Here is a 570,154-nt window from a genome sequence, read left to right as displayed (position 1 = left end):
TGTGGTAGAGAGAGTTTCCCAGGCTGAGAGTACAACATAAGCAAAGGCATGGTGTCAAACCGATGGGCTTACCTATCATGTCAGAGAACAGTGACTTGCTAGAGAAGTACCTGTAATAATAAAAAAAGTATATTAAAATGTTTGAAGGTTTGGAATGATGTTGCCAAGCTGGAGAATGAATGGAATTCACTCAACCATTTTTTTCATTTCTTCAGCTAATATTGAGAACCTACTCCTTGCCAAGCACTTGTATAGGCACTGGGAAAATAGCAGTGGACAAAAGAGGGAGAAAACTTTGTCACCAATGAGCTTACATTGATGGTGCTCTTGAAAGGGAGATAAAGAAGCATAAATAGAAAAATATAGTATGTAGAAGGTGGCCAAATACATGCAAAAATCATGGTAAGAGTCTTGGGGAAGACATAGGTGGGGTACAGTTGTAAATAGGGGGTTCAGGGCAGGTATCCCTAAGACATTGAAATGTGAACATGGACTAGAGGGAGAAGAGAGAGTAAACCACATGGATAACTGAGGGAGAGCATTCCGGACAGAAAGTGCACGTGTCTGGAGGCTGGGGCATGCTAGGTCTATTCCAAGGAGCAAGGACAATGAGCCTGAAGCAGAATAATCAAGGGATAAAATACTAGAGGGTGAGGTCAGAACAGTGAGGGGGCAGATGAGGTAAGGCCTAGAAGGTTGTAGTGAAGACATTGACTCTGAGTAAATGGGGGAGCTATCAGAGGATCTTCTTAGATCTGATTTATATTTTAAAAGGGTCACTTAGACTGAGGTGCTAATAGAGGGTTGGGGCCATGGACTTGGGTAGAAGCAGTGAGATTCTTTACGAGGTTACTCCAGTCATGGTAGCAGCAGAGGAGACTGAAAGTATTTAGACACTGTTTTCTCTCTGAAGGTAGACAGAACAGGATTTACTGATAGATCAGATGTGGACAGCTAGAGAAACAAATGTCAAGGTTGACACCAATGTTTTTGGCTTAAACAACTGGCAAGACGGAGTTGCCACTAACTGTGGTGACAAATACTGTAGTTGGAGTAAGGCAGCAATTTTCAACTGGTGTGCTGAGGCGGGTACACTGGTGTACTGCAAAATGTTAAAACATGTAATACCTGACTTTTTATAGGCAGGGGCACTGATCTCTTCTCCCTTAGATTGTCAAATTAAAAAATGACAACAGCCAACACAATAGCTCTTCAGTTTGAATGAATCAAAATTATACCTATTTTTTGTCAGATCAGCAAGAAATATATTTTTTTGGTGTACCACAGAATTTTAGTAATTAGTTTATGTGTGCCATGAGATGAAAAACATTGAAAATTGCTGGAGATGTGTGTGATCTCCAGGCGTGTGGGGGGGGGGGCTGGGTAATGAGGAGTTCAGTTTTGTATAGTTAGAGATGGATATTGGACATTCAAGTGTACATGCTGATTAGACAATTTGGGTATGTGACCCTGGAGTTCAGGGAAGGGCCCAGGCTTTAGGCAGGCAGGCAGCCAGCCAGATAAATAGATATACATAGGTGATGATAGAAAGATGGATAAATAGATGATAAATGATAGATAGATAGATAGATAGATATAAAACCACGAACCATGAGACTGGACTGGGGAGGCAGATCAATTACTACATCAGCGTGATGAGCGCTATGGCGTGTGGGGTCCTGCCACAGGAGGAAGTACTCAGCTGATGAGGAGAACCCTAGGGTCACGTAAAGCGGTTGTAATAAAAATGATCTTAAAAAATAAAAATAAAATAAAAACGACCTTAAGAGGCACCATGCATTCAACTGTTAAAATATTTGAGTGCTGATTATGTTCCAGGACCTATTCCAGACACTGCAGTCACCGAGACATGGGCCGTGCCTCCATGGAGATCATCACCTCACGGGGCAGACAGTCTCACGTGCCCAAATTGTCTAACATATAATTGTCAGAATATACACTTGTACATCCAACAGTCATCTCAAAAGTGAATTCCTGACTCCCTGCACCCCACCACCACCACCCAAATCTGTTCTCACCGTAGTATTTCCCACGTAGGTTATGGCACCTCTCTCTCTTGCCAGTTGTTCAGGCCAAAACCACGTTTCTTTTGTTTCTAACAGTCCACTTCCAATCCATCAGTAAAGTCCTGTTGCCTCAAAACAAATGCAGAACATGACCACTTCTCACCTCCTCTGCTGCTATGATTACTGCAAACAGTATCACCACTAATCTCCCAACTTCCTCCTGACACCCCATCTCCTACAGTCTGTCCTCAATACAGAACCCTGATGGTCCTCAGGAAGGGTCTTGGCTACAGTTGATTGGTTGGTTGATTAACTGATTGACTGATGTATATAAAACCATGAGACCAGATAAGGTCACAAAAGGAATGAGTATAAATGAAGGACCAAGGCATGGGAAGTGCTGTCATTTCCTTATGACATGGTGGGGGGACTGTGGGATGCCCTTGCCTCAATGATTCCTAAGGAAATCCAGGATGACTCAACATTCCATCAGATGAGGAGGAGGTGGTGGCAGGACTCCCCTCCTCTGATAGGACCCCACTTGGCACAGTGTGTTCATTGCTAGCAGATACAGAAAAGCCAGGATGAGAAGAAGCAGGAATGTGTCCTCCTCTGAATGGTGGTGTTGTGCCCAAGGGATGGTGCCTAGCCCCTAGTGTGGCCCCCAGGATGAGGAGGCACAAGGCCCAGGCCTGCTGAGCCAGCACCCTCCAGGTGTTTTCCTAAAGCCTCCCCAAAGATCACTGGAGGTCTTGTGACAGGTGCATCCTCCCTGCCTGGAGCGAGTTGGGCAGAGAGTCATGTGAAAGGATGCCCAGGAGAAGGAAAGTGACGCAGGTCGGTCACCAGAGCACCAGGTGGGAAGCCAAGGTTAATGTGCACACATCCTGTCTTAGGCAGAGCAGGTCTTTCCCATGGCCCTCACAGGCTTCTACCTGCCCCAGCAGATTTCTATCTTGGGATTTCAGACAACTGACCGCCACCAGTTGCCTGAGTTTTGTACCTGTTCAGTCCACCCTAGCGGGAAGTCATAGAATATGCCAGGCAAGTGAGTGTGTGAGACCATCTCCTTGCTCTTGCTCAATCCTGTCATGCCAGCCTCTTGCCAGCAGGGGACCCAGATTCTCTGAGCCTGAACTGAAACTCCCTGCCCTGCTAGAGTTCCCAGCCTATTCAAAAGCTCCTACTCAAGGGCTCAGTTATCTCTGCTTGTCCACTCAAATTCTAGTCCCTTTTCTCTGTGGGTCTTTGAATACAACATCCCCTACCCCTAAATTCCCACATCCTCTGAATCTTAACCTCCTTCCACAGGTTCATCTTATTTTGGCTAAGCTTTCCATTGCCACCCTATACTTGCCCCATCCAGGCTGAATCCCTAGGAAGATGTTAGTAATGTATGAATACAAGGTCTGCCCAGATGGTATTCAGCTGTGTAATATGAAAAATAGAGACATTTATTGAAGAAGATACAAGATACAAGAAACATTGTATATAGGACAATGATGCTTCAGTCCTCTTCAAAGTAGGCACCTTGGGACCTCACACAGTTCTCCCAATTGCCATCAGCTACCCTGCCATATTATCCTAAATCTCACCGACAGTCTGAAATCTCATCCCTTTCAAAGGTGATTTTAATTTTGGGAAAAGCCAGAGGTTTCAGGGCACCACGTCTGGGCTGTAAGGGGCTGAGTCACCTGGGTGATTTGATGTCACGAAGAAACTCTGCATGAGACTTGATGCATGAGCGGGTACATTGTTGTGATGAAGCTGACAATCACCAGGTGCCCATAGTTGCAGCCTTCTGAATCATGTGAATAGTTCCTGTGGAGCAATGTTCAAGCTTAATGAAAAATTTGATGCAGATTCATTGCTCTACTTGCTTAGTCATTGTGAATGCAACACCACACAGTACACATGCTCACTCAACAGCATCTACCGCCCCCACTGACTAGTACAGTGAAGTCATTGTTGTTCACACATGTGCATTTCCATCCACTTTCCTTGGCTGCCAGGTTACATCGATGTTGCACAAACCATTCTTGTTATATTAAAAATGGCTGAACTTTTTCCAGACAGACTTCGTATAGTGAAAAAGCAAGTTACAAAAATATTTATATTATAGTATAATGTTTGAAATAGTAAGAATGTTTTTAGAGCAGCTTTAGGTTTGCAGAAATATTGAACGGCGAGTACAGAGCGTTTCCATATACCCGTTTCCTGCCATTAGCCACATACAGTTTCCTGTATTATTAATATCTTGCATTTAGCGTGGTACATTTGTTACTATTGCTGAGCTAATACTCATACATTATTATTACTAGAGATCATAGTTTACAGTAGGGCTCACTTTTGTGTTACACATGCTATGGCTTTTGGCCAATGTATAGTGACATGCATCTACCATTATGATGTCACAGAGAATAGTTTCACTGCCCTAAAAATACCCTGTGTCCCACCTCTTCATCCCTTTATCCCTTCACTCAATCCCTGGAACCCACTGATTGTTTTTTAATTGTGGAAAAATATACACAACATGAAGTTTACCATTTTAACAATTTTAAGTGTTCAATTCAGTAGCATTAAGTACATTCCCAATGTTGTATATACCACAGTCTCCAAAATGTTTCATTAACCCAAGCAATTTAAACAATAACTCCCCATTTCCCCACCCTCCCCCAGGACCTATTAACTTCTATTTTACTTTTTGTCTCTATTAATTTCCCTATTTTAGGTACTTCATATAAGTGGAATCATGCAATACTTGTCCTTTTGTGTCTGGCTTATGTCTCTTAACACAATGTGTTCAAGGTAGATCCATGTTATAGCATGTATCAGAACTTAATTTATTTTTATGGCTAAATAATATTCCATTATATGGATATATCACATTTTGTTTATCCATTCATCTGTTGATGGACACTTTGGTTGTTTCAACCTTTGGCTATTGTGAAAAATACTTCTATAAACATGGTGTGTAAATATGTTTTGAGTCCCTACTTTCCACTCCTTTGGGTATATACCTAGGAGTGGAATTGCTGGATCATATGGTAATTCTATGTTCAATTCTCAGGGGAATCACTACCAAATTGTTTCCCACAGCAGCTGCAACATTTTATTCCCAGCAGCAATGCATAAGGGTTCCAATTTTTCCAGATCTTTGCTCTTGAGAGCAAACACTTGTTCTTTCTCTTTTTTAAGAATAATAGCCGTGCTAATGGGTATGAAATGTTATCTCATTGTGGTTTTGATTTGAATTTCTTTAATGACTAATTATGTTGAGCATTTGTTCATGTGTTTAGTGGCCATTTATACATCTTCTCTGAAGAAATGTCTACTTAAGTCCATTGCCCATTTTTAATTTTTTTGTTTGTTTTTATTTTGTTAGTCTTTGTTTGGTGTTGACCACTGATCTTTCTATTGTCTTCATAGTTTTGCCTATTCCAGGACATTTTAGAATTGGAATCATATAGTACACAGTCTTTTCAGATTGGCTTTTTTCACTTAGCAATATGTATTTCTTCCGTGTCTTAAAGAGATTGCTAGCTTATTTCTTCTTAATGCTGAATAATATTTAATATTAATGATGAATAATATTCAGCATTATAGATTTACCACAATTTTATGTTCATTCACCCATTGAAGGATATATTGGTTGCTTCTAAGGTTTGGCAATGACAAGTAAAGCTGCTGTAAACATTTGAGTGCAGGGTATTTTTGTGCACATGTTTTCAGTAAATTTGCGTAATAGAAAGGAGCACAAATGCCAGATAGTGTGGTAAGAGTATTTTAGTTTTGTAGGAAATTGCCGAACTGTTTTCCAAAAGGGCAATACCATTTTGCATTCCCATCAGCAATGTGTGAGAGTTCTTGTTGCTCCATGCCCTCACCGACATTTGGTGCTGTCAGGGTTCTAGATTTTGGCCATTGTAATAGGTGTGCATTGATCTCTCATAGTTGCTTTAACTTTCCGTTCTCTAATGACATGTGATGTTGCCTGTCTTTTGATATGCTTACTTGCCATTTGTAAATATTTGGTGAATATTCAGGTCTTATGACCATTTTTAAATTGGGTTGTTTATTTTCTTATCGTTGAGTTTTAAGAGTTCTTTGTTTATTTTCTTCTTGTTGAGTTTAAGAGTTCTTTAACAGTCCTTTATCAGGTAGGTGTTTTGCAAAGATTCTAAGTGTGGATTGTCTTTTCATTTTCTAAACAGTGTCTTTTGGAGAGCAGAAGTTTTTTTAACTTTAATGAAGTTCAACTTAACAATTTTTTTGTGGAGTGTGCTTTTGGTCATGTATGTAAAAAGTCATCACCAACCCCAATATAAATTTTTCTCATAATCTCATTCTCGAAAGAAAAAAAGGTATGTATGGCTTTATTTTTCATCCATTGTTAATCTGCACTGTCTAATTTTCTTACATTAAAAATTAATTATACATTTTATTGTATAGTAAACCCCCCCCCAGGGTTGTCAACATAGTAGGTTATTTTAGTTTTATATGTAAAACTCTGTGACCCAGAAAACAGCTTTACTGGTCTGGCTTTTGTTTTCTCTATTGGTGAGCATTGGAACACAGCATCAGAGTTCCCTTTCTGTCATAAGCTTCTAGAATGTTCATGGGTTTTTTAAAAATTTATTTTAATGGGCCTAATTAGAGCATCCTACCAAGGGATATGTAACCACAGGGCAGGGGAGGAGTGTGTGTGTGTGTGTGTAAGCTTTCTTAAGGCTATTCATTTAGAAGTTTCTTTTTTTTTTTAACCACTCAGACTGTATTCCCCCACCTAGAAGTTTCTTGAAATGAGAGGTGGGCCTATGGTCCTCAGACATGGTCCCCATGGCTCACACCTCAAAGACACAGCTATGCTGTGTGGTTGGGTGGGAAAGCAAGTCCCTGACTTGCAGTGAGAGGAACAGGCCCACCACACCAAGAAGGGGAACGCAAAACTGACTCACACCCTTCACTGTGGACCTTCCTCATGATCAATTATTATAGCCAAGGCCACAGTATGTTCCTCAGAAAACTTTTATGGTTTAGCTTTCAAATTTCTTACTGTGACCCATAATAAAAAATATAGTTTACAACGTGACCCTCTACATATATGGTTATGAACACATGTTCATAGATTTGTAACTGTACTCAAAGTCTTGTGAAACCATCCTACTTTTAGTAGATATGATGCTCCCTGAGATTATTTAGTCTCCCTATTCTATTTCATGAAAATGACCCTGACAGTGACTGTCTAAAATAATTTCATGACTTCCTGATGGGTCTGGACCTGTAATTTGAAACACATAGCCTGAGGATTATTTTACATTTTTTAAATTTTATTTTTTAATTTTTTACTGTATTGTATTTTATTGATTTATTTATTATTTATTAATTTATTCTATATTTGTTGAATATTTTATTGATTATGCTATTACACTTATCCTATTGTTTTCTCCCCTTTGTTTTCCTCTGCCCTGTAACCCCCCTCCCACCATCATTCCCACCTTAGTTCGTGTCCATGAGTCATACATATAAGTTCTCTGGCTTCTTCATTTCCCATGCTATTCTTAACCTCCCCATGTCTATTTTATACCTACCATTTATGCTTCTTATTCCCTGTACCTTTTCTTCCATTCTCTCCCCTCTCCTTCCCCACTGATAACTCTCCTTGTGATCTCTATTTTTGTGAATCTATTCCTGTTCTAGTTGTTTGCTTAGTTCATTTTTGTTTTTGTTTTTTAGGCTTGGTTGTTGATAGTTGTGAGTTTGCTATCATTTTAATGTTTGTATTTTTTATCTTCTTTTTCTTAGATAAGTATCTTTAACATTTCATATAATAAGGGGTTGGTGATGATGAACTCCTTTAACTTGACCTTATCTGGGAAGCACTTTATCTGCCCTTCCATTCTAAATGATAGCTTTGCTGGATAGAGTCATCTTGGATGTAGGTCTTTGCCTTTCATGATTTGGAATACTTCTTTCCAGCCCCTTCTTGCCTGTAAGTTTTTTTTTGAGAAATCAGCTGATAGTCTTATAGGAACTCTTTTATAGGTAACTGTCTCCTTTTCTCTTGCTACTTTTAAGATTCTCTCCTTATCTTTAATCTTGGCTAATGTAATTATGATGTGCCTTGGCGTGTGCTTCCTTGAATACAACTTCTTTGGACTCTCTGAGCTTCCTGGACTTCCTAGAAGACTTCTATTCCTAGAAGTCTTCCCTTTGCCAGATTAGGGAAGTTCTTTATTATGTTCTCAAATAAGTGTTCAATTTCTTGCTCTTCCTCTTTTCCTTGTGGCACCCCTATGATTTGGATGTTGGAATGTTTAAAGTTGTCCTGGAGGTTCCTAAGCCTCTCCTCTTTTTTTTTTTTTAATTCTTGTTTCTTCATTCTGTTCTGGTTAAACGTTTATTTCTTCCTTCTGATCCAAACCATTGATTTGAGTCCAGGTTTCCTTCCTTTCACTGTTGGTTCCCTGAGCATTTTCCTTTATTTCACTTTTCATAGCCTTTACTTTTTCCTCTATTTTGCAACCATCCTCAACCAATTCTGGGAGCATCCTGATTACCAATGTTTTTTTTTTTCCTTTTATGTGTGATGTTCCACACAAAATGTGAGTAGCTCTAAAATTATGGCAAGCAGCTGTGCTGTTTGATAATTATCAGGACAAATCGTACTGTTTTTGTTAGGTCCAACTATATTACCCTTCTCACATTTGTCTTCTGAAGTATTTGTTAAAAGTGGTGCCATGAGGACATGCATACAATGGTTGTAGAAGAAATTCAGAAATTTACTTTTTTCAGTTTTATCATCACTCTGCTGGGCTTCTTGCATGACAAATTCTCGGACAATGGATGGACTAAATACTACTAAATAAAAAAATATGTTTGTAGCAGCTGATCTGAGTTGCAAATCATCCATGGCCATTACAATTTCAAGAGCAGGAAGAATTCCCAATTTTGCTAAAGTTTTGAAAAACGCATCCCTGTTTTGAAGTTGTAATGTCTGAGAAAATGCACAAAATTCCTTGAAAAAATTAACCACTTCACACCATTTATCGTCATCTGTGGCCTCATCTGTTAATTATGCAAAAACTTCAGACAAAAATTTCTCACCTTCCTGCAACATTCTGACTATTTCAACTTTGTTGAAGAAAATAAAAGAAACAAAAACAGATGGCATAGGCAAAATGATGTCCTGAATGTACTGTACCCTGTAAGTCTGGTGTATTTTTTGCCTTAGCTCAGAGTCTGTTATTGGTATAACTTCCTTAAACTTTGCAGTTTTGGTCAGGAATTCTCTATGCCTTTTTGGCTGAACCAAAGCAGGGTCATTCAAGGGATATCCCACAACATCCATGATACACTCATCAGAAAACATGACTTCAAACAGAGTTGCCCTATTTAGAAATAGGATTCCTCTAATAATTTCATACAAATGGTATAAGCCTTCAGTGGTTTCTAGGTTCTCACAGCCTGGAATAGCTGCAGTAGTTTTTTAATATAGCCTTCATTTTCCAAGGCCAGAGCCAGCTTTTCCCTACGGATAGGTGAGGAGAGCACTGAGGTAACTAAGTCAGCAAGCTCTTCAAGTTTATTGAGTTCACATGTGGGCAGGTCACTCGATGACTGGTTTTAGGCATTTCTTCACACCATTCTTCTACTATTCATCAGTGAGGTCCCATGTGACTTCCACTGACGGATCCTTACCTTGAACCTGACAAATTTTTTCCTAGATCTCATCATGGCCAGCTTTTTCCTGAAAACTTAGAGCCAAATCATAGTTTTCAGCTTCTAACAAAACAATTAATGTACCCTATTGTTTCTGATATGCAGTGTTTGGATTTATCTTTGATTCCAAGAGTAGGGATCTGTGGGACTCCGCCTGAACCAGCAGCAACTTCTCCTTAAGCTCCCCCCACAAGTGAGAGACGTGCCTGGTGCCTCGGTCATCCCATTGCCGATCTTCATTCAGAGTACAGACCTTCACTCGCCGCTGTGTGTCCAACATTGTGGCTGCTGCTCCCACAGCTCTGGCCACCACCTCCACTTTCACTTTGTCCACGCCTCTCACTCTTGAGAGATGGTAGCAGCAGCGGTGGCAGCTCCAGTTCCACTTGGCCCAAGTTCACCATGGCTCCCACGGTTCAGCCACACAAAGGGGCAACAAAAACCACCAAGACCTCTACGACCAGAGTTCTGGTTACCTCACTTTACCCCTCCACACACCAACCCTTCCCTTTGCTTCCCCCTAGAGCCCACTTGCTCTCCTGCCCCTGCAGTAACTACTACACATTTGCTATCTTGTAACCTAATTCTCCCTGCCTTTTTCTTCCTCCTCCAGCAGGTTTGCATGGGCTGTCTGAGCAAGGGCTACAGTGGTAGATGAGGCCAACTCTGATCACCAGTGTTTTGAACTCTGTATCTGATAGGCTGGCTATCTCTTCATCGCTTAGTTGAATTTTTTCTGGTGCTTTGATCTATTCTTTCATTTGGGCCATATTTTTTGTCTTGTGCTTTTTATATAGTAAGGGGCAGATCTGAGGAATTTGCCAGGTCGGAGCAACCTACCTCCATGCATTGTGGCGCTGTATGTGGGGGAGGGGTCTGAGAGGAAACAATGCCTCTTGCTCAGCTCTCTGCTGGCTTTCAGTCACTTCTCTGGTCATTTACCCACAAGCAAATTGAGCCCTTCTAGTGCTGATACCCAGGTGGGTGGGTTTGTGTACATTCTAGGACCCTATGGGTCTCTCCAACGGAATCTCCTGTGAGGCTGGGAGTTTCTCCTGCTGCCTCAACCCCCACAGGGTTTTTCAGTCAGAGGTTTTGAGGCTTTATTTCCCCCCCCCCCCCCCCGAGCTGGAACCCTCAGTTGTGTGGTCTGCCTTGCTCTCCAGTTGTTCTCAGTTTATTTGCATGCAAGTATGGGACCACCTGCTTCACCAGCCACCACCTCACCCGCCCTGGTCCTCCAGCTTCAGCCTTGCTGCACCTCCTTTCCACCCCAGCTGCCCATCTCCATCCCTCCTACCAGTCTGGGCGAGTGTTTCTTCTTTAACTCCTTGGTTGTTGGACTTCCGAATAGTTTGATTTTCTGTCACCTCTGGTTATTTTTTTGTTTTTAAATGTGTTGCTGTCCTTCTTTTGGTTGTGCAAGGAGGCAAAGTGTATCTACCGGTATACCTCCATCTTGGCTGGAACTTCGGATCTCTCTCATTTTACATTTTTCATTAGAGAACCACACTTGTCCTTTTCTTTAAAAATTTTTCAATTACAGTTGATATCCAGTATTACTTTAGATTATTCAATCTAAGGTAATCTAAAGTAATGATTATAGTGGTTAGACACATATAATTTATAAAGTTATCCTCCCTAATAAGTCTAGTACCCACCTGGCACTATACATAGTTATTATAATATTATTGACTATTTTCTCTATGCTGTACCTTACATCCCCATGCCTAGTTTGTAACTTTTAATCCCTTCATCTTTTTCACCTAGCCCCCAAACCCCCTCCCATCTGGCAATCATCAGAGTGTTCTCTGCATTCACAAATCTATTTCTGTGTTGTTTGTTCATTTATTTTGTTCTTTAGGTTCCACATATAAGTGAAATCATATACTATTTGTCTTTCTCTGACTTATTTCACTTAGGATAAAAACCTATAGGTCCATCCATGTTGTTGAAAATGGTATACACTTTTGTCTTTTGATTTAAAGATAGTTACCTATGAAAGACAAGGACAACACTGTGGAGTATAAGGTAACATTTCCCTTGGCTGGAGTGATGTAAGAATAGAATTCTCAAGCTTGTCTTAAAAGTCTGTGTGGTTGAAAGGTCTGGCAGAGATGGACAGCTACTAATGTACCTATGACTGAAGAAAACCCTACTTACTCTATTTGAGAGGCTGATTCTCTGACCTGTGGACATATTTAGAAGAACATTTTCTGGAGCCTTGTTTAGTGATTTAAAGGTGGGAACAACCTCAAAAAAAGTCTGAGCAATGATTTTTAATGGTGAACTGGCTGGATTAACAATTATAATATGAGCCCTGGCTGGCGTAGCTCAGTGGATTGAGCGCGGGCTGGGAACCAAAGTGTCCCAGGTTCGATTCCCAGCCAGGGTACATTCCTGGGTTGCAGGCCATAACCCCCAGCAACTGGACATTGATGTTTCTCTCTCTCTCTCCCTCTCTTTCCTCTCTAAAAATAAATAAATAAAATATTTTTTAAAATTTAAAAAAACAATTATAATATGCATATTTATATTTGAAAAATGAATATTATAAGCCATTACCCTTTTTTTTTGTAACACAGACTGCAAAACATCAGAGGTTTATTCAGTATCTCCTTGGTTCTCAGTGATACACAGAAGGCACCAGCTCTTCAAACAGTTTGGGGGAGCCTCTGCCAGATGTTGTATCAGAAGTTTAGAACAGTCATAAGATTTTTACATTTAAAAAAATGGAGAAACACTGTTTGAAGACCTGATATAAACATACTTGTAAAATTAACTTTCCAAAAATGATTCCTTGGAGGAAAATTAATACTATGAATTTGGTTCTTTTTGGCTTTTTTGGACAACACAACAATTACTGAACAAAGACTAAATAATTAGGAAGATTACTCTGTAAGTGAACAGACTCATGAATAGTGTATCAGCAAACTTACCTCAGGCACCTTCTAATACGCTGTAGTCCTGCTACAATCACTATTCTCCATAAGGGTATCAATCTCAACTGTTAATCTTGTCATTGTAGTGGTTTTGGGAGTCTGTCTTTAAAGGAACTTTAATGAACTGAAGCTGACATCCATCAGTGGAGCAAATAAACAAACAAAACAACTTGCTTCTGCAGCACCACCCGCCCTGCCACTGCCCCCAAATCCCAACACATTCCAAGCCTGACCACAGGCTCTGAGAGCACTTCTGTTCTCGTTACCTGAGATGGCTCCATTTTCTAGGCCACTTTTTTCCCTCAAAGGGCAAACAGTGTAAAATAGAACCTTAAAACGAAAACATCAAAAATCCCAACAAAATCCCAAGTCATTTTGAATTGATGTGGCTTTGATTTTGAGGGTCAAGTGTGAGGACACAGCAGAATTCAGTTTAGTGAATGAGGCCAAAACCTTTAGTGGCTAAGGAGGAAAGGATCAAATCTATATACAAAAGATACCTTGGTTAAAAGTGAGTGTTCTCAAATATCTAACATCTGCCCGTGGAATGCTTGAGAACCTAACAAAATCAGCTCTCATTTCCAGAAAAACAAGCGGTATTTTTCAATAACAAGTAAAAACAAATGGCTGGGGAAGTCCTGGCAAATGTAATAGGACACTAAAAGGTATATTCACTGGGAAGGAAGAAATTAAACTCTCTTTGTTTACAAATGACAAAAATACCCCAAATAGCCAACTCAACTCTGAAGGAGATGAACAAAGTCAGGAGGACCAAAAGGGGCATCTGGCCACATGAACTAGAGAAAATGAAAGCAGATGACAGCCTGAATCTTTCCCTAGTACTGTTGCAGCAAAAAGGCTGTCTAGATGTGTTTGTAAGGTAGTAAGATATATGTGGCAACTCAGGTTTTGTGTATACATGTGCCCTATTTCTCTGCAGAGAACTTGCTTATTTATAAGGGCAAAGGAGGAGCTGCTGTGCAGGGGGAGAGTGAACAGAGGAAATCAGAAGACACAAAGATAAATAATTTAGAAAGCCTAAGGAGCAGCCTCCTAATTGGCTGCCAGCCGAGATGTCTCATCATGTTAGGTTATATACAAATAAAAAGATGAGCTTTTGCTTTCACTTGATTGTCAATGTGAGAGTGAAAACTGTTTAGAAAAGACTCTAAGATAAATAACAGCAATCTCCTGAGAAGTGAGAGGGCGTCATTAGGGAAAAAACAAAGCAAAAAAAACCTCTGAAAGGGAGAATGGGTAGAAGCAACCAAAGAGGGTTCAAAAGGTGGAAAAGGAAACCCTAACTTTTCATTGAGATTAGGAGAGAGGAAAACATATCTAGATGGTTATCACTGCCTTCCACAGAGCATGTGTTCTATGTGTCTTTGTTGAATGAATACTGCATCAATGACTGGGCAACAGAAAATGTTTGAGATTATAGTATTAGTACCATTTCTTTTCCTCAAAATGTTCCAGAAAGACTTATGACAACAAATCTTTAAAACTTAGTTCTAGAAAATATGCAATCACCAGCTCATCCATCACCTTGCATGTACTCTACTTCCCCAGAGGTAGAGCCTGACTGGTGTGCCAGGGCCAGCAGGAATGACAACAGCGACACATACAGTAGGAGGCAAAAACACACACAAAGGCAGGCACATAGATCTACAGGAACCCTACTGTGGCTCAGATAGCATGAGACCAGATTGGGTGCTGGGTAGAAATAGGCAAGGAAACCTGCATGCACACAGAATTATCATTAGCCCAAAGAATTGATTGGCATAATATAAAGTAATGAGAAGAAAATATGTCTTTAAATTTCAGGAATTAAAAATAAACTGACCCAGAGAACTTGATTTTTCTGAGGCCAGTGTAGTAAACAGCCTCTCACATGGCTCCCATTGAGCCTTGCCTCCTGACATTTGAGGCATTGTATAATCCCCTCCCCTTGAGAATCTTGCTTGTGGCCAATAGATTATGGCAACATTGAGAGGTATCACCTTCTGACATTGAGTTACAAAAGATTATTATCAATACCTCCATCTTTCTAGCCAAATCCTTCCAATGCCTTCTTGGTATACACACTTTTATGGCATAAGCTGCCGTGTTGGAGGGGCTCACATGACAAGGCCCTGAGGGTGCCCTGGAGCAAATAGCCAGTGAGAAACTGAAGCTCTCAGTCCAAAAGAACCTGAGGAATTAAATTCTGCCAACAACCACTGAGTGAGCTTGGAAGCAGATCCCCAGTTGAAACTTAGGATGAGACTGCAGACCCTGGGCTGATACCTCAATTTTGGCCTTATGAGAGACCATGAGGGTAGAGAGGATCCAGCTAAGCTCTGTCTGGATTCTTAACCCACAGACACCATAAGATAATAAATATGTGCTGTTATAATAAGCTACATTTGAGGTAATTTGTTATACAGCAATAGTAATAGAAACAGAAGTGGGGAAGCCGTGATTAGTTCCAGGGCTCTCAATACGTGTGCACTGCAGTCATGGCAAAGGCCTTGGGTTACAACATTCTTGTGCCTCACCAGTTCTCTGGTGAAGTGTGCATTCAAATCCTTTCTTCTTTTTATGTATGTGCTGTTTCCTTTCTTACTGTTGAGTCTTGAGTGTTCTTTATAGATTCTGTATTTGAGTCTTTTAGCAGATATATGATATGCAAATATTTTCTCCCACTGTGTCACTTGCATTCCTAGGATAGCCTCATTATTCATGACATATTGTTATCCTTCTCATATATTTTTGTTTCAGTTTGCTTAAGTTTTGTTTTGAAGTACTGTATCTGTGCTGATGAGGAATAATTGTCTTTACTTCTCTTGTAAAGTTATTGTCTGGTTTTGGCATCAAACTAGAGTTGACCTTATGGAACAAATTGGGAAATGTTCCCTCTTCTGCAATTTTACAAAAGAGTTTGTAGAGAATTGGTATTATTTCTTCCTTAAATGTTTGGTAGAATTAACCAATGGAGACACCTGGGCCTGGAGTTTTTTTTTTGTGGGAAGGTTTTTGACTAAAAATTCAATTTCCATTTTAGAGCCACTACATTTGTCTATGTTTTCTTGAGTGAGCCTTGGTACTTTGTGTTTTTCAAGCAAGTTGTTATTTTCATTTAAGTTGTTGAATTCATTAATATAAAGCTGTTCATAACAGTCTCTTATTATTATTTTATTATCTGTTGGGTTAGTAGCTCTCCCCTTCCTCATTCTTTGTATTGATAATTTCTATCCTCTTTTTTTTTCCTGGTCAGTCTGGCTAAAGTTTATCAATTTTATTAATCACTTCAAAGAAATAGGAATTATGAATTTTCTCTATTGTGTTTTCATTTTCTATTTCATAGATTTCTGTTCTCATATTATTTCCTTCCTCCTGCTTACTTTAATTTTATTTGCTCTTCTTTTCCTTTTTTTCAAGGTGAACACAGAAGTTGTTTGAGATCTCTCTTATTTTTTAATATACCTGGTTTGTACTGTAGATTTCTCCCTGAATCCCACAAATTTTATCCTAATTTTTGATCAAACTATATCTTAAAACTCCGTTTAAAATATTTTTTAATTTCCCTTTTGATTTTTCCTTTCACCAATAATTCTTTATTTTACCTTTCCACTAACATTTAATCCATCCATAGATGTGCTTCCAAAATATATCCTAAATTGCCCAACTTCTTACCAAGTCCAATCTTAAAAACCCAGTCTAAGCCCCAACTATCACTAGCTTGAGCTAGGTAAGCATTCTAATAGTCTTAAGCTAGACAATGGCATCTTAATAGTTTCTTTTCTCTTCTTGCTTCCCTAAATTCTACCCCCATAAAGCAACTGAAGTGATCTTTCTAAAAAGTAAAACCAAAAAGTAAAACTCCCTTGATGTCCATAATAGCTAATTTTTCCCTCATGCATTGTATTTAGTTGTTTTATTGATGGAATAATACAGGCCAGATTTCTCTATTTGCCCAGTGTTTCTTCATAATTAGATTCAAGTTATACAGTTTCTACAGTTATACAACCAAAGTGATATTGTGTTCTTCTCAGTGCCTTACATCAGGAGGCATATGATTCAATTTGTTACAATACTAATGATGTTAAGGTGGTGCCTTAATTTGCTAGAAGATACTCTGAGTCTATGAAAATATTCTGTTCCTCATCAGACTTTCATTCACTAGTTGTAAGCAAACATTATACACTTCCTAACGTCATCATTCCTTCTATAGTTATAAGTTGGCATTCTTCTATAAGGAAGAGCTTTCCCTCCTTTCATATTTATTTATATCAGTATGGACTGATTCTTATTAATTCAGTATGTTGTAACCCATCATTATCATTATTTATTTCAATGCTCAGATTGTCCCATACTTGGCTGGTGGTACCCCTTTAAGTTGGCTGCTGTGTCCTTTTGATATGCCTTTATGATTTTTTTAACATTCTTGTACTTTATGGCATAAGAATATGTTCTAGGATAATTTATTTTTAATAGAAAAAATAAAATACATAGGAATAAGCCTAATTAAAATAAAGCAGGAAACATAGAAAGGAACCATTAAACTCTGCTTTGGCTTCCACTTTCAGTCAAGATGGAGTAACAGGGCCCAAATATACCTACTATCTGTAACAACACTACAGAACTAGACAAAATATACAATGACTTTTAAGGCATTAGACATCAAGCAACAAATGACAGTTATCACTGAGAGACTGAAAACCAATGAGGTGAGCCCTACAATGGTAGCTGCTTATAGCCTGGACAAAGTTCCCAGATTATGGTGCAGGGAAGAGGAACCCAGGTAGAACCTAGCAGTCTATGAGTTGAGAAGATTAAAGCTGAGAGTCAGAGAAGGCCAATGCAGCTAGAATATGCAGGTCAGAGTATCTGAGAAGAGAGGGCTGGACATAGAACTCTTCCAATCTGAAGAGGGTTTCTCTGTAGTGTTTAGCAGAAGACTGGCTGCTACATGTATGTAGGAAAAGCACCTCAGGTGTGACTTTATAAAAACACCTGAAAAGATATAATAGCATCATATTCAAAGATCACACACAGAGGTAGACAGAGTGCCTAGCTAATAGACAAAGTACACAACGTCATAATAAGTGGGACATTGGATAGAGTACCAAGAAAGGTCTTGCCTCAGGAGTGAGTAAAAATTAATCCTGGAGGAAATGTTGGTAGGATCTGAAGTCAGAAGTGGCTGTAATAGTGATTGAAGTAACATAATATACTAATCAGGTGGTAATTATAGAATAGGCTGTAGTAATGAACTCACAGAAGATTCATGCATATGCAATTTCTGCTTAACTGAGGAATGACCCTGACCATGAGAAATTGGGCAAGCATCAGCAACTCATATCGGAACCAGCAGAAACACTGCCTCCATGTCCTGTTCCCAGATATTAGCAGCGAAACCTGTGGATAGAATCATGAAACTACATGATGACACACACAGAAAATAACATTGAAACCACTCAAGAGCGGAGCTGAGGAGCCACACATGGTCAGAAATTCCTTAGCTGCCCTCTTCCCACGGTTCCCCTACATGAACTAACCAGGATGCCTGGGATGCTAAGATGGGCTATGAGACAAGAGTCCTCCATCTTCCAGATTGCCAGCACCTGAATAAAACCACTTTCCCTTACATCAGCACCTGCCTCTCGAGTAATGCCTTTCAAAGATGCAGGCAGCCGGACCTGACTTGGTGAGCCAGATAGGACAACGTGGACCCTGGTAAGGCACTGCTGGCCTGCCTGAGCTGGGGTCCCAGCTGCTGGTGGCAGGCTGACCTGATGGCAGGGATTGCAGGAATTTCCCAGCAGCTGCTGAGAGTTCTTTATTTGGGGGACTTTCCTTGCTCTCCCTCTCAAGACATCAACTGCCTTTTAACACTTTGCTGGTGAAAGGAAGCAGGGAATGAGCCCAAACTGGGTAAAGTCATTGTTGTGTACAAGTAGTAGCCCCCAGGCTCACCATCTCAGTACTTTGAACTATCTGGGATTCTGTGGGAATCAATAGATGCTATATAGCACTAAGCATGGCTCAGCAACTAAGAAAAATGCCAGTCCCCTGCTGTGGGATTAGGAGCATGCTTTTGGTGTTCTGGTTTTTGGATTATTGGGTTTTGAATACTTGTTCCATTTGAAAGTTCTCATCTGTCTCTTCTGTTTGGAAACTCTGTTATAGCTCTTGCCTGCCTGAAATGAAACTTTGCTATGGTTGTTCTTTGCTGGCTTTCTTATTTTTTTAAAGGAATTGGTTTGCTCTTTGCTGTTTTGTCACAAAGGGAATCCTCTGTCTTTGTCATCTGGGCATTGTGCCATTTAAAACTTGTGAAGGTCATTCACACTAATGTCCCATTCCCTCTTTAAGATGATTTAATTGAAGAGTACTCATTTGTTTGAGGTTTGTTTTTACTTTAGGTATTGTTTTGGTTCTGCTTTTTTGTTTGTTTGTTTTCATATTTTAGTATCATTTATTTTATTTTTAAGTATATTTTATTGATTATACTATTACAGTTTTCCCAATTTTTCCCTCTTAATTCCCCTCCACTCTGCACCCCCCAGCCCTCCAGCATTCTCCCCGCCTTGGTTCATGTCCATGGGTTGTATATATAACTTCTTTGAGTTCTCTGTTTCCTATACCATTTTTGACCTCTCCCCATCTATTTAATGCCAACCAATTACACTTCTCCCTCCCTGTGCCTTTTCCCCCCTATTCCTCCCTTCCCACTCCCCACTGAAAACCCTCCAGATGATGTCCATTTCTCTGATTCTGTTCCTGTTCTAGTTGTTTGCTTAGTTTTTGTTTTCATTGTTTTTCTTTTATTTTTTTATGTTCGTTTGTTGATAGTTGTGAGTTTGTTGTCATTTTAATGTTCATAGTTTTGATCTTCTTTTTCTTAGATAAGTCCCTTTAACATTTCATATAATAAGGCCTTGGTGATGATAAACTCCTTTAACTTGATTTTATCTGGGAAGTACATTATTTGCCCTTCCATTCTAAATGATAGCTTTGCTAGATAGAGTAATCTTGGATGTAGGTCCTTGCCTTTCATGACTTGGAATACTTCTTTCCAGCCCCTTCTTGCCTATCAGGTGTCTTTGAGAAATTAGCTGATAGCCTTATGGGCACTCCTTTGTAGGTAACTCTTTCCTTTCCTCTTGCTGCTTTTAAGATTCTCTCTTTGTCTTTAATATTGGGTAACTTAATGATGATGTGCCTTGGTGTGTTCTTTGGGTCCAACTTGTTTGGGACTCTCTGGGCTTCCTGGACTTCTTGGAAGTCTATTTCCTTCACCAGATTGGGGAAGCTTTCCTTCATTATTTGTTCAAATAAATTTCCAATTTCTTGCTGTTGTTCTTTTCCTTCTGACACCCCTATAATTCGGATATTGGAATGTTTCAAGTTGTCCCAGAGGTTCAAAAGTCTCTCTTCATTTTTTTGAATTCCTGTTTCTTCATTCTGTTCCAGTTGGATATTTATTTCTTCCTTTTGTTCCAAATCGTTAATGTGAGTCCTGATTTCCTTCCTGTCACTGTTGGTTCCCTGAATATTTTGCTTTATTTCATTTGGGGTATCTTTCATTTGTTCTTCCACTTATCAACCAAGCTCAATCAGTTCTGTGAGCATTTTGATTACCAGGGCTTTAAATTCTCCATCAGATAGGTTGGCTATCTCCTCATCACTTAGCTCTCTTTCTGAAGTTTTGCTCTGTTCTTTCATTGTGGCCCTATTTCTTTGCTCAGAGCACCTGTTAAGTGCTAAGGGGATGGGGCCTTAGGTATTCAGCAGGGTAGGGCAACCCTCCTTGCTATGCTGCAGCACTGCTAGTGGGGGAGGGGCCAGAGAGGGAACAATGCAGCTGGCCTGCTTGTCTCTAGCCCACTTTCCAACCAACTCTCTTGTGAGACTGGGAGTTTTCTCTCACGGTGGCATCTGCCATAGTCCACAGCCAGCTCTGAGTCTCAGTTTCCCCTTAAGTCAGCCCCTCCCACACAGCCTGCTGCCTCACCACAGCCAGCCCCGTCCACATGGTCTGCCACCTCACTGTGGTTTCTCTCTGTCCACTGCCTTACCAGTCTGGTTGTTCTGTTTGACTGTTTCTTTAATTCCCTGGTTGTCGAAGTTCCATGCAATTTGATTTTCTGGCACTTCTGGTTGTTTATTGATTCTAGATTGGCTGTTATACTCCTTTTGGTTGTGCGAGGAAGCAAAGGGTTTCTACCTGTGCCTCCATCTTGGCTGGAATTCCATGTTTTAGTCTGTTTTGGTTTTGTTGTGAAATGGGCGGCTTGGTTTCATTTCCATTAGAGAATGCATTAGGTTGCATTTTAGCTGAATGGTCAACTTACAGCTTTAAGTTCGTGACTAATTAGAATTATTTTGACAAAGGTCTTGTCAATGGAATAAGATCTTTTATGTGCAAATTTTCATGTTGCTACATCATAAAGATTCTACTCAGAAATGATTTATATACATCGTTCAAAGAGGGGTAAAAGGTCTCATGCCCTTTCCAGACTGTAAATGCAGAAAGAAGAAAAATGAGGAGATAAGTCCTTTAAGTACTCCTCCTGGAGGTACAGGACCTATGGTGGCCCCAGAAACAATGGAGGATGTAATGTCACCCCTAAATCCTGTGGAAACAACAGGGGTAACTGTCCCACCTCAATATGAAGGGAAAAAAATGGGCATTTTTAAAATCAAGTGGCTAAAGCCAGCCAAGCCTGGTACCTGCCCCACCTCTCCTCCAACCTCCTTAAGGTTGTCAAGGACAAAAAAAAATCTTGCATTCTGTACAATTATTAATAACACTATTTATGTATATCGTAAGAATATAAATAAGAACTACATCAAATGTTTTATTTCAGGATCATGTGGTCTGGAAAAATAGTTGGTATTGAGGCTGGTTTAAGTTTAGTTGATATCTTTTAAAGTTATTAACATTATATATATATATATATATATATATATATATTTGTTTTGCCTGGGTTTGCAGGAATAAGTTCATGTTATCTCTGTTACAGAATTTGTCAAAAAATTACTTGCATAATATATGATTTAAAGTCTTATAAAGTGGCATGCAAAGAAATAGAGACTTCCGGCAAGATGGAGGAATAGGTGGACGCACCGTACCTCCTCGCACAACCAAGAACAGAACAACAATAATTTACAACAATGATTTGCAGTCATAATATCAGAACTGTCAGAGGATTTATCTAAATGGAAGTTGGACAGCCAACAAGTTGAAGTAGACCGTACATCCAGACTGGTAGGGGATGACGAGCCGAGTGGGCGTGGGGCTGGCGTGGGTCGTAGGTGCGCATAGGTCGGGGAAAATTTGGCGCAAAATCGGCGCGACAGCCATCCGGGGCGCAGGAGCGCAGCGGGGCAGCGGTGATCCCTGAGTACGTGAGCAGCGGCTGGGGGAATCAGTGGGGCAGCGATTGTGGACCAGGGCAGAGCTCACGGCCCAGAAGCCCAGGGAAGTGTCTGACTCCAGGAGAACGGAAGGGTCACCATTGATCCCTCCCATCCCCGCTCCCACCCCTGCCCCCACATATAATGTCACAATCTAGCGACTGGGGTGCCCAGCCCCGGTGAACACCTAAGGCTCCTCCCCCCACCATAACAAGAGTGACCAGACCGGAGAAAAAATAAATAAATAAATAAATAAAATAATAGGAGAGACAGGGAAAGACAGAAGATATGTTTCCAGCAGAACAGATCAGTCCCCCAGGACTCATCCTTTTGAGTGACTAAGAAATAGCCAATCTATCAGATGCACAGTTCAAAACACTGGTGATCAGGAAGCTCACGGAACTGGCTGATTTTGGATGCAAATTACATGAAAAAATGCAGATTACCATAAAAGAGATGCAGGAAGATATACGGAGGAGAGCCAATAGTGAAAGGAAGGAATCTGAGTCTCAAAACAACACAGTGGACCAGAAGGAAGATAGAATCAACCAAGCAGGAAAGCATGATGAAATAAGAATTCAAAAAATCGAGGAAAATCGAGGAAGCTTAAGAGCATCCAGGACACCTTTAAATGTTCCAACATCCGAATTATAGGGGTACCAGAAGGGGAGGACCAACAAGTGGAAAAGTTATTTGAACAAATAATAAAGGAGAACTTCCCCAAACTGGCAAAGGGAACAGTCTTCCAAGAAATCCAAGGAGCGCAGAGAGCCCCAAAGAAGTTGGACCCAAGAAGAAACACACCAAGGCACATCCATTAGCCAAGATAAAAACGAAGGAGAGAATCCTAGAAGCAGCAAGAGATAAGGGGACAGTAACCTACAAAGGAGTTCCCATCAGACTGTCAGCTGATTTCTCAAAAGAGACCTTACAGGCAAGAAGGGGCTGGAAAGAAATATTCCAAGTCATGAAAGGCAAAGACCTACATCCAAGATGACTCTATCCAGCAAAGCTCTCATTTAGAATGGAAGAGAAGATAAAGTGCTTTTCAGATAAGGTCAAATTAAAGGAGTTCATCATCACCAAGCCCTTACTTTATGAAATGCTAAAGGGACTTATCTAAGAAAAGAAGATAAAGAAAAGACATGTATAGTAAAAGGACAGCAAACTCACAGTTATTAACAACCACACCTAAAGCAAAACCAAAAGAAACTAAGCAAACAACTAGAATAGGAACAGAACCACAGAAATGGAGGGCACATGGGGGGCTAGCAGTAGGGGTGGGAGGAGGAAAGAGGGGGAAAAGGTATAGAGAATAAGTAGCATAGAATGTAGGTTGAAAATAGATAGGGGGAGGGCAAGAATAGTACGGGAAATGTAGAAGCTAAAGAACTCATAAGTATGACACATGGACATGGACTAAAGGGGGGGAACGTGGGTGGGAGAGGGGGTACAGGGTGGAGGGGAGTGAAGGGGGAAATGGGACAACTGTAATAGCATAATCAATAAAATATATTTTAAAAAGTCTTATAAAGTTGTTAATAACCAATAAATAGATGTAACTAAAATGAAAAGCTTTTGATAAACTTTTTGATATTGATTATAATTATGCCTAAACATAGTTTTCCAAAGTCTTGGGTGACTTGGGTCATTGGGTTTTTGCTGGGTTATCTGGTGAAAATTATTAAATATATAGGTATTTTGAAATAACAGGATACTAAAATTATTAATTGATCTCAGTTTGCCTACTTTGATTTTTTATTGCAGAAAATGGACTTGGATCTGTTCATGAATATATCTTATAATTTATTTGAAGTATGTCCCATGAAAATGTGAATATGTTTGCCAATGGAAAAAACCTGTTTCTAGAAGTTATGAAATATATTCATAAAAGAATCAATCTAAAGAATTCTAATTAAGTTAAAAAATAGAAGGTATAAAATATGAAGACTCTTGTTAAAGGAAAAGGAGAAAATAATCTGTTCTAAAGTTGGTTATTTCTAAATGGGTTAAGAAGAAGCACACTAAAAGGTACTATGTAAATTGTAGAAAGATTGTTTTCATTGCAGAGTCTGTGCAAATTTGAAGAAGGTTTATGAAGAGAGATCTAGAGAGGATATGGCTTACTTTTCCCATGCCAGAAAAATTGTATCTATTCAACAGGTACCTCTAAAAAAATGTATCTGCTTCTAACTCACAAAATTTTGCTTTACAACAGGCTCAAGTTTTTCATTCCCCCAGAAAACTAAGAGGACGTCAATAGTTCCAAAGATATGAAGGAGGAATTGACAGTGGAGAATTGTAGCAGTGATTGAAGTTAATGTAACATACTAATCAGGTGGTAATTATAGAATACCTTATACAAAGAAACATAGAAGATTCACATACATCAAAAGTCTCTTTATAAGTATTTATAAGCCCTGGCTGGTGTAGCTCAGTGGATTGAGCGCGGGCTGCGAACCAAAGTGTCGCAGGTTCGATTCCCAGTCAGGGTACATGTCTGGGTTGCAGGCCATGACCCCCAGCAACCGCATATTGATGTTTCTCTCTCTCTTTCTCCCTCCCTTCCCTCTCCAAAAATAAATAAATAAAATCTTTTTTTAAAAAAGTATTTATAGACATCAGTAGTTGCAGCTCCTGTTTAACCAAGGAATGACCCTGACCGCAAGAAATTGGGCAAGCGTCAGCAACACATATCAGAACCAGCACAAACACTACTTGCATGTCTTGTTCAAGATATCAGCAGTGAAACTGCAAATGAAGTGATGAAACTACATGATGACTCACACATGAGATATAACATTGAAACTACCCAAGAGCGGAGCTAAGAAACTGCACATTACCAGAAATTCCTTAATTCCCCTCTTCCCACAGTTCTCCCATATAAACTAGCCATGTGCCTGAGATGCTAAGATGGGCTTTGAAACGAGAGTCCCTCATCTTCCAGGTTGCTGGCACCTGAATAAAACCACTTTCCTTTACATCAGCACCTGCCTCTTAAGTAATGGCTTTTGAAGTGATAGGCAGCAGGGTCAGCATTTACTGTGTTTTTCAGACTATAAGATGTACTCCCCCCAAATTTTGGAGGAAAAGAATGGTGCGTCTTATAGTCCAAATGTAGCTTACCTGGCTCACGGGTGGGGGGGGGGGGCTGGGGGCGGCAGCGTGGAGCAGGGTCACAGGTTATTAAATATTTTACCACATTTTTTTGCTTCAAAATTTTTTCCTATTTTCCTCTAAAACCTAGATGCATCTTATAGTCCTAAAAACACAGTAGTTACATGGCCACTAACCCATCTCTGTAGATAGTCATCTCCATGAACAGATAGAGTTCTGTAACATGGTAAAAAAAATACGCTCTAGAAAATCAACTATTAAAATAACTCCATTTGTGAGTCTCATTAGTGTATCTCCATGGAAGATAGTGTTTACAATCTCTTCCCATACCTCTGCAAGTTAAGGCCACATAGACTGAGAGGTACTCCTTCCTGCTTCTCACAAGGCATTTAGAGATACTACCACTTTGGCCTTTCCCAGCCACATCAGCCATGGTCCTGTTCAAGTACTTCCAATTCCCTATCAACATTGCTTGGAACATCAAAGCTCTCCATTAACCAGACTCTGCCCTCCCTAAGCTTGTGTGCACTCCTCAGATACATTTTCAGTATAGGTGGGGGTGTTGGTGAAGATTCCTTTGTCCCTCTTTCTTAATAGATGTCCTGTGTCCCTAAACACTCAGTTTTCTGGGAGTGGGTGACCAGAAATTGTCATGAAGGAAAGAGCCAAGCCATCAGACTGGTGTAGGGTGTGAAGAGTGAAGACAAAGATGGAGCATAGACGCTACCTGTGAGTGAGCACCTTTAGTCTCTGGCTCTATAAACCTTAAAGAAAACAAGTCACCCTCATCAACAGACTGAATCACAACACAAACTTAAGACATAAAGGTCTCGAACACTACCCCTACCTTGTAAAACAGAAGGGCTTTGTGATGCAGTCTGGTGACCTGGTTCCATTGTTTGTGAGGTGGAGATGACAAGGCAGAGCATTAGGAATCATTAGGTACTAGGATCCTAACCACCTAGATGTACGGATGGTTGGTCTCCTCATGCTTATGAGGTTTAGATTATGATGAGCCCTGCTTTTGTTCTGTGGGATTTGATGCATCCCTTATATACCTATGGCTCCATCTTCATTATTATCTTAATTATCTGGCAAGTGAAAAACAGTTACCAAGGATTAGGGTTAGAACCTAAAAGGAGCTGCTGCCAGGTAGGGAAACACTATGACTATAAAGGAACTAATTAAGCTTCAGATAAGAAGTTTTAAGACTTCAGAACCTCTCTTTTATCCTCCCTGCAATTTTTATACCATGCATTTAGTTACTCTGACGTGGTACTTTTCTTCTCAAAGTGAGAAACAATTCCTTACTGAGCTATCCCTGCAATGTATTCTAACTGAAAAAATCAAGAACTTCTCTTTCAACCTTGGGTAGAAACCTAGATGAAATGGAATCTACATCACTGGATCTCAGAAGACCTCCAAATGCCCTGGCTGGTATAGCTCAGTGGATTGAGCACAGGCCTGTGATCCAAAGGACTACCAGTTCGATTTCCAGTCTAGGGCACATGTCTGGGTTGCAGGCCAGGTTCCCAGTAGGGGGCACTGAGAGGCAACCACACACTGATGTTTCTTTCCCTCTTTCTCCTTCCCTTCCCCTCTCCCTAAAATAAATAAGTAAAATATTTTTAAAATAGAAGAAGAAGAAGACCTCCCAATAAGGAAGATTCTTCTGGTTAGTGGTCCATTAAGGTATTTGTTACCAGAGGTCCTTTAGATGTTAGACCTAGATACCCTTTAATTTGTTTTACTCTTTCTCCTGTTTCATCATAAACCTCACACAGAATTTCTCCTGAAAATAACTGGAAGATATAGAGTATGGAAGAGCCTTGAAATGAAACAGAAGTAAGCAGAGAAGGGAAATGTAGGGGTGGAAAAAGATGGAGTATGGGAATAAAAGTAAATAAAAATACAGACAGATAATTAGAAAGGTATTAAAAATGTATATTAGACTCATTTGGGATATAAAGATGAAAACAGTGTCCCACCTTCACACTTTAACTTTTTTGTCTTTCAGCGTCACCGAACACTCAGACACAAAGCTAAAGATGCAGTATCTAGAGGTAAAGTCCCAATCTTGTCTCTGACTCCCCTCCACTGTGGGTGAGGTCTCATGAATTTTGTCCCTCTTTGACCTCTGGTGCCTGGAACAGGTACTCTAACCACAAAAGGTTCCAATTCCCCAAGTTGACAAATTCTCCCTGAAGACTTTCTAGGGTCTGAACCTGGGAATGTTCAAAAATCCTGCACCTTACACCAGGGATGAACAATGAGGAAGTAGGGCAAAGTGCTTAACTGTGTCATTTACCTGTTATTAAACCCTGTGGTAGTCACTCCAGCTCTGAGTCTTTTATCCATGAAATGGGCATCTGAAGACCTCGCCTCACTCACATGTGGCTGTGAAGACCTAATGGGATAGATCCAGGACAACACTCTGTAACTGGTTGAGTTGTACCCAGACGTGCCTTAGGGCATCGACTGTTGGGGTTTTCAGTCTCTTCTCATTCAGAGGCCTTTAGCTTCTATAGGATGTCCCAAATCCTCTCTCATTCCATGTAACACTGTCTCCTGGTTTCTCAGCTAGGAGACTTTCCTGGAGAGAAGCTGAGAAGCCATGGGAGCTGCTGTCTGTCATGAAAAGGTGATCAGTTGTTCTTTGTGGTATCCTAGCTCCAGCCAGCACTGGAGGAGTAAACACGGGGGGGTGTGGGGAAGGCCCCAAGGCATGTAGGACTGTGGAGGGCACGGCCAATCTCCAGACCACAATCTCCAGACCACAAAGAGGCAGATGTCACTCTATCACTATTATCGCCATGTTTTCTCTTCCAGCCAGAGCTGGCTTCCCCAGGAGGGACGTGTGCGGAGGCTACTATGTGCAGATACCTGCTGCCAAGTCTGCAATACCATGGCTCTGGAGATCCAGCAGCTGCTGGAGAGTGAGAACACCCTGATATCTCCCACTTCACTGGGGCCATCACAGAGTTCCTCTTCCCTGGAGATTTTACCCAAGTCCAATTTATTTTTTGAGCACAGTCTGGAGCATCATTCCACACACACTCAAGAACTTTCACTTCCACCTGCAACCCCTTCAGCATCACAATTAATGGATCAGAAATGCTTAACCTTGCCAGCTGCCCAGTCACCCAATTCAGTTTGCATCCATGATTACTGGGCTCACCACCTACAGCTACGTCAGGCATTTCAAGTGCCAGAAATTCCCAGGGCCCCAGTGACTATGTCTTCTTCAAAGTCTGAGGAATCTAGGATTCCAGTGAACCAGCAGAACATATTAAAGAGCAACCTTGACCTTGTGTGTGGGAACCAAGATCAGCAGCGCTTGTATCCCCAGGTCCCTCTGCTGACCATGAACCAAGTGATCACTACCATGACACATCCTGTAGCCTTACCTATGCTCACTGTCCTCCCTACCCACCTGCCATTCCCCAGTCCTGAAGTCCTGAGGCTTCTGGAGGTACATGTCAAAAAATGGATGCATTTCCAGAGGTGGGGGCTGCCCAGACGTGTAGAGGAGTCCCTGAAGCAGCTTATGCCAAGCCCACCATTGTTTTACCAACCTCTGAATAACCAACCAGTTTCTTTCATTCAAGACGATACTTATGAATTCTCTGCTGAGAAACTTGCAGCTACTTCCTACCAGACCTGGGGTTCATGTATGGCTGGCCAGGCAACCCAGGCATTCTGGGTTTCTCAATGGTCTCTTACAGACCCAATACAAAGACACCACTACCACCAAAACCCAAACCACATGGCTCTGGCCTTGCCCTCTGCAGCCCTTAAAGATTTCAGTGGCTTCTACCCACTTCCTGGGCAACAGGCTGAGGACTCTGTGGGCCATTTGCAGCAGAAATACAGCCAGCTATTCTGTGGCCTCCCTTCTCTGCACAGTGAGTCCCTGGCTGACACCTTCTTGGGCTCTCAAGGTCACTCCACAAACAACAGCCTGCCCAGGCTCCCCTTGAAGGATCCTTTTCTCCTCAAGGACCTCTCCTTCCTCCCTCTGTTGCCTAAAACACCACCCCAGTCACACCCACCCTCACCCCCATCATCCCCAAATTGGGTCATGCCCTGTGACCATCCACCAGCTCAGGCCAATGTCCCATTTCTGACTCTGGCCCAGTGTGAAGCCTTAGAGTGGCACCTACTGCAGAGGCAGCTCCAGCGGCAGTGCAGTTTGCCAGCTGTTTTCCAGAGAGCTCAGCATACCCAGAGCCCTGTGACATATAAGTGTGGTGACACAGCCCAGTCTCCAGAAACTGTGAAAACTTCCTGGCCAGGAAAGCCCATCTCCATCCTCACAAGAGAACTCCTCTTGCCAGACCATACCCGGAGGCTGCTGAAATTCCACCTCCAGAGGCAGTTGATTCACCATCGCTGGGGCCTGCCCCCAAAGATCCAGCAGTCCTTCAAGTTGCTCCTGTCCCCCACTCACCAGCAGACTCCATCCTGGAGCAGCACAACCCTAGCCAGTGTGAGTGGTCCCCACCCCTCAGCCCTAGAAGCCATTGGTGGGGCTGGTGACACTTTGGCAACACTTGAGGACCGAGTCCTCATGCCACACTTATTTGACCAAGTCAAGGCAATACTGAAGAGCCACATCAACTCCAAATGTGAGCAGATTCACCAGGGCAAGGTCCCTGACCATGTATATAGGTCTTGTGAGTGCATCATTCCTGGGGGTCTCGAAGTAGCTACCTTCACCTGCATCCCAGAAAGCAAGCCCCTGGAGTTACAGGCAGCAATGGACACGGACCTACAGCAGGAAATTATGTCCAGGATGCCGACATCCCTAGATCAGCAGCAACAGACCTCACCAGTAGCTGTCACTGAACATCCAAAGCTACCTCGAACCCTGTCCAAGGAAGCCATTGAGAAACTGAAGACAACTTTACGGCACAAGTATCTGGCCTTCTTGTCAGGGCTGCCTCCTCCTTATTATGTGGCTCCTTCCAAGGCCATTACCCCAGCAATAACTACTGAAGCTATAGTCACAGAGGTGGTACCTGAACCTGTTGAAATCTTAACAGGACCTCTGACTGCATTTCCAGAGGTGGGGGCTGCCTCTGACACTGAAGAGAAGTGTTGTCTAAGCCCTGGGCCATGCCTTCAAGGTGCCAATGACACTTGTGCAGAAACTGCAGATGATACTCAGCCTGAAGTGCCTGTGGAAGGAATGATTGAGACACAGCCTCTAGAAAGCCAGACAGAGTCTGCCAAGCCCTACCTCCTCAAGAAATCCATCCTGGCCAAACTAAATTTCCATCTGAGAAGGAAAATGCTAGAGATACAATGGGGAATTCCCACAAAGGCTAGGGAGTCCAGGAAACAAACTGCAGTAATCCCAAAGACCACATCCACACAGGCGTCTCTTGGGAGTCTAAACAACCGAGGAGATGCATCACTCCAGGATCTCCCCATCCCACCAAACATTCCCCGTGCCCCAGATCCAAAATGGCTCTGCCTTAAAGGACAGCTGGCCCTCGAGTTAAAGGCAGTGCAGCAGAACCAGAAGCAACCTAGTTCCAGAGCAGCACCCCATGCCTCTGCCTACAAGTTCTCCAAGATGTCACAACCCAGTGGAGACATGACAGAGGGCCAGGTGCTTTGTGTTCAGGTGGAGACCAGTGTGAACAAGCCCAGCCTGGAGGAGCCCTGGAGCCCTGAGTCCCAAAGCCCTGGCAAGAGCAAGTATTCAGCCCAAGTGCCCAAGCTGGCTAAAAAGGAAAAGGAGCCAGGGAAACCCAAATCAGCAGGAGACCACGGAGAAGGAGATGCAGGGTTAGTGCTCTCCTCAGCAAGAGAAAAAAGCCACTCTGCTGAAGCCCAGAGGCCAGAAGGGATGCTGCTGAACAGGACACCCCAAAGCCCCCGGAGACGGAGACACAGCTTGCACCTTGATGCTCCCTGTCAACACAGTTCCCAGCATCACCCTCAGCTCAAACCCCCAGAGCCACCTCCAGGAATCTCTGGAGGGGAGAAATCGAAGAAAAATGGCCTGCAAGACAGTCAAACCAGGCTCAATGTCAGCCTCAACCCAGCAAGGATCCCTCAGAATGTCCAGCCTGTGGGGTTCCAGGTGTCACAGGGCCATCCTTTCCCAGGCCATCTCATTCAGCATAAGCCATCACAGGGACAAATTTTGCAAGGTCGGGTTTTGCAGAGGCAGGTGGTGCCAGTCCATTGTCACATGGGGCCCACCCTTCCAGAATCGGGCTTGAGAAATACGATGAAGTCCTTTCTGCAGTGTCTAAACCCCAAGGCAAAAGGCAAAGGGCACAAGGAACCCATGTCTTTGGCAGCTGAGAAAATGGCCCACACCAGAAAAGAAAAGGTACAAAAGAAGCTGGCTCCAGCCAGAAGCTCCATGGACAGAACTAAGACAGAGAAGAAGGCAAGAGGGAACCTCAAGGCCCAGTCTCCCCCTACTGAGAAGCAGGTGGGCCTGTACTTCTCAGGTGGCTCCCATTCCCCAGATAGTAAGCTCCGGCACCGCTCCTGCTTCAATCCACTCCACTCTGCCTCAGGCTTGGGCCCACCCCGCCACTGCCCTCGGCACTGTCCTCTACTGGCTTGTGCCACCCAACCAGGGAACCCACCCTAACTCTCAATTCTCACCTCAGAAGGAAATACTGGCCTGCTCAAGAGGACCCAGCACAATCCAAAGGTGGTGTAGGCTCTTCAATGTCTGTGTCCCTTGAAGAACACTGCTACTGTCATATTCATTCATGTGCAGGTGGGACAGAGTGCCACTCAAAATACAGCTATTTGTCTAAGCAAAGACTCGTCTGTCTGCTCCTTCTCTGCACTGTGGTGTGTTAAGGGAAAGCATGAGGGAGGCTAATGTGCCCTTCCTATCTAGGGAAGGAGCTTTGACCCACACTTACACAGTCAGCATTTCACACCAAGTCCTCCCAGCCTGTCTCTGAACAGTGGATAAAGGGACTTGAGCAGAGAAGGAAGGCCCTTGTCTAAGGCCCTTATGCATTGAAGGGAAACATCAGACTTGAATTCAATCTGGGCTTTCCATGGTATCATTGGGCCCAGAGGAGCAACGTGGTCATGAGGATAGTACTGACAAGAAGGAGTGGCCAGGAATCCACAGGGAAAATTCAGTGATGACTTCTATATATGGCCACATCTAGAGGGGAGCTTTTTAGAAAAGTGCCACAGTCGTCCAGTCTTGAGGAAGTGCTTTGCGTTTATCAAAAGCGCATAGCTAATGGGATGGTAGGTCAAAGCAAATGATGGAATCTCCCCCTCTTTTCTCTCTCTTGGCTATTGGTTAAATCTCTCTGGAGGACTCATTTTGGAGGATGCAGCAGCTCTCCTGCCTCTATGCCACCTATCATCTGCATAGAATGAATGAGTCCTGGAAAGATCACAGCAGCGAACGGAGAGGGGCATGTTTCCCACCCCCAAGGGCAGGCAGCAAATGGTGCTTACAGACAGAGGTCTGAGTATTTGGGACAGATACTGGCATGTCCTGAGCAGGCATGTAAGGGAACAAAGCAAATTTTATTTGTACTCAAAAGAACCTAGAGCCAGGAAGCCAACCCAAGGCCCACATGCTTTGGGGGGAATTAATTAAATCTGAGCTTCAGTGTGCTTGTCTATAGTTGATAAAGGGAAATGAGTTCTGGGAAAGAAACACAGACAGAAGGGGTTTTCTAAATGATCTGGGCTTATCAAGTTACCATCAGCAGCTTGTACCTGGCCCTATTGCTGTGTCTCATTTCTATACCACCTACACCTGGGATCCTTCTCCACTCCTTTTCCATCAGCCATACCTCCCTGAATATTTATACACATAGATATTTTTAGTGCATATCATGCATATTATATGGTATTGAGCTTAATCCTCTGTATCCCCTCCCAGGATCAACCTGGTGCCTTCCCCTCTGAGGATGACTTTTGTCCTCTCCCCAACCAAAGACTGCATCATATAAGCCTACCAGCTCCAGTCCTTGGTTCCTGTCATCCTTTCTCATGTCTTCATTAATGTCCTGCCACATTTCAGAAAGCACCAGAACTATTCACCTTGACTGTCAAAAGAAAACTTTAAAGGCTTTTAAAACATGTCTTGTTCCATTAACCAGACACAGAAAGTGGCCAAGAATCTAGACTTTAATGGTACACATGAGCCTGTAACAAGATCAGCTGCTCAGAACAAAAGTGGGACTGTGGCCCCTTTGCCTCTCTCTCTCTCTCAGAATGTTCAAATTTCCTTTTTCAGAGAAATGTTTATCATTAATGGACTATAATGTGAAATTCTCTGAAACCCTTGATATGAAATGGTAAAACTTAAGAGAAAGGCTAAGAGGCAAGCTGAAATCTATAAGCAGCTTTTAAGAAATGTAAGCCCCTCCCAAAACTATATCTTGTCTACACACTGCCTCACACACAGACTCAATGAAGTTCCTCATTCAGACCTGTTTTATAAGGCCTCTCAAATAACCTGTCACACTGAGACGAAGCTAGAGCTCTTTCCTACTTTCTGTTCAATAGGCCTACACTCCCACCCCCAACCTCCAGAACCATCACCAAATAGGTAATCTGCCACCACCAGTTGCCTCAATAGCTCTGGCTGCAGAGTGGATCTCTCTCTCTTTTATTTTTTTACCTTGCTGATTTTATTTTATTTTTTAAAATATATTTTATTGACTATGCTTTACAGTTGTCCCATTCCCCTCCCTTCATTCCCCTTTACCCTGCACACCCTCTCCCACCCACATTCCCCCCTTTAGTTCATGACCATGTGTGATAAGTTCTTTAGCTTCTACATTTCCCATACTATTCTTGCCCACCCCCCGTCTATTTTCTACCTACCACCTATGCTACTTATTCTCTGTACCCTTTCCCCTTCTCTCCTCCTCCCACTCCCCTGTTGCTAACCCTCCATGTGATCTCCATTTCTGTGGTTCTGTTCCTGTTCTAGTTGATTGCTTAGATCGTTTTTGTTTTTGTTTTAGGTGCGATTGTTAACAATTGTGAGTTTGCTGTCATTTTACTATGCATGTTTTTTATCTTCTTTTTCTTGGATGAGTCCCTTTAACATTTCATAAAATAAGGACTTGGTGATGATGAACTCCTTTAACTTGACCTTATCTGAGAAGCACTTTGTCTGCCCTTCCATTCTAAATGAAAGCTTTGCTGGATAGAGTAATCTGGGATATAGGTCCTTGTCTTTCATGACTTTGAATACTTCTTTCAAGCCCCTTCTTGCCTGTAAGGTCTCTTTTGAGCAATCAGCTGACAGTCTGATGGGAACTCCTTCATAGGTTACTATCCCCTTATCTCTTGCTGCTTCTAGGATTCTCTCCTTCATTTTTACCTTGGCTAATGTAGTTATGATGTGCCTTGGTGTGTTTCTTCTTGGGTCCAACTTCTTTGGGGCTCTCTGAGCTTCCTGGATTTCCTGGAAGTTTATTTCCTTTGCCAGATTGGGGAAGTTCTTCTTTGTTATTTGTTCAAATAACTTTTCCACTTGTTGTTCTTCCTCTTCCCCTTCTAGTACCCCTATAATTCGGATGTTGGAACGTTTAAAGATGTCCTGGAGGTTCCTAAGCCTCTCCTCATTTTTCTGAATTCTTATTTTTTCATTCTTTTCTGTTTGGTTGTTTCTTTCTTCCTTCTGGTCCACTCTATTGATTTGAGTCCCAGTTTCCTTCCCATCACTGTTGGTTCCCTGTGCATTTTCCTTCATTTCACTTATGGTAGCCTTCATTTTTTCATCTAATTTGTGACCAAAATCAACCAGTTCTGTGAGCATCCTGATCACCAGTGCTTTGAACTGTGCATCTGGTAGGTTGATTATCTCTTAGTCGCTTAGTTGTATTTGCTGTGGAGCTTTGATCTGTTCACTGGTTCAGGCCTTTTTTTTTTTTTCTTCTAGTTGCACCTGTTACATATGAGGGGCGGAGCCTTACGTGTTCTCCAGGGTGGAGCAACCCAGTCACTGGGTTGTGACATTGTATGTGGGGGCGGGGTATGAGAGGGAACAATGGTGCTTGCTCCTCTCTCCATGGGATTTTAGTCCCTTCCGCTGCCTCTCCCAAGCTAACTGGGCCCTTCTGGTACTGATTCCTGTGTGGGTGGGCTTGTGTACATTCTAGGACCCTGTGGATCTCTCCAACTCACTCTCCTATGAGGCTGGGAGTCTCTCCCTATGCCTCAACTCCCACAGGTGTTTTAAATCAGTGTCCCAAGGTTCTATTTCCCAGTGCTGGGACCCTGGGTTGTGCAGTTTGTCTCAATGCCTGATTTTGCCTGGTTTATCTGCGCATGAATGTGGGATTGCCCAGACAGCCAGGCGCCTTGCATGCAGTGCCTTGCTTCACAGTCCCAGCCTCACTGTGTCTGCCAGCTGCCTGCACGCCCAGGGTCCACCCATTGCAGTCTTCCACTCGGGATGCCTTATGGGTCTGGGATGCCTTATGTTCCCGGTGCCACCGCTTTTTGTGCTACGACCCCTCTCCACCCTCCACCCCTCCTACCAGTCTGGATGAATGTGTATATTTTAACTTCTTGGTTGTCTGACTTCCATAAAGTTCAATTTTCTGTCATATCTGGTTGTTATCTTGTTTCTAAATTGTTGCTGACCTTATTTTGGTTGTGTGAGGAGGCACAGTGTGTCTACATATGCCTCCATCTTGGCTGGAAGTCCCAGAGTGGATCTCTTAATGGTAAACATTGTATTCATATTCCTTTGACCTCCTGAAGAACCATGAAGTGGACCCTGTCCTATCTTCAATGGGACTGGAGCAGGTATTAGTCTCCCTGGAAGGAATACTGGAACCCTGGACCCTTAAGGAGGCCACAGCAGAACAGCAGAGCTCAAGACTGTGCTTATTCTACTCAATGTAAGCTTAAGTATGAGTAAAAGATTTGGGTACTCTTTAGAAGGAAACTTCTGGCTAAAGTGGCCAGAGAATGATTTCAGAGAAAGATGATAAACATGAACACAGGGCAGCAAAACTACAGTACAAGAAAAACATTACAAAATCCTTGAACCTGTATTTTTATGATTTTCAAGTCAAATGTGTGACCCTTGGAGAGAATGCAGATTTTAAAGTCAAAGTCACAAAATGAAATATGGAAAAAATCATCAGAGTTAGAATCCTAACCCTGACATTTGACAAGTTACTTAACATTTCTGAGCCCTAATTTCTTCATCTGGGGAAGGAGGATAACTGAACATTCATACCCCAAACCTCAATTACTATTAATGTACTGGTGATTCCCAAAGTCACTTCTCACTGCCAGTCTTTCTTCTGAGTTCCACCTGTAGAGCCAATAACGAGAGGGGAAGCTCCATCTTGTTCCAAAGACAATGTAAATTAATTCAAAATTTCCAAACACCCTCCACTCCATCAAACCATTTTCCAATGTCAGGGAATGGTATCACTATACATCCACTGTTTTGCTCAGACCATACATCAAGTCAGTCACTAGCTTCCAATTCTGGTATATCTCAAGTTGTCCCCTTCCCTCTACTTTTAATGCCTCTGCTTATACTTTATTTTCTAATCCTTTCTTTCTAGAATAATTACTGTAATGCTTGTATACCCAGGGGTTAAAATAGGCTGCATATAGTAATATCATAATAGTACTTGAGTCCAAAGTCTGGACTGAGGAGGCAGATCAATTACTACATCAGCATGATGAGCACTATGGCGTGTGGGGTCCTGCCACAGGAGGAAGTACTCAGCTGATGAGAAGAACCCTAGGGTCACATAAAGCAGTCACAAAAATAATGACCTTCAGAGGCATCTTGCATTCAATTATTAAAATATCTGAGTATTCGCTATGTGCCAGGAACTATGCCAGATATAGCAGTCACCAAGACACAGGCCTTGCCTCTATGGAGATCCTTGTTTTGTGGGGTAAACAGTCTCACGTGCCCAAATTGTCTAATTCAACATAAACACTTGGAGGTCTGGGATGTCATCTCAAAAGTGAAGCCCTGATTTCCTGTGTCTTTCCCCACCACCCAATCGCACATACCAAACCTGTTCCCATTGTTGATTTCCCACATCCATTAACAGTACTTCTCTCTTGCCAGCTGTTCAGGCCCAAAATGTCTCTGATGTATTATCAGAGACATTTATACATTATAAATGTCTCTGTATTATCTCTAACAGTCCATGTTCAACTCACCAGAAAATCCTATTGTCTCTACCTTCAAAATGAATTCAGAACATGACCATTTCTTACTTCCTCTGCTGCTACAATTATTGCAATAATTGTATAAATAAGATTCCTGCTTTTTCCAGAGCCTATGTCACCACAGAATCCTAATGGTCCTCTGGAGGGTCCTGGCTATAGATAATTGGTTGATAGATTGATTAATGTATATAAAACCATAAGACCAGATTAGATCACCTAGGGAATGAGTGTAAATGAAGGAGAGCTAAGGACTGGGCTCTGGGACAGTCCAGTGTTAAGAAACTAGGAGAAAAAATGGGGGAGAGATAAGCAAAGGAGACTGAGAAGCCAGGGAGGAAGGAGGAAAACTAGAATAATGTAAAATACTGGAAGCTAATACAGCAAGGTATTGCGAGGAGAACGCATGAAAAGTTATGAACTAACCAACTAATTAGACTTAGCAACATGGAGATCACTCATGGCATTGAAAAAAAACAGATTCAGGTGAATGAGGGAGGTGTAAGTGTGACTGGAATAAATTCAAAGGGAATGGAAGGACAGTGATTGGTGATAAAAAAGTATAATCAATTCTTTCAAGGAGGTTGGTTCCACAGAGGTGCAGAAAAATGAGAGAACAGCTATAGGAGAAAGTGAGACCCAGAGAAGGTTTTTTAAGGGGACAGGCATAGAACATTGAATGTTGCTGAAAATTATGTAGACCAGGGGAATAAACTGGTGATGCAGGAAGGCAAGGTAAGAACTGCTAGAGCAATGTGGTGTAGAGATAAGAGTTGGGAGGGAAGGCCCAGTTCAGGGATGGCCTTGGCTAAAAGCACAGACACTTTGCTGCTGGTAAGTAGAAAGAGAGTGTGGACAAAAACAAAAATGGGTGAGAGGAAATCTGGGAAGGGACCATGGCTGTGGGTGAAGGGAGAGAAATGGAGAACAAAAACCAAAAGCCAGAGGTGGAAATGGATTCTGGAAGTCACCACAGCAGACTACTGTTAGGCTTAAGGAGTGTATGTCAAACTGAGAGTCCAGGTAGGCATAAAAAAATGGTTGAAGTTGATCACAAACGTGATGCAGGTGCTCTTGGAAGACTGGAGCCTCAGGACAGATTGCAGAGAAGTTCTAGATTCAAGGAGCATAGAAACACAGAAAGAGGGCAGGTGTGGCATCCTACTGTTCAGCAAGGGACAATGTAGTTTTGGGGGGAAAAAACTGGGAAGCAGAAAGACAAAGTGGCTGCCCTGAGTGAATGGGATGGACCTCTGTTTTGGACACCTCATATCTCTCAGAAGGTGGCACCGCTGCATTCCCGACATCTGATCCACCACAGAGGAGTCAAAAGTTGAGGAAGCATGGGAAGTGCTGTCACTTCCTTATGACATGGTGGGGGGACTGTAGGATGCCCCTGCCTCACTGATTCCTAAGGAAATCCAGGATGACTCAACATTCCATCAGATGAGGAGGAGGTGGTGGCAGGGCTCTCTTCCTCTGATAGGACCCCACTTGGCACAGTGTGTTCATTGCTAGCAGATGCAGAAAAGCCAGGATGGGAAGAAGCAGGAATGTGTCCTCCTCTGAATGGTGGTGATTCTGTGCCCAAGGGATGGGGCCTAGCCCCTAGTGTGGCCTCTACAAGAAGTCACAGGTGTTTTCTCCTAAAGTATCCCCAAAGATCATAGAAGGTCTTGTGACAGGCATATCCTCCCTGTCTGGTGGGAGCTGGGCAGAGGGCCACAGAACAAAGACATGACATGGAGGCCCAGAATGAAGGGAATGACCCAGAAGGTCACAGCAGCATCAGGGGGGAAGGAGAGGTTAATGTGCACACATCCTAACTTAGGATACAGAAAAACCTACATGCCACATGTCAGTACTGGCTCCTGCTGCTAAGTCCAGTAACAAACAGCCAGGAGCAGGAAGATGAGGTAGAATCAAGACCTTCAGGATTCTCAATTCTCAGCAAAGTCAAGAGCTGAGAGAAGACATGATCAGAGTCTGTGACTCACATAGGCTCCTGAGGAATGAAGTTTTGATCATCCCATCCCAAACTCTAGCACGAACCCTGCTCACTAGGTCACCTAGGCTCAAAAGAGATAAAAACAAAAACCTGAAGGAGGGCCAAAACTCGAATTTACTACTGCAGAATGGGTGGCAGGTGCTAGGAATACATCCATGCTTGCTTGGAAACACTGGAGTTTGCCCCTGGCCCTCTGAGGTATTATCATGGTGAATGGCTCTGCCCTTCTGAAGCCCTTCCCTTGACTTCTGCAAAGGGCACTACAGAATTCTACAGAGAGAACTACAGGCAACTGACCACCTGCAGTGGAGGACAGTGGTTTCTCCACTAAATTACTCCTTCTGTTAAACACTGAGGATAGAGGATAGAGATCACATCTGATTCCTTTTTGTATCTGCTCACCATCACCCATGCTGGGAGACCAACAAACACAGGGTGAGCACAGGGATAAACCCCATGGAGACACTGCTTTCTGCACCATGTGAGAGGGGCTGGGCCTCGGCTCCTTACCAGCTGTCCAAAGCCTAGTGTTCTACCTGGGCTCAGGGGCCCATGGCATAGGCCAGAGCTGTCAGGGAATGAAGCACAAGAATGGTTCCTATGTCCCCTGCAGGGAGAGGAAAGAAGGGAGAACAACCTCGAGTCCAAGTGGGGATGGAGGAATGAGCACAATATGAGATGCTGGGGAACATAATGCCCCAGATCCCCAGAGACAGTGAGGCCAAGACCCTGAATACTTGGTCTGGATGAGAGAGCATGGGGAAGCAATGGGGGGCCTGGGAATGGGCCAGATGCAGACTTCTTTCCAGAAGGAGGGTGGGTGTTGCCAACTGGCCGCCTTTCCCGCCTTGTTCCTCTCCTGCACTGTAACTTCTCTGGGTCCGTGGCCAAGCAAGGAGCATATTGGGGGCTTTCCACAGGGGCAAGGCCTTAAGCAGACAGCAAGACCCATGGGAATCCAGACGGGAAGCTATCCGTTGTGTAAATAGCACTCACAGCTGGGGTGCATCAGGGGAAAGGGCAGGGGAAAGTGAGAGGCCAGGCTGAATCTCAGACTCAGAGACACTTGGACACAGACCCCCAGCCACGCAGATAACATAAACAGAAAGACCCAAGTTCAACAATGCCACACAGAAACCAGTTTAGAGTTACAAGAGACATGTCCAGGAAACACACCTACACAGACGCAGGAACGCCCTGAGGTGGATGCGCTTGAGCAGGCACCAGCACACATGCAGACACTGAGACAGCCTTGCACACATGCCAACTGCACAGCCCATCTTGCAGACCCACAAATACAAACACAGTCCAAATCCATCCTTCAAAGCCGCTGTCTGCTCTAAATCCTCCTCAGCCACCTCAGACCAGGACTCTTGATCCTTCCTCTAAACTCCAGTTTCTCATTTCTGCCCCATTGCCTGCCCTTTAATTTAAAGGGTAGTCTGGGATTCACATGCATACACTTGGTCTCAACAACTTGGCTGTGTGCTTTTAAAAAAATGTCAAGGTCAGCAAGTGAGTCTCTGTCCTCTCCAGCAGCCCCATCCTTAACCTACACATCCATCTTCATCCCCAAGTGTCCCCAGTTTACTGCAGAGCCCTGATCCCCCAGCCCTTCTGACACAGCAGACACAGCCTCTAAGGAAAGAGTGAGCCAGATAGACACACCCTGTCAAGGTAATGCTGGTGGGTGTTACCCCGATAATCTTTACACAGCCCTATGCTTACCACCTCCCACTGTAACCACTGTGTCAATGCTGATCTAAGGAGAACCCTAACCCTAACCCTAACCCCAGATGGCTACGCGATGGCTAGTATCTTCAACCTCACTAGGCACACAAATGTCACACACTTAGGAAGGTATGGGTCATTTGTGCTCCAGGAATTCAGAGGCTCCTTCAGCAACAGATGCACAGTATCAGAGTAGCCTGTCCCTGGAGTGTTCAAGGCTCATCTGGGAACCAAGGAGCACCAAGGCACCCAGGCCTTTGACCTTTGTTAGCCTGCAGTGGTCCAGCCCACCCCAAGCCCTGTTCCGGGACTAGCCCAGCTCTGGGCCAAAATTCCTGCCATAACCCTCCCCAGCTCCTGCCTGCCAAGCTGGGAGCATCTGTTGCCCTGGAAGCCCCCCACCTGGCCAAGCAAATGGGCCTGAGGTCTGGCGCCAAAGGGAAAGTGACCACTTCCCAATGTGGGCTTTTCCAGACTCTTGCAACACTGCTCCTAGGGTTGCTCTCCCAGAGCCTGGCCCTGGTGCCTGTCCTAAGAGGTAGTGGGCCTTCAGACACTGGGAGTGAGTAGGGGTAAATTAGCACACCTGCTCTCCCTACCTTCAGGATCTCAGCCTGTGATAGGTGTGTTCATTCTGCACTCACTGCAGAGGTAAGTCAGCCGCATGTACCTCCCTCACCCCTCACCTCTCACCCCAGGCACCAGGCCCTCCAGTGCAGCACTCCTCTGTTACCCCAGAGACTCGAATACTTCCTAGGCTCTCTCAAGAGCTCACCAAGCCATACCTCCACCCACAATACTGGGTGGACATTCACACCTCAGAGGTGCAGCCACTGAGTCTCTGTGTCCTGTTCCCCAAAGTCTGCATTTAGCTTGACCGTAGCATCAAGGCAGGGGCTTGGTTCAGGGCTCCAAGATATACACGTGAGGTGCTATAAAAATGAATAAAATCAGCTTTAACTTCTAGAAAAACAAGTGATAGTAATTGTCAAGAACTCTGTAGGGTCTGCTATTTTACTCTATTATAAGTTAACAAGTTATCTTGTTATTGTTTCATGAATGCTGGCAGACTCCTGGGTCAAATATAAAGGACTTTATTGTAGCATGGCCTTAGCAAAAGCCTTGGTATGACTTTTTACATCAGTTCCCCGTGTGTACCAAGTGCCATGAGGGTGGCACAGGATCTATGAGAGATGCCTGCACAGGCAGCGGGCTGTTACAGGTCAGGAATGCTGAGGTTTGGGGGTTCACTGCTCTTATAGGAAGAAGCAAGCCTGATCTTTGTCTAGGGGGATGTACTACATTATCTGTCAAGGTTGCCTGTTGCAAATACAATTCTGAGAAACGGACTGGGAAACATTTGCGACCTTACATTTTTGGCATACTAGTAAGAACATATAGGAATGCACGAGACCCATGGTGGGTTGCCTCTTCCAACAGTAATTAGCAATGGGTAAAAATAGATGGCTGGTGAGAAGAAAACAGGCTCTCCCCGTGCTGAAAGAAATTTAGGAGAGACACTCAAGTTAAAAAGGAAATCGATGAATAAAAACGTGAATTATACTTCACGTTTACTCTTTAATTGGCAGGTAGAACTGGGTGTTCTGTTTCCTTATCAAGGAGGAAAACAGAGAAGATAGCATCCTAGGGACGATGTGAATGCTGGCGAGTCTATGGTAACTTGAGAAGGGCGTGGAGAAGACTTCGGGGAGCAGGTGGTGGTGAATAAGAGTGGGAACAAGAAAGAAGAACAGGCCCACTTGGCTGACTGAAATGGAAGAAATGAGAAGAGATGACAACCTCAACTCTCCCTTTGTACTGTCTGTGGAGACGGTCTCTCCCCCATGATTTCTACCTCCTGTCGTTCTTGTTTTGTGTAACCCCCATCCTCCTGAGTGTAGGCAGGCCTGAGGTTTCATGCTAATCAACAAAACGAGGCAAAAGTGATGGGGTGTCACTCCCATGCATACATTACATCATTACATTACATTACATTACATTACATTACATTACATTACATTACAGTCCGCTAGTATAATCACCCTAAAGACTCTCCTCTCTGGCTTGACAAAGCAGCCATGGTGGAAAAGCAGATGTGGCAAAGAGCTGCAATTGGCCTCTAGAAACTGTGGGTAGCCTTTAGATGCTGAGGGTTGCCTCTAGCTGATATTCAGCAAGAGGACAGGACCCTTGGTCCTGCAAAGAAATGAATTCTGCCAGTAACCTGAGTGAGTTTGGAAGATTCTTCCTCAGTCAAGCCTCCACATGAGAACACAACCCAGCCAAGACCTTGATTCAGCCTGTGAGGCCATAATAAGCAGAGGACCAAGCTGGTCTCATGCCCCACAGAGACTATGAGATAATAAATTGTGTGTTGTTTTAAAAATCACTGTGACATTGGTGGTCATTTGTTACACAGTAACAGAAAATTAATACACTGCTGTAGCCATAAAGATAAGAGAAGTGTGTCAGGTAATAAGGCATATGTGGGCAGAATGGACTTTCTGAGTGTGCACGACACACTCAGAAAGTGTGTCCTCTTATCGTCCTCTGCAGAGCACCTGCTAAAAATGCAGGGGGATGGTTTACAAGGGCGAGTGCAGGCCGTTCCACAGTATGAGCCAGGGAAGGAAAAGGCACCCAGGGAACTCCTCTCTTCAGCTCAGTCCATAGAGACACACAGCTGTGGAGAATCTGCAGCCCTCCTAATTAGCTAGAACCACCTTATCCTTCATGTTAAATATAAATTTACCCTTATATGCTTTCATTTGATTCTTGATGTGGGAGTGACAGATATTTGTAAAAGGCCCAAAAATGTAACTTAACAGTGATCTTGTAGAACATGGCAGTAATAAAACAAAAGAAACCTCTGAAAAGGGAAAGGGGAAAGCGGCCCAAGTCAGTGGGTTTCACAGGGAGAGAAAGGAGCTCCAGCTATTCTTTGAGTTCAGGAAGGAGAAACAATCAGGATAATTCCCACTGCTTTACACAAGGCAAGTGTTCAATAAGTCTTCCTTAAGGAAATGTTGCAAAGATGACTGGGGAAACAAAGGGTATGGAGATCATGGTGTCAATACCCTCTCTCTAGTTCAAAGTGGGTTGGAGAGGGCTGAGAAGACCTGTTCTTCAGAATGTGCCTCTACACACTATGTAGTAATGAGCTCGTCATATCCGCTGTGCTTCCTCAGGGGCAGAGCCTCAGTGGTACGTTGAGGTTAGCAGGCGTGATGACAGGTAACCAATGTAACAGATATGGAGGACTTCTCCGACCACACAAGAGACCTACCAAAGTTTGGAATTTAGCCTGCTTCCATGCCACATCACATTTCTTTTGAATATGTACCTCAGAGTAGAATTGCTAGGTCATACAGAAATTCTTTTTAATTTTGAGGAACCACAAAACATTTTCCACGGTAGCTACACCATTTTACCTTTCCACCAGCACCACACTAGGGTTCTAATCAATTTCTCCTCGCAAACATTACTTTCTTTCTTTCTTTTTTTTTTTTACAATGGCCATCTATGGGTGTGCAATAATATTTTGAATCACATTTTGATATCGATTTGCATTTCCCTAGTGGTGCTGAGCATCTTCTCATGTGCTGGTTGGCCATGTGTATGTCTTTTTAAATTAATTGTCTGTTCACATCCTTTCCCCATTTTTTAATCAGGTGTTTTTCATTGTAGGAGTTCTTTATAAATACTGAGTATTAATCCCTTATCAGATATATGATTTGCAAATATTTTCTTCATTCCATCGGTTGTCTTTTCACTCTCTAGATAGTGTCCTTTGACACACAAAAGTCTTACACTTTGATGAAATCCAATTTATTTATTCATTTATTTTGTTGTCTGCACTTCTGGTGTCATACTTAAGAAACTATTACCAAATCTAAGGTCATGAAGATTTTCCCCTGTTTTCTTCGAAGAGTTTTATGGTTCTAGCTCTTAAACTTAGGCAAATGTACATTCTTCCTTCTGCCTGTCTTTGATATTTCTTCCCAAATAAAATCTGAAAAAATGGATTTCATGATTCAAACTGTAGCCTTTTCAAGTTGTTTAGTCTGAATCTCAGTTTAATTATCCCTCAGAAGATAATTTCACAAGGTTATGGCAAGATTTTTATGTTTAAACATAGCTAGTCTAGTGCTAAGCACATCGGTGCCCAATAAACCTACATTTCTTCTCTTCCTTCCTTCAAAGGAATTTCTCTTCCAGGACCTGCCAGCATCAATTATCCCACCTTACCCTGCTGCTCCCTCTGCATGGTCAGGCCCAGAGACCTCAGCTGCTGTCTTTGCTTCAGAGGCCTCACTGGTCCTCCCCTTCCTTGCGCCCTATGGTTTTGTAGAAGTTCCTGCCTCCACTGAAATCCAGCTTGCAGCCAGCTGGGCTACCAGTCACAATAAAAATCCTAATGGGGGCAATGGACAAAAACATCAGTCCCACGATGTCCCTCCTTCCCCCGACTTTGACCACATTGGAGGGACATGAATTAGGGCCCAGTGAGTCTGAAGGGAGGCCAGCATATTGGAAGTTATTGCTGCTCTGGGTCTCAGGGCAGGATCCCCACCTCCCAGCAGAGGTTCCTTCCAGACAGTTCTAGGGCACCTTCTAAGGTCCTCCTTTATATAGGGGTCCTCTGTGGGGGTCCACCCCCACCACGCAGGTTCCTGGGGCTCCCCTGTGTTCCCAAATGGTCTTTCCACGAAGGCAATTCCAATCGTAGTTACACAGACATCACACTCTAGGATGGTCCCCTCCACACTGGGCCACCCTCCCCATGGCAGCAAACGCAGAGCGGGCCCTGCGAATCTCTCTCGATGCACAGGCACCCCTTTGGGGGCAGCTTCCACCTGTTCGAGGCCCGCAGACCCGACCCATTGGTTGCTTGCGGGGGTCCCTGCCCCCCCAGAGCCCCCCCCACCTGTTTACCCAGGCTGTTAGGGTGCTACACCCTGAGCCCCCTTGCTGCCCATGGCTGCTGATAGACTGCATATTGGGCCCCGTGAAGGAAGCTGACTTCAAGAGGTGAGCAGCAGGCTGAGGTGTCAGAGGGGTGTGCCCTGAGCACGCCAACCCTCCCAGGGCCCCTCCACGCCATCGCAGGACCACCTTCCAGGCCTGTGGGCGCACCCCGCACTGCCATGACCCCCGCGTCTCCTGGCCCTGCCCTCTTGGCTCAGCTGGTGACTTCGCATGGGAATGAGGCGCCAAGGAACCACAGGAAGAAAAGCCAGTGACAGCTGGTTCAAATGTACAAAAGATTTAATTTCCCTCCAGTCTTGGATCTAATTTCCTCTCTGTGACTCTTTTCACTGACAGAGTCACTCCTTTACCAAACTTCAGTCAGGCTCCTCTGAACTCTCTTTCCAACTAAGCCCTGATTTTTGGGCTCTTGTGTTCATCCCGGCATTGTCCAAGTTTAGCAAGAATCCTGCTGAGTCACCTTAACCAGACTCCCCCACCCTTGATATCTGATCACCCTCAGTATTTGATCAGATTCCTCCTTTTCCAGTATTCCCCCCACGTGATGTCCAATCTTAGCGTGCCTTCAACCAGGGTCCTGTTTGGTTAGTTTAGCCAGAATCCTCCTGCCCCTCTTTTTTACTGATGTTTCCCCTTAATATTTCCTTACCCACTGTCCTCCACCCCACCGTCCACCTTGACTATAAAAACATACTTTTCCATGTTGTATTCAGAGTTGAGCCCAATCTCCCTCCCCTATTGCAAAACTCCACTGTAGTGATAGTGATATCACTATTGTGATAGTCCCCCTGAATAAAGTCTGACCTTCCATTCCTTAATAATTATCATGAGTAATTTCTTTTCCTTTAACATCACTCCTAGTTTGGGTTTTGCCAAGTTGGGAGGGTAGGGACATAGCTGCAGACAGTTTCAGGAATATGTCATCTCAGTTTATCAGCCCCAGAGGAAAGACAGAACATCTCTCAGCATCTGTATTTTTAAAAAACATATCTAAGAGATTTCTCACAGCAGCTATGTGAAGGATGTGCTTTCTAAGTTTAGGAGAATTTCATCAAGAGAATGACGACAGCTCTGGCTGGTGTAGTTCAGTGGATCAAGCACGGGCCTGTGAACCAAAGGGTTGCCAGTTTGATTCCCAATCAGGGCACATGCCTGGGTTGTGGGCCAGGTCCCCAGTGGAGGGTATACAAGAGGCAACCACACATTGAGTTTTTCTCCTTCTCTTTCTGCTTCCCCTCTCTCTAAAAATAAATAAATAAAATCTTTTAAAGCAAGAGAGAGTGCCTACAAATGCCATATATTATTGCTTTGGACTTGCACATAATGTTCTTCCCCGTCACTAAATCGTGTATCTTGTTTTAGTGCTTAAAGCAGTCTGTTACAGGCCAGACTGGTGTGACTCCATGGATGGGGCATCGTTCTGCAAACCAGAGGGTCACCAGTTTGATTTCCAGTGGGGCACATGCTGGGGTTGAGGACAGGTCCCTCCCTGGCTGGGGGCATACAGGACCAATCAATGTTTCTCTCCCTCTCTTTCTTCCTCTCTCCCCCTCTCTCTAAAAATAAATAAAATCTTTTTTTAAAAAAAGCCTACTACAGCACTGAAATGGACATCTTCTTTTAGCACTTAAAAGGGTCTAATAGAAGGAGTCAATCCTTACTAACCAAGGAGGAGTGGAAAGGGCACTTATTTCAACTGAGAATAACATTCTAGCTATCTCTTCCATCCTAAAGCAGTTCTCTAAGGAAGGCTCTTAGAATATTAGACAATCTGATGAGATTGTTGACGCTGCTTGTTGAAATATTACAGTAGAATTATGGCACCATTCATACCGCACACTACCGCACTGCTGAATTCCAAAGGAAACAGATCCTGGCCTCGTCTTCCACCTCTGCCTTCACATTCCATGTCTCTCACCACTGTGCATTTCTCTGACTTCAGTGACATCTTAGCAGACTCCGAATCTGCTGAGTGCAGGATGCTGGTGGACAGCTGCTTCTTAAGTTTTTTTATTTTATTTTATTTCAATAGCTTTATTTTTTTAGAGCAGTTTTAGGTTCACAGCATAACTGAGTGGAAAGTACAGAGATTTCTCATGTTCCTATCTCCCTTCCTCACACACACAGCCTCCCCCATTATCAACACGCCCCCCAACCGCCAGAGTGGTACACTTGTTACAATTGATGAACTTACTTTGACTCATCATAACCCAGAGTTTGTCGCTTGCAAAGGGTTCACTGTTGGTGTGGTACATTCTATGGGTTTGAACGAACGTATAATGATGTGTCTACCATTATAGTATCACACAGAGCATTTTTGCTGCCATAAAAATCCCCTTTGCTGCCTATTGATTGCTCCCTCCCCAAAACCCCTGACAACCACTGATCTTTTTGTTTACGTAGTTTTACCTTTTCTAGAATGTCTGTAGTTGGAATCACACAGTATGTACCCTTTCAGGCTGACTTCTTTCATGCATTTGTTTCCAATATGTTTTTCCCTTTTGGAATTCAGTAAGGTATGGTTTCCCCATTGAAGAAGTTGCACTTTGATTCAATATATCTTGGTATATCAAAAAGGTATGCATCTGGAGTACACTAAGTGTTCTAAGAAGATTGCTCTATACTCCAATTTTCCCTAGGGCACTTTTGGCAAGGACAAAGGAGACCCTCCTGAGTTGATGCTAATCTTTGTCAGCACCTGGAATGTAGTTCTTGATTGACAAGCTATACATACTCCAAATGTCCTAGAGGCCTTCTTTTGTAGGCTGGTTTATGCTTGAAAAATAGGTAATGCTTTTATTTTATTTTTTAAAGATGTTACTTATTTTTAGAGAGAGGGGAAGGGAGGGAGAAAGAGAAGGACAGAAACATCAATCTGTTGCCTCTCACATGCCCCCAACTGGGGACCTGGCCCACAACCCAGGCAGGTGCCCTGACTGGGAATCAAACCTGTGGCCTCTTGGTTTGCAGGCTGGTGCTCAATCCAATGAACCACACCAGCCAGGGCTGAAAAATAGGTAATGTTTTTAGATGGCTCACTGCTAGGTGTGGGATGTACGTGTCCTCTAAGACACACTGTGAAGAAAGCTCACCAAGAGAGTAGGTGAGAGACAGGATTTGTTTGTATCAAATCGTGGACCTATTAGAATTCTCATAGCAGGACGTCTACAGAGGGCCATTTGAGAAAAAGGACTTCTGGATGAAGTCAGTAAAGGTCAAAGTGAAACAGAAAAGCAAACTTACTCTCAGGACGGTAAGTTTGTTTCAAGTCAAAGTTTGAGGTTTTCTAGTTCACAGCCAAATCAGAGGGTCCAGAGAAGCCTTCTTAGCATTTGAGACAGTACTGAGACAGGAAGATCTGATTAAGATAACTCAGATCACTGGGAAGAAGGAGGAAAAGGCCATAGGAGGAGTTTGTGGAGGCAGTTATGGGCAGTCTATGACGGGATTGCCTGAGAAGCTGAATTCCTCCAGAGCCAGTGGAAATAAAAAGAGAGATGGTTCTCTCTCTGGCTGGTGTGGGGAGCTCTCTGGCTCCTGAGCTGGCCCTCTCTTGCTCAGGCTCAGGCTTGCCCTCAGGCTCTTCTTCCTGAAGGACACCTGAATGATCGTGCTGCAGCTGCCTGCATTTCCCAAAGGACCAGTTAGGAAGGAACCCCAGGCACAGCCTAGGATCAGGCTGGCCTGGCAGAGGGTGGCAGGTTTATTCTTTGGGTGTTCTAGAGGGAACAGGCTCTGAGACAGAAGCCTGCCCCATTCTCCCAAAATTGTGTTGTTTTTATATATTATGTTGCTTCAGTTTGTAAAACTAACCTATAGAAGTAAAATAACTAGAAACAGGGAAAAAGATAGAACTCCGGTGTTAGAATTTAGCCTTAATTGATAGGCTTAAGTGATTAAAGCTGTGACTTGATAGGCTTAAGTAACTGTTTGAATAAAGACTCCGTTCCTTTATCACCAAACCTTTGCCTCAGGAATTTTTGCCTAGAGGGTGGTGGCGGGCAGTAGGACCCCAAGTGCTGCTCAGTAACAGCAATGACGACCATGAAGGGACCCTAGCTGCCTGTGGCTGGTGGACCCCAAGAGTGAGACTGTGAGTTTCCCAGTCTCTGGGTGTTCCTCTGCATGCCCACTCGAGGTGCCGACCACCTAAACATGCCTGGCTGGTGAAAAGGAAATGGAGTCCAGGTGAGGACTATTCTGGGAAAACCATGGTGTGGGAATGACAGTTTGGCAGATTGGCTTGTGAGTACTCTTTGGAATAGTGGACTCATGGATACCAGTTTTGTTTGTACGTTCTCAGGTGTTTTGGATCTCTGATTATAGCTTTTAGCCTGCATGCCAGGCCAATAAGGGCAGTTCTGTACTGACCCCTAGAGGGAGCCCAGTGGGTAAAATTTTGGCAGACCGGGGCATGTACTGTTATTATCCAATGACTAAGGAGGTGCTAATTAATTGTAATACTGTGTGGCCCATGTATGTTTTCGATTGTGAGGAAAGGTGGCCCGTGCATGGCTCCCTAAGTTACTGCACCATCATGCCATTGAAACAGTATTGCCAACAGTTAGACAGATGGGATGAAATCCATCATATCAATGCATTTATGTCACTGCATAATAGGGTTTTGCCAGGGACAGAGAGAAAGAAAATTGAGGTTTCCCAGGGACAGTTAAAACTTCACATCAAGTGGAAAGCAAACAATGAAAGGTATGCAGGGGTGTCCAGCTCACAGCCTGAGGGACACACACAGCCCAGGATGCCTATGAATGTAGCCCCACACAAAGTTATACATTTACTTAAAAACTTTTGCTCATCAGTTTTTATTAGGGTTTGTGTATTTAATGTGTAGCCCAAGATAACTCTTCTTCTTCCAGTGTGGCTTGTAGATACCAAAAGGTTGGATATCCCTAGAAGGCATGGAAATGCAATTTTGGGGGGATATGACAAGGATAAAGATTTCCCTTCACACTTTGTGTTTTTCTCTCTACTTGATCCCTCCAGAATTTGGCATTCTGAAGGAGTAAGTGACACCATAAGGTTTTTGTGGGTTTTTTTGCACAAAACCAACAAAACCAGTTGCCATTAGTGATTTTGCTTATCAAAACTTTGACTGGAATGTCATGCCTGAAGGGGACATGACCGGACTCCGGTTGTTACCAGAAAGCCTTGAGGAACTGAGAATGACTTTGAAAGTGAACAAAAGCCCACCATAAAAATGGCCCGGTGCCTTGTCTGGTGGTGTGGTTCATGGCAGTCTTTCCAGGGAAAGAATGAAGGTTGCTTTCCCGAAAGATAGCAAAAAGGAAACTTAAAACAGGACAGGAACCTCAAAGACTTGAGGAAAACAGAAACTACAGGAAAAGCGAGATGGCAGCATTGTGGCTTGGCTTCTGTGCCCTGAAGGGATGACTAAAGGGTCAACCTCAACATTCCTTGTGGGAGTTTCAGCAGAGCAGACTTAAAAACCATATGTGTAATCAATTGTTGCTCTTGTTGTGTTTATGCAAACAAGCAGGAAAAATTAAAACTGGACTAAATACAGTCCCTTTGAGGACGAGGGTGGTCTTAAAGAGAAAAATTGTGATTCAAGGAAAATCCCAATGCTCAGTGAGGGACATTGATCCAAAGCAGCTAGCTATCTTCAAAGTTTTGTTTTCACTTTGGAAGTTAAACTGGGTTTGTGACATCATCAGAGATGTTCAGTTTTCAGGCAGAACGATTTTGTCAGATTGCCACTGTTTAATATCATGCTAGCAAAAGCCTTGCAACTGAATGTCTTCTCAAAAGGTAGCCTCATGGACTCAGAGACTGGTTTGTGGATTGTTGTGTGAATTAACCTGTGTGCCCTTCTGTTTTCATAGGGTGTTTGCCTGTGCTGTCATTACCTGGCTGGTTGTTTATGCAATTTAAGAAAATGGGGACAGATTCATAGATGGAGAACAGGATGGCGGCTAGTGGTGGAGGCAGTTACAGGGTGGATGGAAAGACTGAGCAAAAGGGAAAAAGGACTCATGGACCTGGACAACAGTGTGGTGATTACTGGGGGGAGAGAGGTAGAAGGGCACTAAATGGTAATGTAAAAAAATACAATCAAGATTAAATTTTAAAAAAAATAGAAAAAAGAGATTGTCAGTTTCCCCTCTCCTTACCAAAAGAGTGTGTTGTCAAACTTTGGGTTTTGTCAATCTGCTGTGATTTTGTACTTATCTTACTATGAGTAAGTTTGAACATCTTGTAACATTTTAAAAATTCATCGGTATTTCTTTCTCTAAGGACTATCTGCTTATGTCCTGTTTGAATATTTCTACTTTGTTATTTAGTACTCTTTATATATAAGGGAGATTAGCTTTTGTCTATAATAAGATTTGCAACTTTTTTCATATTGTAATTCATCTTTTGACTTTCTTTATGGTGCATTTGCCACTCAGAAGTTACTGTATGCAATGGCGTGAGTTTTATCAGAAATAGATCATGTTTTTAGATGACTTAATTAGGAAGGCTTTCTTCTCCCCAAGGTTCTAAAAGAATTATTCCACACATTCCTCTAGTACTTTTGTGTGAGAACATTTTAAAATAGGGTTTGTAAATATTTTATCTTCTATTGATTTGAAGCTTATCCAAATGTATGGTATAAAGTACAAATTCATGTATCCTTTTTGAGAGGCTATTCAGTTATCCTAAAACCATTTATTAAAAAGATACATGTTTATTCTGCTGATTTGAGATGCCACCTCTATTATATACCAATATGTATTTGTTTTATTTCTGGACATTTTCAGTTCAATTTATGTCAGTCTATTCATACACAAGTACCATACTGTTTTGGTAATTTAGGCTATATGGTCCTTTTTTGTAATCTGATAGCATGAATCTCTGTACTGTTATAGCTCTTCCTTTTGAGAATTTTACTATTTTAGCTTACTCTCCACCATAAATTTAGAATTGACTTGTCTAATTGACCTCCCAAATCTATTGTTTTTTTATTGAGATCATATTAATTTATAAATTAACTTAGAGAGAATTTTTTTAGTGTACCTATTCCTAAGAATATGGTATATTTTCTATTTATTCAAGATTGCATTTATGTCTTTGAAAATGTTTTAACATTTTTCTCAAAAAACGTTTTCATATTTTATTTCTAGGTACTTATTTCTTTGTGTTGCTATTATAAAAAAGATTTTCTTCTCCAATATAGCTTTGTTTTTAAGATTTTATTTATTTATTTTTAGAGAGATGGAAAGGGAGGGAGAAAGAGAGAGAAGCATATGTGTGAGAAACATTGGTTGTTGCCTCTCCCACGCACCCCAACTGGGAATTGAACCCTCTACCTAGGCATGTGCCCTGAAGGGAATCAAACCCATGACCTTTCAGTTTAAAAGACCAACTGAGTCACACTTCCCAGACCCCTCATTGCAGTTTTAATTTGCATCTCTCTGATGATTAGTTATGTTGAACATTTTTTCATTTGTCTATTGGCTATCTGTATGTCCTCTTTGGAGAAGTGTCTATTCAGATGCTTTGCCCATTTTTAAATTGGATTGTTTGTGTTCCTGCTGTTGAGTTGTATAAGTACTTTATATATTTTGGAGATTGACACACTATCAGATGTTTCACTGGCAAATATGTTCTTCCATACAGTGGGTTCCCTTGTCATTTTGTTGATTGTTTCTTTTGTTGTATAGAAGCTTTTTAGTTTGATGTAGCCTCATTTGTTTATTTTTACCTTTGTTTCCCTTGCCCTAGGAGATATATTGGCAAAAATATTGCTGCACAAGATGTCTGAGATTTTACTATATATTATGTTTTAGGATTTTTATGGTTTCATGACTTACATTTAAGTCTTTAATCTATTTTTAGTTTATTCATGTGTATGGTATAAGTTGGTGGTCTAGTTTCATTTTTTTTGGCATGTACCAGTCCAATTTTCAAAACACTGTTTATTGGAGAGACTGTTTTTACTTCATTGTATGTTCTTGCCTCCTTTGTCAAATATTAATTGACCATAAAGTCATGGGTTGATTTCTGGGCTCTCTGTTCTGTTCCATTGATCTATATGCCTGTTCTTCTGCCAGTACCAGGCTGTTTTGATTATGATGGCTTTGTAATATAGTTTGATATTTGGTATTGTGATCCCTCCACCTCTGTTCTTCTTTCTCAAGATTGCTGTTGCTATTCAGGGCCTTTTCTGGTTCCACATAAATTTTTTGAATATTTTTTCTAGATCTATGAAATATGTCATTGGTATTTTATTTTTATTTATTTATTTTTATTTCAATCATTGTTCAAGTACAGTTTTCTCCCCCCTACTCCCGTTCCAGCCCCTCCACCCAACCCTCCCTCCTTCCCCCCATTACCCCCCACCCTTAGTTTTTGTCCATGTGTCCTCCAAATTTGTTCCTGTAATCCCTACCCATTCCCCCCTGAAATTCCCTCTTCTCTCCCCTCTGGCCACTGTCAGACTATCCCCTATTTCAGTGTCTTTGGTTATATTTTGCTAGTTTTTTGTTTTGTTTTGTTTTGTTGTTTAGATTCCTGTTAAAGGTGATATCATGTGGTATTTGTCTTTCACTGCCTGGCTTGTTTCACTTAGCATAATGTTTTCCAGCTCCATCCATGCTGTTGCAAAGGGTATGAGCTCCTTCTTTCTTTCTGCTGCATAGAATTCCATTGTGTAAATGTACCATAGTTTTTTGATCCATTCATTTACTGATGGGCATCTAGGTTGCTTCCAGCACCTAGCTATTGTAAATTGTGCTGCTATGAACATCGGGGTGCAAAGGTTCTTTTGTATTGGTGTTTTAGTGTTCTTAGGATAGAGTCCCAGCAATGGAATTGCTGGGTCAAAAGGCAGATCCATTTTTAGTTTTCTGAGGAAGTTCCAAACTGCTTTCCATAATGGTTGTACCAGTCTGCAGTCCCACCAACAGTGCACTAGGGACCCCGTTTCTCCACATCCTCTCCAACACTTGTTGTTTGTTGCTTTGTTTATGATGGCCATTCTGACTGGTGTGAAGTGGTATCTCATTGTGGTTTTAATCTGCATCTCTCTGATGGCTAGCAATATTGAACATCGCTTCATGTGTCTTTGGATTTTCTGTATGTCCTCCTTGGAGAATTGTCTGTTCAGGTCCTTTGCCCATTTTTTAATTGAGTTACTTGTCTTCTTAGAGTGGAGTCGCGTAAGTTCTTTATATATTTTGGAGATTAAACCCTTGTCTGAGGTATCATTAGCAAATATGTTTTCCCATACAGTTGGTTCTCTTTTTATTTTGATACTGTTTTCCTTAGCTGTGCAAAAGCTTTTAATTTTGATGAGGTCCCATTTGTTTATTCTTTCCTTTATGTCCCTTGCTCTAGGAGACAAGTCAGTAAAAAAGTTTCTGCGTGAAATATCTGAGATTTTCCTACCTACGTTCTCTTCTAGGACTTTAATGGTGTCACGCTTTATATTTAAGTCTTTTATCCACCTTGAATCTATTTTTGTATAAGGTGTAAGTTGGTGCTCGAGTTTCATTTTTTTGCACGTAGCTGTCCAGTTCTCCCAACACCATTTGTTGAAGAGGCTATTTTTATTCCATTTTATGTTGCTGCTTCCTTTGTCAAATATTAATTGACCATAGAGGCTTGGGTTTATTTCTGGGCTCTCTGTTCTGTTCCATTGGTCCATGTGCCTGTTTTTATGCCAGTACCAGGCTGTTTTGATTACAGTGGCCTTGTAGTATAGTTTAATGTCAGGTATTGTGATTCCTCCTACTTTACTCTTCTTTCTCAAAATTGCAGCAGCTATTCAGGGTCGTTTATGGTTCCATATAAATTGTTGAAGTGTTTGTTCTATGTCTGTGAAATATGCCATTGGTACTTTAATCGGTATTGCATTGAATGTGTAGATTGCTTTTGGTAGTATGGACATTTTAATGATATTAATTCTTCCAATCCATGAACACGGTATATGTTTCCATTTGTTTGTGTCCTCCTTGATTTCTCTCCTCAGTGTTATGTAGTTTTCTGAATACAGGTCTTTTACCTCTTTGGTTAGGTTTATTCCTAGATATTTTATTTTCCTTTTTGCTATTTCAAATGGGATTTTTTTCTTGATTTCTGCTTCTGCTGTTTCATTGTTGGTGTACAGAAATGCCTTTGATTTCTGGATATTGACTTTGTATCCCGCTGTTTTACCAAATTCATTTATTAGGTCAAGCAGTTTTTTGGTGGAGTCTATAGGATTTTCTATGTACACTATCATGTCATCTGCAAACAGTGACAGTTTTGTTTCCTCCTTTCTGATTTGGATTCCTTTTATTTCTTTTTCTTGTCTGATTGCTGTGGCTAGAACCTCCAGTACTATATTGAATAGAAGTGGTGAAAGTGGACATCCTTGTCTTGTTCCTGTTCTTAGTGGAAAAGATTTTAATTTTTGCCCATTGAGTATAATGTTGGCTGTAGGTTTCTCATATATGGCCTTTATTATGTTGAGGAATGCTCCCTCTATTCCCACTTTACTGAGTGTTTTTATCATAAATGGGTGCTGTACCTTATCAAATGCTTTTTCTGCATCTATCGATATGATCATGTGGTTTTTGTCTTTGCTTTTGTTTATGTGATGTATTACATTTACTGATTTGCATATATTGTACCATCCTTGCATACCTGGAATGAATCCAACTTGGTCATGGTGTATGATCTTCTTAATGTACTGTTGGATGCGGTTTGCCAGTATCTTGTTGAGGATTTTAGCGTCAATGTTCATCAGCGATATTGGCCTGTAGTTTTCTTTCTTTGTTGTGTCTTTATCTGGTTTTGGGATTAAGATGATGTTGGCCTCATAAAAAGAGTTTGGTAGTCTTCCATCTTTTTGGATTTTTTGAAATAGTCTGTGAAGGATAGGTGTTAGTTCTTCCTTAAATGCTTTGTAGAATTCTCCTGTGAAACCATCTGGTCCAGGGCTTTTGTGTGTTGGGAGTTTTTGGATTACTGCTTCGATTTCTTTTGCTGTTATTGGTTTGTTGAGGCTTTCTGCTTCCATTTTATTGAGTTTTGGAAGGTTATATTTTTCTAGAAATTTGTCCATTTCATCTAGGTTTTCAAATTTCTTGGCATACAGCTCTTTGTAGTAATTTGTTACAGTCCTTTGTATTTCTGTGGTATCTGTTGTAATCTCTCCTCTTTCATTTCTGATTGTGTTTATTTGGGTTTTCTCTCTTTTTTTCTTGATGAGTCTGCTTAAAGGCTTGTCGATTTTGTTTATCTTTTCAAAGAACCAACTCTTGGATTCATTGATCTTTAGAATTGTGCTTTTAGTCTCTATGTCATTTAATTCTGCTCTGATCTTGGTTATTTCCTTCCTTCTGCTTGCTCTGGGCTGTCTTTGTTGTTGTTCCTCGAGTTCTTGTAGACATAGGGTTAGGTTGTTTGTTTGAAATGTTTCTAACTTTTTTAGGTGGGCCTGTATCGCTATGATCTTCCCTCTCAGGACTGCCTTGGCTGGTATTTTATTTTTTTAATAAAGCTTTTATTTATTTATTTTTTTAGATAGAGGGAAAGGGAGGGAAAAAGAGGGAAAGAAACATCAATGTGTGGTTGCCTTTCATGTGCCCCATACTTGACACCTGGCCTGCAACCCAGGCACGTGCCCTGACTGGGAATCGAACCAGCAGCCCTTTGGTTTGCAGACCAGAGTTCAATCCATTGAGCCACACCAGCCAGGGCACCACTGGTATTTTAATAGAAATTGTGTTAAATCTATAGATTGCTTTGGGTAGTATGAACATTTTAAGGATGTTAATTTTTCCAATCCATGAACATGGTATATACTTCCACTTTTTTGTATCTCCTTCTATGTCTTTCTTCAATGTTTTATAGTTTTCTGAGTACAAGTTTTTTGACCTCCTTGGTTAAGTTTATTCTTAGGTACCTTATTTTTGTTGTTGTTGCAATAGTGAATGGGATTATTTTCTTGGCCTATACTTTTCTTTCTTTGTAGTGTCTTTATCTGGCTTTAGAAGCAGACGACCTTTTAAAGTTCCTTTCTCTAAGTGTCCTCGGGACTAGGAGCATAGGGGTGGTCAGGTGCTGCCCTCTAGTGCCTCTGGCTGCTTTCTAGTGATACTACATCTCTACATAATGTAGCAACCTGCTGTGTGAGCACTGGTGGCCTTGAGAGCCACACCAGCTAGGGCTGAATGGGAAAAAATATTTTCAAATCATATACAGATGCTCCTCGACTTGCTATGGGGTTATATTTCAATAAACCTATCCTAATTTGAAAACATCATCAGTCAAAAGTGCATTTAATACACCTAGCCTACCAAATACATCATAGTTCAGCATAGCCTACCTTAAACATGCTCAGAACACTTACATTAGCCTACAGTTGGGCAAAATTATCTAATCCAATGAATATACTGTAGACTATTGTTTACATTTGTGATCACTTGGCTGACTGGGAAATGTGGCTTTCTACTTCTGCCCAGCATCACAGGAAAGTATTGTATTTTGCTAAAAGCATAGTGTTCTGAGTGCATATCACTTTCATATTGTCATAAAATTAAAAAAAAACATAAGACAAACCATTGTAAGTCAGGGAATTTCTGTATCTGATAAAGGGTTAATATCCAAAATATATAAAGAACTCATACAAGTCAATAACATAAAAACAATTGGATTAAAAATGGGCAGAGAATCTGAATAGACATTTTTCCAAAGAACACACACAGATAATAGGCACATGAAAAGATGCTCAACATCACAGTCATCAGGAAAACGCAAATCAAAACTACAGTGAGGCATCACCTCATGACAGCTAGAATAACTATAATCAAAAAAGGGAAGAAATAACAAGTGTTGGCAAGGATGTGAAGAAAAGGGAACCCTAGTGTACCATTGGGTTACATTGGTACAGCCATTAAGAAAAGTAGTATGAACTTTCCCAGAAAAGTTAAAAATAGAACTACCATATGATAGAGCAATTTTACTTCTGGACATTTGTCTGAAGCAAATGAAAACACTAATTTGAAAAGATACGTGCACCCCCATGTTTATTACAGCATTATGTACAATAGCCAAGATATGGAAACAACCTAAGTGTCCATCAGTTGGTGAATGGATAAGGAAGATGTGATACACACACACACACACACACACACACACGAATATTATTCAGCCATAAAGTAATGAAATCTTGCCAGTTGCGACAATATGGATGGACCTTGGGGACACTATGCTAAGTAAAATAAGTCAGACAGAGAAAGACAAATACCATATGATATCACTTAGATGTGGAATTTAAAACAACAGCAATAGCAACAAACCAAGCTCATACAGAGAACAGATTGGCGTATGCCAGAGGTGGGGGATGGGGTCATCATCCTGTGTGGTAAGGCTAGTGGGGGAACAAGATTGGCATACCTCATAGTGTCCCTTGCAAGGTGACCAGCTGCTGTTGCTCTGTACTAGTTCTGTGCCTCATCCCCACCCCCAGAGACACTGGCATCGTCTCAGCCTGTGTGCCCAAGAAGCTGTTGATGTTGGCTGGTATTGACCACTGCTACACCTCAGCCAGAGGCTGCACTGCCACCCTAGGTAATTTTGTCAAGGCCACCTTTGATGTCATCTCCAAGACCTACAGCTATCTCACCCCCAAATTCTGGAAGGAGGCAGTGTGCACCAAATCTCCCTATCAGGAATTCACTGCCACCTTGGGTTTCTGTGCAGAGGACCCAGATTCTTGCTGTGGCAACCATATAATTTTATACAAGAAAATAAAATTAGTTACACCTGTTTTAAAAAATCAATTGATCTATATTGATGGTACCTGAGGGTCATTTCTAGATTCTCAACTCTATTCCATTGATATATATGTCTATCTTTATGCCAGTATATTGTCTTTTTCTTTTATTGTTGTTCAGTTACAGTTGTCCCCATTTTCTCCCATTACTCTCCCCTGCCCTACCTACGCAGACCTCCCACCTTCAATCCTCCCACCCCACACACATCCCCCCCCCCATTGTCTTTGTTCATGGGTCTTCTATACATGTTCCTTGACAACCCTTCCCCTTCTTTCCCCTGTTATTCCCCCTCCCCTCTGGCTACTGTCAGTTTGTTCTTTATTTCCAGGTCTCTGATTCTATTTTGCTTCTTTGTTTTGTTGATTAGATTCCACTTATAGGTGAGATCATACAGCATTTGTCTTGATTACTGTAGATTTGTAGTGTTTTGAAAACAGAAAGTATGAATCCTCTTCTCCATATATTTTTTTCAAGATTCTTTTGACTATTCTGGATACCTTGAATTTCCATATGGATTTTAGGATTAGCTTGTGAATCTGCAAAGAATCATCTAAGATTTTGGTAGAGATTATTTTGAATCAATTTAGGGAATATTGCCATTTTAGTAAAATTAACTCTTCAAACCCATAAACATAGGAAGGCATTCCATTTATTTAGAGTTTTAAAATTTTATTTGAAAAATATTATAGATTTATTTCAGAGCATAAATTTTGTATTTAATTTGTAACATTATCCCTAAGCATTTTATTCTTATTATGCTAGTGCATATGGAATTCTTTTCTTAATCTCAATTTTGGATTATTATGGTTACCCCTTTAAAGTGCCATTGAAGTATAACATACATACAGAAAAATACACAAATACTAAGTATACACCTCAATAAATAAGCACAAAGTAAACACATCTAAATGTTCACCTCCATCAGAACCTTACTGGCACCTCAGAAACCCTATCATATTCCTTCCTAATCACTTGCTACCCACCTTCCCTTCTCCCTAAAAGTAACTTCCATCCTGATTTCTAACATCTCTATTTTTGAACTTTATTTAAGTGGAATCATACAATGTGTATTATTTTATTCAACATTATGTTCATGAGTTTTTATATTGTTTCATGTGGGAGTGATTTATTTATTTTCATTGTTGTATAGCATTCTGTGTATGAATATACCACAATTTGTCCATTCTACTGTTGATGAACAAAAATTTTATTGCTTCTATTTTGAGATTATTTTAAATAATGCTGCTTTGAACATTCAAATACATGACTTTTGGTGAACATATATGTGCATTTCTCTCAGATATAAATCTAGGAGTGCAATTGCTGGGTCATAGGAAAATGCATTTGGCAAGCTTTAATAGATCCTGACAAATAGTTTCCCATAGTGATTGTACCAATTTACATTCACACCAGGTGTGCATGGGAGTTTCAGTTGCTCCAGAACCTTGTCATCTCTTGGCATTGTCAACATTTTAAATTTATCTTTTCTGGTAGGCCTGTAGTGGTATCTCATTGTGGTTTTGATTATTTGTATTTCTATGATTTCTAATGAGATTGAGAACCTTTTCATTTGTTTACTGGTAATTTAGATATTTTTTATGTGAAGTGTCTATTCAAGTCTACTGGGTTGTCTGCTTTTTTCTTATTGATTTGTAGAACTTCTTTAGATATTCCGAACACAATCGACTTACTGGCTAATTATTTTATGTACATATATAAAATTATGTATACACATCTTTTCCTCTTCTATGACCTGCCTTTCCACTCTCTTAATGCTAGCTTTTGATTAATAAAAGATCTTGATTTTAATGTAGTCTGATGCATCAATCTTCCCTTTATAATTCTTCCCTTTATAATTATTGGTTTTTGTGTCCTTTTAAAGAAAGTCTTCCTAGTCTCAAGGTCATGAAGATACTCTTCTATGTTATATTCTAGAAACTTTCTGATTTGTTGTGACCACCCTAAAATGGCAGGATGGGGCCTCACCCAAAATTTGGCTCAAATTCTACGACTGACAATGCCACAGACACACATCAAGAGGACATGAGAAGGTTTATTACCTACATAATTGAGGTCTCTGAGGAGAGCAGGGCAAATTCTGAGGAAGTAAAGAATGGAAATGGTCCCATTCTCTCTCTCTTCCTCTTCTGGGATGCCAGTTGCACATATGTTAGAGTGATTTATGCCACAGCTCTCAGGTGCTCTTTTCTGTTGGTGCCCCCCACCCCCACCTTTTCCTTTGTGCTTCGGTTTGTAAAATGTCTATTGAATTATCTTCAGGTTCACTGATTCTTTCCTCCTCTGTCTCAAAACACTGATGAGCCAGACAAAAGAAATCTTTAGCTGTGTTACCATGTTTTTTATTTCTAGAATTTCCATTTGATTCTTTGAGTTTCCATCACTGCTGAAATTACCCACCTGATCATGAAGGCTATCCACCTTTTCTAATATTGGGTTGGCCAAAAAGCCCATATGGTTTTTTCCTCAATATAAAAGGCAGTTTTTAATTTTCACCGATAACTTTATTGATTTAAACATTTTGAATATGTCAGCTACCTCCCACTATTGGCTTCTAGTGAGTAGAGGACAGGGGTTCTGCTAAACACCTTCCAATGCATGAGGCAGCCCCAAAACAAAGAACTATTTGGCTAAAATGTCAATAGTACAAGAAACTTTGCAAACCACTTTTGACATGTTTAATCAATCACAGCATCTTCTCTATATACTGCACAAATCTTTTTTTTTGCATGTCAGTTGCAATTTTACCTTTCTTGAAATAATAAAGCACAATACACTGGAAATGTTACATATCATCTTCCATCTTCAATGTTAAAATGGATACATAAAAATTCACCAATTTTGATGTTTTTAAATGCATGCTGATATGACAGCTGTCATAATACAATCTAACAAAATCATTTCAAATTAAGTTAAAGACAACTAAGTACTACTAGGGCCATCATACTGAAAAAACTAAACAAACTTCTTGGCCAACCCAATAAATCTTTAATATATTAATTATAGTTCCTTTAATTCCAATATCTGTATCATTTCTGAGCCTAGTTCTGTTCATTGCTTTGTTTTTTAATAATGTGTCAATTTTCTCTTCCTTCTTTCTATGCCTTATAATAATATTTTGTTGAAAGCTGGACATCTATTGTAAGGCAGTAAAGACTTAGATAAATAGTTTTTATACCTGGAAATGGGCAACCATTTCCTTCTGCTAGGATTTGAATATAAGAGATTGAGTCGATCTACTCAGGAGATGACTTGTGTTTAGGTTTTTTTATGCTACAAATACTGTCAGTACACAACAGTCTTCAAGTTTCTCAAACATTACCTGTGTTTGTGGTTGAGGCTGGTTTACAAGAGATTTTATCAATGTCTGCTCCATCCTCAGCTTTATATCTTCCCTTTGTGCCTACTACTCAGAAACTGTCTCCCTCTGTGCTCTTGATTCTATTTCAGCAGTAGACTACTGTTATTTGTTATTCAGTGGCCGATTGGTGGTTAGGGGTAGGGCTCTCTGATTTTCTGACTCAGAATCAGTTTTAGCTGGGCACTGTACCCCTGGGGCTTAAGAGTGGGGCCTTCTCCATCATCCTACCCCACCCTCTGCTGGAAGATCTCTAATGCACAAGGGAAACTTTCTAAGGACTCACACACTACACCCGGTCTTTCTTGTGAACACACAGTAAAATCCATGGAAAACAGCCTGCAAGTGAATGTGAATTGCCTTTATAATTGTGGCTCCCAGAGTTTCTGTATTCTCATGCTGGCCTGACTTTGGCCTTCAGCAATTCCTTAAAACTTATGACTGAATTCTTACCAGCTTGATGGTATCCAGGAAGGTAGTCATCCCCAACTATACAGGTGACCTTCCACAATATCTCCTTAGAGGTGACTGTCTAGTCTTTCATTAAGATTAATTAGGCTGGCTCTGACTGGTATGGCTCAGTTGGTTGGATGTCAGCCTACAAAGAGAAACATCATCAGTTTAATTCCTGGTCAGGGCACATGCCTGGGTTGCAGGACAGGTCCCCAGTCGGGGTGCATTGAAGAGGCAACTGCTTGATGTTTCTCTCTCACATTAATGTTTCTCTCCCTCTCTTTCTCCCTCTCTTTCTCCCTCTTTCTCCCTCCTTTTCCCTCACTCTACAAGAAATAAATAAACAAATAATCTTTTTTTAAAAAAAGCACTTATAAATCAATAAGTAAAAGTTCAATAATCTGTGGTTAAAGAATAGGAACATATATTTAACAAAAAAAGGAAATGAATATACAAAAAGGTGATTAGCCTACCTTAAAACAAATTTGTAAATATACAAGATACAACTTATCACTTCCTAGGTTGATAAAGATAAAGAATTTGATAATATTGAATCAGCAAGTATGGGAAGAGAGTCACCCTTACACAGTTTGGGTGAGAGTGAAAATTCATTCAATTGGTGGGGAAATAGGCAGTATCAACATTTAAAATTGTCACACCTTTTTATCCATCAATTAAATGCTTAGGAATTTTATAGATGCTTATTCCTGTGTATGAGGATTTATATACATGGAGTTTGTATCAACATTATTATTCAGAGCAAAAGATTGTAAATAAATATCCATGAATGTGGGATTAAGATAAACTATGTTGAAGTTCTATCAAAGAAGACCTTATAAGTCTCAAAGAAAATTATATATATAAGATATATTCATATATCTTAAATAAAACAAGAGAAAACAGATCTGTCACATCTTTTCATTTGTACAGAAAATATATCAGTTTATTTACATTTCTCATGCTAAACTAATTTTGAAAAATACATAGACGAGAGTGGGAAAGAGACATAACACATACCTTTTTTTTTTGCCTTTTGAATTCTGTACCATTATAAAACTAATTAATTTCAGTTACTGAAATCAATTAAATGCACTGGCCTATCATGAAAAGGCCTCATGTCTCTACCTCCAATCTTTCTCATAAGTCCTCTCTAATCTACCCACTTAAATGTCTGCTAAAAATGAACTGCATTTCCTACTGCCAAATGTTGATAAGTGTTCTGCATGTTGATAAATTTTTCTGCCACCTGAAACATGCTTTTTTGCTCCACAACCTATACATTGAGACCCAAATCCAATGTCACTCTACCCAAGAGCCTTCTCTGACCACCCTGATCCTCACTATGCTTTCTCTTCTCTGAAATGAGTGTTTGCAACCTAGGCCTCACAAATGAATATATAATTCTATTTTTTCTAGGCGGTTGGCTCTTGCTTTGTGTGAATTGGTCTTATGTTGGAAATTTAAGAGTTAAGTGTTTTGAGAGCAGGAAGGCGACAGGATTCAGATGTCTTTGTACCCTTGACATGGCCCAGCTCAGGGCCAGCTGGGTGAGGGTCTGGATGCTGGAAGAACCAAATAACTTCTTAAAAGAATCTGAGTCTAAGAATTTGGGCTGTTAGACCATTGTCACCAAAGCAAAACACTCTCAAGGAAACTCAGGAATCTGGGATATTAGAGTCATAACATAAAATCCACAGAAGCCAAGCAAGTAACACAATGTCTAAATTAGTAGTCAGGTTATAGGAATGATATGTCCTGGGGCTGACTGGAAAAAAAAGAGAGTCCTGCCTAAAAGTTACCAAAGTCAGGTTTAAAAAAAAAAAAGAAACAACTCCTCAAGTAAACAGCACATATGCAGAGAAGATATGTAAGTCCACAAGCAGCAATTAGGTTGTGGTTACTTATGTCCATAGGGAAATCATCATCCTGACCAAACAGAATGCTGTCATATGAGTAGAAGCAGCTCTAGGACAAAAATGAATAAGAAGAGAAGAGAAGAGAAGAGAAGAGAAGAGAAGAGAAGAGAAGAGAAGAGAAGAGAAGAGAAGAGAAGAGAAGAGGAAAAAGAAAAAAGAAAAAAGAAAAAAGAAAAGAAAAGAACTCCAGAAATGAGCCAAGTTCATTTGCCTCATTAAAAGTAGTGTTTAAAAATCTCTTCCCACCACAATGATGGCTTCCTTCCCCCACGTATATAAATTTAAAGATACTACCACCTTGGCCTTTCCCTGCCACATCAGCCATGGTCCCCTTCATGCACCTCTAATTTCCAATCACCATTGCCTATTACATCAAGACTCTCCATTTCCAAGCCATAACCAGACTCTGCCCTCCTTAAGCTCGTGTGTACTTCTCAGATACATTTCCAGTACAAGCAGGGGAGTTGGTGGAGTTTCCTCTGTCCCTCTTCCTCAGGAGGTGCTCTAAACACTCAATTTTCTGTGGATGGGTGACCAGACAGTTGTTATGAAGAAGAGAACTGAGTCATCAGTCTGGTGTAGGGTGTAGAGGGTGAAGGCAAAGTGGGAGCAAGACACTGCCTGTGAGCAGGCACATTTAGTCTCTGGTTCTGTACCTTTACAGACAACCAGACACCCTAATCTACAAACTGAATCACCACACACTCTTCCCTAAAATAGATCAAACTCTTTGACACAACACCTGCCTTGTGAAACAGAAGGGCTCTGTGATGCAGTCTGGTGACCTGGTTCCATCCTCTGTGAGGTAAGAGGATGAGTCATTAGGCACTAGGATCCTGACTGCCTGGATAAAGGACCGGCTGGTCTCCTTGTGCTCATGTGGTTTAGATCATGCTTAGCTTTACTTTCATTCTTTGGAATGTTGGATATTTCTTATATGTATACGGCATCATCTTCATTATTATCCTAATTATCTGGCAAGTGAAAAGGAGTTACCAAGGATTAAAGGTGGAACCTAAAACAAGTTGCTGTCTGGTAGGGAAACATTAACTCTACAATTGAACTAATTAAATATCAGATAAGAAGCTTTTTAAGATCCTAGAGTCTGTTTTTACCTTCCTTGCCAATTTTTATACCATACATTCATTTACTCTAATATGGTACTGTTCTCAGAACCTAGAAATATCTTACTGAGCCATCCCTGCAGTGTATTCTAATTGAAAAATCCAGAACCTCTCTGTCTACCTTGGGTTGCAACCTGGATGAAATGGGATCTACCTCACTGGATCTCAAAAGACATCCCAATATGGGGGCTTCTTCTAGTTGGTGGATTTAGTAAGCAAAAGTCCTAAGGCTGATAGAACTGATTACCATCACCATTGAATCTATTCCACAATCCCTCCTGTGTCATGGTTAGCCCCCTGGAGGACTAGTCCTGGGAAAGGGAACAGGAAGTAAGGAATAAACAGAGCCTTGAAGTAAATGAGAAAGAACTAGAAAATGAAATGTTGGGGTGAAAAGGGTAGAGTAGAGGAAGGAAATGTAGGTGAGTGTATTAAGTAGAGACATGCACAGAAAGGAATTTGGAAATTTATATTAGTTTTGCCTTATTATGAACATGAAAAGAACATGGTATTCCACCTTCACACTTTAACTTTTTTGTCTTTAAGCATCATCAGACACTCAGGCAAAAGGCTAGAGATGCAGCATTAAGAGGTAAAGTACCAATGCCTTCTCTGACTCCCCTCCACTGTGGGTGAGGTTCCATGAATTTTGTCCCCCTTTGACCTCTGTTGCTTGGAATAAGTACTCTAACCACAAAAGGTTCCAATTCCCCAAGTTGACAAATTCTGCCAGAACACTTTCTAGGGTGGGAAATCAGAGCCTAGGAATGTTCCAAATTTGCCACCTCAGCCCAGGAAATGAAGAATAAAGAAGTAGAAGAGAAGCCCTTAGCTGTGCCATTTACTAGTTTCATGGCCCTGTGGAAGTCACTCCAGCTCTGAGTCTTTTCTCCATGAAATGGGCATCTGAAGACCCCACCTCACTCGCAGTGTGGCTGTGAAGACCTAATGGGATTGGTCCAGACCAGCACACTGTAACTCGTTGAGTTGTACACAGATGTGCCTTAGGGCATCGACTGTTGGGGTTTTCAGTCTCTTCTCATTCAGAGGCCTTTAACTTCTATAGGATGTCCCAAATCCTCTCTCATTCCGTGTAACACTGTCTCCTGGTTTCTCAGCTAGGAGACATTCCCGGAAAGAAGCTGAGAAGCCATGGGAACTGCTGGCTGTCATGAAAAGGTGATCAGTTGCTCTTTGTGGTGTCCCAGCTCCAGCCTGGATCATGATGGTTCCTCTGCTTGGCCTGGGAAAGGGATGAGGAGAGGGATAATGGCTGGGAGGGAGTTGGACACAGTGGGGGCTGCAGCATGGTTGAGAGGGTTGCCAGGGCAAAGGGGACTCAGACAACTCAGGAGGGAGGCGTTTCCCAGTTCTGCTCTGGGCTAGGCTCGCAATGCTCCAGAATTCAGAATTTGACTAGTGCTTAATTCATAAAACCTACATGGGTTTGTACTCAGCCATAAGACCAGTTAGCCAGCTAAGAGAATGGGTGAATAGTGCATAAATAAGTCATCATTGTCATAGTCTCTTTACAGCCACACCCTTTCAAGGGAAGACCCCTGGGCCCTGCTGACATTACCTCCCCTGGTGCTGTCTCCAGGGAGCTCAGTTTCTAGGACAGCCCTCAGCCAGGAGCTTGACGTCTCATCCTCCTCTTAAGAACTCTAGAGAATGAGATTGACTCTCCAGAGACGTTGTGTATACCTCACAGTCCCCGGGAAGCAGAGTTCCCACAAGGACCTCATTTTCCACAGCTTGGAAATACTTAGTACCATGCTGTGGCCTTCTTAGCCCCAAATGAGGCTGAGTCCAGGTTCTGCCTAGTGATGGCCCTGGTGAAGCCCTATCAGCAAACCATTGGTACCCCATCTCCCATCTCCTGGTTAAGCTTCTTAACACAGGGCAGCCGGCAACTCATCCACCTCCCAGTCACTCATCGTCCTGTGTTCCCATGTGTTGCCTGACACCATCAGTAACAGCTGCCATGTTTTCTCTTCCAGCCAGAGCTGGCTTCCCCAGGAGGGTAGTGTGCGGAGGGTACTATGTACAGATACCTGCTGCCAAGTCTGCAATACCATGGCTCTGGAGATCCAGCAGCTGCTGGTGGGTGAGAACATCCTGATCTATCCCACTTCACTGGGGCCATCACAGGGCTCCTCTTGCCTAGAGATATTTCCCAAGTCTAATGTGTCTTTTGAACACAGTCTGGAGCATCACCCCACACACTTTCAAGAGCTTCCGCTTCCAAATGCAACCCTTTCGGCATCACAACTGATGGATCAGAAATGTTTAACCCAGCCAGTTACTTGGCCAGCTGTCCAATCTGCTGGCACAGTTGCTATGCAAGAACACAGGGCTGAAAATATCCAACTAGGACAAGGGTTTCAAGTGCAAGATATGCCCCAACACCAAGAGACTATGTCTTCTTCAAGGTTTGAGGAATGTAGGATTCCTGTGAACCAGCAGGAGATTATACAGCAAAACCTCAACCTTGTGTATGGGAACCAAGATCAGGAGCCCTTGCATCCCCAGGTCCCTCTGCTGACCATGAACCAAGTGATCACTACCATGACACATCCTGTAGCCTTACCTATGCTCACTGTCCTCCCTACCCACCTGCCATTCCCCAGTCCTGAAGTCCTGAGGCTCCTGGAGGTACATGTCAAAAAATGGATGCATTTCCAGAGGTGGGGGCTTCCCAGACGTGTAGAGGAGTCCCTGAAGCAGCTTATGCCAAACCCACCATTGTTTTACCAACCCCTGAATAACCAACCAATTTCTTTCATTCAAGACGATACTTATGAATTCTCTGCTGAGAAACTTGCAGCTACTTCCTACCAGACCTGGGGTTCATGTATGGCTGGCCAGGCAACCCAGGCATTCTGGGTTTCTCAATGGTCTCTTACAGACCCAATACAAAGACACCACTACCACCAAAACCCAAACCACATGGCTCTGGCCTTGCCTTCTGCAGCTCTTAAAGACTTCAGTGGCTTCTATCCACTTCCTGGGCAACAGGCTGAGGACTCTGTGGGCCATTTGCAGCAGAAATACAGCCAGCTATTCTGTGGCCTCTCTTCTCTGCACAGTGAGTCCCTGGCTGACACCTTCTTGGGCTCTCAAGGTCACTCCACAAACAACAGCCTGCCCAGGCTCCCCTTGAAGGATCCTTTTCTCCTCAAGGACCTCTCCTTCCTCCCTCTGTTGCCTAAAACACCACCCCAGTCACGCCCACCCTCGCCCCCATCATCCCCAAATTGGGTCATGCCCTGTGACCATCCACCAGCTCAGGCCAATGTCCCATTTCTGACTCTGGCCCAGTGTGAAGCCTTAGAGTGGCACCTACTGCAGAGGCAGCTCCAGCAGCAGTGCAGTTTGCCAGCTGTTTTCCAGAGAGCTCAGCATACCCAGAGCCCTGTGACATATAAGTGTGGTGACACAGCCCAGTCTCCAGAAACTGTGAAAACTTCCTGGCCAGGAAAGCCCATCTCCATCCTCACAAGAGAACTCCTCTTGCCAGACCATACCCGGAGGCTGCTGAAATTCCACCTCCAGAGGCAGTTGATTCACCATCGCTGGGGCCTGCCCCCAAAGATCCAGCAGTCCTTCAAGTTGCTCCTGTCCCCCACTCACCAGCAGACTCCATCCTGGAGCAGCACAACCCTAGCCAGTGTGAGTGGTCCCCACCCCTCAGCCCTAGAAGCCATTGGTGGGGCTGGTGACACTTTGGCAACACTTGAGGACCGAGTCCTCATGCCACACTTATTTGACCAAGTCAAGGCAATACTGAAGAGCCACATCAACTCCAAATGTGAGCAGATTCACCAGGGCAAGGTCCCTGACCATGTATATAGGTCTTGTGAGTGCATCATTCCTGGGGGTCTCGAAGTAGCTACCTTCACCTGCATACCAGAAAGCAAGCCCCTGGAGTTACAGGCAGCAATGGACACGGACCTACAGCAGGAAATTATGTCCAGGATGCCGACATCCCTAGATCAGCAGCAACAGACCTCACCAGTAGCTGTCACTGAACATCCAAAGCTACCTCGAACCCTGTCCAAGGAAGCCATTGAGAAACTGGAGACAACTTTCTGGCACAAGTATCTGGCCTTCTTGTCAGGGCTGCCTCCTCTTTATTACGTGGCTCTCTCCAAGGCCATTACTCCAGCAATAACTACTGAAGCTATAGTCACAGAGGTGGTACCTGAACCTGTTGAAATCTTAACAGAACCTCTGACTGCATTTCCAGAGGTGGGGGCTGCCTCTGACACTGAAGAGAAGTGTTGTCTAAGCCCTGGGCCATGCCTTCAAGGTGCCAATGACACTTGTGCAGAAACTGCAGATGATACTCAGCCTGAAGTGCCTGTGGAAGGAATGATTGAGACACAGCCTCTAGAAAGCCAGACAGAGTGTGCCAAGCCCTACCTCCTCAAGAAATCCATCCTGGCCAAACTAAATTTCCATCTGAGAAGGAAAACGCTAGAGATACAATGGGGAATTCCCACAAAGGCTAGGGAGTCCAGGAAACAAACTGCAGTAATCCCAAAGACCACATCCACACAGGCGTCTCTTGGGAGTCTAAACAACCGAGGAGATGCATCACTCCAGGATCTCCCCATCCCACCAAACATTCCCCGTGCCCCAGATCCAAAATGGCTCTGCCTTAAAGGACAGCTGGCCCTCGAGTTAAAGGCAGTGCAGCAGAACCAGAAGCAACCTAGTTCCAGAGCAGCACCCCATGCCTCTGCCTACAAGTCCTCCAAGATGTCACAACCCAGTGGAGACATGACAGAGGGCCAGGTGCTTTGTGTTCAGTTGGAGAGCAGTGTAAACAAGCACAGCCTGGAGGAGCCCTGGAGCCCTGAGTCCCAAAGCCCTGGCAAGAGCAAGTATTTAGCCCAAGTGCCCAAGCTGGCTAAAAAGGAAAAGGAGCCAGGGAAACCCAAATCAGCAGGAGACCACGGAGAAGGAGATGCAGGGTTTGTGCTCTCCTCAGCAAGAGAAAAAAGCCACTCTGCTGAAGCCCAGAGGCCAGAAGGGATGCTGCTGAACAGGACACCCCAAAGCCCCCGGAGACGGAGACATAGCTTGCACCTTGATGCTCCCTGTCAACACAGTTCCCAGCATCGCCCTCAGCTCAAACCCCCAGAGCCACCTCCAGGAGTCCCTGGAGGGGAGAAATCGAAGAAGAATGGCCTGCAAGACAGTCAAACCAGGCTCAATGTCAGCCTCAACCCAGCAAGGATCCCTCAGAATGTCCAGCCTGTGGGGTTCCAGGTGTCACAGGGCCATCCTTTCCCAGGCCATCTCATTCAGCATAAGCCATCACAGGGACAAATTTTGCAAGGTCGGGTTTTGCAGAGGCAGGTGGTGCCAGTCCATTGTCACATGAGGCCCACCCTTCCAGAATCGGGCTTGAGAAATACGATGAAGTCCTTTCTGCAGTGTCTAAACCCCAAGGCAAAAGGCAAAGGGCACAAGGAACCCATGTCTTTGGCAGCTGAGAAAATGGCCCACACCAGAAAAGAAAAGGTACAAAAGAAGGTGGCTCCAGCCAGAAGCTCCATGGACAGAACTAAGACAGAGAAGAAGGCAAGAGGGAACCTCAAGGCCCAGTCTCCCCCTACTGAGAAGCAGGTGGGCCTGTACTTCTCAGGTGGCTCCCATTCCCCAGATAGTAAGCTCCGGCACCGCTCCTGCTTCAATCCACTCCACTCTGCCTCAGGCTTGGGCCCACCCCGCCACTGCCCTCGGCACTGTCCTCTACTGGCTTGTGCCACCCAACCAGGGAACCCACCCTAATTCTCAATTCTCACCCCAGAAGGAAATACTGGCCTGCTCAAGAGGACCCAGCACAATCCAAAGACAGTGTAGGCTCTTCAATGTCTTTGTCCCTTGAAGAACACTGCTACTGTCATTTTCATTCATGTGCAGGTGGGACAGAGTGCCACCCAAAATACAGCTGTTTGTCTAAGCAAGACTCGTCTGTCTGCTCCTTCTCTGCACTGTGGTGTGTTAAGGGAAAGCATGAGGGAGGCTAATGTGCCCTTCCTATCTAGGGAAGGAGCTTTGACCCACACTTACACACAGTCAGCATTTCACACCAAGTCCTCCCAGCCTGTCTCTGAACAGTGGATAAAGGGACTTGAGCAGAGAAGGAAGGCCCTTGTCTAAGGCCCTTGTGCATTGAAGGGAAACATCAGACTTGAATTCTATCTGGGCTTTCCATGGTATCTTTGGGCCCAGAGGAGCAACATGGTCATGAGGATAGTACTGACAAGAAGGAGTGGCCAGGAATCCACAGGGAAAATTCATTGATGACTTCTACATATGGCCACATCTGGAGGGGAGCTTTTTAGAAAAGTGCCACAGTCGTCCAGTCCTGAGGAAGTGCTTTGTGTTTTTCAAAAGCACATAGCTAATGGGATGGTAGGTCAAAGCAAATTATAGAATCTCTTCCTCTGTGCTCTTTCTCAATTATTTGTTAGATCTCTCTGGAGGACTCATCTGGGAGGCTCCTGTAACTCTCTTGCCTCAATCCCACCTCAACTGCCCATCATCTGTATGGAATAAGTGAGTCCTAGAATGAAGATCACAGTAGGATATGAATAGGGGCTTGTCCTTTGCCCCTAATGACAAGCTGGGAGGGAGGCACGCAAGGTAGCATACAGACAAACAGAGGTCTGAGTATTTGGGACAGAAACTGGCTTGTTTTTGACCAGGGCATGTTAGGGAACAAAGCAAATCTGATTTGTACTCAAAAGAACCTAGAGCCAGGAAGACAACCCAAGGCCCAAGTGATTTAGGAGACGGACCTGAATAAGCGCTGATAATAGGTCATTTGCCCATCATATGATGAAGAGCAGTGAGTTCAGCCTTGTTGTCCAAAGGTAATGCAAATTAATTCAAAATCTGAACACTCAGCCTCCATTCCACCAACATCAGGAAATTGCCTAACTATAAATCCACGTTTTTGTTTACCCCAAACATGAAGTCAGCCACTGGGTTCTAGTCTTCGTATCTCTCAAACCTGCCCCTTTCCTTTATTTTTACTACCTCTCCTTATGTTCAATTTCTCATTCATTCTTGTCTGAATAATTACAATAATATCCCATATACCCAGGGCTTAGGCTAATGGCTGGCACATAGTAGTGCCTTAATATTCCTTGAATCCAAAATCTGGACTGGGGAGGGGCAGACAAATTATTACATTAATATGATAAGCACTATGAATGGGGGAACCTGCCATAGGAGGAAGTTTTCTGCTAATAAACACCTCAGAAGGATCACAATAGAAATGACCTGGATAAGCATATTATGTTCAACAATTAAAATATTTGAGTACTTACTATATGCAAGGTACTATAGCAAACACACAATGAACATGACACAGAACTTGCACAATGAAGTTCATGATCTCATGGGATAGCCAGTGTCACGTGCCCAAATTATCTAATCGACATATATACTTGGACGTCCAATATTCATCTCAAAATAAAAAACTGAACTCCTGATTCTCCACCCACCATCATCACCCAATCACTCATATAAAACATGCTTCAATCATAGTATTCACCATTTCAGTTAGAGGCTACTCCATCCTTCTATTTCTTTTTTTTTCATGTTTTTATTTTTTTTCAATTTCCATGTTTCAGTTTCTTTAGGACAAAATATTGGTGTCATCCTTGACATTTTTTTCCTAGCAATCCACATCCAATCCATCAGTAAATCCTGTTGTCTCTGCCTTCAAAATGAGTTCATAACATGACCACTTCTCACTCCCTCTGCTGCTATGATTACTGCAGTAACATCATAACTAATCTCCCAGCTTCTTCCTGAGACCATGCCTTCAACAGTCCATTCTCAACACAAAAGACAGATGGTCCTCAGGGAGGGTCCTCACTATAGATGATTGATGGAAGGAAGGAAGGAAGGAAGGAAGGAAGGAAGGAAGGAAGGAAGGAAGGAAGGAAGGAAGAAGGAAGGAAAGAAGGAAGGAAAGAAGAAGAAAGAAAGGAAAGAAAGGAAAGAAAGAAAAAGAAAGAAAGAAAGAAGAAAGAAAGAAAGAAAGAAAGAAAGAAAGAAAGAAAGAAAAGAGAGAGAGAAAGAGAGAAGAAACCATAGATGGATAAGACCACAAGGGAATACATGTAAATGAAGGAGAAACTAAGGACCAGGCTCCAGGACGTCCAACATTAAGAAATTTGGGGCAGGGGAAGTGGTGAGGAATAGGAAAAATAAGCAGAGACTGAGTGCAGCAGCCAGTGAGGTGGGAGAAAAACAGGAGAGTGTGGTATAATGGAAGCCAATAGAGGAAGTCATTGCAATGAAAAAGTGAGCAACTGCATGAAAAGTTGCTAATCAGCCAAGTAAGGACTTGGGATTTATTATTAGATTTAACAACATAGAGATTAATCGTGACCTTGAGAAGTGTAGACTCAGGTGAATGACTGGAGTAGATTTGAGATGGAATGAAAGAACATTGGTGACAGCAAGTATAATTAACTGCTTCAAAGAATTTTGCGCCACAGAAGTGCAAAAAAATGAAAACACCAAAAATTTTTGAAATGGAGAAGATATAGCATGTTGGATATTGATGAAAAACATACAATCAAGAAATATAAATTCATGTTGCATGACAGCAAGGGAAGAAGTGCTGGAGCCAAGTCATGGTACAGAAATACAGAATAGGAGTGGTTCCTCAAGTCGAGCAGTTGGCCTCAGCTAAAAGCACAGACACTTCATTGGAGGAATTAGGTGACATTAATGAGGGAGAGCTTTGGCCCTGGCTGATGTAGCTCAGTGGATTGGGCGCGGGCTGTAAACCAGAGGGTTGCCAGTACAATTTCCAGTCAGGGCACATGCCTGGGTTGCAGGCCAGGTCCCCAGTGGGGGCGCATGAGAGGCAATTGATGATTCACAACACACATTGATGTTTCTCTTCCTCTCTTTCTCCTTCTCTTCCCCTCTCTCTAAAAATAAATAAAAATTAAAAAATAAATGTAGTTTTAAAAAATAAGGGAGAACTTTATATATCAAGAGAAGGGAGTTTTCCGCAAAATTAAGAGTGGGGGGTGGAGAAAAACTTGGAGGGGTAAATGAGGAGCTAAGAAAAGATCATGGGAGAGGGGAGAGGGGAAATATAGAGAGCCAAGGCCAGAGGTGGAGAAAAATTCTGGAAGTTACTATGCCAAGTTTTGTTTTGTTTTTATTTTTTATTTAATTTTATTGTTTATGTGATTACAATTGTCTCAGTTTTCCCCGTTTTCCCCCTCCCACCCAGCACCCCCTCACGCAATCCCCACACCATTGTTCATGTCCGTGAGTCATGCGTATATGTTCTTCGGCTACTCCATTTCCTATACTGTACTTTATATCCCCATGGCTATTCTGTAACTACCTACTTGTACTTCTTAATCCCCTCACCTCTTCACCCATGCCCTGACACACCCCTCCCACCTGTCAACCATAGAAACCCCCTCCATATCCATGATTCTGTCTCTGTTCTTCTTGTTTGCTTAGTTTGTGTTTTAGATTAAATTGTTGACAGGTATGTACTCATTGCCATTTTATTATTCATGTTTTGATCTTCTTTTTCTTAAACAAGTCCCTTTAACATTTTTATATAATAATGGTTTGGTGATGGTGAACTCCTTTAGTTTTTTCTTGTCTGGAAAGCTTTTTATCTGCCCTTCAATTCTAAATGATAGCTTTGCTGGATAGAGCAATCTTGGTTGTGTGTCCCTGCTTTTCATGACTGAATATTTCTTGCCAGTCCCTTCTAGCCTGCAAAGTTTCTTCTGAGAAATCAGCTGATGAAAAGACCCTTGTGGGTAGATAACTGATTTTTTTCTTGCTGTTTTTAACTTTCTCTCTTCATCTTTAACCTTTGGAATTCTAATTATGATGTGTTTTAGAGTGGGCCTCTTTGCATTCATCTTGTTTGGGACTCTGTGCTTCCTGGACTTGCATGTCTATTTCCTTCACTAAATGAGGGAAGTTTTCTTTCATCATGTTTTTCAAATAGATTTCCAATTTCATGTTCTTTCTCTTCTCCTTCTGGCACCCTTATGATGTGAATGTTGAACCTCTTGAAGTTGTCCCAGAGGCTGCTTACAATATCCTCTTTTTTGGGGGTGGGGGGGGATTCTTTTTTCTTTCTGTTGTTCAGATTGGTTGTGTTTGGTTCCTTATGTTCCAAATCATTGATTTGATTCTTGGCTTCATCCACTTTACTGTTGTTTCCCTGTAAATTGTTCTTTATTTCAATTAGTGTATCCTTTGTTTCTGATTGGATCTTTTCTATGCTGTTGAAGTCCTCACTAAGTTCCTTGAGTATTCTTACAACCAGTGTTTTGAACTCCATATCTGATGGATTGCTTGCCTCCACTTTGTTTAATTATTTTTCTGGAGTTTTGATCTGTTCTTTCATTTGGACCATGTTTTGTTTTGTTTTTCTCTCCATTTTGGCAGCCTCCCTGTTTGTTTATATGTGTTAGATAGAGCTGCTATCACAACTTGACTTGTTAGCATGGTCCAATGTATGGGGTATCCTGTAGGGTCCAATGGAACAGCCTCTCCTATCACCTAAGCTGGGTACTTGAGGTACTCTCTTCATGTTGGCTGAGTACATCCTCCTCTTGTAGTTGAGCCTTGGTCGCTGTTGGCAGATCAATGGGAGGGATTTATCCAGGCTAGTAAGTTGCAAGGATTTGCTGTGACCACTGACCACCAACTTCCACCCTCCGTAGATAATCAGCTGTGCAGTGGCAGTGTGGTGGTGTTCCAGCATGGTATGTACCTGTCCTCTGGGTACACAGGCCCTGGGGTTTCCTGGGTTATGCTGGCCAAGGTGAGCCCTCACCTGTGTTTTGCCCCAGGGCCACCTTGCCTGAGCTACAGAGCAATCTGAGGTGGCTGCTATTTGCTATACTTGGAGATTCCCAGGCGCAGTCAAGCTGTGGATCTAGGCTAGCTGCTGTTGGTGCTGTGCCTGAGGCCACTTAGCAAGAATTTTGGGGCTGGAGGCTCACTGAGGCCAGCTGTTGCTTGTTTGAGAGGATTTAGGAGGTCGTGAAGCAGGAGCCAAGACTACTTTTCCATTCATAGTGAAAAGCTACTGTTAACAGCTGTAAATTGGGTGGGACAGAGCCTCAGGGAATCTCTAGGGTACAGTAAATAGTGTTGGCCAGGTTGATGGAGTCTCAGATGTAGCATCCGCCTACTGGTTCTGTGGCTCTGCCCACCTTTCTGTCTGGGAGAACCCTGTGTCCCAACTCTCACTTGATGCCTGACACTTCAGTTCTTCCCCATGTGCCACTGGTGCCTTTCAAGCAGCTATCCCAGTGCTCAAGCTCAGAGAAAGTGAGTCTGAGTAAGTTCATGTGTGGGTTCTTTAAGAGAAAGTGCTTGGGACTCCAGAAATTTCTTCTACTGACTTAATCCCCTCTAGGTTTTACAGCCAGAAGTTATGGGGACCTATCTTTCTGGCACTGGTACCCTGGGCTGGGGGACCTGGTGTGGATCTGAGACTCCTCTCTCAAGATATCCCTCCCAAATTTTTATCACCACATGTGGATGTAGGACCAGCCCATTTTGCACGTCTGCCCTTCCTCCTAGTCTGGCTCAATGTGGTTTCTTTAATTCCATAATTGTCAGACTTCCATTCAACTCAATTTCTGCCTGTTCTGAGTGACGGTGGTTCTGTAATTCAGTTGTAATTTCTGATGTGGTTGTGCAAAGGAGGTGAGCTGTGTTTACCTATGCTGCCTTCTTGACCAGAAGTGTCCTGTTTTGCTTTTAGGGCCTAAGAATTTGGTAGCAGTGTGTGAGCCTGAGCCCTGGGTTGGTGAGTGCAGAAGTGGTTGAACTTGGTGATCATATGTGTAAAGTAGGTGCTCTTGAAACACAGTGGGAAAAACAGCAGAGAAATCCAAGTCTAGATGCATAGAGCATAAGGAAGAAGATGGGGCTTGAAACAGAGAAAGAGAGCAGATGTTGCACCCTAGTGTTTAGCCAGGGACCAGGGGTATATACAAGTGGGAGGAGAGAACTGAGAAACAGACAACTGGCACCCTGAGAGTATAGACGGACCTCTGTTTTGGATACCTCATATATCTCTCAGAAGGTGGCACTTCTGTATTCCCATATTTTGACCCACTGCAGAGGAGCCAAGAGCTGGAGGAAGCATAGGAAGTGCTATCACTCCCTTATAATGTGGTGAGGGGACTGTGGGATGCCCCTGCCTCACTGATTCATAAGGAAATCCAGAACTCCCTTTCTCCAACAGGACCCCAGCATTTAACACAATGTGTTCAGTGTTTGCTGGATGTAGAAATGCCAGAATGAGAAGAAGCAAGAATGTGTCCTCCTCTGAATGGTGATGTTGTGCCCAACAGACGGGGGCCTAGCCCCTAGTGTGGCCTCTAGGATGAGGAGGCACAAGGCCCAGGCCTGCTGAGCCAACACTCTCCAGGTGTTTTCCTAACGCCTCCCCAAAGATCACTGGAGGTCTTGTGACAGGCGCATCCTCCCTGCCTGGAGCGAGTTGGGCAGAGAGCTACAGAGAAAGGGAGATTATAGGGAAGCCCATAATGAAGGCAATGGCCCAGAAAGGTCACAGCAGCATCAGGTGGGAAGACAAGGTTAATGTGCACACATCCTAGATTACAGGAAGTAGGCCCTCCCCATAGTCCCCTAGAGGCTCCTACCTGCCCTGGAGCAGCATGAGTTCACAGTGCTGACCAAAGTCCAGTAACAAAGGGTTGGGGACAAAGAGATGAACTGGAACTGAGACTTTCAGGATTCTCAATTCTCGGCAAAGTGAAGAACTGAGAAAAGATAGGGTCAAAGCCTGTGATTTCATGCAGGATGTTGTTGAGTGATGAAGTCTTGCTCATAACATCCCATAACCCTGGTACAGCCCCTGGGCTCATGAGTGGTGAAATCTGAATTAAAAGCCTCATGGAGCGCAAAACTCAAAAATTTACTACTGCAGAATGGGTGGCAGGTGCTAGGAATACATCCATGCTTGCTTAGAAACACTGGAGTTTGCCCCTGGCCCTCTGAGGTATCATCATAGTGAATGGCTCTGCCCTTCTGAAGCCCTTCCCTTGACTTCTGCAAAGGGCACTACAGAATTCTACAGAGAGAACTACAGGCAACTGACCACCTGCAGTGGAGGACAGTGGTTTCTCCACTAAATTACTCCTTCTGTTAAACACTGAGGATAGAGGATAGAGACCACATCTAATTCCCTTTTGTATCTGCTCACCATCACCCATGCTGGGAGGCCAACAAACACAGGGTGAGCACAGGGATAAACCCCATGGAGACACTGCCTTCTGCACCATGTGAGAGGGGCTGGGCCTCAGCTTCTTAACCAGCCGTCCAAAGCCTAGTGTTCTACCTGGGCTCAGGGGCCCATGGCATAGGCCAGGGCTGTCAGGGAATGAAGCACAAGAATGGTTCCTATGTCCCCTGCAGGGAGAGGAAAGAAGGGAGAACAACCTTGAGTCCAAGTGGGGATGGAGGAATGAGCACAATATGAGATGCTGGGGAACATAATGCCCCAGATCCCCAGAGACAGTGAGGCCAGGACCCTGAATACTTGGTCTGGATGAGAGAGCATGGGGAAGCAATGGGGGGCCTGGGAATGGGCCAGATGCAGACTTCTTTCCAGAAGGAGGGTGGGTGTTGCCAACTGGCCGCCTTTCCCGCCTTGTTCCTCTCCTGCACTGTAACTTCTCTGGGTTCATGGCCAAACAAAAAGCATATTGGGGGCTTTCCACAGGGTATCACAAGGTCAAGCCTGCCAGAGGCCTCAGAGTCAAGGCCCTGGGCAGGCAGCTAGACCCTTGGGAATCCAGACGGCGGGAAGGAAATGGATGCCATTTCTCATGTAAATAGTGCTAGCAGTCCTGGCTGGTGTTGTTCAGTTCACTGGACTGTAATCTTGTCAGCTGAAAGGTCACGGGTTTGATTCCTGCTCAGAGAACATGCTTGGGTTGCGGGTCCGGTCCCTGTTTGGGTTGTATACATGCCAACTACACAACCCATCTTGCAGACCCACAAACCCAAACACGGTCCAAATCCATCCTTCAAAGTTACTCTCTACTCTAAATCCTCCTTAGCCACCTCAGACCAGGATAGTTTATCCTTCCTCTAAACTCCAGTTTCTCATTTCTGCCCCATTGCCTGCCCCTTATAAGGACAGTCTGGGATTCACACGCATACCCCTGGTCTCAACAACTTGGCTGTGTGGTTTTAAAAAAATTCAAGGTCAGCAAGTGAGTCTGTCCTCTCCAGCAGCCCCATCTTTCACCTATACATCCATCTTCATCCCCAAGTGTCCCCAGTTTACTGCAGAGCCCTGATCCCCCAGCCCCTCTGACACAGCAGACACAGCCTCTAAGGAAAGAGTGAGCCAGATAGACACACCCTGTCAAGGTAATGCTGGTGGGTGTTACCCCGATAATCTTTACATGGTCCTATGCTTACCACCTCCCACTGTAACCACCGCATCAATGCTAATCTAAGGAGAACTCTAACCCTAACCAGAGAAGGATAACAATCCCTTTCGTAATTTCAACCCCTCTCCTGGTAACTGTGTCTATACCTGAATTCCAGTCCCTTCCAGACTCCCTCAGTGCCTTCCTCTGATACCCCCACCTCCATTACATAGGTTCAGACACCTACAGCCCAGCATGTGCCAAGACTTGCTGTTACCCTCCTGCTCTGAGTGCAGCTCTTTCCAGCCCTGGCTTTCTGCCCAGAGAGGTACCTATCCCAACAAGGCTCCCACATTTTCTCTCCCCTCCTTCAGTGCCCCTAACTTAGGTTCTCAGCCCCAGGAGCAAGCAGGGAAGCCCAAATACCTCCAGAATAAAACATCTCCCTTAAGCTGGTCCACTATTACAGGCTCAAGTTCAGAAGTAAGGACTTATGGTAGACACTAGCAAAAGCTTCTTGAATCAAAGAAAGGCAGTCAAGGATGGCATTAAGGGGACTGTGGACACCATCTGACAAATAAGAAGTCTCCACTCCTATGATGGCATAGTCAGAGGAAGGAGGCAGGATGTCTTGGGACAGAGGGGGAACCTGGGATTTTAGCAAAAGAAGCAGGACAGTCCCCAACTCTTCCCTGCCATGTTTCCTGTTTTCCCACATGCTGTGCCAGGCCAGAAAGTTCCTCCCTCAGGAAGGTTGGGGGGTATATCACCCAGCTTCCTTTTCCCATAGGTCACTTTTATTCCCATCCAGAGTTTGGGATGGGAGCAAGATTGGCCCAGGTGGGTATTCCCAGCCCCATCCCATCAAATGCTTCAAAGTACCTGGAGAATTTCGTAAAATTACACATCCTTTGGCTTTATTCAAAGGTTCTTTTTAAGATGGTCTGGGGTGGTGCCTCTAATTCTGTATCTTTAATAACCTCCTGACCTAGGAGGAGGAAAAAGAAGAGGAGATAACCTCCCTCTTTCCCATCTGCACAAGAGGATCCTCTTCACAGATCAAGAATGTTGGAAGCAACAAAAACTGTCTAGGTTTGCTGGCTGCAGGAACAGCACTCCTATCCTCCACATTTCACTCACCTGTCAGTCTCCAGTTCAAATTCCCCCTAAACCAAACAGGAAACTGACCACCACCCCCAATCATGCTAAAAAGAAAGAGAAGAACTTGAAATTGCAGCTTTCAACTTTGAACAGTGCTAGACCCACAGACCTCCGTCCAACAATTGTTAATGGAATTGAGGATACAGCAGTGAAGGAAGCCCTGTATAAGATCTCAGTCTGTTTTGAAACCTCAGACTCAAGAGGTCAATTTATCTCTCTCCTAATCCACTGAGATTCCAGCCACTCTCTGTGTGCCTTTGGATAAAATAACATATCCTCACCTCCATCCCAACAACATCCCCACCTCTGATCCCCACCTCCTCTGCATCCCATCAGTCTCTGCTGCACATTCCTATCATGGGAACAATCCTTCTGTCACTACCTGGTGTCTGGTCCCCACTGTCCTGACTGCATCCCTTCTAATCCTTGTCCTCTCCACATCTCTCTATGGTCTCCTTATCCTCATACAAGCTGTCCTTTAGAAAGCTGAGATGAGTCTTGGGGTTAGGGCATGCTATTGAGTTTAGCACTCTGGGAACCAGATGGTGATCATGACTCTGAAGTCCCAATCTTGCTTTAAGCATAGATTCAAAATCATGACCCAATAATCCTCACACACCATGCACAAGCATAAATTCCAAATGGATAAAAGATTTAAAAGGTTAAAAAATTAAATAATAGGAATGACAGTATGCAAAATGACCAAGTAGGAAGCTCAAAGGGTTGGTCCCTCCACCAAGGCAACCACTGAGCTGAAAAGAGCAACTGGAATTATCTATTTCAGAACCATGAGTTTGAACCTGACTGGACAATTACAACATCTTTTGTAAGAGAGCATCATATATGAACTAGCTACTAACCAGCACTGTAGGGATTTGGTTAGTTTGTTTGTTCTCTAAGGAACAGGTGAAGATCTTTGCCTTGGTTCCAGTTTCCTTGGGCTGCAGCAGCTTCTAAAATGGCATATATCAAAATATTTAAAGGAACAAAGTCCTTTTTGTAGGAGAAAGAAGATAAATCTTTGTCAAGCCACTGGGTGGCTGCAGATGAAACAGGAAACTCAAGGACAACACACAGTAAAGAGTACACATTTGGAAAAGTCAAAATGGATGGATGCAAACTTTAACAAGTAAATACCTGAAACCACTTAGGAGTAAAAGGATCAGATTTCCAGAGATATCACATTATATTGCTCAGAATGTCCAGTTCTCAATAAAAAATTACTGTACGAAGCACACAAAGAAATAGGAAAGGATACCCACTCACAGGAAAAAAATACAATTTGACAGGAACAATCCCTAGGGAAGCCCACATATTGGACATACTAAATGAAGACTTTAAATTAACTGTTTTAAATATGCACAAAGAGCTAAAGGAAACCATGGGCAATGAACTACGGAAAATCTGGAAACTCTTGTATGAACAAAATGAGATTAACAATGAAGAGATACAAACTATTTTTAAAAGGACCCAAACAAAAAATACTGGAGCCACAAAATATAATCACTGAAATAAACAAACAAACAAAATCACTGAGGGAGTTCATCAACAAATTTGAGAAGGTAGAAGAAAGGATCAGCATTCTTGAAGACAAGCATACATTGAAATTATTGAGTCTAAGGAGCAGGGAAAAAAAGATAAATGAAAATGAACACAGTCAAAGAGATATGTGCTATTACATCAAACATACATCATCATAAGTCCCACAAGAAGAAAAGAGATAGAACAAGGCACAAGAAATTTTTAAAGAAATAATGGCTGAAAACATCACAAATCTGATGAAGGCACAAAATATACATATTCAAGGAGTTCACAAATTTCTAGCAAGATAAACTCAAAGATATCCACACCAAAACATATTCAAGTCAAATTGTTCAAATTCTGAATTTTGAAATTTTGAAAGCAGCAAGAAGAAATATTATTCATTATGTACATAGGATTCTCAATAAGACTAATAACTGATTTCTTCTCAGAACCCATAGAAACAAAAAGACAGTGGGCTGAAATATTTAAAATCTTGAAAGAGAAAACTGTCAACCCAAAATTGTATATCTAGACAAATGATTCTAGAAGAATAGAGAAGAAATCAAGATATGTCTAGATAAACAAAACAGAAGAAGTTCATCACCAATAGACCTTCCCTATGAGAAATGCTAAAACGAGTCCTTCAGCCTGAAATGAAATAACAACAAATAGTAACTCAAAGGCATACAAAGAAATAAAGATCTCTGGTAAAAACTACTATATAGGTAAATACAAAAGCTAGCATATTATACTTTTGGTTGTAACCTCTTTTTTTTTTTCTATGTGATTTAAAAGGCAAATGTACCCCTGGCCAGTATGGCTCAGTTGGTTGAAGTTTCATCCCATAAACCAAAATGTTGTGGGCCCAATTCCCAGTCAGGGCACATGCCTGGGTTGCAGGCCATGACCCCCAGCAACCGCACATTGATGTTTCTCTTTCTCTCTCTCTTTCTCCCTCCATTCCCTCTCTAAAAATAAATAAAAATTATAAAAATTATTTTTTAAAAAAATACAGAGGACCCAGAGAAATACAAAAGGATGCTCAGCATCACTAGCCATCAGAGAGACGCAAATTAAAACCACAATTAGATACCACTTCACACCAGTCAGAATGGCCATCATAAACAAATCAACAAACAACAAGTGCTGGAGAGGTTGTGGAGAAAAGGGAACCCTGGTACACTGTTGATGGGAATGCAGACTGGTACAGGCACTGTGGAAAACATTATGAAATTGTCTCAGAAAACTAAAAATGGAACTGCCTTTTGACCTGGCAATTCCACTGCTGGGACTATACCTTAACAATCCTGAAACACCAATTCAAAAGAATCTATGCACCCCAATGTTCATTGCAGCACAATTTACAATAGCCAAGTGCTGGAAGTGAAGTAACCTAATTGCCCATTGGTAAATGAGCAGATCAAAAAACAATGGTACATTTACACAATGGAATACTATGCAGCAGAATAAAAGAAGAAGCTCCTACCCTTTGTGATAGCTTGGATGGATCTGAAGAGCATTATGCTAAGTGAAATAAGACAGGCAGTGAAAGACAAATATCACATGATCTCACCTAAAGTGGAACCTAATCAACAAAACAAATAAGCAAGCAAAACATAACCAGAGACAATGAAATTAAGAACAACCTGAGAGTCACCAGAGGGGAGGTAGGAAGGGATAATGGGGGAAAACGGGGAAGGATTGTCAAGGAACATGTATAAAGGACACCTGAACAAAGACAAAGTGGGATAGGACCAAGGGAGGGAGGTGGGGATGGGTGGGGTGGGGGGGTAGTGGTGGGGGGAAAATGGAGACAACTGTAGTTGGACAACAATAAAATAAAAATAATAATACTATTGAATGCCAGCTGCAATTGATGAATAAACTATTAATAAATATAAACTTGAAAAGTTTTGATGACTAAAAGGAAAGAGGAGGTAATACAATTGATATCACAAAAATATAAAGGCTCATAAGAGACCAATACGAACAAGCATGTGCCGACAAATTGGATAACCTGGAAGATATGGATAAACTCCTAGAAACATATAACCTACCAGGACTAAATCATGAAGAAATAGGAAATTTAAACAGACATACTGTAAGGATATTTAATCAGTAATCAGAAATCTCTCTGCACTGGCTTATATGGCTCAGTGGATTGAGCACTGGTCTGTGCTGGTCAAAGCACATACCTGGGTTGCAGGCCAATTCCCTAGCTGGGGGCATGCAAGAGGCAAGCAATCAATGTTTCTCTTGCTCATCAATGTTTCTCTCCCTCTCTTTCTCCCTTCCTCCCCTCTCTCTGAAAATAAATAAATAAAATATTTTTTTTAAATCTCCCAACAGAGAAAAGCCTAGGACAGATGGCTTTGCTAGTAAATTCTATCCAGCACTTAAGAAGTAATGTCAGTTCTTATTCAACTCTTCTAAAAATTGAAAAGGTAAGAACATTCCCAAACTCATTTTATGAGAACAGCATTACCCTGCTACCAAACCCAGACAAGAATACTACAAGAAAAAGAAAGTTATAGGCCAATATCCTCAGTGGACATAGATACAATAATCCTTAACAAATTACTAGCAAACCAAATTCAACACACATTAAAACAGTCATACACCCATGCTCAAGAGAAATTTATCCTTGGGATGCAAAGGTGATTCATATGCCCAAATCAATGCATGTGAACACCACATTAACAGAATGAAAGATAAAAATTATATGATCATCTCAATAGATGCACAAAAACAATTTGACAAAATTCAACATCCTTTCCCAGTAAAAACTATCAACAAATTAGGTATAGAAGGAATGTACCTCAATATAATAAAGGCCATATATGAGAAGCCTTCAACCAACATCATACTCAACAGCAAAAAGTTGAAAGCTTTTCCTATTAGAATAGGAAAAAAACAAGGGTGCCTACTATCACCACTTCTATTCAACTTTGTACTGGAAGTCCTAGCCAGAGCAATTAGGCAGGAAAAAATAAAAGGATCCAGATCAATAAGGAGGAAGTCAAATTGTCTCTCTTTATAGATGCCATGATCTTAAATACAGAAAATTCTAAAACCTCCACCAAAAGCCTGTTAAAATTAATAAACAAATTCAGTAAAGTTGTAGGATACAAAACAAACATACAGTTGTGTTTTTATAGACTAACAAAAATCAGTTGTATTTTTATATACTAACAATAAACTATCTGAAGAGAAATAAAAAATAATCCCATTTACAATAGCATCAAAAACAATAAAATAGGAATAAATGTAACTAAGGTGAAAGACCCATACACTGAAACCATAAAACATGGATGACAGAAGTTGAAGAAGACACAAATAAATGGATATCCCATGTTCGTAGATTAAAATATAAATAGTGCTAAACATCCATACTACCAAGGTGATCTATAGATTCAGTATAATCCCTAACACAATTCCAATGACATCTTTTTCACATAAATAGATAAAACAATCCCAAAATTCATACAGAACCACAAAGACCTAATAGCCAAAACAATCACGAGAAAGAAAAACAAAAGTGGAGTTACAATATTCTTGATTTCAAGCTATATTACAAAGCTATTGAAATCAAAATGGTATATACTGGCATGAAGACTGACACATAAACCAATGGGACAGAATAGAAAATCCGGAAATCATGCAAGCCCATGCATATATGGCCAACTAATCTTTGACAAGGCACCAAGAATACAATGTAGGGAAAGGATAGTCTCTTTAGTAAGTGGTGTTGGTAAAACTGGATAGCTACATGTGCAAGAATGAAACTGGACCCCTATCTTATATCACATGTAAAAATTAACTCAAAATGGATTAAAGACTTAAATGTAAGACCTGAAACTGTGAAACTTCTAGAAGAAAACACTAGAGAAAAACTCCTTGACATTGGTCTTGGCAATAACTTCTTTTTAATATGACACCAAAAGCAAAGGTAACAAATGCAAACTAAACAACCTGGACTGCATCAAACTAAAGAGCTTCTGCACAGCAAGGGAAACCACCAACAAAATGAAAAGACAACCCAGGAAAGGGAAGAAAATAATTATAATTTATATACCTTATAGGGGATTAATACCTAAAATATTTTTAAAACACATACAACAACAAAAAAGGCAAAATAAGATCTGATTAAAAAATGTGGAAAGGGCAACCCTACAACCAGCAGTGACAGTAGCAACCAATGGAATAGCAAAAGCAACAACAATCAAAGAAGTCCTAGCCCGACAGAAAGAGAAAAACAGTCAGAAGCCATCTGAAGCCAAGGGATAAAGCTTTATGCCCAAATTCCCCCCATAGAGAAGATGGATGCATCCTTGTCCATGCCAGCTAATTGCCAAAAGCTTTCGCTCTTTACAAATTGCATTGAAAAAAAAAAAGCCACCTGAATGGTTTAAGTGATCCACAATAATAGATGGTTCATGGGTTTTCTTGTTATTGGAATAAACATTCCAAAATCCCAGAAGCTGGAACCTGTTTTAACCACAGTAACTGTCAGGTAACAGAGAAAATATATAAATCACCTGTTTTAAGTTTGATTATCCAAAGAAAATTACAGATATATGAGACCTGAACATTTTAAAAATATTTTAAAGCTCTTATGGAGTTAGAATTGAAATGTCAAATAGAGAATCAGATTTTTTATAATTAAGAAAATAGGCAAAGGACCTGAATAAGCAGTTTTCCAAAGAAGATACACAAATGGCCAATAGATATATAAAAACATGCTCAACATGACTAATCATCAGGAAAATGCAAATCAAAACCACAATGAAATATCAGTTTCACACCTGTTAGGATGACTGTTAGCAAAAAGTCAAGAGATAAAAAAAGTTGTAGAGGGTGTGGAGAAAAGGTGTGCATTGTTGATGAGAATGTAAATTGATAAGCCATTATGGAAAACAGGATGGAATGTTCTCGAAAAAATTAAATATAGAAATTCCATATGGTCCAGCAATCCCAACATCTAGGTATATGAGTATATCCAAAAGAAATAAAATCACTACCTTGAAGTCATATATTTACTTCCTGTCTATTGTACCATTACTCACAATAGCTAACATATGGAAACAAACTAAGTGTCTATCAACAGATGAATAGATTAAAAATGTAATATATGTACAATGGGATGTTATTCAACCTTTAAAAAGAAGGAAATTTTTTTAAAATATACTTTATTGATTATGCTATTACAGCTATCCCATTTTCCCCCTTTTATTTCCCTCCAACCTGCACACCCCCCTCCCACCTGCATCCCCTACCTTCCTTACTTCAATGTCCATGTGTCATACATGTAAGTTCTTTGGTTTCTACATTTCCTATACTATTCTTAACCTCCTCCTGTCTATTTTGTACCTACAATTTTTGCTTCTTATTCCCTGTACCTTTTCCCCAATTCACTCCTCCCCTTCCCCACCAATAATCCTCCATGTGACCTCCATTTCTGTGATTTTGTTCCTGTTCTAGTTGTTTGCTTAGTTCATTTTTGTTTTTGTTTTTGTTTTTTAGGTTCAGTTCTTGATAGTTGTGAGTTTGTTGTCATTTTCCTGTTCATGTTTTTTATCTTCTTCTTTTTCTTAGATAAGTATCTTTAACATTTCATATAATAAGGCCCTGGTGATGATGAACTCCTTTAACTTGACCTTATCTGGGAAACACTTTATCTGCTCTTCCATTTTAAATGATAGCTTTGCTGGGTAGAGTAATCTTGGGTGTAGGTCCTTGCCTTTCATGACTTGAAATACTTCTTTCCAGTCCCTTCTTGCCTGCAAGGTTTCTTCTGAGAAATCAGCTGATAGTCTTATGGGAACTCCTTTGTAGGTAACTGTCTCCTTTTCTCTTGCTGTTTTTACGACTCTCTCCTTATCGTTAATCTTGGCTAATGTAATTATGATGTGCCTTGGTGTGTGCTTTCTTGGGTCCAACTTCTTTGGGACTCTCTGAGCTTCTGGAACTTCCTGGAAGTCTATTTCCTTTGCCAGATTGAGGAAGTTCTCCTTCATTATTTTTTCGAATAAGTTTTCAATTTCTTGCTCTTCCTCTTCTCCTTCTGGCATCCCTATGATTCAGATGTTGGAACGTTTAAAGTTGTCCTGGAGGTTCCTAAGCCTCTCCTCATTTTTTTTTTTTAATTCTTGTTTCTTCATTCTGTTCTGGTTAAATGTTTATTTCTTCCTTCTGGTCCAAACTATTGATTGAAGTCTGGGTTTCTTTTCCTTCACTGTTTGTTCCCTGTGTATTTTCCTTTATTTCACTTTTCATAGCTTTCACTTTTTCCTCTATTTTGCAACCATACTCAACCAATTCTGTGAGCATCCTAATTACCAGTGTTTTTGAACTCTGCATCTAATAGATTGGCTATCTCTTTATCACGTAGTTGTATTTTCTCTGGAGCTTTGATCTGTCCTTTCATTTGGGTCTTTTTGGGGGGGAGTCTAAGCGCACCTGTTACATATAAGGGGCAGAGCCTGATCTTCACCAGGGCAGGGCAACCCAATTCACTGTGTTGTGGTACTGTATGTGGGGCAGGGGTCCAAGAGAAAACCACTTGTTTGGTGAGCTTTCAGTCACTTCCTCTGCTACCCACAAGGAAATTGGGCCCTTCTGGTGCTGATTCCCAGGTGGGTGGGTTTGTGTACATTCCCAATGAACTCTCTCCAATGAACTCTCCTGTGAGACTGGGAGTTTCTCCCACTACCTCAACCTCCATAGGCTTTTTCAGTCAGCGGTTTTGAGGCTTTATTTTCCTGCGCTGGAACCCTGGGTTGTGCAGTCTGTCTTGCTCCCCACTTGTTCCTCCCAGTTTATCCACATGCAGATGTGGGATCACCCGCTATGCCAGCTGCTGCTTCACCCAGTCCACCAGCCACCACCTTGCTGTGAGTCCTCTCTGCCCCGGCTACCCATCTCTGCCCCTCCTACCAGTCTGGATGAATGTTTCTTCTTTAGCTCTTTGGTTGTCAGACTTCCATACAGTTTGATTTTCTGTCAGTTCTGGTTGTTTTTTGTTTTCAAATTTGTTTTTTCCTTCTTTTGGTTGTGTGAGGATGCACAGTATATCTACCTAAGCCTCCATCTTGGCCAGAAGTAAAAAAGAAAAGAAGGAAATTCTGTCATTTGCAACAACATGTATAAAACTGGAAAGCATTATGCTAAGTAAAATAAGCCAGATAGAGAAATACAAACACTGTATGGTATCACTTATATGTGGAATTTTTTTTTAAGTCAAACACATGAAAACAGTAGAATGGTGGTTGCCAGGGGCTATAAGGTGGGGAAAATGGGGATATGTTAGACAAAGCATACAAATTCTCAGTATGCTTTGACTTCTGAGGACTGAATGTGCAGCACGGTGACTATAGTTAATCATACTGTATTGTATACCTGAAATTTACTAAAAAAGTAGATCATAAGCATTCTCACTGCACACACATGCACACTCACACAAAAGAAAAAGGTAACTATGTGAAGTAATGGGGGAGTTAATTATCTTGATTGTGGTAATTATTTCACAATGTACACATGTATCAAATCACCATGTACACTTAAATTATATACAATTTCATTCATCAATTATACCTCAATAAAACTGGAGGAAAAACAGGAAATCTTCATGGCCTTGGATTTGGCAATGGTTTCTTAAATATGACACTTAAACCACAGGCAACAAAAGAAAAAAACAGATAAACTGGACTTCAAAATGTTTAAATTTTGAGCATCAACAGACCCTATCTAAAAAGTGAATAAACAAAACATAGAATGAGAGGAAGTGCAGAGAAAAGGAAATCTCAGTGTCCCTGCACTAAAATGTGGATCACCGCCTGTCAACTGTCCAGAACAGACTTAATGGTGTTTCAGAGTAGGAAAGTCAGAGAATATGAACAGCTGCTTGTGCGTTCAGTGTCAAAGACCTATGAACTCAGGACTCGGTAGTTCTGCCAAATTCAAACGGAAAAGGACGATCCCTATCTTTTGATAGGGGGAGTGAAAATATCCGCCTGCATAAATAAGCAGCTGACCAGTCCCAGCCCACACACTCCAGGACCCCCAATTTGCAGCTGTCCACCTTACACATAGCTCTGGCCTCATACTTACCCTCTATAATAGCCATGGCTCGGTCACTGGCTTTAAGCATCTTTGTCCTGATCCTGGCCTTCTGCATCCCCTGGACCGAAGGTATTAAGGAGGAACCTGCCTAGGATGAGGGGGAAAGGCGCTGGAGGGGTCTGGTTGAGAGCCTATAAGTAGCCCCTGACTCCCTGTGAACCCCCGCCCTGCAGGCAGTAATGGAGGGGCACAGGACTGTTGCCTCAAGGTCAGCACAAGGAAGATTCCCAGTCAGCTCGTCCGCAGCTACCGGAAGCAGGAGCCAAGCTTGGACTGCCCCATCCCAGCTATTCTGTGAGTGAGTGCAAGGGGGTGGGTGCAGCTCTGTGGATTGGGCATGGTGGGCAAGACTAGGACAGGCTTGTTAATGCCCATTCCCAGGTTCTCACTTCAGAAGCCCTCTCAGCCAGACCTATGTGCAGACCCTAAGGAGGCCTGGGTGCAGCAGCTGATGAAGCATCTGGACACATCACCAGCCCCACAGAAATCAGCCCAGCGCAGTAAGAAGGGTAAGAAGGACAAGCCTAGGAAGAAGAAAAAGGGCTCCAAAGGCCGTAAGAGGTGAGAAAACTGAAGGGATGGGGGAGGGAAGTAAAGAAGAGCCTCTATCAGTCCTTCAAACCCCTCTTCTCCCCTCCCAGGACTGAACAGACGCAGATCCCTAAAAAGCCATAGCCCTGTGACCAGTCTGGAGCCCAGGAGGCCCTCATCAGCCTCGCCAGGGTTTGGAGCCCCAATCCAAGGGGAAAGAAGCAGTCTAGGAGAAAGAGAGGACCCAGGGGCCCCAGAGCAGTCCCTCTACCCCCATACTGGCCTTGCCTCACCACTTCTCTTGCTTCAGCCTTCTGTATTTGCCGCCCCACCCGCATGGCTGAGTTGCCCACACCAGGCCAGGCCTAGAGAAGCAGAGGAGGGAATATGAGAGGAGGCAGCAGGACTGTCGCCTCTGAGGAAAGTCCCCCAGGACCCTGGACCTGACCCTGTTCCCTGCAGCACCCCGCCTCTTCTTTATAAATATGATTTATACATAACTGAATAAAAAGCTGTTCTGGCCTCCTACCCAAGTATCTGTTCTTGTGTGTTTGTGTCCATGGGGAAGCCAGTACCACTAAGGGGCAGGGTCAAGAGCTCAAGCTGACAGATTCTATGTTCTTACCTACCCCAAGAATTTCCTCCCATCCCAAGTGCCCAGGCCTATGGACAGTAGAAGGGAAGTTGACAGGTAGGGTGGAAACTTGGCTGTTCCTGGTCTCTGAGAAATTTCTGCCAATAAAGAGATGGTGGACCCAGGGCACATCACCCCCCACATCACCCCCACAATGGCTCTGCAGGCCTCTGAGACACTGAAGAGATCCCTTCCCTCACTATGTGCAGCATTCTCTCACTCCTGTACCAGAGACTGCCTCCCCCTTTCATTGGGGCCCACCAAATGCAAACCTCCAAGTACTTTTTTGGGAAGGTCCCCAGGAAGGAGGCTGGAGCCCGGGCCTACCTGTAACACAGGAAAACACAAGCCTACTGAAACCTACCCTATGCAGAGTTCCAGCCCTGGGAGCCCCTCAGAGCCTACATTCCCTCCCCAAACCCCCCAAAACCCAAGAGGACTTCCTTCTGTCCCAATCAATAAAGTGGGGTCCCTATCCTCTCCTCTTTGTTTATTGTAGCTGTGTACTCTCCATTCCGATCTGGGCTTCTTGACTTCCTCAGCTTCCTTCCAGTTGGGAAGGTGTCTTCCCCTTCCCTCCTTTTCTCCTCTTTCCCCTGGCTGGGGCCCAGGGTACTTAAATCTCCTGACATCAAAGACTAAGTCTCCTGTAGCAGGTATTTGGAACCCCAGAACTCAGTACATCAGGCTCCTCTCCTCTCCAAGAAGATGTCTGCCTGGCTCTCTTCCTCCTTTCCTCCCCAGAGAAGAGATTCTCCTATTCCCGCTTCACCCTTAGGTAGGGAGAGGGAGAACTCTCAGATGGGGCCAGGCCCTGTGGGAAAGAAGGAAACAGGCCCTGAGATGGGGGCCAGAAGCTGGAGGTGGCTGCCCCACCACCTTTTCCTTCCCCAGGAGACTGAGCATGCCACAGCACTCACCACTTATGAAGCCTTTAAAGTGTTTGTTGTCTGCTCCTCCTGAGGCTGGTGAAGACAGGGGTTCCTCCATACCTATCCTCGTACAGGAGGTGTGATCTTAGTCTACAAACATAGATGGACAAGAATTTTAAAATGTTCTTTCAATGAACTTGATTCCTACTCCAAACCCCTGCACCAGAGTGCTGATGAGAAATTCAGCATCAGGCACTCCTGGGGTCCCATCTGCCAAGGGCTATGCAAATGCCATAGAAACACCAAGGCATAAGGGAGCCTTCTCACATGCCCCTTACCCATCCTATCACTGGACATCAATCTCACCAGTAAATGCCGTGGCCCCTGTGATTCCAGCGGGTAAGACTCTCCAGGTCCCGGACTCTCAAACACTTAGCTCTTTTTTTTTTTTCCTGAGACATGAAAATTCAGTTATGAAAAACCTCTGGGCTCAGAACTGGTTTCCCCAGATACCCCCTAGAGCCCTCAGATACTCAGGCCCTGCAATTTGCTTCATTACAGCCAAGGACTAGAGCCCATTGCCCATGCTGACTGGACCTACATACCAATTCCCTCCACTATCTTAAAAAACCTCTCTCCAAAACACTCCTTGTGCCCAGCCCCTTCAGGGAGTAACCTCTTTCCAGATTTTCTTTCAACTTTTAAGAAGGCAGAAGGGCCTTCGACATCGAGATGCCTCTACTGTCAGCCCTGTCAAAACCCCTGCTTGCTCTCAGTCAGGGGTGTTCAGTCTTTTGGCTTCTCTGGGCCACACTGGAAGAAGAGTTGTCTTGGCCCACACATTAACACTAACACTAACGAACACACGCTAACAAAAACAAACACTAACAAAAACAAAAACATCTCATAACGTCTTAAGTTAATTTATGATTTTGTGTTGGGCTTCATTCATCGCCATCCTGGGCCACATGTGACTTGTAAGCTGCAGGTTGCAAACCCTTGCTCTAAATAGAAAAGAAAAAGATAAGCAGAACAAACAAAACTTGTATTTCACTAAATTATCCTGCTACACTTGCATGTCTGGTATTTGCCTCAAGCCCTGACCTGGGTAAGCATGTAGTATGTTATTTACTCCATCAGAGAATAAATAGTCCCTCTCCTTATCTGCCTTCGTCTTTGACAATGTTGTCCTGTTCTTTTGTTCTTCTTTCTGTAAGATGCGTGATTTTTTAAAAAATCGAATAATACATACTCATAGTTTAAAAATTCCAAAAGGTTTATTTTGCCCTGGCTGGTATGGCTTAGTGGACTGAGTGCCAGCCTGTGAACCAAAGGGTCGCCTATTGGATTCCCAGTCAGGGCACATGCCTGGGTTGCAGGCCAGGTCAGGTCCCCAGTAGGGGGTGCACAAGAGACAACCACACATTGATGTTTCTCTCCCTCTTTTTCTCCCTCCCTTCCCCTCTGTCTAAAATAAATAAATGAAACCTTTTTTTTTAAATCTTATTCTGAATAGTATCCATTTACTGCAACTTTTAACACTTAAACTACTTCTTTGAGGAGTTAGTGCCATGAGAGAAACACCGATTTGTTGTTCTACTTTTTTATGCATTCATTGGTTGATCCTTGTAAGTGCCCTCATCAGAGAACCCACAACCTTGGCATATGTGGAGACACTCTAGCCAACTAAGCTACCAGACAGGGCTTATACCTCTGTTTCTTGATTTATCTACTTGAAACATTATCAACCGACTACGTAGCATTAAAAAAATGGAGACTTAGCTCTTTTACCAATTCTCCTCTCCTGTCACTCTGTCCTCTAAATATAGTTATACTACTATATTTGGATCATGATCAGAATTTACATTATTATGACCATGCAAATGTTGTTCACTGCAGAACAAAGTAGTGTACTACACTTACTTCCCTTTGTCACTCAGCTTTTTGTTTTTCTGAAAAGTTGTAACTGTTCTTCCTTTTTTAAAAAATAAAAACTCTACCATTATCAAAGCCTCAATATCTTTCAAATGCTTTATTATATTAGGATTAAAGACTCAATGTTTAAAATATATGCAATAAAAGAAAATATAGGTGTGTTTATAGCCTTTGAGGTAGAAAAGAACTTCTTAAACAAGACATAAAACCATAAAACATAAATCATAAGGGAAAAGATCAATGCCATTAAATTCAAAGACAAGTGGGAGTTCAGGGTAAATATGGCAAATTAAACACATACATTTATATTTACTCCTCCCTGATCCCCAGTTAAAACTACAGTAATTGTTCTGATGTGTGTTTGTGTGTATAGACATAAAACCCACACGGACCTAAATGTGAAACAAGATAAAGTTAACCTTACAGAAGACTGATACTTAGACAAGTAAATATTTAAGTAAAAATAGGTATAAAGGAAAGCAAAAAACAAAACTATAAATTTGGAAGACTTCCAATGTCTTTTCACTGTATGCTTTGAAAACATTTTACTATATACCAAGACAGTAGTGTTCAACGGGAATACAATTAATGGCTTCTACTAGAAATATAAAGACAAAAAAGAAAAAATTCTAAGGATTAACCATCCCTCAAATTTACAAAATCTTCATCTCCCAAACGTGAAAATTCATTGTAATCCTCGAATCCTGAGTTTTCCTTTAACACTGAAGCATTTCATAGCTTTAAAACTAAGTCATCACTATCTTCTAAAAAATAAGTTACCCTGAGGGCCATCCACATCCCTTTAGTCTTTTAGTCTTTAAATTATTTTGCCAGTATCTCTTCCATGAAATAACACACATATACTTATGAAACGGTGGGCCAGCTCCTTACCAGTATGCCCCAGAATCTGAAGACTCCTGCTTCCCCTGGCTCACTCCTTCCTCATGAATCCTTTAAAGTTTAAAGGCCTCTTTGAGATAAATGTAAAGAATGACTCAGGCTAAGATCTCTCCAAATTACAGATCACAGAAACATCTTAACCTGAGTCCTATGAACCTGAAACTAATTCTAAAGTAAGCAACCAGATTTCTTAACACTTCGCCCACCCCACCCCCTGTGATATTTGTGCCACTAGCCAGTATTTCATTCTTTACTCATCAATCCAGCCCTTTAGAGTGACATGATCACCAAGGATAGTTAGGTATCTTCCTTTAAAAAAGTCAAAATGGGTACAGTATGGGACTTCCAGAACAACACCACTGACACACTCGGCATCTTCTGCCTTGTTTTATGGCACAGGGAGGTCAGAGGGATACAGTCTATACTTGTTATTTATGAAAGTGAGGCAGGAGATAGGAAGGAGGAAACTCTGGAGGTGCCCCAGGGCTCAGATAAAGGATGTCCACACAGGACAGAGACCCTCCCTGTTCTAAGACCCGTTGTTCCTGCTTTCTGGAAAGGCACTGAATCATGGTGACTCATGAATGCCTCTGTGCAGAAGATGCCACATGACCCCTGCTTCATTATAACAGCATTATAATAAATCAACATTATGCAACCCTCTTCTCGGATGGCCAATCAAGGATAATCATGGGAGACCACATGTGCAGTAGCTTTAAAGTAATGCAACTACTTGTACATGCGCAATAAAAGCCCGCCAAAACTAGCCAGGAAACATCTGCCCTATAAGAATAGAATCCCTCCAGCCCCAGAGGTCAATCTCTCTGCTCAGAGTTGACCTGCTCCCATGTTCTGTAGAGTGTACTATCCTTAATAAATCTGCTCTCTCTTTCTGCTATAAACTCTGTGTGTTCGGTTCAACTCTTTGTCCATGATTACCAAGAACTTGGTCACCTGTGCCCACTTTGACAAAAGATCAAATTAATTTGTTTCCTAGCTTCAATCGTGTGCCTATGAAACATGTTCTCAGCTTGAGCTGACCTCTTTTGTGAAGCTCTTTTTCTTCCCCAAACATCCAGGTGTTGTTTCTCCTTGTATTTTGGGACAAAGGGATGCTGTTTTGTTAAAAATCATCAATGCTTCTGTCCTTTAGCTTCAATCTTGACCAATGAATTACCATTTTTGTGGCTGCTGAAATTGCCCACTTTCTTCTTCTGATGCCTATGTTTGCAATCCTTCTAGTACTGTCTGCCCTAGAATTCCCCTACACAGACTATGTTATCTATGCCAAGAACCTGAAAACTTCATTTTCTTCAAGACACTCATTTCTCAGATAGTGGCAAACCAAAACACCTGCGGGAAACCCTGCTGCCATGTTCTTGAAGACTTTTGCTTTAGAGCCATGGATTGTGCTAATAATAATTTTTAATCCAATATTAAGAGAATAACCAAACTCCTTTTCTGAGCACCTGAACAGCCAGCGCCAAGTTCGGTTCAGAATACACCAACCCCCACCCCACTCCGCCGCACGCTGTAACAGGCTCCACTTAGCTAAAATCCTCATTGTCCTGTTCCGCCACCAGGAGGCAGCATCGTCCCTGCGGTCTTCTGTGGGCTAAAGGCAAACAGCACGATTGTGGGTTGAATTTTCTGTTAAGTCCTTCATCTTTCTGGAATCATTTTTTTGTTTGTTTATGTTTGTCTCCATTTTATTTTTTAAATATTTTTGTAGGATTTTATTTTTATTTTGTCCTCAAATGTGCCCCATGCTAGACCACAGGTCTAGTATTTTCCTGTGTCCATTGATGAGCAGGACCAACTCGTTTTCTGCCTCTGTCCACTTGATCCTCCTGCGCCGAGCATCGCACCCAAGCACAGTCAGGCTCTCAATAAACCTCGGTTGAATAAAGAAAGCTTTCTTAGAGTTAACACTGCACTTAAGTGCTTTTAAGCAACAATTGGGTGCGAGTTATGTATGCTGCGAAGGAAGTGCCAGAGGTGATGTGAACTTCCTTTAGTCTTTAAGGCAAACATTAGTGCATGTCTTCAATGTTGAGTGCCCTGGACTCGGGGTAACTTGGCGATACTGAGGATGGGGAGGTAAATATTCGCGCCACCCCATGAAGCTCTGCTCACCCAGTTCAGAGGCTTAAGTGGCAGGGATTTGGCTGCAGGGCAGCTGAGCTAAGTCTGAGGAAACAGCCGCGCGGGAGTACGGTCACAGGCACAGACCGAGTCTCCAGTCCGCACGTGGGGCTGGACCCTCGGCCTTGGTACTCGAAGAGGGAAGACCAGGGACTTTAGGCCAATGTCCTTCCCAGCCTCTGTGAGTAGCCCGCAGGGTCAGGGACACACCTAGTTCCTGCTGGAGCAGGCCACCTACTCTGCCCACAGAGTGCCCACTTCCACACACACACCGCTGAGCCTGAGCAGCAAACGCCCTTCTTCAGAGCCTCCCTTCATAGGCTGGAGAGCCTTCTACAGGCCTAGGTTTCCTTCTATGTCTTTATAATGTTGATGAGGAAAAAAGAACTCAGCTGCTGCTGGGCCACTGTCTGTGTGGAATTTGCACATTCTCCCCATGTCTGCGTGGATTTTCTCAGGGTAATAGGGTTTCTACTTCCCATATCCCAACGAAGAGCAGGTGAGGTGAATTGACTAGTCTAAATTGACCCAGTCTCGGTGAATATGGATGTGAGTGCACCCCATCCAGAATGGGTTCCCGCCTTGCACCCTGAGCTATCAGAGAGGCTCTGGACTGCTGCCACCCTGAACTGGAATAAGCGGGTTGGAAAATCATTATCATACTTGTTTTTATTATCCTTTCTTAAATATACATACAGCTCACATTTATTTCAGTGTTTAATATTAGAAGTGTTTGGGGGTCTTTCTTTAGAAGTTTGGTGATGTTTTTGTGACTAGAATATGCCCTGGGAACTTAACTCTTGTTTAATCTCAATTAGCCTATGGTAAAAATTGGTTTTGTTATATATTGTTCCACTTAGGTCAGTTTCCAAGAACCTATGGACAATGTTAAGACTTACTGTACATGTCACACACACATGCACACATACACAAACACACACACAGCAGTGATGGGCACACATCAGGCACAGCCCCATAGACACAATTCAGGATGCACACAGGACACATATACTGAGCATCTAGTCTAGGTCCTCTCCCCACAATCATTCACTTCCCTGGACCCCCAGCACCACTGCGGACTGGGTTGATTTCCAGGCCCAGCAGCTCCCTCTCCTTCCCCAGTGGCTAAAGTGCCCTCCCTCCACAAGATCTCCAGGGAACTTGAAGTTAGGCTGGCTCCTGAAGGAGGATGGGAAGAGATTTGTTCAGGGCTCATACTGAACCAGGACCACCACAGAGGCCACTTGGCTGGTAAGAAGGTAAACTAGGTGACATATGTAGCACACTGAGGGCTTTGTATATGTGGCCAGAAACTGTTTCAAACCTACCTTCTTGGTCTCCAACCCTCCCACCACCATTGTACTGTTCAAACCGATGGCTAGGGAGTGGGTGCCTTAAACCACCCACCCATGAGACCTGTGTCACTTCTCTTTTTGCCATGGGAGTGGGTACCATCAAAACACCCTGATGGATGGACTTCTGGTCAAGATGGTGTTATAGGTAAACACAACTCACCCCCTCGCACAATCATATCAGAATTAAACTAAATTATAGAACAACCATCACTCAGAACAGGCAGAAATTGAGTTGAATGGAAGTCTGACAACTACAGAATTAAAGAAACCACATCAATCCAGATTGGTAGGAGGGAAGGAAGCTCAGAACAGGCTGGTTCCATATACACATGCGGTGGATAAAAATTTCGGAGGGATACCTGGGGAGCGAGGAATCCCAGCCCCACAGCAGGCCCTCCAGCTCAGAGTACCAGTGGCAGGACAATAAGTCACCATAACTTCTGGCTGCAAAAACCAGCAGGGATTGAATCTGTGGAAGAAACTGCTGTTGTCTTAAGCAATTCTTCTTAAAGAACTCACATATGATCTCATTCAGACTCACTCTGAGCTCCAGCACTGGGGAAGCAGCTTGAAAGGCACCAATGGCATTCAGGGGAGAACTGAAGTGTCTGGCATCAAGGCAAGAGCTGAGAGACAGCTTTCTCCCAGACAGAAAGGCAAGCAAAGCCACAGAGCCGGCAGGCAGGTGCCATATCGGAGGCTCCGTTAACCTGACTAACACGGTTTGCCCCACCCTGGAGATCCACTGAGGCTCTGTCCCACCCAACTTAGAGTTGTTAACAGTAGCTTTTCCCTATGAACAGTTGGTCTCGGCTCATGCTTTACAACTTCCTAAATCCTCTCAAACTAGCAAAAGCTGGCCTCAGTGACCCCTAACCCCAGTACTTCTTGCTAAGTGACCCCAGGCTCAGCACTAGCAGCAGCCAGCTTAGATCTACAGCTTGGCTCTGCCTGGGAATCTCCAAGCCCAGCATAAGTAGCAGCCATCTCAGATTGCTCTGTAGCTCAGGTAGGGTGGCCCCGGGGCAAAGTGCAGGTGAGGGCTGTTAAAGGAACTTGTTTAAGAAAAGAAGGTCAAAACTATGAGAAATAAAAATGGCAATAAATAAACAAAGCAAACAGGGAGAACAGAGACAGAATCATGGATAGAAGAGGGTTTCGATGGTTGCCAGATGGTGAGGCATGTAAGGGAATGGGTGAAGAGGTGAGAGGATTAAGAAGTACAAATAGGTAGTTACAGAATAGCCATGGGGATGCAAACTACAGGAAATGGAGTAGCCAAAGAATTTATACACATGACCCATGGACAGGAACGATGGTGTGGGGATTGCCAGAGGGAGCGGGAGGTGCTGGGTGGAAAGGGGCAAAAGGGGAAAAATTGGGACAACTGTAATAGCATAATCAATAAAATATAGTATTTTTTAAAGATTAAAAAACACCCTAATGGCCCCCTTCTTCCCTGACTCATTTTCATCTTTCTGATCTATCAATGTTGGGGTGCTGCGGGACTTGGAACTTGGACTGCTTCTGTCTATATTCATTCCTTTGGAGATATCATTACCTTATGACTTTTAAATACCATCCAAATTTGTATTTTCAGCTAGAATCTCTCCGGAACTCTAGACTCTCTTTAACATCTCCACTTGTACTTCCAAAATGGAGTTTCATTTAAAAAAAAAAAAAAAAACAAAATGAAGCTCCTGACCTTCCTACAAACCCACTCCTTTGCAGTCACTAGCATCCTGATAACTATAACTCCATCCATCACGTCACTCAAGTCAAAAATGTTGTCATATTCTTGCCTCATCTTTCTTTCACATTTCATGCTGAATCCCTTAGCAATGCCCATTGGCTCTATCTTCAACATACTCCTAAAACTGACCACTTCTCACCAACTCTCAGCAACCTCACATCCTCTGTGAATTGTTGTCCCAGACCTGGTCTTCAGGTTTCCGTTCTTATACCGCTTTGGTCTATTCTCCACATGACAGCCAGAGTGAGCCTTAGGAACATGTCAGATCATGTTACAACTCTGTTGAAAACATGTCCCCCATGTTACTTAGAGTAAAACAGAAAGCCTACAAAACTCTACACTATCTGGCACCTATTATTGTCGGATAACATTGACCCCCTTTCTGTTCCTCAGACACACCCTTGCCTCAAGAGGGTGTGTCTTTACACTCACTGTTTTCTCTACCTAGATTTAGAGAACCTCTTCCCCAGATCTCTGCATGGCTCTCTCCTTCACCTTCTTCAGATCACCTCTCTGCTCAAACGCTATCTAAAAAGTCTTCCCTGACCACCTTCCGACATTCCCCGTCCATCTAGCCTTTTTTATTTTTCTAATAGCACTTACTGTCATTTGACATACTGTATATTTTTCTTGTTTGCTTATTACCCGTATTTAATTTGAGTAAAACATCTGCAAAAGCAAAAATGTCTGTTGTCTTCTTTTGCTAACTGCTGTGTCCCAGTGCCAAGAACAGTGTCTGGAACACAGAAGGGCCTAAATAAATATTTGTTGAATCAATGTGGTACAAATTCCTTTTTTATTATTTTGTTATTTCCATTCTCTCACTCTGTTTTGATGGTTCTCAGGATCTTTCAAAATAAGTTTCCCAGGCAGATAATACTAAATTTTAATAGAAACCTCTCCAGTTATGCACTATATTCTTTTTTTTTTAATCCTCACCCAAGAACATTCTTTCACTGTTTTAGAGAGAGAGAGAGAAGAAGAGGAAGAAAGAGAGACATCAATGTGGGAGAGAAGCATCAACTGGTTGCCTCCCATTCGCGCCCAGACTGGGGAAGGAACCTGCAACCTAGGTATGTGTCCTGACCAGGAACTGAACTTGCAACCCTTCAGTTATGGGTCAGTGCTCCAATCAAGTGAGCCACACTGGCCGGTTCTTGCACTATATTCTTGTATTATTCAGGATCTTAGTGGGAAACAGGGGGCATGCTCAAAAAGGTTTAATGGAAATGAATTTAGAGAAGGGACCATTCACAGAAGTGAGGACAGGTTTTGTTGTAGGCAGCCACTGCACATGACTAACATAGAAACACACCTCAGGCTCTCTCCTTCCTGACAAAGTGTTCATTAAATATACTGCCTGAAATTCTGCCCACTCAGAAGACTTCCCTTCACCACTGGCTTTCAGGGCCATGCCTCAATGCAAGCAACTATCTACTTCTGACCAATGCCAGCATACGTTAGCAACCCATCTGAAAATCAAGACCATGATTTTCTCCCTCTGTTAACTGTATAAAACTTCTCCACGAAGTCATAAGTATGATCAAAAGAAGAAGAAAACAATACAAGTAAGAATCTGAGCCCTGGCTGGCATAGCTCAGTGGATTGAGCTCAGGCTGCGAACCAGGCATCGCAGATTCGATTCCCAGTCAGGGCACATGCCTAGGTTGCAGGCCATGGCCCCCAGCAACTGCACATTGATGTTTCTCTCTCTCTCTCTCTCTCTCTCTCTCTCTCTCCCCTTTCCCTCTCTAAAAATAAAAATAAAATAAAATCTTTAAAAAAAAAAGAATCTGAGCCACTGGTTCATGTTTTTACTCACACCTTCTGAAACTCCAAAGGCCTGCCTCATGTGCACAATGCCCATTTAATAATGGAATGCTCCTCTGCACATCCAGCTATATAATTTGCTATAGATAACACCCTTAGCTGCATTGTCACTGGGTGATCACTAGTCTGAGTTTTAGACCAGGGCCCCATGGCAAATCAGGAGCTGTTTTTCAAGCAGGAAATAATCATTAGAAGAACAGCTGTGGCCTTACTCCAACACCCTAAGGGACTTTGCTATAATTCTCCTATTAGGACTCCTACAGCAAGCACCCTTCTCTGCCACAAACAATCTGAAGTTCACTGGACTTATAATGCATAAGGTTCAAGCAGCAGGGCAACTTTTCCTAGAGCCTAGACCTGCTCAAAACAATCAGCTTTATGCCATATCCAGTGAGTATTTTGCAGCAATAAACCTAAATACGGTATATGTTGCTTCCAAAATCCCTGTGCCTTCTTCTCCATAGTGAAGATGCAACATGCCCCCCGCCCCCCACTGTTCTTCAGCTCCTTCCTACCTCTAGTAGCCTAGACATTTTACCCATGTGGCAGGATCCTCAATTTTTGTAGGATTTCTTTCTCTCCCTCTGGCATACATGGGTCTGTCTGAGGCATTTAGGGTTCTTGCTATTTCATGCACCAGTAAACATAATGTCCTCAGTGTAAAGGACCAGTTTGATATTCTGTGGGATATCAAGATTATGTTATGATACTCAGAGCAGGAAAGTTGCCACATCCCTGAGGTAAAACAGTGAAGGTGTACTGCTGTCATTCCAGCTGAGAAGGAACTGATATTGGTGGTCTTGAATTAATGGTATAGGAAGAAGGCACATGCTAGGTTGGTTGTCATGCACTGTAACAAGGGCTGCAGCATCTTTTAAGTCTTTGAAGGTGCTCTAATCCCTGCAACTTCTCTCGCAATGCAGCACTGCTTTAAATTTAGTATCACAGGCAGGAATGTGGTGGGGCAAGCACTGTTCAAAGGACTTCCACCTGGCCTTTCCTACCATAATTTCCCCCACCCAATGGTTGAGAAATCAGTGTGGAGATGTTGTTAATTATGAGATACACCCATTCCCACATGCACTCTGAAACTAGAAAAATAACCACTGGATAGGTCTTACAGACTCACTTTGAGATGGATCTGGACCAAGATCTTTCTATCACTCGACTACCATGAACCCTCCTTCTGACTGGTAGACCACAATGGGGTTTAGGGTCCCCAAGACTATCATTTATCACAATACAGTATCCAACAATCCTCCCCCAAAATTCCCTGTTCCCCATTCACAGTCACCCTGGCAAATGGCTACAGATGTCTCTGGGGAAGGCCTAGACCACTGATTCTCAAAGTTAAGCACATGTCATAATTACTAGGAAGGAAGATTCCCAGGCCAATACCAGAGTTTCTGATTCAGCAGAGTTTGAGCAGATCCCAAGAATTTGTATTTCTGGCAAGTTCCCAGGTGATGTTAATGCAGCCGATCCAGGGACCACGCTTTGAGAACCACTGACTAAGAGAAAGATTGATACAATCTGCCTGTGAAAGAAACTCAGACTTCCCACCATACTCCCCGACCTGATTAAGGGATTCAGGTCTGGGGAACTGACTTAAGGAAATGGGTAAAAGCTTATCAGTCCCCAATAGAATTTGAATAAAGTTTCTCCCCACCAGACATAGAAATGTTCCACTTATGCACGTCAGGTAGCACATCAGTAAACTGTCCATCTACTTTATTCCTATGAATGCTGCAATCAATTAGCTACCACCAGAGATCCCTGTGAGCAAAGCATGTTGATTACCACTTGTCCCTGTAGCTTATATAGTAATTTCACTCACCTTAGTGCTCATGGTTAGGTGCCAACATCTGGTCTCTGCCACTCAAGGATTCCATATTCCTCTTGAAATAAGATTGTCCAGTCTCATCTTCCACCCTCATGTTCTGCCTACTAAAGAATCCACTATAGAGCTTTTCAAAGAAGTTAATGTTCCCCTCAGCAATGTGTTCTTATTGTCTTGGAGAAGGAAGCATTTTCCTGGGCCCTTAGGAGGTGTCCAAGTAGTAGTTACACAGAATAGGTGTATGCCAACATTTCCATGTCTCTAACCCTTGTTCTTCATCTAATGCAGCATCAGCATCACTTAGAAGTTTGCTAGAAATGTAACAACTTAGGCTTTACCCCAGACCTGTGAATCAGAATCTACAGTTTATCAAGACTCCAGAATGAATCATCTGCGCCTCAAAGTTTAAGGAGCACTGTTCCACGATATGTATGTCAGTGATGTTCTAGCATCTCAGCCTCATTGGTCATATTGAGTCCGGGCTTCTGGTAACCAATCCAACAGACTATGAACACCACTCCCAGGTGCTCAGCTAATACAATAATACACAAATCCTGGGTGAAGGCACCCATATCAATACATGTGTGAATGTGTCCTCACAGGTCCCCAGGATCATCCCAATACAGTTGGCAACTTCCTGCAGCTTCTCAATGTATGTGCTCTTGTGCTTGGAGTGCACCTCACACACTCCTGTCTAGGCTGAGTTAGAATCAAACCCTCACTGTGGCTGTGGCGACTATGAGGAGGAGTCAGGGTGAGTCCTGAAGAGAAAATGCATGCCCTTGGCCAGGGACTTATTAAAAACATGTCTAATGCAACGGAAGTCTGTGACATTCATAGTTTACAGAGGAACAGAGCGGGGGGGGGGGGGGGCGTTCTGCCAAAAAAGAAGATTCAAAGGGGTTTGAGAGTCCAAATTCCCAGCTTTGTTCATAAATGTCCAAATGTCCCCATACTAACTCTCAGAGTCCTACTCCTTCCCAGCAGTACCCTTATTCTAGTACAAGGGATATGGTGGGATTGGGTATTTACCTGGTGCTGCAACTCCACAGCATCATACAATAAGGTCATGGGCTTGATCCTTAGCCATATTTGCCATGTGGTCTTAACCACATCTTTCTCATGTGTAATTTTGCTAGCACAGGCAGAAACAGGCTGCCCACCCAACAATATGTAATCACCACTTGTGGCCACAGCAGTTAAGTGCATCAGGTGTTTTATCTCCTAATGTCTTTCCCTCCACCAACATTCCGCCCTAGACTATCACTGGCAATAGTCCAACTGATTATGATGCCTCTCATGCTCCAGATTACTGCTGCCCTCTTTTCCTATGCAAGAAAATGATCTGTGTACTTGTCAAACACATGAGCAAACTGATGCTAAGATCCCACTTTGGGGAATGTATTTCCTGGGATCTCACTGGGACCTTTACTGTGTCTGTCAGGATCATAGCTGAAGACATATGGCACACTCAAAATAGTTTAACCAGAAAGATTTTAATAACGGGACTACTTAAGAGGTGGGGCCAAGGATTAAGGAACCAACAGGGAACGGTGAAACACTCAGGGTTTAACAAGAGTGGCAAACTGTTACCATACCAAGACCTGAAGGAGGAAGAGGAAGGAACAGTGTTTCAGGAGCCATAGAGACAAGCCAGTGGAGAGGAGGCAGCCCGAAAGGATCTGTAATGGCCCCTCAGTGGTTCTCAAACTGCAGCAGGTACCCCAGTCCCTGGAGGCTATGTTCAAATACAGATCACTCCAGTAGGTCTGGAATAGGACCTGAAAATTTGCATTTCTCACAAGTCCCCAGGTGATGCTGCTGCTGTCCAAAGGCCACTCTTTTGAGAACAACTGCCAGAGGGCAATTAATTCCCTTGAAGAATTGCAGCAAGATGAAGGATTTGAGAGATTCATACTCCAACCTTTCTCTCCTACCACCCACTGATATCCCGCTGCTGCCTCCTGCGGGCCAGATACAAAGAGAAGCCAGAGGGCAAGGGATCCTGAGCAACGCTGTCTGTAAAGACCAGTCTCCCAGAGAGCAGGGCAGGGCAGAGAAGAGGGGAGAATGGGTGGGGTGGGACACCAGAGAAAAATCAGAACCACCGTAAGAAGAATAGATAAAATCGATGGAAAGATGGCTAGATGAGTTAATTGACACATATTTTAATGAAAGGATAGCATAATAATGATGGTTAATATTAACACTTCATGAATATTTATTATATGCCAGCCTAAACTAATGCCTTTACTGAGATTACCTCATTTAATCCTAAGAAGTAGGTCTACTACCATTCCTACTTTACAGATAAGAATACTAAGATACAGAAACTGGAGTATTCGCACACATGATCATGCAGTTAACTTAACAAGTGGTAGGACCTGAATCCCAGCCTAGGCATGCTATCCATGGAGCCTTACTCCTCCGCACAGATCTATGGTGGATGGACAGATGGCAGATAGGCAGGATGGGACAGTAGCAGAGCGTAAATTTTACAACAAAAGACACCTGGATTCAAGACACTTGCTTGCTGTGTGGCCTCGTGCTCTGAGCCTCATTTTTCTTATGTTTAAAACAGAGATAGTAATATGATGATAATAAAAATGACTTTATAATTTTCTTGGGAAAGTTAAGCAAGATAATAGTGGCAAAGTCCTTGATACAGAGCCTAGAACATAGTATAACAACCACAAATGCTATTACTACTAGTATTATCATTAATGAATGGAAAAAAAGATAACTTAAAAACTTATGAGGGACTCACCACCCCATCTAAAAGAGGGTCCAGAGCTTAGGTGGGATGGTTGAATGCATGTCCCACATATTAATCTCTCTTTTGAGGCTTTCTCTTCTGGCCTATCTCTAGTCTTTCTTGGAAGGATGGGAAATCACTTGTGCCCCTTCCACATCTGTCGATTCCTTGAAATTTGGAAATCTGTCTGAATATGAACTGGCCAGCCTTTCCCCTTAGAAATCCCCTCTTGGTTCCCAGGATTGAGAGAAGGAGAAAGATGAAGAGGGCTGTTCCAGGCCAGAGCCCCCCAGATGTGCCTGACCCAGGTATTGGACATATGTAAATAGTACATAGAGAAAGGGGCAGAGCTCATCAAGCCAGGAAGCTGAACCTCAGAGGCCTGCGATGGGGGATGGGGGTGCTGGGCCTCCTTCCAAGGAACATTCCCTTTCTGCTCCACTTGTCTCAAGGGAGGGCCTGATTCCCAGATGATGATGGGCAGCCACTGTGATGACTGGGGGGGCTACCCCAGGCTCCATACTTGTTCTGGGGGCACCAGAGAGCCTTCTTTTCCACCTGCGCCAGAAGGAAGAACCACAGAGAACAGAGTGAGGATGAGGGATAAACCTAGGAAGGGGGCACAACTCCTCATTTTGATCCCCCCCAATTCTGACCACCACCCCTGAAGGACAGCCCTGTGGTTGATAATGCAAATGCCACCAATGAGATGATAGCACAGGCCCTCTCAAAGGAGCTAGCAGCACAAGGTTCCCTGCTCTTGGCTAGAACGCAGACTGCTTAGGCTCTCAGAGCTGAAGCCAAGGAAAGCAGAAGAGTGGGAGGCTGCTTGAGGTGGGAAAAGGGAGGGCAGAGTCATGTTCCCAGAAAGAGGCAAGGGGAAAGGGGGAATCCAAACAAGGAGCAGGAAGGGGGATTTCTGAGCAGAAATAGTGAAAGTTCCTCCTGCTATAAATAGATGGTCAAGAGTCCACCCTTACGCAGACATCCACACTCACATTCCCAGACCCTCATATACCCTACAAGAAATCTGTGACATTTCCACTATCAGCCAAGCCACTCCCAGCCTCACACAGCCTGCAGCACAGCTCACAGGCACTCACACACACACATTCTCACGGTCAGTCAGCCTGAGTTCATCCTCCATGGCATCCCGTGCAGCCGCACTACTGGCCATCAGCCTGCTGATCCTGTGGACCTCCCATGGTAAGGCTAAGGGAAGGCTTGGGGGAAGGGGGGGCGCGCGGAGAGAAAATGTCTAGATCTCAGCCTGCTTGGCACTGGACATGAGGGACACTGAGGGGTCTGTACAGTTCAGTGAACCTGGGGGTAATGTGTGTCCTGTGGTACGCCAGTGAGCGTGAGTATATCTGAGCCCCTGAATTCCAACGCATGTCTGTCTCTTGGTGTATCTCAGGGCCTGTGGCTGCCCCTCTCTCTGCAGGTTCTATTTCTTCCTGCCACAGTTTCCCAGGCAGAAGAAAAGAACAATATATATTTTCTTAAGGTGGGGAGAATAAGAGACACTGAGGCAGGGCTAATGGTCAAAATATTTAACTATTTGTAAGTCCTCTAACCCAGCCTCCTGCTGCCTCACACCCGCCTCTCCCCCATCAGTTCAATGCTGTGACCAGCATTAACTCTTTTAATTGAATTTATTGGGGTGGCATTGGTTCACCAAACCATACAGGTTTCAAGTGTGCAATTGTATGAAATATAATCTGCACACTGCACCAGGTGCCCACCGCCCCAAGCAAAGTCTCTTTCTGACCCCATTTTCCATTCCTTTGCCCACCTCTGCCAATCCCCTCCCCTCTTTCCTTCTGGCTATCACCACACAGCATGGAGAGATCATTATGCTAAGTGAAATAAGCCATCCAGAGAAAGACAAATACCATATGACCTCACTTACATGTGGAATCTAATGAACAAAAGAAGCTGACAAACAACAACAGAAACAGAGGCATGGATGCAGGGAACAGGCTGACAGCTGTCAGAGGTGGGGGACTGGGGGCTGAATGAAAGAAGGTGAAGGGATTAACAAACGAAACATGTACACATCACACATAGCATTAACTCTTCATTTGTGGAAGAGAGGCTGGGGTGATGGGGCACCTGGAAGGCACTTGTGGGGCTCAAAACAGCGGTTGTTTAACAAACAGCTTAGAAGTATTTCAATATATTTAGCCACCAGGAGGGCCATGTTGGTGCATACTGGCTAAGTATCAGGTTTGCTGCCTTCACACACACACACAGGTGTCCTAAATCCCAAATAGGGCTGTGACCTCCCCTCCTCAAGGTCTCTTTATTCTAACACTACCTTCTTTCACCTATTGCCTATCGGCCACCCCAGCTCAGAGTGGTGCCAACGATGCAGAAGACTGCTGCCTGTCTGTGAGCAAACGCCCTATCCCTGCGCACAGGGTGCGATCCTTTCGATACGCCCTCCTCCAGCATGGCTGCCCGGTGCCGGCCATCGTGTAAGTTATGGGGAGGAGTGCATCTAGCCTCATCTCCCCAGTCTACCCCCACTTTCTTATTTCTCTTCTTGCCAAGCCCAACCTCTTCAAGGAGCCCCTGAAACAGGTTTTCAGAGGTGACCCTCAGCCTCTGCCCCCACCCCATACCGAGTGCCCACCAGGAAGCTGGGTTCCAGAGTTCCAACCTCTCTGACCTCTGACTCCAGGTTCACCACACTGAGAGGTTACCATCTCTGCGCACCGCCAGAGCCGCTCTGGGTGCAGCGCCTCATCTGGAAACTGGAGAGGAACGCTGCCAAGGCAAGCCTGCCCTCCCCAGCCCTGCCTTCTCCCTCTGAGCAACTGCCCAAGACCCCAGCCAGTGACTTTCTCTCTCCTCCCTCCTCCAGAGCATGCTAAGTTAGCCCATGGCCGCCCCCAAGAGAGCCCTGTGTCCGAGTGAAGGATGTGAATCGCTGCCGCCCTGGAGAGCTGAGACCTAGGAGAGAGAACCAGACCGTCAGCTCCTGTACAACAAGACCTGAGCAGGGCCTAGAGTGTCAATGTGAGTGTGAGTGTGTGTGTGAATGTGAGCAAGAGGGTGAGTGAGAGTGTACACGTAGCAAGAGCACAGCTTCTCCATGCCCAGACTGCAATATTTCCAATAAAGCCCACTGGCACCCACAGATTTGTCTGTTTGCTGTCTCTCCAGGAAGACCGGGATGGGAAGGGGAAATGGAATGGCAGGGTCTGTTTTACAGTGTGCAGCCTGAGCAAACTTCTCATCAACCTCCACCCAGCACCCTGTATTCTCAGGATAAGGTCTCACAATCAGGGCTTCCCCTCCTGTCTCCTCAAAACCCTGCCACACTGCATGGTTCAGCAGCACTCAACCTGTGTCAGTTTCCCGAACAGGCCAAACCCCCCATGCCTCCCAGCCTCCGCTCTCTAAGGCAGGTGTTCCAGCACACAGGTGTGTCAAGGATCAGGTGTCACTGGGGGAAGAGAGTTGCCAGGAACCAACTCTCATGGGTAAAGGAGAAACAGGGGGTCCAGCTCTACTGCCTGGGTGGGGAGTACCCATCTACCCATGCCATTCCCTCATCTAGAACACTCTTCTCTCTCTCCTGCCCACTTAGCTTACCTCTGGCTCTGGATGACTCTTGCCCCAGAAAGCATTTGCTGACCCCAGGCTGAGTTAGGTAGCCTCCCTCCCTCCTAACCTCTCAGGAACCCCCGTCCCTATCCCCTTACAGCACCCATCACACTGAGTTATAATGGCTAGTTTGTCAGCTTTCCTGGACAGGGGTCCTGTCTGTTTGGTTTCCACAGTCTCCCTCGTGTCCAGACACTGCCTGGCATAAGGTAGTCACTCAAACATTTCTCTAGAAAGTTAATAACTATGTGAAGAAAGGATTGGCAGCCAGGGGTGAGGGCTCGTCTGTCCATATAGACTATGACCTCCCGGCCAGCCCTTCTTTCTCACCCAGTCAGTCTGGGCCAGGTCCAGCACCCTCTGGGACCACACTCCTCAGGACACTGACAGACAGACCTGGGGGCCACAGGTCAGAGATGGGACAGGACCAAGAGGGTAGAAGAAGGAGCAGCCAGGAAAGCTAGAGTAATTCTGCCTGAAGGAAGCCCACCACACCTCTGAAGCCCACAACACTGAGACCGGGGCCTTCACGGGGAAGGAATATCAGCTCCAGGAGACTTTTAGAGCAGCCCAGGGCACCTCTTGCGCTTGGAAAGTTCTCTGGGGAAACCGGGTGGCTACCCAGCTATGGCCTCCAAGGTCCAGCCGGGAGCAGCAAATCTGTGCCACTGGGGTTGAATGGCAGCGAAATGACAGACTGGGCATCCTCACTTGGCAAGAGTAGCCAACGCTATACCAGACATATTACATCTGGTAACAAAACCAGGCCCGTGCAGGTCTGGCAGCCTGGGAAGGGGAGAGATGGTTAGGGGGCTATGCCAGCCCCTCCTCACAGAGCTGAGAGCATAACAGCTTCTTCCTCCCTCTGCTCCCAGAAGCAGGTGTTTAAAACCTCAGATTTCCCAGGTCCTAGAGTTACACGGAGTGGGAGGGATGGGGATAGTTTGCAAGAACAACTGTAATGGCTGGGAGGTTTGGCTCTGCTGCGTGTGAGAAATTACCCATCCATTCATGCATCCATGCATCCATCCATCTAATGTCCCTGCATCCATTAGACTTACATCCATCATCCTCCTACCCACCCATACATTCATCCATTAATCCATCCATCAAGTCAGCCAGCCATGGGATTCTAAAGGTCCCAACTATGCATACCATTTGATTCTGTGCCCTGAACCCCAGTAGGCAGAGAACAAACACAGATGTGAGGGGGCACATTGCCTCAACTCCCTCTCAGTTCCCAGTGAAGCCAAGTAGAGACTGGCCTACCAAAGAGGAAGACACAAACCATCCCTCTGGACACCCAGGGAAATACCAGCAGGGGTTTGAGGATGGAAGCCATGAAGAAGGTGCTACCAGGACAAAGGTCCCTGGACACTACTTTCCTGCCACTGCGTGTTACAGGAACAGGCCTTGAGCTCAGTGCACATCTGCCAACCCCACAATCTCATTTCTGCCCCTCACTCTTAAATTCTAGGCAAGATCTTTCCTCACTACCTCCCAGGGCCTTAGTGCCTCCATCTGTCAGTTTGGGGGTAGCCTAATTTTTAAGAGTCCCTCCAAACAAAGATTTGACTCACAAATATTTGGGTGTCAGGCTAAACACAGGCTTCCCCAAAGTCACACATGTTAAGAAATGGAACACCCTCAGGGAACAGAGGAGAAGCTGGGACTCAGGAAGAGAAAAAATAATCCAAAAGCTAGTGAGGCAAATGAAGAACTCTGAGGAAGTCTGGGAGCAGACACCAAAGTCCCGTAGTGAGCAGGTAGGCAGTCCTCCCCACCTTTTCTCCACCCACTGCCTTTCCTTCTGGCGTGCTCTCTCCCTCTTTTCCCCATCTCCAGCCACCAATCCCTCATGGGCACTGGGTTTTATCTCCTTATCTCCCTGTCCAAAACATGAGAGCCCAGCAGTTTGGGACTTGGTCCTGATTCACTCAAACATTCTCAGCACTGAATCTTCATCTAATTAACATCTGCTCCAATTCACTATAATTCACTAAATGTGACATCTCTATTTGTCCTGAGTTCTGGTGGACCAGAAGCCAACCTGCCTCCCTGACAATGAAGCTGCCAGTTCTCTGAGGGATGGTGTCAACTCCTAGCTCCCCAGCTAGGGTATGAGGACCTTGCTGCCTGTCTATAGGTAGATACCTTCCTCCCTAGGGCACATTGCACCTGCTACAGCTTTAAGGTCAGCAGCTGAGTGATACCTCCCTACCCAGAAGCCAGCATCTCCCTAAAGGGATCTGACATCCCTGCTCAGGGAGCTCCTAGTTTTGTAGGTGGACAACAGCTCCCTATCCTGTCCATTAATAGAGTTCCTAGCAGAAGAGATCGGGCCTGTCCACCTCAATTACCAACATTGCTCTGCACAGGAGGTAGCATAGAGCAAGTTGCAGTACACATCTGATAAACAGAAAATGGAATTGAACATGGTTCTTTCCCAGACACCCTCCACAACTCTTACCGGGAGAACATCCAGTTCTCAAGACAGGGGGGCCATCTCTGTTGCATGGGTGTTTGTCCACAGCCAGCCCCATGCAGTTTTGATCATAGTTTCATCATCTCATGTTCATTTTTTGGTAAGCCCCCACCCTTGTGCCTGCCTTTTCTGGCCTCTGGGAAACTGAGAAACAGCCAGAAAACTTTGGAAATGGTCTCACAAAGGGGCAGGACTCTCAAATAGGGAGTTTCCTTCAAGAGATCCTCTGTAAGAATAAGCAGACACCTCTCTGGTCAGAGAAGGCCCCTAAGACTTTACCCACATGGAAGGACATGGCTCTGTAGTACCAGCTAATTCACCACTATTCTTAACAGGTGCTGGGTACAGCTTTCAGTGCTCTCATCAGTCTCATGCTGCAGCTGAGGAAACTGAGGTGCAGAGGTTTAGTAACTTGTCCAGTTTAGTAACTGGACATCTAGTAAAGTGGCAGAGCTGAGGGTTGTAACTGAGCCATTTGGCTGCAGAATCTGCACTATACATATAGCCTCTTTTAGTTGACCTATCTCCTAAGTAAAAATGGGGAGCAATACAGCAGAGCCAGGTCTGAGAAAGTGGCCCTCAGGAAGTAGGGAAAGCTATTTTTTGTGGGTACTGATCATATGCTGGCCTCCAAGCTGAATCCTTTATGTCATGATATATTGCATCCTCACACAATCGTATAAGGTGGGGATCACTAGTCTCATTCCATGTGTGAAGAAATTGAGGCACAGAGAGGTAGAGTGACTTCCTAAGTCCACTCAACTGGTGAGTGGCAAAGCTGAGACTGCAGCCCAAGTCAGTCTGATGCATAGCACTTTGACTGAGGGCTAGGGGCTGGATGTCCAACTGGGGTGGAAAGGCTCAGCTTGCTAGAAAGAGCTGAGGAAAAGAGAAGAAGGAGGAAGCAGAAAGAAGAAGATGGCTTCAAGCAGGACCCCAGTGCTTGAGACTAGACACAGAGATGTTCCCTGTAGGGCCTCCAGCCCCCTAGGCCTCTCCAGCAGAAAGGGTACTGGCATCCCCAGAGCCTCCAGGAAGAAGTAGGCACAGGTTCTTGAGGTTTGCCCAGACCTCAGTTTTCCCAACTGAGCAGTAGAGAAGGGATCAGTCTACAACTATGCCAATCTTCTAATCTCCATTCTCAGGGAATAACCGAGGCCAGGACCTGATGATGTTGTAATAAAAATAGGAATGAAGGGATGGGCAGGACTGGGATCCAGAGGGTAGGACTATGGGTCCTGTGGGCAGGACTTCTGAAAGGGGAAGGCCTCACAGGGGGGGCTCTGAGCCAGCCTGGCAGGACATCTATAGAGGAGGGCATCTGATGACCACAGGGGCAGGATCAGACTCTTGAAGGACCCAGTTTTTGAGGGCTACTTTGGTCTCCTGAGGGGTCAGAAACAGGCAGGACAAGGGAGGAAGATAAGGGGTAGGGCAGAAGCTCTGAGGATCAGAGTAGATGAGGGAGTCAGGCCTCAGCCCCACTTCTATTCCTAGGACAAATCAAATCCTCCCCATGGCTCCTGTGGGAGGCAGAAGACATGAGCTGCCCTGAGCTCCAACCCACCAAAGGAGGATGGCTTTAACCCCAGAACCTTTGACACTGCCCTGCTGAGACAACCAGATACCCCAGTGTTCTGGATATCAGAACTATAGTCCCTAGAAATCTGAACCCAGCACCATCAAAATCCCAATCACCTTGCTGACCCCATACCTGTCAGACCACCAGGGGCACAACACTCAAGCCCTCCATCAATTCAGGAAGGTGATTGCTCCTGGTAGGACCTACCAATATCAATTGGTGTCCCCATTGCTGACAGGACCTCATTAATGTCAAGGTCCCCCCATTATAATCAGACCACCACTCCTCTTGGGAAATTCTAGCACTGTCAGGAACACCCATGCCTGTCAGGCAGGACAGCATCATTGCACAACTCCAGGGGCATCATTTTCCCTGCAGTCTATGTAAATGGCACCTCCTGGCATAGCAACCCTAAGTATCACAGTATCCGTTAGCATGGGGCCCTCAGAATCTCAAAACAACCCCAGGTTGACATGGCATAAGGTCAACTCCTCCAAAAAAGAGATTAATTGAGATTCTTACTTAAGCCACTGAAACTCACTAGCTGATTTAAACAGAAAAATGAATTACTGAACAGACCCCAGGAAGGTGCAGAAAATGAAATAATAAGGGAGCCTGAGTAACCAGACCACTCACAAAGCAGGCAGTAGAGCCAGGACAACCCAGACAGCCCTCCAGGACAGCATGGTGATACCTCCAGAAGGGGATGCCAAATGCCAGTGCCACCTTTACATCCAGATATCTGAGGCCCCTGTCCTGAATTTCACATCTTAGAGGACCCTGCTCTGGCCCTCCTCCAGTCATATCTCTGGTACACAAAGCTAAGGGGGCATGCCCACCAGGAGCTCATGCTTCTCCTTCTAGATCACATTTCAGGAACTGAAGACTAGAGCATTCCCTGCCCAAGTGGTCCCAAACAACTACCAGAAGCATGCAGATCTCTTCCTCAGATCTGTCCTTCCTAGGGTAGACTGTGTTATTGATATGCACACTACTTTGTAGCCAACACTACAGACAATAGCCAACAGGTAGCTGTCGCCAGGTAATGTGGAAAGAGCTTGTATGTATGTGGCTGGAGTGTCTACACCAGGCACATGAGGCCCTCTATGGTGCAAGATGGAACTGAGCATAGTAAGAGGAAGGTTGGGGACAGAAGGTGGACAAGTTGAGCACTGAAGCTTGGCTGTCCCCTTACCACCTCATTCCATCATGGAACTCCAAAGATTTCAAGAATTATAAACTTGAACCTGGCTTTCAAGTTGTTTTGAAAGTATATTTTTTGAAGTAGTAAGAGAGACGTTTTTATTTGACAATTTGTTAACTTGATTTATAACTTTTAAATATTTTTTAAAGATTTTATTTATTTTTTAGAGAGGGGAAGGGATGGAGAAAGAAAGGGAGAGAAACATCAATGTGAGAGAAACATCCACTGACTCTCATGCATGCCCCAACTGGGGACCGAACTCACAACCCAGACATGTGTTGTGACCCTAACCAGGATTCAAACTGGTGACTTGTTGCTTTGCAGAGCAATACCCAACCAACTGAGCCACATTGATCAAGGCTATACCTTTTTTTTTAAGATTTTACTTATTTATTTTTAGAGAGGGAAGGGAGGGAGATAGAGAGAAACATCAATGTGCGGTTGCTGGGGGTCATGGCCTGCAACCCAGGCATGTACCCTGACTGGGAATTGAACCTGCAACACTTTGGTTCGCAGCCCACTCTCAATCCACTGAGCTATGCCTGCCAGGGCTAGGGCTATAACTTTTAAATATTTAGATACATTAGTACTTGTTGCTGCAAGCCCTTCAAATGTTAGGTGGTCAGCCTGCCAGATTCCACCTCTGGAATCGCAACTCAGCTGCCCCTAGAAGACAGGCATCACTTCTGCCACCACTCCAACCACCACCAAAGTAGATTTTCTACTAACCCTGCTCCTGTGCATCACTACTAACTCCCTATTCAAAGTCCTTGAAAGGTGCTTTTGATTGGATCAGCCTTCATCATGTGACCAAGTCCTAGCTTCAAAGACAGCTAGGAAAATTAGCATGTGATCCTTGGTGGGGAGTTATATGATGGAAGGCAAGTTCTATTGGTAACTAAAATTCATATCATAGGAAATTCCTCAAATCATAGAAAGGGGTTAAGGTTGAAGGTAGTGAAAAAAAAATATCTCTGTAATCCACCCTATAGCTATGCTACATCAACATGCATCCTTCTTCCCAAACTCTAGACTTATTAAAAATTTAAGGATATCACCCAAAAAATATCATTCTTGCTTATATAATCAAAAATTTTACCACTCCCGAAAAACAGACTAATCAAATCCTTTAGCAAGTAAAACATCTGTCTTAGTTGGCCTGGACTACCATAATAAAATACCATAGAATGGATGGTTTAAACAACAGAAATTGATTTTCTCACAGTTCTGGAGGTTAGAGGTTCAAGATAAATGTGCCAATATAGTTGCCTTCTGGTAATAGCCCTCTTCCTGTCATGCAGATGGATGCCTTCTCACTGTGTCCTCATATGGCAGAGAAATCTCTCTCTCTTTCTCTCTCTCTCTCCCTATTCTTATAAGGCCACAGTCCTATCAGATTAGGACCCTACCCTTATGACCTCATTTAACCTAAATTACTTCCCAAGGAGTGTATCTCCAGATATAGTCACATTGAAGTTTACGTCTTCAACTTATGAATTCTGGAAGGATAAACTTTAGCCCACAGCAAAATCCAATTCCAAATCCAAGATCGCAGGCTTTTCTAGTTTTGTAATCTCATCTCTCTATTCTACAACACCTGAAAACTACCACCAACACATCTGATTAGTCAGAATAGGCTGGGTTACGTCACGGTATTAAATGACACCTAAGTCTGAGTGGCTTAACACAACAAAATTCTATTTCCCATGTATACCAAACCTGCTGTGGGTCTAGGCATGTCTTTAGCACAACTGCACTCCATGTGGTGGTTCAACATTGCGTGCCACCTTGATTTTTGGCATGCTCCTTTATCTCAACACATGTTTCCATGATTGCTTCAGCCAGGGAAAACAGCAAGGAAGGACAGCTAGTACTCAAATGCTTCTCTCCACAAGTGATACATGCAATTTCTGCACATAGTTACTTGGCCAAAGTAGGTTACACAGCCATGCCCAATTTCAAGTGGGTGACTTCCAGGAGGAAAAGCAAACCAAAATCTTGCTGAATGGTAGTAATCCCACCACAAGAACTTATCCTCGAAACATATCCTCAAGGGTATTATTCAATATCCTCGGAGGAGAATGAAAGAAAAGGGGATTCAGCCCTGGCTGGTATAGTTCATTTGGCCTGAGAAACAAAGGGTTGCCAATTAGGGCACATGCCTGGGTTGCAGGCCAGGTCCCCAGTTTGGGGCACGTGACAGGCAACCACACATTGATGTTTCTCTCCCACTCTTTTTCCCTCCCTTCCCCTCGCTCTAAAAAAAGTTAATAAAATCTAAAAACAAAGAAAAGGGATTCATTTAAAGAAATAGCGACATCTCACAAAAAGTAAGGAAATACAAATAAAAACCATAGTCAGTATGTTACCAAACAGCAAGCGGGGTCCTGCTGCCTGCCACCACTGTCTAGGCAAAATTCCAGAGCAAAGCTCTGGTGATAAAGGAAAGGAGGTTTTATTCTGAAGCTACACAATTTTGGAATAACGGTTTTCCACAAGCATTAGTCACTTAAGCCTATCAATTAAGGCTAAATTCTAACTCTTTGGTTACAGCTTTAATCCCTTAAGCTTATCAATTAAGGCTAAAATAAGACTTCTGATCAAGATGGATATGTAAGTAAACACGCTCTGCCTCCTTGCACAACTACATCTAGACTACAAAACAAATATCATCCAGAAAATTGAGCTGTATGGAAGTCCAACAACCAAGGATTTAAGATGCCATATTCATCCAGACATTTAGGAGGGGTGGAGATGTGGAGAGAGGTAGAGAGGTGGGGAGAGGCACAGAGCCCCAGGAGTGGTGTGGAGCTGCAGGATTAGAATGGAGAAAATGGCAGAACAGGCATCCCACATTCACGTGTGGTGGATAAAAATCAGAAGGGATACCTCAGGAGTGAAGGATCCCAGCCCCAAACCCAACCACCCAACAGCCCAGGGTTCCAGTGCCAGGAAAGATAAATTCCCATAACTTCTGGCTATAAAAACCAGTGGGGTTTAGGGTGGCAGAAGAAACTTCTTGATTATCAAGAGACTCATTTTAAAGAGCCCACATAGGGCCCTTAGACTTAGGGCTCACACAGACCCACTCCCTCTCAGATTGAGCACCAGGGCAACAACTATAAGGGCACAAATGACACACATGGAGAAAGTGAGAAGATGGAAACAGGGTGAGTGCTGGGAGACAGCTTCCTCCCAGGAAAACCTCCAGAAGCCAGGAAGCAGTATTGTCCCTTCTCTGAGCCCTCCTGCCTTACAGAGCCACAGAGTGATTAAACAGGTTGCCTCACTCTGGTGATCACCTAAGGCACCACCCTACAAAATTTACAGGTCTGCTCTTCTACAACAGGCCATGTTACTAAGACGAGGAGTCAAAGAAGCTCTACCTAATATACAGAAACAAAAAATTGGGAGGTTGGCAAATTGAGGAAACAAAGAAATATGGTCCAATTGAAAGAACAGAACAAAACTCCAGAAAAAAATAAATAAAACAAAAGGGAGATAACCAACCTATCAGACACAGAGTTCAAAACACTGGTTATCAGGATGCTCAAAGGACTTACTGATTATGGCAACAGCATAAAAATGACCCAGGCAGAAATTAAGATTATTTTAAGTGAAATAAAGAAAAATCTATAGGGAACCAACAGTGAAGGGATGAAAATGAGTATTAAATGAATGATTTGGAACATAAGGAAGAAAAAAGCGTATCAGAACAGCAAGAAGAAAAAAGAATTAAAGAAATCAGGACAGGATAAGAAGCCTCAGGGACATCATCAAACATATCAACATCTGAATCATAGGGATGCCAGAAGGAGAAGAGGAAGAGCAAGAAATTGAAAACTTATTTGAAAAAGTAATGAAGGAAAACTTCCCTAATCTGGCATAGGAAATAGACATACAAGTGCAGGAAACACAGAGAGTCACCAAAAAAGCTGGACCCAAGGAGGGTCCACCAAGACACATCATAATTAAATTACAAAAAATTAAAGATAAGGAGAGAATCTTAAAAGCAGCAAGAGAAAAGGAGACAGTTACCTACAAAGGAGTTCCCATTAGTTATCAGATGATTTCTCAAAATGAACCTTACAGACAAGAAGGGGATAGAAAGAAATATTCAAAGTCATGAAAGGCAAGGACCTACATCCAAGATGACTCTATCCAGCAAAGCTCTCATTTAGCATGGAAGGGCAGATAAAGTGCTTTCCAGGTAAGGTCAAGTTAAAGAAGTTCATCATCACCAAACCCTTATTATATGAAATGTTTAAGGGACTTATCGAAGAAAAAGAAGATAAAAAATATGAACAGTAAAATGACAACAAACTCACAGCTATCAACAACCGAACCTAAACAAAAACAAAAATGAACTAAGCAAACTAGAACAGGAACAGATTCACAGAACAGAGATCACATGGAGGGTTATCAGCAGGGAGAGGATGGGAGGGAATGGGGGGAAAAGGTACAGGGAAAAGAAGCATAATTTGGCCCTGGCTGGTGTGGCTCAGTGGATTGAGTGCTGGCCTGTGAACCAAAGGGTCACTGCTTCGATTCCCAGTCAGGGCACATGCCTGGGTTTCAGGCTGAGTCCCCAGTGGGGTGCACTTGAGAGGCAACCACACAGTGATGTTTCTCTTCCTCTCCTTCTCCCTCCCTTCCCCTCTCTCTAAAAATTAGTTAATTAATTAATTAATTAAATATATTTGAAAAAAGAATCTATTTGAAGCAACATAATTGGTAGGTACAAAATAAACAGGGGGAGGTTAAGAATAGTATAGGAAATGGAAAAGCCAAAGAGGTTTTATGTACAACCCATGGACATGAACTAAGTGAGGAGGGATGGAATGCTGGAGGGAGGAGGGGTGCAGGGCAGAGGAGGATAAAGGGGAGAACAAAATGTGACGACTGTAATAGCACAATCAATAAAATATACTTAAAAAACTTAATAAATAAATAAATAAATAAATTCTTGGTTGTCGGACTTCCATAGAGCCCGATTTTCTGACAGTTCTGGTTATTTGTTTTGAGAAATAGTTGTGATTCTCCCCGTGGTTGCATAAGGAGATGAAGTGTATCCACCTACGCCTCCATCTTGACTGGAAGCCACCTGTTTTTGTTTTTAATTTTTTAAAGGCTAAAATCTTTAACTTGTGAGTTCCCCTATCATTTCTCCTGTTAGTTTTTAATTATCTTGTTTCTATAAGATTAGTTTACAAACCAGAACAACATAAGATACAAAAGCTACACAATATTGAAAGAATGGCAGGCTTCTGCCTCAGAGCTCATCCCTTCCAGATCACCCAAAGAATAACCCTGCCACCCTCTGCCAGGCCAGCCTGATCCTAGGCTACACCTGGAGTTTCTTCTCCCATCAAAACACCATCCTTTGGGAAATGCAGGCAGCTGCAGCATGATCACCCAGGCATCCTCAAGGCAGGGAGCCTAAGAGCCAGCCTCTGCCCTCCTTTTATTTTACATCATCTGGTCCATAATTCCATGCACTCCAGAGGAGTTCAGCTTCTCAGCCAATCCTATCCTAGGCTGTACACTATTGCCTCTGGCAACCTCCTCCTACGGCCCCTCTCTGCTCCTCCCCAGTGATCTGATCGGATCTCTCTGTGTCAAGTAGTTCTGAAAGTGATCCTGGGACTTAAGTATAAGCATTTACTACTTCACTCTTATATTAATTTTCTATTGCTGTGTAACAAATTTCCACAAATTTAGCAGCTTCAATAATCCAGGTTTATCAACTCCCAGTTTCTGTGGGTGAAGAGTCCAGGTGCATGTTGACAGGGTCCTCTGTTGAGGGTCTCACCAGGCTGAGGGTCTCACTCAGGCATCAGCCAGGGCTGCAATCTCATCTCAGGCTTGGAGCCCTCTTCCAGACTCACTGGGTGTTGGCAGTTGTGGTTGTAGGACTGAGGCCTTAAGGTCCTAGAGCTACCTGTCACTACTTGCTACATGGCCCTCTCTCTCCACAACATGGCGTTTGCTTTTTCAAGGCCAAATGAGAGCATCTTCTACTGCTTCTTATTTGGTATCTCTAGACATTTTTTTATTTTAATTGCTGTTCAAGTACAGTTTTCTGCCTTTTTACCCCCAGCCCAGCTCAGCCCTCCCCACCTCCCTCTCGTTTCCACCCCTGCAACTGCAACCTTTGTTACTGTCCATGTGTCTAGACATTTTTTTTAAAGGCTCACCTTTAAAAAAGGTCAGGCCTTTTTTTAAAGCCTGAGTAATCTCCCTTTTGACTAACTCAAAGTCAACTGATTAGACCTTAAATCCATTCGCAAAATCCCTTCATTTTGCCATAATAACTTAATCCCCTCATATTCACAGGTCAAAGGGGAAAAATCCCTTCAAAGCTTGCATACCAGGGGGCAGGAATCTCAGAATTGTGTTTACCACACTTTCTCTATAGCTCATTCCTCTTACTGCCAACTAGCACTTCAGCTGGCTGACATTCTAGGAGTGCTAAGGAACCAAACTTTCACAACCAAAGGATACTAGCCCCTGGTGGTCCTGCCTGATTCAGGTTCCAGGGGCCTTCCATTAACTTTGACCACTGAGCATGACATCACCAGGAAGTGCCCCAGATACCCCAGGGATCACCCCCATACATAGCCTCTTTCACCAGTTACCCTTCTGCTGCCTCACCCACACTGGGATTAATTACAAAACCCTGTCCTTCCTCTGAGCCTTTGCTTGATGTTCATTCCACCGAGTGTGTCTCCCCTCCTGCCTCACCCGTCTTCAAGGCTCTGCAGAGCTCCCTCCTCCATGAAGCTTCCCCTGCCCTCTCTCTGAGCCCGCAGGGCTCCTCACCGTCAGCCACATAGGTCACCTTCTGCTTCAGGTTCAAGGGCTCCTGTCTCCTGCACTTTCCCCAAACAAGGTCAGCCCAGACCCAGAAACCCTAAAATCCAGAGAGATCCAAACTACAGGAAGTAAAGGAGGGGGTTGTTCAGGAAACCCTGGCAGTGACTTTACTTCAAGCTCCAGGGGGCAGGAGGCAGAGAAGGGGGGCACTGTTGCTCAAGACTTTCCCCTATTCCAATGTCCCATCACCTCCGGAAGTCCTGTGTCATGTTTTATGCACACTCTGGGACTGAAGGGCTAGCTCTGCCCCTTCGGCTGGGCCAGGAACCTCTGGATACAGAGAAAGGGTTTGGAGAAGGATGGAGTGTAGAGAGAACTCCTCCTTCCCAAGATGAGGGACTTTCAAGGACTGATTCATCTGGTGTCTTGCTCATTTCCAGCTCCTTTCTGGCCCCAAGACCTCTTTACCAGATAAAACTGCATGTGTGGGGGGGGAGTTCTTTAAGAGAGCCAGCTATCCTGAGGGAAACTTCAGAGGAAACCAGCTACTACAAGGTTTGATTAGTCTTTCGCCCCTATACCCAGGTGGGATGACCAATTTGCGCGTCAGGACTGCTACAGACCCCCACCAGAGTTCCCTCGGGCTTTGCCCTGCCCAGGCAGAGTTCACCATCTTTCGGGTCCCACCCGGCTCCTTTAAGGGAACAAGACAACCCAGCCTCCTCAGGCCAGAGCACCATTCCACAGGCCAAGAGCCACACATCCCCTTTTCTTTATACACTAGACGCCCTCTGCAGGCGAGGAAGTTGGGGGAGCCCCATATCCTCTTTTCTTTTCCCTATGCACTGGATGCCCCCTGCAGGCCTTGTGGGGTTGAGACACAAAGTGATGGATTGAACAAGCAGAACACACACCGACACATATACAAGCACCAACACCCTCACCCACCTACATATGTCCATACTCACACACACGTACACAGTCATATAATCAACCACACAGTCAAGGACACAGCATAGATATTTAAGCATATGATCACAATACAGACATGAGGCACATGCAGACATACATGATTACACGGAGACATGGGCACATACTCACACTTGGACACGGTCTTTTCTCCCAGAGAGGAGTATTTATTTGGGAGAAATAGGTTGCAAAGCCACCTGAGGGACAGGGTGATATACTGAGATACTGAGTGGCGCACTTAATAAAAGGGTGGCTAAACTGCTTCTAGGTCTAATGGGGCTTGTTGACTAGACAGCCCTTTCTTTTGCTGGGCACTCGACTAGCAAAAACAGTGGTTATCTAGTGCAGATAAGAGCTGGGGTAGGCCTATTAAAAAGAAAAATTTGGGGTTTTCAAGAGCTTAATCTCTATAACTTGAAAGCTCATGCTTAGAAGCCAAACTCCTGAGCTCAGCAAGCCAGACTCAACTGCCCTCACTGCATCCCAGGACAACCTCCGAAGAAAGAGGCCTCCTGACAGTGGTAACACACGCAAGGTGGTGATGAGAAACGGGGAGGGACCTAACCTTCACTACGTGCCCATCGTGAGTCAGGCACATACACAATTTCACAAAATATCCATCGTTCCCATTTTACAGATGAGGAAACTGTCATTTGTTCCCTCGTCCGTCCAAGGTCATAAAGCCAGATTCAAACATAAGAGTTTGAGTATAAAAATCATGTTGTGTCCACTGAATTAGTAATGGGAAATTCAAGGCATACATGTTCCCACTCCCTCCTCATGTTCCCAACAGTAACACTAATCCAGACCAGGGACTGGCAAACTATGGCCCACGGGCCAAATTCAGCCTGCCTGCTACCTATTCTATAAGTAAAGTTTTATTAGAATGCAGCCATGGCTGTTCATTTACATATTGTCTATGGCTGCTTTGGAGCTATGACAGTAAAGCTGAGTAGTCTCTACAGAGACAGCGTGGCCCAGAAAACCTTATATATTTACTATCTGCACCTTTACAGAAACAGTTTGCCAACCCATGATTCAAACCTAGCCTCAGAATTAGAGTTGGCAAGTGAGACAAAGCTTATTTCCTTTGGTGTCTTAGCATTAATGGATGGATGGATGGATGGATGGATGAATGGATGGGTGTATGGATGAACACATGGGCAGACATACAGTTGTTCCCCCTTACCTACCGGGGATATATTCCAAGACCCCCAGTGGATGCTTGAAACTGGATAGTACTAAACCCTACACATACAGTTTATTCCTATATATACACACCTATCATAAAGTTTAATTTATAAATTGGGTACAGTAAGAGATTAACAGCAATAACAATATACTCTAATAAAAGTTATATAAGTATTCTCTCTCTCAGCAAACTAGCACAAATTCTTTTCCTTCTTCACAATTACTCTGGTAGATTTGTTTTTACCGTACATTGTAGCAACTTCAGCATACAATTTTTTTCTTTCCTTATTGAGAACTTTCACCTTTCCACTTAAAGGAAGCACATTATGGTTTCTTGTTAGCATATTCAAATTGCCAGTGTTACTGCTGTTATGCTTTGGGGTCATTACTTGAACAAATTCTGTGATACTGCCACAGTCAATCTGATACCCAAGATGGCTACTAAGTGACTCATGAGTGGGTAGCATACACAGTGCAAACACACAGGACAAACCGACGATTCACATCCTAGATGGGATGGAGTATGATGGGTGAGAGATTTCCTCACACTTTTCAGGACAGCAGGCAATTTCATACCTATGAGTTGTTTATTTCTGTTATCTTCCATATGATATTTTTGGGTTGGGGAAAGTGAATCCACAGATAAGGAGGACCACTGTATATAGTAGATCAAGGGTTTGCTTCAAATGCCAGTGTTCTGCCATTTATAAGCTGGGAAACCTTAGGAAAACTAAACTTTACAGGTTTCAGTTTCCTCATCTGGAAAATGGGGATAATAATACAGTAATTATTATTCAGGGCTCCTTCCATTGCAAATTACAAAAACCCAACTTAGACTAGCTTAAGCATAAACTTAAATGTGTCACAACATGTAAGTAGATCCATTAAGAATATTGAGTATACTTCGGCTCTGGTTGGATCTAAGGTTCAGATGACATCACCATCTCTTAAATAGACTTCTAATTCTTTTTATGTGAGGGCCTCATTCCTCTAGCAGCAGGAAATGTGGCCCCTGAACCCTGAAGTCTAAATGTGACAGTGAGTAATCTAAAACAGAGGTCCTCCCCCTGACTGGTGTGGCTCAGTTGGTTGGGGGTCATCCCACAAAGTGAAAGGTCGCTGGTTCAATTTCTGGTCAGGGAACATGCCTGGGTTGCAGGTTCAGTCCCTGGTTGGGGTGCATTCTCGAGGCGACAGATCAATGTTTCTCTCACACAGATGTTTCCCTCCCCGTCTTTCTCCCTCCTTTCCCCTCTCTGTAAAAAATAAATAAATAAAATCTTTTTTAAAAAAAGAAAACAGAGGCCCTCTTTCTCCTAATATCAACTCTCAAGAAAAGCTCTGATTAACTGTGTTTATAACATACACTCAGATCTTCACTATGTCACAGTGGCCAGGGAATGGGGTACTCTGATCTGTCAACAACACTGTGGTTGACAGACTCACCAAGAGCACATACAGTAGGAAAGGAGTTCCCTAAAGGAATCATAAAGAGCATAAAAAAGTGTTGGCATGGACAAAAACATAGCTCATAGCACTGTACTTCATAGCTTTGTTACAATACAATAAACTTAAAGCATTTAGCATGGTGCTTGACACTTAAGTATCAACAAATGTTAATTATTACCATAACTGGTAAATAGATGAATGGATGCATTAATAGATGGATGATTAAACATATGGATCAGTAAATGGAGATGAAAACAAACAGATGAAAGAATGGACTGATGAAGAGTCAAAGATGGGTAAACATACAGACACAGGATGGACAGATACATGGACAGATGGATGCATGAGAGGCAAATCAGGTAGAAAAACTGGGCCACAGTTAGGTCTGTCACATCATATGCTATAGGAGGGGGAAACAGAATAGCACTCCACAACTGGTATTTCGGCAGAGGTCTCCTCTTCTGGCCTGTCTCTTGCATCTCTCTCGTCAGGTGAAGAATGCACTTGCTCCCCCCTCAATTCTAGTTTCCTTGCCTTGCTCTGAGCTAACCAGCCCTCTCCTCAGAAATCCCCTCTCCAGGTCTGGCCAGGTAGCTCAGCTGATTTGAGTGCTGTCCCCATACACCAAGGTTGTGGGTTCAATCCCTGGTCAGGACACATACAAATATCAACTAGTGAGTACATAAATAAGTAGAAACAGCAAATCAATAGCTGTCTGTCTGTTTCTCTTTCTCTCAAAACAATAATTTTTTAAATTTAAAATAAAAGGAAAAAAAAAAGAAATCCCTTCTCAATTCCCAGGGTAGGGAAAGCATGGTAAGAGGGGGTGTTCTAAGCCAGGTTCCCCTCAAGCTGCTCCTCTGACTCAGCTTTGGGCATAGGAAAATGGGTTGACAGGGAAGAGGGACAGTGCTGGCTGGGCCAGGAGGGTGAAGCCCCAGAGTCTAAGATGTGAGATAGGGGAAGTGGACCTTCCTCCAAAGAACTTTCCCTTTAGCTCTGCTTGTCCAAGGGAGGAGCAGGTCTCAGATGATGGGTGCACAGACACTGTGATGGGCCCTAGGAAGATCTGGGGAACCTGGGAGGGAACCTTCTCCAGACTTACACTGCTACTTATGATTGTCCTCAGGGAATTTGGGGGACCAACTGGTTCCCATCTTTCCCACTCCTCCCACCCCAGGCATCTTAGGACCAGAGAAGAGTTGAGGGGTGAGGAGAAACCTGGGAAAGAGGTAGGTATTCCTTACAGTAACCTCTAATCCTGAACCAAGCCCTGACCCCTAGCCTTGATACTGATGGTTCAAACGCCTCCAAGGAGACAACACTGTAAACCATCCCCTAAGAGTAACAGGCAACTCCCCTGCACACACCCTTCCCCCTTCCAAACAAGGGAGGAGTTATAAAAGGGAGAAAAGGTTTTTCCAGATAGAGGGAGACAGAGGGGGACATATCCAGCAGAAAGGTATTCTGCTACCTTCTCAGGTACTGCAGTTCAGTTCAGACACTAACCACGCAGTTAGTGTCAGACTCCACTGGTTTAAGAACATGGTCTTCCCTGTACTCTGAAAACTACACTGCACTGAAGAAAGAAATTAAGGAAGATACAAACAAATGCAAGCATATACCATGCTCATGGATTGGAAGAATTAATATCATCAAAATGTCTATACTACCCAAAGCAATTTATAGATTCAACGCAATCCCTATTAAAATATGAATGCCATATTCCACAGATATAGAACAAACATTTCAAAAATTTATATGGAACCATAAATGACCCCAAATAGCCACAGCAATTTTGAGAAAGGAGAGATCACAGTACCTGATATCAAACTATATTACAAGGCCACTGTAATCAAAACAGTCTGGTACTGGCATAAGAACAGACACGTAGATCAACGGAACAGAACAGAGAGCCCAGAAATAAACCCCTGTCTGTATGGTTAATTAATATTTGACAAAGGGGGCAGGAGCATAAAATGGAGGGAAAATAGCCTCTTCAACAAATGGTGTTGGGAGAGCTGGACAGCTACATGCAAAAAGATGAAACTCAACCACCAACTTACACCATACACAAAAATAAACTCAAGATGGATAAAAGACTTAAATATAAATTGTGACACCATAAATGTCCTAGAGGAGAATATAGGCAGGAAAATCCCAGATAGTCCACACAGCAATATTTTTCACCGATATGTCCCCTAGAACAAGGGACATAAAGGAAAGAATAAGCAAACGGGACTTCATCAAAAGAAAAAGCTTCTGCATGGATAAAAAAAAAATCAGCAAAATGAAAAGGGAATCAAATGTATGAGAAGACATTTTTGCAAATGATACCTTGGACAAGGGTTTGGTCTCTAAAATATATAAAGAACTCACATGACCCCCCCTCCAGGAAGACAAACTGCCACACCCTCTTCCAACCATGTTTTTTGACAAGGTCCGAATGTGGAAAGAGGGAATTCAAGGAATCCATCTTCCTAGAAGACAGCATGGCATACAAAGGGGGGTGGCAATTTTCCTGGGGATTGCTCTTAATAATTTCCTTGCTAATATTGATCATGGTCTTACTTTGTACCCTGATTCCCATAAGAACTGACCATCAGGAGAAAAAGTCTCAAAGTGAGTCAACGATTAACTTTGAGGGAAATTCTGAAGGGACAACTAGTTCTCCCTAGACTATTGAATCATGCCCAAATTGTTTTAAGCAAGGTGTTTATAAACCTGAGTAAGAAATTATCCCCGATTGTTCCCATAAAAGAATTCATGAATCAGTTACAACAGGCTGAATTATTGGCGGACTTTCCCACACCTGTTCCTTACCCATAGATACAAAGAGTCTTTCAAGAAAACAAGAAAAAAATTATATAGACCCCTACCCACAGCCCAGGGATACCCCTGGGTAGCACATTGGATTATTGGCAAATTATGGTATCCCCCAAGAGGAGCTAATAGTCTCCGGAGGGTTCCAGATCCCCCATTGCCTTATACAGGAGCATATAATGAGGATGGCATTAGAATGGTCAATAAGGATGGAGTCCAAGTACCTTATAATGGTCTAAATTTCATGGAAAGGCTAGCTCAAAGCAGACCTCCCTGGTGTTTATTAATTAAGGAACAAAAAAGGTTTATTGTAGCTGGATTTTCTATTTATCTCTCCTCATATGTTTGTTTTGGTGATCAAAAGGTGGTGGGATTGTTAGACATTTGTATTTCAGGTTTATTAATTCACATAATTCCAATGAAGTTGTATAAAATAATCTCTTGACCAGAGAACAAAATCCCCTCTAATAAAATAGCCCCTGAGTGTCTAAAAGTTGTTGGAGTAACAGCCCTGCCTTTACCTTGAATAGGAATATATATCAAGTAGAATTAGACAGGCAAAGAAATAAGAAAAGCTGGTTAGCTATTACAAACTAAGCACATAGAAACAGTTACCAGGGAGTCAGAGTCCATGGTGCATAGAGAAACATTTTAGACAGAAAAGGTAAATAGCTAAGTTAGACATCACAAAGGCCTTATAATAAATTTCCTATAACTTCTATTCAATCTAGCGTATCCTTTTGCCCCATGACAAATTCTGAGAACTTTAATAAACAATAAGACATTCAAACTCTGTACATACAGCTATTTCTGATTGTCTGATTTATGGCTCTCCTGGTCAAAACAATCTTTGTTTAATATAACTGAATCTATGGAAACTTTCATACTTTTCCTGGTTATCTTTGTATTAATTTTTTTCTGCTTCACCTAATCGCAAATGTTAATCACTACCAAAAATGAAAGTATAAAAACCTGCTTGTACTTGCAATAAACGGAACAGAGCATCACATCCTCTGAGGTGTGTTGTCGTCTGTCTCCCATTGCTGACACCTTACCCACCTTTCAGGAACCCCTGGACCTAGCTGCGGCTGGACCACGGCAACAAACAATCCAATTTAAAAAATGGGCAAAGGACCTGAATAGGTACTTCTCCAAGGAGGACAGAGGGCCCAGAGACATATGAAAGGATGCTCAGCATCACTAGCCATCAAAGAGATGCGAATTAAAACCACAATGAGATACCACTTCACACCAGTCAGAATGGCCATCATAAACAAATGAACAAACAACAGGTGCTAGAGAGGCTGTGAGAAAAAGGAACCCTAGTGCACTGTTGGTGGGAATGCAGACTGGTACAGCCACTGTTGGAAACAGTATGGACCTTCCTCAGAAAACTAAAAATGGAACTGCCTTTTGACTTGGCAATTTCACTGCTGGGACTATACCCTAACAATCTTGAAACACCAATTCAAAAGAATCTATGCACCCCAATGTTCACAGCAGTACAATTTACAATAGCCAAGTGCTGGAAGAAACCTAAGTGCCCATCAGTAAAAGAATGGATCAAAAAACAATGGTACATTTACACAATGGAATACTATGCAGCAGAAAGAAAAAAGTAACTTCTACCCTTTGTGACAGCTTTCATGGATCTGGAGAGCATTATGCTAAATGAAATAAGCCAGGCAGTGAAAGATAAATACCATATGATCTCACCTATAAGTGGAACCTAATCAACAAAACAAACAAGCAAGCTACATATAACCAGAGACATTGAAATTAAGAACAATCTGAGAGTCACCAGAGGGGAAATGAGAAGGGATAATGGAAGGAAAAGGGGGAAGGGTTGTCAAGGTATATGTGTAAAGGACACATGGACAAAACCAAAGGAGGGTAGGATCGAGGGTGGGAGGTGGGAATAGCTGGGATGCGGGGAGTAATGGGGGGCAAACGGAGACAACTGTACTTGAACAACAACAACAAAAAACACAATCTTCAATATGCCTGCCCCAACTTGAGATGCCATCCACAAGTGGCATCCCCAGGCCACCACCTGCATTTCTGACCAACTGGCTACAAATCCAGAGGGCTCCCAGAACCCTTCTCAGATTTCAAAATTCACTAGAATAACTCACAAAACTCAGCAGTGCTGTACTTACAATTTGTTTTTTCATAAAGAGTATAAATCAGGAACAGCCAAATGAAGAGACACACAGGATGGACTGTGGGAGGTCTTAAATGCTCTCTCCCCATGGAGACACACAAAGCACATCGCCCTCCCAGCACAGTGACGTGTTCACCAAACATGAAGTTCCATGAGCTTTGGGGTCCAGAGTTTTTATTCAGACTTCATTACATAGACATCACTGAATTGTTAGCCACATGACTGAACTCAATCTCTAGCCCCCCTCCTCAGAGGCTGGGCTGGCTCACAGCCCCAACTATCCAATGACATAGTGGGTCTTTCTAGTGACCAGCCCCCATCCTGAGTCACCTCATCTCTTAGTATAAACTCAGGTGAGACTCAAGGGGCTCATAAATAGCATAGACACTCCTATTACTTGGGAAATTCCAAAGATTTAGATTCTCCCTCTTGGAAACCAGGGACAAGAGCCAGTCAAATTCTTTGTTATATAACAGAAGGGAAGAAATTTCTGGACATAAAGAATGAAAGCTTCAGGGGGCCATAAAGAGGCAAGAGCTGCAGTCCCACACAGGCTCACATACACCCTCACCCTCACTTTCACTCTTGTACTCGCTCTCCCCCATCCAGCCTCAGTCTCACACAGGCTCCACACAAGCAGAAACTCTCCTACAATCCATATGCTGCTGCTTCCACAGGTTCTGCACCTTCGTCCCTCTCTATCTGTCCTCCATGGCCTCCTGCACAGCACCACTCCTCTTCTCAGCACACTGATTTCTTAGTCTCCCATGGACAAGATGGGGGGTAAAATGGTAAGATGAGGGGCACAGCAGGGACCTGGGGGTCTGAGGGTACTGTGAGTTCAAGTCAACACCCAAGTCCAAGTGTGTCCATGAACCTGAGAGTATACATGTTCCAAATGGGTGTGCTCTTGTGATTGTGTGCCTCTATGTATGGTGGGTCTATCTGGGCATCCTGTGTATTCCTATACAATTTATACATGGGCTTGTGTGGTGTGAGCATGTCTATATCCTGTGTGTGTACCCGTGTGATACAGATGTGCCTGTGCCCCAGATGTGCCTCTATGTGTCAGTGCCTGGTTGGGTTCAGGGATCTCTGGCTGTCCTTCTCACTAAAGGCTCTGTCTCCTCTAGCCTGGTTTCTGGAAGAAGAGAGGACAGTGCTCACAGGTGGGGGAGAAAGGAACCATAACGCTATGGCACCAGACACAGGTATCCTGAATATAGTCAGGGCTGTGAGTTTCCCACCTTACAGTCCCTCAAGCCCTACACTACCACCCACCCACCCCCAGCTCTGAGTGATGCCAACAACCCTGAGGACTCTGTCTCATAGTGAACCAACACCCAATTCCTAGAACATTTTTGGTGGCTTTTGTTCGTATCTCCTCCTCAAGGATGGCTGCAGGGCATCGTTGTCCTGTGAGTTGGGGGTGGAGAGTTGTCTCCTCTTCTAATCACCTCCTTTATCACTGCAGCCTATGCTCACCAGCTTACTTCCCTTCTCCTTATTGAGCCCCTACCCACAAGGAAGCCCCTGAAATAGGTTCCTAGATGTGGTCCTCAGTTTCTATGCTACACACCAAGGCCTTCCAGGAAACTGAGTTCCAGAGCTGCTCAGTTCTCTCTGACCTCTGACTCTTAGTTCACCAAGCTGAGGGCTCACCAGCTCTGCATACCCTGGGTGGACTGCATTATCTGGAGATTGCAGAAGAACTCTGCCAAAGCAAGCCCTCCCTCCCCAACTCTGCTTTCTCCCCCTGAGTCCCTGTCCAAGATCCCAGATCATGACCTTGAGTCTCCTTCCTCCCTGAGAACAAGTGCCACAGAAGTTAGCCCATGACAGCTCCAGAAGGAGCCTTGTGCCTAAGTGAAGGGACATGAATCACAGCTGGGGAACCAAGGACTAGAAGAGAGAAGCAGACCATCACTTCCACTGCACAGAACTGACCCAGCCTGGGCAGGGCCTGGAGTATCAGTGGAAGTGGGAGCAAGGGTGAGCACAGCTTCTCCTCCACACCCAGACTGCAATGCTTCAAGTAAAGCCCAACTGGCACCCACAGACCTGTAATTTGTCTGTTTGTGGCCCAGGCAGGACAAGACAGGTATGAGAGGAAGAAAGAGTGGGATGGAGAGAGAGAGTAGATGTATCCATTCTGCACACTTCAGCCTGAGGGAACTTTCACTTCACTCACTTCTGGTCACTCTCTCTCCTACAGTCCAGCCACAAAGCTCCCTTCCTCCCTACAAAGACCAAATGGAGCAGTTAGTTCCAACTTCCCACACTGGGCTAATTGCTCTTTCTGAACTTTATTACAGCACCATATACTGCTTCTAGCCGGTCTTCCACATTTATCCTAATGACCTGATTGTCTTTCAACCCCTCCATCTCCAACTCAGATGATAAGCCCTCTGAGGGTTGAGTCTGTGCCTGTTTTCTTTACTGCTGTGTCCCCACACCCAGCATAGTGCCTTAGTGTAGAAGACACTCAATAAATATTTGTTGATTGAATGACTGTAGGAACAAAAGTCGCGGGAAGGGAGGTCTCAGCTCAGAGAGGGAGGACTGTAACACTCTGGCCTAAGGGACTTGGCCAAGGCCACTCAGCTAAGTATCTTCATAGTATGGCCTGTCTAGACTGGGCCCTCTTCCTTCGCAGTTCAGGGTCGTACATGTAGAATGGGGCAGACAAGAAAGGCAATCGTCAGGACAGAAGCTAAGGAGATTTAAAGGAGAAAGAATTGGGGAAAACAACCCTGCATAGCGTCCCAGAGCTCTTTTCTTGCTGCCTATTACTGAGGTCTCCGTCTCCCAGGGTGGAACTCCAAAATATGACTCCATCCTTATAAAAAACAGTCCAGTGCCTCGCATCTCGGTAATAAATCCCAATTTTACCCTTTAGTGATAGCCCATGCCTCCACCTCCTAGTGACATTTTCACCCCGCCCCCTCTGAAGAAATGCTCTAACCCCGCCCCTTCCGGGTAATAGGCAAGCTCCACCTCTAGTCCGCGACGGAGTCCCTGTGACGTAACGATAAGGGTCTGTTTCCGGGGTGGAGCCAGGGAAGGCGGAGTTTAGGCTGCGCCGACCCCTCAGCCCCCCTCCAGGTGACACCAGCCCCCGAAAATCCTCGCCCGGGGCCCCAAATATCCCAGCCCCATGACCGCAAGGCCTTTCGCCCTGACCCCCTAAATCCCTCAGGCCCTTGCGGTGACCGACCTCCTAATTTCTTAACGCCTAACGACTCCAAAACCTTCAATCCCACTCCGCCCCGATGTGGCAATTTAGTCTTCCGGGGGACACCTGCCTCAAATTACGTGAGAACAAGTCAGACTGATCCTGAGAATAACACAGAAGGGGAACGGAGGTTGGGAAGTCCTTGATCCCATCATTCCGCTCCCCAGGAGACGTTCGGAGCCCGGGACATGTCGGGATTGAGGAGATACGAGGTGGCGCTGGAGGCGGAGGAGGAGTGAGTGGAGGCGGGGTTGTGCGGAGGAGGAATTTAGGCGCTCCGGGGTGGGGGCGGGGCGCGACTTGTCTGGTAGCGGGAGGAGTGGGAGGGGTGGTGCCCTAAAGGGGCGTGGGCTGTAAAGGGGACCGCCTCCAAGGGGCGGGGCGGGGCCTTGGAGCGACGTCCGAGGAGTCTACCGGGTCAGCCTTGCCCCGCCCGGCCCGGCTCTGCCTTCTCTCTGCAGGATCTACTGGGGCTGCTTCTACTTTTTCCCTTGGCTACGCATGTGGCGGAGGGAGCGGAGGTGAGGGGGCTGCGATACCGCGGACCCTCCTGGGGCATGGACGAGGCTCACAGTCTCGGAGAACAGATGGGGGGTGGAATCCGGGAGACCCCGCCCAGCCTCATGCTCGTGTCGGGTCGCCCCACAGCTCGGCACACCCCCGGGAGCAGAAGCTGGAGCCCCTGCGGGGTCTGATGAGCTGTCTGTCAAGTGGCCTGGGCCCTGTTCCCCAACGCTCGGGTCGCGGCCTTCCCCGCCGCACACCCGCCACCACTGCCCAACCAGCCGGTACATTAAAGATTTAAACTGAAGTCACCGTGCTTCCCTCCTGACTCTGCCGCCGCTGCTGCCGTTTGAGCTGGGAGCCCCTCTCCATGCTGGCTGTATCCTTAACTGACAGGGCTTCTCTTCTCAATAGGGTGCCTTTCCATATCCAGGTTCCTGTACCCCCTGTTCCAGGAACCTAAGGGATCCTCATCCGTGTCACGCCCTCGTTACTATCATTGACTGTCCTTCACCCCCTACACCCGTTCCTCCGCCTGCACCCCCAACATACACACTCATCACTGTGAGTAGCCTATATGGAGGGAACTAAATAGTCCTGGGTTCCTCTTACTACCAACCTGATTCCCACATTGTTGTGTTCTCACAACCCCAGTTCTCTGCTACCACCTTCCTCCTAGCCAAGACTTTGCCAGACCCTTTTTTCCTGGGAGTTGATCTAAAATATCTTAAGCCCAGAGTTGTGGAAGTAGGCTGTGGGAGGAGGGGAAGAGTCCTTGAAGCTGCATCTCCCTATAGTTAATAGCCCATCTTCCAGCTCCTCTAGTCGGTTTGTTTGTTTAGATTTTATATATTTATTTTTAGAGAGAGGGGGAAGGAGGGAGGGAGAGAAACATCAATGTGTGGTTGCCCCTCGTGCACCTTCCATTAGGGACCCAGCCCACAACCCAAGGATGCACCCTGACTGGGAATCAAACCCACAACCCTTTAGTTCGCAGGCTGGCACTCAGTCCACTGAGCCACACCAGCCAGGGCTGATCCCAAGTTTAATGACAGTATCAACCCACTCAGCAGTTCTTGCTACCTCCCTAGAAATCAAGACCACTGTTCCCTATCATCCCTTTCTGTCTTGTCACCCAGTCAGCCCACTATCTGCTAAACTCAGGGCCAGGGACTCCAGTGAGCCTTTCAGTTAGGGACTTACACCAGAACCAAAAAGAGCACCAAAGGATTAACTTAAAGAGACAGGGCCAGTTTGTCGGAGCAAATCTAACTAACCACAGCAGGTTGTGGTTGAGGAGACTTAGCCCTATCTGTGGAGAAGCCAAAGGGGAGAGATGGGTGCACACCTGGAAGAATTCATTTCTTGCCTTCTCAGGTCTCTGGACGGACTGGTCTAGGAGAGACCACAAAGTGTGTGGCAGACAGACAGCTGATGGAGATCTGTGACAAGACGATGGCACCTCAATTTCTGCACCCAAGCTCTGGAGCACAAGTCCAGACTGGAGGGTGGGAGAGAGACCCTAAGGGCTCTGGTACTAGAAGTTCAAGATGTCTCGGGGTTGTGGCCACCTTCAAAAATGGATCCAGGGTCTTGAGCCATTTATCACAATGTCTACATCAAGAACCTATCAAAAGTGGATTACCATGACCAGCCCTGGGCCTATATACCTCACCAGGAAACTGTCAGAATTCTTGAGTATCCCCAAGTGAAACTCCAGGGAAGGGCCTTCAAGCCTCACCCTGGACAGGAGGGAGAAGCTCCAGTGGTTCAGCCTGAGAGGTGGAGAGGTAGATTAGTTTTTACTCTTGGAACTGATGGTCCCTCCTGATTGTTATAGCATTCCTGCTGTAGAACAAGATGCCCTGCAAAGGTGTGAGGCCCTATCTCAAGAGAAGTCCTGACCCATAGAAGGTAGCACAGTGGAAAAGGCTGCAGAAGGCACCCCTGCAACCAGATAAGAATTTAATTACTGGGTTATGACTCAGTTTACATTTCAAACACATAGCAAGACCTGGGGGATGAAGTCCCCAGACCGGGAGTGGGAAATTCTTCAAGGTGTAGGGGGACACTAAATTAAGCAGTTTGCCCCGGCCCTAGGCAGTCCCTAGCTTCCTGAAAAGAACAGGAGGAGCTTTGCGTTGGGGCTGGGTATGGGATTAGGAGAGAAGGGACAGGAAGTAGGTGGGAGGTTGGGGCTTTAGCAAGCAGATGGAATACAGAGGGTGTAGGTGTTGTTAATGTGTATCACTGAACCTGAATGGGGAAAGGGAGTGTTCCTTCAGGCCCACAGTGGAGAGAGGCTGTAATTTGAATAGAAGAGAGAAGTAATTGAGCTCTTGAGTCCGTCTCAAAAAGCCAGGGCCTGAGCCTGAAAACTCCAGGCCCCTTTTAGCAAGAAGCTGGCAAAGATAAGATTTGTTGGTTCTTTTATCTGTTTGATAACAGCAACCTGGCACCAAAGAACTTTTATCTTCTTTCATCTGCCCTCGCTACCCACCCCACCCTTCCTCCCTGTCTCAGCTTCCCAGGGAGAGCAGCCCCCACCTCAAGCATCTCTAAGCTACCCACAATACCAGCAAAAAGGGCCTTCCTCAGCTTCTCTGAATGTGACTGGCCCCAGGCAAGACTGCCTCAGCCAGAAGTGCCTGCTTTAGGGACCCATTCCCATCATTTTCTTTAAAGATTTTTTATTTATTTTTAGAGAGGGAAGGGAGGGAGAGAGAGAGAAACATTAATGTGCAGTTGCTGGGGGCCATGGCCTGCAACCCAGGCATGTGCCCTGACTGGGAATCAAACCTACGATACCTGGTTCGCAGCCCGCACTCAATCCACTGAGCTACGCCAGCCAGAATCAATTTTTCCTGATAAGACAAGCAGACTAGGGTAGGAAGTGGGGAGGGGAAAATGAAAGCAGGTTGGTGCTAGCTTGCGCTCTGCTCCACCCCAGCCACAACACCCCCACCAGAATTTGTGTGTGCTAGCACGACTGGAATATTGTGGAAACAACTGTGCAGGAGTGAGGCTTGAGCATAACCAGGGCTGTATGATTCTGCCTGTGGTTGTCTGACCATGTGAAGGTGATCAAGTGATTGAAGTATGACTGTGAATGTGTAGCTATGGGTACATGAGTATGCATGTCCATCACTGGATACCACGGAGGATCCTTGGCTGCCCTTATTCAGTCACTGTACCTTCAGGCCCCATGTCATGCACTACCCCTCCCCCCAGCTTCTCTGCCCAGGGCTTAGGAGTCCATGGGAAATGGCAATCCCAAAAGAGAAAGGGGTCTATCGCACAGGTATGGTGGCAACTAGGGCCCAGGAGTATCACAGGATAAGCAATACATCTTCACCTGCCTCTGACTCACCTGGTGCCCCAGGTAAAAGGCACCCAGATAAAAGGTAGAGAGGAGAAAGAAGGAACTATCCAGGCTGAGCAGCAGGAAGGGGCCCTTACCCATCATCAGCCTCCTGCTGCTACTGTTGCTTCTGACCCCAGACCCTGCAGCAGGTTCTGCAGGGGGGTCTAGAAGGCCAGGGATCTGGGTTCATGGGACAGAGGGAAAGGCGGCCCAGGAAAGCCAACTGCCAGCTGTCTGATGGAGGGGTTTTGGGTCTGGAGCCATTTGAACATGTGGCCCCATTATTCACTAGCAGCGCTACTGCCATCCAGCACTACCTGCTGTACTCAGCTCTACCGACAACCACTTTCAAACACACTACTGAGGAAGGTCACAGGGTGTAACTGCAGGAGGCTGATGGAGACTGTCACCTTCAGGTTTACATGTGAACTCTGCCCCCACCCCTGATACAGACCTATGACTCTGGCCTCAGCCCCAATCCCTGATGCAGATCCCACCTCCAGCCCCAACTGATAATTCTGATGCCAACTCAGGTTGTCCTCTAGCCTCTGGCCCTAATTCCTGGACCCTAACCTAATATCCAAACTCTACCGTGGCTGTGGACCTTTCCTTCCCCAGGCTTCACTTGTCTCGACGCAGCACCTGCACTCACCCCCAGAACCGCAGCCTGGCTCCCTGGTTTGAGCGCCAAGGGAGGAAGCTCCAGGGCACTCTGCCCAACCTGAATTCTGGGCTGGTAGGAAAAGTGGGCCAGGACCCCCAATAGCCAAAATAATAAAGCAGCATTGAACAACGGTCTCTGGTTGTGCTCTCCAAATTCTATGCATCCTCCTGTGAGCCCTGAGTCTGAAGCTGGGAGACACGTCAATAAACAGAAGAACTTCCTCATTCTCTTTATTCACACCTTCACAACCCCCACCAGGGGCAAGGCTAAGAACCAAAGACGCACACACACCCCCAGGTACCTACATACATACATACATGCAGAGAACACATGCTCCCTGCCTCACATACACACATCCACACACAATCCGCTGGTAAACTGGCAAGTTTGGAACAGTCTCACAGAAATGGGCTCCAAAAAAACTTCAGCCGAGACACCTGCCCTCATGAGGCTCCACTGTCCTGTCTGGGTTCTATCTGTGCATCCATCCACACCAGCAAGACAAAGTCACAGGTGAAATTAGCTGAAGCCTTCCTGGGTCCTCTACAGATTTGAGGCTCCTAGAAAAAGCAGAAGGCAAATCAAGCAGAAGGAGATAGTAGGACTGGATCTTGGCCTAGATACCCTGAGTATGTGGGAGGAGACCTAGCTCTGACACCCAATACCCTTAGGATGACTGGGGTCTTTGGCCCCTAACCCAGGCACCTAAGATGAGAGCGCACATCTCCGAATTCAAACCTCCTGGAAGTCCTACTCACCTGGAAGCCTGTCCACTGGAATCACCGGGGCCAAGAACCCAGGCTTTTGGGGTCCATCCTTCCCATCTGGTCTCAATCTCAGCCTGGAGCAAAAAGGTAGCTGTTTTCCTGACAATGAGGGGCATCCCAGTCCCCCCAAAAACATTTATTAGTAAAGGGTCAAAAGAGGAATCAGTGAGAATCATGAAGTTGAGCAGAAGAAGGGAAAGTAGTTCCAGAAGCAGATGTGTTCAGTGGGAAGTCATGATGGGTGAAAAAGGATCTGCTGTATGGTTATCAGTGTCTGTGTGGGGCCAGAGGCTGCGACACCAATGACAGTAACTTACCAGAGGCCCAGTGCCAGGGCCCCAGCTGCCAGTCCCAGGAGAGAGAAGATTCCCAAAGATGCTATCACAGCTACCTGCTCCAAGGGGTCCCTGTGGACTGAGGGGGGATCACATGTCACTGTGAGAGTGAGCCTGACCAACTCAGTGCCCCCTTCTCTCTGAGACTTTCCCATCCTCTACCACCTTTGCCCATCTACCCCAGCTCACCAAGTGGCTGTGGGTCTGGCAAGAGGGAGGGCCTTGGGGGAGCAGGGCTGTCTGCCGGAGACTCTTCCACCAACTGCGTGTGTGGCTGACTCTCAGCTGTTATCTCCTTTGGTAGAGGCCCTGAAGAGAGGCAAGACATGAGGAGAATTGTCCACATGGGGTAGGGGCAGAGGCCGGGGCCTGGCTTACACACAAGGCACCTAGGAAGTGGAGCCTGAAAAGGCAGGGCCAGTTTCTGGGGATGTAGCAGGGGTGGAGGCTGAAGGGCAAGGCTTAAGCTAGGACAGAGCTGCAGGCATCCAAGGCTAAAGCCTGGGACAGCAGTTGCCACGCCTGTGTGGGTGTGGCATGTGCCACGCAGCCCTGTTGGTGCTGATCTGTCCAGCTGAGGGATGGGGCCTCTGCTCTTTCCCTTGGTTTTGTCTCTCACCAGTGCTCGGAGTCCCCCAGGCCTCGGGGCTCCAGGCGCTCCAGGTGCCAGCATCCAGAAAGTCCCGGGCACTGACCCGCACGGCATGGGGCAGCCCAGCCACAGCATCTGTGATCACCTCCTCCAACCCAGCTGGCTCCACCTGGCAGGGAAGATGGTTCATCACCATCACTGAGTTATCCAAGTTGTAACTGCCAAACTTACCTGTCCCCCAGCCCCAGTGTGCAAATAGCACCCCTTCCTCCCTATCCTGTCTCTGTCAGCCTGACAGAGTCACCTGGGCCTCAGGTAGGTGACTAGTGTCAGGTCTACACCTAGTGTTTGGAGGACAAAAGTACAGAGTGGTTACACAGAGAGGCTGTGCTGTCAGACTGCCTGCGTTCAGATCTTACTGGGTGACCTTGGGCTTCTCTGTGCTTCAGTTTCTTCATTGGTAAAACAGAGGTGAAAACACCTAAACAGAATAATGCACGTACAGTGTGTAGCTCAGTGCCTGGTATGCAGACAGCACTTGGAAAATACTGATTATTATCTGAGGCAGCCACTCCTGAGTCATGACAGAGCCCATCTCTGAATCTCCAGAGGTGGGAATTCACTAATATCTTTATCTGGGTATGAGTGTTTTGTGTCTGGGTATATGCGGATGTGCCTCTGGGTAAAAGACGCTTCTTTTCCAATTTTAGTATGTGTGCTGCCGAAGCAGGCATGACGTTTCTTTTCCTAGAAAAGTCATTTGTAGAAAACCACTGCTGCCTTCCCAGAGATAGGCTTACATCAGAGTTACACAGCCCCATAGGGCAGAGGCTTGGTCTGTTGGTCCCTGCTGCAGTCCCAGCACCCATGGAGAAGCCTCTCTATGGGGAGGTGACAAGGCTTCAGAGATCTGCCAGTGCCAGAAATCCATGCAGAACACCCAGGGAGAGGGAAACCAAAGACAGAACCCCAGCCCCAAATTGGGACACACTCCAGGCCTCACCGTGGACCAGGCAGGATGCTGCACTGGACGGTACTGCAGCCGGAACTTGAGCAGGAAGTGGGGCTGACGAGGCCAGGAGGCAGGGTACATCCAGCTGGCACGCAGGCGGCGGGGGTAGCCAGGTACTGACTCTACCCGTAACCCCTGGGGCGGGTCAGGACGCACTGAGGGTGGTAGAAACACAAAATCAACACTCAAGACCTGTCTATCATCCTTATAGAATAAGCTGAGATCTGGGGACAGGTTTTTGAAAGGTTTATTGAGTGGGTTAATGAGTGATTCTGCTTTCTATCCAAGGAAGAAGATGAGTTAGCCCAAATTGGAGCCATAGTTTTAGAGCCTCATCCCATGCACAGATCAAGAGGAAGGAGGGACCAATAAGGGCTTCCTTCCATTGGACAGGGAGGACTTGAGATATAGCTGCCTTCAGCACAGGGCTTCTAAGCAGAGAGGCAGCTCTGGGACTGGAAGCCAGGATGGACTTATGGGGAGAGGGTAGTAGCAGCAGCCTCTAGAGGCTGACATAACCCTGCCTCCTGGGCTCTGATCTCTTTGGCTTCTTAGTCTCCACAGGGGCCATCTGTGTGCCGAAATGGGGATCTATGTTGGGAGAAAACTGTTTGGAAGCTCTGGGGAGTTCTGTGTTGGGACAGCTATACTCTGGAGTCTGTGTGGAGTCTCCGTGATGGGGATTTGGGGGAACTCTAGGGGTGGGTACTCACAGATGCTCTGCAAGCTCACATCCAGCAGGCGTGTGCTGGCCCCCAGGGGGTTCACCTCAGTCACGTTGATCCGGTACTGGCTCCAGAACTCTGCCCCGCGGACCACACAGCATGCAGCCCCTGGGGGCTCCTGTAGGCATGGCCAGGGCCCTGTAGATGGGCTCATCCTAGGAGAGAGGGTGTGGTCTTGGGCTTTGGAAATACTCATTGTGGCATCCAGCTGGAGCCCTTAGGCTCTCCTTCATGCCCTACCTCTGGCCATCAGCTCCTGGCACTGTCTTCTTCCTGGTAGGGAGAGAGTCATCTGAGGTCAGAAAGGAAAAAAGGGTCCTCCCTCTCTTTAAGGACTTCCTCAGGACCTTCCTCCCAGCCTCTGACCCCACACTGTGCCAGCACACCCAAATGTATAGACCTACACAGCCTATCATGCACACACCTGTAGGAAGTGAGGTAGCGGGTGGGTAAACCGCTGACCTGGCTGGGACTCCAAGTGCAAGAGAAGTTTTCATAGTCAGCTGCTTGGCAGGAGACAACAGGGCGGGCTGGGGGGTCTAGAAGCAGAGGGTACAGCTGGAGACTGAGAAGCCCCCAGTCTTCCCATTTCAGAGGGCTTACTCAGGACCTTAATTCCCTCAAGAGCCCCATGTCTCAGCGTTGCCAACCAATACTCCCTCCCCAACTCACAGCCCAGCTTCAGGGTCACCATGCCAACGGCACCATCCAGGGTCCGGCAGATGTAGGTACCCTCATCAGTGCTGTCTGCCCGGGCTAGGACCAGTTCATGCCCCAGCCCAGAGTCAGGTCCTTGGAGCAGCCTTGTCTCCCCATCCCGAAACCAAGACACGGGGGCCCTGGATGAGACAAAGTGATGATAGATACAGGGGAGGTTTAAAGTGTAAGTCAGACCATGCCACAGCTCTCCACTGGCTTCTCACTGCACTTGCAATTAAACCCAAACTCCTTTTGATGACTCACAAAGCCCCTAGTGATTTCGCCCTTGCCTTCCATTCCTTCTCAGCTCCTCCCTCTCCCCTCTCACCTACTGTACTCCTGTCCTGTCCAGTTAGTCTTCTTTCTGTTTAAGAGTGTTGAGGTCATTTCCACTGAGGGCATTTGCACTGGCCTTTGTCAGGAATGCTTCTGCCTCAAGCTGTGCTTGCCTGCCTCCTCCCTGACCTTCATGAATCAAAGAGGTCCTCCCTGATTACCAGTAAAAAGGAACCACTCAGTTATCCTCTCCCGAGGCGCTCTCTTTTGATTTTCTGCCCTGCAAGTATTACTACCTGGAAAGATTCTTATTTGCTTATTGTCTGTCTGCCCCATCAGGATATAAGCTCCTTGAGGCCTGACATCTTGCCTGGCTCGTACACTGCTTGCTGTACGCCAGGGCCTAGAACAGACCAGGCACTTAGCAGTTGTTCAATAGATGTTGGTTGAGATTTTCTGTTGAATAAAGATGGTTTGAAGAGTAGGACAGATAGAGAGGTGAGGATTACAGGCACAGGGAACAAGGACAGGAGGGGTATGAGGACCAGGCAGGGTCAAGAAAGGGTCATGAGTGTCATCCCAACAGGCAGGTGGGGCACTTACCCAGCAGTCACTCCAGGGCAACAGAGTGTCACGGGCCTTCCAGGCTGCCCATACTGGACCCCTGTAGAGGGCATTTCTGAGGGCAGGCTCTTCCTTTCCCTCTCCCCAAAACCCCACTTTGTAAGAGTGACGGGGTAAGAAGTAGACTTTTAAGCCCTGGGTAAGATCATTGGGTCAGAGTATTATGTTATAATTTGGAGACAGAGATCAAAGGACAGGGTAGAGGGGATGTCGCTAGGTTGAATTCAGAGGTAGGGAGGGGGCTGGTGTCACAGTTAGTTATGGTGTGGGGGCCACAGTGAGGGTGGCAAGTCCCAAGTTAGAGTTGGGGTCATACATCAGGGTTCTCACCTGGGGGGCCCCAGGCCTGGGGACAGGAGGAAGAGGCAGACACCAGGGCTGTAGCCACAGCCACCAGGACCCTGCTCAGCCCTGAACAGCTGCTGCTCATCTGTGGGGAGAGAGGCATTTTTAGCAGTTCCCCATCCCCAAGATGGGAGGCTAAAGCCTGCTTCCTCCTAAACTGGGGCTTTCTGGAAGGAAAAGAGGTAACAAGTAGGGTAAGAATATCAGAATTCACTGGGGGATCTTATCTAAGTTCCCCCTTTCCACTACACACCCCCATGCCGTGTGCACACATGCACACACATACACAGAGTGCTGTGCACACACATCCACATAAACACACACACCCTCACACTCCCCATCTCAGCCCTGGGCTTAGGGCCCAGAACAAAAGCCGGAGACGACAGACTGTGCCAGCACCACCCCCCTGCACCACCCTTGGCGCCCACCCCTGGCACCAAGTGCCAGCACCAGCTCAGTCATTCCCATTAACTCCTCCAATCCAGCTGTTGGGAATCCTCGTGTCCACCTGGCCCAGAGCTAATCATTGCCTCTGACCGCCCTGAGGCAGCCCTCATCACCCTGGAGCTGTCATGGTGGGTCTAAGCCCACGCTGTACTCCTGCCATGGGGCCTAGCTCTGCTCTGGCTGCCAAGCCTCTTCTCGCCTGGGCCTGCCTGGCTCCTTGCTCTGGCTCCTTGCTCTGGCTCCTTGGGCCACACATCTGGGCCGACGGTGGAGTCTTGTTGGTCTCAAGCCTATGAGGCTGGATGGGACTAGGGTGCAGGCTGAGGCTGTAGAGTTAAGCAGATCCAGATGCCCTGGCTGCTGCCAGAGGCTAGGGGCAGGCGGGGAGCCAGCAGATGGAGACAGGGTGGCGGAGAAGGGAGAGGAGGGTGAGAGGAACTGGGAGTCTGCAGGGACAGGGGCCTGGGTTGGGGTCCACAGGACCAGGAGATACTCAGAGATCAAGACTGGGAGGAAGTGGGGGCTCTGTGAGGTGAAGGCTGAGCTGGGGCAGCAGGAACTCAGGAAGGCAGAGGAAGTAACCAACCATGTGTGGATGGGGTTTGGAGAGGACTAGGAGAGTGGTAGGAGAGCGGGGTTCTGGATGGTGGAAAGCAGAAGGAAGGAGTGGGGAAGTGACACGGGGACAGGAGAAGGGGCAGATGGAGACAGGGCCCTGCTGGGTGAAGGCTTCAGAAGAGGAAGAGGAAGTACAGACCCCTACCCAGTAGAGGAGAACAGGGGCCTCCAAGTATCTGTGCGTCTGTTGAGTATCTAGCTCTCCCCTGGCCCCCCAGCCACGTTTACCCTGCTCAGCCCCACCCTACCTCGGTGATCCCAGTGGCTAAGTGTCCATGGCCTCCAAGACTTCCTCCCACCAGCTACAGCACCCGTCTCAGCTCCACAGTTCTGAGACCCCAGCATCATCCCATCCTCCCCCTTCCCTGCCCCCGCCCCTCTGAGCCCTGGAGCTCAGCCACTCATAGCCAAGCCCCCTCTCCCCTCCTTCTTCCTCCCCCCCTCCATTCTCCTCCCTCCTCCCCTCCCACCCTCCTCCCACCCAAGGCTCTGGGAAGGGAAGAGGCCTCCCCCCCAGTCTGGAAAGGAAGCCACAGGCACAGCCAGGGCCAGCGAGAGGGAAAGGAGTGCTGCTTATTTCCCTATCAGTGATAGACTCCGTGTTTTCCACACAGCCAAACACAGCCAGTCACGGGTGGACTCACTAGCCACGGTCAACAAAAAGATACTCTCCTTGAACAAACCTGGACACAATCAAGTGAAAAAGTCAGAAACATACTCATGCTCCCACTGTTTTCACTCCCCAGCAAAGATTTCCTTAGGGCACAGCTGGCTCTGTTCTGAGGGGAAGGGAGGCCCCAGGTTGGGGGATGTAAAGAAAACCCAAAGAGTCCAGTTTCCCCTCCCCTGGATGTTCCAGCCATTTCTCACCTCCCCCTCCACTCTTTGGGCCCCAGCACCAGGAAATGCCTTCAGTCCCTTGGTGCCAGATACACAAGACCCACACTTACCCTTAGACACACACTCCCAGATACAGCCACTCACAGTCACACCGACATCCTCAGATATCCTCACTCGGACTCAGACACTTATATTTACACATACCTGTACACTCACACAGTCACACACACACTTAGCATGCCACCTCTGGGATGGGGTCATAACACTTCCTAAAAGCAACTCCTTGTGGTGGTTTAAGCCCCATCTTCCAGGGAGCTCTTATCGTGGCAGGTCCCACATGTCATCACTGTCACAGGGCGACAGGTAGCCACAAAGACAAAGGGGAAGAGGGGAGTCAGGCAAAGCAGTACAGACAGAGACAGAGACGCAGTGAACCTGAGAGCAGATACGCATACACCTGGGGAGACAGAACCGTGAAGAGACACAGAGCCACAGCTGTAGGAAGATGGTAGTAGGGAGAGAAAAAGAAATATAAGGAAACTGAGTCAGACAGGAAAACAAAATAAGAAGCAGTACACTAGGGGCAGGGGCTCTTGAACACAGAAAGGTGCTGGGTCAGTCCCATTGGCTATTGAAGTGGGACCCGCAGATTTAAACACAGCTCCACTCCCACACCATCTCACAGTTAGAACACAGGACACACACGTAGTACAAGTCTCACTCTTGCTCTACTACTAAAGTCACACATTGGTGTACACAAACCCAGCCACCCACTCTCACACTGACAGAAGCGATCTTAAACCCCACAGAGACCTTCCCAAAACATTCCCTGATGTGGTCACGCGCCCTCTCACACACACAAACACACCAACACAATCTCTCACCAAAAACTAAACATGACAGATACACACATAATCCCTTGCACAGCCGCATGCAGTGACACAGTTAGCACATTGGCTAACAGTTGCAACAAGTGACACCGTTGCAGAGATTCACACAGACATCATCACACACTCGGCCTCACAGCCACACTCACACTCACACTGACAGTCCATCAGTCACTGAGCCCTGCCCCGTTCACTACCCTGCCCGGCCCTCTCCTGGCAAGGTTACCGCGTGCACACCCACAGGCCCAGGTCTCACCTTCCGCGGCCTCCGCCGCCAGCGCCCTCCGCCCTCGCCCTCTGCCCCGGCCTCTACTCCCTCCTGCCCTGGGGCCCCGACGTGGGGGTGGCTCCGCCCAGGCACCAATGGAAGGAGAGGGGTGAAATGGGGGGGGGAGGGGGAGGCCCATTGGAGCCTTCAACTGCCAATCACCTCCTCCCCCACCTCTGCCGGACACTTCCTGTCCTGTCCGGGACTGAGGAGGCTGTTAGGGGACAGAGCCCGGGGCTGGATTCCTGAGTACTTGCCTGAAGGCCAGTCCTCCTGGAACTGCAGGACTGGAATCCCTCAGGCCCCTCCCCCAACATATTGTCCACAACAAAGCCTTCAGTTCAGTGGCTCAGGAGCCAATGGACAGGTGACTGGACAAGCAGAAGATGCCTGAGTCCAAATAAGGAAGAATGGTGTAGGACAGTGGTTCTCAAACTTGGCTGGACATTGGGGTTTTAAAACTGCCAGGCCACACTCCAAAACAATTAAATCAGAAGTTCTGGAGGCTAGACCTAAGCATCAATCAGTATTGTTTAAAATTCCCCAGATGATTCCAAAGTGCAGCCGAATCAAAGGTGTAGGGTTAGGCATGTGTGTGCGTGTGCCCTAAGAAACAACCACCCATCCAGGATTCTCACCCATTCTCCAGTCACTGGGGGCTTAAGGAAGACCCGTGTACCATGTCTGTGTGAGCTCCTTCCAGACCAGGGTAATACTCCAAGTCCCAGGTTCTTTTCCCCCAGGGTCTCAAGAAAGAAAGAACCCTGGACTGCAAGGCAGGCAGCCAGCCAAGGTTCTCCTGGGCCAGGTCACCACTGTCTGGCCCTGGTATGATTTCCCTCCAGGAGACTCAATTCCCTTAAGAGAAGAATGGAAACAAGCAGCATTCTGGTCATCCTCCCATTGTTCCCCAGCCCTGTCCTCATCTAATAAAGTCTGGAGGACACTAGGTGGCGTCGTCTCCTGGGTTGCAAGGCCAGTTGTTCCCACACAGTCAGTCTTACCAAGGAAACAGGTCCAGAGGGGTGAGGGTAGACCAGGGGTCACTCCAAGAACCATCCCATCCTCCGGGCCCTGGGGCTCCTCGCTCTGGCAGCCCCTTTCCTGTCAGAGCTGGGTTTTGCCTGGTGCAATGACTGAGACACAGGGGCAGCAGGGGTGTGCAGAGCCTGCACACACATGCTCGGTCGTCTGGAGGAGGCAAGGACACAAAGCCATGCACGCGTTCCCTACCCACTCCTTCGGCCCCTGTGGGATGGCGCAGAGCCAGGCTGTAGCCACTCACAAAGCCAGGGTTCTGGCCAGCGGCCCGGGTTCTGGCCACTGACCACTGGGACCAGGATCCTGTTCACCCGCTCCCCACCAAACCTTCAGGCCCAGGCTTGGTGAGCGGACACTCTAGGGGTGGTGGTGAGGCGGCCTCTGGCCTTCTCCAAAGCCTCAGCCACAAACAAGAACCCAGGATTTTTATCATTTTCTTCAACTGAGATGCCTTTGTTACTCTAGGAGAAAGAGATTCCATGGACAAGACATAATGCTGAGTATTAATTTTGTTCAGAGATTTAGAGAGAAAGATTTTCATCCTCAAGTTTTTGCACATCTATAGGCAAAGAAAAGTTGTGGCTGGAGTTGTGCCTTCAGCTTTTAACCCGACTTCCGAGGGTTAGAGTTCACACTCCTCTGGCATTCCAATATGGGATTAAAGTTTGAGAAGCAGTTTTATTGATTCCCCATCTGCCCAAACCCTACACCCTGGTTCTCTCAGGCAGAAGGCCTTGGGGTCAGTCGGGTCAGGCGGTGGCTGCTGTCTCCCTGTCCTTCTGTCCCAGCCGGTAATGAACCTCGGGAAGTGCTCTCAGTCTCTCTGCAGCCTGAAAGGGAATAGGGAAGGTAAGAGCTGCCCAGAATGGTGGTATAGAGTTCTGAGTGCCTAGGAGACCCTGAGGAAGGGCTTATGGGACCAGGAGGCTGGTGATAAGAACCGCTGGACTAACCAGAGGATGAAGGACTTGAGCAGCACCTGAGTCCTTAGGAATGCCCGGGGTATGGGGGTTCTCAGGGTCATGATTGTTGGGATCCTTTGAGAAAATGGGACCTAGAGTGCTCTGGGTCCTGACCTGCTCAGGGGTGAGGTCCCTCTGAGCCTGGGCAAGCATTTCGTAGCCAACCATGAATTTCCGAACAGTGGCAGAGCGCAGGAGAGGAGGGTAGTAATGAGCATGCAGCTGCCAGTGGTCCCAGTTGGCTCCGGCCTCTGATCCTGTGGGAGCCCCTGACAAGAAGAAGGCAGAGGAATGGCTGGAGATGACTCTTTCTTAGTTCTGCAGCCCAGCCCCTACCCCCCAGCCAGACTAGATACCTGAAAACTACATTTCCCAGCATTCTCTGCCAGAGAGCAGACCGGGAAAAGGAAAGCACAGCAGGAGTATTTTCACTGAGTCCCCGCTCCACCTTCAGTCCCAGCATCCCTGCTCTGGACACTTCCCCCAGCAAGAGTTCAAAGGCCTGCCACAGGAGCCCAAAAATGATGTTAGGGCTAGATATGGTGCTCAAAAAGCCTCACCGTGCCAGCCCATGGAGTAGGGAAAGGATGTCTCAAACAGGTTGTCGTACTTGGTCAAGAGCTTCTTCATGATGAGGGCTAGATCTAGAATCAAAGCCTGACTCTCAGCCTGGGGCCTACATATTGGCCCTACCAGAGTAACCCCCATCCAGACAGAGCTTGGCCCCAAAGTCCCAGCTGGGAGACTCACCATCACGCTCCGCAGGGGTCAGCTCAGGCAGCCGCAGTACATGCCGACGAGGCAACAGCAGCGTTTGGAAAGGCCACACTGCCCAGAAGGGGACCAGCACTAACCAGTGCTCACTGGTTAGGACCAGACGTTCCTGAGCAGACCAAATGGAGATAAGGCCATCAAGGCAGGTGTTCGGGGTCAGCAAATAAGCAAGGGAAGCAGAAGAAAAAAAAATGGCTTCTCACCACCTTCATCATTATCACCCAGTATAAGTCACCATCACTATTCCTTTAGATTACTGCTGTAGCCTCTTAACAAGTCTCTCTACTATCTTCCTTCCACCCTTCTTCACACACCTCTCTCTTTTGGGGTGAGATTAGGGATTCCTTGGGGATAGGACCTAGTTTTCTCCCACCTTCCTGAGTAGCTCCTGGTGGCCATATTCCATTAACAGGGGCTCTCTGTGCCGACTCTGATAGGCCCGCTGAGATTTCTCCTCACGCTGAGCAATATCTGGCAGGAAACTGCTGGCCCACACCTGTCAAGGAGTAGGAGAGGAGAAAAAAAGGCAGGTCATTCACCTCCAAGCCTCCACATCACTAGTACATTTCCTCTGTCCGATCTCTTCTTACTCCAGTTCCCCTCTCACAGTGCTGGCTTAGACTCAACCTAGAGATGCACCGGAGCCCCTGACACACCTACCTGGCAGTGAGGGTGGGGGTTGGAACAGCCCATCATGGCTCCTTTGTTTTCAAAGATCTATCAGGTAGAAGGGAGGAGGAGGGAGGTTTCGTAGCCAAAAAGACACCAAGTCAACCCTTCCAAACCACACCCTGTGGAAACAGAAATGCCAATTCCCAGAACCAACTGCTGCACCACCCCCCATCCAGGGGAGTGGGCAACATCACAGACCTGCACCCAAGGGTACTGGGCACCCAGGTCCTCTGTGACTGAGGCCCACACATCGATGACAGCACGGATCTCAGGGACTGACATGAGTGGCAGCGTCACATCCGACCAGGGGTGGAAGCACAAGACCTTACTAAGTAGTGAGGGAGGGAGGAATGACAGAAACACAGGGCTTGGATGTGCTAGGGGCAGGGCCCAACCCCAGTGCTTGGTCTAGGCCCTGGGCTGAAGGTTACAAGAGAGGAAATCCATAGTTACCAAACACCTCGGGCAGCCTCTGCTTGGAAAAGAGGGTGATCACTGGGTCCTGAAATAAAGGGATATCTCTCTCTGCAACAGAAGTCCCGATAGGAGGTCCAGCCTCCCTTCTCCCAAACAGCAGCTAGGGCCAGATTACCTGGACTGGGAGCATCAGGCTGCAGAGCCGGGAAGTCATTGTCAAACAGGAAAGTGCCGTCATAGTGAGGATTCACCTACAGACAAGGATGGGCTAGAAGCATTTGCTGCCCCATACCACCAGGCATCTGGTGGGCTTCAGTGGCTGGATAGCCCACAAGAGGGTGAGGATGGCCCACTCATGGGGTCAAAAAGTCTTGATGAGATATGACCCAGAAGGAGGTCCACTACCCTGTGGGTGAGGGGCCGCTCTAAGAGGGGGCTACTTCCCCTGGGCCATCCTGTAATGTAGGCTCTAAAGGCTTACCTCTCCATTGGCCCGTGTGGCCCCAGGGCACAGAGGGTTGTGGGGGTCATGGCGGGGCACTGTCTCCAGGAGCGAGGGCTCTACTTGCCCCTGCCAGGGCCGCTTCATGCGGTGAGCTGACACCAGCACCCACTCATCCTGCAGCGGGTTGTAGCGGATATGCTGATGCTCTGGGGGCAGAGTCAAGATCAGTCAGCAAAGTTCTCTGTCCACCTCTCCAGTGGGTCTCATCCACCAGCAGGCCCAAGCTCGGAGGCACCCCCTAGGCCCCGTCTGTCTCAGGAGCTAAGGGACCCGGCTTGGGCGTTCCCAGCGCAAATTAGCCTGCAACCCATGACGGGTGTTTCTCTTCGGGGCTCCGGCCTGACCGGGTGGGCGCGCAAGAGCTGGGAATACGGACGACAACGTCCTAAGGAAGGAGGGCTCTGCTCCGAGTCCCAGCGAGTCCCGGCCACCCTAAAGTTACCGCTCGCTTGGAAAGTCCTGGCGGCGGCGTCTGCCTCTGAGGCCTGCTGGCGCTGCTCAGAACCCGTCCCACTGCGCGACATGAGGCCACCTTAAGGGATCTTCTGGAGCTTCAACCTCGGGGCCTCTGCCCAACAGGGCATATCCAGCCCCGCCTAAACCCGCAATGATTGGCTAACCGCCAACACGTGACTGTCTGAGGGGCCTACCGGACACCTGGGGGCGGGGCTCAGGGCGACAGCATTATAGGGGGCGACTTTGGTGATTCCAGTACCAAAGCCAGTACCCTGGAAAAAAGTATCTGTGGAGGCTGCCTACTGCAGATTCCTTGAGTCCAGAAAGGTCGCAAGATTTCTTTACTGCTTTCAAGACCTTATAGGCAAGGAGGGGCTAGAAAGGAGTATTTGAAGTCATAAAAGGCAAGGACTTACATCCAAGATTACTGTGGCCAGCAAAGCTATCATTTAGAATGAAAGGGCAAATAAAGTGCTTCCCAGATAAGGTCAAATTAAAGGAGTTTATCATCACCAAGCCTTTATTATATGAAATGTTAAAGGGACTTACCTAAGAAATAGAAGATCAAAAACTATGAACAGTAAAATGACAACAAACTCACGACTATCAACGACTGAGCCTAAAAAACAAAACAAAGCAAACAGCTAGAACAGGAACAGAATCACAGAAATGGATATCACATGGAGGGTTATCTGGGGAGGGGAGAAAGGTACAGGGAATAAGAAGCATAACTGGTAGGCATAAAGTAGAGAGGGGAGGTTAAGAATAGTATAGGAAACAGAGAAGCCAAAGAACTTATATGTACAACCCATGGACATGAACTAAGGCAGAGGGCATGCTGGAGTGTGAGGAGGTGCAGGATGGAGGGGGAATAAAAGGGAGAAAAAATTGGGACAACTCTAATAGTGTAATCAATAAAATATACTTTAAAAAAGATTACTGCTGTCATTCACTTGGTCATTTATTCAGCAAATATTTACTGATTTTTCTACCCTGTGCCAGGCACCTAGGCTCCACATGATGCAAAGGGATGCCCCTGTATGCACAAGTCAGGCATGGGGCATGACTTGTCCTGGAGCTCACGTTTTGGGGCAAAGTAAGACTATATAACCCTGGATCCACAATCACCTCACTTACCTGTTCAGTGGTCACGGTGGAGAAGAGGCAAACTTGGGGGCGAGGGGTGATCTGCTTTGGCTGAACCCTGGCCTCAAGTATTACTTGGAGGAGTGGGTACTACACTGTAACTATCACCACCAGTCAGCAGAAACAGGTTTGGGAAAATAGGGCTAAGTAACTGTGAATGAAAAGGAAGCCAGGTAATAAACCTGGCAGGTCTGTGGTTGAGGGCGGGAGTAGATGGCACATGGCAGTGACTGGAAGTAACTACATGGGATGGTCTGATCACAAGTTCCTAACTGGATGGCTCACAGAGGGCAGTCCTATCCCAGACCTATAAGTAGCCAAAGGTCAATCTTTACCTTAAGTGTGCTCTGTCCATTGTCCTTATGCATCTATGATAACAAACCTTTGAAATGTCAGGGTAATTTTCTTTTCTAACCCCCTTGAAAGCACAACCACAGGCACTGGAGCACAAGACCAACAAACCCTTTATTTCTGTCTTGTTCCTGGATACTATCTCTATGTACTGCAAATGTTAATTATTAACTATTCTGTGCTCACCAATGTAGAAGAAGTATGTGTTTCTCCATTTTGCTTTTTATCCAGTCCTAGAGATTTCCCCACTTTGTTTTCTTCTGCCACCTTAAACTACCACCAGTGGAGTTAATGTGGCTTCCTTACATTTCCTCCTTGGATTCTAAATGCGCAAAAGGAACCACAAAACTGCCATTCTCTGGAGCATTTCTCAATCCATTGAGATCTTGCTTCCAGGCATATCCTCAAAATTTGGCTCTAATAAATTCTTATAAAAATTTTCTAAAGATTTGGACATTCTTTCATTGACAGAACCATATTTCTCTTTCTCTCTCTGTCTCTCATTTGCACACACCAAAAGCACAAGAAATGGGTGGAGTAAGAGGGCTGTAAGAACTCTGAAAATGTGGGAAAGACAGGACCCTCAGTAGCTCTAGCCACCATCTTGTGGAATCAGGGGTGTTTACACACCCCCTTCCCTTCTCCAACATTTCCTTGGGTCAAACCAATTGGCTAACGTTAAAATAAAGTTCAAATTAATTCCTCCCCTGGCACTTTTAAAGACATCTAAATATTGTGTCTGAACATCTTCCCCATTCACAGTGGGAAACAGAGGCCTCAAGTTCACCCAAGGGAAATAGAGGACAAGTGGCCAAGCTAGGATTTGAACTCAAATTTCCAGTCTCTTCCCATGGTTCTGAAATGCCTCTGAGACTTCGATGACACTCAAGAAAAATGTTGAACTAGAAGTTGGGCAGTAGCAGGGAGGCCCCTGCCCCCAAGCCAGACCAGGCCAAGCCAGGTGTTTTGCAGCTCAGATGCAAAAACTGGCCCTGGCCAGGTAGCCCAGTTAGAGCATCATCCCAGTACATCAAAGTTGCAGGTTCTATCCCCAGTCAGGGCACAAGAATCAGCCAATGAATGCATAAATGAGTACAACAACAAATTGATCAATCTCTCTCTCTCTCTCTCTCTCCTTCCCTCCCTCCCTCTAATCAATTAAAAAAAAAAAAAAAACTGGGTCATCAGTCATTTACCTAATCTCTGCCCTAGAGCTCTGTGATTGGAATCTGAAGAGGCCACCAGATAGGGGGCAGGGGTTACCAGTTCGCTGGTGGCTCATGGCTGGGGGAGAAGGGAGGACAGAAGGTCTCTTTTCTACCCTCTCCCCTGTCTTTGCTGTTACAGTGGCTGCATTTTGGAGGCAGCCCCATTTTCTCAAGAACACCAGTGCTCGCCGTGTCATTCCCAGTATCATGTCAACTAAGTCCTGACCCCTCCACAAACATCTCTTCTGGACTGTCACCAAAACTCTCCTTTTCCTGTGTCTCCCCAAGGTCACTTTCTGGGGGAAGAAGACAATGGCTGAGACAGGGCCTACCCAGCCCTTTCCCTCAAAGATCCCAGAGGTGTGATTTCTTCTCTGATATCTGGGGAAGGTGTCTGTGACCCCAATACCTTAATCCCTGGCCTTAGACCCTCTTACGGCTGTGGAGAGGAAGAAATTTTCCTCTGCCCTTCTAGGTTCTTCAGGTCAATTTAATAAGCAAGTCAACAAGAGACAGATTAACAAGAGAAAATAACCAAATTTAATTACATAAGGACATATGACATGAAAGAGTCAGACAACCCCATATACAAGAGAGGTTCAGAGGCCATTACCATGAGGTATATATGGCATTTTGAACTAAGGGTGAGGTAAGTTACCTGGGGGCTTCAGAGGGGAGGAAGGTCATTTGCAGGATCAGCGCAGATGTTCAGGAATTAGAAGTTTGCCCTGCCATATAGCTAGGTCATGAAAAGTTATTTGTGGTAATAAGTCTTATTATGGGCAAGGCCCTGAATTTAAATTCTTTCAGGAAGAGGTCAAAGTTTTTTCATGAGCCCACAGGGTCTTGATTACTTTCAGTTCAAAATAATTCACAGACCAGAGTGGCATATCTTGGGAAGTCCTGTTCTGAACCCTTTCAAGGCCAAAGGACAATTTGGGTTTTGTTTGTTTTTAAATAGTGTGTGCTGAAGAAACTTTCTAAAAGACCAAATAGGGAAACTACAGGTCTACACACCAGAGGGCTCTGCCTGGACCAGAGGGGCAGAGACCAGATTTGGGGGCTATTTCTTGCTATTTGGGGTTCTTAGAGAATGGTCAGCTCAGGAGTGTCACAGGAGCCAGAGACAAAAAAAAAGTTCCCTCAATTCTGAATTCTCCTCTAGGTAATCCTTTCTTTATGTTTCCCCACATGGCCAAGTTTTTCAAAAAATAGTCCAACTACCCAGCCTCTATACTTAGTACACAGGACACAGGACACAGTACACAGGAATGTGTCTTTTGCCCTGTGTTAGTCAGTGTAAATAATCTGAGTTGCTGTAACAACTCCCAAACTCAGTAGTTTAGCACCCCAGTCCACTGTGGGAGAGAGGGAGGGCTCTATCCCATGCAGCATTCAGAATTCTCCACTATCTGCTTATGATGATAGATCAGGGAAGAGAAAGTAAAAAATGTCACAGAAGATCTTAGGAGCCAGACCTGGAAATGGCGTACATCATTTCTGCCTATACTTCATTAGCCAGAACATAATCCCACAGCCTTATCCAATTACAGAGTAGAATATGGAATGTAATTTTGACTGCATGCCCCTACCAAGGAAGCTAGTGACCAGCTCCCATCATCTTACTGAATGGACTGCTCAATTATATTTGACTGTGTTGACCCTTTATCTCATCACTCTCATGTGTGAAGCCATGCTCTTCCAATTTTCTTCTCCTTTGTGTTTTATTTATGTAACTAACATGTATGACACCACATGCCAGGTACTAATTGCTTTATAAACATTAACTCATTTAATCTTCAATACAATGAAGGTATGTACTATGAGGCAGGTACTTTTTTATTCAACCCATTTTATGGATGGGGAAAACTGAGTCACAAAGACTTTAAGTAATTTGCCCAAGATCACCCAACTAGTAGGTGGCAGGAGCCAGACTTTTAATCCAGTCAATCCAGCTCCACTGCAGTATGCTGCTTCTTTTCTCTCTTTTGTTTCTCTTCCTTTATCAGTCCTCTGCCATAACCTTCATTTGGTTTACAGGGGCTTACTATCATATTTTGTGCTTCAGAAGGAAGAACGAATTGTAGGCCTACGCTGTCTCTCTCCTTGGTGCCTTTGCTCTTGGAGTAGGTCTCAAGGGTTGGAATGCCCTTCCCATCTCTCGAAAAGACACTGCTCAGATGTCACCGCCTCCAGAAAACCGTCCCTAACACTCCACTTTGAAGAACGCCCCCCTTCCATCTTCTGTGCTCGCAAAGGCGGGCCTTAAGAATCACAAGTCCAGGAAGGCTCTGCTTCCGGGCTCGCCTGTTTCACTAGTCAGTGAGCCCAGGGGAGAGTTCTTTCTGGGTCTCACCGCCACCATCCCCTAGCCCCAAGTGGGCTGGCGGTTGGAGAGGCCCTACCGGGGGTCCTAATATGAGTAGCTGGGAGGGCTTGGCCCCACCCCATTTACCTTTAGCGCACTGCGCCGCCCTACTCCCTTCCAGCTCTCTGCTCCCAGGAAGGGAATGGTACAGCCCGAGGGGCGGTGCCTGGATGCTCCGACACTTCCAATTGGCCTAGGGGAGCCGGACCACAGCGGTGGCGGGTGGCGGGGGAACGGGTCCTGAACGGCGGCGCAGCTGGCTAGGGGGCAGTGAGAAGCGTAGCCTCAGGCCCCATCTCCTTTCAGTGCTGCGTGGTACTGGGTTGCCCTCGGGGATGCAGTGGGCCGTGGGTCGGCGGTGGGCGTGGGCTGCGCTGCTTCTGGCTGCCGCAGCTATACTGGCCCAGATGGTCTGGCTCTGGCTGGGCACACAGAGCTTCGTCTTCCAGCACGAAGAGATCGCGCAGCTGGCGCGGCAGTACGCGGGTGAGCGAACGAACGAACGGATGGAGGGCTGGGAAGACCCGGGCCGAGCTGGGGGATCCTGGGGCGCCGTTCCCTAGTCCTGGACCGGTGCTGGCCCTAATACTCCTCTGCCCCTGCCAGGGCTGGACCACGAGCTTGCCTTCTCTCGGCTCATCGTCGAGCTGCGGCGGCTGCACCCAGGCCACGTGCTGCCCGACGAAGAACTGCAGTGGGTGTTCGTGAACGCGGGCGGCTGGATGGGCGCCATGTGCCTTCTGCATGCCTCACTGTCCGAGTACGTGCTGCTCTTCGGCACCGCCCTCGGCTCTGGCGGCCACTCTGGTCAGTGCTGGCGGCGGGCCGGACTGGGAGGCTGGGGCTGTGCAAGGGCTCATGCCGCCGTTTCTGTTTGGCCAGGCCATGTGATGACGCCGATACCCTGATATTCGGTGTCCATCTGATTGTCCCGCAGGACGCTATTGGGCTGAGATCTCCGACACCATAATCTCTGGCACCTTCCACCAGTGGAGAGAGGGCACTACCAAAAGTGAGGTCTTCTACCCAGGTGGGTAGGGAGGTTCTGTCAGAGAAGTGAGTTCCTTCGTTTTGGGATGCCCATAGTTGGGGGAGAGAGCCATGGCATGCGAAGGGGGTGCGTGAGGGGCCCTCCCCCTGGTTCCCCTATTCCAGAGGTACGCTACAGGTGGTTTTTTTTACTAATCCATATTCCATCAATTTTGGGGGAGAGAGTTGGGTAATCAGAAATGCTCTCATATCCCTAAAGGGAAGGCAGACTGTTGTCTTCCTTTTTTATATGGTGAAATATTTTACAGAAAAATAGAGGTTTGGAATTTAAACTAAGTTTGAAGTTGAGTGTCACAAGCAGGCAAGCATTGTCATTGAGTGGAAGTCAGTCAGAAAGCCTCAGAAGTCTATCCCCTTTGTATCTAAGGGGCCCAGCCCAAATTTAGCCAAATTTCTGCTTGACTGAGGCTTGGGAATGTAAATTTCCATGACTTCTGTACAGTAGCCCATGGTCAGGTGAGATGCTCCTCCTTGGCTTTCCCCCAACAGAGGACGTGAGCCAGGTGATGCCACAGAGGAAAATTTAGGAGTTGCCATCTTGGCCTCTTACCCCTCCAGATTGGTGACCTGGCCAGTGAGGTCAGGCCTTTTCTTTAAGCTCTCTCCATTCCCTACTACTAGACAGCCCATGGGCCAGAGAGGTTGAAGCAGTGGAAGGGCAGGGCTAGGCTCCTCATGTGGGTGCTTCCTGTCCCCCAGGGGAGACAGTGGTGCACGGGCCTGGTGAGGCAACAGCTGTGGAGTGGGGGCCAAACACATGGATGGTGGAGTACGGCCGGGGTGTCATCCCGTCTACCCTGGCCTTCGCACTGGCTGACACAGTCTTCAGCACCCAGGACTTCCTCACCCTCTTCTACACTCTTCGAGCCTATGCTAGGGCCCTCCGGCTTGAGCTCACTACCTACCTCTTCGGCCAGGACCCCTGACCCACCGGGCCTGGAGGAGGACCTGTGGGTGGACAGGAGCGGGCAGGCCCGCATACATCCATTTGCTGGAGCCCATGTGAAAAGATGGACATACAACATGCAGATACTGAGTTCCTGCTATACAAGCAGGGACATACATGCTTATACCACCAAACACAGAGACATATGGGAACATACGGGGCACACATTCAGATACTGGATCCCATGTGTGTGGCAAAATCTTGCCTTCACACCCATTCAGAGAAGGAGCCCCATGTGTATCAAAGAGGTCCAGTCATGTTCAAACATACAACATAAGCTTGACTCATTAACTCAGGCCTTTCCAGAGCTTCCCTACCCCCAGTCAGGGCTCTGGAGTTAGGGATGGAGGTGGATATTACACTTTGCCTAGGTCTGACCCCCCCCCACCCCAGCAGCAATTGGGGAAGGGGTGAGGAAGAAGAAGAGTTGCCTCTGGAGGCCCCCTTCACCTGCAGCTATGATGCCCTTTCTCTGTCCTCACCATACGCCTTACCCCTGTTCTGTTCGCTGCTATGCAAGTGCCCTCATGGCCTATCCCGCACCCTCTCAGCGAGCAAGTCAACTGGGGAACCAGAAGAATGTGGAGAATGCTGAGTTCAGGGTCCCTCCTATCCTGAAAGCCCCCCCTCCATTTCTCTCTCAGGGGTATGGAGGGGAGGCTGGCCTCAGCCCAGGATCCACCTCTGAGGAGGGGGCCTGCAGAGGTGGGCTTAGATCCAAGGGGCCATTCCTGGCCTAGAGAGAAGGCTGTTTTAGTGCACACACACCCATTACAGCTTTCAGACACTGCCTGCATTTTCTGTCCATTTGTCTCTCTGTTAATAAAGACCTGTTGAACAGTTCCATTTCTTTGTGTATCTGAGCAGTAGGAAAACGTGCTAACTCATGGGAGGCCCCAGGAAGGCCTCTCTCTCCCTTACTGTGTGATTTTTGACAGTGGCTATATACTTTTAGTGTGCCCAAGAATCACTTAGTAGGCTCATTGGCCATACAGATTACTGTGCCTAGTCCCCAGAGTTCAGTTCCGGGTTGAGCCCTTGAGATCAACTGTTTAATAAGGTCTTCACACGTCTTGAAAGTGTCAGTTTAAGAAATTCAGGGCTGGGTGAAGTGTTCATCTCTCTATCTTGCCCCTACTACTGCTGGTCTGGAAATAGTCCTGCGAGTCTTACCATTGATGGCCACAAGATGGCGGTGTGCACCCACATTTGAACTGAAAGAGGCCTCGTTAGTCTCCATCTGCATTTTTCTGGTTTTTAGGGTATCTTGTCCACCCCGACCCAGACAGGAGTTTTTCTCCGGGACCCCTCCGTTCTGTGGAGGCTCCCGGGGGTGGGGAGCAGGCACACTATCTGGTGATGTCTGAGGTCGATGGGGCTGGAACTAGTATGAGGCACGCGACGTGCCAAAGGTGCACCCCAGGGACCCTGCACTTGCCCTCTTCAGTTTTGTGCTCTGGTCACATCGCTAGTCTCATCCTCCTCCGAGCCCTTCTCGGACTCCGAAGAGGGCCCAGACCACTCTGAGGAGTTTTGGTGTATTCCAAATGAACATCATTATAAAAATTGCATATTCTAAAAAGTTGATGTTCTAATTAACAAAGATGCAAGAGACAACAGGTATAACCATTCGTAAGCAACATCAGAGGTTTGAATTTGTGGCTCTGAGTGAGTATGAGGCCCAGGCAAGATGGCCGTCCTAACACCACCACCACCACTATGTTGGCCATGACAGGTCCTGGCTGGTGTCTCCCCTCCATGAATTGTGGGTTGCAAAATCAAGCCTCCAAGGACTTCTCCCACCCTATAGCCCAGCTCTGCCTCTAGGCTCACCACACATCTATCAGGGATGCCTCAGCTTCCCTGTCGTCCCTGCCTTCCACATAGGACTCAGCACCTGGGGTCCTCCCCATCTCTGGTGCTCAGCCCGGGACTATTCTCAACTTTCATTTGATACAATCACTCTTTTTGCATCCTTAAATGGGGACCAGCTTGCAATGACTGGGAATTGAACTGGTGACCCTTTGGTTCACAGGCCAACACCCAATCCACTGAGCCACACTAGCCAGGGATGATACAGTCACTCTTAAAACACTTGGTTTCCAGTGCACTACTCCTTTGCCTCCTTTGCTAGATCTTACCTGTTAAACCTCTGTTCACTTGCCAGGACCTAATCCTCAAACTTCTGTCTACACCACTCCCAGGTGATCTCAATCACTTCAAGACTTTGAGTACCATCTAGTGTATATGTCTCCCCTGCGCCCAGTTTTGAGATAAAATTGACATATAACATCTTAGTTTAAGGTGTACAACAGTGATACATGTGTATGATGAAGTGATAACCACAGTAAGTTTAGTTAACATCTAGCACCTCACATAGTTAAAAAAAAATTATGGGAACTTTCAGGATCTACACTCTTAGCAACTTTCAAATATGTAATGTAGTATTGTTAGTTAATAGTTACATTACACCCCCAGGACCTATTTTTCTTATAACTGGAAGTCTGTGCTTTTTGACCACCTTTACCCATATCACCCACCTTAGGCCTCTGGCATCCACCAGTCTTCTGTTTCTAAGAGTTTGGATTTTTGATGCTCCACATACAAGTGAGAACATAGAGTATTTGCCTTCCTGACTTATTATTTTTAAGACTTTTATTTTGAGAGAGAGAGGAAGGGAGGCAGAAAGGGATGGAGAGAAACATCAATGTGTGGTTGCCTTTTGTGCACCCCCTACTGGGAGCCTGGATTGCAACCCAGGCATGTGCCCTAGACAGGGAATCGAACTGGTGACCCTTTGGTTCGCAGGCCAGCGCTCAATCCACTGAGCCACACCAGCCAGGGTGCCTTTCTGACTTATTTTGCTCAGCATAATGCCTTCAAGGCTGAATAAATGTGATGGAATATTATTCAGCCATAAAAAAGACAAGCCTGCTATTTGCAACAATATGGATGGATGTTAAGGACCATCTGTATGTGTTGACTCCTAATTTCTTGTCACAGCCATATATGAAGCTCCAGATATCAGCTTCATATATTTAACTGCCAGCAGCTCCACCTGGTTGTCTAATTGGCATCTCAAACTAGAAATGTCCAACATAAACTGATTTCTCTCAGCCCTGTATCTCCTGCAGTCTTTTACTGTCTCAGGGAAGGATACCTCTGCTCACCCATGTGCCCAGACCAACAGCCATGGAGTCATCTTGGGTAGCTCTTACTCTCTCATCCCATATTCAAAGCATCAACAGATCCTGTCAGCTTTATCTTTGAAACATATCCAGGCTCTAATCACTTCTTGTCACTTCCATGGCTACCACACTCGTCCAAGCCATCATCATCTCTTGCCTGGATTACTGCAATGGCCTCTTAATTGGTCCTCATCCTTGCCTGCAGTGTGGAGAGGTTAGCACACAACAACCAGACTCAGCCTTTCACTCACTGCTTGGGCATTTCTATCAGCTTTCCATGTCATTCAGTCTTTTCACTGCCTCCAGGAACCCACTCCAGGGCCCATGTTACCTCTGACCAAATATCCGACTGTTCACCTCAGCAATCCTGTTCTAGCCCAGTGGCCGCCCTGCTTTTCTTCCAACATGTCAAGCAAACTTCCACCTTAGGACATTTGTATCTGCTATTCTGCCTGTAATTTTCTTTAGGTACCTCCACGACTCTCTCCCTGCTCTCCACCCCCTTCAATTCCTGCTCAGAGACCTTCCCTTAACATTTGTCTATTAGGAGCCCTTTTGCGGTGGTTTTAAAATACCTCCATAAAGTTTTTGATATTTTAAGAGATGGAGCCTAATTCCTTTACCCTTGACTATGAGCTAGAGAATATATATATATATTCCTCACCCAAGGGCATGCCAACTGGTTTTAGAGAGACAGAAACATCACTGTGAGAGAAAACATTGACTGGTCGCCTTCCACACACACCCCACCTGGAGATGGAACCCAAAACTTAGGTATGTGCCCTGACTGGGGATCGAAACTGCAAGCTTTTTGTGTAAGAGACAACACTCCAACCAACTGAGCCACCTAGCCAGGCCTTAGTGATATATTTTTAACAAATAATATATGGCAGAAGTGACAGTGTGACTTCCAAGCCTACGCCATAAAAAGCATTGCCGCCTCTTTAGTCTGGTCACTTTCCCGGGCAAACCAGCTGCCGTGGTCGGAGGACACTCAGGCCTGAGGCCCACCTGCGGAGAACAGCCTCGTGCCAGCAGCCATGTGAGTGAGCCATCCTGGAGGTGGATCCTCCCATGCCAGTCAAGATGATTATGACCTTTGCCAAAATTTTTACTACAGCCTCACAAGAGAGAGTGAGCCAGACCCATCCTGCTCAGCCACTCTCAGATCCCTGATCAACAGAATTGTGAGAAAGTAAATGTTGTCTTAAGCTGCTACTTTTTCATGTAATTTGTTACACAGTAATAGGTCACAAATATGCCCTTCCCTCTCTATTCTCCCAACCCAGATTTATGTCTCTTCGTTTCATTCATTTATTTTGTTCATTTATGTTTCTTCCTTTCATCTGACAACATTCGCCACTGAAATTATACCCTTGTAACCGGGACTTTATTTACACCTGTGTCCAGCAGTGCCCAGCTGAAAGTGGCTGCTAGTTAACACGGAGGTCTGGGTCTGTGTGTCTCTCTCCATCTTTGTCTCTGTGAGGTATAGGATCAGATGGGGGTTATGTATGGGTGTGAGAGACAGCCTTTTCGCAGAGGAGAAGAGATAAACCAGGTCCCAGTTAGGCTTACTCCTTCCCCTCAGCCCTTTCCAGTTGTACCACTCGTGGCTCAGACCCCAAAGGAGGGTTTACTATGTTTGATGGGTTCTTTTTCCTTTGGAAGTAGCTGCCCGGTCCCTTGCTCCTCTCCTCCCCCTCAACCTCCTGCAAAGCAATCTCCAAACTCTCAGAACTGGAATGCCCCAAGCCAGTTTCCACCTTTCCAAGAGGAATCTTACCATCAGTCTCTCTGGATACCTGCTCTTCGAGCAGCCAGGGGAAGCTGTGTGGGGAAAGAGAAGCAAGCTGGGTACAGGAGTTCCACAAATCCCTGCCCCCTGCCCTCTAGTCCCCCAGGAGAGCCCCAGGGCAAGTTTGTCTGCCTCTGCACATTTAATGATTCTCCCCTCTGTGGCCCCAGCCTTAGAATGGGCCGGGGAGAGGAAGGGGCTTGACTGGCCACACAAAGCTACATGCTCTGCGGTAGGGGACATCGTACTGAAGGTGGTTGGATCAACAAGGCTTGTTAGTGGGAAAAGAGGCTGACGCTTAGGTCTGAAATGTGAGTGGGAGGGCACTGGAGTGAGCCAGAGGTGGGCGCAGGACTGAGCCTCAGTGTGGCCAAGGATGGGCCGAAGAGAACACAGACCTAGTGCCCCAGTGGGAGCTGGGCTGGGGACAACAGTGGAGGCTAGAGACAAGGAGAGCAGGTGGGGGTGTCATCCCGGTGAGAAGAGCTGGTGGCTCAGGCCAGGGCAAGCTGGGTCTGAGAGGAGGAGACTGATTGGGGTGAGGGTGGAGCGAGAGGAAGAAAGCAAAAGTCACGCCTGAATTTCTACCTCCTGGGAAAATGTACCTGAGAGGAACCTTGCCCCACTGGGTGTAAGGTCAGGGGATATACTTCCAGTGCTGGATTGACACAGCAGTTCCACAGCCATGCCAGGTGTTACCCCCACAGACACATGTTCTCACCTGCAGGCAGCCCTCCTGCTTTGGTAGGTTGATTTCCCCGCATTCATGAAGAAACTGGGGGACATATGAGGGTGCTAGGGAGGAGCGGGGTCCAGGATGCTCAGAACTGTGACCTGCCTTCAGGACCCCCAAATAAGGAGCGGTATCTGGAGTATAACTGGGGGTGGGGTAGCCCTGCATCAGTTGGCTGAAGCGGTGGAGATACAGACCGGGGAGTCATGCACACATGTGGAGGATGTGTGTGAAGATGGGCAAAATGCTGATCACTGCTGAAATGTGCAATGAGTACCAGGGATTCATTATACTTTTCACTCTTTTTGTTCATATGTTCGAAGATGTCGGTAACAGAGCATCGAAAGAGCTTTTTAAAAAGGCTGTGCAGGCCCTGGCTGGTGTGGCTCAGTGAATTGAGAGCGAACCTGTGGACCAAAGGTTGCTCGTTCAATTCCCAGTCAGGGCACATGCCTGGGTTGAGGGCCCGGTCCCCAGTAAGGTGCGCAAGAGGAAACCACATATTGACTTTTTTCTCCCTCTCTCCCTTCCTTCTCTCTAAAAATAAATAAATAAAATCTTGAAAAAAAAAAGACCCTGTGTGGTTGTGTATCTCCGTGTAGCACGTGTACCCTGCTGCAGGTGTGGAATCAGTGCAGAGACCTCTGTGTGTGCATAGGCGTGAGTCCGCCACCATGCGCATCTAGTGTGCAAACTGCAGCGTGCATGCACTTGGGGACAACACCTGGGTAGGGCATGGGGAGAAGTTTCCGTCTGTCCACACTCACCCCAGCATCTTGCAGGCTGATTCACCTCATGATCACCGGCCCTTGGCTCTGTAGTGGCCATGAAACTCATATGTGAAACGGGGCAGCTGTGTGCTTGAACTTGTGACAGGGTATGTTGGTGTGTGAACACATTTTTGTGTGAATGCGGGCACTCACTGAGTGTGGGTTTAGGGGGCACGACTTGTAAGGTTGGGCGGGGCCCTGGTCCTGAGTCCAGTAGCGGTAGGTAGACTCCTCACTCCTTTGCACGATTCCCCACAGCTCTCCAGCGCCCCCTCCCCACGAATCTGGCGGTGTGGAGGGTGGGAGACACCTGTTGGGGGGCTGGGAGCCACAGAGCCCACCCAGGCCTTTCTCCCTGTGTCCCCGCCCGCCCTGCCCCTCTCGGGTCCCGCCCCCGCGGCCGCGGCTAGCAAAGCGGCGTGAGCGCACCGCGGTCAGAGGAGCGCACGGCGGCAGGAGCGCACAGCGGGGAATCCCGCGCAGGGAACCGAGCGGAGGCTGGGGCCGCCGGAGAGGCGGGCATCGCATAGGGAGAGCCGTGGAGACGCCGGGGGCAGCGGGCCGCGCCAGGCAGGTGAGTGAGGCCGCGGGGTGCCAGGCGCCAGAGAGTGGGCGTCGAGCCCCTGCTGCCCCTGCCCACCTGGTTCGGTGCCCGTCCTGGGCTCCGCTCCCGCCGCCTTCTATCCCTGCGCGTCCTTGGTTCTAGTTCTCTGCGTCTCTGTCGGGTCTCTCGGACTGTTTCCCCTGTGTCTCCGTCTCTCCCCTTCTATCTACTGTCTCACCCCATCTCTTTCTAGTCTCTCTCTTCTGTCTCCGTCTCCTGCCGCGTCGGTCTGTCTCCTTCTCTCTCAGTCCCTGTCTCACTAATTGTCTCTCCATCTGCGTCTCTCTCTTTGGACTGCCTGCCACTCAGGTCTTTGATATTTATCTCTCGCTCCCCACCCTCTCTTACCTCCCGCGTCTCTCGGCCCAGTGTCTCTACCAGTCTCACCTCTCCCCGTCTCCGTCTCTCCATCCTCGTCTCTGGCTGAGATCTCTGCCTCTCCCCATCGCGGTCCCTCTCAGTCTCTGTGTCTCCCCACCTCTGCGTCTCCTTGTCTCCCCGTCCCACCAACCTTTCTGTCTCCACAGTTGCTTGTCATCCCCCCCGCCCGCCCCCCGTCAGATCGCGCTCTCTCACTCTCCCCGTCTCTGCTTCTTGGTCCTTGTCACCCTCTTTGATCTGCTCGGTCTCTACCTGTCCTCCGTCAATGCCCATTTCTGTCTCTTTGGCGCTCGCTCTCTCTTTTTTACCTCCCTACCAATCTCGGGAAAAGCTATCTTTCTTTCTCCTCATGACCCCCTGCGCTTCCCTGAATCCATGACCACCTCCCCTTGCGTTGGGGGTTGTGGGAGCAGCGGGGCCCAACACCCATAGTGCCCTCCCTCCCCCACAGACGGCCCTTTCCTCGGGGCCCCGCCTGGTGCCAGCCACCCCACCCGCGGGCGGACTGCGCCTGGAAGCCGTCATGGAAGCCCTGCAGAGGCAGCAGGCAGCCCGCCTGGCCCAGGGGGTGGGGCCATTGGCCCCTCCACGCCCATCGCCACCACGGCCTCCCTTGCCTGGCCTCCGGATTCTGCAGGCCCCAGAGAGGGCCTTGGGGGAGGTTGGGGCTGAGGAAGAGGAGGATACTGAAGAGGATGAGGAGGGGGAGGAAGCCCGGGCCGAGGAAGAGGCAGCTGAGGAGAGTCGTCCAGGAACCCGGGGCCCCAGCTCACCTTCTGGCCAGCCCCCTGGACCTCAGCCCCATGAGTGGACCTACGAGGAACAGTTCAAGCAGGTAGGACCCCCTCAATGTCAGACCCTCTGGTCTGCCTTGTCTCTGGGCAAAAACAGAGCCTGGTGATTAGTAGTCTGCCCTCTACAAAGTGGAAAGACAGAGACCAGAGACTTAGAGAGAGTGAAGGCTAGACAGTGAGAGACGCAGAAAGAAGTACACAGGCAGACACTGAGAGGTGCTGAAGACACCCAGAAACATGGAGGCTGACAGATTGGAGGCTCTTGGTGAGGCTGGAAGAGAAAGTGGGAAGGGTGTAGGAGCCTTTAAGAATTCTTTTGAGGGAGGGGAATCTCATGACTAAGGATTACAATGCCAGCACCATCCTACCCTACCTTCTCACACACCAAGTGACAAGGTCATATTTCAGCGACCAGTGGGGGTGTCTTGGGCTGCCTTCTTCTGTCTTTGGAAGCAGAATGGAGGTTGCCACCCCTTTGGCAAGCTGATACCCCCCCCTCTTGTCTTCCTGTCAGATTCCCCTCATTCACACCCTCTCCCTGGCCTGAGTTCTGTGAGTGACGGTTCCCAGCCTGTGAGGGCCACGGCAGCCGCAGAGCGATATCGAGCCCCTGTGCAGCTGGAAATGACTAGATCTGACTCACAGGGCAATATTTGAGTTCTTCCTTCCGCAGAACCCATCTGGACGTTATTCTAAAACACTACTCCAGCTGTCACTGTGAAAGCATTCTGCAGGGCTGTGACTCTAGGGGTGGCACCTGTAGGGTGTTGGCCTTGGGTGTTTTCCAGAACTGCTCATCTGCAGTTAGCAGTATGTGGTGTTGGTGTAAAAAGGAGTGTTACTCAGGGCTGTAATATTCTGAAGAAATGGCTGTAGCAACTTTCTCCTAGGTATAAGTCTGGGAATTATTACTTGGAGAGTGTGTTATTTGTGGGCATCCATCTAAGACATAGGGCTCAGTTCTTGTGGGAGCATAGCTCTAAAGGTGAATCTCTGAGGTGTGTTATGAGGGTTTGTTTGTTTGTTTGTTTGTTTGTTTTACTGAGAGTTCTTATTGGGGGATGGAGTGTTACCTGTAGGTGTTACTCAGGGACTCTTACTCTTGGGTAAATGACTGTTACTCTAGGGATTGTCCTTCCTGGGGGGTATTTGGGAGATGATACGGGAGGTGGGGCTCCAGGTGACTGGGAATGTGTGGGATCACCCCCTGGGCCCTTCAAGTCCTGACCCCACAGATCCTGGGTAATGCAGGGCCATTGCCTCTGTGGCAGCTTCTACAGTGGGCAGGTCACTGTCCCCAGAAGGAGATCAGACCAGAAGGTGGGCTGAGGGGCTCCAGGTTTCAATCCAGAAGCTTCTGAGCATATATCCTGTCTGAGGGATGGGTTAGAGTCATCATCCCCAGCCCTGACATGCAGAGATGCGAACAGCTAAAAGCCTTTGCAGGAATGAAGGAGAGTGAATGAGTGCCTGCCAGGCAGATAAGCCTGTCAGTCTCCTCAGTGTGGAGCACAGCTCCAGCCTGACTTCCTCCCTGCACTCCGTGCATGCCGGGGAGGGCAAGCTTAGCCTCCATGGCTTCCTCTCTTCTCTCACACCTGAGATGGGTGGTTTGACCCACACAGGACACCACTAGCCAGTAGAGGGTCTCTGTGTGTACTAGAAAAAAGTGCCCCTACCTGCACCCAGGGGGAGAGAGCCTAATGTCTGGGAGTCCACATTTCAGACCCAAGCTACCCCTTTGGCTGGGGACCCTTATTCAGGGTACAAACTGAGTTGGGGTCCCAGGGGGTGGGGGGTGAGTGGAACTGGAAAATGACCTCGGTCCTTCCCCAGCTGTACGAGCTCGATGCAGACCCCAAGAGGAAGGAATTTCTGGATGACCTGTTTAGCTTCATGCAGAAGAGGGGTGAGTGGGGTGATGAAGGGAAGGGCCCCCCACTTACCAAGTTGGGTCTTCTCTGCAGAGGCCTGAGCTTGGCAGCACCTATCCTTTGGGCCCTCAATAACATCTTTAACCTCTGACCCTGCCCTTCTCCTCCACCCAGCAATTAATTAGTGGCCAGCCCACTGGCAGGTTAATGAGTGTAGGATCAATTGGGAGGGTAGGATGGGGAACTGGTGGGAGGCTGGTCTGGTGGGTGGGGGGAGCTTCCCAAGAATAGAGGACTGGGAATACCTTTGGTCCTCTTTCGCTGACCCTTCCTCCAGCCTTGTCACTCCTCAGTTTCCCCTTGCAACAGGCAGGGGACACCCAATGTGCTCTACAACAAGAAGGACTGGGATTAGACTGAAGGAAGGACTTCTCAAGGGGTAGGCCGGGGACCATGTGAGTTGGGGCTATGGAGGAAGAGAAAATCCTTCCCAGAAATCTTGGAGCTGAAAGAGAATGCAAGAAGGGTCCATCCAGCTGGGGGTCAGGACGGGTGGCAGTCCATCTCTTAGGCTTCTCCCCAGATTTGTGTGTCCAAAGACTGACTCATTATCTCTCTCTACAAAGCTAATTAACTCACTCAGAGCGAGGCCTGATAAGCTGCTAATTAACTGGCTGCATTGCCCCCCCACCCCCCTCCCCCCGCCCCTTCAGTGCAGAAGCTGTCCAAAGTCCCTCCGGAACCTCATCCCAGACCCAGTACCCCTTACAGGGCCATTCCTAAGCAGGGATCCTCAGTGGGGCCCCAGATCCCTTTGCTCCTTAGGGAGACCTAGTCATTCTCGTCCCACTGCACCTTCCCTGCTCTTTCCTTGAGGTCTTCCCTCCACTGGAGGTTGGCTAGGGAGGTGTGAGCGGGTCCTAGCACTTCCCCCACCAGGCCCAGAGCTCTGCCTCCCCTGAGTCTGCCTCCCTCAGCTCCCTCTGCAGGGGGAGGGGGGTCTCGCGGGGCCGATAATTTTCCCCCATTAATCAGGCCGCAGCTAATTGTTCGGGTCCAAAGGCGGCAGCGGAAGGGGACGGGATCGGTAAGGAATTAACTGGGGCCCATCGCTCAGCGCAGACAGGCCCCTTTGTCAGGCTTGGCCGGCGGGGGCGGTGCGGGCTGTGGAGTTGGCGAGCCGAGGCAGGGGCTTCTTCTTTTCCCATCCACCGTCCTCGGGCTTCCTGCAGCCACAGGGGTCGCTGCTCAGGGGAGCTGGGCCCTTCAGCACTGTCGGGAAGTCCTTCCTACGGTCTGCCCCAGGCATGGGCAAACTGAAGCTTACAAACCAAATCTACCCACCTGCAAGTTAAGAATGGTTATTATGCTTTTACATAATGTAAAAAAACTAAAAGACAAATAACATTCCAGACGTGTGAAATTCGAATTTCAGGGTCTGTAAATAAAGTTTTATTGGAACACAGCTGCACAGCTGCTTTCAGGCTAGAGTGCCAGACTGGGGTTCAGAAGGGACCCTTTGGACTGTAAAGCCTAAAACATTAAACTTCTGGCCCTTTACAGAAGTTTGCCTACACCTAGTCTAGCCTCCTGTCCTTCCTTGGGCGCCGTGGGCTCTGCCTGGCATACCACCACCTCCCTGCCCCTCCCTCTCCCCCTCCTTTCGCCAGGCCCCTCCCTGTATCCCGGTCTCGTCCAGCAGCTGACTTCTTCAGTCGTTGAGGATGCCCGAAGACTGGGTCTTAGTCTTCCAGTCTTGACTTTCTGCCCAACCCCCATCAGGGACACCAGTGAACCGCGTGCCCATTATGGCGAAGCAGGTGCTGGACCTGTACGCGCTGTTTCGCCTGGTGACAGCCAAAGGCGGCCTGGTGGAAGTCATCAATCGCAAGGTGTGGCGGGAGGTCACACGCGGCCTCAGCCTGCCCACCACCATCACGTCGGCCGCCTTCACTCTACGCACTCAGTGAGGCCTGGCGCGCGGGCTCCAGGCGGAGGGGGGAGGAGAGGGAGGGATGGGAGGGGGCAAGGCGCGAGTGGCGGGACTTCGGGGCGAGGCGGGCCCCTGGGCGGGCGTTCGGGTGTGGGCCCTGATCAGCGGGATCCAGCTTTCCCCGTGCACAGATCCCGTTGGCCCCTAGGTACATGAAGTACCTGTACCCATACGAGTGCGAAACTCGGGCGCTCAGCTCCCCCGGGGAGCTCCAGGCCGCCATCGACAGCAACCGGCGCGAAGGCCGTCGTCAAGCTTACACAGCCGCTCCGATCTTCGGCTTGGGCCGCCCGCCCCTTCGGAGCACCGCTGGCCCCGCCTCAGGTCCTGGCTCCGCCCTGCTCGCGCCCACGCCGGGTGCCCGCCCAGCCCAGGGCTCCGCCTCCGGTCTGCCGGCGCACGCCTGCGCGCAGCTGAGCCCAAGCCCTATTAAGAAAGGTGTGAAGGGGGAGGGGCTGAGGTTTAGAGGTCGCTGAGACCGAGGGTTATACTGAGACACAGAGAATATTAAAATATGGGGACTCTGAAATGCGGGAGGCATTGAGGTATGGGGCAGTAAGGACTGATGGGGCTCTGAAATTTAATGCATCCTAAAGTTTAGGGCTCCCGAGGTTTGGTGTCAATGAAGCCTTGGAAGCTCTGGAGTAAGGGTTACTGTGGCACGGGACGAAGGTCCTTTATTCAAAAGCCATTTCATTCCACACCTGTCCACTCATGGTTCCTATCTGCATGTGGTTTGTGCCTCCTGTGATCTGGTTTACTTAACAACTGAGAACAAGGAAATCCTCTAAATTGATTTGGACCAACCTAGACATTTACATTGGTCTTTTGGTCCCTCCAGTTCAGAGGCTATAGGCTGAGACTTTGGATGCGAGTGGAGATTGAACTTGGTGCTTCAGCTTGGATGACCGATCTCCTTTGGTCCCAGGCCTGGAGGGAGAACCAAACGCAAAGATTGAGTTGGTTGGGCCAGGGGAGCTGAATGACCTGTTCTTCCAGAGGAGAGTGGAATTCCAACCCCTCGACTGGCACTGCCTGTGGGCCTGGCCTTGGGACCTGCGCGGGAGAAATTGGCACCAGAGGAGCCTCCAGAGAAGAGGGCTGTGCTGATGGGGCCCATGGACTCACCTCGATCTGGTGCACACCACGGTTTCCTGCCCCATGGCAAGGTTCCCTTAAGCGGTGAGGAGGGGCTTGCTGCTGATAGGTCTTTGGGCCTGTGTACCGTGGGAGGACAGATGCATCACCTAATAAGCATTGGAGGTGGGGCAGATAGACCCCTCAATAGACAACTGTGTGATTACCAGTGCGGGGTGGAAGTAGAATGAGATGGAGGATGTTTATAGAGATGGAGGGGGAGCTTGAAAATCTGAAGTCTGATTCCCAAAAATGTGACTCCCCTGCCCTCTCCTGGACAGAAGAGCGGCTGGATGGGCCTCTCAATCTGGCAGGCAGTGGTATCAGCAGTATCAACATGGCACTAGAGATCAACGGGGTGGTCTACACTGGTATGGGCACCACAGACTGTCTACATTGGCATGAGGTCAGGGGTATTTACATTGGCATGGGGACTTTAGACTTTTTCTTCTAGCATGAGATTCAGAGTTATCCACACTTGCATGGGTAATATGAGGTTCAGGGGATCACTCCACTGGCATGGGTTGGAGGGACTGTCTATATGGCATGGGGTCCAAGGCATGACCTCTCTAGCATGGGTACCATGGGATGTCTACCTTGTCAATGGTCTGTGTATCAGTGTAAATATTTATTGTTTACCTGTTCGAGGGTATCTATATTGGCATATGAGTCTCTAACTGACCAAAGGGTTTGGTCTTCATTGGATTGGTTTGTGGCAGAGGTTTGTGTGCAGTGTTCTAGCAATCAGGTCACTAACTTTTGTTTCCTTCTGTTCCCCCGCCCTATCCTCTCCTGCTTGTATTCACCCTCTATTATCTCCTCACCCCTTTGTCAGGCATCCTCTTTGCCCGCCGTCAGCCTGTGCCAGCTTCCCAGAGCCCAACTAACCCTGCACCCCCAACCCCTACAGGACCCGCTTCCAACACCTCACCCTGAGAGCTCTCACTTGGAATTAAGAGTCCCAGCCCATTGCTGGGGGGAGGGGTGGGAGACACCCTCTCCACCTTTATTCTTCCAGGGGGCCCACCCTAGGACCCAACCCTGGGAGGTGACCACTACACCCCTCATGGACTTGAAGCCAAAGAATTTTCTTTTGATGTTACATCTACCTCATTGTAAAGGGAGGGCACTTCCTCTCTGACCAACTCCAGCATCTACCAAGGAGCCCTGCCTCCAATGCCCCGTGTGTCAATGTCATCTCTAGGACCCTACCTCTTGGAGTCAGACCTGCTTCTTCTCTTCAGGAGCCAGATGAAGGGTTGGGTTGGGGACTTGTGAAGGAGGTGTCCCTCAGGTCATGTCTGGGTAATAAAGCTGCATTTCCTCCCTCTCCAGTGCCTCTTTTACTTGTTTGGATCTGGGGGATGGGAAGGAATGGTGTGGTATACACAGGCTGCGTTAAGCCAGGAGTTCTCACAGGGAAGACAAAATAACAGAGGTCCGTGAGAGTAGAAGAGTTTGGTCTCATGAATCAGACTGCCCGAGTTCAAATTCTGATTCTGCCACTATAGTACTGAGATGCCCTCGGCAAGACACTTAATCGCTTGAACCTCATTAGACTCTAAAAGATTATGGTATTTCACAGGGCCTCTTATTGATCTATGGGAATGGACCAGCCGTGGATTAATGGGTGTATTTATATGCGCAACCTCGGGGAATGAGGTGGGGAAACCTCTTTGGTATCCTAAAATTAGAAGAAGAAATGCAAAGGTGGTCTTGACAAACAGGAGCTGGGATAGCGCAGAGCCTGACAGTTAGCCGTTGCCTAGGTAACCAGACAGCTTTAGACAACTTTCGCCGGCCCAGCCCGTCGCTTCCGGCACATAAGGCCTCAGTCGTAGCGTCACTTCCCGTATTGCGGGGCGCCCGTGCACTCGGATTGGCCAGACTTCATTATTTGGACGGACGTCCCGCCCCTGGCTATTCCCCAACTGAGACGGGGCGGTAGCTATGGCGGCTGTGACTGACGTGCAGCGGCTACAGGCCCGGGTGGAGGAGCTGGAACGCTGGGTGTACGGACCGGGCGGGTCGCGCGGCTCGCGGAAGGTGAGCGATCTTGGGTCCAGTGGTCTCCTTCTGGGGCAAAGCTAGGGCGGTCTCCCGGCGTGAGCCTCGGGATCGATGACTTTCCAATCCCATCGTCCGCATTCCGGCCTTTAAAATTACAATGGCCCGAGACCTTCGGAGCACATTGGACTCTCGGGGTCCATACCTATGTAGGGAACTGCTGGTTATTAATCCCGCTCGAAATGGGCTTAGTGTGAACTGTGACTAGGACTCCGCCTCTACCCTTTCGGGACAGTTGGGAAGACTTAACACCCTGGGAAAGCTGACTAATGAAAGTTCCAATAAAAGCCCAAGTCCACAATGAAGGGCTGTCATGGAGCCCTATGTAATTAATTGCTAAATGAATTGTACAGAAAGAGGTCTGTGGGACTTAGAGGAGACAGAGCAGAGAGGTGCTTAAGGAAGTCCCTGAGGAATGAGAGGTAAGGTCTGAGAGGCCCAAGATTAGGATACTGGGTGTTCCAACATAGACCAGCACTCCTTCACACCACGTACTGAATTTTGACAACTCCGATGATCAGTTGCCGTTTTTACTATGGGAAGACCTTTCACTGTCAGGAATGTCAGTGAACAGAGTGTCAGGAATACCTTGGAATTAAGTGCATCGGAGGTAATGATGTCTGTTTGTACACATACACGCTTGTGGAATTGGTTGTCACTAGCAGTTTGTGTCCCATTTGAGTGAGACTGACTTCTTAAAGCATTCTCTCCCTTTGACATATACGACGCTAACCCTCTGGTTTTCCTCCTACCTCTCTAGCTGCTGCTTCTCAGTCTTATTTGCCTCGCCATATTTTTGACCCTTGAATTTTGGCATTCCTCACCCTCTGTCCTAAAACCTGGGTGAGATCATTCACTTCCATTGCTTCTCCATCTTTTCAGCCCTTTGATGTTGGAATTCTTCATCCTCTCTCCTTAAAGCCTAGGTAGGTTCAATCAGAGAGGTAGGAACCAGGGAATATATAGTATCTGGTAGAGACCCATAAACTCTAAAATCGTTCATTACCTTCCCCAGACTTGAGACTCCCCAAGAACATGATTATCTCCCTCTTCCCACTGAGGATTCACAGAAGGTGGGGTTGCATCTCCTTTAATACAAGAGAAAGCGACCAACCTAGATTTCTGAGGCAAAAGGGTTTGGGAATCTGAGGAAATGAGGATTCTTTACCTCTTCAGATCCTTGAGACAGGTGGTGAATCTCGGAAATAACTTTTACTACCCTTACAGGTGGCTGATGGCCTGCTCAAGGTGCAGTTAGCTTTGGGGAATATCGCCAGCAAGAGAGAGAGGGTAAAGATTCTCTACAAAAAGAGTAAGTGTTTGTATGGGGTGCCTGCCTGTCTTCTTTTCAATGCCTATACTTCTTGAGACCTTCACCCTTCTTCACTGGAGTTGCCCTTTGGGGATATAGAATGTGAAGATATTTCCCTGCTGAAATGGTGAATTGGGGTGTGCATTCTATTTTGTGGTTAGACTTCAAGCCCATGACAGTGACCTAAGTTATGGGATAAGAGCTCTGTTTGAAAGATCCCTCTGGTGAAGGAGGGAGAAGGGGTGTGGGATTTCCACAGGCAAGGTTCAGAGGCAGGAATTTAATTAGGCACTGAGAGCCCTGGCCTTGGCTCAGCCATGCCTTTTTGATTGTATCAAAGCTAGCAACCTGCTCAGTCACTAGAAATCAGATAAAGCTCTGGATTGTCTTGGTGGCACTGAGGGGCACAGGGCCTTCTACCCTTGATGAACATAGGTCATTGGGAATACTGAGGGCCCCAGGGTGGTAGAGGCCCTTAAGCTTCCAGCTTTAAAGTTTGAAGTCAGCCAGCAGGTGAACAGGGGGGAGAAACAGGGAAGTGGGGAAAGGGGTCCTGGTAAAGGCCTGTTAATAGACACTGTGGGTGTTAGCTCCTCACTCAAGGCTCTCCCCAAGGTAGACCATTCCCCCAATATCCTTCATAAAACAGATTCCTGTTATTCAACCCTATTCCATTTTCCATCATCCTACTTTTCTAGTTGAAGACCTGATCAAATACCTGGATCCTGAGTACATTGACCGCATTGCCATACCTGATGCCTCTAAGCTGCAGTTCATCTTAGCAGGTGTGCACATGCATCTGGGGATATGGATTGTGGGGGAATTTGGGCACAGAGATGGCCTTCCTGCCAGTCCTAATGGATAAAGCCCTGGAAACTGCTGTCTGGAATTCCGGCTTTCATCTGGGCTGAGGCCAGAGGTCATCCCGTGGTTCTCTAGTAGGTATTGGGTGTGGTATACTTCTGAGCCAGCTGTAGTCCATAGTGCTAGTCACAGTGGAAGATGTTCCAATGTTCTATCAATGGCCTACCTCTAGGATTTTCCTTTGGAACCTTCCTCACTTCTGCTCACTAGATCAAGGAACTTCTAGGAAAGGGTGGGAGCAGACAGTATTGCATTTAGGAGAGGAGAACATTGGCATGAGTTTCAACATCTTTTTTCCATGTGAAAAAGCTCTGGGATGTCAGAGGTCTAGGTGATGTCTGCTCATTAGTCAACTACTCCATGAGGTAGGGTTTTCCAAGCACCTGTGTTTGTTCATACATTGAAAAGATGTTTGATGATCATTTACTATAACCCAACTATCCTATGTATGAAGTATACCATGGTGAACCAGAACATCCCTGAGCCATTGCTATGGCTCAAGCATCAAGTTCAGATCTTCTCCAGGACTGACTCTAGTCCAGCCTCTCCATCCCTCCCTGTAGCTACTGCCTCAGTGTCCATCCCCTCACACATGAACTGTTGCAGTCTCCTAAGTCCTCTTCTTGACCCTTGTCCTACTGATCCTGCATGTGGTCCAATATCTTCTCTCCAAAACACATTTTCAACATGCCACTTGGTCTACTTTGGAAACTCAGAGTGTGTATGTGTCTCTCTCTCCTTGCTAGGATAAAGTTCTAAATCATTAGCCTGCCATTCAAAACCTTCTACAGTCTGCTGGATCTACCCTCCCACACAGCTCAGTTTCCTGTGCTCTCCCTGCTCCAGTTTGGCAAATTGAATTATTTTTCCTCTACTAATTAACAAGTATTCTTGCCTCCAAACACCTGACATAACAGTCCCCCCTTCTTTAGTTCTCTTCCCTTTCTTTGCAACCATTGAAATCCCCTGTGCACGGTCACGCTCTCCTTACTGGACTCTTCTCTTACTGTCCCAGTTCTCCAGAGCCACTGAGTAGAACCTGCCTGGCAGTCTGCCTTGTCTCCTCTTGCAGACCTTCCGTTCCCAGGAGCCCTTGGTTGTGGGGACCTAAGTCTGAATTTATTTGTCTCCTGTGGCCTAGGAGAGGCTCAATGAATTTGTTGCTAGGAGGCTAGAGGACGAGGCCTTAGAATTAAAATTTGGAGGAAGGTGGGATTTGGAGAAACTTAGAGGCTCCTTGGACTCAAGATGGGTCTGACCAGAGGCATTCAGGAGAGGTGGGGGCCCAATGGGGGAATGCGCCCTTAGAGAAGGGGCCAGTGGGCAGAATAGCTACCCCAAGCTCCAGGACGCAGCCATCTCCCCTGCCAGGTTCTCAGTCTCTTGCACTGGAGTAGCAGTGCCCAGGCTCCCCTCACTGTAACCATCCTGTCTGTTTATACCTCAGAGGAGCAGTTTATCCTCTCCCAGATTGCACTCCTGGAGCAGGTGGAGGCTTTGGTGCCCTTGCTGGACAGCGCTCATATCAAAGGTACCTTTCCGCTACTCTGCCCGAGAGGTGGGTGGATGGGCAGGACTTCTTGCACCTCAGGTTCCCTGGGCTCATGCTAGTTCTGCCCCTTGTCTTTACCTCTACCCTGGGGGTAGCTGCCCCTGCACTGGGACTAAAATTGCCAGGGCAGAGAGCTCAGTTTCAGAACCCCAGATAATTTGGGCTTAAGGACAGTAGTATAATTCCAGCAGCCCCACCTCTGGAGATTCCTTCTGTCTTTTACCCCACCTCCCAGCATCTGTCCTCAGGGTGCTGCAGAGCCCAGATCTTACTGTAAGAGTCTTTGCCAGGTGTATGAATATGTGTGAATTCTACCTGCCACACTGCTAAGAGTAGTCTCTATGCTTGGGTTTTGACAAGCAGACAGTGACTTTAATTGAATTCAGATATCCATCTTGTCTGTCTCTGGAGGTATTTTTCCCAGCTCCCCCTCCCTACTCCTAATCAGCTACCTGCTAAGCAACTGACAGCCTTAAGCTCTGGGCCTAGCATGGTGACCAAGGCTTCGGGTGTTGGATTGCAGGTGGCCAGCTTAGGGACCTGGCATTTATCCTCAGCCTACCTGCAGGCTCTCTGTTCCCTAGGACAGACAGACCTGGTCCCACTGGGCCAAGTGCAAAGGGACAGATCCTGTGATGGGCAAAGCTCTTTTTACCTTTTCCTACTTACGGTACTAGAGTAGGGGTATGGGTTAACTCTGGGGACCCCAAGGTTTTGTCTTCTAGGGGCCTGTATCTTCCCTTCCTTTTTGGGTCCTAGAGGAAGACTGGGGTGAGCAGGGAGCCCCACCACCACCTCTAGCTGCAGCGGTCGATGAAGCCTGGCGTTTGTTTAGTTTCTCCACTCAATACTCTAATCCTGCCAAAGACCTAATAGACTATTGAGCAGTCCCAGGGGAGGGCACAAGCATCATCGGGCAGTGTGCGTTGTGTTTTACAGCCGTTCCTGAGCATGCCGCCTGCCTGCAGCGCTTGGCCCAGGTCCACATCCAGCAGCAGGTATGGGAGGGGAGAGGACTGGAAGTGGAGGTGGTGAGGCTCCTAGCCCCCACCCCTGCTGCTTGGGGAAGTAGCCTCAGGCTCCTCTGATATCAGCTGTAGTTGGGGGTTTATGCTTTATCTCCCATCTGCCTTAGAGAGGGAAGGGACTTACCTAGAGCCACATCCAGATCTCCTGCCTCCCAGAGTAGGGCTACTCTGAGACACCAAAAGGTTGATGTTGGGAGGTATCCAAGAATTCCTGGGGATAGTGTGTCCTTGACTGTGGGTGGAGGAGCTTCTTTGATTGATTGATTGATTAACTATTCCCAGGGTCTACTATAAATTAAAAAAGGGTTCAAAAATAGGGGACAGGCAAGGAGACATACATTAGCAGTAATGTTTCCTTAAACATGTGGTCTGCTACCCCTTCCATCAGCGTTAAGACTGCCGTTAGTGTGCCCATCTTGGAGCCTCAAAGTACCCCTTTAGAAATTTGTTCCTTTTGGCTCTGGTGTTAACATCACCTTCACTAGGCTGTGTGGGGGGTGAGGGCCCTGATGAGGCATGAAGGTTAGTGGCAAGTGGGGGCTTTGTCTGACTCCTTTCTCTTACACCCCACAGGACCAGTGTGTGGAGATCACTGAGGAGTCCAGGGCCCTCCTGGAGGAATACAACAAAACTGTATCCTTTCTGCTCAGCCAGGCCCCCAAGGAGTGCTGCCCGAAACCCTGTGTTTTTATTTCATCTGATCCCGTCCCGTCCAGCCTGTTCCCCTGCCCTTTTGGCAAATGCAAAATATCTGCACTAGCTTACTCAGACTCCTGTTTTCACCTTGACCTGTAACTAGACATTGCTTCTCTCCAAGCAGTTCGTGCAGTGGGATGAGCTACTTTGTCAGCTGGAAACCGCCAAGCAAGTGAAACCAGCAGAGGAGTAATGGCTGCTCCTCATCCCGGGGTGAGCCAGAGCAGCCAGACTCTGGGGCCCTGTGCCAACCTGCCCTTGTAGCAGGGCAGAAGCAGCTTTGTATTTATTGGATTCACAGACTACCTGTCCTTACTCAGGTGGGGCCCTGAGGTCACAGGTCTGGCCATGTGAGATTTCCTCTTTGCATTCCCTCCCTCCCCTCATCAGTGTCCTACTCCAGTGACAATAAACTGTAGAGATCACTAAAGAAGTGTGCCTGCTTCTTGGTCTAGGGTGGGGAGGAAGGTGAGGATGGAGGCGGTGGAGGGAAGAGTTGTCAGTCTTCCTCGTGATTGAACCAGCAGCTACACTCATCCTGGTCTGGCTGTCCAGGAGGTGCAGGGCTCTCAGGATGAATGTCCTCATTTGGTCGATGTAAGTGGAACATTCACTTATGTTTCCCTCTTCATGTCAGATTCCATGCCAGGTAGGGAGGACACAGGATCCACCTGATCCCTGCCCTGTACAGGTTGCTGTGAGAGAATCAAGGAAATGGGCAGTCGTGCCAGGTGGGCACAGGGTCCTTTGGAACACAGAAGAAACGGATGGAGGAGGCAGCACAGGGGTTTGAGAGCCCAGGGAGCAGCGTTTGCAAAGGCAGAGAGGATCCTGGAAGTTTCTCAATTGGTAGCCTTGTTAGTGCTATTGGCCAAGAAGGGAAGACCAGAGAGGTTTAGATACAGGGGTCTGGCCAGGGTGGAGGTGGTGGCCGCAAGGTGGGAGGACTAGCTGGGAAATGAGAAGGAGGAAGCCTGATGAGAAAGCCAGCTTCAGCTTGCCACCGCACTCCACCAAGTGTTTGCTGCCCCCTTGTGGTGTCAGGGAGTGGCGGCTCTCCAGACCCCTTTTCAACTTCCGGCCCCATCACCCAACCCACACGGTCTCACAGGCATCTAAAATTCAGAGAATTAAGCCTAAAATTGGGTGTCATCCTAGGCTCTTCTCTCCTCTGTCCAAACAGTCACCAGCTCCTCACCTCACCTACCTACTAATATCTCCCAAGTTAATCTACGTTTCTTCATTCCCACTGCCATTTCTCTGGTTTATTCTTTCAACAAATCAACAAATATTTGAGTGCCTATTAATACGCTGGGCACCTGATGGGTCTCCTTGGCTACACCTCTGGGAACTAGCGGCCAGGAGTCACCAGCGATTGTGGCCCGATTTCCCCATCCCACCCCCTCCTTCACTGTGGCCAGAGTGAGCCGTGCATATGAATTATTTTGACTGACCCCTGATGAAAATCCCCCTTGGCCCACCAGTGTCTACTGGATGAGGTCAAAGTTCAGAACTCAGTGACCAAGGTACTCGCCCGCGCAGCAGCAGTCACTCCAAATGCAACCTCTCGTCCATGTCCAAAGTGAAACCCGCAGCTTCGCCTTTGCTATTGTAGTGTGCTCAACTAGTAATGTCATCACTGCCATCTTCTAAAAGCCAAATCCTTCCCATCCTTCGGACGTGGGACTCCTCAGATGGCCGCTCCTCTCCTCCGCAGGGTTCTCTCCACCCCAATAGGAGTGCTCCTTCCGGAGGGTAGCACAGCACAGACTGAGCGTGTTTTTACCTCCAAGCCTCAGTTCTTCCGCGGAGACCCTGCGCCTCCTGCGCCCAGGTCCCGCCCCCAGGTCCCGCCTCCAGGTCCCGCCCCCGCGCCCGCCCCTCCCACCCAGCAGGCGCGGCCTTACCAGCGCGCTCCCGCCCTGCGCGCCATCTTGGCTCCGGCTCGAGCTTGAGGCGAGTGCCCCCGTGGCGGTGGGAGTCGGAACCTAGTGGAGTTGCGGGGCGCCTGGGCGGGGGGAGGAGGGCGTGGGGCAGGAGAGGACAACTCCTTGGCCGTGCGGGGAGGGGCACTGGGGGTGGCCCGCGGTTGTGCAGATGGCCGAGGCCGGCGGGCCCGTCAGGAGTAGCCTAAGCAACCCTCCGCGTCAAGCCTGTGTTCTGAGTTTCTCAAGTGACCTGGGTTGTGGGGGATGACCCTGGGAATCTCTCAGAGTGAGGGGTGCTCGACCCTGTCCTGGGGATTTCGGAGCGAGGGAGGAGTCAGCTCTGTCTTTGAGGAGCATTTTGATGAGGGCTCTTGTCTCGTGCATTGGGGAGCTTGGGGTGTAGAGGCTTAGCCCTGTCCCCTGGAAGCACGAGGTGAGGGAGCCTTGTCCCTGTCATTGGTAAGCCTGGGGTGAGCACCCCTCAGTCTTGTTCTCGGGGAGTCTGGGGTGAGGGCCTGGACCCTGTCCCAAGGAACCCAAGATGAGGGCGGCCTGGTCTCAATACTAGGGAGCTTGGGATGCCCCTGCTGTGAGGGGCCTTGGACCTGTCTTAAAGGGCCCAGGGTTTGGGGAATTTGGTTCTGTCTCCGTCTTGTGGGGAGAGAGGGTTATTGGCCCTGTCCCGGGTAATGGGGGTTTATGGGTTATAGACCTTCCCAAAGTGAGGCAGGCATAACTCCTGTCCTGAGAAGCTGGCAGTGAGGGGCTCTGGTCTTGTTCTTGGTGAATCTGGCCTGAGGAGCAGGGCTTTGTCCTGGAGAGCCCGAATGGCGGGATGGCCTGGGGCACATTGCTGAGCATTCTTCTGATATTTCCCTGCAGTGGGCAGCCAGATTCCCTGAACCAACAGCTAGCAGGATGGAGCACTACCGGAAAGCTGGCTCTGTGGAACTCCCAGCACCTTCCCCAATACCCCAGCTACCTCCTGATACCCTGGAGATGCGGGTCCGAGATGGCAGCAAAATCCGCAACTTGCTGGGTCTGGCGCTGGGTCGGTTGGAGGGCGGCAGCGCAAGACATGTGGTGTTCTCAGGTTCTGGCCGGGCCGCAGGGAAGGCTGTCAGCTGTGCTGAGATCGTCAAACGGCGGGTACCAGGCCTGCACCAGCTTACCAAGCTGCGTTTCCTGCAGACTGAGGACAGCTGGGTACCAACCTCACCGGACACAGGCCTAGATCCCCTCACAGTGCGCAGACATGTGCCTGCAGTTTGGGTACTGCTCAGCCGGGACCCCCTGGACCCCAATGAGTGTGGCTACCAGCCCCCAGGGGCACCCCCCGGCCTGGGCCCCACACCTAGCTCCAGCTATGGCCCCCGGCCCCGAAGAAGGGCCCGAGATACCCGGTCCTGAAGACCTGCTGAGCAAGCTGTTATCCAGGCCTGAATGTCTAGGATGGCTGTGCCTTCTCTGAGAAGCCTCTGTTACTGCTCAACACCCCCAACAAGACTTGAATCCACAGAAGTAGGCCTCTTTGTTCTGATTCCCCTTCCCTCTGGCGTATTGAAAGGGGTCTCAGCCTGGGTTCTGGATGCCTAAGAAGGGCTTACTCTGCCTTCTGTCTACAGTGCCTCTGATCTGCCTTCTGACAGAGGTCCAGGGAGTGGGTTAGGGAATAAAGGTTCTGCTGGTTTATCTCATGAGCCTCTCTCTGCTTGGCCTCTGTGTGGAGGTGGGATTAAGAGGGTAGGAGTCTCTGTCCTTGTCCCCCAGGAGCTCACAGGCTGGAGACAGGAATAGTAGGCTCAGGCTAGTGCTGGGAGGATCTAGAAGCATTAATAAGCCTCAAGCCGTAACCTGACTATATCTAGACCTTTGGGTGGTCTACCATGTGCTTTTGGCTGGTTTAGGGACTCTGCCAGGTCAGACATTTTTCTGTCTTTGGCATATATTACAGTGTTTATGATTATAGTGTCAGACACCAGACTGTCTGGATTTGAATCTTGGTTCTGCCTCTAGCTTATTAGCAAGTCACTGCTTTGTGCCTTAGTGATCTCATCCGTAAAACAGGATATAGTGCTTACCTCATAGGGTTTTTATGAGGATAGAAGGTAGAAATGCAGACATATAACTCTTAGATACCACCTGGGCATATAGTGCTGTGTACATATTAATTGCCTAATTATTAATGACTTCAGCTTACAAACATGCTTTTTCTTATCTTAAAAACATACCTCAGCCCTGGCTGGTGTGGCTCAGTGGGTCAGCCTGGAAACTTAAAGGTCGTTGGCTCAATTCCTGGTTGGGGCACATGTCTGGGTTGTGGGCCTGGTTCCTGGTTGGGGCACATCAATGTTTTTCTCACATATCACATTAGTGTTTCCCTTCCAAAATAAGTAAAATCTTTTTTTCAAGATGTTATTTATTTTCAGAGAGGGAAGGGAGGGAGAAAGAAAGAAACATCAATGTGGGGTTGCTGGGGGTCATGGCCTGCAACCCAGGCATCTACCCTGACTGGGAATTGAACCTGCGACACTTTGGTTTATGGCCCACGCTCAATCCACTGAGCTACGCCAGCCAGGGCTATAAGTAAAATCTTTAAAAAAAGAAAACACCTCAATCCTATATCTCCCCTCCAGGTCTCCCTTGCTTGTTTACCTCTTGGTGCTCTATTCTATCTCACTGTGGACTTAGTCTCTTAGATTTATCACAGGTCAGGGTCACAAGGAGAGAGGTAAAGATTGTAATGATAGCCAGGGAGCTGCCAGTACCAGAGCAGGGTTGTAGGCAGTGGCAGACTGAAGAGTTGAGCCAACTGAGGCTCCCACTGGATTTTTCTTAAATTACAGTTGATGTTCAATACACTGTTTTAGGTGCACAGCCTAGTGGTTGGACATGTATAGGTAACTTACAAAGTGATTCCCCTGATAAGTCTTCCCACTGGATTTTGAGGTTTTCAATGTGTCTAGTCGCCTGGGTGTCTAGTCACCAGGAAAGCACAGAATTAGGGCTCTTCTAAGCTCACACTGTAGCAGGATGGGCTAAGTAATTTGAGTGCTGAAGTGATGTTTGGCTGAGTGTGGGCAGGAGGGGTTGAGATGTTGGGGAAGATGGAGTTGGGGCACTTCAGGCCTCAATAAGGTCTTAGAGCAGGGATGAGGGGACCAGGGCCAGCAGGTGGTGATCAAAACTTGGAACACTGCATCATCCTCTGCTTTCAAAGGTAGGTTGCCCAGAGTGATGTGGAAGACCCTGAGGGAAAGGAAGGTGAGGGAGATTCAGGGGATATTAGGAAAGACAAGACACTCAGCAGCTGCTCAGCCATGTCAGAAACGCAGAGGGTCATGGAGCATCCAGTAAGCCCCTAGAGGCGGTGGTGGTGACGCAGGTGTCTTGCTACCAGCAACTGCCTGACTTCTCCCTAATCTCTTTGTGGCTAATTCAGGGTTTTCCCTCCCTCCCAGTTTCTACATACTGCCTTTTCTCTGAGCATCTTCACTGGTGTGTCTTCTACCATCAACATCTCTTTGAGTATCATTGGTCCCCAGAGTTTTGGGACCAGGCTACATGCAGACAATTGCTCTTTGGCTCAGCATCCCATCCTGATCCAGCCTACTGTGGCTAGGGTGGAATGATCATGTGTAATAAGCATGGTGCCCTGTGCTGAAGGAATGATTCCATAAGGTGGCATCACAAGCTCTGAGAGTCCTAAGAGGGGCTCCCAAATGGGCAGCTCACCATTTGGACACCATCTGGGATCTCCAGGATGACAGGGATAGTGTGGAGAGAAACAGCTGGGGTCAAAATCCCTTGGGAAGAACAGAGTCTGCAAGTCAGAAAATCAGGACATGAACCGCAGGCTGAGGGCAGGGTAACGTGATTCCTGGGCCTTTTCCCTCCTTGTCCTCTATAGGGCCCAAACAGGGCCTACAGGAGGAAATGCAGGGAGGGGGCAGAGATAGGTGAGGTCTTTAGTGGTTGGAAAGCCTGACCAAACAGCAGGGGGAGCACAGGAATTGTATCATTGTATCATTTCTGACTCAGTTTTTTTACTTCCTACTTTATTCTTAAGCCACTCCATTATGGTTTTTGCCTCCATGTATTTGTTAGAAAAGGTTATGCCATTTCTAAACAGCTCTTTCAAGAAGCTGGATTGTGAATTGGTGGAGAGCGGTGATAAAGAGCTGAACAGGAATGTAGACTACAGGTAGATTTATTTATTTACTTACTTATTTACTTATTTATTTATAAAGAGTTGGCAGAGACTTGAACATGTTTGTAGGCTGTTGGAGGAAGCCAATAGGAAAAGGGATGAAAGATGCAGGGGATTGTGGGTAACTCAGAATGAAACTCCTGAATGGGTGAAAGGGAATGAGACTCACAAGTCTGGAGGTAGGGACCTCGCAAAGGAAAGAGGAGAGATGATTTTTGATAACAAGAGAGAAGGAGTTGAGGATGGATATGAATGCAGATAGTGTGGAGGTGAAGGTAGGACGTTAGTGATTTAATAATTCAGAAGGCTTCTATCTCTAGAAGCAGGAGCCCAGCTCTGCTGCTGAGAGGGCCCTGTGCTGGTGGGAAGGAAGGGAGACAGTTGTTGCAATTGGGAGCGATAACGGGGGTTACAGGAGGATGGCCACGCAGGGCTAAAAGCCCTGTTGCGGCTGGTGACCATGAAAATGTAGTGTCACCCTGACCAATTTGGCGCAGTTGGTTGGGCCTTGTTTTGTAAAGCCAAAGGTTGCTGGTTCAATTCCCGGTCAGGGTAAAGGCCTGGGCCGCAGTTTCAGTCCTCTGGTCAGGGTGTGTATGAGAGGCAACCAATCGATGTTTCTCTCCCTCTCTTTCTCCCTCCCTACCCCTCTCTCTAGAACATAAGTAAACAAAACCTTAAAAAGGAAAAAGAAAATGTGCTGTCATCAGTCTGGGTGTAGGAGCTCCAAGGAACATTACAGGACAGGTGAGGACCCAGAAAGCATCGTTGCATTCTTCCAGACCGAGGTTAAGACAGGCGGGAATGATGGAAGAACAGTGAGGAGACTTAGCAAGAGAGTGTGTGTAGTAAAGGTCCAAGGAACCCAAATTTGATCTGAAAAGAAGTGATGATAGAAAGGGGCAGGAGCCGGTGGCCTGGAGGCCCCCATGCAAATGTCTGGAGTGTGATGGAATAGTGGAAAGAAGTAGGAGGGAGCATGGTAGCTGTGTCCGTTTCTGGGCTGCTGTGAACAAAGTACCACGAACTGGGTGGCTTAGAACAACAGAAATTCACCGTCTCACGGTTTTGGAGACTAGAAGTCTTAAAATCAAGGTGTCAGCAGGGCCATTTTCTCCTGAAATCTTTAGGGGAATCCTTCCTTGCTTCATCCTAGCTTCTGGTTTGCCAGTAGTCATTGGCCTTCTTGGCTTTTAGAATCATTACTCTAGCCCTGACAGGTGTGCCTCAGTAGGTTGGGCATTGTCCCATAAACCAAAGGGTCACCACCGGTTTGATGCCTGGTCAGGCTACATGCCTGGGCTGCAGGCCAGGTCCCCGGTTGGGGGCCTGGCAAGAGGCAGCCAATGTTTTTCTCCCTCCCTTCCCCTCTTTCTAAAAATAAATAAATAAAATCTTAAAAAAAAAAGGATCATTACTTTAGTCATCCATCTTCACATCATCTTCCATTTATGTATGTCTGATTCAAGGTCCAATTTCTCCTTTTTATAAGGATACAAATCATATTGGATTAGGGCCCACCCTAATGACTTTATTTTAACTTGACTACCTCTATAAAGACCCTATTTACAAATAAAGTCACATTTTGGGGGGCGTAAAGATTTTCTTTATTTATTTTTAGGGAGAGGGAGAGAAACATTGAATGGTTGCCTCTCACGTGCCCCCAACTGGGGACCTCGCCTGCAACCCAGGTATGTGCCCTGACTGGGAACTGAACCAGCGACCTTTAGGTTTGCAAGCCAAGTGCTCAATCCATTGAGTCATACCAGCCACAGCTAAAGTCACATTTTGAAGTACTAGAGGTTAGGTCTATGGCCATACCCCTTGAATGCACCCAATCTCATCTGAAGTGCTAGAGGCTAGGACTTGAATGGATCTTTTGGGGAGGGATACAATTCAACCCATAACAGTAGCTAAAGGATGAGATGGAAGTGTCAGTGGCTTTAGGAGTTCTAGGAGCTGACAGGACTTGGTTGTGAGAGTGGATAGCTGAGTGGCCTGAAGGAAAAGTCACTGAAGATGGGGTTGAGGGAATAAGGGGCCAGGGAGGGTGGTAGTGTGTGGGTTAGGGGCATGGGGGAGCGTCCAGGTGGGTGACGGAGTCATCCGTGATGGAATGTGCTGATCATTTTTATTACCTGCCTTAGAGGTGGCATGTATAATGAGGACTTAAGAACACAATATAACTGGAGGAGTTACATACTTCCTGTATCCAAGCAGGCATTGAGTTCTGCTAGTTTCGCTTCCTTAGGTCTCTCTCCATTCCCACAAGCTCTGTTGGTTTGTGCGTCATCTGGCAACAGTCTCATTACTGGCCTCCTGTGCTCTCCTCCAAACCAAGCTACTGGCTGTTCCCTTTGTTTAGAATGCTCCTCTGCCAGATACCATGGCTGTCTCCCTCCCTCCTTCAAGTCCTTGCTCAAATGTCACCTCAGCGAGGACTATTCTGACCACTTTGTTTAAAATTGCAGTCAAGCACTTTTGATCTTCCTTATCCTGTCTCTCCCCCTTTTTTGTTTGCCTTTTAAATATAGTTTACTACTTTAGTGTTTTTGTTTATTGTCTGACTTCTCCTGATGAAAATGTAAGCTCCAAATGGACAGGAATCTTTGTTTTGTTCACTGATGTAACCTAAGGCTCTTGAACATAGTAGGTGTTTGCTACATATTTAATGAATGAATGCATGCATGCATAGTGAGCCTCCAAGTGTGTGGATACACCCAGACCTATCATTCTGCTACCTTAGTCTCCCCATGCCCAGATTAGAGGACAAGATCCAAATTCACTCACTGGATGGACTTAAAGGACCCCCTCTTGGTCACTTCTATGGCTCAGCCCATCTTTGATCTGGTCCCCATGGACCCTGGGCTCTGGGCACACTAATGCCTCACCCTTTCCACGGGCCATGAGATTTCTCTGCCTCTGAGCCTTTGCTTTTGCCATTCTTTCTGCTCGGAACTCATCAAGAATGTTCAAAGGATACAAGTGCTGGGATTTGAGTACTCCTCAGTACTACCTCCCCACTCCCCTCAATTTGTCTGGACCACCAACCAACCTGAAGCTCAGGGATCAAGATGCCCTGGTTCCTAGGGCATCTCCAGCTCCCACTTTGGTGCTTGCACTGGGAAGGTGATTCTGGCTGCGCTTCTGAGTCTGACCACTAGGTGGAAGCATTTGCAAAGGGATAGTCCATCCCTTCCCTTTGCTGAGTCTTCAGAGGTCCCCAGGACACTCAAGACAGGAGCCTCAAGTCTAGGCTTGAAATTTGGCCTTTGGTGGCCTCAGTGACCTCTTGGTTATTAATACAAAAAACAGTTAATGATCATCCACGATGTAACAAATATCATCACTGGGCTTGGAACCTCCAGACTCATGAATACTATAACCATGTGTATAGATAATTTCACTATCAGTGTGATGAGTTCAGAGATTAGGGAAGTTCATTAGACCTCAAGAGTTCAGAACCCCTCATCCAGTCTTCAGGAACAGGCAAAGCTTCAAAGAAGAGGAGGTGATGCTTGTGTAGAATCTTGCAAAAGAAGTGGGAAGGACATTCTGGGTAAAGTATAGGCACGAACTAAGACGTAGAGGTGAGAGGAACATAGAAGTGATCACCAGAGCTTAAAGTTCAAGACAGAAGTATGAGGACTGAGGCTCAGAGGTGACTGTGGGTCAGAGGTGACTGGAATGGCCTAAGAGCATGACCAGGGAGCTTGGCTTTTTTCTTTAGAGTAATAACAAGTCACTGAAGGCTTTAAGAAGAAAGTGATATGGAATATAAGATTAGTGTTAGTAGCTCTGGCTGCTATAGTGTGGAAGGTGGATTGAGGGCACCAGGCAGAAGAGCAGCGAGGAGGCTGCCATAGGGATCCAGAGGGAGATGGTGAAGCCAGAATTATGGCTGGATTGGGCCCTGGAGAAGCCCCTCCCAGCCCATAAGAAATTTCAAGGTCTGGCATTTTGAAAGGGTTCCTGGGTCTAGCACCTGCTCCCCCACCATTTGAGCAGCCTCAGTCCTTCTGTTCCCGAGGCTCCTTTTGGCTCTATTCTGGCTGTAATTATTCTGGCTAGAAGCAAGGTCTGTCAGTTTCCATATGGAGACCGCAGCGCCCTAGGTTCCTCTCTCTGGACCTGTCAGCCTTGAGCTCAGCCTATACCTGTGATCCTTTCATGCACTCCCTTCTTTGACAGAAACACCAGATGGAAGGAAGTGTTACATATGAGCTTCTTCTGCCAGGGAGCCAGGGTAAGCACTGGTCACTCCTTGTACCAGAGTTCATGTGTACACATGTGTGAGTATGTGTGTGTCTGCATGCGTCTGTACTGTTGGCAGGACTGATGCTGAGGGAAGGGCATCCCTGGCAGGCAGAAGGGCATCATCTGAGGAAAGAAAGGTCTGGAGGTAAGAAAGTACAAAGCATTGTTTGTGGAACAGGTGGCAATATTGTTAGCAAGGTGTAACAGGGACAGGGCCTGGAGCCATGACCTTGTACTGCAAGCAGGGGGCACCATAATCAGGTTTTGAGCAGGGATTGGGAGAGTCACCTTCACTCACAGCCTCATGAATATTCACAGACCTGTTGAATTATGCAGAAAGGATGTAAATGTATATGCAAATTTGGTGCTGCCCTCCCCGTTGCTATGGAAACCAGAGACTAGCAAGGGGGGCCAAACCCTGGGGAGACCAGGCTGGAGAGACTGGAGAAAAGGAGATTCTCTTCTGTTGTCCGCTTTTCCCATTCCTGCTGTTTCGATCTCTTTCTTTGCCTCTCTGTCTTTGTCTCCCTTAACCTTGCTCTCTCTCCGTCTCTGCCTCTCTCCCTCTCTCTGCCTTCTTTATTTCTATATCTCTCTCCTGTTTTTTTGTCTCTCAATCTCTGAGTTTCTCTGTCTGTGTCTGTATATCATTGACTCCATGTCACCGTTGTCCTGTGACTCTGAGACACTGTTTCTCTCTGACTTCATGTGTCTCCTGACCTCGGTCTGTGTCTTTAATGCCATGGCTCCCCCTCTCTCTATGTCTCTGACTCATATCTTTCTTTCTCTGCATCTCTATTTTTGTGCCTTTCTCTGTCTCTGACTGTGCCTATTTCCTGATCTCCCCCCCAGGTTCTCTTGTCTCTCTTTTGCTCTGATTCTCTCTCTGAACCTTTTATCCCAATGCTCGTCTCTATCTGGTGGGAAGGACAGGAAGCTGCACATCTGTCCTTGCCTGAGGGACTGCTCCACCCCTGGCCCAGCTGCCCACGTGGTCAAGGATTCCTAGGTACTCTCCCCACACAAAATCCTGTTTTGCACCTGGCTCCTGTCACAGTGTCGTCACAGGACCCCTGTGACAGGCCCAGGATGGATACCAGGACACTAGGGCTCCTGTCCCAGCTCTGCCTGCTGTGACTCTGCCTAGTGTTTCTCTCTTTCTGGATCTGTAGCCCCCCGCTCTCCTTCTTAAAGCTGGGGAGCACCCTGAGGCAATGATGTGTTGGGAATAGGGACCCGAGAGGTGAGTCTTAATGGTTCACACATCTGGCCCTTTGCCCAAGGGCTTACGTGAGAAGTCTGGCTGGGGCCCAGGTATGGGGGTGTCTGGGGCTAGTCGAGACCAATCCTGGCCTCCAGAGAAGACTCCTTGCTGAGCCACAGAGTCAAACAGGAGCTTTTCCACAGTTTATCTATGCTCCTGCCTGCTACAGTCAGCCATCCAACTCCCTGTTTGGGGCCCTTTGTCTGCCCTGCCTTCATTTACTTTCCAGTTCTAGAGTAGCTATTCCACACCATTGTCTGCCCTCACAGATCCGCAGTGACATAGAAATGACATCTGGACTTTTTGTGTGTTCCCCCTCCTCCACAAAAAGGGGCTCTTTGGTCCAGGGGAAGAACACAAGATTCTTTAACCCCATAGTTTCCTAGCCCTGACAGCCACAGTTTAGGGCTGTAAAGCATATGTGGCTGCCAATGTCATGGATCAAAGCTAAGAGAGACAGAGGCAGAGACAGAGACAGAGAAGCTGGATCTATGGAGGCAGCATGGCTCCGTACAGGATTTGGGATGGGATAGAGGAAGCTCAGGGGTAAGGGTGGGCCAGAGTATTTTGAGGCAGGTAAGCAACCTTGTGTAGAGGTGGGGGGCTTCCACCTCTTTGGTCCTGGACTCCGGGCAGGTTGCATTACCTCCAGGCAGGCATCAGACATGGGGGGTCTGGCTTGGGCCCAGGTGTGGGGGCGGTTAGCGCAGTCAGGACAAGTCCCCCTTTCTCCAGGAGGCTGCCAGGCTGAACCCCCCACTTTCCTTCCCAACCACAAAGGACACCGATACCATCACTCTTCCCATAGACCGTGATTCACCTGTGTTCAGGCCCAGGCGTGATCTTGCTTCCAGGAATTCCATGTTTGGATTAAAAACCTCCCCAGACATCCCACCCCACCCCACCCAGGCCAATTGTGCCAACAGGGGTGGGAGCAAGGTCAAACTGGGCTTTTGAGGTGTGGGGGTTCAGGCAGACCCACACTCAGGGAGAAAAAGGATCAGGAGAAATGGAGACAAGGACTGAGAGAGAGAGGACAATGTAGGTAGAGAAGATGGGAAGAAAGACTGACGGAGAGAAGAAACATCGAGACTTCAATGGGGAGAAAGCCAAAGTCTGCAGATGAAAAGGCCTTTAGTACCCACCAGGCTGGTGCTAGATACTAGACTGGATTATCTCCTGTAACTGAATCTTCGCAAGAGTCTTAGGAAACAGGCACTGTCATAATCCCATTTTACTCCTGAGGCACAGAGACATTAAGTCACTGGCCTGAGGCCACAAAGCCAGTAGTTGGAGTTAAGTATTTGAATCCTTTTGTCTCACTGAAGAGCCAGGGAGAGAGACAGACGGAGAGAGAGAAGTTGGGAGGGATTCTCACACCAGCATTCATGGGGAATCTGGGAATCCTGGAATCATCATCAAGCAGCTGTGCAGGGGGAGGGCCTTCCCATTAGGCGACAAACATGAAGCTTCCTGTCCTTTCTGTGAGAGAGAGAGAGAGAGAGAGAGAGAGAGAGAGGGAAACTCTAGGCCACAGAATCACCTCTTCCTCCCCTCGTGTGCAACCTGTCCCGCCTGTGCCTCAGATCTGGCCCAGCCAGCACCTTGTTCTGGTGCGTCCCAGGCTTCGAGACTGATTCTTTCTTCCCACACATTTACTGAGCACCTGCTGGTTGGGAGGTACGCCTGCCCCACATCTCCTCTCTCTTTTCTTGTTCATTATTGAGTAGCCCTTCTCATCGTCTAACTTCACCCCCCCCCCCATAGGTTCTGCAATAAAGGATTAAGATTAGAATATGGGGACAACTTCAATATGGGGGTGGTTAGCCTAATATACACTGAGGTTGTCCCAGAGCAGAGAAGAGGTCCCTGAGGGCTGGCTTTGGGTGCCTTCTGGTTTAGAGGCCCCTTCTATCTGGTTTGGAGAGAAGGGTCTTTGGCCCAGCAGGTGGGGGCCTGGAGAGCGGAGCTGTCAGCAGCAGGGAGGACTGGGGTGAGAAGAAAGCCAGGAGCTATCCTGGGGGAGCTGGGGAGTCCACATTATGGTTTCTAATGTCTTCGTCCTGGTTTCAATTACCCCCAAAGCTTCCAGGGTTTCTTGACCACTGCCGGCTTCCAAGCTAGAGGAAAGCTCAGGACCCTCCTGGAAAGGCGGGAAACCAAGGGCTCAGGGGTGGAGGTTTGGGGGTAGGGCAGCGTTTTCATCCTCTTCCTCCCATGCCTGGCTGAGAGAGGACCCCAGACCAAGCAGGGCTCTGGGGACAGCAGGGAGGCTGAGGGAGGGGGGCCTACACTGTGCTCACAGGCACCTGGTGGAGAGTATACATCAGCCAACTCTGTAGCACCAGCCTGGTTCCACTGGCCCCACCCCACTCCTGGCCGCTAATGCCCAGGGCTCTTTTTGGCCTTACTGAAACTGGAAAAGTCAGCATTAGTGCCGCCTGTCACTGCCAGAACCAACAAGGATTGAATCTTTGTGGGCGCTTTATTCAGATGCCAGCAATCTGAGAAAACAGCAGGTTATGTACCTTCAAAAACCGTCTTAACATCTCATCTTAAGCCAACCTTTTTATAGAGAGAAGAAAGGGTAGGTAAGGGGTTTGGAAAAAAGGATTCATTGATAAGAGTTGCAGACCCTCTCAGGCACAAAGGTCGGATTGCATGTTGACCTTCTGGAGTCATTTAGGTCAAGTATTCCAGTTTCTGGAATAACAGCTTTCTACACAAATTAGTCACTTAAGCCTATCAACTACAACTACAGCTAAACTGTTTAAATCTTGAGTTCCCATATCATTGCCAGGCTTCTTTTTGGTCTTGTGACAGTCTTGACTCCTGGCTCTCCTTGTACCTCTCTGTCTTTTAATCATGGTTCCTGAGATTTCAGTTGCAATCCTTTCCTCCCCTTCCTCTCATCACATCCTCTCCCTGCTCCCTGAGCTAGTCATCTCCCAGCACCCTCACAGTGTGCAGGTCAGTCTACGGCTCTGATGAACACCTGCATGACTGTCACTTGCAGAGAGGGTACTGAGGGCACTGGGAGCTGTGGGACAGGGACAGCACACCTCCAGCCAGCCAGCCCGCCCTGTCTCAGCGCCTCTGTTCTCCCCATCCTTGTCCCCACTAGCCATCATCACACAGAGCCTTCATCTGGTTATGTCAAACCCTGATTGTCTCTCCAGTTCAGTGAATGGCTCCATTATCTCCCAGCCACTCACGCCAAAAACCCTGGAGTCATCTACGGTTTTGTAGACAATGTTCCCTCTTTGCCTGGCACACAGTAGGTGCCAATAAATGTCTGTGAAACTGAATTTAATTCTCTTTTGTCTCTTGATCTACTCTTGTTTCTGTTTCCCTGGGCCTGGGCATCTGTGGCATTGTCTTCAAATCTCTAATGGTTCTCTGTCTTCTGAAACACAACAGTTGAGTTTTGGGGGTGGGGGCGCTGATCGAGAGTCTCTTTTCTTCCCTGTCTCCTGCCCCACTAGAGAGCAGGCTGGCTGGGAGTGGAGCTGTGGGAGATGAAGGGAGGGAGCCAATCTTGGGGCCACATGGCCATCTGTCCATCAGTCCTGTTTGGAAATCAGGCCTTGTTATCAGGGAGACAGCTCTACAGCAACAGGGGTCAAGGTCAGACTCTGGGCTGGCACTGGAAGGGGACAATCCTTTGAAGACGTAGGCTTCCTCCACAAAGAATGGGAGGTGAGGGAGATCAGGGCCATTGGGGTGGGAAGGGAGGAAAGGAAGGAGGGAGAGACGGAGGGATGGAGGGAGGGACTTTGTGCTTCTGAGCAGGGAATTACTTTCATGCAAATTTTTGCAACACAGAATGAAAAACTACACCTGTGATTTTGCATGTCCATGCCTCTGTTCCTACCTTCAAATGTGTATATTCACCTGCCAGGGATGTCTAATCTTTTGGCATCTCTGTGCCACACTGGAAGAAGAAGCATTGTCTTGGACCACACATTAAATACATTGCAACACATAATCACAAAAAAATCTCATATTTTAAGCAAATTTAAGATTTTCTGTTGGGCTGCGTTCACAGCCATCCTGGGCTGCAAGTTGGACACCCCTGCTAACCCCTAGCTTCCCTGTCCTCTCTCGTGCTCCTCCCCATCTGGATTCTCTACTCCCTCCCTGACTATTTGCTTCTCTTTCCAAACTTAACCCACACCCCAGGATCACCCAGGGGGAGGGTTCTTGGGAGAGCAGACGCTGAACTGTGTCCAGGGGTTCTGTTCCCTGTGTAGCGTGACATGAGGGTTCCTTTAGGGGTCATGGGAGCAAATGGAGAAGATGAATGTGAGTGACTCTCCCAAAACCCTGCCCTCTGTGTTCAGCCCCATGGCCCTGCCTCAGGTCAGGCTGGACATGTCTCTCCCATGGGTCACAGCAAACATCTCCTCCCTGGCAGCCTCACCTCCAGACTTAGCCTTTCTCACCCCCCTCTCTGGCCGGCAGCCTTAATGATCTCTCTAAAACAAAAATCAGGTTCTGTTCCTCACCTGCTTTATGCTTTTCTAGGCCTGCGTGGCCTTGGCACCCAAGGTACTTCAGGATGTGGTCTCTGAGCCACTCAGCCTGCTCTCCAAGTCTCTGTTTAATCCCTTACTGGATACCAAGCCCTCTTTCTCATCCCTTGAGGCTGTGAGCCATTCAGACGGGCTTCTTCCCTTGTGCCCTGGGGCTCTACTCCCCCAGGTCAATGTTGTCCTGCTTGCTTGCTTGTATCATTCATTCATTCATTCATTCAACCCTATTTCAATGGTTAGGAGCACCTGCTCTATGGCAGAGCCCGTTCAAGGTTCCTGAAGATGGAGCTCGCAGCCACCACACAAGGAATTAGGTAGCTCAGTGACACACTAACTACTCTAAGGAAAAAGAGGACAGCGCCGTGGGAGAGGACAAAGGGCCTTCATCTATGTTTCTCTTAGATGATATTGAGGCTGTCACCTCTTGCCTGAGGGAGCTATGAAGCCAGACAGTGCACTCTCAGCTGGACGAATTATATACTCACATATTTTGGTTAGTATACATCTTCCCTGACTAGAATGTGAGTCCCATGAGAGCAGGGGATTAAAAAAGAATTTTTTTAGGTTGAAAGTAACAGGAAAGTGCACAAATCCTAAATGCACAGCTCAAATTTTGACATATCTGTGTATACTCTTGGACCTCCCCCACCCAGCAAAGGTAACTGCAGTTCTAACTTCCATCACCATAAATGAGTTTTCCTGGTTTTGACCTTAATATATAAATGAAAGCACTCAGCACTGTATTCTTTTATGTCTGGTTCTTTTTTGGTCCTTTGCTCAACATTTTGCCTGTGAGCTTTACCTATTTTTGTTGTGTGTAGCTATAGTTGATTCTTCTCCATTGTTACTGCATCACAATTTATCCATTCATTTGGGTTGTTTCCAGTTTGAAGCTATTATGAATAAAACTGCTATGAATGTTCTTGGTGAACTCTACAATAATTTCTTTTTTTTAAAAAATATCTATTTTTAGAGAGAGAGGAAGAGAGACAGAAACATCCGTTAGTTGCCTCTCACACTCCCCAAACTGGGGACCTGGCCTGCAACCCAAGCATGTGCCCTGACCAAGAATCGAACCAGTGACCTTTCCAGTTTGCAGGCCAGTGCTCAGTCCATTAAGTCACACCAGCCAGGGCTACATTAATTTCTTTTGGGTATGTATCTAGGAGTGGACTTGCTGGGTCATAGGACAATACATATGTTCATCTTAGTAGATCCTTTTTAAAGAAGATTTTATTTATTTCCTTATTTTTAAAAAGAGGGTAAGGGAGGGAGAAAGACAGGGAGAGAAACATTGATGTGAGAAACATTGACTTGTTCTCTCATACATGCTCCGACTGGGGACTGAACCTGCAACCCAGGCATGGGCCATAACTGAGAATTGAACCAGTGACCTTTCACTTTGTGGGACAATGTCCAACCAACTAAGCCACTCTGACCAGGGCTTCATAGAGAGAGAGGAAAGGAGGAATGGATAGAGAGGGACACAGACAGAGACAGAGATGGAGACAGAGACGGAGATGGAGACGGAGACAGAGACAGAGACGGAGATGGAGACAGAGACAGAGACAGAGAGGGGAACATTGATTGGTTGCCTTCTCATTTGCAACTCAACCTGGAATTGAACCCACAACCTGGGTATGTGCCCTGACTGGGAATTGAACCTGTGACCTTTCTTTCAGTCTGCAGAAGGATGCTCCAACCAACTGGGCCATACCAGCCGGGGCTCAGCTTAGCAGATCTTGCCAAACAGTGTTCCAAAGTAGTTGTATGAATTTACACATGTGTGAAGTTCTAGATGCTCCACATCCTTGAAAGAGCAGGCGTTTCTGCCTGGTTCACTGCTGTATCCAATCACTTAGATCAATGCCAGGCATATAGTAGGTGCTTGACACATATTTATTGACTGCTTTATGAATGGGGGAGCCATCAGCCTTACTGGGGTCCTTCTCTGGCTCTGGAACTAATCTGCTGTGTGTCTCTGGGCAAATGACTCTCCCTCTCTGAGCTATTTCTGTAGCATAAGGTGACTTACACCAGGGGTTTTGCCTTCCATTGCCAGCTGGGTGCTGTGAAAGCCGGATACCTGTTCATTCATTCATTCACTCCATTTGTGTTTATTAAGGTCCTACTATGCACCTAGATGGTGAAGATAGAATCTGTGACATGCCACTTATAGCCTCTTTCAGGCCAGCCAAAACCAGGGTTCACTGCCCATCTTGTCCCCAACTCATCCTCCTGGAGCCTGCCCCACCCTCTGTCCAGCCCTGACACCAGGGGGAGGGGGTCTGGACCAAGCCTACAGATGGAAAATGTGATTAATAATCAAAAAAACATCCAAGAGGAAGAGACCAGGAAAACAACTTGGGGAAGGCTCCTCGCCCAGGGGAGGGGGGCCGTGCCCTGGGCCTCGGGACAGCTCCGGCCGCCCTCCTGCCGCCCTTTCTGGGAAGTTGCCAGAGGAGTGGAATTTTAGCCAAAAGTGAAAAAAAAAAGGCACCCTAACTATTTATGAAAAAAATATGCCCCCCATGTAAATTATGCTTCCCCTGGGGGCTGCCCCCCACTCTGTTACTTCCCTCCTAGAGATCCCCCTGCTTGGTCAGGCTGAGGGGCCCTGGAGACACTGGGCTGGGGGCAGCGGAGGAATTTCAACATGAAATGTTTTGTTCATTAACAGAGAACATAGGGGGAAATTCCCTTTTTGCCTGGGCCTCGGCAGCCCAGGCAGATACTCAAAAGCTATTATAAAAAAAATAGAGTCTCGGCTGCAGAGTGAGGTGGGGGCTTCAGTTGGGGGGTGGGCATGGCCATTCTCTCCCCTTCTCTTAGACTCCTGACTTTCAAGGGTTTCCTGAACCTTAATCCTTCCTCCATTTGGGGATTTCATTTTCAATGTCTCAGGTTGCCCTCAAACTTCCTTCTTGGCAAAACAGGCAGAATTGGGGTTAGACTAGCGTTAGAACTTCCGAATAAGAAGGAGGGAAGGATGTCAAAGAGAGGAGGGAAGGCCTTGGGTCTTTCAAATAATTTAGAATTCTGAGAGAATATTTTGGGATCAGTTGGCCGCAGATCTGAGGGAGGTCTGGGGCAGAAGTGAGATCACCTCTTTCTGTCAGGGTGATTTTAGAGGGCCCCCGTGAGGAGGCGAAAGAAGTCAGCTCCAGAGAATTAGGGGCAATTTCAGGCTGAATACTTTCACTCTCCCATTATGGCTTCAAGCCTCTCCCACTCTCTACCTTTAGGGAATCTTTGCCGTTTTCTGGTGCCAGAGGTTGGAAGGTCAGGGCACACTTAGGCGGGGATCCAGATGACAGGATTCCAGAAGGGAATCTGCAGGGTGGGGGTGGGGTGCTGTGAATGGGCCTTAGGTGCTGTCCCAGGATGGTGCTGGGAGCTGCTTCAGGATGGGAAGTGAGTCGTCCCGGGGTGGCTTGGCTGGACTCTGAGTGTGTGTGTGTGATGGGGGGGGGGGGGGGCGGTGCTCTGGGCCCCCCTCCCTTGCTCAGCCTAGGGCTGTGTCAGGATCCGGTTTCTCGGCGCCTGGAGCCTCCGCGAGGCCGAGCTGTTCCCGGGCCTCCGCCAAGCCGCCCGGGGCGCTGGCACTGCGTGAGGAAGTAGGGGGGTTGAGGGGGAGCGAGGGGGGGACTGCAAGGGCTTTTACGTAACTGCCTCCCGGAGCCCGCCCTGCCCCGCCAAATCCCAGTGTGGGACTCTGTGACTGAGAGAGTGTGTGACTCTGAGTGTGCCTGTGTGACATGCGGTGTGACTGAGTCTAGGTGTGGGTATTGTGTACAAGCGTGATTCGGGGAGTTCCGCCCTTCTGAGACCTCTGGTTTCCAGTTCCGAGCAGGGGACCCTGACTCCCACTGGGTCACCTCAAGATTAAATATAGGCGTTCAACTCTTTGAGACTGGGTGTGTGACTTCACATGATGCTGTGTTTGACATTTGTAGGAAAAACACAGCCTGTGTGTGCTTGTAACTGTATGTGTCCAATGGCGGGACTTTTCTGATGGTATAGCAGGTTAGAAATAAACACTGTTTCCGAAGGAGCGATGGAAAAGGTGGACTACAGGAGGTGGAGCATGGGGCAGCGGCTCGCACATCTGTAGGAATAGGGAAGGGTCCTAGCTACGCAAAGGCTTGGGGTGGCACAGTTGACTCCTGAGGGTGGGGGATGAGAGATGGTCCAGATTTAGGTCACCTGCCAGGGTGAAAGAGGGTGGAGCCAAAAGTGCTGCCTGCCACCGAGCCCCCCTTTTACGGTGGATATAAAACTCCAGGGACACAAAGTCAAGGAGAACTTCCCCCAGTATCCCAAGACCTTTTAGGGTTATCAAATCTGGGATCTTCATTACTTGCAGGGCACCAGAGCTCCCAACTGGGGGCGTTATTTCTTGCTGCCTCTTATGGGAGAGGCATGGTGAGGATGGTATGGGAATGGCGGGAGGGTGTCAGGGAACTAGGGTTTGGCTTAAGGATAAGTGCGCCACGAGAGAAGGGGACTGGTGCAAAGCTGGGGAGACCGGGGATAGGGGCGCCTAATAAAGCTAGAGAGGAGACAGGACCAGATCCTGCAAGGGCTTTTAAGCCCCGTCTAAGAAGCCTGGCTTTGTCCTCACGGCAGTAAGGTCGGGGAGTGTCCAACACCGAGGCTTAGGAAGCTCAGAAGCTAGTGTGTAGATTAGGCATTCCAGGCGGCAGGAGCGGAAACCCACGAGTCATCTGTTGCCAAGTTCAGGTGGAAGGAGGGTAGGTTCTGGGCCCGAGGCTGGCGGCGGCAGGGAGAGAGGGCCGCACCCTGGATGTTTCGGAGATGGGCGCTGCCTCCGTGCAGCAGCGGGAGCCAGAGGAGGACCGCGCGTCCCGCACTGCCCGCCAGGTGTCGCTGCGGCTCCGGGGAAGCGGGCGCGGTTGCAGCCGCCCGGTGCTGCTCTGGGAGGAACTGCTGCTGGACAGACGCCGGGATTCCGTTCGACGTGCGCCTCTTGTCCTCGCGAATTCTCTGACACATCTACGTGTCGGGCTCCCATTCCCCAGTTGCTCCTCGCGGGCCCTGCCCCGGCACCCGTGGATTTAGGCACTGCCGACGGCAGCCCCCGCGTGCCCAGGAGGAGACGGAACTCGCCACTACTCCCAACCTGGCAGAAAGGCTTTGTCCGGGACGCTGGAGGATCCCGAGGTGAAGTCAGTGAACCAGTAACCACCTGATCGAGACGCCTGCTCTCCCTGCAGAAGAGGAACAGCCCCCTGAGCACACAATCACTCCCCAGGCCCAGTTTTGGTGTAGGGGGAGGGGCGATTTCTGACCCCCAAAGATATCTTTGCTCCCGCCCCTGATTCTTCCTGGTACTTATCATCTGGTCTTGGTCTGCAGCCCAGGGACCTGGAGGATGGGAACGCGGAGCGGCCGGCTAGGGGACACTTACTGTGGGTGCGAGTGGGCTGCTCTCAGCTGGGCGCCACTATTTCGCTAAATCCTTAAGCCCCAGCCAGCCCTCTCTGAGCCTCAGCCCCGCTGACCCCTGCTGGTTGCACTGAGGGGATTCTGCGGCCAGGGAAGTCAAAGTGAAAAGCCCAGACATGGTGGAAAGTTTTTCCTCTGCAGGGGGCTTCCCTGAGGCATGTGTTGGGAAAGGGCCTGGCACTCAGGGTAGCCTACTGGGGAAGGGTGTGAGGAAACTTCGAGATATTTCCTTCCCCTCTCCCGCCCCCAGCCCTGAAGCAGCTCCCTGGAGGTTCAAGGCGCAGGGATTATGGGTCAAAGGTCAGGTGAAAAAATCCGTGGGGTGGAGATGGGAGTGGGCCACTAGTACTCCACCTCTGGCATTCCCCCTTTCTGTTGACTTCTCGCGGGACCTCAGAAGTTGATTGGGTTGTCTAACCTTATTCCCCCCAATCTTGTAACCAGACAGAGGGCAGGGTGGGGCAGGGAGCCTGAGCCAGAGAAGCGAGCCTCCCCTAGGAGGGCCCAAGCTAGGAAAAGAAAGCTGGAGGGGTGAACCTCCTGCTTCGAACTCTGCTGTGCGTCCAGGCATAGAGGGTGCTCCCTCCCTACCTGCTTAATCCCAATGGAGATTGTTCCCCAGGCCAGGTGTCTAGGGGGTTAGGAAGGAGAGGAGAGTTGTGAAACCAGAAAAGTCGGTGTTCCTGCTGCCTGTCACTAACAGAACCAATAAGTAGAGACAAGGATTGAATTTCTATGGCTGCTTTATTCAGATGGCCGGCAATCTGAGAAGACGGTGGGTTATGTACCCTAGAAGACCATCTTACATTTCATCTCAAGCTGACCTTTTTTTCTGAGAAGAAAAAGTGTAGGTAAGGGGTTTGGAATTCAGGGAAAAGGTTAATCTCCGAGGCTAGGCAGGGCTGGGCCTTGTTAGTACTTGGATAGGAGATAAAGGATGCAGTTCCCCAACATTCCTAGCATCCTTTCACCAGCTGACCATGATTCTTTACGTGTGTCCTGGGCGAGGGGCATCTCTTCCTGGAGCACAATGGCTCAGATACCAATTTCATCGCTTGTCCTCCTAGGGCACAAAGGTCAAATTACTTGTGGGTCCTCTGGAGTCAGGGTGGGTCATACCTTCAATTCCTGGAACAATAGCTTTTTACAGGCATTAATTAGCTTAACTATTAATTAAACTTAACTGTAACTTAAAACTAAAAAATTTTCCAACTCCTGAGTTTCTCCATCAGTTGTACTGGTGTCACCAAGGATTTGGTGGGAGGCAAGGACCTGGGCTCCCAGCCTCCTCCACTTGGGAGGACAGGAGCAGAAAGCCCCCTTGGGCAAGAGATGTGTGGTGTTCCTAGGGGCGGTAGGACTAAGGGAGGGGCCCGAGCTGACCTTCTCTGAGGAAAGTGGGGCTCTGACTTGCACTCCTCTTACGGAGAGGCCGGCAGGAGGGCCCCCAGAGTTGGCCCGGGTGTGCCAGGGTGTTTGTACGAGGCAGTCCGGGCCTGAACGTGCGGCAGTGTGTGCAGCAGAGACCTGGCCAAGGCTGAGTGAGAGCGAGTGTGAATGAGCGACCCCGGGGGATGGGTGCGCGCCCAGCGGCCCTAGGGGATCTGGCGGAGTGGGTGTGGGTGTGTGTGCGCGCGCGTCTTTGAGACCCGCGGTCGGGGCTGCGCGTGAAGCGCTGGGATCACAGCCGTCTGGAGGGCGTTCCGGAGAAAGGGCGAATGTGAGGGAGCCACGCGTGCCAGTGCGGGCAAGTGTGTCAGGGGCGGGGGGGTGGGGTGGGCGCGTGCCAGCTCGAGGCGACTGGGAGGGGGCTCACAGGCCTGCGGAGGGTGAGTGTGCCCGAGCGAGCGGGCTGCGCGTGCCAGGCGCGGGAGCGGGCCAAGGCGGGGGCGCGCGGGGGCCGTGGCCAGGAGGGGGTCGTGACGCGCGGCCGCGAAGGCTCGGGGAGACAAGGCGCGAGGGGGAGGGGAGCGAGGGCGCGCGCGGCCGAGCGGGCGCCCGCGGTCACATGGGCGAGGGAAGGAGGGAGGGAGCGCGCGAGGGAGGGAGGAGGATGGGGGGGTTAAAGCCGCCGAGAGCCGAGGAGCCGGTGCAGAGCGGGCGGCGGCGGCGGCAGCTCCAGCCGGCGCGGCGCAGGGCTCGGCGGCAGGATCCCGGCAGCGGTGCTAGCTTCGCGCTCCCTGCCTCGCTCCCTGCCCGGGGCTATAGAAGGACCAGGCGCGGGTCTTCGGCGGTCCGAGGGCGCGGTGAGTACCTCGCGGCGGATCTTGCGGGGCCGGACCCTCAAACCCTCGGGCTGACCGACAGACCCGCGGCCCTCGTGCGCGCGGGCAGAGGGAGGGACACGCGTGGGCCACCAAACGGGTGGGGGACAGGAAAGTTCACAGGAAACTTTGCCCGCAAACTCGAGAGCCGGGGCGCAGGAGAAGAAGCCCCCCCACGTCCAGGCAAGCCGGGGGGTTGGGCGTGGTGGTAGTGGGGGCGGACAATAGGCTTGGGGAGGTGGCCGGGGTGGATTGTCCTAGCATCCCTGTTCTCCCTTACCCCTCAGCAGTGCGCGCGGGGTATGGGAAAATTCCGGAGCTGGGGGTCGCAGTGACCCCCGCGCGCCGGAGGCAGCTTCCTTCTCCCGCAGAAATTTGGACTTAAAAGCGCCCAGGGGTGTGAACGGATGCGTTTGCCAGTGTCTCTGTGTCCGTTTGAATCCCGTGTGTGTGTGTGTGCGTGTGCGTGTCTTAGCCTGAGCCTGTCTGTGGTTTCCTCGTGAGTATACCTGATGTCTGTCCACACAGTGGGGCTCCTCCAGTGTCTCTTTGTAAGTCCCCAGTGTCCGTGTGGGTACGCTGGTGGTGTATTACCATCTCTTTGTGAGTCCGCCCGTCTGAGTCTCCTCCAGGGTGGCTCTGTGGGAGCTGGCTTGGGTGTCCCTGTGTTGTTCTGAGTAGTGTATCTCCCGTGCGTGGGGGCTGGGCTGCGGGGAGGTCACCAGACGGACAGCTCTCCTCCGGCTCCTCTCCTCTCCAGAGCCTCTCCTGCGCCTAGCTCTCGTACTGCTCGCTCCCCGGCCCCCTCCCCCCTTCAGTAGCTTCAGGCGGGCAGGACTATTTCACGCCTTGTTGAAAATTCAGGATTTTCTTTCTCTTTCCGTCTAGTCTCTCTTTGAGAAGCGTCTGTGTGTGTCTTGTGTGGCTGGCAGCTTGTCTGCAACACTGGGTGTGTGTGTGTGTGTGTGTGTTTGTGTGTGTGTCTGCATGCCTCTTTAAGAGTGTATCCGTAACATTAGTTGTTTTGCCTGTAATGCGTGCTATGATTGTGTTTGTGTCACTGGGGCTGTTCGTGTGGCTGTAATCAATGAGGTGGTGGGAGTCCGGAATGCTGGATGTGTTTGTGCATCTGTAATTGCTGTACGTCCGGGGGCTCTGAAACACTGAATGCATTTCTGTGTATCTAATTCTGGGTGTGATGGTATACCACTGCATGTGTGGGGCTGGGGCTTCAACAACTGGATAGTCCTATGGCTGTAAGAAGGGCTAGCCTGGGCTGGGAGTGGTGGTGAGGGGCCTGTGTGTCTCAAAAAATTATGCTCCATGTCTCCACGGTCAAAATCCACAGAAACCTTCTGGACTGGTTCTTGGGGCTCCTGGTCAGGATTGCTGACATAAAACTAAGGTTCATACTTCATCAGGGCCAATACTCCACCTGGGACCCTACTTATATAGACTAGGAATTTAAAGTTCACATTCAAGACTTCTTGGGGTCCTGGAATTCATACTCAGATTCACACTGGGACACTTACATTCATGTGGACTCACACTCAGAATTACACCAGGACAATGGGACTCACTCAGATTCATACTTACGTTCTGGGACTCATACCCAGCTATACACTTCAGTCCTCGAGTTTACACTCAGACCCACGCTGGGACCCTAGGCTCACACTTAGATTCACATTTCTGTGTTGACTTAGCTCATAGGCTTGCACCGAGACCCAGAGCCTATGCTCGCAGTCTCACTGGGGTTCACAGTTGGACTCACGCTAAGACCCTGGGGTTTACTCCATTCACACCCACATCCCGGGCCTCACACTCAGAGTCACATTAAGACTAGGGGCTCACATGCAGAGCCCTGGGGAGCCTGGGGCTCACGTTTGAACCCGTGTCCTATGGGAGTCCTCGAGTTCACAGGCTCAGGCTTCCATCTTGGAGCTCACCTGAGACTCGAACTAGAACTCTAGTGATCACACGCAGGATTCTCACTTCCACCCTGGCATCCCTCAGGGACCCAGGGCTCACACTCAGACTTACAAGGAACCCCAGTGCTCATATTCAGAATGCCCTTAAGATTAGGGGCTGACGCTTACACTTACTCTAGAACTCGGATGCTAATGTATGATGACCTGTATGGGAATCCTGGAGCCACACTTCAGTCCTGGGGCTTAGAGTCAGATGCACCCTGGGACCTGGGTTCACACTCAAACCTCTACTTCCATCTTCAAGTTCATACTCAGACTGACATCCCTGGTGATGACATTAAACTTGCCCTTCCATCCTGAGGCTGATACTCAGACTTGCACTAGGTCCCTAGTGCTCACACTCCGCCATTGCTTCCACGGTGAGGCTTTCATATTCACGTGGGGGCCTGGGGGTTCACCCAAGTTACACTCGTATCTGGGGCTCGGACATTCAAATGTGCACTAGGACTGTGGTGTTCACACTGTTAGTGGAATTTAGAACTCATATTCAGATACACCCACGCTTTCTTTTGGTCTGTGCTGTATATCAGGGTAATTGGCGTGAGGAACAGAGACTGCCGCAAAACCTGTCCCCTCCAAAGGCGGGGTGGGGAGGGGAGGGGAGGGAGTACACGTGTGGTCACATCCTCACGTGGGCAGTGGGCTGATGGAGAGGGTGTTGGTAAACCGGACCCAGTTAAACTTTTCTGCCTCTACTTCTCCAAGGAGACTAGGCTCTTGGCAGGAAGGTCTGAGTAGCTTTTTGTTACGGGGGTAATACGGACGGACTCTGGGAGTCTCCCATGTGCCTTGTTTATGCACATTCCTCTGAAACAGGTTTGGTCTATTCCTTCTGTGGTAGAGAGGGTCAGGTGTGCTGAGATAAGACTCATGTCAGCCCAAGACCTTGCCCTCATCCCAGTGATCCTGCCAGTGGGAGGGTGTGAAGCTGATCTGGTGAGGGGTAGATGTCTGTCTCCTTTGAGTGTTCGGGATGTTGAATCTCTGATTCTAAGCGGAGGTTGTGGCCCCTGAGAAGGTAGCTGGAGGGGGAAGCTGGATTGGAACCCAGCCTCTCTTTTCTGCCCTGGCCAGAGAGGGGTAGAGGCTAAGCTTTGTTATCGATCACAGTCTCCTGGAATGCCTGTTGAGCCTTTATCCCATCTCCAGGGAATGCCCGGGGTTCTCCTCTCTACTCCTCAGGAGAACAGTAGTCCTGGGGGGGTGGGGTTGTGTTGGGTGATGTTGCAACCAACCCTAGGACTCCACCTCCTTTGGGCTTTAGATGCCCTCCTACTATGGGACCAGTGGGTGGGGTGCGTGAGGTACACGATCACCCCTTGGGACCCCAGGAAGTCAGGACGTGGCCCTCAGGCTCTGATGACTGAGCTGGAACTGCTTCCTGGCCCTGAAGGGGACACATGCTCTCCAGCCCCCCACCTCATGGGGGTGGGGGGAACTTGGAGGCAAGATGCCCTGCTCTCTGCCTTTGGGGAGTTGAAGTGTAAATGAATCTGAGACATATGGAGTGGATTTTCTTTGAAATGCAGATGGGTTAGGGGGGGACCATGTGTGCCTGGTTTGGGGGGGTCTCAGAGAGCAAGGAGGCTGCGAAGAGAGAGCTGACCCCTTCTCCAGAGGGACCAGGGGACATCAGCTGTGTAAACTCCCGTGGCCCTGGATGACCACACCCACCAGGGCTCCTGGCTTCCTGTGGGGAGGAGCTGAGAAGGCAAGTGTTCCCTCTGGGCCAGGAGCTCTGAGGTCATCACCCCCTTGCCTCTGCAGAGGGCAGAGAGCCCCCGAAGAACAGAGCCATGCTGGTTTGGGGGTCACCAGAGCCAGGAGCTCTGGGGGGGCGGGCAAGGGGCGGAAGGTGGAGCTGGGACAGATGTGAGGACAGAGTCAGACCCTGCCGCTGTGGGGAAGCAGCTCCCAGAAGCTGGGGCCAGAGCTGTTGCGGAAGAAACTGAAGTTAGATTGTGCCGGTGATTCTGGCCAGCACAGGGGCTGATCCTGGGGTTTAGGAATGGACTGAAGAGTCCGCAGTCCTGCAGGAGGGTTGGTTTTTCCAGACGGGGGCAGTCTGTTTGCCCACCATACACTATACTTTCCCTCCTTAACACTCAGCAAGTATTGCCCATGAACTCTGTGGGAGGCCCAAGGACTGGGTCTGCTTTGCTCCCCACGGCACACTGCCCCTGGCACAGACCTGATACACAGTAGGAGGGCAGTGTTGATTAAACAGTACATTTTTTTCTCTCCCATCAGACTGAGTGCCCCTCATGGGCAGAACCATAACCCCAACTCCCAGCATAGTGCCTGAGAGGAGTTAGGTGCTCAATATATGTTAAGGAGTGAATCACGGAGTGGGGACTTCCTGGGGTTTGTGGCTTGAGACCCAACATTCTCTTTTGTACACCCCTATTTGGCTTGAAGGATCCCTGAGTAGTTTGTAGGCTAGACTAAAGGAAGGACTTCCCTGTACTTAGAGATAGAGAGCAGAGGATAGGCAGCTTCTTCCTGGAAAAGGTCTGGACCAGAGGAGACTGGGATAAGGCAATGACCTTGATGCTGTGGCAGAGGTCAGAGGTCACCTCTGTCCTTTCTCCAGCTTCAGGATTTTTCAGAAGGTGGTTAAGTCCTCTCCCTATGCTGTTGTGAGAGTGCCTCTTTGTCTAGGTCTGGGTTTCTTGGACCGTAGCTGAGACAATGGACCCCATCTCCGAGCCTCCGAGGCTGGGCTCTGAGGTTGTGAAGCTGTTGTGGGTACCACGGACTGTCTGTATTGGTTATTAACAGAGGCTATCTGAGAACACAGGGTTCGGACCCTAAAAATACCCTGTGCAGCCAGAGCCTAGGAGTTGCCAGTGTTGGCTGGTGTCGCAGTGGCTGCATATTGATCAGAGAGACACAGAGCCAGGAGAGATTGGGAGAGTGTGGGGAAACTGAGGCAGCATGGGCAGGAGATGCACAGAAGACAGGATCTTTGTTTTCTATGGAACAAAAATGTATAAAATTAGTAATGTCAGTTAGTCAAATTATAGTACGGCAACATTTAGGGTAATCTGTTACCTTACATGGCAGAGAACTTTTTTCTGAGATGTATCAGGAGATAAGTCTGATATCAGACATAAAAATTAAGTAGTCAGTAATAACTATTTCAAGTCCAGCTTCAGGATGTTCCAAAATAAGCGTGTGGTGCTAGACTTTTCTGAGCCACTGCCCACATCCCTTCTTCCCAGAGCCCTCTCTTGGAGTCCACGTCCCAAGGAGGTTCTTGCACACCCACCTGACCTCTGACCCCTCAGGCCTCCGTGTGGCCCTTCTCCCTAGGAGAAGGGAACTGCACGGTGGTCTCCCAAAGGTAGAAAGAGCCTGGCCTCTGAAGTCAGATGCTGTGTGACCTTGGCCTGTGAGGTGACCTACCTGGGCCCCTCCGTGAAATCACGGGATGGGGGCTGCGGGGGCCTTGGCCCAGGCCGGAGAAAAGGCGGTTTTGGCACCCATCCAGGCCCCTGACGTCAATGACTCTCCAAATAATGGAATCAATATTGGGTGGGGTGGGGGGGCGAGCGTGAACCAGGCCCCAGCGATTAGAAACAGATCAGCACAAACCCGCAGCTGATTCTGATAGAGCGGTCTCGGGGAGCTAGGGTGGGAGGCCTGGAAGGAGGTGGATCTTCGTGGGGAGCAGGGGCTCAGGAATGGGAGTGCCGTCCCTGAGTGTCCCCCGAGTGTCCAGAGCGTGAGGGTACACAAGTGGGCAGGGGGCTGCCTGGGTCAGAATGATAGGGTAGGGACCCCTGTCCTGGTCCCTTTCTCCTCTGAGCCTGTGGGGTTCCAAGGCTGAGGGAAGTTTGTGAATGGAGGCTTCACCCAGTCCTTGAGTGATCAAGAGTGGGCAAGGGCAGTTCAGAGTTCACCTCCCTGCATCCCAGACTGAGGTCCCTGGGCTGGATTGTGCTAAGGGTCACAGGTTGTACCGAGGGGAGAGAGAGAGCTGTGAGTGAGACCTAAGGGAAGTGACCTTTTGCTTGGAGGCAGAAGGCATTAATCTAAGATTGGGAGATGGATGTTCCCCCTCAGATTGGGAGTTTGGCCTCCTCTATCAGCTCATGTACTTTCAGCCTCCTAGAAGGCAGCAGCAGGTGAGGATGGAGGGGGCCATGGGGTCCATAGGGGGCTGGCCTGGCGGCAGCTGACAAAAAAAAAACAGGAAGAAGGGCTGGGGGAGAGGCTGTAATTACGGGGCATTTATTATTAATCAGATGAAATTGCTGGAAGCAGCTGGTGTAATCTGCGTGGCGATACTGCATGCCCCCCCACACACGCACGCACGCACACACAGCCTGTGCCCTGTTGGCTCTCCCAGGTTTTTTTCTTGTGAGGTCGGATGGCTCCATGTGTGTCCGTCTCTGTGTCTGTTGGTGTGGGTCTGTCCATGTTCTTCACGTCCACCTGTCCCCCGCTCTCCCTCTGTTGTCTTTTCTTCCAACCCTGTCCTTCTTTGGCCTGATGTGTGTCTCTGTCTCTGTCTTCCTCTCTGCCTCCCTCCCTTTGGGTTTACCTCTTGGTGTGTCTGTGTCTGTTACCACCGGCCAGCCTATCTCTAACACCTTGTTTTAGTTTCTGACCATCTCTCCCTAGTTGGTAGTGTCTCTGCATCTCTGGGCAGAGTTGGATGACATAGAGTTCCTTTCTCGTGGGCATGTGTTTAGGCACCTGATCGTACCTTCGGGACCAGTTTTTGGGATAGAAGGACGTGTGGACCCCGAGGATCTCCTAGGGTCTTGTAGAAGGTGAGGGCTCTGTTACGTAACTGGAGCTCTTAGAAGACTTAGGGGCTTCCACGACAGTCCTGAGTACGACGCCAGCTCCCTTAACAACTGAGTTGTGTGACTTTGGGCAAGGTGATTTTGTTTTCTGAGCCTCGGTTTCCTCCTCCGGGAAATGTAAACAGGATTACCTCCAAAGGTTGTTCTGATGATTTGGTGCAAAAATGTATGGTAAGTACTTATCATGGTGTCTGGCTCAGCAAGGGTCTTGCAAAAGTATTAGCTGTTACTGTATTATTTTTGGAAAAGGCGCTGTGCAGGTAAGAGAGAAATCTGCAGAGGCAAACTGGTACAGCAGAAAGGCTTTAGCGCTAAGACTCAAATCTGTGTTCTGGAATGAATCAGTCTGTGTGGTTTTGGGCAAGTTACTTAACCTTCCTGAATGCCAGCTTTTTCAACTTCAAATGTGCGTAGTACTAGAACCTACCTCATGGAGAAGTCAAGAAAATTAAACGGGACGGTGCGTACAAAGTGCCTACCACAGTCCCTGCCACGTAACACATGTTCAATAAATCAGAGTGGCGGTGAGGCAGAGGAAGGGGATGGTCACGTGGCGTGTCTCTGTGTGAGTACGCACGTGGCAATATGTGTGACGTGGAGGTATTTGAGTCCGTGAACTGGTTGTGTGGGGATTTGGGATTGTCTGCAGGTGAGTATGCAAGTGTATCCTACGTGGTGTCAGCCGCTGGCCTCCCTTTGTCCCTGTGGTTCAGAACCTGAAGTCAGTCAGGAAGGGGTGCCAAATGGAATTTGGATTATCCTAACTTTTCTCCTTCTCAATGCTTCTCTGCTGCCTGCCCCCGTCTCTCCTTCTTCCAGGGGGGTCGTGAGTGTGGAACAAGCTCTGAGTTGGACTAAGGCCTGTGGCTCCTCTGTGACCTCTGGTTTGTGCCCTTTGCCCTTCTAGAATTCAGCCTTGACACATCACCCGCCCCCTTGGTTTTGGAAGTCTCAGGAAGAGTTTGGTCTGGAGGAGGAGGACATTGATGTGCTCGGTGTGCGGCCAGCGGTGAAGAGGTATGTGCTGGGGACCCAGGCAAGGCAGGTCCACCTCAGGGCATCAGGCAGACGTGGTGAGTGGAGGAGGGCCTCGAATCCCTTTCTCCTCCCATCTTCTTCCTCCTGAGGCTTTTCATGCTCTCATAACAGGTCCATAAAGGGGAAGAGACTCACCCATAGTCACACAGGCAAGAGCAAAGCCCAGTCAGAAAACTGGGTTCCGCATGAAGGGACTGAATCCTGGATGTGGGAGTATGTTTCTGTCTCATTGTCTGGCTCCCGCTCTGCCCCCAAAGCATTTCTCTGGCTTGACTGGGGAAGCAGCTGGGTTTGGAGGAGGTGGAATGGGGGGTCAGAAAGTCCAAAATCTTCTGGGGCCCCAGGGCTGGACCCGACTCCCCCCGCCTTTCATTCAGTCCAGGCAAGGCCCCTGGATTGGCAGCCCGGGGGTGGGGTTGTCCAAGGAATTGAGGCGCTGGAGCGGAACGGAAGGGCTTATTGTCCAAAACCCGCCAGAGGCCCACAAAGGCCAGCCGGGCTTTTCATCTCAGCTCCCAAACAGACTGGCCATTTTCCCGGCCCGGGAGTGGTGGGGAATGACCCTTCAGAACTAGGAGTGGGGTGTTGTTCAGGGTAGGGTGGGGTGTCCCGGGCTGACACATGGCCATTAAAGAGACTTAACATGGAGTTGGGATTCTGAAGGGGAGGAAGGGAGGCTCCAGAGGGCTGTGGAGAGTTAAGCTTCCATCTTCACTGTTCCCAGAGGACCGAAGGACATGGAGTGGGGTGTCTGGTAGAAGTTCAGATTTACACAATAATAGATAATAAATATTTATAGGGGGCACACCTGGGAGGGGTCTGCAGGCTTGCTGGGAAAGTGAGCTACTGAGCTGTGAGGGCACATAATCCTCCTCCCCTCCAAATGGGGTACACCTTAGGGAGCTGGAACAGAAGCTGGAGAAATGCAGGCTAGTGGTCGGACAAGAGAATGGGACCCCTGCAACAGGAGGGACCAAGGCCAGACAGCAGGAGGGACTTCCTGCCAATGAACAGTAGCTCAGATGCCCTGACCCTGTCCCCAGGGATCCCAGAGGACAGCAAAGAACAGGGGAGCTGGAGAACACCCCCGGGGGGCTAAGGCTGAGGCAGCTTCTGTGAAGGCTGAGGAGGCTGGAAGGAGGACTTGGCAGTTCTGTCCACCCTCTCCCAGCAGCACCTCCAGCTCCACTTTAAAAACAGCTTTTTAATTTAACAAAGTGGATGAAAAACTGTTTTTGGAAATAAAAGATATCTGCTGTCTCCCAGGCTAGCACTCAGCCCTTGCAGAGAGCCTCTCTCCGGGTTTCTCCCCCTGCCAGTGGCTCCTTGCCGCTCTCTGTGTCTCTGTCTCTGTTTTTTGCCGTTTCTGCTCCTTGGCCCCTGGCTTTCCTCTGGCCTCCCTTCAACCCCCCCCCCCCCCAAATTCAGCCTCTGTGGGAGTCTCATCCTCATCCTCTTATCGCCATGTCTCAGCATTTCCTTCTGTCTTTCTCCCAGTCTTTCTTTTCTGGAGCTTCTCTCTCTCTCTCCCTCCTTCCCTCCCTCCCTTTCTTTCTCTCCCTTTCCCTTTCCCTTTCTCCCTCTCTCTCTCTCCCTCTCTCTCTCTCTCTCTCTCTCTCTCCTGATTCGTCTCTGTCTCCCAGCCTGTCTCAATCTCTGTCTCCCTTCCTCCCCTTCCTTTCTCCCCCAACCCCTGCTCTAAATGGGTCTATTTAAAACACCCGACGCTGCCAAGTTAGAAAAGCGTCTCCTGATAAAGCGCATTAGGCAGAGGGAGGGAGGAGGGGGGAGGAGGGAGCAGCGGTGGAGGGATTGATCCAAGCCCGTAACCCCATTAATCAGGCATTGTGGATCCCCCTCCCTCCCCCAGCTTCAGCCCCTTCAGAGCTAAAAGCCCCTGAAATATTTATCACCCCTCCCCCATGGGGGTGAGGGGAGGGATGTGTGGCCCTTGGTGTGAGCATCCCCAGCTGCTTGGTGCTCCCCCCACTGTGTGTATGTGCACACGTGTGCATGTGCTCCTGTCTGCGTGCCTGGGTGTGCACACCTGACATGCCCAGGGGCCAGCTGCCATCTGGCCTTTCTCCCACCCCCCACCCCCCACCATAGGCGCAGCTTGGTTCCCTGGGCGGCTCCTGGACCCCAAGAGTCTGGCTGGGATCCTGCCCTTCCTGAAAGGTTGGGCATGTAGAATAGGGAGGCTTTGGGGTCAAGTAGGGGTCTTCATGCCCCCCAAAATTACAGTAACTGGAGGACTGGGTGACAATGAGGGCAGGAAGGTGAATTGGGGTTCAATGTCCAAATTTCCCATTTGAGAAATAACTTGGGGAATGCAGTTGGGGACTCCATGCTCCTCAAGGCAGGAAGGTAACTTGGAAGGCTGGTTGGAGTTCCCCCTTTATCCTCAGAGGGCAGAAAGAAGTATGAGGTAAGGTGGTTTGGGGGCCTCCCATTACCCTCAGAAATCCGGGGAGGTGACCTGGGCCTGGGAGGGGGTCTCGATGACCCTCTCCCCCCTGGGTAGGAGGGTCCCCACTCTCTGAGGGCGATGTGGGGCTGGGTCCCACATCTGAGGGCTTACTGATTCCCCCTGGCAGCAGATGTCAGTCCTGAGACAAGCAGGGGTCTGTCCGAATTGCCCTCAGGCAACTTCGACCTGGGCGGGGTCCGGTAGGCCCCGGCTGCCTCTGGGTTTGACAAGGGCCCCCGGTCCAGAGCCTAGAGGGTCCCTTCCCCCTCCCCTCTCGTTGCATCAAGTGCCACATCTCCTCCTGACTCAGACAATTAGATTCAAAGGATGACCTCACTGCCTGCCGTCCCTCACTCGCTCTCTCCGCTCGCTGGGCTCGCTGGCTCGCTCGTTCGCTCGCGGCGCGCTCCTTTCTCCCCTCCTCCCGGCCCGCTCGCCGCCTCGCTCCCTCGCAGCTCGGCGCGGCCCCTCGCCCACCCGCCCGCCCGCCCGCCCGCCCGGACTCTCGGGTGGGGGGTCCTCTGCCTCCCGGGCCGCTCGGGTCCCAGCCCCGAGCTCCGGGGGCCCGATGCCTGCGGGAGGCCGGGCCGACCCACGGAGCGCCGGAGACACCGACGGGGCGCCTGCGTGGGGACACAGGTCAGTGGCCGCGCGGCCGCAGCCGCACAACTTGTCACCTCCGCTGCCGGGGCCGAGACGCCCCCGCCCGCGCCCGCCAGCCAGCCAGCCCGCCTGCCTCAGCGCTTCCCGCTCCTTTCTCGGCCCCCGCCCCCTGCGGCTGCTCCGCGCGCTCCCCCTGCCAAGCTGTCTCTCTTCTCTTCTCTTTCTCCCCCCCAAAGTCGCCCCTACCTCTGCAGCCGGTGGGAGGGACTGGGACTTCCTGATGTCTCAGGGATGGGGCAGGGGGCCCATTGACTGCTGCCCGACCAGGCCTCTGACAGAGGAGGGGGCTCTGACTGTGTCCTTTGGCCTGGGGGAGGGGGACCACCACCTGGGTGGGAAGGGGGCTCCTGGGAGAGAGGCCGACGGTGTGGGGGTGACATCTAGACAGGGGGATGAGCTCCTGACAGCTTCCTTTTCTCACATCCTGTGGGCCTCTTGCCTGGCTTCACTTGTCCCCGCGTCGGAGCCAACTTTAGTCCCCACTGCCTGGTTTCATCTGGCGCACACGGCCTGTGTTCTTTTGGGCCCTGTCACCTGGTTTTCCTGAACCCTGCTGCCTGGTCTCTTTTGTTCCCACTGCCTGCTTTCCACAAGTCTTATCCCCAGGCTTCGTGGGATTGCCCTACCTGTTTTCCTTGGGTCCTGCTGTCTGGGGTTTGCTCCCCTGCCTTGCTCCGCGGAGCCCTACCAGGTTCCCTTTAGGACGGGGCATCAGTGTCCAAGCTACACCTGGAGTGGCAAGTGGTGAGGGTGTCAACAGCGTTGCCAGTTGTTCCCTGCTTGGGGCCTGGCCAGCACAGCCTAGATTCCATTCTGCCTGGACAGCAACTTGGTGTCCTTTCTTGTGAGGGGGGGGGGGGGTGTGGGCAGGGTGCAGAGCTCCAGGGTCCAAGGACACTTAAGGATTCTTGTCCTCAGTGTTACTCAGGGGAGTGCCAGCTTGGCAGTGCTCTCCCCACCTCTCTTTGGGCCTGACAGCGATGACAGTGCTTTGGCTGGGGGTGGAGGTTGAGGCCCCATCTCCTTCCCCTTCCTTCCCTTCCTGCAACCAGGCCTGACATTCCGTGCCCTCTAGTCAGCTGTGAGCACAGAGCTTTCGAAGGGGCCTGAACTCACACTGCAGATAGCAAGGCCCAGGGCCACTCCTGGTCCTCATCCCAGAGAGGAGGGGGTGCAGAGGGTGCGGAGGGGCGGCAGTAGGAGCCTGGGGAGTGAGCTGGTTTCTGCGGGTTTCTGGCTCCTGCTCCTGCCAGTGCTGCCATCTCTTCGCCCAGGGGCTTCTCCACCCTTCCTGCCTGGCCTGCAGCGCCCCTCATTCTCAGATGCTGGTGCAGTGGGGGTTAGGGGAGGAAGTAGCTACTTAGGGCAGTGGGTTTCAACAGGCATGCCCGCAAGAATTTTTAAAACATGCAGTACCTGACTGTTTAGTCAGGGACATTAGTCTCTTTTCCTTTACATTGTTGAATAAAAAAATAACAACAGCCAACACAACAATAGCTGTCTGGTGTGAATGAATCAAAATTACACCTATTTTTTTGTCAGGTCAGCAAAAAAATATACTTTTTTGGTGTGCTGCAGAATTTTAGTCATTAGTTTATGTGTGCCATGAGATGAAAAAGGTTGAAAATCACTAGACTAGGGAATAATTGTGTATTTCCTCATTTCTAGGGACCGTTGAAGTTCCTCCTTCCTTTTTCCTTCCTGCCTTAGGCTACCCTGAGCTTTATCTCCCTCCCCCCAAGAACTGCCTGGGCAACCCAAGGTCCCAGCACTGAGTCCCTGTTCTGAGTGTGTGTCTGTGTGTCCCGCTGCCGGGTGTAGGGGTGTGAGAGGCGGAGGGTGACGGGGTGGTCCCGAGTTTCTGGAGGTATGATAGTATCTGTGTGGAAGGAGGACCGGCTGTTTCGAACGTGTGATGGTATCCATATGTGAGACCATCGCTGTTCCGAGTGAGCACGTGTGAGAGAGTTTGTGTGTGACTGTGACCGTAGTGCGTGTGTGCACGCACACCAGTGTGTGTGAGGCTGTGGTGCAGGTGTCCATGTGGGAGGCCGTGATGTGTGGCTGTGATGGTGGGCTCTGAGCATCGGCAGTGTCTGCTCGGGGCTTTTGGGTGTGTCTCTAAAGCCCCAGCTGTGTGTTTGTAGTGGTCAGGGCTTTGGGGAGCTCTCCCGGGTGGCTGTAGGAGCCCTAGTGTGTGCTGGTACTCAGGGTGGAGTGAGCACTGGGTGTTGTGTGACTCCGAGTCGCGGGTGTGTGTGTGAGCATGTGTGTGCGCATACTCATGCCTGTGTTTACCCATCAGGAACAGATTGCTCTGGCTTCCCCACTGTGAGAGGGGAGTAAGGGGGAGGAAGGATGGCTTGCTTTTGCCCAGCAGACCAGAAGCTTCCTCAGTGTGCAGTGTACGTGCATGTTAGGGGAGTGGGGGAAACGGGACACTTACATGAAGACAGTTGAAATTTCTGTCCTTCCCCCGCCCCCACCCCACGTCAACTCTGTTCTATCAGGGAAACCATCTTCAGTTCTTTTTGTCACAAACCAGTGCTTCGAGTACACCGCCTCCCAGCCTCCCTGGTGTGTGTGTGTGTGTGTGTACACAAGCTTAGAGGCATTGGCCTCTGTGTGTGTACTTGAGGGCGTGTCTGCACCACAGCAGTGATGGGGCCAAGGGTGGGGTGTAGCAGGAGATGCTGAGGCAAATAGGTGTTTGTCCCAGGCCCCAAATCTGGAAAACTGTTGTCCATTCTTCTGTCTCCGTGGAAGGCCCTTGCAGCCTCCATCCTGCCCCTGCCTCATCTGCTGTGAGCCCTCGAGCCCTCTCCCCCATCAGCTAAGAGAAGTCTCATTCAAACCCATTGCCCCGCCCATCCTCCACCTTCCATGGGGTTCTTCCAGCTGTCTAACCTCCTGTTGCGGCATTTGGTCCCTACAAGAGGAGCAGCCCCTTCTCGCCACAGAATTAACCTGACCAGTGTGTGGGCCTTTTCTAGGTAGAGAGATCCTTCTCATTCTTCTAGAAGCCAGAAGGGACTCTGGACTGGGGTTAGGGGGTGGGGGATTTGGGGCTTGTGCCTCAGGTTCTGTGAAGCTGTCCAGAGCCCATGTGCCCAGGAGAAGGGTAGGAACTTCTCTGTCCCTTCCTGCTCCCCATTGGAGAGGCAGGGAGCTGGACCAGTTGACTTTGGAGGGAGAAAGCCCAGATCTCTTGCACCTGGAGGGCTGCTTAAGCACAGACCTACATATTACAAGCCCAAGCCCAGGTCACCAGGCAGTCCCTGTCTGGAGTGGGGCTCCTCAGGTGGGCACGGGCTGGTGGGATGCAGATTCCGCACCCTCAGGACAGCTCCAAGTTGCCATCCAGGCTCATCATAGAAGGACCCCAAGTTCCCCCCGACAGCACACCCACACACACACGTGCAGCAGGGCATGCACATGCTGATCTCAGGGTCCCCATGGTGCAAGAGGCTGGGGGTGGGGGGTTTGAGCGCTCAGAATCTAGGCTGCTGCCAAAATCCATCGGAATCTTGTCTTCTCCCCTCCTCTCGTCCTCCCCCCCCCCCCCCCGCCCCCATCTCCGGCTGGGCTGCCGAGGTCACAGCAGCAGGTGCGGATACCCCCCCAAACTCATTCACATCGGGCTGCCTCCTTTTCCACAACCTCAGCCAAAGGCTGGAGCTGGGGGACCAATCCCCCTGCCTCCCTCCTGCCCCCACCCCCACCCAGTGGTGCTCAGCTTCTCCTGCCCCCTTCTCTGTGGGGGAGAAGGGGGCCTGTGTTTGGGTGGGGTCCTTTTCTCTGAGCACTGGAGTTTGCCTCGGGAGGGTGTGGGATTGCGATAGCCCTGGAAGAGATAAGGCTTGGATCCTGAAACCAGGCACGGCTTCTGAGTCCTGTCCCCTTGAGGCAGGGGCACTGAGAGCTAAGAGCAGGGCCAGATCTGGACTCAGAAAGGAGAAGGAGCCAGAGACAAGAGACTCAGACAGGAGGGAGAGACTCCACAGGGAGTGGGAGCCTACCCCATGGCCAGCCGCCTCAGCCCGGGAGCTGGCCCCTGACCCGGTCCCACCCCCTCCCTGGTGGGGGGCCTGCAGGCCAGCTGCCAGGGGCCAGACCTCCCTCCTCAGCCTTCCCCCCCACCCCCAGCCTCTGGACAACTCAGGCCTCTGCCCCCGCCCCCACCGCCCACGCTGTCCAGGCTGCCTAGGCCTGGTGGGATCTGGGGGCCTCCTGGCCTCAGCCCCTCCTCCCCGTCCTGGAGCTTCCCGCCAGCCAGGACTGTCTCTCCCAGGCTCCCCCTGGGCCAGTGCTGTTCCTCCCTGCCCACCACGTCCTCGTCCGTGTCTCTGCCCCTGCTCTGTCTCTCATTCTCTCTCCATCTCCCAGTTTTGGTGTCGCTCTCAGCCCTGCTCTAATTCCCCTGCAGGTCTGGGGCCTCTAGGTTTCTCCCGCCTTTGAATCAGTTAGTTCATGCTGTGTCCTATTCTTGCCTTGTTCCCAGGATGGACACCCCAGGGCTGCTGTAGGGGGAGGGAAAGGATGGGACCCCAGGACAGAGTGCCTTTTCCTTCACACAGAGGGATTTGGGGTCTGGGGTTGCCAAGGGGGACTGGAAGCTGTGGAGATGTCACCTTGGTTCTGCCGTGAGCCATTTGCCCTCCATCAGATGAATGTTTCTGGCTTCACCCACCCCGGGCCAAGGGGCAAGTCCAGGCCAGTGAACTTCATTGAATCTCAGTTTCTTGGAGGCAGCACATGGGCCTCCTCGCTCATTCACTGTCTGGGCCAGACCCAGCCTATCTGACCACCAGCACACCCATGCCCACAGCACCCTGCAGCTCCGAGCACACTGCTTCTGGCACATCAGCACGTACACAGTCGGAGCTGGGCCGAGGTCAGTGGTGCACAGAGCCTGCTGCGCGGGGCTTGTGTAAGCCAACTGCCTGCTTCTGCACGCGTGCAGGGGGCTCTCCCAGACTCACACTTCCCCTTCCTCCGGTTCTGCCCTCAGCCGGGCAGGGGCTGAGGGTGGGGTGCAGGGCAACTGCGACCTTGCTGGGGCTGGCAAGAGACACTTGAGGGGGCCCTGGGTCCTAAACCAGACTCAGAACTTGGGTTACTGGGGTTCCTGATCTGGAGCCTGTCACTGGTATCTGTCATTGTCACTGCTGGTGACTGTCGGCCTCCATGGTGCCAGTATTACTGTAGACTGTGTTACTGAGTCTTATTAACATTCCCGTGGTGCTGGGGACATCACCGTCAGTGTTACTTTCTGTGCCTGTCAGTCTGGCTGCATTTTTGATTTCGAGATTATTGTCACTGTGACTGTCAATGTCAACAGGTATCACTGCCCTTTGGTATCACTGTGTGTGGCTGTCACTGCATTGTTGTCGGTGTAGTGACTGTCAACACCCATGTGTCATTGTCAGCTGGACAACTGTGTCATTCATACTCGGTGTTGCTGTCGATGTGTAGTGGTGTCTTTGTGTCACAGTGTGACAGTGACAATAAGTTGGGGGCTTGGGATTTGTCTTGATGTGTCGCCTGTGTGTGTATAACGATGGCACTCGGGTTCTCTGTCAGGTAAAGTGCTGGGCTCCTTGTGCTGCCAGGAGTTTAGGCCACCGGGCACCGGGCTCCTTTCTTGCTGCTGGGGCGCCCTCCATTCCCTCTTCATTCTGGGCTGGGCTGAAGGCCATGCTCTCCCCTGGAGGGGCCCACAGGAGCCTGGGCCAGTTTGTGTGGCCCTTATCTGGGGCTTTGTGGGATTTATCCTCCAGATCCATCCCAGAGCCGTGGGGTGTGGATTTGGAAAATTCCTGGGAAAGATGCTCTTTGCCCTGGGATAGGCAGTTCGGATGCCTCTGGCCGCAGCTTCCCTACCTGGGAATGGGCCCAGCTGGGACTCCAAGGGAAGAGAAGTGAAATTGGCCTGGGGCTTTCTGGATTTGTGGAACAGAGACTGGGTGGGGTTTTAGTGCACCCTTATCTCTTGAGGACTGGGCTCCTGCTTCCCCAAAGGGAAGTCCTAGAGTCCCCAGGAAGGCCCTGATCTCCTTGTCACGTGTTGGCCAGATGGCTGCCCTGACACCGCCCCCCCACTGGGGGAGCCGGGTAGGCTCAGCGAGATGCTCTAGGGTCGGCGCAGGGGCCCTGCCAGGGTCTCTGTCATTCATTCTCTAGGTCTGTCTCTCCTGCCCGTGAGTCTCTGCCCGTCTCCGTGCTCCCCATCCCTCTTCCTGCATCTCTTCTTCCATTTCTCCCTATTTTGGTCCCTTCTTGTCTCTCTCGGTTTCCACTCTTGGCTTTCCTTCTCTCCCTGTCTCAGTGTTCCCCCTTCCCTGGGTCTCTCCCTTTTCTGGGTGCCCCCAACCATGCGGTGTCTGTCTTGGTACCCCCTCCCCCACGCTCTGCAGTGCTCGCTCTCAGCAGCGCCCGTCTCCCATGGCTGCAGCCCCGTTGGCCCAGGGCCCGGCCCTTACAGTAACTCATCGGGCTGATGGAGGCGACTTTGATGAAGAAGCCATCCCCCACTGCGGGGGCCCAAATGTGTGTGTGTTTGCTCGAATGCATGAACACCCATGTCAGGCTGTCTCCTCACCCCTGCCCTCCCCCCCAAACTCAGACCAGGAAGGAGCTGGGAGCAGAAGGCCGCCCCCTGCCCCGCCCCATCCCTCTTCTCCCGTTCTGTGATCTAATCTCCATCCACTCCGCCTGCCCAGCTGCCTCCCCATGCCAAGGTTCCTGCTCCCATGTGGTGGGCAGTGGGTGGCACCGAGGTGGAGTATCTTCCTGGCCGTGAGGAGAAAGACAGGCAGATGGCTGAGATGGTGGGGGAGGGTCTGAGGGCCACCTGCAGGGGTGGAGGTGGGAAACCAGCTCTTGTTTCTCTCTCTCTAGCACCAGCTCTAAATCCAAACAGTCCCGAGTTCATTTCCTGGCCCCACTACTTGCTGACTGTGACTTTGGTCACTGTCTTAACCTCCTGGACCGGAGGAGTAGCTGAAGATGGGGGAGTGGCTGAGGGTCAGGAGCCAGGCCAAGTGGTAGCTGAGGCTCCAGGAACCACTGCCATGAGGGGGAGAGCCAAGGCCACGTGGGGCCGAGAAAGACGAGCCGTGCCAGGGAGGGGCAGTCAGAGCACCTGCAGCTGTGGCTGGAGGAAAACCAGGGCAGAAGGGGCACTCGCCTGGTGAGGAGTGCGTGTAGCCACAGACCGGAGGGGCCCTCTCCCATTCAGGAGCCTCAGAAGTGAGAGTCCCTCCAGCGCCCCCTACCCCTGGTACAGGCTGACACCCACATGTGTCTGCTCCTGCTCTAGCTGTCTGCAGTGTCTCTGGCTGTTTCTCTGGCAGTGTTTCTGACAGTGGCTCTGGCTGTGTCTGGCAGTGTGTCTGACTGTGTGTCTGAGTGTCTCTGGCAGTGTTTTTAGTGGTGGAGATACTTCCTGACTGAGCATCTGGCCCTGTCTCTGGCTCTCTCTCTAGCTGTTTTTCTGGGTGTATTCCTGCTAGTGTCTGTCAGTTTCTCTGGGGTTTCTCTGCTTGTGTGTCAGGCAGTTTCTCTGGCATGGTTTCTAACGGTGTCTCCGGCTCTCTGGCTGTGTCTCTGATGGTTTCTCTGCCTGTGTTTCCTGCTCTTTCTCTGGTGCCGTGTTGGCTTATGTCTGGTTGAGGGTTTTATACTGTTTCCTGTGGGTCCTTTGGTTGTGTATCAGCCATTGTCTAGCTTTGCCTGATTGTACCTCATAGTCTTTCAGCATAACTCCAACTGTGTGGAGCTGTTTCTTTGGGGTGTTTAGCTGTTTCGGGCAGTGTCTCTGCTGTGTGTCTGGCCACACCTTTGACAGTGTCTGGTTGGGAGTCTGGCAGTGTTCTTCTCTGGGTCCCTACTTCTGTCTGGTTGAAGTCCCCTTTCCTCAGACTGGGTTGGGAGGGTCATACTTGGAGCCTTTTCTGAAGGTGATAGTTATTTCCCTGCTCTCAGGTGTAAGCGTGCGCTGGCGTGGGGTTGGAGGGGGACAGCTGGACCCATTCCAGGTCAATAAGTAGGGGGGCAGTTGGCTCCATCCTGGGTTCTGGGGACAGGTCCTGCGTGTGCTTTATGTGCCCACGTGGGCATGCGTAGACACCGAGGCACATCTGCTGGGCTCCGGGTCACAGGCTCCTGGGCATGTGGCCAGGGTGAGGGTGGGCTGGGCTCCCCGACAAGGACCTGTATGTGCAAACCCCTCATTCTTCTCGATCATTGGTGCACACTAAAACAAACGCTACATCTGACCTTGGTCACCACCGCCCCCTGTGCTGGTGCCCTGCTGCTCTGCCCTCCCCAGAGCCCACGGGCAAGGCTCACTGACAGGCAGATCTGGGGAGCTCCTGAGCATCCAGGGTTTGGGCTCTCTCCCCAGGGGCACAGCAAGGGACCTTCCATTCAAAGCAATTTGGAGAAGTATAGACCTCCAACTAAGTTAAAACATTACCCTTCATTCTGTGATGTTTATAGCTAGCGAGCCAACCTCACCAGTAAAGTTTTGTGTTTTTTTTTTTAGAAGAACAGCCCTAACATTACCCATGTTCTGCAACTCATCCGTGGTTGACTGCTTCCTGCAGCCTGCAGCCTTATCGAGCAACAGACCACTGTAGGATGCCTCCTACCGTCTTAGCAAACCTTTGCTTACAGATGCCGATAATGTTGTTTTCTATGGCTAGAAAAGAGGATCCTGAGCCCCATTAAGAATAGCACGTGGGACCAAGGTGCCCTGGCCCTAAAGCTGGGATTTCCCAGTCTTGCCTGAGAAGGGGGTGCTCCTTAGAAGGTTCCTGCCGGGGCTGATACTGCCCCTTCACCCCCCTGCACTCCCTGTTTCTCCCAACAGATGGCTGTTCCTGTCCCATGGGCCTGCTGTGCTGTGCTTGCTGCCGCTACTGCCATCGTCTACGCCCAGAGACACAGTCCACAGGGTGAGTGCCGGGGGGCGGGGGTGGCCGCCTCTGCCAACCCCTCCCAGAGATGAGCACGGACCTTTGTTGGTATAGCTGTATCCACTCACCCGAGAGCCACACACTGGCATGTACCAGCATCACCACCATGAACACCCAGGAGGACGTGAGTCACAGGACACTGACGTACAGGCTGACCCAGTGATATCATCTCATAGGCATTGTCCTCCAGCCCCTCCTGGGTGGTCTCATGCTGATGGCATCTCTGTCTTGGGATGGTCTGTCTCTCTTCCCACTAGGATGGATAAAGGGTAGAGACAGGTAGGGTGGGAGTTAGGGGTGGCTAGGGCTAAGGCCCCTGTACAGCATTTAATGAAATGGGGCCCCCTGGGGCTTTGGGGTGTGCAGTGGGAGGCACTGAGAGAGACAGTGGACAAAAATGCTCCCCACTATTCTAGAGGAAATACGGGCAAAGAAATGGTAGACTGAGATCAAGGTGGGAACAGGCAGGGTGACAAGTGGGAGAGGGCTGGCACACTAAGGAAGGGGACTGGTCACCCAGTCGGCTGGAACGGAATGGCTGCAGAAGGTGCCCTGGGCAGCCTCCTGTCCTCCCCCTACCAGTGACCAGCAAGGGCTCCCCACAGCCCTCAGTGCAAGGAGTTGCGTCCCTGCTGGGAAACAGGGACCCTCTTAACTTGACCACCAGTCCTTCACTGCATTTGAGGCAGCATGTCTTACAACCACATCAGTACGAGGGCTGACCTCAAAACTCCCCCAGTGGGGCTCCAAGAGTAGGGAGCTCCCCTTTCGGATGTGTTGCCCCACTTGCCCTCACCTTGGCTGGCTGGGGTGGAACCAGAGGAGGTGGGGGCATCTCTGAGGCTCAGACAAAGAGCAGACTCTGATGGCTGAGCTCTGCCACCCTCAAGGCTGAGGGTGGGTTCAAGGAGGGCAGTGGGTCAAAGCTCCTGCGGCCTGTTCTTGTGAGTCCAGCACTGAGACCCAGAGAGCCCGGCCTGCCCGCACGGCTGCTCCCCAGTGGGCGGGGAACAGAGGGCCAGTACTAGGCCAGCCCATCGACCTTCTGCCTCCGTCAGCCTGCCCTGGGCTCCTGTGCCAGCCTGACTTGCCTAGGCCCGCAGGGGTCTCTACCGTTGGCCTGGCCCCTGCCCTGTGTATAAAGCAGAGCCACATGGGACCAAGGCCACATCTCTGCAAGGGCGTGAGGCTCTTCTTGTGCATTAGGCTGTGTTCTTGTGTGTGTGAGACCACATCCCCTTTTGAATGTGCTTCTGTGGTTTCATCCTTATGGGCTGTGCCCCGGTGTGATGTTGTCTATCTCTGTGTGTGACTGTGTCCTTCGTGGGGCTGTGTCCTTGTGGTTGAGATTGTACCCCATGCATCATAGTTTCTCTGTTTCTGCCTGTGCGTTTGCGTCCCTGTTGAACTGTCTCCTCCGGTGTGAGACTGTGTCCCCATGTGTAACTGTGTTCTAGGTGACAGTGCCCTTTCTATGCACACACGTGATCTTGTATCAGGTGTTACCATCCCTCAGGTGGGACAGTGTCCCTAGTGTCCCTGTGTGTCTGTGACCTTGTGGATGGTTGTCCTGTGTGTGCTTGTTCTTTGCGACGATTATCCTTGTCCTGTGTGTGTGGCGAGGTGAAGCTGCTGAGGACGCCCGGGGGACAGTTTCCGGCATGTGGTCCCCATGTGAGCCTGTGTGTGCAGGTGTGAGGGCGCCGTCAGCTCTGTCCCTCTGCGCTCTCTGTGTCCATGACCTCATCCTGTCTCTGTCTCTCATCCTGGCTTCTAACAACCTTTTCACAGCTGATTCCTTTGGAGCATTTGTCACCGCGTCAGGGCCAAGAACCCCATCCTCCCCCTGCTGCTTGATTTAATTTCTGAAATGGACAGCACATCAGTAGGGGCACCCATGGGGTGGGCGGAGAGCTGCCCAGAAACAAAGGATTAGGTTGCTGCCATCTTTGGAGCTGTTGCATGGCCGAGTGTGTTGCCATTGTTGTGTTGCTGTAACAGTGTGACGCTGTGCGATTGTCACGTCACGTTGCCCCCTCTGCCTTGTGGCCTGTAGTTGTCTTCTGTCATTGTGTTGTCATTTTTTCATCCCTGCCCTGCCCTTACACTGTTGGTTTGTCATTGTCATGGGGCTGTGCTTCCATGTCCTCCGTGAGGTGGACAGTGGACAGTGGGGAGGCGTTGTTGCCATTGTGTTTGTCGTGCTGTTGGGTCACTGTTCCCTCGCCGTGTGCTCAGACCTGACCCCAGGATGAAAGGACCATCCCGGGTCCACGCTAGTTCTGAGCTGCGGTTGGTTAGCATTGGCGTGTTGCTGCTGGGACCATGATGGCCACACCCCCTCCCCGACGGTCAGTTTTCAGCCTCCTCCTCAGGCAGCTGGACGCAGAGTCTCTGCTGGGGGGTGGGGTGCAGAGAGAGGGGCTTGGCATGTTTCCTGGAAGCTCCAGGTTTTTGGAAAGGAGGCTGGAAGGGGGCTCAATGGCTAGGGCTGGTGGATTGGGGGGGCTCTATGGCTTGAGCCGTGGACACCGGGCCTCTGGTCAGGGGGAGGCCCCCACTCGGTCTCTGGTCCAGCCTCACAGCTGTGGCCTCCAAGGCCCCCAGCCACCGCCCTTCCGCCCCGTTCATCCTCTGTTCGGCTGGTCCCAGGCCCCACAGACGAATGGTCAGGGCTGGCTGGGTTTCCTGCTTCCCTCTCCTCTGACAGGGACAGGGAGGCTCCGCGAGGGGCAAGACAGAGACAAGCAGCGGGGGAGAGACCCGGAGATGCGGAGAGACCCCAGCGCAGCGCAGGGAGACGCACGGAGGCAACAAACAGGGACAGATGTTCCCGCACAGAGAAAAGCAGTGCTGGGGAGGGGGCTGCGCCGGCCGGAGGGAGGCGGGTGGCTGGTGACATACGGGGATCCCTACCCCCTGCTGTCCTGATGGTGTTAACAAGTCTAATTAAGGGGCCACTGGCCCAACTTAATTGGCTCGTTAACAGGAACTGCCTCTGAAAATTCCCCAACTCAGTGGGGTAGCTCTCTGAGGGGAGACTTGAGCGAGTGTTAACGAGGGATCTCACACACCCCCCCACTGACCCCCCTCCCTCTCATTCTTCCCCTCCCATCCTCACTCCACAGATCTGGCTGGGACCAGGGAAGCATCTGTCCTTCCAGCTTGGGGGGCAGGATGCGGAGATTAGATTTGCATCTCCCGGCTCTCATGCCTGTTTCTCCGCCGGTGTCTGTAGATAGGTGTCTGGGACTTGCTCTGTCCCACATGCCTCCCCCACGTAATGCAGCCTCTCGACAGGTGCTCCCTCCCGCCCTTCCACTGCAGTCTCCTGGGCTCCGTCCATCACGCCTGGGTTGCCGAGGCCAAGGCTGGGGTTTGCTTTTGGCTCTGACAGGCCCCTCCTGGGGGCAGGAGAGGAGAGAGCTCTCTCAGCCCCGGCACTCCCCCACCCCCGGCCAACGCAGTTCCTGCCTCTCGAAGTTGACAGCTGCCAGGAGTTCCCTAGGGCTCCAGTCTTCCACCGGGCCCTTTCTCCCTTCTCCTGCCGCTGCCCAAGCTCTGGATGGCTGGTGGGGGTGGGGGGCGCTTGTCAGGGGGGCCAGAGTGGGAGAGAGGGAGAGAAAGGCAGGACAGAAAGAGATAAGGATGAGGAAGAGAAACAGATGGGGAAAGACGGAGAGAGGAGTCCAGGAATGGGGCCCCTCGGCTCCAGCTTGCCTGGGCAGCAGATGTCAGTGACTGAGGCTGGGCCTGTTGGTGGTAAGAGGTGAGGGTCATGGGGTCAGGAAAACTTTTTAAAGGACCTTAGGACTGGAGGTGAACTGGGTTTTCCCTGAGTTCTCAAATACCCCCCAGCACTCTAGCTTTCGCGAGGTAGCTCCGTTGGTTAGAGTGTCATTCCAGTATACAAGGTCGCGGGTTCAGTTCCCAGTCAGGGCACGTACAAGAAACAACCAATGAATGCATAAATAAAGTGGAACAACGAAATGGATGCTTGAAAAAAAATGCCTCCTAGTACTCTACACAATCAATTAATCAATCAGTCTCTCTCCTCTCCTCCCTCCATCTGTCTCTTTCACACACACACAAGATAGCCCATTCACACACAGTTTTGGAGACACATACCTATACACTTGCACAGCCACAGAGACATTTGGCACACTCATCTCCCCAAGACACTCACACCATCAGACACGGAGCCTCTTGGCCGGGACTCCCCGGCCATGCACATTCACCTGTGGTTGCTGGACATGGCCGTGACCTGTGACCTTTGTTCTGTGCCCTCCCCGCCCCCACAGAGGCACCCCACGTGCAGTACGAGCGCCTGGGCTCAGACGTGACCCTGCCATGTGGGACGGCCAACTGGGACGCAGCTGTGACGTGGCGGGTGAACGGGACAGACCTGGCCCCTGACCTGCTCAACGGCTCTCAGCTCGTGCTGCGTGGCCTGGAACTGGGCCACAGCGGCCTCTACGCCTGCTTCCACCGCGACTCCTGGCACCCGCGCCACCAAGTCCTCCTACATGTGGGCTGTGAGTGCTGCCCCCAACCCCTCCCTTGGTCTCCTCCTCCACTCGGAGAGGTTGTCAGTGAGTCCCAGACCCTTAGCCGGGACCAGGCCCCTCCTGTCAGGGGAGGGGGGAGGGCTGCAGTACTGCATGGACCCTTGCCCTCTGATTCCATCCCAGTCTGCTCTTTTGACCTCTGAGCCAAGCCTAACCTGCCGAGTTCAGAGCCCTGGGCATTCTGCACACGTACCTCTCCCCTCACCCCCGCGGTCTTTGAGACCCTGAAATCCTGTTCCTAGAACAGGGTGGGTAGAGGAGGGCTGGCAGGTCATGGCCCGTCTGGAGCCTGGTGGGGAGTAACCCCCAGGGCGACAGCTTGGGGTGGGAGCAGCCACAGTCTGCTGTGTGTTCTCACAGGGGCGGGCCATGAGGGCCTCTTGGAGCAAGATGGGATCTGTGGTTATGTAGGTGTGGGTGCGGGCACTCAGGAAGGCCCAGGGGAGGAGGAAGGCGTCCTCGAGTGAGAGGCATGTGGAGACTTAGAGGGTTTGGAAGGTACATTGAAGAAGTTACTTCGGGCAGAGAGCTGACTGTAACTATAGGTCCCAGAGGCTGGGAGGGCATGAAATGGGGGAAAAGCGGGGACAGGGACATCAGGATCCTAGAAGCTGGGAAGTGACAAGATCAGGTCTCGTTCCTAACAGATTCCTTTCATTGTAGCGAGGAGAGCGGATTGGATAGGGCGAAGCCAGGCAGGAAGGCTGCTGTCACTGGGATGCAGTGGAGAGGACGAGGCCCTGGGACCAGGGTGCAGAGTTGGGGCAGTTGGGAGGGGACGGTTGGAGCTCCAGGAGTTGGTGAGGGACCTCCAGGAGTCGGGGAGGACAAAGGAGCAGAGAACAAGAGGAGTCAAGACAGCTGGCCCCACCAATCAGCTCGACAGAGACACAGTAGGAGGGTCCTTTGGAGGAGAAGACGGAATGTTCCGTTTGGACAGTGTCTTTGGGGCTTTTCTAGAATCAGCTCCCAAGATGAGAATTCATATGGAAGTAGTTTGTTTGGCAGGTGACAGAAACACCATAGAGGAATGGAGAAATGATAGAAAAAGGAAGTTAAGTTCGTCAGTAAACGGTTACCAGCTATAAGTCTGAGCTTTTGGAGTCTAACCCCCGGGGGCACGCCGGGGGGCCCAGGCAGGGCATGTACCTTGGAGGTCTCCCGCCAGAGGGGGAGGAGCTTGGGTGCTTAGATGCCAGCGCCCGCCCATCCTCAGTTGGGGGATTCTCCCGGGGTGGGGGCGGGATGTTGTAATTCCCCAGCACTTTTGGCCTGATGCCGCTGCTGCATTTTGGCAATGCAGCTTTGGTGGCCAAAGAAAGCTCTTAGGGAAATAACTGCAGAAGCAGCAGCGGGTATGGGCGAGGGATCTGTGGCAACACCCATATCTGCTGCAGACACGTTTGTTGGGGTCCTTGGGCAACAACAGGGACCAACTACAGGGCACCAACAACAGTTGGTGACTGGTAGTCAGTGACTCTGAGGCTTTGGGGTTCAGCGGAAAGGTCTGTGCTGGAGATGGGAATCTGGGGACTTGGCAGCATCATAGCCATGGGACGGGGGTTGAGGGGGGGGGGGTTGGCCAAGGGAGAGATTGTGGGGTGAAGAGAGAAGATGACCCAGACTGAGCCCTGAAAACCGTCCCTGTTTAAGGGGTTGATGGAGAGAAAGGAAGAAGCCAGCAGGAAGGGAGAGGGAAGCCCGAGTGAGTGGGATTTGGAAGAGGGGTTTGGAGAAGTGGGAAGCATGAGGAGATCAGTGTGCAGAGGGTTGGCTCCCAGATCCCAGCCAGAGGTTCCCACTGACAGGAAAAGTCCTCAGAAGACAGTTTTATTTTCTCCTTGAGCCTAAAGAGTCAAGCTTCTCTGGCCTCACGCCAGTTGGGTGATGCACTCCCACAGTCTAAAGATGGTTTCTTTACTCTCCCTGGGAGCTACCAAGGGGGGGAGGTACTGGAGGGGCCTGGGGGCGGGCCCTTGCCCCACTGTCGGGAGGTTGGTGGACAGCCGTGGGAAATGTTAGGTTGAAGGTTTGCTCGGGGTCCTCCACGAAAACATCGACCCGCCAGCAGGGCTAGAGGAGGGGTGGAAATGTGCTTTGGTGGGGATGTTCCTTTCCCCGCAGAAAAGCCTTTGACACAATTAAACTCCAGAGATAGCATTCCCAGCCAAACTGCTTAGTTGCAAGTCAGGGGTGGCGTGACCCCTGTTGGCCAGGTCTAGAAATGCAGGGCCAGCCTAAAGTCGTCCACACACCAAGCGGAGGACTTAGCCTTTCCCGGGGAGCCCTTCCTGGGGGTGGGAGGTGGGGGGGGGGGCATATACTGAGTACCATGGGGGAAGGATGAGGCCAACTTGGCACTGTCGCCTACACTCCTGACTTCTCAGTTTGATTCCCAGAAGTCTTCAGGATGCACGAGGATGGTAGTAATGGCTGGGCCTTGGTGATCCTGGGGCCCCATTCCTGACGACTTGATCTTCTTTGAGGGGAACTGGGTCTAGAAGGAATGGCTATACTCCATACCCACAGGACGTGGCCATGGAGTGGACCCTGTAGTGACCAGAGCCCAGGCCTTGTATATATGGTGCTGCCCACTCCCCAGGCCCTGCCTGTCAGAGGAGAGCTGGCCCTGAACTGGCTGCAGCATTATCTCTGTTTCCTTCTGAAGAGCTGGTCAGAGGAACAGGGGTCATTAATCATGATTGTCTCAGTCACTTTATATTAGTAACAAGAGACTGGGTTGGCAACACTCGATATCAAATTATCCTCCTTGCCAGCACTCGGAGAACAGGACATAGTTATCCCTGATTTGTGAGTCGTTCAAACCAAAAATTATTTAGTGTTTATCCTAGACATACATGATTTTTATGTCTCTTATTTCCACGGGAACCAGGTCATAAAAAATATTCTGTTGAAAGTCCTCTGAATCAGACTAGTCCCTGAATTGCTTTCCCGGGATCCACCTTCCTGCCCTCAGGGGGGCTCTCACAAACAGTTCTGAGGGTCCCCTGCCCAGGATGATGAACAGACCCCCACACTAGACAATAGGATCACAAGGCTCCCTTTAATAGTCTTGTTTACTGGACACAGCTGATGCAGGATCATTCTGATTTTAAGCTAAAACAAATCAGGTTAATCGACTAAATTTAAATTGGACAGTTCCTTGTCTAGTGATTTAAAATTTGTATTCAATTGGCCAGGATGGGAACTTGGGACCCCCTGGTTCAGCATTGATTTGCCCTCAGCCTTGTTTGGCTGGGAAGGAGAGAGCAGCCAGTGGAAGGTAGCTGGGGGTGGGGGTGGGGGGGAAATTCGGGAGTCCAGAGGTTGGGGTATATGGAGGGATGCCACAAGATGAGGCTGGGACAGGCCGTGGCCCTTGAGTGCCAGGCAGCAGTGGGCGTGTGAGTGGTGCCTGGGTAGGGCTGGAGCTGGAAGGGTCCCGCCCCACCCAGCCTGATCTGGCCTGGCCAGGGGTGTGGACAGCCTGCCCCTCCTCCCTGGGCCTGCCGGCAGGCCTCGTGCATGCTGGGGGCTTGGGCCCAGGCGGGCTGGCGAGATGAGAGGAAAAACATGCGGTTTGGTGGGCTGGACATGGAAAAACAAGCCAATTAGGAGGAAAACAAACAAACCCTGGGCCAGCAAGGGCACATGCACACACGGCCCGCATGGGACCCAGGGACACCCTGCCGCTGGCCGCCGGCACCATTGGGACGTCTCAGGAGTCCCCGCCGCAAGAGGCAACTCAGGATGCCTGGGCGTTCAGGAACACACCGTGTGCCCGGAGTGTGATATGATATGTGTGTGCATGCGAGCTTTTTCCAACATGCTCTCACACAGTGTTCAGTTCATACGTGTGAGCACACTTGGAATTCTGGGCACCTTCCCAGGCCCAGTTTGAAAACTACATCGAGGCTTCAACTCCACCTTGTACACAGCGTCCCCCCGCGCATGGTCTCGCTGTCGCGGGGTCCCAGACACACGGGCACTTTCACGCATGCTCCCACAGAGCGCCGCCGCCACACGGCCTTACACGTATAGACGATCTCAAACGCGGAAGCCTCTCCCCGAGTCACACGCAGCCAGTCACACGGCTACACAGCCGCCCCGAGTCTCAGGCACACACACCCAGCCTCGCAGCCGGGCTGCCTGGAAAAGCTGCTGCAGCACACGCGCAGCACGCTGTCCCACAGCCTCACACTTGGTCTCCCGCAGCACCCCCACCTCCGCCCACCCGGCCCCTCAGCTGGGCTCCAGCTGCAGCAAGTCACTCCTTTTCTTCCTTTTCTTTGTTTTTCTTTCCTCCTTTTCCCTCTGAGAAACCTGGTCCCTGTCAGGAAACCCAAGCCCTTTCCTACTCAGGGCCCAGGGCCAGGCAGGAGTAGCCAGATGACAGACAAAGCCCTGCCTGGCCCCCCGGCCCTCCGTGACCTGCCCAGTTGGGGAGATTGGTGTGTGTGTGGGGGGCTGGTTTGTGGGGGGAGGACAGTGAGAGGAATGAAGAGGCTGGACCGTGGGGTGGCTGGCCGGGGGAGGGGGCCTGGGAGTCCAGTGCTATGGCCTGCTCTGCCCTCCCAGGAGTCCCAAGCAGCAGGGAGCTGACTCTGCAGGCTTCAATCCCCCACCCCCACCCCCAGCGCCCTTCTCCTTTGAAGCTGAGGGTAAGGGGGGGTGGTGGCAGAAGGGAGGAGTGGAAGCTTTTCGGCCTGCCGACCTCGGAATGTCCTTTCCTCCTGGGGTGGCTGCCAACTCTGGCCTGGCCCACAGGCCCCCACAAGGCACTTCCTGTGTCCTTGGCCGCCCCCCACCCCACCCCCCACGCCTCTGTGCCCCTGGGCAGATAGAGAAGGGATAGGAGAGGCACACAGTATGAACATGGAGCAGACACAAGATGGACACGGGGCCAGGAAGGCTTCCCAGGGGAGGCAGAGAGCAGTGGGCAGAAAGCAGGTTGCCCCTTGTGGGGGCTCAGCCGGACTCTGGCTCCCCCTTGCAGGCCTGGGGCACGCAGCTGCCTCTGCCCACAGCCTTGCCCACTCCACATCCACGCCCAGGCTCCTCGGATGCTTCTCTGAGCCCCTCATCCCTTCTGCTGCAGAGCCAGATGGGGGCCTGGGGTTCAGCCCAAAGGCATGCATACTTCACACGTACTGGACACGTACGCACAATCACACAGAGCCACTCACAGTCACATGCACACCGCAGACGAAAGCCCACAGTTCCCCACGTGTCGCCATGGCCACTCAGCAAGCACAGACATGCACTCCCCTTCACTGTCCCTGGCTTATTGAACTGCCCCCCTCCTATTTCCTGTCCACCTGTCAGGCAGGGGGCGGGGAGGGAGGGGGGTACAGGAGGGAGGTGTCAGTGTCCCTGGAGCCACCACGGACATTCCTTGCCTGGGTCAGATCACAGAAGCTGCCTCCTTCCAGGAACCTGAGCCGGCTGTCCTCACGCCTTGCCCAGTGCCTGAGGGTGGGAACAGCTGGACTAAGTGTTCGTGGCAGCCAGAGCGTGGTCAGACAGCAGAAAACACTTCCCGAGTGTGTTTGTGTGGTCATGTAGGTGACGTCCCCATCCTTGGGTGTAGTCCCAGCTTTGACTTGCTATGTGACCCCAGGCAGGTACCTGTCCCTCTCTGGGTGTCCCCATTTTGGAGTGAAGACAGCTGCTGGCCACGTCAGGGTCTTCTTAAAGTGTCTGTGAAGGAGCGGAGGAGCCGGGGCTGGCGCAGGGGCGAGGCACACACCGAGGGGAGAGCGGCTTCCTCCCAGCTGGAACGTGTGCACACTTGTAGTCCCACGTGGGCTCTAGAGCCATGCACACAGATGCTCCTACACGTGTACCCACACCCCACCATGGGTCACTTGTTCATGCCACATACAGACACACATGTAATGTGCATGCCCACACATGCAGACACGTACAGATACAAACTCGAACTGCCGCCCAGGGCTGTTGTGCCTGTGGAACCACCAGGCTCGTCCCCGTGTTTCTCATTCTCTGCGGAGGGGAAGCCTGGGGTGTCTCTTCCCCAGGGAGTGCACCCTGGGCATCCCAGCCACCAGACCACCCTGGGCCTCTATTGCATGGTTTGTGAACGGACACGACATGGCAGGAGATGTGGGGCTGGGCTGGTTCCCCCAGACATCACCTCCACCCTGTGATTGATGAGCTGAGGCCCGCAGCCCCCTGCTCCCCACAGTTCCCGCCTCCATTGAGCAGGTGGGGGGGGCTCCCTCTCCTTACAGCCCTTGTTTTTCTTTAATTAAACATCTGGCTCTCTGTGGCCTGGGAAGCCTCAGACCCTCGCTGACAGTCCCCCCCCTCAACCTCTGGCATTGCTGATGGGTTGGAGGGGGAGAGCTGGGGTTCTGGGGCCCACCTGTCCCCACGCTAGTGCAGGGGACTGGGGGCTCCAAGAACGCCCTGGCTATGCTGTTTTCTCCCCGCAGTGCCGCCCCGGGAGCCCGTGCTCAGCTGCCGCTCCAATACGTACCCCAAGGGCTTCTACTGCAGCTGGCATCTGCCCGCCCCCACCTACATCCCCAACACCTTCAATGTGACTGCGCTGTGAGTAGGCCCACCCTCGACCTGTTCCAGTCCCGCCCCCTGCCCTGGCTCCTGCCCCCGGCCCCCTGCCCATCCCGTGGCCACAGTCCAGACCCTAGCCCAGCCTTTGGTTCGGCCTTCCCCCGACCTCTGCCCTGCCTGACCCTTGGTGTTGGCAATAGTGCCTTGGGCCTCACCCTCACCCCTCCCCAGGCACGGCTCCAAAGTTATGGTCTGTGAGAAGGACCCAGCCCTCAAGAACCGCTGCCACATCCGCTACATACACCTGTTCTCCACCATCAAGTACAAGGTCTCGATAAGTGTCAGCAATGCTCTGGGCCACAACGCCACAGCTATCACCTTCGACGAGTTCACCATTGGTACGTGGGAAGGGGGTCCCTGCTGCTTACTTCAGTGGGAGTGTGTAAGTGGGCGTGTGCCAGAGGGGGTTATGAGTAATTGTGGGGTGTTTACATGTGTGCACAGGTATGTGTGGTATGTATGTGTATACACACATGCATGGCATGTATATACCTGTGAACATTGGAGTGAATGTCTACCTGCAGAGGCCGAGAGACCTCTCCAGCAACTCTTCCCACCCTCTCTCTGGCTCCCACAGCATACAGGAGGGGGAGGGGGCAGGCTGGGCCAGACCCTTGTGCAGCTGCAGCCTCCACCCCCCGACACTAATAGCTTCCTTACGGCCTGTGATGAATGAGGTGTCAGAACAGGAGACAGGACTGGGACAGATACTGCACTCCCCCCAATCCCCATCCCAGCCAGACCCTCTGCCTGCCCCTGCTCCGTCCCAGCCAGACCCACGCTTGCCTGCCCCGTCCCATGGCTGGGTCCCCAGGCAGACTCTTTCTGCCTACGCTGGGCCCTTACATGCTCTCGTCACATCTCAGCCTACCTTTAACCCAGGTGTCTGCAACACCTGTGGACTGTCTTTGAACCTTGACCCAGAGAGCAGCTTCAAACCCAGGCTCTTCTAGGGAGCCCACGCCTCAGTTTGGAAATGGAAACGTTGAGGTGAAAAGCCAGTCTGGGTGGGGGCAGTGTATGGTGCTGGTGCGTGAGGGGACGATCCAGGTGACGGTGGGGTGGAGGCAGAGGCATCACATAGGCTTGTGACGGGGACACTGCTCATCACAGGGGTGGGGTTGTGATGGTAGAGTGAAATTTGGGATGTTGACCTCACGAGCTAGTGACAGTGGCCACAACGGCAGTCACTGGCGATGACAGGAGTGTGAGAGGTGACGGTGATGAGGTGGTGGTTAATGGTCGCTGCCAGGCTCGGCGGCAGAGAAGAGGGGTGGCAACCATGGTGACGACGACAGTTGTTGGTGAGGTGAGATGGCAGGCGTGGTGACAAGGTGCTCTCCCCAGAGGCCAGTGTGGTAACGAAGCTGTGTCTCCTGAACAGTGAAGCCCGACCCTCCAGAAAACGTGGTAGCCCAGCCGGTGACCAGCAACCCGCGCCGGCTGGAGGTGACGTGGCAGACCCCCTCCACCTGGCCCGACCCCGAGTCCTTTCCTCTCAAGTTCTTTCTGCGCTACCGACCCCTCATCCTGGACCAGTGGCAGCACGTGAGTGCCCGCCCCTGCCCCACCTGGACCCTCCCAAGTGCCGGCAGCCTCACCACAGGGCACAGGGGTGCGGGGGGCGGGGGGGGACCCGTGGCCCCACTGGTAGCTGTTCCGGTGCGAAGCCTGTGGCAGGCAGAGAGGCTTCCGGAGGGGAGAAGGCACCAGGCAGGCCTGGGAGGGCGGAGCGGAGGGAGGTGTCCCGATCCAAGGCCCTTGGGGGTTCGCAGTCACTCCCATTGGATGGGAACACATCTGTCTTTGTGGCTCCCCAGGGTCTGGAGAGAAATGCTGGAAGGGAAATGGCAGGCAGGGCAGCCTCGCTCCTGTTTTCTTACTTCTGGCTTTCAGCCCGAGCAGGCATCTCCCTCTCACACGTGGGCCCAGTCTCCATGCCTGTGCTAGACCCCAGGGCCAGGACGGCCCCTGTCCTTAAGGACTCACAGATGGGCTCAAGGGGTCAGAAGTGGGCAGTGGAGTCAAGTTTGGTTCAGGGTGTGAGTGCAGGGCTCCAAAGTCAGTTCTAGCTCAGGGGTCTGCCTAGAGTTATAGGCCAGAAGGTGGTGCAGGCTGGGACCTAAGCAGTGGACAGGGGGCAGTGTGGGGTCAGGCCATGGTCTGGGGTGTTAATCAAGCCATGATAGAGAGCTCTGGGGAGCAGACAGGGGTTTGGGGCAAACTTGAGGTTCTCTGACCTTGAGAGCCCTGGGTCCATAGGGCTATGGGTGCTCCGTGTGGCCCGTGAGGTCTGGGCTAGACTGGGGCTGAGAGGGTGCTTCATGGGCCAACCCAGGGTGGCACCTGGGGCCTCAGCCTGTCCTCTGACGGCATCTACCAGGCTCCAGCTCCGTCTCCTCATACCCCCGCAACCCCAGCTAGCCTCTAAAGTGCGTAATTCGATTCTGGGGTGCCTGTCCGGGTTGCAGGCCTGTCCCCCACAAAGGCTGCTCACACGCTCACATGTTCCCTGACAGAGTCCGGAGTCCCTCCCACCTGGCCAGCTGCCGGCGCCTAATGCATTGCTAATAACCAGGGTCTAGTTTCACAAGCCCCCCTCCCCCGCTAACGAGCTACAGGCAGCAGCCCTGCGCGCGTCGCGGCGCACACGCCTTGCAGTGGACCTGGCACACCGCCCACCACACACACAGGAACATGCACACACACACATGGTTCCCAGGAGGAACCGTGCTCCATACGTGCATGTGACTAACATGGCAAAACCATGCACTGGCCTCCACCATGGGCAGAGCTGGCCACCGCCCTGAGGTGGGCAGAGCAGAGCACATGGGGCTCTGCAGCAAGAATGTGCGTGGCCCATGGCGCGTGCTAGCCCTGTTCCGTGTCTCACTGGCATTGCAATTGGCCAGATTTATGGCTCTTTTGAACTTGAGTTTTGCTCTGCACAGAATCTGCTCTCCCTGACTCGTCATCGTAAAGAAAGGCAGGTGTATAATTGGGGGCGATGGGGTGGGCTGCGGAGGGGAGAGCACAGAAAAATATCATTTGGGTTTTCAGGAGGAAATGAGAGGAACGGGCCAGGAATTACACAAGAAGGGGCACCATGAGGCCCGGCAGGGGCCGTCTGCCCGTGGACAAGTGGCAGGCGAATGCTGGGACCCTGCTTGGGTTCTCCTTCCCAGTGTCTTTAGCTCTGGCACTCACTCAGCAGGGAGGCCTGGGGAGTGGATGGAAGACTCAGAGGTGAGGCTGAAGCCAGAGACTAGGGAATTCCTGCCAATTGAGGAGCCACTCTCTCAAGGTGGTGGATTAAGGCATCAATGAAAACCTAGGAAGAAGGACCCAGACCTAGAAGATGTGACTGCCAGAGGGTAATGGGCTTCTGGGACGTACTCCTAAATGTAGGGCTCCCACCAGAAGCCCACCAAGGAGGCGGTCATTTCGATCTGCTCCCGTGGCTCTCTCCCTTTGGGGAAAGACAGACACGGATGTCTGGGAGACAGACAAAGGTGGGGATCTGGTGGTCAAATCCTGTTAAGAGGGAGAAGGAGCTGAAGGAGTTTGGGTTACCTAGCCAGAGGGAGCTTCGCAGGGTGAAAGGGGACCGGAAACCAGAGGTAGAACTGGAGCCCAGCTCCAGGAGAGGAGGGTCTGTGGGCCACCAATCTTCCAGGCCTGAGAGTAGGACTTGCTAAGCCCAGGTCTGGGCCCAAAGTGGCTCTCACCCTGACCCTGACCTTTACCAGTGCTTCCGCCTCAGGGCCATAGACTTGGGGGTATTGGAGGGGCTCCCCACCCCACGCGGACCCAGTCGCATGCACACACATGCATATATTCATAGCCTGCCAGGTCAGGTAGCCCACCCAGTCCTCCGGTTTCTGGGGTGGGTTGCAGGGGATCAGAACAGGGACCAAAAAAGCCCTGAGGCCAGACGTGGCCCAGAGAAGCCCCCTCCTCCGCCGCCCCCACTGGCTGCCCCTGTTTATGAGGCGGCTTAATGAGGCAGCGGGTGCCGCTGAGATGAACCAGAGCCCCGCCTGGGCCTGGGAGGGGCGCCGGACAGGCAGGCCGGCCTGGAGTTTGTGGGGAGACCAGCAGGGTGAGGCCTGCGGGGGTGGGGTGGCGATGCCTCCAGGAGGAAATGGAGCAGCTGTTCCGCTGTCCTGCCCCCCACCCCAGGAGCTGCCCCCCACCCCTTTCTGCCTCAGGCAGGGCCATAACCACACTGAGGCCCCCTTAGCTGGGGCCAGGCTTGGAGGGGTGGGCACCGCATACCTGGGGACCCAGACTCTGAGCTGGAACTCCTGATAACAACAAAGCTGGCTGAAGTCTGTTCGGTGCTTACCATGTGCCTGAGTCCTCATCACACTCCCGTGAGATAGGTCATTAACACCACCCGACAGGTGAGGACCGCAAGGCTTGTGGAAGCCAAGTAACTGGGTCACCTAGATGGCGGGGGGGGGGGGGGGGGGGGGGGGGGGGGTGGAGCCTAGCTCCGGATCTGTGTCTGTAACGTTCCCTCTGAAGCGCCTCTGGGGGCCGAGGGCAGCACAGTGCCGCCCTCTCTTGCTCTGTTACTCTTGTCACCTCTGGGCTGGGACTGGGGTCAGGTCTCCCGCCTGGGGTTTCGACAGAGCTGGGATGGCCGCAGAGTCCAAACACTGAGCAAAGTTCTCCTCTTCTCCCCCCGGGGTGCTTCCCATCACCCTAAAGAGTTCCTTACTCTCCTTCAGGACCATCCTCCCTCCCTCGGGGATCTCTTCCCTAAGATGCCTCTACCTTCCTGCAGGAACGTTCTCAGTGTCCCCTGAGCCCCCCAGGAAGTCCCTGGTCCCCCAGGGGTGTCCTCACTCTTCTCTCCCCAGAAGTGTTCTCACTTCCTCTGGGGAGGCCTCACTCTCCTTGACTCCCAGGGGCCCCCTGCCCCCATGGTCTGGCTGTAGGTGGAGCTGTCCGACGGCACCACGCACACCATCACAGACGCCTACCCTGGCAAGGAGTACATCATCCAGGTGGCGGCCAAGGACAATGATATCGGGACATGGAGTGACTGGAGCGTGGCTGCCCATGCCACCCCCTGGACTGAGGAGCCACGACACCTCACCACCGAGGCCCAGGCTCCAGGTGAGCCTGTCCCCATCCCCTGTGCTTGTGGTCAGCCTGTGCTGTTGCCTGGCTTTGTCCTGCTCCCTGCAGCTCCTCCTGGGGCTTGGACCCTCCGCCCCAGGGGTCTCCACACTCGGTGGCTGCCACACTCCCACTAGTCTGGCCCCTGCTGTTCCTGGTCCTTGCTGTCTGGACATGCTGGGTAGAGGCATCTCTGGGCCTTGGGGGAACAGGATCTGCCTGATGGCGGAGGCAGGGCATGCTGGAGAGAGGGGGCAGGGGCTTTCCGATGGGGAGGCAGCACTGGTCTGATACAGGGAGCAGGAGCAGTGGCCCTCATGAACTCCCAGGTCTGGGGGGATTCCAGGTCTGGGGGGATCCCAGCCCCGGCCCTGCCCTGAGTTCCCCCATGTTCCCCAGAGACCACGACCAGCACCACCAACTCACTGGTTCCCCCGTCCACCACGAAGATCTGTGACCCCATGGAGCTGAGCAGTGGCGCAGGACCCTCAGCACCCTTCTCGATCCGCGTCCCTGTCACTCTGGCCCTGGCTGCCGCTGCTGCCACCGCCAGCAGTTTCCTGATCTGGTAAGTCAGGCGAGGACGGACGGGCCGCAGAGGGGAGCCCTCGGGGACCCCCACCCCACCCTCGTCCCTCACAGCGCCCTGCCCTGTCTCCCCAGAGCCCGGCATCCCGTGAGGACGTGCCAGCGCACCTGCAGAGGAGCAGGAGGCCGGAGCTGAGCCCACAGACCCCGGTTTCTATTTTGCACACGGGCAGGAGGACCTTCTGCATTCTCTTCAGACACAATTTGTAGAGACCCCGGCGGGCCCGGGCCTGCCGCCCCCTCGTCCTGCCACACCACACAGGCCCTCCAACCCTCCGTAAGGAGAGGAGGACCTTGCAGCTAACCCACCCACCAAAGACCATCCCACCCCCACCTGCCCCCTTGGGCTGGACCCTCCAATGCCAGCGACTCCCAGGAGCCCTTGGGGGGCCTGAGGGGAGCCCCTCACATCCACAGTTTTTCCTCCTGCCCCAGCCTCCTGTCTGTCCCAGGGTCTCCGTTGCCACCATCAGATTATAAGCTCCTGACACTGGGGGGACCCCAGCCATGCCCCTCCCCCCAGCACCCATACTTTTCAGCCCCCACCTCTGCTCCTGTTTTGTATGACCCCCCTTTTCCTGCTCCTACACCACAGTATTTAATGCCCTGTCAGTCCTTTCTAGTCTGACTCAATGGTAACTTGCTGTATTTGAAATTTTTATAGATGTATATACAGGTGTGGGGAGTGGGGGGGTTCTCATTAAACGTCACCATTTCATGAGTCCTTGGAACAGACCTGCTTTGGGAGGGTGTCTCTCTCCCAAGGATCCCTCCTCTTTCAGCCCTGGAGGGGGAGAAGTTACAGTGGAGAGAGACAGCTCTCCACACGGGTGGGGAGGGGCGGTTCCGTGCTCAGGCTGTTGTGTCTGGGGGTGGGCTTCCTGCTTCTCGGGAGGGTAGGGCTCCCTGGAGGTCAGGGGCAGACGTGGGGGAGTGCGGGGTCCAGTGAGGCAGGTACCACTTGGGGGTTCATCCCTGCCATCCAGGAGACAGTCTGGAGGTTCTAGCAGGTCAGGCTTGGGGCTCAGCCAGGCCACGGGGCTCAGAGCGCAGGGCATCCTGGGCCCGGTGAGGCAGGAGGCTGCCCGAAGGAGGCCACTTGGAGTGTGACCAGGGGTCGGGCCTGTGCTTCGGGACTGGAAGCGTGGAGTCCCAGGCTTGGCCCGGGGTGAGGTTGCAGGGAGCACTCCGTGCGAGCAGGGACGGTGAGGCTTCCGTGTTACGGGGTGCGCAGTCCAACTCCACACCCTCTAGCTCCCACACTGGGACTCCAGGGTCCCCTCAGCATTCTCCCCAGACAAGGGGCCCCTCGCTGCCAGGGCCTGCTCAGGTCTAGCCCCCTTGTAGAGGCCACCTCACGGTGCACCCGTAGCTGAGAGGGCCCGAGCCTGGGACCAAGTCCACAGGCACCGCCGGCCGAGGGTGGGGGAAAGCGTTAGACTGAGCCTTGCTCTGCGTGGCCGGAACAAGATGAGAGAAGAGGAGTCAAGGCCATGGGCACACTGAGCTGGGCCCATACTCCCACGGCAGGTACTGACACCACTCCTCCACAAAGCCATCCGTCCCATGTTCTTTTCCTCAGACCAGGGTCCAAAAACAGATGTCCCTTCCTGGTCTCCCCAGGCCTGCCGGGATCGTGCTCTGGGAGGAGCATTCGCCGTCCTCAGCACTGACGAGTCAGGCCTGGGCAGGATTTGGGGCTGGCTCCCCTGTAGGTCAGGACTGGAGGAGAAGGGTGTTCCAGCGGGGAGACCCCATGGAGCGCAAAGGCCTGATGTCAGGGCAGAAAGGCCTGTGGCTTTTCACGCTGAGCAGCCCCAGCTATGGCAGCACACGGCTCCTTGTTCACAGAAAGAGGCTTCCGAGGAGGACATCTGACGAGTGGCCACGGACCTGCCTCTGCACCCTGGACTCCTGGTTCTGCCTGTCTGGTCCCTGCCAGGCGTGGCTCGGGTCTGAACAGGGGCTACCAGCTCTTGCCGAGGACATTGCATTCCTGGGATGGGTCTGGGCCTCCCCCTTCCCTGTCCTTGAGGTGGAGGGGCTGAAGTTAGGGGGTCCCTGGCCCATGCTGCCTTCCTGCCTTGGTCAACCCTGACCCATCAGCCGCCCACCCAGGGCTTGGGCATCAGCAATCTGGCCTCCATTAGCAACATGGGAAAGCAATTATGTGGGGCCTGGGGAGGAGGGGGAGGGGTGGGGGACTGCTGGAGCCTTGGAGGCTGATGGAAAGGAGGGCTGGGGCATCTCCCTGCCCCCCACCCCGAGAGAGACCCAGCCCCTTCCCAAGCCCCGAGGTGTCTGGAAGGGCAGTGTCACGCCTCTAACCGGACTGGGCCTGGGCCCGGGCCCTAGTCCTCCTCAGGACCCTTGGGGGTCCTGGTCCTTGACCTCACAGAGGCTGCTCCGCTCGCTTTGGGGGGGCATGACTGCTTTCTGCCGCTGCTGCCGCTGAGTGCTGTTCCTCCACAGCCATTATTTCCCATGATGGTTCTGGGGAGCTGGGGATAAGTGTAGACATCACTTTTTGGAGCTAAGTCAGGATGTGGAGAATTAAAACACTGCTGAGGGGACTGCTAGGGGAGGGTTGGATCCCAGGCCCAGTGCGCACAGCAGCTCTGCCTCAGCTCACTAGAGTTCTCTGGGGTTCCGGGATGGGCCCCCCTCTATGCCCCATTCCTGTAATGCTGACTCGTCTCTGCCCCTACCCTCCTCTCACGGAATCCATCCCTCTCTCTGTCTCTGTCTCCCACTCCTCTCCCAATATGTCCGCGTCCCAGTCCCCATTCTTGTGTTTCTCTCCTCATGTCTCTGTCTCATCTCTCTCTCTCTCTGTCTTCAGCTGCTACCCCTGCCGCCCTCTCAGTCTCTCCAGCCATCTCTGTATCTCCGTCCCTGTCTGCCTCCGTCTCTCAGTCTTCCCTTATTCTCCCAGTGTCCCCCGTCTCCCTGCCCATCTCAGAGTCTCTGCTCTCACTGTGTGTATCTCCATCTCCATCTCTGTGCCTCTTCCGTGACTCTGTCGTCCCTCCCTCCCCTTTGCCTCCCTCATCATGTCCCTGTGCTGGTCCAGAACCCAGCCTGTGGCCGTTGCGCCTGGCTGACCCAAGCCAGGGGCTACCCTGGCTTCTGCTGCCCCCTCTCGGCCACCTCCCTGCCCTTCATTCCTGCTGCCGGGCGGGCGGCTAGCCCCACACGCGTTCCACATCTGCCTTCCAGCAGCCAGCCAGGAGGGAGGGAGGTGGCCGGGAAACACTAGGCAGGAATCCCTCCTGAGTAGCCTCCGGCCCTGAGAACACCCCAGAGCTAGTGAGCTCACTCCCTGGGCTGGGACTCTGAGGAAGTTCATTCTCACATGGAGAGAACAGAATGTTTGGCTCCAGTCCACAGCTCTGCACCCTGCACCTGTGTGTCTTTACGTTTTGAAGCCCACATGCTCACTATGCCCACAGCCCCGAGCTACCGAACCTGACCCTCGGATAGTAGCACCTGTCTGGGGGTGCAGGGCTAAAGCCCTGGGGGCAAAAAAGGGCTGGGGTGTAATCTTTACACTCTTCGCTCTCCTGGAGAAGGGCAGAGGGGGGAGGAGATCTGATGAGGGGAGTCTGATAGAGCCAGTCTGAGGAGAGAGGCTGGGGGGACCGCATCTGACAGGGCCACTCTGATGGGGAAGACAAGTGTGCAGGTGAGTGGGCCTGAGAGGGCTGGTGTGCTCTGTCTACTCTGAAGGGAGGCTGGTCTGGGACATGCTGCTGAAGAGGTCGTGTTTAGGAGGGCCAGTCTGAGGGGCGGGCCAATCTGGAGAGGGTCTGAACGGTCTAGGCTGAGGAGACTACTCTGAAGGCACATGGGTTTGAGAATAGAAGCACCAACTAGTCCTAGCTTGCCTGGGTCTTGCTCAGTTTTAGCACTGAATGCCTCAAGTCTTGGGAGACCCCTCAGTCCCAAGCAAACCGGGACAGTTGGTCATCCTATTGGAGAAGTCCTTGCCTACAGCACCAGTGTGATGGGGGAGGCCGCTCTGTGAGAAGAGCCAGGGGGGCCTGGTCTGACAATGCAAGTCGGAGGGAAGTGGCTGTGCAGGGGTAGAAGCTTCTTTGGGCAGGAATCAGGCCCAGAGGGGGGTGAATAGCTAGAGTCCTTCCAGAAGGGCAGGGACTTAGGGAGTGGCCACCAGGGGGCAGGGCAAGCCCTTGGGAGAACCAGAGGCAAGAGCCCCAGAGGAGGAGCCCAACTGGGTGCCAAGTGTGCCTGCAACGGTGTCTCCCTGTGCTGCCACGTGCTAGTTTGTGGTGGCGGTACGCAACTGTGTAACTGGTTTTGAGTGGCTGGGTGACCAGGGGCACGTCCATGGTGTGTTAGTATGTAGCCTATGATGGAGAGTATAACCTGATGAGGTCACAGCTGAGGTCACAGCTGAGGTCACAAGTCATTACCTGTGGCTGTATTACCTTAGGGCACCAGGACAGGAGGGCAATGCCACTGAGCAGTCAAAGAAGGTTCCCTGGGAAGGGCTGAGATGGGGAGGAGAGACAGGATCTAGACTTTTCTACCCGTGCCTGCCTCCAGACCCAAGAGCTAAGTGCTTGGCTCTCACCTAGGGACGGCCCCCAGGCCAGCCCACAGACCCAGGCCCTGCCTTCCCTCCTCTCCCGCTCCCTTCAGCTGGCACTCCTCCAGGCAGACACCACCCCTCCCCCGACCCTGCCTCGATCCCCTATCAGGGTTCCCCTATTAGTGTTCCCCTATGGTCGTTCCTCTCTCTTCTACTTCCTCGCCTGGGTTCCCGCTGTGCCCTGCCCTGATGCTCTCCTGTGAGTCATCTGCGGTCCCTCTGACGCCACCTTCCCCTCTCATTCCCTCTTTACTATGGACTGAAAACCCACCATGTGCTGAGGCCTGATCTTGTGGGCCTCTCTCACCCCAGGGACTTGAAAGGGCTGGGGCCTGGGAGCTGCTAAGGTTCACCCAGAGGAGGGTCTGAGGGAGACACATGGACCAGGCAAAGCGAGGGATCCTCGGGTGAGGACAGCAAAGTGAAGCCGACACAGACCCACTCCACCCCATTCTGCTCCCCAGCCCACTCACAAAATGAACAAACGCCACACAACAAAACAAAACAAAAATGCTGCTACAAACTCGAGTGCACCCAAACAAGGGAATTCTTTTTCATATCACCTTAAACATGTGATAGCCAAGGACAGTGACAGAAGATTCTGGTGCGATGAGGGAGTGGTGTATTTCCTCACCTCATGCCCAAAAGTAGCACTGAGGGAAGGTGAGTCAACAAAACACCAAAAACTCTCACTATTATCCTTTAATGTGAGTGAAGTGGACTGTGTGGTGAATAAGTAGACTTAGGAAAAATCTGGAAAAAAACTACTGTAAGTAGAAGCACCTGTGTTCCTTCATGAGACCCCAGGAGAGACAGGAAGTGCTGCCGTGGCCTGGCATCTTCCAGCACATGGAGCTGGGCGGGGACCAGCCAAGCCTGCAGGGTGGGATGTGCCCCTCACCCCAGCTGGGGCAAGATAGCCAACAGGGCCCCAGAGAAGACACAGAACTCAGGCTCCAGCCAAGCCACCCTCAGGCCACAGAAATGGGGGGCAGGGTTGAAAGCAATAGCCAGCTTTCAAACCACAGCTCCCAGGGAAAGATAAACTGGGCCAGAGGATATGAGAAGGAGCTCAAGGACCTACATTTCAGAGCGAGAAGAGGTTTGCCAAAGTGAACCATGGTGGACAGTTATAAGAGGAAAGGAAAGGCCATGGCCTTTAGCCATACAGACCACAGCCACCATATGGGTAAGAAGGAAGAAAACAGGGTGAAGGAAGGGAAGGAGAGGTGGAGATAGGGGAGTGGGAAGGAAGGAGGAGGAAAGGGTTGGAGAGAAGGAAAAGGAACAAGGAAGACTGAATAAAAAAGAAAAATAGATCTCTCTTGCTGGTGTGACTCAGTGGACTGAGTGCTGGCTTGTGAACCACAAGGTCGCTGGTTTGATTCCAGTCAGGGCACATGCCTGGGTTGCAGGCCACGTCCCCAGGCCTGTATCTCAGGGGCCTGTGAGAGGCAACCAGTTCATGTAACGGTCACACACTGATATTTCTCTCCCTCTCTTTCTCCCTCCCTTCTTCTCTCTCCAAAAAGAAATAAAATATGTCTTAGAAAAAACAAAAACAAAAAAAATAGGTGAAAAACCCAATCTGGAAGAAAACTCACCAAAGGAATAAAAGCAGATTCCTGGGAAGTTCTTCCTGTTATAGAGGGCTTTAATTATACTATGAAATCAATAGAATAAGAACTCAAAGACAAGATGATAAAACAGGATGAGATAAAAAGAGAGTTTATAGAATGGTGGAAAAATAATAAAGGACAAAAACAACATCATTACAGATGTAACAAATAAAGTAGAAAGAGCAAAAACACAGGTATGGCTGAAAATCAAGATAATGAATGTTGTACAGGAAAAGTCTGTGATACTGAGAGGAAATGTGATTGGCAAGATAACAATATTAAAGCAACCAGAGTGAAGTTAATAGGACAAAGATAAGCTACCATAAGCATAATTATTGGCAACCCTAAAGTAGAGATTCCAAAAATGGAACGGAAAAAGGTATTAAGGTATGAAATACAGAAAAGCTTTCCCTGAAATGAAGAACTGAATAATCAGGTTGAAAGTGCATACCACATACTAAAAAAATTAATGCAGCATAATTGGCATTAAGACACACTGATTTAGTTAGCAGACTTTGAGGATGAAATAGGAATACTTTAAGAACCTAGGCATAAAAAGCAAGTCACATACCAGGGCAAACTCAATCTGATCTCAGATTTTTCCAAGGTAACATTCCACAAAGATAATGAAGAATATCTTTCTATTTACTTGTCCATCTATTTCTCTTGGCTTAAGGCAAATTAGTTTGCCTCCTGAGCCTCAGATTCCTAATCTTCATTCTGGGGATAACAAGATTTACATTTAGAGGACATTTTTTAGATGGTGAGGTAATATGCGCTATCCCCTGGTGTGGTAGGCTAAATAATGGCCCTCAAATATGTCAGCATCTTAATTCCCAGAACCTGTGAATGTTAATTAAAAATGGCAAAGGGATCTTGCAGCTTGATTCAGTTAAGGGTCTCGACATGAGAAGATTAGCCTGAATTATCAGGCGAGCCCCATGTAATCATAATCATCCTAATAGACACGAAGCAGGAGGAGGTGACGGGTTGATGGAAGCAGAGATTGGAAGGTGGAGGAAGGCGTCAACAAGCCAAGGAATACAGGCAGCTGCTAGAAGCTGAAAAGGCAAGGAAACTGACCCTCAAGTCCGAGCCCCCAGAAGAAACCAGCCTTGCCCGCACCTTAACTCCTGAGCCCAATGAAACTGACTTCAGACTTCTGACGTTCAGACTGTAAGAGAAGAAAAGTGTTGTCTGAAGCCATTAAATGTAGGGTAACTTGTTAGAACAGCCACAGAAAACTAATATCACACCTTCCTATGAGCCGTTGCTGTTCCCTTGGCCCAAGTTGACCTCCCCATCCATCTCTTTCATCCCACGTCCTACTTGTTCAGTGTCTGTTTCGAGTTTCCCTGACATCACCTGCCTTCCACTGCTGCCCAGAGGCGGGCAGTGCGTCCTCATCACAGCACTCACCGCTCCGTGTTACAGCGCTTATAGACAGGTCTCCTGTCTGCCTCCCCAGCCAGCAGCAGACCCAGCTTGTCAACTAGTAAATGAACAGATGAATAAATGAGGGCTCAGTGAGCGGCTGAAATAACTGTTACTCTCTTTCCTTACTGTCAGGCTGTCTCCCTTCTCTCTTTCTACCTGGCGCTCTCTCTCTCTCTCCAGCCTGTCCTCCACATTTACACACTCCCCAGTCTCAGGAAACTGATCTGTGTCTTTATCTCCGACTTCTTTCTTCAGTCATTGGGCCAAAGCATTCCCTGTTGTATGAGTCTGTCCGTAGGTTTACGTGTGTGTGTTATGGAGAACTGTGAATTTTGTGTGTATTTTCCTGGATATGTAGTGAGTTTGAGACACGTTTATCTCTGTTTGGGTGTGTGTTCATGTGCATGCCTGTGTCCGTGAGTAGGCTTGTTGTTCCTGTATACATGTGTCTTTGTTTGTATGTATGCATGTCTCTGCTTTGGGGCAGGTGTGTCTGTGTACTCGGGGAAGGATACATTTTGATTTCTGCCCCCAAGGGGTTGGACTGCCTGAGGCAGGAGGTGGAGTGCTGGGATAACTTCCTGCCACAGCGCTCCCTTTCCTGTGTCGGGCGGGGGGGCTGGGCCTTTTTCCCTCCCTGTCTCTTGGGAAGAGGATCTCAGCCCCAAGGCAGAGTCAACTCCAGATACATTCCTGACTCTGGCCTCATAGAAGCCTAAGCTTTTTGAGGTGATTATGCTGAGGAGGGAGAACAGGGGCAAAGCAATCCAGAGAGTACCCCGAAATGAAGAGAGGGTTTGTGTTTGCAGGGACAGGTGAAACAGACACTCCCTACCGATGCCCTAGGAGTGGGGGCAAGCGTGGGCTTGGGAAGGAAGGGTCCTGGGCACTGAACTCCCAGTCTGGGCATCTCGGCAGAGACCATGTGAATCACAGCATAAGATAACCTCCGCACAGTTGGGGAGGGCGGGGTGAGGAGGAGCCCGCAGAATGACCTTCCTACTGGCTGCAGGAGCTGGCACCTGTAGGAGGAATTACACTTAGTTTTGTTTTGCTTTCCTGTGTTAGCCATTTTTGAGTGTACAGTTCTATGGTATTAAGTATATTCACATTGTTGTACAATATATACTTATTTAGCATATATATTTAGTTTTTACAAAATAGGGAAACATTACCAATTTTGCTCACCTCGGCACACCCACCCCTGGGCTCAGTGTCACAGGAAACACACCTACCAGGGGTTGGGGAGGACTACTGTGGAGAGGCAAAGACACCTGCTGCCCCTGGCGGGGGAGGGTAGAGCAGAGGAAGGACGGGAGGGAAAAGCAGGAACACGGTGAGGACTTTCCATGGTCTGTCTTGTAGAGGGGTTGCAGAGGAGGTGGGGCCAGGCAGTCTGGGCTTTGAAAGCCAGAGGCTTCTGCCAAGTGTCAGGGGCCCCTGGCTGCTGGGGCCGCAGGGTCAGGTTTGTGTTGGGGAAAGACTGTTCTGGGGGCCATGCAGAGGAGGGCAAGGAAGGAAGACAATGAGGAACGCTTGTTGACTGACCACATGAGCAGGCCTGAATGAGGTGCTTTGAATGAATGGCGTGGGAGACCTGAGAACAGGTAGGAGAACTAGGGTGGGAGCAGGGAAAATGGTGCTTTTTTGAGCACAGTCACCAAATCTTAATGAATGTGGGGTGGGGAGGGGAGGGAGAAAGAAGAGACTCGTACAAGCCCTGTTGATTGAGAGATCGTAGGACTGTTTATTGATCTAGTTAGCATGGGAGATGCACAGGCTTTGACAATAACCATGGCTCAGACATCCAAACACGTGCCTACAGTCACAGAGCAAGTAAGGGGCAGACGATCTCAGAGGTAGGCATGTCAAGTGCAAGGCTTGGGGGACCTCTTGGTGGAAGGCATCTGGTCGGTAGTTGAAAGAATGGACACTGAGGTCAGACAAACCTGGGCTTCTGTTGACCTTGGACAAGTTGATTAATCTAAGGTTTAGTTTCCTTAAATGAAAAATGGGAAGACAGTACCTAACTCATGGGGTTGCTGTAAGGATTTAATGAAATGATGTACAGAAAGAAATGAGCACAGTGCCTGCCATGTTGTAAACACACCATAAATCTTAGCTCTTTTAATAACCATAGCAGCAACAGCAGCAGCAGCAAAAACAAATACCAGTCTGAGACTTGGGAGCGAGGTCTGGGTTGGTGCTACAGAATTGTCAGCACAGAAGTGGGCACTGCAGCCACAGTGCAGAGGAGATCACTTAAGGAGAAGAGAGAAGAGAGTGGGTGCAGACAGCAGTTACCAAAGAAGCTGAGGAGGGACCAGAGAGGTGAGGGAGACAGACAGCATGCTTTAGTTAAGGGCGATGCAGCCAACTGGGGTTTAAATCCAGACCGTATCATGGCTGCTATGGGCACCGTAGAAAAATGCCTTGATTGCCTGGAGCTCAGGCTCCTTCATCTGTTCCATGGACCTTTCTTACGTGCAGGCGAGGGATATCTATGATGACGTAAAGCTCTGACAGAGTCTAGGCAGTTAATACACAACAGTTGTTTTAGAAGGACAAATAATGTTCCCAGAGAGGGTGAACAACAAGGGAAGATAGAGTTTCAAAAGGGATCAACAGCTTCAGTGCTGCCCAGATGTCAACAAAGATAAGGACTAACAAGTATTCCTTGGATGTGACAAGGAGGTGGAAGTGACCTTGTTGATCCAGCTTCAGGGACCTGTGAGAGCAGAAGGTGGGGACAGTGGCCGAGGAGCAAAGGGAGGTGAGGAAGTGCCGCTGAGAAAGGAGGTGACCGCTTGGCAGGGCTGACGAGGAGTCAGTCAGTGGGTCCTGGTCAGGGACAGGCACGGCTTTGAGACAGGGAAATTGAAGCACGTGGCAAGTTTGCTTGTGCCAGAGTGTAGCTGCTTTGTGTCCGCCTGCCCCCACCTGCCAAAGACTGGCTCCAGCCCTGGGACTCTCTGTTCCCCACACAAGGCCTTTCTGTCTAGGTAGAGACCGCGATGCAATCCCAGGGCCCTGGGTCCCCCGGGCACCTTCTCTCTCTGCCCTACTTTCCAGTGTGGCCTGGGCAAAGCCGAAATGGTTCAGACCTTCTGCCAGGGCCTTAGTTTTCATCCCTGTCCTTGCCTGCCTACATCTACACAGACCAGGGGAGATGGACAGTAGTACGAAGAACTATCAATTATATTCCCTTCTCCTGGTTCCTTCCCACCAGTATTTAAATTTCTCACCCGCATGTAAAACAGGCCCAGAACTGATGGATTCCTTCCCACTAGTACTTAAACATGCCCACATAAGGAACATAAGACATTTTTAGAAATGAAAAACTTCCTGTGATTCTTCCATATCTATTCTCCTTCACATCCTTGTGATCCTTCCATCTATTCTCCTTCCTCCTAATTTTTCTAGTCAATCATCTTGAAAGAATTATTTACACTGCATCTACTTCTTACTCTTCAAACCACTAAAATCTCGCATCTACCACATACCCATCTCCACTGCCCACTGGAACTACTTCCCAAGATAATCAACAACCTCTGTTCTTAAGTCCACTGGTCCCTTTTACAGAAACTACTGGAACTCTCTTTAACATTCTGGATTGCTGACCCCTCCCTCCTTGAACCTCTGTCCTGAAATTATGTTCCCTCCTGGTTTTCCTTCTACCTCTCTGACACCTCCTTCCTTATTTTCTTTGCAGATTTATCTTTGCCCTGCATCCATGTTTTGTTTGAATTGCCCTCCCTCCTGGTAGGAACTACTTTTCATTCACACCGTTATCACGGGAGTCACCAGCTTATGACCCTCCCAACACGGATCATTGGTGCAGGGAATGGCATCTGACCAGAGTCAGGCTGATGAGCGCAAGTCCCTAGGAATTCTAGAACTGAAACTGAGGATGAGCCAGAACTAGACCTGAAAGAGATGAGCCAACATCTTTTTGGGTACTTGGATTTAAGCTATAAAGTTCAGAGTTGTCAGATACTGGGTTTATTAATTGATGGACTGGAGAAACATAGGAAGCTTGTCTGGAGAGGAAAAAAAAAGGAGAGAAAGGAGGCAGGGAAGGGGCAACAAGCAGAGCTTCCCAATTCCTCTGACTCTTCCAGCGTATCTTCATCCCGGTTGCTAGAGCCCCCCAGCTTTCTAATCAGGCCAGCAGCATTAGAGAACGGCCAATAATATACTCTACTTCTGCAATTCAGCAAGGCATCTAGCAGTCTGAGGTCAACACTGAAACACATTTCTGTATCCAAGTTAAATACTTACTTTATTGTCTCCTAACTGCTTGCAGACCACCCATTTGGATGTCCCTGCCCTGCCAAGCAAATGGGATGGTGCCTCCCTTCATGAAGTGAGTTGACTGGAATGCAAGTGGGGCAAGGTCATCACTCTGGGGCAGGCTGAAGAAAAAGTGTGCAGCCCTGTCACTCAGGCCAATGATGCCCCGTGAAGCCAGAAGGCATAGTCAGAGGCATTGAAAGAACCCCTAGACATAGTGCTAAAAAAGAGAAATCACTCCTCCAAGACCTTGGGCAGGTCCTGTATCTTCTTGGCACACCTGGAGATTCAGAGAGCATGGTTCTATAAAATTCTAGTATTGTTATGGTAGTAGAAATATGTTGTATTCATGGATGTCCTTCATCTTTTAAATTCTCATTTTAAAATCCAGCCTCTTCAGTACAGAAGTCAGAACTAAAATTCCCAGCATCCCTTGCAGCTTGTTTACCGTCATGCTCCTTTCCCCATGTGAAACTTGGATGCATAAATGAGGAATATGAGTGAGGTCAATTTCACCAGTGTTTCTGGTTCTTCTGTCCTTCTGAGCACCAGGAGAACTACACTTCCTTGTCCCTTCATGTTAGGTGTGGCCACGAGATTTTTGATCAATGCAATATAAGCAGAAGCCAGTTTTTCCTCCCTCTCTTCTGCCCCAGCAAACTCTGAGAGTTTATAGTAAGGAGATGGAATCATCATAAGATGGTGGAGTCTCCAATAGCCAATATCCTCAAGTAACCACAGTGAGCAAGACTCCTCTCCCCCTCTTCATTCTTCTGGAATTATAACATGAGCAAGAAATACATCTTTGTTGTTTTTAAACCAGTAAGATCTGTAACTGCTGTGTTACCTAGCTAATCCTGACTGATACAGGGTGGAAGCAGGTTAGACATAGGGCTTTGATTTCTACTCTCGCTGGTAAGTACCACAAGTGTCCACTGTTGGGTATGGTAGTTGGTGGTGACAGCGGTGGATTCCCAGTGGTTGCAATGTTGAGTTCCTGCCACAGAAGTGCCATGGAGCTTGTAAAGCTGGCAGTCAAACTGAAATCCTGGTGCTTAGGATTTGGAATAGCAGTGGTGTGGTTTCCTCATCAGGTCGTGTGGTGTGGTTTGGGTATTAGTCCTAGAAACAGCATCAAGCCCACTTCCCCAGCCCTCCTAATAATGCTGAACTAAATACTATCTTTTAAGCAAATCCCCTTTGTGCTTCAACTATCCAAAGTGGATTCTATTATTTGTGGAAAAGGACTCTGACTGACAAAGTTACTATATCTAATAAATCTGTTCCATCAATTATAAGAGGCAAGTTATTTTATGAACTACTAAGAAAAAACAGGCAGAAAAACTATTACATGTCATTAACTGAAAGACATCTTCTGATTTCAGAGTTGTTTAAACTAGAAAAACATGTGCTTTAGGATCAATGAGATACGTTTTTAGCAAAAGGAATTCTCCCCCAGATGAAACTGACAGACAGCTGATTGTGGTTGTAAAAAGAACTGTATCATCTGGGAGGAAAAATAAAACCGCGCCCAACCCTCATAAATGCAGAAATCTATGCTTGCTCAGTCCCGGAACAGCCCCTAAGACACCACCAGGAAGTGTAGTACTAATCAGTACAGTGCCCCACAGAGAAATCCTTCATAATGGCACTCTCAGAATCCTGGATGAGGATCTCATCCTTGTGGGGCAAGACCTTGGGGCAGCCTATCAGGAACCCCGTAGCCAAATAAGTATGTCAGCAAACAGATGCTATGAGATTTCCTAGTCCTATCTTTTTCATTGTTACTTGTGGCCAAAAATATATAAATGATGCTTAGGATTACTGACCACTGTACAGTACTTTCTTTTTACTTCATTTTATTCTCTATTTTCTTCCATCTCTAAGTATTAGAAGGTTTGGGGCTTCTGCAGGGGGTGTTATAGATAGTTCAAAGGCAGCTTAAGCAAAGGTAATAGGATTATCAGAAACCATGTTCGCATCTTGCAGGGACCTGCTGATAACTAAAGCACAAAGGGACATTACCCAGAGAACCTGTATTTGAAGAACAGTGGTCCTATGAGAAAAACTCCAGAAACACCAGCTAAATGTCTGTCTCTGAGCTTCCCTCCTTCCAAAATGAGGTGGACTTACTAGCATATGCATGCGGGATGGTTGGATTGTGTAGGTGAGAGCGTTTTTTGAATCATATATAGGAAAACAATGTGTGTTGGGCACAGGGTGAACTACAGGGGACACCTGCCATTCTGCTTTTTCAGGATCTTTCTTCTCCTGGGAACCCCACCCCCACCCCAACGTCCATGGGGTTATCTTGTGGACCATGTTGGGCAATTTGATCCTCATTCATTCCTTGACCACAGTTGATTGGTCCCAAGTTAAGCATTTTATTAAGCTGAGCCAATCAGAGTATTTTCTGAGAATCTGCAAACTGCAACCAAGAAAAACCAGTGTCTGGTTGGCTACCTCAACAATAAGATTTTAAGCTTTGGGATCATCTGAAGTCAAGATTTCCAGCATGTGGACCAGAAGAGCACTAGGAGCCGGTGTGGAGGCAGGGATACAGGGCCTGGGGTGGGGGAGGGGAGGGAAATGAAAAAGACAGAAAATGATAGAGCTGGCAAGTGGAGACAAAACCTAACATCTTTTGAGTCTATTAGTTCCAGTTGTTCCTGAGGCATCCCTGTCTTTAGGTTTCATTATCTGATTATAAATGTATCTTTTTTGCTTAAACCAGTTCTTGCTTTTCCTGGGTGAGCTCATCCACTTTTTTGGTTTGACCACTGTTTGATGTTAACTCACAAAATGTTATCTTCAGCCTGGACCTCCCTCCTAAACTTCAGACATATTTATTCAACTCTCTATTGGACATCCCAACTTGGGTGTCCATGGTACCTCAAATTCATCATATCTGATGAAACTCACCCCTTCTCACATGTTCCCTATCTCAGTAAAAGGCATCACAGTACTCCTAGTCATCAATCTGGGAATTATCCAAAATTTTCTCTTCCTCTTACCCCCATACCCGGTAGGTCTAGCTGTCTAAGTCCTGCCAATTATAAATCCCAAATGTCCTCAATGCTCTCCTGTTCCTGCCACTCTTGCTCCCCTACATCATTTCAGTCCCTGTCATCACTCCTTGTCTTCACTCAAATGCTTTCAATCCCTCCTTTCCCCCAGCAGCTCAAATCATTCTTCTAATTTCTGGATATTATCACATTATTCCTCCGCTCAAAATTCTTCAGTGGTTCCCCACTGTTTCCCGGATAAAATCTGAGCTTCTGCAACTAGGTCGCAAACTCACTCACAATGCACTCAGATGTACAGTGATACAAGTCTCCTCTGTTTCCTAGAACTGATTTGATCTTGTTCACAATGGCTCCACCCTGCTGGGTAACAGGGGCAGGGGAACTAAAATTAATCCACTCTGGTGAACTCAGTAGGGTCCAAAAGTTTTTTTTTAGACAGTCTCTAAGTAATTCAGAAGGTTTGGATGACTTTGTTTTTCTGATTATTTTACCCTTCCCTTTCTCATTTTCCAGACAGCATTTGGATTTATAGCAATCTCATGTGAATTTCATGGAATTGTGGGGAGGGGGTCCCTTAACCATGTAGTTCTTGGGGTTGTGTCAGTTGGCATTTACTGAAATGTGGTTGGTCTGGTCTAAGTGAATTAGTGAATTACAACCCTGAGAGATAGCTGTTAGTATAACCATTTAACAGATCAGGAACCTAGAAGAGACTAGTAACTTGCCCAAAGTTACAAAGTTAGGTAAGTGGCAGAACCAGGAACCAAAACCACTCTGAATCTGGTAGGCACTTTGATCTTAGTTTAGAATTCCAAAGATAAGTTAAGGCTGGGTCCTGACTGGTGTGGCTCTGGAGGGTTGCTGGTTCCCATCAGGGCTCAAGCCTGGTTTTGGGCCAGGTTCCGCGGTGAGGGCATGCGAGAGGCAACCAATCCATGTTTCCTTCGCACATCGATGTGTCTCTCCTCCTTTTTCCTCCCTCTCTTCCTCTCTCTCTCTCTCTAAATGTAAATAAAATCTTTAAAAATAAAGTTAAGGCTGGATTTGGGAGCATTGTCTTCATGGTACAGCTTCAGGGATGTGTGCGTCCATGGAGAACATGTAGAATGTGGTGAGAAGAGGGCCCAGTTTGAAACACTTAGGAGTATGAGGTAGGGTAGGAAGGCCTACCTGATGGCCCCTGCCCAAGCTAATCTTCCCTTTGGGAGAGCTTCTAGGATGGAGTCATGCCTATTCCAGCCAGGGCTGAGCCATCTGTCAGGGTACCCTATTCCTCTTTGTCCCAGGCTCCCCCACGGCAGCATAAAGCACAAACCTTGACCAATAAACACTGGGCAGGAATTCAGTAAATGTGTCCAAAGGACTTGTGTTGGGAAAGCTGCTCACACCTCCTGGGGCCAGGGAATGTAGAGCCAACTACAGACCCTCTGGAGGGAAGAAGCAGACTCCACACCCAGGTGGGAGTGGAAGTGAGGGAGTACAGGGAATTTTCAAGATGAAGAGGCTGTCTGTTCACAAATGTAGGGATGCAGAGACCGCTACCAAATGTGGAGAAGCTGTCCCCTCAGATATGGGGGTATAAAGGCTTTGGCCTTTCTCTGATGCTGAGTGTGAAGCTCCCTCAGGTGTGAAAGGTGTAAGAAAGCCGGGCAAGTAGGTGGCCCTCCCTGCCCCTTCCCCTTGGGCAATCATCTAAACGGAATAGCCCCATCAGCTCTCCTGCCACCCCCCGCCCACGCCTGCACAAGGGGCGGGTCAGTCCCCACCCAGCACACGACCAATGGCACGTGAGCCTGGAGCAGCCAGCCAATTGAATGGCGGTAGCGGCGTGGGGGATGGCTCCGCCCCTCACAGGCGGCCGGCAGCCGACTGCCGGGGAGGCGGGACTATTCGGTGTTTTTGCTGTCCGCCGAGCCTAGCCGAGTCCAGCCGAACGCAGCCGAGCTCAGCCGAACTGCACGCCCGGGCCGTCGCCGCTGCCGCCCGAGCGCCGCCTAGCAAGTGAGCGAGCGGCCGCGGCCGCGGAGGAGGCGCCGCCCCAGGGAGAGGAGGTACCCGCTCGCCGCAGACCGCCCGCGGCAGAGGCCGCCCCGGTCGCGCCGCGGCGGGAGCGGCGGGCGGAGGCTGCGCGGCAGAGGGGGAGGGCCGGGGGAGGGGACGTCGCCCCGGCCCGCCTCCCGCGCCCCCCGCCCGCAGGCTTCTGAGCCTCAGTCGGCGCCCAGCATCTCGCTGCCCTGGACCCTCTGGCGGGCGTGCACCGGGCTCAACTCAGGTAAGGGGGCCCTTCTCCCACGGACACGGGGGCCGGGAATCAGCGAGACCCAGAGACGGAGATAAAAAGACACACATGGAGATACCACCGGGAGAGACAGACACAAAGACAGACACAAAAGAGACGCACAGATCCCGAGACAGACCCCACGGAGAAAGGAAGAGAGACACGTCTATGGGGACAGAGGGACACACAGCCATGAAGAAAGAGGGAGAGACACTAGAGACCCAAATGCCCAGAGACAGGGAGAAAGACAGAGACTGATCGAGATATACAAAGAGACAGACTGGGAGAGAAAGGAGACATACAACAGAAACACTCAGAGATGGGGACACACAGACAGCTACACAAATATAGAGGGTGTATAGAGGCAGATGCACACATCAGTCAAGGAAGCTGAGAGACACGCAGACATGCACCTGACCTGGAGAGACAGTCCTACAGAGAGGTCACACCTAGGTGCACAGCCTTGGATACACAGACCCACACATGCTTGCCAGGGCCTCCACAAAGTTCCCTCTGTGTGAGCTGGCCTCGCTGGAGGTCTCCTGGGCTGGCTGGCTGGAATCGGGAGAGGGGGGAGGCGCCCAGGCCACATTGAAGCTGTTCACAATCCCATCTTCCAAGGTCTTGGGCTCCCTGGGTCCCACCCACTCCCGGAGTGCTCTAGAGGGCTGGAAGCTGGGTGGGCAGGGCCAGAACATGCCCACCTGTTCTAAGGAGAATGAAATATACGCTGTCTACTCCAGCTTCCCCACTGTGGCTCTACACCCCCTCCAGGTGCCCAGAGAAGCCTGAGCATGGGGTGTTGGCTCTGTGGAGGATTTGGGCCTGCTGGGCTCTGCCAGAGAGCCTGAGATGTGGGAGGGGGCTCTTTTCTCTCCTCCTCTCCTCCTAGGTCTTACTCCATCCCTTCTCCTTACCACCCTTTCCTTTACTCTGTACCCCCCACAGGCTCAGGACTGCAGGTGGACTCTACTGCCCAGGAATCATTGAGTGTGCAGACAGGACAGCCTCCTCGGAAGGCCAGCTGTACTGGAGTCCTGCCTCGGCATGGGCCTTGCCATTGAGGCAGCCCCACTGTGGACCCCGCTGCCTGTGCTGGTCTGAGGGTGCAGCCCGTCATGGGGGCAGCCATCTCCCAGGGCGCCCTCATCGCCATTGTCTGCAACGGCCTAGTAGGCTTCTTGCTGCTGCTGCTCTGGGTCATTCTCTGCTGGGCCTGCCACTCCCGCTCTGCCGACATTGACTCGCTCTCCGAATCCAGTCCCAACTCCAGCCCTGGCCCCTGTCCTGAGAAGGCGCCCCCACCCCAGAAGCCCAGCCATGAAGGCAGCTACCTACTGCAGCCTTGAAGGCCCCTGGCCTAGCCTAGAGTCTGGGACCTAAGTCCACTTCATCCAGAGCCTGGGCTCCAGAACTCAGAGTCCAGCCTGTCTGGAGCCGGACCCAGCAGGCCAGAGTCTAGCCAGCCTGGCTCCACGAGGGGCTCTGGTGGCCCTGGGTAGGCAGGCCCCAGGTGGGGGTTTATGAGTTGGTGCTAGGGCCTGGGCCTTCTGGACTCTGCTCCATCCCAAGCACCAGGGGCTGGGTCCACCCTCTCCCTAGGCTGAGTGCCTCTAGGCCCTCTCAGTTGGGGAAGCAAACTGGAATCCTTGGCAATAATGGGAGGGTGTCCAGGCTGGGCCCCTCCTCGGGTCCTCCCACTGTTTGCTGGATAATAAATGGAAGTATGGCTATACCCTGAGATTTTCTCCTCTTCCTGAGGGCCCTGCAGTAACAAAATTCAAGGTGGTGGTGGACTTCCAGACACAGGTTTACTTGTGCAAAGTAGGAGTGGATAGTGGTGATGGGGGACCAAGTCCTGGGATGAGGTGCTGGGACCAGGGCTGGAGCAGGTGTTAAGGGCCAATGCTGGGAGCTGATCAGGGCGGGGTCATATATTAGGCGCTAAGGGTGAGCCTGGTACCAGGGTCAGAGGCTACAAGTGCTGGGTTCAAGAAAGAGGACAGGGACCCAGGCCAGGCCCTTAGGTCTTGGGTTTTACTTCCCTCACCAGGTTCAGCAGTTTGTCCAGTTTTGCGATCTCCACAGCTGGACCCTTCTGCACTTCCTGCCCCTTCTTTTCCTGGGGAGAAGGGAAAGACAAAGGGAGGAGTAGTGAGGGGTGGGCCACCTCTCCGGGGCCCAGCAGTACCTCCTCTGCGCAGTCAGCCCTAGCTGTACTCTGCCCTGTCAGATTCTAGATCCCTGCCTCCCCCACTCCTACCTGACCCTTCTCCCAACCCAGGACAGGTGCCATAAGGGCCTGGCTGAGGCTTGCAGGGAGCATCCAGCTCTGGCTCTGAACCTCAAATGGACATAGGGTCTTGATGCTGGGAGGAGCGAGGGAGGGTTTCCACCCACTGACCCTCAGGGGAACAAGCCTTTCAAGCCAGGGGGACTGTAGCCCTTAGGAGAGGTGGGGCCTCTGACTGTTGGGGCCACCCTTCCTGTGGGAAGTTTCCTGGCTAAGTTCTAACAAGGAGTTAAGAGGTAAGTGTTTGGGGGGGGGGGGTGCGAAGAAAACACGAGTGCCCTCACCTGGTACTCTAATACTCTTAGGTCAGGTTGGTAGCTGTGTGCCATTTAGAGCCAGGCCTGCTGTGTCAGACACAGCCACGGTTGGGGGAGGGTGTCAGCAGACCCAGAAGGGCAGATGGGATAATTCCTACGTGATTCTACAGGTCCTTGGCTGGGTCCGTTCCCCCGAGGAGCAGATCTTGAGTTTATGACCCCTCACTCCCTCCTACAGAGCACTCTAATGTTTTAGCGTGTAGGCCAGGCCCTGAGATAGAGTCGGAACACTGCTGTGTGTGTCACTCATGGGTCCTGAGAGCTCCTTGGCAGACCGGCACCAATCCCATCCTCCCTTCTGCCCAGGCAGTGGGGTGTGGGCTAGGTTGGGGCAGCTGCCACTTCCTGCCTTCCCTCGGCTCCTGCCCTCTCAGCCACCTGTGCCCACTGCTTGTTGGCACCGCCCCAGCCTTGCCTGCTGAGAGCCCAGCCTGGATCTGGCTTGGGCTGTGAGGTGGGAGAGCGTGCAAGGCCAGCAGCCCCTTCCTGGCCCCATTGCAGCTGCTGACGCCATGCGGAGCTCTTATTTCCTCCTGGTGTGACCCCTGCACCTGCTCCCAAATCTGTCTCCCCTCTCCTTGCGGGCCAGTGCCTTTCCCACTGCCCAGTTTACCTCTATACTCTAGGGGCAGAGGACAATGATGCCTCTTTTTCTCTCCCTCCCAAATTAAGTTCATGTTCTCTTCTTGGCCTCATCCCATCCCTTGGGAGGTAGCAGACTTGGCTTTCAATTCCAGCTTTGTTATTAACTCCCTATACGACTTTGGGCAAGTCCGTTGCCTTTCTGAGCTTCAGCTTCCCACATATATATACAGCAGTTAGGGTTAAATAGTCCTTGATCTTTGATAAGCTTCCCAGGGACGCCCTGGGCTAGGAGTTAGGCCTGTGTGGCCAAGCCCGTTTGGGAAGGCCAGGATGGATGACCAGGGACTTCTGTTTGCACCAAGCACTTAGCTGCTGATAGGGTCAGACAGCAATTTCACTGGAACCTCCAAGCCACCCAAGTATCATCTCTCAGCTGTCACCTGCTCAGGTCCTCTAATCCCAAGGTGCCCATGTCCTCAGGTCCTCAGTGACATAGGTCACCAGATACACAGAGCCCAGCTCTCCCAGCCATGACTGACCTTGGCTCTGAGAGGATAATAAATGAAAGTCACTGTGGGAGATTCTTGCCTCCCTGGGTCAGGGTGGGCAGGGCAGGTCCCACCCAGACCTACCGCCCTCACCTCATGAGGGCGGCACTCCTGCCCCAAGAGGTGACCATAGTGCCTCCCACCGGCTGTCCAGCTCTGCCAGCTCGAGCCTCGGCCTCTCTCTCACTAAATTAAGAGCAGATTTTATCTGTTCCACAAATTGTGTTGCCTCTTTCCCCCTCCTTGAGGCCAACTAGCTGGGCTCAGCAAAGAACTTCAGACCACACCCAACCACCCCACCCTACCCCCAGCCCCAGCCCCAGCCCACCACAGCCTCTGGGCCACAGCTGCAGGCGCTTAGCAGCCTTCTGCGTATTTATAGCCAAGTCTACCCCCTCCCCCCGCTGGCTACAATCACAGACCCCACCAAACTCCTAGCCCTTGCCTCCCTGGCCATGTAAGCCAGCACCAGAGGGATGGTGCAGTGGCTCCTGCCTTGGCAGGGGTGCAGCGGGGTGGGTGTGAGTTGTTGAGAAAAGCCCTGACTCAAACTACAGTAAATGCCTCAAATTGCAACAATGAGGTACAGTCTTCTGGGCGACTTGGCCAGTCCTGGCCCAGCTCTGATCCTGGCCCAGGATTTGGCAGAAAGCAAGTTCCATTTCCTCTCTTACCAACCAAGTGGGCAGAACTGAACTCTGCACTCCTGGGGTCTGGACTTTTAAGTCGGGCCCTTGGCCTCTGGATTCTAAGGCCTGGGTTCTTAAGTCTGAATCTAAATCTGAGGACTGGACTTTGAGATCATGGCTCTGTATCACGTAGCCTGTATGTGGGGCCCTTGGATTCTGGGCAGTCTCCTGATCATTAGAGATTTCAGAAAAGAACCAGAGCTCAAAAGGAGGACTGCCTGGCTGCTGACCTAGTTATTGTCCTCGCAGCTCAGGCTCATTTCCTTCTTCCCCGTGTGAACCCACAGTTCCCAGCTGAGGGACCATTGGCGCTGAAGACCTGTGTAAACCCAGCCAGAGAAGCAGTGACTAAGCCCCATGCTGGGGTGACCTGGTCTGCACCAAATAAGCCGATGATGCCCGCCTGCTTCCCCCAGACTTCAGACCCATATGGTCACCTTACTCACTGAGTATCTCCACCTGGGGGGTCCCACAGGAAACTCAGATTCAGCAGATACAATCTGATCTCATTGTCTCCCCACAAACCTGCTTCTCCTTTGCTCCTCATTTGGGCTATGACATCACTCTTAGCCTGGGTTTCTCAAGCCACAAACCTGGGGGCCACCCCCCGGCCCCTCCTATTTCTCCCAGACCCCACTACCGTGGAGACTATTTCTTTTGGTAGCCCAAACTTCCCAAGCATACCTTCGGCATCTTGCGTAAGTTGGGTGAGAGCTTGAGGCAGGTGACATGCCCGCGGTCATCGCCCACAATGATGATGGGGTGGATGGGATTGAACTTCACGTGGGTGATCTTGTTCTTCTTTCTGGCCACCACAGGCTGACTGCAGATGGCCTCGTACTTGTTGATGGACAAGTCAAACACGTGGGTCTGTGGAGAGGCGGGGGTCAGCACACTTGGGGCTAAGGAGGCTTCAGAGGAACAGCCCCTGGGCTTTCGGGGAGACACGGTAGAAGCCTTGCACACTGGAAGTGGAGGCAGTAGAGAGGGGATTTGTGTCTCTGTTTATGCTCTTCCTGTGGTTGAGAAAACGCAAATAAAAAGTTTAGGGGAAAATTTAAGTCTAGGCAGAATTAACCATGATCGCAGCCACCATGTATTGAGTACTTACTATGTACTAGACTCGGGACGAGCAAGGTACACGGTTGTATTATCTAATTACAATCCTCACAGCCACCCTACAAGGTAGGTTCTGTTATTATCTCCACTGTATAAATGAGGAGATGGAGGATCTTAAGGCGACCTTGCTAGTGCGCAGCAGAGTCAGGGTTTATTCCAGTTAATACATGTAAGGTATTCAAACAGTACTTGTCACCTAAGTGCTCAGCAGACGTTTGCTCTTATTTTCACCATCGCTTAGGTCCAGACCACTAGCAGACTTTTGCCTGGACAGCTGTGTCAGTGTCCGAACTGGACTTCCTGCTCCCACGCTTGCCCTTCTGCTACAATCCATCCTCCATGTAGCTGCCAGACTTACCTTTTATTAAAAAATCTAAAGTCCCCCAACAGTGCCCTCCGGCACTACCCCTAAAATCCAAATTCCTTGCTCTAGATTCTCCACTCTCATCTCCTACTCTCGCCCATTATTCACCGGACCCCAGCCACACCCGCCTGCCCACCCCTCAGACATCTCACACTCATTCTCGCCTCGGGCGCCCGCACTGGCTGTTCCCCAGGCGGAGTGCCGCTGACGCCCGTCTTCACGTGGCTGGCTCCTTCTTCTCCTTCAGCCCTCAGGCGGAGTAGCACCTCTCTGAGGAAGCTTTTCCTGACCACTCACTCTAAGAGACCACCCAACCCTTTTCTTTTACATCAGTCTCTTTCTCTCTTTTAAAAATGAAACAGCTTTATTGAGATGTAAAGTACACAATCCTTGGTTTTTAGTAGATCCAGTTACGCAACCATCACCACGACTGATCCTGGAACGTACTCATCACCCTGAAAAGAACCCTTGTGTCCATTACAGTCATTCCCGCTTTCTCCCACCACCCCTTCCCAGCCCTGGACAATCACAAATCTACCTTCTGTCTCTACAGATTTCCCTACTTAGACAAATATAAATAGAATCATATAATGTGTGATCTTCTGTGACTGGATTCTTAGGCTAAGCCTGTTTTCGTGGCTCATCCATGTTGTAGCAGGTATCAGTACTTTATTCCTTGTTATTGCTGAATAATAATCCTTTTGGATATACATTTTGTTTATCTGTTCATTAATTGATGGATACTTGGGTTCCTTCCACCTCCTGACCACCATTAGAAATAATGCAACTATGAACCTTGAACCTCATCCTTTTTTATTCTATAAGATTTATTTATTTTTAGAGCGAGGGGAATGGAGGGAGAAAGTGTGGGAGAGAAACATTGATCAGCTGCCTCTCGCACTCTCAACCAGAGACCTGGCCTGCAACCCAGGCCTGTGCCCTGACCAGGAATCTAACCAGCGACCTTTTGATTTGCAGGATGACACCCAACCCACAGAGCTTCATCAGTCAGGGCTGTGTGCACATCATTCTCTTTTCATTTCTGTCTAAACTTAGTACTATGGGAATTTTATTGTTGCCTTTTGTCTCTTTCCCTTCCCTAGAATATAAGCTCCATGAGAGCAGGGACCTGAAGCCCCAGGCCCTAGCCTGGGGCTGGACGCTGCAGTCCGCCCTCAGTGAACATCTGTTCAGCCAAGAGATGACTGCCTGACTTTAGCGGGATACGTTCATCACTACAGTCTTTCCTCAGGTAAGTGCCTCACATTTCATATTGAAGCCCACAAGGAAAATGGATTTGCTGGTCAGAATTTTCTTACAAAATATTTTTTGCTGAGCTTTTACCAATTCTGTGTTGAACAGGCCACGCCTGTCTCCCCTTCTCAGACTCAATTCGCACACTTCCAGGGAAGGGGACTTCACCAGCTTTTAGACACTCTCTTCATTACAGATCAACTCTGACTCTTAAGTTTTTCCTTAGGTCAGGCTGGTACTTGCCCCTCTGTAGCTCCCACCCCAGGTGCCTCAGAGAATATTAACTGTTCCTCTGGCATCTCATCCCCCAGAGCGCTCTCTCCTTCCAGAAGAACTGCCCCATTCTCTCCTCCAGGGCTCATGGGATGAACAGTTCCTCTTTTGACAGGGCCCGGGGTGGCCTGGCCCTTGAACACACAGACAGACAGTCATTACCTCCTGTCTTCCCCGACCTGGCCCGGGCTCTCCAGAAGGAAGACCCTGGGAAACCTCATTCTAGCTCTAGTAGTGGCTCGGCAGCGGAGGAAGAAGGTGCTCACCTTCCCATTGATGGTGACCGCTGCAAACACGGTAGAGGAGTATGGTGCCCAGGCCACATCGCCCACAGCTGAGTTCAGGTCGTAGATGAACATTGGGGTCCTGTAGTGGTGGAGGGGTGGAAAGTTCAGGACACAGAGAGTTCACAGTGCCAGAGCCCACAGGCCCACCCCAGGGTGGGGCCTGAGGGAGGGCAGGGTCAAGGGCGGGCCCCTCACTTGACGGTGTGGTCCCAGATCTTCACTGTCCAGTCAGAGCTGCAGGACATGAAGACCTTCGAGTGGTATGGGTTCCAGGACACAGCATCCACCGCCATGTTGTGGGCATCATAGGTATCCAGGAACTGACTGGAGTAGGATTTGGAGCACTGGGCGTCGGGTAAGGGATCAGAGGTCAGGAGTGAAAGAGGTCGGCAGCCACCACTCCCTTGGGGGCCCTAGAGGATCAAAAGCTGAGACTTTTCTGTCCTCATTCCGCCTCACTGTCACAGTGAAGCTGGGGCCAGGCTGCTGGCTGCTGTTCTCACCCATAACACATGGGAGAAAAAGGAGGGGCTCAGGGGCCTGGGAGTTAGGGTGGGCAGGGGCGCCTTCCTGGAAGGTGAGGGAAAGTGCTGTAGTCTGCCTAGAGGATTCCACGCCAGGGAGAAAAGGGCTGTACTTCCTGAGCCAAAGCAGAGTAGGTCTGGGGGTCCTGGGTGAGGTGTGGTTAGCCTGTGTCCAGGCCAAGGCCGATAGACAGACAGACAGAGCCCTGGGTCCATCCGCAGCCCACAGACAGAATCCTGGCAACAATGCTAAATCTCTCACCTTGCCCAGGTGAGGAGCAGGTGCAGAGGCAGGAGCAAATCCCAATCTCATGATTTGCCATTCCGCTTCTGGCCCTGACCAGCATGCCCCTACATCCTCCCTCCTGGAGACAGTGTGACTGACTAATTTTATTCCCTGCAGCCTCTCCTGGGCCACCGCTGGGAGGGGTGGAGAGGAGGTGGGAACCTCTTTTGCATTCAGACCAGCTCTAGCTGGGCCGCAGGGGCTCCCAGGAGGCCGCCTGTAATTAACATTCTGTGTCTCTGAGCCTCCGGAGGAAAGCTTGCAGTAGAGCTATTTCCGGGTGGATGGAGAGGTTCAGAAGGATGTTCACCCACTGACACTGAGACCTTGCAGAAAGCGACCATGAAGTTCCATCCTGCCAGATGGGATGTACCCGATATTCAGGAGATAAATTTTTGTTTCCTGGCCTTCAAAGCTCACCTCAAGTTCGTATCTCTGCCAGGAAATCTTCCCAAACTCTTCCAACTCCCCCAACTCCCACTCCCACCTTTATCTCCTCCACTCCCAGGAAGGGAGGGATGGCCCTGAAGGAAAGATGCTGGGCTAGACTAAAGGCACCCTTTAAATCAGGGATCCCCAACCTCTGGGCTAAGGATCAGTACCCTCGGGGCCTGTTAGGAACCAGACCCCACAGCAGGAGGTGAGCTTGAATGTAATGTGCTTGAATCATCCCGAGACCATCTCTTTCCACCCCCACCCACCCCCATCCGTGGAAAAATTTTCCATGAAACTGGCCCCTTGTGCCAAAAAGGTTGGGGACCGCTGCTCTAGATTCTTCCTTCCCTTTCCCGCAGTTAGCCCCTCTTTCTGCTACCCAGTCAGTTCAAGAAATACACTCTCTTCCCCCAAGAGGCCTTCTAGAACTGATGAGCAGCACTAAGGTTTGTCAGAACAGGGTCTGTTGAGAACAACAAGCTCCCTGGGTACTCAGGCTTAAGCCACCCTGTAAGGAGCTGGCACAGGGCCTCACCTTGTAGATCTTTCCCTCCTCTGTGCCCACTAGGAACATGTAGTTGATCTCTTTGTGGAAGTCAAAAGCAGTGCCACAGCCTTGGGAGAAGAGGGAGAAACCTCAGCAGGGTCCTGGGGGGGTGGGGGGGGGCTCCCAGCACCTCCCCTCCATAGCAGGCCCCGGGGGATAGCCTGAGCCCAGCCCCTGAGAAGGCTGTGTGTCCAGCCAAACAAACGGAAACGAGCCCTCAGGCCTGCTGCTGGTCCCAGGCAACTGGGACTCTGCAAACGGCCAGGGCTTCTGCAGACAGGAATGGGGGCCAGGGTAAACAAGGCTGGGATTGAGTTTAGCAGGGTCAGGGTCAGGGTAAACAGGGACAGGGTCTACAAACAGGGACGTGGTCTGTGCAAACAGGGATGTAGTCTGCATAAACAAGGTAGGGACTGAGTACACAGAAACAGAATCTGGGTAAACAGGGGCCTGATCTACGTAAACAGGGTTGGATCTGCATAACGGCACTTGATCTGCATAAACAGGAACAGGGTCTGCAAACAGGGGCGGAACCTGCACGATCGGGAAGGGTCTGCAAAGGGCCAAAGCCTAGGCAGCCAGGGCCAGGCTTTCTCATTACCTCCAGCCCTGGGCCCAGCACAAGTGGAGGAGGGAATACTCAGCACTGGGGAGGGCCACCATCTCTGACCCTCGTGAGGCCTGAGCGCCGTGGCCAGCCCTGGATGCGAGTGAGCTGAGGCTCCTACCCACTGTGTGTAGCTGTAGCTCCTCTAGACCTTCCGTGGTGCTGCCCTCCACCTTCAGCTTGATGACATCTGTGTGAACCAGCTCACTCTGCAGTCACAGAGGGGATGGGGAGGGCACGTGGACTGGGCTGGATCAGCAGGGTTGGGGGGGGTCCCTTTCCCCTTCAGTCTCCCCAGCTCCCCATCCACCCCTGCATGACCCTTTGTGGGAAACAGGCACCTTCACGAGCGTCCAAGACACAATCCTGCCATCAGATGACACAGAGAAGAAGTTGAGGTTGTTGTCCATGTCATCCTTCTGCCACTTGACCTGAAACACCCCAAACTCTGAGCTCCGGGACTCTGCTGTGGTGTTGCATTAGGCCTGTAAGCTGAGCACAGACCCCTCAAGAACCCATCTGAGGTTCAAAAGCAAGTTCTGGAAGCCCATTTCCCAGAGTCCCTTGATTGACCCTCCCTCTCTCCCTCCCTCGGTCCCTCCCTCCATCCCTTTCTCCCTCCTTCTGTCCAGCTCTGTCTCTCCTATCCCTCTGGCCCTGACTATCCTGGGACAACAATGCCAAGTCAGGTCACTGCCCTAATCCACTGGCTTGTCCATAGGAGGTGCCCAACTCCTCCCGGGGTTGCGTTCAGCCTCTGTACATAGATAGGGCCTAGAAAGGACGGGGCCCATCGACCAGTTTCCTCATTTATAGAACAGGAACTGTAATGGCACAGGTTTGTTGTAAGAAAAAATGAGATAATAAATGTGAAGCCCTTAGGTCAGAACATTGCATACGTTAACTGTTCAATAAATGTTAGCTAATGTCCTCATTATCACTATCATCCTAGGACTGGGGTACACATGTTCTGCAGCTGGCTTCTCCCCGCTCACTCGCTCCCTCCCCAGTCTCCTCTTCCAAGCTCAGCCTTTTCCTGGGCAATCTCTCCTCTGTTCCCACCTTCACTTTACCACCAGTTCCTGCTCCCAGGATCTTCCTCTCAAACCTCAGATTCGAACTGCATTTCTCCATCTACAAATTGGGGTTAATAATCCTGCCCCACCCATTTTCTTAGGGCCAGGCGCAAACATATGGGAAAGTGTTTTAGAGACAGAGCTGTTGTCTTATGAAGATGACACGCTTGAGGCTCAAGTTCCTGTTGCCAGATGTGGAGGCCGGGCCAAGCCGTGTCCCGGAGAGCTGGGGAGGGGGTGGGTGCCCAGAGCGCTCCATCCTTCTGCTCTCTCCAGACTTCCACACTAGGACCACAGTGCCTTCCCACCACAGGCAGAGGCCCAGTGAGGGAGGACAGAAACCCAGTGCCACTGCCTGTAACCACAGCTGTCACCATGGCTGTTGAAAGCGGGGGAGAAGGAAAGGGCCACCCCTCCCTGGCGACCACCCAGGCCCTCTGGATCAGAGCTGCTCTTCTGCGCTTTCACTGAGGGGGCCTAGACCACCACAGAGCCTGTGAGACACGAGTCAGAACTGGCCCTGATGCTGAGACCACTTCCCCTTCTGTGTAAAGGTAGTCCCTTTAAAGGGGGGAGGGGACAGGGGTGTCAAAGGCCGGGCTGTAAGAGGCGCTAGGGAACTGCTAAGGGAAGTGTTTAATGAGCAGCCACCAGCATGCATGGAAATTGTATTTCACACCCCACTTAGCAGCCTGATGCCCAATGGGGGGTGGTGTGTGCATCTGCAAGTCAGTGTGTGTGTGTGTGTGTGTGTGTGTGTGTGCGTGCAAGTCACACATGTGCTCCTGGGGTAGAGGTGGGAGGGGAGAAGTAGAGTGTGTGGGGGTGCGGGTGGTAAGTGGGGGAAAGAGGATGAATAATGCCCAGGGGGCAGGAGGGAGGGAGGGGATGCAGGCTCTCAACAGATTCTTTCTCTCCTGCCTTATCTGGTTAGAGCAGACCTGGATCTTGTGCTCCTGGATCTTTCGTGCCACCTCCCGGTGTGGCACAGAACACACACACACACACACACACACACACACCCAGCAAAGTGTTGCTGGTTGAGGCTTCACAGTGGGGCCTGAACAGGACGGGGCTACTCAGGCAGGCTCCCTGGGAAGCAGCCTGTGTCATGAGATAGCAACTTCGTCCTCTTTGAACAGAATTTGCTCCCTGGCTCCAAAACCTTCTGTGGCTCCCTGCAGCCAACAGAACAAAATCTACCTACCCCAGCCTGGCATTTGGGATCCAAAGGAACCTCCTTAGTCCTCCTGAGACACTGTCCCTTTGAGAAGGACCTAGACTCTGCTGTCTCTTATATCTCATTCACCAGCCTGGTTCTCCTTCGAGCTCCTCCAGCTGCCTGTAGGACACCTCCTCTGGCATCGGTATTAACTTCTGGCCAAATCTGTCCCTCTTCTGCATTTCCCACTTCCATGGATGCCCTACTGGGTGCCCCAAATCAGAGTCCCAGGAAGCATCACTCATTCTTCCTTTTTCCATAAGAAATCAGTCGTTTCCTTCTGTTGGTTTTACTGCTTCAACAGCTCTGGACCTTATCTTCTCATCTCTTTCTCCACTGCCTCTGCCCTAGCTCAGGCTTCAAGATTTCTCCTGCTGCAGCCAGAGGAAATGTCCAAGACACAAACACGACTGCGTTACCCCTCTGTCCCAGACCCTCTGATGGCTGGGCAGTGGTTTTCAAACTATGCCAGGGGAAAATCTTAGGAGCCTGGGGAAAGTACCTCGGGGGACAGAGGGAGTGGTAACAGGGGACCCTCAAACAAGCAGGACACCGATACTCCAGCACAGTTCCACTTTCATCTTCTTGGCACATCGGTCTCCCATACGAACACTTCATTTGAAACTACCGACCTAGAAAGTCCAAGCTTCCTACGTCCCAGAGAAGCACACTCAGGCCTGGGTGCCCGTGCTTTTCGCAGGTCCTGCTCCCTCTCCCCTTCTCTCACACTGAGTTCCCGAAGATGTGCTGTTTCCCAGCAGGCCACTCTGCTTGATGCCCCTATGTCATTGTACCTGGGACCCCTCTGTATCCTTCTTTATCTAACTCATACTTTTTCACCCCTCGCAATTCAACTCCAGTATTGCTTCCTCTAGGAAGACCTCCCTGGCCCTCTTGGCCCTGCTCCCCAGCCCAGACAATCTGAGTGCCCCTCCTCAGTGACCCGATGAGCCCTCTGTAGCCCACAGCATACTGCCCGGCCACGCTCTGCCTGTGGCTGCGGTCACCTCCCCACAAGGAACTCCAGAGCCCAAGCCCTTAGGCATCCTCAGCTCCCAGAGGAGCAAACAGGGAGGAGTTACCAAATGGATGAATGAGGAAGAGGGGGGCAGGAAATAAGGGAAAGAAGGCAACAGGAAGTGAGTAAATGAGTGAGGGACAGGCAGGCAAGCTCCTCCCATGTCCCAAGCCATGATTTCAGCCAAGAACTCTGAGTCTTCGGTTCTGCAAAGGCAACAGCTCTGTTTTCCTGACAGGATGGTGGGAGAGTAGAAGGCCACCCATCTCCAGATGGGTTCCAGTCTCCCTGGCACCTGCCCAGGGAGAGGGACAGTGTGGCTTCTGCATGCCCCATTTCTTTTCCCAACCTGCTATTTGCTTTAGAGAACATAGCAGAGTGGGACCAGGGTGGCAGCCTTGGCCTCTTGCCCTTTCCTGGGCTTGAGGAGGGTGGTCAGGCCAACGGGAGATGCTCCATGCTTAGCCCTGGACTCTCTGAGAGCAGGGGTTAAGGGCTGATGCTAGTTCAGGCCTGTCAAAGCGGCTCATTTCTCCTCTCCCTGGGCTTTACAACCCCTGAAGACATCTGTGGATGGAGGCAACGGACTGGGAGGGGTGCTTTTCAGTAGAGAGAACTCCAAGGCTGTGAGCTCTGGCCCCCGCTTCAGTGGAGAGTAGTGGGGAGGGTGTCTTGTGAGTGGGGTATTCCCTCCCTCTGCCCTTGCTCTGGGTAAAGGATGAAGCTGAAAGAGTGCCATGTCCCCTGTGCAAAGGATGAAGCTGAAAGAGTGCCATGTCCCCTGTGCCTGGAGAGTCCTCTCTCTGCTCAGGCCTGTCTGAGAGCTGAGAGCCAGCACCTGGGGCCAGTGTGCACCTGACTGAGGGGCCTCAAGGACAGAAGAGACGGGCGCAGAGCCTGACTGCAGACCGTGTCAGAGCAGGGGGCAAAGAAGATGAGGGGACAGCTGCCTGATGAGCCCCTCTGAGCAACTTGAGGCCAAAACCTATCGTGAGATTCTCCCAGACCTGCCCGTGAGGTAAGGGTATGTGGCCTCAGAAGAAAGGGACCTTTGGAACACAGTGAGGAAGGGCCCACAAAGCCAGTGCCATGGAGAGTAAAACCATGAATGAAATGCACTCCCAGTGTGGTAAGATGGAAGACAGGGTGAAATCTACACCCGACGTCCGGGTAATGGCCCCATTCTACGTCTGTCTGGGAAAGACGGGTGCTACAAAGAAGCCTCAGGGTCAGACCTTGCTAACGAGGCCTTACCGTCCCACTCAGAGGGTGGAAAATGGGCAGCAACCACACCTGTCTGCGAGTTCCCCCAAATCTAGCCCAGATGGCAGAGGAGAGAGAGCCTTGTGGGGAGTTGAGGAAGCCCACAGACAGGAGACTGGAGCCCTTGACTCCAGTCTCAGCAGGGGCCTGTCAGGCCTTGCGGGCTTCTAGCCACAGGCTCTGGGTCACTAATCACCACACCTAGGAGAACCTTATCAGACAGATGGGCTGGTTTGAAGGAGCTCGGGGGCAGCAGACCCAGCTCTTACTGCTGACCCCCTTCCCTCTGGAGTCTCACCTTCTGCCCTTCTCTGCCCCTTCTCACACCCAGCTCCTTGGCTTCAACGCTGGTACCTGTGATCCCCACCTCCTTGCTTGTGGCCCTCCCATCCCCAAGGCCCCTTCCCCAGTGGCGCCCAAGTCCACACACTACTCATCCATACCCACACCTTCCCTCCTGGTTCGAGGCTGACCTGCCATACAGGGTCCGTGTGCTTGCCAGACTTGGCTGAGCTGCGGAAGGCGGGCTGGGAGTGGGGCCTCTTGAGGTTGTAAATGGCCACGTTGCCGTCATAGTGGCCCACCACCACCAGATATGGGTGGTCCACGTGTATGTCGAGACACATGATGCCGCTGTCACTGCTGAAGATGTATTCAGGGAAGCTGGGGTTCTTCATGCTGTAGAGCAGCAGCATGCCTCGGCTCTGCTTCATGAAGTCATCTGCCCCAAGGAAGACGGGCCTCAGTGGTTGGAAAACCCAGCTGCCCTGCCAGGAAGACCCCATGCCCCCTCTGCAGTAAATGCATGAGCCCTGCCCTGCTCAGCTTCTGCCAGAGGGTGTGGGCTTCCTCTCCAAGCTTCATCTTCTCTGTCTGTGAAATGGGATCAAAAAACTTGGCCTATCCCTTCACAGGAGGATCCAACAACCAGTCAAGGTGACCAGGCTTATCCGAGGAACTGACCATCATTCTCCTTATTCTCCCTGGGGTGGAAAAAGCCCTCCCTGAGGTATGCAGACTCAAAAAGTAGCTACATGAAGAATGTGCATGGGCTTAGGAAGGAGCAGTATCCCCAGAGAGGGTTCAGATGCTTGGACCAGGGACAAGTTGCTATCTTCATATGCCTTCATAATGCCTTTGTGCCTCCCAGCCCCTCAGCCCGGGACAGGGGTTCAGCTTGGGCTAACACAGAATTGTCTATAGGAGTCCCAAACTAACTACCTTGGGGCATTTTCCTATAATCCACAATCCCCAGTTGCAGCCTGAACCCTAAATCTAGGCATGCTCCCAGAATCCAGAAGTCACAGGCCAGCTAAGTCAGGCTTCCGCAGACCCCTGTGCCATCCTTCTGGCCTGGGTCCAGTTTTGTGATCGACCATGAACCAGTTGGCAGGGTTTCTCCTCCCTGCCTGTCCCATGTCAAGGGAATACCTCCCACTCTTTCTTTCATTTTCTGCACACCTAGTGCCCTTCCTGATAATGTAGTCACTGAGCAGAATCCAGTTCCAAGCCCTTACGTCTAGCACTCCTGCCACAAGCCCAGGACCTTTCTAAGTTCGGAAGAGCCAGAGTGGAAAAGATAAAAGGCTAGAGTCACCCTCCATCTTCGGGACCCTATGCTAAGGCAGCCCTTTGCTGAGAAGAGGGACCTTTCCCCCACATAGTGATCGGGAAAGAAAATGCTTCTGTTCTGGGGGAAGTGAGCCTCTCGTAAAGAGGAGCAGCTGGGGTGCTTCTAGGACCTCTGGAGCTAAGTTGGGTTACTCTGAGCCTGGTGATATCTCAAAGCTAGTAGGGAGCTGGCCTTGAGGTGGGAGTGGGGAGGTGGGCTGGCAGCACCTCCTTTGGGGGGCTCCGGAGTAGGCCCCAAGGGCTGACTTTATGAGGGAGAGATCTGCAGCCGGCTGAGGGGAATCTCTTTCCCACTCAGATCGTGAAGGGCTTGAAGTCGGCAGTGTGACAGTCACTTGTAGCTCCTTTTGTTCATCACGCAAATGCTGAGCACTTGATCAGGGCTTCCCCCTAAGCTGGACCCTGGCGGGGACAGAGACCCTCCATTCATGACATGAGCTTGCGCTCATGAGCCAGACCCTGCAGCTGAGTGAGGTAAGTGCTTGCTCAAGAATCACACTGTTCACCACCTGGCCAGAGGGGAGCTGCTGATGCCCTTCACGTCCAATCTGTCCTTGAGGCTGGCAAGACTGACAGAGGGTGAGTGGGTAGGCACACAGGTAAGTGAATGAAAGGGTGGGTAGGTGGGTGACTGATGCTCAGGTTGAGGACCCAGATGGGACAAAGTGGGCATGACCTTCACACTTGCTCTCACAGCACCTGGTCCCTTGGGGGACAGCAGTGATGACCTACTTGCTCTGGACAAACTGTAAGCACTCCCTGCCCCTACAGGTGTGCAGAGTCTTCCTGACCAGTGACACCATGGAAGGAGGGTAAGAAACCCTAAGTTGGCTTCGTACCTGTAGTGAGGACATCTCTGACCCATTTACTGGGACTAGGATCTGGCCTTACGGCCCCCTAATTTTACAGATGGGTAAACCGATATTAGGGGGGAGAAATGGTGTACCCAGGTATATCAGACCCATTGCATGGTGCTCACCACACCCAGTATCCTGTTTATGGCTGAAATTAGCCTGCTCAGAACAATGACACTAATCTGGTTTTCACATGGAGGCAAAGAAAGAAGGGGAAGGGGCACCAGACCTAACAGGGTGGTGGTGACTGGCAGAGACAGAGAGAATATATAAGGGACAGGGTGGTCGAACAGGGTAAGAGGACACTTCTGGCAGAGAGAACCACAGATTTCATGAGAGAGGGACACACTGAGGCCTCAGAGCCTGCCTTAGTTCCCCAGCTACATGCATCCGGACAGTGAGCCTCCCCTTCCTAACCCGGCGCTAGTGGCCTCTGTTACTTATAACCAGATGAGCGGTCTTGTGATAACGATCACAGTTTCTAATCATGGCTAGACCGTGTGTTTCCTGAATTCCAGTTCAGGGCTCTAGCTGCCAAACTACACCAGGAAGGCAAAGGAAACTCTCATTTAACTGGCGTTTCCTCTCCATGTCTTATTCTATAGCCTTCTCATCTCTGACTCCAGTGGGCCCGGTGAGACCTCACTGTTCACTCTCCAAGTATACAATGTGTGACATCGCAGCCCAAACCTCCCACTGCCCCAGGACATCATCATCTTGTCCTCTAAAAGCCCTAAAATGGCATCACTCCTCAGACTGCTGGTGGTCCCCATGTGATGTCGTAGCTCAGGCTCCAAGCATTCCTACTGACCCCATCGCCCAGCCTCCCCACCATTCCCTGTATGATGCCACCAACCAGGTCACCAGCAGTCCCACTATAACACTGGCATGGAGGTCACCTGCAGTGCTTCATTTCCCAGTGAGGGCTAGAATTCCATTAGGATCAAGGGTACAGAGCCTGGGGCCCTTGGCCCTGGGGCACTTTGTCCTGAATCACACAAACTCTGGCTCCTCAAAAAGTAGGGCTGGAGAATCCAATGACAGTGATGGCAGCCCCCAACCCCACACTCTGTTATATTAAGAGGCAGAGACTTGGGTGGTGAACACACAATACAATATAGAGATCATGTATTATAGAATTGTACACTTGAGACCTATTCAATAAATTCAATAAAATTTTCTTTCTTTTTTTTTTAAAGAGGCAGAGACTGAAGTCTAGTGGCAGAGAAGGAATCCAGTTTCCTTCAGGCAACAGGATTTCAGTATGAGTGGCTAGGCAGAAGAGAAGAAGGCATAGAGAAAGGAAAAAAGGGGCAAGAAGAGGAAGGGAAGGAGGGAGGGAGATGAGGGAAAGAGAACTTGGTCTGTGACCCTGAGACAAGGAAAGTGCTGCTGGTCTGGCCTTAGGTCTCCTCCACTTTGTACTTTTACCCTCCTCCAGGCAGCCTTCCAGATTGTTCAGCTTCTCCCCTGAGAGTCCCCCACCTTGAGGAGCTTCTCTGCATATATCTCATCATTACAGAAGAGCAGGTCTTTCACTTCACCTTCTACCAAAGGAGGGAGTAAGAATGGCCCAGTGTGGCCCTGTGGGCTTGCCCTCTCCGATGGGAGGGATGCCTCCTGCTAACCCTGCTCTGCTGGATAATCTCTAAGGCCTCTCTGACTTGATCTTCAGTGATCCGCAAGATCTGGAAGAGAAGAATCAACCACTTCCTAGAGCCTGATCTGGCAGTTAGAAGGCCATGGTCTCAGGGGAGGGGTAGCTTAATTCTACCATAGACCTCTCACTGCTCTCAGTTCCCTCTGCTAGGGCCCAGGCAGAGCAGTGCCCAGCGAGGAGCAGGGATGAATGTTTTCTTCAACTGGCAATCACCAGTGGGGGCCTCAGCACCCCCAGCTCTATCCCTGCCCTGCAAATAACAGCTCTAGATTGTGGGAGGCCACTCTAGAGAGTTCTGGCTGCCAGGAGAAGCCTGGGCTCCTGCTCAGGATTCAGGGAGGGCAAGGCAGGCAGAAGGCATGTTTGAGCATCAGGCTAAAGCCAGGTCAGTGGGAACAGGGAAGTGGATGACAAGCTGCCAAGACAAGGACACTGTGCCAACCCCGGACAGCAGGCCCCCTCCTTTCTCACTGTGGCATTCCAAATTAGTCCAGTTCAGGGCTGACTCTGAGGCAGCAGCTGTTTAATGACTCCCGTTATTAAGTCATACAAGAGGCACATGGAAGGGGGCTGTGGTGGGCTGAATAATGCCCCCCCCCAAAGATATCCATGTCTTAATCCCCAGAACCCATAAATATGTTACTTTGCACAGCAAAAGGGATTTTGCAGATGTGATTAATTTAAAGACCTTGAGATGGGGAGATTATCCTGGATTATCTGGCTGGACCCAATGTAACACAAGCGTTCTTATAAGGGAAAGAGAGGGAGACTGGAGAGTCAGAGAAGGAGATGTAACAACAGAAGCAAATGTCAGAATGATGCAACTGCTGGCTGGAAGGGAGCCACAAGCCATGGAATGTGGGCAACCTCTAGAAGCGAGAGGCAGGAAGATGGATGTCCCCCTAGAGCCTCCGAAAGGAATGAAGCCCAGACAATCCCTGATTCTTGTTCAGTGAAATTCATTTTAGACTAGTGACCTCCAGAACTGTAAGATAATAAATTTGTATTGTTTTAAGCCATTTCGTTTGTGATCATTTGTTGTAACAGGAACAGGATACTAATTCTGTAGGCATTCGGGGAAGGCTGACTCAAACCTCACTTTAGGTATCAGAGGGAGATGCCCCCATAGGTGGCACCTTTTCCTGGGATGCTTTGGAAGCGGTCTCTCTGGAAGTCAGGGGGATGGGTGCAATGATCCCCAGTACTTCTGATGACTGTAATGAAATCCTCCCTCAGTTCCCCACACCTCAGCCCTACCACCTTGGACTCCAGGAACAGCAATAGCCCTTGGATTAGGATTTTTACAGTCTCCAAAAGCAGGGGACCACCCCAAAGCTGCCCCAAGAAAGGGTATCAGTGCTATAGGGTTCCAAACCTCCAGCATGGCCCAGAGGCCATGGTGCCAGGCAGGGCTCAGCCTCCCAGGCAGCTGGCTTTTCCAGTACTGTCATCCAATTAGAATTCATATTTAAACGGTGTGGGAAGTTAAGGGCAAAGCCTTGGAGACAGACTACATCAAGTGGGACATTTAATTTGATTTAGGGAAAATGAGGCAAACATTTGAGAACCTAAATAACTAACCAGTAATTAAACTAACAACAGGACTGCCCTTGCACTACAACCCAGCGAGCACAGTGGCCTTTATGGACTGTATTTACAAAGAGACTTGACAACATAATTAGTCCTGTAAATTTCACGCAGCCTGCAGCCGAGGAGTGATGGATTTTGTGTGTGGAGGATGAACCAGGAGAAATGAGGTAGATGAATTTCCATTTTCAGTAAATGAAATTAACACTGCTTAATTAGTGAAGCTGACAAATAAATGATCAGGGAAGATTTAAATCCTTACAAGCGTATCTGTGGCCTAGGCAGGCTCAGGAACAGGCCAGGATGTGGCATGACTGAGTGGGAATAGGTTTAGCACTGGGACCCAGGGCCGGACTCTGGCTCCTTTTGATGGTGCAGCCCGACCTCCCTCCCCAGGATGCTCAGCTAGGAGACAGCTGGGAAGCTTCCTCCTGATCTCCTGTGTGATAGCCAGGTGGGACCACACAGAGTTTCTAAGATCTGTTCCACCATCCCTGCCTGACAGATCATAAAGAGTCCCCTTTCCCGTGCCATGAACTGGCTAATGGGTTGGAAAGGACCCCATCCGTGCAGCAGGCTGACATAATTGCAGCCCAGCTTTGCCCCTTTTCCTGGACCAGCTACCTCTGCCCTCCAATGTTCCTCCATCTGCTTTCGCCTGCTGATGGCCTCTTTCTCTGCTCTGCTGGGAACATGGAGCCTGGCCCCAGGGGGCACCCAGTCTCTGCCCTGCATGCAACCTGGGAGGCAGAACAGGGGCAGGTGTGAATGCTTCTGTGCTGCTGCAGGCAATGGCCCGGAATCCCTTTTTCCCACCAGGTTGCTCCAGGCCTGGCTCTAGGCAACCTGCCTTGTCCCCAAAATGGGGGATTTTGGCCCCCATCCTCCCTAGGGTACATAGCTACCCCTACCAAAGTCTTATTTGGCTGTGTCAGAAAATAAACTTATGGGAATTCCAGGCAAAAGGAGGTCTGGGCTGAGCTTATCAGGGTCAAACCCAACAGCAAACCCAAATGCTCGCTTCAGTGTTTATCCCCATGAGGCAAAGTCTGACGACGGAAGGCTAGCTGCTGGGGGCTTCCAAGGACAGTGTGATGGATGCTGGTGAGCCGGCTGCTCCTCACAATAACCCTGACCAGTAACTGGAGTGCCTTTGGCCTGCCTCAGCTTCGCTCTCTGTTTTCTAGGGAGGCACCTGGGCACTCAAGAGCATAGGACTCCCAGAGGCAACCTCAGAAGTGAATGCAGGGGCCCTTTTGAGTCCCAGCCCTGCCAGGCTCTGCTCAGGCCCCTGCAGCGTCATACTGAGGTAGGCAGGGCTATGGGGAAGAGACGGCTGTCTGTAAGCTGGTTAGCAACTCCCATGCCGGTGACATCAACAGCAAATGCCACCACTGCCACCAGGCCCTGCTTTCTAAAACAGTAGGTAGGGGCCTTGTCCGATCCCCCTCTGCCCACATAGCCTCCTGTCTCTGCTCAGGTCTCCTGAGGTCCTACAGGAAAGCTACAGGAAAGACTGACAGCCAAATCAACAGTGATGGTCCAGCTCAGAGGGCAGGTCTGCTCCCCCTTTTTAAATAAGTGTGCCTCAGCCTCTCCCTGTTGCCAGTGAGGAAATCAAGGCTCAGAAAGACTTCTGGCCCTAGGTCACACCACCAGAAAGTGACCCTCCAGCCAGAAAAGGTTTGCCCCGGACTGGCACCTCTCAAGAATGTAGATACAGCTGAAAGGACCGACAAAGGACAAAGAGACCCTCACTAGGCAAGTGCCTGTCCAAAGGAGGCTGCTAGGCCCGTTGGACTTGAGATCATCTATTCCTGGGGGCCGGGTAATCTTCCTCATTGCTCCTGGCAACGGCTGCCTCCATAGACGGTCTCTCTCTACATGATTCCAATCAGCCGACCCTGCTTCTGGCCCTCTGTGAGAGGAAGAGGGGGCTAGAGCCCAAGCAGTTTCTCCTCCCACCTGCTGGGGAGCTCCCCACAGCTCACCTCAGGCCTGGACAGACAGCCTGGGCTGAGAGCAGCCTCATACCCATTCAGGTCCACACCCACTCCTGGGAGGGCCTGCCCAGCCCCCAGGCCCTGGTCCAGGCCCAGTAGCTGCAGCAGAGGGGGAGGAATGTGCTAGTTCCCTGCCAGAGGGGGAGGGCGCTTCCAGCTTGGCAGCAGCCCACCTTCAGGAGTGGGGACACAAAGCGGGCATTTAGGGCATCCTCAAAGGCAGCCCGGACCACGAGACTGGGAGCAGCTCCAAGATCTCCTCCCTGAGAGGAATGACAAACACCAACTCCTCCTTGCCCTCCCCCTCCCCCTCCACCGACTCTCCACCCTGGTCAAAGAATGGGCAGACAGGCGGTCTGAGGGGCAGAGACCAGGAGTTTGTAAGCCTGCCAGCCAGCAGCAGCTTGGAGCATGGAGAGGCTTTCCTGTTTGCAGAAGCTGATCCTCCCAGCTAGAGAACAAGCTGTTAGCCTAGGGAGCTGCGGCTAACACGAAGTGTGGGGCCCTCTCCCGTTAGGAAGGGGGAACGTCCAGCCCAGCAAGGAAGTAGGGGGCTTCTGTAGGGACCCAGAAACATGAAGGGAAGGCAAACTGACACAGTTACTATGGTGCTGTCTCCTGCTGCAGTGGGAGAGAATGGGCAGCAGTGCCCTGGATAACAGTGGTCTCCCAGGGCTCGGGGCCAAGTGATGCACTTGCCCCGCCCCTGCCTGCTCCCAAGCCTGATCAGGAACACTGCCCTCCTCAGCCCCCACCATCCCGTCCTTCCCCAGGTCTGCCTGCAATTCCACCTCCACTGGTCGTGTCCCTGCCCTTCTCAGATTCCTTCAGTGATTTCCCCTTAGGAGAAGGTCAGAAGACTGTCCTCAGGACAAGGGCCACGCCTCTTGGAACGGCTTACTAAGCCCTGTGGGGGCTGACCCTGGCCCCTCGACAACTAAATTTCCTGCCATATATCTTGTGCCTCCAGACCTTTGCCTATGCTGGTCTTTCTGCCAGAAGTGACCTCCTCTTCCTTCTTCTTCATAATAAGCCCTTCAAGGCTCATTTTGGCATATTTCTTCACCCAGCAGCACTAGTTGCTGGTGTGATTGTTGGTCTCCTGACAACTGGCTGTGAGCCCCAAAGGCAGTGGCTGCATCCTAGTCATCTCTGTATCTTTCACACATGGCCAAGAACTCTGCACTGAATAGGCCCTTAGTATTTGCTGGTTAAGTGAGCAGAAAAAATAAATCACCAGATTACTTACAGGAGCCATGTCCCACTGCAAACAGATCATTGTATTTTGGATTCCTGTAAAAGAAATATGAACTCATTGGCTGAGGAAATGGATATGGCTCGCCCATGGACTTGAGACTTCCCATGAACACTGGTGCCTACCTACACTGCAGACATCCGTTGAGGTTAGAGACATGGGCTTATCCTACAATCTTCTAAGAATTCCCATCTCAGTTTTTCTCGTAATACTCCATGTCACCCTCAAGGTGGCTGAGTTCTGTAGAAGTGCCCTGCTTAGGGCTTGGCAACAGCAGGCACTCAGGGGCTCTGGGATTGCGTCAATGCCTATACTCACCAGCAGAGGGCGGTGACAGCCAGGCGCTTGGCTTTGTCGTTTTGGAACTTCCAGAGAGGCAGCAGCGTACCCTCCTGGTCCCGGTATTCATCAGCAGCATCCTCATAGTACTTAAAATCTTAAACACACACAGGCTGTCAGCCCTGGGACTGCCACTTTGTGGCTAATCCATGTCTGCCACCTTCTGTATGTACCTCCTGGCCAAAACAATTAACCTCTCTGTGTTTCATCTCAAACGACTCTTGTGAGGATCAACAGAGTTAATGTATGTAAAATAGTGAGAAAAATACCAGGCACATAAGCAACTCTCTCTACATGTTATTGTTACTGTCGTCCTTGTTGTTGGAGGTAAATTACAATAAAGCGGCCATGTCTACACAGATAAAATCTCAGGTCTGCCCATCTTAGTAGCCATTGTCCAGCCCCACTATAGTGAAACTGCCTGGATCCCTCATGGGTTCTCTGAACTCAGGCTCGTCTCCTGCTCTAAATTACCCTCCCCCCATTTTCTCTAACTTAGGTGGAAGCCCCATCCATCCTGCTACTTGTCTAAGCCAGAAACCTGGGCAACCCTTGACTCATCTCTCTCCATCATCTCATATTTTCCTTCCGATTATCTTTTTAACCCATTCACTTCTCTCCAAACTCTTAGCCACTGCCCAGGTTCGGGGCCCAACAGCCATCACCCGGATCATCACACTGTTTTCCTAACTGGTCTCCCTACCTCCAGTGACTCCTCCTCCAGCCCACGTCCCACAGAGCTACCAGAGTGAGAACAAACAAATCACCTCACCGTACACCTCCCCGACCCCACTGAGAACCCCTCTGTGGCTCCCCGACCCCACTGAGAACCTCTCCGTGGCTCCCCTTGCACACGGTCCCCTTCTCAAACCAAGGCTCCAGGCCACTACTTCCATGTCACTTCGGCCAGCTGTTCACATGCCCTCTCAAGTGTCCTACTCCTCCGTCTTCCTGGCAAATTCCTACTCACTCCAGATCCACATCAAACTGCTCCTCCTCCATGAGGCCTTCGCATTCTCAAGGAGAGTTCATTTCTTCCTCCGTTCCAGCCCTGTGCCTCTCCTGTACCAAAACGTCTACCACACTGTGTTGCCTCTATTTACTCTCTTGCCTGTCTCCCCTACCAGACGGCTTCCAGAGAGCAGGAAGCATGTGCTAGTCATCTCTGGACCTGTAGTAGCTAGCACAGGGCCAGCCACAGAGCAAACAACCAATGACTGCTCAAAGAATGCAATGAAATCAATCAGCAGAAGTGAGTAATTCTCAGTCTTCTTTCCAACCAAAGGTGATCTATGAGAAAATGAATCCTTTCATCCCACATGGTAAAGGACATGCCCAGGCATGGCCCCAACCTCTCCTACAATGTCCACACCTGGAGACTGTGGGACCACATTCAAACCTCAAAAATGTCTTAGGACAAAAAAAAAACTAGAGTGGTCAGAGGCATGAGCCTTGATCACATCAGGGGTCTTTCAGAGGTGCCTGAGATCAACTGTCTTTGAAAGTGCCACGTTTCAGAGAGACTAATTGGTAACACTTCTCTGTTTTCACTTCTGCTTCATGATTACACTTTCCCAGAGGGAAGAGAGTATGCAATTTAAAAAAAATCAAAGTTCAATGAATTTTTATGTGACTGTGTTCTTATAAATGAAAAGGGTTCACCAAGGCCAATTTCTCCATGGATATTAATCACGTTTGCCACCCTTTGGGGGGCTGGTTGCAGAGGCTGGGTTTCAGGAAGCCAAGCTGTGTGAGTGACAAATTCATTCAGAGCTGCTGTGTACTTTGACAGCTTTGAAAAGCACTCAAGGTTGCTTTCCAGCCTGAATGATAACAAGGGGGCTTGTTTAGGCTTCTGGTCTTGGCAGCCCCAGTCTCTATGTTCCACGGGTGAGCAATGAACATCAAGTCACCAAGAAGAGCCCTAGGCTGTCAGCAGAGGAGACCAGCCAGCAGCGAGGAGCTGCCAACTCTGGGGACGCAGCTGCTCCAAATAAATGCACAACCTCTTAGGGAAATACAAGCCACTTGGGAATGTACTGTTCATGCCCTGGGAAGGATTCCGTTTTCTTGGCTCTGTCAAAGAATTTCCCAGGCCCCCAGGATTTAAGTGTTTCTGAATCAATCTTTTTCTTCACCTCATCACTAATTAATCACCAGCATAGACCTATTGAATGTTTATTTGAAATGCCTCTTCCAGCTCAGTGGCTCTGCAACCTCGTGCTCAAGTGCCCAGGCTACGGATCCAAAGGGCCTGTGTTTGAGTCCTGATTGCACCACTCACACCTCACGATACCTGTGGTTTTGAACAAGTAGCAATAATACAGCCTGACTTTCTCACCTATGAAATGGAAAAAATAATGGTGTTTACCTGAGATTGTGGCTGTCAGGATTAAATAAAATGACACATGTAAATAGCATGGCATAATGCCTGGTACATAGGCCATTCCCAGGGAATGCTGGCACTTGTGTTTCATTATGATGACTGCTCCTTTTCTCCATCCCCTTGACACAGGTGCAAGGTCTGGGCAAGGTGTGGTGAGGCCCACTCCACCGCACACCAGAAACTCACTTCCACCCCTGTCTCTGCATCCTGCCCAATCACATTCTCCTCCATCCTGCTCTCACTGGGTTGTGTTCCAGCCCAGATAGTATCTTTGATCTGTCTTCTGAGAAAGCTCAGATCCCCTGTATGACATTCAAGGCCCTCCTTTAACTGGCTCCAACCACCTCTCCAGCCTGAACTCTTATCACTTTCCACCAAAGCCCCTGTTTGGGTCACTGAGTCTGCTGCTACTCGTCCCCACAGTCCACTGGAATTCATTTTCACCACCAGGTCATTGCTCATGCTGTCCCCTGCCTAGAACACCCATCCTCCTGCTAATCTCCTACTCAAACTCTGTTCATCCCTTGGCATCAAGCTCAACCCTCCCTGAAGCCTTCCTTGACTGCTGCCACTCATCCCACATTTCCCTTCCTCCATTCTCTAGGATCTCCAGAGAAGTTTCTGTCTGCATCCTAGCATTTATATGATCCCCAAGCAGGACAGAGTAGAGAACAGAGCACAGAATTAGGAAGCTCAAGACCTAGTTGTGGATACTCTATGTCATTCACTAGCCAGGTGGCCTTGGCCTAAGCTTCCTCATGAATGAAGTAGGGTTAATAATCTCAGCTCTGCCTGCTTCCCAGGATTCTTGGAAGATGACATTGGTTCACTAATGTGCAGGTGTTTTGTGGGGTTTTTTCCCTGCTCCATTGTCAGATCTCACTACTACCCACATTTCTTCTTATGCCACTGTTAATGGTTGACCTGTATAAGACTTCTCTCCATAGTGATATCCAGAGGAAGAAGGGATTTTTTTGTTCCCCCCTTGCACCTATGGGACCTACGTGGGACACTCAAATACTGATTTGTATGAAGGATTTTCAATGTAATAATATAGTTTAATACAATAATAGTAGTTGCCAGAACTTTAAATCTTACCCTGAGCAACATCATCATATGTGTTCTGGTTGACCATCCTCTCCACAATTTTAGCAGCTTGTGCCACTTTGGTGATATCGTCACTCTGTGGAGGTACAGAGGTGACAGTTTCTCTTATAAGCCAGCACATGAAAGATCAAGTCCCAAGCTACAGCCCAGCCTTGTAATTGATTCAGCAATGCTTCTCTGACACCATCCACCCCAGGGAGTTCTGTAAATGTACCTTTTAATGTCTCCAGGCCCAGCTTACACTATCACACACTACTGGGAATGCCTAGCTCACAAGTACCACAAGGAGTCTACACTGCCATACATAGCTCCTGGGCAGAGACTGATTTCTGTTCTTTCATTCTGAGCTTATTCTGGAAAAGGCATGTCTCTGAGCACAAGACAGGGCATTAAAGACAGGAAGGGTACCAGAGCGGAAAGCAGACAAGGGCAGGTAGGAGGCTTCTTAGGTGGGAACCTGAGATTTCACCAGCACAGGCAATGACAAAGAGTCCCATTAAAGGCCTCAGAGATTTAGTTAGAAGTTGAAGAAGACAGAGAGGGAGCGACCTGCTTACACATAGGGAGTATCAGGCAGAACTGACTTCCAATCTAGAGCCCTGCATGCTGGCCAGACCAAAGAGAAAGTAGGAAGTTTCATGTCAGAGAAAAATGACTCAGTCTGAACCAAATAAACAAGATCATCATTCTATAAAATTCCACAAATCCACAAGGTGAACCACTTAGCAGGTTATTAGAGAAGCAAAATGTTTGGGGCTAACAAGAAAAGCCCATGAGTTTAGGGTGGGTGGCAGGAGTGAACCAGCTGAGTGGACAGCCACCCAAAGGGGCTCCAGAGAGCCAGGCCAATGGCTCTCAAGGACGAGATTTCCCAGGAGTGGCAGAGTCAGAAAGTGGTTATTAAGAGAGTGGGTTCTGGAGCCACCCAGTCCTGCATTCCCATCCCATTCCATGGATTAGAAGCCAGGTGGCAACTTTGGGCAAGCTGCTTACTTCTCGGGTCTTGGAGTATTTGTAATACAGTGGGGATGAACAATACCACTGGCGTCATAGGGCCATTGTAGGAATGAATGTAATAACACACATGATACTAACAACTTGGTACCCAGTGGGTGATGGTGGTGGTAGTGTCAGAGGAAACACGCAGACCAGTGTGGTGGGGGCTTATAAAGTCACATATGGGGAACTGCCCTTTGAGATCCTTTTGTCAGGTCTCAAACTAACTCCAAGTTTATCTCAGGAAAGTGACCAAAGACATTCCCTGGAATCTTACAATCACAGTCCTTAGTGTTCACCTAGTCCCAGCTACTGCTGATACTATGTGGCTCAAAGCAGGAATTCTCCTGCCTCAACAGCTTCCTGGCAAATGACCTCCCTACATCAGGCAGCATCTTCTGTGGTCAGACAGCCTATTTACTGAAACCTACCTCCCTGAGTCTTTTACCCATGGTCTTAACTCTGTCCTCTGGCCACAGAGAATTGTATGTCTAGTAATAGCTCCTCTGATGTAGGGGACAGGCACTCATCCCCTGAGTTAGCATTTCTTCAAGTGAACCCTCCCAGCTTCATCAACTGTGTTATGGCACTACCTACCAATCAACACCAAGAAAATACTATGTTAGGGGCTGTGCATACATTATCTTAGGTTCTCATGATAATCTGGCAAAGTAGGTATATTAGGATATCTTTACAGATGAGGAAACATGTTTTAGAAAAACCCAGCTAATAAGTGGCAAAGCCAGGATGTAAACTCAAGTCTGTGGACCCCAAGGCCCATACTCTCAGCCCCACACAGACAACCACTTTCTCTCCAATCTGACCACCTTCCAGTAAGGTTTCTGTAACCATGGTCTCAGCACAGAGCCCATAGCCAAACCCCTGACAGATCTTCAAGTGAACCCTGACCCAGGCTGACAGCCCCTGTGAAGCCCCTAACCTCTAAAGAAATGATGCAGCAAAAGTCAAGGGTCTAGACAGGGCAACATGCAGTGCAGGGACTTAATCTTTCACTCCAGGGTTCCAATATCCAGTATAGTCATGACCACCAAGAGCTTGGTCTAGGATTGAATGAAACCAAATTGAGAGAGGGGAGTTCTGGCCAAGATGGAGGCATAGGCAGAAACCCTTTGCTTCCTTAATAACCAAAAGGAGGATAACAACCAATCTAAAATCAATAAACAACTACAAGTGCCAGGAAATCAAACTTCATGGAACTCCAACAACCACGGAATTAAAGAAACAGTCAACCAGAACAAGGAAAACAGTAAGGTGGTGAACGGAGAGAACCGGAGGACAGGCGGCAGACCTTGCAGGCAAGGCTGACTGTGGAGAGTCTGCGGGATGCATGGGCGGGGCTAACTTAGGGGAAACTGAGACACAGAGCTGGCTGCGGACTATAGTCATTGCTGCAGTGGGAGAAACTCCCAGTCTCACAGGAGAGTTGGTTGGAAAGTGGGCTAGAGACAAGCAGGCAGCTGCATTGTTCCCTCTCTGGCCCCTCTCTCACTAGCAGTGCTGCAGCACAGCAAGGGGGGTTGCCTTGCCCTGGTGAATACCTAAGGCTCCATCCCCTTACCACTTAACAGGTGCTCTGAGCAAAGAAATAGGGCCAAAATGAAAGAACAGAGCAAAACTTCAGAAAGAGAGCTAAGCGATGAGCAGATAGCCAACCTATCTGATGGAGAATTTAAAGCCCTGGTAATCAAAATGCTCACAGAACTGACTGAGCTTGGTTGATAAATGAAAGAACAAATGAAAGATATCCCAAATGAAATAAAGCAAAATATTCAGGGAACCAACAGTGACAGGAAGGAAACCAAGACTCAGATTAACTATTTGGAAAAAAAGGAAGAAATAAACATCCAACCAGAACAAAATGAAGAAACAAGAATTTAAAAAAATGAAGAGAGACTTTTGAAACTCTGGGACAACTTGAAACATTCCAATATCCAAATCATGGGGGTGCCAGAAGGAGAAGAACCACAGCGAGAAATTGGAAACTTATTTGAACAAATAATGAAGGAAAACTTCCCCAATCTGGCAAAGGAAACAGACTTCCAGGAAGCCCAGAGAGTCCCAAACAAGTTGGACCCAAAGAGGAACACACCAAGACACATCATCATTAAGTTACCCAATATTAAAGGCAAAAAGAGGATCTTAAAAGCAGCAAGAGGAAAAGAAAGAGTTACTTACAAAGGAGTGCCCATAAGGCTATCAGTGATTTCTCAAAAGAAATCTTGCAGGCAAGAAGGGGCTGGAAAGAAGTATTCCAAGTCGTGAAACTCAAGGACCTACATCCAAGATTACTCCATCCAGCAAAGCTGTCATTTAAAATGGAAGGGCAGATAAAATGCTTCCAGATAAGGTCAAGTTAAAGGAGTTCATCATCACCAAGCCCTTATTACATGAAATGTTAAAGGGACTTATCTAAGAAAAAGCAGATAAAAAATGTGAGCAGTAAAATGACAAACTCACAACTATCAGCAAATGAACCTAAAAAAAGAAAGAAAAACAACAAAAACAGAAACTAAGCAAACAGAACAGGAACAGAATCAGAGAAATGGACATCACATGGAGGGTTTTCAGTTGGGAGGGGGGAAGGAGGAATAGGGGGAAAAGGTACAGGGCAGAAGAAGCACAATTGGTAGGCATTAAATAGATGGGGAGAGGTCAAAAATGGTACAGGAAATAGAGAACTCAAAGAACTTATATTACAACCCATGGACATGAACTAAGTGGGGGATGCTGGAGGGTTGGGTGGTGCAGGGTAGAGGGGGGCTAAAGGGGGGACAATTGGGCAAACTGTAATAGCATAATCAATCAAATATACTTAAAAAAAAGAAGAAGAACTTGAACCCAGGCGGGGGGAAAAAAAGAAAAAGAAACCGAATTGGGGCAGTATCTATTAAGCCAAGGCAAGGAATACTTAAACAGCTCCTAAAATTTGACTTTTTATCAGGGATATGATAAAATCACATTTGAGTGGAAGCAGGCATACCTCAGCAAAGGAAGCAAAACTTCTTTAGCCCATTTGGCTTCTATTCCAGGGTGGAGCAGAACCACTTTCCTGAGAGCTTTTTGGGAGCTCTCCAAGGTGCTGAATCCAGACACTCACTTCCTATGGACCTCGTTCTTCCTACTCTATTGCAGGTCAAACTCATCCTGATTTCCATACTGGGATTCTGGCTCCTGACCCAGCTTTCTCTTACTCCAGGGACAAATGTGGCCTTTCAACATCTCCCTGTGGCGAACCTCTCTGCTGTGACCTCTCACTGTAACTTCTGTGATGATGGTCAAACCTATGTGGCTACATCCACATTGAGCCCCCCTAACCACGACCTCTATAACTCCTTTGTGGTACCTCATAGTAAATCCATCAAAGAGTGGCCACACTCATTGGCCTGGATTTGCTGTTACCTGTGATCAGCTCTAACTTGGCTTTTGGCCCTCAAGATTCACCTAAAAACTTGAGCTCAAGTAAACCCAAGGACTAAAGGTCAAAGAACAAATCACTCTCCCAAACCCCATGAGCCCCTATCCATGGAGGGGGTGCCCTATTCTCACATCCCACCCCACCCTGAGAAGACTCCCCAGCTCTTCCAGGGTGCACATCAGGCTTTCAATATCATTCCTGTCTTCTCTTGCCCCCTAACCTAGCAATACTCAATCTCTGCTAGCTTCCAGACTTACATAAAATTTGGGGGAGCTGTGGAATTCCAGAGGCAGTTGTAGCTCTTCTCACATCTTCCCACAAGGAAAGAACTATTCATACTTCAACTTGAGCCCCCAACCCTTTGCATGTCTGTGAAGCCCAGATAGCCAGGCTTATGTCTACCCGGGGTCCAAGGTCGAACTCAGTCATCCTCTGTAACAGAGCCATGGTAACCCTCACCAAACCTGGGACTCCATAAATGTCATCTTCCTCATGCTCATCTTTCCCATTTTTTTAGTCACTGGTGTCTTTGTCTTCTCCTTCTCTTTGGTCTTTTCCTGCTTCTCAAGTTCCTCTACATAGGCATCATAGATCTCCCACTAGACAAGGGTGAAATCAGAAAAATCAATACAGGGCAAAATCTTCAGCCAGCCAGCTTCTCTTTAGCCTTCAGGTCTTAAAGAGTTGATCATGCCAACACATCACCTTGTATTTGGTCTACTGTAATTATGTATTCAACATCTGTCTTCCCTGCTAGCCATGGGATGAAAGAGTTCTCAGGACACCTCTGGGCTGATCTTTCTACCTTGCAGCCCAGGAGCTTGGTTGTCAGCTGGAGGTCAGTATTATTTCAGCCTACAACCTCTACCAGGCAAAACAAATGGGCAAACATGAGCCTAGCTCACTTTTTTCTTGGTAACTTACACAACTCTGAACTAGGAAATTAAAAAAAAAACTTCTCCCATGGAGATAGGATAAAATTATTGGCTCAAGCTGGCTGTTTACAGCACTGACCATACATTCTCAGTATAAAAAGATAAACAAAAAGTTAGAGAAACCCTGTTAACTAGATCTGACAGCAAGAGAAGCCCAAGATAGCAGCAGAGGAAGCAGCAAGGATCTGAGGCTGGACGAAAGCCCCAGATCACACTATGTGCTCTTCAGAGCTGGGCAGTCACTGCCACCTGGAGGCCAGATAGTCAGACCTTACATTTAATAATTCACCTATGGGCCAGTACTCCACATCCAGAGCCCTCCAACAACCCTGTCCAGCTGCTTGTTGTCTTCATTTGACAGGAAAAAGAAACAGTCATTCAGGGTAACACGGATTGGCCAGGATCTTACAGTATGAGCAGCAGAACTGGGGCCTGAATTCAGATCTCTTGGCCCCATATTCTGCTCAAATCAGCAGCCTATCCAGTAGGACTTGAGGAGGAAGAAGGGTCAGCAGGAACACTGAGTTTGTTGGAAGAGCAGGGCTAGAGTGTTAATACTTCAGAGTCAGCCACAGGATGCCATGGGTTATAGAGTCCATGGGAACAAATGTCCCCCCCACCCCCGCCAGAAGTCACACCTCTCTCCCCCTTGGTCAGCCTTGCCCTGGGGACAGGGTCATGTGGCTGATCCAGAGCTCACTGGGTGGGAACTTACTGTCTGATTGAGAGCTCACAGGGTGGAACCTAGTGTTTCACGTGCCTGTTGTTCAGAGCCTGAACAAAGAGCAAGGAAGTGGATGGATGAGGAGGGCAGACTGTCAGAGGCTTCTTTGACCACACCAGTCTCCCCTGTTGCCAAGCCAGACAAGGAGGAATGGGGTAGGGGTAGGTGATGGTTTTTCGACTGGCTCGGGGTCTCACCTGATTGGCTGTGGCTGAAAAGTTTGTCCTGGGAGGAGGCTCCATCTGGCATTCTCGGTCCTAGAGGATAATGACAACAGGAAACCCACAGAAAGTGCTTAGCTTTGTCTCACTGAACCCAACAGTATACCCATTGCTGAATCATTTCTGTTGGAGCTGAGGGGTGAGGGGTGGGACCGAGAACTGGGGAAGTAAAGAGGACCAAGGCTAGATCCAGGGCAATAAAATGACCAAATGATGCAGTGAAAGCCTACATTTTCCACCCAAGTCTCCTTCAGAAAAAGCCTAAGCTGGGGCAGGGGAGGGTGTGAAGCCTGACTGTGCCAGTTTCAACCAAGAAAAACTCCATGTGGGGGCTGGACAGATCTGCAGGGAATCAATCAGTCCTTGTTGTAGCCAGCCTCTAGACACAGGACACAGAGGGCAGACTCTGACAGGCCATTGGGCTAATTAATATCCCTAACCCTGAGAAGTCTTCTCTCTCATACTGGGGTTTCTGGCTTCACCAGGGAAATGCACCCCCTCCCCAATGTGTATCACTCAGACTACCAAACGTTAGCATAGGGACTGCAGAAGGTGATAAAGAGCTGTCAAAAACCCACCTGCAGACCTCTGCCATCCACTCACAGATTCATTTCTGTAGAATACGGCCTCAGACATGTGAGTCCCTCACCTGAAATCCTGAGAGGTTCTTTCTGCCTGGTACTCAGGGTCCTTCACACTTACGTGAAGCCAGGGAACTATTCTAGCCTTTTCCAGCTAGTCTATCACAGAGACTATCACCTTTGGTCAAACTGGCTCATAGCCCCACCTCCCCGGCATATTCTTGCCTCCCTTCTCTTCCCCAGATCCTGACCTCCTCTTCAACACCAATTCAAGTTTCACTGTCTCAGTGGAGGGCTTCGTTCTCCTTGTTACTCCCTCTGAACTCCTGCCTGGATGATGTACAGGGACCTGAATACATGCTCCCAGCTCTCCATGGAGAGAGTAGCCATGGCATCTACCCTGTCACCCTGCCAGGCTGAGGGCTGCTGGGGCTGGGGTCAGGCCTGCTTTCTTCCCTCCCATGTGCAGTGCAGAGTTGGGAGACCAAAGGGCCGGGGCGGGGGCTGCTCTACCCGGAGAGGGTTGTTGAAGGTCTGTGAGGCTCTCTCACTGAAGTTGAACTGGTTGGTAAGCTTTCGCTCCTTGGGCTTAGGAGTCATCAGTTCTTCTTCAGCCACTTTTTCAGCTGCCTGGTGTGGAGAAAAAGACCCACAGGACCAGGACTCAGCCATAAGGAAAATGTACTGGGGAATTAGGAGGGTAGGGAGAAGACATGTCTTGGAATAAGATGGCAGTGGGAGAGAGTGATGATGCCAGAGCACTGGTACCCGCAGCCTCTAACTTCTCACTTTGAGTCCCATCCACAATGAGTCAACCCCGAAGCCCCCTTCCCCTACACTCTCCACCTGCCATCTACAGCTGGAGAGAGGGAGCGGGCAGGCTGGAGAGCAGTACTACACTGTACCGCTGCTGCAGGTACATTCGTTTGACTCCCAGCTTCAGCTTCTGTTTCTGCTTCCTTGGGCTCTTCTTCTTCTTCAAGGATTTCTGTTTCTGAAAACACCAACTTGGCAGACTCCTGTGAACCTTGGCAGGACATTGCTAATGAGCTCAAAGTCCAGGCCCAGTTCCCCATCCCTTGGCAGGGCAGGGCTTTTGGGTTCCTGACTTTCAGGCACGCCCCCACCCAAGGGTTCTCCTTGGCCTGAGCCTCACAGGCTAGCTCCCAGATCTATCTGGGACAGCCAACTGTTGGATTGTACATAAGCAGATACTCTGCAATTCCCTAGAGTAACCAGAGAAAGGGGACCAGACTGCAGCCTCAGGCTGGCCCGTAGGCCTACCTGCCGCTAACTCATCCCGGTAGTGTTGCCGCCGACCTTCATCCGAGTCTTTGGGGATCAGGTTCCCGACCTGGGTGTAGTGAACTGCCAATTGGTTCACAAAGCCAATAAGCTTATATGTGCCTTCCTAAGAAGAGAAGGGGCTGAGTCAGACCAGGGGTCCTCAAAAGGGCTAGAGTCAGAATGTAGCCTGTTTTCACTCTCTAGGACCTAAGATTGTCTGTTAACAGAAACATAACAGCAAATCCTCAGTTAGCCTGAAATTTTCACTGCATGCCAGTTTAAAAAAGAGGGGGGAAATGGAATACAGTTTTTCTTTTGAGTTCTCATTAAAGATATGTTTGTAAATACCTTCTGCTTCCAACTTGAATTTACCTGTCACTGGCTCCTACATCTGTGCCAAGGGATCCTGGCTCACCTCTTTCACCTCAGGTCACACACAGTCACCACAACAGGGCAGGCCTTGTACTTAGCAGATGCCAGGGCTGGACAGATACTTAGAGACACCAAATGCCCAATCCCCCTGTTCCATACAGAAGGACCACAGAAATCTAGAAAAGGTTGGCATTTGGCACTTATTTAGGTCACATAGCAAATGAGAAGCAGGGATGACTTACTCTAAAATTGTACCTGACGATGTTCTGGGGTGCATGTGGGTTGTTGGCTTTCAGAATTCGGGTGAACTCCTCTTTTAGCTCCTAAAGAAAAGAAATACTAAGAGGGTCATACATGGAGTGCCCCTATCCCACTCTGAGGCTTGGGAGGACCCCTCCCCACCAGAGTGTCAGCAGACATCTGACAACCAGGTTCTTGCAGGCTCTATCAGTACTATGGAAGAACACACTCTGAGGCTGGAGGAGGTAGAAGGAGTAAGAATAGGATGCTGCTAACTCACCGCCTCAGTCAGCTCCAGCTGGTCAGGGGGCCTGATGGTGACTTTGGACTGGGCCCATTCATCTGCCCCTTCTCCCACTTCAGTCCCTGAATCTTCATCCTGGACAAAAACCTCACGTGAGGATCAGGAGTGCCTGATCTGCTTGGATAAGTGAGAATGCTGCAAAAAGCCCCTTCATTCAGAAAACTCAGAAGCCAAGCTCTGTCATGATACACAGAACACAAAAAATACCCGAGACCACTCATGAAAGAGTCCAACGGAACTGCTCAGGCCAGAGTTCTCATTGCCTGAAAGATCATGGCTGCCTCAGCCCTGGGGCTCAGGCCTTAGCCCTGGGGGTCTGGCCATAGCTGGAACATTGTGGTGGACAAGAAGAACTGGCTCCTCCCTAGTGCTTCCCACACAGCCCAGGGCTGATGGCCAGGATCAGCTGCCAAAGACAGGGCTTTATGCAATATGAAAGGACACCCAGCTATTCCTTACACTGCTTCAACTTGAATTCATATTTTACCTTCCAATTTGCCACCTTGAGTTTACTCTTACAGCAATACTTTCAGTACTTGGTAACTTTAAGCTTCACAGTCCCATCAGATCCTTGGAGCAAAAAAATCAGGAAAAGTTTTTCCTTTGCCTGGTAGACAGTTAAATACCTTGCCAGTGTGGCTAATGGCATAGCAAAAAATACTCACCATCACAAGCAATTAAAGATGTACAAAATAAAACAATGCAGTTTTTCACTATAAAACTGGTAAAAACTAAAACAATAATGAATGAAAATAACACCAACCAAACAAAACTAATATCCAGTGTGGGTGAGGTTGTGAGGAAATAAGCACTCAAAAATCAGCACTACTTTTCTAAAGAGCAATTTGGAAATATTTGCCAAAAGCCTAATAAGTATTTATCTTCTTTGATTCAGATATCTATGTGTTGACATTTATATTAAAGAAATAACCACAGAGATGCCCATGGATTTAAATGCATTAAAGTTTGTTGGAGGATTGATTGTAATAGTGAAAAGGAGGAAACATCTAAATGTCTAACAATAGGGCATGGTTGAACTGATGATGCGATGGCCTCAAGGAACATATGGTAAAATACCATGCACTAATTATTAATAAGGCTATAAAAGTATTTATTGGTAGTGAAAGGTACTCTAGATATATCATGTAAAAGGAGATTATAAAATAACATACAGTTTGAAATTCCATTAAAAATAAATACATGTAATTTTTATAGTATGCATAAAAACATCAGGGAAGATATAATATCCCATATTAACTAAGAGGTTTCTAGGGGTAGTAGGTTTAAGGGTGATTTTAATATTCTTTTTGCCCACTTGAATTTTCTAAAAAATATAGAGCTAATAATTTTAAGAGAAAAAGTGTTATTAGCTTCTTGCTGAGAGATGGCGTGGTTTCGGCACTTACTCTCTTCCTGGCTCCTCTGCCTACAGTCAGGCTCTGAAAGAACAGAAACAGAGGGTAAGTCATAAGCGAATCTCCATGAGGATATCAGAGACAGCACCACAGGGAGGCTTCTGCCCAGGGACCTTGCGTCTCACAAGTGCCCCAAATGGGCACTGAACCCACAACCAAGGCATGTGCCTGACTGGGGAGCAAACCTGTGACCTTTTGGTTTATAGGATAACGCCCCAACTGAGCCATACCAGCTGGGGCAACACGTGCTTCTTAGCCCAGCCAAGGAGGTCCTGTGTCTAAGGCAACCCCCAGGCCACCATCAGTGGGACTGACTCATGGAGAGCAACCAGGCCATGTAGCACTGGGTATGTCTTATTTGCAACTAGTTCAACAAACATTTTTTTAAAAAGCTTATTTTAAATGCTCAGCTCTGTACTGGGCATTACGGTAATTTTAAAGGGTAGATTATATTCCTAAATGCTTGTTTAAAATGAATGTAAGTTCTTTACAAGCAGGCACTTTGTTTTGTACACTGCTGTCTCATAATATAGAAGGTGTTCAAAAATACTTGTTGAAAAAAATGAATGAATGCCATCAAACCCATTAGTAGTCATGACCCTGGGAAAAATGATTTTCCTCTCTGGGCCTCAGTTTCCTTGTAAGTAAAGTGCATGGGACTGGATATGATGACCTTCTACTTCTAACATGCTCAATTTTTATGTTCTTAAGAGCAGCATGCTCAGTTCTACCTAACAAACATTTATTGAGCATCTACTATTTATGTGCCAGGTGCTAACCTAGGCAGTGGTACAGACGAAGAGAGAGGATGTCCCTATCCTAGTTTGTTCAGGGTCCATAGAGGACAGAGGGTATGATCAGTGTTTGTCATTTACTCACTTGCTCACTCACTCACTCATTCAGCATATGTGCCTTTGAAAGCCTGCCGTGGGCCAGCGATAGAAACATGTATGCACAGGGTGCCGTAGGAATGCACGGAGGCACCTGCCCAACCTGAGGTGCACAAGAAAGGCTTCCAGAGGTGGCAGTTTCTTAGCCGGCTATCAAAGGACAAGTAGGGTTGTCCAGGTGGAGAAAATGTTTTTCAGAAGGGCTTTTCAGGAGAACAGAGCATGTGGGAAGTCTAGATGAGAACAGTGACAGAGACAGTAAAATTTCCACCAAACAAAAGAAAACTGCAGTAGCTATACAGAACAATAGGTGTTCTGGATGATCAAACAAGAGGAAGATCAGTGAAGGCTGGAAAGATGAGGAAGAGACTCTTGGAAAAAGCCTGGAACTCTGGAGAGGGGGCAAGGCAGCAGAGAAGCCAAAGGGCACATGTTGGTGGCAGCATGGTGCATGGGAAAGGGACCTCTGCTCCCAGCTCTTGCTGATTACCTACCTGTGTGATCTTTGGGAAGTCTCTGGGCCTCAGTCTCCCAAATGCAAAGCAAGGGAGTTCGACTAGATGGGCTCTCACTGCCCTTATGTGATAGGGTCTATGGAAGAGGTGGGGGCCGGGGGTGGGGGGGGGTGGCGGAGAAAAGGGACTCCAGTGGGAGAGTAGAGTGTGTCTCTGCTTGAGCTGGGATTGTTGCTGGCAGGGCAGGCAGCAGGATTCAAATTTCTGCCAGGTTACCAAGGTTTCCAGTGATGAGAACCCTTCTCTGAGGCTAAGCTGCATGAGCCAGAAAGCTGCTTTCCTTTAAAGAGCCTCTGATCCCTAAGGTAACGAGATGGAAGCGCCACAATGCCCAACAGCTTTCTGGCCCACATCAGAGTATTGGAGGGCCAATCCCAACCCAAACTGCCAGCCTTAAATAGAAAATGAGATCCAGTTACCACTGCCCCCATAAATGTCTGTAAAACATTTATCTGGCAATAAAAGAACTGACAAGGCAATTTGAGTGTAATTGTTTTTGGCAGTTGGAAATATTTCAATTAACACACTATAAAAGCCACACTATAATAAATGCAAAACAGGCCAATGAAATCAGCTACAGCCCTGACTTCCCAACCATGGCGAAGGAGATTGAATGTCAGGCTGCCACTATGGGCCCTTGGTCTTCCAGAAGGAGAAGCCTGAGACACACAAGCCTGAATTCCTGAAAAGCTTTTGATGATTCTAGCCAGAATCCGTCAAACCACAGAAGAAGAAAGCCCAAACTCCCTGCCCTGGCTCTCAGAACTCTACCATCTGGCCACAGTCTCCATTCCAGCCTGCTCTCCCCCCTTCATGTGCTAGACTTTGAGGTGCAGCTCAGTGAGGCTAATCGCATTTCCTGAGTTTGGCCTGTGCTTTCCCACCTCTACACTTTTGCTTTTACTGTTCCTCCTTTGAAGGAACACCATCTTCCCCCTCCCCCTCCCTGTTCCCACTGTCTATGCCTAACAAAACCCTACCCAATTAGCCTCTGCTAGTCCTTCATCTAAGTCTGACACATTACCCCCTTTCTCCTACCTCCCTCTATTCTTCCTTTTCCCATTTTGAGTAAAGCTCTGCACCACCTTCCATCACCACCACAAGAACTGGTCAAATAGACACTCTGTTGTCTCTGAGTTTTTATCTGAAAACAGGGGCAGTGTTACAAAAAGAAACATAATACTGCAGTACACATAGGAGGCAAGTTGAAGATTCCAGCAAGGGAGGTCCACCAGTCTTACACTATTTACCAAAGAAGAACCTCTTCTCTTGGAGAGGTTATTCTGTTTGACCAAGGAGTGGTGAAGGAAGAGGAATCTCCCCCATCTCCCCAACCACCATGACAGTCAAAGTAGCCCAGGTCATCAATGGGATAACAGATGTCCCAGCCAGAACTCCTTCACAGTAGAGCATTTTTTCTATTTTTACTGCTACAGGTTTTAGTGTGAGCATCCTAGGGCAGTGACTGGTAATAACACAGCCGTCTAGTGGTCACTTCTCAGTTCTCTTACAGGACCAAACATTGCTGAGGGCTCACACACTCCTTCTTGAAACTTTTTTTTTAGGATTTTATTTATTTACTTTTAGAGAGAGGGAAAGGGAGGGAGGAAGGGAACAAAACATCAATGTGCGAGAGATACATCGATCCAACCGCTGCCCCCAGCATGCTCCCAACCAGGGACCTGGCCAGCAACTCAGGCACATGCCCCGAATGGGAATCAAACCACCGACCTTTTGGCTCAGAGGCCCGCACTCAGTCCACTGAGCCACACCAACCAGGGCTGAAATTTCTTCTCCAACTTCATTTCCATATCACCAACCTCTTCAATAGTTCCTTTCAATATCCTTGATCCCTCCAGGAATATATGTGACCCCCCAGTCTTTTTATTCTACATACTCCTCCCTTGGGGAGTGTGTAAAATATCCCCACCCACAGCTTCATCTTCTACCTTATGATGAAACTCAAATCTATTTCTACAGCTCAGACTTCCCAGAACCTCACATTTAAACTGATGACAGAGTATTCAAACTCAACATCTTAAAAACTGACCTCATTATGTTCTTTTTCCACCTCAATCATTATATTTTTTCCACCTCAAACTTCCTTTTCTCCCTAGTGTTTCCTATGTCATTCAGCACACCGCCATCCACCCAGTCACCCAGGTTGGAAATTGAGAGCTATCAAAGACACCTGCCTTTTCCTCATGCTCCCATTAGTCATATTTCAAAGCCTAACAATTCTCTTTGACATCTTCCCTAACAATCCTCTCCAGTTTTATCCCCTCTTAATTCAGGTTCTTACTATCTCTTGCTCAACTACATTTGATTTCTCTGGCTCCAATTTCTCTCTACTCTAATAATTATGTCATTATCAGTCCCAGCTATTGAGTACTTATTCTGGACCAGTCACTTACTAAGTAATTTATCTTTTTTAATTATCTCATTTAATCTTCACAAACATCCTATAGGTCAGGTGCTATCATTATTCACATTTTACAGATGAGGAAACTGAGGCATAGAGAGATCAGGTAACTGACCCAATAATAACCAGGATTTGACTCCAAAACCATCTCTATCTATAAGTGGTCTTTCTAAAACAAATCTGATCATGCCACTCTCTTGACTTAAAGCCTTCAAAGGCTCCCCATCAGCCATGAGATGAATCCCAAGCCACCTAATACAACATCCACCTCATCTCTGACTCTTTTCCCCCCACAGTTGTTTGGAGGGTGCTATGAAAATAAAAATTCTGGTCAGTGTAACAGGTGATTTTTATTGCCACCTATTGGGCATTTACCTACATTTCAAGCTGTTTTGGTATATGACTCATAGAATAATATAAAAACTCATTTGTCCCTGAGCATATTTTAGGCATAAAGAGATAAAAAATTCTTAAGTTGTACCTAATTGTGAAGATGTGATATGATATATATATATGTATATATGTATGTATACATATGTGTATATATACACATACACACAATTTTTATTTTAATTATGACATCAGATGTGCCCATGAAGCCCAAATGTGGGCTTCACAGTCAACCATACCTGGGTTGGAGATCTCACTCTGTTAGTTCTATGACTCTAGGTAAGTTACTTGCCTTCTCTGAATCTCAGTATTGGTTACCTTTAAAATGGGCATCATAACAACATCCTCTCAGACAACTATGGACTTGTTAGCAGGATTTAAATGAGTCGATGCACGTAAAGTTCATAGAGTGGTTGCTGGCCAGAGTTTATGCCCAATACACAGTAGTTGGCAGCATCGTATTCCCTCTTACAGACCTTGCTCTGCCCTCAGCCACACAGGATCTACGCTGCCCTGTGCCTACTAGGAAGCACCCGCCATAGGGATGACTAGACCTTTCAACAGATCACATCTCCCCCAAAGAGTTCAATGTGGAAACACGATTGTTCCTGGAAAGAGGGGCTCTTCGAAGCATGTAAACCCACAGACGCTACATCCTCCTGCCTGGGGCCCAGGGGACTTTGTTTACCATTTTAGTTGTCTTGGTCCTTATTTTAAAACTCACTAACAGGTTTCCATTAAGCTAAATTGAAACTAAATACCTCACCAGCTTGCAGTTTCCTGTTTCTAAAAGGGTAAAAGCTCTTAGTCCCAAAGGAGCAGTAATTTACCAACAAATCTTCCTCTAACTACACAGGCTGCATCTGAAATCCCCAAGCCTAGAGCTGAGTCTAAAGCACACAGAAGGTACTCAATAAGTACAATTGAAATAGATCTCTAAATTTTGAAACACTTGATGAAGGGTAACAGACACCATTATATACTATTTTAGAAGTGCCAACTGATACAAACTTTTTTTTAAAGATTTTATTTATTTTTATTTATTTTTAGAGACGGAAGGGAGGGAGGGAGGGAGGGAGAGGTAGAGATAGAGATAGAGAGAGAGAGAGAGAGAGAGAGAAACATCAATATGCGGTTGCTGGGGGTTATGGCCTGCAACCCAGGAATGTACCCTGGCTGGGAATCGAACCTGGGACACTTTGGTTCCCAGCCCGTGCTCAATCCACTGAGCTATGCCAGCCAGGGCAATACCTACCAAACTTTTAAACGCAGATACCCCTCGATTCAGTAATTCCACCTTCTTGAGTATTTCCTATGGGAATATTTACACACACACATAGATGTATACACATAATTGCTTACTGCATCATTATTTGTAATATTTTTAAATGTAAAGGCTCAAATATTTATCAGTAGAAATCTAGTTAAATAAATTATGATATAGAATGGGATATTATGCATCTTATTAAAAGAATGACATAAACTTGCATGTATTGTTATGGAAAGCTTTCCCAGGTGCATTATTAAATTTTTAAAAAAGTGACAGGAATACATGACCCAACTGCTTACTTTAAAAATATGTGGGTATGCCTGTCATAATGGCTATCATCAATAAATCAACTAACAGCAAGTGTTGGTGAAGATGTGGAGAAAAGGGAACCCTTGTGCATTGTTGGTGGGAATGCAGATTGGTACAGCCACTGTGAAAAACAGTAAGGAGTTTCCTCAGTTAATTATAAATGAAACTGCCTTATGACCCAGCAATTCCACTCCTGGGAATATATCCAAAAGAATCCAAAACACTAATTTGAAAGAATATATGCACCTCTATGTCATTGCAGTGTTATTTAGATAGCCAAGCTATGGAAGCAACCCAAGTGCCTATCAACAGATGAGTGGATTAAAAAAGTTGTGGTACATGAATACAATGGGATACTACTTGGTCATCAAAAAGAACAGTCTTGCCATTTGCAACAGCATGGGTGGACCTAGAGGGCATTACGTTAAGTGAAATAAGTCAGTCAGAAAAAGACAAATACCACATGATTTCACTTATATGTGAAATCTAAAGAACAGTATAAATGAACAAACAAAACAGGAACAGATTAATAGCTACAGAGAACAGACTGATGATTGTCAGAGGCGAGGGGATGGAGGGTTGAGGGACTAGGTGAAAAAGATGTAGGAATTGAGAAGTACAGACTTGTAGTTACAAAACAGTCATGGGGATGTAAAGTACAGCATAGGAAATACAGTCAATAATATTGTAATAACTATGTATAGTGGTAGTTGGGTACTGGAAATATCAGGGGGAACACCTTGTCAAGTATATGATTGGCTAACCACTATACTGTACCTGTGAAACTAATACAAAATAATAATGAATGTAAACTGTAATTTAAAAAATTTTAAAAAAAGAATATGTGTGTATGAATAACTTTGTATGGTATCAGATGGGTACCAGACTTATTGAGGTGATCTCTTTTCAAGTTATGTAAATGTCTAATTACTATGTTGTACACCTGAAACTAATTGTATGTAAACTGTAATTGCAATTTTTAAAAATAACTAAATTAAAAGAAAAAATATGGGTGTATGTGTATTTGCATATACATACAAAAATTCTGGGAGAATACAGAAAATCTGCTGACAATGATTTGGTCCAAAAAATGTGATTGGGGAACTGTGGGGAAGGGGAACAACACTGTTCACTTTACACTCATTCTCATGGCTTTAATATTTTTTAATGTGAATGTGCATTACTTCTTAATTTTATTTTTAAAAGATTTTTTATTTATGTTTAGAGAAGGGGAGAGAGGCAGAAAGTGTGGGAGAGAAACATCAATGTGTGGTTTCCTTTCGTGGGCCCCCTACTGAGGACCTAGTCTTCAACACAGGCATGTGCTGTAGACAGGGAATCGAACTGGCAACCCTTTGGCTTGCAGGCCAGTGGTCAATCCACTGAGCCACACCAGCCAGGGCATGCATTACTTTTATAATTTAAAATGCTGGCTGAGAATTAAAAAAATCAACAAAGTACATTTAAAGAGGTCCATTTTTTCCTATTAATGTAGTGTTAGCACAGTGCTCAGAATGCAGAAAAAGGGAACAGGAGACTAGGCTTGTGCCTTCCTGGAAGTACAGGACAGCAGAAGCCAACTGCATCTGGGACCTTTCCCAGATAAAACTATAAAAGGCAAGGTAGGGTAGGGTTTAAAAGCTGAAGTTTGAGTAAGCCTTGGCTAGATTCTTGACTCTGCCATGAGTTATATGTGAGACCCTGGGCAAGGTGCTTATTCTCTAATCCTAATTCTCTCATCTATATGGCAGAGAAAATATTAGTGCACTCCTCAGTGTTGCTGTGAAGATAAAGTACAATAATGCATGAAGTGCACCTAACTCAAGGCCCAGTATTCAGTAAGCCCTCAAATAACAGTGGAAGTATATACTGTGTGGTTGTCATTATTTTATTATCCTATCATAGTCTGCTATGCATCGCATTGAGTCCTGTTGTGAGGGTAGTTATTGAATAGTTGAAAAGTATGTTGTCCAAAATGGACTTTAGAACAAAGTCTATGGTAAGAGACAAAGGACATCATGTGATGATGAAGAGAGCAATCCAACAAGAGGATATAGCCCTTATAAATATTTATACAACCAACACAGGAACACCTAAATGTATAAGCAAATCTTGATGAACATAAAGGGAGAGAACAACAGTAAGTAGTCATAGTAGGAGGTTTCAACACCTCATTGACATCAATGGATAGATCTTCCAGACAAAAAATCAACAAGAGTGTCCTTAAAAGACACACTAGATCAGATGAATTTAATTGATATCTTCAAAACATTTCATCCTGAAACAGCAGAATATACATTCTTTTTAAGTGTACATGGAACATTTTCTACAATTGATCACATGTTAGGCCGCAAAACAGGTCTCAATACATTTAAGAAGATTGAAATCATATCAAGCATCCTCTCTGACCACAATGGTATCAAACTAGAAATTAATAACAAGAAGAAAAAAAGGAAAAACACACGAAGACATGGAAGCCAAATAACATCTTACTAAACAATGAATGAATTAACAATGAGATAAAAAAAAGAAATCAAAAGATACTTTGAAACAAATGAAAATGAGAACACAACAACCCAAAATCTATGGGACACAGTGAAAGCAGTCCTAAGAGGGAAATTCGTAGCATTACAGGCCTACCTCAAGAAACAAGAAAAATATCAAATAAACAGTCTAACTGCACACTTAAAGGAACGAGTAAAAGAACAATAAACAAAACCGAAAGTGAGTAAAAGAAGGATAATAATAAAAATCAGAGCAGAAATAAACAAAATAGGTCTAAAAAATACAAAAGATCAATGAAACCAAACCTTGTTCTTTGAAAAGATAAAAAAGACTGACAAACCCTTAACCAGACTCATCAAGAAAATAAAAGACCCAAATAAATAAAAAATCAGAAATGAATGAGGAGAAGTAACAACTGACACCAAAGAAATACAAAAACTTGTAAAAAATATTGTGAACAATTATATGCTAACAAACTGGATAATCTAGAGAAAATGGATAAATTCCTAGAAACACAGTGTTCCAAAACTGAATCAGAAAGACTCAGAAAATCTGAATAGACAGATTACAAATAATAAAACTGAAGCAGTAATTAAAAAAACCAAACAAACCTCCAAGCAAACAAAAGTCCTGGACCGGATGGCTTCATATGTAAATTTTACTAAACATTCAAAGAACACCTATCCTTTTTCAAACTATTCCAAAAACTTCAAGAGGAGGGAAGACTCCCAAGCTCATTTTACATGGCCCCATTACCCTAATTCTAAAACCAGATAAAGATGCTATAAAGAAAGAAAATTACAGGCCAATATCCCTAATGAACACAGATGTTAAAATCCTCAACAAAATATTAGCAAACCAGATCCAGCAATACATCAAAAAAATCATACACTATGATCAAGTGGGATTTATTCCAGGGATGCAAGGTTGGCACAATATCAATAAATGTGATACACCACATAAACAAAACGAAGAGTAAAAATCACATGATCATATCAATAGATGCAGAAAAAGCATCTGATAAAACTCAGCACCGACTTACAATAAAAACTCTCAGCAAACAGGGAATAAAGGGAACATACCTCAGTGTAATAAAGGCCATATATGTGACAAACCTATAGCCAACATCATACTCGATGGGCAAAAGTAAAAGCTTTTCCCTTAAAATTGGGAACAAGGCCAGTACATCCATTTTCACCATTCTTATTCAACATAGCACTAGAAGTCCTAGCCACAGCAATCAGACAAGAAGAAGAAATAAAGGGCATCCAGCAGGGGGGTGACAATAAAAATACCTTCCATTTATATAGCATCTTCCAGTCTATTAAACACTTTCAAGTTTATCATGTTATTTGACTCTAATACTAATCTTTTGTGGATTAATGTTGAATTTTGTCAAGTTTATTTGTGAATCTATTGAGATATCATCATACAAATTTTCTCTTTTTTTTTCTGTTAATGTGAAGGAGTACCTTGATTGGTTTTTCAACTTTGAGCTAACTTTGTGTTATTTGGATAAATCCCACTTAGTCTGATATATAATTTTTTTATGTATTGCTGCAACAGATTTCCTAATATTTTGTTGGATTTTTTTTGCATCTATGTATATGAGAAATATTAGCCTGTAACTTTCTCTTCTACAAGAGCTTTGCTTTTTATATAATAGCTTTTGAGTTTAGCATCATCAAATGGGGTAGGTTTTGTTTAGTTCTCCTCCATTATCTGTAAGACTTTGTAAGACTGATGTTATTTATTTCTTACATATTTAAAAGAATGAAATCATTTGGGACTGGAGTTTCTTTGAGGGAAGGTTTTAAATTATGAATTCAATTTCTTTAAATAGATATACAGTCTTCATATTTCCCACCTACGTTCTTTTTAAAATATATTTTATTATGCTATTACAGTTGTCCCAATTTTTCCCCCTTTGTCCTCTTCTGCCCAGTACCCCACTTACCTCCAGCAATTCTTCCCCTTAGTTCAGGTCCATGGGTCGTGCATATAAAATTATTTGGCTTTTCCATTTCTTACACTATTCTTGACATCCCCCTATTTTGTACCTATCAATTATGCTTCTTAATCCCTGCACCTTTCCCCCCATTCTCCTCTTTCCCCCTCCCCACTGAAAATCCTCCAAATGATCTCCATATCTATGATTCTGTTCTTGTTCTGGTTGTTTGCTTAGTTTGTTGTTTTAGATTCAGTTGTTGATAGTTGTGAATTTGTTACCATTTTAATGTTCATAGTTTTGATGTTCTTTTTCTTAAATAAGTCCCTTTAACAGTTCATGTAATAATGGCTTGGTGATGATGAACTCCTTTAGCTTCACCTTGTCTGAGAAGCACTTTATCTGCCCTTCCATTCTAAATGATAGCTTTGCTGGATACAGTAACCTTGGTTGTAGGTGCTTGCTTTTCATGACTTGGAATACTTCTTTCCAGCCCCTTCTTGCCTGCAAAGTTCCTTTTGAGAAATCAGCTGATAGTCTTATGGGAACTCCTTTGTAGGTAACTGTCTCCTTTTCTCTTGCTGCTTTTAAGATTTTTTCTTTATCTTTAACCTTTGACATTTCAGTTATGATGTATCTTGGTGTGGTTATTTTGGGGTCCAACATGTGTGAGACTCTTACAGAGGAGTGCCCATAAGGCTATCAGCTGATTTCTCAAAAGAAACCTTACAGGCAATAAGAGGCTGAAAACAATTATTTAAAGTCATGAAAGGCAAGGACCTATGTCCAAGATTACTCTATCCAACAAAGCTACCATTTAGAATAGGAGGGCAGATAAAGTGCTTCCCAGATAAGGTCAAGTTAAAGGAGTTTATCATCACCAAGCCCTTATTCTATGAAATGTTAAAGGGACTTACCTAAGAAAAAGAAGATGATCAAAACTATGAACAGTAAAATGAAAACAATCTCACAGCTATCAACAACTGAACCTAAAAAACAAAAGCAAACTAAGCAAACAACTAGAACAGGAAAAGAATCATAGAAATGTAGATCACATGGAGGGTTATTTGCAGGGAGGGGGCAGGGAGAGAATGGGGGGAAAGATACAGGGAATAAGAAGCATAAATGGTAGGTACAAAATACGCAGAGGGGAGTTAAGATTAGTTTGAGAAATGCAGAAGCCAAAGAACTTATATGTATAATCCATGGACATGAATTAAAGTGGGGAAATGTTGGTGGGAGGGGGGCTGCAGGGCAGAGGGGAATGAAGGGGAGAAAAAATGGGACAACTATAATAGCATAATCAATAAAATATATCAAAAATAAAAAAATAAAGTTTACATTTCCATTAAGCACATTTGTAGCTCTTCACAATTTGTGATGTTGTGTTTTCATTACCATTCAATTAAAAATGTTTTCTAATTTCTCTTGTGCTTTTTGACATGCATTATTTAGAAGTATGTTCTTTAATTTACAAATATTTGAGGATTTAAAGCATTGCTATTTACTTTTAATTTAATCCTATTTTGGTCAAACTATTCCTGCTATGCTGAGGTTCTTTCACGGAGGGATGTTTGAATTGAGTTAAAGTCTGTCAGATTTTAATCTTTTCAAATATACTGAGACTTATTTTATGTCCTAGTATGTGGCCTAGTTTTATGACCATCCTGTAGTTCTTGGGTATAATTTTCATTCTACAGTTCTTGGGTGTAGTGTTCTATAAATGTCAAGTAGGTCAAGACAGTTAACAGATCTTTTGTATCTTTCAGCTACTAAAAAAAGACTATCAAAATTCCCAACCAGAAATTATACTTGTATATTTTCTATTTCTCCCTTTTGCTCTGTCAGTTTTTGATTCAGATATTTTGAAGTTCTATTAATGGGTGTATACACATTTGTGATTATGCCTCCTCTTGAATCAGCCCTTTATTGTTATAAAATATTCTTATTTATCTTTGGGAATATTTATTGTCTTGAAGCCTACTTAGTTCTTTTTTTAAAAATATTTTATTTATTTTTAGAGAGAAGGGAAGGGAGGGAGAAAGAAAGGGAGAGAAACATCAATGTGTGGTTGCCTTTCATGCACCCCCTACTGGGGACCTGGCCTGCAACCCAGGCATGTGCCCTGACTGGGAATTGAACCAATGAAATAGATACCATACAACCAACTTCCTATTTCACAACTTCCTATTTCACTACTTATAACATTTGAATTCCATTTACCACCACCACCTCACCCCTTGTCCTACTGTTGTTATGTATTTTATTTCTATGTACAGTATAAGCCCCACCTTACAATGGTATTATTTATGCTTTAAGCTGTCATCTTTTAAGAAACATAACAGAAGAAAAAAAAGCTAGTCTTCTGCCTTTAGCCATATATTTACCATTTCTAGTACTCTTTGGTCCTTACTATAGATAGAGCTTCCATCAAGTATTATTTTTCTTCAGCCTAAAAAACTTTCTTTAGTCCTAAAAAACTTTCTTTAGTACTTTTTAAAGATTTTATTTATTTTTAGACAGAGGGGAAGGGAGGGAGAAAGACAGGGAGAGAAACATCAATGTGTAGTTGCCTCTCATGCACTCCCTACTGGGGACCTGGTCTGCAACCCAGGCATGCGCCCTGACTGGGAATTGAACCTGTGATCCTTTGGTTTGAAGGCTGGTGCTCAATCCATTGAGCAAGGCCAGCCAGGGCTCTTTAGTACTTCTTATAGTAAAGGTTCATTGATGAGCAATTCAGCTTTAGTTTATCTGAACACATACTTATTTTATCCTTCTTTTTTATAAGGGTGTTTTTGCTGGATATAAAATTTTCAGTTGACAATAATCTTCTTTCAGTGCTTTAAATATGCCATTTCATCATCTTCTGACCTCTGTTGCTTATGGTGAGAAGTCAGCCATAATCATATCATTATTCTCCTGTATGAAATGTGTCATTTTTCTTTGGCTATTTTCAAGGTTTTATTTTTATCTTTGGTTTTCAATATTTTGACTATGAGGGTCCTAGGTGTAGTTTTTATTTGTTTGTTTGTTTTGTATTTCTCCTTCTTGGGGCTTACTGAGCTTCTGATAATACTGTATGTTTTCCATCAAATTTAAGATATTTTTTATCATTATGTCTTCAACTATTTTTCCCTTCTCTCTTTCCTTCTGGGATTCCAACTATATATAGGTCCCAGACACATATATAACATATTCCCACAAGCCACTAAGGTCCCTTTTTGTTTTCTAATCTTGTTTCTCGCTGCTCTTCATGTTGGATAATTTCAATGGATCCACCTTCACATTTAGCTGTTAGTCCCATCCCATACACTTTTCATTTCCAATATATATTTTTTCATTGTCTCCATTTTTCTGCTTAGATTCCCCATCCATTAACTCAGTATTTTCTTTAAGTTTATAGATATATTTATAACAGCTGCTTTAAAGTCACAGTCTGCTAATTCCAACATCTGGGTTATCTCACTGGTGTCATCATACTCTCCTTTGGATCTATTGCCCTGAACTACAATTGTCCTAGGCAGAAAGTGAGGATAAACACACAACTTATGTGTGTTTTCCTTCCTTCAGGAATCACTGTTGGTAAGGAATGCCTCAAACAGTTGCCTCATACATTGTATCCAGGATTACAGTTGTTTATAGTGGGATGTCAAGTTCACCAGGAATGGCTCCAGCATGGCCAGAATATAAGTCCCATATGTCAAGTTCTTTAAAAGTTATGTATAAAGTGTGTTGTATTTTAAAATTCATTGCAGAAATGTGCTATTTAAAAAAAATACCTTAAAGTCTTGTGTAAAGGACAGAACCTTTTGTAATGTAAATATCAGCTCTGAAAGAATACATTGGGCTGGAAAAAATCTGAGGCCCTTCATGTACAATGCATTAAAAAGATTTATCAGAAACAGTGTAGACGTTACTTTGGAATAAAGCAGGTTATACCTTGAACTGAAGGAGCCAAGGAAAAATCACACCTCCTTCTAAGGAAAACTACCTTCCTCACAGCTTTGGCTATTAAGAGAGGTATAGGATCTTGTTCCTCCTGGATGCAGCCTAGCATAAACAGATGAGCTGGGATCAATCAGATTTCTTCTCCAAGAGTATGAACCAGGACTACAGAGAGCACTGGCGGTTGGATGAAGATATTGATGGAATCCTTGTGAGTTAGAGAGAGGCCAGAGCAGCCATAATAAGCTAGAAACACAATAAAGGGTGTTTAGTAGAAACCATAGAAAAGTTGGCTGGCTGGAAAATAAAAATAGGGAATGAAACATAATTGCTAGGAGAAGTAGAGAGGCCATGAGAGATATGGAGAAAGTAATTGCTACTTACATCTGTTTTAGGACCAGTAGTTTTCCAATTCCAATTCTAGGCTATCCATGTATTTATAATACCCACCCACAACCCCCAACATACCCACCTTCCCTCTTCATCCGCCTCCTCCCTTTATTTGAGGTAACTTGAGTGAATTGCTGTTCTTTGCAACATAGATTGCTTATCTAATAGATATGTGTCCTAGAGTTTTCCAGGCCCATAAAGTAGAAGTTTTCTACTTCCAGGCAGGAGAAGTAGAAAAGACCTGGGTATTTTAGGCAGAGGGAACAAAATCATTAACAAAGATACAGAGGCTTGGAACCGCATGTCTGTCTAGGGATCAGTAGACTTTTTTACCCATTTGCATTCCAACTTGTCCCAAAGCAAGAGTTGAGGCCAAATATGTGACACATGGAAATAAGTAAATGAGAAAATGAATGTAAGGTAAAAAGAAAATAAAAGGAATGTAAGATGAAAGGAAAACAAGCTTAGCATCAGGAGTAGGGTCCTCACATAATTAAGAGAATTAGGCTGCTTCAACAGGATGAAGGAAGCCTGAACTGCTTTTCCTGAAAGCCTAGAAAAAGCTAGTATTCAGAATACTGCAGTATGTACCTTTTCATTATTCATTTATTTACACATCACTGAATTCATTCAGTCATTATGCATTTGCCTACTATTTATTAAGCATTTACTATGTGCCAGATCCTAGGATAATAACTAAAGAACCACCAAGGTTGAGTTGGTCCCACTTCAAGGGTACTCAGCCTAGGAGGTGACATAAATGGAGCACATAAACCCACCATACAGAATCCAGTGACTCCATTATTAGGACCAAGTGTCATGAGGCACAAAGCAGTGGAATCAACATTTAATCAATAGCCGTGTCCTATGCTTGCTTCTTCCATTCACCTCTGTTTCAGCAATTGGGAAGACTGAATACTTTCTACAAAGTCCTAACTGACAGAGAACAATTTCAAGTGGCTTGCTCACAGCTGGAGCCAGAGAATGAAAATTACTCTTCAGCATCAGCTTGCCGGCTGCAAAGCCCAGGGATAAGCACAAGAGCTCTCTGCCTTTATTATTTGAGTACCTGACATGTACTGAGTACTGACAGTGTATTAGGCTCCACAGCAAACAGGGGAGGAGACCAAGTTCTGGCCTCAAATGTTCACAGCTGTTTTGTAATCTGATAATTGTGCATGACAAACCTCAGACCGTAACTCTGAAAATAGCATGGCTGTAATCATAACAAAATGGAACAGCCATTGGCAAAATTTGTTTTCTAGTTATCACTTCCATAAGGAATTTCATAACACTCCTAGGGAAAGAGAAGAGAAAACTCTCTCAACTTCCTGCCACTAAACCTCTGAATTATCATCTTGCATTCATCCATTCCTCCTTTCTCCTCTCCTGTTACAAAGTGTTCCTTCCACCTTCTGTCCGTAACTCATCCATTCTCACCTCCTCAGAGACTTGGCTCTACCCATTAGTTTATCTGTCTCCTTCCTCTTCAGTTTCTTCTATCTATGCCAGGGTTCCTCCCCTTGGCATTTAACATATTAGAATTTTACTTTCATCTCAAAAAATCCCGTCTACATGGTCTTTACTGCCTTCTTAGCTCAATTCAGTCTGGCTTTTACATTTGAAATTGTTCTTCCCAAGGTCCCCAGTGACTTACTAATTATTCTATGTCTAGTTCTTATCTTCAGTGACCTCTTAGCAGCATGCAATATGGCTGACCACATACTCTATAAACACTGTAAACTGATTATAAACATGCTCTTCCTTAGGCTTCTAGGACACTATTCTTCGTTGTTGTCTTCTAACTTCTCTGCCTCCCACTTTATCCTACATTTTAGACTCCTTCCTCTTTCCAAGTCTCCAATCATAGTGTTCCTCCCACAAGTGTTCCCTAATTAAATCAGTGTTAGGGACATCCTACCACATGCTTCCATAGCACCCCGTGCTACTTCCCAACCACAGTCCATCACTCATTCAATAATAATTTGTTAAAAGCTTCTGATATGATGATGGTCATTGTGTTAGGAACTGAGAATACAGTTGTGAGCAAAAACATCCACAGGCCCCAATCTCAAGGAGCTCCAATTTAATAGGAGATACAATAAAATCAAATAATTACACAAACAAATGAATAATTACACACTGTGATGCATGAAAGAGGAGAAAGGATCAAGAGTAACAAGGCTATATAATAGGGGAAACTTAACACTATCTTCATTAACAAGGCAGGAAGCACTGGAGCGGGTTGTAGGGATTGACATTTGGGCTGAAATCTTGGGAGTGAGTACATGTGTGAGGAAAGGTGTGAAGAGTGTTCCAGAAAGAGGGGGCAGCACATATAACTGAAGTACAGCAATAATAGGGGGGAAAGTAGTACAAGGTAAGGCTTAGAGACCCAAGCAGGCCTGAGCCCATACAAGTAACTGAAGGGTTCTCTAAAAATGTGGTCCCCATCCAAAGAGCAATGGGAAGATACTGAAGGGTTCTAAGTAGAGGATGACATAATCAGACCGAAAGTTTTAAAGATTTTATTTTTTTAATTTATTTTTAGGGAGGGAAGGAAGGGAGAGAGAGAGAGAGAGACATCAATGTGCGGTTGCTGGGGGTTATGGCCTGCAACCCAGGAATGTACCCTGGCTGGGAATCGAACCTGGGACACTTTGGTTCCCAGCCCGAGCTCAATCCACTGAGCTACGCCAGCCAGGCAGACCGAAAGTTTTAAAATACCACTTGATACAGTGTAGAGAATCGACTGGAAGGGGCATGAATGAGTGAGGGAAATACTTCTCACAGGGCTTTTACAGCAACTCTGTAGGTGGGCTAGGGGGGTGGAGCAAGTATGAAAAGAGTGGTTTACATTGAGAGATATTTAGGAGGTATATGGGCAAAGGGTTATATTTAGGACTTAAGGAAGGTAAGAGGTATAAGATGGCACTATGGAGGTTCACAAGAGTGAGGATATCTTACTTTGGACATACAGAAACATGTCAGCTTCCCCTGCATTCTGCTCACCCTCTCCTGTCCCTTCTTCTGTGGATCTCAAGCCCAGTCACTAGCCTCCAAATCTCTGAATTATCTCATTTATTTTAGCCTGGTACACAGTCGTGCCCTCTCACTCCAACCCCAGTCACCCTCATTAAGATCAGTATTACTATATTGTCTCAGAGGGGCCTCTGGAGAGACCACCAAATGATCCAAAAATGCAACTCTTTTCTTTTGCTCTTACAGGCAAGTAATATAAAATTCCAGACTTTCATATTTTTTATGGTAACCAACTGAGTTATAAAGGAGTACTAAAATTTGTTAGTCATGAACTAAAATTAGCTTTTAACTGGAGTTCACAGAAGATTTTAATTCAGTTCTCTACTAAGAAGTCTGGCTGCCAGGCAATATTTGGCAATGTTGCAAAGCTCCTCCCGCACATTTACCCATGCAGCCAGCTAGAATTCTCGAAATTTTCAGGAAGAACACTTTGTTATTGGGGCATTACCAGTGAGGTTTTGAGCTGGTCATGGTTTATGGTGCCTGACATTCATTTCAATGACACATTGTGATTCATGGAGCTTCATTACGATCAATTTAACATGCAATGGGCTATGTGATTAACCCTCTGGGGTAGAGAGATGCACCTCTCTGATCTTCTTTCCTGCCACTTCTCCCCTCTTGCTTCCTTGCTGATCCAGAACATGTATAGAAAGCCCCCGTCCTCCTTTATACTTGCCAGGCCCTTGGTCTGGAATGCCTGTGCCCCCAGATATCACATAGCTTTTGCTTCCTTCAGTCTTTCTCAGATGTCGCCTGTATGAGGCCTTCCCTGAGCACTATATTTAAATCATATTCTTCTGATTCCCTGAACTTCCTCGCCTATTTTCCTGTTTTATTTTTCTTCTTGATACCTACCACGCCGTCTGATAAACTATACATTTTACTTATTTGTTTATTGACAATTACCTCCCACTAAAAGTTAAGCTCCATAAGTGCAGGGGTTTTTGATTCTTTTGTTTCTTGTTCTATCATTAATACCTAAACCAGTACCTGGCACATAGTAGGTTCTCAACAAATAATTGTTAAATGAAAATGACTTTTTCTCATCAGAATGTTCGATCTCTTTTTTTTTAAGATTTTATTTATTTATTTTTAGAAAGGGAAGGGAGGGAGATAGAGAGAGAGAGAAACATCAATGTGTGGCTGCTGGGGGTCATGGCCTACAACCCAGGCATGTTGCAGGGAATCGAACCTGCGACACTTTGGTTCACAGCCCGCACTCAATCCACTGAGCTATGCCAGCCAGGGCAGAATGTTCCATCTCTTAATCTCCAACCCCAGCTTTTAAGCATGGGTATATGTAGTTCAAATATGAATCATTCATAGCCCTATTACCAAAGCAGGTACTAACATGAACCCAGAAAAACATACTTCTACTGTGATATTTCTTTATCTCTTCCTACTTCTCTCTCTATCTTTTCCTGTCCTTCAAACACACTCAGAGTAAAATTTCCAAACTGCTTGAGGCATTCAGAATTCATATTCAACTCATTTTCAGAAGTTAATATATTCCAGGCATTGTGTTAGGTCAAGGGAATCAACAATGAACAAGGTAGACATAATCCTTGCCATCACAGTTTATATTCTAGTGGGGATATCACCTGATCCTGCCTCCTTAAAGAGTACTTAATCCCATGTAGGAGAATACGGTAGCAAACCTGAGGCGTGATATTCGAAGAGGGGATGAAGGAGATATTTGGGGCAGGGTGGCATGGAGCAGGTAGCAACAGACAGAAGAGGTTGCATTAGGCACTCAGGCAGGCAGAGAAAGCAGCATTTTCAAAGCCTAGAGGAGAAAGAGAATGTGGATGTCACTTTCCAGGAAGTGAGGGCAGTTCAGTGTGCTGTGGCTGTGAAATTTTCACAGAGCAATGGTGAGATCTGAAGTAGGGTGGGTAGCAAAGGCTAAACCTTGCAAGGCTCTGCAGGCCGTACAAAGCAAGTTGGACTTTTGGTACTCTATCCTAAGAGTAAGAGGGAGCGACTGAAAGGTCTGATCAGTGGAGCAACATGAACAGTGCAGTTTAAACTCTTCTCTGTCCCTTAATAATCCCAACCCTGATCTTCCCTATCCATTGCAGGCATCGGAGTCATAGCTGCCTCCTTCCTGAAGCTTTTCTGCAGCTCCAATCTGGATGTCTCCCTCCTCAGTTCCAGAGAGCCTATTTTCCCTTATCTTTGTATGCCTGTGTTCTGTCTCCCCCCACTGGACTGATTTCCTAGATGACTGGGACAACTCCTCAAACCTCTCTAGGTTGTCCCACAATCAGCTCATCACTGACTCAGACCAGGCTTTACTGAGACAAGACGGTGATGAATACAACCTAGTATAACCCAGCCTTTTCTTACACCCCACACACCAATATTCACATTGTGCTAAAACAACCCTTCCCTGTGGGAGGGTGTGTGCAGGGCCAGATGACCCAGGTTTCTCTGCTTCCTGTCTGCTGCCACCTCTCTCATCTCTCAGTCTAATTAGCCTCTAATGTCTCCCCTAATCGGCTGGAAAAACTTATCCCTAAGCTTGTTCAAACTGTAAATGCTAGAAAAGAAAAATCTAATCAGTAGTGACAGCAGACCAGTGGTTACCTGGGGTTGGGAAGTTCAGGAAAACAGACTGGGATGAGGCACAAGGGACCATTTCAGGGAAGAGGAAGTATCCTATATCTTTATTGTAGGAGTGGTTCACAAATGTACAAATTTTTAAAGAAGATTTTATTTATTTATTTGTAGAGAGAGGGGAAGAGAGGGAGAAAGAGAGGGAGAGAAACATCAAGGTGAGAGAAACGTCCATCAGTTGCTTCTTGTATGCACTCCGACAACACTGGCATGTGTCCTGACTGGGAATTGAACTAGCAACTTTTCACTTCGCTGGACAACGCCCAACCTACTGAGCCACAGAGGTCAAGGCCACAAATGTACATATTTGTCAAACCTTGTTGACATGGACAACTAAAATGATCCATTTCATTGTATGTAAACCAGACCCTAGCAATGCTGAATTTAAAACAAACTATATGTAAGTTCAAAGTCAGTAGGCTCAAGCCCAGTACACACATGACCCTCAAAATAAAGTTCAATCCCACCACAACACTAGGGTATGGCCATATGGGAAAAGCAGCCTCCCCATAGTTGCAGAGATCTTAGATGGGTCCACCGGCTATGGAAGGCCAAGTTAAGGAAGCAAAGGAACAAAGGCTAGTATGGAGGAGATCAGACCAAAACATGTAAAGTCACAACCAGCATGGGACATAGATTTGCTCTCCACACTTCAAACTACCTAGGCCTGAGTGAGGAAAATTTAGAATAAATAAGTAGAAGTCTTGCCTCATAGAGCCAGAAACTGCCTATTAGTCCCAGAGTAGTAATTCACAAAAAGTTTAGAAAAAGTGATTTTTGAAGGACTAAGTGGCTTCATCACAGAGGGTTCCTCAAAAAGCTGGGCCCTCACCTTCCAGGGACAGGCTGCGGAGGAAAATTCTCTGTTCTGAGTGGGTAAGGGGGGTGATTTTGGGGTTTCCTGTGAGAAGGGATAGCATCTGGCCAGGTGACAACAAGAACACAATGTTCACATGACTGACTGAGTCACAGGAGTGGACCAGGGGCTCACAAGGAAGAGAGACATAGGAGGCTCCAGAAATATTTGGAGGAATGTGTTTGGGGCGTGCAGTGTGTGAGTGAGGGCAGGGATGGGAAAGGGATCTCTCTCCTCTTCCCCTGTACCTGACCTGTCTCTCTTCACAAGTCTCCAGGCATGGAAAATCTAAACCACTCTGGCACATAATCTGTCCTGTGTCTCCTGTACACTTCTCTTGTACTCCCTCTGTGTCCACACTTACCCCAGCACCAGTCACACAGCAAAGTGCTGGAAAAATAATTTCTTTGGGACAAGAATGTAAGGGCAATAGCTGGACATGTTGATCTATTAGTGGGGGTGGGGAGTTAAGGAGGATGGATCTGTAGAGGGAGTGAAGTGAAGTAATGGAATAGTAAGGGGAGGACAAGTGAAAAGGAGGTAGGCAACAGTGGGTCAGGGGCAGTGTGGGAGAGGTGGCTAGGATTAGTGGGAGAATGCAAGACAATGTCGGAGGTCAGAGGGAACACAGGCCAGAGGTCACAAGGAGAGAGGAGGTTACAGGTCAACAGGGAAAGGAAAATGAAGGATCAGTAGGACAGGTATGATCAGTAGTCATTGGCGGTGAAGGTCAGAGTTCATCTCAAGAGAGCAGGTTGAAGGATTACCTGCCTACGTGGCAGCGGTTTCGGGGGCATCTTCAAAGAAGCAGGAAGCACCTTAACACTTCGAGGGTCTACAGAACGCTCCTTCGCCTAAAGACAAGAAATTTGTCCGTCCCCTCGATCACTCACAGGAAACCCGGATTCTCTTTCACTTCAACTCCCAGTCGTAGGGGTTCTTTGGGGACAGCCGTCGTAGAGGGTCTCCACGCCTTTGCAGGAGGGAATCGGCTCCGCCCCCACGCGGTTACCCAGCAACCAACGGGCATCCAGGGCGCAGGCGCTACCAACGCCCCATCCAAACTCGAGGGGGAGGCGGGGCTGGGCGTGCGGGGAAGCTCGGTTTCACTAAGTCCCGCCCCCTCAGGAATAATTCGATCCGTGGCCGCGCGCTAGTAACTCCAGCATGTGGGAGGGGCTGTGGGACCAGGCACCGCCCCCTCATGAATGATGCACATTCAGGCGGTGTCCCGGACCCGGAAGTGGAGTTGCCGAGTCACCGCAGTGGCTGAGCTGCTGACAGGAGGCGGCGGCGGAGGAGGAGGCGAGGCCAGACCTGCGGCTCGGCCCCGCCACAGCCGCGTACTGCTAGACAAGCCCACGGAGCCACGCGGGCCTTAGCCTGCCAGCGAACCTCCCGCCCCACTCCCACCCGTCGATCCGCTCGGCCGCCTGCCCGCCCGACTCGTCCGGGGCGGCCTAGTCTGCACCACCCACCCGGCTCCTGGGGCCGCCGCCCCACGCGGTCCTGTTGGCGTCCCTGGCCGCGCCCGGCCCCGGGCCCGCTCGCTCGCCGGCACCATGATGGAGGAGATCGACCGGTTCCAGGTGCCCACCGCGCACTCGGAGATGCAGCCGCTGGTGAGGGGGCGGGCGGCGGGCAGGCCTGGGCCCGGAGGGGGCGGAGGGAATCAGGCCTAAGGGACTGTACTAAGGGAGAGCCTTGGAATGGGGCAAAGAGAGCCATGAAAACACATCTCTGGGGAGGGGGACCTGCAGGACTTGAAAACGGTGGGAGAATCCGCGAGGTGACGGCAAAGGGGCCTGTAAGGGCGGAGGGCAGGGTCTGAGGAGGTAGGCCAAGGGAACTACTGGGAGCGCCGTGGGATGGAATTGAGCCGAGCACAATAGTGTACACCAACGGAGGCCCATAGCTGGGAAAGGAAGGGAACTGTCATGGGGCACCGCGGGCGGCAGGCCCAGTGGGCTGGCATGAGAGATGGGAAGGCGTTTAGCGCTGGAGGCCTGTCATGCTCAGGGCGGGGGAGGGGGTCGGAGAGCAGTCAGGCTAAGAGGGATTGGAATAGGCTTGTAGAGGAGGAGGGCCTGCCCGCCAGTTTGCTGGATTTGGATGAGAACGCGGGGGCAGGGGCTGGTAAGGGCAAGGGGTCGGTGCAGGACCTGGGAATTCCCTTCTTCTCCGGAGGAGAGCGCAAGTAGTCTAAATTGGCGGTACGGGAGCCGGGGAGGAGAGAGTGCAGCGGCGAGATGGAGAATCAGAGGCGCGGATGAGAGAGCTCCGGAACCGACAGGAGAGGGGGCGGGGCTGCGCTGGAGCTCCAGTGCCCACCGTTTGGAAGAGTCCCCATCATTCTAGGCCTACGTGCTTGGAGCCTTGCTGGGCGCCTATCCTACCGCCAGTCCACGGTCAGGGTGTCAGGGAGGAATGATGTCATCGATGCCGGCGCAGAGGGGATGGAAGGGGGAGGGCGACACGGTCGCACCAAAGCCAGGCCTAGGGCAGACTGTGCCCGCTGCCCACCGCCCCGAGGAGGGGAGGGGCGGGGCACCTGACTGGCTTGTCCGCCTCCAGGTTGAAGACAGCAAGGCCTAGCCAGCCCGTATAGGGAGAAGGGGGAGCAAGGGAGTGCCCAGGCTCTGTTCTGTTAGCTTTTCCTTCTTCTTTCCCTCTTGGAGCCTTAGGGGGAGCTGGAAGGAAGCAGAGCAGGCCAGAAACCTGAAGGTTGGGTGCCCTGTTCTCTGTGCTATGCTGTAACCTAACAGAGCTCTCCAAGCCTTGAAGATGTTGGGCTCCCTAAGCCTCTTCCCTGTGTTAGGCCTGGAGGTGAGGAACTAGTTCTACCCTTGGGCCCCCAGGTCCTTGGCTTGCAGATGTGCCTGTAGCTTCCTGAGCAAGTAACCTGCCTATTACATCAACCAAGACAGACCTTGGCAGGAACCCATGATCTACTCTAAGCCACACCTTTTGGGAGGTGATAGAATCATTAGAGGCTACCCAACAGGAGGTTAAAAGTGTTTACCCCTTTTGTGACTACTTATGCAGTTCCAGAAGTCAAAAGAGAAGCTTTATAAAAGCACACCATATTAAAATGGGGAGAGAAATGCTAGCCTGTTGGCATCATTAGATTATTTGGAGGGCCAGGAAATCTTGGTGAGAAGTCTTTCTCATAAACTTGAAGAACTTTGGCTGGGTTAAGGACGACTTTCCTTTATAGATTATTTTTTCAGCCAATCTGGCTTGTCAAATTAGATTGCCCTTTCAATTCTAAGCATCTAAGAACCAAAAGAAAGGGTGGATGAAGGAGGAGGAGCAGGAGGAGGTCCAAGTGAGTCAGGAGTAGAAAGCAATGAGTTGGTTCTTGCCTCCCATCTGGGGATCCTAAAAAAGGGAGACAATAACTGTCTAGGGAAAGGGGGAAAGGAACTGAATCACCAGGCTCTCTCAGTTGTCTTTGGTGCCTCCATCATTGCCTGAAGTTCTTAATGGTGGTTTGATTGAGCCATGGCCCCAGAAGACTCCTGAGCTGCTTCTGGTCTATGTGACTCTGGGATAGAAGTGCAAGGAGACATTTATCAGAAAGACTATAATTGCCTTCAGATCTTTTTTGTTGAAGGCTATAGGAACCCTTTTCTGCTAGGGGCTGCTTTGTTGTGGTTGAGTGAGAGCCTTATGGAAGCAGCAACACAGTCATCTCGCATTTGAGGGTCATAGACATTGCCCTGCAGATTTCTGCTTCTTGACCCTTGTTCCCAGGTTGAAGCCTAGAGGATTTCCAAAACTCCTTAAGTGCTCTGTGTATGATTGAGACCAGCAGAATCTAGTGTGGCATTTCCCCAAGAGTCTTCATTTGAGGGCATAAAGAACCAAAATGATATACCACAAAAGAAAGGCAAAGTGGTTCGTTAGGGTATTTGAATATACCATAAAACTAGGGTCCCAGGCTTGAATTCAGCTGTGACCTATTTAATTTCTTGCCATTATTTATTGAGACCTCCAGGAAGTCCCTCCTCTTCTCTGGACTTAGTTTCTCCATTTGTGAAATGAAGACTATCTCTTTCAAGTTTAAACAATAGCTCCTCATTCTCTCTTCCAAAGAATATCATATCATTTCATATCATTTGCTGATATCATTGATCCAGCAAATTCATTCACCTAATACCTATTGAGCATCCGCTCTGTTCTAGATACTATACTAGGTGTTGGGGACACAGTGGTTAGCAACACAGACACAAATATGGCCCTGCCCTCCTGAAGCTCACAGTTCAACAGAAGTTTATTGTTTTTTCTCACTCTCTCAGCATGAGCCCCTCTGAGGGCAGAATGGGTACTGTCTCCATAAACCCTAAAGGCAACGAGTGATGCTGGTGTCAGCATCATTTACCCTTTCTGGACTAAGCTGTACTTATACAGGCTCTTCACATGCTCCATCATCAAATAACCCTCACCTACTCATAGTGGTGGGAAGAATCCAGAGGCCATTTCTCACTTAGAAAAATTAGCTGTAGGGGGAGAGCATCTTTATCTTTTTATTATTTACTTGAAAGAGAAAGCCAAGCTTAAAGAGGAGCCCTAGAGGAGTGGCAGGAGCTGGAGAAGACACAGCCAACAAATGTGGGTGTTTCCAAAGTGTTAATTTAAACATTAGTTCTCAGCTTAGTGGAAGAGATCCCTGCCCTGTTGGTGCTGCTGCTATTTCAGCAGCTGGGAGGAGCCTTCTGTCTGGAGTGGGAGTTGGCCTGAGGGCGTGGCCTCCCTCCTTTTCCCATCACACTAATTATTTCATTGGTGTGCCTGCATCTCAGCAGCTGAACCAGGCCTGGGCTTATCCCTGGGAGCTCCCCAGGGTCTCTTCCTGTCTCCTTATAAAAGGAATGAGAGTTCCCCTTGGAGACCTGGTCCCTGGGCTCCACTCCTACTGTGTCTATCTCCTAGATAATCTTTAGTGTTTCCTAGCACAGATTTTTCCAAAGAAACCACTAGAGATGGGCACATCTTCTGTGTCAGTTCTATATCCAAGCCACATACCTCACTGATCTAGGGGAGCACCCATCTGTCCAAGGCTTTCTGTTGAGCACTTGGGTTGAATTTGGCTACCATTTGGGTGAACAGCAGTGGTAGGCTCTCTGCTCCTATTGTCAATTTGCGGGGCTGGTTGGTACAGCCTCACAGTCCATGTCTTCTACTTGTCTACAACTGAAGAGGAAGAGATTTGTTGAGGGGGGAGGAGCTTTTAAGCACTTAATTGTGCCAGGGAAAGCCCTGCTTCCTATGCTTTCCGAGACCAAAGAGAAAAAAATGACAGGTGACACCAGGCAGGGTCTCTGTGCACTTGACAGAAATGCTAGTCTGGCCTCCCTGAAGCCCAGGTTGTATGTTAACTCATTTGTTTAGTTCATGAGCATATGCTCAGATCCAGGTACCTTAAGGACAGAGACAAGTGAGACCTTTCCAGTGGTTGGCCAGGAGAAGGGTGGGCTCAAATGGCTACAGGAAGGTTTTAGATACATGTTAGGAAAGAGTGGAGATCAATGGAGGGTGCTCCTGAGAGAGGGTGATACCTCCCTTGGGAGAAGATGAGAAATGCTGAAGTTCTGACCCTTTGACCACCTGAGCTTAGAAAGTAGCTTCAGACTCCTCCTGCCTCCTGACACTCAGGGATGGGGATGGTCAGGACATTAATTCAGTGAGTGGGCCACAGCAGCTCCTGGAAGTGGCGGAAAGAACATTGTGAAGATAGCAAAAGCCACTGTGGAAAATTGACCCACATGTTTTCTTTGGTCAGGGAGTCTCAAGTTGCCTCCTTGTAGTCATATGACTTTTCAATTTAATGGTGGATTCTCTTAATGGGTCCAGGTGGCTTATGACCTAGTGGTACTTCTTAGGTTCTGGGATTAGGCCCACCCTTTTCTCTTTACCTATATTGTAAAGTGAGGATCAGGTTTACTCAGGTCTCTATCTCATCCCTTACTACTCATCACATCAATGAACAAATACAAAGAACCTACTTTCTGCTAGATGTTGTGCTGACTGACCTCCATAAAACGGAATTTTGCTCTAGGGATATATCTGCACAGTCAAGATGGATTGAGGTACCATAGGATAATGAGCACTGCAAAAAGGAAGAACCAGATCCATCAGGGCCAAAGGAAAACTGGAAGAGCTCCCATCAAGTGGTTAGGGAAGGCTTCACAAAGGAGTCATTGCTAAACTGGCTTTTCTTTCTTTCTTTCTCTTTCTTTCTTTCTTTCTTTCAAGATTTTACTTACTTTTACAGAGAGGGAAAGGGAGAGAGAAAGAGAGGGAGAGAAGCATCAGTGTGTGGTTGCCTCTCATGCGCCCCCTACTGGGAACCTGGCCAGCAACCCAGGCATGTGCCCTGACTGGGAATCGAACCAGCAACCCTTTGGTTTGCAGGCCAGCACTCAGTCCACTGAGCCACACCAACCAGGGCATGAACTGGCTTTTAGAAGAGGAATAGAAGCTTGGCAGACTGATAAGATGAGATGAAAGGCATGGAGGAAGAAACAAAAGGGTGCACTTGAATGATTAAAGTCTTTAATTTTTTTGTATTTTATTATTTTAATCCACACCCAAGGATATGTATCTTGATTTTTGTAGAGAGAGGGGAAAGAGGAGAGGGAGGGAGAGAGAGAGAGAAACATGATATGAGAGAGAAACATTGATTGGTTGCCTCCAGAACACACCCTGACTGGGGATTGAATCTGCAACCTAGGTATGTGCCCCAATTGAGAATCAAACCCACAGTCTTTTGGTGCGGGATGATGTTCCAACCAAATGAGCCACCCAGTCAGGGCTGAAGGGTTTTCATTAAGGGAATAACATCATCAAATTTGAGTGTAGGACTGACACTGCAGTAGTGGATAAGAGATTAGAGAAGGTAAGAAGGAGGTCAGAAAACTGATATGAGGGTGGATGCATTAGTAATCCAGAAAGAAATTATTTCAACCTAGAGCTGAAAGAGGGGAGGGGACCTATACAGATACTAATAAAGTGGAATAGACAAGATGTGGTACCTGGTTGGAGGTGTGGTGGAGAGGTAGGGAGTCAAGGATGCATCCCTTGCCAGGTTTCTGGTAAGATAGCTGGATGGCAAGAGGCACCATCACCACCTTCAGAAAACTCAGGGGACTGTGTATTTCTTGGCTTCAGGGACTGCTTATATGGAAGAAGGCTGCTGTTTTCCTTTGCTCTGCTGTTGAAGCTGCATTCTTGGAGTTATTGGGAACTCAGAGACCTAGAAAACTTAAGAGCAGATTGACACTGGTCCCACAGCTTCAAAAAGGATGCTGAGAAATGCCTGCCAATGAGCACTTTCCCCTGCAACATGCTTCGATGAATGCAAGTGAATTGGAGACGGCAAAGAGCCACAGTGTTTTGTTTTCATTTCTGTTTTGTTTTGTTTTTCTGGCAGCACTTTGGTAAAAAAAAAATAAAATTGTTGGCTGACAGAGTGTTTTATCTCACAGTTTCTGCCCTGGACATTTACCATCATTCTGTTCAAACCTATGGTTTTCTGACTGATTAGCTGAGCTGGGTCTTTCACTGATTTCTTCTAGGATGGATGTGTGAGTTACTACTTCACTTGAGAGAGTCAGAATAGAAAAGGACACATATCTTCTTTCTCTGAGACCAACCTGGAAACCTGCAGTTGGGGTAGAAGCAGCACCCAAGCTGCTATCTTCCAGGCAAGATTTGCTGAAGGAGCAGACTTCTGGGATGAGATTGTTCAGAGTTAACTTGGCTTCTTAAAGGCCCCAAGTGTAGCCTCTGTAGGCAGGCTCTCCCATGGTAGCTGGGAGTCAGGCTGAGTCATTTCCATCCCTGAGCTGTGTGCTGCCTGACTGACTATAGCCCAGAGTGAACGGAAATGGAAATCAGAGCCTTCTTTACTTGAGCCTGATTAGCTTCTGGGGCCCTCTCCCCTCCTTGAAAGGGCAGATGGAGCCTTGTGTGTGGAAAGAGGACATGGGACACTCAGCTTCTTGGGTTTAGCTGCTTCATGCTGTCCAGTAAACCCTGGAAAACTGAGGCAGGGAGCCCCACAAAGGGCGGGAAGGGGAGAGTCAGGCTAAGGGCAGATACCCAGAGGTGCTGACTGAAGGAAGCAAGAGCCTGGCCTGGCAGGCTCTCAAGGCATTGTTTCCCAAGAAGATGCTGGTGGGAATTTGGCCCTCTGGGTGGGAGAAAGGAAGGAAGGAAGCAGGTGGAGTTGGGACCAGCTCTGAATCTGACTTTGCTCTGGAGTTCAGAAGTTGGCACATGACCCGAAGACCTCACAGTGAATCAGCTGAGTGAACTGCTGGTCTTTAGGGACGGACTCTGGAATATGGAAGTGGGCTGGGAAGGAGGCCCAGAAGGTCTGGCCTAGGGGAAGGGTAGATGGGGATATGTAGGAGTGCCCCCTATACATTCTTAGGAGCCAGTTCAAGCAAATATGTACCTGCATTTGTTGCTGTTATTCAGAGATGTAAAATTGAGGATTAGATCGTTGTACTTTTTGAGGGTCAGTTTTAAGCTTCTGTGGTGATGATGATGATGTATGAGAGTGTGTACACAAATAAGAAGGCAATAATGGCCATGAAGGGTGTCCTCTGAATGACCATTCTGGCCCTGAGAAGTGTAAATATGGTAAGGGGCCACACCCAGGCAGAAAGAGTCCAGCTACTGTGGTTCCTGGTCTGGTTTTGTCCATTTTTATCACCAGACTCTTGGCTGTCATAAGCAGAGTCCACCCCATCCATTATTCAGAACAATACCTGAAGGCATACTTTAACTAAGATTTATGGAATTAACTACACCCAAACTGTGGAATGGGAACCATATATATTTTACTATGTAGTTAACTTAAACATAACTATGTACAAGCTATAAATTATTTATAGTTCCCATATTAATTTCCAATTTTATCCTTATAAAGGAACTGGTGAAGCCCTCAGCCAAACATGGCTTAGACCAGCAGTTCCTTAGTATATCCTTAGGAATATTGGCCCTTTGAGATGCTTTATGGGGAAAAAGTATCTACAGACAAATTCCTTTGGGAAAAGCTACATACTATCCCATCACAATGTTCATTAGCATTTTCAAGGCTCTGAGAAGTTCTGCCATAAAGAAACCTTTCCAGCTTTGTTTAACCCAATGTTTCCCACGATTATGTAACCATGGAAACTTTTTTCATATTAACATCTTGCAGAACCAATGTGTTTCATGAAATACTCTTTGGGAAGCTCTGGCTTAGAAATTCATGTCTCTTCTGATTCAGTCTGAATTTATAGTCTTCTCAGTTCTTTTGAGCCTCTTTTATAACCTACCATTTTCCCTCATGCTAGTTTCTAGTGGGATATTGCTGCTTTGCGTCAGGGTGTGAATTTATTGCCATCAGTAGGAAGATTTTAGTGAACTTAGGTGCAGAAGCAAATACTAAGTGCCTAGTTTTTCTCAAGATACTGTTAAGGGGGGTTTATTTCCCTTCAAGTCCCTCTACTAAATGATAATGTTGCAAACCAGCATTTTTACCATTAACTTATTTTTTGACAGCTTGATTGAGATGTAATTCATATACTGTATACTTAACCCATTTAGTACTTTACTTTTAATACTGGTGTGGCTGCCGCATGCCTCAGTTCTGTTTCTCCTTTTTACCTTGGGCTGTGCTCTGCCCTTTTGTGTTCTGCTAAGCAGGAAAGAATATAAAGATCATAGTTCAAATCTCTCATCAGGAAGAATCCTATCTCAGTTGGGATTTAAACTGAAAAACTGGTTCCCTGAGTAGGGTTCCTCAGTACTTCCTCTGTAGTACCATTAAATGTCCCTGCTGATCACAGCAGCTCAAGAGGCATTCCTGCATATTTGTTTTATATATATGAAATGTGGTCTACTTCATGGGCTACATAAAGCATGGATGATAAGCAGATTTTACCTTTTATGCCAATGCCTATTGATCAATGGTGGCTGCCTGGAGCACATGTTAACGTGGATTCTAAGGCAGAGACCTTGTTTAGTGAGAATGACATGGTTGGTTTTCTATATCTGCCATGGTCTTCAGCAGGGGAAACATCAGCTCTAGTACTCTGCTTGCCACCCTGACAGCCTTGAATCATTATAGTGATTCTAGGCAAAGAATACAGGAAAGGAAGGTTCTTGGAGATGTTAGCTAACTCAGCAATCTGCTTCACTGAGGGGCTAGACTTGTATGATATGGCTCTTTAAGAAATTAATGGAGATCCAGAAGCTTATTCTACTTAAAAAAAAAAAAAGAAGAAGAAGAAAGGAAGGAAAGAAAGAAATGAATAGAGAAAAATCTTCTCTATTCTGATCTTAAGCATGGGTTTTTGAAGTATTGACTTGATATAAAGTTAATAACCCTTTATAAATACATAGGCCAGGTGAGAGGGAGTATCCTTGGCTCTACTGAGAAGATAAGAGGGAGAAAGAGGCAGATTCAAGAAGAGATCTCATAAATATCACATAAGTGGTTGGCCAAATTTAAGGTGAAAATATAAGCCCTGACCAAAGGACCAAGAAGGAGTAGGCTAATAGAGGAGGTATATCCTATGGTAGGATATACAGCCTTAGCTCTTCCCCCAGTCCCCACCCACAACCCCACCCCCAGGCTAAACAGCCCCTGTTTTTATCTCCACCATTTCTCCAAAGCCCCAATCACCCTGACTGCTCTAGTAGATACTTTTGAATTTCTCACTTGTGGAACTAGACACAGGCCTCTCCATGTGACCTGATCAGCCCAGATTACTGAGAGGCTGCCACTCCTCATTATATTTTGGTATTGTACTTCTACTATTGTCAGTTGGGGTTCATGATCATATTTAGTAGCTGTACCTATTGTTATATTGAACTCAGGACATAGCTGAAATAGGGTAGCCCTTAGCAATGTAAAATCAAGGCAAGAACCTGGAAGGACATCTTCGGCTAGGCTGGCGGCTGATACTGGTAAGGGTCATCTGAGGCTAGTGAGGTAGTGAATTCATACCTGTTAGAAACTATACCACATGTGTTTTCACTCTTTTTACTTATTATTATTTTTTATTGTTTATTCTATTACAATTGTCCCAGTTGTTTTCCCTTTTGCCCCCCCTCCACCCAGCCTACCACTCTCTCCCACAGTCAATCCCCTGCGTTGCCCATGTCCATGAGTCATTCATACATGTTTTTTGACTAGTCCCTTCCCCTTCCTTCCACCAGTCCCCCCTCCCTTCTCCCCTCCTGCAGCTATCAGTCCGTTCCATGTTTCCATGTCTCTGGTTCTATTTTTCATGTTAGTTTATTATGACCTCACTTATAACTGTATATTGACTCTTATTTTCAAAGTGGTAGCTGACTGAATTCAGCATTGGGATTTAAATAAGAATCTAGGTGAGGCTGTGTGATTGGGTAGTCTAGGGTAGACCTTCCAAGAGAGCTAGTGCTTCTGTGGACAGAAAACTTAACGGGAGTCTACTATATGACATAGCCACCAGAAAAGCTAATGTGCTATTGGGCTAATGTGCATTAATAAAAGTATGGAGTTCAGGTCCTAGAAGATGCTGTGCTGGTCAGGGCTGTCTGAAGTCCTGCATTCTATGCTGATGTCATCATTCAGGAAAGGGAGTGATTGGAATGATGAGAGGAATCAAAACCATATCATGTGAGAACAGTTGGAAAAACTGAGGCTGTTTGGTTTAGTAATAAAACAGTCTCAGGGAAAGCATTGTATGATTTTCAAATGCCTAAAAAGGACTGGAGTTAAGAAAGTAAATATGGCCAGACTTCATATTACTTGTGTCTTCACAGGGAGGAACCAAGGCCATTGGATGGGAGTGTGAACATGCTTTTACCTCTGGACTCCATGGCCTCCTGTTCCCTGTGATGGCAGTTCTTAAACTGAGCCAGAGGCCAGGGCACGTAGAAGACATGGTGCACTGTGTAAAGTGTCACACTTCCTAAAGTAGGAGCTAGGAACAACATTTTAGGAATAAACATAGTTTATTATGTACGTGCAATGTAAACATCTCAAAATAGTTTTCTGTTAATGTGTTTTTGCTAATCTTTTCTGTCTTTCAAAGCCCATTACAAAAGTGCCACCTTCTTCTTGCATCCTTTTTCTTTCCCTTCAATGAGGAGAGACCCTTCCTCCATTCTACCTGTCCTGTCCCCAGTACATTGTCGTTGTGTGAAGTTTATGGATGCAGTTGTCTTATTCTTATCTTAAATTCTTTTTTAGGTAAATGAAAGATGTTTTCAAGACACCTAAACCACCTTGTGAAGGAGGTTGGGAAGATCTTTTTTGCCAATTTTATAGACATGTAAGCAGAATCCCAGAAAAGTAAATAGGCTCGGCCACTACCCGGTGATTGGATGGAGATTGGCATGGCCTAGACTAGAACCCAGGTATTCTGACTCCCAGGCCCATGATATTTCCTTCACTTTGGGCCCAATTAAGTTCTTATGCATGAACTTAAATTTCTCCACTGGCTTTTAAGGCATCTATACTAGCCATTTTTCTCTCCCAGCTGGCCATACTTTCTGCCACTCATGCCAGCTCTCTAATACATCCAGCCAGGCCCTTCCCCTCCTCTCATCTATTGGCATCCTGATGCCTCCTCTCCTCTTAATGATTCTCTCCACTCTCCTTCTCTGCCTGTTCTACTTCTACCCATTCTTTGGAGGTCCATATAAATTTCCCTTCTCCAGGAAGCCTTCCCTAACTATTCTAGTGAGTTCCCAACTAATCCTAAAAGCCTCTATAACCTCTAGCCATAACTTGATACATATGATATCCTGATTTGCATTGTTCACTTTGATGTGTTCTGAGTCTGGTGAGAGTCTTCTGAGTCTGGAATCCCAATTCCCCTCTTCAACTCCTTGGCAGATAGCTTTTGCGCCCAGAGCTTACAGTCTGGCAAAGAAGAGACTTGCTCTTGTGAAACAGAGCTACGGAAGAAAACAACTATTTGCTTTAAGCATCAGTAATAGTGGATAGGAAGTTGAGAGGTTATTCTAAGGAGAGCACCAGTAGAGATCTGAAGGGGGATGAATAGGTAGAAATTAGTGAGTGGAATAGAAGGTACATGTGGGCAATTGTGGGAGATTCAGGGGGATACATGGACTGGGACACTCATTCATTATTTAAAAATAATGAATTTTGAGCATATGCTATATGCAAGCCTGTGTCCCAGACACAAGGAACAATGTGATGAATAAAGCAAACATGGCCCCTGCCTAATTGAGCTGGCAGTCCAGTGAGAGAGGCAGATATGAAACAAATAAAGTACACAAACAAAATTACAGTTACAAAGTATAACAAGTGATAGAAAAGACAAGAACAAGGTAGCATGAGAGAGAATAACAAAGCCTCCCACATTACACTGGTGATGTCAGGTCAGGCTCCTGTGAGAAAGTGATGTTTGAGCTCAGACCACAGGGTGTCAGAATGCTCTGACAAGGAGTGACTTGCTTCTTGCTCCCTAGTGGGGTGAGGTCCCCCAGCTGAGTTGGTAGCCTGAACCCCTTACAAACTGGCTTTTCTTCCTTTGCAAGTTTACAGGACTGAGGGACGTAGGAAAACATAGGAGGATGACCCAGCCTCTCTCCCATTGGTAGCACTGCCAATGGATGACTGTGCTGCCAGCTTTATTGTGAGGCTGGAGAAGGTATTGACTGAGTTGTGATGTAAAACATTTAGTGAGCTCTGCTGATGATGAGCTCCTACCTGTCCTCCAACATTGTATGACTTGCACATATTCTCCTGGAGATGGAAAAAAAAAATATCTGTAGCTCTTGAAGGGAAAGAAGAGCACCAGCCTGGATGTCCTATTCTTTATGTGTCAAGCATGGGGTTCACATTCTCTTTATGACAAAACCCAAATGCTACAAGCAGTTCTGTTCAGGGGCCAGCCTGCCTCTGATGGGAAAGCCAGGGGCCACATTGGCATGCAGATTGTAGCAGCCGGTGAGAGTGGCTTCCACTGGGCTTCCTGCAGATCCTGAAGGTGTTCCCAGAGGATTTCAGCTTCCAGAAAGTCCTCTCTGCTCTCAGCTGGCCTGCTGATTCCAGCCCTGGCTCAGAGTCATTCATAAGCTCAGAGAAAGGCCAACTGGGAGTAATGATGTAGGGAGGTGGTAGCGGGCAGTGGTTTGGAGAAGAGTGGGAAAATTATGTGAAGTTAGGGAGAGAGACCAAATTTGGGGTTGACGTCCAAGGTAGCAAACATTGGCAAAGGGAACAAGTCAGGAACCAAGGTTTGACATCTGTCAGCCTCCCTATCAACTTCCTGATGGGATCTCATGTTTCAGCTTCTTCAAGGAGTCAGAAGCTGAACTACAGGACTGAGGAAACCTCTGGGAACTCCCATGAGAGGAATTGGTTTGAGTATCCTTGGGGGGTGTGGAGTTCAGGGTGAACTAGTGAGGGGCATGGACCTCAGGGCAGGCACTGTGCAGTGGTTGCAGGAAGTTAGCTGGGTGTATTCTAGTTCTACTACTTGTGTTAGGACCTTCAGCTAGGTTCCTGACCACTGTCAGGTTATTTATAAAATAAATGAGATCATGCAAGTGAAAATGGACTATGAATTACTGTATCATTCTGATCTAAGGGTTGATGGTGATTAAGGGGATAGTGATTTCCATTTTTTATATTTCCCAACGGAGCTTTTGTGGGGTGAGAGTAAAGAGACAGTTTATTCTTCTCATCACCAAATGGGAAGGGTCTTCGGCCTATTCGACAGGACCTTGACGAGGCTGGGCTAGAGATGGAAGTGCTCTGTGCTCCCATGGACTCCCAGAGGGGGTTCCATTGAGTGGGACTGGACTGGAGGAGGCCCTGCCTGTCCCTGCCCCTCCCTGCCATAGCTGTTGCAGAGCCCTGTTGGAGTGGGGTCTTCCTGGAGTGCCCCACTACTGATGCTGGGGGTAGGGGGTGTCATTCTGCTGTTTTAGCTCCCAAAGGCCAACTCTTAGGGCTTAAGAAACATTTGAAAAAGTCCGCATTCCTACCATTGCTTCTGTTCTCCCCATACAATAGTAGACTAGAGAAGGATGCAGTTTCCGGTCTGCAAACCTCAAAGTCTTAAAACATTTTTTCATGGAAAATTTCTAACATATACAATGTAGAGAAAAGGTGAAATGAACCCCCTAGTATTCATCATCCAAATTAAACAATCATCAATCCAGGACTAACCTTGTTTCACCTATACCCACCTACTAGATTACTGTGAATAATTACTTCATCTTTAGTCCTCAGTCTACTGTATTTCTGCATATTGTTAATTAGATCTCAGGGTTTGATCAGATTCAGATTCAATTGTTTTTGTAAAGAATACTTCTGAGTATATTCTATATACTTCTTATTGCGTCATATCAGGAGACATGGGACATGGTTGTCCTAGTTTTTGTGATGTTCAGATTGATTAGTGGTGTAGTTAGCCTGATCTGTTCATCACAAAGGTTCACCTTTGGCTTTTTACCTAATATTTTTAGCAGCTGTTAATAGTCGTTTCCTCAGTCCATTATTTCATCGGGAGTTCTCTTCACATTTAGACAACAAAGAACTGTCAGTTCTCTGCCTTCATCCCCACAGGTATCACTGATATCTCTAGCCCTTTCTCCTTTTTAAAAAACTTTTATTTATTTTTAGAGAGATGGGAAGTGAAGGAGAAAGAGAGGGAGAAAAACACTCATGTCTGGTTGCCTCTCACACCCCCGTACTGGGGACCTGGCCTGCAACCCAGGCATGTGCCCTGACTGGGAATTGAACCTGTGACCCTTTGGTTCGCCCTTTCTCCTTCAGGTCTAATTTTCCATCACTTCCCTTAGCTTATACCATCATTTCCTTCCTTATCAATCCAAGATGGCCCTAGGAAATCTTCAAGCTTCCGGTACCCATCCTGCTTCACTGTAGACCTATGTTTCTGAGGGGGAGGGTCCTTACTTGGAATCTGTTGTCACACCTCTCTCCTCTCCCACCCCCCACCCACCATGAAGCTTCTGGTTCTGCTCTACAATCCTACCAGGGCCACACTTGACCACGCTGGGAAATAGTGGCAGCTCTAGTCTTTTCCTCCTGTGGGAGGGAGTGTAGCAAGGGCTGAGCTTATCTTACCTTCCCAGGGATTTCTGAGCAGCCTTTTTCTATGCTGAAGAGGGTCTTTCTCACTTGTTTCCTGAGCTTCCTGCCCCAGCCTGAGCACTGGCACATAGCCAAGCCTGGTTTCCTGTTTAGCTGGGCTGTGGTCTGGGAGAGGGTGGAGGAGGGGTGGGATGGGCAACTCTAGCACTCTTAGGTCCTTTCCTCCTTCCAGCCAAGTTCAAAAACCTATGAGGACTAAAAACAGCTACCACCTCCTGGTACGTTAGCATTCCTGTGCTGCCAGGATCTCTACTCCTAGCTAGTTTCTCTCACGTAGGAGAGACCGTAAAGACTATGCACTTGTGTGTGTGCATGCATACACCATGGGTACTGTGACCCAGCTAACCAGGAAGGAACACACTGGTTGAGTGCTGGTTCCTGCAAACCTGAACCCACTTTTGGATCCTGTGTCTGCCCACAAGAATGCTGCAATTCCACCACCCCAGCCTATTAGCTGTTTAGTCCCTTAGTTCTTATGTCCAATGCATTGGAACATCCGAAGGGACAGGAAGCTTTGAGAGGTAGAGGCTGACTAGGGACTGGTGCAGCAGCTAAAAAACAGGAGTTTTATAGTGACGGCCCATCACCCAGTACAGGATTTCTGATCAGAGCTCACAGCCCTGAATTCCTCACTCATATTCCCCTCAAATGTCTAGTTCTTTGGGTAATGAAGATGCAGAGGGACTCATTCTGTTTTGGAGAGAGACCTGCTATAGATTACTTCACACTCCCCTCTCTTAGATGGCCACAGCAGGAGTCTTGTAAAGCCTTCTCCCTTTCCTTCCTATGAAAGGAGGTAACAGAGAAAATGCTGCCAAGTAGCAGGGATGCACAATGCAGCCCCTTACATTTCAACAGTTTCCCTGTTGCTCTTACTCTAAAGACTCTAATCCTTTTTTAAAATATTTTATTTATTTACTCTTAGAGAGGGGAAAGAAGGGAGAAAGAGAAGGAAAGAAACATCAATGTGTAGTTGCCTCTCTTGTACCCCCCTCTGGGAATCTGGCCTGCAACCCAGGCAAGTGCCCTGACTGGGAATCAAACCAGCAACCCTTTGTTCACAGGCCCGGCACTCAGTCCACTGAGCCACACCAGCCAGGGCTAAAGACTCTAATGCTTAACATGACCTGTGAGGCTTTATATGGCCTAGCTCTTGCTTGCCTCTCCAACTCATCTCATACCACCTTAACCCCCGTCACTGCATCCAACCTTACTGGCTTTTCCTCCATTTCTCTGATGTCCCAGGTTTCCTTTGGCCTGGAATGGTTCCGCTGTACCTTCTACCTTTTTCTCAGTTGACTCCTAATCATCCTTCAAATATTAGCTTAGCTATAATTTCATTACAGAGGGCTTCCCTGAACATTTAGATTTGGCTGTGGCCTAATTCCTATTGTACTTTTTATATTTATAATTTGACATATGAGTATGTTTGTATGATTTTTTCTATTCACATGGGTACTTCCAAAAGCCAAGTTTCATGAAGACAGAGACCATATCTATTTTTACTTCCCGTTATGTCTCCTATGCCATATAAGGTGCCTTACACGTAGTAAACATTCACTAGACTTCTGTTGAGTGAGTAAATGAATTAACTGAATAAATTCAATCTTTTGTCTCCTTTACTTGGTAACTCCATGTCCTATCTGATTATCATATTCAACCATATACCCTGTAGATGTGTGTCCTACTGTTTATGAGCACATACTGTGTATCTGCCAGCAGACTCACATTTCATTTAATTTTTTCAACAATATGAAGGCATACCCTTATTCTACAGAGAAAGCAAGTGACACCCAAGGCCATACAGTTAGCTAGTAAGTGGCAAAGCCCAATTTCAGGCCCAGCTATATGGAGTCTAAGCTCATGCTCTTAACTATAACACTGCACTGCCCCCTTTTGGCAGTTTGAAGAGTTGTCACTGGGAGGCTTCTGTCACTAGGCCCTGTTTAATTTCAACCCTAAATCTGTACTTTTTGGAATGTAAAGTGGCAAAAAGCCATGATTCAGTTCCAGTTCTCCTGGGAGAGACTGTGGAAGGACAAGGGAAGGGAATTCAACAGGGACTTCCCAATGTCCCAAGGTGCATGTGTCTCAGTGGCTGCCTCCGTCTTCCATGGCCCCTTTGTAGCCTTCAGGACTTAATGAAATATCCTGTTTTATTTTTATTTTTTAAATTTATTTTTTATAGAGATGAGAGGGAGAGGAACATTGATGTGTGAATGAAACATTAATTGGTTGCCTCTCTCATGCCCCCAACTGGGGTGCCTTGCCCACAGCAAGGCATGAGCCACACCAGCCAGGATGAAATGTCCTGTTTTAAAGACCAGGATCAGCTGTTGAAAGGGCCTGATTACCCATGCCATGGAGAATAAGAATGGCCTGATTAAGATCCTAAGAAAGATCATTGAGAGTGGGAGAGTTTGTCTCTTTGTGACTTAGTCACTAGAGATAAAGCTCTGGAAATTGGCTTCAGTGCTTTCCCGGGAAACTCACACTCAATAAGAGGGCAATATCTGCTGCTGCTGATTTAAAAATCTCAAGTTAATCAGTATACCAAGCTCCTTTTTGTGGCCAGAGAAATTGGGACTGATGAATACTTTAGACTCAATGGAAACAAAACAAATGAGGAGAGAACAACATAAAACCAAAAAACAGCTACCATCTTATATGTGTCAGGCATGCTGCAAAGCATTTTACATACATTTCACTGAATTCTAACACTGGCCCTGCGAAGTAGGTAATGTTACACCCATAGAAAGGCAAGGTAACCTGCTAAATGTCAGACAACCACCTGGCTTTAGGACTAAACCAGGTCTTTCTGACTTCAAATTCCGAGTAGCCTCTGCCCCTCCCAATTTTTGAGAAATACACATTGTCACAGTCTTTCTGGAAAGGAAAAAAGGCAACGTAATATATGCATGCCTGTTGACCCCGCCAGCAATTCCACGACTAGGGATTTATTAATCTAAAGAAATAGACAAGTGTATGAAGACTTTTTATAAGATATAATAGTTTGAAATAAATAGAGTATTCTAACACTATAATAGTTGCAACATAATGATTGTGAAGCGGGGGGAAGCAAACAACATAAATTTCCATCAGTGGGGACTGATGAAATAAATCATAGTATGTCCATTGCACAGCATACTTATAGGAAGCTTTCTAAAAGGATATAGGAAGCCTTCTAAAAGCAAGAGGTAAGCTCTCATATGTATTGACATGAAAAGATGTTAAGGATACATATTTCTTTATCGTGGTAAAATGCATGTCACATAAAGGTTACCATTTTTGTGTGTATTTTGAATATGGATGATCTGATTCATCTCTGCTTAAATTTGCATATATGAATACACATTTTGAAAGTTTGAGGAGATAAAATAAACTGCTTCTGACTTACAGGAAAACTTTCATGTTCTTTTATGTCTTTGAATTTGTTTACCTTAAAGTATTTGAATTTGTTATGACAAATTAGTATTATGTTTTTTCTCTTCATTTTTTTTCCATTTTAGGAAACAAATGGTCAAAAATCATGCTGTTTCTACTGTATTATGCCTGCCCAGGAGATATAGCTTTTGCCTCATAATTCCCATATTTTTCAATCAGGTATGCACACTAACAAGTTAGCGAGATGAATGGGTTATAGAAATACTACCAGATACTTGTATGCCACTGGTCTGGCCAATCTTGTTCCTTCTGGGGCCTGCCAGCTTTGACTGGCCACCTAGGACTCATCTCTGTTCACTTGCTTCTCAAGTTCTACAAAACCCTGTAGCTTTTGGGAGGCAGAACATTTCTTTGGAAATAGAAAGCCATACACTTTGAGCAGATACATTCCTGCCTCTTATTTCTTGTTTAGAGATCTCCTGCAGTCTCACCTTCACCATAAAAGAGAAGCACGGGGACAAAATTATTCTCACATTCCCCAAGGGAAAGCCATGATCGCTGATGAGTCAACAGTCTGAGTGATTGTCTTTGGCTCTGGCTTCCCTCCCGTAATGTTGCTTCAGTGTTGTGGTTTTCAGTATGGCCTTTTAATGTGGTAAAGGAGGAAAGGGGTCAGGAAACTTGGAACCGAGCCCTGGCTAGGTGACTTCGGAGGAGCTGCTCTGCTTTACACGATGTCAGCTTTTTACTCTGTAAAATTGGAATAAATAATAGATGCTGGATTTTTAGGGCAGTGAAAATACTCTCTATGATACCATAGTGATGAATACATGTTGTTTTACAATTGTCCAAACCCATAGAATGTACAACACAAAGACTGAACCATAATGTAAACTGTGGACTTGGGGTGATTACAATGTATCACTAGGTCCACCAGTTGTAACAAATGTACCACACTGGTGGGGAGTATTAATAACAGGCGAAGCTGGCTATGCCTATGTGGGTACAGGGAGTATTATGGAAAATCTCTGTCCCCTCAGTTTTGCTGTGAACCTAAGACTGCTCTGAAAAAAGTTTCAATTTTTTAAAAAAAGATGTGATTTCTCTCAGGATTGTCAGAGTAAATGAGATAATAAAGAAAAGGCTTTGAAAGCATAGGTTATGATACAAACCAAGATCTGTTTTTTCTGAACTTAACCTTTTATGATTAGCATCATAAACTCTTAAATCAAGAAACATGTCTCTAAATCTGTTTGCTATGATGTAGCAACTTAATAGGGAGTTAGGAAAGACACTGAACAGTCTGGAAAGCTCACTTCATTCTTAAGACCAACTTGAGGAAAGGGGAGGGGAAAGGAGAGTCGGGGGAAGCTGAGTGAAGGGTGTATAAGGACTCTGTACTGTCCTTGTAACTCTTCTGTAAATATAAAATTATTTCAAAATAAAAAGTTTCGATTTTAAACACTTCTGTATTGTTTTAATTTACTCCATCAAACATGTGTTACTTTTGTAAGTTAAAGAAATCAATGAAGATTTTTAAAATTGTGGTAATATTAACATCAGAGATAGAAATTGGAAGTCATCTGCAGATAAGGCTGAAAGCTGGAGCAGAGAACAAAGGTTTTAGAAAGATAAGCAATTGAAAAAGCAGCCTGATTGGCAAACTGGAGCCATGTTATTAAAACTATTGAATGTCAGATTGAGGAGTTTTTAAGGAGTGGGAGCAATTAAAGCGTCTAGAGCAAGGGATACTGTAATCAGAGCAGTGTTTAATTCCCAGAAGGGTGATATAAGAATGATGCACAGGATGCATTGAAGGAAGAAGAGGCAGGTTGGGCAGATGAGTGAGCTACCGCTGCAGTGGTCCCAATGACCTGGGATAAGTTGGTAAGGGCGTGAAGCAAGATGCTGGCAGAGAGTATGTAAAAAAATTAATTTAATTAGATTATAAAAAGATGAATATTGGGTATTTTGAAGAAAGTGCTACCATAGATTCATGATTAGTTTACCAGAAAGCTAAAAAGAAAAGAGCTGGGTTAAAATGACCTCCTAGGCAGGTCAAAAGGAGACAGGAGCCAACTTGAAAGGGCTCCCAGAGGCCAAAGCTGGAACAATTTGAGCAACAAAATAAATAACAATAGTATTGGACTATCATCACAAAAGAAAATAAATATACATTAATCCATACTGATATAATTAAATGATTGAATAGATGAATAAAGAAACTGGGAGAAAGGGGCAAATTTTTTTAGAATTATCATTTTTATGCATTAAAAAGTTACTAAAATGTATTGAAAAGTTTTATTTGTAGAAAGAATGAGGGAAATTTTAAAAATACCTTTAGAACATCATAGTAATAATTGCTGCTGACAGGATCCACTGATTGCTAAAACTCATGAATAAAACTTTAAAGAGAAACACGATATTTGCATATCCTATAAGAATTCCAACCAAAATAGGTATTAATTACTGTAGTTGTTTTAACATGTGTCCACAAATTCTCTGATACTCCTCCCTCTAGGTAATGGAACTTAATTCCCTTCCCAATGGTTGTGGCCTAGGCTTAGTGACTTGCTTCTGACTAATGAAATTCGGTCAGAACAAGAGAAAAACAATAACTTTACAGTGAAGAAACCTGGCAAATACCACCCTAAGTGATTAAAGTTAACAGTGCCAATAAGTCATATACCCCCTGATATGCTGTGATGCAATAGACACATCACCTATGGGGTATTCTCCCCCTACATCCATAACCTCAATCTAATCGTGAGAAAACATTAGGCAAATACAAACTGGAGGAATATTCTAGAATATGTCTGCCCTTCAAAAGTCAAGGTCATGAAAGCAAAGAAAAGACTGAGAGACTAAGGTGACTATGGAGACATATTGATGAGATGCAGTATATAGATCCTGGAACAGAAAAAGGGATATTAACAGAAAAACTGAAGAAATTTGCATATACCCTGTATTTCAGACAATGGTGTAGGTTCAAGCAATCTAAAATGCTAAGATTAGGGGAAGCTGAATGAAGGGTGTACAAGGACTCTTCACACTGTCCTTGTAACTCTTCTATAAATATAATATTTCAAAATAAAAAGTTTTTAAGTGGCTCTCAATTTTTTTTTAAGTTAACTGGGGAAATGGTGGTGCCACTAATAAGAGAAAGGTAGTTAAAAGGTAGAAGCAGGTCAGAGAGGGCTATGAGATCAATGGAAGTAGTAAGCAGTTAGAAATGTGGGTCTGGAGCTGAAGAGAGAGGTCGGAGCTAGAGACAGATTTGGGAGTAAAACCCAAAAAGATATTACTTGAAATAATAAGTTTATACCATTATTATATTTCCACATGCAAGAAGAAAGCATGTGAAAGAAGCCAGTTACTAAGGAAAGGATCTATGTCTAGAGCATGACTGGAGGAACAGTAGGGAGGATGGTCAAAACAGATAGATATGGGGTGTTTTCAAAAAGGCCAAGGGATGTCTGTGCCACCTGCCTTCCCTACTGTGTAGGTCTCCGGCAGCCCTGGCTTGGCCAGCACCGTGTGCGAATCCTGCTATGACTGGCGCTGTGCCCGGTCCATGCACTGAGTTCTCAGCCAAAGACATTGACAGGCGCATGGACAAGTACCAGGGCTTCATGTGCATCATCACCAATGTGTTCTTGCAATGAGGCAAAATAGACACAAGCTACACTCAACTAGCCGATATGCTGAGTGTGGTTTATGGATCCTGGCTTTCCCTTGCAACCAGTTTGAGAGCCAGGGACTAATGCCAAGATCAGAGTTCACAGCCGGCTATAATGTCAAATTCAATATGTATAGCAAGATCTGTGTGAACGGGGATGACACCCACCCACTGTGGAAGTGGACAAAAGTCCAGTCCAAGAGAAGGGGCATCCTGGGCAATGCCATCAAATGGAACTTCACTAAGTTCCTCATTGACAAGAACAGTTGGCATGGTGAAGTGGTATAGTCCCGAGGAAGAGTCCCTGATCATAGAGAAGTACCTGCCTTGTTACTTATAGTTCCACAAGTGTGTATCCCCCACCCAAACCCACTGCCCACACACCTCAGAGCCTCCTACCCAGCACCCATGACATTCTGTTTAAAAACCAGCCCACTGATGGGACAGACCTGAGAACCCCATGTGCCACCCTGTGGGAGAAAGGCCCTTGGCCTAGCCTGGCTCGCAGCTGGCATCCCCACCCCTGGCTACCATGAGATAATAAAGGATACAAATTGCCCCCCCCAAAAAAAAGCCAAAGGAAAATAGAATTTCTAGAAAGATCTGGTCAGTACTGTCCAATGATACTGAAAGGTAATGGAATATCACCTGAGAAAAGACCACTGGATTTTAAGTAGGAGCTCAGTGCTGACCTCAAAGAGAACAGCATTAGTAGAGTAGGTATGGAAATGTTGGGTAGAAGACATAGGAGTCAAATGGCCAGAACTCAGGGGAAGCAGGCTTGCTCAAGCCAAGCAAATGGACTTGTATGGGTGCCAAGGGGAAGGAGCACCTGGAGGAAAGTGGGACGTTCCTGGGCAGAGAGGCAGAAAGTGCTGGTGAGCGCAGGTGGGCCAAAGGGTTGAGGCCCAAAGCTCAAGAAGCAGAGAGAACCTTGACCATAAGAAAGGCACTGCCATTTTCTGTTGCAGGACTCAGGCTGAAAGCTAGGAGCCCTGGGTCAAGGATTGCTTTTTTTCCCCTCTGAGCTAGGAAGTCATTCTGTTTCCCATGCCCTAGCTTACCCCACTGTGGCCTAGAAAGTTATGCCAGACAGGAAAGGAAGTAAGATGAAGTAATGAACTTAATTCATCCAGTCTTCAACTTTTATCTGATATGGAGAATAATTTGTGTATTAAAATTAGGCATTAAATAGCATTACAGCATGATTTCTATGGGGTATATGTGTGTATAGTAAAAGCTACCCTTTATTGACTACTTACCACGTGTCAGGGATGATGGTAAGAACTTTATATGTGTACATTATCCCATTTAATCTTCTCACAACAATATGAGATGAGTATTGTTATTTTCCCCAGTTAAAGATGAAAAACAGACACATACAGATTAGAAATTTGATCAAGACCACACAGACAAGTAAATGGCAAAGTTAGGAGTTACTCTAAAACGCACTTAACCACTGCTCTATACTGCCTCTTCCTGACACCCATGTGCCCATGTGTGTGCATGGACACAGAAGGAACCAGGTTGTGTGCCAGGAGGTTAACATGGAATATAACTCTGGGTGATATGACTAAGGGTGTTTTTTTAATAATCTTTTGTCCTGATCTCATACAGTGACTACATATTCCTCTTGAATTCAGAAAAAGAAATCAATATTTTATTTTATATAAGTTTAATTTGGGTGCTCTTTGCCAAAATTCTGTAATATCCATGATAGGAACAAAGCAGGTGCATTCTGTTCAGCTGCAGACAAAGGAGACTCTACCTTCTCTGCAGCAGTACAGCCTCTGCAGTGACAGGACGGAGGATCTGGTGTGTGTGTTTGCACGTGTGTGTATGAGCACGTGAGTGCAATGGCTGCAGAGGGGAGGGGAGGAGTTATCCAAGGATGTGCCAGATGGAGAACTCTCTCCCTCACCTACAGCCACCTTGTCCCTGAGCCAGGCCCATTTAGTCCTGAGCATCCAGAGGTACTTGAGATATTTTTCACACATACCAAGATCCTCAACTTTACACTTTGTTGTAAATCTGGCCAGGGAGCCAGGCTGCTGGCACGAAGCCCAGGCTACAGCCATAGAGAATGATAGGAATTATTCTGGAGCTACTTCAGGCCATGCAGGACATTATCCAAACAGGCAGTTGGTGTTAAGGATGGGCAGAGAGGGGCCAACAGCATTTAAATATGGCATTAACGGACAGACAGGGTTCTCGTCCTAAGCTGCCCAGGTCGTCAGGTGGAGGCAATTCAGGACCCTGGATAGCTCCATCAAGGGGCCCAGTCCCTGCCAGGTTTGAAAAGCCTAGGTGACTGAGTCCTTAAGGGCCTTGCTTATTTAATTTTAAACAGCCTTCCTGCACATGTCTCTAGCTGTGAGAGGGGCTGCTCTCTTCTCCTTTGAAGACAAGCCCGATGGATCCAAGGACTCTTCCATATCCCCTTTAGCCCCTGCCCCACCTTTCCTCACAAATATCTAGCCTGACTGAGCTCTCTACTGAGGTCACCATCACTTTGAAGATGAAATAAGCTTTCAAGACAACTGCGTCAACTTCTGAGGTGTCCTTAGCCAGGACCTGACACCCTGATACCTCAGAGCTGTAGGAGTCCGGGGGGAGGGTAAGAGTAGTGGAACAAAGGAATGTGAAATGGGCCTTTGTCTCCAATACCCCTGCACTTCCCTCTTCAATCTGAGGATGAGAAGTAAGGGGCAAAGGAAATACTGAACAAGTTTCAAGGCCTGAACCTGCAGCCTTATATCACTGTACCTTTAGCCTGGCATTGGGAATACACTTGATTTAAAGACATCACTTTTAGGGGAAGGGCATTGACATAAGGTGGAGGGTCACAGATATAGTAAGTAGAAACTGCAGAAATAAAACTAGTGAGTCTGGAGCTTCACAGCCTGCCACCCCTACCCTAGACATGGACCCTAGACAGAGGAGAGTTAAATTAACACTGTAGAGGGGTTTTCTTCCCAATTCCCAAAATCATCCAGAAAACGGCTGTGTGTGTGTGAGGAGTCTGGAAGGGTAGAATCATAATCATCTACTAGGAATTTTATTTTCTAGTTGAAATTTCTTCCTCTACCTCCAGGCCTCTTCCATGGCTAAATGAATCGGAACAAGCAAATGAAATTACTATGCTCTCACTTTGATTGTCTGGGCTAGTGAGTGAGGAAGAAGGTAAGTCTGCCTAAATTGAATATGAGTAAAAACACTCAGGATCCCATCTCTGCCAAGCAACCCTGCTCTTGTGCAAGTCTCTCCTCCACTGCTTTGTTCACCTCTTTTAGGCTCCTGTGTCCCTTATTGAAGGCAATCTCTGAGCCTGAAGGCCTTTTGACATTCTTATATAACAGAACTTCCGGCCCTGGCTGGTGTGGCTCAGTGAATTGAGTGCCATCTTGCAAACCAAAGGGTTGCCGGTTCAATTCCCAGTCAGGGCACGTGCCCTTGCACTCCTTCGTTGCAGGCTGGGTCCCCAGTGTGGGGCACATGAGAGGGAACACACATTGATGTTCCCTCCCCCTCTTCACCTCTCTCTAAAAATAATTAAATAAAAATATTAAAAAAAAGAACTTCCTGGCCAAAGAAATAGATGGTAAGGCCACGTTGAAACCACCAGAGAACAGCTGCAGGCTCCCTCTCTTAGTCAGCCAGTCAGTGAAGTAGGGAAGGGCAGGGAGGAGAAAAGAATGTCTGGTGTTTCCTAAACCATGAATGGACCTATCAGAATTTGGGCTGGAAGGACTAGGGCTGCCGCCACCCCTTGCACTCCTGGAGATTGGGAGCATTAACAATGTGGTAACTAATTTATTGATGGAAAGATGTTCAGAGGATCTGGATCCAAACTGTCTCTCAGCCCAGCCCCTCTCTTGCCTCTAGAAATAGTGTATTCCAGCTTCCAGGAGAGGCCTTTACTGTGGGATTAAGCACAGGCTTTTGACACAGAAGGAAGCCCGGAGAAGAAATGAGAACAGATGAGGACTCTGCCAGACCCCAAGAGAGTTGTTTATGTTGATTTTTGTTAAAATAGAACAGGTCTAACCTCATCCAAAGCTTGCTTTTGGCCTGTTCTCTCAGGAGCAAAGGTGCCCACCCCCCATGTTTGCCTTCCTTACAGTGAATGCCCTGCAGTCATTGTTTTATTTAGGAGCAGTGATTATGTGACCACAAACCTTACTTAATTGAATGTAATCTTGAGCATTCAGAAGACAAAAACAGTTCAGGACGCAGGAGAGGGAGCAGCTGGCTGGAAAGAAGGGCCCATGAATTCTAATCCCAGGACTGCCATCTGGCACTGACCTGGGACAACTCATTTATTTTCTGCCCTGGAGGCTTTCTAGAATCTCAGGGTCTGAATAAAAACAGACCTGTGAGCTTGGAGAGTGAATCGACCTGTCTAGACTGTCAAAGGCAGTGCAGCTCACAGGCAAAACGAATCCACAGGCCCTGTTATCCAGCCAGAGGTTTTGTTTACTGTTCAGGGAGGTTTCTTGTGTTTTCCTTTACTGTCTCCTTGCCCTTAGGTCTGAACTCCCAAGAGCTCCCCTGCCTTGGGCACTGCACTGCCTGGTAAACATGGTTGCAAGCCCCACATTATCAAAAAACTCTTTGAACAGACAGGATCAAAGCAGCCCCACCCCTATACCCTCCAAAGGGTTTTCTGTTGGTTTAGATTCTAAGCTGACTGCCCATTCCTCTAATACTCAACAATAAGAGTTGAGCCTTACTCTTGTAAAGGCCCAAGTAGGAGTCTATATCTGATCTGAAAGCAAAATTGGAGCCTGGTCCTTGAGTCAAGGAGAAAGCTCTGTCTGCTCAGCTGGTGATCAGTCCCCACAAAAGCTGACCTGGGGTTGAGCTGCTGCTTTGACCATGGACCTTAAGTGGGGTTTTAGCTAGGCCAAGTTTCAATGAAGCAAGTGAGGAAAGGTTCTGGGGACTTCTACTTTGGCTGTTCTCCAAAACAACTTCCTGGAAGGTAATCTTTTAGCCCTCCACCAGAGGCTTACGTAGATAAAGAGGCACTACGAAAAGTACACAATGCAACATCTGTCTGCAACACCATTAGATAAGCCCTGGTACAGCCTGGCAGGCCACGGGCCTTTTGCCACCCCTCTGTTGCCGAAATATCCTTGCTGTGGCCTCAAACCAAGTAAAGGAAATCTATTATCAGACTATGGCCCTTTGTTCTCTTTGCTAAGTACTGGGAGGACACATTGGAGAAAGGCATGATCCCTGCCTTTGTGAACATTTATTAAACAGATAAATTACACAAATAATCATTTAAGTAAAATTTGATAAGTGCATGAAAGAAATGTTTGGAAAGGAGGGACTGTGAGAGTATATTACAGAGGGGCCTAACCTACCTAGCCTGGTATTGATGAGGAGCTTCTTTTAAGGGGTGATGTGTCAGCCAAGGCCTGAAGGACAAGTAAGATCTAGCCATGAGGTGGGAAGGATTTGGTGCCCCACCAAAAGCAAGGAAGACTGGCAGTACAAAGTTTAGTGAGGTGGGGTCAGGAGACAAGGTTGGGGAAATGGAAAGGAAGGTGAGTAATTGCCTCTTTACCACCACACCATTCTTAGCTCAGTTTGAATGACTCCTTTCAAAAAAAAAGGGTCTTTGAGACCCATCCAAAAGTGCCACCGTTTGCCCCTGGGGGAAGCTGGTGCTTGTTCCATCTCTGTAGCACAGGGGACTCTCACAGGAATGCTCATGAGACACACTTCTGCCCTCAGCCTGGGATTCACACAAATGGAGGCGCTCCTCACCTGTTACCACAGCTCAGGGGAGGAAGGATGGAGGAGGCAGGAAAGACTGGGTACTTATTTTTCCTACAAATACTCTCTGTATGTTTTTCCATTGCTTTGAACTGTTTATTAATACATGACAGAAGCCATTTCCCTATTTAGATGGTTCCACTGGGAATTCCACACCATCACCCCCCTCCTGAGGTAGATAAAAAACGTCAGCTTTTAAGATTTTATACTTGGATTTCAGAAACTAAATTACATTACTGCGTCCGGTGAGACGGCGCCGTTGCCTGTTCCTATCTGCATGCTCCAGGCACTGTGAGGCCGATAACATCAGCGTGTCGAAGCAGCTCGATCCAGACAATTTGCAGCTGGCTGGAGCCTGATGGTGGCGGGGGAGGGGCAAGGGTGGCAAAATTCTCTCAGAATCCAGAGCGGCCCAGGGTTGAGTGTAACCTAGGATCCAGAATTTTCAGGTTCTTTCCGTAGACCATTAGTTCTCTCCTATCTGCAGAGAGAGAACTCATCTTAGTCCTACCTGGATGTAACAAGGAGTTGAAAATTACTCTCCTGAACATTGGAATAAGATAAAATCACTGAGGATCTGATCCTCAGGTTTTCACTGAAGTGAAAGATGGAAGGGAGTGGGGTGTGGGGGAGGGCAGTGGAAGTCACCACATGAACAAGGCAGGACACCTATGAAATTAGGTATCCATATAAAGGCAAAAATAGGCCTGGAAATGGTTATTCTGTGTTTCTTTGAAGCCCAGATGTGAGGCCTTATAACTAACCTTCTGACTACTACAAGGCTGTGGAGTAAAGAGAAAGCATTGTTCCCCTGCCAGGAAACAGGAACTTTTGAAGTTTCCTCTCTAATTGTAACCAAGATTTAACACAACAGAATGAGCATCCTTTCATGGAAAAAAAATCAGCTTATTTCAAATGAATCAAATAGCATAAAACAATCAACTCTGGTAGCATTTTTAGACCTGTTTCTGAAAATAGTCAACAGTCTGTCCATCCCCAAAATATGATTTTTTCCCCCCAAAAGCAATAGGCCCCAAGGTCAAGATTTTGGGAGCAGTCAGTCTAACCTCATTGAGGTTGCCAGTCCTCTGCCCTAATGCAAGCCTGGCTTTCCTAGACCTCAGTGCCCTCCCCACTCACCCATAAGTTCTAGTGTTTGGATGCAGGAGACAGAAGAACTAGGATCCACCCCAACTCTAATTGCATAGTTCTTAACTTTCCTCACAGTGAAGGCGTACAGTTACTGACTCTGTTACTATACCTGAGGGGTGGATTAATACTGCAGTCAAGGGATTCTTTACTTTTACTTTGTTTTTACAGAAAAATATTACTGATGGTTTTTAAACTGAGAAATCATAACCATCACATAATCATAGTGTCACTCGGAGTATAGGTTCCAAGGTTGAGCCTCTGCTGGATGTTCATAGTTGGTGAAACAGTGATTCAGCATTCTAGAAAAATCTCAATACAGTCTTCCTTACTATGTCCTGGATTTCCAAGCTGTTCCTGTTAGGTCTGTGCAGGCCTCCTGCCCCAAGAACTAGAAAACCATCGTCTTTGCTGCTTTCTGCCACCACCTGGGGTGGATGATTAAAGGCCAAGTCAGGGGGCATGTGGCACAGCCTGAATTTGGAGTATCCACTCACCTCTCTGCTTGCAGTTACTTCAGAGTTGGTCAGGCCTTGGTCACCCTCCCTTGCCTTCAACACACCCTTGCACACACTTCATTTTTTTAAATTACTCTTACTCTTTTTTTTAAATATATTTTTTATCAATTTTGCTATTACAGTTGTCCCTATCTTTTCCTCTTTGCCCCCACCTCAACCTAGTACCACCCTTGCCTCCAACAATCTCCCCCTTAGTTCATATCCATGGGTCGTGCATGTGAGTCCTTTGACTTCTCCATTTCCTATAACTATTCTTGACATCCCCCTGTCTATTTTTGTACCTACCAATCATGCTTCTTAACCCCTGCACCTTTTTCCCCATTCTCCTCCTTCACCCTTCCAGCTGATAACTCTCCAAATGATCTCCATATTTATAATTCTGTTCCATTCTGGTTGTTTGCTTAGTTTGTTGTTTTAGATTCAGTTGTTGATAGTTATGAATTTATTGCCATTTTATTGTTCATAGTTTTGATCTTTTTCTTAAGTCCCTTTAACATTTCATGTAATAATGGCTTGATGATGATAATCTTGGTGTCATTATCACATGAAATGTCACCTTGGTGAACATTTCATGTGATAATGACAAGATGACAGAGCTTCACCTTGTCTGGAAAACACTTTATCTGCCCTTTCATTCTAAATAGCTTTGCTGGATAGAGTAATCTATGTTGTAGGTCCTTGCTTTTCATCATTTTGAATACTTCTTGCTAGTCTCTTCTAACCTGCAAAGTTCCTTTTGAGAAATCAGCTGACAATCTTATGGGAACTTCTTTGCAGGTAACTGTCTCCTTTTCTCTTGCTGCTTTTAAGATTCTCTCTTTATCTTTAACCTTGGCATTTTAATTATGATGTGTCTTGGTGTGGTCCTCTGTGAGTCCAACTTGTTTGGGACTCTTTGTGCTTTCTGGGCTTGTATGTCTATTTCCCTCACCAAATTATGGAAGTTTTCTTTCATTATTTTTTCAAATAAGTTTTCAATTTCTTGCTCTTCTTCTCCTTCTGGCATCCCTATGATTTGGAGGTTTGTATGTTCAGAGATGTCCCAGAGGCTTCTTATGCTATCCTCGTTTTTTTGTTTGTTTGTTTTTTTGAAATTTTGTTTCTTCTTGCTATTCTGGTTGAATGCTTATTTCTTCCTTATGTTCCAAATCATTGATTTGAATCCCATCTTCCTCCCCTTCACTGTTGGTTCCCTGTATATTTTTCTTCATTTCACTTAGTGTAACCTTAATTCCTTCCTTTATGTTGTTGCCATACTCAATGAGTTCTTTGAGCATCCTGATCACCACTGTTTTGAACTCTGCATCTGATAGGTTGGTTATCTCCATTTCGTTTAGTTATTTTTCTGGCCTTTTGTTCTTTTCTTTCATTTGCACCATAGTTCTTTGTCTTCTCAATTTGGCAGCCTCCCTATGTTTGTTTCTGTGTATCCAGTAGAGCTGCTTTGACTTCTTGTCTTAGTACCTTGGTCTATAGTAGAAAAGGCACCTGTGAATTGTGTGAGGTGGAGCCTTAGGTAATCACCAGGGTGGGGCAACCTGCTTCACTGCTTTGTGGCTCTGTGTGGGGAGTGGGTTTGGAGAGGGGACAGTGGTGCTTCCTGGCTTCTAGAAGTTTGCCTGGCACTTGCCCCATTTCCAGTCACTTCACCCACTCCCTGTATGCAACTGGCACCCTTCCAGCTGTTGCCCTGGTGCTGAATCCCAGAGTGGGTGCGTTTCTGTGTGTTCTAAGATTGTGCAGTCCCTTTAAGCGGAGTCTTCTGAAAATCTGGCCAAATCTTCCACCACCCCAGTGCCCACTGCTTTTTATAGCCAGAAGTTATGGGGATTTATCTTCCCAATGCTGGAATGCTGGGCTGTGCAGTCTGGACTTGGGCTGGGATCACTGTGCAGTCTGGACTTGGGCTGGGATAACCCTCCTGATTTTTATCCACCACACATGGATATAGGACCACCCATTCTGCCGCCACCATCTCTCCTTACCACAATGAATCTCTGTGCACACCTCTCTGCTTGTTTCCATGTCTCCGCCCCTCCTACCCATCTGGATGAATGTGGCTTCTTTAAATCCTTGGTTATCATACTTCTATATCGTTCGATTTTCTGACAGTTTTTGTTATTTGTTTTGAGGTTTAGTTGTAATTTTCTCTGTGGTTGCACAAAGAGGCAAAGTATGTCTACTTACACTTCCATCTTGACTGGAAGTCCACCCACACTTCTTAAGAAACAGCAGAACTGCCATGGTCTCTGGACCATGCCTGGACTTCCCTAATGGGTGGCTTCTCTCTGTGGAGAGTCTCAAGCCTCCCAAGAGTTAGACTCATAATTGCTGAGAACAAAATAAAATTGTTGCTAAAATATCAGGAAACTAGAGAACAAACAGTATGTCTTGAGTTCTCTTAGTTGATGTTCAAACAACTTGTCCTTCTCTGCTGGCTCTTTCCCCTACCCTCAGCCATTTAGTCTCTCCCATCATACAAGTACTACTCCAGGACTCTAGTTCTGGTTCCCTCTTCTCTAACATTGTTCTTCTCAAAAACTTGTCCTTCCCAGACAACCATGACACCAGCCTCTCATTGGTCCCCTGTCTCTTTGACCACAGCTGTCAATCTTCTTCTGCTACCCCTTCACTATTGGTGTTCCCCAAGTTCTTTCCTTTGACCTTTCATAACTATAGGCATACACATACCCCTGCACAAAACAAAATCATTAGAACTTGCTCTTATTTCTGTTCCTCTGTCTTGTTTGGTGGCACCACAATTCACCCAGTCACCTGAGCCAGGACAAAACCTGGGAGTTATCTTTGCCTACGTCTTTTCCCTCAAACCCAAATCCAATCAGCCACTGAGCCCTGGTGGTCTGACCTCAATGTGTTTTTCTTCTCCAATCCCCTTCTTTAACCCGACTGACTCTGCCTTTTTTCAGGCCTTTATCACCTCTTGCAATGCCTCTTATCTGGTCTCCCTGACTACAGATTAATCGTTCCTTCCCATTTTTCTCTCTATGCTACTCCCAGAGTGATCTGTCTATATAAATCTGACAATGAGATGAAAATCCTTCAATAGCTTCCCATTATTTCCAGTTAAAGTCCAAAGCCCTGAATATGACTTATAAAGCCTTCCACAATATTAAGCCTTCCTCCCATTCTAGTCTCATCACCTGCCACTTTACCTCCTATTATGTAACATTCCAAGAAAATTGAGCTATTTCTTTTGCTATGTCTTCCTCCCTGCTTCTTTCTCTTTTTTCCCCTTATTTCTTTCTTCTTCATCTGGTTCACTTCTACCTTCTACTCATCCTTCATGCTTCAATTTTCTTTGAAGAAGTCTCCCCTAGTTTCCCAAGGTAGGATAGGTAATTTTATCCTATGTACTTATAACACTCTATACAATACAAACCTCTGTTCTAGCACTTGGTGTACAGTTAAAATTATCTGCTTATTCTTTTGCCCTACTCACTGGTCTGTGAGCTCTTCATGGGCAGAGATCATATTATCTCTGTATCCACACCACCCACTATAGTGCTTACAATATAAGTGCCCCTAAAATGTGGGACCAGAACTGAATTTTGGTAGCTGAGACTTTCCATCTTCTTTTCTTGTACTGACCTCTGCATTTCTCTCCTGGGCTCAGCATTCTTAGGTCCCAATGTTTTTTCTTGCTTGCAGCTTCCTGCCAGTGTCTCTCTCTTTCTGCTTCTTGAGTTATTGACTACTTAAGTGGCTCCAGTACTTCCTTCCTATGGAGACTCATTGAGTAGGAAGTTGGTGATCAGAAAGCATCCATGGCATTTTCTAAAAAGGAGCTTCAAGTGTGTGCTGAGCACTGAAGACATAATTAGACTAGTGCCAGCCTTCAAGTGCCTGCTTTACAAGACAACAGTTCCACAGCTGTGTGGTTTTGATATGCTGTTAATCTCATGACTTTATCTGATGTCTCTGAGGAGGGACTAGGTTACAAGAAATGAGCAAATTAGATTCAAATCCTAGTGCTACTACCTTTAAGGTGTGACTTTGAATATATTACTAATACAACTTGGTTCTTCACTTTCAAAATGGAATATTTACCTTATTCTTTTAGGTAAACTAAAAGACCAATATTACATTGGTCTAATGTAATATTACAATATTACATTGGTCTTTTAGGAGGGTTGAGTGAGATAATATATATAAAGCTCCCAGTACCACAGCTGTACATATAGTAGGTATTCAAGGAATATTATCTAAATGATTTGATGGATTCCAGAAAAACCACACCTGGGTTAAGCTGTTTTGAACAACTCCCTTCCTGGGCCCAGCCAGAGCTCTTAGCAGAGGCGCCTCATGAGCTTTGGGTAGTCCCCCTTTATCTTCCCCCACCAAACTATTGTTCTTTTTTCACACTAAGCATATAACCAGGTTAAGGCTGGGGAAGAGAGCTCTTTGAGGGGTTTGTCTGGGGATGATGTGTGTGTAGAGGGGCTGGCCTAGAGCCCTGCTATTTAAAGTGTGGTCCCTATACCGAATCATTGGTATTACCTGGGAGCTTGTATGAAATGCAAACACTCAGGCTCCACCCCAGACTTACTGAATTAAAATCTGCATTTAAACAGTATCTCCAGATGACTTGTATGCACACTAATGCTTAAAAAGCACTATCCTAGAGATACATAGATAAGCTTAGCAGGTAAGGAGGGATGTGGGCTGTGTGGGTGTGTCAGAGCTGTCTGGTGAAGGCAGCACAGGTGGGGAGGAGTTGGGGGTGGGGGTTGTAGTTAACAGCAAAGGAGGAGGTGTTCCTCAGAGATGTGGGCTTCAGAGCTGTAGGGGAGCTCTTTGGGTGAATGTTGGTTATTGGTTGTTTCAGGGACCCTTCCTATGGGTTCCTCAGGAATGCAGCTGTACCCTTGAGTTAGCCAGTCGGTGTCACTGCACCAACCAGGGAATGACAGGTAGGCAGGGAAAAAGGCTGTCTATCCTCCTTAGCCAGGGACCACAGAATCATCTAGCTTAGAAGGTAAGTATTGTATACCTGGAGAGATGTATAACCAGCAACTGGCTAGCTTCATGACTGAAAATTTGCCTTGAGCTTGTGCTAGGCTAGAATCTCCCTTCCTCCTACTCTTCTACCACCAACTGGTACCTATGCCTCTCTCTCTCTCATCTCTCCCTCCTCCCTTCCTCCCTCTCTCTGTCTCTCTCTCTCTTTCCCTGTCTCTCTCTCTCTCTTTCCCTGTCTCTCTCTCTCTCTCTCTCTCTCTCTGTGTCTCTCTCACACACATACACACACACACAGACTGACTTCTTGGTCAACCCTCTCCAACCTCCTTTACTTTTGGACTGGGCCCTGAGCCTCCAGGGTCTCTTAGCATTGGCCTCCCTGCTAAGCAAAGCAGGCCTGGCAAGAGTGACTGCTGGCCCTAAGCTACATTGGAGGCAGCGAGGGTTTGTTTTGCCAGACCACAGATCTCTCTCTTAAGCACTCTTAGGACTGAATCCCTGTTTGCCGGCCCAATAAAAATACTTCCTCAGCCACCCACCTAGAGCCTCTTAACTCTCTGTGGGAGACTTGTTTGTGCGTCTCAGTGGTAAAGGAAAGCCCCTGCTGTACTCAGCCCACCCCTGTGGCAAAGTAGGGGTTGTAGCAGCAGCAGCAACTAAAAGTAGTAAAAATAGACTCTGAGCCCCAGAGATGAGCCAGTTATTGTTCTAAATCCTCTTGCCGAAGTACCCAGTTACCTAATACCCAGACTTCTTGTTTAACCAGGCTTCTGCCCGGGCCTGACCACCCTTCATGCCTTCCTGCCTCTCACCCTCTTTTCTCCACCTTAAAAATACATTTGTGTGCCTATCATCTCCCCCTCTTAAACTGAAGTTTGCTTGACAAGAATCAGGTCTTGGTGTTTTTCTTTTCCCAACATACATTGTGCCCTGCCTGCCCCTTGTTGGTGTTCAGTGAATATCAAGCTTTTTTAAATCTGTGGTGAGCTTACCCATGTTTAATTACTGGGAAGACAAACAGGAAAGGAACAGGAGACTGCTCTGGCTAGAGAGCTGAGCTTTAAAGCTGTCTTTGTGAGCAAAAAGTGGGGCTTGCTAGGCATCATGGAGGTTAGAAAGTTAGGACAGGCTGAAAAGGAGAGGAAGGGCAGGAGCAGGAAATGCCACAGAGGGGAGAAGCTGTTTAATATCAGCCCTCCTAGTCCATGGTTCATTGCAGACAAATAGCTCTTTACTCCTCAAAGGCTAAAAGAAAGGGATCAGAGATGACAGCTCTGTGAAAGCATCCCATAGACTGCTGGACTATTACTTTGCTTTCTTGGAAAACCAACAAGTCCAAAAGATTCATGGACCACTGAAGGCCAGGCAGAGTTACTTGAGTAATTGAAATTACCAAAATCCTCAAGTGAGATTTGAGGCCAAGATCTAGATGAGGTTTTACAAGTCAGTCTGGCCCAGACTAAACATCAGTGACCACTGACATTTTTCCTTCTTCAGGTTTCTACCATGCTCAGAGTAGGGGACCAGTCTCAAGGCTGTCCAACCAAATGACCTTTATTGATTCTTGGGCAGCATCTCTCCTCAGTGTCCTATGCCTCCTTTCTTACCTTAGGGAACTGGAATCCACATTCTGGAAGGAAATGGAAAGGTATTCTGGACCACACTCCCTAAAGCTCTATTAGCCCTGAATATTTGGTTCCCTTCTTTCCCTCCTCTGGGCCCTGCCAGAGGAGCACCCCAGGTCAAAGGAAACTCAACCCAGAATCCCCAGCCCCTCCAGCTCCCTTGATTCTATAATCATTTTCCCTCTCCTATGAAAGGCCTCATTCCCGAAATGTGTGTTGTCTGAACCTGAATTAAAAAAGAGAAGGGACTTCTTCTTCTCCACTAGTCACTCTCACACTGTTTTCTCCTACCTCGGGCCCTGCCAACCAGTCTTTCTTTGTCATTAAGGTAAAATGTACACAACATAAAATTTACCATTTTAACCATTGTTTTTCTGTTTTTAAAGAAGTTTACACCTTGATCCCTTTGTCCATTAATCGAAATGGTTTTTTTCTAAAGAGGTTGAAATGGAGGGAGGAGGGTGAGTGCAGGATGTGGGGCTCAAAAACCTTTTAGGTCACAAGATTATATAGGTAACACCTGTGTCTCTAGCTGGTTCAAGATAAGGCAGGAGCCTCCTCAACATCTGACTCAGGGGATGAGCTTAAGGGTGGGAATGAAGGGGCCAGGCCAAGTCAGGTCTCCCAGAAGAACCAAGATTTCTCAACTTCTGGCTATGGCTCCTGTCGCCTGGGTCATTAGGCTTGTTCCCTAGGCCTTTATACACAGGCTTTCCTCAAGCCACAGCTGCTATGGTGGGTGTCCCTGAATTGAAGTATTTGTCCTATATCCCAAACAAAGGCTGCTTGGTTATAGGGATTCCCTATGAGTGGGAACATGAATGAATAGTAGAACATCAATCTAGAAAAATAGTCCTACCCATGAAAAAAAAAAACAGAACAGGATTCTAAATATTTTTAAAAATTGACTGGTCTCTTTTCTCCCCATTTCAAAAATGAATCCAGTTCTTTGCCATCCTAGTACTAGCTTTATATCCTTTATTATTCTTTTCTCTCTGTGTTTCTGAGTAGCTATTTTTGAAAAAATAAATAATGGGAAAGGGAGTAGGAGCTGCCTCCCTGTCCCCATGGGATAACTTCAGAGCCATTTTGGCTAATTCTCCCACCCTAAGTCTGAAAGCAAGGGAGACCCACTCTGTGAAGTTTGCCTCCTGGCTCTGCAATTACAGTCGCAGTTCCTATGGCTGACATGCTCACACAGGCCAAGGACCAGCTGAAGCTTGGCGGCCAGCTGCCTGGCAGTACTGATGCTCCATTTAGAGCTTTTCTCAAGCCTCAGTGTAACAGTCTTCTCTCCTTTCATTTTTGATTGGTGGCCTCGAGTCAGGAGTATTTTGTCTGGCAGGTGATGCCCAGAGGAAACTATAGAAGATTCCCAAGAGGAAACCAGGTAAATAAGGACTGCAGCAGAACTCTCTTGGAAGATAATGGATAGATATGATGACCTGAAATTCTCTGACACACAGTGAAGAATAAAATATTAAAAATCAGCTATAGCTCTCAGTCATGACTTGAGGCATTGTAAATAGGAACAATCCTTTGGGAAAGCAGTTTGTCAGTGTGTATCAGGAATCCTAAAAATGCTCATGTTTTTGACTTAGAAATTGTACTTAATGTAGGAAATGATTCTAAATGCAAATATATATGGATTTCAGTGTAGCACTTTTTATTACTGTGAAATTTGCAAACAACCTGAATGTCCCAGATAAGTGAATGGTTAAAAAATTATTGAATATAGCCCTGGCTGGCGTAGCTCAGTGGATTGAGCATGGGCTGCGAACCAAAGTATCGCAGGTTCGATTCCCAGCCAGGGCACATACCTGGGTTGCAGGCCACGGCCCCCAGCAACCGCACATTGATGCTTCTCTCTCTCTCTTTCTCCCTCCTTTCCCTCTCTAAAAATAAAATAAAATGAATCTTTAAAAAAAATTATTGAATATCATTTCTATGGACATTATGCAGCCATTAAATTGGTGATTACAAAACTATGTAAAATATGGAAAGTTAATTATTTTCTAATACTAATTTTTAAAAATACACTATAAGACACAGTGTATTTTAAAATGTTATTCCATGTGCATGTATTACTTTGTACTCTGGTTACAGGAACAAAATCCAACTCAAGCTAATTAAAGCTACAGAGGAAACTGGACTTTAAGGACACTAGGGTTTCTTATAGTGTCTAGGGGTCAGGCATGTAGGCAAGTCTTAGAAGAGTAGGGTAAGTTCTAGAACTAGAGCCTAAAACCTAGGGAACACTTTCTCTATCTCTTGTGTTTGCTTCTTTCTGAACATCAGCTTTATTCTCATCTCCAAGCCCAGTGGCTTTCTCCGCTATCTAATCCACAGTCTTCAGCTTTATATTCCCCTTAGTCCCACTTCCCAGTTCTGGGGAGACTCTGATTGGCTCCACCTGGTCCAAGCAGGGTTAGGACCACATAGAACCAACATTGTACCTGGAGACCCACTGCTGACCAGGAGGACAGGAGTAGCACTAACTCCCAGAGAGAGGAAACTCCAGAGTGTTGCTACATTAGTATACACACAAAACAGAAATATACTAGAATATGAACAGAGGTTGTCTCAAGGTAGTGAAACTATTAAGGTGATTTTTCTAACCTTTAGCATGTATTACCTTATAATGGATCTATTAAACTTACTGTGGCTACAGTTGGTTGTACTAAGGCCCGAGGTCAGCAGCACCCTCCTCCATTTTGGTTTTCCCAATAACAGCCACCACAAAAATACTAAAGTTTGGTGGTGCTTGTTTTTAGTAGTGAGTTCCCTCTTAGGAACTGTTTAAGAGTGCAGAAAATCCTCAGCTACTTACAGGGCAATTTGAGTTCTTAAACTCTAGCATGAGCATAAGAATCCTCCTCACTTCTTTTTGGCAAACTTTGTCCCAAATGCTCTTCAGAAATGTGTTGTGCATAAAGAAAGAGAGTGCTTTCCTCCTTTGCATTCTGCTGTCAGCACTCAGTCCAGGACTGGAAAGAGAGTGGACACTCAGTGTGTTGACTTTATTTGAATTGAGTCATCTTTTAAAGAAAAACCTAGAAGGTTGAGGAGATTTAGACTGGTGAAAGAGGTCTCCCTAAGCTAGATAGGATCCTCTGCCCCATCTCCTAAATTCAGGCTTCACAGATTTTTCTCCAGCTTTTCTGTCCTTCTTCCCCTCCTTGTAAGAGACACTAAACATTTGGAGAGACTATCTCCCTTATGTTTCCATGGACTCTCCTCTAGGTCTTCCCCCAAAGACTTTAGCCCTGTGAGAAGTCTTTGTTCTTTCCTATAAGTGAGATCCCTAGAGTCTTAATGTGTCCCAAAGGGATATAAGTCCTGACCAATTGCCTGGCACTGCAAGCAGTTCCTGGAGAGATCCTGGAGAGAGAGAAATGGGGAAATAAAAGTGGGAGCTGGTTAACAAGTGGACTCAGGAAATGGGACTCAGGACTTCGGGTCACACCACAGAGCTGTTACTGTCCTAATGATTCTCATGTTGAGGTGTGGAGTCAGAGACAGATGGCAATGTCTTAGAAGATGAATGAAAAGCCATCTACAAGAGAGTAGAGAGATGTAACCAATGCCTGGATTGCCACTGAATATTTTTGGACAAGAGATTAAGTTTCTACCCAGCCACAGACATTGGACATAAAGACATTGTATATCCCTCTAAAATATGGTATCTAAACATGCTTATCTCCTGCCAAAAGATGTTTTGGGAGAGTGGCATTACCCTGAACAGAGAGACCACAGCCCCAGGTAGTTTCTGAGTTCATCTCTGGACAACTTGTGACAGATAGAGTTGGTCTTTGATACTGTATCATGCTGCACTCACCTATCAGAGAGTGGTCTCAGGTCCAGGTCTTCCCCGCTTTCCTGTTTCCTTATCAGCACTGTCCTTCTGGCCCTGTTCCTGAACTAAGTCTGTCGTGCTCCTGGCTTTTATCCAGGGGAACTGAACAGGGTATAGACAGTACTCCATTCCAGAAGTACTCCTTCCAGCATTTCACAGCTCAGAACTGCCTCTGCCAACTCCCTCCTAAAACCAGAGGAAATTCATGTGTGTTCAGCAAAGAAAGGTTAGATAATGTTTGTATAAGCACTGTGGGTCTTCATACTTCATTCTAAATCCACTTGAATTTTCATAGTCATGAGAATTAGTGCTTGGAGGCTAGGACACAGATTGCCTCTCTTGTGGGAAAACATTAAAATTGAAACATATCCCTCCCCTGAATCATCCATACTCAGCCCACAAGACAAAGGCAAAATTGTTCAGCACCACGGAGAGCGTCTTTCCTCCTGGCAATGAGATCAAGGGTGGGTGAAAGATGAGAATTTGTAGCTGGGAGCCCAGCCCGTCTGGTCTCCTTGCACTCCAGTCCAGCTACCAAGTATCCCTCTTTTCCCATCCTGTAGTATTCAACACCTTCCTTTACCTAACTAGGCTTTTAGGAATGAATTCCCTTAACTTTCCACTCGTCTTTCTGCCTCCATGATATCTACATACCCCACCTATACTTACCTCCTTTGCATTTTGGTAAGAAACCTTCATCTTCTGGCCCAAGGTTCTGGTTCTATCTCCTCTTGACTCCTCAAAGACCATTTCTCATCAATCACCTTTTTTACCCAGATTCCTCCTTCCCCTCAGTCTAGTACAGTGGCGTTACCTAGCTCAAAAAAAAAAAAAAAAAAAAAAAAAAAGCTAAAAGTCCAAATCATCCTCTGGCTGTTATTCATTCTCATTTCTTCACTTCTGAGTCTAGCTCCTTGAAAGAATAGCCTGTGTTCCATTTCTACTGCCTTATCTCCTATTTCCCCCTAAATCCCCTGTAATCGAGGCTCTATTCCTACTCAGTTAAAATTGAGCTTGCTGAGGCCACCTATGACTTCCTTATTTCTAAATATTTGGTTTTTGTTTTATGGATCCATCTGTTTGACACTGTTTTTCTTCCACCTTGAAACTATGTAAATGACTTTCTAGATCTTTTCCTACATTTCATCTTTCTTCTTCTACTTGGTCTCCTTTTTCCACTCATTCCCTAAAGTTGGATATGTCCCAGGGTCCCCTCCTTGATTCTTGACTTTTAAAACTCTCCTCAGTCTCTCTGAGATGACTTCTTATCCTCTGTGGCTTCCATCACCACCAGCCCATACCTCTTTCCTGACATCCCAAACTTAAAATGCTACTAATGATATCAAGCAGGTGTCCAAACGACACTTTAAAACACAACATGTCTCAAACGGAACTCATCTGGTTTCTCCTGGCAGTGTAGCCATGCCTTCTCCTTCGTTATCTGTCTTACTACATAGCACCCTTTTCCTAATTAATCCAGGCAATAAACTAGGAATGTCTGGACTCCTCCTCCTACATTTTATCTCTAGAATCTTCCAATTCTACTCTTTTTAACATTCTCCTTTCTCTCCTTTTAACTTCTGCTTCTGCTTAGTGTCATCTTTTGCTGGCACTGTTGCAATAGTTTCCTAATTATCCTTTCCTCCAGTCTAATTCTCCTGCCATCCATCTTCTACATGGCCCTCAGAGGGTCCTTTTACACCTCAGATCTGATCATGTTACTCTCCTGCTTAAGGCTTCATTGATTCCCCATTATCTTCTGAGTAAAGAACAAAATCAAGGCCCATCTTCCACCACCATCTAAATCCTCCTGATCCCATGACACTATTTCCTGCAACTTTTCATCATACCTTCTAGGTTTCAACTATAACAAAATACTGACTTATCCTTGAATATGCAATGTTAGTTGTATGCTTCTGAGCCTTTGCAGATTTTTCCTGAATGTTGTTTCTCCCTCTTAAGCCAACTGGTGAACTAATGTTTTGAAATATTTTAAGGTGGCTTCCTCTGTGAAGTTATTCTCTGATCACCTTCCCTTCATCACTTCCCCCTCTATTTTCTATGGCTCTTGTTACCTTTATTGATAATTACTGGAAGCTCCTTAAGGATGGGCCTATTGTCTATTTTCCTTTATGATCCCCAGACTTGCCGTTGTTACGTAAGTGAGGGAAAATTGAAGCATAGTGGAGTAAGGAGAGAGAGTAGTCAGAATGTCACATTGGTCAGGCCCTCCTCACCCTGCGGAGAGAACACCTTTCCACAGATGCCTCCCCACATAAGCCAAGCCTCAGCCTGCGTGGTGCCAGGGCTGCAGCTGTGGGCCAGTGACTCACAGGGCATACTGTGCATGATTGTGCAGGCCTCATGGAACCTGTACTAGTAATAACTTCATAGTTAGCACATATATAGTGCTCAGTATGTACTATACTAAGTACTATACTATGTGCTTGCATATATTAACTGATGTTAGCCTCACAAGAACCTTTGACATGGGTATTAGTATTAGTCCCATTTTAAAGATGAGGAAACTGAAGCCAAGATCACACAGCTAGTAAATGGAAGAGCTGGGGTTTATAAAGAGAATGGGTTGATAAGTTGATAATTGTTGAAGCTGGTGATAGTTATCCCGGATCTCACTAAATTGGTTTCTTTACTTTTGTGTAAGTTTAATAATTTCTACAATAAAACATTTTTTAATGTTTGGACCAGATTGGATTAAATCAGTGGATTTTAATCTTTTTTTTTTTAAGCAAAAGAACCCTTTCTCCAACCAAAAATCTTACAGAAAGGCTGATATGTAAATGAAATAAAAGTAGATCTACTCTGGTTTCAGAGAAGCCAGAATCCCTCCTATGCTCCCTTCTTGTACTCAGCCCCTCCCAAGGCTCAGGGTTCAGGGAACACAGTTTAATGAAAATCAGTGGACCGAACTAAGTTTAAGGATTCTTCTCGCACTTTTGCCTTCCTCTCATTATGTTGGCTCTGCACTGGCCATTAGCCTATATATCCTGTCCCAGAAACAGTAAGACAGGGCTATTAATCATTTCTGTAGCCGGTGGAGACTGTAAAGGGTTGCAGAAACATGGGTTGCTGTTAGAGATGAATTTCAATGTCTGTCTCTGCTGAGTGTTTATTAATAATCTTGCTAATCCCCACTCTAGTTCCCGGATCTAACTCCTATCAGATGTCCTTGGGGGCATTTTAAATTCTCCCTGATTTCTTGGAGCCAGATGCTTCCTTCTGCCTGGATTCCTCTCTGATACTTATATTCATGAATATTTCACATTTAAGCTCCCTGATTACATTTCCATGTGATGATCATAGTGCATTGGCTGCGTTTCTCAGGAAAGACATACAGGAAGTCCACAGTAAAGACTTGAGTTTTCAGGCACAGTGCCAGAGATCTTGTTCTTGCCATTGAGATGGCCTTTTATCACGGACAGTGACGGGGAGATGCTGAATGGTTGGCCTTGCATGTGACCTCTCAGTCTAAGGCTTTGCACCCTGACTCATGACCCAAAAAGACTGGCAGTTTCACTCAGAGATCAGATGACACCAGGACCTTCCCAGTGTCTTTAAGGACCACATGTGGGTCCCTGTGACCAGAGTTGCTCAACAGCTTCCCAGCCCCCATGCAGGCCCCGTCCTTCCTGCACAGCCTCCCTCCAATGTTACCATTGCTGCCAAGTACCTCCAGCCTGAGAGAAGAAACTGATGAACTCATCCGTACTGAGAGGGGAAAAGTTAGCCCCAAATGCCTGAGGGCTTATGCTTTAAAAGTCAGCCCAGGGAAAGGACAGTGAGGCTTAGAACTCTCATGGGATAGATGGGGTGGAGGGTTATGCAGGAGATGTGTGATTGGAAGGCCATAGACTTAGCAGTTACCAGTGTAAATGTATTAATCCAAACTGTAGGAGATATCAGTGTTCCCCAAAGGGAGAGAGGGGGGCTGAGGTGAGGACCCTGCAAAGGAAACAAAGGGCTTTGGGATGAGGCAGAAATGAGTGTTCCAAAAGCCAGCGAAGGAAACCGTTTCCAAGTGGATGCTGTATGTATGACATGTGACAAATGCTACAGAAAAAGTAATGTGACTGAGGAAATTGGGAAGGTGGTAATGCTTCCCTGGTGAGGTCCCACAGTTACTTTTATGGGATTTACCCTTTGGAAGCCCCCCTCAGGCTGCTTTGGGAGTCAGCCCTCCCTGCGGCCTAAGGGGAAAGCCAGAGCCTAGCTCTCAGGTCTCCATGTCTCCTATAGGTAGCACTTGTGAGGCTGTTTGGCCTCCAGAGAGCCATGTAAAACCCACTAGAGGCTTGCTTCTCCAAGGCTGCAAGGGACAGGTGCTGTCAGTAAGGAGTCTCCCAAGGAGGAGCTGAGCCAAAGAGGCAGAGGATGAAGGATTGGAAAGGTTTGTGGCATGGGAAGTTACCACTGCAGCACCCGACCCTCTTGAGCAGAGCCTCCTACTATCTGCCATTAACCACAGCTAAGGGCTGGGAGGTCAGAGCAGAGGACAGAAGCCTGGGTTCTGCCCTCTGGAGCTTGTAAACTACTGTGGCAACACAGCCCTGCACTCTGGGTAGCCTGAGAGAACACAAATAAGGTCAGTATTTTCCTCCCAAACATTCTAGACTTTTCCCTTTCCCTTTAGTAACAAGCATGTTTTCATTTCTACTGCCTCATTCTAAAGGGAACAAAAGCCACGATAATTGTTATACATCCTTCCCTTGCTGAGTCATCAGCAGCCACTCAGATCTCTGAGCCTATCTCTGTGGGACCAGTCCTGGAGCACTCTACCTGCCTGTCTGCTCTCTGCATCCCCAGAGTCAGAACAGGCACAGCCTTGGACCCACCCTGCAACACTCAACCCTTTCTGAGCAGAGCAGTCCTCAAATTCTGGTCCTACATAGACACCTTGGATGGCAGCACTCATATCAATGGGTCATCAGTTTCTCATGAAGATTGTGAACGACTCCAGCCCCTTCCAACTGACTGAAGCAAGGTGCTCCAGGGCCCTAGGTCTTGTAGCATAGGTTTGTGGTATTTTGAAGGGATAATCTAGTGAGGCTAGATTAAGGAACAAGCAGCACAGGACTAACTGGCCACCAGCTGATTTATCATTATTTGTCTTCTCACCTAGCATACTCAGCCAAACTTTCAGGCTTTACCAAATGACACTCTTTAGAACTCATCTGTGAAATAGAGAAATCCTCATGAGAACTCTTTTTTGTCCAGTAGCTGCAGCCGTGAAGTACGACCTGACTTGGCCAGTCAGTTCTCTGGATCCTGTGAAGGGACCCGTCCAGTGCTGGGGAAACAAAGACAAGGCCTGTCTTGGGGAGCACCAACTCTGACCTAACGCAGACTTAAACTCACAGGAATCTAGAAAGACCTTTCCAAACAAGAGCACAGGAAAGGCCCAGAGGAGCAGGAAACTTGTTTGGGAGGCTGGAGAAGGAGGTCCTGTGGGTTTAAAGAATTGCAGTGGGCTTTCTAGTGGAGGCTGAATTACACAGGACTTTGAAGACAGACACCTAGATGAGTGCAAGTGAGGCCGAGATCCTTGCCTCTTCTACCCAGTTCAGGGTCTTCCTCTCAAGGTGGATGAATCTGCCTCTCCCTCCCTGAATCTCTTGCCTGCTGCCAGGAACAATTGCCCTCAGAGGCCCAGGGTGTAAGTGGGAAGGCCAGCTTCAGTGCTGAGAGCAGCCCCCTGGGTTCACTTCCTAACAACTCCCTATCTCTCTGCTTTCTCCTCACCAGGACCCAGCTGCCAGCTCCATCTCAGACGGGGACTGTGATGGCCGGGAGGGTGAGTCAGTAGCCATGAATTACAAACCATCCCCGCTCCAAGTAAAGCTGGGTGAGTGGGTCTGGCGGGTAAGAGAGATGTGGGGAGTAGACAAGGTGCTCTGGGCTGGGTCTGCAACGAGGTGCCACAGATAAACCAACTCAGGCTAACTGATTCCAAGACTCAAGCCACCAAGTCATTGGCACTGCCAGGTACCTTGTCTCCTGCAAGGCAACGAAGGAAGTTACAGTTCTCTGCAGGACCCAAAACTCTAGGAGGCATCTTTGAGGCCGACATGGCTCCAGTTATTCCACGGGATAGCTGCAGGGATAAAAACATGGAACCCTAGAGAGAGGGTCGGAAGTCCCATTAAATACTGAACCAGGCTGAGAAGTTTCCTTAGAGATGGGGTGTCAGTTGCTATGTCTGAGGGTTAGGAAGGAAAGAGGATTCCAAAGCCTAGAAGCCAAGCCCTCTCCACACTCCTTCCTCAGCTCATCCTGAGATCCCTGGGACTGACTGGCTCCTGTTTGGGGGAATTCTCTCTTCGTTGTTTTTGATTTAGTAAACTCAAATATTTCCCCCCTTTCCAGGGTCACCTTTCCCTTGGGGTTTTTCTCATGTCCACTCTGAAGTCAGTTTATGCTACAGCCTTCTCTTTGAAGTCACTTGGCTCCCAGCCACCGACTGCCCATAGCTTCTGCTGCTGCTGTTCCCACCCACCCTAGGTCGAACACTGCCCCTCTCTCTTCAGGGACTGGAGTTTTGCTCATCCAGGCTGCGTCATATAATAGACTTCTACTAAAGATTTGGTTTTGTGAAGAGGAATTACAACACAGTACATCCAGGAAAGGGTTTACAATTAAATACAAGTCATTGCTATCCTTCAAAACTCCTCCGCCATCCCTTTCTCCTCAGGCTCGAGCTGCCCACCAGTGGTGGGCCCCTCAGCAGAGCCCTTACCCGTCTGTGCTAAAACCTCTGCCCACTGCAGGTGCCAGGACTCCTTTTCACATAGTTTTGTTCTTTAATTTTTTTTTACCTTGCTTCTCTCCTTTCAGACCCTACCTAGGGAACCCCTCAGGCTGTTTTTCTAAACAAGAGTGCAGTTCTCTCAGTGGAATTTGTTCATTTTCCAAAGACACCAAACTCATACTGCAGCAAGTTTTATATATTATTGTTTAATTTTAAAAACAGGTATTTTAACAAGTAGAACTTCTTTTACTCTCCCCCATCACATTCTCCTCCCAAGATAATCATTCCAAACTTTTTTTAAAGCTTGTTTTTTTTTTTAGTTTTATTCTGTATTTTAACATTATCTGAAACTTTCTTGGTTTTGTTTTTCTCTTAATGTCTTGGAGCCCCTTCCAATGTCAGTATATAATTATTTCATTCTTTTAAATGGTTGCATAGTAGACTGTAATTTGGTTTTGCCAGTATATTGTTTGCATTTTTCACTTTTAAACAATTCCAACATACTTTTAAAATAACACTTCTTTCCCCTTTCCATCAGATTACCACCAAAGCTCCTCATTTAAATTCACTACCTTGTCTCAGTTGCACTAAGGGAAAAATCACCACCATTTTAAAGCAAATTGCACCCCCTAGAGGCTTGGAGTGGTAATGGTAGCTGCTGCCTGCTGAAAAGAGGCAGGGAGGAAAACTAGAGGCTGATGAGCAGTGGCAAAGAAAAAGGGTCTGTGACTGGGAGGTGAGAGACTAAAAGATACAGCAGTCTGGGGAAACTCCAGAGTCACAGTAGCTGGAAATGCCCAACCATCCTTCCTCTGCGGAGCTTGCCGTTATTTTATGTGAGCTTTCCCCTAGCATCCCTCTCTACCAAAATAGTCCTTTACCCTACATTTGAGCTTTACTTGAGATGAGTAGGAAAGGGTTGACAGGTCTCCTCCAGAGCCCAGGCAGCGCAGCTACTGGTAACTATGCCACACACCAAACAGCAGGTCACCGGTTGGCCAGCCCCATGAATCTGGGAGGCACTGGAGCCTTGGAGAACGCAGAGGCTGGCAGGAGTCAGAAGCATAGCCAGAGGGGCTCCCACAGCCTCTTGCCCCTGACCCTGCCAGCCCCATCCTGCCTCTCCCACTCCACAACCTTCAGTCCCTCCTTTTCTTTCCACACTAATCCCAAACTCCTCTATCTGGCATTTAAGTTCATGCCCTGGGTTTGTAATCAGAGCAAGTCCCCAACCCTCAGCACAGGACCTGGGGACTAGTGACACAGATGTTGTTAATAAATGACTGAATAAATTTATCTTATTTTTTCAACTTATCCTCCCTCCATCTGCACCCCTCCATCCCATCCAGATCCAGACTTGTTATGCTCACTTCTAAATGCATTTTTTGTATACACTATCCCACCTTCTTAGAATGCCCTGCTCTCTCTACCTCTAAAGGTATCATCTGCAGGAAAGCCTGACTGTTCCATCCTTCTGCTGCATCCATCTCTGCCTCTATCCTTTCTCTGGTACCAAGCATACACTTACTGCTGCTCCACATGGGAGTACAGCTCCTGGAAGACGGGGTCAGCCTCCTTCCGTTGTCCCTCACTATCTGTTTTGGGTTGTGCAGGGCCAAGTACTGTCTCCACCAAACAGCAGGGCCTGGAATTGGGATCCCTGCCACAGCTCCTAGAGAAGCAAAGGGTTTCCCAATGGAGGCCCAGCCTAGGCTGTCCCCAGCAGTAAGGTAGGGTGGCCCTGGGGGCAGGACACAGCTTCCTTCCCTTGTTACCCTGCAGAGAAGCAACGGGAGCTGGCCCGGAAGGGCTCCCTGAAGAATGGCAGTATGGGTAGCCCTGTCATGCAGCAACCCAAGAAGAACAATGTCATGGCCCGGACAAGGTAGAGGCCCCGCCCCACCCCACCCAGACCCTGCCAGCCAGCATGCATCTCTCCTGGTCCTGAGCCTTCCCCACTTCCCTCCTTCCTCAGGCCCAGCCCCTCTCTGAGAGGAGAGAATCTCAACAGGGTCCAAGGGGGTCGGGGGAGGGAAGTGGTGGGGCGGGGCCCAAACCAGTCCCTTTCCAGGCTTGTGTGACCCAGTTGCCAATCCAATCCCCCAAATTCTCCACGCAGGCTGGTCGTTCCCAATAAAGGCTATTCTTCACTTGACCAGAGCCCAGATGAGAAGCCACTGGTAGCCCTTGACACTGACAGGTGTGTACAGGGATGTTGGGGCAGCTGGGCAAGCCACAGGAATCTGTATGAACATGGAGTGGACTGTACAGGCCACAACTGTTCTATTGTCAGAATTGGGATGTTCTTTGGATAGCCAGGAGTTCTCCCAGGGAGTGGAATTTTTTTACCCAGAGATGGGGGAGGGCAGAGAGAGGAAAAGGGGACTGGCACAGTCTGCTGCAGGACAACTGATCCAATGGCTGTCCTGAGAATGGGCCCTGATTCGATGCTTACTGCCCTGTCCCCTGCAAGGGAACAGCCTTACCACTGGGCACACACCTGGCTGACCAGGACTTTGGGAAACCCAACAAGCCAGGGTAATTTGAGCCTAGGTAAAGAGGGGGAGGGTTGGGGAAAAGGAATAGCATTTTTATTTAGGAAGTTAAAGGTGACAGTTTATTTAGAAAGGGGGGGGGGCTAGGAGACTTATCTTAAAACTGCATTTGCACAGCAAGCAGTTTTTACTTAGACCATGCTGTTTATTTGGAGGTGTGGGGGAGGGGTTGGTGTTGACTGATGGGGGTGGGAGTGCAGGGAGTTTTCTATTTAATTTCCAGAAATCACTTCCCCTCTGTCTTCTTTCCTCCATGGCTAGCGATGATGACTTTGACATGTCCAGATACTCCTCCTCTGGCTACTCCTCTGCTGAGGTGAGGCCCCCACCCTTCCCACCCTAGACACACCCCTCCTCCTGGGAGAAGGGATAGGACTTGGTGCCAGATCACACCTGAGGGGAGCTATGAGCAAAGCTAGGCAGAGCCCCTGTGGGGGCAGCAGGGACTTAACAGGGTGCGGCCTGGGAAGGCAGTCTGAAAAAAGGTGAGGTGGCCAGACTCTGGCCTCAAGTAAGTGGGTGCTGGGGTTTGGGGCGGGTTCAGCCCAGGGTTGAAATAGAATGCAGTGTGAAAAACAGGTGACACTTTATGAAGATGGGCTTGAAATAGGGGCAGGGCCCTGATAGAGACAGGACCTGAGGTGGGAAGTTGCCCTTAGAATGGGGTGGGGTGTGTTACAAGGAAGGGTCTGTAAAGAAAACCAGGCCACAACTGAATTAGTGGTGAAGCCAGGGATTTCAGAGAGAGCTGGGAGGGGATGGCTCTGGGGGGTTGAAGGCCTGGGGATGCCACCAGGCTGTGGTTGGTGCCTCTGGGTCACCCTGAGCCTGACCTCCCTCCCCTTTGTCTACAGCAGATCAACCAAGATTTGAACATCCAGCTGCTGAAGGATGGCTACCGGTTAGACGAGATCCCCGATGACGAGGACCTGGACCTCATTCCCCCCAAGTCCGTGAACCCCACCTGCATGTGCTGCCAGGCCACGTCCTCCACTGCCTGCCACATTCAGTAGCGGGTAGGGCTGCCACAGTCAACGGAGCCGGGCCACCGCGGGCCAGGTCAGACAGGGCTGGGGCCGACCCCTCCCCAGCTCCTCTACCTGCCCCCCGGCCCTGCGTCCCCTACAGCCACCAACCTCGTAAAAGTCATTGCTTCCTCCTATGGTAGGACGTGTACCTCTGTGTGTTCATGGAGCCGGAGAAACCAAAACCGGGTCTCTCTCCACCCCAGGGGCTGAGGAGGGGAAGGGGCTGTTTTTTCAGTTACTTGGGGGACTTTGCCCAGCACCTTGTCCACCTCCCCAAAGCTGCAGTCCAGTGGGGGAGTGGGGGGCTGGACAGCAGGAGGCCGACAGTAGTGAAGTGGGGAGAGGGATCAAAGCCAGGGGCTTGGCCCCACCCCAGCGAAGCCATGAATCCTCCAGCCTAGTAAGGAAAAGGGCTTTGAGGGAGAAAGGCCCCAAGCAGTGGGGCAGGGCCCAGTACCTTAGAGCCCCCTCCAGCACCCCCTGCCAGCCCATGTACCTATTTGCATCTCTCCCCTCATCTCCAGATGGGAAGCCTGGCAAAGTTGCCCAGTGGAATATTGTGCCCCACCTATCAGATCACTGCCTTCTTCCTTCTCTTTGCTCTATTCACCCCTTCCTCCCTTGTTCTCTTAGTTGAAAGTAAAGTGGGTCTTAGAAAGAGGCCAGAATTTGGGATGGTTGGGATGATATCTATTCTCACCGGCCCCTAACCAATTCATCTCTCTGCCAATATGCCTCCCCACCCTGTCCCACTCCCAGACACACACACACACACAGTTTCTGTTCATTGGCCTCTGTCCCAGGCTGGAAGCAGGAGGTAAGGTGGGCCTCGAATGCCCTATTCCCATCTCAGTCTAGCCTAAGATTTCAGATCCTTCTCCCCAGTGAGAATTTTCAAGGAAGCAAGCCTAGGAGAACACTGTGGCCGCATGTGTGTGGCAGGGAGAGCTTGGCAGACTGTGTGTGTGCCTGAAGCTGTGCAGGTGTGCTTCTGTGTCTCTGTGTTGGACCTGTCTTTCTAAATGTCTGTTTCTGTCAGAGATGGTGAGGAAGTGGCTGTGTGGTCTGCTAACAGTGTGAGAGGCTGTGCAGCAGTGCAGTGGACTGAGAGCCCTGCACTGGGGGTCAGAAGCCTGGGTTCTAGTCCTGGCTCTGGCACTGTCCCTGTGGTCTTCAGCAAGCCACTTGTGTTCACTGGGTTTCAACTGTAAAATGAGCAGCATCTGAAATTATTAATGTTCTGGAGGAATTTTTGATAGGCATTTCTGTGGAGGTGTAGAGGGAACTCTCTGTAAGTCTTTGAGTACACCTGGGAGGCTTCCTGAGTTGTATGTCCATGTGAAAGGAGAGGGGGAAGGTCTATGGGACCTGTGTATGTCTGAGTGCATGCAGATCTATTGGGAATGCACGCGTGTGTCTATGAATGTGTATATGTATGTGGGTATATAGTATGTATGTGAGTATATATAGTGTATGTAGCTATATGAGGTGTCTATGAGTCAGAATGTATGTATTACTGCTTCTGCTGCCATTGCTGGAGTGGGGAAGATGCCAGAAAAGCTGATGATGAAAGTCAAGATGGAGGAGGTGATCAAGGCCCTCCCCTGGGACTGGGCAATATAGACCTGCCCCCATATGAAGAAAAATGAAAGCACAGTTAGCCTAAGACCGCTCAGGTCTATGCCCCACAAACCACATATCCCAGGGCCAGGGTGTATGCCCGCCATTCTTCAGTGCTGTCATCCCACAGCCCCTTCTCTGGATGCCAGCCTTGGGAGGTGGGACCTGGAAGGGAGAGAGGGCAATGAGAGGAAAGAGCAAGGCTGCTAGCTTAGGAAGGGTAGCAGCTCTCCCTGCACCACACCCAGGGGCTACCAGCTTCAAAGTGCTGAGATGCAGCTCTCCACCCTCAATTCCTCCAACCCACCCCTACCTCCTCTAGTACAGTGGCCCTGGTTAGATGAAGAGAAAATGCCAAAGGGAAGCAAGGACAGAGACGGTCCCTGTGGGGCCCACAAGGCCCATACCAGCCCCCATCTGTGCCCATCTCTCTCACTCTGGTCAGATCCCTACACCCTGTCATCCGGGCCCCAGAGCTAAGCCTCCTACTACTGTCACCACCACCTGGGCTCCTTGACTCACCCTTCCAGAACATGGGTACCTCCTGTTTTCCAGACAGGGCTGCCTCCAGGGCTCATTCAGACTGCTACCTTTGCTGCTAATTTCCCGTGTGACTATGGCCCTCTGGCCCTGAGGAATTAGGGAAAAGCTCCCTTTTCACAGGACATGCCTAGTGTCTTGGCAGGCAAGGGTTTCTAACTAGAGCAGTGTACAGGTGGTGGGGAGAGGTAGGAAGCTGGCAGCCAGCACCTTCTGGGTCTAGGAAGTGTCTTGGAGGATGAAGGGGAGGACTTGAGGCCTTAGCTTGCCCCCGCCACCCTTCCCCCTTGTAGATACTGCCTTAACACTCCCTCTACCCTCAGCTCTGGCTGCCACCCAGCCAGGTTTCTCCGCGCTCACTAATTTATTTCCAGGAAGGTGTGTGGAAGACATGAGCCGTGTATAATATTTTTTTTAACATTTCCATCGCAGTATTGACCATCATCCTTGATTGTGTATCGTGTAACACAAATAATGATATTAAAAGCATCAAACAAGCCAGCCTCAGCTCCCTACCTGGGGTGTGGGCAAGGGGCACGTGGGCTGGGAAGGGGAGAAAACTGATCCTCTGAATGTACATTTCACTCTACCTCCATTCGTGGGTTCCCAGGCCAGGCCTGCCACTGACCTGCTGCATGACCTTGGTGAGTCACTTGGCCCCTCGGAACCTCCCTGTCTCTTCATCAAAGTGAGAAGCTTGGCATAGATCTCCAGGGGCCTCTGAACTCTTAGAAATTGGGCTCTATTTAGAGGCTTGAAGGAGGAAGAGACTGAAAGTAGGGAGAGAATTGGCCTTACCTCCCCAGGGCTGGGACTAAGCCAGGTGATATCATAATGGGCAGTGCCCACCCTGGAGAGGGAAGCGGGGTGGGGTAGAAGCAGGAAGGCTGTGGGACAGGGATGTTGAGAGATCCTTCACATGAGCAGGGGTCACAGCAGCTAGGGGCACCTGCTGGGCTAGAGGTGTGGGCTTTCTGGGAGAGGGGATGGTCACTGATGGTTTGCAAGGAGCCCTTGGTAGGTAGAGCCCACCACGGCACTCCCTAAACCCCACAATGTTCCTCTTCTCCCAAAAGACCAAGACCCCCATCAGCACCTACACTGACTCCTACAGGGCTCCTACCTCCATCAAGGAGGTCTATAAGGACCCACCTCTGTGGGCCTGGGAAGCCAACAAGTTTGTGACCCCGGTAAGTAGAGGTTGGGGGGACAGGTCAGTGTGTACAGCCATGCCTGTCTGGGTGAACAGCAGTGTGTGGTTGTCATTAAGTTTGTAATTATTTGTAGCTTTGCATGTGTGTTTTTTATTCTTTTGCCTAGGGTGTGGAATTTATAATAATATATAAAATAGTACAAGATCCTGCCTTCATGGTGCCCTACTACACCAGGGTAGGAGATGGAAAGAGTTAGATAATAATCAAGAAATGAACAAGACATTTATAAATTATCGAAAGCACTATAAAAGAAAGAGGGTAATGGAAATGGAAAGTAACCAGAGAGAGCTACTTAAATAGAGAGGTCACAGAAGACCTAGATGAGAGACCTAGATGAGAGCCGTGTGAAGGGCTGAAAGAATAGAGTTCCCGGCAGAACGATCAGGAAGTGCAAAGGTACCGAGGCTGCCAGTGGGATATGCCAGAAAATGTCCAATGGGCATGTTTTCATGCATGTGTATCACAGTCTCCTTGTAAATGTGTGCCTGTACTTGAATACAGGTGGGCAAGTGTGTCTGTGCAGCTTGCACAAAATGGAGAGATTTGTGAATCTGACTGACTGCCTAAGGGAATTTATCTGTGTGCACCATCCAACAAACTTTGTTGGGGATCTACAAGTGCCAGGCACAATGTGGATACAACAATGAAGGGCCCAACCCTGCCTTTCAGAAACTCTCAGCAAACAAATGAACTAAGTAGGGTTGCCCCATGTGGAACAGCAGAGGCATAGGCGCTGGTATAAGAGCTGAGAAGGGGAGAACATTCCCAGAACTTGAAAGGCAGATCTACTAAGAGAGCCAGGGGGAGGGGGCTTCCAGCAGAGGAAAGGCATAAGAAAGGGCAGCCTGAGGGCAGGGACCCACCAGGAACTGAGAACTGCTAGAGCACCAGGAGAGGCTTGCCCTACCATAAGAGAGGAAACTGCAACCACAGAGGGCCTTAGGCTGTGTTAAGCAACTAGGACATAATGCTCCAGGTTTTTTAATCTGTGAGTGACATGATTAGATTGTGAGTTATGCCACTCCAGCTACAGTGGCAGGAGATTGGAGGGGCTGGGGCTGAGGGCAGGAAGCCCAGTGAGATGGTAAAGGATGAGGGAGGAGGATGTAGGTGAGAGACTGAGGAGAAGCTGTGGCAGTGAAAAGGGACTTTGTTGGATAAAAGAGAATTTTTCTTTTTTTTAATTTATTTTTCAATTACAGCTGACATATCCTCCACTTTGATTGGAAGTCCTAAATATAGGCAACAGTTTTTAAAATAATTTTTATAATTATAAAATAAATATATGCTCAATGCAGAACATGGTGATAACTCAAAGAGACACAAAGAAAAAGCCTATAATCTCACTATCCAAAATAACCACTGTTAATTTATTATTACATGCTCTTAGGAAGCAGATATTTTTTATGAAAAAGGTGTCATACTGTATACTAACATTTTTAATCTTGAAAGTTTTTAAATATATAGCCATATATCAGGTCATTTTCCTTGTCCAAAACATTTTACAATTTTCATGACCTTAGGTATTTTATTTTATGCATGTACCAAAATATATTTAAGAAGTCATATATTATTGGAAGTTTAGAATATTCATATAATTTTGCTAATACAAAGTTATCTTTGTATACATCACCTGTTCCCTAAGAATAAATTCCTAGTCATTAAATTGGTAGGAGAAAAGACATGCACATTTTTAAAACTTTTCATATATACTTCAAATTGCTATAAAAAGGTTTGTGATAATTTACATGCCCACCAGCAAAATATGACAGTGCCTGCCTGCTCTTCCATACTCAATAGAAGGAAATTTTAAGAAATAGTCAACATATCTTGGTCACCATCAGGATATAAGGAAGAGGGAAGAGATTAGGATTTATTCCTGGCTTTGGGGTTCTGGCGCCTGGAGGAACGGTAGTGCTACCAACTGAGATTTGGAATCACAGATCATAGAGAGAGATTTGGAGTTCATTTGGGACAAAAATAATCAAGGACTTTCAGAAAAAATTTCTGGTGGATAGTTGGATACACTTAGCTCTGAAGCAAAAGAAAGATGTTATGGCTCCAGATATAGATTTTTAAATCATCAGTGCACAGGTGGTAACTGAAATCATAGGGATGAATAGGATTGCCAGGGAAAGGTAAGAAAATGGCCAATGGCAGACCTTTGGAGAAAATCAATATTTAAGGGGTAGGTAAAGGAAGAAGAGCCATAAAAGGAGACAGAGTGATACGAGGAAGGTCAAAGAGAAACCAGTCAACATAGCATTGTTAGAGAAAAGTCAGTATCAAATGTTGTCAACACAGAAAGGAATCTCTTGGATGTAGTAACCTGGCCAGAGAGCTTCGGTGGGTAGCGAGGAGTGAAAGCCAGGTAGCAGTGGAATTAAAAATGAAGGAAAGTCGTCTGTTTCTGGCAGAATGGTGGTCCAGAAGCTCTGAAAGTTCCTCCTGCTTCAAAACAGCAAGGTCCCGCATAAAAATTAATTTTTATTTTGTTTTGGACTCTCATGAAGGTGAGTGGTAAGTGTACTTAAAAACTGGAGTTGCCCTGAAAACAAAAGCCAATATCAGCACTACCAGCAGGAGTTTAAGCTTTAAGCTAGCCAAAAGGTGGAGGAACTAAACCTGTAAATTCCAAACTGAACCTGAAAGTTCAGTAACCTCTGGCTTCCTGCTCCCCAGAGCACGCACACATACACACACATGATGAATGTATAGCTTTCATGGTGAAAAATATCTTCAATGTGTGTTTCTAGGTATCCTTCAGAGTAAGGTTAATCAAATCAGAGCTCACAATTAAGAGATATAAGAAAACAAACCACTACCGACAGCCAGCAGAAACAACAGATTTAAACCTCCACGGACTTCAGATATTGGAATTAACAGTTAAAGAGTACAAAATAATTGTGAATTTTTCCAAATAAAACGTGAAATTATCAAAATGAGCAAACAACAAGAGAGTATATATTTAAAATACCAGACAAACATAAAGGAGAACTGAATGGGAATCTTAAAAATAAAAACTGTATGTTTTAAAACCAAATATTCATCTGGGATAGTGAATGGGTTAAAGAACAGATTAGACACAGCTTAAGAGTATCAGTGAAATGAAAGAGAGAATGAAAGAAAATTTCCAGAATGCAGCACTGAGAGACAGAGAAAATATGAAACAAACACTAAGCAATGTGAAATATGGAAGAAGATCCATACACATCTATTTGGAGTCCCAAAAAGAAAAAACAGAAAGAATAGGCATCATCTAAAGAGGAAAAAGCTCTGAATTTTCCAGAACTAATGAAAAAAAAATTAATCCACAGTTACAGAATGAATAGAATGAATTCCACACTTAGGTACCTCACCGTGAACTGCACAACACCAGCTCCAGAGATGACCTTAAAAACAGAGAAAAGTTGTTTGCCAAGTGTTCTCATTTCAGGAACAAAATAAAGAAGAAAGATAAATATATTTCCAGGCAAACAAAAAATAAAATGTTTACTACCATCAGACCCATAGTAAAGAAAATTCTAAAGGACATACTTTGGGTAGAACAAAAATTACCACAAAAAGAACAGTCTGAGATGCGAAAAGAAATGGTGAGCTAGGAAACTGGCAAAGATGAGATAAATTTAAGCAAATAATTATAGAAAATAATTATAATGGCTTATTTTGCAAAATGTATATAAAAAACCAAAATATTGGAAAACAATATCAGGTAAGTTGTATATTGGAAAATAATATTATATAACATGCAATGATAGGAAAGGAATAAAAACCTGTCATTCACAGATGATACGGTTGTGTATATAGTACCTATAAATTATTTGCCCTGGCTGGTGTAGCTCAGTGGATTGAACGCGGGCTGTGAACCAAAGTGTCACAGGTTCGATTCCCAGTCAGGATACATGCCTGGGTTGCAGGCCATGACCCCCAGCAACCGCACATTGATGTTTCTCTCTCTCTCTCTTTCTCCCTCCCTTCCCTCTCTAAAAATAAATAAAATATTTTAAAAAATTATTAGAATAAGAATTTAGAAAATTGGATTAATATAAAGTCAATCACAATCACATATTTACATCAACAAATATTTATGAAACAATTTAAAATATACATATTCTAGCAACAAAAATAAAAGTAGAAATAAATCTGTGTGCAGACTATATGAATTATATTATAAAACCTTGAATATTTTTAAAAATACTTAAATGGAGAGATATCACATGGTTGTGGATAGGAAAAGTCACTAAAATAATCTCAAGATCTTTTTCAAGAATTTGACAATCTGTTTCTAAAATTTATAGAGAGGATCAGAGGCTCAAGAAATAGCTAAAACATACAGAAAGAAGAAGGGGACTTGCCAATCAGATATTAATATTTATTATCAAACTATATAAATGCATTAAGCATACTATTACTGTACGGATAGGCAAATTTATTAATGAAATAAAACAGATCAGAATTGGAGCCACGCACATATGGAGACAATATCCAACAGAGTTGATGGAAAATAAAGCTATGGGAAAAGTTATGTCAGGCTTGGTGTCACAAATCTGTGCGAGAAGATAGGTACTCAATGGGACAATTGGTTATCCATATAAACAAAACTAAAATTGATCACCAACTCGCACCAAACCCCAAGAGCAATACCTGACAGATTAAAGACTTAAATAAGGAAAGTAAAACTATAGCTTTTAGAAAAAAAAAAATGTTATCTCCATTATCTTAGAGTGTGGACATATTTCTTAAATCACAAAAGCAATACATAAGAGATTAGTAAATTCAACTATGTTAAAATTAAGAACTTGTGTTCATCAAAAGATTTCACAGACAAAATGAAGATACAAGCCACAAACTGAGAGAACATATTTGCAACATGTGACTGACAAAGGATTAGTATATAGAATATATAAAGAACTGTAAGTCTCAAGGTTAAGTTTAAACACATGTATTGACTCCCTCCTGAAACTTTCAACAACTACAGTAAATGGATATTTAAGACATAAACTCTCAAGAATTGTGAGAAAGAAGAGACATGGCAACAAAATTTCAGAAAGTAGGAAGTGTGATAGGTAAGTAGTAACTGACTGCAAATCTGAGAAAGCTGAATCCAAAGTCAACAGTGAGAAACAAAAGACATAAATCAACATGAAAGTACAGAATTTTCACAAGCCTCAGGCATTATTATAATAAATACTAGGCTTCTCTGGAACTAAATATGGAAGAGGACCAAGGCTAAAATAAGGATGATTTGAAAACTGTTTAAGAAGCAGTTCATAGGGTGACTACCCACCCCATCTCTTCGAAAGTCAGAGGGCTTATGTTTTGGTGAGGATCTCAGGACTGGGGATACCAGGCCCAGTTGTGGGCAATGGACCATATTGAAAACAGGTGAACCTCTGTATACTGAATGCTAAAACCTTCAGCAGCATCCTTGTCCACTAGTTCTCAGAACACTGGCAGCTAGGTCACTACCCTCAGGCCAAAGATTGAAAGAGTCCTTTCTGAAAGATATGATCAGCCCAAGAGTAAAGACCTACAGATACTGACAGAGTGGATAAAAAATAGTCTAGCCAGATCACCCTACAATGAGGCTCGTGATTGACAAAGTCCACCCACAGCTCAGAGGTTCCAATAAGCTTTTTAAATCCTACTCATAAACATGAGCAGACAATCACAGATTATAGACATCTGAGGAAGGCTTGAATGGAAAAAGTGATCTCTGTGAGTTCTAAATGACTGTCTTTGCAAATATGTGTCCATGTCTGAGTGTGTATGTATAGATGTACATTTGTAAGTGCGTCTATGAGTGTATCTGGGTACACAGATCTATGTGTATGTGTGGACATGTGAATGTGTGTAAAGTTCGGGGCGGGGGGTGGTGACAAGTCATAGGACTCCTCCACCCATATGAAATATGAGTGGGCAGGATCTGCCCACAGAACAAAACCTCAGCTGGCACAGAGGATCCAAGAAGCCCCTTAACTGAGGGGTTTTCAGGGTGGTCTCATCCCTGGAGACCTAGGAGCAGCAAGGTCTCATCCCTGGCCAAGAGAACCCTCTCCTCATTAGATCATAAGGGGGAAATGGTGGCAGTGTCACCATCCCAGCACCTTGCTGCCCGCAGTAAGGAAGTCCATTCTGGGGTGTGACTTTTCTGGGTGTCCTGCCCCTGTGACCCAACTGCCTTTACATACTAGCTGCCTACAGACACCTATGGGCCCACAACTAACGGCATTCTGCCTTCAGCTGAGGACAAAGGAGCCCCAAATGGAGGTCTTGATCTGAGATTCCACAGATCTAGCCCAACAAGGAATGATGGGATAAGATGAAGTGAACTGCAAGAAGCAGAGGGGCCCAGGGCCTGAACCAAGGTCAGGGTAGGATGAGGACCAAGGCAAAGTGAGTGTCAGGGTCAAATCAGAACCACTTCAGAAGCAGAGGCCCCTGCAGTCCCATTCTCCTTCAAGGTGTCAGATTTCATGGGAGCCCACCCCGCCAAAAACACCTACACAAGGTAGCCCGCTCCCAGGGCAGCCAGCCTTTCCTGAAGCTTAAGGTTATACCAGGGGCCCGCTCCTCTGTGGGGGGTGATCCACCAGGCCCTGCTCCAGGCAGCTCTGCCTTTAAAGAATTCCTAGTCAATAGATGAGAAATGAAAATATCAGAAAATGCCTGGCCCTAAGCCCTAGCCTTGGATAGAAAGAAAAGCAAAGTGTAATTCAAATAAGAGAACTATGCAGAGGGGCCAAGACTGGTATGGGGATCCCTTTAGCATAGGGAGGGGTGTTAGGACACTGGCCAGGGCTGACCTTCTCAATAGGGGCTCGATCTAAGTCCAATAGGACCCCAAGGCTGGATGGAGTCCCTGTGTACCTAGCCATTTCCTTCCCTCTTCCCTCGCACAGGGCCTGACTCAGACCAGGCAGCGCCATGTGAATTCTGAAGCCCTGCAGAAGATGGCCAAATGTGCTGTGCGGGACTATAGCTATAAGAGTTCCATACCAGGCCACCCCTACCTGCCTGAGAAATACTGGCTCTCTCAGAAGGAAGGTAGGGCCTCACCCCTCACCAACTCTGACCTCATTCAGTGACCCCAACAATGACCCCCCACCTGAATCTAACTTGAACCTTGACCACCCTGATCATACATCAGTCTTATTCCCACCCATGACTGGGGCTTCTTCTCCAACCTCACCTGCTCCAGCTTGACTCCCAAACCATCTGACCTGACAGTGACCCTGGAGGTGATTCAGGCCCTATCTTTTGGGAGCTCCTTGTCTGTTGTATTTGTCTGCTTCCAGAGAACTGGAAGAATAAGATATGGATCTTATTCTTAGAGAGATGGAGTATTAACCTCCTCCGAACAAGTCCAAGTGCCATCTCCTCTCATCTTTTTTTTAAAGATTTTATTTATTTATTTTTAGAGAGGGAAGGGAGGGAGATAGAGAGAGAGAGAGAGAGAAACATCAATGTGCGGTTGCTGGGGGTCATGGCCTGCAACCCAGGCATTACCCTGGCTGGAAATCGAACCTGCGACACTTTCCTCTCATCTTCTTAATGACCCTGTTCCATCAACTTCCCCATCTCTGCTGCATCCCTCTTCCCACCACACCTCTTTCCCTCCACCTGGAAGCCTTGTCCAATATCTTCCTGCCTAAAAATTCTCTCTTCCTCCTCCCCTTCATAACCAAGATTCTCGGAAACAGTCTGTGCTCCCTGTTTCTATCTACTTCCTCACTCCTTCTTACACTTTATGAGAAACAGTCTTTCTCATTTGCTTGGGTGTTAATGGTCTTTCACTCTGTACATTCCAGAGGAGTAAAGGTTCTTGTCTCATTCACAACTATGCCCTCTCCACCTGGAACAGCACAAGGCTTCATAAGTATTTGTTGAATGAACAGATGACAACTCTTCATCCAGTTGAAATTGGGGGTCTGCATCTTCCACGCTCAGACATTAAAACTGTTCTTGTGTGGTTTTAACTGCCACATCCACCAGATTTCAATCTTTACCTTATGAGACCTACCCTATGCATTTCACTCTCTGACCCCTCTCTACTTCTTGAAATACCTTCCTTCTCCAGCTTCTCTGATGCCTCGATTTCCTAGGTCTCTTGTCCACTCACCCTGGAAACATGAGGGTTCCTCAGGGTACTAATCTGAGCCTTTTCCTCTCCTTACTCCTCTCCTGAGGCCATTTTATCTAACCCATGTCTTTAATTGCAACCCCAAGTCTTTCTTTCTAGCCTTGGCCTCTCATCCAAATTCCATTCTCCATCTGACTATGGTCATCTTTACCTGAATGTCCCAAATACCCCAAACTCAGTATGTGCAATCTATCAACCCAGAACTCCAAATCCCAATATCCTGCCCCATACACACAGTTGCTCTTCCTCTAGGGCTCCTAGACCTCCATTCCTGATGTCTCTCTCTCACATGTGTTCTTTCAAACTGTTAGGAGAGTGGATTGCAGAGGGCCTTGTTGGACAGACTTAAAGGTTACTGGGTGGATGGGGCTTTGAAGGGTTTTATGTAGGGGAGTGTCCTGGTCAGATTTTCATCTGTGAAAACTGCCAAAACTGCTATGTAGAGTTTGGGTTGTAGGATTCAAAGATGAGGTAGGGAGACCAGTAGGCTAATAAAATAATAGTTTTCTAAGTCCTAAGTGTTTTACATATGTTCATTCATTTCAGTCTCACAACAGTCCTATGAAGTAGATAGTACTATTTTAAAACTGAGGAAACATATCAGTGAAGGTCACACACAATTAATATCTGCAGAGATAAAATCTGAAGCCAGGCAGTTTATCTGCAGAGTCCATCCTATTAATCAAGACATTATAGTCTCTTGGTTAAGGCACTGCATGGATACAGGGGAGATCATGGGAGGCTAGAAGAGGGGATAGATTCAAGTGATTTTAAGGAGGCAGAATAAGCAAACTTTGGAGACTGGTTGTGGAAGATGAGACATAGGGAGAAACTGGGAGGAGGGCCAGTTTTCAGGTTGGTTCTATCAAGAGGGTGATGCCAGTATGAAAGTGATCAGCTCAAAGGATCCAGACCCCACTCAGAAGCAAGTCTTAGGTAGGAAATGAGCTACATCTCACTAAGAAAAGTATACACCAAACTGGGCTTTGACTGGCCTGAGGGAAATCAGTGGGGGTCCAGTTTTGTGCTGGGGATCAGAGGAGAAATATTTTGGGAGTCTCAGATTCTGGGATGGGGTAAGGAGTAACGCTGTCTTATTCTCCACCCCTATAATCAAGCAGACAAATGCAACCCAAACTACTTGTGTAGTGACCGGTATAACACATGGAGAAGGGGACCTTACCACTGCACTGACTGGAACAAGTACACCACATGCCTTCCCCGGCTGCCTAAGGTATCTGCTGTGCCCAGCACAGATGGGGTCTTGGATGTGCACACACACACACACATCCACCTCCCAAACCACAGTGACTGATAATTCACCATGAATTACTCATCCCTTTCCCATTAAAAATGATTGAGGGCTCTTTCCCATATGTGAAATTAGGGTTTGTATTTCCTAGAAGACAAAGGAACCCAGGAGTGGAGCTGTGCTGGGTCCCTGGGTCCCAATCTCTGGCCAGGTTCTACGGGGACATGGTTAGTGTGCACTCTTTGATGTGCTGCCTTCCTGAAGCTTGCCATTTAGCTCCTTCCCACGCGTCTGGCCAAAGAGTCAGTGATAGGCTGAGTCTACCTGCTCTACTCTCCCTTCCTTTGCGACGTAAGCAAGGACGAAACAAAGGAGAACAAGGCCACTCGTAAGCAGTGCAGATAAATATAGGAGAGCCTTTCAAGGAGAGAGGAAGGAATCCAGCGGCAGCCCCAGAACTACGGGAAGAGGAAACGTGAGAAGCTCTGAGACCAGACCAGGGGTTCTCAACTCTAGGCTGATGGCTGAACCTTTTTGAATCAGAACTTCCTCAAGAATCAGAACTTTTCACAAGTTCCCCCAGGGGATTCTGACGGGCAGGCAATATTGAAAACACCTATTAGAGACATCGAAATTTTTTTTTTAAGAGGGAGAAACACGGAGACAGTGCTAGACAGAGTCAGCTAGACAAAGAAGGGTAAAATCAAAAGCAAACGCTGAGGCAGGATTGTCAGAGGTTCAGGCCCCCCCCCCCCCCCCCGCCCCACCGTGGGGTCCAACTAGTTTCATTCCCTTCTCCCGCCCCCCAAGTAGGCGGAGTAAACGCGTTACCAGGCGACAACTCTAAACACTCAGTGCCTGGGAGAGGCGAGCACGTGGATGGCGGGATGAGGCGCGGCCTGGTACTGGTCTGCGTGTTCTGGGAGGGAGAACCCCCAAAAGAGGGTCCTTCTGAGTCAGAGATTGAGGTAGCCTGTGTGCCATTTCCAGGAGGCCGGGATGGAGACAGTAGTTCGAGGAATGCCGTTGGAGTACCCTCCTAAGCCGGAGCGACTCAATGCCTATGGTAACGGATGGTGAGGTGGTGGAAGGGAACGGGCGGGAGGCCAGAAAGAGAGTGGGGTGGGGACCTGTGCGACGGGTTGGAGGCCGAGGGCCCTGGAGAGGGTGTGACCCTGTCTCTATCTGTCTACCTGTTTTTGTCTCCATCTCTCCCTGTCTCCCACCCTGTCCCTTCCCATTCTTGTGACTGTCGGGGCCTGCGGGTCTGGGGACCTGCGGGCCCAGAGCGCGAGGTGGTGGTGAACATGCTGAACTCGCTGTCGCGGAACCAACCACTGCCGCAGATCGCATCCCGATGCGGGTGCGCAGACCCGCTGCCGAGCCGCCTGCCCTACCAGGGTTATGAAAGCGCTTGCTCCGGCCGCCACTACTGTCTACGCGGGATGGACTACTGCGTCACCGGGGCACCCTACAACGAATGCCGCCAGCGGCCTCTGTACCCAGTGCAGCCGACTGTAAGGTTCGCAGGGCCTCGCCCTGCTCAGCTGGGCCATGCCCCCAAACAATCCGGGTCCCCAGAGTCCAGCCTTACCCTGGCTGCAAGCTCTCTATCCCACACCACTTCTAGTCTTGACCTGCCTCTACACCAGGCCCCACCCCCCTCCATCCCGCTATAGGCTCCCTCACTGGGTCCGGCCCTATTCTGCCCTCCGCTCCACGGCGTGAACTGACTGCTGAAGGGGGAAAACCTGCAGGAAGATTCCCCCAAGTTTCCGATCTTGTCTCTCTGGAACTGTGCTCAAGGCCAACTTGGCTCCTGTATCTCTTCCGGAGGCCCCGCCGGAGGATTTTGTTAAGAAACCTTGCACATCAGTCACATCCCCCACCCATGCTCTCCAGCCCCACTCCCTACCTGGACACCCGGCCCTGGGGACATGTTCTCCGAAGCGCCCTTTATTCCTGGGCCTCGGGTCACTGTCAGTAATGGGCAGGGTTACTGCCCAGTGGTAAGCGAGCAAAGAAATGGTGACTGGATTACCAGAACGGCCCCGCCTCCTTGGAGCCGTGCACCACCTCCGGATGTAGACAGCCTCGCTTTTCACCTCTGAAAAAGCTGAGGCCCGAGTGCCCAGTTGCAGCCGACCGTAGCGCGCACGCAGCCTCCTCTCTGCACCCGGCGGCGGACACGGAGGGCTGAACCTGGGAAAACAACAATGTCCACATCAGTCTAGACAGTTGTGCAGGGGTTGTTCCCGAACCCTGTCCCTAATCCCATGGTGATACCCTCCGCTCCTTCCTAGGCAGAGAGAGACTGATTCCTTGTACGAGACTGGGTCTTATCCCTTACAAGGGCAGGGGGGGAGAGAATGTGCCTGAGCCTCAGAAATGTCACCCCGTCGATAGTGTGGAGTAATTGCCGTCCCATGGCTAGAATCCGGGAACTCCCAGGTTCTCAACGACCCTCCCTAGGGTCCAGCATGTTGCACAGCCCGGCCTGGGAGTGGAAATGAGTCCTTAAGGGGAGAGGGACTTCCAGGTGTCTTCCCAGAGGTGATGTTTCTTGGTTTCTTGAAGAGCCAGGAGGCCTGAGGGGAGAATCTCTGAGCCCTAGGACTGATTCCTGAAGCGTCGCTCGGAGTCCTGTTCTGGGCTGGAGGGTAGGGGAAAATGCTAAGGCCTGACCCCTCCCTTCCCACTGCTTCCTCCTCCAGGAGTGTATTGCCGTACGACCACCGGCCCGGAATGCAATGTGTTGTTATAACTCCCCCGCCACCATACTACCCATGTCCTAACCTTAGGTAAGTCTGGAGCACACCCGCAAATGCACACGCACACTGGAGGCTGTTTTCTTGGCTTGGCAAGGAACTCCGGGATTAGTTGGGGTGGAAACTGTCCACTGCGATGCACTGATTGGAAGGTACCACCAGGGGGCGCGAGTGCCATGGGGAAGTGAAAACTGGCAAGGACATGGAGGACCCCATGAAGGCGGGGAGGTCTGCATTGATCGGTTACAGGTTGGCAATTAGACGTGGAATCAAGAGATCAACGCTTTAGGTTCAAGGCTTGAAGTAGAGGGTAAGAAATCAACGTTAGGGAGCAGGTATTGGAAATAAAAAATTTGACGGTTGAACCCGAGGTCAGTGTTGAACCAACATTAGGGATAAAATGTTGAGATAAAGTTAGCATTGACATTGAAAATTGGAATCAGACAGATGAGGATCCAAAAGGGCTGGCCCATCTCTCCTCACAGGTGGGACACAAGTCACTTTAAGAAGACTGGTGCCGCCCAGAGAAACAGCTATGTTGTCCACCCTGAATTTGTGTCGGAAACCTTCTGACTACCGCTGCTGGTAGAGCCTGACCCAGCCAGGCCAAGGAGGTTGAGCAATAAATAAACTTTTCACCCCATAGGCTGCCTCCTGTGTTCTCACTCAGCAAGATCTGTCAGGGAGGAAACATTCACTCAGGCCTCTGCCAAGCCCCCTAAACTGACGTGCATATTCTCAGAGACAATCTGCCCTGAGCCCTCCCCACCCCCATCGTCTCAATACTTACCTTAGGTGCCCCTGAGTGCCCTCCTGACACACACCATATCCAACCTAGTGTCTTCATCTCCTCCACCCCAGAGCCCAAACTAGTAGGTCCACCTGGCCATGCAGGAAACACCCTCCCGCTAACATTTCTTCAACATCTCCTAAACTTAGATGGTCTTCACCCCAGCATCTTAGTGGACCCAAAATCCTCCAATCTGCAGTCAGGGCCCTGTCCCTATACCCATAGCTTTTGATGTGTACTCCCAGTCTACCACAGCCTCCCCAAAACCTATATTCAGACACCTCTCTGCCCTCCCCCACCCAAGTCAAGGGGTCTAAAACAATTTTGGAGGGTTTCATGACCAAGAAATTTCAAATTACAAAACAAAACTCTGCTTCCATGTCCCTCAGGGAGCAAGGGGTTGAGTGTTCTGGAATCTCTGGGCACCCCACTCCTCCTTGGGGCAGGCGTTTGGCGGGGCATGCCCACTTCCTTGCAGCACAGGAATTTCCAACAGTTGTCGCGGGTGGGGGCAAAACACCCAGGAGAAGTCAGTCTTCTAGGTCCCTAACCTTGACTTATGCTGTTCTGGACCTCCCCTCTGGTGAAACCAAGATACCTCGGTGGGGTTCTCGATTGGATCTGCTCTCTACTGAGCCTCTGAGATTCTCCCGGTATTCCGCTGCACTTTTGCCATATGGGAAACTTTTTTCCATATGGAAGAGCTAGTGAGGAGAGCGTTATACCAAGAGAGCCTCCACCTGTCCAAGTATGGATGGGAAGGAGTCCCAAGGGCCAACCCTGCCCCTTTACCCTGCGTCTCACTCCTTCACATACACATCTCAAATTTAGCCTGGAGGAGCAAGAACTCTAACCTTGTACATCTGTTCCTTCCTCCAAAGCTACATTTCCCAGCAGGCCTGGAAAAGCGCCCTGCCCGCCAGAGGGTGAGCAACGCCCAGGAGGGGACTGGCTCAGGGCGGGGGCGGAGCCGGGAGGCGAGGTTGCTTGCGGCTGGCCTGAGATGCCCGGAGGTTGGCACAGAACAGTACGGGGAAGGTGGGGGCCAAGGGGGAGGGCCTCAATTCCATGTGACAATGTGGGAGGTGCCAGGGGCGGGGCTGGACTCGGAGGCTCAGGCTGGAGCAGAAGACCTGGGCGTGACTGGAGAGCCAGAGGGCGGGGCCTCAGCTGTCGGCAACTGGGCAGCGCTCTGCGCCGCGCTGCTGCAGCTCAACTCCAGCTACCTTGGATACCTGCAGGAGCCTACCTTCTCCGCCACTTCTGGTGTCACTGCCGTGAGTGAGCTCAGGAGGAGAACCTTGGGAGGTTTCTGTGGGAGCAAACATCCTTAACTTTCACTCCTAACCTCTGAGTGGGTGGGGAGAGCCTGAGTGGCTGTGGTTTCCATTGGGAGACAGGCCCCTTGACCTCACTTTGTCCCTTTGGATTTAGTAGCTGTTGGGCGGGGCCCTGGGGGTGGGTGTGGAGTATTACATACTGTAGGCTCAGTCTCTCGATTCCCCCGGATCCCGCCGCTGAACAGGGAAATGGACTGGATCGAGTTGCCTTTGACATTTCCGCACATTCTCCTGGGAACTGTGTTCGACAAACCACATAGCTTAGAATGGCCTCCCCTCAGTTGGGCCGGTCCGGGCCCTCCCCCTCATACCCGACTAGGGGCTGGCAGCCAAGAATGAGGTTGAGTGTCAAGTGGGGAGAGACTTGGCTAGGGCCGACCCCACTGGCCTGCATTAGCCTGTGGCTGGTCTGATGGCGGAGGCGGCAGATTATAGGAGTCTGTAGCGCCACCGTTAACACAGGAACCACTACTCTTCCCACACTGCCCGGGTACCAGATGTTATTAAAATTGTCCCTTTCCCACCCTCAAGAATCCTTCCTAGGGCAAGCAGCGGCGCCAGCCCTTGAGAAAACAGGCCTGACCATGCCCACACCCACTTAATGGAAGCCTGTCGCCACCTCTTGACCATAAAGCTTTCCTCTGCTTCATTCAGACAGCTTGTCAGACTATTGTCTCCCGCCTCCTGAAACTTAGGCTAATGGAGGGTTAAGTTCACTTTTTGAATTTGGGCAACCTTGCTACTTGGGTGACTTCAAACAGATTCCTTTTTCTGATTGGGACACTGTTTCCTTATCTGCACAATGGACCCTGTAGCTATGCCTCCTTTTCAGCATTATTTTTAGGGTGAATGCTGTGGCATTTGGGAGACCAGCATGGGGCCTGCATGGAGTGGGTGCTCAGGCCTGTGGGCTACTGTCCTTCATCGAAGAACCTTGGAATCCTAGAAAGATAAGATTCTCAGAAATTAAGATTGGAAAGTTTTCTGAGGTCTCTTTGGCCTCTCCATGCTACTAGGGTCATGAGGCAGTCTAGTATAAAAGTTTTGAGAATGAGGGAGTCCTATTCAGACATGGACCTTTTCTCCTTATTCCCTTAGTGTCCAGAATGGGGCCTTGGTTGTCTTGAATGGATGAATATAAATGTATAGCCACTCTGGCATGGGCCACCTAAGACCTTCTGTGGGTTCTGTTTAGCTTGAGGGCATCAGTTAATTAAGGCTACTGCCTGCGTTTCCCAGGACAACTTTTCTGAACTGTACCTACAGGAAGTGGAGTCCATACTGGTGTGGGAAGTTGGAAAACTAAGCTATGTGGGCTGAGAGGAAGGGAATAAGAGGCTGTTCCAAACAAGCCAGACTGACCAGCTTAGGGAATGGGGGGGGGGGGGGCGGCGGGCAGAGAACATAGAGAATGAAGCCCTGAGATAACAACTTGGGGAGGGGCAGTGTGGGGAGCTGTATATTTACATCTAGGGTCAAAATTCTGATCTGCGTCTGGCATTCTTAATAGTCTCTTCATGAGAGAGTTGGGGGAGGTGAAGATCCTGAACAGTTCTGGCATCTACTGGGAGATCGCGGGGGACTTAGAAAGACACTGGCATCTGGGAGGAGACTAATTACTATTTGCTAGTTTCCTTCTCCCCTTCCCCCTAGCTGGTGCAGCTGCCTGGCTGGCAGTATGTATGTCTGTGTATGCACCTGGCTAGGGCTATTTCTTTGTTGGACTCTGCCCTGAGGGCTAAATCAGGAAGCGCCAGTGGCCTTGAGCAGCAGATTGCAACACACACCCAAATCTACGTTTCCCTGCAGGCGTGTTTGGATGTTAAACATGCAGCGTGTGAGAGCATATATGCGTATGCGCAGGGAGGTGGTCTGATCCCTGGAGAGCTGGTAGGTTGGGGAGAGATGTTGGCCTAAGGTAGGTGGTTGAAATCTCCTAAGGCAGGTGGCCTGAAGGATTTAGAGTGGGGAAGAAATGAACTTGGGTCGTTATAGGGTAGGCCTGGCTGGAAACGAATCAGAAAGACAGATGAGACCACATCATGCCTTGTAGCTCAATTGCAAAACTTACACTTCTGAACTTCATCATGGAGGTCATGAGAAGCTCTCTAAATTAGGAAGTGATGTGGTCTGATAACGTCTTTTTTAAGGTTTTATTTATTTATTTTTAGAGAGAGGGGAAGAGAGGGAGAAAGAGAGGAAGAGAAACATCAGTGTGTGGTTGCCTCTCACGTGGCCCCCAACGGGGACCTGGCCTGCAACCCAGGCATATGCCCTGGCTGGGAATCAAACCTGTGGCCCTTTGGTTCCCAGCCCACGCTCAATCCACTGAGCTACACCAGCCAGGGCTGATAACTTCTTTAGAGGGTTCACTATGGTTGCCATAAGCAAAAGGCATTGCAGGAAGGAAGTTGAGGGCAGGGAGGTCTATGGGGGAAGTGTTGAAATAGTACAGGGGAGAAGAGACTGTCCAAAACTAGGGCAAGGGCAGCAGGACGGTGGGCGATTGGCAGAGACAAAACCAGGTAGTAGCTGGCCCACAGCGGTGGTGTTGGGAGCAGAGCAGGAAGGTGGGGACCTGATGAACAATGGCTGCAAACAGGGTGGAATTTGAGGAAAAAGTCGGAGCAAGAAGCCACCGTGGTGCCTGAGCCAGGCTCCTGACCCCAGCCCTACTGTCTGAACCCAGCCCTGCCTCCTTCCAAACCAAGCCCTGGGACTGATCTAATCTCCAGATTTAATCGGGCTTCTGTTTAAATTCCATGCCTGAGCTGCTCCTCCTTCCTCTCTTCTCTCCCCTTGTGGGCACAAGGAAAGTCATCCTACTACTCTGTTAAAGGTCTCAAGGAGCCGACTGAAGCATGCCGCACCCCCACCATGGCCACAGCTCTGGGACACCAGGTCCTCTCCAGATCCTTCCCTTTCTCTTCAGCTTGAACTGCCCCCGTGTGTGATCCCAGGAGGCCTCACATTCTGTGATCTGGACAGCTCCCTGACCTTGTCTGGTGGTGTTTCTTCCCCACAAAAATGGGACGCATGCCATCTGCCCCTCCCCGTTCAGAGTCCTGACTAATTTTGGCAAGTATCAGGGCCCTTGAGAAAGGGTAAGACACAGATTGTCCTGTTAAGTCTCATCTTTGCCATTTCTCAAACCCTTAATTCCCAGAATACACCTTCCCAAAATACACACCTCTTCTTTCTTGCTGCAGCAAATGGAGATACTGTGGAATGAGAAGGTCAGTTCCGCCTCTCTCTTCGCCTTCCAGACTGTGGCAGACCAGGTTCAGATGGGCTTTGTCAGGTGGCCCCACTACTCGCTCCTTCCATAAGTGAGGGCCGATGCCCCAAAGTCCTCCAGAGAAGAGCAAGGCCTACCCCCGCCGACGCCCTGGGCACGACACAGGCCGTGGGAGACCCGAGGCTGCCTCAGCCACAGCCATGTACACCTTCCTGCCCGACAACTTCTCGCCTGTCAAGCCCAAGCCATCAAAAGAGCTGAAGCCGCTGCTGGGCTCAGGGGTGCTGGGGCTGCTGCTGGTGTTAGCCGCAGTGGTGGCCTGGTGCTACTACAGTGCCTCTCTACGCAAGGCAGAGCGTCTGCGCGCGGAGCTGCTGGACCTCAACCTCGGTGGCTTCTCTATCCGCAACCAGAAAGGTGAGCAGGTCTTCCGCCTGGCCTTCCGCTCGGGTGCGCTGGACCTTGACTCCTGCAGCCGCGATGGCGCTCTGCTGGGCTGCTCTCAAACGGCAGATGGGCGTCCACTACACTTCTTCATCCAGACTGTGCGACCCAAGGACACAGTCATGTGCTACCGTGTGCGCTGGGAGGAGGCAGCGCCGGGCCGCGCAGTGGAGCATGCCATGTTCCTGGGAGACGAGAGGGCGCACTGGTATGGCGGCGCTGAGATGAGGACCCAGCATTGGCCCATACGGCTGGAAGGCCAGCAGGAGCCACAGCCGTTTGTCACCAGCGACGTCTACTCCTCCGACGCAGCATTTGGAGGCATCCTGGAGCGCTACTGGCTGTCATCACGTGCGGCTGCCATCAAGGTCAACGACTCAGTGCCCTTCCACCTGGGCTGGAACAGCACAGAGCGCTCACTGAGGCTGCAGGCACGCTACACTGACACCCCCTACAAGCCACCAGCCGGCCTCCCCGCAGCTCCAGAGCTCAGCTACCGCGTGTGCGTTGGCTCAGATGTCACCTCCATCCACAAGTACATGGTACGGCGCTATTTCAACAAGCCATCAAGGGTGCCAGCACCCGAGACCTTCCGGGACCCCATCTGGTCCACGTGGGTGCTGTACGGGCGCGCAGTGGACCAGGACAAGGTGCAGCGTTTTGCCCAGGAGATCCGCCGGCACCGCTTCAACAGCAGCCACCTGGAAATCGACGACATGTACACACCTGCTTATGGTGACTTCGACTTCGACGAGGTCAAGTTTCCCAACGCCAGTGACATGTTCCGCCACCTGCGCGACACTGGATTTAAAGTCACGCTCTGGGTGCACCCATTTGTCAACTACAATTCCTCATCCTTTGGCGAGGGTGTGGAGCGAGAGCTGTTTGTGCGTGAACCCACGGGCCGGCTGCCCGCGCTGGTGCGCTGGTGGAATGGCATCGGCGCGGTGCTGGACTTCACGCGCCCCGAGGCCCGCGACTGGTTCCAGGGGCACCTGCGGCGGCTGCGCTCGCGCTATGAGGTGGCCTCCTTCAAGTTCGATGCAGGTGAGGTCAGCTATTTGCCCCGGGACTTTAGCACCTACAGGTCGCTGCCAGACCCCAACATATGGAGCCGGCGCTATACTGAGATGGCGCTTCCCTTCTTCTCACTGGCTGAGGTCCGCGTGGGCTACCAGTCTCAGAATATCTCCTGCTTCTTCCGCCTGGTGGACCGTGACTCCGTGTGGGGCTACGATCTGGGACTGCGCTCGCTCATCCCCGCCGTGCTCACGGTCAGCATGCTGGGCTACCCATTCATCCTGCCCGATATGGTGGGTGGCAATGTGGTGCCTGAGCGCACAGCGGGCGGCGGCAATGTGCCAGAGCGCGAGCTCTACGTGCGCTGGCTGGAGGTGGCCGCTTTCATGCCCGCTATGCAGTTCTCAGTCCCACCCTGGCAATATGACGCTGAAGTGGTGGCCATCGCACACAAGTTCGCCGCACTGAGGGCCTCGCTTGTGGCACCGCTATTGCTTGAGCTGGCAGGTGAAGTCACCGACACTGGAGACCCCATCGTGCGCCCGCTTTGGTGGATTGCGCCCGGCGATGAGACAGCGCACCGCATCGACTCACAGTTCCTTATCGGGGACACACTGCTGGTGGCACCAGTACTGGAGCCTGGCAAGCAGGAACGTGACGTCTACCTGCCCGCCGGCAAGTGGCGCAGCTATAAGGGCGAGCTTTTTGACAAAACACCAGTGCTGCTCACCGATTATCCTGTGGACCTGGATGAGATAGCCTACTTCGTCTGGGCATCCTGACCCAGCCCAGGACCCAGAGACCCCACAGGTCTAACCCAAGTCTTTTATGCAGGCCTTTCACCCTCTATTAAATACAACTACACCGTGTATCCCCAGGGAGTCCCTACCTCTGTACCACCCACTGTGTGGGTGCTGACATAAATGTGCTCCACCCAGCTCCTGTAGGGCCAGGGGAGGGGGCAGTGATGCACAATCCTAACAGCTCCCTTCCCTACACACTCACTCCATCTGCAGAAACCTTTTCCATGAGGTGAGGGTGAGTGAGCTTAGAGGAGAAAAGGTTAGTTCCTGTTACACATGGTTGGGTTTTAAAAGCACACAAAAAAATCCCTTACCCTTTTTCCTGGCCTGAGTGGCCATCTTGTCCTTCTGAAGTGGGCACTTGATCCTCTTTAAGGTCCCAAAATAGCCCCCTGCCACACTTAGAAGAAGGGTACATTCTTGGAAGTGGAAGACAGGCCCTGAGTTCCCAGCATTGGCCTAAACTGTGGCTGACCTGCTCTCCCTTGAGCTGGCAAGAAGGGAGAGGAGTAGTTGGCCAACTGACAAGGAAGCAGGAGGTCCCCTCCCAGGAGACAGGAGGACTTGGTTCAGCACAGTGCCATCATCACTGCCCCTCATTTGTGAGCGGGCTCCTAACACTGCACCAACCCACCTGTGCACACGTACGCACTCGGCCGTGGGCCAAGGCCACCGTCCAATGGGCAGAGACTTGCAAAACCTTGCAGATTAGACTTGGTGCCTTAATCTAAGAGCCTTTCTGTGTGTGTGTGTGTGTGTGTGTGTGTGTGTGTGTGTGTGAGAGAGAGAGACAGAGACAGAGACAGACAGACAGAGAGGCATCATGTGTCCCTGGGTCTGCAGAATGAACACAACACGTCTGAGACTAGATTAGCCTGGAGGGAGGGGGCAGGGAGCAGATCTGAGGCTTTGATTGTTGACTTGTCTTCCCCGCAGGCGATGTGCCTGGGACTACGGTAAAAAATAAATAGCCCTTCAAGATTCCTTAGCTGCCTCACTCCCTGAACACGGGGCAGGGTAGTGGCCTAAAAGGAAGAGATAGCCTTATTCTGGTGGTGGTGTGCTTCAGCACACAAGCTACACAGGTACATCTCCACCTGCAAATATGCGTACAGGATAAGGTCTTTCACCGTCAGCCGTTTTCCCTTTCTGAGAACAATCTCAGCCAGAGAAAGTTTTTTTTTTTTTTTTTCTGACTTTGCAGTTCAGTCTAGAGAAGAAGTGGCTTGTCCGAGCAGAGAGGCCGGAAACAAGGCAGGGCTCAGCCTCCTTCCACGGCTTGGACAGCAGACCCAGTCCCGCAGCCCTAGAGAATGCATCCCTTTGCCCACCCCTCCACCCCTCTATTTCCTCCATGTGAAGAATGCCTAATGCAAGTTTAAGGGTACTCACAGTTGCCCATCTCCAGTGCTGATTCTACCAGTCATCAATAAGCTGTGTGACCTTGAGCAAGCTGTTTAACTTCCCTGAGCCTCAATTTCCTCTTATGCAAAATGGTGATAATAAAGCCTACCTCCCAGGTTGTTGTGGGAATTATAAGCACAGATGTACATAAAGTGCCTGGCACAAGTAGGTGCTCAATAAAAGGTAGCTATTATAATACGTACTATTTCTTGTTTTCTTGCTTAAAAATAATGATTTTTCCAGGCCCTGGCTCCAGCCCAACTGGCTTCCTATGGGTCTATGTGACATCCTCTTTCCAAACCTCTGTACATAGCACCCACTGAGGCCTGAGTGTGTAATCAAAAGGACATTGTGATCCAGGAAATAGGCAAGAAAAGACGTATCCGAAGGTGGGATGTTGGAAGACAAGATTCCAGGGTCCCCAGGAGATGGGAAGTAAGTGGAATTAGCTTCCCTCTCCCTTTTGTCAAGAACACATATCAATTGGTATTCAGCGATGAGCCTCCCTGGGCCCTGGTGCCCAGCCGTGAGCTAAGGAGTGATTGTAGATGCAGGCTGCATCCCGGAAAGTTCCCTAAATGGCTGAAGAGCATGACTATGTCTTGAATGGCCCTCCAGCTTTTTATGCCACCTGAAGCCAGTTTACCCAACCTCTTAAGCCTTGCTTTCTTCATCTTTAAAATGGAATGTCAGTACTGGCCTGGCAGGGGAGACACCATGACCACAGAGGTGGTTTTCCCAGGGTGAGGCTTATCCATTGCACTCCAGATATGCTGACCCTGCGATTTCTCCAAATGTGGGAAACTCAATTGCATAACTTGTGGTAGTGGGGGACTAAGTTTGCTATCTCCCCTAAGGAAAAAGAAAATAAAATTAATGGAAAAGCTAGGATTCATTAAGATGTGTCTGTAAAGCACTTATGCAACAATTGACGAAGAGTAAATGCTCAATGAATGGTAGCTCCTATCAACTCTTACAAAAAAAAAAAAAGAACAAAGAACTGTTCTACCTGCAACCTGTGCTGTCCAATATGGCAGCCACTAGCCACGTGTGGTTCTCAAATTTAATTTTAAAAGTAATTAAAATTAAACAAAATTAAAAACCCAGCTCCTTGGGCATACTAGCCACATGTCAAGTGTTCAAGAGCCACGTGTGACTAGTGGCTAACATATTGGACAGTTTAGATTATAGAACACTTCCATAGTTGCAGAAAGTTCTGCAAGAGTCCATGACCAAGCAGTGTGTGCTGAGATGAAATAGGGAGGGATAGAGTAACCTGGAAAGGAGGAGGAGTGCCCTTTAGAAAGGCATTGAGGGCAGGCGGCAACATTTACAGCCTCGGTGGGGGAGGGGCGCACCATGCCCTGGGAACACTCCCTGTGTGGGGGGGCAGGGCCAAAGGGAAGAGTGTCCTTGTCTGGCCAAATTCTAGCAAACTAGCCTTTGCTTTGTGATCTGCTTTCTAGTCTGGCCCCTGCCATTGGCCTGGTTATTCACAAAACCACAGATGAAAAAAATGAACCACCAAGAGAGGAGGGCATTGGCCTGAAGTCATACAGAAGATTTGCAACCACCATCGACTGGAACCTGATGTTCTGCAGCCAGGACGTCCCACCTAGCATTCACCTACCCGTCAACAGCATGGCTCTGCCCCGGCCTGTATAGCGCCAAAGACGGGGAGCCAGCTGAAATGTGTATCTCTGAAGCTGCCACCCAGTGAACCTGATTCTAGGCCAAGAAATATTTTTCCCTTCCCTCATAGACACCAAAAAAGAGAGGTTCAAGTACTTGAGGTGGGGGTGGGAGCTGGAATGGCAAGAACTGTGAGAAAGAGCTGAGTCCTGGAGACAAGAAGAAGGGAGGGAAATAGGCTGGAAGCTACCTCTACCCCTATTCCCCAGGATGCCAGGAACTCTGGCTGCCTCCAGCCTTGTCCAATCCCCCAGCCCTGCCAACACGTCTTGCATTCCAAATTTCTCTCTCTCTCTCTCTCTCTCTCTCTCTCTCTCCCCCTGAACCTCTGGATTGGGGTGGGGGCTGCCCTTCCTACATGGAGATTTCAGCAGCTGTGTAATGGCCAGAATCCCTCATTGGTCTCCCCTTTAGACCTGAGCTGGTGGGGGGGATGTTGGTGTAAAGGAATGGGAACCCCGCTTCTCCAGAGGTAATGGGGAGGGACTGAGTGTTCACTGCAGGAAATCTAGGACTGGGGTCTAATGTCCTCATTCTGCGACCCTGCGCACCCTGAGAGCCTGCCTCAGTTTCCCTTCCAATACCATATGAATCAGCTGAACCCTGGCCAGGCCCTTTCCCTAAGACCAAGATGTGAATTTTCTGAAAGGGTCTTTGCCCTTGTTTCCCCAGATTTGGGTAAAGTGTCTCTCAGCTTGGCTGGCTCCAGAGCAAGCCTTCCTCTGCTGGTTCCCTGCACTGAGCCTTCTAGTCCCTTCTCCCCTCCTCAAGCCCAAGGCCGGTGTTGACCCCTCCCTCCCCTACTTCTGGTCACTGCTCCACATCGGGCCTTATCGATTCTAGCCTGGACCTCTGCAGCAGCCTCCTAAACGGTTTTTGCTTTTTGACCTTTAATCCAATACACATAGCATCCAAGGCAAAATATTTTTATTGTTCAATTACAGTTGTTCCCATTCTTCCTGCATGACTCTCCCTTGCCCCCCCGCCCCTACATTCAACCCTTCCCCTCACTGTCCTTGTCCGTGGGTCCTTTACACTTGTTCCTTGATTTGATCCTTGCCCTTCTTTCCCCCGTTACCCCCCTCCCTCTTCCCCTCTTGTCACTGTCAGCAAGGAAGTCTTTTTGAAATTTAATTATTTCATTTAGGGGAAAAAAAATCAAGCTCTGGCATTCAAGGCCTCTAAGATCTGAATCCTCCTCGCACCTCTGTTTGTTTTGCTCACACACACACACGCGTGCACACACACACACATATTTTGAAAAGCAGTTGAAGAAATATTACCTTCTGTTCTGGAAATAGCTGCACAGCCCATCGCAGCAAAGGGCAGCCTGCCTAGACCCAGGCCTGAAGAAAACCGCAGTGGCAACTGGGTGATTTCCTTTCCTGACATTGTCTGACTCAGTGGGACTTCTCTGACACCCTCCCCTCTCTGGCAAGGCCCAGCTCCCTGGGAACAACCTGGTGTTTATCTTAAGGCTAGTTAGTCATTTACTTCATTATGCCCAAGAATCTTTCCAGCAGCTTGAGAGGAGGGGAGAATTTTTTCCCCAATGTTTTTCACCATTTTAATAGAATATAAGGGAAAACAGGCTGACTTCCTCTGCTTTTTAAATTGAGCTATAATTGACATAGCATTGTATCAGTTGCAGGTATACAACATAATGATTCAATATGTGTGTATATTACATTACCACAGTGAGTCCAATGAACATTCGTCACCATTTACAGTTACAAGAAAACCTTTTTTCTTGTAATGAGAACATTCAAGCTACTTTCATATATGCAATACAATATTAACTATAGTAGCTATGTTGTACATTACATCACTATGTCTTATTTTATAACTGGAAGTTTGGACCTTTTCACCTCCTTCACCCATTAAGGGAGGGGAGAATTCTTGGCATTATGTGGCAGGCCCTGAGTTTGGCTGGGGACTGAAGCCGGGGGAGAAATGAAAGGAAGAGGAGGAGGCCCTGTCCCTGGGAGTTCCCAGCCTGAAGAACAGGAAGAGGTTGTGCCTCTGTATTTTGTTTCCTTGTGCTGTTTTTACCTTCCTAGCCACCTTTCCCCTCCTAGAGAGCCCAGCTGGGAATTTCCTATTACACAATCCTGAGCATGAGATGGGTGGGAGCGGAAGGGGAGCGAAGGGGCGGACAGGTTGGGGGGAGGGGAGAGAACAGGCCTCTCTGGGCACCTGTAGCACAGTGTCAAGGAGGCATCAACCTGGCTGGTGGGGCCCTCGTCTACAAAAGCAGACAGACTGGCCACAGGCTGGACCTGTGGAGAAATCAGCCCCTACTTCCAAACACGGGGGATGCAGCTGGGGTCCCATACCCATACAAGTATTTCAACTGAAACTCTACCATTAAAACTACCATTATTAGTAGCGGGGAGGGGAGGGGAGAGGTGGAGGGATTGAGCAAAAAAGAAAAAGGACTCACGGACATGGACAACAGGGTGGTGATTGCTGGGGGTGGGGACTAAATGGTAATGGAAAAAAACATAATAAAGATTATATATATTTTTAAAAACTACCATTAGGTCCTGGCTGGGTAGCTCAGTCAGTTAGTGTCATCCCATTACTCCAAGGCTGTGGGTTTGATTGACTGTCAGGGTACATACAAGAAGCAACAAAGGAGTGCCTAAATAAGTGGACAAGCAAATCAATGTCTCTTTTTCACTCCCTTCCTCTCTCTCTTCAGTCAATCAATCAATCAAGTTCCTTATGATTAAAAAACCCCTATCATTATTACTTTATTTTTTTCGGGCCTTCAATTCAGCAAACAAGCCTACTGTGGTGGGTAAGGTACAGCTTTGGGGGATCAAGAGGGCATTTTGGTTTTCCGGAGCTGCTGTTAAATTTCCCTAAGAGGGGGCAACTTAAGACCACCTTGTTGGGGATAAGTCCATTAGATGCTTTTTCATCCAGGGGTGGTAGAGGGGGCAGGGAGAAGAACAGGTGGAATTCCAAGAGGGGCCTCTTTGGGTGTGGGTGGAGGAACGGGACGGTATTTATGGGACGGGTGGTTATTAGGGAAAGCTTCTAGAAGATGCTCTGGAGCTGAGGGGGCCTCAAACTGAAGGGGAAATTGTGGCCTCAGCCCCATAATTCTTGAACAAGCCCAGCTGGACAGAAGCAATGTGGTGATGACGGCAAAGCCTACTCCCCTGCCACATCCCAGTCTCGGTCCCCCTTTCTCCCACCTGTACCCACCCCCCATAATATGCCCAGTCCCACCCTGCTGTCAATCGTTCCCATAAACCAAGCCACTAAGTACAATTTATGGTCTACCCCTTCTCCAAAGTTCCTGTGTTTTAACAGAAAACTCTGTGAAGCCCAGAGGAATGACCCCAAAGCTATACAAGACACTCTGAAGCAGTCTTTGCTCTGGCACCCATTCTCAAAGAATCCCACATTCAGGCAACTGCCAGGACCATCAGTTTTCTTAGGCCTCAGTTTTCCCAACCATAAAAACGAGCAGCAAAAGAGGGTCATCTTCCTGGTCCCTTCCAACTCTGGCATATGAGGTCTCAGCATTTGGAGATTCCACAGCCTCCCATGCTGAGAGCACAGGGCTGGCCAGCTCTTGTTAGGAGGCTTGTCTGTGGTTTGGCACCACTGCCCAGCAGGCATTTATTAAATCAATGGGATGTGGTCCCTGCTGGCCTAGAAAGAGAACATTAAGCTCCAAAAACTTCCTGCAGCAGGCCTTCTTCAGAGTGCTGCTCAGAGGGGCGAGGAACAAAACCATCCAGGTCTCTGGCGGGGCTCCAAGATCCTGTTCGCTAGTACTTTTGCCCTGTCTGCACGGAGAACCAGTGACTGAAAACATCTGGAAGCCTGCTTAAGGCCTGGACCATTTCTCTCTCCTTCTTCTAGGGGTGGCAGTTCTTGACCCTGGTAATCTGGGTTGACCTTTACCAATGACCCTTCCCATCCAATCTTCTGCACTTCACTGGGCAACAACCGTCTAATAAAATCCACATGAATCCAGCTGCTAACAGCTCCTGGAAGGGCTATAGGATCTAACACCTGCCCTGCATTCCTTGAGCCCTAGTAGCAAGGGAAAAGAGGGCTGAGACCCAACTGTTGCGCCTCTAAGTCTTACAGTTGAGTTGTTGGAGAAAGGGAGTAGGTGGGAAGAGAGAAAAACCAATGGTGAAGGATTGCTAAGGGTGTAGAAGGCAGCTGCAGGCGAGGAGCACACGTGTAGGGACAGGGCTGCTGGGTGGCACAGCAGAGCCCCTCGGGACTTGTTGTGCCTCTTGCCAGTGACCTCAGTCAGGCTGACAAGGACCATGCTGACTTTGGGAGGCAGGACTGGGCCAAGAGGTTGGAGTGCATGTGTCACTAACCTGGTGTCCCAGGGTGGCCTGTACCTCTTCTCCCTGAGGTGACCTGGGTTGTCCCAGAGTTCTTTGGGTCTCTAATTATTTTAGAAAAAGTTTTCTGAGCACCTACAACAAGTGTGCCTGCTGCTGGGAAAGACACATGAGCGAGCAGACCAGACCCCATTCCTGTGCTCCAGTTCCACTCACCTCATATCCTGTCTGACGACAGGGAGAGAAGTATCAGTGGGGGTGGGTGAGAGTGTTGGAGGGACAGAGGCAGGACAGCACCCCTGGCAGTGTTGGATCTCGCTTATTCTGACGCCCTCCCCTAGCTTCTTTGGGGTGCAGAGATTGGATACAGAGCGTGGACACAAGATTTCCTCTGGCTAAGGTCAGAGCTCCGATTCACTTCAGTGTTCTCCCACCAAGAACAGGAGTCCAAGAAATAAAAACAACAGGTTAAAAGGACAGATACGCTGTTTGAGGTTTATTACATACAAGGATGTACATTAAAAAAAAAAATCCTGCTTTGCCTGCCTTCCCACCCAGGTAAGATTTTTGCTTGCTCTCCTCTGAGAGTCCTCAGCTGCTTTTACTGACTTGTCTGCTCTTTGCTATGATGAGCCGAAGACCAGCACAACCTTCCTCTGAGCTGAAGGTGGGTTCATCTCAGAAAGCCCTCAAAGATCCTGAGGCGAATGACTCAGTTAGCTTGGGCCACCGTGGAGCAGAGAAACTGGTGTCCTTCTTGGAGTGCTGCCTTCATTTCCTCGAATTGAGCCAACTGGCAGGCCTCATCCAGCCCCAGCCAGCGGTAAGCTTGGTGCTCGTGGGAGAGGCAGATCTCCACATCGCGGTCCTTCACCTCTGCCAGCCAGTAGATGACTGTTTTGGGTTTCTTCCTGGCCACATAATTGAGCTCCCTTCTGAACCCCTCAATGATGGTCAGCTGGCTTGCTTTTAGGCCTGCTTCCTCTTGAGTCTCCCGCAGGGCTGTTTCCAATTCATTTTCTCCTGGTTCCACATGGCCTGGTTAGGAGAAAAGGGAAAGAGGAGGGGGAGATAATCTTCAGAAAAGCTGGATTTTCCAGGTTAAATGATTTAAAGATGGGATCTTTGGTGACTTTTGTGGCTGTTGCTAGGCTACGGGAAGCCTAGAGATTGGCATCCTAACATGCTTAGGAGTGGGGTACAGGGCAGGTAGTGTCTGACTCTGCAGTGTCTGGAAAACCCCACCTCCCCACCCCATCTTCTCCACAGAGAGTAAAACAGACCATGTGTTTGGCAAGTCTGGTCTAGAATTCTGCTGCTTTGATGATGAGAGAGATGGTCTCCCTTAGACCTGTGCTTTCTTATTCTTTGGAGCTCTCCCCATCCTATATTCTCAGGGAGACCTTTCCCTTGGAGGCCTTAACGTGATTTCCCCGAGGGGCAGTCCCTTCTTGGCAAATTGGGAGCTAGCTGAAGAGGGAGCACTCTGCCTACAATCCACAGTGAGGAGTTAACACTGTCTGCATTTGGTCTCTAAAGTCCCAGGGCCAAGGCGCAGGCTCAAAACCACGCACTGCGGGACCAGCAGCTGTTTCCAAGTAGCTATCAAGGCTTTTCCAAATTGTTTTCATCTTTATAACTGAGCAAGACCAGATTCTGGTTTCATAAGGAAAGTCCTGATGGGAACTTAGACTAAGGACAAGCTGAGAAACAGTTCTAAGAAAATTTGTTGGCAAGACCCGAACCCAAGCAGACAGCTGCCAAGAAACTGTTGTAGGAGAACTTGAAGCTCTGCAGACTGAGAACAGCCCTCAGCTCTGCCTCTAGGCCCTCCCTGCAAATTCTCAGTTTGCCCAGAGGAGCCAAGGAGGATGGGGAGGGGTCTGGCAGCCTCTGTCAACACACAGCTCCAGCAAGTTGCTGGGGGCCTCCTGGTTCAGGAGCTCATGGGGAGCAGGATTTCTGGGCTGTTCCCTTCTTAGTTTGCAGATAGGGCTATAGCCTAGGCTTCTTCCTTCCTGGGGGTCCTCCCAGTGCTGCCCTGAGTCAGCTGCTTCTGCACAGCTCTGACAGAACACAACCAGCAGTTTGGACTTAAACCATTCTAGCTCATGACTTCTGGAGAATTTTCTCTGTATGGCACCTCATATAGAGCCCTATACACAAGGACAGGTAGGTAATGCATCCAGGGATGAAGGTGAGGAGGATGCTGACAGTGACAGAAATGACTCTGGTCCAGGATGTCTTACCTTCCCTCAGCAGTGTGGGGGAGTCTCTAAGCACACCTTCCCAATATCAGCTATTCAGCATCCTGCCCATCCACTTTAACAGGGTAACTTCTCCCCCCAGGTCCAAGCCGGAAAGAATTCGGAGAGGTCCTCTGCACTATTTCAGTGTAACTTAGGTGATGATCAGGAGACAAGTGTGACTATTCCTGTTCATAGTATTTGTCACACTTTTGTATCTTTTTTCATCTTGTTTTTCCCTAGTGAAACTCAAATGTGCAAATTTTATTTCCTGTTCCCGTTTCCTTGTTTTCCTCCACCTCTGGATCCTTGTTCACCTACACGTCCCCCCACTCCCCCACCCTGCTCCCTCTGTCTGGGGGCTGTTCTCTCTGAGCTCCTCACTTGTAGCCCAGTAATGACTTGACCCCAAGGACGTCAATGCCCAGCCTAGTGCCTTTCCTCCTTCCCAGCTATTCATCACAGAGGCTGGTGCTGTGGTGAATGATACACACACACAAAAAGCCCAGGTGCTGCCTCTGTCCCGGGATTCAGTCACAGAGTTCTATCTCCAGCTCTGCCCTGGCCTAGCATAGAGACCTGGTATGTAGAAAGCATCAGGGGCTTCTACCCTAACCCCACACTCTCCTGCTGCACAGTCACTGGGAGCATGACTTGTGAGGGGTCTGGCAGGGTGGGTTTCTGAGTAACATCTGGCACCTCCCCAAAAGCCAGCCCCTCTGGCTCCTCATACCTTTAGGAGGAGTCCAGTGATGAATGCCATCTGATGCCTGCAGCAAGAGAAACTCAATCGCCGTGCTGTCCACCTTGGGAATGGGGCGTCTTCGGAAGATGATCAAGCCACATGCTTTCAGGGCCATGGTCTGTTTGAGGACTTAATAACCCAGAGCAGCTAACTGCGACCTCCTCACCTACAGAAAAGGCAGCATGCCAAGAGCCATTGAAGGGAAACCAGGAATCAGAGAGACAGGCCTTTGTAACTGCAGGACCCTGGCCCCACCATGTGAGTGTGGCTCCATCCCAACCCCTCTAGGTCTCCCTGCTAAAACACAGGGCTGATGTGTGTGTTAGGCCTTTAGCCTAAGTCTCTGGAGCAAAGAGATCCCAACAATGTGGTATCCGATGGCTCAGAGGGAGTCACTTAGGAAAGGCAGCTTGGTGTATACTTTTTTTGTTACTTTTTTAGGCTTTTATCCATGTTTGGAAGGTTAAACATGTACAGGTTAAACATTCACATGGTTCAAAATTCAAAGTTCAAAAGGGCATACATAGTAGAAAATCTCCTTCTCATCCCATCAGAGGCAAACTAGCACAGTGGTCAAGAGTGAATCTGAAGCCTGGGTCTAAGTTCTGGCTCTGTTACTTATTCATTGTGTAAATACCTCGTAAGCCTCAGTTTCCTCATCTGTAAGACAGGATAATAACAGTTCTACCTCAAAGGGTGGCTGTGCAGATTACATAACTTAACTTTTGTAAAGTGCTTTAGAACAGTGCCTGGTATATAAATAAATTTCTATATGCATAACAAATTTCTGGAAAGACACACATCATTAATAGTGTTTTCTGGAGGATGAGATTATGAGAAAACTTTCTTTTTCTATTCCACATATTTCTGTATTGTTTGTATATTTACAGTGAACATTTACTAATAGTATACTCAGCCATATAATAGACTAAATTTTTTAGTCTTTTCCATTTCATGTAGTCTTTCTTCCATTTCAGAAGAAATATGTCAACAACAATAAAAGAAAGGAAGAAAGAAGAGTAGAAATATCTGCAGAAGTAAAAAAAATTCAGCATCTGAAGAGGGGCATGTAATCAATGTAACAAAAATATAGGAGATGTTTTATGTAAGGCTCTGCTAAAAGAAAAATTTGTGTCATTTATTCATTCAATAAATAGTGAGAACCTATTATGTACAAAACATTGTTCTAGGCCTTTACCCTCATGTAGTTTATATTCCAGTGTAAAAGGCAGACCTTAATCAAATAGTTAAGCAAATTAAAAAATAATTGCCAATAAGGTATGTGCTACAAAGGAAAAACATATGATGGCAACTTGACCTTGTCTAAGGGATCAAGGAAGGATTCTTGGAAGAAGGGATGTTTGAGCAGAGAATAAATGATGACTAAAAGGTAAGTTGGCAAAGGGAAGGAGGAGAGAGGTGTGCTCCAGGTGGAAGGAACAGCATGGGCAAAGGTCCTGAGGTAGGATGGCAGAACTGAAAGAAAGCAAAGTAGTGTCTCAATGCAGCAAAGCCTGGGAGAGTGGTGCATACAGGAGAAGGCCCGAGTCAGCGGGGCCTCATCTGCAAGATTCCAGGGTCAAAGAAAGAGCTGGTATTCACAGACAGCAGAACTAATTGTAGAGAGGGTGGCTGGGGGAGGAGCTGATATTCTCTAGGACCCCCCTTATGGTGTTCAATCAAGATGAGCCTGCATTGCCCTGACTCATGTGGATCAGTTGGTTGAGCATTCCCTCCGCCCCACCCCCGCCACCCGGCCCCCAGCAAAGCAAAAGGTTGCTGGTTCTATTCCTGGTCAGGACACGTGCCTGGGTTGTGGGTTTGGACTATGGTCAGGCCTGTACAAGGGGCAACCGACTGATGTTTCTCTCCCTCTCTTTCTCCTCCCTTCCCTTCTCTCTAAAATCTTTTTTAAAAATTACCTTGCATCTACTGAAAGCAACCTGTTCCAGGGCAATTATCAAGACTGCCAACAGAAGGTAATGTTACTCTAGGGCACAGGTGGCAAACACAAGGCCTGTGGACCAAGTCAGGACCTCCACCTTGTTTTATCCCGCCCAGCACCTTGCTTCTACCTGGCAGTAGCACTGAGCTCCTTGTCCCTAGTTAAGGAGTAGTTACATTTATACAGTCCTAAAATTACATTCGGACCTTTGAAGGCAACCTTGAGGCTGATGTGGCCCCCAGTGAAAATGAGTTTGACACCCCTGCTCTAGGGGGTAGCAGATCCTAACCAAGAAACCAAACACACCTAACACTGCGACCTTTCCAAACCTTTCTAAACTTGTAATGAGAATTTTTAAGGATTGGAAATAATCTGAAAAGTAGTGTCTGAAATAGTCTGTGCTGTCATGTATTGTTGGTGAGAGTAAATTAGCATATCCCTATAGGAGGGCAATTTGTTTGTGAATATCAAAACAGCATATTCCCTTGCCCTGCAGGGTTGCTCATTTGGCTGGAGCATCATCCTGATAAGCCAAGGTTGTGGGTTCAGTTGCGGGTAAGGGCACACACAGGAATCAACCAATGAATGTTTCTCTCTCTCCTTTCCCTTCCTCTCTCTCTCTAAAATCAATAAACTTAAAAAACATTTAAAAAATCACAGCATATTCCTTAGATCCAGTAATTCCATTTCTAGGCACTCTGACCTATATAAATACAGGGTCCAGCAGAAGTAACACCTGCTTGGGTGTTGTTGGTAGGGTAATAATATGGGTGTTATAATTTATAGTTTTAATTTGAACATTTCACCTAAAATGTCATATGGTGTGCTTGAGTTCGATACTGTTATGTTACAGAATTACATGTTTATGATTTTGTAATAAAAGATTTTGTAATAATAAAGGGGCGTTATTTGTGCCAGACCCAGTATGTATTAAGATGCACACACAAGGATGTCCATTACAACTTTGTGATATCAAAAAAAGGCAAAACAGATACCCATCAATACAGGAACAATAAAGTACAGTATATCTATATGATAGAAAAATTATGAGCGTGCCCCCTCTTTTCCAGAGCACACCCATGCCTTTCCTTCTCTCATCCCCTCATGGCTTGTATCTCTCTCTCCCTCTCTATCTCTTTCTCTTAAGTTCCAAGGGCCCTTCTATTACCTCTGTAACTTTCTTCTTTTTTTTTAAGATTTTATTTATTTATTTTTAGACAGAGGGGAAGGGAGAAAGAGAAGGAGAGAAACATCAATGTGTGGTTGTCTCTCGCACAGCCCCTACTGGGGACCTGGCCTGCAACCCAGGCATGTGCCCTGACTGGGAATTGAACCGATGGCTTTTTGGTTCACAGGCTGGTGCTCAATCCACTGAGCTACACCAGCCAGGGCTACCTCTGTAACTTTCTAAATAAGCTTTCCCTTATAGTTAGAAAAAAAGGGGAAATTATAAAGCCATAAAAAATAAGGTACAATCCCTGGCTGGTGTAGCTCAGTGGATTGAGCACGGGCTGGGAACCAAAGTGTCCCAGGTTCGATTCCCAGCCAGGGTACATTCCTGGGTTGTAGGCCAGAACCCCCAGCAACCACACATTGAGGTTTCTCTCTATCTCCCTCCCTTCCCTCTCTAAAAATAAATAAATAAAATCTTAAAAAAAAATAAGGTACAGCTAAATATTCTGCTTGTAAAAAGATTTTCAGATATATTAAGAAAAAAAAGTATGGTTTAGAATAGTATATATAATGTGACACTATTCGAGTTAAAAAAATTCATATTCAAACAGGTAGCAGGCTTTAGTGAACACTTGTGTTTTCTTTCCCTAATCTCCCTATTTATGCTGAAAACCTTCCCCATTCTGGAAGCCAGAAATAAAGGTTTCAAACTACTGATTCCAGGTATAGTCAAAGCCAGGTATCAAACCCTATTCCCCCCTCTCCCCCGTAGGCCCCATCAAGAGGCTCAGAAAGTATTAGCAAGTTGTAAGTGTAGGGCACCTTGCCCTTGCTTTGGGTGGAACCCCTTGGAATAAATGTTAGAACCCCTAGATAAGCTTTGGAATCCAAGACTACAGGGCACAGTGCCCTGCCGAGGACAGGATGTCCCAGAGCATTCCTCCACACCACTGCCATCGCCAACATAGTATGGGGAAACAAAGCTGGGGGAGCCAAGATAGACAGGCCTGAGGTGGCCATGAGGAGCCAAAGGGGAGAGGGGAGCAGTATTTTCTTATGCGGAGCCGGCTTAGTGGAGTGCAGGGCATACCCTAGCAAAACTGTATCTTCAGCAGATATCAATGTGGATGAGACCAGAAGACTTAGGATCAAGAGCTAGGATTAGATGTTCTTCTCTTCCTACTTACATTCTTGATCCATGGAGAGGACAGATCTAGAAAGGCAGAGCTATTAGTCCTTTCAATTGCTTGGCTTGGGCCAGTGGTTCTCTAGAATTTCTCCCTCCTTCCCCACATACATAACCTCCTGCTCACCCTTTCAGAAGCTCAGATGTCACCTCTTCTGCGAAGACTTCTAGCTTCTAATCACCCCATCTTCTGGGCCTTTCACATGGCTTGAATAAATTTCTATTATATGGTTTGATGAGAGAGGCCACATACTATGAGCAACAGGAAATGGAGCATTTAGTATAGGATCTAGACCTCAAGCAATCATGAAATTTGAGGGAGAAATCCATGCAACCCCATTGCCTCTGCACTTGGTGTTGGGTCTGAGGTCTCTATAGGTCAGACAAAGCCAGCAGTTGGGAAGGAAAGCTGTCTGTGGAGGAGAGCAAGGAAAACTGGAACCTGTGAGAACAAATCATGACCTACAAGGACAACTACAACTCATGAGGACAAACTGAAACCTGTAACTTCCTTTCACTGTCTGCAAGCTCATGGACACAGGTGACCTGCAGAAGCTGGAACTCTCAGCCACAGAGCTGAATGTACACCTGGCCCAGTACTAAAAATAACCAAAGGGGTAGATTCAGTGGAGCAGGGGAGGCGTAGGCCTTGGTGCTGTTGTGGGTCAACAATGTGACCCAGCAGATCAGTGTCAAAAGGTATACACTGCCACCATGCCTGGTACCCTGCTGTGTCCGTCACAGTGTAACTGGCAGCTACTTCACTTCAGCTTTCCAAATCTTGCTTACAGGAAGGGAATCCTGGGAAACCTTAGCTAAGTGGACACAGTACAAAACCACCACAAGCATGCGTAGCTAGTATGGTAAATCTCTATAGCTCTGGCAGGGAAGAACCAAACCATGAGCTCTGTCTCCTTGAGACTCAGCACAGCAGCCTTCAACAGATGTTCATTGACTCAACCAAACTCTCTCCCCACCTCTCACTCAAACAAATGCTCAGGGTATGTTCTGGGAATTTGGGAAATAGCCCAGTGTTTTTCTAAAGAGTGTCGTTTACATAAAAGTCAATGGAGCTATTGTTGGAGGTTTTCTGTTTTTTTGGAGCCCACAGAGCTGAAACTGTCCTGGGGTTTGAAAGCATCTCCATCTCTTCATCCCTGTCCCCCCCACCACCACAGACTACAAATGATTTCAAACCTCAGCAGCCTAAAGAACACAGAATCCGATATGCAAATATGCCTGCAGTCAGGATCATGGAGGTGAGAATGCCAGGCTGAGAGCAAATAATTCACACTTCAGAAAAGTGACAAAGTGCCTTAGGTGGTTAAAAAAAAACCCTGAACAACAACAACACCCCCCCCCCCCCATGTCATCAGAAGGTTCCAGAAGCTAAGGAAAAGTACTCTTGGCTTTCTCTCTATATACAACTCCTTCACAGCCTAGAAGGTTCAGGATTTAGGTGTCAAAAAATAATTCACAGATAAATGGTTATACTGATGTGTTATGTTTCAGTATTTCCATCAAATTAATCAGAGTGCTATTGCAAACACAGCTCAATCTCAAAAGCCCTCAAATATACCTTTAAATACAGAAAGAGCTCCCCAAATCCTCCCCTAACTTGTATTTCATAGTCTAAAATTCCTTTAGCAGAAATGTTTCATACCACCATCTTATCCATTAAGCATCTACGCTGTGCCAGCTACCTGCAGTGCCCAGTTCTTTACAAGTATCTTAACAAAAAAATCCTCACCCAAGGATATGTTTATTGGTTTTAGAGAAAGAGGAAGGGAGAGAGAAAAACATCAATATGAGATAAACATTGACTGGTTGCCTCCTACACGTGCCCGACCAGGGGTCAAACCACAGCCTAGGTATGTGCCCTGACTAGGGTCAAACCCGCAACCTTTTGGTTACAGGACTATGCTCCAAGCAACTGAGCCACCTGGCCAGGGCTACATGTATCTTTTTTAATGCTCAAGACAACTCTTCACGATAAGCATTATTATTTTCATTTTATGATGACGAAACTGAGATTCAGAAAGGTTAAAATAATTGCTTGAACGCAATAATTGGTCTATGAATGGTGGGATTTGAATCTCAGTAAGCCTAACTCCAAAGCCTACATTCTTTCCCCTTATACAGCGTTCCTTATCACGAGAGAGCAGGGCTTGGGGCACAAATGGCCCTGAGAGAAGACACAGAAATGATTTATAAAATTACTTTCAGTTTCAAAATTCCCAGTCTTTGATCTACACTCATATGGAGAACTTTGAAGGTGTCTGGATAGAATCCTTTCCACAGAACAGGTTTTAGTTGGAGGGGAGTGTACACAAAGGCTTGCCTAGTGCCCAAAGACAGCCCTGGAGGGGTCAAGTATAAGCTGAGTCTCCTAAACTTTGCCTCTCTACAAAGGCTTCTATGCCTCCTCTGCTTTTTCCTGGGAAATAGGAACCTAAAACCACATGTTCAAAACCACGCCCAGTAGCCTGGGGGTTCCCAAGTACTGAGTGTTGGAAACACCCTTGATGCTAGTCTTGGACAAGCACCTAACTTAAGGTGCTGGTGTCCAGAAAATTTGCCCAGGCCCTTCCACTGTGAGGAGGGCCACCTCTGCTGGCCCACAAGCAACTCTGTGACTACTCAGCTTTCCTTTACTTCCCACAACATAATGGTCTTTTCTCTAATTCTAATTCCCTTCTTCCCTTCCAAAGGCATGGACAGAAATGAGCTGTCCGTCCATGAATAAAGCTCTCCCTTGTAACAGCAGCAAAAAGAGAAAAGAAAAAAGTCCCCAACTACCACGACTACATTGAGACAAAGAAAATGTTCCTTCAGCTGCATCCTTCCCTGGACATCTGCCACTTTCTTTTCTCACAGAGACCAAGCTGCTGAGTCATCTTGCTATCTTTGCTATTTGGCTGAGGGAGGAAACAGATTTCACCTGCAATGAAATGAATATTGGCTTCTAGGATGAGGCCAAAGTCAGACAAGGTTGGGACAAAAATCATACCTAGTTGAAGGGAATCTGTTAAGTGGCCTATTAGTGCCATCTGCTGTACAATTCGGGAAAGCAAGCATGAGGACTTCTAATATTAGAGCCGGAAGGGATTCATTTAATAATTATGTTACATCTGTTGAGTGTGTCCCATGTGACAGTGTGACAGGATTGAAGAGTAGCTGTGAAGCTGAATGCTACAAAGCCCCTACTTTCTAGGGATCCACCGCCTAGTGAGAGTGGGATACTTAGACAAGTTACCCGTGTATTTTGTGTATCATACGGGTATGCGTAAGATGGAAAGATAGCAAAGAAAAAGAAGTGATTACCTTTAGGTCAAAGGGGTGCCCCAAAGGGATTTTTTTTCTAAATTATTTTATTGTTCATTTACAGTTGTCTGCATTTACAGTTGTCTGCATTTACCTCTCCCCACCACTCTGAAAGGGATTTTGAAGGGCAGTTAGAAGTTGACTCCGGGGTGGGGGAAAGAAGAAGAAGAAGTTGACCAGAAAAGTAAAGGTGGAGGTAAGGAGCACTCAAAGCAAAAGCATGAGTGTGAGCAAAGACCTTCAAGCACAAGATGACATTCTATTGCTAAACAGCTTAGTTTTTATTCTGCAGGCAATGAGGAGCCTTTGACAGTAATGAGGGCTATAATATGGTCAGACTGACATTTTACAAAGACATTCTGGAAGAAAGGAAGGTGGAAATGAATTAGAAGGAAAGACTGGAGGCAAGGAGATCATCAATTACCAGCCTGTTGCCAATAGTCCAGATGACAAATGAGTTACATTAAGACAGAGGCAGCGAGAAAAAAGGGATGAATTTGAGGGATATCTCAAAAAGCAAATCAACACTATTGGATGTGTGTGTGTGTGTGTGTGTGTGTGTGAGAGAGAGAGAGAGAGAGAGAGAGAGAGAGAGAGAGAGAGAGAGAGAGGCGTTTGGTTGGGTGACTAGGTAGAAAAGAAGCAGGTAGAGTAGGGAGTAGAATGTAAGCTAATGATTTCTGTTTGGGACAAGTTGAATTTAAAGTGTTACAGACTAACCACAAGGTAAATTGACATACGGGTCTAGAGTTCAGTGATCCTCTGATCCCATCTCTTCATTTCCCAAGGTGGAAATTTTCATTAGAGAAAAAGTCTCTCATAGTAGGTACTTCTGCAGCCCACCATTTGGGTAAGTGGCCTATTAGTAAGTCTAATTTGGGTAAGTTTGCTTGTGCATCTGGTATTCCAAGCATTTTCAACCTCTTACAGACAGAAACAGCATGACACAGTATAGAAAAGCATGGCAAACAATACAGAGTTACATTAAGGCAGAGGCAGTGAGAAAGAAGGGATGAATCTCATGGCTTTGCAGTGAGAAAAATCTAGGTCCTTAATTTCATAGTTGTGTTACTTCCAGGAAAATACTTAACTTCTCTAAGCCTCATTTTCCTCATTTGTAAGATGAGGGTAACTCCTACTTTTCATAGTTGTTGTAGAGTTTAAAATAATGTATACATAAGGTCTGACACATCGGAAGGACTGAATATATGTGTCACTCTTATCCCTGAGACATAAAAGATCATCTTCATAAAAGAAAGCTTCTTTATGTTGTTTTAAAGGCATGCTCTTAGCTTTTATTGATAGTTGAGTCAAGAAATGGCTTTTCGTATTTTCTGCAAAACTGCTGGTGAACACATCGTTCATCACACCATGTACATTCCTTATGTAAAAGATCTTAGAAGACAAATCCTTTTAATATAGGTACTAAAAAGAAATTTCACTCTTTTGAATGGATTGTTTCCTTAATTATTAGTTATTTCTTTTTTTATTTCTTAAAAGATTTTTATTTATTTATTTTTAGAGAGGGAAGAGAGGGAGAGAGATAAACATCAATGTGCGGTTGTTGGAGATCATGGCCTGCAACCCAGGCATGTACCCTGACTGGGAATCTAACCTGCGACACTTTGGTTCGCAGCCCACACTCAATCCACTGAGCTACGCCAGCCAGGGCGTTTTTTTTTAAAGAAGATTTTATTTATTTTTAGAGAAGGGAAGGGAAACATCAATGTGTGATTGCCTTTTGTACACCCCCTACTGGGGACCTGGCCGCAACCCAGGCAGGAGCTCTAGACTGGGAATCAAAACAGAGACTCTTCGGTTGGCAGGCAGGCGGCCACTCCATCCACTGAGCCACACCAGCCAGGGCTAATTATTAGTTATTTCTTTAACTGACAAGTTTTGGGCTAAATTGGGTACTCAATTACATTAAGTCTACTGGCCCTTTGGCTAATGTATTTGTTTCTTTTATGAAGTTAATAGCTACCATTTTTTAAGGCGTTACTACTTGCCAGGCATCGTGCCAAGTGCTTCGCCTGCATTCCCAACAACCCTCTGAGACACAGGTGGCAAACACAAGGCCTGAGGGCTAAATCCAGCCCTCCACCTTGTTTCTATCCTGCACCAGCACCGAGCTCTCACTTATCTGTTAAGGAGTAGTTACACTTACACAGTCCTAAAAGTTCTTTCAACACTTTGAAGGCAATAACAAAGCTGATGTGGCCCCTGGTGAAAATGAGTTTGACATCCCCTGCTCTGAGGCATTACTGCCATTTTTCAGAATAGGAAAAGGAAACTATGGCTCAAGAGATGTGTCTGGGTAGTAACTCAAAATCAGGTCTGCTTGACTCCTAACATCATTGCTCTGAACCTCAGCTCTATATTAGCAGTCTACATTTGGCTGTTTGCATTCAGTTTACTTTACTTGCATAGCTTAAATATAATAACAAATACATAGGCTCCAAACCAGACCAGAACAAAGACTAAGGAAGTGATGTTTTAGGCAGTGAGACTCTCATACGGCTTTCTTTCCTTCTGCTGTAATTGCCACAATATTTTCCATTCAATAAATGAAGCAATTAGAAAATATAAAATCTCTTTTGGGAAGCAGGCAGGGATTTAAGTTTAAAAACAAGGTAAAAACTGAGGTCCAGGGAGGGGAAGATATGATGGGCTCGCGCCCACGAGGCTCAAGCCTGGGAACTCTGGAGGGCGCACCCACCTTTGACCCTGCAGCGACGCGAAATTAGTCCCTTGCTCATCGGAGAACTGAACCCAGAGTACCCACTCTAAGAATACTCACCCCCCAGCGGTTGAAGGCCGAGAACCCCACAACCAACAAGTAGTACCTAGACCAATCCGGAGAACGCGATTGAGCTTTGGGCGACCAATAGTGTGAAGCAGAAGGATTCTGGACCCGCCTCTAAGGTGCCCTTCTCTCACTCAGAACAACGCGAGATTTTCACTTAAGAGGAAAGATTGGTTGAAAGGCGGAAATTGAGAGTAACGCCCACTGTTTTTGCGGACCTCTGATTGGTCTTTTAGAAGAGAAGGCGGCCAACATCAACGTGATCCCTGGATGCCCATTGGGGGACAATGAGGGACTGCCGGTGCGCGGGTGTCAGCGCGGGCGTTCGAATCCGCGCTCAGCGGCGTTACCATGGGGATGAGGCCTGGCAGCCACCTTCAGCTCGCGAGTTGACGGGACGCCTCAGTCGCCAGCCTCGGTGCTCTCTCCTGTCATTTCCCGTCCTTAGATAGGGTTGACCGTGGAGAAATTTGGAAGCCTCCGAGGTGAGAAAGGGCGGGTGAGAACCGGAATGGGCTAGGCCAGGTGCTGAGCCTTGGCTCCTGCCCCGCGGGAGAGGCGCGGTGCTCAGGGCACCCGCCGGGCGCGTGAGGAGGCAGGCGGTTGTGAGTTGGCCTCTCCCGGTTGCCAGAGCGCTCCACTTACCTACCGTTAATCCTCTCACCGTCGCCTTTTCTTCAGCGATTATCTTGGACTCCACTTCTATGAAGCCTTTTCTGAGTCTCGAAGTCTTTGAACCCATAACCCTGTCTGGAACCGCTCACTCACTCTTAGAGCTCTTCTATTCCTCCTTGGGTTATTCGTGTACTAACGCAAACCTCATTCTCCTCCCTTCTCCAATGTAATTCTGAGGTTTTTGAGGCAAGGCAAGCATTTTTCTCGGTGTTTTACTCGGACATACCTCGTAGATATTGCAGATTGGTTTCAGACCACCCTAACGGGAGTGTCGTAATAAAGCGAACATTAATCGTTTTGCTGGTGGACGGTCTTGCCCAACAAAGTGAAGCGCAATAAAACGAGGTATGCCTGTAGTAAATTTTTCAGGAAATGAGTTTAATTTAATTCACCACAGATAGAGGATTCCCCTCTATGCCATGTCCCACTCCCCCCTCTCATACAGAGATTATTTTTTATTTTTATGGGAGTGGAGGGTGGAAACCCTAATCTCATGTGCAAAAAGACTTGGAAGTTCAAGGCTGGCCTTCCCGTTCTGTGAAAGGAAAACTTGGTACAACCCTCCCTGCATTGTGGCTTTTAGTTTTGGTCTCCCAATGCTGTATTAGATTTCCTCCCTATTAGTCTTTAGACTAATGAGAGGCAACCACACATTGATATTTCTCTTAGTTAGTATTAGTCTTTGCTTAAAACAAATCATTTTGTTGTTGCTGTATGCCAAGAGAGTTTGTTTCAGTTTCTCAGTGACTCATAGCTATTGTGTTTCAGAGAATACTTTAAATCATTTTCTCTTTTGTATTTTGTGCTTGGAGTCTCCTACTTCAGTGCATAGAACAGCCGCTCATGTAGCTGTCATTCATCAGGTGTCCATGATAGAGCTGCATTATCAAGTTGGTTTCATCGTTAACTCCTAAGACAATCTATACCTAGTCTGCTTGTTGATGATTCTTATATTAAAATCCTAGCTCAATGAAGACTTTAATAAAGAGAATGAAAAAGGCAGGTATAGCAGCTATGTTTTTGTTACCCTCTTATAAATGTTTGAAGACTACCAGACTGCAGATCTGTGACATGTAATGGAAACCAGACTGGAGATGCAGGGTTTGGTCATGGCTGACTTTGCAAGTCATTTAGCCCTTTTATTTATTTATTTATTTTATCCTCACCTAGGAAATTTTTTCATTGCTTTGAGAGAGAGAGAGAAAGAGAAAGAAATATCAATTGGTTGCCTCCCATAGGCTCCTGGACCAGGGATCAAACCCTCAGTCTAGGTATGTGCCTTGATTGACAACTTGTACCCACAGCCTTTTGGTGTATGGGACAATGCCCCAACCAACTGAAATCATTTAGCCCTTTTAATTTTTAAAGATTATTATTTATTTTTAGAGAGAGGGGAAGGGAAGGAGAAAGAGGGAGAGAAATATCAATGTGTGGTTGCCTCTCATGTGGTCCCTCACTGGGAACCTGGCCTGCAACCCAGGCATGTGCCCTGATTGGGAATCCAACTGGCAACCCTTTAGGTCACAGGCCCACACTTAATCCACTGAGCTACCCCAGCCAGGGCTCATTTAGCCCCTTTAAACCACTCTTTTTCCACCTGGGAAATCAAAGGGCTCAATTAGATTAGAATTCCTGTAGCTCTACTATCAAGTTAACCAAGCAGTTGATGTTAGGTAGGCATGACATACTTAGTCTTCCAAAAACCATACAGGTGGAAGTAATAGTTACCATTTATTAAGTTTAAAAGTTTACCCTGTGTCAAGCACTATATCAAAGGTTTTATATAAATATTACATTTTTCTTAGCATAAGAACAAAGTACATTGGTACATTTGCAAAGAACAGGGCTACCTGTTCTTTGGGGTTTTTTTATGGAGGCTTCATCATATAGGCATGATCAATTACTATTTTCATCCCTCTCTTCTCTCTGGAGTTTGGGAGGTGGGACTGAAAAGTCCATGCTTCTAATTATGGCTTGGTCTCTCTGGTGACCAGCCCCCATTTTGGAGCCCACCAGAGTGACCTCAGAACAAAATATGCTCCTGGTGCTTTATCACTTAGGAAAATTCACAAGGGTTTTAGGAGCCCTGGGTCAGGAACCAGGGGCAGAGAGACCCATGGATATTTTCTGTTATCTCACACCATTCTATTGTTTTGTGCTCACATATCAGAGACTGAATTTAGCACTTCATTTATATCCCAATTAATTCTCACAGTAGCAAGCATCTTTTCCAAGTCACTCAGTATTATTTTTTGCTATTTAATTTCAGTAGCTTCCCGAGTGATCTTCCTTCTTCTGTTTTGCCTACCCTCTATAATCCATTCCCCACATAAACAGCAGAGTGATTTTTAAAAATCATATTCTTTCCCCACTTAAAATTCCCCAATGACTTCCTGTTTCACTTTAAAATCCAGACACTGTGACATGGCCCAATAGATCCTACCTAGTCTGTCCCCTACCTTTTTGTCCTTTTATCATACTACTCTCCCTCTCACTGTGCTAAAACCAGACTGGTCTTTTGTTTGCTTAATCATGGCATTCTCATTTGCACCTTAGGGCCAGTGTGCTCATTTGGAATGCTCTTCCTCCTGATCTTTACACAAATGACCCCATGTTATTTCATATTTCACCTCAAATGTTCGCATTGGAATGAGATCTTTTATTTAAAAAAATAGTTTATTTTTTATTGTATATTTTTATTACCATTTTTTGCCCTTATACCCTCTTCTACCTCCATCTACTCTCTTAACCCCCTCAATCACTACACTGAATGAGACCTTTATGATCATCCAATATTATGTAGACCATTCACCCTGCTTTACTTATTATCTTTAATTTTTTAGTATATTTTATTGATTATGCTATTACAGTTGTCCCAATAATTTCCCCTTTGCCTTCCTCTGCCTGGTACCTCCCTCCCCTCCAGCAGTCACCCCCTGCCCCTTAGTTCATGGGTCATGCATATAAGTTTTTTGGCTTCTCCATTGCCTATACCATTCTTAACATCCCCCTGTCTATTTTGTACCTACCAATTATGCTTCTTAATCCCTGCACCCTTTCCCCCATTCTCCACCTTTGCATCCCAGCGGATAACCCTCCAAATGATCTCCATATCTATGATTCTGTTCCTATTCTGGTTGTTTGCTTAATTTGTTTTTTTAGATTCACTTTTGATAGTTGTGAATTTGTTGCCATTTTAATATTCATAGTTTTGATCCTTTTCTTAAATAGATCCATTTAACATTTCTTGTAATAATGGCTTGGTGATGATGAACTCCTTTAGCTTTGCCTTGTCTGGGAATCACTTCATGTGTTCTTCCATTCTCAATAATAGTTTTGCTAGATAGAGTAACTTAGGTTGTAGGTCCTTGCTTTTCATCACTTTGAATACTTCTTGGCAGCAAAGTTTCTTTGAGAAATCTTCTTCTTCTTAGGCAACTCTGTTTTTCTCGTGCTGCTTTTAAGATTCTATCTTTAACCTTGGGCATTTTAATTATGATGTACCTCATTGTGGTCCTTTTTGGGTCCAGCTTGTTTGGGACTCTCTGTACTTCCTATCTTTGTGTATGTCTATTTCCCTCACCAAATTAGAGAAGGATGTTTTCTTTCATTATTTTCAAATAAGTTTTCAATTTCTTGCTCTTCCTTTTCTCCTTCTGGCACCCCTTTGATTTGGATGTTCATACATTTGGAGATGTCCCAGAGTCTTTTTATTCTCTCCTTGGTTTTTTGAATTCTTATTTCTTCTTGGTGTTCTGGCTGAATGCCTATTTCTTCTTTATGTTCCAAAACGTTTATTTGAATCCTGGCTTCCTCCCATTCACTGTTGGTTCCCTGTATATTTTTCTTTATTTCAGTTAGTGTAACCTTCATTTCTTCCTTTATGTTGTTGCTGTACTCAATGCATTCTTCAGCATCCTGGTCACCAGTGTTTTGAGCTCTGTAAGCAATAGGTTGGTTATTTCTGTTTTGTTTAGTTCTTTTTCTGGGGTCTTGTTCTTTTCTTTCATTTGGGCCATATTTCTTTGTCTCCTCAATTTGGCAGCCTCTCTGTGTTTGTTTCTGTGTATTAGGTAGAGCTGCTTTGACTTCTTGTCTTGGTACTGTGGCTCACAGTAGAAAAGGCACCTGTAAATTGTGCAGGGCAGAGCTTTAGGTAATCACCAGGGTGGGGCAACCTGCTTCACTGCTTTGTGGCTTTGTGTGGGGGATGGGTTTGGAGAGGGGACAGTGATGCTTCCTGGCTTCTAGAGGTTTGCCTGGCACTTGCCCCAATTCCAGTCCCTTCACCCACTCCCTGTATGCGACTGGCACCCTTCCAGCTGTTGCCCTGGTGCTGAATCCCAGGTGTGCGTTTGTGTATGTCCTAAGATTGTGCGGGCCCTTTAAGCAGAGACTCCTGAAAATCTGGCCAAATCTCCCACCACCCCAACCCCAACTGGTTTTTACAGCCAGAAAGTATACGGATTTATCTTCCTGTCACTGGAACCCTGGGCTGTGCAGTCTGGCCTGGGTCTGGGATCGCTTGCTCCCAGGGTATCCCTCCTGATTTTTATCCACCTACATGTATATGTGGGACCACCTTTTCCATTGCTTCCACTGCCCTCCTGTGCCATACTGCATCTCTGTATCTCTCTGTGTCTCCACCCCTTTCACCCTTCTAGATGAATGTGGCTTCCTTAAATCCTTGGCTGTTGGGGGATTCCAAACAGTTAGATTTCTTTTTCTTCTTCTTCTTTTTAAAGTATATTCTATTGATTATGCTATTACAGTTGTCCCTTTTTTCTCATCTTTATTCCCCTCCACCCTGCATCCCTTCCCACGAGAATCCCCCCACTCCCACTTAAGTTCATGTCTGTGGGTTGTACATATAAGTTTTTTGGCTTTTCCATTTTCTATACTATTCTTAACCTCCCTCTGTCTATTTTGTATCTACCATTTATGCTTCTTATTCCCTGTACCTTTTCCCCCCTTCTCTCCTCTCCCCTCCCTGTTGATAACCCTCCATGTGGTCTCCATTTCTATGATTCTGTTCCTGTTCTAGTTGTTTTTGTTTTTGTTTTAGGTTGAGTTGTTGATAGTTGTGAGTTTGTTGTCATTTTACTGTTCAAAGTTTTGATCATCTTCTTTTTCTTAGATAAGCCCCTTTAATATTTCATATAATAAGGGCTTGGTGATGATGAACTCCTTTAACTGGACCTTATCTGGGAAGCACTTTATCTGCCCTTCCATTCTAAATGAAAGCTTTGCTGTGTAGAGTAATCTTGGACATAGGTCCTTGCCTTTCATGACTTTGAATAATTCTTTCCAGCCCATCTTGCCTGCAAGGTTTCTTTTGAGAAATCAGCTGACAGTCTTATGGGAACTCCTTTGTAGATAATTGTCTCCTTTTTCTCTTGCTGCTTTTAAGATTTTCTCCTTATCTTTAATCTTGGGTAATATAATTATGATATGCCTTGTTGTGTGTGCTTCCTTGGGTCCAACTTGTTTGGTACTCTTTGAGTTTCCTGGACTTTCTGGAAGTCTATTTCCTTTGCTAGATTGGGGGAGTTTTTCTTCATTATTTTTCAAATAAGTTTTCAATTTCTTGCTCTTCCTCTTCTCCTTCTGACACCCCTGTGACTCGGATATTGGAATATTTGAAGTTGTCCCAGAGGTTCCTAAGCCTTTCCTCATTTCTTTGAATTCTTCTTTCTTCATTCTGTTCTGGATGAATGTTTATTTTTTTCTTCTGTTCCAAATCTTTTATTTGAGTCCCCATTTCCTTCCCTTCACCGTTGGTTCCTGTATATTTTTCTTTATTTCACTTTGCATAGCCTTCACTTTTTTGTCCATTTTGCAATCATCTTCAACCATTTCTGAGAACATCCTGATTATCAGTATTTTGAAACTCTGTTCTGATAGGTTGGCTATGTATTCATCACTTAGTTCTATTTTTGGAATTTTTATCTGTTCTTTCATTTGGGCCATATTTCTTTGTCTCCGTGCACCTGTTACATTTTGAGGGGTGGAGCCTTAGGTATTCACCAGGGTGGGGCAACCCACTTCCCTGGTTGTAGTGCTTTATGTTGGAGAGGGGTCAGAGAGGGAAGAATGGCACTTGATCAGCTCTTGGTAGGCTTTTAGTTACTACCCCTGCTACCTACAAGCAAATTAGGGCCCTTCTGGTGCTGATTCCCGGGTGGGTGGGTTTGTGTATATTCTGGGACCCTGTGGTTCTTTCCAACAAACTCCCCTGTGAGGCTGGGAGTTTCTCCCACCACCTCAACCCCCACAGGCTTTTACCTGTGAGAGGTTTTGAGGCTTTCTTTTCTGGCAGTGGAACCCTGGGTTGTGCAGTCTGTCTTGCTCCCCAGTTGCACCTCCTGGTTTATCTGCAAGCAAATGTGGGATCACCTGGTCTCCCAGCTGCTGCCTCACCGGCCAGGTCCTCCAGCCACAGCCTTGCCATGAGTCCTCTCCAGCCCTGCTGTCTTTTTCTGCCCCTCCTACCAGTCTGGATGAATGTTTCTTCTTGAACTCCTTGGTTGTTGGACTTCCATACAGTTCGATTTTCTGGCAGTTCTGGTTATTTTTTGTTTTTAAATTTGTTGTTGTCCTTTTGGTCATACAAGGAGGCAAAGTGTATCTACCTATGCCTCCATCTTGGCTGGAAGTATCAACAGTTGGATTTTCTTCTAGTTCTGGGTGTTACTTGTTTTGAAGTTTAGTTGTAATTCTCTCTGTGGTTGCATGAGTAGGTGAAGCATGTCTACTTATACCTTCATCTTACTAGAAGTCCTAAATTTTTTAAATTTATTGATTTTAGAGAGAGAGAAAAGGGAAGAGAAGGAGAGAAACATCTATGTTGTTTCACTCAGTTATGCATTTATTCATTGATTCTTGTATGTGCCCTGACCTGAGGCTGAACCTGCAACCTTGGCATATTGGGGCAATGCTCTAACCAATTGAACTGCTCAGCCAGGGCATCCTGCTTTATTTTTTTTATAACACTTATTACTATCTGAAATTAGTTTTCTTATTTCATTATCATCTCTTCCCACTAGAATAATAGCATGTTGAGTTACCTTATCTGTTTTGTTCACTGTTGTATCTATAATGTCTAGCAGAGGGTCTAGCTCATAGAAGGCTTTCAAAAACTATTTCTGGAATGACTGGATGAAAAATTCTTGTCAGAACTGTGACTGTAGCTGTGTCCATAGCAATGCATTTGAACAATACAACCCTGTTTCATTTTGTTGTCCAGGGGCAGTGAGTCAGGGCATCACTAGCTCTGCTATATTTTCCTGAGTAATCGAATTATCCTGATACAATAGTTCCTACCACATGTGACTACAAATGGTATTCAATGTTTTTGTATAGTGTTTAAAATAATGTAGGGATATTTATTCACTTATTCATTTAATAAATATTGAATTTTTATTATTTCCAGACAGTTTTTTTAGATACTGGGGATGAAAAGATTAATAAGACACATTCCTTGACCACAAGGAGATCATATTGTAGTAGGAGAGACAGACATACTCATAGATAATTATTACAGAATGTAACTGCAATGATAGCGATATGCAAAAAGTATGATATAAACACAGAAGGGCTATCCAACCACATCTGGGGAGATCAGAAAAGACCTCATTTGTGTTTTAATCAATAAGTAAGAAGTAGACAGATAAAGTGAAGTTGATGAGAGTGGCAGGAGGCCATTCAAGAGTACAATGTAAAAAAATGCACAGAGAAATGAAACCGTCTAAGAGGGTGACTAAACTGGAGAGAGAGAGAAAGGAGCTAGACTTTGGAAAGCTTTGTAGGACATGCTAAAGATTTTGTCCTTTAGATAGGTGGCAGAATGCCACTGAAAGGTTTTAAATAGGGGAGCATCATGGTCATAACTGTGTTTTCAAAGAGCACTCTGGCTCTGCATTGTGGAGGACGGATTGGGCATAACTGGAGTCAGGCAGAGCAGTTAAGATGCTGGGGCTGAACCACCAAGGCTGTGGTGGGAGGAATGAGGATAATAGGGAAATTTGACAAATATTTAGAAGGTTAAATTGAGTGAACTTGATTATATTTGAGATTAAAGGGAGAATTAAAAGTCTAGGATGCTTCCCAGTTTAGATCTGAGCAACTGAATAGATGGTATTGTCACTCACCCAATTCTCCCCAAGGAGCAGAATCTGGAGGGACAGATTTTGTGGTGAGGTAATGAGCTTGGTTATTGGTAAATAGTTCAAATGCTCAGTCATGGGGGCATTTTGATAGTGATTCCTGAATGGTTTTGCTGCTAGACATCCCTAACATTGTCAGTTTTCTAAAGTCACACTGGAATTCTGGAGTACGCATTTAATAATATTGCACAGTATCGAGGCCAAAAGGACTCTAGTTGAGGTTTCACTAGCAATGAGGAACTATGTCTATGATAATTGCCACCTCATAAAAAGTTTTAGAAGATTAATCAAGCAGCACAATTAACTACATGTTAATTACTTATTAATAATTCTACTGAATGTAGTTACTCTTTTTATTCTTTGTTTTCTCAGCATTACTCCTTTATGTGTCATTTTGGCAACAGTCCCCAAAAGCATATAACCCTGCATAAAAGAATCTATATCATCTAAGGAATTTATAAAAACTGATTACCCTAGTTATTTTTCCAATTAAACATGAGATATATTTCCTAGCCATGTAGCTCAGTTGGTTAGAGCAGCGTCCCGTATGCCTATCCTCAGTCAGGGCACATGTAAGAATCAACCAGTGAATCCATATATAAGTGGAGCAACAAGTTGATGTTTCTCTCTCCCCACCTCAAAAATCAATTAAAGAAACCCATGAGATATATTTTGCTGAAAGTATTTATAACTGCAAAATGGCAAAAATCTGTAAATGACAACTATTGCAGTTTGGATTAGGCCACGATTTTAAAAATGAATCACTGATTTCAAACCCAACATTGGTTACCACCTGTTACTAGGAATTTTTTTCAAAATTAAACCTTTATATTTAGAGAGAGTAATACTTGCACTATTTTAAGATACCTGGGTTCAACAATTTTGTTAGGTTTATTTTTAGGTGATTGCTTCCATGCTTTTCACCAAACTTAGAAACCTCATAATGGGGTTCTCGAAAAGAATTGCGGTAATTGCAAGCATTATCTACTTAACTGCAAACAAACTTGAGTCTTTTTTTAGTTATAAAAAGAAACAATCTCAAAAACGATTTTTATGTATAACTCACAATTGGTATCCCCAAATCCACATCTAGCCTTAAGAATTCCATTAAGTGTCATATATTGTCATTCTCTTGCAGCTGTTGTTTTAAGCAGTTGTCTAGTGTCACTTGTGTTCTGTTGAGATCAGTAGTCTGTAGATAGAATAATCCCTAGAGTTTGAAATAACTAATTCCCTTGTTGGGGGGAAAATAGATACTGTATTATTTGCCTTTTAATTTCCTACCTTTTAAAATCCTGAATTTCTTGTGTTCTTAATTAGGGAGCTTAACATAAGGTAAAGAGACATTTTAATGAAAATTGATTGAGAATGTTGGGTTTGTATTGTATCCATTTTTAATGGTAGAGTGGGCCCAAGGACTTTGTTAGTAATACCTTAAAAAGTGATCATTATTAGTGGTTGCCTAGGGCTAGAGGGGTTGGGAGTTTAATTTGTGAACATACTAAAAGCCATTGAATTTACTTTAAGTGGGTGAACTTGATTGATATGTGAATTACTTTCTTAATAAAACCATTCTGGCCCTGGCTGGCATAGCTCAGTGGATTGAGCACAGGCTGCGAACCAAAAGATTGCAGGTTCGATTCCCAGTCAGGGCACATGCCTGGGTTGCAGGCCACGGCCCCCAGCAGCCACACATTGGTGTTTCTCTCTCTCTCTCTCTTTCTCCCTCCCTTCCCTCTCTAAAAATAAATAAATAAAGTCTTAAAAAATAAAATAAAAAAACCCCATTCTGTGTTTTTGAAAAAGTGGTCATTGTCACAGTTTAGGGGAACTCAGATTAAGAAATATTTCTTGGCAGTCAGAAGCTATTTTAGCCCTTGTATTTTTATACTACTTATATAATAATAATTAGAGCAAATAATATCCTCTAATGTCAGCTGACCTTCCTATGTAATCCTTATTATCAGGAACAGCATATTCATTTAAAACATATAATTAAGCTGTCCCTCCCCTCTCCCCACTTGCACCTTCTTCCTTTAGACATGTCTCTTTGCTTGCTTTCTTCTAAGTTCCAAGGGCCCTTCTTTTGCTCTGTAACTTGTTTCCTGAGCCCACACAGCCCAGCTGTCTCACTTCTTTCATGGCTCTGTGAATTTCTAAATAAATTTTCACTTGTATTTGAAATAAATAAATAAATAAATAAATAAAAATATAATTGAGTAAGTAGAGAGTAGAAAACAGTAAGATGTTTGAAAAAGTCACTGAGGTTTAGCCTACCTAGGCTGTGTTACCTTAGACAAGTCGATCATTCATACAGTCTCAATCAGCACATAAAATGAGGGTGTTAGACCTGATCATGCTTCTCCAACTCAAATGCCCATAGGACCATCCAATTAATGTAAATAAATAAAGCTGATTAGTGTATAGGAATCAGTAGCAGGGGATCATGGGCTATAGAATAGTATATGATCTTCTAAAGAGAGCAGGCACAACTGAATTTAGGTCTGTCATTACTATTTTATTGTAGGCCCAATGTGACTGTATCTTTTCATTTCTTTTAAACTATTTTATTTATTATTTATTTTTAGGGAAAGGAGAAGGGAGGGAGAAAAACAGGGAGAGAAACATTAATGTGTGAGAGAAACATTGATGGGTTGCCTCTTACACACCCCTAACTGGGGACCTGGCCTGCAACCCAGGCTTGTGCCCCGACTGGGAATTGAACCAACAACCTTTTGGTTTTGGGATGATGCTCAACCCACTCAGCCATATCAGTCAGGGCTGTACCTTTTAGTTTTTAAGAAAAGCAGAAATGGGATGTTTTTAGTTGCTCATGATTTTTAAAAATTGTAACTAATTCTTAAAAAATGTAAACTCTGTGTAAGTTAAACTGCCAGGTATGAAAGAATCCTTTATGAGCCAAATGTTACAGAGTAGATCAGCTGTAGACTTGTTCTCTACAGACCTGGCTAGTGGGATTCTTTTTTCTTTTCCTTTATCTTATACAAATATAATGAAATACCAAAGAATATGTGTGAAACATAGGTAAGTTATACATTGTAAGACAAAATGAATAAATACCCAAGACCTAGCACATAATCTCCCTATGTTCTCCTGTTCCCCATTTCCCTGCTGTCCCTTCAGAAGTGACCATTATCCCACATGTTATGTTTTGATGCGTGGGTAATATTCAGTACATTGGATTTGCTTGCTGTTGAGCCTTATAGAAAGGTACATTGTTTTCTGGGGTTTTTCTCATGATGTTTCTGAGATTTGATAAATTGTTTAGGATAGCTATTTATTCTATTATCATTACTTTCTAACATTCCATTATCTGAATATGCCAAATTTATTTATCTATTCTCCAGCCAATGGACATTCAGGTTATTTCAGTTCGTAAAGGCTCTTGTGAACAGTGTTGCTATGAATATTTTTGTATGTGCCTCTGGAAGCACATGTGCAAAATTTTTCTTGGGTCGAGTGGCTTGTTTGTAGGATACATGAAGACTCAATTTCATAAGATAATGCCAAACTCTTTTTTGGTGTTATTGACTTAGCCCCATTATCCTTTACTCTGAAAGTTCTCCATAACACTCTGCCTTCTCTAGCTTTGTATATTTTCTCCTCCCACACCTTTTTCCCCCTTGGTGAACATAATTTTTTGCTTCATTGCCCCTTTATTGTCTTTTTCTAGAGAATTATGTGGTCTCTGCCATTTAATTAAGAACTTTCAAACATAATAGAATCATTTAGAAGTAGATATTATCCTTTTAATTTCATAAATATAACTTGCTGAAAGTGCCTTTTAAAAAGCTTTTTTATGCAGAAATGTTTATTTAAAAATTTAATGTTCAGACCCTGGCTGGTATAACTCAGTGGACTGAGTGCAGGCCTGTGAACCAAAGCATTGCTGGTTTGATTCCCAGCCAGGGCACATGCCTGGGTTGCAGGCCATATCCCTAGTATGGGGTGTGCTAGAGGCAACCACACATTGATGTTTCACTCCCTCTCTTTCTTCCTCCCTTCCCCATCTCTTTAAAATAAATAAATAAAATATTTTTAAAAAATTAATGTTCACTTAAAGAATTTTGTAATTTGTATTTATCAGGTTCTGTTTAGGATTATTTGCATGTAAGTTCTACTTATTGTTTGGCTGTATTTTTTAATTACCTCACAAATGATCTGGCTATTTATGACATTTGTGAACTTTTTGTTACTTCAGGAGTTGCTCAGGATAAATAATTTAAGATTTCATTGTTGACCCTGGCTGGCGTAGCTCAGTGGATTGAGTGTGGGCTGCGAACCAAAGCGTCGCAGGTTCGATTCCCAGTCAGGGTACATGCCTGGGTTGCAGGCCATGACCCCCAGCAACCGCACATTGATGTTTCTCTCTCTCTCTCTCTATCTCCCTCCCTTCCTTCTCTAAAAATAAGTAAAATCTTTAATAATAAAAAAAATATTTCATTGTTAAATGGAGAGAGTTTTTTTTAAAACTAGGGAACATGAATTATTTCTGTAATAATTTTGAATATTTTTTAAAAGGCCATGAACACACAAATGTTTTCAGCTACTGTAAAAGTTACCTAAAGCCATATTTTACTTTTCCTCTTCCCTGTATTCTTTATAATAAAATAAATACACCTTTACAGGGAATTATTTAATTAACCATTATAAAAATAACAAAGATTATATGGTACTATTATATCCATGTACAAATGAGCAAGGCTTTTTTTTTTTAAAGATTTTATTTTTAGGAAGGGAAGGAAGGGGGAGAGGGAAGGAAGGGAAGGAGAGAGAGAGAGAGAGAGAGAGAGAGAGAGAGAGAGAGAGAGAGGGAGGGAAAGAAATATCAATGTGCGGTTGCTGGGGGTTCTGGCCTGCAACCCAGGAATGTACCCTGGCTGGGAATCGAACCTGGGACACTTTGGTTCCCAGCCCACGCTCAATCCACTGAGCTGTGCCAGCCAGGGCCTAGCAAGGCTTTTTTAAAAACAGGTTTCTTTTATTTAGAGTAAGTAAGGATAGGGTTTCTAAGCATCTCAATAAGATGAAACAGGCTTTGGTTTATGCATTATTAGGTTTATGTTGAATCACTTTTAAAAAAGGATAGCCATCACTCTCATCTGGAACATGTTAAACTCTTGAGATTTTCATTCTTGATTCGAAGAGTCTAAAAATATATATTTTTTGTCGCAATGCAACATGTGCATTGTGACAGCTCTTAACCACAGCTCACATTTCTATAGAAAATTTCAGTACCTTGTTTTCAATTTCTCCCATGGTTAATTTTATTTTTGATAATTATAGAAATGAATGCACCCTGGCTGGCGTAGCTCAGTGGATTGAGTGCGGGCTGCGAACCAAAGCATCACAGGTTCAATTCCCAGTCAGGGCACATGCCTGGGTTGCAGGCCACGGCCCCCAGCAGCTGCACATTGGTGTTTCCCTCCTTCCCTCTCTCTCTCTCTCTCTCTCTCTCTCTCTCTCTCTCTCTCTCTCCATCTCCCTCCCTTCCCTCTCTAAAAATAAATAAATAAAATCTTTAAAAAAAAAAGAAATGAATGTTTTAGGGGAAGAACTTTTCCCTTTAGATGCTAGTGTAACATGTAAAATCTAATATTATAAGGTTTCTTTTTGGAGTGACAAAAATGTTCTAAAATGTGGTGATGGTTGTACAACTCTGAATTCAACTAAAAACCGTTGAATTGTATACTTTAAACAGGTGAGTTTATGGTGTGTGAATTATATCTCAAGAAAGTTATTAAAACTTAATGATGCCCTGGAGGGATTTATTGACCCTTCTGCCCCCATTTCCTCTTTGATAATTGAAGTATTTGGGATGTCACATGAATTTTCAAAACTAAAAATAACTGGGATACTTTAGTACTTGGGCCACTTTTCCCCAGTTTTTCTGATCAGGAAGGAATGCATAGACTTTAGATTTAGGTGTTCTACTTTTTTATAGCATCCAAATACTTTTATTAGAAATATTGAATGATCTGGACAATTATAAAAGCAAGCAATAGTAGATTCTGATATTCAGGTTTTTTGAAATTATAATATCTGCTCCTGGGTTCATGTTAGTTACTGAATTGTCTTCCCCTAAAAGTAGAGGACACAACTCTTTCAGCAAAACATCCTAACTACCCACCCATGGGATTGCTTCAAACATTTCTTAAAATATGAAATACTTTTTCCAGGTTATTGACTCTATATGTGTATTTGTTTCACTAATGCCTTGTTTTTCTCAGGTTGTCATAAAAGCATTTATACTGATTTAAGAAATTTCTTTATTAGCATATATTATTTAGGTTAGTGAAAAAAATATGAAAAATAGTATGGTCATTTTAACTTGTTTCCAATAGCCTAAGAAAGAAAGTCACACCAAATGGATATTCTACAAAGGGGAAAAATCTCTTTGGTCTCCATATATTATATCAATTTAAAATAGCAATGACACTATGTGATTTTATTTTATGAGAAATTCTAGAAAATACAACTCATCTGTAGTGACAGAAAGCAGGTTAGTGATTACCTGCAGCCAAGGGCAGAGGAGAGGATTTACTGCCAAGGGGTATTAGGAACTTTTAGAGGTGATTGATGGGATTGTCTTGCTTTTATTTTGATTGATGTGGTTACATGGGTAAATATTTTTCAAGACTCATAGACCTGTACAAGTACTTGAAATGGGTCTAGTTTATTATACATAAATTATACCTCATTAAAGTTTATTGAAAGAAAATCATTTAGACTACATACACATGACAAATTTGTATCAAGTGTTGGTCTTATATGGTAATCAGGCACGTATGTCAATTATTACAATGAAGGAGAGAAAAGTACAATTGTCATTAGTGAAACAGTTTTAAATTAATAGAAGCTTACACATAGTGTTGTTAATTAGTATATTTTGTAAGTATAATACATTTATTTCAGTATCTCTAATCCCTTACCTTTTGATTTGTTATATATTTAGCTTTTCATCAGTCAAATATGGCATGTCCTCGAATAATGTTGTTTTGTTATCACATTGATGAGATACCTGAGGGACTTAACTCTTGTTTTTTATTCATTAGCCTATAGTAAAATTGGTTTTGTTATACGTCATTTCACTTAGTTATAGCACCTATCAACGATGTTAAGTGTGGATTTACTGTAATATAAACCATCTGTTAATAGTTTTAAAAGTCACTCACATGGCACATATATTTGTTTCTAATGAGTCAACACTCCTACATGCCAAGCACAGTGATCCAGTGCTGAATAAGAGAGCATCGCCCCATCCTTTTGGATTACTTTATAGTTTTCAAATTTGTTTTATGTAAATATCTTACTGCATCCTTTGAGAAGGAAACCGAAATTTAGAGAAAGTAAGTGATTTTTGCCCAAGGTTACACAGCTAAATGACTGAGAGTTATCTGATTCTAAGTTCAGTTTCAGGCAGTTTTAGTGCATAGAGTTACATAGTTAGGTAGATAAATTGAGAGTTTGAGGGAACATGTTAAATAGTTGGATCTCTTCCACATCCTGAAATGTGAATAAACTTCCTTAATTGTGTATAAAGTTTCATATGTTCTCCTTCCAGTTATTTTCTTGGTCACCAGGATAAGAAAATTTGAATTTCTGCCAATTGGATTTCTTCCAAGACTATTTCTGATTGTTACCCCAACAGCTGAGACCTAACAGTCTGTGGGTTTGTCAGAAAGGAGAACTCTGCATACTTGTGGCATTCATTGTGAGTGGGCCCTTACATGTAAAAACCTGCCCATCTGTCTTCTATTGGATTTTGCTGATTTGCAGGGCATTTTCCTGGTGGTGGCAGCTGTGACATTCCATGCTGCTACACAGATCTGCAGGAGGCAGCCAGTCTGCCGAGATGGGTAGATAGCAGGCCTGTTAGCGGGGCTGGCTATTGGAATCTCTTTGCAGCTACTTCTGAAAGAGGCAGCATGGAGTAGGGAAAAACACACGGGACTAGCCATGAGAAGACCTAAGTTCTAATCTTAGAAATATCACTTGAGAGCTGTGTTATCTTGGGCAACTCACTGCTTCATTTTGATTTTTCACTTCCTAAGTAAAATGGGTGTGTGTGTATGTGTGTGTGTGATACGTGCATTATGGATAAGTCTCAAATCATTATGCTAGCTGGAAAAAGCCAGATACAAAAGTGAATATATGGTATAACTTACTTATATTAAACTTTTAGAAAGTGCAAACTAATATAATGACAGAAAACAGGTCAGTGGTTGCTTAGGTCCAGGGGCAGTAGGGAGGATGGATGTAAAGAGGCATGAGGAATCTTTTGAGAATGATATTCTGTGTTTTAATTGCGGTGGCAATTTTACAGGTATACATAGCTGTCAAAACTTATGAAATTGTACAATATTATGTATATGCACCCAAAAAGGAGGATTCTAAGGCTGTTTCAGAGCTTAATAAGAAAGAACATTGAAGTAGGTTTGGATTATTTATTATGGGTGTGGGAGAGGGAAAAGGCAGCACAGATATGTATTTGTAGGCTGTATATTTGCCCTCTCTCCTCTTAATTACCCGGTAAAGTTAGAGCTAAGAGGGTAGGAATGCTTAAGTAAAGCAAGCCAACAATCATCAACCTTGTCATCTAACTCTTCTTCCTTTACCCATTTTTCATTTTTCTCTGAATCTTTATGAACTAGTAGTGGTAGAAGACATTTGAGATCAGTCACATTTCTTAAAATATTTGAAATATTTAATTTATTATAAATTTTGGCCTTTTATTCCATTTGTTTGACTTTTCTGCTTCTTAGTGTTTATTATATCCTATCACCTTTACGTTGAGGAACTCCATTTACATCCTTATAGTCACTGTGTGACAAAAGTATCAATGGTAAATTCTTCAAATTTAAGAAGGGGCACAAGAAGTAAAATGGAAATCACTTGACACCCTCCAGCCCGTGGATTCTCATTCTGTATTCTATTAATTGTTGTAAATGCCCCAAAGTTTTCTTTCTTTCTTTTTTTACTCCTCACCTAAGGAGATTTTTTTATTGCTTTTAGAAGGAGGAAGGGAGAGAAACATTGATGTGAGAGAGAAACATCCATCAGCTGCCTTCCATACATGCTGAAACTGGGGATCTGTATGTGCCCGGACCAGGGATCATATGCACCCTGGCTGAGGATTGTACGCCCCCCAGACCAGGTAACAAACCTACAACCTAGGTATGTGCCCTGACCAGAATTGATCCTGCAGCCTTTCAGTTAAGGGACAGTGTACCAACCAACTGAGCCACACCGGCGAGGGCCAAAGTCCTTCTTAGTAAGTTGTTCCAGCCCTGGCTGGTGTAGTTCAGTGGATTGGGCAAAGGCCTGTGAACCAAAGGGTTGCTGGTTCGATGCCTGGCTGGGGGACATACCTGGGTTGCAGGCCGGGTCTCTAGTGGGGTGGGGGGTGAGAAGCAACCACACATTGATGTTTCTCTCCCCCTTTCCTTTCCTTCCCCTCTAAAAATAAACAAATATAATCTTTTAAAAATAATAATAATAAGGCCTTCCAGAAGCCACAACTAATTGTTTGGAGTTGACACTGAAGTTGAAAATTGACCTAGAGAAAGACTATTCAGTAAGTCAAATATGAAAGGAGTAGTGAGTGACCTTTCTGTATTAATAAGCTACTTGTGGCTGTAAAGAGCTGTTCCTGATCTACAAAGGGAAGAGAAGGGCCAGTGTTATGCTCATTCTTTTCCTCTTTCCCTAATGCACAAGCCCTCTCTGCTTTCTTTATCCTTTCTTGCTGGGAATGCATAACTTTTAGCTGGATGTGGGACTATGAGTGGCTACTTCTGGTTTATTAGAGGAAAGCCAATTTTAGGTTTTGTCCAGGAAAGTACAAGGTGAAGGTGTCAAAGACTTGAAACAATTAATTGGAATACATGAAATATATTAAAAACCCATGAATTAATATTGAATTTTAATCCCCCACCAAGCCCCCCCCCCAAAAGAACTTATTGCATACCATCAAAAATAACTATGGCACTACTACTTTGAAAATGGAGATTAAAAGGAAATAATACCTTATGTCTTCCTTCATATATAAACTCTACTCTTGGCTATAAACTACTCTTGGCTAACTCTTGGCCTTAGTTTTTGACAGAAAGTTGTTTTCAGATAAATTCCACAAAGAATGATAGATTCAGAAAAATCACCATTTTGCAACCTCTTAAGAAAATAATTGAGGCAGGTAGCTATTGTCAGTGGATGAAATCAGTAAACTGGCTGGTTAATGGAAAAACTTTACAATGAAGGAACCAGGCTGCAGTTTGCAGACATTTGTGTTATATTTTGATGTGATGTAGTATGAAGCACATGGTAGCACCTATGAAGTATTTTTTACCTAAAATGTGGAACTTGATTCTTATATGGGGTTACCATATTAAGCCAAAACAAAACAAGACACTTAGTTAAATTTGAATTTCCAGTTAATAGTGAGTGATTTTTTTTTTTAGTATAAGTATGTCCCATACTTGGAACATATTTGATTTCTACAACAAGTCAATTGAATAGAAAGCAAACAAACAAACAAACAAACAAACAAAACCAACCAAACCCCAGGTACTTTTTTTAAAAAGTAAAAAAGACTTAAGAGACATAAGAATCAAATGTGTACCTTGTCTGGATTCTGATTTGAACAAAAGCTTTTTATGCAAATATACTTTATTTTATTTTATTTTTAAAAGATTTTATTTATTTTGGGGGTGGGTGGAGAAAGAGAGGAAGAGAAACAGCATGCCCCCAACTGGAGACTTGGCCTGGAACCCAGGCATGTGCCCTGACTGGTAATCGAAATGGTGACCTTTGGTTCATAGGCCAGCATTCAATCCACTGAGCCACACCAGCCAGGGCTATGCAAATATATTTTAAAAATATATATTTCAAGGTAGATATTTTTTAAAAAAAAATTTAAAGACATTTTGAGATAATTGTGGTGATTAGATTATGGACTGAGTATAAGATACCAAAAATTATTTTTTATTTGATTAGGTATAATAATGGCATTGTAGTTATATGAGAAAATATCCATTTAAAAATGAATATAAGGCCAGCATTATCCTAATTCCAAAAGCAGATAAAGGCACTATAGTGAGAGAAAATTCTGGGCCAATATCCTTGATGAACGTAGATGCTAAAATCCTCAACAAAATACTAGCAAACTGAATACAGGAATGCAGCAAAGATCATACACTATTATCAAATGGGATTTATTCTGGGAATGCAAGGTTGGTACAATATATGCAAATCAATAAATGTGATTCACCCCATAAACCAAGTGAAGGATAAAAATCACACGATCATATCAATAGGTGCAGAAAAAGCATTTGATAAAATCCAGCACCCATTAATGATAAAAAATGCTCAGCAAAGTGGCAATAGAGGGAACATACCTATACATAATAAAGGCCATTATGACAAACCCACTGCCAGCACCATACTCAATGGGCAAAAATACTAGCATTCCCCTTAAGATCAGGAACAAGACAGGGATGTCTGCTTTCACCTCTCTTATTCAACATAGTACTGGAAGTCATAGCCATAGCAATCAGACAAGAAGAAATAAAAGGCATCCAAATTAGAAAAGAAGAAGTAAAACTGTCTTTATATATGGATGACATGTTACTGTACATAGAGAACCTCAAAGATTCCAAGAAACTACTAGAACTGATAAATGAATTCAGCAAAGTAGCAGGACACAAAGTTAATATCCAGAAATCAGTTGCATTTTTATATGAGAATAACAAACTAACAGAAAGGGAAATTAAGACAACAATCCCATTCACAATTGCTTAAAAAAACAAAACAAAACAGGAATAAATCTGACCAAGAACGTAAAAGACCTGTACATGAAAAATTATAAGACATTAAGGAAATAAATTGAAGAAGATACAAATAAGTGGAAGCACATACCATGTTCATGGATAGGAAGGATTAACATCATTAAAATGTCCATAGTACCCGCAATCTGTAGATTCAGAGCAAGTCCTTCCAAGATTCCAATGACATATTTCACAGAACTAGAACAAATGTTTCAAAAATGTATATGGAACCACAAAAGGACCTGCATAGCAACAGAAATACGGAAAAAGAACAAAGTTAAAGGAACCATGCTACCTAGTGTCAAACTATACCATAAGGCCATATAATCAAAGCAGCATGGTACTTGGCATAAAAACAAACACATTGATCAATGGAACAGAATAGAGAGCCCAGAAATAAGCCCATACCTTTATAGTCAATTAATATTTGACAGAGGAAGCAAGGACATACAATGGGCTGAAGATAGTTTATTCAATAAATGATGTTGGGAAAATTGGACAGATACGTACAGAAAAATGAAACTAGAACTTCTCACCCTACACAGAAGAATAAATTGAAAATGGAGCAAAGACTTAAATGTTAGACCTAGAGTCATAAAAATCCTAGAAGAAGACATAGGCAGCAAAATCTTGGGCATTGCCTATAGAAATTTTTATTGGCTACATCTCCCCAGGCAAGGGAAACAAAAGAAAAAGGAAACAAAAGAAAAAAGTAACAAATGAGACTTCATTGAACTAAAAGGTTTTTGCACAGCAAAGGAAATTATCAAGAAAATAAAAAGACAACCCACAGAATGGGAGATCATATTCACTGATATATCTGATAAGAGGTTAATATCCAAAATTTATAAAGTACTTACAAAACTCAACACCTCCCTGGCTGGTGTGGCTCAGTGGATTGAACTCTGGCCTTTGAACTGAAAGGTTACTGGTTCGATTCCCAGTCAAGGGCACATGCCTGGGTATTGGGCCAGGTTACTGGTTGGGGGCATGCAAGAGCCAACCAATTGATGTATCTTGATGTATTTCTCTCACATCAATGTTTCTCTGACTTTCCTCCCCCCTTCCCCTCTCTCTAAAAATAAATAAATAAAATATTTTTTAAACATTTAAAAAACTCAGCACCAAAAAAAACAAATAACCTAATTAAAAAATGGGCAAAAGACCTGAATAGACACTTCTCCAAAGAGAACATACAGGTGCTAATAGACATATGAATATATGCTCAACATCACTAATCATAAGAGAAATGCAAATTAAAATCACGAGATATCATCTCACATCTATCAAAATGGCTATCCTCAATAAATCAACAAACAACAAATGCCAGTGAGGATGTGGAAAAGGGGAACCCCGTGCACTGATGGTAATGCCGATTGGTGCAGCCACTGTGGAAAGCAGCATGGAGATACCTAAAAAAATTAAAAATGCATCTGCCTTTTGACCCAGCCATCCCACTTCTGGGAATATATCTGAAAGAACCCAAAACACTAATTCAAAAGAGTATAAGCACTCCTATGTTCATTGCAGCATTATTTACAATTGCCAAGATATGGAAGCAGCCCAAGTGTCCATCAGTAAATAAGTGGATAAAACAACAATGGAGCATTTACACAATGGAATCCTACTCGGCCATAACAAAGAAGAAAATTTTATCCTTTGTGACAGTATAGATGGACCTGGAAAACATTATACTAAGTGAAATAAGCCAGTTAGAAAAAAACAAGTGTCATATGATTCCACTCATTTGTGGAATCTAATAAATAACCTGAACTAGCAAGGAAAATGGGGAACAGACTCATAGATGGAGAGCAGGTGACAGCTACTGGGGTGTTAGGGGGCAGAGGAAATGGAGTGAAAAAGTGAAAGGACTCATGGACATGGACAACAGTGTGGTGATTGCTGGATGGAGGGGGGTATAAGGGCACTAAATGGTAATGGAAAAAATACAATAAAGATTAAATGTAAGTAATAATAAAATGGAATCACTGTTGAAAAAATACATCTTGAAACTGAAAAAAACAAGTTATTTTTCATTTCTAAGACAGAACAGTGAGAGATACACTAAAATGTCCTTCTGTAGACCTACTACACATTTTCTCCAACACTACCATCTCTGAGGGCAGAAGGTGTGATTACTCTTCTCTGGAAAGTTCCCTTTCAGTCTTTTCACTCGACTTCTTTCGAGAGGCTGCAAAATCATAGTTTTTAAGCGCTAGTCTGGGAATCCTTTCATTCTAGAATCACTTCCAAGGACTGGAGGACATGTGATGAACACTATCCCAAATCTTGATATCAGTAGAACCTAAAAGGCTATTAATTCCATTCACCCATAATTTAAAAAATTAATTTAGAGATGGGATGATTTTGGGATCTATTTTAAAGATTTTATTTATTTTTTAGAGACATGGGAAGGGAGCAAGAAAGAGGGAGAGAAATATTGATGTGAGAGAGAAACACCAATTGTTTGCTTCTTGCATGTGCCCCAACTGAATCCTGGATTTTGCCTCTAATCTAGTAATTTTCTGTACTAGTTATTACTAAACAAACTCTTTGGTAGTCTAATGACATGTTTTAAATAAAAATGTTATTTGACACCTTAAAATAGAAAAAAAGAAACCATGCGAATGTTTTGCTGTCTATTCTCTTCTGTCTTCCTCCCTACAGAATAAGAATGTATTTGGTGCCAGTGGTAGTTTTAAGGGTCTATATTTATTGAATGTCTATGATGTGTGCCCCAGTGCTTTAGTATTAGTTACCTTCTATCCACTAATAAACTTGACATGTCAGTATTTTATTACTATAGCTAACCTGTTTCTAAGAAGGATGAAGGCCTCCCCCACAATAAAACACATAGCTACAAATAAAACATTGAATTAAAGTAAAAGTATGCATTTATGGGTAGATGTATGGAGAAGGGTCATTATCCTGACAAGCCTGCCTAAGGAGATCTAAAGCAAAAATCCTGGGGTAGAGTCAAATAAAGTTCGTTTCAGTGATATTTTGGAAACTTGAATCTAAATATACTTAAATATATTTGTATAAAGAGAAAAATTTTAGTTTTATGTAGTTTTTTTTTCTCCCTACCCTTCCCAAGGGAGACCTATTGCTACTTGTAGATTATGACCTTTGTCTGGGCAACTGCTATAATTTACAGTCTAGGGCAGTGGTCCCCAACCATTTTGGCACAAGGGACCTGTTTTGTGGAAGATAGTTTTTCCACAGACTGGGGAAGGGGAGATGGCTTTATAGCCTGCTACCAGATGCAGCTTAATTGTCACTTTTCCACTCACTGGTAGGGTTTTGATATGCCTCGGCAAGCAATTTTGTTATGGTCTTCGTGCAGTCAATCCTCTCTGCTAATGATAATCTGTATTTGGAGCGGCTCCCCAGCACTAGCATCACTGCTTGAGCTCCACCTCAGATCATCAGCATTCGATTCTCTTGAGCATGCAGCCTAGATCCCTTGCATGTGCGGTTCACAGTAGTGTTTGCACACCTATGAGAATCTAATGCCACAGTTCATCTGACAGGAGGCAGAGTTCAGGCAGTGATGTGAGCTGCTGTAAATACAGATGAAGGTTCACTTATTCGCCTGCTGTTTGCCTCCTGCTGTGTGGCCTGGTTCCTAACATGTCACACATCAATACAGGCTCATGGCCCAGGGTTTGGGGACCCCTGCTCTAGGTTATCCTTTTAACAGACCACCAGCCTTGGACTTGTTTATTCTCTTCTCTAGTTATCTAATCAGGCATCAAGATGATCCTTTGCTCCCATCCTCTTCTACCCACTGAAAAATAAGCCCAATAAAAAATTAATTTTAAGATTTTAAAGAGTAATTTACCTCTGGCTGGTGTGGCTCAGTGGACTGAGCACTGGACTGCAAAGCAAGGGGTTGCCGGTTCGATTCCCAGTCAGAGCACATTCCTGGGTTGCTGGCCAGGTCCCAGTAGGGGGCATGTGTGTGGCAACCACACATTGATGTTTCCCTCCCTCTCTTTCTCTTTTCCCCTCTCTCTAAAAATAAATAAATAAAATCTTTAAAAAAGAATAATTTACACCCTGGCTGGCATAGCTCAGTGGATTGAGCATGGGCTGCGAACCAAAATGTCACAGGTTCAATTCCCAGTCAGGGTACATGCCTGGGTTGCAGGCCATGAACCCCAGCAACCACACATTGATGTTTCTCTCTCTCTCTCTTTCTCCCTCCCTTCCCTCTCTAAAAATAAATAAATAAAATCTTTTTAAAAAGTTTTTAAAAATAAAAAAAGAGTAATTTACATTGAAATTATCAATCTTTAATGACAACCAATAAATAAACACTATCTTTACTTTAGGGTTCACTCCTGTAGGATTTTTAAATGGAATTCTGGTTTAACCAGATTAAATAGCTTATTTAAAGCACCTAAGCATAAGGCTTGCCATAAAATAGAACTCAATAAATTTTAGTTTAATGAGATCATCAAAGTAGTATGACTGGACTATTTGCTGAAATAATAGGATTAGCCTTGCTATATAAAATGGTTTTTTTTTTTAACTATATGCAGTGTTCCAGGTGATGTTGGTAAAGACATTGTATGTATTAGGCTCTCCTAGGTTGTAAGAATCCTAGTTGTCTTCTTTACTTTGGGTTATGGGACTTGTAGAGAATTAGGAAACAGAGAAAATGGCTCCATAGCCATGGAAGCAGGCTTCATGGGCTCTTCTAATCATTACTTGCCTTGGGTAAAAAGTAGAAATGGTGGAACATTTTGTCCTATGTCCTAAGCAGATTTTGTTCATTCAACAAATATTTGTTGCACATCTATCTAGTACAGTACTAGGCTGAGTGGGATCACATTGTTTTTCTGTTTAAAAGTTGGCATTACAGTATAAGGCAGAGCTACCTTACATCATGTCTGGAACAAGGTGGGCAATATATTTAAAAAGTAGATGAGTCTGTAATAAATGCCCTATCACTTTTACCATCCAAACACTATAGGAGTTTGGAGAGAGAAATCTCATCTCCCTGGGGTAATTCATTTATTCAGCAAACATTATTTATGAGTGTGGATTGTTTTTAATGGCTATAACAAAAAGTATGTGAAAGTGCCTATGTTAAAGTGTAAACTGCAGTATCATTATCAGTACAGTGTTATATATAATTTTTAAAAATGCATTAAAGAAAAGAAAGCTGGGGGAAAACATCAAACTAGTAACAAGAAATTGTATCAGGTCATTTGGGGAGGTTGGGAGATCAGGAGGTAGATAAAATTAGAAATATATTTTTTAAGTAAGTAATATAGTCACATAATTTGAATATTTAAAAAAACAGCTGTTCTAGGTCCTGCTCTGGGTGATGGAGATAGCAGTGAACTAGAAATAACAATAGGAAAGGTAATAATAACCACCAACATTTATTGGTATATGATAGTCTTCTTCTCATGCTTGACCTCCACCAACTGGTTCCTCTTCTCCTAGACCAATATTATTACTTTTTTTTACATCCTGTCAAAGATATATTCTGCCTGATAAGCAAATATGTAGATCTATTATAAATAGATGATCTCTTTTTCTTTAACAAATGGTACCTTTACTATACAAACTGTTAACTTGTTTTAGTCACTTAATATATTGGAGAGCTTTCTTTTTGTTCAATAAAATATTGAGTGTTTACTTATTCTTTGTAATTGCTTCATAGTATTCCATTTAATGGATTACCATAATTTATTTAATCAGTCTCTATTCCATTTCTTGCTAGTCATAAAGTGCTGCAATAAATAATTTTATATCCATGTCATTTTGCACTTGTATACAATATCTGTAGGCTAAGTTCCTAGAAGTGAAATTGCTGGATTAGTATATTTGCATTTGTAATTTCGATAGATCTAGATCAGTATAATACATTCATAATAACCTGGAGAACTTTTTCAGTATTCTTATGTCTGTATCCACAAAAACCTGGGAGGTTTTTCTTTCTATGGATCTGGGATGGGGCTCAAGTATCTATGAGGGGTTGGACCTTTGCAAAATGGAATGTGGTACAAAGAAGCCTATCTAATTTTAAAACAAAAGAGCATAGGTTAACTACAGGGCTCAGAAAGGCACCATGCTGCCAATTTATGAAGAAGCAAGCCATTGGATACTTTGAATCTTTATGTCCAGATTACTGCTATCTCTGGCCTTTTCCCCCACCCCATATTAGAGGATATCTAAGTAATGCAATATGAATATATTAGTCTTGCAAGTACTTATTAAGAGATGCAATAGAAGCCATGATTATCAGAATTAGATTGGGAAATGTTTGGTATGTCACCAAGGAAATGGATGTGTGAAATACAGATCTTTTATTTTTTTAAGATTTTTATTTATTTATTTTTTAGAGAGGGAAGGGAGGGAGAAAGAGAGAGAGAAACATCAATGTGCGGTTGCTGGGGGTCATGACCTGCAACCCAGGCATGTACCCTGACTGGGAATGGAACCTGCGACACTTTGGTTCGCAGCCTGTGCTCAATCCACTGAGCTACGCCAGCCAGGGCTGAAATACAGGATCTTGTACAGCCTGTGGAAAGTAAGAAGACTTCATACCACTTAACCCATTCTCCTGGATTAGACTGAGACAGGTGGGGAATATAACTACTTAGAAATAACTTAAAACAGAAACACTAAAGATGTTTTCTATTTTAGGTTCTGAGCTAGGTGGTGAAGATGATAATAATACTGTTAACAATCACAGTAGTAATTACTACCAACAAGTATTGGGCACTAAGCATGCGCTGTGCACTGTGCTGAGACTTGTAAAAGTGTTTCCTCATTGAGTACTAATCCTAGGAATTGTGGGGACTGTTACATTCCCATTTATAGTTGAGAAAAATGAGTTTCAGAGCCATTAAATAAGTAACTTCCTAAAGGTCACACATGTGTCTACTTCATAGGATTGTTTGAAGGTTAACAAATAAAGTACTTAGAACAGTGCCTAGCAGGCAATTAATGCTCAGTATGTACTAACTATTATTATTACTGAAGTATGGAAGAAATACCAGTTATCCCTAGCTAAGGCGTACCTTACTGAAGAAAAATATAAATAAGAGTGTTTCCTGGGCAAGACAGGTATTTCAGGTGGAAGAAACAGTAGTAAAGGGTTTGGCAGCCTGGTTTAACTACTACATTAAGGTGTTTGGCAATAAAATTGTAGAAGACGCTGAGAGATGAAAGAAGGTTTTATGCGGGTGAGGGGTATCTATTGAGCTATCTTGAAAGGATGAGCATAACTCATTTTAGTAGGCAGAGGGAGTTGGAAACACTTCTGGCAAAGATACAATATTTAAAAAGTCATAGGCCCTGACTGGTGTGGCTCAGTTGGTTGGGCATCCTCCTGCAAAGCAAAAGGTTACCTGCTGGTTTGACTCCAGGTCAGGGCACGTGCCTGGGTTGCAGGTTTGGTCCCGGTCAGGGTGGAGATGAGAGGCAACTGATTAATGTTTCTTATGTCAGTGTTTCTCTCCCTCTCTTTCTCCTTCCCTTTCCCTCTCTTTAAAAATAAATAAATACAGGTAATATTTTTAAAAAACTCATAGAAGGGGTATTGCAGTTATCTACTACTGTGTAAACCAAAGCTTAGTGGATTAAAACAATTACTGTTTTATTTGCTTACATAATTCTGGTCTCATCTGGGGTCACTCATGTGCCTGCAGTCATCTGGTCGCACTGCATGGGCTAACTAGTCTAAAACAGGGATGTCAAACTCATTTTCACTGGGGGCTACATCACCCTCCCAGTTGCCTTCAAAGGGCTGAAATAATTTTAGGACTGTATAAATGTAACTACTTCTTAACTGTTAAGGAGTTGAAATTACATTCAGCCCTTTGAAGGCAACCTCAAGGCTGATGTACCCCTCCCCGCCCGCCCCCGTGAAAGTGAGTTTGATACCCCTGGAAATGTCTTTTCTCTCACATCTTGCTCTGATGATGGCTTGCAGGCTGGGCAGCAGAAGTGTTCCAAGAGAGCAGAAGCTGCAAGGACTCTTGAGGCTTAGGCGTGAAGGTCACACAGTGTTGTTTCTACCATATTCTCTTGGCCAAAACAAGTCACAAGGCCAGCAGTGGAAGGAGAAATAGATTTCTTCTCTTGATAGAAGGACCCGCAAAGAATTTGTGGCTTTTTTTCCCCAGCCTGCCACAAAAGAAAAAGGGCAGGATGAGTTTAGGATGTGTTGCTTAGCTAGCTCCTTTGGCCTTTTCTTTAGCCTAAGTAGCATATCCTTTGAAGTTAATTATGCACGGTCCTTTAATCATCATTATAACGTACCCCTGACTTCTGTTTCTCCTAGAATGAAAACAAAATGTAAATTAAAATGAAAAACAGAAAAGCTTTACCAAGAACTAATGAAATTTTGGAAACTGAATTATAAACTTTTAAAAAAGAAAATGTGTCTGGCTGACTTTTGAATATTCTCATGAACTTGAACTTAACAGTAGAATGGAGAACTCTTCAGGGTCCTGACTTTAATAATAGACCAAAATTATATGTTATCACCCCATCACTTGTTAGTATTTCATTAGATATCTTGGCATATTAAACATTTTAATGTGCAGTCATTTAAAATCTTGACCATAGTATTAATTTCCTAGGTAAACTCTTTTATTCATATTCTGTACAGGTGGACAGCTATAACCATCTACCTTGTAGAATAATTTGAAATTGTGCATCAGTAGATTCCAAATTAATGATGTCTAGCTTTTACCAGTACTCAGCAGATACAAATGTGATTTTCTCAGACTTATATTAGTTTTTAATCCTTTGTGGTTTACTATTTAATTCTGCTTTCCATTCTAAAAGAGTTCTTAGCCTTTGTTCATTAATCATGGAAACAGTTGTGCAACATGCCTTGACATTAACTTGAACATCTAAAATTAGTCCTGCTACAATCAGTGGTTGGGAGCAATGTCTCAGTAGTTTGTGGCATGTGTTAAGTAGACAGTGCAACTTTGGAAAGAACTCCCTAGAAATAAGTAAGTGACTTGTGTTAAATGTGTGTGGCCTGTAGCTATGTATATATACAATTGAAAGTCTCTTTTTATTAAGCAGATGAATAAACTATATCTGTTACTACAAATGCATAGTAAGTATCTTTATATATGTGATTAAACTATGCTGTTTAATCACATCAGAAGAAAAATATATTTATTGAAAACTTGGTATGCTAGAATGGATTTTTCTGCATGCTTTGTGATTTTCATTTTTGAAAGAATAATTGTATTATACATTACTGTATTTTAAATGAGTGACTTTTTTTTTCTTCAGAGTTTATAGAACCTGTTCACAAAAATGACATCCTGGTTGTATGAATGTCTTTGTGAAGCTGAACTTGCACAGTATTATCCTCATTTTACTGCTATTGGCCTTCAGAAAATAGATGAATTAGCAAAAGTTACAATGAAGGACTACTCCAAATTGGGAGTCCATAACATGAACGACCGCAAACGTCTCTTCCAACTTATCAAAATCATTAAGATTATGCAAGAAGAAGATAAAGCAGTCAGTAGCCCAGCGCATCCTCTTCAGACAAGCAGCCTGTACAGCAAGCCTCGGGAACCCAGATCTGGACCTCGCAGACAATTGCACTTTGATTCTCCTGCTGACAGCAAAGATAGAACTACCAGCAACTATGGGTTTGAAATATGCAATTTATCAGATTTTCCTGCAAATGAACAGAAATCTAATTACCTCAAAGTGCTGGAGCACATGCTACCAGATGATTCCCAGTACCAAACAAAAACAAGAATTCTGAGTGCCATGGCTACTGATTCCTATGGGCAAACAGAAACTAACACTTCACTGTTTTCATCAAATCGCTTTTCTCCAGTACTGGGGGATTGTGATATTCCCATTATTCAAAGAGTCTCTTATGTTTCAGGATATAACTATGGAATCCCTCATTCTGGTATCAGGTAATAATTTATTTTTCCTTCCTTCCTTTTCTTTTTTTCTTTCCTTATTTACTTATTTATTTATCTAGTTATTTATTTATTTATGTTTGAAGGGAGGGTGGACTTAGGCAAGGGCAGGCCTCTTCATGACCAGAGGAGTGCAACCTACTCCTCATTTACAGAAAATGATGGTGAGCAGCTTCTGCATTGATAATAGAAATACCTTGATAAGGGAAAATTAACGCAGAATTGGGACTTTCCAGATGGGACAAAGATGATACTGTTCATGTATATCAAGCAGCTGCTACTTGTCAGGACCCACTGTTATTCTGATAGCAGAACTATTTCTATTTATTGTAGTATAACATGATACATCTAGTGCATCCATGAAGGTTAAAAAGTTAACTAGCCTTATGCAGTGGGGGAAAAAATTATACAACCCACAGGATATTTTTTGGGGTGTTGAATTTACTTAAACCAACCAGGAGATATAAAGCTTAGTTAAAAACAAAGAGCATGTAGTTGAATTAAGTAGGTCTTTGGAGAAGTTAGTTTACCTGCACATATTGAAATGTCCTGATTTTGAGTGCCTTCTACAATTCTAGCCAGCCCTAGAAGAGGATGATTTTGGTGATTGCGAAGAGTAAGACACTATTGATAGAGTTTAGGGTTTGAGAGTAAGGGTGATAATAAGTTATTTTCAAGTTAGAACTTTAAATAAGGTCCCTAAGGAGTGAAGTATCAAGTAATTCTTAATACTAATATTGTTATAATAGAAGAAAAATTTTAAAATAGCATGTATTGCTTGTTTTGTTTAAAAGTTTTAGATGGTGAGTTACAGAGAAACAAAATACTTTCTTAAATCACATTTTCTTTTCTCTCTCCTTTTAAAAGCTATTATCCATACCTTAAAGCACGGTATTTACATCTGGTCTTATATTGGCTAAGGTTTCAAAGGATCTGATAACCAACCAGTTCTCTAGTCCCCCTCCACCCCAAAAAATAGACTACCCAGCTTTGAAGACAGACGTACTTCAGTAATTTGAAATACACAAGTGAATTTTTATGGCACTTCTAAAACTTTTGGGGTGGTTTAGCAGAGCATAGAACATATAGTACTGTTTTCTTCTTTCAATTGTGAAAGTACTAGACGGTCTCATGATCATCAAAGCCAGGGTTATTGCTGTACTATTGGTGAAAGAACATACATTTTCTTGACTATTACAGTCTTTTGTTGAACAACACATAAAAATCTAAATTGGGTCCTGGCTGGTGTGGCTCAGTTGGTTGGAGCATTGTCCCTTAGAGCAAAAGGTCTAGAGTTGGATTCTCAGTCAAGGCACATACCCAGGTTGGGAGTTCCATCCCCCATTCGGGCTCATACCAGAAGTTAACCACTCGATATTGCGCGCGCCCACTCTCTCTCTCGTGCTCTTTCTCTCTCTCTCTCTCTCTCTCTCTCTCTCTCTGCCCCTGTTCCCCCACTCTCTAAAAAGCAATGAAAAAAATCAGGTGAAGATAAAAAAGTTTTTTAATTAAAATATCTAAATTGGGATTATTTATAAAAAGAATAAAGATACCATTTTGCATTATTTATTTGGATAGAGTGGATATTTTAGTTTACATATTGCTATTTCATTTATTTGGCAAACATTAAATACCACTTCCGCTAGACTTGATTCTGGATAGTATAAAGGTTAGGCTATCTGGAGACTCTTAGTCTCTTAGGGGACAGCGTAAGTGGGAAGACAGACTAACAACCATATGGTGAGATAAGTACATTTATAGAGGTTGACACGTGACAAACCCAGAGCAAAAGCTGTTCAATTGAACTTTCTCATTTTTTATATCATTACCTTACCATTGTTTATGATACAGATGCTCCTAGACTTACAGTGGGATTATGTCCCATCCATTGTAAGTTAAAAATATTGTAAGTTGAAAATGCATTTAATACATCTAGCTTACATCATAGCTTAGCCTAGCCTACCTTAATGCTCACACAGACCCCACCCAAAAAACCACACAGACCATAAAACAAAAGAAACTGGCAATGCAGTACAGTGTAGAGCAGTGATTTTTGACCCTTTTTGTCTCACGGCACACATAAACTAATGACTAAAAATCTGCGGCACACCAAAAAATACATTTTTGCTGATCTGATATAAAAAATAGGTATGATTTTGATTGATGATAATAGTAATTAGTAAATTACCTATCCTTTTTGCTCCAGTGACTTTTTAAAAAATCAGGGGCCTATACTTGTGTATAAAGATTCCTGGTACAAAGAATTAACCAATCAGACACAACCTTATTATGTGATGTAACCAATAAAATGCAATTCTATTATATAACCTATATATTTATGGTTCAAGACAGGGCATTGACATCAGAAGGTTGTTGTTGTGTTGGCTATTGTCATTTTTTTACTTGACAGTCTAAGGGAAAAGAGGCTAGGGCCCCTAACTAGTCAGGTATTTCTAGTTTTAAAAATTCTTGTGGCACACTGGTTGAAAATTGCTGCTAGAGAATATCGGTTGTTCACCCTCCTAATCTCTTGCCTAAATGGGAGCTGCAGCTCACTGCCATTGTCCAGCATCATGAGTATCTTACCACAAATCACTAGTCTGGGAAAAGAACAAAATTAAAAATCTGAAGTGTGGTTTCTACTGAATGTGTATCTCTTTCACACCATCATAAAGCCGCAAAATTATAAGTTGAATTATTTAAGTTGGGGGCTATCTGTATTAGAGAAATAGAGATAAGAAAGCACACTTTTCCCTAATAATTCTCAATATTGCTTTCTCACTCATACCCTAAGTGGGAGTCAAGGTTTCAGAATGCTGAGAAACTCCTCCACCAATTTAAGGCTTGCTATTAGGGAGTCATCCTATCCAAAGAGCATCTCTTTGGATGCTTCAGCTCAGATACACTCAAAATAAATTGCTGGCCTCAGAATTTTAGGCATTTAGAGAACTGGTTGCCTTGACTTAATACTTCAAATAGACAGACCTAACTCCAGTTGTCTTAATTCTTTGCATGTCAGACAGATACAGTTTATTTCTTCTAGGGAAGATTGGACATTAAAACCAGAGCCTTTTAGAACAATGTTCATTTCTTTTTGCCCCTGAACTTGAAAACTAGTCCTTTTTTATATGACCCATCCTAAAGTCCCTGGTCCATTTTGAAAAGACCATTTTCTGTCCCCTTTGATTAGCTTTATACAAGTTATTAATACTCAGCAACAACAAGAGACTTTGACACAAAGCCCTCGTTAAAACGATGTATTAAAATTTTGCTTTTTCACCAATGTCACCCCAATAAATTCAGTAAAAATTTTTTTATTTTTCTTGTAAAAAACAAACATAAGCAAAAAAAAGAGAGAACAGTGAACCCCCATATGCCCATCATCCACTTTTATTTTTTTTAATATTTTATTTATTTATTTTTAGAGAGAGGGAGGGAGGGAGAAAGAGATGGAGAGAAACATCAATGTGTGGTTGCCTTTCGCATGCCCCCCACTGGGGACCTGGCCTATAACCTAGGCATGTGCCCTAGACTGTGAATCAAACCAGCGTGGCAACCCTTTGGATTGCAGGCCAGCACTCAATCCACTAAGCCACACCAGCTAAGGCCTATAATCCACTTTAAATGGTTGCCAAGATTTTGCCACACTTAACCTAAAAATGGTATGCTTTAAAAAATCTGCTATATGTTGGTTAGAAAATAAAATATGCTTTAAAAGCCTTGAGTATCATTTATGCATTATGTTAGAAATTTATTTGCCACTTTTTACTAATTTAGATCCTGTCAAAAAGTAATTTTCTAGCCAGCTATAGAGCTTATAAAATTGAAATTGATATGAAACAATTATAATAGTGAAATATCCTATTTAAAATATATGGTGACAGAAGATAATTTGACTATTTGGTGGACACACCATGCAGTGTACAGACTATGTATCATAGAAATGTATACTTGAAACCTATATGATCTTATTAACCAATGTCACCACAATAAATTTAATTTAAAAAATAATAAACAAAATATACTATAAAAAGGCTTTTTAGGGGCTATTAATCAAATTCTAAAGTGTAAAAGAGTATAAAGGAAGAGAATAATTAATTTGTCTTGCTAAGACATTCTTAGTATATACACCAAAGGCATTGATTCTTGTAAAACTCCTACTTTCAAGAATTCTATTTTCTTGTTACCTAGCTTAAAAGTTTATAGGTAAGTAGTCAGTTTTTTTAGATATATGGTATTCATACATACCACCATTAGGATCAGCAAGTAAACCTGATGAATTTTGTATCCCTAACCCAAGAATTATTTACCTCAAATATTCTGAATGTTAAGATTGATGAGCCAGAGAAGAAACACATCTGAATAGGAGGATGAATTAGTTAGTGGTGGATAGAACCAGTCATAAAATTGTTTTAGGAAGAAGAAATGTAAGATTGTGTTCTAACAAATAAATACCTATTGGGTTGAGCAACAAAGGAAGTATGAGAATAAGACAAAGGCAGAATATATCTGGGAATAACAGGGGAAAAATACATCGAAACCTATCACATACTTCAAGGTATTTAGTAAATTCAGATAGGATAAAAAAAGAAATTACATTGAGTGATCAAGAAACCTAGCCCTGGCTGGGTAGCTCAGTTGATTAGAGTATCATCCTAATAAGCCAAGGTTGAGGGATGGATCCCTGGTCAGGGTACATACAAGAATCAACCAGTTAATGTCTGAATAAGTAGAAAACAAATCGATGTTTCTCTCTCTCTAAAATCAATAAATAAAAATGTAAAAATATTTAAAAAATAGTAATGTACAAGAATAATTGAAATGAAACAAGGGTTTGGATCTTGTAAAGGCCTCAGAGGGGTTAGTGCAGCATATTGTATTAGATTTTGAAGATTGATTAGCCTGAGTTTTGGAGATGTAAAGAAAGAGCATCCATCATACATCATTAGAAACCTTTTTGAAGACCACATCTGGAAGCCAAACACATGTTTTAGAGCTAAAGCAAACTCTTAGGGTTTGGGGGTGATTTTTTTTTTTGGTCAGGAATTTTTTAAAATTAATTAATTTATTTTTAGAGAGGGGAAGGGAGGGAGAAAGAAAGGGAGAGAAACATCAGTGTGTGGTTGCCTCTTGTGCACCCCCCTGCTGGGGACTGGCCTCAACCCAGGCATGTGCCCTCGACTGGTAATCTAATGGTGACCCTTTGATTCATAGGCCGGCACTCAATCCACTAAGTCACACCAGTCAGGGCTAGGAATTTTTTGGGGAATGGAGTAGGTAGGGACAGAGATAGAAGTAATCAGTAGGATTTAGCTAATAACTTTCTTAGTGTCAAAAATTTAATATGCAACATTGTATGTATACTTCACCTAATTTATAACAAAATGTACTGATACTTTGATCTCTAAAGTAGCCTTATTCTATTATTTAAAAATAAAGGCCTACTTATTAACATACTGTATCAGACAGAACACTTCAGAGAAAGAGAATCCTTGGACTGAGATGGAGAAAATCAGAGTTTGTGTTCGAAAGCGCCCTCTGGGCATGAGGGAAGTACGTCGTGGAGAAATTAATATTGTTACAGTAGAAGACAAAGAAACTCTACTTGTTCACGAGAAGAAAGAAGCGGTTGACCTCACACAATATATTCTGCAGGTATGATGCTTTTCTTTTGTATTTGGAATTAATGTTAAATATGTCTAAGCTTTGCTTTTTGTTTGGCAACATACAAATTCTAAATTCCAGTTTCTTGGTTGGATGTTGGTCATCTCTGATGTAAATTGCATTAAATCATTGATACCCTAGGGCTTTATTTTTTTTTTTTTAATAAAAATGGGAGATACAAAAACGTAACTTCTCTGTGCTAATGCAATAGGGCTGTACGATACATACACTTAACATGCTTTATGTGAATTTAATTATAGTTATTTAGCCAAAAGAAAGGGAATGAGGGGATAAAAGGAATTTAAATAATGAATTGGTGATAGGCAGTACTTGTCACCAAGCATATGCTCCAAAGTGACTATAAGATGATCGATCATACATTCTTAATTCTCACCTGTCTCTCACTGTGTGAACTTCTCACTCTGTTGAGTGTGAGTCTTTAGTTTAGTAATGCAGGATATATTTTTGAGCAACAAGGCTCCAGATTGCCAGCCAACTGCTTATTTTGACTCTCAGCTGTCTTTGAGTTTAGACTTAATTTGGTGGAAATTGGGCTCTTTGAGCAAGCCACTTTGTACAGGGTAGATTGCAGTGGGTGAATACAATCCAGGGATACAACTTTACAACTAACATACAAGCATTTAAATAAAACACTAGTTGCTCAGACACATAAAAAGTGTTCACTCCCTGCCAGAATGGTCATGAAGAGTTCAAGGAGAAAGGGTTTGGTATTGAAAGGAACTTACGCTAAACTGGTAACTTTTCAGTCTTGTAGGGAAGCAGCAAAACACATATATGGAAGATACTGTAACTTAGGTACTCCTAAAATTATGAAGCAATTGTGAATAATCTAAAGCCAGGGTATAATCCACCAGAAGTTAAGATTTGGGAATAAAGAGTTTCTCTTCCTCTGAATTTGCCTCCCTAGAACATTCATCTTATATTTATTGTCTCCTCCTCTTCCGTTTCCTCCTCCTCCTCCTCCTTCTCTCTCTCTCTCTGTCTCTCTTCAAAATCCAGTGATTGGTAGAGAGAAAACACAGCAGTGAGTAATCTGGTATGCTAGCATTTCACCTTGGCCAGCTAAGATCTTACTGTACTGGAACAAATCTTTTAACACTGAAGTCATTTTAACATTTCCCCCTTTTACACTTGCATTGTTCTTTTTCTTTGGTTACCAAAATTGGGTTTAAAAGTATCATTCAAAATAATACACTCAGTCTTTTCTATGGGCACTAAATTACTAAGCCACTGTGTAACTAACCCAATCACTTTAACAGCCTTATCGATTGCTGATCAATGCACAGTCTATTAGGTCTAGGTGGGAGATATTTATTTTGAAGATGGTCCAAATGAACAATTAGTTGTAATAGCTACTTACAGCCATAGTAATAGCCCTATCCAATCACCATCTACCCAAGATTGCCTTAATGATGTTTCTGCCACAATAATTCCCTCAAGGAGGCATCATCTTATCTTTTGTATTTTCCATTATCCCAAAACACAATAACCTTATTTCTTTGTTATTACCATTGATCAATACTTATTGAATACCCATAGTTTCCGTAACACTTTCTCAGCTGTTTGAACTTTGGACCTTTGCTCTCATAGATCAAAGTCCTTACCTATCAATGCTATAATATAAAACTGATAGAATGGTCCCCCCCCATCTTTTTTTCCTTTCTTTTGTAGAGAGAAGAAAAGAGAACTTTATAGGAGATACTGATCCTAGATTCTTTGGGTTTTATTTTGAAACTTATGTTTGTGTTCATTTAACTAAATATTGTATCGTTTCAAATCTCAAGTTACTTAGTATATATGATCATATACATGTAGTGTACCATACTACTTACCATTAAATTTTATGTCATTGTAATAAGTGAAAAAACAAAGAAACAAACCTGTATATTTCATTCCAATTTCCTGAACAAAGAAAATATTAGAGAAAAAAGATAGTACTAACGTATATCAAAAGTCAGTAGCAGCAAGAGTGTTTAAAATCTTGCTCCCTAACAGTGTCATCAGTTTGGCTAAAATAAACATATTTTTAAAGATTTTATTTATTTATTTTTTAGAGAGAGGGGAAAGGAAGGAGAAAGAGGGAGAGAAACATCAATGTGTGGTTGCTTCTTGTGTGCCCCCTACTGGGGACCTGGCCCACAACCCAGGCATGTGTCCTGCCTAGGAATTGAACCAGTGACCCTTTGGTTCACAGCCTGCACTCAATCCACTGAGCTACACCAGCCAGGGCAAAAATAAACATTTTTAAAAAGTATGTCTTATTGATTATGCTATTACAATTGTCTCATTTTTTTCTCCCCTATATCCTCCTCCACCTGGCACCCCCCTCTCTCCAGCATTTTCGCCCTTAGTTCATGTCCATGGATCATATGTACATATACATTCTTTGGCTTCTCCATTTCCTATACTATTCTTAACCTCCCCCTGTCTATTTTCTACCTACTAATTACACTTCTTATTCCCTGTACCTTTTCCCTACCCCTCCACTTCCCCTCCCCACTGGTAACCCTCCATGTGATCTCCATTTCTGTGATTCTGTTCCTGTTCTAGTCATTTGCTTAGGTTTTTTTTTTTTTAGGTTAATTGTTGATAGTTGTGAGTTTCTTGTCATTTCACTGTTCATATTTTTGTCATCTTCTTTTCTTAGATAAGTCCCTTTAGTATTTCATATAATAAGGGCTTGGTGATGATGAACTCCTTTAACTTGGCCTTATCTGGGAAGCACTTTATCTGGCCTCCCATTCTAAATGATAGCTTTTCTGGCTAGAGTCATCTTGGATGTAGGTTCTTGCCTTTCATGACTTTGAATACTTCTTTCCAGCCCCTCCTTTCCTGCAAGGTTTCTTTTGAGAAATCAGCTGATATGGAAATCAGTCTTGTGGGAACTCCTTTGTAGGTAACTGTCTCCTTTTCTCTTGCTGCTTTTAAGATTCTCTCCTTATCTTTAATCTTGGGTAAGTTAATTGTGATGTGTCTTGGCGTATTTCTTCTTGGATCCAACTTCTTTGGGATTCTCTGAACTTCCTGGATTTACATGTCTAGTTCCTTCACCAGATCGGGGAAGTTTTCATTCATTATTTTTTCAAATAAGTTTTCAATTTCTTGCTCTTCCTCTTCTCCTTCTTGCACCCCTAAGATTCAATGCTGGAACGTTTAAAGTTGTGCTAGAGGTTCCTAAGCTTCTCCTCATTTCTTTGAATTCTTCTTTCTTCATTCTGTTCCAGTTGAATGTTTATTTCTTCCTTTTGTTCCAAATCTTTGATTTTGTCCAGCTTTCCTTCTCTTCACTCTTGGTTCCCTGTATATTTTTCTGTATTTAATTTGTATAGCTTCCACTTCTTCCTTTATTTTGCATTTGTACTCAGTCAAAGCTGTGAGCATCCTGATAACCAGTGTTTTGAACTCTGCATCTGATAGGTTCACTATCTCCTCATTGTTTAATTATTTTTCTGGAGTTTTGATCTTTTTTTCATTTGGGCCATATTTCTTTGCCTTGGCACATCTGTTACATTGTAAGGGGCAGAGCCTTATGTATTCACCAGGGCAGGGCAATGCACTTGGCTGTGTTGTACCACAGTATGTGGGGGAGGGGTGAGAGAGGGAACAATACCACTTGCTCTTGCCCCACTTTCAGTCATTTCCCTCACTTCCCAGAAGCGGATTGTTTGTGCCCTTTTAGGTGCTGGCCTGGTGCTGATTCCTGGGAGAGTGGTCTTGTGTACGTTCTAGGATCCCACGGACCCCTCCTGTGAGATGAGAATTTCTCTTGCTGCCATAGCCCCCACAGGTTTTTACAGCCAGAGGTTTTGAGGCTTTGGTTTCCTGCTCTGCAACCCTGGGTTATGTGGTCTGTGTCTCTTCCCACACGCAATCCACAGCAAATGTGGAATCACCTGGTCTATCAGCCACTGCCTCACCTTGTGTCCTCTCCGCCCCGGCATCCTGTCTCCATACCTCTTACCAGTGTGAATGAATGGTTCTTTAACTCCTTGGTTGTTGGACTTCCATACAGTTTGATTTTCTAGAAGATCTGGTTATTTTTGTTTTTAAATTGGTTGTTTTCCTTCTTTTGGTTATGTGAGGAAGTGAAGTGTATCTATCTACACCTCTGTTCCGGTTGTTTGCTTAGTTTGTTTTTTAGATTCAGTTGTTGATAGTTGTGAGTTTGTTGCCATTTTTAATATTTATAATTTTAATCTTCTTCTTTTTCTTAGATAAGTCCCTTTAACATTTCATGTAATAATGGCTTGGCGATGATGAAGTCCTTTAGCTTTACCTTGTCTGGGAAGCATTTTATCTGCCCTTTAATTCTAAATAATAGCATTCCTAGATAGAGTAATCTAGGTTGTAGGTCCTTGCTTTTCATCACTTGGAAGACTTCTTGCCAGTCCCTTCTAGCCTGCAAAGCTTCTTTTGAGAAATCAGCTGATAGTCTTATGGGAACTTCTTCATAGGCAACTCTGTTTTTCTCTTGCTGCTTTTAAGATTCTCTATCTTTAACTGTTGGTGTTTTAATTATGATGTGTCTTAGTGTGGTCCTTTTTGGGTCCAGCTTGTTTGTGACTCTCTGTGCTTTCTGGACTTGTATGTCTATTTCTTTCACCAAGTTAGGGAAGTTTTCTTTCATTATCTTTTCAAATAAAATTTTAATTTTTTGCTCTTCCTTTTCTCTTTCTGCCAGCTCTATGATTCAGATGTTGTACTTTGGAGATGTCCCAGAGGTTGCATAATCTATCCTAGTTTTTTTTTGAATTCTTGTTTCTTCTTGCTGTTCTGCTTGAATGCTTATTTCTTCCTTATGTTGCGAATTGATTTCATTCTCAGCTTCATCCCCCCACTGTTGGTTCCCTCTAGATTTTTCTTTATTTCACTTAATGTAATCTGCACTTCTGCCTGGGTCTTTTTTATGCTGTTGTAGTACCTAATGAGTTCTTTGAGCATCCTGATAACCAGTGATTTGAACTCTGCATCTAATAGGTTGCTCATCTCCATTTCATTTAGTTCTTTTTTCTGGAGTTTTGTTTCTGTTCTTTCATATTTCTCTGTCTTTTCAATTTGGCAGCCTCCCAGTATTTATTTCTGCGTATTAGGTAGAGCTGCTTTGACTCCCTATCTTAGTAGTGTGGCCTGTTGTAGAAATGCACACCTGTAAGTTGGATGGGGTGTAGCCTTAGGTCATCTCCAGGGCAGGGCAACCTTTGTCACTGCTCTGTGGCTCTATGGCTCTTTGGAGGGGGAGAGGGGTTGGAGAGGGGGCAATGCTGCTGCCTGACCTCTGGAGTTTGCCCAGGAAGAAGCTGTCTCCTAGCACTTGCCCTGTTGCCAGTCACTTCAATTTCTCTCTGTATGCCTCTAGCGCCCCTCAAGCTGTTGCCCTTGTGCTGAGTCCCAGGGGGAGTGGGTGTGCATAAGCCCTAAGAACACTGTGGGCACTTTAAGAGGAGTCTCCAGAGAATCCTGCAGTTTCTTCCACTGCCCCAAACCCCACTGGTTTTTACAGCCATAAGTTATGGGGACTTATCTTCCTGGTGCTGAAACTCTGGGCTATGTGGTCTGGCCTGGAGCTAGGATCCCTTGCTCCAGAGGTATCCCTCCCAATTTTTATCCACTGCACATGAATGTAGGACTGCCCATTACATGTCCCTGCCTCTCCATGTCTCTCTATGCCTCTCCATCTCTCCATGCCTCTCTATATTTCTCCGCCTCTCCTACCTGTCTGGATAAATGTGGCTTCTTTAAATACTTGGTTGCTGTACTTCCATACAGTTCGATTTTTGGATGAATCTGGGTGATGCTTGTTTTATAGTCTAGTTGTAATTTTTGCTGTAGATGTGTGAGGAGGCAAAGCATGTTTACCTGTGCCTCCATCTTGACTGGAAGTCTGGCTGAATTAAGCTCTTATAAACATTTTTTAAAAAGTCAATGGCAATAAATGTTTATGAAATTAAAAGTTAAGCTGTGCAACTTATGGAATGGAGGTCTTCCTCCAGAATTCCTCCCTTATGTCATGTTAGTCATAGCTGGGCTCTGAGGATAATCTCCATAGAATCAGTTTCTTTCCTGGACCTAAGGAGTGTTGGCTTCCTCTTGTACTTATCAGTTTACTTCATTTAAGAGAGAATGAAAATTGTGTGCCTTAGTTTTTACATTATAAGAACAGGTCAAACAGAGATCTCAGTAGAAGAAGGTTGACAGATTGTTGTTTTGACAGGTTTGTCATTTGACAGGTTGTTGGTTTTTTTGCTTATTATAAGTTTATCATACTCAGTTACTATTAGTTAAAAATGTGTTTGTACTTTTATCATGTGTTAACTGGAATAGTGGTGAAAAATGTCTTTATAAAAGCCAAATTTCTTTTACAGCATGTCTTTTATTTTGATGAAGTCTTTGATGAGGCATGTACCAATCAGGATGTATACATGAAGACTACTCACCCACTCATTCAGCATATTTTCAATGGGTATGATAGTAATTTTTTGCTGCTTTTGCTCTTTATTTTTTATTTTCCATAAATCATATTTTTAAAATAAATATTACCTATGCTGTTTTTAGTTCTTTTGAATTAAACATGAATTTGTGTTTTGATCTTAGGAATTTAAATTAGTCTCTTCTGAAAAATTCAGTGTCTCTATTTGTAGAATTTACCAAGCATTTAGGAACTTTCAGCAAAATTTCCTTTTACACTGATGATATTGAGTAGCTTGTGCTTAGTGGAAAAATATAAGCTGACAACAATATAATTTCATCGATGTTCTCAGAATAGAAAGGTTTAAGTGGTTGTAGTTAGTTTGAACTTTTGATACTAGGAGTTATGCATTCTGGCTATGGCTTCATTAATTTTCTCCTTTGAGTAGAATAGATAAGTGACTATCACTTATCTACCTTTCATAAATGTATTTTTTAAATTTTGAAATAGGCCCTGACTGGCTAGCTCAGTTGGTTAGTGCATTCTCCAGATACCCCAATGCTGTGGATTTGATCCCCACTCAGGACACATACAAGAAACAACCAATGAATGCATAAATAAATGGAACAACAAAGCAGTATTTCTCTCTCTCTCTCTTTCTCTCTCTCTCTCAAATCAATAAATTAAAAAAGATTAAATTTTGAAATAATTATTTATACTTAATAAACACTAAATGGTACAGAAAAGGTAGTAGAGGCTTCTGTTGTATATTTAAAATGTAGGCATGTATGCCAAACAATCTACTAGAGTTGCTGATTCCAGAGTATTTTGATTTTTATTTTCTAAAGTAACTTTTATAATGTTAAAAAACTGAGGTATAATTTACATGCAATAAGAAACACAGATCATAAGAAGTATTCAGGTTTAATGAGTTTTGATAGTTGTATACATCCAGCTAACCAATACCTGGAACAACATATAGAACATTTTCACTACCCTAGAAGTCCTCTTATGTCCCTTTTTAGTTAATTTCCTACTGTCACCCCCCAGGTCTTACATAACCACTGACCTGCTTTCTGTCACTATAGATTAGTAATAGAATCACTATGATATATATTCTTTTATGACTGGCTTTTTTATTTAACATAATGTTTTTGTTTTGTTTTGTGTTAATACATGTTGTTGCATGTACCCATTATTTTTATTGCTGGGCAATATTCCCTTCTATGAATATACCATAAATTGTTTATCCATTCTCCTATTGATTTACATTTGGGGTGTTTCCATTTCTAGACTACTATGAATAAAGCTGTGTAAACATTTTTATACAAGTATTTTGTGGCCATGTTTTCATTTATCTTGGATAAAAACCTAGAAATGGAATTGATGACTCATAGGATAGATAGGTTTATAAGAAAATGTCAGTTTTCCATGCATTACTCCATTCTTCCAACAGTAATCAATGTATGAGAATTCCAGCTCTGTATCCTCAACCATATTTGGCATTGTCAGCCTTTTTTATTTTAGCCAATCTAATGGGTATGGGACTGTATCTTATTGTGGGGTTTTTAAAAATAATTTTTATTTTTAGAGAGGGGAAGGGAGGGAGAAAGAGAGGAAAAGAAACATCAGTGTGTGGTTGTTTCTCTCATGCCCCCTACTGGGGACCTGGCCTACAACCCAGGCATGTGCCTTGACTGGGAATCAAACCAGTGACCCTTTGGTTCACAGCCTGCACTCAGCCCCACTCTTCTTGTTGTTGTTGTTTTAAGTTTATTTATTGTTTTTGGAGAGAGAGGGAGAGATACAAGAGAGAAAGACCTGTTTGTTGTTTCACTTATTTATGCATTCATTGGTTGCTTCTTGTATGTGCTCTGACCAGGTACTGAAACTGCCAACTCCACAAACCTTGGCATTTCATGACAACACTCTAACCAACTGAGCTACCTGACTAGGGCTTGGGAGCCATGGTTTAAAAGATAAGAAGTAACTGCTCTGTGCTTCAAGCAGTTGAATTTGATTAGCTCCCATCTCTTGATTCTCACACTTCCATGGTTCTTTTTCTCTTGTTGTATCATTCCTTCTTTTCTCTCTGGCTTCAGTTCCCTTTTGTTGTGTTCATCTCTCTCTGCCCACTTCCGGCCTCTCCCTACCCACCGTGTCCATACATATTTTTTTCTTAAAAAGTAGCTACTGTCATCATTTATCCATGTGATTCCTTTTCAAGAGTCTGTAATAACTACTTACTACCTAACATTATGTTCACTTTTTACTTAGTACTCTTATACATGGTCGGATCCCATAATGCTCAGGTAATTTGGACTTGTAACTCCTCTTAAAACATACTGTGATTGGCCCTAGCTGGGGTAGCTCAGTGGATTGAGTGTCATCTAGAGAACCAAAAGGTTGCCAGTTCAATTCCCAGTCAGAGCACATGCCTGGGTTGTAGGCCAGGTCCCCAGCTGAGGGCATGAAAGAGGCAATTGATTATGTATCTCTCACACATTGGTGTTTCTCTCCTTCTCTTCCTCCCTCACTTCCCCTTTTTCTAAAAATAAATAAATAAAATCTTAAGAAAACAACATACTGTAATGGTAGGTCTTTTAACTCTCCACCTCTTCTGTGGTTCTTTGCACTCATACAGGGTATGTGTGCACATTTAGCCACATGCAGGAATAGTGACTCTCACTTAGAATCACAGAATATCAGGGCTAGAAGGGATCTTAGAAGTAACCTAGCAATTTATCGATAAGAGTGAAAACTGAGACCCTGAGAGAAGCCCTTCTGTGAGTCTTTCCTCAAATAATTTGCTTACATTGTTTTCACCTGTCTAAACTTCCTTAATATTTGTACGAGTGGTCACTATCATCATGTTTATCACATGATCTTCTATTATTTATTGTATTTCATTCCCTATTCTTTCAGCAGACTTGTCTTTCTAGATTAACAAAAAATCATCTTCTCTGGGATCCTCTGAAGCATCTAGGACAGGGGTGTCAAACCCATTTTCACCAGGGGCCGCACAGTTGCCTTCCAAGAGCTCAGTGTAATTTTAGGATTGTATAATGTAACTGCTCCTTAACAGGTGAGAGCTCGGCGCTGCCACCAGGTAGAAAAAAGGTCCCGGGCTGGTTAAAACAAGGTGGAGGGCCGGATTCAGCCCTTGGGCCTTGTGTTTGCCACCTGTGATCTAGTAGGAGTCCTTGTCTCCTTATCTTTCAGAGTTGTCTCATGGTCTTGCCAGTTCCATAAAAAATTTCTGTCAGAAAACTCATGTACTGCTTTGAGAATGTATTTTCCTCTTCCCATGTTTTAATAATGTAAAGCTCTCTTCTTAAAAGGATTATATGTTTATAGCTGAATTTTTTCAAAGATTCTTTTTCAACCTGACTTTTGTCATTAAAAATCTATGGGTAGAGTTCTCACGGGTATGGCTCAATTGGTTAGAGCATTGTTCTGTAAACCAAAAAGTCAGGGCACAGATTGCAGGTTCAGTCTCCTGTCAGGGCGTGTATGAGAGGCAACCAAATGATGCTTCTCTCCCTCTCTCCCTCCCACCCCCTCTCTGTAAAAATCAATAAGCATATCTTTGGGTGAGGATTAAAAAAAATCTATGGGTAGGTTAGCATTTTTGTTATGTATAAGTGATACAAATTATTCTTCCTTCAGAGGCAATGCCACTTGCTTTGCATATGGACAAACAGGTGCTGGAAAGACCTACACCATGATAGGTAGTCATCAGAACCCAGGACTGTATGCTCTGGCTGCCAAAGATATCTTCAGGCAACTACAAGTGCCCCAGTCAAGAAGGCACCTCTTTGTGTGGATCAGCTTCTATGAAATCTACTGTGGACAGCTTTATGACCTCCTAAATAGAAGAAAAAGGTACTGGATATGAGTGGGAAACTGAATCTGTTCATCATTATTTTAAGCCAGAGTCCCACTGAATCATGGGATTTAATGAGACATTAATACCATTTTGTGAAATGAGAGTCTTCTGAATCAGACACATATTTTTGAAACTGTCATTTCAGCTACAGAAAGATTTAAATTAGCCTTTCAAGTGATCAATAGTCTAATGTTTATCCAAATATTATTCCTTTTAACCATGGCTGGTGTGGCTCAGTGGATTGAGTACTGGCCTGCAAACCAAAAGGTCACTGGTTTGATTCCCTGTCAGGGCACATGCCTGGGTTGTGGGCCAGGTTCCCATTTGGGTATACACGGCAAACAGCTGATTGATGTTTCTCTCCCTCTTTTTCTCTCCCACTTCCTCTCTCTCTGAAGGTGAATGAATGAAGTCTTTAAAATGAAAAGGTGATCCCTTTTATTTTGGTCTATGAAAAAGGTCTAATTTCAGGAGGTCAGGAAACCAACATATACTTAAATCTCGTCATATTCTTTTAACCTATTATTACACTGGAAGAACTATAAATAATGTTTCCCACTTTGTCTTGTTTTTTTTCCCCCCTCAATCTTAGGATGGGCTTCATGATGGTTTTCTTAAGTCAGTTGAATGAGAAGAAAATCTCTTTACTTCACATTAGACTTTTAACTCTTATAAGGCTTAAACTGTTGCCCTTACAATATAATATAATAATTTAGAAATGTATTCAGTAACTCTGATTTTAAATCCCTATTGTGTTTTTATAGCATAAAGTATTTAGGTTGAAACAGATCACTTAGTAGGAGGCAATGAAGTTGTGAAGGTATTGGCTGAGTGGGAAAATAGGGAGGAGAGAGGAAGCAGGGGAGGTAGAAGGATGTTTGTCCTAACAGAATTAACCAGACACGAAACATGCTGGGAGTAGCTCCACCAGGTGGAGAGGAGTGAGTAGAGGCTGAACATGGTAGAAGTCTGGGAAAACCAAATCAGTGAGATAGACTAGCCCCACAACAAAGGGATCCATGCCCCTACAGAGCTGTCTAAAAGGACATGAAGTTCTATGAGCTCCAGGCAAGCACTGGAATGGGGAGTGGACGTGGAGGAGCAGCTCCAGTTCAGTAAAGAAAGTGTGATAAGGCCAGCCCCCACTGAAGGGAGACATTAGAGTATTGAGTATCATAACTGGAGAGGCCACTGTGTGGGTTGAGGCAAGCCATCATTCTGTGGACTTGAACAAAAAGGGACCTTTAGGTATGCCACAATTCAGAGAATATATAGGTTTTAGGGGTTCAGTTGTGCCAGATAAAGGAGGGTGCCACTCTGGGATTGCTTTGGCAAAGAGTTGCCTTTCTTTTTTACCCTCTGTGTTGGTTTTGGAGCCTTACGTTAGCTTAATCATGTCTTCTCTTCCAACCCCAACAATCTTATTAGTGGCCCTTTCCAGTCAGAATGGCCACTTCCTTTAAAGAACAGTTGGCATGAAAATTAAAGGCACCATTGTACTATGTGTGTGGTTCATTTTTTATGTGTGAAGGGACAGTCAGATTATTCTGCTGTAATGAGTGTAATTCTTTAATGAATGACCCAGGTATACTACCCTGTATATTTTCGTTCCTTAATTATAGCCAAAGGGATTGGAATACACTAATTCCTGGTTTGAAGCTTCTCTAGGGCTCAGAAGGAAAGACCCAGACTTATTTTGTGAGTGTCTTGGCCTGTGGTGTTTTTTTTTTTTTAATCTCTGGTTAATTGGCTGGTGTCCCTTTGTTTCCACCCCTTATCAGTCATCTGAAATGTTCTGATCCACTGATGGCCACACTTTCTTGTTTGCTTAGAGCTGTGATTTATTCTGTTGTTTTTATAATAAAATATATTTTTATGATAATAGTGGGGCTTTGACAAACATAGATAAAAGTATATTTTATATGCTTTTATTTTTATATATGTTTTATTATATATATAAAGTGTGTGTATATATATATATGTATACTTTTATATATATATAAAGTCCACATCTTAAATTAGAAACCAGAGGTTAAGGATCTTCAAATTAAGTCTCAAAAGTAGAGGATAAATTGTCTTATACCCTTGCAGAAAAAGTGATAGAAATCTTGCTCATAGGATTTAAAAACCTAGCAGTATGTTTTGGGCTGTCTGTCAGGAACCTTTCTGGGGTGGCATAGGGTCTGGGAAGTATGTTCAGGAGTGACATGAGGGTGCTGAAAGCTAGATCCATCTTTTATCCCACAAACCTAACTGTTCCAATAGAGTTGTTTTCTGAATGGTCACAGGCATCCGTGAACTGTTTTCCTTCAATCTTATAAAAATTTGAAAACTTGGTAGAAGCATAGGCTGAGAAAAAAAATTTTGGAGAGAGTATGATTTCCTTTTTTTATGAAATTCAATTTCATTTTTAACCTTAATCTTATTAAGAGGGAAAAATAACCTTAGAGTCTTCAGTAGATTCAATACATGCCCTTTAGTGGGTCTGGTTTAATGATGATGGTAGACCATAACCACTTACTGCTTTACATGCAGGCCTGAGGCATTCAGTTGTAGCACCAGCTCTTCCTTGTTCTCTTAGAAGATATATCAGGACTGCTTATGTTGCGAGTAAAATAAAACCCCACTTATACTGGCTTAAGCATTGAAGAAAATCATTAGCTCATGTAACTAGAAAGCCTAGAGATCTGTCAGACCTTAGTGCCTTTACTGTAGCAGCTCAGGGATGTTAAAAGAACCCAATTTCTTTGCATCTATACTCTACCTTCTATGGTGTTAGCTTCATTCCAGAACTGTCTTTTTAATGAATGTTGAATGGTTGCAGCTGCTCCCAGGGCCACATGCTTTTACTTACAGAGAGAGAGAGAGAGAGCAAGAGAGAGCGAGCGTGCGTGTGTGCACCTGACAGCCAGGTACCTAACAACCAGAGACTCGGACTTGATTTTGATTGGACCTGGTAGAGATACCATATCTATCTGCTCCTGAACCAGTCACTCTAGCCAGGAATACACCATCCACTGATTGGCATAGGTTTGAGTTATACATGCATTCTTTTTGTTATTGCTGTTGTTCCCCTCCCCTCCTATACTTTGATTCTTTTAATTATAGCCAAAGATGCTGATTTGTTTACAACAATCAAAGACCACACCTGAGACCCTGGGTGGGGGCCAGGAGATGTGCGGATGGCTGGGGAGAGTGCACATGAATTCCACCCAGAGGGCAAAACTACTAAATGATGGAGTAGTGGAGTGGTTTCTGGGGAGGCAAGAACAAAGTCTATTACAGCAGCTCTGTCATACCAACCATGTTCTTGCATCCGCAGGCTCTTTGCAAGAGAAGATAGCAAGCATGTGGTACAGATCGTGGGACTGCAAGAGCTTCAGGTGGATAGTGTGGAGCTCCTCCTAGAGGTAACTCTCCCTTCTTTACTATACCACTATAGCAGCCTAAGTACAGGGAAAGAATTTGTTTTGCTACCTAACAAGTATAATGGACTCAGATTTAGGCAAAGGGCAATGGCAAGCATACCATTTCACATTTATAAATGTGAATCCTTATAGGTTCTCTATAAGGTGGTTGTCTCAATGCCATGGTAGAGGGAAGTAGGGCATGTGGGAGAACCTAATGCATGAGAAGATGTTAGGCCAGTTTCAAAGGCTGCTAATGTGTACTTCTCTGGTAGTTGGCTCTGGAAAAGCTGCTAGAGAGAAATATTCTTAATTTAAATTAAAATTTTTATAGGTAATACTTTCACATGGGTTAAAAATTCAGAAGGTACAATGAAAATATCCCATTCCCTTTTCCTGAGGCAACTAATTTTTTTTTAGTTATTTTTGTGTCTCCTTACAAATGTATTTTTAAATCTTATTTTATTAAGTTATCTTTTTATTATAATCTGAGTAACACTTATGATTAAATCTGAAGATTAAAAAATATATTATAGAAAAATAAAGTCTTCTTTAACTTGCTGTACAGTACTCCTCATTCTCCACTGAGATACCAACTGTTAATAGTTTAGAATATTTAGATTTTTTTTCTGCTTTGGAAATTTATTAAATTATGTACAAATATACTTCTGGTGAACCTTCCTTTAATGTAATTAATGTCAACCTTGGTTTACATTCGATCATCAGGAGAATTTTTTTCCTTAAAAAAGATGGTTTAACCTTTTTTTTATTGTGAAAAATAACACTATACAGAAAAATGCATAAAATCTAAATGTGTATGGTATAAAGAAACAAACACACTCATAATCAACTACCCACATTAATAAATAGAACATTGCAGAACCCCACAAGAACCCTGTACAACTTCCAAATTATACTCCCCTATTTTCCTGACTTTATGCTAATTACTTTCTCGTTCTTTGTTACCGTTTTAACCAACTATGTGTTATCCATAGATATAACTTAGTTTCACCTGTTTTTTAACTTGGTGTGAATAGAATCACAGTGTATGTATTCTTTTGTGTCTTGCTTCTTTTGCTTAACATTATGCTTTGGAGTTCCATCTATGTTTTTGCATATGGCTGTAATTCTGTTCATTTTTATTTGTAGTTAGTATTCAATCATACAAATATAGTACAGTTTATTTCACCATTCCAAAGTTAATGAACAATTGGGTTGTTTCTATTTGGGGCTGTTCTGAACAGTATGGCTGTCAGTGTCCTTTACGTGTATTTCAGTGCGCAGCATATGAGTTCTCTAGGTTGTAGCTGTGATACGCGTATCTCCCACTTCACTAGATGATGCCAACTGCTTTCCAAAGCAGTGCACACTCCCACAAGCAATCCTTTGCTCTTCATCTTCACCAACACTTTGACTTTTGAATTTTTGCCTATTTGTAATTATTTAATTTTATCTTTAATTGCATTTCATAAATTAAAAACAAAGTTGAATAGCTTTTTTACTGTGAACTTTATTTTAATCAGTTTCAAGTGTACACCCCAGTGATTAGACATTATATAACTTACTAAGTGATCATTCTAATAAAACCTCATACCCATCTGACACCATGCATAGTTATTAGAATATTATTGGCTGTGTTTCCTATGCTGTACTTTACATCCCCATGACTATTCTGTAACTCCCAATTTGCATTTCTAAATCCTTTCACCTTTTTCACCCATACCTGGAACCTCCCTTCCAACTGGCATCGTTGAAATGTCACTGTGTCTATGAGTCTATTTCTGTTCTTCTTGTTCATTTATTTTGATTTTTAGATTCAATTGGGTAAAAATGAATAGTGGGAATGTCAGTTTGGGTCTTTTCCTCTATTTTGGGTTGTCTGTCTTTTACTTATTTTTATAGTGTGGATATGAATCTTTTGTCAGTTTTTGTCTGTGTCTTGTTCTATGGCTTATCTTTCTAGTTCTATCATGTATTTTTTTATTGTTCAGTTGCATTTGTCCCACATTTTTCTCTGTTGCTCTCCCCTGCCCCATCCACACACCCTCTCCCCCACTCCCACAGTCAATCCCAACCCCTTTGTCCGTGCCAATGGGTCCTTTATACATGTTCTTTGACTTGCCCCTTCCCCTTCTTTCCCACATTATCCCCCGCCCTCCTCCCATCTGATCACTGTCAGTTTGTTTTTTATTTCCATGTGAGGCCATTTAAGTCAGAATCTCTCAAAAGGGAGACCCAGATATGGGTATTATTAATTCTAAAATTAATTTATTCAGTTTATTAAATTATTCAATTTTAAGTTGAAATATAGTTCACAACCATAAAATTCACCTTTTAAAGTATACACTTCAGTGTTTTTAATGTAATTTTCTTATTAAGATATTATCCACATGCCATATTTGTCTTTTTAAAATACACAATTCAATGATGTTTTCTGTACTTTTTAAAAATATTTATTTATTTTATTTTATTATTATTTTTTTTTAGAGAGGGAAGGGAGGGAGAAAGAGAGAGAAACATCAATGTGCGGTTGCTGGGGGTCATGGCCTGCAACCCAGGCATGTGCCCTGACTGGGAATCGAACCTGTGATGCCTGGTTTGCAGCCCGTGCTCAATCCACTGAGCTACACCAGCCAGGGCTGGTTTTTGTATTTTCAAAAAGTTGTACACCTATTACCACTATCTAATTCCAGAACATTTTCATCCATCAAAATGAAACCCCATACTATTAGCCAGTTACTCCTTTATTTTTCCTGCCCCACAGTCCCTGGCAACCACTAATTTTTATCTCTATGGATTTGCCCACTCTGGCCATATCATATCAATGGAATCATACAATATGCAATAGTTTGTCTCTGGCTTCTTTCATTTAATACAGTATTTTCAAGGTTAATCCACGTCATAGCATGTATCAGTATTTCTTTCCTTTTTATGGACAAATAATATTCTACTGTATGGATATATTTTATTTATTCATTCATCAATTGATAAACATGTAGGTTGTTTTTACTTTTTGGCTATTATGAATAAGGCCAAGTACAAGTTTTTGTGTAGAAATATGTTTTCAGTTTTCTTGAGTATATGCCTAGGAATGGAATTGCTGGGTCATACTTTTTGAGGGACAGCAAACTGTTTTCCCAAGTGGCTGCACCATTTTTACATTCCTACTAGCAGTGTATAAAGGTGGGTATTATTTTAAAAGTTTCCCAGATAATTCATTCTCGCATGCAGCCATCATAGTCATTCTTCTAGTATATCCAACCAACCTGGCTAGAGTCAAAGGGAGGAAGCTAGAAGGACAGGCTGGGTACTTGACCGAACTCGCCTTTAGAACAGCTTTACAATGTACCTCTCCATGGACTTGGGTGCAGGAAATGGCAGGGTGGCCCTCCATTGATTTGTCTTTTTCTCACAGTTTTTCTTTCCTGGGACAAATAGGTAACTTTTGTTTAAGGGATGAGACCCTCATGTTTGTGTGATTATTAGATCCCTGGGTCCTGGGATCCAAAACCTGAGCATAGAACCTGAGTATGACTGCCTTAGAGGGACTCTAATAAGAGTTAAGAGCCCCTTGGATTACAGAGGCAGGCGCAGAACAAAAGTGTGTGGGATGTGTTAAAGGGCCTCCCCTGAGACTGTGGCCATTCTTACCTGCCTAGGACTCCCTCCACTGCAAAGTCGTAAGGAAATTGTTTCTCATACACCTATTCCCACGGCCCCACTTTCCCCAGCCATTTATTTGTTGTTTTGGCTGGGAGTTTCAAGATATTTGGTTGTCATGATGCCTTGGTCCCTGGAGATTACACCAACTCAATGGAAAAGCAGCAAACACTAAGAGGAAGTCTCATTTCCTTTGCTATGGGCCATATCTATGCTAATGAGCAATCTGGTGTCAAATCACACCTCGCCCTGGAAGAGTTTATGCCACTGCTCTGTCCTAAGGTATGTTTCCTAAGCAGAGAAGTTTCTTGTTAGTCGACATGTTATTGCCATTGATACCCTCAGTCTGTAGTTCATATGAGGTTGTACAAGAAGGAAGCCAGCTGAGATCAAGGTGGAAAGTTGGTATAAATTATGAATATCTGACACTGTTACCCTCATAAACATTTATTGACTCGAAACAACAGTACTTGCTAACTCAGATGTCACACTCTCACTATGTCTCAGGTGTCACTGTTCATGCTCACTCAGGTATCACCCAGGTGTTTGCTCAAGTGTCACCCTCAGGTATCATCTTCAAGTATTACCCCCACAGATCACCCTCAGGCTCACTCAGATATGGCCACTTTTTACCTACTTCACAACTGGCAGCTTTATTTTTTTTTTAAATCATTTCCTTGGCTGTAATTGGTAGCAGAGACCCACATAGCAAGAGCTTCCTCTAAATAAGCCCCAGTTATATACCGGTGATAGAGGCTTAATCTGTACACATTGCCTATCTTACTGAAATACTCATAGCCCTTCTTTGATATTTGTGCAGGAAGTTTAGTGATTAAAGCCTTGTAACTAAATGGTGCTGCACCCCGGTGCTGTGTATCCTTGATCGTGTCCTTTACTTTTCTGAACCTGAAATTTGTGGATGATAGTAGATGACTGGGTCTCATAATAGAGAAGGAAATGAGATAACATACATAAAATGCTTACCATGGTGCTTGCTCAGTTTGTCGTATCTATGATTCCTACTAATAAGTCTCTGAATATTTCCCAATGCCACAGATTTCAGCAATTGCCTCTACTTTCTGTTGTAGCAGGTCCCCACTTTACTCACATAACATGTTTTGTATAAAGGACCAAGATTTAGAAACTTGCCCAGTAGACTTTAGTTATGGAAGAAGGAATTTGAGAAGGAGGGGCAGTAGTGAGAGAAAAGGGGCGGGCCAGTGATTTTTAAGGTGTTGACATTAACCTTGCGCTACTTCTAGACTTTAATTTCACCCAAATAAATTTGCTCTTTTTCCTCTTTATTCTCTTTTTCCCTCCCTCACTCCCCCCTTTCCTTCTTTCTTTTTCTTTTTACTTTCTTGCACTGGGGAGCCTATGGAATTTCATGTTGAGCTATAAAACTCTATTTCCTCATGAAATTGATTGATTTACACTTGTGAAAAATAGTTTAACTTTTGGAAGTTTACATGGAAATGTTAGCTCTTTAGTATCTTTTTTTTTTTAAGATTTTATTTATTTATTTTTAGAGAGGGAAGGGAGGGAGATAGAGAGAGAGAGAGAGAGAAACGTCAATGTGCGGTTGCTGGGGGTTATGGCCTGCAACCCAGGCATGTACCCTGGCTGGGAATCGAACCTGGGACACTTTGGTTCCCAGCCCACGCTCAATCCACTGAGCTACGCCAGCCAGGGCTCTTTAGTATCTTTTAAAAAAATTAATATTTATTGAAAACTCTGCCAATTAGGTAACTAAATGCTTTACATATATTATCTTTTTAATTCTCATAAGTAACCTATGAGACTACTATTTTATAGATAAGAACTGGAGACTCTAAAAAGTTAAGTGATTTGCAAGTGTTCACACATTGCAAAAGTTTACACAACTGCCCTGGCCAAGTTAGTAGCCCAGTTGGTTAGAGCATCATCCCGATGCCGTGCCAGGGTTGCTGGTTTGATCCCAGGTCATGGCACATACAAGAATGAACCAGTGAATTCATAAATAAGTAGAACAACAAATAATCAATGTTTTCTCTCTCCCTCTCTCTCCCTTTTTCCCTTCCACTCTTTTCCTCCCCTTCCCTTCCTCTCTCTAAAATCAATAAGTAAAAAAAATTGTTTTTAAAAGTTCACACAACCATATGCCAAAGCTGGAATGTGAACCCAGATAGTCTAATTTAAGATTTCAATCTCTTATAACTGCTACACTTGGGTTGTATGTCATGTACAAAAGTTTGTCTGATCATCTTAATAACTACCTCATTTTTCACTCCTCAGAGCTTAGCTGCTTTGTTCCATTGTTTCTGAAAGTCATGGTGATGTTAGGCTTTTACTGAAGCTGAGAAAACTGGAACAAAGAGCAGAAATTCCTTCATGCCTTCCCTAAAAGGCATATAGTCATAAAAGTTTTCCTCAATGTGGTAGGTTTTCTGAGACACACTCACAGTTACCTAGTACATCATGGTAGACAAGGTGCAATGAAAAGCCAAGTGCAAAACTCTATAACAGAACCATAGAAACCAGTCTTTCTCGAGTCCCCTTGGAGTGAATTTTACCATAAGGCCATCCTTTCAGCTTCCTGTCAGTGTACACAGTTCCTGACCAGGTATCGCTTTGATGCCTCTCAAAGCTCTTGCTAGGTTTCAGCAGAAGTAACATCATTACTCACATGTGGCAGAAGACACCTGGCTTCTATCCTTAGCTTCACTGTATTCTACCTATGTGACCTTGGATAAATCACTTAACGTCTCTGTGATACCTTCCTTATCCATCAGGCATATTGCATAGCCATATGTGGAGATTTATTCTTTTTAAGTATATTTTATTGATTATACAATTGCAGTTGTCCCATTATTTTTCTCCCCCTTATTCCCCTCTGCCCCGCACCCCCTCCCTCCAGCATTCCCCCCACTTATTTCATGTCCATGGGTCATACATATAAGTTCTTTGGCTTCCCAATTTCCTATACTATTCTTAACTTCCCCCTGTCTATTTTGTACCTACTAATTACACTTCTTATTCCCTGCACCTTTTCCTCCATTTTCTCCCCTCCCCCTCCCGATGATAACACTTCATGTGATCTTGATTTCTGTGATTCTATGCCTGTTCTAGTTGTTTGCTTAGTTTGTTTTGTTTTTGTTTTTTAGGTTCAGTTGTTGATAGTTGTGAGTTTGTTGTCATTTTACTGTTCATAGTTTTGATCATCTTTTTTCCCCCTACATAAGTCCCTTTAACATTTCATGTAATAAGGGTTTGGTGATGATGAGCTCCTTTAACTTGACCTTCTCTGGGAAGCACTTTATCTGTGCCTTCATTCTAAATGAGAGCTTTTCTGGGTAAAGTAATCTGGGATGTAGGTCCTTGCCTTTCATGACTGAGTATTTCTTTCCAGTACCTTCTTGCTTGTAAAGTTTTTTTTGAGAAATCAGCTGATGGTTTTATGGGTACTCCTTTGTAGGTAACTGTCTCCTTTTCTCTTGCTGCTTTCTCTTGCTCTCCTTATCTTTAATCTTGGGTAATTTAGTTGTAATGTGTCTTGGTGTGTTTCTCCTTGGATCCAACTTCTTTGGGATTCTCTGAACTTCCTGGACTTGCATGTCTAGTTCCTTTACCAGATTGGGGAAGTTTTCCTTCATTATTTTTTCAAATAAGTTTTCAATTTCTTGCTCTTCTCCTTCTGGCACTCCTATGACTCAGAAGTTGGAATGTTTAAAGCTGTCCCAGAGGTTCCTAAGCTTCTCCTCATTTCTTTGAATTCTTCTTTCTTCATTCTGTTCCAGCTGAATGTTTATTTCTTCTGTTCCAAATGGTTGATTTGAGTCCTGGTTTCCTTCTTTTCACTGTTGGTTCCCTATATATTTTCCTTTATCTCACTTGGCATAGCCTTTACCTCTTCCTCTATTTTGCATCTGTACTCAGCCATATCTGTGAGCATCCTGATTACCAGTGTTTTGAACTCTGCATCAGCTAGGTTGGCTATCTCCTCATCACTTAGTTCTTTTCCTGGAGTTTTGATCTGTTCTTTCATTTGGGCCATGTGTCTTTGCCTCAGCGCACCTATTACATTTTAAGGGGCAGAGCCTTAGGTATTCACCAGGACAGACCAACCCACTTCTCTGTGTTTTGGGGCTGCATGTGGGGGAGGGGTCAGAGGGAGAACAATGCCACATGCTTGGTTCTCACCCTGCTTTCAGTCACTTCTCTCACTTCCCACAATGATTTGGGCCCTTCTGGTGCTGACTCCTGGGTGGATGGGTTTGTATATGTTCTAGGATCCTGTGGGTCCCTCCAACGGACTCTCCTGTGAGACTGGGTGTTTCTCCCACCACCACCAGACCCATGGGTTTTTACAGCTAGAGATTTTGTTGTTGTGTTTTTTCTCAATGTGTGGTTATCTCTTGTGTACCCCCAACTGGGGACCAGGCCCGCAACCCAGGCATGTGCCCTGACTGGCAATTGAACTGGCGACCCTTTGGTTCATAAGCCCACACTCAATCCACTGAGCCACACCAGCTAGGGCTACAGTCAGAGGTTTTGAGGGATTTTTTTTCCCCATGCTGGAACCCTGGATTATGTGGTGTGTCTCACTCCCCAGTTGTTCCTCCCAGTTTATCCGCACATGAATGTGGGACTGCGGGATCCTCCAGCTGCTGCCTTGCATGTATCTTCTCTGCCCCAGCTTCCTGTTTCCACCCCTCCTACCAGTGTGGACAAATATTTCTTCTTTAACTCCTTGGTTGTCAGACTTACATGCAGTCTATTTTCTGGTAGTTCTGGGGTTTTTTTGTTTTGTTTTTAAATTGGTTGTTGTCTTTCTTTTGGTTGTGTGAGGAAGCAAAGTGTATCTACCTATGTCTCCATCTTGACCAGAGCGATATGTGGAGGTTTAAAAGATCTCTCTTGTCTCTTCATGGCATTTATAAAAGACAAAACAAAATTGTGAGAACTCTGAAACTCAAGGAAGAAATGCACCAGAATCTTAACTCTGGAATTATGAGAGGTACATATTTTCTTTTTCATTCCTTTTCTTGTATTTTCCAAGTTTTCCACAGGAAGTATGTCTTAATTTTATAATAAAAAGTTTGATAAAAAGAACAATGTAAATCTAAAATGTTCCATTATTATTGCTTTGTTACCATATATGTAAGCATGAAGTCAGAGTGATAGGGAGAGGCTAGAATGAGGAAGTGCATTTAAAGTGGAGGCTTCAAGCTCTGGCTGGTGTGGCTCAGTGGTTGAGTGCTGGCCTGTGAACCAAAGGGTCTCCAGCTCAATTCCCAGTCAGGGCACATGCCTGGGTTGCGGGCCAGGTCCCCAGTAGAGGGTGTGTGAGAGACAACCACACAGTGATGTTTCTCTTTCTCTCTTTTTCTCTCCCTTCCCCTTTCTCTAAAAATTAAGTAAAATCTTTAAAAAAAAATTAAAAATCTCTTCCCTCAGATACACACTTGTTTGAAAAAAAAAAATAGCATGGATGCTTCAGTCACATATATGGCCTTAAGTGACATTGCCAGCATCCAAGCTTATTTAGCAGTACTTTTCTTGACACTTGCCATACTCAGTATAAGGGATTATTGCTCTTATTTTCCTGATTAGCAGCAACATGCTATCCATGCAGTTGATAATCAAGTTTTATAAATTAACATGTTCTTCTCATTACAGAAGGAGTTATCAGCTAGTCCCTTTAAACTTTTAGCAAGCTATTTACAAAATTAGTGCATTCACAGTATGACTCTAAATTTCTTCTAAAATATAATTTTTAATTCACATATAATTAATATTTAGAAACACAACTATTCCTCAGACCATGGAGGAACTTACTAGTTAAAATTTTAAAAAGCATAAGCCCCTGCTTGTTAAGATATTTGTGGCTTATTGTGGGAGTTTGACTCTCAACTTATAGACTCTTAATTTGCAAACTAGTTATGTTCAATACGATAGAAGTTAAAATTATGAGATGGAGGAAAATGAGATAGGACTTTCAATCCCTTAATTTACTGCAATATAAATAAATTTATCACCAATGCTGCACAGTGTAGTAGAAAGCACTTGGGTTTTGCAGTCATATATACTGGATGTGGAACTCAATTCTGCCACACAGCAGCTGTTGGTGAGGAAATCACCTCTGAGCTATTCCTCAGCTGTAAACTGCACATGATGGTCATACTCACCTCGCATGAGGCTGTTGTGGGGATTCTATCAAATGATATATTTATTTACTTATTTATTTTAAAAAATATTTTATTTATTTTTAGAAAGAGGGGAAGGGAAGGAGAAAAAGAGGGAGAGAAACATCAATGCGTGGTTGCCTCTCACATTCTCCTCCCCAGGGACCCAGCCTGCAACCCAGGCATGTGCCCTGACTGGGAATTGAACTGGTGACCCTTCAATTTGCAGGATGACACTCAGTCCACTGAGCCATACCAGCCAGGGCTCAAATAATATATTTAAAGTTTTTCACTTTTTGGTTCTCAGAAATTAATACTCCTTCCCCTATCCAAAATCAGGGCAACGTGCTCATATATAGCTGTGTTTTCAGTGGCTAGAGGCCAATCCTGAGTTTTACTTCCTCTTTCCTATTCCCTGAGGCCAGAGGGTCCCAGGTTTGTCTTTATTCCTGTTCGGAGGGACATTGCTCTCAAGGGAAATCAAGGGCTCATGGCAATTACAATAACTCATCACTTGCATGTTCCCACACATTAGGCCTGACCCCTTTATGACTGCATCCTGGTAGAACAGGTGGATGTGATCAGTTATTCCGTGATGCACATTTCTACCCTTTGCTTCAATTACTAAGATAGATGGGTATTATGAGACCTTGCTTTGGAGCTAAGTTATGCTCTAGGGATTTTTGTCAGGCTAAATCTATCAAAGATATTTTTAAAACATATATGAGATCAAGAAGTACATTAGCTTTTGAACTATAGAATATTCTCCCTCAAGGTTAGTATTCCACATTGTTTTTATTGCTGTTGGGTACTTTGTATGATTTAGTGTTTAGGCAGCTTTTAACATGAAGGGGAAAACCTGCAGTGTACTGACAAAGTTACATGTCTGGTCTTGTTGCATTCAGCCCATTCTTAGGAGTCAGACGGCTTTGTTTACTCCTTGGGGATGTCACGCTATAGATTTTATTTTTCAGGTGATTCTGAAGGGCAGCAAGGAGCGCAGCACTGGGGCCACTGGAGTTAATGCAGACTCTTCCCGCTCCCATGCCATCATCCAAATTCAGATCAAAGATTCAGCCAAGAGGACATTTGGCAGGTGAGCTGGAAATATTTAAGGAATTGCATTGTCTGCATTTCCCTAATGTGACTTTGAAATATGTGTTATCAACAACAGGACACTCTGCCACCATGGAGTTCTTTATTTCAGGGATACAGAGTAGAGTTGTTAGCCCTGAAATAAATCATTGTATTAAAGTGCCATCAGTTGATTAACCATGAAGTAATGGCCTATTGTTGGTCAACCCTGAGTTATTAAAAGGAATATCGATCGCTTCTAACGTGAAACATGGTATCAGCAGAGGAATAGCAGAGAATGCATCTCAGAGAGCTTACAGGCCAAAAAAAGGAAAATTAATCCATCCTTCTTAAAAGAAGCCATAAGACAATTGGGTACATTCATTGCTTTTCTGGTGCTGTCTTAGCAAACTCTGCCACACTGATGGATGAGCCTATCTCACTTCTGAGTAATGAGTCTTTGTCTTTCTTTCTTCTTTGTCTTTCTTTTTCCCTCTCTCTCTCCCTTTCTCTCTCTCTCTCTCTCTCTCTTCTCTTTCTTCCTTTCTCTCTTTCTTTCCCTCATTCTCTTGTTCTTTCTCATTCTTTCCTTCTTTCTTTCTGGAAAGCAGTGAACAAAGTTTCTTTTTAATTATCTAAGTGGTCCTCTAAGTGATTTACAGTGTGATCATTTAGCCCTATGGGAAGAATGTTTTATTAATTTCAGTCATACTTTCTCACAAATGATTAAAACCAATGAAAGTGTCTGGTTGAACAGTGCCAGCAGCAGCAGACAGATCACAATCTTGTAATACTTTTGGAAAGCTTACAGTAGTGTCTTTTCTCCCTGAATACAGGCCAGTGTTAATTTCTTCTGGCTGTCACAAAATGCTGACTGATGTAAAAATAAACCGAAGCCCCAAAGAAGTCATCCCTGCTGTGTCTTTTCTCTAGGATCTCTTTCATTGACTTGGCTGGCAGTGAAAGAGCAGCAGATGCCAGAGACTCAGATAGACAGACAAAGATGGAAGGCGCAGAAATTAACCAGAGTCTTCTGGCTGTAAGTTGTTTGAAAGCTTTAATCAAAAAAATCCTTCTTGAGAGATTTTGCCCCTTGATACATACAGGCAGAGTGGGTGCGGGTGGGATGGAACCAACAAAAAGGCATACTCTTATCTGGCAGTGAACTCCAGGGATGAGATGGAGGCCGCCAATCAGATTCTCAACAATTCTAGACAACCCTTCCCTTCCCTCCCTGTCTTTTTGCCCTCTGGTAAATCCTTGCCACTTAGAAACAGAGAATTTTTTATGAAATTGTTGAATGGCTAACGTAGATAAGCTTTTTCCCTTTCATCAAGTTTTAAAATTGTATTAATTTTTCAAATATACAAAACTAGAACAAATAGTATAATGATCTCCCAAACACTAGTCACCCAGCTTCAACATATGAAAAAACTGACCAGTACTTTCCTTTCCCTAGTTGGATTATTTTTTTTAAGATTTTATTTATTGATTTTTAGAGGGGGAGGAAGGGAAGAAGAGAGGAAGAGAAACATCAGTGTGTGGTTGCCTCTCCTGTTCCCCACACTGGGGACTGGCCCGCAACCCAGGCATGTGCCCTGACTGGGAATAGAACCAGTGACCCTTTGGTTCACAGGCTGGCACTCAATCCACTGAGCCACACCAGCCAGGGCCCTAGTTGGATTATTTTAAGACAAGTCCTATCATCATGTTGTTTCTTCCACAAATATGTCATTTTGTGATAAGACTCTTATTCTTAATATAATTATACCATTACCATACATAAATAATTACTTAATGTTATCTGTTATCCATTAAGTATTATAGTTTCTCTAGTTCTATAAATGTCTTTTAAAGGTTGTTTTGTTCAAATCAAAATGCAAATAAGATCCTTGGATTGCTTTTGGTTGATATGTCTCTTTTATTACATGTAAGTTCTTCTCTCTCTCTCTTTTTTAAAGATTTTTTTACTTATTATTTTTTTAGAGAGAGGGGAAGGGAGGGAGAAAGAGAAGGAGAGAAACATCAATGTGTGGTTTCCTCTCATGCACTCCCAACTTGGGATTTGGTCTGCAACCCAGGCATGTGCCCTGACTGGGAATCGAACCGGTAACCCATTGGTTCTCAGGCCAGTGCTCAATCCACTGGCCTTCTTTTAATGTTCAAATAGTTTTAGATTTACAGAAAAAAGTTGCAAAAATTAATACATACTATTTCTTCATCAGCTTCCCTAATGCTAGTATCTTATACAACATGGTAAAATGATCCTAAATCAGGAAATTAACATTAACGTAATGCTGTTAACTAATCTACAGACCTTGTTTGAATTTCACCAGTACTCTCACCACTGTCCTTTTTCAGGTCCAGGATTCTATATATATTACATTTAGTCGTCATGTCTCTGTAGGCTCCTCAGTTTTTGGCATTCATGGTCTTAAAGCTTTGTAGAATGCTGGCCAATTATTTTGCAGGAGTTTGTGAATTTGTCTTTGTCTGATGCTTTTTCATTATTAGATTGAGGTAATGAATTTTTAATGAGAATACCACTGAAGTTGTATCCTTCTCAGTGTATCATAATATGTATTGTATGAAGTCAATATGTCTTATTACTGGTGATGTTAACCTTGATAACCTAGTTACGGTGGTTTATACTAGGTTTTTCCACTGTAGGAGTACTATTTTTTCCTTTGTAATTAATAAGTATCTTATGGGGAAGATACTTTGGAACTATGTACATATCCTGTCTACGTCAATGGATGCCTAATTTTCGCATCCATTGATGAATCTCACCTGCAGCATTTACTCTGGTGTTTACTTGATCGGAATTTCTATTCCCGTTATTCTTTCTATATTTATTAGTTGGAATTCTGCTGTAAGAAAGAGCTGTCCTTTTTTTCCAATTTATTTATTTATTAGATTATTTATATACAACAGTAAATGGATATTTCTTTTATTACTAGAGTATAATCCATTTTTATCATTATTTATTTTGTTGCTCACTTTGTCTCAGATTTGGCTATTGGAAGCTCTTTCAAACTGGCTTCTTAAAAAAAAAAAGATTTTATTTATTTTTAGGGAGAGAAAGGAAGGGCAAAAGAGAGGGAGTGAAACATCAATGTGTGGTTGCCTCTCACACGCCCCCTACTGGGGACCTGGCCCACAACCCAGGCATGTGCTCTGACTGGAGCCGGCAATGCTTTCTTTGGTTCTCAGGCCAGCATGCAATCCACTTAGCCATACCAGCCAGGGTCAAATTGGCTTCTGTGTCCTTTTGACATGCCCCATCATTTTTTGAGCATCCTGCTGTTTTTTGGTGCTACAAGACATCATACTCTCAACTTGTACTTTCCCAGCCCTAACCCTAAAGTCAACCATTTCTCCAGGAAACCTCAGAGCCAATCCATTTTGAACATTTACTACATGCTGATCAGTTTAGCCTTCACAACAACTCTGTGAAATAAGTTAATCAAGTTCTCTTGTCCCCACTTTATCGTTCAGCACTCTGAGGCTCAGATGGGTTGAGTGAATTGGCCAAGGGTCCACAGCCTCTAGCTAGAAATCTGTGGTTCTCATATTTAAAACTATGGTCCAGGAATCAGCTATGAAACCTGGGAAGGAGTACCTATGAAGTCTTACAATCCTTTGGGGCTTGACTATACCTATCTCATGTGGGCAAAATAGCAAGTAAAGGGGCCTAGGAACAAACCATTTATAATAGAATCAAAATCTTATACTCTGTAAGGTACACAAAGGTGCCCCTTGTTTCTTTCCTGTGTATTTTACTTGGATATTCTAGTGTTTAGTAAAGTCTACTTTCCATTTCCCAAGGCCTCATGGGAATTGATGGCCACACTTAGACTTGAATATGCAAGGGGTAGTTAGAACTCAGTGTCATGTTTTGGTTACCTGTTCATTCTGGAGAATGTTTTCAGTGCTAAAGTTTGGGGATATTGGAATGATTTAAAATAAAAGAGGAAATTGAAATTCCCCTGTACCTTCTTATACCCTGCAGCTTCTCAGAGAGGGGTTAGCTGCAGGCATCTGTGGTTGCAGTCAAGAACAGCCACAGCAAACCCTCAGCTACATACCTGTTCTTGGTGAATTCCTAGTATTGACACTTCCAAAGGATTCCTTCCATTCTCTTTCCTCCCTTACTTTTCATTTACTGCCTTTTAGCCTAAATGCATGACTCAGAAATAGATCTCTCCTCCCTCATATTGTCCCGCCCCTGGAGGTTTGCATATATAGGTCTCTGTTGGCACTAGTGATGTCCTGTGAGCATTTCTTCAATGGCTGTGCCATTGGAGCAAGTGACATGTTCTTATCTTTGGGCTGCATCCCCTGCTTTTTTAAAATGAAGAGGTAGGCCTAAGTGATTCTCAGTTCCTTCCCAGTTCTGACTCATTCTCTGCCCCATTCAGACAACTTGTATCTTTTCTTTCTTTGAAATTATATTTTCTTGATTATGCTGTTACAGATGTCCCAGTTTTCCTTCTTTGCCCCTCCATCACTCCCCACTTCACTCAGGCAATCCCCACCCCTTTGTTCATGTCCATGGGTTACGCATAAAAGTTCTTTGGCTACTCCTCATTTCCTATGCTGTACTGTACATCCCGATGGCTGTCTGTGACTACTAATTTGCACTTTTTTTTAATTGTTGTTCAAGTACAGTTTTCTGCCTTTTCCCCCACCCCAGCCCATCCCCCCAGCCCTCCCCATCTCCCTCCCATTTCCACCCCTCCCCGTTATTGTCCATGTGTCCTTTATACTTTTTCCTTCAATAATTTGTACTTCTTAATCCCCTCACCTCTTCACCCACTCCCCAAAACCCCTCACCCATCTGGCAACCATCAAAATGCTCTCTGTTTCCATGATTCTGTTTCTGTTCTTTTTGTTTGCTTAGTTTGTTTTTTAGATTCAATTGTTGATAGGTATGTGTTTATTATCATTTAATTGTTCATAATTTTGATATTTTTCTTAAATAAGTACTTTTAACATTTCATATAATAATGGTTTGATGATGATGAACTCCTTTAGATTTTTCTTATCTGAGAAGCTCTTTATCTGCCCTTTGCTTTAAATGATAGCTTTGCTGGGTAGAGCATTCTTGGCTGTAGGTCCCTGTTTTTCATGACTTTGAATATTTCTTTTTTTTAAGTAGTTTTTATTGATTATGCTATTATAGTTTTCCCAATTTCTCTCCTTTTATCTCTCTTCTGTCCTGCCCCCCACAACCCTCCAGCATTCCTCCACTCTTAGTTCATGTCTATAGGTCATACATATGTACATATGAGTCCTCTGTTTCTTACATCATTGTTTTATCTCTCCCTGTCTATTTTATGCCTACTAATTATGGGTCTTCTTCTTCCCTGTACCTTTTCCCTGAATATTTCTTGCCAGTCCCTTCTAGCCTGCAAAGTTTCTTTTGAGAAATCAGCTGACAGCCTTATGGGAACTCCTTTGTAGGTAACTATCTGCTTTTCTCTTACTGCTTTTAAGATTCTCTTTTTATCATTAAGTTTTGGCATTTTAATTCTGATGTATCTTGGAGTGGACCTCTTTGCATCTCTTGTTTGGGACTCTTTGTGCTTACCGGACTTGTATGTCTATTTGCTTTAGCAAATTAAGGAAGTTTTCTTTCATTATTTTTTCAAATAGATTTCCAATTTCTTGCTCTTTCTCTTCTCCTTTGGTGAATGTTGGTCCATTTGAAGTTATCCCAGAGGCCTTTCCCACTATCCTTGTTTTTGGGGATTCTTTTTTTCTTCTTCTTGTTTTGATTGGTTGCTTTTTCCTTTATGTTCCATATCATTGCTTTGATTCTTGGCTTCATCCATTCTACTGTTCATTCCCTGTAAATTATTCTTTATTTTCATTAGTGAATCCTTCATTTCTGCCTGGGTCTTTTTTATGCTGTGGAGGTCCTAAGTTCCTTGAGCATCCTTATAACCAGAGTTTTGAATACTGCTTCTGAATGATTACTCATCTCCATTTTGTTTAATTCTTTTTCTGGAGTTTTGATCTGTTCTTTCATTTGGGCCCTATTTCCCTGTGTCCTCATTTTGGCAGCCTCCTTGTGTTTATTTGTGTGTATTAGGTAGAGTTGCTATGACTCCGTGTCTTGGTAGCGTGGCCTAATGTAGTAGGTGTCCTGTAGGGTTTATGCGCACAGCCTTCCCTATCACCCAAGCTGGGTACTCAACGTGTGCCCTCCATGTGGGCTGAGTACATCCTCCTCTTGTAGTTGGGCCTTGATTGCTGTTGGCAGGTCAATGGGAGGGATTCACCCCGGCCAGTCAGCTGCAAGGACTGGCTGTGACCACTAACCAGCAACTTTCGTCCCCCTGTGGAGGTTCAGCTGTGCAGGGGCAGGGTGGTGGTGTTCCGACATGATCTGTAGCTGTTCACTGGGTACATAGGCCTTGGGGTTTCCTGGGTGGTGCAGGCCAGGGTCAGCCACGATCTGTGTTCCACCTGGGGCCTCCCAGCATGAGCTACAAAGCAACCTGCAGATAACAGCTACTTGTGCTGGGCTTTGTGGTTCCCAGATGAAGCCAAACTGTGATCCAGATCTGGCTGATGCTAGTGCCGGGCCTGGGGCTTCTTAGCCAGAGCAGGGTCTAGGGGCTGGCTGAGGCTGGCTGAGGCTGGCTGTTGCTTGTTTGAGAGGATTTAGGAAGATGTGAAGCTGAGACCAGCCATTCATATGGAAAAGCCACTGTTAACAGCCTGGGTAGGCAATAAGTTGGGTGAGGTGGAATGGCAGGGCTTCACCAGGGTGGAGCAAACTATGTGAGCAAGATTGATGGAGTCTTAGATATGGCCCCCGTCCTGCTGGCTCTGTGGCTCTGTGCAGGGGGCAGGGAGGGCTCAAAAAGGGAACAATGGCCTCTGCCTGCCTTTCTTTCTGGAAGAAAGCTGTCCCCCGGCTCTCACCCTGGTGTCAGTCACTTCAGTTCCTTCCCATATGCCACTGGTGCCTTTCAAGCTGCTACCCCAGTGCTGGAGGTCAGAGGGAGTGAGTCTTTGAGTAAGTCTGTGTGAGGGCCCTTTAAGAAAAACTGCTTGGGTAAACAGTAGTTTCTATCCCTGACTCAAACCCATTGGTTTTTATAGCCATAAGTTATGGGACTTACCTTCCTGGCACTGGAACCCTGGGCTGGAGGGCCTGGTGTGGGTCTGGGTCCCTCACTCCCAAGGTATCCCTCCCGAATTTTTATCCACCACACAAAGGTAAGAGACCAGCCCATTTCATGTCTCCATGTCTTCTACCAGTCTAGATGGATGTGGTGTCTTTAGTTCCATAGTTGTCAGACTTCCATTCAACTTGATTTCTGATGGTTCTGAGTGATGATTGATCTGTAGTTTAGTTGTAATTCTGATGTGGCTGTGTGAGGAGGCGAGCCATGTTTACCTATGCCTCCATCTTGACCAGAAGTCTCAGGCAACTTATATCTTAACCTACACTTGAATCTACAATTATAGGTGTGCATGTGTGAGTGGGAAAATGAGAGGAGTGGTTCAGATACTTTTTCTACTTTAAATGCTTCTGTAGTTGGGAAGAGTGTGAGGAGAGAAAAGCAGCTTGCAAGCCAGAACTGTCACTCTACAGGCTTAGGCTTGAGACCTATGGGCAAGTGCTTGAGTTTGTCTGTTCCACACTATCAGGGCGAGTCACGGCTTCTAAGTCGGGGGCCCTTATGTAGCATAGCTAGCACAAGATAATGTTTCACAGTCCAGCTTTATTTTTCTTATTTTTCATTCCTCCCCCGAGGATATGTTTTCATTGATTTTAGAGAGAGAAGAAGAGAGAGAGAGAAACATCTGTGTGAGAGAGAAACATTGATTGGTTGCCTCACAACCTAGATATCTGCCCTGCCCAGAAATCAAACCCACAGCCTTTTGGTGTACAGAGACAACGCTCCAACCAGCTGAGCCACCTGGCCAGGGCTGGCTTGATGTTTTCTTGTGGAACAGGAAACTACCAGGACGTTTGACTTCTTTTTGGACTTTCTTTTGAAAAAAGAAAAATCTCTTCTGTTACTCTCTTGTTGCATATGACATTTGATGTGCTCGTTGTTTGCAGCTGAAGGAATGTATCCGGGCATTGGATCAGGAACACACCCATACTCCCTTCCGGCAAAGCAAATTAACTCAGGTAACGTTAAATGTGAGCTTGGAGTTTGTTCCAATTCACTCATTTGTTCCTTTTTCCATTCACATGTTTGTTCAGCAGAGCATTCACTGGTAGCAAGGCATGATGCCACGCCGCAGGTGGGGGTGGCGGTGGAGGAAAATCATGTTCCTTTTAGAAGCTCCCAGTCTAGGGGGCCAGAGGGGCATCGTCATACAGGGAAACTTGCAGTACGAGGCAGCCGGGCTCCCATGGGGGCAGTAATGCTCTTCTAGTTATCACCTAATAGCTTTTTGCTTATTTCTGATGTAAAGAAACCTTGCTGGGTCAGGGGAGTCTCTGAGCCTTTGAAGGGGGTGTGGTGTAGCTGTACTTGGTACTTTCTTAGCTGTAAGGCTTGGACCAGTGTTTCAGTGCAGGAAATAATGGCTGCAGCTAAAAAGAATGATAGATTTTTGATATGTACTGATAGGAGAGTAGTTTACCAAAACCTCTAGTTTAAAAATATGAAATGAGAAAAACTACACAGAAAAATTATGCATTTGTTAACTGGATTGAGTGGTAGAACTGTAGGTGATTTTTTTTTGTCATGGAAAATGTACTTAAGATTTATAAACAGAAAATACCAATAAGTCAGCCTCTGTAATGGCTGCAGAAGATGGCCCATAGAGGGGTCTGCCTAGGCTCAATGAGCTGTGAAGAATTATGGGTGTCCTGGTTCCTTTCTTCTCCAAGTGCTGTGCACAGTGGAGGACAGCTAGGCAGAGGGCGGTCTAGGTGAAGATCTTTGTGTTCCGGGAGAAGTTTTCTCTCTGTGCAGCCAGACCCGAGACTCCACAGAGGCTGGGGTAGAACCTATAATGACATATTTCCTTACTAGGCAGAATTGGTGATACATGGGTTAGATTGTGTCTTTTCGAACATGATCTCAGCCAGGAACCTATGAAACCCTCCTTATACATAATTAGTCCTGATTCTGACATTTGCTCTATTATTTTTTTAAAACAAGTTCCTCATCCCAGAAAATGTGTTTCTATTTAATGAAAATAATAATGATAATTCAAATAGTACATACAAGTACAAGGAAGTTGGGGAAAGGTACCTGAAAATCCCACCTCCCAGTGGCAATCACTGCTACGTTTTGGTGAACATCTTTCCAGGGATCTGTCTGCCCTATATCCACATGAAGATCCACATACAGAGTTATGCAACTAACTCTACGATAGTTTTAGATCTTTCCATGTATGTATGTACAGATATACATACTTATTTTGAATGGTTGTATTATATTCCATTTATAATTACCTAGTTTGTTCCATTTATGGATCCGTGGATTTACCAAACCAATAGTGTGTACATTTTTTACATTTTGATACATATTGCCAAACTGCCCTCCCAAAAGCTCATACCAGTTCATGGGACACAGTATTTGGGCAGTTTAGCAGGGTATCATGAACCTTTCTTAATCTTGTAGGTGAAAAAAGTATTAGTTTTTTTTTAGTGGTTTGTTTGCATTTCTTTAATTAATGGTGAAGTGAGTACTGTTTTGTTTTGGGGTGGGGTTTTTTTTGTATTTATTGATTATTTGTTTCTTCTTTTGTGAATTGCCTTTTTGTAGTCAGGGGAACTATGGCCCAGTGTCTTGCACACAATAAGTAGTCAATATGCCCTTTGTTAGTTGACTTCATTGGCCCGCCTTTTGTTTTGGATAGGTCCTGAAAGACTCTTTCATTGGCAATGCCAAAACCTGCATGATCGCCAACATCTCACCAAGCCACGTGGCCACTGAACACACTCTGAATACCTTGCGCTATGCTGACCGGTGAGTCCCTCCTAAGTGTGGCAGGTCATGTGTGTGTGTCTGTCTGTGTGATACACACACAGGGATCTGACCTTGAATTCTACAAGCCTGTTCTTGAGGAAGTGATCATGCCACCAGGGTTTTATGCAACTGGTCATTTGAAAAATGTGACTTGGTAGGCCCTGGTATTTTGCAACTGTGAATGTGACAAGAGCAAGGTGACACATTCCCTTTTTCAGGAGACAGCTCCATCAGTAGCTTGTAAATGGCTAATAGGAGATGAAATATTTCTCTGGAGTGGAGTCATCCCACTAACCTTAGCCCTGGTTGTAAGGGATAGAATACATATTATTTGTCAAGGCAGAAGCAAGTAGAAAAGGCCAACCCAGACATGTTACAGAAGGATAAACTGAGGCCGAGAGAAAGGCAAGACTTGAAAGGGGCCCACTGGGAGTTGTTGACAGAGCTTGTACCTCTTACGCTGTGGTCACATGTGTTTCCTGTTCGGGGTGAAAATGCTTCCATTACCATCCTTTCCTCTTGCTGCTTTGCTGCCTGGTCCTGTCTTACACCCTTCTCTTTAGTCTTCCAGAAGCTGTCTCCGAGGTTAACAGCCTATTCAAAGGAAACCTACTTTTTAATTTAATTACTGTTGAAGAATCCTTAGTATCTGTGGCATTTTATGAAACTCACCGAAAAGGCGAGCTATCATTTAAGTTCCATGAGAACAGGAGCCTTGTCTCTCTTTTTCTCCGCTCTAGATGCACAATAAATATTTTTGAATGAAAGGAGGAACACCTCCTGGATGTCAGAGCTTGAGTGAGGCCCTCTGTGCACCTTACCACATTTAAACAGGAGAGGTCGTTTACACAGTGGATCCAAGAGTGGGCTCTGGGAGCAGACTCTAAACCAATACCCTGCTTCTGTCGCTAGCTAGCTGAGTGACCTCAGACAGGTTTCCAACTTCTCTGAGGTTCAGTTTCCTTAGCCAGAAGGAGATAATAATAGCACTTACCTCAGATAACAGTTATGTGGAACCAATGTGGTAATATGCATGAAGAGCTTAGCACCATGCCCAGCATATAGTGAGAATTCCATATGTTAACTTTAACAATAGTAATATTAATAGGCTCCCCAAATAAATTTCCTAAAGGAGGCTTCTTTATTACATGGTTTCCTAATGCCAACACATTAGCGTTTCATGAACCAAGATCAGATAGAAGATGTGCAAGGATCCAAAATTATTTCCAAAAAACCACTTTGGCTTGAAGTTCTTTTCCCCCATATAAATATGACTCAGCTTCAGCAGCTATTAACTCTAAGCCGGTCTTGTTTCATAACCCCATCCAGTCCCCAAATCACAGACATCATATCAATTGCTTGAACTACCATTAGGAGCAGAGAACAAGACATTCCTCTCACTGCTCAGTATGGAAGATGAAAATAACTCTATCTTAGGGATGTCTTGAGTGACAACTGAGAAATTTTTTGAAATAATTTGGGTTAAAAAAATAGGAAAAATACAATAGAAACAATCTCTTCCATTCAAAAAGTCTGATAAATTATTGAAAATAAATATGAAATCTATTTGCTTTATGTGCTTAAATGAGGCCTGACTAAATTTTAAGTGACAATCTATGCCTTCACAGGATGAGGATGATTTTATTGCTTATTTTAAAATTTCCCCTCTCTAATTTAAAATGTTCATCTCTCCACATACTAGGAAAATGCTGCTAAATAGTCCAAAAATAAAGTTCCAGCTGGACCCCTAACAGGTATGTCAGAAAAGAGCTCAGTGACAGAAGTGATTTGGGTGACAGGCAGAGTACATTGGAAGTATTTAACATCAACGATAAAATTACCTATGAGATTCCTTTTGGCACTCAAGTTTCCAGAATTATTTACCATTACTCCTAGCAGGAATCTTGGTGTTTCTCTTAATGAAACTAAAATAGTTCAGGTTTTAATAGCAGGAAGTAACTTGGAACCGTCTCGACTTGCTGCGGCACCTGTCAGCCCTTTCCTGCGTACCTGCCCTGCTACAACACCTAAGCAAAGGCCCATCTGTGAACACAGGTCGTGTCTTGCTACATATCTTCACTTAGCTGTGTTCTCTGCCTGCCTTGCCTCTCAGACCTAAAAGGAAGATTTAAATCAAGTTTCAGTGTCAGGTTTACTATCTTGGTTTTCGGAAATGGCCAAAGCGGTTTCAAATTATAATTAATTTGAAATTAATTAGCCCCCAAATAATTTCAAATTATTTAGCCCCCATTGAGAACTAGATTAAAATCAAAACAATGGAAAAGACATTTTCCAGGAGATCCCAGGCAGAAGTATTGCTCCCTCATAGGAGATTTTAATGCAGAATCTACAAACCACTGGAGAGTTACATTTTTACTTGATGTCTTTTATAATTCCTAATTTTTATAGTGTTTTTGTGTTAAGTATCACAGACTAAGAGACTTCGATCTTGGTAACTGATCCTAGCAGAAAGCTAATACTGGATTTTTGTATGTTCTCTAAAATTTCCTAGTGGATTCTGTTTCTCTATCTGTGGGGTGGTTTTGCCTCCCTGGGGACATTTGGAAGTGTCTGGAGACACTTGACTGCCATGGCGGGGGAGAAGTGCTAGGAGCATCTGGTGGGCAGAGGCCAAGGGTGCTGTTAAACATGCCACAAGGCACGGGACAGCCCCCACAGCAAGGAATTGCCTGGCCCCAAATGCCGCTGATGCTAAAGTTGAGAAACTCTGGGAATAGACAGATCATTTTCCTCTTAATGGTATTAGCACAAGCCTGATTATTACTAGAGGGCTTTTGTTTCTTGAAGTACCCAGCAGGTTTGAGGGAACTCATTTTCTCAGAAGCCTGAAAGTAGGTGGTTTTCGGGTAAAGAGATCTATTTGTGGACCAGTGAGTGGGTGAACTCCTGAGTTGGCCCACCTTCAGGAACCATGGAGTGGACCCTGCTTGCGTTACCAGAAAAGGGACCTGGCCCATTGTGGATCTGCCTAGGGCCAGCTGGTAGTGTGTGGGTTCTTGACTTTGTGTAGGAAAGATTTCACAAGTGCAGGTGACTATGAGGGTACACTTATTAGAGCTGGAACAGTAAACAGGGAAAGGCTTAACATGGAAGAAATAACAGGAGGACTTAAACGGGCTGCCTTGGCTCTCTGGAAAAATCATAGAAAAGAAATGAGCCTTCATGGGCCTGCTTTAGCTCACTAGAAGTGAGAGAAAAGGGAGGGACCTTGGAGACAGGTTCAGGGCTCTGCCTGGGCCAAACTGTCACTGCCCATTGCTGCCCTCTTTACAAGGCTCATGGGGTCCCCCGGAGTTTAGGAGATGCATGTCTGTGGGAAGATGGAAGGGGAGGGGAAAGGTGTGGGTGTCCTACAGGGAGAGGGAGGGAGAGCTGGCACTGGGCCCTTCACCCTAAAAACTTTTAAGGGTAGAGAGCTTAGGGGAGGTCCCAGGGGAGGATCTCAGTAGTGTATGAATCAGCTTTGGGGGTGTGTCCTCTCAGGGTGTGGTCTTTGATTGGCATCAGGGCAAGGGGTCATTATTCAATGCAGCTGATCCTACATGAGGTTCACTTGGCTTTCTGGGACTAGAGCTGAAACAAAACTGGGGCCTAGATGTTATCTCCAGGGAGCAAAGGCCAGGGGAGAAGAGGTTACCCTAGGGATGAGGTCCTTGTTTTCTCAGTTTTTCCCCCTGCCAGGTACTCAGGGACACTGAGGGAAGGGGCTTGGGCCTTCCGTCCTGATGACCATCTGCACCTGACCATAAACTGCTCAGCCAGTGTGTCCAGCTATCTGTCTCAGTTTCCCTATTGCACTTGCCAAGGAATTTTCCTAGCTTCTATCTTGCCTCCCTTGGACATAGTGCAATTCTGACACTAGCTCCTCTGGCCTGTCCCTCACATGGGACTGTGGTGACTTCCAGAACTCTGTGGAATGTTGGGTGCGTGCTTGTATGCCTCAGGGAAGACATGGACCTTTTCTGTTCAAGGGAAGAAGCATGTCATGCTGAAGCAGAATCTCTCCATTTCTTATTCTCTCCTAGATGAAAAAAAAAACCTCCCAATCCTCGTAATACTTTTCTTTAAGTTTTGTTTTCTCTGAAAGCTGTATAAAAGGAATTCTAGAACATGAAAAATCACACACCCTGGCTGGTGTAACTAAGTGGATTAAGCACGGGCTGTGATCCAAAGGGTCGCTGGTTCGATTCCCAGACAGGGCACATGCCTTGATTGCAGGCCAGATCCCCAGTGGGGGCCATGTGAGAATCAACTACACATTGTTTCTCTCCCTTTCTTTCTCCTTCCGTTCCCCTCTCTCTAAAAATAAATAAAATCTTTTAAAAAATCAGATTGCATTCTAAATAGAACCTTTAAAAAAAAAAGAACATGAAAAATCACCTTTAACATAAAGTGGTTATTTACAGGGTCAAAGAACTAAAGAAAGGCATCAAATGTTGCACTTCAGCTGCCAGCCGAAACCGGACATCTGGAAACTCTTCTCCAAAACGAATTCAGAGCTCCCCTGTGGCCCTGACAGGGGACAAGTGTTCTCCCAAAAAGGTCAAGCTGGGGCTTCAGCAGTCACTCACAGTGGCACCTGGCTCCATGAGAGGGAAGGCCTACCCTCTGGCCAGCCACCCACCCAACATCCCTTTTGCTTCTGTACCTAAAGTCCCTGGTAAAAGGGGTGGCTCCAGAGGGAGTCCTCCTCAGGAGTACGTCATGCAGACTAGCCCCATCAGAGGAACCATGCGGTCTGGACATTTAGCCAACAAAAAGGAGGAAGAGTCAGCTTCACTGTGCTCTGAGAAAAATCAAATTGGCAACAAAGCTGCCCTCGGGTGGGGGAGCAGGGCCCCTGGCCCAGGAGAAGGCCTGGTGCTTGGGAAGCTCACCAACAAGTGCAAGAAAGTACAGACTGTGCAGCCAGTGCAGAAGCAGCTCGTGTCACGAGCTGGGCTCTCCTTTGGCAATGTGCACCACCTAGCAGAGTACAGTCAGGGCGGCAAGGAGGGCACGCTTGCCAGGCCTGCCTCTGAAGCTTGGACAAACATCCCTCCACATCAGAAGGAGAGGGAGGAACATTTGCGCTTTTATCACCAGCAGTTCCAGCAGCCACCTCTCCTCCAACAAAAGTTAAAGTACCAACCGCTGGAAAGGCTTTTAGGCCAGTACAGACCCCTAGAGGGGCAGCCCCAGAATGAGACCCCTCCTCCCTTGCACTCTAATTCTGAGAGTCATGGAGCCCAAGCTGAGGACCTTGATGACAGTGATTTCAGTGAAGATTCTTTTTCACATGCCTCCAGTCAGAGGACCACAAAGCACAGAAACACTCTGGAGAATAGCGAAGGCTCATTCTTCCTTCATCAGAGGGAACAAGGTCCTGAGGAGCAGGTGGCTGAAAGGCGGCAGAGTCTCTTTTTTAGCCCCAGGTTAGACGGTGATGAGAAGGATCTAGCTGGGAGCTGGATGTACTCCAGGGATCCCACGGGCCACAGAAAAGCAGCAGTTAATCACAGCCACAGCCCAGGTAAGGTGCCCTCGGACTGCAGCAGGGAAGAGGACTCTACTTCCTCAGGGCCTTCTCCCAGAGATGTCCTGGCAGAGAAGCCTTACTGCTCACAGGTAGACTTTGCATATAACCAGAGGAGAGGCGGTGGCTCAGCCTCTGATCTCAAACAAAGTTCCTTCAGAAGTGAAATTCCTGGGCAGGCTGAGAGCAGCTCACCATCCCTGAAGGAAGATGGCTTCACTTTATCACTGTCCCTCATTGCAGTTCCTGGATCCCCAGACCAAAGAGACACAGTCAGCACACCTCTGAAAGAAGTCAGCGAAGACAGCCTAAATATGGCAACCAAAACAATGAAAAATAGTAACCCTTTCCAAGGAGAAGACTCCAGAGAGGAATTAGACACGTGCTCTGAATATGCTTCTGGACTGATGGCTCCCCTCACTGTGTCCCTCCTGGAGAACCCAGATGATGAGGGCCCCCCTCCCTTGAATCAGCCAGCCCAGCATTGGGCTACGCACAGCCTAGCAGGCACAGGGAGGCCAGCTGTGTGCCACAGAGTGTCACCTGGTGATCAAGAGGCAGTTCTGCCAGTGTCTTTGGCAAGTGGGCACCTGTGGCTGTCGTCATCTCCCCCTGACAACAAGCCTGGTGCTGATCTTCCAGCTCTGTCCCCTTCACCCATCCGTCAGCACCCGCCCGACAAGCTGCCCAGCAGGGAGGCTGACGTGGGGGAGGTCAACCAGAGCAGAGACATTGCAGTCTTCCCCCAGGAGAATGTGGCTAGTGAGCAGTATGATGCCGATGCTGAGGAGACAGAGCTGAACAGCTCCCAGGATTTCCCAGGAAAGCCCTTCTCCACCATACATACTGGAGGACCCTACTGTGAGCCTACACTCCCCCCACGAACAGGAAGCAGTGATGTGGCTGACCAGCCCTGGGCTCAGGAGAGAAAGCCTCTGGCAGGACTCGGTTGGCAAGAGCTGGACTTGTCCACAGACTCCATCAAGTTGCCCTGCTACGATGAAGACATCGTATGGCTCAAACACAGGACAACCCCAAAGTGCTTAGCAAGGCCGGGCTCTCCCCTGGTCCCCAGCTGCTCTCCCAAGACTGTCGGGACGCTGCATCAGCCCACCCTGGGGCATGCACAGTAAGTTGGATTTTCTTCCTGAGACTTGAACCCCTTTGGCTCCCCTAGTCCCACCCCAGCTTAACATTTTGTCTGTTCTGGGGATGGCTATGGTTGGCTGTGTCAGAGCTGTTTGACTAGAGAAAGATTTGTCCAGCTTCTCAAGGGGGTCTGTTTGGATGGATCTGAAATGAACAGCAGGAATAAAACATACTGGAGCAGGCCTGCCAGAGTGGATGGACCCTCTCCCTCCTAGGCAGCAGGCTGTACCCTGTGCCAAGTATGACAGCTACAGTTGGCACAGTCTTGAGCCTTTTTGCAGAGAAGCTGTGGGGAGCTCTAGGGAGCTAGGGGACAGCTCCAGAGACCCTCTCACTCCTAGCATCTCACTGGTATTCCCTACTCCCTTGACAAGTCCAGAGAAGAAAAGGTGAGGAGGGAAGGAGGTGGGGTGAGCTGGTCCTGGTCAAAGCCTTGATTACTTTCGGCAAAGCCAGCTCCTGGCTTGGAGATGGGGCTCAGTTCTAGAAAGCTGCCCAGGCGAGATGGCAAGCCCAGAGGCTCACAGCCTCCCCTGTGGTGTTCCCAGGCAGGTGGTCATCCAGGCACACCAGGAACAGCTGGATGAAATGGCCAAGCTGGGCTTCAAGGAGGAGACCCTGATGAACCAACTGGCTCCTAATGTAAGTGGCCTTGGCTGGATACTCAGGGGCTTTGGGGAATTAGCCTGTAGCTAGTTTGATGGTCAACTTTGTTTGCTGTGGTTAGGTGTGGGGTAAGGGTCTGCTGTCACACTCTACCCATTGTTGAAGCTTTGGGCCTTCTCTTGCCACTCCTCTGGAGTAGCTTGAGGGAGCGCAGGGACAGGTGGGATAACAGTGCTATACTCCCTGTTCTCAGGCTAAAGTATTTCCAGCCTCTATCCTTCACCATTCTGCCTTCCTACTGGCTTGTCGGGACCCCTCCTGTGACAGTAACAGTGAGCCACATGCAGATCAGAAGTACTTCTATGAAAATAACCCCTACCCTGAAAAACACCTCTCTAAAGTGTTTCAAATGCAGAGAAGTGGGCCCCCACCCTGTGCCATAGTGACTATCTTGCAGGTTTTCCAGCTGGAGGGGCCTGGGCTCTGAAATCTTCCTGCAAGAAAAAAGCAGATCTGGGAGAGGACCAGCAACAGCACCATTTGTCCTTTGTTTCCTATCTCAGGATTTTGAAGACTTTGTCACTCAGTTGGATGAAATCATGGCTCTGAAGTCCAAGTGTATCCAGAGTCTAAGGAACCAGCTGCAGCTGTACCTGGCCTGCCATGGGCTATCTGAGGCCCCTGAGAAGACAGTGGTGTCTTAGAGCAAGCTCCAGTATGGGGTAGTTGGGCAGCTCAAGAGCCTGTGCTGGATTCTCAGGGGCTAGACAGGCCTTTGCCAGGTTGTCCTACAGATACAAGAACCCATTCGCTAGTCCTGTCGTGCCAGCCTCTCTATAGCCACACATGGCCTTGACTGCGCCCCCAGCCCCTCTCAGGGACAAGCCTCTATCCTTCAGTTCCACGTAAGCACAGGAGTATCTTAATGTGCTCCTCCCTTTTACTTGGGGCTGGAAGAGAATTTGTCTTACCCCTTATCTGTAGAAACACAGGTGGGTCCAATAATAACCCTGTAGATGTTTCTGAATTTGAAATTAAGAGTATGGGTAGTCAGTGATACCCTAGAGGCCAGAGGTCACAAGCTGGGGAAGGCAACATGCTGAGCCCAGGAGCTTTATTAGGTGAATTCTGTGCCTGTCATCAGGACTCAGCCAAAAAAAACTAAAACATTGGTGATAGTGGTACAGGGGCAGGGTGAGCTCTGCCCCATTGTTTGGGGCTTTAGGTTAGCTTTGAAATGGAAAATGAATAAACCTCAACTTGCTGTGTGTTTAACAGCAGATGTGAGACAGGCTTTATTCTTTCGGTTCTCCTCCCTTCCTACAATCCAGTTCTTTCTCCATGTCTGCCTTGTGCTGGGATGATCAGGCTTTTACAAGCCCCAATAGTCCTCATGCTCCTGTGGCAGTTCCTGGCTCCTGCCTCTGACTCCTCACCCACCACCCCACGCATGGAACAGCTGAGTTGGCGGCTCCCAGGCAAGTCTCTCCCCTAGCCTCACCTTCCTCCAGAATCACCCTGGTCCATCCTCCCTCTCAAGAGTCTGTGTTCAGTATCTTGGCATTGAGTGTTCTATTCAATAGCCTGAGACTCTAAGGCAGAATTTTTACACACATACACATCTTAATTTGAATTCTGCTTGCTGCCTATCTTTTTAGCTGGAAGAAGGTTAAGACAAGAAATACAAAGTGGCCTCCAGGTGGCCTGTTGTCTATTTACCAAGGCCACCTAGGTCAAATTGAGATGTGTGCGTCACAGCCTGGCCCTGAGGCCCATTTTGGTGTGAAACTTTAATTTCCTACAGGTATAAGAATAACTTTTTAAAGTTTTAAAAGGAGGACTTAAATTTAAAGGCCAGAAGGGGGATTAACGGACTTTCTGAGCCTGCAGCCTGTGCTACCCTTTGTCAACTTTTGCCAACCTCTGGCCACGCCTGATTTGACCACAAGAGGGCAGCCTCTTCCCATCTTGGTGCTTCCCTGGCCCAAAGCCTGCGCAGTCCTTCAAGTGATCACTAAGTTAGAAACCCACTTCCAGCCAAGAGCACAAGAGGGACTATGGGGCAGTATCAGGTATAAGGACAAGAAACTTTAAGGATAAATCTAGTTCTGTCAGACACAAAAGCACCACTGAGAGCTGGTGAAGCAGTTTGAATCCAGTCCTGCTTGTGGCACAGAGAACATAAATGCCTGGTCCTACTCACAGGAAGAAGGACTTTTTCCTCATTTCTGGGTGATTACCATGAAGGCCCAGCCTGTCTCAGCTCAACAGCCAGTCTTACAGGAAGGCATATGTCCTTGGCCCAAGACCAACCTAAGTCAGGTTTAAACAGACCTTTGTCTGGGCCTGCCTTTGCAAACCAAAATCAATGTATACTGGAGGGCCAGCTCCTGAGTTCCACAGGCACAGAGTGGGAAGTATTAAAGTAAGAGAAAATGGGCCCTGGCCAGGTAGCTCACTTGGTTGGAGAATCATCCCGATGTGCCATGGTTGCGGGTTTAACCCCCAGTCAGGGCACATACAAGTATCAATCGATGAGTGCATGAACACATATAAGTCCATGTGCCTCTCTTAACCAATTTAAAAAAAAAAATGACAGAAACTGGTTAGGTCCCATTTCATCCCCAGCAAATCTAAGCAGGAAGTCCCTTCAACGCCCCCATCCCCAGTATAGCAGCCACTGGCAATAAAGAAAGTATGATAGCAGGACATACCTTTTAGATTTTTATTAGTAGTTCTCTATGAAGAATCAAAATAGTTAGCAAATTACTTTAGATTCATCAAGACTGTATTTCCTTTGTATTTAGATCTTTAATGATGTACAGCATAATATAAAACAAACCAAAGAGATTGATTTCTATGACTAGGTGTATTCATTATGTCATCCTAGAGCAGGGGGCTGGCAGGAAAGGCTGTTCTCCAGAGAGAACTGAGGTGGAGTTAGTGCTGGGCAACTAAATCATGGCCTGTTTCTCTCAAACTTGATACTCTGGGAAGGGGCCAATGATTTCTTAATGTGACAACTGTTTCATTGAGCAGGGGGTCTCTAAATCCTGGTAGCAGAGGATTATGGTCCAAACCAAGCCAAAAGAAACAGGCTAGGTCAGGGAAGCATGGTAACTGCCTGGCAGAAGAGACAAACTCAGGGCCCCATGGGGAAAAGGGCATTCTTTGCACCTCAGTGACATTGCAGAACCAGTGTAACACTAAGAGACTGTTAAAAAGGAGAAAAAATTAAAACCCTGGAAGAACCTTTCAATTGCACTCAACCTGGATTAGAGTTCAGCCCACCCATGCAGGGGAGAGGAACATCTGGCCCCAGAGCAGCACTGAGTATGGCCTCCCCACCCCTTCTCCCCAACTCCTCTTGGCAGCCAGGCCAGGTTTTGGCTGAGGACATACAGACCCCAGAAAAACCAGAGAAGTCTCTCTGGAGGGCCAAGGTGGGAAGGACACTTCTCAAAATACAAATACCTTTAATGCGGAAGGAGCCAGGACAGTTCTGAGGGCATTCACACACCCAAATCTTCCCCACTTTCTCCCCAGCTCAGAGCCTAGGCTCATAAAGACTGGCGAGCACAGTCTCCACACCTGACCTCCCACCCCCAAAAGAAAATCTGGAAGTGTGCCCCTTCCCCATAGGTGGGCTCCTCAGGGCCTCCTGCAGGGGTGGTTCCGTGGCAGGGCGTAGGCCGGGCCTCGTCTCAGCTGGCTCCAGCCCGAGCCATGAGGTCTTCCAAAGCATTTTCCTGGTCATTGTTGTGTAATAGCAGAACTTCCTTAATGTCTTTCAGTTCAAAGCCCATTTCCTTAAATTTGCTCATTAACTGAAGAAACTCCATCATCTAAGGACAAAAAAGAGTACAGATTAAAAAAGGGGGCCTGGCCGAACAGCGGAGTGGAGAAATACACATGTAGGGGCCTGCTTGGGGGAGTCTGCATCCTTTGCCAGAGCCTCCTGAGCTTTTCTGAGGTGTGCTAACAAGCAGAAGACGGCTGTAGAGGAAGGTGGGACAGGTTGATGTCACAGCCTCAAATCTTGCTAACCTTTGTTCCAGCCCCATCACCCACATCCACACTTCCATCCTGGCAGGATACTGGACCCAGAAACAGCTGCTGTCCAGGCAGCAGTATAGGCAGTGACTAACAGTCTTCCCAGTCATCGAAAAGTATGGCTTTTTGCCCCGGTCTTCCCCCTGCCCCGCACTCCCTTCTTTGGGATTCTAGATAGTCTTTGACCCAACATTTCATCTGAGCCAGATACACCTAGAGTAGCCAAACACCCATCTGGACACCTGGAAGATTTTGTGCTTCAACTGCCTCTGCCTGCAGTCACTGGTAGGCAAAGGGGGTCGTGGGCCAGTGGGAACCCTCCTTTCCAGGGGGTTCTCATCAAGCGTGAAGGTTCCTACCTTTTCCTCTGAACACTGGTGCATTTCCAGAGCCTCCTCCACTAACACAGGATCGAAGCCCTTCTCACAGAGCTGTCCATGTACAAAGAGATAGTCGAGAATCTAAAAAAAGAAATGAAGTCTAAGTACCTACTGCCACTCCTGTCTGTTTCCCAAGAGTCTTACATAAACCAGCAAGTGTGAGGTCTGCTCCACACCCTGGTTCTGAGATCCTAGACAGGACTTGATTTTGTGCCTTGAACCATATCCAACACAGCAGGACCTCAGTGACTATCTGCTGAACAGAGAGGCACGCCCTTCTGAACATGACTAGCCACTTTTCAAAGGCGTTCCTGTCACAGCTGACGCATATCTCCCAGAACATTAACTCGACAGCCTGTGCAGGATATTCCTCTATGAAACAGCTCAAATCAGAAAGTGCTCTTAAGGTTTAGGACTCCAGTGCCCTATTTTGAAACTCCCTGGGCAATTACGGCAGGATAAACATTTCTGAAAGAAATCTGATCATACCTCAACCCCTGGGTGCACTTGTAAGAGGGGCAGAGAAGGGGGGCAGCTGGAAAATAGTCCAACAGTTTCAATACTCCCAAGGCTTTCCTTCAGCCAAGGTTCCAGAGCAGCCCCAAAACAGAAACACTGCTGCCGAGGCTGCTGGTTTCCCCAACAAAGTGTCCTGAGTCCCCCAGACTCACAGGAACAGACACTGGTGCTGTGTGTCTGAGGGGCTCTAGGACAGAGGCAGGACACTACTTCAGTTCCAGGGGTCTGAGACCTCTCTCTGGCTGACCATGTACCCCTCCCCAACCCCACCCCCACCCACCAGACACTCACCTGCTCAATATTCTCTCCTTTCTTCTTCATGGCTCTCAGGACACACTCATATGAGTAGCCCATGTTGACCACTGTCTCCACACACTGCCGCTCACTGGGGGACAGTGTCTGCAGTTCAGAATAAGCCTGGGGACAGCTGGGAGTGTTGGGCACTTGTGACACTGAGAAATTAGGAGGTGTAACCTAGTGGCAAAGAAATAAGAGGATCAAGGCAAGAAGAAAGACACAGGCCCCAAAAGACATGTCACTGAAATGACCCAGTCTAAGGGCTTGCCATTTCTGATACGAATCAAACCACTTGTCAAGCAGTCTGCCTGGGAGAAAGGGCCAGGTTGCTGGCCAGACATCCTGAAGAGGGGTGGGGAGCTCCAGCGGAGGGAGGGAAAACATCTCCAAGTGTGGCTGTCCTCTGCCCTCAGCCCACCTTGCAGAATGAGAAAGCAGCACAAGAGCCACATGCCCTTCCATGCCCAGATCCCCTGGGCTCGAGCTGAAGTTCTGCCCATGGGACTGAAGCCCAAGGTGGCTGCTATGATTTCTCTCCAGGGCTCCATATCCCTTTCCTAGGCTGTGTCTCAGGAAAGTCCTAAAGGGATCATTTACCTCAAAAACCCCAAACTCCGGAGCTGCCTCTCCCAATGTGCCTATCCTCACTTCTATCATTGGGCTGGGCAGACTGTGAGCACTTATTCCCACATGTGTACTCCACCTTCCCCCCACACCATGTACTGTGCTTCGATTCCCTGCTTCAGCTGCTGTCCTACAAAGCCAGGACTAAAGGACTATTAGCCACAGCAGGCTGTGCCCTTGAGGACTGCAATGTGTACTCCAGGGCCCTCCCTCTACTGCACTGGCTACAGGAAGCCTGCTCTCAGCCACTCGGTCTTACTAACCCCAGTCTGATCGGTGGACAGAGTCCCATGATTAACTCCTCCCATCACTTCTGATAATGACTCAGGCCCAAGGCATGAAGGCCAAAGGACCAAACTACAGCTTGGCCCAGCTCCCAGGAGCCAAACAAAATGTTTCAACAAAATTTTCCTTATTTCCTTTCTTTATGGGGGAGGGGGGAGGGTTAGGAAACAGGGAGGCAGGGAGCCCACTGTCCTAGAAGTTCAAAATTACATAGCTAAAACTCTCAAAGTCAGCTGAGAAAAGCCAAAAAGACTACAGCCCTCAAAACCCATTGCTTCCACTTAGCCATCTATCCCACAGTAACAGTACCATTAGGTCACAGGAATCACGTCAATCTGGCCACTTTGCAGGTCCCAAGATTGTGTGTGTGTGTGTCTATCTTGTCTCTCTCTATCCAGGGGCAGAGCCCCGTGTGGGCTCAAGAACACCATTAACCAAATAACATTTTGGTCACACTGGTAGCACAGTACTTTTCACATCAAAGTATGTTAACGTGAGCTCTGAATTCTGGGGGCCTGGCTTTGGGCTTGGCACTTACAGGGCTCTGATCAACAGGTGTTGCAAAGTGGGGGTCTATTAGGATTTCAAAGGGGCAATTTTACTTAACACAGCACTGATCCTACCTCCCCAAAGCCCACTAAAATTGTATGAAAACTATTAACCTTTAAGGTCAGAAAAAGAGGGAACAGTAGGGAAAATATATTACAATGAAATTTCAGAACATGGAATGCTAAAGGAGGCATGGTAACTGTTGACAAGCAGTGAAATCATAAGAGAGACAGTTCACCAGCCCCTCCAGACTCCTAGGGTAGGTTCAGTGTTTGGAAGCACGAGGTACTGTTAGGATAAGGCAAGACCACAAAATGAGTGCTCAAAGCAGTAAAACCCTCAGGCAATACCTTTCCCACCCACCTTCGCCCCTCTACAGGAGGCAGAAAGTTTAGTCTCTAGAAAATGCAAACCAGGCACTAAAAAGGAGGTAAGACACCAGGCATAGCATACAGCAGAGAGAGATAAGAACCAAATGGGTATTAAGTAAAAGTCTATAGCAGCCCTTACCCAACCTTAGCTCTCAAGCAGAATTCTCAAGAAACTATAACCGCAAAGACCATCACATGTTGACATTTTGCAGAACTCCCCTCAAAGCCCACTTACCTTCAACTTACAGTGAAGTTTAATGACCAGCAAGCATAGCCCAACACATACATTCCGCCCTTTTTTAGTGCTCACTCTTAAACATGAATAGAAAGCCAGGCCACCAACATGAAATACCAAAACAGAGTAGACAAAGCACTTGGAAATTTAAAACATGATACAGTAAAATTTTTATTTAAAAGGTGAGATTTTTAAAAAGGTTATAAGAGAGTCAAGGCAATACCTCCAAGAGCTAGGAAAAAGCAAAAGATAGCAAATCAGAAAAACAGTCAAGGAGACCCAACACCCAGCTTATAAGAATTCCAGAAAATAGTATCAAAGACATTTCACCCCACAACCCCCCAAAATCCTTGATTTTAAAACTGAGCCTGACTGAGCCTTAGTTTGAAAGGATCTAGGAGGGCCTCACACAATGAATGAACAAGGCCCATTACTGGTAAAATTTCAAGTCTCCAGAAAGGAAGAAAAGAATCCCAAAAGCTTAGGGGAGTCAGGGCAGGAAGAACAACTCAGGATGGCACAGGAATATGGAATACTAGAAACCAGTGGAGCTTATACTTCAGTGAAAAAAAAAATTAAAGAAAGCAATGTCTTGAAAATTCCTAAAGGAAAATGATCTTCAAATAAGAAACCTAAATACTACCAAGCCATTATTCACACATGATGGTAAAATTAAGACATTTTTGTCTTCATCTGAGGACTCAAAAACCAAAAGGTTAACTAATATATTTAAATGGGAAAATTATCATTTGGCCTTTGATAGGTCTTTTGGAACATCTGAACAAAATTAGAAATAAATACAAAGAAACTATGCAGCGTTTTTAAATAGGGTAGTTTATGAGAAAGAAAAAAACACAAAAAAAGTAATCACAGTACACTATCTGAACTTGGCAATATATATTTATTTACCCAATCATAATAATGTAAATAAATAACTTACCCAAAATTTGTGATATAAATACGATAGAGAATCTGGGAAGAAAGTGGAGGACAGGCTACTATACGAGCTAAATCCTCAGCAACTATAAAAGTATAAAACTGTCTAAAATGGATACATTTAGAAAAAACAATATAAGCATTTTATTTAGAAACAGATAAATCCCAGCAGAAATAGCTTAAAGTGCCTGAGTAATGGAAAGCAAAACAGGCTGGAGAGAGGTGAGGCAGGAAGCTACTGTTTTTCAGTATAAGCCTTTTAAATACTACTGGATTTCATGAAAATATACTTGTATTACTTTGATAAATGTACATTCATTTAAAAAATCTAGAGATAGAGAACTTTGTAAGTATTAAAGCAATGACAATATAAAAAATGATCAACAGATTCAAATACCTAATGCTAACAGATTCTGTATGTTGAAAACTGTTTAAAATACAAGTTAAAAGAAAACAGGCACTTCCTTTATGCTTAGTGGCCACACTTAGTATACTAAAACTCAGAAGTGTAAAGGAAAAGGCAGAAGTATTATGCTGAAGTAACTGTCTAAAAGAGGTACATATCCACACCTGGAAAAAGAGAAGCTAACGGTGGAGTGAGCCGAACCTGTGGATAGAGCAAGGGCCCTGAATGGTTCAGGGACACCAGGAAGAGACACTGGCTAGAACCAGGTCAGGCAGTTTTATGTTGGACTCAGAATAAGGGTCCAAGACTGTTCTCTGAAGATGATCCCATGGATTTCTCAACTTCTAAGATTAGTTTATGTAAAAACTAAAACATGAAATCAAAATATGAAGATTAAGAATCAAACATTAGACCTAAAATAGCCAACAAGAACCACATTCCAGGAATACCTCCCCTGGAGCTTCTAAGTAAAGGGTATGTACAGCCCAGCTGACCACACCACCGCACCCTGGCCTCAAGTCACTGACTATCCTGAAGGGAAGAGCTTCTCTCACTGGGACAGGTTCTCACTGTGGGCTTCAAACCCTCACACCGAGAAAGAGAGAGAGCCAAGATGGAAACCAGGCTTTTGTTCCCTAAGGGTAAGGGTCATGACTTACTTAGAAGAATACCAGAACTCCGGGTCTGCCTCTATCTGCCCCTTGAAGGCAGGAAGTCCCCCTCTCTCACCCTAAAATGAATGCATCCAAAAGAAATTTCACAATCAGGTGGGTCAAAGAATGATGAGTGTTCTGGTTTGAGAAGGACCTCTGTCATTAGTTTATCTAAATGGTTACTATTGGGGATGGGTGGGGGGGTTGAGGATCCCTAGTCTTTTCCAGAGTGCTTTTAATTTCTCTAAAGTATAAGAGTCATGAAGAATTAGGATGAAGCCTACTCCTAGGACATAACACTAGAGTTTTATGTACTCTGCTGAGTTTATTTGGGCCAAGGTCCACGGAAATTTATAAGCAGCAGTAAGCTCTGACAATGGAAGCACCAACCCAGACACCATCATTTACCAACAATGCTACTGCTGAGACCTTACACTGGCTATAAGGAGGCCAAGGCTCATCTATCTACCAATAGCAGGCTTATTGTGGTCTCTGATAGATATCCCACCAATACAACCAGCCTCCTTTCTAGCTCTAAATACAGTCCTTAATAGGCCGTCATTTTAAAAATCTGTGGGCTGGTATAGCAAAAGGTTTTGGGCTTACACTGTATCCTAGAATGTAACAATGTATTACTCTGGGCTTAACAACTACAAGAGCTAAGGCTACACTCTGACCAAGTAACCTCACTGCATATGCAACTTTTTGGTGTGTGACAAAACCGGATTTTCTAAAAGCTGACACAAGATAACTTTTTTTATCAGCCCATACTTCAACACTAAATCTGAATTCCTACCTTCCCTTCCTCTCTTTCCCTTTGGAGAAAACTGTACAATTCTTAGTAGAGAGAGGGGGGGAAAGGAATTGCAGGATTAAAATCATGTTTAAAAGTGACAAATTTTTACATTTTAACTGGATTTGCAATATGGATTATCTCTCAAATACTAAGACACCACCCAGTATGAAGAAACCACCCCAAATTAGCTGAACCATGGTACACACAAAGAACCAAACCTCAGGGCAGAATGAGGAGAGAGGGAGGCAGGGAGAAAATATAATAAGGAGTACCAAGCAACCTTAAATAAAATAAATAAAGGTAATATGAAAAAGACACACACACACGAAGCCTTTAAAAAATGCAAACATAAGACACGCAGCACAGAAAAATTGATTAGGCAAGAAAACACCATTCACATGACATATTATCTTTTCAAAGGAAAAGACCAAAAGACACAGGCAGGACAAGTCCACATTAACCACAAAGGTGCAGAGCTAATAATACTTGTCCTCAGGAAAAACACCAGAATACATATACTTATGTATAAGCAAGGTTAATTTGGCCATGCCCATGTTGCCCTAAACCTTGAAAAAAAAAAGAATGTGGTGGTGGCAACTGATAGGAAGAAGTTAGAAATCTGTGGAGCTTTAATTTAGGGGGATTTTATTTAATTTTTTACAAGATTTTATTTATTTTTAGAGAGGGAAAGGGAGGGAGAAAGAGAGGGAGAGAAACCTCAATGTGTGTGATTGCCTCTGTGTACCCCCAACTGAGAACCTGGCCCACAACCCAGACATGTGCCCTGACTGGGAATCAAACCAACGATCCTTTGGTTCACAGGCTGGTGCTCAATCCACTGAGCCACACCAGCCAGGGCTAATTTAGGAGTATTTTAAAGGCTTACCGTGGGACCTGTATTTGGAGGTGATGATTCTTCTGTGCACACAGACAAGACAGAGAAGGAAGGCATCTGGGAAATCATGTCAGAAGGGGTCAAGGTTGGCACCTCTGTGCCACTGTCCAAGTTCAAAGCTGAAAGCCCAAGAGTATGAGGCCCATTGAGCTCGCTGGCACTGCTTTGGGTGGAAGGCTTTAGGGAATTCTGAAACGTGCCGCTGCGGAGGCAGGATGTGCTATGGAAAGTGCTTGCCAGCTTGGCTGTCTTCTGATTGCTGTCATCAGAGTCAAGTTTGGGGAAGGACAGGGATTTGATATTGCTCACTGCAGGAATGGGGGGAAGGGACACTTTGGAAGACAGCGACATCTTTTCACAGTTGCCCAACTGTGGTAAGGTTATAAAGCCATTGGGTTTGTGAAGAGGCTTAAAATCTAGTGTTGCCCGCTCCAGGGATGCCAGGACCTCTTCATCCTGTAACACAGACCCAGAGCCTCCTCTGGGCAAGTTATTATCCAATAACTGAGTCATAATGGGTCCAGTGGTTCCAGTCAGAATGTTTCTCAGCTCTTCCTTCTCATCAATAGTTTTTAACTCGAGATTATCAAATGGATCTTCTTCACACTCAAAGTCAGCAGGATTGAAAGCTGCCTTTGTGTGGGTTGGGCTAAGAACTTTCTGTTTCGTGGCACTGCTGCTGACCCGAGTTGGGGTGAGGATGCTGTTGTGCTGTAAAGTGGCAAGGATGGGGTTAATCGGAGGTGGCATTGTAGCTGTACTGTGAGTCTTGGAGAAGCTCATTTTGCTATCACCTTCTGGCCCACTCTTAGAATTCACTTTAGCTTCTGCTTCCTCAGCCATGCGCTCTGCTTCCCGCTGGGCATCTTGGATTTTCTTAATATCTTCAGCCCACTCAATGGTCTTCTTTTCCAAGGAGAAGTCATACTGCAAAGATATATCAGAGAAAGGAGGTGTGAACCCAGGTGGCTGCCCCTCCCCAGTGCAACCCACCCAATTCACTTCCCCACTCACCACAAGAGGAGAACTGGGCAAGGCTGCATTTTAGGTGTATTGGATGATCAGGCTTCTTAATCATAGGATTTAATCAAACTATGCTCCCAGGTTACTTCTAGAAATTAACTAAAAAGTGCTCCCACCACCTCTAATCCTGTGCGCCAGGACCAATGTTACCTAGCCACTTCCCTTGCTTCTCTCCCCTTAGGCCATTTCCTTTCCTAGAATTCATTGGTGGTTCAAAGCTTCATAAAGCTTTCCTCATGCCTATTCCTTCCTTTTAACTCTTATAAAGCATCTGTCTTTACCGTGTGATGCAGAGCTTAGCTTTAATCTTTCCCTAAACATTCCCCCAACAATATCATAGGCCTCTTGTGGGCAGCACACTGGGCTTTAGGCTTTAAGGTCTCTTATCTAGCACAATGCCCTAACAGATCCTGTGCTTGTTAATAACAGCTCCTAACACTTAAGAAGTGCTTACAAAGTACCATGTGTGATTTGAAGCACAGAAGCACAGCTGTGTAACAGCTCTATAGATTTTCTCAACAACCCTTTAAAATAGGTACCATTATCTTTCAATATCTAACAATAGATATTATCTTTCCCAAGGTAAGAAAAGCTATTAAGTGGTAGAGCCTGGATTTGAACTCAGGCAGTCTGACTAAAAATTCTATGCTTCTTTAATCACTATGAAATTGTAATGGATTGTACTCTAAATGCAGGAAAACTGCTTATTAAGAAACCTAGATATATTCAAATTAAGATTTTACAGAGCAAACTGCACAAGGATTTACTTTGTGGTTCCTTAACAATATCTTTAAGTATAGCTCAATTTACAAAAATTTCACTTGCACACTCAAACAAATACACCCATTATATAAAATGAAATTCACCTAGAGAGAGGAGAAAACGAAACCTTTAGTGTTCACCCTAACACACCAAAGCTAATCAATGTCTTGTGTGCACGTTCAAGGTTGAAGACACGTTAAAAGTAAAAAATAGAGGTAAAAGGAGAGGACAGAGATAGAGAGTAGAAGAAACATAAGGAAGTACCTCTGGTCATCCCCAAGCCTTTCAGCTTCAAACAACACAAGAGAAGCCTGGAAATAAACATTTCATGTGCATTTACACCCCTGAGCCAGCTTCTGGGCCTCAGAAAAACACTTGGAGAATTACTGTGCTTCCTTTCTACCACTAACAGCACAGTGAGAAAGAGCACTCAGGCAAAGACTGCTGCTTCTAACTGTGGTGGAAATCCAATTTTGCAACTGTTTCCTCCACCAAAAAATGAGGCTGTGAACAACTTTCTGCCTCCTGTAAACACAGGTCTCTGGTATTTTACTCCCAAGAACAATTGGAAATTTCTTTCCTTTTTAATAAAACCATTACTGAGCTTTTTTGTTTTTTAATTACTAAAGTAATATAGAATACATGGGACAAACAAAAAATACAGGAAAAACTAGAAATATTATAGTAAAAAAATAAGAATGTGGTTTGATTAATAGATAATAACAGCTAAAAATATGGAGTACCAAAAACCAAAGTAAGCACTGTAAGTATATTATTTTATATAATCCTTATAACAACCTTTAAAGCTAATTATCTCCCCATTTTACAGATGAGGAAATGCAAGCTTGGAGAGTTTAAGCATTGTGCACGAGACTACACAGCTAAATATATGGCAATGCCAGCCCATGAATGAGTGACACCAGAATCCACTCTAAACTTTGACACTAAGGGCCACGCCCCACTACTGTGGCTAGCCACCACCACATTTTTAATGAAAGCTTATTGGCTCCCTTTGATGACTTCAGCTGAAAAACTGAGTTTGTACTACCATGCAAAGGCAAATACGACAAAGTTATAGGAAGCTTCAAGCTGGCATTCTATAGCTCTAGGTCTGATTATTCTCTGCACAGGGAGGGATCCAGCACCAATACCACAGCCAAATCCCCCATGGAGACCCCAGGCAGTTCAAGTTTAAGGCTAATCTGCCATTAGAGAACAAAAAAATTCAGCTGGCCCACACAGGAACAGAACTTGGAACCTTGCTCTCCCCTTGTGTTATTAGTGAGTGCTGTTATTGTAGTGAGTGTTGATCAAATAAATAGAAAATTCCCAGCATTCAAAACAAGTTTTCTGCACCAGCTGGTGTGACTCAGCTGGGCATTGTCCCACAAATGAAAGGTCACTGGTTTGATTCTCAGTCAGGGCACATGCCTGGGTTGTGGGTTTGGTCCCAGGTCAGGATGCATGCAAAAGACAACCAGTCAATGTTTCTCTCACACAGATGTTTCTATGCCTCTCTTTCCTCCTCCCTTCCCCTCTCTGTAAAAACAAAAATTTAAATTAAAGTTAAAAAAATTTTTTAAATAAACAAGTTTTCTGAATAGATCAATGAAGCTGTGGATATGATGAGAACTAATGAAAGAAGATGGAGGTGTTTTTGTCATATTGGTAATAGTATCCTGCACATGGAGAGGTGTTCACTGAGTATTTGTGGTTGCAAATAAAAAAGTCACCAGTCAAACAAAACAAGGTGTGAAGCTTTATAAGAGAAATCTATACTTTTCTAGTCCAATAAAGTCTCCATACACAAAAGAAGTATCAACCAATTCAGCATTCAAAAATATATAAGCTACACAACATCATTAGTAATTGGGGAAATGTACATCAAAACCACAGTAAGAGACTACTGCACACCCACAAGCATGTACATAACCAAAAAAGACAGGTAATAACAAGAGCTGGCAAGGATGTGGAGAAACTGGAATTCTCCTGCAGTGTTTCAGCTTATGAAATAATGCAGCCATGCCCTGGCCATTGTGGCTCAGTTGACTGGAGCACTGTCCCATAGACCAAAGGGTCATGGGTTCGATTCCTAACCAGGTTGTGGGTTTGACCTCTGGTCCTGTGTGAATGAGAAGACAACCAATCGATGTTTCCCTCACATCAATGTTCCTCCCTCTCTTCTCTCTCTTTCTCTCTAAAAGCAATGAAAAAATGTCCTCCAGTGAGGATAAAATCATCATCATCATCATCATCATCATCATAATAATGCAGCCACTTTGGAAGAGTCTGGCAATTCTTCAAAAGGTTACTTACTATACGACCTAGCAATTTCAAAAATGGAAAGCATATGTCTGAGCGCGGGCTGGGAACCAAAGTGTCCCAGGTTCGATTCCCAGCCAGGGTACATGCCTGGGTTGCAGGCCATAACCCCTGAACATTGATGTTTCTCTCTCTCTCTATCTCTCTCTCTATCTCCCTCCCTTCCCTCTCTAAAAATAAATAAATAAAATCTAAAAAAAAAAAAAGAAAGCATATGTCCACACAAAAACCTGTACACAAATGTTCATAGTAGCATTACTGCCAATAGTCAAAAAGTGGAAACCACCAACATATCCATCAACTGATGAATAAACAAAACATAGTGTTATCAATACAATGGGATGTTATTCATCTACAAAAATTAATGAAATACTAACATTTCATTCATACAATATGAATACACCTTGAAAACATGATGCTAGGTAAAATAAGGCAGTTACAAAAGGCTCTGTTGTATTATTCCATTTCTATATGTCTACAATAGGCAAATTTATAGAGACAGAAAGTAGATTTAGTGTTTGCCAAGGGCTGAGGGAAAAGGGAAAATAGGAAGTGACTTCTATGGGCACTGTGTTTGTTTTGGGGGCAATGAAAATGTTCTAGAATTAGATCATAATGATGGTTACACAGCTCTGGATATACTAAAAACCACTTATTTGCACACCTTAACAGGGTAAATTATATCTTAATAAATATTATTTTTGAAAATGTAACTAAAATATTTCCACTATGATTACTCATGCATAAAGACTAAAAGATATAACAAAGAATACTTTTCAGAATAACATGCTGATGCCTTAGTAAATCCCTCAGAAACAAAACAACTTTGACAGAAGGTATATTTTTAAAAAATCTTAAGTCACAGAAAGAAGCGTTTGTTCTGTGTTTCCACCTGACTCCTTCTCTAAACTGTAAGCTCCTTGAGGACAGTGATTAAGGCATTTATCTCTATCCTCACCCTAGCAGAGCACCACTCAAAAGCAAGCATTCATTAAATGTGTACTGAAGGAAGAAAGCAAGTCACAAAACACAGGGCTATTGCTGCTTTCAAGAAGGAATTCTATATACACATTTATATTAACTGGGCTTTAAAGATGAGATGGTTGAGAAAGAAGCTTTTGAGGAGATGGTATTTCTAGAAGAGTAACAGCTGTTAGTACGGTGAGAAAGAATAAAATACTCCAAGTGGGAGTAATAGCTCATGAGAAAAAGCATAGTGTACACAGGTAATATACACAGTATGTTCGACAAATTGCTGGTCACCTGGTTTGCAGGGAACATGGATGGACAGGACGGTAAAAGGAAGAGACCGCAGAGAAAAAAATATTATCTAACTTGAGTGACTAAGATAATGAGGCTATTAACAAAGGAAAAGAAAAGAGGTGAACAAGGAAGTCAGATAGGCAATGAGGATTTGTTTCAGACAAAGCACAGAATCCCAGGAATTTAACAGATTATACAAGATCTGTAATTGATGCACAAATGTGTGTGGGGTGTGTGTGGGGTGTGTGTGTGTGTGTGTGTGTGTGTGAGAGAGAGAGAGAGAGAGAGAGAGAGAGAGAGAGAGAGAGAATGTGAGCTAAGCAATAAAAGAAGCTATAAGAAATACAAGTAAGAGACATGAGAATGTTTTTTTCTATTTCACTATAAATCAAATTCTTACTTATTAAACTTTTAAATGCACTAAACTTTAACTAAAAATCACCACTTACCTGTACTTCTCTGACAACCTGCAAACAATCAGGCAAGGAGAAGCCAATAGGTAGACCAACTTTAGCTGGTGTTTTGAATTTGTCTCCTATCTTAAATGGGACATCATCAAGGTAACTGAAAGTCCCTACAATCAAAAATAAAGTAGAAAATATCAGCAAAAATCTTATTATTTGTTTTGCTATAACCTTATATCTAGGATACAACATTAACTTATGCTATCCTAAGACTAGAAGTTCCTTCTGTGACTTCTTACCTTCTCCTGACCCTAGGTGTCTAAGGAAGAGATTCTACTTGATTGTATTAGGGTTTATTTTCAATTATACTTAATGTAAAAGCCAAAGTACTCATAGCGGCCTATCCTCCAAAATGCTCACAACCTCGCTTCCCTCAACTCAATAGTTGCCTCCTAGCTCACTAGACTAAGTCACAGTGATCCTCTGTTCCTCAACCATAACTGGGTCAAACCCAAGTCAAAAATTCTGCCCTGGCTGCTCTCTCATTCTGGGATGTTCTTCCCTCAGATACTCATGTGACTTACTCCATTACACCTTTCAAGTCTTTGCCCAAATGGCATTTTCTCAGTAAGGTTTGCCCTGACCACTCTATTTTAAATTACTACTACCCTACCCTTACCTCAATACTCCCATGTTACCATCTATCTCCCCCCACACACACTTACTACCTTCTAACATACTGTCTCTCTTGTCCAATGGAATGTCAACTCCTTGTAGGCAAATATTTAAGATGATTTTATTCACTGAGGTAGTCTCAAAACCTACAACAGTGCCCGGCACATATTGGGCATTTAGTAAATACTTCTGAATTGATGATAGCATCTCCACAAAAGAACCTCCTTGATTAGGATTTTTCTACATTAGTAGGAATCACTTCTTAATATAAAGAATCACTCTAGGTTTTTGTTTTTAAGACTACATTCTAGATTACATCCTACATTTTAAGAAACACGGCACTTATGAAAAAAATAAAACCAAAGAAGGCCATGGGAATCAGAATAGGATTATCAAGAGAACACAATTAGCTCTGACCAGTGTGGCTCAGCTGGCTGGGCGTTGTTCCACAAAGCAAAACGTAGCCAGTTCGATTCCCAGTCAGAGCACAGGCCTGGGCGGCAGGTTCAGTCCCCCATCTGGGGCACATGCGAGAGGCAAACTGATCGTTTCCCTCTCACGTCAATGTTCCTCTCCCTTTTTTTCTCCCTCCCCCCTCTCTAAAAAGGAATAAATAAAATCCTTTTTTAAAAAAGATGAAATTCCTTTATCTCCCTAAAGGTTGTGTTGTCTGCCTATCATAGTGGGATAATACAGAAAGACCAGGATGCCATCACGGACTGACAAGATCAGACAAAATGAGAGTAGCTCTTAATACATGACTCTCACTAGCTATACGCTCCAAACTGGACCATGGTTTCTCTTCTGGACCAGGTTTGTGGCTAACTTACTGGCAGATCATCATAGATAATGAAATGTAACTGATACAATGAATTTTGTTTTTTCAATATTACTTACTAAAATAAGGCTTGTTTCTGGACCTCACACTACTGTATCTTCTTGAGTACTCACAAAGACAATTATACCTCTTCCACGAAGATGACTTCTCTCCCTCCTAAAAACTCTTTAGATATGACCCTGGTTGGTTTGGCTGAGTGGACTGGGCACCGGCCTGGAAACCTAAAGGTCGTTGTTTGAGTCCCAGCCAGGGCATATGCCTAGGTTGTGGGCCAGGTCCCCAGTTACAGGCATGTGAGAGACAACCGATTGATGTTTCTCTCCCTTTCTTTCTCCCTCCCTTCCCCTCTCTCTGAAAATAAATAAAATCTTTAAAAACTCTATCAATTTAAAGACCTATCAAGGTCATGATATATTTGTAATCCTGTCATCATTCCTAATTCTGATGTAGCTATTGCTGATACACCTGAAACCCTCCATCAGGAAGAAGACCCCTGCTCCTACCCCAGCCAGAATCAAAACATTTTTAACTAGTTCTCACTCAGCTTGCAAGTTAAATCCATAACTGTTCAATTTAATAATTTTTCTGGGGCATCACCAAAATTAACAATGTAGAAAATTTCCAAGTTGGTCATACCTTTGTAAGTGCTATTTTCTCAGCTAGCAATGCCCATCAAAGTCCCGCTCTTACTACTTGACCAGTAATTTTTAGTCCTTTAAGAATTAACTTAAGAGCACCTCCCTTCTCAGTCTCAGAACACCTAGTTCATACCACCATCTCAGGTCTTAACACTCTGTGTTGTTAATAGTTTGTTTCCTTGTATTCCCCCCAGAGACTCTAAGTGTGAATCTGAGTGTTCCTGAATAAAGGATAAATGTTTCATATCTACATCCACCAAGTTCAGTATAATGCCTGGCAGATGAGATTTTCTCAATAAGTAAAGAACAAATAAAGAAGACATGATCTTATACTTCTTTTATATTTAACTGTCACCCCCACACTAACTCACATTTCATTAGTATTTATTAAAATTCAAAATGGCAAGGCTAGTTATGAAAATGTTTTAATAGAATACTCATGCAAGACACAAGCACATTTCTAAGATTCTGGACAAAGTCACAAAAATATAACAAGTTCCCCCTGAAAAAACAAATCAAGTACCATCACAGTCTGCAAACAAAACTAAGTATTGGTTACAAAACTAAAACACTATGCCACTTATAAAATGCTTTATGTTATAGAGATTAAAAACAAAGCTCTTTTTAATTCTAAATAATTTTTATCCAACTGTCTTCCATGAAAATGGGTGCTCAAATGTCCTTGAAAGTTAGATTCTAACTTTGGCTCCTACCCTGATTAGATGGAAACAAAGTTGAAATCAGCATTGTCTAAGAAGCACTGGAAAGAATATAATCAAGTTAATCACAAAATTAAGTTTTTTAAGAAAAATTTAAGTATACATTTGAAGAAAGTTAATTACGATACACACATATTACAAAAAAAATCCTATCCAAAGTAACATAAGCATGTATGACATACAAGAAAATCCACCAACATTAATACTAACAAAATGTTCTTAAATAAGGGGTTCTATTATATGCTAATAGAGAGTTGGGTGGGGAGGTAGAACTATATACCAAAAAGTACTAAAGATACCTAAGCTGACTGAGAATACCCTTCAAGAATGGTGTTCACCTTCCTTGACTACCTTTCATTTAGGACACAATAACAGTGTTGGATCCACTAATGACTTAATATTCTATAAATGGAACTAGGCCCTAACTTAGGGACAGACAAGATCAAGTAGCACCAATTACAAGTATCTGCTTTAAAAAAGCAGTTTCATTTCACTTACAAAATCAATGCCAAGGTGATTTAGCACATTCCCTAAACCTTCCCTTAGCCCTTTAAACTTTCTCAACAGGGATTGAGCAGTTTTGTGATTACTGGGAAGAAAGAATAGAAATAAAAAGCAAAAGGCATTTAAAGAGATGGCAACAGGGCACTTCCAGTCAAGATGGTCCCATAGGCAAATATGGCTTGGTTCCTTGCACAACCACATCAAAATTATAACTAAACTATAGCACAACCATTACTCAAAACCATCAGAAATCAAATTAAATGGAAGTCTGACAACTACAGAATTCAAGAAACCACATCCATCCAGACTGGTAGGATGGGCAGAGACCCAGAACAGGCTGATCCCAAATCCACATATGGTGGATAAAAATTCGGGAGGGATATATCAGAAGAAAGGGGCCCCGGCCCTACACCAGGGCCCACAACCAAGTGTTCCAGTGCCAGAAAGGTAAGTCCCCATAACTTCTGACTGCAAAAATAGGTGGAGATTGAGTCAGTGGAAGAAACTTCTGGAGTTCCAAGCAGTTCCTCTTGAAGAACCCACACACGAACTTATTCAGACTCACTCTCTCCGAGCTCCAGCAAAGGGGCAGCTTGAAAGGCACCAGTGGTATAAAGAGAGGAACTAAAGTGTCTGGCATCAAGGCAAGAGCTGGGGGATAGCTTTCTCCCAGGCATAAAGGCAGGCAGAGGCCACTGTCCTTTTTCTGAAGCTTCCCCGCACAGAGCCAGCAGGCTGGTGCCATATCTGAGACGCCATCAATCTGGCTAATACTATTGGCCTACCCTGGAGATCCCTCTGAGGCACCATCCACCCAAATTACAGCTATTAACAATGGCTTTTCCATATGAATGGCTGGTGGTGGCTCATGTTCATAACTTCCTAAATCCTTTCAAACAAGCAACAGCTGGCCTCAGTGAGCCTCCATCCTCCATACCACTTTCTAAGTGGCCCCAGGCATGGCATGAACAGCAGCCAGCCTAGATTCATAGCTTGGCTTTGCCTGGAAATCTCCAAGCCCAGCACAAGTAGAAGCCATCTCACATTGCTTCACAGCTTAGGCAGGGTGGCCCTGGGTAAAACACAGGTGGGGGCTAACCTTGGCCTGTACCACCTGGGAAACTCCAGGGCCTGCATACCCAGTAGACAGCTACAGACCACATCAGAGCACCATCACCCTGCCCCAGCACAGCTGATCTTCCACGGAGGGCAGAGGTTGGTGGACAGTGGTCACAGCCAGGCCTTGCAGCTGACTGACCTGGGTAAATACCACCCATTGACCTGCCAACAGCAATCAAGACTCAAATACAAGAGGAGGATGTACTCAGCCCCTATGAAGGGCGCACCTTGAGTACCCTGCTTGGGCGACAGGGGAGGCTGTGCCACTGGACCCTACAGGACACCTACTACATTAGGCCACACTACATGTGTGACTCCACACATAGAGTCACAGCAGCTCTACCTAATACACAGAAACAAACACAGGGAGGCTACCAAAAATGAGGAGAAAAAGAAACATGGCCCTAATGAAAGAACAGATCAAAAGTCCAGAAAAGAACTAAACAAAAGGGAGATAAGCAATCTATCACATTCAGAGTTCAAAACACTGGTTGTAAGGATGCTTAAGGAACTTACTGAGGACCTCAACAGCATAAAAAAGATCCAGTCAGAAACGAAGGGTACACTAATTGAAATAAAGAACAATTTAAGGGAAACAACAGTAGAGTGGATGAAGCCAAAAAGCAAATCAACGATCTGGAACATAAGGAAGAAAAAACAACCAATCAAGAACAAGAAGAATAAAAATCCCCCCAAACTAGGATAGTGTAAGCAGCATATGGGACTTTAAGTTTTCCAACGTTACCATCATAGGGCTGCCAGAAGGAGAAAAAAAAACAGCAAGAAACTGAAATTCTATTTGAAACAATAATGAAGAAAAACTTCCCTAATTAGGTGAAGGAACTAGACATGCAAGTCCAGGGAGCACAGAGAGATGCAAACAAGATGAATGTAAAAAGGGACATCATAAGACACATCATAATTAAAATGCCAAAAGTTAATGATAAAGAATCTTAAAAGCATCAAGAGAAAAGCAGTTAGTTGCCTAAAGGCAAGTTCCCATAAGACTGTCAGCTGATTTCTCAAAAGAAACTTTGCAGGCTAGAAGGGATTGGCAAGAAATATTCAAAGTTATGAAAAGCAGGGACCAACAGCCAAGATTGCTCTACCCAGCAAAGCTATCATTTAGAATCAAAAGGCAGATAAAGAGCTTCTCAGACAAGAAAAATCTAACAGAGTTCATCATCACCAAACCATTATTACATAAAATGATAAAGGGACTTATTTAACAAAAAGATCAAAACTATGAGCAATAAAATGGCAATAAATATACATCTATCAACAATTGATTCTAAACAAGAAACTAAGCAAACAAGAAGAACAGAGACAGAATCATAGACACAGAGAGCATTTTAATGGTTGCCCAATGGTAGGGGGTGGTGGGAGGAATGGGTGAAGAGGTTAGGGTATTAAGGGTATAAATAGGGAGTCACAGAATAGTCATGGGGATATAAAGTACAGTATAAGAAATGGAGTAACCAAAAAACTTACATACATGACCTATGGACATGAACAATGGAAAAAAGGAACCTTTTGAATAATGGACAAAGACTACTTTAAGTACAATTAATCACAATGCTATGATCATTAAAAAGTATTTTTTTTGCAAATATAATCATGCCTTAGGAACTATTCATTTTTATTCAATATATCAGAGTATCTATTTAAATATATCAGTTTATCTTATTTCTCAATATATTTTATGTTTTAAATGGATTTAATAAAAACTCCACACATGGACAGATAATAAGCATTGTGACTAACAATTTCCTGGTTCACCCCAAATACTTTAAGTTTCAGTCTTTGTTACTGAAAATCTTTCTAAAATGTCTGGGCTCATTTTCCTAAGTTCTATTTAGAAAAAGAAAGCGTATCTCTGATGACCTGTGGCTGTGGCAGTTTGAAGTCAGGTTCTGCACATCACTTTGCATTATGCCATCAAAAGAGACTGGGTTGCATGTATAATGACTCATCATAAGTTCTGGGAAGGCTTCATTCTGTTCTCTTTCTTTCTAGATTGCTAATATGCTTATGATCTTGTGAACTACTTGTTTTTCTGAAGAAAAAGAAAAGGTGCAATTCCAGGTAGGAGAGAAATTTCTAATAGAAGGTAGCAAAATAATTTGCTTAATTCAGGTTTTACTGTTAATTCAAATGTATCCAAACAGGTTTTTGAAAACCAACAGAGCAGAACAGATCAAAGTTAAAATTATGTGAAAACCTGTAGTTCCATAATTGGGTATCACCACCTTAAAGCCTAAACCAGGCAACACTTGCAAAATTAGACAGATAGGTAGGTAGACAGACACACAGACACACGCAAAAAATTACACAGAAATCTGTTATAGAATGTGAAGCAGGAAGAAAATGTTACATGTACCCTAGTAACAAAAACAAGCCAGATAACCTACAAAATGAGCTTTTTAATATTCAATGTAATTAAAATACATGGAATTAAAAATAAAGATACACACAGAAGAAAATGTGTTCCATCAAAAGGGGGACCAGTCATCAGACCCTATTACAGGGATGGCTAAGAAATTTAAATAATTAGACAGTTTTAAAAGAACTATAATAGGGCCCTGGCTGGCGTAGCTCAGTGGATTGAGCGCAGGCTGCAAACCGAAGTGTCACAGGTTCAATTCCCAGCCATGGTACATTCCTGGGTTGCAGGCCATAACCCCCAGCAACCACACATTGACATTGATGTTTCTCTCTCTCCCTCTCTCTCTCCCTCTCTCCCCCTCTCCTCCCTCTCTCTCTCTCTCTCTCTCTCTCTCTCTCTCTCTCTCTCTCTCTCTCTCTCTCCCCTCCCCCCCTCTCTCTCTCTCTCTCCCTCTCTCTCTCTCTCTCCCCCCCTCCCTTTTCTCTCTAAAAATAAATAAATAAAAACTTAAAAAAAAATAGTTAAAAAAAAAAAGAACTATAATAAATATGTTAAAGGATCTAATGGAAAAGGTGGACATGTGTGAGAAGACAGGGAATTTCAACAGAGATGGAAATATAAAGAGACAGCTGGAAATGCTAGAAATGGAAAATGCAGTATTAGAGAAGAAAATGTTGATAGTTCATAAGCCAGGCTATGCACTAATCCAAAGATAATACTCAGCAAAGGAAAACATCAGAGAACTTGAAGTTAAGTAAAAAAAAAATTAACTGAATGGAAACACAAAGAAAGAAGTGGGGAAAAAATAAAACAGAGCCTTAAGAGGTCTCTGGAACATTATCAAACAACCTAATGCACATGTAATAACTGGAGTTTCAAGAGGGTAAGAGAGAGACAACGGGCCAGAAGAAATGTAGTAAGAGATAGTGGCTGCAAATTTTCCAAAAGTGATTTAAAAAGACATTAACCCACAGATTCCAGAAGTTCAGCTAGCTCCAAACACGATAAATACATAGAAAACCACACCAAGGCACAACATAGTCAAATGCTGAAAACAAAAAATACAGAGAAAACCTTGAAAGAAGAACAGCAGCATATTACATACAGGAGAACAATGATTAAATGATTGCCAACTTCTCTTCATAACTCTTTAAAGCATTAACAGATCAACATTTAAAACATTTTCTGTAATATGAAATTCCCTTTTCTATCAGTCAGCAGAAAAAGTATTTCAATATCTTAGTAGAAATTAAACCAAGAACAATATACACCCCTCCAGAAGTCAGCTAAATGGTCATAAATAGGACAGCTTGGCCTTTCAAAGGAGGGAGTTATTAAGTTGGGTTATAGACATGTTTTCCTCAAAATCTCAAGGCATTTTTTCAAATATTAAAATACTACTTTATTTGTTGAAATATTTTTTTAAAAAGAGAAGTGTTTTTTAGAATCCTTTAAAAGTCACTTCTGGAAAATAACTTTTTTCTTAAATGAAGTAAGTGGCTAACGAGTTAAAAACTAAAGAGGACTGACATCTTAAAGAACCAGGATCCAAGAGAGGCCTGATTTAAACTGTATCAAGGGTTTGTAGTAATGAACATAAAGATAATATATTTAAAGGTCTTTGAAAGTAACTGTTTATATTTCTCTTTCTGTTATTCAGGAATATGTAATTATCAATTACAGTGGAAGAAGTTTAACCTCAGTTGGAAAAAATAAACTTGAAGGTCAATCAAATAGAGGTATAAGACAGAAGAGCACAAGACCTAATCAGCCCAAATACATAAATAGAAAAAGAGCATTTTCATGAGAGGAGTTACTTCCTTGTCCGTACCCCAAGTGCCCTGGAAGACTCACACACAAACACACACTCTCCCTTTTTCTCTAACCCATAATGGACCAGTCAGAGAATATCTAATTTAAGGGAGTACTCTAAATTTTGATCAGATACTCCCTTGACCAAAAGGACAACTCTAGGTATATGATGTTAGCCACTTAAGCTGAAAGATCCAGTGGTGAGAAGCACCAAAACTGGGGTGCCCATTTTTGGCTCCATGTACTCTACACAAGTAGGCCAAAAAGCAAGTCTATATAACAGAAGCATTAAAACAGAGCACATCCGCAGAGCAAAGCAGTGAGAAAAGTCTTTTTAGCTTTCTAAGTGACAGAAGGAGTAGTAGCCTTAATTTCCTGGCTTTCTAATTTCAGGTCTATAAAGCCAGGCTGAACTTGATTCCCTGCACTCAGATGCCAACAAGATTGCTTTTTAATTACTCTCCACCTCTTACCTTTAGTTTCTATTTCTTAAACTACATGATACCTAAAAATAAGATTCTTAATATAAAATTCCAATGGAAACCACTGAAACTCAAATAGGAGCTCAGCAAATTAAATCATAAGGAGCTCAGTAAATTAAAGAAAGGGAAAATCTTTTCCCAACTTTTACTCAGGTAGAACAATTCATCCAACAAGAAAAATTTTGGTTAGGAGATAGAGAAAGTTGTAAAAAAGCCTTTATTAGCCCTGGCTGGCGTAGCTCAGTGGATTGAGTGCGGGCTGGGAACCAAAGTGTCCCAGGTTCGATTCCCAGCCAGGGTACATGCCTGGGTTGCAGGCCATAACCCCCAGCAACCGCACATTGATGTCTCTCTGTCTCTCTATCTCTCTCTCTGTCTCTCTCTCTCTCTCTCCCCCCCTTTCCTCCCTAAAAATAAAATCTTTAAAAAAAGAAAAACCTAATGTTTAAAAAAAAAAAAAGCCTTTATTGATCAGATAACTTCAGAATTATAATCTCTCTAAATTGGTTAACTAAAACACATAACCTAGGGTACAACTTATTTTTCACTTCAATCAATCAAAAAAAGTTCCCTAAGATTCAAGATAGAACGCTTTTCTTTTGAAATACGATTCTAAGTTTAAATTTTTCATTTTTGCTATTTTCTCTCACTAGGTCTTTCCTGTGTTCTTGGCTGTCTTCTCTTTTCCCCTGGAAAAGGGATCCAGAGGCAACTTCAAATCTACCTATTTTACTATCATTTGAATACAATCATGGGTAGCTTAATAACAAGGACACATTCTGAGAAATGCACCAGAAGATGATGTCATCACTGCACGAACATCGTAGATGTTCTCACACAAACCTAGCCCACTACACACACAGGCTCCATGGTACAGCCTGACTGCTCCTAGACTGCAAGCCTGTTACTGCACTGAATACTGTAGGCAGCAGGAGGTAGCACAATGGTATCCAGATGTAGAAAAGGTACAATAAAAATATGGTATAAAAGATTGAAAATGATACACCTGTATAGGGCACTTAGCATGAATGGAGTTTGTGGGACTGGAAGTTGCTCTGGGTGGGTCAGTGAGTGAGCAGTGAGTCAGTGTAAAGGCCTAGAATGTTACCGTAGAATCTATAAACATGGTACACTTAGGCTGCACTTACTTAAAATGTATTCTTTCTTCAATCACAAATTGTTCACTTTTTAAACTCTTTGGTTAAAAACTAGGACACAAATACACAATAGCCAAGGCCTACACAGAGTCAGGAATCATCAATGTCACTGTCTTCCACCTCCACAGCTTGTCCCACTAGAAGGCCTTCAGGGGCAAGGCCTTCAGGGGCAATGTCATCTCCTATGGTAACAGTGCCGACTTCTGGAACACCTCCTGAAGGACCTGGCTCAGGCTCTGCTTGAGGAGTGTCACTCTTTTCAGGAATATGTCCATGTGGGTTTGCTTGGTTTGATTCTTTTTTCCATCACAGATTTGCTCCTAAGCAGATAATGCACCATAAATACTCCTTGTTAATGAAAACCTTGCAGTGTTGGAGTCTATGTTCTCAACTTTTTAGAAGCTTATAAAGGACTATAAAGGCTTCTTTTTTAAAAACCTCAACTGAGGACATTTTTTCATTGCTTTTAGAGAAAGAGAGTGATAGGAACATCAATTGGTTGAGCACCAGGTTCCCCACGAACATGTGGTGGACGAGGGCATGGTCCCCTATCCAGCTGCACCCCCTAGGCTGACTTTCAATAGATTGCAGTAAGGAGAAACATCAGTTGGTTGTCTTTTCATACATGTCCCAACAGGATCAAAACCTGCAACCTGAGAATCAAACCTGCAATCTTTTGGTCTATGGGATGACACTCCACCCACCTGAGCCATGCTGGCCAGATGCAAAACTTTTTGCTAAACTCTCCATTGTGAATTTTCTTGGGGGTTCTTCTATTTCTTCTCCGGCAGTTACTCTCTTGCCTCTTCTTCGGTTATGTGCTCCTGTTGCAGTTCTAACAATTCCTCCTTAGTCAATTCCTCAGGAATTACCTCTAGATCCTCCTCAATGTCATCTAGGAGCTCCTCAACGTCACCTTCGTCCACACCCAGGTTAAACTTGTTTGACATCTCAACCACAGCCTTGTTGATTTCTGCAACTTCCTCATGCTTGGCAAATCCTCTAAAGTCATAGATGAACCTCTTGAGTGTCCTCTTCCACGTGTCATTCACACACTTGTTGGTGACACCACCCCAAGCTCAAGCAAGGTTCTTGATGCAGTCATAGATGTTATTCTCCCAGAATTGCATCAGTGTCTTCCTCAGTTTCAGCAATAGCCCGGACAAAGGTTCTCCTCAGGGGGGAGGCTTTAAAAGCTGCTTTAACTCCTTTACCCGTTGATTGGACCAAAGAGTGGAATTTGGAGGGAGAACCACCACTCTGATTTTGGGGTAAAGATCACCAATAAAAGGAGAATGTCCAAAAGCATTACCAACGTTATGCAAAATCTTGAAAGGTATGTTATTTTCCAAATAGTACATCTCCGTTTCACAGGCACAGCAATTCAGGAGAGCGTCTTAGAAGAGAAGCTTGGTCATCCATGACTCCTTACTGTTCCTGTAGTATACTGGCAGCGTGTGCTTACTGATAATACGCTTGAAGGCCCTGGGGTTCTCACTGTGCCAGGTCACAAAGAGTTTTGATTTGTAGCCTGCAACACTGCCCCCAAGCAAGACTGTTGTCCTGTCCTTAGGAGCCTTGAAACCTGGCATGGACTTGGCCTCCTTCATAGATGAAAGTCCTTTCAGAATCTGTCTCCAGCATATGGAGGCTTCATCCATACTGAATATTTGTTCTGGCAAGTAATTTTCCTCCACAATCAGCACATCTAGAGTTTCCAAAAATTCTTCAGCTGCCTGCACATCAGCACTCTTAAGACTTACCATTCCCTTTTTTGTTATGTGATGAGTAACAAGTCTTAAATCATTTAAACCACCCAGAGCTAGCAGTATATTCAGCACTGTAGTCAGACCCAGCCTTTTCTTTCAATATCACAAACTTCTTGCTTTGGCCATGATCATCACAGTGCTGACAGGGATAGATACGTTTATATATCCAGTCTTCAATCCAGGTCATCAGAAGTTTCTCCATGTCTGATATAGGTCTTCTCAGATTTTTATTAGTTTTATTGCCTTCCATAAAGCAGATACTTTAACAGCTTCTGTCACTCTGTTCTTGTTCTTTAAGATCATAGCTATGGTGTAATGAGACATGCCTGACTGGCAAGCAATAGCCATCACTGATTTTTCCACCTTTGAAGTCCTTGATCATTCTTAATTTCATTTCTAGATCATTCATTCAATATGGCTGCTTACTGGCAACTTAGCAGCCATGATGAAGAAAACAGCACAAGATCAAATCACACACAAGAGAAAATGATGTGATCTAGACATGCAGTAAACATATGATGTCTGAGACTGCTTCTGACATAACAGGGCATACTGCTTTTTGGGAAACTTTTAAAAATATATAGATAGAAAGAGTATAGTCTAAAATAACAATAAAAAGCATAGTATAGTAAATACATAAACCAGTAACACAGCTGTTTACTATCATTATCAAGTATTATGTACTGGACATAATTGTATGTGTTACAATCTTACAAGGTAGCAGTGCAGTAGGCTTGTTTACACCAGCAACACCACAACACATGAGTAATGCACTGCTGTGCTACGATGTTCTGACAGCTATCACATCACCAGGTGATAGGACTTTTTCAGCTCCATTATAATTTTATGGTACCACCATCCTATATTCCGTCTGCTGTTTACCAAAATATCGTTATGCAGCACATTACCATATTTGGAAAGAGTCCTGTAATAACCTTAAACAACAGGATAACTTACCTGGCATATCTGATGCCTGACCTGTTACACAAAATGCAAATTTCAGAGTCTGAATGACAACTCCGAGGGGATTTAACAAAAGATACATATGTAATGAATGTTAAGTACATGTACAACGGCAATTCAAAATATTAAAACTGTTATATAAAGTATGTGAGCAAGTTAACTCCACAATGACTGTTGTACTACCCTGACTCAGCTGACACTATCAAGCAACTTCGTAGGTGAGAAGAGCAGACCACCACGTGCTGCCAAGCTGCCTAGCAAATCATTCTTACAATGGCATAATTTTTAAAATGAAAGATCGGTTTTAAAACCCCCTTAAAAACAATAGCATTGTCTGGATATTTCTGGTGTTTAATCCTTTTCTTCTACTATATAAAAAGAGGTCTCCAATTATAACTTATTAGGTACTTCCATTCCTCCCAAATGCAGACAATAAAGTTTTCAAATGTTGTATTTTAGAACAAGATGGTAAACTATTAGTCTCTAATGCAAAATTGTCATTACTACTACTGATACCTTTATAATATATTGACCTACTGATCATGGTTTATTTGTAGTATATTACTTCCTTGGAAGGGGGCAACTAAACCAAAATATTATGAAGTGTTAACTAGAAGTTTAGAATTTTTCACACGAGGTAGAGAAGAGCTATGACCAAGGAATGATAACTACTTCAATGCACTGCTAAAACAACAAAAATAGGCAGCCTCCCTGATCATCCCTGGTTATCAAGTAAAATAACCATAGAGAGACTATTACTATCCATTTGAGGAACTACTTAATTATTAAAGCTAGCTATTGAAACAGACTCACAGATACAGAAAACAGCTGATGGTTGCCAGAGGGAAGGGGGATTTGAGGGCTGGGTAAAAAAGGTGAAGGGATTAATAAGTACAAACTGGTAGCTACAGAACAGTCACAGGGATGCAAATTATAGCATCGGGAATATAGTCAATGATATTGTATGTACAGAGTCAATAACTCTGTATGGGGCCAGGAGGGTATGTAAAATATCGGGAGGACCACTTTGTAAAGTATATGGCTGTCTAACCACTATGCTGTACACTGAAAACTAATACAGAATAATACTGAATATAAATTGTAATTGAAATAAATACCACAGTAAAAAATATATATTGAACATATTAGTTATCTGAAGTCCTACAGAATGTATATGCTACCCTATTGTACAATTTTATTGTTCTCAAGCTGCTCATTTAAATTAAAAACATGTTAAGCACTTAAGTGATTTCAAACTCTCTGATCAAATCAAAACTTAAAGCATGATAAGTCTACTTACCATGAAAATCTGCACCCAACTTCTTAGAAGCCATTTAGAACCTGAAAAACAAGGAAATATTTCTTAAGCTCATGATGCCTTGAAGGAATACAAACAAATCATTACAAGAAAATTACGTTATAAAAAAAATAACTCAGAAGACTAAAAGGTGACAGAACTGATACAGTCTTCAAACTTCTCAGTCCCAAAGTCTCAAAAAAGAAAGCAGAAAGGGGGAGAAATTAACTTTCTAGAGAAAAATTAAACATTTCTGACATCTGCATGTTCTGGGGGGGAAAATGACAATAGCATACTAGCCACTGACCAATTTACACGTGAACTGTCAAAAGAAAAAATTACTAAGTACATATCTTCCTGATATAAACTATGTCAATAATAGACTAAAGAAGATATTCCATTTATTCAGTTATGCAAAGTTACAACTTTTACTGTCAACCAACTATAACTGTTAAGAGTGAAATTTCTGAAGTGAGGAATGAATGACATACAATCTTCTGTACTATTTTAATTTTGTATATTTTTTTTTAAAAATGAAGGGAAAAACATCATAAAGCCACACACCTAGCTTAATATTATCTTTGCACTTTCAATCCTTAGATAAATAGATACAAAGTCTTGCACAAATACTCTGAGCTGTTCAACCTAAAGTTTATCTCCCTTGATATGGTATGTTGTTTATACCTTTAACTTACCTAAGACATATAAGCAAAAAAAAAACTTTTTAAAATTAAGGCTAAGTATATGAATTTATGGTAGTGTTTATTAGCCTGCATTGTAGCAAAATGCAAGGAATCATAGTGAAAATGATTTATTTCCCACTGGAAGTTTTTTTTCCAAGTGAATATATTGCACCTATCATGAAAATCACTCAAAATCTGCACAGGACTTTTTTTAAAGCAAACTGACAAGTTGATTTTAAAACTTACATGGAAAGGCGAAGGAAATAAAATAGCCAAAATGATTTTGAAGAAGAACAAAGTTGGAGAATTTACCATCTAATTTCAAGACTTACTATTAAGCTATAGTAATTAAGTCAGCGTGGAAATGGTATAAGGATATCACACAGACCAACAGAACAGAGTCCAGAAATAGACTCATACACATATAGTCAATGATTTTCTTTTTAAAAATATTTATTTATTTATTTATTTTTAGAGAGAGGGAAAGGAGGGAGAAAGGGAGGGAGAGAAACATCGATCTGCTGCCTCTTGTACATGCCCCAACTAGGGAACCTGGCAGACACCCAGCCATGTGCGCAGACCTGGAATCAAGCCAGCAACCTTTCAGTTTGCAGGATGTCATGCAACACACTTAGCCATACCCATCAGCACATCCACTTGATTTTTTTAAACTATATTGTATTGATTATGCTATTACAGCTGTCCCAATACTTTTCTCCCCTTTATCACCCTCCTCCCTGAACCCACCATCCAGCTTTTCCCCAGCTTCGTTCAAGTCCATGGGTTGTAGATATAAATTCTTTGGCTTCTCCATTTCCCATACTATTCTTAACCTCCTCCTGTCTATTTTGTGCCTGGCTATTATGCTTCTTATACCCTGTACTTTTCCCCCATTCTCCCCTCCACTCCCCACTGATAACCCTCCTTGTGATCTCCACTTCTGTGATTCTGTTCCTGTTCTAGTTGTTTGCTTAAGTTTTGTTTTTGTTTTTTAGGTTCAGTTGTTGATAGCTGTGAGTTTGTTGTCATTTTACTGTCCATAGTTTTTGATCTTTTATTTCTTATATAAGCCCTTTAACATTTTATATAATAAGGGCTTGGTGATGATAAACTCCTTCAACCTGACTTTATCAGGGAAGCACTTTATCAACCCTTCCATTCTAAATGAAAGCTTTGCTGAATAGAGCAATCTGGGATGTAGGTCCTTTGCCTTTCATGACTTTGAATACTTCTTTCCAGCCCCTTCTTGCCTGTAAGGTTTCTTTTGAGTAAACAGCTGACAGTCTGATGGGAACTCCTTTGTAGGTAACTGTCTCCTTATCTCTTGCTGCTTCTAGGATTCTCTCTTTCATTTTAATTTTGGGTAATTTAACTGTGATGTGTCTTGGTGTGCTCCTCCTTGGGTCCAACTTTTTGGGACTCTCTGAGCTTCCTGGACTTCCTGGAAGTCTATTTCCTTTGCCAAATTGCGGAAGTTTTCCTTCATTATTTGTTCAAGTAAGTTTTCAATTTCTTGCTCTTCCTATTCTCCTTCCAGCACTCCCATGACTCAGATGTTGGAAAGTTTAAAGTTGTCCCAGAGGTTCCTAAGCCTCTCCTCATTTTTTGCATTCTTGTTCCTCCGTTCTGTTCTGGTTGGATGCTTATTTCTTCCTTCTGTTCCAAATTGCTGATTTGAGTTCCAGTTTCCTTCCCTTCATTGTTGGTTCCCTGTATATTTCCCTTTATTTCACTTTGTATGGCCTTTATTTCGTCCTTCATTTTGCAACCAAGCTCAATCATTTCTGGGAACATTCTGATTACCTATGTTTTGAACTCTACATCTGATAGGTTGATTATCTCCTAGTTGCTTAGTTTTTTTCCTGGAGTTTTGACCTGCTCTTTTATTTGGGCCATAATTCTTTGTCCAGGTGCACCAGTCTAACTGAATGTTTCTTTAACTCCTTGGTTCTTGTACTTTCATGCAAATGATTCTGGCAGTTCTGGTTGTTCTTTGTTTTTTAAATTAGTAGTTATCCTTCTTGTGGTTGTGAGAGGAAGAGAAGCATTTCTGCCAATACCTCCATCGGCCTCCATCATGACTGGAAGATTGGCATCCAATTGATTTTAACAAAGGTGCAAAGGCATCTCAAAAGAGGAATGTCAATCTTCTCAACAAATGGTATCAAACATTCATATGCAAAAACAAAACAAAACCCTCAATTCATGCCTTGTACCATACATAAAAATTCAGGGGGATGGAAAGATTATGGCTAAGGGCTACAAAGGTTCTTTTCTGGGATGATTAAAATGTTTTATAAAAGTTATTGTAGTGATGATTGTACAACTTAATATACTTAAAACCACGGAATTTTACATTCTATTTTTTCTTTTTTAAAAAAGATTTTTATTTATTTATTTTAGACAGAGAGAAACGGAGGGAGAAGAGAGAAAGAAACATCAGTGTGTGACTGCCTCTTGCACGCCCCCTACTGGGAACCTGGCCTGCAATCCAGGCATGTGCCCTAGACTGGGAATAGAACTGGCGACCCTTTGGTTCGTAAGCCAGTGCTCACTCCACTGAGCCACATCAACCAGGACTGAATTGTACATTTTAAATGGGTAAATTGTATGTGGTATACTGACACACATCACAACAACATGGATAAATCACAAATGCATCATGGCAAGTGAAAAAAGCCACTCAAAAGGTCATATACTATGTGATTCCATTTACAATATTCTGAATTGGGGACACAAAATTAATTAAGTTACCAGGGACTGATAGTGGCAAAAGGACTGACTATGAAATGGAACACAGGGCCCTGGCTATGTGGCTCAACAAAATGGACATTGTCCTCTAAACCAAAAGGTGGCCAATTAGATTGCTGGTCAGGGCACATGCCTAGGTTGCAGGTTCATTCCCTATTTGGGGCATGTGCAAGAGACAACCAACCAATGTTTCTCCCTCACATCGATGTTTATCTCCCTCTCTTCCTATCCCTTTTCCTCTCTCCAAGAAAAAAAGAAAAAAGAAAAAAATTTTTTTGAAAAGGAACACAGGCATTTTTTAGGTCAATAGAGCTATTTTATATTTAATTGTACTACTGGTTAACTGACTCTAAGTTTTTGTCACAATTCATAGACCTAAAAACTAAACAATAAATTATACTATATATATAGTTTATATGTAAACTATTATCTCAATGGTTTAAAGGGTATACAAGGGAGTGATTCCCAAAACCTTTTATTTATAAAACATTCTGTATTTATTCTTTCATGTTTAAACTTCGGTCACCTTCAAAGTACTCTCCACTTGATGCAACACACCTATGAAGATGTTTCTTCCACTGCTCAAGTTTTTGAGCTCGTCGGTTGCCTTTTAATGCGTCTGCCACTTTTTTTGTTTCACATCTTCCACACTGGCAAAACATTTTCCTTTAAGGACTTTTTTCATCCATGGAAACAAAAAAGTCACTTGGGATGAGATTGGGGCACAGGGGTCATGCCATTTTTTACTAAAAAATGCTGAACACTCAGCATGGTGTGGGCAGGTGTGCTGGTGAATCACAGATCATGAAATGGGCAAATACATTTAAAGTCTTCAAAAAAATTCACTGAAACTAAATGCAGCCGCTCACAACAATGCCAACTGGTACACTGATGGGTTCCTAGAACACTCACCTAGCAGGGTAGCCTGTACTGCAAGAGGCCCACCCTCCAGAAGATAATTCCCTATTTTAGGGTGGGGTGTTGCCCCTTATATATACCCACCTCACTGAAATTAGATAAAATAGAATCACTGGCTCTCACTGGTATGGCTCAATGGATTGAGCATCCATCTGAGAATCAAAGGGTCATTGGTTCAATTCCCAGGCAGGGCACATGCCTGGGTTGCAGGCTGGGTCCCCAGTAGGGAGCACGCAAGAGGCAACCACACATTGCTGTTTCCATCCCTCTCCTCCCCCTTCCCTTCCCTCTGTCTAAAAATAAATAAATACAATCTTTTATAAAACAGAATCACTGAATAATATGAGAAATAATATTTTAACTCATCCTAATGGAACAAATTCCATTTTTTAAGTGCCAGAATTCAAGATAAATTCTACAGCTCTATCACATTCTACTGCATTAGTATGTTATATGCCTGATGGACAAGAGTTTTATACAGTGATGTACATAGTTTCTAACAATGAATTTCTTCCCTATTAAAAAGTAATAAAAAAAAATTAAGTTGAAGTAAACCAGTTTTAGTGTCTCTTAGTTTAGAAAAGACAGACACTTCCAGCCAAGATGGAGGAATAAGCAGAGACACTTCACTTCCCCACAACCAAAAGAAGGACAACAACCAATTTAAAAACAAAAAACAACCAGAACTACCAGAAAATCAAAATGAATGGAAGTCCAACCACCAAGGAATTAAAAAAGAAACATTCACCCAGACTGGTAGGAAGGTTGGAGACAAGCAGCCTGCAGAGAGGACACGAAGCAAGGCAATGGCTGGCAGAACAGGCAGGCCCACATTCACCAGTGGAGAAACTGAGAGAACAACAGGGGAGCAAGACAGACAATGCAACCCAGGGTTCAAGCACAGGAAATAAAGCCTCAGAACCTCTGGACGTAAATACCAGTTGGGGTTGCAACAGTGGGAGAAATTCCCAGTCTCATGACTGTGTCCACTGGAGGGGCCCAAGGGGTCCTAGATCATACACAAACCCACCCACCCAGGAATCAACACCAGAAGGACCCAATACACTTGTGGGTAATGGGGGAAGTGACTGAAAGCAGGACAAGAGTCAAGCAAGTGGCATTGTTCCCTCTCTAACCCCATCCCCACATGCAGCACCACAAGGCAATGAAGTGGGTTGCCCCACCCTGGCAAATACCTAAGGCTCCACCCCTTACAATATAATAGGTGCTCTGAGACAAAGAAATATGGCCCAGACGAAAGAACAGATCAAAACTCCAGAAAAAGAACTAAGCGACAAGGAGATAGCCAGCCTACTGGATACAGAGTTCAAAACACTGGTAATCAGGATGCTCACAGAAATGACTGAATGTGGACGAAAATAAAGGATACAGTGAAGGCTAAGCAAAGTGAAATAAAGAAAAATATACAGGGACCTAGCAATGAAGGAAAGGCAACCAGGACTCAAATCAACAACCTGGAATGGAAGAAAGAAATAAACATTCAACCAGAACAGAATGAAGAAACAAGAATGCAAAAAAATGAGGAAAAGTTTACAAACCTCTAGGACAACTTCAAACGTTCCAGCATCTGAATCAAAGTGGTGCCAAAATGAGAAGATGAAGAGCAAGAAACTGAAAACTTACTTGAAAAAAATATGAAAGAAAACATCGCCACTCTAGCAAAGTAAATAGACATACAAATCCAGGAAGTAGAGTCCCAAAAAAGTTGGACTCAAAAAGGAACATACCAAGACACATCGTAATCACATTACCCAAAATTGAAGATAAGGAGAGAATCTTAAAAGCCTCAAGAGAAAGGGAGATATTTACGTACAAAGGAATTCCCATAAGACTATCAGCTGATTTCTCAAAAGAAACCTTACAGGCAAGAAGGGGCTGGGAAGAAGTATTCCAAGTCATGAGAGGCAAGGACCTACATCTGAGACTACTCTATCCAGCAAAGCTATCATTTAGAACGAAAGGGCAGATATCAAATGTTAAAGGAACTTATCTAAGAAAATGATCAAACCTGGCTGGCGTAGCTCAGTGGATTGAGCACGGGCTGGGAACCAAAGTGTCCCAGGTTCGATTCCCAGCCAGGGTACATTCCTGGGTTGCAGGCCATAACCCCCAGCAACCACACATTGATGTTTCTCTCTCTCCCTCTCCCTCTCTCTCTCTCTCTCTCTCTCTCCCTCTCTCTCTCTCTCTCTCCCTTCCTTACCTATCTACAAATAAATAAATAAAATCTTTAAAAAAAAAAAAAAAGAAAATGATCAAAGCTATGAACAGTAAAATGACAACAAACTCCCAACTATCAACAACGAAACCTAAAAAACAAACAAAAACTAAGCAAACAACCAGAACACGAACAGTATCACAGAAAAAGAGATCACAGGGAAGGATATCAGTGGGGAGGGGGAGGAGGGAGAATGGGGGGGAAAGGTTCAGGGAATAAAAAACATAGTTGGTAAGCTCAAAATAGACAGGGGGAGGATAAGAATAGTACAAGAAATGGAGAAGACAAAGAACTGATATGTACAGCCCATGGACATGAACTAAGGGGTGGGGAATACTAGAAGGAAGAGGGGGAGAAAAAAATGGGACAACTATAATAGCATAATCAATAAAATATACTTTGAAAAAATTCTATTAAAAAAGAAAAGACAACTTGAGACTTCCGGTAAAGATGGTGACATAGGCAGACACGGCTCACCTCTTCCCACAACCCCATCACAATCAGAACAAAAATATAGAACAACCATCACTCTGGAATGTCCAAAACTGAGTTGAACAGAAGTCAACTGAAAAATCAAGTTGAATGGAAGTCTGTAAACGAGAGAATTGAAGAAACCATATCCATCCAGACAGGTAGAAGGGTTGCATACGCACAACAGTCTGGCCACACACCCACATGGATAAAAATTTAGAAGGGATATCTGGGGAGCAAGGAGGCCCAAACCCATACCAGGACCCCACCCCAGGATTCCAGTGCCAGGAAGATAAGCCCCCACAACTTCTGGCTGCGAAAACCAGACGAGATTGAGTTGGTGGAGGAGGCTGCTGGAGCCCTAAGCAGTTCCTCTTGGGGAGCCCACACATGGACTCACCTACTCAGACCTGCTCCCTCTGAGCACCAGCACCGGTGGCAACTGGAAGGTCATCAGTGGTGTATAGGGAGAGACTGAAGTGTCTGGTATTGGGCGAGCGGAGACCTTTGCTGAGCCCTTCCCCGACAGAACCAATACTGTATCTGAGACTCCAATGACCTGGCTGATACAGCATGATCTACCTTGGAGATCCACAGAGGCTCGACCCCACCCAACTTAGGGGCCCACCCAAGCTGCTTTTCCATCAGAATGACTGGTCTTGGGTCCTAAATCCTATCAAACAAGCAACAGCTGGCTTCATTGAGCCCTAGTGGCAGCCAAATTAGAGTCACAGCTTGGTTTCACCTGGGACTCTCAAGCCCAGCACAAGTAGCAGCCATCTCAGATTGCTTTACAGCTCAAGCAGGATGCCTTGGGCAAAACATAAGTGGGGGCTGACCTCAGCCTGCACCACCCAGGTAACACCAAGGCAAATGCACTCAGTGGAAAGTTACAGACCACATGAGAGCACCACCATTCTGCCCTTGAACTCCTGATCCTCCAAGGTTCTTGGTGGCCAATGGTCAGAGCCAGTCCTTGCAACTGACTGACCTGGGGAAATTCCTCCCACTGATCTGTCAATAGCAACCAAAGCTCCATTACAAGAGGAGGGTGTACTCAGCCCACACAAAGGGTGCACCTCATTACCCAGCTTGGGTGATAGGGGAGGCTGTAACACTGGACCCTACAGAACACCTACTTCATTAGGCCACACTACCAAGACATGGAGTCAAAGCAACTCTATCTAACACACAGAAACAATTACAGGGAGGCTGCCAAAAGAAGGAGACAAAGAAACATAGTCCTAATGAAAGAATACATCAAAACTCCAGAAAATGAGCTAAATGAAATGGAGATAAGTAATCTATCAGATGCAGAGTTCAAAACTGGTTATAAGGATGCTCAAGGAATTTAGTGAGGACCTCAGCAGCATAAAAAAGACCCAGTCAGAAATGATAAATACACTAATTGAAATGAACAATTTACAGGGAAACAACAGTAGAACGGATGAAGCCAAGAATCAAATCAATGATTTGGAACATAAGGAAGCAAAAAACTACCATTCAGAACAACAAGCAGAAAAAAGAATCAAAAAAAGAAAAAAAAATGAGGATAGTCTAAAGAGCCTCTAGGACAACTTCAAGTGTTCCAACATTCGCCTCATAGGGGTGCCAGAACAGAAAGAGCAAAAAATTGGAAATCTATTGGAAAAAATAGTGAAAGAAAACTTTCCTAAACTGGTGAAGGAAATAGACATGCAAGTCCAGGAAGTGCTGAGAGTCTTAATTATGATGGATGCAAAGAGGCCCATTCCAAGACACATCATTATTAAAAGGTCAAAGGTTAAAGATAAAGAGAGACACTTAAAAGCAAGAAAAAGTAGTTACCAGAAGGCTGCCCGATGAGAAGGGGAAAGGGGAGAATGGGTGAAGGGGCGAGGGGATTAAGAAATACAAACAGGTAGTTACAGAATAGCTGTAAAGCACAGCTTTCTGTAAAGTACAACTTTACATGGGGATGTAAAGTACAGTATAAGAAATGGAGTAGCCAAAGAACTTATATACATGACCCATGGACATGAACAACTGTGGCGGATTGCCTGAGGGAATAGGGGGCATTGGGTAGAGGGGGGCAGGGGGCAAAGGGAGAAAAATCAGGACATCTGATTTTTCATAATAGCATAGTCAATAAAATATAATTTAAAAATAAATACAGTGAAAAAACAAGGTGAAAAGTGCAAATACAAATAAATTATCTTAATATTATGTCTTTACCTGGTAAAATACCTTCTAAACCTAGCATACATAGAGCATATCTAAAATAGTTTTTAAAATGCAGTCACAATTACTAGTAGGTTTTCTCTATGGCATGAAGAAAATGTTTTAAAATCAACAGTGATGATGATTCCAAAATCCTGTAAATATACTAAACAGTATTGAATTATATTCTTAATGGGTGAATTGTATGGCATATGAATTATGGATTGTATGGCATATAAAACTGTTATCAGCCCTGGCTAGTATGGCCCAGTGGATTAAGTTCCAGCCTGCAAGCAGAAAGATTGCCAGTTTAATTCCCTGTTAGGGCATACACCTGGGTTGCAGGCTACTGTGAAAGTGCAAGAGGCAGCCAACCAATGTTTCTCTCCCTCTTTCTAGGTCCCTTCACCTCTCTCTAAAATTAAGTAAATAAAATCTTTAAAACTTGTTACCAAAAAAAAGTAGTTCTAGCCCTGACTGGTGTGACTGAGTGAGCTGGGCATCAACCTGGAAACCGAAGGGTCACCAGATTGATTCCCAGTCGGGGCACATGGCCTGGGTTGCAGGCCAGGTCCCTGGTTGAGGGTAGTTGGGGCATGTGAGAGGCAACCGATCGATGTTTCTCTTACATATTGATGTTTCTCTCCCTCTCTTCCTCCCTCCTTTCCCCTCTCTAAAAATAAATAAATAAAATCTTTAACACACAGTAACTCTAAATTTGGATTTGGTAAGCTATGCAACTAAAGAATGATAATTAGGTATAGGGGAGGGAAAGGAACAGATGAGTGACATCTTTTCATTTTCATAATAGTTATTATGAATGAAATAACTAGTAATTTTATGTATTGGTAAAAGAGAATTTTATTCATTCATTTTTATAATCTGTAGGATAATAAATTAACTGCAGTTACCAAACAAAACAAACTACTTCCAACGGACCATTCCTGATTCTAACTTTGCCGAGGCCAATTCATATAGGCATTTCCCTAACTTATTTTATATCCCAACTTATCTATCTATTCTACATTAGGCAGGACGTCATAACAGTAGCAAAGAGGCGTATATTAGTCCTAATGTCCTGTGAACTCAGAAGTGTTAGGTGTCCCCACATTAAGGCTTACCTGACAGCAAGTGTCATTCAAGGACAGTTTAAAGTGTTAACAGCAAACAATTATGCCATTTCTATTACTCACAGATAGTTACTAGTTAGTTAACTGCTATGGACTTGTAATAACAATGCTGAGTAGAAGACAAAGACTATACCCAACTCCTCTAAAGATAAAAATTATTATGTATAAAGCATTCTCAGATTCCAAAAGAAAGAAGTCATATTTTTACATTTGTAAAAAGAAAAAAAATCAGAGAAGTGACAACCTATCAGTGGTAGGGCTGAAAATAATTCACAACATTTTTCATGGATTCCAAACATTCTATGGCAAACGGGTATTATTTCTTTAAAACTTAACTTTAAGAGTTTCAGTTTCCAGCATGATGTGGGGATAAAGTACTCTGGTTGATAATCTAGTTAACAGAAAGTTAAAATTACAAAGTATATGGGTCATCAATTTTCATAGAACCAACAAACCATAATGAAAGTGATTTAACCTTTTTATATGTGCAAGAAACATTTCATATGCTCTTAAAGGGTTTAGGGTCATCAAAATGTACATAAACCATAATAATACAGAGATTTTTAAACCCAAAAGCAAGATTCTTGGCAGCTTCAACCTTCCCACATAAGCATTTATCAAAAATGTGTTTCTGTAAATCTCTGCTGGGAAAGAAGCGGTATCTAAGCATCCAGCAATGAGAGCTGTGAATGTACTCAGACAGGAATGAATGAGCATTTTCATCCCTGTGTCCCTAGTATTTATTAATATTGTTGGATATCAGGTCTCTGAAGCAGCAGCTGTTTTTAAGAGGTAATAGCTAGAGAGAGGCTACTTGAGCCCCTGATTTAATAATTTTGCAAACAAGCTAACATCAGGTATGCTTTAAAGAAGTGCCACCTAATTTAAAAGGATTCTTTTTTTTTGTAATTGATTTGAGAGAGAGGGAAGGAGGGAGAGAAGGGGGGCCGAGGGGTAGGGAGAGAAACATCAGTGTGAAAGAGAAACATTGATCAATTGCCTCCAGTAGGCGCTCCGACCAGGGATTGAATCTGCAATCTAGGTATGTGCCCTGATAGGGAACTGAACCCACAAACTTTTAGGTGCATAAGGCAATGCTCCAAATGAGCCATGTGGCCAGGCTTAAACGGATTCTTCATGGCTCTTTTATAAAAAAGGCTCTACCAAAAGACAACCCACAGATGAGAGAAAATATTTGCAAATTATATATCTTATAAGGAATCTGTATCTAGAATATATAAATAACTCTACAACTCAACAGTCAAAAGACAAATAACCCAATTAGAAAATAGGCAAAAGGATTCGGAAGTCAATTATCCAAAGATCAACAAATGACCAAGAAGCACTTAGGATGTTCAACATCATTATTCATTCACTAGGGAAGTGCAAATTGAAATCTCCTCTCCCTATTCCCATGTTAAAGCATGCATATTATCTTCAATAAAGCAAAATTTCTATTAAAAAAAGAATAATAAATGAAAACTAAAAGATAGTATTCCTTATTACTAAATAAAAGAATGTAAATTCTTTAAAATCATGCTTCAATACAGCTGATAAAGTGTAGATTTTCAAGGGGTTTTCTAATAGTAAGATGATTACTGAATGCAACTCCTATTATATTTTCTACAAACCTTACTATACAAAAACATACACACTGATCACTTACAGTAAATTTTTTTGTTTGGTAGGCAGTAAAAACTTCATTGTCTTTCAAGGATCAAAGGCATCTGAATAGCTACTTAGATCAAAATTTTTTCCTGAAACATCTAAGCAAAATCAAGTGACATATATATATGCTTCTTCATAAGCTGCTTATGTTTAACTGCAACCATTTATTGTATAGTTACTTTCTATAATCTAAAGTGTTCAATTATGGAAAATGATTAAATTATGCAAAATACAGAAGATGGGTTATGATGGCATTAAATGTTTACTGAAAGTATATATTAATGGGAAATAAGTATAAGCTTTAAAATGTTTTTACAAGTTGAATTACTTTAATTATGTGAAAATGTTCATAAAACAAGACCGAAGGAAACACATTTGCCCCCAATGTAAAACTATAAATGCTCAGAGAGAAAGAGTTTCATAAGCAAGGATAAATTTCCTCTAAAATAAATATGAATGCTTCTATTAAAGGAAAAGTATCAAATAGAAATAACAATTACAGTTTTCTTTTCATAAGCTTTTATACTATGAAAATGTAGAAATCCCTGAAGCAACAAGGAACTTCAACAATGTTCTATTTTGCCAGTTCCATGCCACTTGAGTTCAAATACTACAGAAGAAAATGATAACTTCAACTTTGAATCACTAAGACATCTAAAAACAAAGAAGATGAAACAGGTAACAAGAAGAGAACTTCAGGGAGAGAAGGAGGAGCTAGAGTGCAAGGGGCAGAAGAGAAGGAGAGGAGCAAGGAATGGAAAAAGAGAAAGTTGAAGAGGGTAGGGGAAGAAAAATAGGAGACCAGGAAGATGAAAACAAACATTCTAGGAAGGCCCAGGCCCTTTCCAAAGCGGAAGAGAAAGCCCAAGGGCAATTATATTATGTTTTCATTTTCTTTCTTCCTTTTTTCCTACCATCATTAAATTACTACTACATGAAATTACACTCTACAAATAGCTTCCCAATACACAATAGCAATTTAAGATCTCAGTAAGCTATCACAGTCACATTTATACTCTAAGAGCTGCAATCAGGAATTCCCCAAGATACAAATTAATCCAGGAAATTCTCCAATTTACAAAAAAAGATGGCTTTGGGAATCATCAAATTTCAAGTCTGAAAACAAAGTTAACACCCATACAACTAGCACTCATACAAACATATATATGACAAAAATTACATGTTTAACTATTGCCAGTACTCGGCTATACTACATGAGAAAAAGCTTTCCTTTCTCTCAGTACTCAGAGTCATTTTGGAGCCTCACTTCCTTCATCAGTAAAATAAGAGTAGCAGCTCTTGCTGGTGTGGCTCAGTGGACTTAGTGTCTGCCTGCAAACTGAAAGGTTGCTGGTTTGATTTCCAGTTAGGGCACATGCCTGGGCTGTGGGCCAGGTCCCCAGTTGGAGGCATATAAGAGGCAACCAGTTGATGTTTCTCTCATACATCAATATTTCTCTCCTCCATTTTCTCCCTCCCTTCCCTCTCTAAAAATAAATAAAATCTTTTTTTAAAAAGGGGGTAGCAGACTGAATAACCACCCCCACATGAATCTATAATGGTAGAATAAAATGAAGGAAAAATATTTATGTTTCCAAATTAAATAAGTATTCAGCATTCAAGGTAAGTGACAGCATCATTTACTATACACTGTAACTTTCACAATGTCTACTGGCAAAATAAAAAGCTGGCCATTTAGCAACCAAATTCCTCTAATCCTCCCCACCTCTTTTTTTTTATTTTAATGATCCATGAAACCCAGAGGTCTGGAAACCATTTTTTTTACACCACTTATGAAATAATTACCTCAAATGAGTCTGATAACAAAAACAAAAGAACATACTTTTGAATACTGCCTGAGACACAGCAAGAGCTCTACAAAGGTTGGTGGACTGAATACAACTTGCTACAGAGTAAACAATTTTCCAAGTACTGCCATCAGTAAACTGGTGTACCTAGACCAAAAAAAAAAATGTAGATTTTTAAAAATATTTTATTTATTTATTTATTTATTTATTTTAGAGAGGGAAGGGAGGGAGGGAAGGAGGGAGGGAGACAGAGAGAGAGAGAAACATCAATGTGTGGTTGCTGGGGGTTATGGCCTACAACCCTGGAATGTACCCTGGCTGGGAATCGAACCTGGCTAACTTTGGTTCCCAGCTGCACTCAATCCACTGAGCTATGCCAGCCAGGGCTAGATTTTTATTTGAAAATAATATTAGAATTTTATTTTGAGTGAAGAATATGGCTGTGAATACTGAATTGAGGTTATGAAAACTTACGTTCAGTCTCTTTAAGTCTGAAAATTAGCCAGACACTATTTTCAGTGTCTGTGGATCTATCACTGTCCACAAATTCTGTATTTGCAAAACTAAGCCCTCTTATTATTGGCTGCTGCCTGTCAGCATATTTGGCTGAAGATAGAAGGCCAACAACAGAGGTCAACAGTACACTGATTCATATTGCAGAGCAGTTCAATAGCCCCAGTAAGCTTTTCTTTATGCATTAATTTCTTCTTTCAACTAAGCTCAAATACTGTTTGTTCAGTCAGGTTCTTCCTGAATACCACTGTCTTATGGAAAGCTAAAAAGGAAAATCTAAATTTGAGTCACTAACTTGCAGATATAACGGGCCCTGCTATTTTGGAAGGGGGGGGGGGTATAATACCTATGCAGATATGGAAACAAGGGTAAGACAATCTTATAATAGTAGTTATAATTGGGTGATGGGTTTACAGGTGGGGCTTTTGGTTTTTCTTTTCTGCTCTTTGCTTTTTAAGTTTTTTATATACATACTTTGTAATTAGGGGGGAAAAATCTAGAAAGCAGCAGAGGCGAAAAAAACCTACCACATACCTGTAAGAGAATTAAAAAGAACATAATATGAAGGGGGTGGGAAGAATATATCAGTGGTTTCTAGATGAGTAAAAACAACTAGAAACACACAAAGGTTTTAGATTACAGACTTCACAGAGATCTAACTGGTGTTTGCTTTTATTGCCAATAAAGGATGCAATCCATGATGAAGGGCTAACATCACAAATTGCCCCAAATAACATAGTATCACCGCTCACAAAGTAAAAACTATAGGTAACAGAACAACTAGGTAGAAACACATAATTAACAAGATAGGTCTAATTTGTATTATATGCCAAAAGCACCCTAAAAGCGTAATATATTTTTTTAAAAGATTTTACTTTTTTTTAGAGAGAAGAAGGGAGGGAGAAAGAGAGAGAGAGAAACATCAATGTGTGGTTGCATCTCCTACTTGGGACCTAGCCCACAACCCAGGCATGTGCCTGCCCTGACCAGGAATCGAACCAGCAACCCTTTGGTTTGCAGGCTGGTCTGGTGTTCAGTCTACTAAGCCATACCAGCCAGGGCCATAATACACCTTCCTAAGTACTCACAGAACACTTCACCAAAACTTAAGTAAACATCAGGCCACAAAAAAATTCCAATAAATTTCCAAAATCAAACGTAGCACAGCCAAATAGCTGAAAGACAAAACAATTAAAAATTCCACTTTAAAAAGAGTTCTACTTATTATTTGGTTTTCTAAATTGTATTAGAAAACTCATGGATCAAAGAGGGAACCAAAATTAAAATTAAAGAAGATGATGACAATAAAAATATTGCATTTAATAACCTACAACAGACAGCTAAAACAGAATTTTCATGTGAGTCATGAAAAGTCACAGCACAAGGACTTAGGATATAAATAACCATTTAAGAAAAACACAAGAATGGAAACAATAAAAATATAGGCAGAAAATAATCAATTAAAAATCAGGAAAGTTGCCCTGGCTGGTGTGGTTCAGTGGATTGAGCACCGGCCTGCAAATCAAAGGGCTGCCATTTCAATTCCCAGTCTAGGCACATGCCTGTGTTGCAGGCCAGGTCCCCATTTGGGGGCCCATGAGAGGCAACCAAATTGATGTTTCCATCCCTCTCTTTCTCCCTACCTTCTCCTGTCTCTAAAAATAAATAAAATCTTTAAAAAATAAATTGAAAATATATGTTTTTTTAAAAAAAGAAATATAATGAAAACATACGATGTACCACAGGAGTTAAGAAGTAAAAATAGCCCTGGTGGGTAGCTCTGTTGGTTAGAGTGTCACCTCAATATGCCAAGGTTGCAGATTCAATCCACAGTCGCATACAAGAATCAATCAATGAATGCATAAATAAGAGGAACAAATTGATGTTTCTGTTTCCCTCTCTCTACCCTCTTTCTCTCTCTCTCTCAAATAAATAAATAAATAAAAATTTTTAAAGAAGTAAAAATAAACTTAAAAAGTACAGGAATAAAATTAAAAGTCTATTGAAAGGCACAAAAGAAGATTTACATGATTGGAAAAACCTGATAATCTTGGCGAGGACACACAACATCAATTCTCCTGCCCTGGCTGGTGTGGTTTAGCTGGCTGAGTGCTGTGAACCAAAAGGGTTCAGGTTTGATTCCTGGTCAGGGCATATGCCTGGGTTGTAGGCCACATCCCTGGTTGGGGGGCACGCAAGAGGCAACCAACTAATGTTTCTCTCCCTCTTCCTCCCTCCCTTCCCCTCTCCCTAAAAAATAAATAAAATCTTTAAAACAAAAAGTAAGATCAATTCTCCCTAAATTACTATATAAATTTGGCATGATGCAAACGAAGACTGAAGTATTCTGTTTTTTTATACTAGATAAGTTGATTCTAAAGTTCATATGATAATAACAGTTATGCAACAGCCAAGAAAACTCCGTATAAAATAATAAAGGGAGACTAGTCTATCAAATGTTAAAATGCTTATTACCAGATATAGTACTTAAAGCTGTGCTGTACTGATACATAAAGAAACATATCAATGAAACAGAATAGAAATCCCTAAAATACCCCAAATATGGAAATCTGGTATATAATAAAGCTGCATTTAAAATCTGTGAAGTGATGGGACAACTGGGTAGCTATCTAGGAAAAAAGTAACATTGGATTCTTATCTCACACTCTTTACCAAAATAAATTCCAGATGAATTAAAGGTATAATATGCAACTATCCAAATGTATAAATCCTATTTTCATTCTACACAGAAAGCTAATGGGCAAAAATAGCAATTATCTTACACTCAGAATCCAAAAAAATGCTTGCCTTATAAAAAACTTAGAAAATGAAAGTTATTTTTAAAGTCAAGTAGCTGTAATGTATGTTTTCTCACTAATTACTCTTGCAAATGAGGTTTTACCAAGTTATTAATCATATGGTACACTTAAGACTACAAGAAAAGCAGCTAGTGATTCAATGCAAAGTTCATTACACATAGTTTAATAAAAATTGGTTATAGTTGAATACCAACTCACCAAAATGTAAAAAGCGACTAGAGGTTTACTGAGCCAAAATATCATCTCCTCTCCAATGCTTTCAAAAATCACATTACACCTAGCTGCTGTGGCTCAGTGTACTGAGCACTAGCCTGCAAACCAAAGGGTCACCAGTTCAATTCCCAAGTCACTGCACATGCCTGGGTTGTGGGCCAAGTCCCCAGATTGATTAATGTATCTTCTCACACACTGATGTTTATCTCCCTCCCTTTCTCCCTCCTTTCCCCTCTCTCTAAAAATAAATAAATAAAATCTTAAAAAAAAAAAAACAAATAGAAGGGAACTATTTCAACTTGATAAAGAGCATCAATAAAAAAAACTACACTTAACATCATACCTAGTAAAATACTTTTCCCTTAAGTTCAGAAATAAGGCAAGGATGTCCACTTTCATCACTGATATTCAACACTGTACTGTAGATTCTAGACAGTGCAATAAGACATGAACAAGAAATAAATGGTATCCAGACTGGAATAAGCAAGCAAAATCTGTCTTTTCTTCACAGACAACATAGCCTGTAGAAAATCTAACAGAATCTACAAAAGAATACTAGAACTAATATCTAAGTTTCTAAGATTGGAGGCTATAAGATCAATACATAATAATTAATTGTATTTTTATATACTAGCAATAAACAAATTGAAATTTTAAAAATCACCATTTACAATAGCACCAAAAATTATGAAACTCTTGGGGATATAGGACCAAAAAAAATATGCAAAATCTGTACATTGGAAACTAAAAAGACTGTTCAGGCTACTTTAACAAATACCATAAACTCGATGGCCTATAAAAACAGAAATCTATCTCTCCTAATTCTGGAGCTGGGAGTCAAAGATCAACGCACCAGCAGATTTAGTGCCTGGTGAGAGCCTGCTTCCTGGTTCACTTGACAGCTATCTTTTCACTATAACCTCCTAAGACAATGCAATTGGGTAAGGAAGCTCTCCTAGGCCTCATTTATAAGGGAATTAATCACAAAGGTCCCTCGCTTATGATCTAATTACCTTCCAAAGGTCCTCCAAATGCCATCACCTTGGGAATTAAGTTTCAACATATAAATTCGGGTAGAAGGGATGGGAAAGGGGGTGAACAAATAGTCTATACCGAAGACCTAAATAAATAAATATATACCATGGTAATAGGCCGTTAACACTCAATATTTCTAAGATGTCATTTCTCCCCAAATTGACCTATGGTCAATACAATCCCAAACAAAATCCTACCAGGCTTTTTGTAGATATTCTGACAAGCTAACTCTAAAATTTACACAGATACAAAGAACCTATATAGCCAAAACCACTTTGAGACACTTCCTGGTCTCAAATTTTATTATATGCTACAGTTATCAGAGAGTGTGATACTGGCATAAAGACATACAAATACACAGGGGAGAGAAGAGGGAATTTCAGGGGACAATGGGAAGGGTTTACAGGAACAAATTTAAAGGACACATGGACAAAAACTAGGGGGAGGGTGGTAATGGGAGGGAAGTGGGGAGGGTTGGGTGGGTGGGCTGGACTGAGAGTAAAAGGGAAAAAACTACTTGAACAATGATTAAAATTTAAAAAAAGACAAATAAATCAAGAAAATAGAAAAGAGTCCAAAAATAAATCTACATATATATGGACAAACTATTTTTAAGCTACAAAAGCGGTTCATCAGAGAAAGGGCAATCTTTTCCACAGAAGGCACCAGAACAAATGAGTATCTGTATTCAAAAAATAAAATAAAACCAACCTCCCCCATCCACATCTCACAACATGTAGAAAAATATTACTTCAAAATGGACCACAGACTTTGTAAAATCTAAAACTATACAACTTCTAGAAGAGAACGTAAGAGAAAATCTTTCTGACCTTGGGTTAGGCAATGGTTTCTTAGATATTAACACCAAAAGTACAAACCAAATCAGACAGAAAACAGATACCGTATGATTCTACTTATATAGGGCATCTAAAAGAAGCCAAAACAAATGAACAAACAAAACAAAATGGGGCCAGAAAACAGAGAACAAACTGATGGTGCCATAGGGCTGAGGTTAGGGAAATAGACGTGTAGGCCAAAAAAGGAGTTCTATGGAAATTAAACTCACAGGGTGATCTAATCATAAATTCCTAACGGGGCAAGTCATGGTAGGTAGTCACGCCCTAGGCATACAACTTCTTTAGTAAAAGACTTACTTTGCCTTAAACAAGCGCTATCCACTGTTTCTGTGGATGCAGGTTAAGGTTTGAAATGCCCCCTTTCAGACTCCTCCTTCTAAAGTTTGACCACCAAGACAGCACAAAATCTTAACTATCCTGTAATCTGATTACGGTCTTGCTTTCTCCCACTTTCATGTAAACTTCCTTGCTATCCTCCTTAATCTCAAATGCATAAAAGAAACTGCAAACTGTTATTCTTCTAAGCATTTTTCTCAGTCTGTGGAGATCCTGCTTCTAGGTGTTTCCCTGTTTGACTCAAATTTTTACAAAAATTCTCCACAGGTTTGGACATTTTTATATCAACAGGTAAAAAAAAGTGAAGGAGAATAAGAGGTACAAACTTCCAATTATAAAATTAGTCCGTAATATTGTAGCCCTGGCCAAATAGTTCAGTTGGTTAGAGCATCAACCCAATATACCAAGGTTGCGGGATGTGGGGTAGCTCAAGAAATGGCCCCTTCCACCACCCATGATAAGGGCTGGCTGGCCATGGGGGCCCAGGCCAGAGGGAATGTGTATTGCTTTGGGAATGGATTGTAACTCCTTCCTCATCACCGTCTGGGAGCCGATTCTGGTCCTATGACTACTTCTTGACCTTTCTTTCTGCACATATACACTGACGAAACATAGTTTAGAGTCACATGTAGGACAAATGCTCCCTTTGTCTAGGACCCATTATAACAACTCTCAGACCGGAGGAGGTGCGGTCTCTCTCGCACTGACCTGCTGCCATCAGTACATTCCCCTGTAATGTAATAAACGGCATGTCCACATTGGCTAGTCCTCCAGGTGGTTTTTTCTGAATATCATGAACTTATGCAACTCCCTGATTTGGGGCTCCTGTGCTATACAGGTTCAATCCTAGGTCAGGGAACATACAAGAATCAACTAATGAATGCATAAATAAATGGGACAACAAATCTATGTCTCTTTCTCTCTCTCAAATCAATAAAAAAATATTTTAAAATATTGTAGTAACTTGGCATAGTGAACAGATGGTTACTAGACTAATATGATGATCACACCGTAAGCTATAAAAATGTTGAATCACTATCTTGTACACCTAAAACTAATATATTATTGTATGCCAACTATAATAAAAAATTTTAGGCAGTCCAAGAAGGCAACAGCGTAGGACACTGATCTCACCCACTCCCACTGGCAAACTCAAATATATACATATACAGAGAACAATTACTCCTGTGAGGTAACTGAGGGCTTGAATGAAGAGCTTCTGAACAAACGAGAAAGAGACAGACTAGAGAAGGCTGGGAAACCAGGGGAACACCCTCCTGGAGCTATGTGAAGAGTCTGGAGAGGTGGAACCCAGAAGCACCATTGTTTACACATCCACCTCCATTTCCATAGGGCAGGCAAGAGCTCTGCTTGGGTGCTTTGGCCTACCTGCAAGATCACAGCATGTTCCAAGTTCCCAGCTACATTATAGAACAAAAGAAGAAAGCAGGAACAACAGGGTGTCACCACATTTCCTTTCCACAAGAGCCACTCCAACCCAGCAAGCCAGTGCTCTAAGCACTCTAACCACCTGCCTGGCTCCAATTAGTTTCCCTAAACCAGGAGTGTCAAACTCATTTTCAGTGGGGGCCACATCAGCCTCATGGTTGCCTCCAAAGGGCCGAATGTAATTTTAGGACTGTATAATGTAACTACTCCTTAACAGTTAAGTGAGAGCTCGGTGCTGCTGCTGGGTAGAAACAAGGTGCCAGGCCAGATAAAACAAGGCGTAGGGCCAGATTTGGCCCACGGGCCTTGTGTTTGCCACCTGTGCCCTAAACTATCCGGCACAGAAAGCCTACATACAGAGGTCGCTTCTGTGTAAGACCATTTCCTGTATAACAAACAAGATAAAGAAACTGCATGGAATTGGTTGGGGAGCCATGGGAGCTTGATGGGCACTATCAGAATTCTCCTGGGTCAGTGGTGCAGATGAGTACATTGTTTATGCCCCCCCACACCTCCATAGGGTGGGTATGGGCTGTATCCACGTGCTGTGGCCTACTTGCAAGGTCACTATAGCCTGCTCCTGGACACACTACCTGAGCCCATTTTGGCCCCGGTAAAGGGAATAAGCAAGATCAATAGGGTATTACTGTATGTACCTGGACTCCCCACCCAGAGAACCTCTGGATTGACAGGCCAGTGCCCCAGACACCTTAGGTACCCACTTGGCTCCTAGCAGCCTGTCAAAACACCTGGCACATACAACCTACACACAGGTCAATTCTACAAAAGGTCAGTATTCCAACACTGGAAGAGAGAGCTATTTTGTCAAAATCATATAAACAAGCATAGAAAGCCCCCAGAAAAGAAAATACAGAGTATCTCACAAATGAAGGAACAAGAAAAGCCCCCAGAGGGAAAAAACAAATTCAGAAAATAGCCCTGGCTGGTGTGGCTCAGTGGACTGAGCACCAGCCTGCGCATTAAAGGGTTGTCAGTTTGATTCCGGGTCAGGGCACATGCCTGGGTTTCTGGCCAGGTCAGGTCCCCAGTTGGGGGTACACAAGAGGCAACCACACACTGATGTTTCTCTCCCTCCTTCTCCCTCCCTTCCCCTCTAAAATAAATAAATAAAATCTTAAAAAAAAAAAATGGGGATAAGAAATTTGCCTCATAAAGAATTCAAAGAAATGATAATAAGGATGATCACTGAAGGTGGGTCAAACAGAGGAACTTAGGGAGAACTTCAACAAAGACTTAGAAAGTGTAATAAAGAACCAAGCAGACCTGAAGAATACAATAACTTAAATGAAAAATACATTAGAAAGAATCGACAATAAATTTGCTAATACAGAACAATGAACCAGTGACCCGAAAGACAGACTAAGTGGATATCAACCAATCAAAACAGTAAAAAGAAAAAAGAATTTTAAAAACAATGATAGTCTACAGGATCTCTAGGATAACATCAACCCTTCAAACATTTCCATTATAGGGATCCCAGAAGGAGAAAAGAAAAAGGAGCAGAAAGTCTATTTGAAGAAATGACTGAGCCCAGGCTGGTGTGGGTCAGATGGTTAGAGCATCATCCTGCAGACAGAAAGGTCACAGGTTCAATTCCCAGTCAAGGCACATGCCTGGGTTGTGGGTTCCATTCCCAGTTGGGGTTTGTGCAAGAGGCAATTCATCAATGTTTCGCACATCAATGTTTCTCTCCCTTTCTTTCTCCTTCCCTTCCTCTAGAATCAACGTGCACATCCTTGGTTAAGGATAAAAAAGAAAATGACTGAAAATTTTCTTAACCTGGAAAAAGATATCCAGGTCCAGGAATCACTGAAGAGTTCCAAACAAGATGAACCCAAAGAGACGTGCACTAAGACATACTTTAATTAAAATAGCAAAAGTTAAAGAGACAATCTTGAACAAAGCAAGGGGAAAAGAAGTTACATACAAAGAAAACCCCATAAGGCTATCAGCTGATTTCTCGGCAACAACTTTACATGCCAGAAGGAAATGGCAGAAAACATCTTTAAAATACTGAAAGAAAGAAACCTACAACCTAAATGATTTACCTGGCAAGGTTATCATTTCAATTTGAAGGAGAGATAGAGTTTCCTGAACAAACAAAAAGTAAAGGAGTTCATCACCATTAAACCAGGCTTTTGAGAAATGTTCAACGGTTTTTAAGCAGAAAAGGAAAGTCCATAACCAGAAATAAGAAAGTATAAGGAAAAAAAAAATCTCACAGGTAAAGCCAAATACTTAATAAATATAGCATATCGGTTATTTTAAAAGTTACCACAAAGGTCAAAAGAAAAAAGTATTGAACTCAACTCAAACTACAATTAGTAGTTAGGAAATACACAACACAAAAAGATCTAAAACAACATTAATAACATAAACAGTGAAAGAGGGAATAAAAATGTAGTCCTTATAGACTATATTCAAATTTAATGCCTATTAGCTTGAAATAGACTTCTATAAATATAGAATAATATGCATGAATATCATGGTAACCACAAACCAAAAACCTACAAGAGATATACAAAGAATAAAGACAAAGAAAACCATACAAAACACTAAAGAAAACCAACAAACCACAAGGGAAAAAGATCAAGAGAACTATAAAAACAATAAAAAACAAGTAACGAAATGTCAGTAAGTACATATATATCAATTATTAATTTAAATGTAAACAGAGTAAATGTTCTAATAAAAAGAAATAGTGTGGCTGAACAGATATAGAGATATGACCCATCCATATGCTTACAAGAGATGCACACTTCATACTGAAAGATACCTCTAGACACATACAGACTGAAAGTGAAGGAATGAAAAACAATATTCCATGCAAACAGAAAGGAAAAGAATGCTGAGGCAACAATATTCATTATCAGACAATACAGACTTTAAAACAACAACTGTAGCTTGATGATCCTTCCCCTCCTTTCACGTCTTGAGGGCAAGAGTGGCTCCAAAGGGCATGTGAGTAATTAGTGAAACTTTAAGAAATATTAGTATGACTTCCGGCAAGATGGAGGAGTAGGTGGACGTACCATATCTCCTCGTACAACCAAGATTAGAAAACCAATAATTTACAACAATAATTTACTATCAGAATAACACCCAGATCCGGCAGAGGATTTATCTGAATGGAAGTTGGGCAGCCAAGAAGTTGAAGTAGACGCGTTCATCTGGACTGGTAGGAGAAGACGAGCCGGCAGGGCGCGGGGCTGGGTCCACGGCGCGCGGAGGTCGGGGAAGGTTTGGCGCGAAATCGGCGCAAAAGCCATCCGGGGGCTCAAGAAGGCAGCAGTGATCCCTGAGTACGAAAGCTGCGGCTGGCAGACCTAGAGGGGTAGCGATTGTGGATCAGGGCAGAACTCGCGGCCCAGAAGCCCAGAAAAGGGTCTGAGTCCAGGGGAACGGAACTACCGCCATTGTTTTCTTCCGCCCCGCTCCCGCTCCCGCCCCGCCCCCCACATATAACGTCACAATCTAGCGACCGGGGTGCTCAGCCCCCGTGAGCACCTAAGGCTCCGCCCCCCACCGTAACAAGAGCAACCAGACCGGAAAATAAAAGGAGAGACAGGGGAAAAAAAAATATGTTTTCAACAGAGCAGATCAGTCCCCCAGGACTCATCCTTTTGAGCGACCAAGAATTAGCCAGTCTATCAGATGCACAGTTCAAAACACTGGTGATCAGAAAGCTCACGGAACTGGTGGATTTTGGACGAAATTTAGATGAAAGAATGCAGATTACCATAAAACAGATGCAGGAAGATACGCGGAGGAGAGCCAATAGTGAAAGGAAGGAATATGAGTCTCAAAACAATACAGTGGACCAGAAGGAAGATACAATCAACCAAGCAGGAAAGCACGATGAAATAAGAATTCAAAAAATTGAAGAAAAGATTAAGAGCATCCAAGACACCTTTAAACGTTCCAATATCCGAATTATAGGGGTACCAGAATCGGAAGGGGAAAAGCAACAGATTGAGCACGTATTTGAACAAATAATAAAGGAGAACTTCCCCAATCTGGCAAAGGAAACAGTCTTCCAAGAAATCCAAGAAGCTCAGAGAGCCCCAAAGAAGTTGGACCCAAGAAGAAACACACCAAGGCACATCATCATTACATTAGCCAAGGTCAAAACGAAGGAGAGAATCCTAGAAGCAGCCAGAGATAAGGGGACAGTCACCTACAAAGGAGTTCCCATCAGACTGTCAGCTGATTTCTCCAAAGAGACCTTACAGGCAAGAAGGGGCTGGAAAGAAATATTCCAAGTCATGAAAGACAAGGACCTACATCCCAGATTGCTCTATCCAGCAAAGCTCTCATTTAGAATGGAAGGGCAGATAAAGTGCTTCTCAGATAAGGTCAAGTTAAAGGAGTTCATCATCACCAAGCCCTTATTTTATGAAATGCTAAAGGGACTTATCTAAGAAAAGAAGATAAAGAAAAGACATGTATAGTAAAAGGACAGCAAACTCACAAATATTAACAACCACACCTAAAGCAAAACCAAAAGAAACTAAGTAAACAATTAGAACAGGAACAGAAGCACAGAAATGGAGGGCACATGGAGGCTGAGCAGCAGGGGGGTGGGAGGAGGAGAGAGGGGGAAAAGGTATAGAGAATAAGTAGCATAGAATGTAGGTTGAAAATAGATAGGGGGAGGGCAAGAATAGTACGGGAAATGTAGAAACTAAAGAACTCATAAGTATGACACATGGACATGAACTAAAGGGGGAAATGTGGGTGGGAGGGGGTACAGGGTGGAGGGGAGAGAAGGGGGAAATGGGACAACTGTAATAGTATAATCAATAAAATATATTTAAAAAATATTGCAAAAAAAAAAAAAAAAAAAAAAAAAAAAAAAAAACAACAACTGTAAAAAAGACAAAGAAAGATATTACATAATTATAAAGAAATCAGAGAAAAAATATAACAATCATAAATATCTACACAACATAGAAGGCACTAAATATATTAAAAAATTATTAATGAACATAAATGGAGAAATCCACAGTAATACAGTACTAGGGGATTTTAATATCCCATTGACATCAACAGATAGGTCAAGACAGAAAATTAGTAAAGAAATAATGGCCTTAAACATCATATTAGAGCAGATTAACTTAAATATTTATAGAACATTTCATCCAAAAACTACAGAATATACATTTTTTTCAAGTGCACATGGATAGATCGAGGATATATCACATATCAGGCCATAAAACAAGCCTCAATGAATTCAAGAAAATTGAAATCAAGAAGAAAAAACAAACAAAAAAGAAAACAAAAGGAATAATAAATAAATTAAAAAAAAACAAAATAATGAGAAAGAAAATAAAGACTGAAATCAAATCAAGCACCTTTCCCAACCACAATTGCATGAAACTAGACATCAACTACAGGAAGAAACCCGGAAAAAATATATATAAATAAGTGAAGACTAAATATCATACTACTAAATAACTGATGGATCAAAGAGGAAATCAAAAGTTATCTTGAAACAAATGAAAAGGCTTTTCAAAATTTATGGGATACAGCAAAAGCAGTTCTAGTCCTGGGTGGTTGGCTCAGTGGACTGAGCACTGCCCTGTAGATTAAAAGGTTGACAGTTCAATCCCTGGTCAGGGCACATGCCAGGGATGCAGGCCAGGTCCCCAGTTGAGGACATGGAAGAGGCAACCGATCAATGTTTCTCTCACACATCTGTGTCTCTCTCCCTCTTTTTCTCCCTCTCTCTAAAAATTAATCTTTTTTTAAAAAGCAGTTCTAAGAAAGAAACTATAGCTATACAGACCCACTTTAAGAAACATGAAAAATTCCAAATAAACTAACTCTACACTTAACAGAACTAGAAAAAGGAAAACAAAGCCCAAAGTAAACAGAAGTAACGAAATAGTTAAGATCAGAGTGAAATAAATAAAATAGAAAATTTTTTAAGTAAAAAAGATAAAAACTAAAACTAGTTTTTAGAAAAGATAAATAAAACTGACATTCCTTTAGCCAAACTCATCAAGAAAGCCCAAATAAAAAAATCATAAATGAAAGACAGGTTACAACCAATACCACAATACTACAAAGAATTATTAAAGAATACTAGGAGTGTCCTGGCTGGTGTGGCTCAGTGGACTGAGCACCAGCCTGCGAACCAAAGGGTCACGGGTTTGATTCCCAGTCAGGGCACATGCCTGGGTTGCAGGCCAGGTCCCCAGTTGGGTTTGCATGAGAGGCAACCACACATTAATGTTTCTCTCCCGCTCTTTTTCCCTCTCTCCATCTCTGTCTAAAAATAAAGAAAATATTTTTTAAAAAAAGAATACTAGGAGCAATTATATGTCAACAAATTCAAGAATCTAGAAGAAATGAATAAATTTCTAGAAGTATATAACCTTCAAAAATTCAGCCAGAAAGAAATACAAAGCATAAAAACAAACCGAATCCTGTCTGGTGTGGCTCAGTGGCTCAGTGAGCTTGCAAACGAAAAGGTTGCTGGTTTGATTCCCAGTCAGGGCACATGCCTGGGTTGTGAGGTGCGTCCCCTGTTGGGAATGTGCAAGAGGCAGCTGATCCATGTTCTTCTTGTACATCATCGATGTTTCTCTCCCTCTTTTTCCTTCCCTTCCCCTCTCTCTAAAAATAAATAAATAAAATCTTTTTTAAAAAAGACTACTTACTAGCAATACAAGTGAAGCAATAATGAAAAATCTCTCAAATAAAAGTCCAGGACCATGATGGCTTCACAGGTGAATTCTACCATTCAAAGATTTACCATATTTTGCCATATATAAATGTGCACTTTTTTGCCCAAATTTTTAGGGAATAAAGGATGAACATTATACATGGGTGCACATTATACACAGGAATGCATTATACATTGTGAAATATAGTAATACTTGAGGACTCATGGACATGGACAACAGTGTGGTGACTGCTGGGGTGGTGGGCTGGGGGTATAAGGGGACTAAACGGTAATGGAAAAAATACAATAAAAAAATTTTTAAAGAAATAATACTGGACTTCTGGTCAAGATGGAGGTGTGGGTAGACACACTTCACCTCCTTGCACAACCATAAGAAGGATCACAACTAACTTCAAAACAAAAAACACCCCAAAGTGCCATAAAATCGAACTGTATGGAAATCCGAGAACCAAGGATTTAAAGAAGCCATATTCATTCAAATGGGTAGGAGGGGTGGAGACAGGGAGCTGGGGCAGAGAGGATACGATATGATGGAGGCAAGGCAGCCAGTCAAACAGGGAGTTCCACATTCCTTAGGGTGAATAAAATCAGTAGGGATACCTTGGGAGCAAGCAATCCCAGCCCCAGACCGGACCACATAGTCCAGGGTTCCACTGCCAAAAAAAGAAAGCCTCATAACTTCTGGCTGTAAACACCAGTGAGGGTTGGGGTGGCAGAAGAAACTGCTGATCTCCCAACAGAGTCCATTTAAAGGGCCCACATGGTCCTAGAATGAATCAAAACTCACCTGCTCTGGGAACAACCACAGGACAGCAGCTAGAGGGGTGACAGTCACATACAGTAGGGGGGTGAAGCGACTGGAAATGGGGCAACTGCAGAGCAAGCCTCAGCAGCTATGTCCCCTCTCTGACACCTCCTCCACATAGTTACAAAGTGGTACGGTGGGTTGCTGCATCTTGGCAAATACCTAAGGCACCACCCCATACAGATTAACAGGTGTACTGCACCAAGAAATCAAAGCAGCTCTACCAAATAAACAGAAACAAACACAGGAAGGTTGCCAAATTGAGGAGACAAAGAAATATGGCCCAAATGAAAAAACAGAACAAAATCCCAGAAGAATAACTAAGCAAAACAGAGAATCGCCAACGTATCAGATGCAGAATTCCAAACACTAGTGATAAGGATGCTCAGAGAACTCACTGAGTATGGAAAAAGCCTAAGGGAAGAAATGAAGGCTACACTAAGTGATGGAAGGAAGCTGGGGTTCAAATCAATGATTTGGAACAAAAGGAAGAAATAAACAGTCAACCAGTACAGAATGAAGAAATGTGAATTCAAAAAAACAAGGAGAATAAAAAGACTCTGGGACATCTCCAAAAGTGCCTATATCCGAATCATAGGGATACCAGAAGGAGATGAGGAAGAGCAAGAAACTGAAAACTTATTTAAAAAAATAATGAAAGAAAACTTTCCTAATTTGCTAAAGAAAATACACATACAAGTCCAGCATGCACCGAGTCCCAAACAAGTTGGACCCAAAAAGGGCCACACCAAGATACATCATAATTAAAATGCCAAAGGTGAAAGATAAAGACAGAATCTTAAAATCAGCAAGAGAAAAGAAGACAGTTACCTATAAAGGAGTTCCCATAAGACTGTCAGCAGATTCTCAAAAGAAACCTTGCAGGCAAAAAGGGGCTGGGAAGAAGTATTCAAAGTCACAAAAGGCAAGGACCTACAACCTAGATTATTCTATCCAGCAAAACTATCATTTAGAATGCAAAGGCAGATAAATTGCTTCCCAAAACAAAGGAGTTCATCATCACCAAGCCATTATTACATGAAATGTTAAAAGGACTTATCTAAGAAAAAGAAGATCAAAACTATGAACAGTAAAATTACAGCAAACTCACAACTATCAACAACTGAATCTAAAAAACAAAAACAAACTAAGAAAACAACCAGAACAGGAACAGAATCATAAATATATAAATCATTTGGAGGGTTATCAGGAGGAGGGGAAAGGGAAGGAATGGGGGAAAAGGTACAGAGATTAAGAAGCATAAATGGTAGCTACAAAACAGACTAGGATGTTAAAGAAAAGTATAGGAAATGGAGAAGCCAAAGAACTTATATGCAATACCCATGGACATGAACTGAGGCGGGGAATGCCGAAGGGAAGGGAGGTACTGGGCAGATGGGAGCACAGGGGGGAAAAATGGGCCAACTGTAACAGCAAATCAATAAAATACACTTTGAAAAAAATAAAAGAATTAATACTTATTCTTAAACTATTTCAAAAATTGAAGAGGAATAAACACTTCCAAACTCATTATACAAAGCCAGCATTACCTTGATACCAAAGCCAGACAAAGACATTACAAAATAAGGAAATTACAGGCCTATATCCTTCATGAACATAGATGCAAAAATTCTCTATAAAATATTAGTCAATTGGATTCAACATTAAAAGGATTATACAACATGACCAAGTGTGATTCATCCCAGGGATGCATGATGGATCAGTATCTGTAATACACATCACATTAACAAAATAAATAATAAAAACATCTGATAATCAACAGATACTGAAAAAGCATTTGACAAAATCCAACATCTTTTATGATAAAAATTCTCAACAAAATAAGTTTTGAAGGAACATATCTCAACATAATAAAGGCTATATATGACAAACCCACAGCTAATTATCATACTCCTACCCACAGCAATCAGACTAATCAGAAAGAATAAAGTAAAACTCTCATTATTTGTAGGTGGCATAATACTATACATAGAAAACCCTAAAGACTCCACCAAAAATTATTATAAATAACAAACAAATTCAGTAGAGCTGCAGGATACAGAATCAATATGCAGAAATGTTACATTTCTATGCCCAGTAACAAATGATCAGGAGAAATTAAGAAAATCCCATTTATAATTGCTTCAAAAAAATAATATACCTAGGAATAAATTAAACCAAATAATTAAAAGACACTGAAGAAAGAACTGAAGCACATAGAAATAAATGGAAAGATATACCTTGCTCATGGACTGGAAACTATGAACTGTAAACCATAAACCAAAACTGTAAACCTATTTTTGCCCACTCCTGCATGCTACAAACCATGAGGAAAAAACAGACTGAAAATTTTAATTCATTAAAATTACACCTTGCCCCCCAAAAGACTAGGAAGAGATGAAAAAACAGATGAGAGGATATTTAGAATCCATGAATTAACTAATAATATACAAAATATATAAAGAATTCAATCAATCAGGAAAAAAACTCAAAATAAAAATAGACACAAAACTTCACAGAAGGAGCACAAATGGCCTACCAACATATGAAAAGATGCTCAACTTCAGAAAATGTCAATAAAAACATAACAGATACCATTTCAAACCCCCTAGATTAGAAAAAAAAAATTTAAAGCCCAACAATATTGCCAGAGCCAGGTAGCTCAGCTGGTTGAGCAGTCATTCAGCACACCAAAAGAATGTGTGTTCAATTCCCAGTCAGGGCAATTATCTAGGTTGTGGGTTCGATCCTGGGACAGGAGGAAATGGACAGATGTTTCTCTTTCATATTGATGTTTCTCTTTCTCTCCCCCCGCCTTTTTCTCTCTCTAAAATCAATAAAACATATCATCAGGTGAGGATTTTATAAAAAAGTCTGAAAATATCAAGTGTTGGGGAGGAAGTGAAAAGCAAAACACACATTCGCTGGCTCTTGACTCACCATGAACCAATTCAATGACTCAGAAACTTGAGTGTTTGGTAAGTATTAATCAACTGATAATGACCAATCCAGAATTCTGGGAATACGTTCAAAATTCTACCAAATACAAATTTTGGCCCTTAATGAACTAAGCCCAACCTGACTCAGCAATACAAACAAGAAAATTTTTAATCACTTATCCAGTTTCTCTAGTTTATTTTGTTAAGTACAAAACATTAAGGTATTCATTTCCTCCTAAAATACTGATGACATCTTAACTGACTAAAATTTTAATGAACTGCCCTGACTGGTGTGACTTATTTGATTGGGCATCAGCAGCAGAGTGAAAGGTCACTGGTTCAATTCCTGATCAGGGCACATGCCTGGGTTTTACGTTCAGCCCCTGGTCAGGCACATATAAGACAACCGATCAACGTTTCTCTCTCACATCAATGTTTCTCTCCTCTTTCTCTCTCCCTTCTCTCTCCCAAAATAAATACAATCTTTAGAAAAAGAAAAATTTTAATGAACTATTTACCATTCCAATAACACTACTATTTCAGTGAGAACAAGTATAGCATGATTTTAAAACTAGTGCTTACACAATTTGATAGGAATTATACAGAATGGCCCTGTGACCACCTAAGAGGTGCAAAACAGTGCAAAAGATGCAGTAGGGGCATTTAAAGTTGGCAGGTACTACCATTTTATAGCGGTAACTTTAGATACCTAAATTACTCAACTTCAGCCCTGGCTGGTGTGGATCAGTAGATTGAGTGCCAGCCTGCGAGCCAAGGGGTCGCTGGTTCCATTCCCAGTCAGGGCACATGCCTGGGTTGCAGGCTGGGTCCCCATTAGGGGGCGCGCAAGAGGCAACCACACATTGATGTTTCTCTCCCTCTTTCTCCTTCCCTTCCCCCCTCTCTAAAAATAAACAAATAAAATATTTTTTAAAAATTACTCAACTTCTGTGACTCTCAACATCTAGAAGGACAAACATCACAAACTGCCCACCTGATCAAACAGTATGGATTAAATGAGATTATGTGGCTCATTAGCACAAGCCCAGTGATGGCACCTTTCCCTTTGTAAATCTTGCTACTGTCACCTAAAATTTTTAAGCCTGAATTATAATTCTCAATTCATAGAAAAACATTACTCTTACATTCAAATTATTTTCCAATGTTACAAGAAATTGTGGGCTATAGGTTAGAAGAGGAATCCCTTCCTTCTTACTCTAACTGAAGGAATCTTTCCTGTAAGAAAATAGATTATGCCCTGACCAGTAGCTCAGTTGGTTGGAGCATCATCCTGTACACCAAAAGGATGGAGGTTCGATTCCTGGTCACGGCACACACTTGGTTGAGGGTTCTATTCCCCTCCCCAGTCGAGTCACTTACAAGAGGCAACCAATCAATGTCTGTCTGTCTGTCTGTCTGTCTCTCTCTCAAACCAATAAATACCTCCTCAGCGAGGGTGAAAGGAGGGAGAGAGGTAAAGAGAGAGAGAGGGAAGTCAATCAGTCAAGTGTTTTTTTTTTATTCTAAGAAAAAGTTTATTTGATACTTAAGGTACTGCATACTATCTGTTGCATTTATTGAGAAGGACTGTCTAAAGAAAATTACCTGATTAATGATGAACTGATGGTTGGTTTGGGGGGTATTTTGGTCTGTGGGGAAAAAAGTTTATGCTAAAAAAACCCTCAAAACACTCAACAGTATGATTAAAGAATAGGAAATATTTATAATACTGGTACCTACATTCTTGGCTAATGAAAATACATCTATAATGCTGAAAATACTTGAGAGAATTTTAGTCAATGAATAAACCTCAGAAATCTCATTTTAAATATCTTACTCTAGTCAAGACATAAAAGAAAAAATACACACGATAAAGTGACATTTGTCAGTTCAAGAAATGTGAACTATCAACCATTGATAAAAACTGTGTACAGATCTATTATTATTTTATCAGGGTACTATTACTGTCTTCGTCAAAATCAAGATGAAATAAGCCCTGGCTGGTGTAGCTCAGTGGATTGAGCATGGGCTGAGAGCCAAAAGGTCACAGGTTTGATTCCCACTCAGGGCACATACCTAGCTTGCCAGCAGGGCCCCCAGTAGGGGGCACGAAAGAGGCAACCACATTGCTGTTTCTCTCCTTCTCTCCCTTTCCCTTCCCCTCTCTCTGAAAATAAAATATTTTTTAAAAATTAAAATTACCCTGGCTGGTGTAGCTCAGTGGATTGAGCGCGGGCTGGGAACCAAAGTGTCCCAGGTTCGATTCCCAGCCAGGGTACATTCCTGGGTTGCAGGCCATAACCCCCAGCAACCCCACATTGATGTTTCTCTCTCTCTCTCTCTCTCCCCCCTCCCCCTCCCTCCCTTCCCTCTCTAAAAATAAATAAATAAAAATCTTTAAAAAAAAAATTAAACACAAAATCTTTCAGATATACATAAAATGTACCACGATGAGGTCATAAGTGAAATACAAAAAAAAATCTGGAAGTTTTTATATTTACAAACTTTACTTTTCTTCCTCTGTCTTCATTTCTAAAATAACGCTTTGTCTTCCATTGAGCCCATAGCAAGTTATTTGCTATGCAGTGATAGAAATGACTACTAAAAAAACATTAATATTTCCATTTCCATAATTATGACTCTTATTAATACAACACACAACAGGCATTCAGTAAGTGTCAGATAAATCACAGAAAAAATAAATACAAATAAAAAGAATAGGAGATTAGAAACAAAAATTTAATTTATAAAATTCCACTTAAAAATAAGTTAATGTAGACAATGTAATACTTTAAACTTTGGACATTTCAGTCTTTGCTACAAAATAATACAGAAACCCTCAGTTTAACTTGTTTGAGACATTAACTAGAAAGGGCTAGCTATCACTAAGTGTCCTGTTTTTTCCACCATCAAATCTGACAAAATGTTTAAAGAGAAATGTCTATCATATCTATCTAAATTCTCAAATACTAACATACAATTGAAGAAAGAGAGAAAGCACTAGTAAGTGCAGTTAGAACACTATAGTCAACTAAATTACCAAATCTGGTTTGCAATACTCCACGGTGTCTAAAAACTCTTAAAAGTTTCAGTTTAATATAAAATCTATTTTTATGCTCAGCCATACTTTTAAGAGGCTACTCTGGAAACCAGTACATGTGGCAACGATACTAATACCAGAGATCACTGATACAGATCAAAATAAACTGTAACTTGATGTTCCACAAGAAAGATTTGGGGCTGTTTCAGAGGCACAGCTGGACTGTACAGGTAACAACAGAAGTGGCAAGATAAACATACCTGGAGAAGACCTGACAATGTCAATGATATCCCCAAAGACCACCCACCCCCGGGTATGTTCTCCTCCCTTACTCCCAAATCTCATCACCTCAGGGAGAACTAAATCTGCACCTCAAATCCCCAGCTCAGCCTCAACTCCACACCACTTACCTTCTTGATTAAAACCTGGATCCACCTCCCCGGAATTCTCTAATTCTACCGAGCTTTCACTCCACCAAGATAGATGTCACCAGCGCTTATCTTCCAGTAGTTTATTAGTCCCTTTAATCCGAACTCACTTTCCACAACCCATCTGCCCTCCTCCCATTCAACTCACTCCGACCTATCTCCCCGAATCCTCCCCAAGTCCGGATCTCTGACCCCTTCTCCCTCCCACTCCCTCCCCTCCCTCTCACTCCCTCCTCTGCAACTCCTTTCATCCAGCTGGCCTCTAGCCTCTTTTCCCGGCTTCCCTCCCCTTCCGTCTACCATCTCCGGGTACCGGAGCCCTACCCCCAACTCCGCCCCTCTGCCCCCTCCCCCAGAAGGAGGCCCCCCTCACCTGAACGCCACTACAGCCGCTGTCCCAAAACCCGAGAGGTGCTAGCGCCGGCCGACCTCCCAGGTTCGGTCCTCGCTGAGCTTTTGACGGCCCCTAGGGAGAGCAAATGCCACACCTTCAACCCTACCCGCCCCGGCCATGCCGTCACTGAAGCCACAACCAGTATCACAAACCGCCATGTTGAAGTCCTACTTCCCTCCTCCTTTCCCTTACCGCCCCGCCCTTTGGGCGTCTGATGTCATGGCGCCGCACCCCACGCCCCCTGGGCCAATGGGAGGGGCCGACGGTGACGAACTAATGTCTGTTCTAGTACTAACCTCGGCTGCCTCGAACATTGCAATCCGAAACTGTTGAACCCTGCTGACCCGAAGGGAGGGAAGGAAAGTGGGGGTCGATGGGAGGGTAGGCTTAGGAGTTGGACAAGAGGATTTGAGAAGATGGGTTGAAATTTAGGGACCAGAGTTGAAGGGGCGGAAGGCAGATAAGATTCGGAAAATGAGTTGAGATTTAGGGGACTAATACACTACTGAGATGGGCGCTAGAGTAAATAACTGGCGGGAACCGAGATGCTTGGAACACGAAGGGAAGCACGAAGATTTACCAACACACCTACTTGGGAATCAGGATGTCTGGTTGTGGTCCCCAGTCAGTGACCTGGTACAAGTCCTAGCATTTCTGGTGATGCCTCACTTTCCCCATTTACAAATAAACGGGTTGAAAGGTGCTTCTAAATCCTCCGATTCTGACATTCACCCAGTTTAACCAGGTAATCCGATCCCAAACCTTTATTGCCTTCGGCCTTTATTGGGTGTCTCCTGGAATCAGAATGGGGATTCATAACTGAATTAGATGAATCTTGGTTCCCAAAAGTTACTAAATGGTAGGGGAAATAGAAGCATATATAAACATATAACTCCAGGAAAAGTCAGAGGGGTTACTTTTTTTTTCCAGTTGATCTGGAAAAATGGACTTTGCTCTAAGGGATTAGGAAGATTTACATCTACATTTTCTGGGTAGGGTAAAGAGTGTAAGTTCTTGTGTCTATATCTCCAGTCCTGTTTTCCCTCCAGATCTCCAATGAAGATAATATATGTACTTGAAAGATGCAGCAATTTTACTCACAATGAGAGAGTTCCAGAAAGGGAGTGTCAAAATGAGCAAAAAATTATAACAAATTGTGAATTCTGGATTATTTGCCTATGTAATTCAACAGATAATGGACAGCCATAGATTTTAGAGAGAGCAGTGAACTAAGCAAAGCTCTTCATCAGGAGAATTAAAAAGGTAGCAATGATAAAATGGATTGGAGACTACATGCTATTCTTCTGCATTGAGTTAAAAGAACTCATACATGAACTAAAGCAGAAATGATGACATGGAGACTAGAGGATGGACTGGAACAAGATTAGAAGATTGACTCCAAGATTAAGAGATCTGCTATATGGAAGGAGAAATCATGAAGAAGGAGCTAAGTTTGGGGTCTCTTACTAACAGAAACAAGAAAGACCTAAGGTTTATTAAAGCCCTAAGAGAGATAATAATGAGTTCAGCTGGCCAAACTGAGATTAAGATGAGGGCAAATTTTCTAGAGAGATGTTCAGAAGGGAATGTGAGCTTAGAGATCAGAAAAGAGGTAAAGAGTACACATGTGTAGTGTATTACTACTCCTTGAACAAATACCCACTGGGGATACAGCAGTATGTAAAAAAAGACATCCCCCATCCAAAAAAAAAAAAAAAATCCCTGTTCTTATAGATTCTAGATTTCTCATAGATCTCATAGATTTCAGCTCCTTAAAGTAAGGAGTAGTTACATTTATAACAGTCCTAGAATGACATTCGGCCCTTTGAAGGCAACCACAAGGCTGATGTGGCCCCTGGTGAAAATGAGTTTAACACCCCTGTCATAGAACTTACATTCTAGAGGAAATAACTAATAATAATGATGGTGATAGGTATTAATAAAAGGAATAAGCACAAGAAAGACAATAGAAAATTCTATGGTTGATCTAACTCTCTCTCAACCCCATGCCCACCCCATGCCTTCTTCCCCCCTTCCTTTCTTCAGGCACGTACCTGTACTTTTGCTTCCCCTTTCCTAAGCTCCAAGGGCCCTTCTTCTGCCTCTATAACTTGTTTCTGAGTTCACACAGCCCCAGCTGGCTCACTTCCTCTACCTCAGGGGAAAAAAATAAAGTAAGTATCCATGGTTGAAATGTATAAAGGATGGCCAGGGAAAGGGTGACATTTGAGTAAAGACCTTAAGGAAGTGAGAAAATGAGTAGTCATGTTACAATAGAAGAAGAAAGTGCCAGGCCAAGGCAAGGGAACGGTAGGTATACAGGCCTTGAGGTGGAAGCTTACCTTCTATATTCTAGAAGAGTAAGCAGCCCAGTACTCATGGCTGGAATGGAGTGAGTAAAGAGGAGAATAATAGAAGATGAAGTCAGAGAGGTAACAGGAGGCTACATCACATAAAGTCTTGTAGATCATTTTAAGGACTTCGGCTTTAACTCTAAGTGAGATGAAAGCCACTGCCAAGTTATGAGCAGAGAAGGAAAACGCTCTAACTTTTTAGCAGGATCACTGTAGCTACTATACTGAGCAAGAAGGGCAGAGTGGAAGCCCTTAGTGGTTATTGCAGTAATCCAGGCTGGAAATGATTTGAAATAGTTAGGTTCTTGGTACATTTTGAAGGTAGACCATAGAATTTGCTCACAAATTAGTTGCATGGTGGAGGGAAATGAGAGGACCAGGATGACTTTAGGTTTTTGACCTGAATCAATTCTTTCACGTTTGGCTAGAAAAATAGAAATTTAGATTAATTAAAACTTCTGAGATAGGGCCCTTTGGAACACTGACAAATAGGGCATGGAAAGAGGAAGCAGAGGAGGAAATAGAAGAGTAGTAGCCAGAGAAGCAGAAAAGGAGTCGGAAGACTATGGTGCCATGGAGGACTGGAAAGGAAATACCTTTGGATGGCTGCCCCTGTGCCTCTCCGAAGTCCTAACTCCCTGAGTCCAGAGACAAGGCTCCCGCATCAGACAGGAACTTCCTGGGATTCCTTATCAGCCTAAGTCTCCCGATCCAATAATATTTCTTTCTTTCTTTTTTTTTTTTTTTGCCTTTTGTTTTAAGTGTGGATCATGTTACTTACCACCTACTCCTGGGCCAGCCTGCTATGTGCAACCCAGCCACCATGGAGGCAACACATCCTTAAAAAATGGGAGGAAAAAGAGGGGAAGAAAAGAAATGGGAAGGAATTGGTGTCATTACCTGGAAAAACAAATACTTCTTCACCTTCCTAGGAGTGACTCCTACTTGTCAGTTCCCAGGTATAAATCCCAGTGGTAACTCAACATGTGGCCAGAAAAGGCTAAACAGGATGCTAGTCCTCTACTACCCCTGCCCTGTGTCTGGCCCATCTCAATGCAACTCACATTGCTCTAGAAACAGCATTTCAGGCCACAGAGCACCAGCTCACAATCCTCCCTCTTTTTTGTATTCTTTCTCTCTCCTTCATACACAACTAGGCTTTTGGAGAGCCTAAGAGCAGAGGCAGGAAAGATAGATAACTAGCTCTACAATCTTTCATTCATTTAGCCACCCAGCATTGACTAAGTTCTACCATGTGTTGGGCACCATGGGTCTACAAACATGCTCTGAAGGAGGGAATTAGACAGTTTAGTTATACAGAGAATGACAGTATCTGGCAGATAATCATCTGAGTGAAAAGATAACCTGGAAAAAAATATTTGTGACCTATATATCAGAAAAGTGTTAATTTTACCAAAAAGAGTCCCTACAAATCAATAAGAAGAACAAAATAATTCAATAGAAAAATAAAGATGTAACTTTTTCAAGAGGCAGTTCACTAAAGAAGAAACACAAATAGCTAGTGAACAAAATAGCTGGTAAAAAAATGTTCAACATCACTGATAATTTTTAAAAATGAAAGAAGACCCCATTTTCACCTCACAAAATGGCAACAGCTAAAAAGGATTAATTACATCCAATGCTGGCACAGATGGAGGGGGAAAAAAGCATTCTTTTTTTTGTTTTGTTTTGTTTTGTTTTTTGTTTTTTGTTTTTTAATATATTTTATTGATTATGCTATTACAGTTGTCCCATTTCCCCCCTTCTCTCCCCTCCACCCCGTACCCCCCCTCCCACCCGCATTTCCCCCTTTAGTTCATGTCCATGAGTTCTTTAGTTTCTACATTTCCCATACTATTCTTGCCCTCCCCCTATCTATTTTCAACCTACATTCTATGCTACTTATTCTCTATACCTTTTCCCCCTCTCTCCTCCTCCCACCCCCCTGCTGCTAACCCTCCATGTGCCCTCCATTTCTGTGGTTCTGTTCCTGTTCTAATTGTTTACTTAGTTTCTTTTGGTTTTGCTTTAGGTGTAGTTGTTAATGTTTGTGAGTTTGCTGTCCTTTTACTATACATGTCTTTTCTTTATCTTCTTTTCTTAGATAAGTCCCTTTAGCATTTCATAAAATAAGGGCTTGGTGATGATGAACTCCTTTAACTTGACCTTATCTGAGAAGCACTTTATCTGCCCTTCCATTCTAAATGAAAGCTTTGCTGGATAGAGCAATCTGGGTTGTAGGTCCTTGTCTTTCATGACTTGGAATACTTCTTTCCAGCCCCTTCTTGCCTGTAAGGTCTCTTTGGAGAAATCAGCTGACAGTCTGATGGGAACTCCTTTGTAGGTGACTGTCCCCTTACCTCTTGCTGCTTCTAGGATTCTCTCCTTCGTTTTTACCTTGGCTAATGTAATGATGATGTGCCTTGGTGTGTTTCTTCTTGGGTCCAACTTCTTTGGGGCTCTCTGAGCTTCTTGGATTTCTTGGAAGACTGTTCCCTTTGCCAGGTTGGGGAAGTTCTCCTTTATTATTTGTTCAAATATGTGCTCAATCTGTTGCTTTTCCCCTTCCCATTCTGGTACCCCTATAATTCGGATATTGGAACGTTTAAAGGTGTCTTGGATGCTCTTAATCTTTTCCTCAATTTTTTGAATTCTTATTTCATCATGCTTTCTTGCTTGGTTGATTCTATCTTCCTTCTGGTCCACTGTATTGTTTTGAGACTCATATCCCTTCCTTTCACTATTGGCTCTCCTCCGCGTGTCTTCCTGCATCTGTTTTATGGTAATCTGCATTCTTTCATCTAAATTTCGTCCAAAATCAACCAGTTCCGTGAGCTTCCTGATCACCAGTGTTTTGAACTGCGCATCTGATAGATTGGCTAGTTCTTGGTCGCTCAAAAGGATGAGTCCTGGGGGACTGATCTGCTCTGTTGAAAACATAGTTTTTTGTTTTTTGTTTTTTCCCCCTGTCTCTCCCTTTTTTTTTTTTTTTTTCCGGTCTGGTTGCTCTTGTTACAGTGGGGGGCAGAGCCTTAGGTGCTCACCGGGGCTGGGCACCCCAGTCGCTAGATTGTGACGTTATATGTGGGGGCGGGGTGGGGCGGGGCGGGAGAAAACAATGGCGGTAGTTCTGTTCCCCTGGACTCAGACCCCCGTCTGGGCCCCTGGGCCGCGAGCTCTGCCCTGGTCCACAATCGCCACCCCTCTGGGTCTGCCAGCCGCAGCTTGCGTACTCAGGGATCACCGCTGCCCTCTTGCACGCCAGACGGCCCCTGTGCCGATTTCGCGCCAAACCTTCCCCCGACCTCCGCGCGCCACCGACCCGAGCCAGCCCCACGCCCGCCGGCTCGTCTTCTCCTACCAGTCCGGATGAACGCGTCTACTTCAACTTCTTGGCTGCCCGACTTCCATTCAGATAAATCCTCTGCCGGATCTGGGTGTTATTCTGATAGTAAATTATTGTTGTAAATTATTGGTTTTCTAATCTTGGTTGTGCGAGGAGGCACGGTGCGTCCACCTATTCCTCCATCTTGCCGGAAGTCGAAAAAAGCATTCTTATACCCTGTTGATGGCAGTATAAATTGGTGAAACCTTTCTGTAGAGCAATTTGGCAGTGACTATCACAATCTATTGTGAAGTAAAAAAACAAGCTGCAGAATAATGCCTATTGTATTCATTTTTATAGAAAGAAAACAACTACATAGATAGATGTATGTATATACATGCATAAAAGAATACACGCCAAACTATCAATTTTGGAGAGAGCAAGACTTGGAACCAAGAAAGGAGGGGGAGTATACACCATGTATAAGATGGCAGCCACTGCTGGAAAATACTTCCACAGTCACATGAAAGAGGAAGAACTACCCTGAATTCCCTCTCTCCCACCCTTCAATCTCCGGTCCATGCCTCCCATTGACTGAATTTAGCTAGTATCCTGCTGACAAAGGAGCTGGGAAATAGTAGTAGTTTTCAGAAAAAAAGAAGAGAGAATGGGTGTGAGAACAAATATGTTATTGGGTTGTTCATGGAATCAATGAAGGAGATGGAGAACCAGTGTGAAAAACAAGAGAGGCCCTGGCTAGGTAGCTCAGTTGGTTAGAGCATTGTCCCAATAAGCCAAGGTTGTGAGTTCAATCCCTGATCTGGGGCACATGTAAGAATCAACTAATGAACATGTAAGTGGAACAACAAATCAATGTTTCTCTATCTCCCTCTCATTTTTTTTAGATTGATTGATTATGCTATTACAATCATCCCAATTTTCCTCGCTTCACCTCTTTCCACCCCTTTTGCTCCCCACTTCCAGTCATTCCCCACACCATTGTTTGTGGCCATGTCTCTTTCTCTTAAAAAAAAGTCAAAAAATGGTTAAGATGACAAATTTTAAAAAAAAGAAAGAAAAAAGAAAAATGGGGGAAACCTAATTTTTTTAAAAAATAAAGACAAAACAAAGAAAAGAAAACTTAGTAAAAAAGCACAGCAGGGAACTTGGTAAGAATCATCCTGTAAGAGCAAAAGCCAATTAGTCAATAGTAAACCGTAGCTCAGTGGGTTGAGTGTGGGCCTGTGAACCAAAGGTTGCCGGCCCAGTCTAGGGCACATGCCTGGGTTGCGGGCCAGGTACCCAGTAGGGGGGCATATGAGAGGCAACCGCACATTGATGTTTCTCTCCCTTTCTTTCTCCTTCCCTCTCCCTCTCTCTAAAAATAAATAAAATATTTTCAAAAATAGTAAAAAATAATTAATTTTATTTTTTAATTGTATGGGTAGACTGTCCTGGCACTGAGCTGAAAGAGCCCCGTTCCTAGTGATTTATTGAGTTAATATACTGAGGTCTACTATACACCTTGTGCTGCAATGGAAACAAACATTAAATAAAACCTTAGTAATCAAGAACCTTAGGATGAAGACAAATACATAAACAGACAATTACAATGGAGTTAGATAATCTCAGTGAACTCCAGGACAAGACCAACCACTACACTAAACTGTGCCTTTGTGCAAGATAGAAAAATGCACCCTCTGTGTTTGGATGCAATGCCAAGGTGTACAGTTTGGCAAATTGAGTGCAGCGGGATTTCAGCCCTCTTTAGACCCCTCAGCCAGGCACTTTTGTGTGAAGCACAAAGTACACATCCATATACGGCTGCCCCTGCTTGAAGTGGAGACTGGCACCTATGGAAGCAGAGCAGAAGTAGCCTATGGGGATGTGCATCTGTGCAGCAGGAAGACCTCTGAGCCCAGCCTCCTAACTCAGAACGTCATTAAAACCTTAGTGATTTCATTTGATTCTGGTGCTATGACAAGGAGCTGGCAAAAAGAACCCCCGGAAATTTGGAAAGACTCCTTTGGAAAGAAAAATTGGCAGATGGTGTTTACAGTATTGCTTTGATTCTTCCACCAGAGTGAATGCCAGATGTTTTCTTCTGGTTCCCAAGGTAGTATGTGAAATCTAAAAAGCTCCTTTGCCCAAAGATAATGAAACACTGAAATACAGAGTCAAGTGTGGTGAACACATAGGCAAGAAAAGCCGTGCCAGGTCAGCAAAGTTTGGTCTGCTCCTATTGTGAATCTAAGGTTTATTCCTACCATTCTAGTCTTTCTTGTTTATTTGTTTCATAGAGAGAGGGGATAGGAGGGGAAAAGAGAGAGGGGGAAAACATCGATTGATTCATTGATTGATCGATTGATTGGCTGCCTCCAAACTGCAACCCAGGCATGTGCTCAAACCAGGAATCTAACTGGCATCCTTTTACTTTGTGAGACAACATCCAACCAACTGAACCACAACAGTCAGGGCTCTAGTCTTTTCTTAAAGTCCTGTAACAGCATCAATGGATTTATCCAGCCACATGACACAATGATATGCAGCCATTAAAAAGAATGTTATAAAAGGCAAAATTATAGACATTGTAAGTGGTTGCCAGTGGTTGAGGAAGAGGGACAAATAGATGAAGTACAGAGTATTTTTAGGGCAGTAAAACTATTCTTTATGATACTGTAACAGTGAATACATGATATTATGCATTTGTCAAAAATCCATAGAAATGTACAACACAAAGAGTGACCTTAATGTAAACTCTGGACTTTAGATGATAATAATGCATCAATATTAGGTCATCAATTATAACGTTAAATATACTACATTAATACAAGGTGTTACTAACAAGGGAAACTGCAGGGGTAGGGCCTAGGAGAATACAGGAATTCTCTGTACTATCTGCTCAATTTTTTTTCCTGTAAATCTAAACTGTTCTAAAAAATGAAGTCTTAAAAGAAGATGTTATAGAATATGTAAATGTAAAATGATGCTTATATAACATTGCTAAGTTTAAAAACAGTTACTAACAATATACAGAAGATGGTCTCCTTTTTGTAAAATTATACACAACAATAAAATTTTGAATTTGAAATTAGAAAAGTATATGCCAAAATAGTTACACTAGTTAACTCTTTCTGGAAAGATTATGGGCAATTTCTAATTCCTTTTTTTTTTTTGCTTGTTTATTTAAAAATTCTTTTAAGCATTTTTTTATTACACAAAACACATGAATACTTTCTCAGTGTAAATGATTCAAACAATAGGAAGTGAGGACTTCTGGCCAAGATGGAGACATAGGTAGATATGCATTGCTTCCTTGTACAACCAAAAGAAGAACAACAACAATTTAAAAACAAAAAAACAATTAAAACTGCCAAAAAATGAACTGTATGGGAGTCTGACAACCAAGGAGTTAAAGAAGAAATATTCATCCAGACCGGTAGGAGGAGTGGAGATAGGCAGCAGGGGTGGAGAGAACTCGCCACAAGGCAGTGGCTGGAGGACCAGGGCAGGCAAGGCAGCAGATGGTGGACTGTGTGAGGAGGCATCTGGTGGAGCAAGTGGTCCCACATTTGCATGCGGATGAACTAAGAGGAACAACTGGGGAGCAAGACAGACCATGCAACCAAGGGTTCCAGCTCGGGGAAATAAAACCTCAACACCTCTCACTGAAAAAACCTGTGGGAGTTGTGGCAGCAGAAGAAACTCCCAGCCTCACAGGAGAGTTCATTGGAGAGACCCACAGGGTCCTAGAATGTACACAAGCCCACACACCTGGGAATTGGCACTAGCAGGGCCAATTTGCTTGTGGATAGCAGGGGAAGTGACTGAAAGCCTGGGAGAGCTGAGCAAGCAGCACTGTTCCTTTTCAGACCCCTCCCCCACATACAGCACCACAGCACAGCAATGTGGGTTGCCCTGCCCTGGCAAATACCTAAGGCCCCACCCCTTACTAAGTAACTGGTGCACTGAGACAAAAAAAAAAAAATATGACTCAAATGAAAGAACACATTAAAGCTCCAGAAAAAAATACAACTAAGTGATGAAGAATAGCCCACCTCTCAGATGCTTGGTTCATCATCACCAAGCCTTTATTACATGAAATGTTAAAGGGACTTATCTAAGAAAAAGAAGATCAAAAATACAAACAGTAAAATGACAACAAACTCACAACTATCAACAACTGAACCTAAAAAAAAAAAAGAACTAAGCAAACAACTAGAGCAGGAACAGATTCACAGAAATAGAGATCGCATGGAGGATTATCAGCAAGGAAGGGAAGGGGCTGAATGGGGGAAAAGGTACAGAGAATAAGAAACACAATTGGTAAGTACAAAATAGACAGGGGGAGGTTAAGAATAGTATAGAAATGGAGAAGCCAAAGAACTTATATGTACAATCCATGGTATGAACTAAGAGGGGGAATATTGATGGGAGGGGGGTGCAGGGCAGAGGGGCATGAGAGGGGGAAAATGGGACAACTATAATAGCATAATCAATAAAAACATATACTTAAAAAACAATAGGAAGTGTATTTTAGTACATTGAGATATGCTCCCCAGATTTCCACCCTTTTCTTTTTAAAGATTTATTTATTTATTTTTATTAAGAGGAGAAGGGAAGGAGAAAAATAGGGAGAGAAACATTGAGGTGTGAGAGAAACATCAAATGGTTGCCTCTCACACGCCCCCAACTGGGGACCTGGCCCATAACCCAGGCACATGCCCCAACTGGGAATGGAAGCAGTGACTTTTCAATTCACAGGCCAGTACTCAATCCACTGAGCCACACCAGCCAGGGCTTCACCCTTCTTCTTTTTTTTTTTAATTAGGTAAAGATGGCCAATTTAACAATCAAAAGAAATCAAGGTTTAGAAGATGAAGGGGTTGAGTCATGATGCATTGCCCAGTTCCTGGGCCAGAATCAGTTTTCAGACCTAGAATCCAATGACTGAAGGAGCGGCCCATGTCTCCAGGAGGAAGGACCCTGCAACATCATGGCAAGTACATATGGCGATATGATAGCTTCAATCCTTCCACAAAAGCATCCACTACCATTTGGAACAGACATACACAGGGGACAGGGGAATATTATCCAATCAATTGGAGGACTGTTGGACAGAGAGCCTGAGATGAAATTGATACTAGGGGACCCAAAACATCATCAGGGGCCCCCAGTTAGAGTGGTGGCATATGGAGACTAGGTAATAAATGGAGTCCTGGCCTAGGTTCAGTTCACAATTAATCCACTGTGTGCACATACACACCCAGTGGTAATTACCCCAATTCTCAAATGTATACATAAAATTGACATACTTGGTAGTTAACGGAATTGTGACATTAGTCCCATA

General features: G+C 45.5%; 20 protein-coding genes, 1 non-coding gene and 2 pseudogenes across 51 annotated transcripts; 18 read left to right on the top strand and 5 right to left on the bottom strand.

Moving 5' to 3' along the window:
• Positions 1 to 8,571: 8,571 nt before the first annotated feature.
• LOC114504396 lies at positions 8,572 to 10,279 on the bottom strand (annotated as a pseudogene).
• A 15,942-nt stretch (positions 10,280 to 26,221) lies between these two features.
• LOC114491513 (protein FAM205A-like) lies at positions 26,222 to 32,049 on the top strand. Its single transcript, XM_028505537.2, has 4 exons — positions 26,222 to 26,365; positions 27,231 to 27,276; positions 27,794 to 27,854; positions 28,043 to 32,049. The coding sequence occupies exons 1-4, from the start codon at positions 26,222 to 26,224 to the stop codon at positions 31,830 to 31,832; spliced, it is 4,041 nt and encodes a 1,346-aa protein (XP_028361338.1). The 3' UTR covers positions 31,833 to 32,049.
• Positions 32,050 to 66,396: 34,347 nt separating this feature from the next.
• Positions 66,397 to 72,576, top strand: LOC114491362 (protein FAM205A-like). Its single transcript, XM_028505402.2, has 4 exons — positions 66,397 to 66,685; positions 67,321 to 67,366; positions 67,893 to 67,953; positions 68,775 to 72,576. The coding sequence occupies exons 1-4, from the start codon at positions 66,542 to 66,544 to the stop codon at positions 72,574 to 72,576; spliced, it is 4,053 nt and encodes a 1,350-aa protein (XP_028361203.1). The 5' UTR covers positions 66,397 to 66,541.
• Positions 72,577 to 91,937: 19,361 nt separating this feature from the next.
• On the top strand, positions 91,938 to 93,094 carry CCL21 (C-C motif chemokine ligand 21). The gene is made up of 4 exons (XM_028524269.2): positions 91,938 to 92,099; positions 92,204 to 92,324; positions 92,412 to 92,591; positions 92,672 to 93,094. The coding sequence occupies exons 1-4, from the start codon at positions 92,033 to 92,035 to the stop codon at positions 92,703 to 92,705; spliced, it is 402 nt and encodes a 133-aa protein (XP_028380070.1). The 5' UTR covers positions 91,938 to 92,032; the 3' UTR covers positions 92,706 to 93,094.
• Positions 93,095 to 109,498: 16,404 nt separating this feature from the next.
• On the top strand, positions 109,499 to 134,725 carry CCL19 (C-C motif chemokine ligand 19). 2 transcript variants are annotated; one of them, XM_036021867.1, is made up of 5 exons: positions 109,499 to 109,786; positions 110,934 to 111,060; positions 111,267 to 111,360; positions 130,145 to 130,151; positions 134,703 to 134,725. In XM_036021867.1, exons 1-5 carry the CDS (start codon positions 109,726 to 109,728, stop codon positions 134,708 to 134,710), a joined length of 297 nt encoding a protein of 98 aa, XP_035877760.1. In that variant the 5' UTR covers positions 109,499 to 109,725; the 3' UTR covers positions 134,711 to 134,725. The 2 variants fall into 2 exon arrangements, with proteins under 2 accessions (XP_035877760.1, XP_035877759.1); XM_036021866.1 differs by lacking the exons at positions 130,145 to 130,151; positions 134,703 to 134,725 and adding an exon at positions 111,450 to 111,723 and having other exon boundaries at positions 109,508 to 109,786.
• On the bottom strand, positions 133,327 to 154,055 carry GALT (galactose-1-phosphate uridylyltransferase). 8 transcript variants are annotated; one of them, XM_036021861.1, is made up of 22 exons: positions 153,894 to 154,041; positions 153,428 to 153,597; positions 153,122 to 153,197; positions 152,983 to 153,031; positions 152,728 to 152,857; positions 152,518 to 152,574; positions 152,231 to 152,353; positions 151,834 to 151,966; positions 151,644 to 151,727; positions 151,198 to 151,352; positions 146,006 to 146,105; positions 145,655 to 145,715; positions 144,749 to 144,915; positions 144,501 to 144,615; positions 144,317 to 144,349; positions 144,065 to 144,231; positions 143,343 to 143,506; positions 142,367 to 142,508; positions 141,937 to 142,056; positions 141,730 to 141,826; positions 141,404 to 141,486; positions 133,327 to 133,643 (listed from the first exon to the last, which is right to left on the bottom strand). In XM_036021861.1, exons 1-22 carry the CDS (start codon positions 153,973 to 153,975, stop codon positions 133,636 to 133,638), a joined length of 2,316 nt encoding a protein of 771 aa, XP_035877754.1. In that variant the 5' UTR covers positions 153,976 to 154,041; the 3' UTR covers positions 133,327 to 133,635. The 8 variants fall into 8 exon arrangements, with proteins under 8 accessions (XP_035877754.1, XP_035877753.1, XP_035877756.1 ...); XM_036021860.1 differs by lacking the exon at positions 133,327 to 133,643 and adding an exon at positions 140,859 to 141,205; XM_036021863.1 differs by lacking the exon at positions 133,327 to 133,643 and adding an exon at positions 140,859 to 141,205 and having other exon boundaries at positions 153,428 to 153,603; positions 153,820 to 153,992.
• Positions 135,898 to 136,924, top strand: LOC114503733. The gene is made up of 4 exons (XM_028521368.2): positions 135,898 to 135,983; positions 136,281 to 136,348; positions 136,575 to 136,634; positions 136,762 to 136,924. Exons 2-4 carry the CDS (start codon positions 136,302 to 136,304, stop codon positions 136,916 to 136,918), a joined length of 264 nt encoding a protein of 87 aa, XP_028377169.1. The 5' UTR covers positions 135,898 to 135,983; positions 136,281 to 136,301; the 3' UTR covers positions 136,919 to 136,924.
• Positions 140,019 to 140,963, top strand: CCL27 (C-C motif chemokine ligand 27; the record flags this gene model as incomplete). Its single annotated transcript, XM_028504443.2, is given in 4 exon segments — positions 140,019 to 140,130; positions 140,274 to 140,351; positions 140,354 to 140,405; positions 140,600 to 140,963. Coding segments are annotated over 4 exon segments (390 nt in total), but the record flags the coding sequence as incomplete, so codon positions are not given.
• Positions 154,056 to 159,165: 5,110 nt separating the features above from the next.
• Positions 159,166 to 161,822, top strand: SIGMAR1 (sigma non-opioid intracellular receptor 1). Of its 2 annotated transcripts, none has more exons than XM_028521589.2 (4): positions 159,166 to 159,466; positions 159,587 to 159,787; positions 159,918 to 160,010; positions 160,730 to 161,819. In XM_028521589.2, the coding sequence occupies exons 1-4, from the start codon at positions 159,316 to 159,318 to the stop codon at positions 160,954 to 160,956; spliced, it is 672 nt and encodes a 223-aa protein (XP_028377390.1). In that variant the 5' UTR covers positions 159,166 to 159,315; the 3' UTR covers positions 160,957 to 161,819. The 2 variants fall into 2 exon arrangements, with proteins under 2 accessions (XP_028377390.1, XP_028377398.1); XM_028521597.2 differs by having other exon boundaries at positions 159,183 to 159,466; positions 161,623 to 161,822.
• A 7,072-nt stretch (positions 161,823 to 168,894) lies between these two features.
• On the top strand, positions 168,895 to 176,044 carry ARID3C (AT-rich interaction domain 3C). Its single transcript, XM_028530896.2, has 7 exons — positions 168,895 to 169,285; positions 171,081 to 171,153; positions 172,901 to 173,084; positions 173,260 to 173,549; positions 174,111 to 174,293; positions 174,530 to 174,619; positions 175,084 to 176,044. Exons 1-7 carry the CDS (start codon positions 168,974 to 168,976, stop codon positions 175,182 to 175,184), a joined length of 1,233 nt encoding a protein of 410 aa, XP_028386697.1. The 5' UTR covers positions 168,895 to 168,973; the 3' UTR covers positions 175,185 to 176,044.
• A 61-nt stretch (positions 176,045 to 176,105) lies between these two features.
• On the top strand, positions 176,106 to 182,194 carry DCTN3 (dynactin subunit 3). The gene is made up of 7 exons (XM_028528216.2): positions 176,106 to 176,294; positions 177,543 to 177,627; positions 178,326 to 178,412; positions 179,939 to 180,022; positions 180,983 to 181,041; positions 181,645 to 181,704; positions 181,871 to 182,194. The coding sequence occupies exons 1-7, from the start codon at positions 176,199 to 176,201 to the stop codon at positions 181,958 to 181,960; spliced, it is 561 nt and encodes a 186-aa protein (XP_028384017.1). The 5' UTR covers positions 176,106 to 176,198; the 3' UTR covers positions 181,961 to 182,194.
• Positions 182,195 to 183,656: 1,462 nt separating this feature from the next.
• RPP25L (ribonuclease P/MRP subunit p25 like) lies at positions 183,657 to 185,390 on the top strand. Of its 3 annotated transcripts, none has more exons than XM_036021858.1 (2): positions 183,657 to 183,741; positions 184,578 to 185,390. In XM_036021858.1, exon 2 carries the CDS (start codon positions 184,614 to 184,616, stop codon positions 185,103 to 185,105), a length of 492 nt encoding a protein of 163 aa, XP_035877751.1. In that variant the 5' UTR covers positions 183,657 to 183,741; positions 184,578 to 184,613; the 3' UTR covers positions 185,106 to 185,390. The 3 variants fall into 3 exon arrangements, with proteins under 3 accessions (XP_035877751.1, XP_028370085.1, XP_035877752.1); XM_028514284.2 differs by having other exon boundaries at positions 183,681 to 183,723; XM_036021859.1 differs by having other exon boundaries at positions 183,693 to 183,778.
• Positions 185,391 to 205,508: 20,118 nt separating this feature from the next.
• On the top strand, positions 205,509 to 243,253 carry CNTFR (ciliary neurotrophic factor receptor). Of its 3 annotated transcripts, XM_028525480.2 has the most exons (10): positions 205,509 to 205,676; positions 213,407 to 213,516; positions 225,546 to 225,630; positions 229,953 to 230,186; positions 236,675 to 236,792; positions 236,985 to 237,151; positions 238,198 to 238,361; positions 241,760 to 241,940; positions 242,343 to 242,511; positions 242,607 to 243,253. In XM_028525480.2, coding segments are annotated over exons 3-10 (1,119 nt in total). In that variant the 5' UTR covers positions 205,509 to 205,676; positions 213,407 to 213,516; the 3' UTR covers positions 242,608 to 243,253. The 3 variants fall into 3 exon arrangements, with proteins under 3 accessions (XP_028381281.1, XP_035877750.1, XP_035877748.1); XM_036021857.1 differs by lacking the exon at positions 213,407 to 213,516; XM_036021855.1 differs by lacking the exons at positions 205,509 to 205,676; positions 213,407 to 213,516 and adding an exon at positions 216,531 to 216,646.
• Positions 243,254 to 259,484: 16,231 nt separating this feature from the next.
• On the top strand, positions 259,485 to 261,540 carry ENHO (energy homeostasis associated). The gene is made up of 2 exons (XM_028513337.2): positions 259,485 to 259,793; positions 260,748 to 261,540. Exon 2 carries the CDS (start codon positions 260,918 to 260,920, stop codon positions 261,146 to 261,148), a length of 231 nt encoding a protein of 76 aa, XP_028369138.1. The 5' UTR covers positions 259,485 to 259,793; positions 260,748 to 260,917; the 3' UTR covers positions 261,149 to 261,540.
• A 62-nt stretch (positions 261,541 to 261,602) lies between these two features.
• DNAI1 (dynein axonemal intermediate chain 1) lies at positions 261,603 to 319,954 on the bottom strand. Its single transcript, XM_028513327.2, has 20 exons — positions 319,715 to 319,954; positions 297,832 to 297,864; positions 296,402 to 296,500; positions 296,124 to 296,204; positions 295,507 to 295,633; positions 295,128 to 295,249; positions 294,736 to 294,852; positions 293,618 to 293,677; positions 292,226 to 292,360; positions 287,321 to 287,405; positions 283,816 to 283,933; positions 283,492 to 283,535; positions 274,980 to 275,227; positions 270,269 to 270,358; positions 270,049 to 270,136; positions 269,309 to 269,388; positions 267,724 to 267,872; positions 267,508 to 267,607; positions 264,916 to 265,101; positions 261,603 to 261,921 (listed from the first exon to the last, which is right to left on the bottom strand). Exons 1-20 carry the CDS (start codon positions 319,742 to 319,744, stop codon positions 261,823 to 261,825), a joined length of 2,091 nt encoding a protein of 696 aa, XP_028369128.1. The 5' UTR covers positions 319,745 to 319,954; the 3' UTR covers positions 261,603 to 261,822.
• A 222-nt stretch (positions 319,955 to 320,176) lies between these two features.
• Positions 320,177 to 373,072, top strand: FAM219A (family with sequence similarity 219 member A). Of its 8 annotated transcripts, none has more exons than XM_036021852.1 (7): positions 320,177 to 320,569; positions 338,598 to 338,691; positions 365,830 to 365,929; positions 368,615 to 368,717; positions 368,952 to 369,032; positions 369,649 to 369,703; positions 370,245 to 373,072. In XM_036021852.1, exons 2-7 carry the CDS (start codon positions 338,605 to 338,607, stop codon positions 370,398 to 370,400), a joined length of 582 nt encoding a protein of 193 aa, XP_035877745.1. In that variant the 5' UTR covers positions 320,177 to 320,569; positions 338,598 to 338,604; the 3' UTR covers positions 370,401 to 373,072. The 8 variants fall into 8 exon arrangements, with proteins under 8 accessions (XP_035877745.1, XP_035877747.1, XP_028374762.1 ...); XM_036021854.1 differs by having other exon boundaries at positions 320,179 to 320,569; positions 365,830 to 365,878; XM_036021851.1 differs by having other exon boundaries at positions 320,181 to 320,569; positions 370,242 to 373,072.
• On the top strand, positions 340,342 to 344,965 carry LOC114503974 (annotated as a pseudogene).
• A 531-nt stretch (positions 373,073 to 373,603) lies between the features above and the next one.
• C3H9orf24 (chromosome 3 C9orf24 homolog) lies at positions 373,604 to 386,595 on the top strand. Of its 5 annotated transcripts, XM_028526915.2 has the most exons (7): positions 373,604 to 373,765; positions 380,692 to 380,836; positions 383,051 to 383,166; positions 384,175 to 384,250; positions 384,472 to 384,706; positions 385,899 to 385,985; positions 386,438 to 386,595. In XM_028526915.2, exons 1-7 carry the CDS (start codon positions 373,631 to 373,633, stop codon positions 386,523 to 386,525), a joined length of 882 nt encoding a protein of 293 aa, XP_028382716.1. In that variant the 5' UTR covers positions 373,604 to 373,630; the 3' UTR covers positions 386,526 to 386,595. The 5 variants fall into 5 exon arrangements, with proteins under 5 accessions (XP_028382716.1, XP_035877740.1, XP_028382738.1 ...); XM_036021847.1 differs by lacking the exons at positions 373,604 to 373,765; positions 380,692 to 380,836; positions 383,051 to 383,166 and adding an exon at positions 384,029 to 384,086; XM_028526937.2 differs by lacking the exons at positions 373,604 to 373,765; positions 380,692 to 380,836; positions 383,051 to 383,166 and adding an exon at positions 384,029 to 384,086 and having other exon boundaries at positions 384,472 to 384,701; positions 386,438 to 386,589.
• A 1,254-nt stretch (positions 386,596 to 387,849) lies between these two features.
• MYORG (myogenesis regulating glycosidase (putative)) lies at positions 387,850 to 395,190 on the top strand. Of its 2 annotated transcripts, none has more exons than XM_036021842.1 (3): positions 387,850 to 388,019; positions 391,292 to 394,346; positions 394,402 to 395,190. In XM_036021842.1, exon 2 carries the CDS (start codon positions 391,422 to 391,424, stop codon positions 393,564 to 393,566), a length of 2,145 nt encoding a protein of 714 aa, XP_035877735.1. In that variant the 5' UTR covers positions 387,850 to 388,019; positions 391,292 to 391,421; the 3' UTR covers positions 393,567 to 394,346; positions 394,402 to 395,190. The 2 variants fall into 2 exon arrangements, with proteins under 2 accessions (XP_035877735.1, XP_035877736.1); XM_036021843.1 differs by having other exon boundaries at positions 387,910 to 388,019; positions 391,349 to 394,346.
• Positions 395,191 to 395,683: 493 nt separating this feature from the next.
• Positions 395,684 to 395,846, top strand: LOC114514784. The gene has a single exon (XR_003686118.1). It is a non-coding gene; the product is annotated as a U1 spliceosomal RNA (small nuclear RNA).
• Positions 395,847 to 401,531: 5,685 nt separating this feature from the next.
• Positions 401,532 to 414,416, bottom strand: NUDT2 (nudix hydrolase 2). Of its 3 annotated transcripts, none has more exons than XM_028514745.2 (3): positions 414,347 to 414,416; positions 403,988 to 404,165; positions 401,532 to 402,046 (listed from the first exon to the last, which is right to left on the bottom strand). In XM_028514745.2, exons 2-3 carry the CDS (start codon positions 404,112 to 404,114, stop codon positions 401,721 to 401,723), a joined length of 453 nt encoding a protein of 150 aa, XP_028370546.1. In that variant the 5' UTR covers positions 404,115 to 404,165; positions 414,347 to 414,416; the 3' UTR covers positions 401,532 to 401,720. The 3 variants fall into 3 exon arrangements, with proteins under 3 accessions (XP_028370546.1, XP_035877742.1, XP_035877743.1); XM_036021849.1 differs by lacking the exon at positions 414,347 to 414,416 and adding an exon at positions 404,546 to 404,624; XM_036021850.1 differs by lacking the exon at positions 403,988 to 404,165.
• Positions 414,417 to 414,470: 54 nt separating this feature from the next.
• On the top strand, positions 414,471 to 495,676 carry KIF24 (kinesin family member 24). Its single transcript, XM_028530309.2, has 13 exons — positions 414,471 to 414,918; positions 444,402 to 445,048; positions 450,520 to 450,709; positions 457,102 to 457,199; positions 460,815 to 461,030; positions 464,357 to 464,444; positions 475,240 to 475,361; positions 476,273 to 476,378; positions 483,426 to 483,497; positions 485,186 to 485,295; positions 489,723 to 491,960; positions 492,529 to 492,622; positions 493,150 to 495,676. The coding sequence occupies exons 2-13, from the start codon at positions 444,426 to 444,428 to the stop codon at positions 493,288 to 493,290; spliced, it is 4,098 nt and encodes a 1,365-aa protein (XP_028386110.1). The 5' UTR covers positions 414,471 to 414,918; positions 444,402 to 444,425; the 3' UTR covers positions 493,291 to 495,676.
• Positions 495,298 to 559,378, bottom strand: UBAP1 (ubiquitin associated protein 1). 4 transcript variants are annotated; one of them, XM_036021845.1, is made up of 8 exons: positions 559,105 to 559,319; positions 556,869 to 556,912; positions 523,722 to 523,762; positions 509,405 to 509,529; positions 503,577 to 504,512; positions 497,830 to 498,012; positions 496,999 to 497,100; positions 495,298 to 496,431 (listed from the first exon to the last, which is right to left on the bottom strand). In XM_036021845.1, the coding sequence occupies exons 3-8, from the start codon at positions 523,753 to 523,755 to the stop codon at positions 496,291 to 496,293; spliced, it is 1,521 nt and encodes a 506-aa protein (XP_035877738.1). In that variant the 5' UTR covers positions 523,756 to 523,762; positions 556,869 to 556,912; positions 559,105 to 559,319; the 3' UTR covers positions 495,298 to 496,290. The 4 variants fall into 4 exon arrangements, with proteins under 4 accessions (XP_035877738.1, XP_028386130.1, XP_028386148.1 ...); XM_028530329.2 differs by lacking the exon at positions 556,869 to 556,912 and having other exon boundaries at positions 559,105 to 559,378; XM_028530347.2 differs by lacking the exons at positions 509,405 to 509,529; positions 556,869 to 556,912.
• Between the last annotated feature and the right edge of the window lie 10,776 nt (positions 559,379 to 570,154).

This window comes from Phyllostomus discolor, chromosome 3, assembly GCF_004126475.2.
Source record: "Phyllostomus discolor isolate MPI-MPIP mPhyDis1 chromosome 3, mPhyDis1.pri.v3, whole genome shotgun sequence".
Classification (NCBI taxonomy): domain Eukaryota; kingdom Metazoa; phylum Chordata; class Mammalia; order Chiroptera; family Phyllostomidae; genus Phyllostomus; species Phyllostomus discolor.
The sequence above is the reverse complement of the archived record's forward strand: the minus strand, read 5'-3'. Positions and strand labels throughout refer to the sequence as shown.

Bases quoted from the DNA above. Each gene is read 5' to 3' on its own strand.
- UBAP1 (XM_028530322.1), bottom strand. From the start codon at position 509,611: ATGTTGTATCCTAGATATAAGGTTATAGCAAAACAAATAATAAGATTT. The intron at 504,513-509,404 runs GTAAGTGGTGAT...ATATCTTTGCAG, and splicing joins AGGTTGTCAGAGAAGTACAG to TATGACTTCTCCTTGGAAAA. The intron at 496,432-496,998 runs GTAGGAACCTTC...TTTTGTCCTTAG, and splicing joins ACCAGTGTTCAGAGGAAAAG to ATGATGGAGTTTCTTCAGTT.
- C3H9orf24 (XM_028526915.2), top strand. From the start codon at position 373,631: ATGTTCCTCTTCTCCCAAAAGACCAAGACCCCCATCAGCACCTACACT. The intron at 373,766-380,691 runs GTAAGTAGAGGT...TCCCTCGCACAG, and splicing joins CCAACAAGTTTGTGACCCCG to GGCCTGACTCAGACCAGGCA. The intron at 385,986-386,437 runs GTAAGTCTGGAG...CTCTCCTCACAG, and splicing joins TACCCATGTCCTAACCTTAG to GTGGGACACAAGTCACTTTA.
- FAM219A (XM_036021851.1), top strand. From the start codon at position 338,605: ATGGTCAAAAATCATGCTGTTTCTACTGTATTATGCCTGCCCAGGAGA. The intron at 369,033-369,648 runs GTGTGTACAGGG...CTCCATGGCTAG, and splicing joins GTAGCCCTTGACACTGACAG to CGATGATGACTTTGACATGT. The intron at 369,704-370,241 runs GTGAGGCCCCCA...CTTTGTCTACAG, and splicing joins CTGGCTACTCCTCTGCTGAG to CAGATCAACCAAGATTTGAA.
- ARID3C (XM_028530896.2), top strand. From the start codon at position 168,974: ATGGAAGCCCTGCAGAGGCAGCAGGCAGCCCGCCTGGCCCAGGGGGTG. The intron at 173,085-173,259 runs GTGAGGCCTGGC...GTTGGCCCCTAG, and splicing joins GCCTTCACTCTACGCACTCA to GTACATGAAGTACCTGTACC. The intron at 174,620-175,083 runs GTATGGGCACCA...CCCCTTTGTCAG, and splicing joins CAACGGGGTGGTCTACACTG to GCATCCTCTTTGCCCGCCGT.
- DCTN3 (XM_028528216.2), top strand. From the start codon at position 176,199: ATGGCGGCTGTGACTGACGTGCAGCGGCTACAGGCCCGGGTGGAGGAG. The intron at 178,413-179,938 runs GTGTGCACATGC...TTTATACCTCAG, and splicing joins GCTGCAGTTCATCTTAGCAG to AGGAGCAGTTTATCCTCTCC. The intron at 181,042-181,644 runs GTATGGGAGGGG...TACACCCCACAG, and splicing joins AGGTCCACATCCAGCAGCAG to GACCAGTGTGTGGAGATCAC.
- KIF24 (XM_028530309.2), top strand. From the start codon at position 444,426: ATGACATCCTGGTTGTATGAATGTCTTTGTGAAGCTGAACTTGCACAG. The intron at 445,049-450,519 runs GTAATAATTTAT...ATACTGTATCAG, and splicing joins ATCCCTCATTCTGGTATCAG to ACAGAACACTTCAGAGAAAG. The intron at 457,200-460,814 runs GTATGATAGTAA...TTCTTCCTTCAG, and splicing joins ATTCAGCATATTTTCAATGG to AGGCAATGCCACTTGCTTTG.
- CCL19 (XM_036021867.1), top strand. From the start codon at position 109,726: ATGGCATCCCGTGCAGCCGCACTACTGGCCATCAGCCTGCTGATCCTG. The intron at 109,787-110,933 runs GTAAGGCTAAGG...CGGCCACCCCAG, and splicing joins GATCCTGTGGACCTCCCATG to CTCAGAGTGGTGCCAACGAT. The intron at 111,061-111,266 runs GTAAGTTATGGG...CTCTGACTCCAG, and splicing joins TGCCCGGTGCCGGCCATCGT to GTTCACCACACTGAGAGGTT.
- LOC114491362 (XM_028505402.2), top strand. From the start codon at position 66,542: ATGCTTAGCTTTACTTTCATTCTTTGGAATGTTGGATATTTCTTATAT. The intron at 67,367-67,892 runs GTAAAGTACCAA...CTGGTTTCTCAG, and splicing joins TAGAGATGCAGCATTAAGAG to CTAGGAGACATTCCCGGAAA. The intron at 67,954-68,774 runs GTGATCAGTTGC...TTTCTCTTCCAG, and splicing joins CTGCTGGCTGTCATGAAAAG to CCAGAGCTGGCTTCCCCAGG.
- ENHO (XM_028513337.2), top strand. From the start codon at position 260,918: ATGGGGGCAGCCATCTCCCAGGGCGCCCTCATCGCCATTGTCTGCAAC.
- GALT (XM_036021860.1), bottom strand. From the start codon at position 153,975: ATGTCGCGCAGTGGGACGGGTTCTGAGCAGCGCCAGCAGGCCTCAGAG. The intron at 152,575-152,727 runs GTCTGTGATGTT...TCTACCTGATAG, and splicing joins CCCAGTACCCTTGGGTGCAG to ATCTTTGAAAACAAAGGAGC. The intron at 141,827-141,936 runs GTGAGCTGGGGT...ATCCCCCCTCAG, and splicing joins GCCAGACCCACAGCCACTTG to TCCACAGGGACCCCTTGGAG.
- LOC114503733 (XM_028521368.2), top strand. From the start codon at position 136,302: ATGTCGGGATTGAGGAGATACGAGGTGGCGCTGGAGGCGGAGGAGGA. The intron at 136,349-136,574 runs GTGAGTGGAGGC...TTCTCTCTGCAG, and splicing joins GCGCTGGAGGCGGAGGAGGA to GATCTACTGGGGCTGCTTCT. The intron at 136,635-136,761 runs GTGAGGGGGCTG...GTCGCCCCACAG, and splicing joins ATGTGGCGGAGGGAGCGGAG to CTCGGCACACCCCCGGGAGC.
- CCL21 (XM_028524269.2), top strand. From the start codon at position 92,033: ATGGCTCGGTCACTGGCTTTAAGCATCTTTGTCCTGATCCTGGCCTTC. The intron at 92,100-92,203 runs GTATTAAGGAGG...CCCGCCCTGCAG, and splicing joins CTGCATCCCCTGGACCGAAG to GCAGTAATGGAGGGGCACAG. The intron at 92,592-92,671 runs GTGAGAAAACTG...CTCCCCTCCCAG, and splicing joins GGCTCCAAAGGCCGTAAGAG to GACTGAACAGACGCAGATCC.
- RPP25L (XM_036021858.1), top strand. From the start codon at position 184,614: ATGGAGCACTACCGGAAAGCTGGCTCTGTGGAACTCCCAGCACCTTCC.
- MYORG (XM_036021842.1), top strand. From the start codon at position 391,422: ATGCCCCAAAGTCCTCCAGAGAAGAGCAAGGCCTACCCCCGCCGACGC.
- LOC114491513 (XM_028505537.2), top strand. From the start codon at position 26,222: ATGATGAGCCCTGCTTTTGTTCTGTGGGATTTGATGCATCCCTTATAT. The intron at 26,366-27,230 runs GTAGGGAAACAC...TTTGTCTTTCAG, and splicing joins CTAAAAGGAGCTGCTGCCAG to CGTCACCGAACACTCAGACA. The intron at 27,277-27,793 runs GTAAAGTCCCAA...CTGGTTTCTCAG, and splicing joins TAAAGATGCAGTATCTAGAG to CTAGGAGACTTTCCTGGAGA.
- SIGMAR1 (XM_028521589.2), top strand. From the start codon at position 159,316: ATGCAGTGGGCCGTGGGTCGGCGGTGGGCGTGGGCTGCGCTGCTTCTG. The intron at 159,467-159,586 runs GTGAGCGAACGA...TGCCCCTGCCAG, and splicing joins GCTGGCGCGGCAGTACGCGG to GGCTGGACCACGAGCTTGCC. The intron at 159,788-159,917 runs GTCAGTGCTGGC...ATTGTCCCGCAG, and splicing joins CGGCTCTGGCGGCCACTCTG to GACGCTATTGGGCTGAGATC.
- CNTFR (XM_036021857.1), top strand. From the start codon at position 225,546: ATGGCTGTTCCTGTCCCATGGGCCTGCTGTGCTGTGCTTGCTGCCGCT. The intron at 236,793-236,984 runs GTGAGTAGGCCC...ACCCCTCCCCAG, and splicing joins ACCTTCAATGTGACTGCGCT to GCACGGCTCCAAAGTTATGG. The intron at 237,152-238,197 runs GTACGTGGGAAG...TCTCCTGAACAG, and splicing joins CTTCGACGAGTTCACCATTG to TGAAGCCCGACCCTCCAGAA.
- DNAI1 (XM_028513327.2), bottom strand. From the start codon at position 319,744: ATGCCCCCGAAACCGCTGCCACGTAGGCAG. The intron at 295,634-296,123 runs GTAAGTCATCCC...TTCTCTTCTTAG, and splicing joins TCGTCAGGTACAATTTTAGA to GAAGGCACATATAAGCTTAT. The intron at 275,228-283,491 runs GTAAGTAATCTG...TCCTTGGGGCAG, and splicing joins TGCAGTGGGACATGGCTCCT to ATGACTTCATGAAGCAGAGC.
- NUDT2 (XM_028514745.2), bottom strand. From the start codon at position 404,114: ATGGCCCTGAAAGCATGTGGCTTGATCATCTTCCGAAGACGCCCCATT. The intron at 402,047-403,987 runs GTATGAGGAGCC...TCTCCTAACCAG, and splicing joins TCACTGGACTCCTCCTAAAG to GCCATGTGGAACCAGGAGAA.